Source organism: Sinohyriopsis cumingii, chromosome 6, assembly GCF_028554795.1.
Source record: "Sinohyriopsis cumingii isolate HCF-2022 chromosome 6, ASM2855479v2, whole genome shotgun sequence".
In the NCBI taxonomy this organism is placed as follows: Eukaryota; Metazoa; Mollusca; class Bivalvia; order Unionida; family Unionidae; genus Sinohyriopsis; species Sinohyriopsis cumingii.
The window spans coordinates 66,891,978-67,451,977 of record NC_142966.1 but is presented as its reverse complement, the minus strand read 5'-3'; the positions used below and the strand labels follow the sequence as shown (position 1 = coordinate 67,451,977).

The following is a 560,000-nucleotide window of genomic DNA, read 5'->3' as shown; positions in this document are numbered from 1 at the left end:
ACTTCTACCTTTTTACCCCATGCAAAATTAATTTAAAAAAACACAAAAGACTTGCAAGTAAATCACAATTATTTAAACAATATTTGTTTAAAGAATGTCAGCTTTGAAGTCTGTCGGATGCGACCGCTCTGTTGTGTTTCACCTGTATCACCGACTACATCACTGACTACTTCATGAATCCGCGCAATCAATTTGTTAACTAAAATGAAAAATCTCTTCACTTCCAAATGAACAGTCATTAAGTTGACAAAAAAAAAAAAAAAAAAAAAATGAAGCAGGATATGCACGAGTTGAATTTGTAAAAAGTCATTATCCTAAAACTACTCTAAATATTCGATCTTTTTTTAAGCCGATGTACTACTGAACCTGTTAATCTAATGGAACACAATAGCGTGCTTGTAGAAACAAAAGACAATAAAGAGACGTGGAACTAGTTTGCATTGTCACTCCATGCCACGTAATTTGCAACGGATTTAAGAGAAATATTAGAGCGTGTGACTATCAAAACATTGCACGTAAGAAAAATGTAACACTACCTACCGCAAAATATAGCTATTTGCACATTTCAAAGTAGATGCAGACGCATAAATTGTACTCCAATGCTTGTATTCTTGCAGCATCAGACTTAGAGTTCGGCCAGGGAATACGGCGGGCCGAGTCATGTGACAGCGTGGCTTCGGATTCATCCGTTTTGGAAATGCAGCCTGACATGCCGAAGATTGGTCAGCTGGAGTTTGCGCTGGAGTATGACAGGTAGAAAACAAAGTAGGAAGAACCGAACGCTTTTTCTTCGTCTTATATTAGCTACAATTATAAACTCTCACAAACTTAATTATGCCACACAAAGACGAAAGTTTCAGACAAAAAGAAGAAATTAATAAACATTGATCGATTATTTTAGCTTACGGGTCATAACTAGAGAAATTATAACATAATTATAGTTTTCATGAATTTGAAGGACTAATATCTCTATTACAAATTAACATTTTCTCCGGTTCAGTTTATTAACATGCTGAAAGTTAGTATTGAAGTCGAAGTAAAGTGAGCTCATCTAAGAATGACAATTATTATGCTCATTCTTTTCTCCGTTAACCTTACATTGTCAGAATCGTGTAATATTACCCGATACTGAACTCGCGTGCAAATACACATATTGCATTCACGTGCATAGAGGAACTACTTACTAATGTAAACAAACAAAGGACGCAGACACCAGCACTTTGATTTGTAAACAAATCATGTACACTCGCGTAGTAGGCGCTTTACGTTGTGGTTGTTTAAATTTGTTTCTGAATGAACTCAAGCAGATGTTTCGTGGACTGCCACATACCAGCTGCTTTGGCACATTACGCGTTAACTCTGTTGAAACAATGTTTCAACTTTAAGCTAGCTATACAACAGACGCAAGAAAGGGTCCTTACAAATAACATAAAAGTGACAGGTCATGTACTGTCTTCTTTAGCTGGTGATAAGAATGGCAAAAAATATACTTACACTTTTACGTCTTGAATTTCCTCAAAATGTACCTTCTTAGTTCAGCAAATCCGAATTACATGAGCCATGTTCTTAATCTTGATTATACATTTCGATATTGTATTTTAATGTCGAATATAAGTGCAATTACATCCTCCTTACTGCACTCGAAATAAGCATTCAATTCCATAGCGTCTTTTTGATAATTTGCAATTGAAAGACTTTATATTTTTCCCACCTTATGATTTCAAACATTCAACGACAGAAACAGAAACACATTTGCAGATGTCAACACGCTTCTCCCTCGCTTCTTCAATCCCATGTATTTCATGTGGACTAAGTTCAAATTTTATCTGGGCAGAGTTATGTGCGCAGTAATAATGTTTTTGCTCTGTAATGATGAATCTGCACTTGTGTATTTAGTTTGGAATGCGGCATACATTCAGCTACTTTGTTTCCTGTAGTGTATTTTGTTAATATAGTTAAGCATTAGGTAGAATTAAAAAAATTGAACATACATTACAAAGGTTACTACATTTGTATGAGAAAATATGAACTCGTTTTGTCGGATGGATATAATGCACTCCCAAGGTCGTGCAGTATTTCCATTCGAAAAAGTCATTCATATTGTCCCATACAAATGCAATAACCTATAATTACGTTACCTCTTTCTCTAATATTGTGTGTGCTACGTCAATGCAGAAGAAGCTGACTATTCATTGCTTGTAGAAGTGTATTTATGGAATAGTTATCGCAATAGAAATAAAGGCATTTTAGACTAACTATGCAGAGAGTAGGAATCAACAGAAAAATCTTGATTTGAACGAAAAATATCGCCCAGAACTAATCGAATGGTACAAATTCAGTCTAAACAAAGAGTTGGAATTTGGATATGAATTCAAATAACAACAGAAGCCCGATTTACTCTGAGATGATATCAGGGAAGGCGTTGAAAATATAAATAAGAAGCAAATGAAATGATTAAAAGAATTATATATATATATATATATATATATATATATATATATATATATATATATATATATATATATATATATATATATATATATATATATATATATATATATGTGTGTGTGTGTGTGTGCGTGCGTGTGTGTGTGTGTGTGTGTGTGTGACTCCATCCGAAAGGATAACGATTTAAGATCAAAAGCATATATCATAATGTTTACTAATGTTTGGTTGGAACATATTGCCATATAACAAGAGTATCAATTAAGCAGCATGGCATCACACAAACATTTGATAAAACAATTAAAAATGACCAAATAAGCACATGATGCTTTAAAGCCTGTCTTACCTAACGGCATTTTAGATGTCTGCGGATAAATGGTTAGAGGAATTTATGAATTATTTGGTCTGGTCAGTGCAGGTAAATCATGATGCTATAATGTACTTCTCTTTTATGTTTGGCCGCTGTCTAAATACGTATCTTTACAGTAAAGTTTATATATATAATGCATAATATGCATTAGTGACGCAAACAAATATTTATTTTTTTTTAGTTTGATTTGGGTCTTACGACACAGCAACACAAGCAGGTTATTTAGTGCCGATTGCCATTGTTGTAAAGTGACCTGTCTAAGGACATACCACGGATACCAACGTGGATTGATCCGATTGTGGGATTCGAACCCGCACACGTTTTCCTGCGCTAGGCGTAATAACAACTACCTTATCGCAGATTATTTCTCTTTGTGTCGCATTTTATCGGAATCATTCTGCATCCCTGAGACCTCAGGGTAAGAGGCCAGCATTAACAGGTCGATGACGTAAATATCAATAATACTGAGACATGCTAATTCTGCTTCGTAAACACTACTTAGATATGTCTTTCTGTATTGGATGCGTTGGCTCAACGCAGTGCAACATATTGTTATAGAATCAACAGCATCCCATATTCGGAGGAAGATTAAAATATAAAACAAATAACTTAAAATGGTCCAATTTACTGTGCTACAAGTATAAAAAACATATATTGTTAAAAGGACGATTTAGGTTAATCAATATATATAATTTTCATACTTATAATAATTTCTCCATGTGTCAGATATCCCCATGTAATTGTTAACCGAATCTATTTCATATGAGGAAATTTTAACATTGAGCATCTCCGAGATCTTCATAGAATAAGAACATTGGGGTTGGACATGGCATTAATATATCGTTAGATTACGTTTATGATGGACTCGATATTCATGGTGATAAAAAAAATGTCTAGGATTTAACTGATTTCAACAAAGATCAAATCTTCCCTGTGGATGTGTATTTTTACCCAGATCAATACAAATGATGGATCTAATAAGAAAAAGGGGCACATTTGTAGAACCTATTTTCATCAATAGAAAACAAATGCATGATTTGCATTGAAAATTGTCTGTAAAAACATACACAAAATATCAACTAGCGCCCTTTAACAAACCTCTCTAGAATGTACTGCCATTTTCTATTTGTTGAGTGTTGATTAGATAAAAGCACGATGCAGACATCTCAGACAAATAACGTATTGTAACTGTGATTAAATTAATGTGTAATGAGCATGAATGGTGATAACTGAATGCACTATCATCATTTTATATCAATGTAACCGAACTATATAAAGTATCATACATATAAAAATGCTATTAGTTATCACGTGTTTCTGAAATAGACTGACATTTCTCTAGAACGTGGAGAAAGTTGAGCTTTTAACAAAATTAAATATTGTATTTTATCCAACGCATATCGAAAGGTCAACAGGCATATGTATATAGATATTTCATCTATGCTTTCTGTTGCTCGCCCCACATGTCATCTAATACAATTCGAATAGATCAATCGATTCGCCGATAAAGGTTTGCCCCACAGGTCGTCTAATGCAATTAGGATGTATCGATCGATTCCCTGATAATGGTTTGCTTACGTAAGGATCTGTATCATACGCCGTTATTGAATCTTTACTTTTAAGTGGTTTTGTTTTTGTTTAAACTGGTAACATTGTTGGTTTTATCTGGTTCGAACTACATGCTTTATTATTATTATTGTCTCTAGTGATAATTATGCTACCGCCATCATTGCACCTGCGCAAATCGTGCATTCTAGTATGTTAGGCAGACTACAATGCTATCATAACACTGATCGATAGAGCTACGCCTAAATGCAGTCTTTCAGTCTTGTGTAGTAAAAGGTGACTAACATTGCATACATATTACACTATTTTTACAAGCCTTAGTGCACGCTGTACCCCAATGTAGTGAAGAGAGCACTGCACTATAGTGAACACAATATCGCACAATGATGACAAGGTAGTACACGATGGTTGAGTAAGGTGGTGTTCCATGGTGAACAACATAGTTTTGTATAATAAAAAAGAGGACAAGGCGTGCTCGATTAAACGATTTTTAAAACTGAAGGATGTAAATCAATCATGTAGTTTATTAAACATATTGCACTGCTGAATATATATATATATATATATATATATATATATATATATATATATATATATATATATATATATATATATATATATATATATATATATATATATATATATATATAATATCCCTGGTGCATTGTTCATTGTCATCTCTATTTTCTCTATACTTTGTTTCTTGACAAATGAGATCACTTCAAGATCCTATGCATTTGGAACAATTTAAATTTGCTATTTAATTTGTTAATTACATACATACATACATACATACATACATACACACACACACACACACGCACACACACATACACACACGCACACAAACACAAACATGCATACATACATACATACATACATACATACATACATACATACATACATGCATGCATGCATGCATGCATACATACATACATACATACATACATACATACATACATACATACATACATACATACATACATACATACATGCATACATACTATCTCAATAATATTTTAGAAAGGTTGCATCATTATTCTTTTAATTATGAAGTATTATACGGGATAATATACTAATAGGTAATGCAAGGGCATTTGGCTATCCTGTTACGTTTCCTTTGTTTCAGAAAATAGATCATGTGAGCATCTTATATGCAAATTATTGCTCTTACCAAATTAAAATATGTAATTTGCCAGAGAAACATTATTCTTATATTTTAGGATATCTTTGGAATTTTGTATTTGATTTTGTTTCCAATAACACAACAGCTTGGCTAATTTCTCACCCTGCTTATTCATTTATATGATATTGATCGGTCTCTTCAATCATGTTGACTAACTGATAATTCAAGCTATTGTATAAACATCGATGGGTTCGCCATTGACATCTTCACCTGAAATCAATCCAACTGCTGTCATAACCTGCAATCAATTACAAGTACTGTATGACGTTATGTATAACAGTTAAGTCAAATAGTTTTCAGAAGTGAGTATAATCCTTATTGTGCGGATCGTAGGGAAAACAGTCACAAACAAAACCCTTTCACGGGTGTTTTACCTTTTTAATAGACATGGAAAGAAGTTTCCGGTACATTCACTCACCTGTTAAAGAGGATGCATTAATATAGGCAGACAGATAGAAAACTGGTAATACTGTGTTCGCAGCATAGGAAAATAGTATTGCTCTTTCAGGTTGTTGATTGGATTTGTTGTTCACTTTCGGTACTTTCAGTACTTTCCTATGCGTGGGAAATGCGATGTAAGTGCCTTTCCCAATAGGATTCTTACGCAGCCAACTATGGCTGACCTTGGCATGCATAAAATCCGTTACTACTGGATTCTTATTGCGACGCTCCTCAAACCAAGACACTGAGGCTAACAAGGCCTTAGCCCTTATCTATACCATACCAACACTTACCTGTAAAAGGTTGGAACTCAAGGTAAACCCCTCTATCGAACCAGTAAAATATACACGTATGTACCTTACAACCTTGGGCTAACTGATCACGTGTTCATTATCAGAGATTGTTGGAATTCATTATCATTTATTAAATTTAAGTAACCGAGATAAATATTAATGCAATTCCTAAGTACACGCATTCATTGAAAACAAGTAATTATTAAAGGAATGTCAACAGTTGTTGTTGTTGTTCTATGGTTTAACGCCATTTTTCAGCACAAGATAGGATATACATGGCGGCCAGTATAACTGGTGGAGGAAGAACCTTGGAAAACCCAGGGAAGAACCACCGACCCACGAGAAGCTACTGGTAGGCTTTCCCACGTACCCACGCTAGTCGAGCCTTGGACTCGAACCCATGCAGACAGAGGTGAGATGCCAGTGATCCAGTGATACAGGAACGGTAAGCGCTTTAGACCACTCGGCCACTTGGGGCCCCGAACGTCAACAGTAACATCACGAATACCATCATCACCACTACGACCAACATCAACACGACAATACTGGCAATAACAGAGACGATGTATAATGTATTTATCTGTCCTGCAAAACAACATCTGCAAGATGAACAAATGTCACCATCAATAATGCTATTACTAATCATACTAAAGAGCTAAAATTACAACTTATATTGCAGCAATGACAATTATCAGCATTATCGTTACTAACGCCATAGTCATTATGATTACCATCCGTGTCCATTTTTAATTCAAAGGTTAGGATCATAACATTGAAAAGGAATTCTCAAAGAAAATGTGCATATGAACATGTATTCTACACACATGTGATTGGACTTTAGCATGGTTGCACTTCCATCAAACCCATCTTTATTACTGTTGGACTCTCTTTATTTTGTAATGTCTTTGATTGTCGCGTCATTGGTGTCATTTGTCAATGTATTGTGTTTAAGATTTTAAACGACACATATTTTCTAGAATAACTGTTACATTCAATTAAAATTTTGCTTTCAATATTACTTTATTTCTATAATTGGTAATCAATAATTTGTAACCAGATATCCCAAGAGTCCTGTTTCTTGTAATGTTATGAAAAGTGATGTTCAGGGTACCTGCTTCAATTACCGTGAATCTGTCCTGATAATATATTTCGTTTCATGGTCGATGGTGGGACAAGTATGGGTAGAGGTATACTTATCTTTCAGGTGGTAGGGTAAATATGGCCAAACAAAGTCTCTGCGATGATTTCAAACAACAATCTCTCGAAAACTAATGAGACTATAATCATTATAATGTGTTACTAAAATTAAACATTTACTCATTTTGTACTAGCATTATTTCCAAAACCCAGCAATTGAAGGCATATGACTTGAATTCTCCCACTTGGGGGTTTCCATCTAGTGGAGACACAATCGAATTTCAATATCCTTGATGCGGCAACTTAAAAAGTGCTACAATCGATGTCAACCATGTATTGATCATACAGCTGAGATACGTGGAACACAACACTTTGAGATTAATCATTTGGAACAAGCCTATGGTTATATCTAATTTAATCACGCATGTTTCTTCTATTCAGCTAGAAAAGTTTCATGGGCATGTCTTCGGTGGTAATCAGTTCTTCAGTGAAAAGATAATACCTAGGGGGATAATTATAATAACGATACCGAATACATTTGTTCGAATGACCAGTTTCTTTCATTCTGTTTTCAGGTATTTTTGGATACCACTAGGAATCTTATTTTATGTCTGACATTTTCTAGACTCTAAGAAAAGTTGTTGTTAGTCATGTTGTTGCTCCATTGATCTTTGTTTTTACTATGAAATGAAATCTAATCAATAAAGATATAAAAAGATGTAAAACCAACATTCGTGCCATTCTACAACGATCCTTTATATTTCCTAATCATCATAGCTGTACAAATAGGCGATCATCAGGTTTACATGATGAATGATCAAGAACATTAAGTTTTGTCTTTTATTTGATGTTTTGAAGATATATTGCGCAAGACTTATAATGCTATTGTTATTTCAAGTGGATTGCTGTCGGAAGGATAGTGTGTCCTATGCTTTATAATAGGTATCCTGTAAATCGCACTGAGTTCGAATTGTACAATCAGAAAGGCCAGGTCGGTTAACGTGGTATATCTCTGGGCAAAGCACTGCACGCCAGTTGCCTCGGCACTAAATGGCCTACGTATATTGCTGTGCCGTAAGATACGAATCAATCTAAACAAAATCATTGCTTGCTTAGCTAATGTATACTAAGGATTCCTCTTTAAAAATTATCCACAGACACCTCATATGTAATAGGAACAGAGCAGATCTATTGGTCACTTTTTATTGGAGCTTTAAATTATTCAGTTTTCAGAATTCGATATGTAACATATTAGAACTGTATAAGTTCCACTACTGATTCTAGTAATTCCAGACTGGTAAATAATACTAGCACAATATAATCAGCTAGATCTAATAAAAGCCAGTTATGTAATTGTATGCGATTAACCTATCAAATATGCTACACGTTTGCATAAATAAAATTACCAGACTTACCCCCAACTATACAACCATTTGTTAAACAGTAACAGACACGAGAAATCATCCCAACGTTTGGTGTACAATGCATTTGGTTTACTCCATTTACATTTGGTTCTCGAAAAGCACTTTGCAAACTTCCATTCAAGAAGCTTCAAAAACTATAAACAGAGTACTGTTATAGGAACAAATGCAAATCAATGATAAAATAATTACTGTCATATATCAATTGATTCAATCCCTCTGAAAGTAACTGCCATAAAAGTGTTGTCAATCTCATTCCAAACTCCCGTTGTAGTCTCTCACAATGTTCCGCCACAAAGACTCCAGCGCTATCAGACGAGCCTCGGATATAAGCTTTCCTAGTTATTCAGCCGGTGGTACCATTCCTCATGCCAAATTTTACAACTGCACAATAGCTGTAAATAACATAATTGGGACTGCTCCCCCCCCCCCATCTGTCGAAGAATTCGTGTTATTAGCAATGATAGTTGTAAAAATGAGTCACACACTTCATTCACAAAACGTATATTCAGCAGCATATCAGCTGATCAAAAAATGGCGGTTTACGAATTAAGATGAAGGTTGAAATATTAAGCAATTTTGTGTTTTGGGATTTTATTAATTTATCTAAAATTAACAAAAAATATTATCAGAGTTATTCAATCATGATTATTATATCGAGTTTTGTTGCCAGCATCAGAATATCCTTGATAACGTATCCTAATGATCCGGAATTTCTGATGCTGACAACTAAATTCTGGCCCATGTAAATATTGGAATTGTGTATTCTTGATCTAATCCGTCACTTTATAAGCCTTATATGACCGCTTAGATTGGAAAAGCTTATACACGGACTGGCACTTCATGTAATGTTATTTCAGTTATGGTTTCCGGACTTCTGAAACCTTCATTGAATGATTGAAATTGGTCTGTACGCACTTAATGAATGCCTAAGTACTGAGTGCGTGCTCGGAATGAAACATCAGATATTATTATCTTTCAAACGAAACTCATCAATCATTACTGTAGCCCAAACAGTACATTTACTTCATTATACCAATTCATTATTGATCACCAAATCAAATTACGTTATAATGGCAACAGTTCTGTCATATTCAAGCAAGGGATTTGACAACTACTCGCTCATGACGATTTGACGCTAATAACTGATATTGACCGATAATGACAGTCCGTTTTAAAGACGGCTTCATCGCAGTTTACTATTCCTTTTACTGCCGAACAGACTATCTTAGCCACGCGTGTTAAATTTGGAATTGAGTCGTTCATCGATAGTATCTAAATAAGACCAAATGAAAGGACATAATATGCGGGACAGTATTAAAATACAAATGATTATATGCTCGAGAAAAGTTGCGGGCCAAAATCTTGAAAGATGATAAATTTCTGTGTGACGCAAGAAAATTAGTTTCCCATCTTTTATGGTGAAATTTATGGGGTCTTTGTGGAAAACATTTCGCAGCGGATCTAGTTCTAAGGCCAAACTGTAAAAAGTGATAATTTAACTCTGTGTTAGGGTACGATTTTCAGACATATCAGATGATACTTAGTGTGTTTTATAGCTTTATCTTTATCAACGAAACTAAAATATTGTCCAGTCGGGAAGTTTTCTTTTGTGGGTTTATCCCCATTTTTATTACATAACAGGCTATACATGGCGACCAGTATATGAGTTAAAGGAGGAACCCAGGATGAATCACCAATCTACGGAAAGCTATTGGCAAGCTTTCTCACATACCCACCCTGACAGAACTGAGACTCGGACCCACACGGATAGATGTGAGTTATGAGTGATCTGTAAAAGCGAGCGCTCATCCACCTCCCCCCACCCATGTCTGGAGGCAGTTGTTCACAAAATGAAAACAACTCATCCACCCAAGACTAATTCCTAATATTAATGCAAACAGCCTCAAAAATGGATTTTGAAGAAAGTTTATTTTACACTCACTTCAATTATATAATGCCTTTCTTCTCTCAATAAACCCGAACAACGTACATAGCAAACGAGTGACCAGAATAAGTATGACCGTGAAGAAATGTTTTCCCTTAAACAACCACATATTAATGTTGTCTGCGTTGTTATTACCAATCATCATTTAATATTAAAATTAAAATTATTATTAAAAGATTCTCCAAGAAAGGGAAAATGTGCATAAAATCAAATGAAACGGTTGAAACAAGGTGATTAAAGCCTTAATGATTTGTAATAGCTGCAATGTTGCAGCTTGCATTCCCTTGCTAGGAGAAACCCATGGGCAGAATTATGGCCTTGTTGACATTTTGAGGGTTTGAATATATACTATTGATGTTAACAGAGGAAGGAATTGTATTAAATTAGTGAAACTCTTGTACGAATAATTCCTCTATCAATTTTCCCGGCTGCTGGTCTTTAAATATATTTGGATGAAGAATCTGAAGCCATTCTAAAATCAACCATATTAATTTGCATTCCGAATGTACCATACACTTTTCTTAAACTTTTAAGAGGCACCGTTATCTCGAAACTGAGCATCTCAGTTTAGATGTATTCAGGATAAAATAGTGAATGTCGTTCAACTCATCTATTTCAACAACTGCAGCACAGGTGTAATTGGTGCATTTCAAGGAAACAATATCTACTATAAAATTTTAAAATTGTCAGATGTTTTATTTTTAACTCTTCTCGCTATTTTGATTTTATGTTCAAATTTTTTGTCCTTTTGTAAATGGGTATGTATTTTATGTCAAACAGATTTACCCATGTGCACGTGTCTTTACCATTCTTAAATACTAAATGTGCTTATTTATGTTTTAAAAAGGTGCATTTTAAATTGGTTATCTAGGCTTACATGATACATTCTATGAACAGGCATTTTATCCACTAGTCCAAGGTTCATTCTATAAGTCTTTATTGTCTTACGCTGACATTTAATTGTTTGACGTTTAATTGCTAAATGGGTTAATATCGTCATTATTCTTTGATTTTGCCCCAAATAAAATGTAATTCATGTGGAGACAAGACGTTTTCTGCATTGCAGTGATATCAAAACAAGTTGATTACAATCGTGAAATGAAACTGGCTAAAGTGCCCAGAAATGAAAACGTCTTACCATGTGCTTTACCGCATTGTGCGTTACTTGGTTGAATCTGATTCTTTTTTATCATTGCCAATCTAATTGCAATAAAGCATTATAATTCCAAGAGGATAAAGGGATAGACATGTCAATCGGTTACTGTGTCAAATTATTATGTATATCAATTGGTTACAGTGTCAAATTATTATATATATTGATTGGTTGACGTGTCAAATTATTATGTATCATTTTATAAGCAGTTAGCGGTGAAGACATGAGTTTGGATTATGATGAGTTTTGCCATAAAGAGGATAAATATTAGAAAACAATGGGCACACTATCCTTTCGTCAGTATTCCATGTTGGGATGTCCTTTTTTCAGCTGTATGATTGTGACTCACACTTTAGAGATATCCATGAATGTAGAGCACGCATTGTAACGTCCAAAACGATCTAATCCTTTATGAAACAAACCATATTCAGCAGGACTAGGATTTTTCCTTGTGTTAAAATCATTTTTTAATGTAAACATCAATATCTCGTACCCATCTAAATGTTTACCATCCCGTTGTGTTGTTTGCTTGACAAGTTTCAGTGCAAAGAGCTTCTTATGTCGGTGAGTTGTCATAAATGGCCAAATTAAAATTAACTTTATTAGCATCAAGTTGTAAATTCATCTAGACAAGACACCCTATTTTTAAGTCAAGTCATAGCGGAATCGAGAAATAATATGTTTCATAAAGCCATCAACCCTGTTGTGTAGCTCGAAGTTCTGTCGCCATGGGAAATTCACAAGTTTACGTGCAGAAGGTTAGCAGAATATTTTTTCAAACGTTGCAACTCACAAGCTGTGTTAGAGAATGAGTGAATGAAAATTATATAATTCAAGGTCATTTAGCAGGATGGTATTGCATGTCATAATTGAAATTAACTGAGGTATATGTATTATTTGTGTTATAAAAATAGATTTATAATCCTTGCACTTAAACTAAAACCATAGTTTTTGTTCTACGATATCGTCAAAACATACATTAAATGACAAAATGGGTTGAATTCAAATTGGAAACGTAATTATCACGTATTGGAATAACTAGTAAAGTCAGAAAATATGAAGGATCGCTGTGTAACGGCATGAATAGTAAAGAAAATATAAAAAATGTGAGCAACAACATGACTGAAAAAGTCAAAGTTTTCTTAGAGTCTCTCTGTCTTAGTGTCACATATCAAATATAATTCCAAACGGTACCAAAAACTACCTTTAAACATTTAGTTACAGCATAGTTATTAATGAGGATTTTAATAAAGTGGGGGTTTCGAACAAATACGTTGCGTTGAAAGAAGAAACTTGTGATTAAATTAGATATCACTATAGGAGTGCTCGAAATGATAGATCTCAAAGCGTTGTTTTCGTTTTGTTCGCCCTTTTCCAACTGTATGATCACCAAATTGTCGACATCAGTTGTTGTACCTTGTAAGCTGCTGCATAAGAGATAATAAAATTTGATTGGATCTCCACTAGATGGACAATTCAAAGTGGACGAATTCAAATCCTGAGCATTCAGATGCTTGGGTTTTTCGATAATGCTTATTGAAAGTTTGCTAAATTGAACTTTTAGTATCAAATTACTAATTAATAAATTTAATAATAATAAGTTTGTGCCAGTACTTTGTGCGATTTTCAAACGATAAGTGGTTGGAGGTATCGCAGAGACTTTGAAGGCCAGATATATCCTACCATCCGAAAAATAAGCATACCTAAACATCGTTGTTACGAAAATGACATGATATATACGATGCTTGCAGAAAAATTGTGTAATGATGGAAAACAGTTTTAACGAAACAAGAATCTGCTAGGAAAAGATTACATGGAATACTTAGCTGCATCCACCGATAAAATGGCATCTGAAGTGCAATGGTTTCGAAATCCATTATACAAATCTTAAGATTAGAATGTGGAAATACCTAACTAAAATGTAACCCATAAATCTGCTTGACGTCTGTCCAAACCAAATTGATACTTTCGATAACACTTATAACATATCGCAAGGCATAACGCTTGCAACAAGGAAGAAAAAAACCTCCAGATCAATGTTATCAATGGTATCGGCATAGACGAGCCCGAAATACTAAACAAGTTTATAATATCTCCTTCAGTGTTTTCTGAATCTGTAATAAATGGATTCTTGTCTTAATAAATAAAATCGATTTTCAAATTATGAAGATCTGGAAGACATGTGATAACAGAAAAATTTGTAATGTCTGGTCCATTGTGATCTGTATCTCTATTGCATGGATTCTTTACTTAATAATAAGATTGGTTTTCAAATTATCAAGATCTGGGCTACGTTTGATCGTAGAAAACATGATAGAGGTATCTCTTTGTACGCAATTTATGACATAACATGTACAATATTACTTATTATACAACAGTTCAATATGATGTATACCATAAATTATGTTTATCAGTTGTAAGCCTTCCTTTACAATAAATATAAAGCTCTTGTTCTATAAATCTCAAAGGGATGCCGAGCTTCGAAGAGTTTTCTTTCAGTTCATCTATTTTAATTATATAGAACAAGTCTGTGTTTCACTCCCTTACCTTTTCCATGGTTTGCATCCATTTTCCTGTTTGTCTCATTATATCTGGAAAAAAAGAAATACTGCCTGATGATGATGATGATGATGATGACATATTTATTTGCTGAATGGCTCTATAAATATCGTCACTACTAACAGTCGTCTGAATTTTCGTACTGAGTAAAATGGATAAAAAGTACTCAGGGTGGTTTACTGACCCCAAACAGAAGTTGCAAAATTCAGATTACTTGGAATCTAAACTAAATACGGAACTAAATTTCGAATAGTTAAATACTATATCCTTTTAGAAGTTATCACCCTTAATACCATCACTATCAATATATTAGGAACTGAATGTATTTTTGTTTAATTTATAAGATATTTAAACTGACAAAACATTGGTCGAACTGTCAGATTCGCTAATCTAATCTTCAAAGAAGACAAATCATTTGTCATCATTTGCATGTCAAGATTGTAGAACGACTATTTCATGAAACAACGACGCATTCATTTTTCACACACAAACACACGAAGAATATTCTCTCTCTGACTCTTTAAAATCAATTCACAATATTGAAGCTATTGGTTGCAGATTTGTCTCTTTTATTCTTCATCTTCAAACACAAAGGCCAGTGTCGGTTATAAAATCCTTACACTTATAGAAATGTATGTATTTCACGTCTGTGATACACGCTGTAAAATGAAAAGCCAATGTAAATATGGCCTCAACGGATTTCGGTTGTGAAAGGTTTCACTGCACATTTAGCTCCACGATAGGATCGCAGTGTTACAACATTTTAGCAGGATTACATAGTATTATATTGTGTAGGCAACATGCAAGTCATTTAACAAATATAATATGTCACCTGTTGAAATGTACGCACTTCATTATTCATTACATTCCTATCACCATTAGTCAGCTTGTAGAATCTGCAGTTAGTTGTGTGGTTTTTTTGCCCCTTAACGCTAATTTTACTTTCACGAGGTTTTCCCAGACACCCCCACCCACCCACCCACACCCACACACCCACACCCACACACACATACATACATACATACATACATACATACATATATATATATATATATATATATATATATATATATATATATATATATATATATATATATATATATATATATATATATATATATAGCCATGGTGACCTTTTCCTGATGCGAACACGTGTATCTGCCTGTCTTAGAATTCGGAAATTGTACATATTTATTGTAGTCGTGTCCTTCTCCTGATCATAACATGTGTCTTTCTGTGTCATAGAATTTGGAAATCATCCATTATGCTTGCACCTTTCTAATGTTTCATAAATTACAAAAATCTCTACTGGAGTTATTTGTGAGTTTGTGGGTTTATTGCCATTTTTCAGTACATAGTAGGTGTGAAGAACCACTAACCCACGGGAAGATACTGGCAAGCTTTCTCTCACACTGACGTCGGCCTAGCCGAGAGTCGAACGTGATGTCAGTGATCTGAAAAGGCTAAAGCCTTGGACTACTTGGCTACCTTTGGCCCCCAGTGCCAAATTGCGTTTACCAAATACTTTTGCGTCTTTCAAGATCTATTAGTGGAAGCTCATCATTATTGTAGCTATGAAAGAGTGTCTCAACTTCATTTCACTAAAATTTTATTGATTCTACTTAGCATTTTACAATAATATCAACGATATTTTAACTCACGTGAGTTAGAACTTATATATGGCTGTCAAAGGGAGAGGAATGTTATATTCAAAACCGAAGTAATGACCATTAAGTTAATGACGTGTGTTTTAGCTCCAACCGATATCATCATATTGTCTCTCCTTCTATTGACGCGATGAAAATCACGTGATCTGATAAGCAGCAACGAAGTCATTGACTGAAGATGACTTCAGACGCTAACAAATTTAAGTTAGTTAATTAGACAGAAATTTAGTCATTTCCGTAATGTGAATAGCAGAAGATTCCTTCTTCATTTCCGATTGCAACCAGCATAAACGGAACACTGTTGCTCGCATGACTGCGTGATCAATAAAATGGAAAATGGGGTAATGCAAGAAATCTGTCTAACAACGTTACTTTAACCCTAAACTCCGATCAAAATAGTATAATGTAGTATATGAAAGGGTCATTTACAGCTTTCTTTCATGTTGGAACTTTCAATGTCCCTCAAATCAGATTATATTTGTTTTGTTTCGTTTGTTTATAAAGTCCACGAGTGTCGTCATTGCAATACGAAAAACAATCTGTTCTAAATTTGGCTTATTTTGAAAGCACTTCTTCCTATAGCTCTTAACACTTCAGTCAGGATGAACAACATTTCCGTGGAACATCGATTTGTCAACGTGACAATCAGAAATTTCTAGGAAAATCATAATATTGTTGACATCATCAACGTTATTGCCGCTGCATCAGAACTATCATACATTCTCGCGATCTGCTGAGGTAGGTGGGAAAAAAATATTGGACTGATCTATTTTATCTGAAAGAAAATCAATATACATGTTTTCTTTTGTTTTTATCTATTTTATCTGAAAGAAGATCAACATACATGTTCTCTTTAGTTTTGACATTAAAATGACAGATGTTCATAAAACCGGCTTACATGTGTTTGTGAGGTTAGGAATCAGAAATAAAGCTAAAAAGAACAAAAGCAAAGGATATTAAAAAAAATTAAAAATATAAAAACAATTATGTCTTAATAAATAGTGTTATGATTAATTAGCGGAAATGTTGTCAGTCGGGATATCAAATGAAATCAACATGTTTAGTCAGAGTTAAATGAATTGGAAGAATCCTAGAAAAAGAATGTGGTGCATTGATCTATAAAATTAAATGAAAGGAGGTTTTAGAAAGTGTAACTGATTTGATAAATAAAAGAAAGATAATCTTATAATTCAGTTGGCTTGTTTTTATGCTATGCAAAACAAAATTATTAATCAGTTGTTTGTTAGTGAATGTACCACCCCACTTCCAAGAAAAATACAACCCATCCCACCCCATGCCACCCCACCCCGCAAAAAAATACTTCAGCAAACAACAAAAAATAAATGAAACAAAATATGTCATGAATAAATGTAGACTGTGCTAGAGTGATTAAAACAAAGAATTTCTTTTAATGTGATGGCAATAGATGTAAGAGAAATGAAGCATGAAGAGTAGATGAAAGTATAACTGTTTTGTCATTTACTGCTTATTATTCACAGTGGAAACAAATCACAAAACAGTGTTTTACAACAATTACCGTCAAATATTATGAACCTCATAAACAAACAAAAATTGCTTTATAGGAAACGAACTATTATTCGTTTAAAGACCACGTGTGGTACAGAATGCATATGGTTGCGTATGGTTGTAGGAAAATATAGTAAAATGCAAATTTATGGAAATTTGATTGCGAATTCGCTAGAAGGAAGAGCGTCTCGTGATTATATTGCCCTGGAGTTTGTGACGTGTTTATTCAGATGATAAACAAAGTGCAAATTACGAATAAACTAGATACAAACAAAATGTAGCAAGTTTGAAAAGAGAAACCAAAACGACAAATGTGAAAATAATAAAAGAAGCTAAGTTTGGATGACACATTTAAAAGTTATTAAAACAGCCATCAACTCTGTGCCTTGAGGTACATAGATTTAAAAACCGATTAATAGCAAACTACGTAAATGTCATTATAAACATTCCCTTATTTAGCTACTAGTTCCCTAAATGTACACTTAATTAATGTACCTTTTGGTGCCAATGTTACACACACACACACACACACACACACACACAGACAAACAGATGTGTGCGTGTGTTGGAGAGATAGTGTGTGCGTATGAGTGTTACAAAGTTACATTAACAATACGTTTATAATATTTGAACCAATGTCATGGATTATATTTAGTTCAATGTTATTGCTTAAAGAGGAAAGACAATTAAATGCATCAGAATTTGCTTCCAATCAATTCAATTTGCAAAAAGGCAAAACTACTTTAAATCAAAACTATTGTATGATTATACTGTGCACAAAGCAGCTGCACAACACTAATGTAGTTTATTCATTAAAAGTTAGATATTTTTTTTTCTGGCAAAGTTTACGAAAAGGTTACATATATATAGTTCGTTGGCTCGTATGCAAGATGTTTAAAGTAACTAATATAAATAAATTGGTCAAAACGGAAAGCAAAACAAAACGCTAACATTTGTACGTCGTTCTCTTCTGTATTCGATTCATTGTATAAGAGAAAATACATTATCAATTAAAAATTTTATGCTTGGTAATTTCAGAGAGGTGTCAGAACTGGTAATAGGCATAATACAAGCAAGAGACCTTTCTCCCAATCAATACACGGGAACTCTGGATACATATGTAAGAGGGATCTTGCTTCCGGATACAGATGCTAAATTCCAAACAAAGGTAAAGTATTGATGTTTTGGCTTTTATTTTTTCCAATTTTTCGTTCTTACAAACTGGTTCATATTGTTTACTAAAGTCTTGTAATGGAAAAATGTTTGCTAAATTGTCAACATGATGTTACTTGCAGCTCAGTGATACTAAAAGTGTAAAAAAAATTTGACCGTTCATAAACGTCGTGTTGATTTCAAAATTAATAGCTAGTGTATACAAATATAGGAATTGCAACAAAAAAATTGTACGTAAACCACATATTCATGGAATGACGGGTGACGTATTTACCTAGAATTTTATCTTAATTCGCCAAAGTTTCTTCTCATGTAAAGAATAAACATTGTTTCTACTTCACAGAACGTTAAGAATTCGACCGATCCCGTCTTTAAAGAGCGCTTCTTGTTTACGATGGATCAGGAAGAACTGGAAAACCGAACTCTTCAACTACAAATGTTTTCTCTGGATAAATACCAGCGCCACAAGGTTATTGGAGAGGGGGAAATCCGGCTAGGGGATGTAGATATGAAATTACCAATCAAAATGTGGCTCAACCTGCGTGATATTGACGAGGTACTGTATCCCACTTTGTAACGGAAGTCAGACTGTCTTATCTTACAGGGAATTTTTCAAGATAAAGACCGATTTAAATGGCTTGAATATAGTGTCCAATTAATATACCCATGTTAGAAGAATAACTACAGTAGTATGTGCAGCATATTTTGCAACAGGAACGGAAGAATATGGAGGAATTATAGTAACTGCTTCAAGAACCCAATACATAACAAAATCGCAGTATAGGATCGTTATGCATGGCAACAAAGTAATTTATATTAGTGGATGTCACAATGAATTTAAAAAAAAATTTAAAAATCGTGAAATGTTTTAAAGCACACTCAAAGCAGTGACTAATGTTTAGTCCATGAAACGTGACAGCACGTGAAAGCTAGGTAAGTTTACTTGTTGATGGGGGGTCCCGAGTGGCCGAGTGGTCTAAAGCGCTCTCCGTTACGGATCACTGCCATCTCACCTCTGTCTGCGTGGGCTCGAGTCTAGGATTCGGCCAATGTGGGCATGTGAGAAAGCTTGCCAGTAGCTTCTCGTGGGTCGGTGGTTCTTTCCGGGGTTTTCCCGGGTTCTTCCTCCACCATTAATGCTGGCCGCCATGTATAGCCTATCGTGTGCTGAAAAATGGCGTTAAACCTTACAACAACAACAACTTGTTGATTGATATACAATATTGATATAACTCAAGAAAATGTATACTCTCTGTTACAGTCATAAACATCACCTCTGTCTCATTTTATTATTTACTACATGCAAAAATATAACTTTTACCTTAAGACACCTGTCGAACTTGAGATACGGAATGTGAGACATGTAAATCACCTTTCTTTACGTCATATGCGACATTGACTTTAAAATATACACATTATGAACGTATTTCACATAAACACAAAATGGTGTATTTCGTTGAAAACACATAAAAAATAATAACCAAAGCTGATTCCAAATTATTCGATTAACGAACGTCTAGTTTATATCTACATATCTGACGTATAGCGTGATATATTTACTTACTTCGGTACCGAATCAAAGATACCTTAGTCTTGAAATAAGTTGAAATAACTGTAAAGATGGATGTTTCAGATACGTTACTGGCATCAACACAAGTCTGCAGCTCACAAAATTCTTAATTATTTCTGACCTATTAATATATATTTCAACAAGATGAAGTACAGGTACGCAATAATACTTTGCTTATTTACTTGTTTTGCTACGGGAAGATTGGTTAACCTTACGGAGCACCCATGATTTCAAATGTCATATTGTTCGTTCTCTCATTAAGTACTTTTGTTCTAACAAGGAGTCTTTCATTGCCCGTATTTGTCGGTGACACCGGAATGTGGTACATTTGGCGGATTCATTTAACGGTCTATAAACACTCATTCATTATTATGCTTAAAGATTTATTATAATTCTCAGAACTGTATTACATTCTTGAAGCATGTCATCACCTGCCTTTTAGCAAAAGCATGTTAATATTATCATTTGTTTTCATCTATGTCACTGATAACAACAGCTTAGATAGTTTGTTCCATTAGATGCCTTGGAAACTACTGCGTCAGTCTCTATGGAAACCTTTAATTGCAACAATAATAGAAACATATTCGCCATGAATAGAATCTGGATTTCTTTAAAAGGAGTGAATTGTCTTTTAAATCAAACTGATTAAACTTAAAAGGTATTGTTATTGCCGTTATATCCATCGCTGACATCATAAAAAGGAAACGCAGAATCTGTACCATGGAATTGAAACGGACCTCATGCTGTACGTTCAATAAATAAATAATACTGGCCGCCATGTATAGCCTATCGTGTGCTGAAAAATGGCGTTAAACCCTACAACAACAACGTTCAATAAACTTCACTGCATTCGGTCTTTAATAAGAAGTTCTAGTTGCCAGTTTGTAGAGCGTCGGGCTTGTAAACATGCATTCGCGAGTTCGATACCCGCCCTGGCCAGCCATGCTCGGCTGTTTTGGTGTGTCCTAGCGTTGAAAGAACCGCTGAAAACCAACCAAACAATTACACCATTTTCAAGTAATGAACTTATTAAAACCAAACATTTAAATTGACGAAGCAAACGAAACATAATCAATATAGTATGAACAATACGGAAATAATCATCGCATCAAATATAAAGCTGATCTTTGCATTAAATATTGCAAAGATATGCTATTAAAACCTTCACAAAAATTACGTTTACATATTACTATTAAATGGCATTCACTCTCTGAAATGATTTGCAGAAGCCGACTGAATATGGCGACATTTTGTTTTCTCTGAGTTATCTCCCCACCGCTGAAAGGCTTACGATCGTCATCGTCAAGGCCAGAAACCTAAAGTGGACAGAAAGTAAAGACGCAGGAGGTAAGAATAAAGTGATCAATAATTAAATCAGTTAAATGTAAGAAAAGAAAGTGCAACAGTTGGACGGATGAATCAGAGGATGAATCAGCTGCAAGGCGGCAAGCGAGAAGAGTTCCTGTAGAAAAAGAACAAACAGCCAAATAATCAACCAACCAAATTTTTGTATATGTATGTATGTATGTATGTATGTATGTATGTATGTATGTATGTATGTATGTATGTATGTATGTATGTATGTATGCATGGATGCATGTATGTATGTATGTATGTATGTATGTATGTATGTATGTATGTATGTATGCATGTATGTATGTATGCATGTATGTATGTAAGTAGTAAATGGGGATACCCTAGCGACAATGGGAATTAGCATTACAAACACCCCTGGGACAATCTGGCGACAAGGGAAAATTAACATGGAGAAAAATCGTAGGACAATCTGGCGACAAGGGAAATTAACATGGGAATAAATCGTGGGTCACTCTAGCGACAAGGGGAATTTAACATGGAACTATAGTGTGGGTCTGTCTAGCGACAAGGGGAAATTAACATGGGAATAGAGTTTGGGTTTGTCTAGGGACAAGGGGAAATGAATATGGGATTTTTTTTTAAAATTTAAATTTAAATTTAAATTTAAAAAGGGGTAGGCAATGGAAAGGCTATCTCTTTTTGAGAAATATGGCTGGCCCTGAAAAGGGCCTTTGGGTTTTCTTCTTCTTCTGCTTCTAATTTCTTCTTTTTCTCCACCAAGTTCTTATTTTATCTCCAACACTCTTTCTCTTCTTCTCTTTCTTTTTCTCCTGCTCTTCTTTCTTCTTCTTCTCTTCCTCCTCTTCTTTCTTCCTCTTCTCATTTTCTTCTTCTTTTTCAATCTCTTCGTTCCATTTGCTTATTCTTATTCTTTCCTCTTCATCCTCCTTCTCCTCCTTTATCTCTTTCATGACACCACTAATCTTGTCCTTTACCTTTTTTAAGTTATTAATTTCCATCTTTACACGATGGGGACTATAGGAATAATGGTCTTCAACCAGTCTTATTAACATCTGCTCCATCATTCCTAAGTTGTCTAAAACGTCTTGTAATGTTTGTATTTTGTCCATTTGGTTAGAAACCATCTTCTTTTTTTATTCATTGCAGAATGGTTTGAACGACGAATACTGTGAGTTCTTATACTTAAAGCGCGTACGTGAAGGAAAACATCCCCCTAAAACGTAAAATTGATCTTACCTAGATCATGACCAAACAACGCGCGAACATGAAGGAAAACATCCCCCTACTTTTTCATTTCATATAATAAAACCCAAACTATACTTTCTCATTTCATATAATAAAAACCCAAACTATACTCTCCACATACGCTAAGAAACAATAAACAAAATCCATAATCTACTATCCACACAATCTTACGTGAGCGCTTACAAAACCCAAACTATACTCTTCACATACGCTAAGAACAATAAACAAATCCATAATCTACTATTCACACAATCGTACGTGAGCGGGTACAAACACAAACACACAAACACAAACACACAAACACAAACACATACGCTAAGAAACAATAAACAAATCCATAATCTACTATCCACACAATCGTACGTGAGCGGTTACAAAACCCAAACTATACTCTCCACATACGCTAAGAACAATAAACAAATCCATAATCTACTATTCACACAATCGTACGTGAGCGGGTACAAACACAAACACACAAACACAAACACACAAACACAAACACATACGCTAAGAAACAATAAACAAATCCATAATCTACTATCCACACAATCGTACGTGAGCGGTTACAAAACCCAAACTATACTCTCCACATACGCTAAGAACAATAAACAAATCCATAATCTACTATTCACACAATCGTACGTGAGAAGGTACAAACACAAACACAAACACACAAACACAAACACACAAACACATACGCTAAGAAACAATAAACAAATCCATAATCTACTATCCACACAATCGTACGTGAGCGGTTACAAAACCCAAACTATACTCTCCACATACGCTAAGAACAATAAACTAATCCATAATCTACTATCCACACAATCGTACGTGAGCGCTTACAGAACCCTAACTATACTCTTCACCTACGCTAAGAAACAATAAAGAAACCCATAATCTACTATTCCCACAAACATACTTTAGCTCTTACAAGCACCAACACACAAACACATACCCTCACACTATCTTAAAAAAGAGTTAGTGTTTATAATCACACTACTCTACCTACACACATTGGCAAATCGATCGTTATTTCTTTTCTAGAGTATTGGGTAGCCCTGAAAAGGGCTGTTTATTTTTTGGAACTTCATGGACACCTGGTTAATGGTGGCGCCTTCCAGGCCTGGCGCCACATACACATCTTGTCCCCCAGTTACTTTTTACCTTTTTGGGGGAGAGAGCAGAGGCAGGATATGTCGCTTCAGAATCACAATTTTCGCTCTCTGGGATTCTGAAATTTCTTCTTCTTCTCTCCTTTTCCTCCTCCTCCTCTTCTTTGTATCTTCTCTCCTCCTCTTTGTATCTTCTTTCCTCTTCTTCTTTATATCTTCTCTCCTCCTCTTCTTTGTTTCTTCTTTCCTCCTCCTCTCTTATCCTTCCCTCCTCCACAATGGCTTCCGCGGCCAGTTCATTTAATATGCGCCTGGCATATTCCAGATGCACATGAAGTTCCAACAGTTTCTCCAGTCTCGTGTTCATTTTTGGTGTTGATCAATCAACAAGGGTAGCTGGACTGCCGAACGAGTTTCAATTTATAGCGAAAGCGCGGACGTGAAGGAAAACATCCCCTAAAAACATAAAATTGATCTTACCTACATCATGACCAAAAAACAACAACGCGCGGACCTAAAAGAAACACTCACTCACTTTTTATGCTACCCATCACTATTTTAAAATTTTTTATAAATCACTTCAATAGACTATCCACATACGCAAAGCAATCCAATCTAACCCCAAATTTACACCTCAAACACCAAAACAAAGACATCATTTTAATCTACTATCCATACCAACTTACTTAACCACTTACAAACACAAACACACAAACACATACACTCTCACTATCAATAAAGAGTTAGTGTTTATTTTCACACTACTCTACCTACACACATTGGCAAATCGATTGTTATTTCTTTTCTAGAGTATTGGGTAGCCCTGAAAAGGGCTGGGTTTTTTTTTTTGTTTGCTATGGCATTCTTTTTAGTTTCTAAGAAAGCGATGTCCTCTGAGGATAGACTTTCTGGCGATAGGTCTGCTTCTTCGGAAAGAGAAGAAGAACTCTTTGGTGTCGATACGACAATCGACAAAGCCTCTGTCAGCTTCAGGTTGCTGCTGCTGCTCTTGTTGTTGTTGTTGCTGCTGTCTCTGAAGTCTGTACTTCTCTGTCCATTCTTCTTTTTCCCTGTTCATTTCTTCTCTGAAGAGCTCTTCTATCAGGTCTTCAGTGATTTTTAACATTCTCACATTCTCTATTTCTTCTGGCTTCGGTATCAGACTGTGTCTGACCCTATGCAAATTCACGTAGGCTTCGTTGAGTTTAGCTAGTTTGGAGCACATCTTCTTAGGAGGATGAGTCGACAATGGATGGTTAGACTAGAAACAACCCGGTTCTTAAAGCCAAAGCGCGGACGTGAAGGAAAACATCCCCCACACGGTTTTTGAGTCGCAACGTTTAGTGAGTGTCATGAGAGGGATAGTAAGAAATGAAAGAGCATCAATCCAACATTCTTATAGCTAAACGAAAGACAAAGGCATTTTTTTCAAAACACAACATTTTTATTCAAAAATCGCTTAACACTAAACAACAACTCTAACATTTTTAACAATAATCCAACAATATAACATCAAACAATTTTTTCAAAACACAACATTTTTTATTCAAAAATCACTTAACACTAAACAACAACTCTAACATTTTTTTAACAACAATGCAACACTAAAAGTTTCTCCACTAGGTAAAGAGGGATAACAGTCTTCCATGGTTTCTAGTAATCTAGGATGACTTCTCTCAAACTGTTGATTTCTATGGTATTATCGAATTCTGCATACAGGATGACGTTCACCGTTTCATCAGGGTCTCGGTCTTTAAACTGAATTTCCACACGAATCTGGCCGGATTTTATAGGGTGGAAATGTCCCTCGTCGCTGCCTTGGTCTGGAGTGAAATCGAAAGCCCACAAAGCGTAGCCTCCTGCATAATCCTCGTACATAATACCGTGACTGGTATTGGTTCCTAACTGTCCGGTGGCTTCTTACAAGGACAAGTACGATCTCAAGTAATTCTTCTTTTTAAAGTCAGGTTCGAAAGGTCGGGTACACAAGGTCTTGCCATCGCGACTGACTTCGATTTTGGACACGCCAAAGTGTTGAAAGTAGAAAGGATTTTTTTCGGCAGCTCCGTTGAAGGCTGTATTCTCGACGATACCAACGATCAAACGTTTGGGTAACTGTCCTTGGAACAGATGATCTTCGATCATGGATCGCTGTCCCTTAGGAATGGTGAAGGTTTTCACTTCCACGCGTCGTATGGGATACTTGGCGGTCGTTCTGCTCAACGTCTGACTGATGTCGTTTCCCACTTTAGGTAACACTTCCACACGGCGTACGTAGAGTCTGGCTTCTAGGATTTTGGTTTTGTAACCGTCACTATCAGCCATCAAATGGAAAGCGGCACTGCTACGATTCAGTCTCAGGCGGACATCCACCCCGTTCAGCAAATACTTTTCTTGCAACCACATGTCCAAATGCAAACGATCCATCAGTTCTAAACTTGTGTCGGCTCCCGTGATTCTCTTTCTTCGTTCTACAAATCCATCATTGTTGTCTTTCTTTTCATCAGTTTCCAATATTTCAAACTTGGTAGGTTCGTCAGCTTCCCATACCACACAGGCATTGAGATGAGTGTTCTTGGCATCTATTCCGTACGTCAAGAGATTTTCCAGGTAGGCACGATAAGGGTAAGTATCCATGCTGCTACTGACCAGTTTGTTATTCAAGTACAAGTCCACTCCACTGAACAAGGAATGCATGAAATTGTTGACGGGAGCTACTGCTTCATCGTCTATAGCACCTCCAGTCTTATCTAGAATTTTGACTTTCAGGTACAAGTAACTGCTATTCAGATCGATGTAATCTTCGGGCTGTCCTTTGATTTCAAACTCGATGGGAGCGGAATCGGTCAGTGAGGAGACGGGGTGAAATTCCACCCACTGGGATTCTTGCATCGTCATCATCGTCGGGGGCATGGCAAACAGATCCAGTTCCGTCTTGGAACAAGCGCAAGATTCTCGGTGCATCATTTTTTTGTCTCTTTTCTCAATAATCGAAAACGTCTAAGTCTCGAACGGTTCTTCTTTTTTTGGCCTTTCTCGCTTGAAGTCTGGTGAAAGGGTGTTTTCTTCGTCGTCTCTTTCTGCCTTGTCCTTGCTGAATGCCTGACTCGGTAGCGTGCAGGGCATTTATAGGTGTTTCTCGGTGACCCAAAATGTCTTTGCTCGTTTTCAGCAAGACATTTTTGCCTGCCCTCATGAAGGCTTCTTTAGGGTTTTGTTTGTCGATGATGACATTTTGGAGAAATTCTTTGCCTTGCGTCAGTGCCGCATCTTTCAAGGCGTGCAATCCGCGTGTCACCATCGGTTTCAACACCGGGGCCACCGAACGAAAGGTCTATTTTAACATATCTCCTAAACCGTGTCCTCGCTGTCGAGCAACCCCTCGGTACACTGGATACATGACTTACGAATCGTGAGAAAACCGTTTTCGAAAATGGAGTTTCACCGTGACTTTTCCTTTGGTGAATGGAATATTTTGTCCCAAATCTCCTTTTATAGTAATGTTGACCGTGTCCAAATACGACTTACTGACAGGCAAATAGTGAGGATGTACAAATTCGCGGTGGACGTGGTAAGTGTTTCCACCTTCCTCGGAAGAATCCACTTTGAAAGGAATGACACGCAGTAACGGTACGGAGGTGTGTCCCACCACGTTATACTCCACCACATCGGAGTACACAAACATCAAATTCAGTCCATGGTTCAGTTCTACCGGGGCACGAAATAACTTGCTAAAAGACTCGTTGTCGTAAACGATGGGTAATTCGCTTTTCTTCATCATGCTCATTCTCAGGTTCATGTCTCCGCCCAACATGTCATACAATTCAGGACAAAATAAAATGGACAGGATTTTACTCCGTTCAAATTTCATCAAGAAGCGACGAGCTGTTTTGTGGTACTCCATGGTGACACTTTTGTTAACATGCTCCAAAGCTTTCAGAAACACGACATTAAACCTGGAGGCTATGGTGCTGACCAAATGTTGACCACTAAAATAAAAGCCTCGGGAAATGAACAAGTGATAGGTGGTGTACTTTTGTGTACGGGTTTTCTTGTCATATTTGACATTGCTATCCATCCACTGTTGCAATTGTTCGTCATGAACTTCCACATCAAAAAAATTTTGATTGGGAAGGACATTGAGGACTTGGGTCGGGTGAATCATTTCTACTAAAGCCACTTCCCAATGGGCTTCGTGATCTAAGGGGATGGCTTAGGTAATTTGGCCGTGTAACAGCACAACGTGTTCTTGAGAAACACCTCCATGGAACTGTCACTGGGTAAAGTTAAGTAAAATTGGTTTTGGTGACTCATAATTCCAGAGTTCTGTGGCTGTCCGAGGGGTTAGTGGACGTCAGAGGCGTGTCTCCGCCCAAAATGGGGTTCTGGATGTGGTTGGAGTGGTGACTGGCACTGGCACTGGACACAAGGTTCCCGTGGTTCCCGTTCGAGGTGAATTTCAGGGAGGGATTAGGAAGCAGGTAACCGATGCAACTGCTCAATAAAATGGTCCACAATTGTTTGTCTCCTTGTTGCAAATTGGCGATGGCTGCCCCGATGACACAATACACCACGAAGATTTGGCAGAAAAAGACGATTTGCGTTTTAGGCACACGTTCTCCACACCACACCCACAAGGGTTGTTTTTGTAAATCTTGCACAGAAGAACTAGGTGAAGGAGGAGTGGTCGACGTAGCTGCGTCTGCTGTGTGAAAGGGCATGATGGTCACTTCTTTTTATAGTCGATGACTTGCGAAGCGTCGATCCAAGAATCAAAACTGGGTGGATATCCTTTCCAACGTACTTTGACTTCTTTGACACGTCGTTTGCCCACTTTACGGGTTCTGCGTTCGAGAATCCTTTCGATGTCGTACACGTCGTCTTCTTTTTTGGTGACACGTTGTAACTCGGGCAAATAAAACGTTCCTTTGAGCACTTCTCCGTTCATGTCTTCCAATTTATAGACGGCAGGATGACGGCCATGCACTCGTCCAGTGACGCGAAACAATTCGGTCGTCCAGTTAGGTTAGTAACCTTTGTCGAAAGTGCGTTTGGTTTTGCCAATGCGCACCCAATCTCCTACGGCCAACTCTCCACTTTTCTCGGGGACAGCCCTCGTCGGGGACGTACCAAACAGGCGCTCAAACACCAACACTTCGTGCTCGGGAGTCACGTCTTGCGGGGCACGTCCGATGCTTCGATGGTAAGATTGGTTGTACGCTTGCACCAGGTGCGGTAAGATGTCGATGTACTTCAGAGTGTGGTGATGCGTAAAATATTTCCACATGCGTTCTTTCAAAGTGCGTTGAAAACGTTCCACGATGCTGGCTTTGGTTTTGGGATTCTCGGTGGTAAAAAAATGAATGTCACGTTTCTTTAATTCTTTTTGGAAAGCTTGGTTCAGAAATTCGGTGCCTTTGTCCATTTGCCATCGAAGAGGGTGACGACCGCTTTGTTTCAACACCCGTTGCAGGGCTCGCACTAACTCGCTGCTCGATTTGGAAGTCAAGGGTACGACCCAAGCAAATTTGGAAAAGACGTCGATGACACAAAACAAATATTTGTAGCCACGATTGTAGCTGGCCAAATGAGAGACATCGGCTAAATCGGCCTGCCATTGATGATCGATGCCTTCCACTCGGGTGCGACTTCTGGCAAACTTGCGTCGAATGGGTTTGTGTAAAGTGTAGGTAGCTTGTTCTTGTAACCATCGTTGCACTTGAGGTAAACGGAGACTTTTCAGTCGCGTTTTGGCAGCACGATACAATTTTTGAACTCCTGCGTAACCTGCAGGATGGGAGGGATCGTAGTAAATGCTGGCTAAGACTTTTTCCATTTTTTTTGTGTTGGTTGGTGTGTTAATAAGACACCCACTCTTGGAGGATGCTGCTCTTTTTCTCTTGGGTACTTTCTTGGATTGCAATGCTTTGCGTGTGAGTCCGGCAATATGTGTCGAAGAAGAGGAGGATGTCTGAGCGGGGGATATCGGTTCTTGTTTCACTTCTGTCTTCACTTCTGTCTTCACTTTCTTTTTCTCTTCTGATGAAGAAGGGGTGGCCATCATCTTTTTAATCCATCCAATTCTGGAGGTAAGTGGTGTTGTTAACTTGCGTACTTTTTCTGGTGGAGTTTGAAACCCTTCCTCTTCTTCTTCTCCTTTTTCTGTCTTGGTCACTGGTACTGGTGGTACTGGTACTGGTGATGGTGCTGGACTTTTCATCAAGGTCTTAAAATCTTTCAGAGTGGGTAGAGCTGTTTCGTCTAAAGCTTTCTGGTGAAAGAGTTGCAGTCGTTGCAAGAGTTGACCGTACTTTTGCGATTTTTCTGTTTCGGACAAATCTTGGCGATCCATCAAGGACTGCAATTCGTGTTGTAACTGGGACATCTCGCTCAAATGGGGATTGGGAGGTAAATGCGGGGTGCGTTGTTCTTGCCACCGATGGTATTCCATCCATCGTTTGTAAGGCACTAAAGCTAGTTTTCGTCCTTCCATGGGGTTGTCAGGGGTCGATTCTGAGATCTTGGAACTTCCGAGGGCCTTTTTATCTTGCTCCCACCAGTCCTCCCAACATGGTTCCCAAGACTCCTTTCAGTATGGGGCCTAACAAGAGAGGTAAAATACCTCCACGTTGCACTAACATCTTTTTTTGACGAATGGGAATTTTCTTTTGAACCATTTGGCGAAGAACGTGACGATGTTTGCCTAAGCATTGTTTCTGGTGTTTGGACAAAGAGATCGTGCCTTTCAAAACGTTCAAACAACATTCGCACACGGTATCGATGACCTCTTTGGAGGCTGTTTGAATGAGTTTTTTTCGTAGGGGTGGAGAAGCTTTGGACAGGACAGATAACATGTCCCCATGTTTGGCTAAACGTGGTGGCAGTCCTTTCCTTTTCTTTCCTTGGGGTTTTCTGGAGGGTGACATCTTTGAGTCTTCAGGAGCACCAAAAAACACTGATACCCGACTTGGTCACAGGCCTTTTTTATACTGGAACGCGTCGCCACTGATTGTCTTGACGTCGTATTAGTTTGAGGACAGGCATGACACGTCGTGCAGGGGTAGGTAACGGACTAAATCGAGCCAGTTCTTGCTTGGACAAATCCAGCAAACTTTGTAACATGCCCGATCTTTCTTGAACTTTGATTTTGGGAGAAGGTACTTTGTGAGCAGCAGCCACTGCCACTAAATTGGAAGGTCCTGCCACTGGGGAAGTTCTTTTGGGGGTCATCAACGGAGAAGTTCTTGGTGTGATCAACGTCTCCAAGTACTCTTCAGTTCTGGGTGTCATTAACGGAGAAGTGGACAAACGTGAAGCTGCCGGAGACGCAGTCACCGCCGTGGCAGATCGTGGTTTGCGAGTGTAAGGTTGCGTCCTGGCCGAAGTGCCTCTCTTGCGACTAGTTTTCTGTGGACTTTTCTTTTTCTGGGGGCTTCTTTTCTTTTTCCGGGGTGGTGGTGGTGTCTGGTCAGAGGAGGGTCCTGCCACTGGAGAAGTTCTCCTTGGGGACCTGGTCTTTTTCTTCTTGGGGCTTCGTTGGACTTTTGTCCTGGGGATAACTTTGGGGGCATTAGGATCCCATCTTAAGAGTGAGCGAATGATGACCCCTCCTAGAGTACCGCTCCCTCCAGGTTTCAAAATGATTTGTTTTTTGGTTTGAGTGTCGATGCGGGGATCGGCCAGTTGGACCAAAGCGACTTTGTTTCGATCGAAAAAGCGTTTGGTTTGATGAGGAATCTGAATGATTCCTTGGAGTAATTGACGTGCCGTCACCGTGAACCATCGTAAGACTTCTTTGAGACTAGCTTCTAAGACACGAGCTCGTGTTTGTGGATCTTTTTCTCGACTGATGCCATACAAGGCACGAAACAATTTGACGGGAAGATGCGACTGAAGGGACGTCATGTTCGCACTGAGAGTGAGACAGACGAAAAAGGGTCTGAGGTTTTTATAGATTTTTTATGGGGAGTGAAATGAAGTCGAGGACGGAGACGTGTACAGGACAGGCCCTCCGTCTTGGCACCAGTGGTGAAACAAGTGGGTACGAAATCGCAGATCCTCGGGAGTCGTAGGTTTCAAATCGACGAGTAAATAGGCGTGTGGAGTTTGAGTGGCATCGTCGTACGCCTGAGTCAAGCAAGGCGTTCCTAACTGTTTGGCTAAGACTTGCACTTGCGATTTATCTCGAGGGCTTTTAAACAAGACCACGTAATGCGCATTGAGACTGATGGTGCGATGGGCTTTACTTTGTTGAAACAAATTTTGGGTGATGTAAACGACACTGGCATTACGGTGATGCCCTTTGCGCGTGAACCACAGTTTAATTTCTTCTTCGTCTTCTCCTAACATGTCGTCGAAAATGACCAAATGGGTTAGACGGGAGTCAGAGACGATGCCATCGTCTTCTTTAGGAATGCCTTCCACAAACACGATGGAATCGCCTTGACTTTCTCGCAAGAGGCTGTACGCCGATTGCCACTCTTTGTAACACCACACGATTCGTTGAGGGGGTCGATCGATCAAATGATGTTTATGTTCGATCAAACGTTTGACGAATTCGGTTTTGCCTGAACCGCTAGGTCCAGCAATGAGCATGTTAAAGGGATGGCGAAGATACAAAGCCTCCCAACTGGCACGATCTAAGTGTTCGTCGATGACTTTGACAGAAGAGGAAGAGGGAGCAGAGACAGCAGAGGTAGCCATGGTGTGAGAAATGTCACTTGTGACACGAAAAACAAACAAGACAAGAGTTTATATACTTTTCAGAACACGTTTATTGAATGTTTTTTTCAAACATGAATACGAAAGACAAAAATACATAAAAGCCAAAGGCTTAAGTACAAGAATAAAAGGCACATGATAACCATGAACGTGGAATAAACACAAGTGTCTGTACAACATGTTTTGGGTAAAGTTCTAACCAGTTCTATAGTAGGGGTAAGGTCACACAAGTGTCCTCCCGAAAGGGTCTTTCAGGGATGTCCACGACAGTCCTGTCCTGGGTGACGGGTTCTTCTGGCACCGTCACTAACACAGGTTGAAAAGTAACTTTTTTCCTTGAATAACTCTCGTGCAAACTGGGCCACCTCTTGTGTCCAAGCCTCAAAACCCTGGTCTCGGTGATGTCCAACATTTGACTTCTAACCAATCTGGTTTCTTCTTCGTCAACGACATGGTAAGTTACTTCAATGAACAATGAACTATCGATCTTGCCTAGGGTTCCTTTTTATATACAGACCAATACCGACGTGACCGTACGGTAAGGTGAAGTGATTGGGAAGTCGCACTCGCTTCTGGTATACAATTTGATAGACTTTTTCCAAGGGTCGACTGACGATGTGGTGAGTGGGTAAACGTACAATCTTGTTCGGTTGATAGGTGGTCACTTTAAAGTTTCCATCCTCTCCCGATTGCAAGGCTTCTTTCAATACCCCAAAGTTGACCACTCGACTGGTACGATGATTCAGAGTCAGTCCTTTCACTTTGCACGTCCTGTGCACTTCTCCTTGTTTGTCCCGGTATTCGTAGCCGTAATTTTTGGGACCACCACTGACGAAACTTAGAATCTTGTCGTCGGGATGCTCGTCTGTCCAGGCTCCTAAACGGTCTCCTTCGATGTCAGGGTGCTGTTGAATCGGGTGATGGATGTAAATGCAACTGTCCGTGTCAAAGTACAGGACGCGTTCTTCTAACAGTTCTAAAGCTTCGTACAATTTTAAGCGAGCATGAGCTGTCACGTAAGCCGCAATGATGACATTTCCAAAAGGGTCGTCTTGTACAAAGTCCAGATCTTCTTCGTAATTGACCAAGATCAAATCCTCTCGAACGACGTCCACGTGTTTCATGTATTTGGTTTTGTCGTGAATCATCTGGAAGTAGCGGGAAGGTTCTGTCAAATATTCCGTCTTGGGTAAACACGGTCGTTGTGCCATTTTACCCCACAAGCAATTTAACATCACTTTGGCAAACGATCGCCTGCCTTCGTTTTTTTCGATGTGGTCTAAAGAGATGCCTTCTTGTTCGTAGTATTTCTCTTTGAATTGTGTTTGGTCTTCGGGAGTGTGACACCAGGAAGGATAGCCGCTGGCTTCTTGTTTCAGTTTCAAAAAGGCATCCACGTAGTCGGCGAAAATGCCTTTCTGAGTAGGGTCACCCTTGTGGTACTGTTGTGTCTTGGGAAAGTGGCAAATATCGTACACTTCTAACAGTTGGTATCCCATGTCCAGAGCTTTGAACAATTCTACGCTGACCCAGGTTCCGGTCAAGGCACGTTCTTCCTGGCTGTGATGGCAAGGTTGGTCCTGGTTGAACGTTTCGGCTCAAGTACGGCACAAGGGAAACATCAGTTTGCCTTGACAATGGTGAGGTAAGACGGGATGGTATAGGTTCGTGGGAGGCAAAACTTTACACTTGATCAAGCCTTCGTATTGTCGAATGTTTTTCAGGTCGATGTGTTCCGTGAACAATTGCGGGTGCCCTACAGGAAAGCGACAATATTTGCACACGTAGGGATACAGCGAACACACGTCCAAGTATCTGATTTCTTCTCCTTTCTCTTCGTCGGCTTGGTACAGCAAATAGGTGGCATTGGTCCTTCCTCCGTACAAACTATCCCTCGGGTTCAGCGGGTCCATGAACTGGTAACTTTCCACGAGGCGTTTAAACTCGGGATCGGTTTTCAAACGGTGATCGTACTCGTGTTCCCACATTTCCACCACTTGGTATCCTTGCTGTTCTAACTTTAGGCGTCGCTGACAAGTGTCCTGGTACAAGTCTTCCATGGTTCGTTGCAAAAACTGATTTTTAGTGTCACGGTCAGGGTAACAGACGGGACATCCGTGAAATAAGCAACCGTTAAACTCGTACACGATCTTGGGGTTTTCTAAGTCCCAGCCATCTACCGAATACGTTCCGATGGTCTTTTCGCCTCCTCCGTTGCGGGCATGCTGAATCCATTTGTCTTCCTTGTCGCACAAGTAATGTAACCAACATAGGGCTTTGACCGAGTATTGACGCTTGACATAGTGGGTCGTTTGAGGACTGATGACAGCCACGGTGTTTTCAGGTATGAATCGTTGGCGGTACACTAAGGAACACGCTTTGGCAATGGTGCAAGCTTCTTCCAAAGGATCGACCCCTCCGTGTTCCATGAACAGTTCTCGAAATTTTCCACAGCAACGTCGTAACATGTCCACGTCGGAACGACAATACTTTAACATTTCTTCCTGAAAGTCGAAGGGGTCAGAGGCATGAGCCTGGTACCAAGCGTAGAAAGCTTCTCGTTGTTCGGTACGCATGTTGTCGGGGTCGTAATAGTGAGCCTCAGGTAAATGGGGTAGAACGGCATGTTGATTGGCTTCCGTATTGAAAAAGTGTGGAAAGTACCCTTTAGCCATTTCTGTCATTCCAAACGTTTTAGGCATTCGGCTCAAAGGCATGGCCAAGTAACTCATCGAATCTTTAAACTGTACTTGTCCCACTTGCATGAAAATGATTTTGGCTCCGTTCAAAGTCACTTTAGGACGTTCGGTGCCTTGTTCCGTATAGTATCTGAGAAGAAACTGTCCATCGTATCCGGAGAAATTGTGAGCCATCACCGTGGCATGACGATGACAATCTCCGTAACGTTCGATGTCCTCTTGGCTCCACGTCTTGTCGATGGGGTCTAAGACCCATTGGGCAAAATCGGCTAACGTGTTTGGTCCTCAAAAGATTTTTTCACGTCCTCCAGGAATCTTGCTGCAGTGAGGGCAATGACTGAAGATAGGTTCTTGAATGCACTTCTCGCACGCTCGATGAGCCACGCAGAAATTAGGAATGTGAATGCCGGTCTCTTGCATGCATTCGAAATCGAAAAAGATGAAATTGCCTTTCTTCTTGTGACCGTCCTCTTCCTCTGGTGGGGGTTGGTATTTTTGCACGTAACATTCGTGTTCCAAGTCCACGATGTGGTGACAAATGTGACATTTTTTCTTTCGTCGACATACGTGTGCCTTGGTACTATTGGTACGTATGCCTTGTCCACACGTAGGGCACAATCTCAGGAGTTGACAAGCACAAACATCCTGGGCATTTCCATCCACAAGACTTGTGTTGCTCTCGATATTTTAACCATAATCACATTTCTCACAATAATAACCGTATCCCAGGAATCCAGTGATACTGGTAATGGTATCGAAATGTTCATCGTGATAATAGACATGAATGTATTTTCCGTCCTTAAAATCTTGGCCTCGAAACAACAGAGTTCCACGCATTTCTTGAGGGTGCACTTTCAAGGTGTAGCGTGGAGCTAGGGCATCTTGCAATTTTTGCATCTCAGGAATGCCACAGGGTGTGTCTTTGGACAGTCCGGCTTGTTGTAACAGGAGTTCTGCTTCATTTCGTTGTTTGGCTCGATCGGATCGTTGAATAGTTTTCCAGGTTCTTTTCCATTCTACCGTGTCGTTCTTGTTGGCATAGGTTCGTCCCACCACGATGGCACGGGCTAAACACAACTGGTCTTGAGGGTTGTGAATTCGGACGAGACTTGTTTTGGTGTTGCGAAGGTTGTCCACCAATAACATCTTTTTGCGTCCTGTCCCTTGAGGAAGAGAGACGTGGGCCATTTTCAGTGTGGCTTTACCATCGGTGATGTCAAACTGGTCATTAGATTGTTGTACGTGTTGAATCTTGTCCATGATTTTGGAAGTGGTTAGTTCTGCGGGTCTGCTAAACTCGATCCAAACAGGGGATTTCAAACCGTCGTGATCTATGGATAGTGTCAAGCGATCGTCTTCTTTGGGTTGACATTGTCGCTTGAGTGCGGTGAGCAAAGAATCCCACACCTCGGTGATAAACCCTTCTGCTTTCTCCAATGGTACGTCGGCCTTGAAATCTTTAAACTTCACCGTGTAGGTGTAAGCCGTGGTTCTAAATTTTCTAGAGGAGCGCTTTTCCGTCTCTCGAATGGAATAGTACTTTTCAGGGTTGACTAAGGGTGGTGAACTTGGTTTAGAGGGTTCGGATTCTGGTTCACTCATGTCCTCTTCAAAATCACTGGCATGAATTTGTGCCAAGATTTCAGCCCTGGTACGAGGCGATAGATCACGTTTCTGCCTCTTACTTTATTCTTCTTCTTTCTTCTCGAATGAATAGGATCGTTTCATCTTGAGTGCAAAACGTCAAATGACTCAAGTTCAAACACCATAGACTAATTTATAGTCATGGCAAACCAGCGTATATAAAAAGGGTGTGTCTTGTCCTTTCACTATTCATTTCACTCTCAAACCGAGGAGAACGATGGAAGAGACTAACGAAATCGAACGTTTCGTCAGAGCTTTGCGAGGGGTCATTAGAAAATTCTCTTCAGACCAGCCGACAGACTACTCTCCTTCCTTTCGAGATAAGAGTCAGGATACTTGCTATATCTGTCAGAAGAAAGGGCATTGGTCTTCAAAGTGTCCAGACCGTCAAAAAAGAAAAAAACAGGGGCTAAAAAAGACAAAAGTCAAGATACCTGTTATTATTGTAAAGAAAAAGGACATTGGTCTCCAGATTGCCCAAAAAAGAAACAAGAGGAGTCAGAAGAAAAGAAGGATTCTTCAGAAGAAGAGAGGGATTCTTCGGAAGAAGAGAGGGATGCTTCGAAAGAAGAGAGGGATTCTTCAGAGGAAGAAAGAAGACAATTCTATTTAAAAGAAGCAAAGAAACAGGAGAAGAAAAGAAGAACGGAAGAAAATGAGGAAAAAACGGTGAAGAAATTCAGAAAAACAGAGAGACTAAACAAGGAGAAAGAAGAAGTCAATGAACTTTTAATTAAAGTGTTGTGTTCTGAATTGGATTGTAAAAAATGGAGAAAAGAATACATGAATGATATAAGGTAAGTGTCTTTGAGTTTTGATTTTAAAATAAGAAGCTACACTCACGCACTCATACACAGACACGTACTATAAGGGTAAAATGGGTGGGGTTTATTTTTGAGTTATTGGCAAATTGAAATTGTATTTCTTTTCGAGAAATGTGGGTGGCCCTGAAAAGGGCCTTTTTATTTTGGTGTAGGAGTGAGTTTAACCAATCAACTTTAACTGCCTTAAGCCTTTGCCACGGCCAAGGCCTACTTCTGATGATTGGGTTGAAATCACTAAGGGTGGTACGACAGGCTTAGTCACAGGGTTGGCGTGTTTAGCTCGGGAAGGTCGTATTCTCTTCGGTCGTGATAAAGAAGTCTGATACATTTGTTTCAGACTTCTTAACTCCGCTAAAGTGTCCAACAGTACCGTAGCCGTTTGATTTTCACCCTCTTGTTTCTTTGCTGCTACTTCTTCTTGCTGTTGTTGCTGTTGTTTTTTTCTTACCTCTTCTTGTTGCTGTTGCTGTTGCTGTAGGAGAAAAGCTTGTTCCGCTTCCTTTTGTCGTTGCATAAATTTCTCCAATTCTTCTTTCTGTCTCTGTCTAAAATTCTCCACTTGCGGTAATGAAGAAGGTAACGAAGGTTCCGGAACAAATTCTTGCGAGGTAAGAAAATCCACAAAATCCCAATGTACCTCTTCTGAAAGTAAGTCCGGGTTCCCTTGGGCAGTCTCCCCTGCTGGTGCACCCCAATGGATCGTTTTCTGAGTTTCCGTCATGTTGAATCACTGTCGCATAGATTGACTGAACACAAGCGCTAACGAAACTATATAGACCACGTGACGTCACAGACTGCTCTCTTCGGATTGGATGCGAGCTGACTGAATTTTGTAACGCGTGTTCGGATTGGTGAATGAATTCAATCCGTTTCAATCCTTCCTGTAACTATAAATAAGCGCAGTTCACTGCATTGATTCACCTATTCTCGTCGCTTCAAGATGTGGACCACAGTTGAGTCATCCACCCTTGTGTCTTCCATGATGTTTAGGACGGACATGCTCATGTATGTCAGGTCCAAGTGGACTGTTGTTGATAGGACAGATACTAGTCAATGGATGAGGAGAGTTTACATAGAAAGACAAGGATGTCTCAAGAGGGTACTTGTGTATGGACCGGCAGTTAGAAGGAGTTTAAGAAGAAGAAGAAGAAGATGTGACAAATGCCATCTATGTTAATATTAATATTAACATAAACCCAAAGGCCCTTTTCAGGGCCAGCCATATTTCTCGAAAAGAGATAGCCTTTCCATTGCCTACCCCTTTTTTTAAATTTAAATTTAAATTTAAAAAAAAAAATCCCATATTCAATTCCCCTTGTCCCTAGACAAACCCAAACTCTATTCCTATGTTAATTTCCCCTTGTCGCTAGACAGACCCACACTATAGTTCCATGTTAAATTCCCCTTGTCGCTAGAGTGACCCACGATTTATTCCCATGTTAATTTCCCTTGTCGCCAGATTGTCCCACGATTTTTCTCCATGTTAATTTTCCCTTGTCGCCAGATTGTCCCAGGGGTGTTTGTAATGCTAATTCCCATTGTCGCTAGTGTATCCCCATTTACTACTTATGTATGTATGTATGCATGTATGTATGTATGTATGTGTGTCTGTGTGTGTGTGTGTGTGTGTGTGTGTGTATTTATTTATTATAATGTTTCCAATAACGACCGATCTGCCAACCAGCATTATCTTCAGCTACCTCAGTGAAACGGCCATAGACTGAGCCAGGTTTTACCTTAATATCAAAATACCGTGTGTTCTCGCCTAAAAGTCCGCAATGCACATACCCATCTCTAGGTAATCAGTAGAACAAACATCATAGATCGTGACTGGCCTGCGGTTTAAGAGACGGCAGACTAGGATCTATATTGAGTTGGTTGGACTCAACTTGTAAGCGAGTACATACGATATGAGTACGATATGAGCTAGTAGTTATTTACGGCATTTCAGTCAAGTCCGGCAAGAACTCTCTAAAACAATCCACCAAAAAACCCCGTAAAGAACCAAACAACAACAATAAAAATAAAATAATATCAATCACATTTTAGTTAAGATTTATTTTTTATCTGTTCGCTCTTATTGCCAGACTCCAGTTCAATATCTGACTTATATCCTGCAGTTACATTAAGTAGGAAAAAAAAAATATGTCAGTATAACACAAATTGTTTTTCTATCAGGCAGAGTGAACATTTCTTTTCTTTCAAAACACAAAATTAAATTTAATCGACTAACATTCAATGGTTATTGTTATTATTGTCATTATTATTGTCATTATTATTATTATTATTATTATTATTATTATTATTATTGTTATTATTATTATTATTATTATTATTATTATTATTATTATTATTTTACATTCATTTCTGTACGCGGATACTACTATGAGTACTATATATGCTCTAGAACGTACGAGCTGATAACTATTTCTGACCTTTACCCGTCAAGCTTTCTCGTATGACACGGAAACATTTGCATGGTCCATTGATGTGTGTGATCCTTGACCGGAAACGATTTACACTTGAAAATTAGATGATAATTTTTTACTGCTAGTTGGTAAAGCTTTATCGTTTTGACGAACAAAAACCCGTTTACCGACTGTAATTGCTGATGGGTTGAGTCCAACTGCAAACTGCACAGACCCAGATCTGCCGTTACATAATGCGCGGTCGGATGTGGGTGTGTGCTGTTTGTTTACAGTAATCAGTAGAATATACAGCATAAACTCTGATCTGCAGGTGCATTATGATAGGGCAGATCAGGATCTTTGGTGTTTGTAGTTAGATACGACTAATAAGCTAGTAAAGACGGTACAAGTATGTGATCTTGATATTGTGTAATACATGTCGTTTCATCTCATTCATATTGCAGTTATCTCTGCTTCATGCATATAAACATTTCAGATAATATCTCTTTACGCATTTTCCTGCCTCACAATACTTCATTCAAAATTAGCAATGTACCCGCAGTCCATAGAATTTAGCCCATCTAAAACTATTGCAAAATGTGTGCTTCGGTTCTTTATGTTATATGATCTCAATCGGCTGACGCAATCTTTAGAATAGCAAACGCGTGTCACACCCAATACATAATTACCTCACAGACTATATTTATGTCAGGAAACCGTCAGTATTGTCGAGTACACGTGTTTCATTTCAAGTTCATGTTGGAGGTTTCTGGCAATTTGTAGTTATAAAGTTTATATCCTGCCCTAAATGTATCATAGGTTTTCATTAAGGTATCGATTTTCTAATATTTTCCTAAATACTGTACGAAAATAGCAACTAATTCGTTCGTGGAATAATATTACTTCGTTTACTTCTTTCTTGGCAGATTTATTTCATAATTAACGAACAATCTGCATTATGTCTGTCTGCTATATGTAGATCAGTTTGCGTTATGTCGTGTGCAAAGGTCATATCGAAGCTCCAAGGGAGAGAGTTCAGACTGAGGATTTAACGCCTTTCCGGGTACTTTGGCAAAACTTGACCAAGCAAAGCGTTATGAAATGTATTCTTGCATCACACATAGAGCGAATAATTAACACCAAAGAAAAACAGCTTAATAAGAAAAACAAAATAATGTACTCAAACGGCACGAGAAATCGGATGTTTTAGTGTAGACAACGTTTCACAAATGCGAAGTCAAAGACCTGCAAACTAACTCATCATGTAATACATGTACATACAATTATTCTAGTTTAAAAATTGTAATTTTTTCGCATACCCTTTCCATCGCGGATAACATTTTGACAGCCGGTAATATCCCAAGCCTTATAGAAATATGGTTAGCTCCTAGAATCAGGAAAAAGCTGACCTGCACTGTTGGCATTCTGGTCACTTTGGTATTAAGGGTCATGAAATGGTAAGCGAGAGCTGCATACAGTCGTCCGTGTCCGATTGGAAAATTCCATATACTGACTTCAAATATTATACGAATTAGCATGTTCAGAATACTTTGATACAATACATGGAATGGACAAATCGCGAACATGCTTCGAAAAATGGAACCCATCGTTGGAGAGTTGCATCTCTCGCACATAACAACTCTCAGAGATTTGGTAGTACTAATCAATTCACGTATCGGACACGAATAGCTGACATGCCGCATTAAGGTGAGTGTCCTGTTGGTGTTCACTAGCAATGAGACATTCTTGCCGAAATTTAATGTTGATGGACCACGAGAATTCTTTTTGGATTTTTTAAAGGAATACGTATAATTTTCCAAATTTTGACCTTTTTAAAGGAATTAATTTTTTTACGTTTTGTCGTTTATTTAGTACACGTTATATATGTTAACATATCTGTAACTTTTAACCATTATTTTCTACTATTTCATATTTACGATTATTTAGAAGGTTTATTTTCATAGAGTTATTTATGCCAATTTTTTCATATTACATTTTTAAAACATCACTTTTATCGGCACCATATTAAACTAATTGTGCTACGGTACGTTAAACCCTTCCCTCTATGTCTGTTTAACATGCTACTTGAACGTGCTCACGCCACACGCATGAATACGACTTTATTCGAGTGCATCGCCCATCTAATGTATGTATGCATTTTGGTATGTGCAGGCTTTTCAAAATGAAATTGAGCAGAACATGAATTTTTGTATTGTTTAAAGTTGTTCCAAAATTAGATAAATTTGGACCAATAAAAATATTGAAATGTAAAGTTACAATATATTTGAACCTAAAATGTCCCAATTATCCTGTTCCTTTTTACTTTTATCAATCAATGGTTCCAACATCTGACTAGTTGATATGATTGACAAATGGGTGGAGGCAGAAACGTCAATTTAGGCGTGTAGTTAAACACATCATCACAGAGTGGACACGAGCACACGAGTTCCACATTCAGAAATATGCCTTCGAAACCAGGGATATTGTTGCGCTAAGCGACTTTACTAACAATCAGCTGGAGAAAACCAACCTAAAAATACGCAAAATAATCAGATCATTCGACCAAACAAAATTTTACTACTCGACACACTTTATTGAGCCACTACCATCATTGATAAATTTTATATTTACATAAGGTAACTAAACACATCTTTGCGTGGGTTGATAGAAATTCCGACCATGTCTGGATACATAATGAAATTTACCGCATATATACAAGGAACATAAAATACAAACCTGCCAAAATCATAAATTCTCCTGAACTCTGGGGAACAAAATGAAGAAAGAGAAATTAAGTTGTTGCCATTGGCATTTCATCCAAGCTCAATACCATGGTAAAATGGTGAGGGCTATCATTAAGAACGTGTGCAAACCCAAGGTCTCTGTTCAGCTAACTAATTAATTGTGCGTAAGATCAGGAATCAGAAAAAAAAAGCCAACACAATGGAGTTAATTTATGATTTTTTATAACAAATTTTAAAACATAGAAAGAACCAATAAAGGAAGAATAGTATAAATGAAGATTTTCATAAATGTTTCAAAAATGTTTAATATGTTCATTAACGTTCATACTAAGCACCGGCTCCAAGGCTGGGGACAATTGCCTGCAATTCCTAGCGCACATTTCCATCAGTTAGTTGGCGCAAAACTGGCTCAACTGGCACAGTTCACTCAGAGCGGAATCTCATAGAATGGAAGATAGCTCTAATGATTTATGAATATTCAAATGGAATGCAGGAGGGTATCACCGTCCTGAACAGACGTTCGACTGATAGAAATATATCTAATTAATGCACTAATTAATACATATTGTTTTACATTCAACTTAAAAGACTTTGTACTCTTTAAGCGTTTATGAAACACTTATACCACTCGGTTATTTGCACAAGAGATAACTATCCAAGCTTATAATGCAATAAATAAATTCAAAGTTGAAATAAAATAAACATTTATGTCAACCTGTAAATTTATCCGAACACATTTATAAGAATAACTAATTAAAGAGTTTGGAAACAAAAATTAAGCCCCGACAGAAAAAAAAACATAGCGATAAAATGTATGAAAAAGTAACTCGCTAAATAAACATTCTGAAAAGTAATACACCGGCACAATCATGCGCGTCTGCACAGGCATAGCCATCCTACCCGTCTGAACATGCGTAGTCATACTGCTCGTCTGGACATGAGTATGTCAGAGTATGATACGAAATTTAAAACAGTTTTGTATCTTGAGGCGAGGCATGTAGCTTATGTACATGAATGAATATTAAGTGTGGTAAGTGAGAAAATCTACTCTACTATGTATTGCTAATTAACACATTGCTTCCTCTTTTTCTTTTTGTGGAATTTAGATCCTTTTGTAAAAGTCTATCTGATGCAGAATGCAAAGAATGTCAGCAAAAAGAAGACCACTGTGAAACGAGGCGAGAGAAATCCCATTTTTAATGAAGCTATGATATTCTCGGTGCCTGCCACTGCGTTGCCTGTAAGTACAAGGGCTCATGCAAACACAAAATGTGCAGACCCGTGTCAACCCTGCATACATCAATACCTTGCCCTCCACCACACACACACACACACACACACACACACACACGCACACATAACAAGGGCGGTTTCTCTCCTTCACTCTCATAACGCTGAGCTTTACATTCGTACTCCAATAGTGTTTTGTTTGCTGCCGCCATATTCAATTGTGGTAATTTGTAGCATTACCCATATCCGCTATAATATACTTCAATATACAGTGGAGTTAATTTCAATTCTCTAACTTTTAAATGAAGTTTTGAAATGAAAATATATTAGCACGAGATTTTCCTTGACGATTACAATTGTGTCTTTGATCTTTCCCTTACCTCATTTAAATATGAATAAATGTTAATCCTTGTTTGAATTAGACGACTGCCCTTGGCTTTATACGCTTATCCTTGGCTTTAGATTTTGGTCTTGGTATTTCAGTTCTGCTTGATAACTTCTGAATATATGAATTCACTATACATTAAATAATCACTGATCTAAATTTAAAGAAGACCACGATAATTCATTTTGTTAACAAAATGGTTTTTGGAAAAGACTGAAATTGGCCTTTGTTTAACTTAGACGTTTGCCCTCGCATCTGGAACCAGGATTTCTTGAAATTAAACGTGATATCGATTTTGTTTAAGTTCAGTTTATAATGCAAGGGTATATATTTTCCTTTTTATTAATTTAGCTTTAAAATCTTGAAAAAAGTTGAAGTATGTACGGTTTATGTAATTAACCACTCGTCTATAGCCGACACATCCACAGCAGCTGTTTTATTGTTCCAGCACTGAAACATACATGCGCAGAAAGCTTTCACACGAATAAAATAATACATAATATGTTAACCTGTACGCCAGTTTCGCTTGACAATTCATTTGGTTCTGTGATAAAGAAACTAACTTATACTCAAGCATTCTCTTTGTCAGTTATCTGATCTTTGCACTTACGAAGTATTTAACACACCGTCGAATCGGACTGATTGTAGCATCGGCTGTGCTTATCAGACGCGAATTTATTACTCCAAAAGACTGTTCCTCCCAACTAGTATTTGAGTTACCTCGTCAAGACGAAGAGGAAATCTCAAAGCACCGTACAACAACCTGAAAAGAACATAGACGTGTTATATGTTAAACAAAAACTGTCTGTGTGTATATCGGACGTCTTTACTACAGGTGGATGCATGTACTGAGATTTCGTTTTCCATGAGGACCATATATGACATTCTTCTAGGCATCAATGAAAGTACCCTTTTATCGATTGATACATGACTGTACTTGAAAGAGAAATTTTGAGTGGCTGATTCAAACAGCTGGAAACGAGATGCTGGGTCACAAACGCAAGAAACGTTTAATCGCTTTTGTAGTGATTTTTCAGCAGTTACATTCATATTCTTGAGCAATAAGGTAATCTCAGTGCAGGCGGCTAAGGATGACAAAGGAGCATTGCAGATTGTCACTCGTGGCTTGCGACGATGATTGCTTGGTATGGCTCTTTGTGCAGAAATGTTTAGAAACAGTACTCACGCCAACGTTGCGAGCAGGTAGATGATTCCTAATTCAGTTTATTTATTCTAACTAATTTCTTTAAAAAAGGATTAGGGTATTAGGAATATTTCAGAAACTTTGAAAAGACCTTTCGCATTGACGATGCAGGTGGAAATGTCAACCCTAATGTTTGGTTGATATGTATTTTATTACTTACACAGAAACAGACTATGTAACATGTGTTTCAATTATTTCAGACAGTACAACTAAGAATTACAGTCGCTGAACTTCTACCAGACAATCGGACGCCATCGTTGGGTCATGTGATAGTTGGGGCAAATACATCCGGAACAGAACTCTCACACTGGAACCAGATGATGACGTCACTGCGGAAACCAGTAGCAATGTGGCATTATCTCCGGAAATAATATATGGCTGACGTTTTTTCTGACATCAGTCTTCATTTAAAATGGAAACAGCACTTCCCGTTTGACGTTAGCCGGATAGTTACAGGATGAATGAACAATTTACGTTGCATTGTTGGCCATAGAAACCATAGTTTATCTTAAATCAGAATTATTCAAGCGGTGACACTTTTATCGTGTGCTTTGTGAAATGGGTGATTGGCCATGATGCTAGTTCCGTCGAAGAAGTATTAGCATATTAATTGTTTTAAAGCAACGAGCTAGAATAATTTCCACGTATTAAGAGCTCATAATATGGTTTAATAATATTCAGGTCATATTCTTATTACAATGTGTAACTTTAATTATGAATTTAGCAACTGGGTGTCCTCCAAAAGCTGAAAAAGAATTTAAATTTATCGATAAACGTTTGAGCAGCACCTCATTTAAATTTTCACTAAAGCTAGAAGTTTTTCTTTTGTGTTTGCTAACAATATAAGGTGGTAGTTTTAGCGAAGTCAACAGGTTATAAACAAGTAAGTATATGTGACATTTTTTGTATCAGATGTCTCATCCTAAGTTATTATATTCTTTCGAGTTTGAATATTCCTGGTACGTTACAAACCTATTATTATTTGCATGCAATTTTAAGTAGAAAATTTATTTTAAAAAATAAAGTATAAAATAAAACTCATTCAAATAACCAAATATAACTTTCAGATAGCGGTTCAGTCGAATCCAGATAGCGGTTCAGTCGAATTCAGATAATTCAGATAGCGGTTTAGTCGAAGTCAGATAGCGATTCATTAGAATTCAGTTAGCGGTTCAGTCGAATTCAGATAGCAGTTTAGTGGAAGTCAGATAGCGATTCAGTAGAATTCAGATAGCGGTTCAGTAGAATTAAGATTGCAGTTCAGTCGAAATCAGATAGTGGTTCAATCGAATTTAGATTGCGGTACTGTATGATTCAGATAGCGGTGACGGTTCGACAGCCGTTCACTTGGATGCAAATTGCGGTTCAGTCGAATTCAGATAGGGGTTTAGTCGACTTCAGCTAAGGTCTGACCTCCAAAATCCTAACGAATTACTAATACCATTCATACTTAACATGCAAAGTGCACGTGAGCAGTTTAAGGAAATCATAATAAAATCATGAAATAAAGTAAAAGAAACAAATGTAAAAGATAAACATAACATTTACATACTCCAACATATATTTCATCTTATCTCCTTGAATGAAACGAAAGTACTAAAAGATCTTAATGAAACCAATTTAAGCTTTATCTGTAACTTGTAATCAAATGATGGAACAAGAATATTCCCATCAAAATGAATACTGATGTCCCCTTGCTAGAAACAAAAATTGACTTTAAACTGTAATATCGTATCAGTAGTTATGTATTTTAATGTATTTACAACTATTAAGAAAATACAATATGCACTCGCTTGTAAGTGGAGTCCAACTGCAAACAACACATACCTTGATCGGTCTTGGCACAATATATCGGCAGATCAGGGTATATGTTCCACAGATTAATCATAACAAACTGCAAAAACACACCCCTGCCAGCGCATTATGCTACGACAGGTTGGGGTCTGTGCAGTTTGCAGTTGGACTCGTCCTATAAGCAAGTACATAGAGTACGTAGATCTGTCACCGACGGGTTAATTAATGTGTTGCATGATCCCCATATATATGAAATAAATAAATGTTCCCACTGGTACAACACATATACTTTGAAGCAAACAGAGATTTATTTTTATATTATATCAATGGAAAGTAGTTATATGGCTGGTATAACCTTATATTGAGTTTATATGTGTATGTTTTACTATTGCTCAAATGGAATATCAAGAAATGTACGAATTACATATAACCAATATACTGTCCCTGTTATATAAAACAAACAGGGCCATTTAAGGTGAGGGGGCACAAGCTGCACGTGCCTGGGCTCCCCCCTAGTCATAGCCCACCTACCCCCTCCCGGTTGCCGTGAATGAAATTACACGTGATCGAATAATGCATATATAGGTCTAAACCGTTTAATACATTTGCCTAATATAGCTATAATAGTTATACAAATATAAAAGACAGATTCAGGACTCATTTCAGGATGTATTTGTAGATTTGTAAGCGCCCCCCACCCCCGCCCCGCACACACCACGGTTATCTTAAGTTCATCGGACTCTCCAAAACCGTAACCTTGCCCTGTAAATAAACCTCAAAAATAGATGCACGATATTCTGTTTGAACATAAGTACAGATTCAGCCATCTTTTCCATAGGATCTCATGTAAAAGCCCCAAAAATAAGTACATTTCACGTTGTTGTATGTGCACACTGTTGTAAAACGTGAAATGTTATGGTCTCTGTTGTTGATAATTTAATTATATTAGACATCACTAGACCAATCTACTCATTCTCCAAAGAGAGACACCAGTTGTCTCCTTTCTCAGTACATAGTAGGTCATTTTGGGTTAAAGACACTACACCCAGTTCAATGTTCGTTCACGTGAGTTACGAAAGTATAATTTTACAATATGTTCAAGAATTCGGTCTCATGTTACCATACACATAACGTTCTAACAAAACGGATCTAAATTTCCGTTTCTGTCAACATGTAGAACTAATAATTGTAAATGATTTTACCCCAAATGACCCTTGACCGTTCATCTCTTAAAAGGTAAAGAGCAAACGTGGTCGTAATGATGGCCACAGTGCACATTCATGAAATACCGGTAGTCTATGTTTGTATGGTAAACCAGGTAGTTTTCAAAAGTGAAGATTATTTTATGCTGTTGTGGTGCTTGTTCTACTCTAAGTAGTTTGTAAAGTATTTCTCATTCTTTATTGCGTCTTTCATATTATCTCTTATTAAGCCACCATTATTGTAAATCGTTCTACCAGGATTTGAAAATAAAATAGTATGCACCTATATTTAGGTTTGTTGGTGGTGTTGTTTTCTTTTTCACGTTTTCTGTTGCTTATAAGGAGCAATTTATGCTGGTAATATCTATATAAGATTTAAACATGAGTCTCTGCTCGTAGATACAAAACGAGACTGGGATCGAATTCTAATAGCTACTTATATGTATTAGATTAAACATGGCATATTGTGCATGTTAGGGATGCCTCATATATATATATATATATATATATATATATATATATATATATATATATATATATATATATATATATATCCCAATATATATCCCAATTCGACACTTGTATGATTAAAATATACTCATTTGGGGGAATACGAAACAATCGGTGACGAACGATCAGTTTTTTTGGGGGTCCTTTCTAAATCATTGATTTGATAATGTTCCGATTTATTGTGCTTTTTTTTCATACGAGATGTCTGCATTATGAGTAAGTCAAGAGCAACAGGTTCAAAGGTCACATCCTTTATATTCTGATCGAGACAGTTCTAGGACTTTCACAATGCAAAGACTTATCATGGAATGCATAGATTTCAATAAGAATCCAATACTGAACAATATACAACAACAGGTCACTCTTTCTCTTGTTCTGGTTTATATGTATTCTAAGCCTACAGTTAACAGAGTTTAAATGACAACTTTACATTGCGCTTTCTTATATTTTTACCTTTGGACCAATAACCATGTCATTAAACGTTGCTTGGTATGCGTAGCCGCAGAATGCTGCGTAAAACAGGTAAATATATGGGACTCAGGTATTGTCCCACAAAGTCGACTAAAAGTTCAGAAAATATAACAACTTCAAGTGTGGACACCTCTGCAAGTGTTGAATGTATTTAGCACAAATTTTCTAGCTGACCTAATGGTATTAAGGATGATATGTCTCTACAAAGCGATATGTTTTATACGATTAGTTGAGATACGGAAATAGGAATGGGGGGGGGGGGTAGGTCAGATTATTAGGCCATTTTAATGGCTTCGATGGCTAATCTTTCATCGAGCGATGCAACTCTGAATAATAATTTCTTGTGAAATGTTGTAGTATTTACCATTTTGAAAATATAATTTAGTTAAAAAGATAAGTTCCAAACAATCCTAAGACACTAAAAGAACATATTGGCTGTTTTTATTTCTTTGCGCAGAGTAGAAGATGGATTTGTCTTCAATTGTTCGTTAAAGGTCACCGGCCATACTCCAACATTTTCCTATTTATATCAGATTTGCGTTACATGATTAAAAATAGTTATACTCGCACAAAAAGAACAAAACAATTATCAAGTGTAAAGAAGAAATAATAATTTAATTACTCGAAATAGAAGTATACAACGCTGTTACTTCCCCTTAGTTACGATTTCCCACCTGTAGAGGACGCAACCGGAAATGACGTACATTTATCCCTACAAGACGAAGTACATGCTTCTTGTTGTCGAAAAATAAAACACTATAAACTATGGATAGGGAATATTTAGATGAAACTAATGAAAACTAATTTACTTTTCAGCCTTATATCGGTATGCGTGCACGAAGCACTAGATTTTGTCGCTTTCAAAACTGTTCCATTGTTTCAATTTATTTTCAAAATTCCCGTTAATACAGGTAAAAAGAATCAATGCTGGCTTCCCTGAGTCGGCAGACTTTATATAAAAATAGATGAAAGAAATCGGCACAATTAAAGAATCCAAAGGAACCAAACTCGACTTCCTTTTGTCGGCCGACTTCAAAAGAAAAAATTGGCACACTAAAAAGATACTCAAGTCATGATTCCGGGGTTGATTTGCATTGTAATAAAATAACCTCTGTATTTGATATCCTGTCGGTAAGTTTAAACAATGAGTTTATTGCTCCCTGCTAGTTACGGTTATCACCCGGGCTTCTATTTGTTTGCCACATGTAATCATAATTGATGTTTGCAGGGCAAATAGTATACACAATAATAACTTACTTTAATAATAATTTTGTAACACATGCTAGCAAAAAGATAATCATTTGCACTCACACTGAATGTATTTTAAAATAATGATTTTTTTATTTGCGAGATACCGACTTATAGTTAACCTGGATACAATACAATCTGGGTCAGTTTGCAATAAATAACTTATAATGCGTAAATGGCAGGTGCCTTCAAGCAATACTTTCGTCTCATTTGCGATTTTGTTAATTGACATAAGCGATACACACTACACTAAGGATGCATGCGCAAGCCGGCATCCGCTACATATACGAAGTTCCTGGATATATATATTTTTTAAAACAATTTTCACATGATGAAAAAAGAAGGAATATATGATAACAGTGCAAATTTAATTTCTTTCATTTTATTTTCAAACAAGTGCATGCTTATCAATTTATTTTGTACCGTGAGTGTGTGTTGGGGGGTGGGGGGAGAAGGGGCACACATTAAACACAAACTTATTTCCTTTCTAATTTGTACGGAATAATGGAGCAAATATGATTGACCAGTAATGACAAGCTTTCAATTTACGCGCGCAAATACTAAGACAACTTGAAAAATAAAACCAAACAATACAATTAACTGGTAAGAGCTTCATTTTGCAGCAACTAAATACTGACAAAATGCTCATCATTATTCTCTCTCTCTCATGTGTAATCTAGTATATATTGTATGCAGCTGTGTTACAACGTAAAGCCTAAAATTAAATATATTTGTTATAATATCTCATGTACACTACCCTTAGCAAAATTTATACGTATTATGTAGAATATTATCTGTTACGTATTTTTGTTTTATAAATGATTATTGATAATTTGACCGGAAGACTTAAACTGAGAATGTCGTTGTACAGATGCATATATTTTTTAGCATAAAATTGTATGCAAATATTTTAATTAGAACAAGCAAGATATGTCAGTTTGTGTTTTATCTCATAAATATGTACGTTACGAAGTATGTTTGGTTTCTTTCAAAGAAAATCAAAATAGCTTGTTTAAATTTATTTTGTTCCCCCTAAAACCTATCTTACATAGCATCTACTTTTTTGTTGGAGAAAAAGAATGTACAAACTATTGTTAAGTTTGGCCGAATTGTATTTCGAGTTGGGCTGAATTGTCTTTGGGCCAAATTCACTATAATCCGGCATAAATGATACAACTTTCCCATCTCTCCCCTATTCGTTCCTACAGATTAAATACACTTTTTTCTGGTAAACATGGTTTTTCGGAAAAAGAAAGAACGCTTTTTTCCATCATCACTCTTTTGGTTACATCCGAATGCAACACAGTGCACCGTATTTTCTGTACAAAAGCACGATCGTACGCTATATCACATAGACATTTACGTGGGGAAATTAAGCACTTGAATGGCTAGGTTGAATAGAAGGGATAAATGTACGTCATATCCGGTTTTGGCACGCGGAAACTACCGATTGTTTTCGGAGATTGCCGAATAATTTTTTCATTTTATAAAGCGGAGTTTTAAGTCTAATTAAACATTTTTATGGTGTGCATACATATCCAGTGCGTTTTGTTTATAACTATAATAATATTACACGTTTGTACAATATAGGTGGCAGGTGACCTTTAAAGATGTGCAGGGAAAACGATAAAAATTAAAAGTGCAGGTGTTTCACTCTTTATTGAAACGTCGTGTTATTTTCAACATCATTTTATAAGAATTTGTTATTCCGACATATAACCGAATATTTGTCCACACAACTTGCCAACTTGGAAAGTAGCACTTCGATAATATGTGAGTCTGTTTAAGGGAGTTGAAGTTTTTCGATTCGCTATTGAGAAAGATGACGATAAATATAAAAACATCATCAGCAAACTCTAAAATGACTGCATTTATTTGTTATTACTTCGTAATTAATGCGCTGATGTCACTCACCATCGCTCGACGACCTGTGATCGCTAATAGTTTTTATTACGAAATAGTTTTAGGTTATGGAAACTTAAGGATTTCTTCAAAACATTTTATTCAATACTTACAAAAACAAGATTAAAAGGATTAACATTTAAAAGTGAAAAAAATATAATTGATTGTTGTAATGACGTCATTGTTATTTATTATGAAGATCCGTCTTGGCATAACGCCAGATATTAATCCGCCCAAATTTACTTATTTGCGACCAATCGCTTTGACTACATACGTGTCTTAGCCGAGAGAATGAAACCAGAATCCGAGGAAAAAGAAAAATAATTACGATTTAAAAGTGAAACAAAAACGAGGCACCATTTTTGGTATGTAAGCGTTAACTAAGTTAAATTAAATCGAATGATGTAAGCATGAATGACAAGTCACACGTTAAAGGTAAACATAGTAACTCTTGCTTGAGGGACGCGATCAATTGGAACATCTTTCAACGCTATTCGAATAACGGAGACTCTGAAAGAAATTTGCAGGTATTCTTGTGATACTTGTGAAGTCAGTAAAGATGCTATAACGTAGCTACCGTGGGGTTAACGGCAATTTAAAGTAACCATTGTTTACATCCAAGGTCTTTCTCCTAGCATGCGATGGAGAAAACAATAACAAAAACAAAAATATTTAAAAAGTCCGAATTGGAGGTTGGGACCGAATTAAACCAATACGATGATGTAAACAATCTGCAAGTGGGCACATATTTTATTTCAATTATCTAAAATTTATATCTGCAAATTCTGTTACCAGTCTGGGCCACCCGAGACTACAAGGAGTTTTGTATAGGGTAGTTTTTCTACTTGTTCCTGAAAGATTTGAAAATGTTCCGTCAAACCTTCATAGCGATGTGACGCAAGGGAAACAACTTCAGCACGCTTATATTGGTATTAGTACATTACAATCCTTTTATTCTTTGTTACCAATGCATTATCATTACTTTAGTTTTGGTCAGGCACACCAGTGGCGCGGTAACGGTAAATGGCGCACAGGGTGACGATGATGGTCTAAAGGGGTTTTGGCGCCCCAATAATTATGGAGCCCGTGACAACCGCTCATCTGCCACCCTACCAACCCTTGCGTTAGTACGCCACTGAGACAAACTGCTATATCCAAGTGATACATATTTTATAAAAGAGAGAAAAAACAAAGGAAAACAAAACGGATAAGACCCCAACACAGTTATTTGTGTTATTGCCTGCCTTTCAGAAATGATACGTTATAAAATATCGCTAACAGTATAGCAGCTAAATCGGCAAAGTTCGCTCACACGCAAGGGGAAGACAACATTATAGACCATAATATCGTGTGTAAAAGGTTTTTGTTTCAAGACTATTTTAAAAATGTAGCTTTAAACATTGTATATTCCAGCCTTCATGAAGTAAATTAACTATATCATTATATATATATATATATATATATATATATATATATATATATATATATATATATATATATATATACACACATACACACACACACACACACACAGAGGGGCCCCGAGTGGCCGAGTGGTCTAAAGCGCTTTCCGTTACGGATCACTGCCATCTCACCTCCGTCTGCGTGGGTTCGAGTCTCGGGCTTGGCAAATGTGGATATGTGAGAAAGCTTGCCGGTAGCTTCTCGTGGGTCGGTGGTTCTTTCCGGGGTTTTCCCGGTTTCTTCCTCCACCATTAATACTGGCCGCCATGTATAGCCTATCTTGTGCTGCAAAATGGCGTTAAACCCTATAACAACAACAACAACACACACACACACACACACACAAATGCAGTACGCTGAATTAGGATTTGTTTAGATATTTTCCCATCCTTCCTGTGCTTGTGGATTTCCTGTAGAAAAACATCTATCCGATTTATTAATGAATGGAGACTGTTTGATAACGCAAGAAATGAGCTTTATCACAAATTATCAGTAATGAATATTGGTTTAGATTCTGATACACTTTATTTTGACAAAGAAGTTCACGCATCAGAAACAAAAATACAAAGCAAATATGTTGCTATGAATGGAATTGCAGAAAATATGTAATACATAGTTAATTATCTTCACCAAACATTTTTGATCTGTGCATCCAGTGTGCAAAGGTTTTATTGTTGTCATATTCAAAAATGCAGGCACAAGTCATTGTAGACAAGAACATCCACGTTCACCTTACACGTGCAACGTTAAGAGACGCCTTTCCACTAAGCCAAATACGAATTTATGAGGAACAATTTATCTGACAGGGTGACGATTTCATGTAGTTATTTAAATTAATTTGTTCTAATTGGCTGAGATGTGATGATTTCATCAAATCATTTAAATTCATTTGTTAAAATTGGCTGAGATGTAACGATTTCATCTAGTTATTTAAATTCATTTTATATAATTGGCTGAGATGTGACGATTTAATTGAATCATTTAAATTCATTTTGTATAATTGGTTGAGATGTGATGATTTCATCAAATCATTTAAATTCATTTTTTATAATTGGCTGCGATACTACGTTTCAATCTAGTCATTTAAGTCTATTTTTTGCAACTGGCTGAGATGTGACGATTTCATATAGCCATTAACATTCATTGTTTCATATTTGGCTGAGATGAGACGATTTCATCTAGTTATTTAAATTCATCTTTTATAATTGGCTTCGATGTGACGATTTCATCAAGTAATTTTAATTCATTTGTTAAAATTGGCTGAGATGTGACAATCTCATCTAGCTATTCAAATTCATTTGTTATAATTGGCTGAGATGTGACGATTTAATTGAATCATTTAAATTCATTTTGTATAATTGGTTGAGATGTGATGATTTCATCAAATCATTTAAATTCATTTTTTTATAATTGGTTGAGATGAGACGATTTCATCTAGTTATTTAAATTCATTTTTATAACTGGCTTAGATGCGAAGATTTTGTCTAGTTATTTTAATTCATTTGCTATAATTGGCTGAGAAGTGACGATTTTATCTGCTCATTTAAATTAATTTTTTAATTGCATGAGATGTGACTAATTAAACATATCATTTACATTATTTTTTACGAGCTTGAACGTACAAGATCATCAAATTAAATTACCATATGTATACTCATAGAAACCTCATCGGAATGCGAATCTGATTGACTAGGACTTTTTGAATATCTTTGGTTAACATTTATTTGCATCGAAATATAACATTTTCATTTGGCCTCTCTTGTTGACACTACTCTTACTATTTCAGGGGCCCCGAGTGTCCGAGTGGTCTAAAGCGCTCTCCGTTACGGATCACTGCCATCTCACCTCTGTCTGCGTGGGTTCGAGTCCCGGATTCGGCCAATGTGGGTATGTGAGAAAGCTTGCCAGTAGCTTCTCGTGGGTCGGTGGTTCTTCCCTGGGTTTTCCTAGGTTCTTCTCCACCATTAATACTGGCCGCCATACATAGCCCATCGTTTGATGAAAAATGTTGTTAAACCCAACAACAACAACAACAACAACTTACTATTTCACTTGAATGATGGCTAACAGAAATTGCAGTCTAACTGATGCCATGTTTGTTTACATCGACAACGAGGTCATTGTGTTGGAAACTGCATCTAAAAAATACAGTGTTAAATTGTTGTTATTGTTTTCGGGTTGAACGCGATTTCTCAGTGCAAGACATGCAATACTTGGCGACCAATAAAACTGGTGGAGGAAGAATCAGGGAAACCCCAGTATAATCCACCGAAGCCAAAGGCAAGCTTTCTCACTTACCGGCATTGGCCGAGCCCGAAACTAACACCCACGTGGACAGAGGTCAGACGGCAGTGATCGGTAAAGGCTAGACAATAAGACTTAATAAAATGATATGAATAACAATGCGTAATTCAACACGGAAGATTCTAAAATTATAAAACAAAACTTTCTTCCAATTCATATTATAATGATCTGGAGAGAGAGAGAGAGAGAGAGAGAGAAAGAGAGAGAAAGAGGCTGTCCTAGTACTTTACAGTCCATTCCAACAAATTACATTTTAACACATAGATCTACACTGCAACATTTGTAATGTTTCTAACACGATCACGGTGCACAAATTCTTTAGGCGGAATTCGCGTGACAAAGAGTTTCCATGTTTTGCACGAAAGTTTGGACACAGAAAATACTGAAATAATCATTCTGTTCCGTAAGAGTCCAACGTGACCCTGATTAAATAAGTTTAATTTTTTAAATAAAGTTTAAGCATTCAAAATGACTCCTTTCTTAAAAAGTGGAATTTGCCTTGAGGTCGTTGAAACTTTGAGCAAGATATTAGCTTCGTATTACGATTCATAGAAAGGCCTTGCTCTGGAATGGAAGTCAAAAAGGAGCTTGACTTTAGGTTACGACTCCTAGAGGGGGCGCTCTGTGGATATTACGAGCTTATGAGAGAGTGGCGGGTGTAAGGTAAAGTCGTTTATGTTTGTATCATGAACAATCGAGAGAAATTTGGTGTACGCAATGTTATTTATATGTACTGTGCCTGAATTTTTTAAATATTGTACTTTTGGAAACAGTACATAATGTAAGCACACAGCTAACTAACATGACTGCTCCTTGGTGCTCAAAAATCAGTCTAAAAGTCTAAAATAGCAGTTTTTGAAATAGGGAAAATGATTTGTGCCAGCCTAGATAATACTAGCTTCTGTAGGTGCAATGATGGAATTACCAAATACATAAAATGTCAAGAAATGTGTTATCGGCTGTAGTTTTTACAATTTAACTCTGAAGTCCAGGAAGTGAAAATGATCAAGTGGAGCTAGCAGATTTTATAGAGATGCACATCTGAAGTAAGGCTAAGCTGTATACTCTAAAACCCATATTACACCTATCAATCATATACCGAAACAATGGAAATTAAAGATTCTTTGAACAATACATGAGATATACAATGTCTTTTTTAAACAGCCAGTATTACCAGTGAGGAAACCAGGGGAAATTCCTTTCCTTTAACATTCCAACCCTATGCAAAATACGAAACTGTAGAGAGCACCAAAAGAAGCATTGATGTTGAATGGAAGTCCCAAAGGAGCATGACTTTAGGTTACGATTCATGGAGAAGCGTTACAGTGGAATTGAAGTCCCAAAAGAGCATGCCATTAGGTTACCATTCATCGGGAGGCGTTGCTGTGGAATGGAAGTCTGAAAGGAGCATGACTTGAGGTTGCGATTCCAAGAGAATATTTGCTGTGGAATGGGAGTGCCAAAGCAGCATCACTTTAGGTTACGTCTCAAAGAGAAGCGTTGCTCTGGAATGGAAGTCCTGAAGGAACAAGAATTTAGGTTATGATTCAAAGAGAAGCTTGCTATTCTCCATCTTGAAAAATGCGTTCACATTAAATTATTAAATCCCACGGTGAACACTATTCTATGCATGTTCCTGATATTTTCTCCGAAAAAATATTTTAAAAAATTCGATTTTTATCATAATTATTCGACATTTGCTACCATAACGAAATTTACACGGACCAAAGTAGGTTCTAACCAGTTAAAGAGCATTGAACCTTCACCTTTCCTTCTCTCTGTTACTATTACCTCATTAATCCCTGGCGCCACATTTGTGCATTAGGCAGCAATAACCTACTTCCGAGCTCTGTAGTGTCAAGGTCATTTAAGATATACAAAAGTGGCTAGTATTACAGAAAAGTAGACAGATGTAGCTTTATAATAATGCCAAATAATCTGGACTTTCTACTCGCAGAGGTAAAACGTATCCTTTTAGACCTAATGTTTTCATAAAAAAAAAATCGCCCTTTGTCGGAATCGGATTTTATGTCCGGATTTTAGACATTTTGGCCGGAGATCTAAGGCAGACCGGTCTGAACTGAACACAGACAGGTGAATCTTTGCCAAAAGTAGGATAAATAGGGGATTTGGAATAAAATGTTGCCACGACACGAAAATGATGGGTCCAATAAGCAACAAAAAATAATCTAACTTGTAACGTTATGCACATGCACAAGCCCAATAGCCAATGAAAAACGACATTTCTAACATAGTTAGGCGTCAGGCTAAAGAAAATCTCTTGTAAACAGATGTATTTGGATGTATTCAGAAGTAGCCCCCACAATGCATTGCATACTCCCATTTCAGGCAGAAATGACAAAAATCTCCAAGGGTTAATAAGTTAATATAATCTAACTGCATTCAGAATGAGGTCTATCGATAGTTTTGAAATACGCTAACATAGGTTATACAGGCATTAGTGATTGTTATTATTCACATGCCAAAGCAGAAGTGTGAATTAAAGAAGTCATGATAAAAGGAAGTAGGATTCAGACAACATTATTTTCTTGAACTCTTTGTAGAAGATACAATTCATTATAGTACATCTGTTTGTATGACTGATATGTAACTTTCTTCCCCAGTTTTTGTTTGTGTACTAATACGACAAAAGAATTTCCTCGTGAAAATAACCATGGAGTACCTGAATGACATACAATTAGTGACATTTTTTATATTTTGCAAACAACGTAATACATAGCTAATATTTCTCTATGATTATAGACAAAATATTCAGATCACTATTAATGGAGGTATAACTGTTTTCTTGCGTCTGAGTTTCGGACATTCGTTCATTACCTGGAAATTCCTGATCTTGTTGACAACTTGAATGTTCCTGAAAGGAAGATGACTCCCACCTTGGTTCTGTTATTATGTCGTAGCTTTATATATTAATGTTGTTGACCTTAAATTACACATTCCTACCTTAACATCCGAAATGGAATGAGTCTTATTGTTGTGTTTAGCTTTTATTTTGAGAGGATTGTTTTAAATAATTATCCACTGGAATTACTAAGTGATAATTAATACTTCTTGGATAAAACAATTATTTTGGAATTATTTTTAATTCATTCAAGGACATTTGTTATTATATTATTGTGATACATCAAGACCGTTTGCACATTAGCAAATTCGATGGTATTGGCACATCACCACATTCAATAATGCAAATTATTCAGATCACAACTTGAATTCATTTGGAACTCTATACATTTGGACTTATGATAGGACTTGTAAGGCTAATTCACAATTCTTTAAGTTCGTTTCAGATTTTCACTTGTATTCTAGGAAAATAAATTATCTGTTGAATTTGACATCAACTGTTGATTTTTGTTCTGTTCTGTTACCTAGTTTAAGACCATAGAGTTGTAGCACTTATCAGTTGACTTTGTTCTTATTGCTATGAACTCCGTCCTTTAATTTGATTATTTGTATTTATTTTAATGAACACCTTTGATACATCCATCTGTTAAACAGTGATTGTCTTTTCATTCGTGAACAGATCAATTGAAACACCAGAAGAAGACATTAGCATTGTAAACGTGTCAGTACGAGTGAATAGTACTGGAAACAGAGCATCCACTATCATCTGAACTACAAGCACCACTGGCAACACTCTCACTAAACATTAACTGGCTAACTTTATCTAACATAGCCCTAGATTCTGACTGGTCTATCTGAAACCACTTATTGTTTACTATCCTAAATAAACACGCCCCCATAAACATCATAAGAATGTAACGATCATAACAAACACAATGGTCTACTAATAAAATCGCAGAGGCACAACGTAAACGAAACTACAGTGATAAATATAAATATTTTACGAACTATCGTTTGTGGAGGAACAAAGTCAAATCACTCATTATAAAACGCAAGCCCTCCTATTTCAAGGCCACCACTTCAAACTACGATAACAGATCCATCTGGAATCACTTGCGAAATCTAACTTCAACGAAACCTGCACCTCTAGCTCCATGTGAAATAATAGTTGAGTATGTTAGTCATAATGATGAACACGATATTGCAAACCAGCTGAACCACGTTTTTACTAATATATTCCAAACCCTTGACAGGTCGAATATTACAGAGTCTAATATAAACAAACGTACTAAATTTGTGAATGAAATGATACCCGATCATGTTAGTTTCAACATTCCGTTAATAACAATAAATTACAGTTTTGATATTCTCAATCAAACTGACACAAACAAATCAGCGGGTCAAGATGGAATTCACCCCAAAACTCTAACAATGTTGGCTTCATCAATCTCAGAGTCGCTGAATGAAATTATTCACTGTAGTATCACTGCCTGTAAATTCCAGGAGTCATTGAAATTAGCAAAAGTCTTTGCAGTTTATAAGGGAAATGAAAAGAATTACCCATCCAGTTATCGGCCCACATCTGTGTTATCTATACTAAGGTCGTCAAATACTGAGCGTAATCTCCGATTGACGACTTACAACGATCTCCAGATTCCGTGGTCGAAATCCAACAATTATAAAAGCTCAGCCACTGTATCAACAACTACTGTAAGGACGTCCTTACCCCCGATGATACCTAATTCAATTCGATTACTTCGTTTAAAATAGCATTAAAGAAATTCTGTCTTGACCAGCTGGAATGACATATTAAAACCTCTTAATAGAAAACTTCATCATTATGTCAATAAAAAGTATGTCCAGATCTTATTTGATATATGTACAACTTAGGTCATGCTGAAATGTATGTAACTGTGTATAGAATATTTTTAATATATGTATATGTTTCCCAGTATAGTCACACATAGTCATTCATGTTAGATATGTATGAAAGAGTGTGCGACGATACCTGAATATATGTAAGTATTGTTGGTTTTTTGGGGGGCGATTTATTTCTATAATATAACCTATTTCAAACATTGATGACCACGTGACAGATGGGTCAGTCATGACCATATATGTTATCCTCGTTATAGAAAGTTGTTTATTAGTATTACCTCTTTCTTAAAACAACAACTAACAAATCCTCATTCTTACTCCAACACGATTATCAACCAATATGTCGGATACTGATACTACTACTACTGCTTCAGTGTACACTACCTTTTAATCTATATTAGTAACTACCCATAGCTAGAAACATGGAAGACATTTATAAACCTCGATCCATGTTTTTAAAATTCGCATTGAAGAAGAGTTCGCTATCAATGAAAATATTCGGTTTCTTTTGGATATTTCTTCTACGTCTCGTAATGAATCTGTTATCTCTACGATTTTCAAATTATTTGAAATACATTTTGATAAGATATGGAATAAAATGGTTTCTAGAATAGCGATTCTCCATGTACAACTGGTGGTACAGTTTTGGAACTGGAATGACAGCTGACGTAACAAACACAGCAAATGTCGATTATGAATAATTTTCCACGTACGGTGAATGCATGCCTTGAAAGATCTTATGCCTTATAAATGCACTTTACGCAAGGCAAAGAATTTCTCCAAAATGTCATCATCAACAATCGAACCCCCAAAGAAGCATTCGTGAGAGCAGACAAAAATGTCTTGCTGCAAACAGGCAAAGACATTTTGTGTCGACGAGAAACGCCTATAAATGCACTTGGCGCTTCCAAGTCAGGCATTCCTGCTTCCCTGACGCCACAGCAAGAACAAGGCAGACAAAGACGATGAAGAAAACACCCCTTCACAAGTCTTCATACTCATAAAGCTAGAAAGACTAAAAAAGAAGAACCTGTCGAGACTTAGACGTTTTTGATTAATAAATCATAGAGACAAAACGGTGTACCGAGAGACCTGTGCCTGTTCCAAGTCGGAACTAGATCTTTTTACCATGCCACCCGCCATGATGACGATGCAAGAATCCCAATGGGTCGAATTTCATTCTGTTTCCACTTTGACGTATTCAGCTCCCATCGAGTTTGAAATTAAAGGACAGCCCGAAGATTACATCGATTTGAATAGCAGTTACCTGTACTTGAAAGTCCAAGTAAAAAAAGTGGCAGACAACAACCCTCCAGGAACCGAAGGTTATTGTAGCTCCCGTCAACAATTTCATTCATTCCTTGTTCAGCTCAGTGGATTTGTACTTAAATAACAAACTGGTCAGTAGCAGCATGGATACTTACCCTTACCGAGCGTACCTGGAAAATCTTTTGATGTACGGAAAAGAAGCCACTAACACTCATCTGGATGCTTGCGTGGTATGGAAACCTGACACAGCAGGTACAAACACATTTAACGACACAGAACTGGCAAAATGCAACGAACTTCACGATGTTGGCTTTAACAATCTTCGACAGAAAATTGCATTTGGACATGTGGTTACAAGAAAAGTATTTGCTGAACGGAGTGGATGTCCGCCTGAGACTGAATCTCAGCAGCATGCTTTCCATTTGATGGCTGAAGTGCCGAGTTCAAAACCGTCATCCAAGAAGCCAGACGGTACGTGCGACGTGTGGAAGTGTTACCTAAAGTGGAAAACGTTATCACTCACACTTTGAGCAGAACGACCGCCAAGTATCCGATACGACGTGTGGAAGTAAAAACTTCCACCATTCCGGTTGGACATCATTCCATCATCGAAGATCATCTGTTCCAAGGACAGTTACCCAAACGTTTAACCGTTGGTATGGTGAGCAACGCAGCCTTCAATGGAGCCTTCACTGCTATTTCTTTCGAATTTAAGCATTACGACGTGACCAAGATCGAAGTTAGTCGCTATGGCAAGACCTTGTGTACCAGACCTTTCGAACCTAACTTTGAAAAGAAGAATTACTTGAGATCGTACTTGTCACTGTACGAAGTCACCGGACATTTAGGGACTAACACCAGTCACGAGATTACGTACGACGATTACGCAGGAGGCTATGCTTTGTGGGGTTTTGATTTCACTCCAGACCATGGCAGCGACCAGGGACATTTCCACCCTATAAAATCCGGTCAGATTCTTGTGCAAAATTCAGTTTAATCAAACCAAAGACCAAAACCACACGGTGGACGTCATCTTGAATGCAGAATTAAATAATACTGTGGAAATATACAGTTTGAGAGAAGTCATTCTAGACTATTAGATGCACTGGAAGACCGTTATCCTTCTTTGAATCGTGGAGAATCAATGGAAATGTGACAAAGACGAAAAGGACATATTCATGAGGTCCAGATGGCCAGAACAAGAACAAAATTTAGTCTCCTGTTTTGCCAAACACCTGGCAGAAATAATTGCAGACTTTATCAAGAATGGTTGCTATGGATGTCAAAACGTTCGTCCCAGTCAAATTCAACACGATAAATGTCTGATGCTGAGTAAAAGAGAAAAATTGGACGAGTAACTGGGCGAAGCATGGAGTCACATACCAGAAGAATCCGTGTTAAATCGGTGGTATAAAGACTTGCGTGAACATTCCTTTCCTCTAGTTATGACTCTAGAGATCCATCACATCGAAGGTCTTTTGGCTAAGTGTGCAGAGACGAAACGAAGAAACGGTTCCTTGTCAGACATTTTCAAAGAAAAAGTCAGGATTCCATTGATCACTTATCATTACCTGTGAAGAAAGAAAAAACAACCTGGGAACTTTATTACCTTTTGAGGCACAGTTCGTACACTGCTTCTTGGAATCCTATCGTGTATGGAAAAGATGAACTGCCTCATCGCAAACCTCAAGGCCATCAAGCTTATGTCATCAACACGGACGATATTCATCTCCCAAGGACGCACTGGGTAGCCGTCTACATTCCTAAAGAAGGTTGTGAGGAGTATTTTGATTCATATGGATTACCTTTTTGGAAGACAATATCATTTACTTCATGAGAAGAAATGATCAGACAGCACGATTTAATAATGTGAAATTACAAGGCACAAATTCATTGGTATGTGGATAAAAGTGTGTGTATTTACTTCATCAACGCAGTCTGGGATATTCTTTAGAACATTTCGTGACTTATTGTGATCGCCATTCTTCTAGAAACGATGACAAAGTAGATCGATGGTTTTGTGAACAGTATGGTTATCTTTTCTCATTATCTAGGAAACGTAGTGTACATCAATGGCCCAGTGACTTATAACAGTGGAAGTCTAAATTCACTTCACAAAGTTGTTAATCTTGCCTAAAATAGTTTGTTATTAGAAAGAAAAAATATTTGTTGTTTGTAAAACAATTGTTGAATGTTAGTTATTTGAATAAAAATGCTGTGTTCAGACTCTAAACAATGTAGGAATGTTTTCTATCGCGTCCGCGCTTTAACCATATAAATCGGGGCAGTCTTCAGTCTGACCATCCATTGTTGACTCATCCTCCCATGAAGATGTGCTCAAGACTAGCCAAGCTGAACAAACCTTACGTACATTTACATCGTGTCAGGCAAAGCCTGATACCCAAACTTGCAGAGATAGAGAATATCAGAATCTTGAAAGTGTCTGAAGACCTGATAGAAGAGAGGAAATCAAGAAAGAAAAGGAAGAATGGACGGAGAAGTACAGACTTCAGAAACAGCAGAGACAGCAGAGAAAGCAGCAGCAGCAACAGCAACAGCAGGAACCAGACAGAGGTTATGTCGACTGCCGTGTAGACACCAAAGAGTTCTCCTTCTCTTTCCAAAGAAGCAGACCCTGTCCAGACAATAAAAGATTGTCACACCTCCTCGACCACAAAAAAACAGCGCTTTTCTGGGCTACCCAATACACTAGAAAATAGATACTAATTCAATTGCCAGTGGTATGCTAGTAAGTTAGAAAACGTAGAAGTGTGCCTATAAGCATTTCGTTTCTTTAACTTTGTTAGAAGTGCGTCTATAAGCACTTCATTTTCAGTAGCTTATCAAATTTATAATTAATGTTTGTAAGTAAACAAGTGAGTGAGTGTTTCTTTTAAGTCCGCGCGTTTTGTGTTTCTTTGGGTAATGATATGGACAAGTAAGTTTTTTGGTGACAGGGGATGTTTTCCTTCACGGCCGTGCTTGACAAATATAAAGGAAACGATCGTCAGTCTGGCTATCCATCGTTGACCAGTCAGCTACGAAGACAATGAGTAGAATAGCGAAACTAATTGAACTCCAAAATGCACCTGGAATTTGCCAGGAGGCTCCTGGATGAACTAGCAATGGAAACGATCGAGGAGGAAGCGAGAATAGAAGAAGAGGAGGAGAGGAAAAAAGAAGAAAGAGAAGAAAGAAAGAATCCTACCTCATCTCATGCTGAGACCATTGTGTGAGGTCAAACCTGAGGTGAGGATAACTCTACAGGCTGCACCACGACCAGCACGACATCCACAGTCACAAAAGCCACAACAACCACTAGCAGCAGTAGTACAACCTGTACCAGTACCGCAGACACTAGCAGTAAAACAAATTCGTCATCCACGGGTGTGGCATAGTAGTCAAGAACACTTCAGAATCCCATAAACGGAAGATTGGGATTCTGAAGCCAATCAACCAGCCTGTGCACTTCAAAGAGCAAGACTGAACTTAGAGCAAGATTGGAGTAGGAGATGTGTTTGTGGTGCCAGGCCTGGGAGATGCCGGCATTAGTCAAGTGCATTTGGAGTTTAAAAAAAACATACATTCTCAGGGCTAACCAAATCTCTAGAAAGAGACTATTCAAGTTACCAATTTGTGTGAATGTGAAGTAGTGCAATTATAAACACTGAATCCTTTACTGATGTGAATATGTGTGTGTGTGTGTGTGTGTGTGTGTGTGTGTGTGTGTATTTGTATGAGATCACGTATGTTTGTGTAGATAGTAGAGTGTGTGTTTGGATAAGAGTGTGTTTCGTATCAGCTCACATAAGCTTGTATGGATAGTAGATTGTTTGGGTTTGTAAGCGTTCGCGTACGTTTGTGTGAATAGTAGAGTGTGTGGTTTTTCATTTTTTCTTCTGTGTGGATGATATATTAGGTTTTTTTCCTTCCCGTGTGTGGATGGCATATTTGGTTTTGAGGATATAATATTATGGTTCGATTTTTTTGGTGCTACTTATCGTGTGAGAATAGTATACTTTGTTTTTGTTTTTTGCTCCTATCCGTGTGTAAATAGTACTTTGAGGTTTTGATAGTATATTTTGGGTGTGTTTTTCTTCTTTCCGTGTGTGGATAGTATATTTGGTTTTGTGGATAGCATAATAAGGTTTGTTTTTTCTCCTTCCCGTGTATGGATAGTAGATAATATGTGAAGTGAGAGTAGGGGATGTTTTCATTCACGTCCGTGCTTGACAAATATAAAGTCAAAGCGTTCATCGTTCGCGCCATTCTACACCGAATAAATGAAAATATCCATAGAGTTGTTCAACGAGTTAAAGAACTGTTGGTACTGGATGATCGATGTAACAAATGTGGTGGAAAGGCTTGAGAAAGAATTGAAGTATCGAGGTAGCCTAGACTTCGTGACCAGATTGAAATTAGCGAAAGATCAAGTACAAGGTGTGATAGAGGAAGAAGTGAATAAATCAAGAAGATTCGTTCAACCTACGTATTTGGGAGTAGGTAGCTTGAAGGAAGCACTCGATAATGTAATCAAAGTCAGGTACTTTCTAGAAGACACGTTGTATTGGACTGAGTGGTCTTTTGTGAAGTGGCGCTTAGACCAGCTAAAAAAGCAGAAGAAATGATAAGAAATGTGTTGGAAACAGAGGTGAATAAGATTAAAGACACATGGGCAAAGGAGAGAAAAGAACAAGACAACAAAAAGAAAAAGAGGCATTTGAAGGATCGAATAACAACTGTATCAAGATACAGGAGAAATTTAGATGCATGGGACATACTGACTGGATGACAGAGACGGAGATGAAGAAGAAGAAGAAAGGAATCATTGAGAAAGTGAGACAATGGCTGAAGAACTTGAAAAAACAGAAGAACCCAAATGCCTGTTTCAAGGCCACTCATATGCCTCGAAAAAATTTGCTTTCTTGCCAAATTTGTCTTTTAGTGTGTTGTATAGTTGTTTGTATTGTATCGTGTCTGTGTTATCTCTGTCTCTGTCCCTTTATAAATGATAAGTCCCCTTGTCCTTAAACAATCCCTTTTCCCATTTTCAATTTCCCTTGTCGCTAGACAGTCCGATACCCTTGTCGCTAGACAGTCCCATTCTTTTTTGTCGCTCTATAGTCCCATCCATGTTAAATTTCCCCATGTTAAATTCCCTTTGTCGCCAGGATACAACCACCCCCACCACCAGTTTAACATTAAAGTTCTATTGTCGCTAGGGTATCCCACTATACTCATAATGTTGGCCTCTGTGATATATAATTAATACAGACCTTGAAATGAGCCGCTATTTTTTAAATGGCAAATGCTATAATAACGGCATATACCGGGTTCTCTGTGTCACTTAAGGATGCATTTGGCCAAGAGCTTGACAAGATGGTGGATGCAACAATGGTTTAAATCACGCTGTTAACTGGTTTTGTCATCGTTCCTCTGCGAGTTTTATACTCTTCGGGTCAGTATTAAATCACGTGTAATCACTAAGAGCAATTTTGTCCCAGACTGTGCTTATTAACCTTTGTTTCAAATTAACATAATTTTTTAGTATCGTCCAGCAAGTGCCTTTGTCCGCATCCATGTTGTACTAAAATTGGTTGACCGATAACTCGGAAATTATAATGACAATACTCAGACGGCATCATCTTGTCTACCAGATGGATGATACTGCGATTTGTTCATTTGCACTTTCACATTAACGTACTCATATAAATGGTGCAAAATTATATGTCCTTTAATTTGTAGTGATCATCATTTCGTCAAAGCTTTCCATGAGGGCATTCTGATTCTCTACAAGTACATAAAATTAATGACCAAAGGGTAAATTTATATCATAAATACAATAATCCGCTCATACACTACTTTACCTCCTTTGTAATTATCTTACAAGAGCGACAGTGTGAAATCGGAAAGAAATCGTTTTTTTTTCAAAAAATATCAAATGATATATTGTTTAAACGTTGAAAGTTCAGTATATGACATTATTCACGTGGTATTGTTCTCGTATAATAAATGTCACAATTTACGCAGATTTTATTTACGTTAAGTAAACCAAAATAAACCCCATTCACGTTAAATTTCACATAGTATTTAATTAAATCGAGATTTTAAATCATTGTTCTTATGATACGGCTAAAACTATTGGACAATTTGTCTTAGAGATAAACGAAAGGACTAAAAATAACTCTCCATTTAAACATTGTTAATATGGGAATATATACTTTTGGGAAAAGTTTGAGGAATTCATCAAATGTTAGGAAATCCTAAGATTTTTTTCTCTGTCATAAATAATAGTCTTTATGAGATAATTTAATATAGCTCAGTTGTAAACAGTAATGTATACTGAATGCTAGGTTACAAATTCATAGTTACCAAGCCAGCAATACGAAGAGTATTCCCAAAATCTCAACTTGATTAGATTTTAAGTGAGCTCTATCTCAAATCTTTCAGTGAAAATAAATAAAGTGGGTGACCCTAAAAGGATCTAAGGTTCTTTATTCTCACAACCAAAACATGCTACTAAAGAGTTGATAAGATGGGTTATTCAAAGTTAATTTTCTAATCGTGCTTGTAAGTTTATCATCACAACATTATTACACGGAAAATGAAACCATGAGGATTCTACTGTACACGTTATAAAGTTAAAGTCACAGAATTGAAACATACACACTTTTAACAACCACAGAATCAAAACATATACACTTCTAACAACCACAGAATCAAAACATATACACTTCTAACAACCACAGAATCAAAACATATACACTTCTAACAACCACAAAATCAAAACATACACACTTCTAACAACCATAGAAAAAAATATACACTTCTAACAACCACAGAATCAAAACATATACACTTCTAACAACCACAGAATCAAAACATATACACTTCTGACAACAATAGAATCAAAACATATACACTTCTAACACGTCTAACAACCACAGAATCAAAACATATACACTTCTAACAACCACAAAATCAAAACATATACACTTCAAACAACCACAGAATCAAAACGTATACACTTCTAACAACCATAGAATCAAAACATAACACACTTCTGACAACCAAAACATCAAAACATACACACTTCTAACAACCACAGAATCAAAACATATACACTTCTAACAACCACAGAATCAAAACATATACACTTCAAACAACCAAATAATCAAAACACATGTACTGGTCATGAAAATAAAATGGAAGTACTTAAAAGTTCAACATTAAACTGAAATTGTCAGTGCGAACCCTATCTCTCGCTCTCGACAGTAGTCTCTCAATACATCAACGTCATGAACATCGTGAACATATGCAAGGATGACTATCTGGAGCTGAGAAGCATCAGCTCCACTCGCAGTTTTCTTTCATTTGGTGCCTCTAAAACACGTGTATGTTCCCAAGTACATTCAAGACTGGACTATTGTAATTCACCTCTGTTTTGACTCAGCATCTACTACAGAAACTTGAGAAAGATCAAAACACCTTAGAATACGAAGAACTGAGCACCTCCCCTCTGCTATGTAACCTCCAATGGCTACCCGTTCGATCCAGAATTTAAAAAAAAATATGTTCACTTTGCTACATTCCATTGACTGGCTTCAGTCAAATATACCTATCTGACCTCGCCCAGGTGTACCCCCACCCCACCCCACACACACACCCAGACTATCCAGAAACTTACACTCCTCTTCCCACACTCCTATTCTCATTGTTCCCACTGTTAAAAGGAAGTCTTACGGACAACATTCTTTTGCGTACTAGGGTCCACCTACGTACTCATTGATAGTAGATACAAGGGCACTGTGATCTCATTCAAGAGCGCGCTTAAAACTCATCTTTTTTTACTACAAGAACAGACGTAATCACTTAATAATGTTTACTTCCTTAATTATTGTCAGCATGATTTAGTTTTTTTAATTTTGTGGTGTCTGTTCATGTAATCTTGTCGTTGCATATGTTGTTATGTGTTGTACTAAGAAGATTTATTATTATTATTATTATTGATGACCAAGCATCAGTTTATTTTGATTTCTTGAGCATTAAAAACGAGGCACTGATCAGCACTAATTATACTGGTTTTAAACTATTCAAGATTTAAAAATCTGATCTAACAGTTTCAATGTCTACTTAAATCTTGATTTAGAGTAATTATGGCATCAGAGCAAACAACGAATCGTGATGTGGTCATAGCATGAAGAATTTAAATCCCAATGCACGCCATTTTAAATAAATATACATCTTAGATCATGCCATTTAAATATACATCTGTGTTACCACATCCTATATCAAGCCATTTAAAAAAATACTTACATCTGTCTTCACAACATCCTATAGCGCGCCATTTTAAATAAATATCCATCTGTGTTCACGACATCTTAAAGCACGCCATTTTAAATCAATATGAATCTGTGTTCCCACATCCTGTATCGCGCCATTTTAAATATATATACATCTGTGTTCTCACTAGAGCACGCCATTTTAAATAAATATACATCTGTGTTCCCACTATCATATATCGCGTCATTTTAAATAAATATACATCTGTGTTCCCACATCCTACATCACGCCATTTTAAATAAATATACATCTGTGTTCCCCTATCCCAGAGGTGGGCAAACTTTCCAGAGCGAGTGTACAAATTTACACCTTGTCGCGGGCCGCATAGTTCATTAAGTAAAATAATTAATATTTGAAATAACAAAAACAAAAGGTTTTTATAAATAACATGTAACTAATTTTCAGTTGTTAAGATGTTGTTAATATTTGAAAACTTAAATTAAACTTCAAAAGAATCACATTTATTTGATAAACAGAGTAACATAAACAGAGTCAGTGCGAACGATGACTTGTTCCTAGGCCGCATGAAAACCCTTGGCGGGCCGTCTTCGGCCCGCGGGATGTAGTTTGCCCACCCCTGCCCTATCCTATAGCACGCCATTTAAAATAAATATATCTCTGTGTTCACGACATCCTATAGTACGCCATTTTAAATAAATATACATCTGTGTTCCCACTATCATATAGCACGCCATTTTAAATAAATATACATATGTGTTCCCACTATCCAATAGCAGGCCATGTTAAATAAATATATATCTGGGTTACCACATTATATAGCACGCCATTTCAAATGAACAAACATCAATATTCCCACTGTTCTATAGCACGCCATTTAAAATAAATATACATCTGTGTTCCCACATCCTACAGCATGCCATTCCAAATAAATATACATCCGTGTTCCCACTATCCTATAGCACGCCATTTTAAATAAATATACATCTGTGTTGCCACATCCTATAGCACGCCATTTTAGAAAAATATACAGCTATCTTCACAAGATACTCTAGCACGCCATTTTATTAAATATACACCTTTGTTCACAACATTCACATCCCGTTAATTTAGCTAAATACACAAATGTGTTCCCATTATCCTTTAGCACGCCATTTGAAATAAATATATAACTGTGTTCCAGACATCCTATATCACTCCATTTTAAATAAATATACATCTGTGTTCCCACATCCTACATCACGCCATTTTAAATAAATATACATCTATCTTCACAACATTCTATAGCACGACATTTTAAATTAATATACACTTGTCTTCATAACATCCTATAGCACTCCAGTTTGAATAAATATACATGTCTTCACAACATCCTACAGCAATCAATTTTAGATAAATATACATCAGTGTTCCCACATCCTATAACATGCCAATATAAATAACTATACATCTGTGTTCCCACATCCTGCATCACGCCATTTTAAATAAACATACCTCTGTCTTCACAACATCCTATAGCACGCCATTTTAAATAAATATACAGATGTGTTCCCAAAATCATATAGCACGCCATTTTAAGTAAATTTACATCTGTTTTCCCAACATCCCATATCACGCCATTTTAAATAATATACATCTGTCTTCCCAACATCCTATAGCACGTATTTTAAATATATATACATCTGTGTTCCAAAAATCATATAGCAAGCCATTTAAGTAAATATGCATTTGTCTTCCCAACATCCCATAGCACGCCACTTTAAATAATATACGTATATCTTCCCAACATCCTACAACACGTCATTTTAAATAAGTAACATCTGTGTTCCCACTATCCTATAGCACGTCATTTTAAATAAATATACATATGTGTTCCCACATCCTATAGCACGCCATTTTAGAAAAAATATGCATCTGTCTTCCCAACATCCTACAGCATGTCATTTTAAATAAATATACATCTGTGTACTCAAAAATCATATAGCACGCGATTTAAGTAAATATACATCTGTCTTCCCAACATCCCATAGCACGCCACTTTAAATAATATACATCCGTCTTCCCAACATCCTATATCACGTCATTTTAAATAAATATACATCTGTGTTCCCAAAATTCACATAGCACGCCATTTAAGTAAAGATACATGTCTTCACAACATTATATAGCACGCCATTTTAAACAAATATACATCTGTCTTCACAACATCCTATAGCACGCCATTTTAATTAAATATACATCTGTCTTCCCGACGTCCTATATCACGTCATTTTAAATAAATATAGTTAGACAAGTCTAACAAGTCCAGACAAGTCGAAATTCAAATGTAACTTTGATCCTTATTTACTGGCTTGAATAACGAACTTTTAAAATAAATTCAGAACGAAATTTCAGGACAATACAAAAATAAGACAATGTAGCGAAATTTATCGGGAGGGAGGGAAATAAATGAATATAAAAGTGTATTTATGTTTTAGGCTTTTCATTGATAACTGACATTGATAAATGTGTGTATCTTCATTTTGAAAATATAAAGCTCATTCATCTAAACTGTAAATATAGCATGGTTTAATTATCACCCTGCTAACAATGAAAATATAACATGCAATAATGGCCAACCAGCTAATAATGGCAATATAGCGTGCCAGTAATTGTATGAACTCATGTTCTAATAATTATCCTGTTAAAAGTGGCAATATAGCATGAATTAATAGCCATCCTGCTATAATGGAAGTATAACATATAATAATAGCCACCCCACTAATAATGACAATATAACATGAATGTTGTCGCATGAGCTCATGTTCTAATAATCACGCTGTTAAAAATGACCATATAACATTTTTTGATACTCACCCTGCTAAATTGCCAATATAACATGTTCTGAAGATCACCCCGCTAATAATGATAAATATAACATGCACAAATTAATAGTCACCCTGCTAATAATAGCAGTATAACATGCAATAATTTAGTCACCGTACTAATGATGGTAATACAACATGTACAAGTTAATAGTCACCCTGTTAATAATAGCAGTATAAAATGTTATAATTAGTCAACGTGCTAATAATTGGTAATATAACATGTACTAATAGCTACAATGCTAATAACGATAAGCTGCTGCAAATGTTTTACGAGAGAATTTCTTTTAAATTCAATCTGTGAGTCCCTTATATTTTCACTCATGCAAGAAAAATGCAGATTTATCGATGGGGACAATTTAAACCCAAGAAATATCGTGTGGGAACCACGCCCCTTATTTAGCGTAACCAATCAGGATTAAATATATCTACCGCTTTTTATATCAAGTAGCCAAAATTATGGTCAGCCTGACTTCTAGATTTCCAAATAACTGACTCTGGACAATTTCAACTTCTGACGCTTCGATACAAAGAACAAAGTTAACCTTTTCCTAACAGTTTGTATGTCTGCTAAATAAACGAAGGCTTAATTAAGAATCACTTTCTCTCCCGGGACAGACATTATAAATCATTACAGTATAGCGATTTAGCAAGCACATGTCCCCATAAATCTAATTAATTGTTCTCTGGCCCAAGTTAATGTGCTCCTTATAGACCGACATAAATTTGCACCCTTATATATATATATATATATATATATATATATATATATATATATATATATATATATATATATATATATATATATATATATATATATATATATATATTGAATAGCGACCATGTTCAGTTGCTGTAGGAGTGTAGGAGGAGATTTCTAAATCTAAAATAGCTGTTCTGAATTATGCAGTTTCAGTGCAGTAGAGATATCTCTCAGCCTTTATGCTTTTTGTAAGTAATTAAAATAAGAAGTAAGTTTGCATAAATCACTTAAATGTATCGAAACGTTCAAATGACCCTATATTGTTGCTGTGTTTGGTAAGAACCACCGACCCAAGTGAAGTTGCTGGCAGCTTTCTCACATACTCACATGGCAGAGCCTGAGACTCGAACCCGTACAGAGAGAGGTGAGATGGTAGTGATAGGTAAAGGTGAGAGCATTAGATCACTTGGCCAAATGACTGACGAGTTTGTAATAAGTAAACAATATATTAAATTAGCATATTCAAACGTCAGTAACATGTCTATGCGATCGCACGTCAGAGCTAAGTATCTCAGAGGTTTGAATTAAACTGCTTTTCCCATTAACCAAATTAGCTATTCAATAATTAAAGAGAGGTGAATTTTGAACGAAAAAAGTGTCTGATATTATACACGAAGAAGAAAAATAGTGATCACTACAAACCGATTCAGTTTCAATCCTTGTTCAGAGATTTATTTATAAAATGTTCAGAATGAAAATCCTCTCTTAAAGATAACGTGTGTTCAACGTCTAATACGTCACCAGAACGTATTTAATCTGAAATACACCATTGGCAGAGTGGTTAGAGCGTCCGCCCAGGATGCGTGAGTTCGATCCCCGGCCGAGTCATACCAAAGGCTTATAAACAATGGTAGTAACAGCTGCCTTGGCGCTTGGCGCTCAGCATTAAGAGGGTAGTGTTAAGATTGGTCGGCCTGGTGTCAGGATAATGTGACTGGGTGGGACATGATGCTACATGTCTGTGGCATGATGACCCACTGCTAGACGTCACTATAAACTGCCACACTGCAGACATCGAAGCACTATGACTGAAAACTTGTTAAAGCTACATTAAAAATCCAAATTACACAAACACACCATTAAATGTATAACCTGTCAGTAGTGAATAGGGATACCGTAGCCTTAAGGGGACTTTGATGTTAAAATAGGAGGGTTGTACCATAGCCTCTATGGAAAGTTAACATGGGGAAATTTTTGATGGTTTATAGCCTCAAGGGGAATTTAACATGGGAATAGGGATACCATAGCCTCAATGGAAATTTGACATGGGGAAATTTTACTTTGAACTATGGCCTCAAGGGGAATTTAACATGGGAATAGATTGTGGGACTGTATAGCGTCAAGGGAAATTTAACATGGTGGGACTGTATAGCGTCATTGAACATGGGAGATGGATAGAACACAGACAATAGACAAAACACTGATACAACATTTAAAATTTAGGCATGAAAGTTAATTTCTTTTCGAGGCATATGATTGGCCCTGAAAAGGGCTTTTGGGTTCTTCTTCTTTTATTTTCTCTAGTTCTTCATCCAGTTCCTGACTTTTCCTAATAATCCTTTCTTCTTCTTCTCATCATTTTCCGGTATCCAGTGAGGATGACCTATCGCTCTGAATTTCTCCTGTATCCTTATCCAGTTATAGTTGAGTTTCTCAAAGCTTCCTTTTCTCTTTAGGTTTTTCTCTTTCTTTCCTCTCCTTTGTCCACTTTTCTTTGATGTTCTTCACCTCTTGGGTCAGCACATTGCTCATCAGTTCTTCGGCTTTCTCAATTGGTTTAACCCCCATTTTGCAAAGGACCATGCTGTCATCTTCTTCCTTGATTATTCCGTAGACTGGCACGAATGACGAACGCTGTAAATTCTTATATGTAAAGCACGGACGTGAAGGAAAATATCCCCATCTTTTGTCATCTCATATTATATACTATTCACACAAAGGTGATTAGCCATAAAATCTAACCTCATTATATACTATCCACACACGGGAAGCATCAAAATCAAACACAAATATACTATTGACACACGGGAAGCAACAAAAAAACTAACCATAATCTACTATCCACACATGCAAAGCAGCAAAAAACATAACCATAATCTACTATCCCCAAACGCGAAGCAGTCAAATCAAATTCAAATATACTTTCCACACAAGCAAAGCAGAAAAAAATCAAACCCATAATCTACTATCCACACATGCGTATGAGAACGCTTACAATCACACACATAAACACATAAAATCACACCAGGAAGGTAGTGAGTGTTTAGATTCACACTACTCCACATTCACACATTGGCAAATTGATTACTTTTTCTTTTCTAGAATTTTGGCTAGCCCTGAAAAAGGCTGGGTTTTTTAAACTTCAGATGTACCTGGCTAATGATGATATCTCCCAGGCCGAGCACCACAGACACATCTACGGCTCCAGTCATGGGTCCATTTTATTCTTATAGTTGGAAGTTCAGATGGAGCTTGAATAGCTTCATTATCCCAGTTCTATGTTTGAGGGATAGTGAAAATTTCTTGTCTCCTTTGTCTCTTATTAAGTCGTGGATGTTGTAAGCGCTGAGACTCCCACTCTTGTCTTTGTCTCTCCAATTCCATGAGTCTTGGTGCTGGTAGTAGCTGTGGTCTTTGCTGCTGGGGCGGTGTCCTCGCCATAGGCTTGACTTCTTTGGTCTGCCTCATGATCCGGTGAAACAAGATTGGACTTTTCTGTTCCTCTTCCACTTTCTTTTTCTTTTCCTCTTCTTCTTTTTCTATTCTTTCTCTTTCTTCTAAGGCTTCTTGGGTCATTTCGTTCAGGAGCTGCCTGGCATATTCCAGGTGCATCTGGAGTTCGATCACATTTTGAGTCTGCTGCTCATATTTACTGTTGATCAATCAACAAAGGTAGTCAGACTGCAGAGCGTTTTTCAATTTAAATGAAAAGCACGGACGTGAAGGAAAACACCCCCTAAGACCCAAAACATATTACCTTGATCATGACCAAACAACGCGCGGACCTAAAAGAAACACTCACTTTTTACTACCCATCACTATTTTTAAATTTTTTGACTAACCACTTAAAAATTCTTATACACTCACTTTCTAACCAAGATAAAGAATTCACGTGCTTATACAAGCACTTCTATTTTTTTTAACTTATCATAAGCAATGGATTGTTATTTCTTTTCTAGAGTATGGGGTAGCCCTGAAAAGGGATGTTTTTTTGTGAACTTGAAGCTATGGCAGTCTTTTAGGGTCTAAGATTGCGGCCTCCTCTGACGACAGATTTTCTCACAGGATAAGGTCTGCTTCTTCGGAAAGAGAAAAAGAACTCTTTGGTGTCGATACGACAGTCGACAAAGCCTCTGTCAGGTTCATGTTGCTGATGCTGCTGTTGTTGTTGCTGCTGCTCTCTCTGCTGTTTCTGAAGTCTGTACTTCTCCGTCCATTCTTCTTTCTCCCTGTTAATTTCTTCTCTGAAGAGCTCTTCTATCAGGTCTTCAGTGACTTTCAACATTCTAACATTCTCTATCTCTTCAGGCTTCGGTATCAGACTTTGTTTGACATGTTGCAAATTCACGTAGGCTTCGTTCAGCTTAGCTAGTCTTGAGCACATCTTCGTAGGAGGATGAGTCGACAATGGATGGTTAGACTTTGTTGTTGTTGTGTTGAATTATAGTGGTGTGCGCTCGCATTGAGCATGTACCACTGGTTTATGATGCCATAGGGACCTTTTTGATTACTCCTGGGGGAAGGAATGGTGCCACTTCCTCCAGGCTTTTATGTGTTCACAGAACACTTATTGATTGGGCCGTCAGGTCGAGGTACTATTTGTGTACATATCGATCTGGTTGTAAGGCCTATGTTGAGTGGGATTGGACCCAGCACGCACTCGGTTTTCATTCGCATTTTGCTGCGACTAGTGGGATTGGACCCGATCTAAGTTCGCTTTTTGTTAAACTATGATTCATGCACTGCACGTATGGGTTTTGGTGTCTGTCCGTGGAAAAGGGTGAAAGTGGTTAGGCTCGGGTGGTGATGTCTTGCCACAGGTCAGTAGTGCTCTTCCAATCCAGGATATTTTTGGTTCTAAATTCCGTCTTTCAATTTGATATGATAAAACTCTGTGCTCTTTTGTTTTGAGAGTGAGCCTATCGAGGTTAAAGTTAGTTTCTAGGTGACAGCAGTTTAATCAATTGGTTTTGCAGCCTTGTGCTGCTGTCCCAGGATGGAGTTGGTGTTTTGTCCATCTTTATGTTTTATTTTGGGTCCTATTTTCCTAGGTGTGATTTTTGGTTACAGCCTTGTGCTGGACCTGATAGTCATTGGGTTTTTTGACTACCTTATATATGTAAATTTTAGGGTATTATTCTATATAGTTGTTACTTTGCAGCATTGTGCCGCCGGGCCTGATAGTCATTGGGTTTTTTGACTACCTTATATATGTAAATTTTAGGGTATTATTCTATATGGTTGTTACTTTGCAGCATTGTGCCGCCGGGCCTGATAGTCGTTGGGTTTTTTGACTACCTTATATATGTAAATTTTAGGGTATTATTCTATATAGTTGTTACTTTGCAGCATTGTGCCGCCGGGCCTGATAGTCGTTGGGTTTTCTCGACTACCTTATATGTATTAATTTGGGGTCTTATTGCGGGTGTCCCTGATGATCTATTCTTGCGACCACCTTAAACGTTCTATTTTGGGGTTGTATGGTTAGGTCTAGGTTTGTTGTAGCTGTCACCTATGTATCGAAGGTAGAGTTTTAGCTGTTAAATTAGGATGCTATAGAAGAGTGGTATGGTAGGAGAAGTAGAGTACAGGTTGTTAATTTCACCACCACCACCCCCTGCATATTTCTACCTGGTTATTGGACTAGTTAACTATTTATAGCATGGGTTTTTTAATTGACGTTTGGTATTTGGATAGTTTAATGGTTAGACTGGAGACTTCCCCGGTTTTATGGTCAAAGCGCGGACGTGAAGGAAAACATCCCTACACGGTTTCGAGTCGGAACGTTCAAATAGTGTCATGGGAGGGATAGAGAGAAGTCAAAGAGCATGTATCATGATACAAATAGCAAAACAAACGACAAAGACATTTTTCTTTTTCATAACGCAACATTTTTATTCAAATCACTTAACACTAACAAGTAACAATAAAATTTTAACATTGACCGCTCAATATAACATTAAACATTTTTTCAAATAACAAACATTTTTTCTCAAATGATTAGCACTATTTTGGACAGGGCTGACAACGTTGTGAATAAAATTGTGATTTCCACTGTTGGAAGTCATTGGGCCATTGATGGATACTACGTTTCCTAGCTAAAGACAAAAGATAAGCCTAATGGTCACAAAACCATCGATCTACTTTCTCATCGTTTCTAGAAGAATGACGATCAAAATAAGTCACTAAATGTTCTAAAGAATAACCCAGACTGCGATGATGCAGAAAATACACACAATATTGTCCACACACCAAGGAATCTGTGCCTTGTAATTTCACATTATTGAATCGTGTGGTCTGAGCATTTCTTCTCATAAAGTTAATGATAGCGTCTTCCAAAGGGGGGCAATCCATACGAATCAAAATATTCCACACATGCTTCATGAGGAAAGTAGACGGCCACCCAGTGGGTTCCTGGGAGATGACTGTCGTCCGTGTTGATCACATAAGTTTGATGGTCTTGAGGTTTGCGATGAGGGAGTTCATCTTTAGCACATACGACAGGATTCCAAGAAGCAGTGTACGAACTGTGGTTCAAAATATAATAAAGTTCCCAGGTATCCATGTTTTGTGTGGTTTTTTCCTCACAGGTGATAATAAGTGATCAATTCGATCCTGATTTTCTCTTGGAAAATGTCTGTCAAGTAAAGGGGTAGCAGCTCCGACTTCGGACCCTGGTTTCGATGCGACGGATCTCCAGAGGCGTTAATGGAGGAGAAGAATATTTACGCAAGCCTTTATACCACTGATCAAACACGAATTCTATCTCGATGAGACTCCAAGCTTTTTCCAGATACTCGTCCAATTTTTCTTCTTGATTCAGCATCAGGCATTTATCGTGTTGAATTTGACTGGGATGATCGTTTTGACAGCTATAGCAATCTTTCTTGATCAATTTCTTCATTTTATCTCCCAGACTGAAGCAAAACAGGAGACTAAATGGGCTTCTTGTTCTGGCCATCGGGACTTCATCATGATGACTTCTTCGTATATGTCTTCGTCATTTTCGTATCCTTCCACAGACTCCTCACATTCCATGTCCAAAGTTTCTCCACTAGGTAAAGAGGGATAACAGTCTTCCATGGTTTCTAATAATCTAGAATGACTTCTCTCAAACTGTTGATTTCTATCGTATTGTCAAATTCTGCATACAGGAGGACGTTCACTGTGTCAGGTAGAGGATTAATAAACTGAAGCTCCACTCGAATCTGGCCGGACTTTATCGGGTGGAAATGTCCCTCGTCGCCACCATGGTCGGGAGGGAAATCGAAAGCCCACAAACCGTAGCCTCCTGTATAATCCTCGTACGATATGCCGTGACTGGTGTTGGTTCCTAACTGTCCGGTGGCTTCGTACAGGGACAAGTACGACCTCAAGTAATTCCTGTCACCAAACTTAAGCTCAAAGGGTCGGGTACACAGTGTCTTGCCATCGCGACTGACTTCCATCTTGGCTACGTTGTAATGATGAAACAGGAAAGGATTTTCGTTGTGGACTCCGTTGAAAGCTGAATTCTTGATGATACCAATAATCAAACGCTTGGGTAACTGGCCTTGGAACAGATGATCTTCGATCATGGATCGCTGTTCAGCAGGAATAGTGAACGTTTTCACTTTCACGCGTCGTACCGGATAGATGGTGGTCGATCTGCTCAACGTGTGACTGATGTCGTTTCCCACTTTGGGTAACACTTCCACACGTCGCACGTAGAGTCTGACTTCTTGGATGATGGTTTTGTACTCGTTAGCATGGGCCATCAAATGGAAAGCGGTACAGCTACGATTCAGTCTCAGGCGAATATCCACCCCGTTCAGCAAATACTTCTCTTGTAACCACATGTCCAAATGTAAACGATCCATCAGTTCTAAACTACGTCCTTTCAGAATTTTATTTTTACGTGTGTTAAACCCCACATTGTGAGGATCGTCATCTGCTGTTAGGGCTGTGTCGTTAAACGTGTTATCACCCGCTGTGTCAGGTTTCCATACCACGCAAGCATCCCGATGAGTATTTTTGGCTTCTTTTCCGTACGTCAAGAGATTTTCCAGGTAGGCACGATAAGGGTAAGTATCCATGCTGCTGCTGACCAGTTTGTTATTCAAGTACAAGTCTACTTCGCTGAACAAGGAATGCATGAAATTGTTGACAGGAGCTACTCTAGCATAGCCAGCTAGATTGTTGTTGTCCGTTTTGATCACTTTGATTTTCAAATACAGGTAACTGCTATTCAAATCGATGTAATCTTCGGGCTGAGTTTTGATATCAAACTCGATGGGAGCTGAATCCGTCAAAGAGGAGACGGGATGAAATTCGACCCACTGGGATTCTTGCATCGTCATCATGGTGGGTGGCATGGCAAACAGATCCAGTTCCGACTTGGAACAAGCCCAAGACTCTCGGTGCATCATTTTTTTCTGTTTCTCAATACTTTAATAATCGAAAACGTCGAAGTCTCCAGAAGTTCTTCTTTTCTTTGTCTTTCTAGCTTTAGAAGTGTGAAGTCTGGTGAAAGAGTGTTTTCTTCTTCGTCTCTTTCTGCCTTGTCCTTGCTGTCTCGTCAGGGAAGAAGGAATGCCTGACTGCAGTGTGCAGGGCATTTATAGGAGTTTCTCGTTGACCCAAAAGGTCTTTGCCCGTTTGCAACAAGACATTTTTGCCTGCTCTCAAGAAAGCTTCTTTTCGGTTTTGTTTGTCGATGTTGACATTTTGGAGAAATTCTTTGCCTTGAGTCAGTATCGCATCTTTCAAGGCGTGCAATCCACGTGTTACCATCGGTTTCAACACCGGAGCCACCGAACGAAAGGCTGATTTCAACATATCTCCTAAACCGTGTCCTCGCTGTCGAGCAACCCCTCGGTACACTGGATACATGACATACAACTCGTTAGAGAACCGTTTTCGAAAATGGAGTTTCACCGTGACTTTTCCTTTGGTGAATGAAATATTTTGTCCCAGATCTCCTTTTAAAGCAATGTTGACCGTGTCCAAATACGACTTACTGACCGGTAAATAGTGAGGATGTACAAATTCGCGGTGAACGTGATAAGTGTTTCCACCTTCCTCGTCAGCGTTCGTGGCAGAATCCACTTTGAAAGAAATGACACGTAGTAACGGAACGGAGGCGAATCCCACCACGTTATACTCCACCACATCGGAGTACACAAAGATCAAATTCAGTCCTTGGTTCAGTTCTACTGGGGAACGAAATAACTTGGTAAAAGAATCGTTGTCGGAGATTACTGGTAATTTAACTTGGTAAAAGAATCGTTGTCCGAGATTACTGGTAATTCCTTTTTCTTTAGCATGGCCATTCTCATTTCCATGTCCCCTTCCAATATGTCAAACAATTCAGGACAAAATAAAATGGACATGATTTTGCCCCCCCCCCCCCTCAGGAAATTTCATCAGGAAGCGACGAGCTCCTTTGTGGTACTCCAGGGTGACACTTTTTTTGACACTCTCCAATGCTTTAAGAAACACGACATTAAACCTGGAAGCAATGGTGCTTACCAAATGTTGTCCACTAAAATAATAGTCTGGACGAACGAACAAGTGATAGGTGGTCGACTTTTGATTTTTTGTGCTAGGGGTTTTATTATCATATTTTAATGAGTATCCAAGTACTGTTGCAATTGTTCGTCATGAACTTCCACTCAAAAAAAAGTTTGATTGAGAAGCACATTGATGACTTGGGTCGGGTGAATGATTTCTGCCAAAGCCACTTCCTAATGGGCTTCGTGATCTAATTGGATGGCCTGAGGTAATTTGGCCGTATAACAGCACAAAGTGTTGTTGGGAAACACCTCCATGGAACTGTCAGTGAGTAAGGTTAAGTAAAACTGGTTTAGTGTGACTCATAATTCCAGAGTTCTGTGACTGTCCGAGGGGTTACTGGAAGTCAGAGGAGTGTCTCCGCCCAAAATGGGGTTGTTGGTGGAGTGGTGACTGGCACTGGCACTGGACACAAGGTTCCCGTTGTTCCCGTTCGAGGTGAATTTCAGGGATGGATTGGGAAGCAGGTAACCGATGCAACTGCTTAATAAAATGGTCCACAATTGTTTGTCTCCTTGTTGCAAACTCAAATAGGCAATGGCTGCACCGATGACACAATACACCACAATGATTTGACAGAAAAAGACGATTTGCGTTTTAGGCACACGTTCTCCACACCACTCCCACAAGGGCTGTTTCTGTAAATCTTGCAGAGAAGAACTGGTTGAAGGAGTGGTAGCAGTACCTGCGTCTGTGTGAAAGGGCATGACGGTCACTTCTTTTTATAGTCGATGACTTGCGAAGCGTCGATCCTAGAATCAAAACTGGGTGGATATCCTTTCCAACGTACTTTAACTTCTTTGACACTTCGTTTGCCTCCTTTACGGGTTCTGCATTCAAGAATGTTTTCAATGTCGTACACGTCGTCTTATTATTTGGTGACACGTTGTAACTCGGGCAAATAAAACGTTCCTTTTAACACTTCTCCGTTCATGTCTTCCAATATATAGACGGCAGGATGACGACCATGCACTCGTCCAGTGACACGAAACAATTCGTTAGTCCAGTTAGGTAAGTAACCTTTGTCGAAAGTGCGTTTGGTTTTGCCAATGCGCACCCAATCTCCTACGGCCAACACTCCACTTTTCTTGGGAACAGCCCTCGTCGGGGACGTACCAAACAGACGATCAGAAACCAGCACTTCGTTGTCGGCAGTCACCTCTTGTGGGGCACGTCCAATGCTTCGATGGTAAGATTGGTCGTACGCTAGCACCAGGTGTGGTAAGATGTCGATGTACTTCAGAGTGTGGTGATGCGTAAAATATTTCCACATGCGTTCTTTCAAAGTGCGTTGGAAACGTTCCACGATGCTGGCTTTGGTTTCAGGATTCTCGGTGGTAAAAATAATGAATGTCACGTTTCTTTAATTCTTTTTGGAAAGCTTGGTTCAGAAATTCGGTGCCTTTGTCCATTTGCCATCGAAGAGGGTGACGACCACTTTGTTTCAACACCTGTTGCAGGGCTCGCACTAACTCGTCGCTCGATTTGGAAGTCAATGGCACGACCCAGGCAAATTTGGAAAAGACGTCGATGGCACAAAACAAATATTTGTAGCCGAGATTGTAAGTGGCCAAATGAGAGACATCGGCTAAATTGGCTTGCCATTGATGATCGATGCCTTCTACTTGGGTGCGACTTCTTGAAAACTTGCGTCGAATGGGTTTGTGTAAAGTGTAGGCAACTTGTTCTTGTAACCATCGTTGCACTTGAGGTAAACGGAGACTTTTCAGTCGAAGTTTGGCAGCACGATACAATTTTTGAACTTCTCCGTAACCTGAAGGATGGGATGCATTGAGGTAAATGCTGGATAACACCTTCTCCAATTTTTTTTTTATTTTAATTTTTTTTTTGTTTCTTAATAAGGCACCTACTTTTCGATGATGCTACTATGGGCGGGACGAAAGGGTGGTTTGGAAACGGATTTACGTGTCCGATGGGCTACGGGAGTAGAAGTCAAAGGTAGTGGTGGAGGTGATAATGGAATGACTTTGATCTTCTTTTGTTTTTTCACTTCTTGTTTCCCTTCTTTCTTTTTCACTTCTGTCGAAGGAGGAATGGACGTCATCTTTTTAACCCAAGCTTTCATTTCTTCTCGTTGGGGTGTGGGGGAAGGGGTCACCAAGGATGCTGCAATCTTACTAGAAATGGGAGCTGCTGACGGTGTTTAAGAAACTTCTCGTATCTCTTCTTCCTCAGGCCTTCGTGCAGTAGCGTCTCTGGTGACCCCTGGGGATGGTAGTAGTGGTGGTGGTGGTGGTGGTGGTGGCATGGGGGATGGACCTTTCATCAAGGTCTTAAAATCTTTCAGAGTGGGTAAAGCTGTTTCATCTGAATCTTTCTGGTGAAAGAGTTGCAGTCGTTGCAAGAGTTGACCGTATGTTTCCGACTTTTCTGTTTCGGACAAGTCTTGTCGATCCATCAAGGTTTGCAATTCGTGTTGTAACTGACACATCTCGGTCAAATTGGGATTGGGAGGTAAATGCGGGGTCCGCTGTTCTTGCCAACGATGGTACTCCATCCATCGTTTGTAAGGCACTAAAGCTAGTTTTCGTCCTTCCATTCAATGTCAAGGGTTACGTCTGAGATCTTGGGACTTCAGAGGTCCTTTTCATCTTCCTCCCACCAGTCCTCCCAACATGGTTCCCAAGACTCCTCTCAGCAAAAGGTCTAACAAGAGGGGTCAAATTCCTCCACGTTGGACCAACATCTTCTTCTTTTGGCGAATGGGGATTTTCTTTTGAACCATTTGACGAAGAACGTGACGATGTCTGCCTAAGCATTGTTTCTGGTGTTTGGACAAAGAGATCGTGCCTTTCAAAACGTTAAAACAACATTCGCACACGGTATCGATGACCTCTTTGGAGGTCGATTGAATGAGTTTTTTCGTAGGGGTGGAGAAGCTTTGGACAAGACAGACAACATGTCTAGATGTTTGACTAAACGAGGAGGCAGTCTTTTCCTTTTCTTTCCTTGGGGTTTAGAAGAGGAATGTTTTTTGGAGGGTGACATCTTTGAGTCTTCAGGAGCACCAAAACACTGATACCCCTACTTTGTCACAGACCTTTTTTATACTGGAATGCGTCGCCACGGATTGTCTTTACGTCGTATCAACTTGAGGACAGGCAACACACGTCGTGCAGGGGTTCGCAACGGACTAAATCGAGCCAGTTCTTGCTTGGACAAATCCAGTAAACTCTGTAACATGCCCGATCTCTCTTGGACTTTGATTTTGGGAGCAGGTACTTTGTGAGTAGCTGCCACTGCCACTAAATTGGAGGGTCCTGCCACTGGAGAAGTTCTTGGGGTTATCAAGGGAGAAGATCTTGGTGTCATCAACGGAGAAGTTCTTGGTGTCATCAAAATCTCCACGAACTTCTTAGTTCTTGGTGTCATCAACGGAGAAGTGGATGAACCTGAGGCTACCGGAGACGCGGTCACCGTCCTTGCAGGTCGTGGTTTGCGAATGTAAGGTTGCGCCCTGGCCGAAGTGCCTCTCTTGTGAGTTTTCTGTGGGCTTTTTTTTTGTCGGAGGACTTCTCTGTTTCTTTTTCTGTGGGCTTTTCTTTTTCCGGGGTGGTGGGAACCTGGTCTGGACCCTGTTGCTCTTTTTCTTCTTGTGGCTTCGTTTTGGCTTCTTTCTTGGGAAAAAATTTGGGAGCATTAGGATCCCATCTTAAGAGAGAGCGAATGATGACACCTCATAGAGTACCGCTTCCTCCAGGTTTCAAAATGATTCGTTTTTTGGTTTGAGTGTCGATGCGGGGATCGGCCAGTTGGGTCAAAGCGACTTTGTTTTTGTCAAAAAAGCGTTTGGCTTGATGAGGAATCTGAATGATCCCTTGTAGTAATTGACGTGCTGTCACCGTGAACCATCGTAAGACTTCTTTGAGACTGGCTTCTAAGACACGAGCTCGTATTTGTGGATTTTTCTTGCGACTGATGCCATACAAGGCACGAATCAATTTGACGGGAAGATGCGACTGAAGGGACGTCATGTTGAGACTGTGTGAGACAGACGAAAAAGTGTCTAAGGTTTTTATAGATTTGTGGGGGTTAAGTCGAGGACGGAGACGTGTACAGGAAAGGCCCTCCGTCTTGACACCAGTGATGGAACAATTGGGTACGAAATCGCAAATAATCAGGGGTAGTAGGTTTCAAATCGACGAGTAAATAGGCGTGTGGAGTTTGAGTGGCATCGTCATACGCTTGAGTGAGCCAACGCGTTCCTAACTGTTTGGCTAAGACTTGCACTTGCGATTTATCTCAAGGGCTTTTAAACAAGGCCATGTAATGAGCATTGAGACTGATGGTGCGATGGGCTTTACATTGTTGAAACAAATTTTGAGTGATGTAAATGACACTGGCATTACGATGATGCCCTTTGCGCGTAAACCAAAGTTTAATTTTTTCTTCGTCTTCTCCTAACATGTCGTTGAAAATGACCAAATGGGTTTGACGGGAGTCAGACACGATTCCGTTGTCTTCGTTAGGAATGCCTTCCACAAACAGGATGGAATCGCCTTGACTTTCTCGCAAGAGGCTGTACGCCGATTGCCACTCTTTGTAACACCACACGATGCGTTGAGGTGGACGATCGATCAAGTGATGTTTATGTTCGATCAAACGTTTGACAAATTCTATTTTGTCTGAACCGCTAGGTCCAGCAATGGGCATGTTAAAGGGATGGCGAAGATGAAAGGCCTCCCAACTGGCACGATCTAAGTGTTTGTCGATGACTTTGAAAGTGGAGGAAGAGGGAGCAAAGACAGCAGAGGTAGCCATAGTGTCAGGAATGTCACTTGTGACACGAAAACAGACAAGACAAGAGTTTTTATACTTTTTTCGGGACATGTTTATTGATGTTTTAAAAATGAACACGAAAGACTAAAATACATAAAAGCCAAAGGCTTAAGGACAACGATAAAATGCACATGAAAACGATCAACGTGGAATAGAAACAAGTTTCTATACAACATGTTTTGGGCAATGTTCTGATCGGTTCTATAGGGGGTAAGGTCACACAAGTGTCCTCCCGAAAGGGTCTTTCAGGAATGTCCATGACAGTCCAGTCCTGAGTGACTAGTTCTTCTTGTTCTGGTACTGTCACTAACACAGGTTGAAAAGTGACTTTTTTCTTTGGACGTTGAAAGGAAGGATCACAACTCTGGAGCAAACTGGGCCACTTCTTGGGTCCAAGACTCAAAATCCCATTTTTTCCAGGCACGTACATCTGTCCAATGGGGGTGTATGTCACAAGCTACACACACTTCGTCATACACGTCTTCGGTAGCTAAAACTTGACGAATCTTTTTTCCTGTAAAGGACGAGAAGTATCCAGATGAAAACGCAAGGCTTTGAGCAAAATGAGTCTTTCGTGAACATTTAAGGCCATTCGGATGGTAAGTACTGTTCGTAAAGAGTCCACAAGGAATCGGCTGCTAAACGAAATCCCAGAAAACAAGTTACTAAGACACACACCACTTGCCGACCCAAATTGAACGGAAACAGTTCTTGCAATAATGGTAATGATCCACGGTTTGAATATTGTCATTGAGTTCCTTCCACGGAATCTGTTCAATCACATGTGATAAAAGCCTTGGCATGGCAGCCTGTTTTTATACTCTCTTTCTTCAGAAGCAATAAATGTACTTTCTACCCAGAGATCTTCGTTCTCCAGTTGGGAATCTAAATGCTCCAAACTGTAACCAACAGTCCAAAGTTCGTTCAAACGTTTCCTCTTTTGCCAAACAGATGTTGGATAAAAGATGATTGTAATCCTTCAACTCATCTTCCTCAATTCGTTGCAGTAGGTGAATCTCGAAGTAACCAAAATCACGAACATGTGGATCATTCGTGTTCTCAAAGTAGTGAACAAGGTCTGACCACTGAAACAATTTATTACGAATCAGTTCTCTTATACCATTCAGGTACCAGTGGTTGAAACACTGGTGACGTAACGGATGCAATTGTTCTTCACGTTTCAGCTGTATTTTGACCAGTTCTCGGTAAATGCGTTCTCTCAACTCCACAGGCAAGCCACGAATGTTCTCTTGTAAAGTATCCACGAATAGGTCATGCTGAATCCTCTTTTGTCTGACACGAGAAGTGTACTGTTTGCACAGACATGGTTTTACTTCAGTGTCGAATCTAAATGGTTTAGTCACTAATTTGCACATCACAATTCGTTCATAAGTTTCCTCTTTCACTAAGTTGACTTTGTGTAAAAGATGTTGGTAAGTATTTAACTCTTCCTCTGGAATTCGATGCAGTAAGTTTACAATGTAGTACATAGAATCATCAATGTCAAACCAATCCTTTTTTAAACCAAGGGGTCGTTGTTGAATGTCTGTCCAATGGAACACTTTCAACTGAATCAGTCCTTGTATTGTATTCAGGTACCAGTGGTTGAAACACCGGTGACATAACGGATGCAAATGCTCTTTACGTTTCACGTGTATTTTGACCAGTTCTCGGTAAATGCGTTCTCTCAATTCTACAGGCAAGCCAGGAATGTTCTCTGAGGCGTGAGCCTGGTACCAAGCGTAGAAAGCTTCTCGTTGTTCGGTACGCATGTTGTCGGGGTCGTAATAGTGAGCCTCAGACAAATGGGGTAGAACGGCGTGTTGATTTTCTTCGGTATTGAAAAAGTGTGGAAAGTACCCTTTAGCCATTTCTGTCATTCCAAACGTTTTAGGCATTGGACTCAAAGGCATGACCAAATAGCTCATCGAATCTTTAAACTGTACTTGTCCCATTTGCTTGAAAATGATTTTGGCTCCGTTCAAAGTGACTTTAGGACGGTCGGTACCATGTTCTGTATAGTATCTGAGAAGAAACTGTACATCGTATCCCGAGAAATTGTGAGCCATCACCGTGGCATGACGATGATTGTCCCAAAATTGAAACCGAGTGGGTTTTTGGACTAAATGAATAAGACAAACACATTGTGAGAAAGATGGAAATTTATGAAATGAATTAATAAAGAAAAATATATGATGTAAAAATACAATGATTCTCTCACGCTCTCAACATACGATTGACTCAAATCACTCTACACAACATTTACACATTGAAAATAAACCAAAATATTAAATCAATATGAAGTACAGATCCAAGACACCTCATGGACTGCAGATATGCTTCAAAACAGTATTTTACACTATAAGAGAGATTCCACATAATCTCGAATATGAACTCTATCAAGATTCAAAATAATCTTATGAACACAACTAAGCTTCAAAATAATCTTATGAACACAACTAAGATTCAAAATAATCTTATGAACACGTCGAAGATTCACAACAATCTTATGAATATAAAAATGCAATTGGAACAACAATTGATCCAAACGTATTCTTCTAGATTCCTTGTACAGTCGCACGATTCCTTGGGTTGGCCCACACTCTTCTCGGCCGCTCGCACCCTTAATGGATCCACCACATGTACAGTCATACGTATACACACGTACAGACAGCATACAGCACCCTTTTTATTTGCTACGTCTACGTCCGTGGCACAGACACACGTACATACATACATACATACATATCGACAGCACGCAGCCTTAAATGCTCTGGAAAGTCCAGACAGCTCTAAACAACTTTAGACAGCTTCAGACAGCTCTAGTCATATTCACAGTCACGTTGACAATTACACTTTACAGCGACAGACACAATCAGCACTATGGCTGGAGAACAATGGAGAGCGTACACTCCTTGACGTGATCCAAAACGACCAGTGTCGGTTTTGGAAATTGATCTTGCTTAAATCCATAGGAGAGTGAGCAGAAGTCAGGGTAAAATACCCGTGCATATCATGTTAGTAATGTTACGTCCTCACAAGTAATTTCTGGCGAGGTACATGTTAATACAGTCGCTTACCTGGAAAAACACGTATTCACCCTAGATAACGTTGTACGCATGTACAACGAGAAATAGTCGAATAGTTCTAAGACAAAACAAAGTTATTTCTTTGTCTAATTCTGTGACAATGACAATCTCCGTAACGTTCGGTGTCCTCTTGGCTCCACGTCTTGTCGATGGGGTCTAAGACCCATCGGGTAAATTCGGCTAGCTTGTTCGGTCCTCGAAAGATTTTTTTCACGTCCTCCAGGAATCTTGCTGCAGTGAGGGCAATGACTGAAGATAGGTTCTTGAATGCACTTCTCACACGCTCGATGAGCCACGCAGAAATTAGGAATGTGAATGCCAGTCTCTTGCATGCATTCGAAATCGAAAAAGATGAAATTGCCTTTCTTCTTCTTTTTGTGACCATCATCTTTCTCTTGTTGGGGTTGGTAGTTTTGGATGTAGCATTGGTGTTCCAAGTCCACGATTTGGTGACAAATGTAACATTTTTTCTTTCCTCGACATACGTGTGCCTTGGTAGTATTGGTACATATGCCTTGTCCACACGTAGGGCACAATCTCAGGAGCTGACAAGTACATTTCTGCTGTGAACCTTGCGTCTTCAGATGTTGTTGGTAACAGGCAGGGCTGACAATTGTGCGCAGACAAGCAGGACAATGTACTCGTTCTTGCCCTTCGTCCAGACAGGGTTGAGAGGCTAAACATCCTGAGCATTTCAATCCGCAATGTTTATGTTGCTCTCGATTGTTATAGCCATAGTCACATTTATCACAGTAATAACCATATTCCAGGAATGCGGTGACACTGGTAATGGTATCGAAATGTTCATCGTGATGATAGAGATGAATGTATTTTCCATTTTTAAAATCTTGACCTCTAAACAACAGAGGTCCGCGCACTTCTTGAGGGTGCACTTACAAGGTGTAGCGTGGAGCTAGGACATCTTGCAATTTTTGCATTTCAGGAGTGCCACAGGGTGTGTCTTTGGACAGACCGGCTTGTTGTAACAAGAGTTCTGCTTCATTTCGTTATTTTTCTCGGTCCAATTGTCGAATTGTTTTCCAGGCTCTTTTCCATTCTGCCGTGTCGTTCTTGTTGACATAGGTTCGTCCCACCACGATAGCCCTGGCTAAACACATCTGTTCTTGAGAATTGTGAATTTGAACGAGGCTACGCTTAATGCTGCGATGGACGTTCACCAATAACACCTTTTTGCGGCCAGTCCCTTAAGGAGGAGAGACGTGAGTCATGGACAGTGTCGCTTTCCTATCGGTGATGTCAAACTGGTCATTGGATTCTTGCACATGTCGAATCTTGTCGATAACTTTGGAAGGGGTCAATTCTGCGGGACTGCTAAACTCGATCCAAACAGGGGATTTCAAACCGTCGTGTTCTATGGAAAGTCTCAAGCGATCGTATTCTTTGGGTAGACATTGTCTCTTGAGTGTGGTGAGTAAAGAATACCACATCTCGGTGATGAACCCTTCTGCTTTCTCAAATGGTAGGTCGGCCTTGAAATCTTTAAACTTCACCCTGTAAGTATAAGCCGTGGTTCTAAATTTTCTAGAGGAGCGCTTTTCCGTCTCTAGAATGTGATAGTACTTTTCAGGGTTAACTGGGGAAGACTCTCTGGGTTTGGATTCTGGTTCACTCATGTCATCTTCAAAATCACTGGCATGAATTTGTGCCAAGACTTCAGCAATGGTACGAGGCGATAGATCACGTTTCTGCCTCTTACTTTCTTCTCCTTTCTTCACGAATGAATTGGATCGTTTCATCTTGACTGCAAAAAGTCAAATGACTAAAGTTTAAACACCATGGGTTAATTTATATCCATGATAGACCAGCGTATATAAAGGGTGTGTGTCTTGTCCTTCCACTATTCATTTCACTCTCAAACCGAGCAGAACAATGGAAGAGACTACACAGATCGAACTTTTCATCAGAGCTTTGCGAGGGGTCATTAGAAAATCTTCTTCAGACAAGCCGACGGACTACTCGCCCTCCTTTCGAGATAAAAGTCAAGATACTTGCTATATCTGTAAGAATAAAGGACATTGGTCTTCAGAGTGTCCAGACCGTCAAAAAAGCAAAACAAAGGTTAGAAGAGACAAAAGTCAAGATACCTGTTATCATTGTCAAGGAAAAGGACATTTGTCTCCAGATTGCCCTAAGAAACAACAGGAGCAAGAAGAAGAGGGGAGTTATGGAGAGGAAGAACAGAACAGGAAGAGAGACAGGTGACGAAACAGAAACAGGAGAATAACAGAAGAAGGGAAGAAAGTGAGGATGAAGAGGAGGAAAAAGCTGTGAATGTGAAGACATTAAAAAAAAAGAGAGAGAGTGAACAAAGACAAAGAAGAAGCCAATGAACTTTTTAAATAAGACAAAGAAGAAGCCTATGAACTTTTTAAAGTGCTATGTTGTGCTGTGAATTGAATTGTAAAATTTGTACCAGAATAGACAGTCTAAAAAAGTAAGTGTCTCTTGGTTTTGATTTTTAGAATAAGAATCTACACTCACGCACTCAACCATTCACACGTACTATATGGGTAAAAAGTTTTTTTTTAGTTTTAATTGATGTTGGCAATTGAAATACTATCTCTTTTCGAGAGACATGGGTGACCCTGAAAAGGGTCTTTGAGTATTTATTGGTTTTAAACAACAAACTTAGGAAAAAATCAACTTTAACTGCCTTAAGCCTTTGCCACGTCCAAGGCTTACTTCTGGACTGAGTACTGTCAATGATGATGATTTGGTAGAAATCATTGAGGGTGGTATGGTAGGTGATGTCACAGGGTTGGGTTGTTTAGCTCGGGAAGGTCTATTTCTCTTCGGTCGTAATAAAGAAGTCTGATACATTTGTTTCAGACTTCTTAACTCCGCTAAAATGTCTAACAGTACCGTGACGGTTTGACTTTCACCCTCTTGTTTCTTTGCTGCTTCTTCTTGTTGTTTCTTTCTTCCCTCTTCTTCTTGCTGTTGTAGGAGAAAAGCTTGTTTCGCTTCCTTTTGCTGTTGTGTAAATTTCTCCAATTCTTCTTTCTGTCTCTGTTTAAAATTCTCCACGTATGGTAAAGAAGGAGAAGGTGACGAAGGTACTGGTGCCGGAAAAAATTCTTGCGAAAGAAAATCCACAAAATCCCAATTCACTTCTTCTAGAAGTAAGTCCGGGTTCACTTGGGTAGTCTCCACGGCCGGTGCATCCCAATTCATTGTCTTCTGAGTTTCCGTCATGTTTATGCTAACTGTGTCGCATGGATTGACTGCGCACAAACGCTAGTGCCTCTATATATGGAATGTGACGTCACGCACTGCTCTCTTCCGATTGGACGAATGGTGACTGAATTTTGTAACGCGTGTTTGGATTGGTCAATGAACTCAGTTCGTTTCGATCCTCCCTTTCCCTATAAATAATCACAGTTCGCTGCATTCCTTCACTTGTTCTCGTCACCAAGATGTGGACCGACGTGGAATCCTCTACTCTCGTCTCTTCAGTGATGTTTAGAACGGACTTACCCATGTACGTCAGATCTTCGTGGACTATTGTCAAGATGACGGATACATGTGTGTGGAAAAAAAGAATCTACGTAGAAAGACAATGTTGTTGAAAGATGGTTTTGATTTACGGTCCAGAAGTGAGACAGAGTTTAAGGAAAAGAAGGAGACCTATGCGGTGCCCTCTATGTTAACAGTATGGTATGTTAACATAAAACCAAAGGCCCTTTTCAGGGCCAATCATATGCCTCGAAAAGAAATTAACTTTCATGCCTAAATTTTAAATGTTGTATCAGTGTTTTGTCTATTGTCTGTGTTCTATCCATCTCCCATGTTCAATGACGCTATACAGTCCCACCATGTTAAATTTCCCTTGACGCTATACAGTCCCACAATCTATTCCCATGTTAAATTCCCCTTGAGGCCATAGTACAAAGTAAAATTTCCCTATGTTAAATTTCCATTGAGGCTATGGTATCCCTATTCCCATGTTAAATTCCCCTTGAGGCTATAATCCATCAAAAATTTCCCCATGTTAACTTTCCATAGAGGCTATGGTGCAACCCTCCTATTTTAACATTAAAGTCCCCTTGAGGCTACGGTATCCCTATTCACTACTCCTGTCACGTGACAAATTTAAAATAGTGAACACAAGAACGAGATCAACATTATCAAGCATTCACGTGGTAGTTTCAGATTTACTTCATTTCTGGTATTTTTAAGCATACATTGACAATACAAAAGGGGTCTCAAACTCAAACCAATGTGAGGGCCGCATGGGGTCATTTTCTATGACCTAAGGGCCGTACCTCCTTTGTTATCTCTCATGGCACCTTGGAACGCCAATCAATTTGCAGGCCGCCTGTTTGAGACCCCTGACTTACAACATGGTTGTTCTACAGGATTCCGAATTCCCTGGGTCGTACTCTCGAAACTGCATGAGCGTACAATTAAAAAAACTCAACACAACCCCAACCCCCAAAAAATACAAAAACCCAAAGAATCATATTTAGAGTCTTTTAATTGCATTAAAATTTGGTTAATATGTACAATAAATACAAAGAGTAGAATAATGCCGCTATTTTCTCAACCAAGTTATGAAAAATGGAAATTTGAGCATGTTGCCGTCCTTGATACTGGGGTATTTATAGCACACTGGGGCCTGCTATGAGCAAAAACAACGTAAAAATATTTATCTTTTGCAAGCCTTGTCATTTCATAGATTGAAATTATTCAGCGAACTGAGCTAATTTTATTTGGCATGAACACAATAGAAAGAATATTGGTATAACGTGAAGAAACAATACTGATTGTATGCAATAAAACTGCTATCTAATGTAGTGATTTGACTCTCAAGTGTATCCGGATCCCTAGAAAATGACGTTTTTGTCTCCAAGACATGGCATCATTGCCCAAGTAACGATTTATTATTATGCAATTTAATCTGTAATAGAAATATGAAATGGGTATATTTTTACCTAAATATTAGCATAGTAGTCTTCTGATAAAACAAGTTAATTGACCAGCACAAGAAAAAGATGATATTACATGATTTAGACGCAAAGTGATATAACATAAAATATATATAAATGTGATAAACTGACTACGAACAATGCAAAACTAGTATCTAGCTAGCCTAAGCGCTTTCGACTTTTAATGAGTCTTTTTCAAAGGCAAATACAAAACTCAGACAAGACAAACAAATATAACAGACAAACCGTTGTCTAAGCAAAACTTTACATGACTATGACTTGTTGCGGATGCTGAAAGATACGTTATATTGAGCTAGAAATCGATGACCCATGGTATCATCTGTTATTTTATGTAAATTTATGCAAGCGCAAATTGTATCCCAGATATTTCATTGTTAGTCATAGGCTATTAACCAGATTTAGAGCATTATTTAAAAGAAAATGTGTCTGCTGCAAAAGATTATTTTCTTTATGCAAGGTTGTCTTTTTTCTAGTCTTCTTGATTTAAACCCCTTGGTTTCAATGTTCTATGTTCTAAGGCGACGTATCCAGTAAGATTCCTTTTCTTTCCTGATTTGGGAACTCCAGTGAGCAATTGCAATAAGTGTTTTATCACTGAAAGTGTGGCCCGGTGAGGAGAAGTGTTCTGCGACCAGGCTTCTGTATAGCTTCTTTGTCATCCAGTCAGATCTATGAAGGTTGATCCTTTTGTATAGCTTTTCAGTTTCTCCAACATACTGAAGGCTACAGATCTTACATGTGATGAGATAAATTATATTCTCTGTTTTGCAAGCTTTGTTTGGACCTTGTATATTTAGTTTTTCTCTAGTCATTGTGCTAGAAAAGTCCTGGTCTATATCATATGTTGACAGGTTTTTCACCTTTTATAGCTACAGGACCAGATTGACTAGGGTGGTCTTGATTAGTGATTGGCGTTAGCTTCGTCCTGACTAGGATGTCTTTGAGGTTTTTTAGTCTCCGGTTTGCTACTACAGGTTTGTTAGGGTGGATTAACTTTAGTGCGTCCGACGATTCCACGATGGGCCAGTGCTTCCCGATGATTTTACCTACTTTGGGGTTGTCTGGATGGTAGGTCAGGACAAATGGTATCCTATCAGCCTTTTCCTTCTTTCCATATTTTAGCAGGTCATCGCGGTTTGTTTGTTTAGCCTTTTGGGTTGCCTCCGTAATCAGGTCCTTGTCGTAGCCTCGGTAAATTAAATGTTTAGATAGCTCTTCAGACTTTTTTTTAAGGAATGTTTCATCGTCGGAGCAAATTCTGCTTATCCTCAGTGCCTGGCTATATGGGATGTTCCTAAAGTAGTGATTTGTGTGACAGCTGCTTGGGAGGAGATATTGGTGTTGTTGGTTGGTTTCGAGTAGAAGTCTGTATGAAATTAAAATTAAAATATATTATTAAAATTATTAAAATAAAATTCACGGCAGAAGTCTCCAACTCACACCACGTCTTCCTGGACACAACAACCAGACTGGTAGAAAACAAAGTTCATGCAGACATCTACTCGAAACCAGTATTGAGAGGGAAGTGTCAGGACTGGTCGGCCTAGTGTCAGGATAATGTGACTGGTGGGACATGATGCTACGTATCTGCGGCAAGAGGCCCCAGTGCCAGACCACTAAGCTGTGGCCACACAGCAGCTATCGTAGCGATAGGACACAACTTTTTTTTCAAGCTATGTTAAAAATTCAAATCTCCCTCTCTCTCTCTCTCTCTCTCTCTCTCACGTACACACACACACACACACACAGAGCAAAAACATTATCTGTACTGCTGAGGGAATAAAAAAAAAACAAGTTACCAAAGATGAAAACTGACTTTGTTCCATCAAATACATTTTCTTGAGATTCCCTCTTTCTCACTTTAATCCACTTTTCCCCATATTTACTTTTGTTTAATTCATAGGACCTCGCTCTCCTTTGGTTGTATTAGAACAAAATTTGTGAAAGAAAGAAAAGCATATGAACTAAAAATTATGTGTATCTATTTTAATACAAAGAATTGTCTTTTCAGCATCAAAAGTTTTATAACAATACAACGACAATGTAAGCGTGTAGTCTAGTCATTTTTTTAGCCTGAATATATCTTGAAACGACCCCGTACCACTTGTAAGTTCTTGAAACGACCCCGTACCACTTGTAAGCAAGACAGTTTTCACACTGAGTATCATCTATTTATTAGACAAGCTAATCCTACAAAGAGAAAGGCGCATAAAAAACAATGCACTTTTCGTGTCTATCTCATTAAACACGCTAAAGTGCTTACCGCTGAATCATTCCTTGAATTCAATTTACAATATCAGCGACATTTTTAAAACGTATGCTTACATGAGTGTGTGGTTTGGACTTTTAACGTAGTTTTAACAATTTTTCAGTCATATCGCTACGACGTCTGCAGTGTGACAGTTTATAGTGATGTCTAGCACTGGGGTATCTTGCTGCAGACATGTAGCATGATGTCCCAACCAGTCACATTGTCCTGACACCAGGCCGACCAGTCCTAACACTAACCTCTAAATGCTGAGCGCCAAGCGAGGCAGCTGTTAGTGCCATTTTGTAAGTCTTTGGTACGACTCGACCGGGGATCGAACCCACGAACTTCCGCATCCGAGGCGGACGCTCTAACCACTAGGCCACCGGAGCGGTCGTATGCTTACATGAGACACTAATTTTAGTTTACATCTACACGTGACTCAAATATTAAGTTTGTGTGTGTATCTTTTGAATTTAAAGAGGTTAAAGTGGAGATTACAAATAAACTTATTTTTAATGTTCTTGAAAAATATGACATATGGTCAAAATTAGCGGTAAAATGTCAGAAATGGTGGTATTATTTTCTCACGCGGATGAATAACGGGCACTACCTCAGCCGTTTTGAATGTGCGTGTGTGTGTGTGATTTGGATTCTTAACGCAGCTTTAACAATTTTTCAGTCATATCGCTAAGATTTTTGCAGTGTGGCAGTTCATAGTGATATCTAGCACTGGGGCATCATGCCGCAGACATGTAGCATGATGTCCCACCCAATCACATTATCCTGACACGTAGCCGTCCAGTCCTAACACTAACCCATTAATGCTGAGCGCCAAGCCGTTAGGTTCAATTGTCATTTGCTTGAACTGTATAACGCAGGGAAGATAATAGTCCTACATGTAAGACCTCGACGATGACATCAGCGTCGAGGTCTTACATGCAGGACACAGGCACTTGATTCCGGGAAAAACTAATGTGTACACTCACCAATTGGCGAGTGTACACATTAGTTTACCCCTAGAATCAAGTGCCTGTGATGTAAGACTAGGAAACAAGTTATACGTGCATCGTATGTGTTGTATTCGCAGAATCTGTGTCGAGCATTTGAAAAAATGAGGGGATCTAACATTTTAAGTACAACTTTGCTGTTCGTATTGGATGTTTTATTTGCACAAGGTAAGCAAAATAGGTGAAATATTTGTCCTGTTAGTCCTTAGTCAAGTTAGTGAGGTCTTTGTTGATTCCTAATGAGATTCGCCAGTCGTTCATAATAATTTGTAATGGCGGACTAGCTAGATTCATTATTCTCCTTTCGAATTTTAACGGTTCCATAACGGCCTGGCATGAACATGTGTTAAGTCGTTGCTGTATATGTGCTTACATGATCTGTGTATTTGAGGCTCCATTGCTGACTTGAATGTAGTTGCTGCACATATTTTTTTACGAAGTAGGGTACTCTTGCTTCGTAAAATAAATAATATTTATAACCAGTAATTTAATATCCTTTGACTAGTGTTTTGGCTAGTCTTTTGCGATATTGATTGAAAGAGTTCGTTTACAGATGTTAATTATTTCGTTGCATTTATTAGCCGGTTCTTGTCCGGTTATAAAAAGAAATACCGAATACACTGGCATACAATGTGGAGTCAACTGCGAGCAGCGCTGACCAAGATATGCCGTTGTATAATTCCTTAGTAGTCTATGGTAATTGTTTGTTCCAAAATTGTGTCAAGTTCTATAGACCGAACTCTGTCCACGCCTTTTGCCACGGAAGACGAGGGTGTATGTATACGCCTACAATTGTTTACCGAAGATCTCAAACGGGTGCGGTAGTTATTACCTAAGAGAGTTGTCATGAAAAACGGTGCCTTGACTGAATTCATTTAGATTTTTGTATTGTTCTTATCATTATTATCTGAGCTTACTGTATGTCTTAGTCCTACAATGTAAGATGTATCACGTGTGATTTATGTTTTGGTGCCACGTCTGGCTGCCTAAATAACTATCTTTTAAAGCGTGTTCCGATGTAGTCCTACATGTAAGACCTCGACGGTAATATTTATGTTTTAGGCGTCTAGGTCTTACTGTCCAAAAAACGGCGCTGTATAGCGTGTTCCGATGTCGTTTAACATCGGAACGACAGGTCAATTTTCAGGTATATCTCACACACTTGGCAACCTTTCTACAAATTAAAGTTATAATGCTTTAGTCAGACTTTACTTACTCTGATGTCTTTTTCAGATTCCCACACAAGCAAACGGACATTAATTTGATTTCCTATTTTCTACAACATGGTTTAATTGTATGTCCTTATGACTTTTCTTTCCCAAGTACAGGTGCATATGTAGAGATAATGACACCAGGTCAGGTGAGAAAATAGTTGCCTTTATCCATGACATTTGCTTCAAAATGCATTAGAGTGAAATTGACTGTGATCTTGCCAGAAATCGGCACCTACCCCTGTGCAATCCCCATTTTCCCATTGGTATTCTGTGAAAATAGTAGTGCATCATGCAGGGGGGATGTTGTGATAAACCCAAGTTTAAGGGAGTTAGACAGTGGAAACATGTTTAAAATCCACCTTTGTGTTAATACAGCAACTTATGGTACCTACACATGTCGAAGATTTTGATTTTACCAGGGTTGGAACCGCTCCGGTGGTCTAAGTGGTTAGAGTGTCCACCTCAGAAGCGGGAGGTCGCGGGTTCGAACCCCAATTGAGTTATACCAAAGACTTATAAAAATGGTAGTTGCAGCTGCCTCGCTTGGTGCACAGCATTAAGAGGTTAGTGTCGGGACTGGTCGGCCTGGTGTCAGGATAATGTGACTGGGTGGGACATGATGCTACATGTCCGCGGCATGACGCCACAGTGCTAGACATCACTATAAACTGCCACACTGCAGACATTGTGGCAATATGACTGAAAAATTGTTAAAGCTAGATGCAAATTCCAAATCTCTTTCTCTCTCTCCCTCTCTCTCACACACACACCAGAATTGCAACTTGTAGAATTTACATTTTGCAATATGTTTTGATACATTGTGATTCATGAAAGTGTATTCGGGTATATATTGTAATGCGAATTAAATCTTCTGGTTGTTTTATGATAAACATATCATCGTCTACGTCAAGTTCATTTTTCAGTTTGTTTTTTTTGTTGTATTTGCTGAGCAGTACATTTTTTTATCCTGCTGTGGATTGATCTTGTAGCTATAAACTCGATCGTAGTTGAAGAAGTCGTTATGTAATAAATTCATCAGAAGATTAGTCTTGCACGATCCAGTTCGTCCTACTGTCAGATGAAGGCAGTCATGTAGGTCGTGGTTATGATGATGTTTTATTAATCGCTCTGTGTCAAAGTTGATTATGCTCATTGTATACCAGGTATTCAAAAAATTTATATCACAGTAATAATAAGAATGAGTTATTACACAAAATTGGTACGTTAATTGACAGCTCAACGGAAGAAAAAAAATGACAGTAACTACAACCACTACGGCTGGTGTAGATTTAACCAATTATCTCAAAAAATCTAGAGATAAGATGACAGGTATCTTAAATATGTCAGGTCAGCGAGTGCTAGACATTGAAACAACATACCCACCAATCAATGCAGATATATCACAGGTTGTACGCTTTGCACAACTTATTATAGTCAGCAATAGTAAGTTGTCAATAACTGGTGGAAAGGTGACCGGTACAATCAATATGAGTATAAAAAAATTGCAAATTTTGAAACTCAATACCCCTTGGTAACACAAATAACTCACAACCGGTAAGCGATACACAACTTAATGTGTTTGATAACAACCAGTTGCCACTAGCTGGTGGGATGATCAGTGGCGTCACTAGGGTTGGTGTCACCTAGTTCGGTAACTTATGGTGTCACTCCCATGGACCGCCTTCCAGCACAAAAATTCAAAAATTGTATAGACGGTCATGTGCGGTAACTCATGGTGTCACCCCAATGGACCCCTTCCCGCACAAAAATTCAAAAATTTATAGATAGTCATTTTGGTGTCACCCCCTCTGATGGTGTCACACCGTCCGGTCCGCACCCCCTAGTGACGATGGCTGGAAATATAGATGTAGGCGGGAGTAGTGAATGGGGGCACCCTACGGACAATGGGAATTAGCATTAAAAACACCCCCGGGGCACTCTACGGACAATGGAAATTTAACATGGAGAAAAATCGTGGGGCACTGTACGGACAAGGGGAATTTAACATGGCAATAAATCGTGGGTCACTCTACGGACAAGGGGAATTTAACATGGCAATAAATCGTGGGTCACTCTACGGACAAGGGGAATTTAACATGGCAATAAATCGTGGGTCACTCTACGGACAAGGGGAATTTAACATGGGATTTTTTCTTTAAATTTTTTAAAAAAGGGGTAGGCAATGGAAAGGCTATCTCTTTTCGAGAAATATGGCTGGCCCTGAAAAGGGCCTTTGGGTTTTATGTTAATGTATTCATTAACATAAATGGCACCGCATTGGTCTTCTTCTTGTCCTTAGGCTGCGTCTTACTGTTGGTCCGTACATCAGCACTCTTTTCAGGCATCCTTGTCTTTCGACGTAGATCCTACGTATCCACAGGCTGGTGTTTGTCCTGTGGACAACGGTCCACTTCGATCGGACATACATGAGCAAGTCTGTCCGAAACATCATGGAAGACACAAGGGTGGATGACTCAACTGTAGTCCACATCTTGAAGCGACGAGAACAGGTGAATCAATGCATTGAACGGCGCTTATTTATAGGCGGAGGAAGGATTGAAACGGATTGAGTTCATTTACCAATCCGAACACGCGTTACAGAATTCAGTCAGCTCGCATCCAATCCGAGGAGAGCAGTCTGTGACGTCACGTAGTCAATATAGATTCGCTAGCGCTTGTGTGCAGTCAATCTATGCGACAGTGATTCAACATGACGGAAACTCAGAAAACGATCCAGTGGGGTGCACCAGCAGGGGAGACTGCCCAAGGGAACCCGGACTTACTTTCAGAAGAGGTGAATTGGGATTTTGTGGATTTTCTCTCCTCGCAAGAATTTGTTCCGGAACCTTCGTTACTTTCTTCATTACCGCAAGTGGAGAATTTTAGACAGAGACAGAAAGAAGAATTGGAGAAATTTATACAACGACAAAAGGAAGCGGAACAGGCTTTTCTCCTACAGCAACAGCAACAAGAAGAAGAAGAGGTAAGAAAAAAACAACAGCAACAACAGCAAGAAGAAGTAGCAGCAAAGAAACAAGAGGGTGAAAATCAAACGGTCACGGTACTGTTGGACATTTTAGCGGAGTTAAGAAGTCTGAAACAAATGTATCAGACTTCTTTATCACGACCGAAGAGAATACGACCTTCCCGAGCCAAACATGTCAACCCTGTGACTAAGCCTACCGTACCACCCTTAGTGATTTCAACCCAATCATTATCATCATCATCAACATTACGCAGTCCAGAAGTAGGCCTTGGCCGTGGCAAAGGCTTAAGGCAGTTAAAATTGATTGCTTAAACTCACCCCTACACCATGAAGAAAAAAGGCCCTTTTCAGGGCCACCCACATTTCTCGAAAAGAAATACAATTTCAATTTGCCAATAACTCAACAAAAAAAACTCACCCATGTTACCCTTTTAGTACGTGTCTGTGTATGAGTGCGTGAGTGTAGCTTCTTATTTTAAAATCACAACTCAAAGACACTTACCTTATATCATTCATTTATTCTTTTCTCCATTTTTTACAATCCAATTCACAATTTATAACACAACACTTTAATAAAGAAAAGTTCATTAATTTCTTCTTTTCTCCTTGTTTAGTCTCTCTGTTTTTTGAATTTCTTCACCGTCACACTCTTTTCCTCTTCTTCCTCCTCACTTTCTTCCCTTCTTCTTTTTTTCTCCTGTTTCTTTTTCTTCACCTGTCTTCTTTCTTCCTCAGAAGAATCCCTCTCTTCCTCTGAAGAATCCCTCTCTTCTTCTGAAGAATTCCTCTTTTCTTCTGACTCCTCTTGTTTCTTTTATGGGCAATCTGGAGACCAATGTCCTTTTTCTTTACAATAATAACAGGTATCTTGACTTTTGTCTTTTTTATCCCCTGTTTTTTTTCTTTTTTGACGGTCTGGACACTCTGAAGACCAATGCCCTTTCTTCTGACAGATATAGCAAGTATCTTGACTTTTATCTCTAAAGGAAGGAGAGTAGTCCGTCGGCTGGTCTGAAGAGAATTTTCTAATGACCCCTCGCAAAGCTCTGACGAAACGTTCCATCTGGTCAGTCTCTTCCATCGTTGTGCTCGGCTTGAGAGTGAAATGAATAGTGAAAGGACAAGACACACACCCTTTTATATACGCTGGTCTGCTATGACTATAAAGTAGTTTATGGTGTTTGAACTTGAGTCATTTGACTTTTTGCTTTCAAGATGAAACGATCCCATTCATTCGAGAAGAAAGAAGAAGAAAGTAAGAGGCAGAAACGTGATCTATCGCCTCGTACCAGGGCTGAAATCTTGGCACAAATTCATGCCAGTGATTTTGAAGAGGACATGAGTGAACCAGAATCCGAACCCTCTAAACCAAGTTCATCACCCTTAGTTAACCCTGAAAATTACTATTCCATTCGAGAGACCGAAAAGCGCTCCTCTAGAAAATTTAGAACCACGGCTTACAAATACACGGTGAAGTTTAAAGATTTCAAGGCTGAAGTGCCGTTAGAGAAAGCAGAAGTGTTCATCACTGAGGTGTGGGATTCTTTGCTCACTGCACTCAAGCGACAATGTCAACCCAAAGAAGACGATCGCTTGAGACTTTCCATACAACACGACGGTTTGAAATCCCCTGTTTGGATCGAGTTTAGCACCCCTGCAGAATTAACTGCTTCCAAAGTCATGGACAAGATTCAACACGTACAACAATCTAATGATCAGTTTGACATCACCGATGGTAAAGCCACACTGGACATGACCCACGTCTCTCCTCCTCAAGGGACTGGACGCAAAAAGATGTTATTGGTGGACGATCTTCGCAACACCAAAACAAGTCTCGTCCGAATTAAGAACCCTCATGACCAGATGTGTTTAGCCCGTGCCATCGTGGTGGGACGAACCTATGCCAACAAGAACGACACGGTAGAATGGAAAAGAACCTGGGACACTATTCAACGTTCCGACCGAGCCAAACAACGAAACGAAGCAGAACTCCTGTTACAACAAGCCGGACTGTCCAAAGACACACCCTGTGGCATTCCTGAGATGCAAAAATTGCAAGATGTCCTAGCTCCACGCTACACCTTGAAAGTGCACCCTCAAGAAGTGCGCGGACCTCTGTTGTTTCGAGGCCAAGACTTTAAGGACGGAAAATACATTCACCTTTATCATCACGATGAACATTTCGATACCATTACCAGTATCACCGGATTCCTGAAATACAGTTATTACTGTGAGAAATGTGACCATGGTTATAATAATCGAGAGCAACACAAGCATTGTGGATCGAAATGCTCAGGATGTTTGGCCTCTTCACCCTGTCTGAGCGAAGAACCAGTGCCTTGTTCCACTTGTCTGCGCACGTTTGTCAGCCCTACCTGTTACCAACAACATCTGAAAACGCAAGGTTCACAGAAGAAATGCGCTTGTCAACTCCTGAGATTGTGCCCTACGTGTGGACAAGGCATACGTACCAATAGTGCCAAGGCACACGTATGTTCAGGAAAGAAAAAATGTCACATTTGTCACCACATCGTGGACTTGAAACACCAATGTTACGTGCAGAAATACCAACCCCCACCAGAGAAAGAGGACGGTCACAAGAAGAAAGGCAATTTCATCTTTTTCGATTTCGAATGCATGCAAGAGACTGGCATTCACATTCCTAATTTCTGCGTGGCTCATCGAGCGTGCGAGAAGTGTATTCAAGAACCTATCTTCAGTCATTGCCCTCACTGCAGCAAGATTCCTGGAGGGCGTGAAAAAATCTTTCGAGGACCAAAGACGCTAGACGATTTTGCCCAATGGGTCTTAGACCCCATCGACAAGACGTGGAGCCAAGAGGACATCGAACGTTACGGAGATTGTCATCGTCATGCCACGGTGATGGCTCACAATTTCTCCGGATACGATGGACAGTTTCTTCTCAGATACTATACGGAACATGGCACCGAGCGTCCTAAAGTGACTTTGAACGGAGCCAAAATCATTTTCATGCAAGTGGGACAAGTGCAGTTTAAAGATTCGATGAGTTACTTGGCCATGCCTTTGAGTCGAATGCCTAAAACGTTTGGAATGACAGAAATGGCTAAAGGGTACTTTCCACACTTTTTCAATACGGAAGCCAATCAACACGCCGTTCTACCCCATTTGCCCGAGGCTCACTATTACGACCCCGACAACATGCGTACCGAACAACGAGAAGCTTTCTACGCTTGGTACCAGGCTCACGCCTCGGACCCTTTCGACTTTCAGGAAGAAATGTTAAAGTATTGTCGTTCCGACGTGGACATTTTACGACGTTGTTGTGGAAAATTTCGAGAACTGTTCATGGAACACGGAGGGGTCGATCCTTTGAAAGAAGCTTGCACCATTGCCAAAGCGTGTTCCTTAGTGTATCGACAACGATTCATGCCTGAAAACACCGTGGCTGTCATCAGTCCTCAAACGACCCACTTTGTCAAGCGTCAATACTCGGTCAAAGCCCTACGTTGGTTACATTACTTGTGCGACAAGGAAGACAAGTGGATTCAGCATGCTCGCAACGGAGGGGGCGAAAAGACCATCGGAACGTATTCGGTCGATGGCTGGGACTTAGAAAACCCCAAGATCGTGTACGAGTTTAACGGTTGCTTATTTCACGGATGTCCCGTCTGTTACCCTGACCGTGGCACTAAAAATCAGTTTTTACAACGAACCATGGAAGACTTGTACCAGGACACTTGTCAGCGACGCCTAAAGTTAGAACAGCAAGGATACCAAGTGGTGGAAATGTGGGAACACGAGTACGATCACCGTATGAAAACCGATCCCGAGTTTAAACGCCTCGTGGAAAGTTACCAGTTCATGGACCCGCTGAACCCGAGGGATAGTTTGTACGGAGGAAGGACCAATGCCACCTGTTTGCTGTACCAAGCCGACGAAGAGAAAGGAGAAGAAATCAAATACTTGGACGTGTGTTCGCTGTATCCTTACGTGTGCAAATATTGTCGCTTTCCTGTAGGGCACCCGCAATTGCTGACGGAACACATCGACCTGGTCAACATTCGACAATACGAAGGCTTGATCAAGTGCAAAGTTTTGCCTCCCACGAACCTATACCATCCCGTCTTACCTCACCATTGTCAAGGCAAACTGATGTTTCCCTTGTGCCGTACTTGTGCCGAAACGTGCAACCAAGACCAACCTTGTCAGCACAGCCAGGAAGAACGTGCCTTGACGGGAACCTGGGTCAGCGTAGAATTGTTCAAAGCTCTGGACATGGGATACCAACTGTTAGAAGTGTACGAAATTTGCCACTTTCCCAAGACACAACAATACCGCAAGGGTGACCCTACTCAGAAAGGCATTTTTGCCGACTACGTGGATGCCTTTTTGAAACTGAAGCAAGAAGCCAGCGGCTATCCTTCCTGGTGTCACACTCCCGAAGACCAAATACAATTCAAAGAGAAATACTACGAACAAGAAGGCATCTCTTTAGACCACATCGAGAAAAACGAAGGCAGGAGATCGTTTGCCAAAGTGATGTTAAATTGCTTGTGGGGTAAAATGGCACAACGACCGTGTTTACCCAAGACGGAATATTTGACAGAACCTTCCCGCTACTTCCAGATGATTCACGACAAAACCAAATACATGAAACACGTGGACGTCGTTCGAGAGAATTTGATCTTCGTCAATTACGAAGAAGATCTGGACTTTGTGCAAGACGACCCTTTTGGAAATGTCATCATTGCGGCTTACGTGACAGCCCATGCTCGCTTAAAATTGTACGAAGCTTTAGAACTGTTAGAAGAACGCGTCCTGTACTTTGACACAGACAGTTGCATTTACATCCATCACCCGATTCAACATCACCCTAACATCGAAGGAGACCGTTTAGGAGCCTGGACAGACGAGCATCCCGACGACAAGATTTTAAGTTTCGTCAGTGGCGGTCCCAAAAATTACGGCTACGAATACCGGGACAAACAAGGAGAAGTGCACACGACGTGCAAAGTGAAAGGACTGACTCTGAATTATCGTACCAGTCGAGTGGTCAACTTTGGGGTATTGAAAGAAGCCTTGCAATCGGGAGAGGATGGAAACTTTAAAGTGACCACCTATCAACCGAACAAGATTGTACGTTTACCCACTCACCACATCATCAGTCGACCCTTGGAAAAAATCTATCAAATTGTATACCAGAAGCGAGTTCGACTTCCCAATCATTTCACCTTACCGTACGGTCACGTCGGTATTGGTCTGTATATAAAAAAGGAACCCTAGGCAAAATCGATAGTTCATTGTGACTACCAAGACCGAGCGAACAAGATGAATACTTTCAGAGAAACACAGAACAAGTTGTTTAGAAGGGCACAATTCAAGTGTGAGGCTTCGGAAGTGGAATGCGATTGTGAGCCTTGCGATGGATACGATGCTGTACCTTGTGACCTGAGCGATGCCGTAAAGCATCATGGGAACTTTAGTGCCCCTACCCCTGTCATGGAAAGTGATGCTGTGCGTGTCAAACCTGTGGGATGCGAAAACGATGCTGCTCGTCCTCTTGGACATTTTACTGGGTTTCGTTTTAAAGGGGAATGTCCACCTTCACGTTTACCTCCCTACGGATGTCATCCAGCCCTGAGCAAACTCCTGCCCATTTCACTCAACCCTCATCGAAACGAACCTGTGAAAAACGAATATTCGTTTCCTGTGCGTTTGTCGGAATACTGCGACTTTGAAAATCGTCTTCAATCGTTCAAAGGAAAATGGCCAAAGTATCTGGGAGGACCGACCCCCGAAGAATTAGCCAGAGCCGGATTTTTCTACTTGGGCGAAGGAGATAAAGTCAAGTGCTTCAGTTGCGGTGTGTCACTTCACCACTGGGAACCGCAAGATTCGGCCTACGTTGAACATGCTCGATGGTCACCGAATTGTCATTACTTACCCTTAGTGGGACCGAGACATTGAAGTAACTTCTTACCATAATAATCTGTTCATGGATACTTTACAAGAGAACATTCGTGCTTTGCCTGTGGAGTTGAGAGAACGCATTTACCGAGAGCTGGTCAAAATACAAGTGAAACGTAAAGAACAATTGCATCCGTTACGTCACCGGTGTTTGAACCACTGGTACCTGAAGGCTATACAAGGACTGATTCAATTGAAAGTGTTCCATCGGACAGACATTGATCAACGATCCTCTAGTTTTAAAGAGGATTGGTTTGGTATGGACGATTGTAGTTACATCATTGTAAACGTACTGCATCGAATTCCAGAGGAAGAGTTAACGAATTACCAACATCTTGAACACAATGTCAACTTGGTGAAAGAGGAAACTTCTGAACGAATTGTAATGTGTAGATTAGTGACTCAACGATTTAAATTCGACACTGAAGTGAAACCATGTTTGTGCAAAGAGTACATTTCTTGTGTCAGACCAAAGAGGATTTAGTATGACCTATTCATGGATACTTTACAAGAGAACATTCGTGCTTTGCCTGTGGAGTTGAGAGAACGCATTTACCGAGAGCTGGTCAAAATACAAGTGAAACGTAAAGAACAATTGCATCCGTTACGTCACCAGATCTTTAACCACTGGTACCTGAAGGGTATAAGAGAACTGATTCGTCAGAAATTGTTTCAGTGGTCAGACCTTGTTCAATACTTCCAGGCCCCCGATGATTCACGTGTTGATCATTTTGGTTACTTCGAGATTCACCTAGAGCAACCCATTGAGGAAGACGAGGTAAAGGATTACCAACATATTTTACGTGGAATCTACTTAGCGGAAGAGGAAACTTCTAATCGAACTCTGACGTTTCGGTTACAGTATGCAAGATTTACATTACCCACTGGAAAACGAACATCACTGGCTAGAAAGTACGTGTATTCTTTTCGAAACAAAGAGACTATAAAAACAGGCAGCTATGCCACGACTTATGTCGTATGTCATCCAACAGATTCCGTGGAAGGAACTCAATGACCATATTCAAACCGTGGATCATTACCATCGATTATTGCAAGAACTGTATCCATTCAATTTGGGACGACAAGTGGTGTGTGTCTTAGTGACTTGTTTTCTGGGATTTCGTTTACCAGCCGATTCTTTGTGGACTCTTTACGATCAGTACTTACCACCTCCATGGCCTTAAATGGTCACGAAAAACTCCTTTTGCTCAAAGCCTTGCGGTTTCATCTGGATACTTCTCGACCTCAACAGGAAAAAAAGATTCGTCAACTTTTAGCGACCCAAGACGTGTATGACGATGTGTGTGTAGCTTGTGACTTACACCCTCATTGGACAGATGTTCGTGACTGGAAAAAGGGGGGTTTTAAGGCTTGGACCCAAGAAGTGGCCCAGTATGCACAAGAGTTGTTCAAGGAAAAAAGTTACTTTTCAACCTGTGTTAGTGACGGTGCCAGAAGAACCCGTCACCGAGAACAACCACTCGCTTCAGGACAGGACTGTCATGGACATGCCTGAAAGGTCATTCCGGGAGGACACTTGTGTGAAAATACCTCATGTAGAGACTGTAAGAACATTACACACTGTCCCTAGGACATCTTGGTTAACTAAAACATGTTGTACAGACACTTGTTTATATTCCACTTTGATCGCTTTGCTGTGTTTTATATTCCTGTACATCACTATTTGGGTTGTATGTATTTTTGTCTTTCGTGTTCATATTTGAAAAAAAACATTCAATAAACGTGTTCTGTAAAAAGTATATAAACTCTTGTCTTGTTTGTTTTTTCGTGTCACAAGTGACATTTCTCACACCATGGCTACCTCTGCTGTCTCTGCTCCCTCTTCCTCTACTGTCAAAGTCATCGACGAACACTTAGATCGTGCCAGTTGGGAGGCTTTGTATCTTCGCCATCCCTTTAACATGCTCAATGCTGGACCTAGCGGTTCAGGCAAAACCGAATTCGTCAAACGTTTGATCGAGCATAAACATCATTTGATCGATCGACCCCCTCAACGGATCGTGTGGTGTTACAAAGAGTGGCAATCGGCGTACAGCCTCTTGCGAGAAAGTCAAGGCGATTCCATCGTGTTTGTGGAAGGCATTCCTAAAGAAGACGACGGCATCGTCTCTGACTCCCGTCTAACCCATTTGGTCATTTTCGACGACATGTTAGGAGAAGACGAAGAAGAAATTAAATTGTGGTTCACGCGCAAAGGGCATCACCGTAATGCCAGTGTCGTTTACATCACCCAAAATTTGTTTCAACAAAGTAAAGCCCATCGCACCATCAGTCTCAATGCGCATTACGTGGTCTTGTTTAAAAGCCCTCGAGATAAATCGCAAGTGCAAGTCTTAGCCAAACAGTTAGGAACGCCTTGGCTGACTCAGGCGTACGACGATGCCACTCAAACGCCACACGCCTATTTACTCGTCGATTTGAAACCTACCACTCCCGAGGATTTGCGATTTCGTACCCACTTGTTTCACCACTGGTGCCAAGACGGAGGGCCTGTCCTGTACACGTCTCCGTCCTCGACTTCATTTCACTCCCCATGAAAAAAATCTATAAAAACCTCAGACCCTTTTTCATCTGTCTCACACTCAGTGCGAACATGACGTCCCTTCAGTCGCATCTTCCCGTCAAATTGATTCGTGCCTTGTATGGCATCAGTCGAGAAAAAGATCCACAAACACGAGCTCGTGTCTTAGAAGCTAGCCTCAAAGAAGTCTTACGATGGTTCACGGTGACGGCACGTCAATTACTCCAAGGAATCATGCAGATTCCTCATCAAACCCAACGCTTTTTCGATCGAAACAAAGTCGCTTTGGTCCAACTGGCAGATCCCCGCATCGACACTCAAACCAAAAAACAAATCATTTTGAAACCTGGAGGGAGCGGTACTCTAGGAGGGGTCATCATTCGCTCACTCTTAAGATGGGATCCTAATGCCCCCAAAGTTATCCCTAAGACAAAAGTCCAACGAAGCCCCAAGAAGAAAAAGAAAAAGACCAAGTCCCCAGGAAGAACTTCTCCAGTGGCGGGACCCTCCTCTTACCAGACACCACCACCATGACCCCGGAAAAAGAAAAGAAGCCCCAAGAAAAAGAAACAGAGAAAAAGTCCTCAAAAAAAGAAAAGTCCACAGAAGAAAACTAGTCGCAAGAGAGGCACTTCGGCCAGGACGCAACCTTACACTCGCAAGCCACGACCTGCCACAACGTCTCCGGCAGCCTCACGTTTGTCCACTTCTCCGTTGATGTCACCAGGAACTGAAGAGTACTTGGAGACGTTGATTACACCAAGAACTTCTCCGTTGATGACCCCCAAAAGAACTTCCCCAGTGGCAGGACCTTCCCATTTAGCGGCAGTGGCTGCTGCTCACAAAGTACCTTCTCCCAAAATCAAAGTTCAAGAAAGATCGGGCATGTTACAAAGTTTACTGGACTTGTCCAAGCAAGAACTGGCTCGATTTAGTCCGTTACGTACCCCTGCACGACGTGTCATGCCTGTCCTCAAACTGATAAAACGTAAAGACAATCAGTGGCGACGCGTTCCAGTATAAAAAAGGCCTGTGACCGAGTAGGGTATCAGTGTTTTTAGGTGCTCCTAAAGACTCAAAGATGTTACCCTCCAGAAAACCCCAAGGAAAGAAAAGGAAAGGACTACCACCACGTTTAGCCAAACATGGGGACCTGTTATCTGTCCTGTCCAAAGCTTCTCCACCCCTACGAAAAAAACTCATTCAAACGGCCTCCAAAGAGGTCATCGATACCGTGTGCGAATGTTGTTTGAACGTTTTGAAAGGCACGATCCCTTTGTCCAAACACCAGAAACAATGCTTAGGCAAACATCGTCACGTTCTTCGGAAAATGGTTCAAAAGAAAATTCCCATTCGTCAAAAAAAGAAGATGTTGGTCCAACGTGGAGGCATTTTACCTCTCTTGTTAGGCCCCATACTGAAAGGAGTCTTGGGAACCATGTTGGGAGGACTGGTGGGAGCAAGATAAAAAGGCCTTCGGAAGTCCCAAGATCTCAGAATTCACCCCTGACAACCCCATGGAAGGACGAAAACTAGCTTTAGTGCCTTACAAACGATGGATGGAATACCATCGGTGGCAAGAACAACGCACCCCGCATTTACCTCCCAATCCCAATTTGAGCGAGATGTCCCAGTTACAACACGAATTGCAATCCTTGCTGGATCGCCAAGATTTGTCCGAAAGAGAAAAATCGCAAAAGTACGGTCAACTCTTGCAAAGACTGCAACTCTTTCACCAGAAAGCTTTAGACGAAACAGCTATACCCACTCTGAAAGATTTTAAGACCTTGATGAAAAGTCCAGCACCATCATCATCATTACCCCCACCACCACCACCACTACCATCCCCAAGGGTCACCAGAGATGCTACCCCACAAAGACCTGAGGAAGAAGAGATGCGCGAAGTGTTTCAAACACCATCAGCAGCTCCCATTTCGAGTAAGATTGCAGCATCCTTGTTGACCCCGTCCCCCACACCCCAACGAGAAGAAATGAAAGCTTGGGTTAAAAAGATGATGTCCACGCCTCCTTCGACAGAAGTGAAAAAGAAAGAAGGGAAACCAGAAGCGAAAAAAGAAAAGAAAACCAAAGCCATTCCATTGCCACCTCCACCACCACCACTACCTTCTACTTCTACTCCCGTAGCCCATCGGACACGTAAATCCGTTTCCAAACCACCCTTTCGACCCACCCAAAGTAGCATCACCGAAGAGTGGGTGACTTATTAACACAGCAAAAAAAATGGAAAAAGTCTTAGCTAGCATTTACTACGATCCCTCCCATCCTGCAGGTTACGCAGGAGTTCAAAAATTGTATCGTGCTGCCAAAACGCGACTGAAAAGTCTCCGTTTACCTCAAGTGCAACGATGGTTACAAGAACAAGCTACCTACACTTTACACAAACCCATTCGACGCAAGTTTGCCAGAAGTCGCACCCGAGTGGAAGGCATCGATCATCAATGGCAAGCCGATTTAGCCGATGTCTCTCATTTGGCCAGCTACAATCGTGGTTACAAATATTTGTTTTGTGTCATCGACGTCTTTTCCAAATTTGCCTGGGTCGTACCCTTGACTTCCAAATCCAGCAGCGAGTTAGTGCGAGCCCTGCAACGGGTGTTGAAACAAAGCGGTCGTCACCCTCTTCGATGGCAAACGGACAAAGGCACCGAATTTCTGATCCAAGCTTTCCAAAAAGAATTAAAGAAACGTGACATTCATTTTTTTACCACCGAGAATCCCGAAACCAAAGCCAGCATCGTGGAACGTTTTCAACGCACTTTGAAAGAACGCATGTGGAAATATTTTACGCATCACCACACTCTGAAGTACATCGACATCTTACCGCACCTGGTGCAAGCATACAACCAATCTTACCATCGAAGCATCGGACGTGCCCCGCAAGACGTGACTCCCGACAACGAAGTGCTGGTGTTCGAGCGCCTGTTCGGTACGTCCCCGACGAGGGCTGTCCCCAAGAAAAGTAGAGAGTTGACCGTAGGAGATTGGGTGCGCATTGGCAAAACCAAACGCACTTTCGACAAAGGTTACTTACCTAACTGGACGACCGAATTGTTTCGCGTCACTGGACGAGTGCATGGCCGTCATCCTGCCGTCTATAAATTGGAAGACATGAACGGAGAAGTACTCAAAGGAACGTTTTATTTGCCCGAGTTACAACGTGTCACCAAAAAAGAAGACGACGTGTACGACATCGAAAGCATTCTCGAACGCAGAACCCGTAAAGTGGGTAAACGACGTGTCAAAGAAGTCAAAGTACGTTGGAAAGGATATCCACCCAGTTTCGATTCTTGGATCGACGCTTCGCAAGTCATCGACTATAAAAAGAAGAAGTGACCATCATGCCCTTTCACACATCAGACGCAGCTACGTCGACCAGTCCTTCTTCCCCTAGTTCTTCTGTGCAAGATTTACAAAAACAACCCTTGTGGGTGTGGTGTGGAGAACGTGTGCCTAAAACGCAAATCGTCTTTTTCTGCCAAATCTTCGTGGTGTATTGTGTCATCGGGGCAGCCATCGCCAATTTGAGTTTGCAACAAGGAGACAAACAATTGTGGACCATTTTATTGAGCAGTTGCATCGGTTACCTGCTTCCCAATCCCTCCCTGAAATTCTCCTCAAACGGGAACGTTGTGTCCAGTGGCAGTGCCAGTCACCACTCCAACAACAACAACCACAACCAGAACCCCATTTTGGGCGGAGACACACCTCTGACATCCACTAATATTCCCTCGGACAGCCACAGAACTCTGGAATTATGAGTCACCAAAACCAATTTTACTTAACCTTACCCAGTGACAGTTCCATGCAGGTGTTTCCCAACAACACGTTGTGCTGTTACACGGCCAAATTACCTCAAGCCATCCCCTTAGATCACGAAGCCCATTGGGAAGTGGCTTTAGTGGAAATGATTCACCCAACCCAAGTCCTCAATGTCCTTCCCAATCAAAATAAATTTGAGGTGGAAGTTTATGACGAACAACTGCAAAAGTGGATGGATGACAATAGTAAATATAAGCATAAAATCCCTAACAAAGACAATCCAAAGTGGACCGACTATCACTTGTTCATTACCCCAGGCTATTATTTTAGTGGTCAACATTTGGTCAACACCATAGCCACCAAGTTTAATGGCGTGTTTGGGGAAGCTTTTAAGAATGTCAAGAACAAAACTGTCACCCTGGAATACCACAAAACAGCTCGTCGCTTCCTGATAAAATTTCCTGAGGGGGAAAAAATCATGGGTTTCTATTTTAATGATGAATTGTTTGACATGTTGGGTGGTGACATAAAGATGAGGAAGAAAACAGAACAAACACTAGCCCAAAAAACCGTCATTTACAGCAACGAGTCTTTTGGCCAGTATTTTCGTACCCCGGTAGAACTGAACCAAGGACTGAATTTGATGTTCGTGTATTCCGATGTGGTGGAATACAACGTGGTGGGACACACCTCCGTGCCGTTACTGCGTGTCATTCCTTTCAAAGTGGATTCTGCCGCGAATGCTGACGAGGAAGGTGGAAACACTTACCACGTCCACCGCGAATTTGTCCATCCTCACTATTTGCCGGTCAGCAAGTCGTATTTGGACACGGTCAACATTACTATAAAAGGAGATCTGGGACAAAATATTCCATTCACCAAAGGAAAAGTCACGGTGAAACTCCATTTTCGAAAACGGTTCTCTCACGACTCGTAAGCAAGTCATGTATCCAGTGTACCGAGGGGTGGCACGACAGCGAGGACACGGTTTAGGAGATATGTTAAAATCGGCCTTTCGTTCGGTGGCTCCGGTGTTGAAACCGATGGTGACACGCGGATTGCACGCCTTGAAAGATGCGGCACTGACGCAAGGCAAAGAATTTCTCCAAAATGTCATCATCGACAAACAAAACCCTAAAGAAGCCTTCATGAGGGCAGGTAAAAATGTCTTGCTGCAAACGGGAAAAGACATTTTGGGCCGACGAGACACACCTATAAATGCCCTGCACGCTACCGAGTCTGGCATTCAGCAAGGACAAGGCAGAAAGAGACGACGAAGAAGAAAACACCCTTTCACCAGACTTCAAGCGAGAAAGGCCAAAAAAAGAAGAACCGTTCGAGACTTAGACGTTTTCGATTATTGAGAAAGAGAAAAAATGATGCACCGAGAGTCTTGTGCTTGTTCCAAGACGGAACTGGATCTGTTTGCCATGCCCCCCACGATGATGACCATGCAAGAATCCCAGTGGGTGGAATTTTATCCCATCTCCACATTGACCGATTCTGCTCCCATCGAATTTGAAATCAAAGGACAGCCCGAAGATTACATCGATCTGAATAGCAGTTACCTGTACTTGAAAGTCAAAGTAACCGAAGCGAACAACGGTGCCATAGACAATGATGATGTAGTAGCTCCCGTCAACAATTTCATGCATTCCTTGTTTAGCGAAGTGGACTTGTACTTGAATAACAAACTGGTCAGCAGCAGCATGGATACTTACCCTTATCGAGCGTACCTGGAAAATCTCTTGACGTACGGAAAAGAAGCCAAGAACACTCATCTGGATGCTTGCGTGGTATGGAAACCTGACCAAGCGGATAGGTTCAACAAAACTACAATTGTTGCTGGGGAGGAACCAAATACAACGGGATTTGTAGAACGAAGAAAGAAAATTCATCTAAGTCGTAGTTTAGAACTGATGGATCGCTTGCATTTGGACATGTGGTTACAAGAGAAGTATTTGCTGAACGGGGTGGATGTCCGCCTGAGACTGAATCGCAGTAGTGCTGCTTTCCATTTGATGACTGGTGCTGCTGATGCCACTTACAAAACCACCATCGAAGAAGCCAAACTTTATGTGCGTCGTGTGGAAGTGTTACCTAAAGTAGGTAACGACATCAGTCAGACATTGAGCAGAACAACCGCCAAGTATCCCATACGACGCGTAGAAGTGAAAACGTTCACCATTGCCTCTGGACTCCGATCCAAGATCGAAGATCATCTGTTCCAAGGACAGTTACCCAAACGTTTGATTGTTGGCATCGTCAAGAATTCAGCTTTCAATGGTGTCTATAACGAAAATCCTTTTCAGTTTCAAAATTACAGAGTGTCCAAGATCGAAGTCAGCCGCGATGGCAAGACCTTGTGTACCCGACCTTTCGAACCTGTCTTTCATGCCGCCGATAAGACTAAGTCGAATTACTTGAGATCGTACTTGTCCCTGTACGAAGCCACCGGACAGTTAGGAACCAACACCAGTCACGGCATTACGTACGACGATTATGAAGGAGGCTATGCTTTGTGGGCTTTCGATTTCACTCCTGACCAGGGCAGCGACGAGGGACATTTCCACCCTATAAAATCTGGCCAGATTCGTGTGGAACTTCAGTTTGCGGTTGGTCTACCAGAGACGGTGAACGTCATCCTGTATGCAGAATTCGATAATACCATAGAAATCAACAGTTTGAGAGAAGTCATTCTAGATTACTAGAAGCCATGGAAGACTGTTATCCCTCTTTACAAAGTGAAGAAACTTTGGACATGGAATGTGAGGAGACCGTGGAAGGAGAATCCCAAGACGAAGAAATTGTCATGATGAAGTCGAGATGGCCAGAACAAGAAGCCCATTTAGTCTCCTGTTTTGCCAAACACTTGGTCGACAAAATGACGGAATTGATCAAGAAAAATTGCTATGGATGTCAAAACGATCATCCCAGTCAAATTCAACACGATAAATGCCTGATGTTAAGTCAAGAAGAAAAATTGGACGAGTATCTGGACGAAGCTTGGAGTCTCATCTCGAACAAAGACGTGTTGCACCAGTGGTATAAAGACTTGCGTGAACATTCTTGTCCACCATTAACCACTCAAGAGATCCATCGTATCGAAGCTCTCCTGAATCAGAGTGAGGAAACAGAACGAATAACCGTTTATTCGTCAGACATTTTCAAGCAAAAAGTCAGGATCGAATTGACCACTTATTATTACCTGTGAAGAAGAAAAAAGCACACACAAATCAATGGATACCTGGGAACTTTATTACCTTTTGAACCACAGTTCGTATACGGCTTCTTGGAATCCTGTCGTCTGTGCTAAAGATGAACTCCCTCATCGCAAACCTAAAGACCATCAAGCTTACGTGATCAACACGGACGACAGTCATCTCCCAGGAACCCACTGGGTAGCCGTCTACTTTCCTCAAGAAGGCTGTGTGGAATATTTCGATTCGTACGGATTGCCCCCTTTGGAAGACGATATCATTGACTTTATGAGAAGAAATGCTCAAACCACCCGATTCAATAATGTGAAATTACAAGGCACAGATTCCTTGGTGTGTGGACAATATTGTGTGTATTTTCTGCATCATCGCAGCCTGGGCTATTCCTTAGAACATTTAGTGACTCATTTCGATCCTCGTTCTTCTGCTAGAAACGATGTGAAAGTAGACCGATGGTTTTGTGACAATTATGCTTATCTTTTGTCTCAAGCTAGGAAACGTAGTGTCCATCAATGGCCTAATGATTTCCAACAGTGGAAATCACAATTTCATTCACAACGTTGTCAGCCTTGTTCAAAAGTAGTTAGTATTTGAAGAAAAAATGTTTGTGATTTGAAAAAAATTGTTAGATGTTATAGTGTTGGATTATTGTTAAAAAATGTTAGAAATGTTGTTGTTTAGTGTTAAGTGATTTTTGAATAAAAAATGTTGTGTTTTGAAAAAAAAATGCCTTTGTCTTTTGTTTAGCTATAAGAATGTTGGATTGATGCTCTTTCATTTCTTACTATCCCTCTCATGAACGTTGCGGCTCGAAAACCGTGTGGGGGATGTTTTCCTTCACGTCCGCGCTTTAACTTTAAGAACCGGGGTTGTTCCCAGTCTAACCATCCATTGTCGACTCATCCTCCTAAGAAGATGTGCTCCAAACTAGCTAAGCTCAACGAAGTCTACGTGAATTTGCATAGGGTCAGACACAGTCTGATACCGAAGCCAGAAGAAATAGAGAATGTGAGAATGTTAAAAATCACTGAAGACCTGATAGAAGAGCTCTTCAGAGAAGAAATGAACAGGGAAAAAGAAGAATGGACAGAGAAGTACAGACTTCAGAGACAGCAGCAACAGCAGCAACAGCAGCAACAACAGCAACAGCAGCAGCAACCTGAAGCTGACAGAGGCTTTGTCGATTGTCGTATCGACACCAAAGAATTCTTCTTCTCTTTCCGAAGAAGCAGACCTATTGCCAGAAAGTCTATCCTCAGAGGACATCGCATTCTTAGAAACTAAAAAAGAATGCCATAGCAAAACAAAAAAACAGCCCTTTTCAGGGCTACCCAATACTCTAGAAAAGAAATAACGATAGATTTGCCAATGTGTGTAGGTAGAGTAGTGTGAATATAAACACTAACTCTTTATTAATAGTGGAAGTGTATGTGTTTGTGTGTTTGTGTTTGTAAGTGGTAAAATAGGTTGGTGTGGATAGTAGATTAAAATAATGTTAGTTTTTTGGCTGTTAGAGGTATATATTTTGGGTTAGATTGAATTGCTTTGCGTATGTGGATAGTCCATTGAAGTGATTTATAAAAATATTACAATAGTAATGGGTAGCATAAAAAGTGAGTGAGTGTTTCTTTTAGGTCCGCGCGTTGTTGTTGTTGTTGTTTTTTTGGTTAATGATCTAGGTAAGATGAATTTTATGTTATTAGGGGGATGTTTTCCTTCACGTCCGTGCTTTCAGTATAAATTGAAACTCGTTCGGCAGTCCAGCTACCCTTGTTGATTGATCAACACCAAAAATGAACACGAGACTGGAGAAACTGTTGGAACTTCATGTGCATCTGGAATATGCCAGGCGCATATTAAATGAACTGGCCGCTGAAGCCATTGTCGAGGAGGGAAGGATAAGAGAGGAGGAAAGAAGAAAAAAAGAAGAGGAGGAGAGAAGATATAAAGAAGAGGAGGAGGAAAAGGAGAGAAGAAAAAATTTCAGAATCCCAGAGAGTGAAAATTGGGATTCTGAAGCGACATATCCTGCCTCTGCTCTCTCCCCCCAAAAGGTAAAAAGTAACTGGGGGATAAGATGTGTATGTGGTGCCAGGCCTGGAAGGTGCCACCATTAACCAGGTGTCCATGAAGTTCCAAACAAAACAGCCCTTTTCAGGGCTACCCAATACTCTAGAAAAGAAATAACTATTAATTTGCCAATGTGTGTAGGTAGAGTAGTGTGAAAATAAACACTAACTCTTTCTTAAGATATTGTGAGGGTATGTGTTTGTGTTTGTAAGAGCTCAGGTATGTTTGTGTGAATAGTAGATTATGGGTTTCTTAGCGTATGTGGAGAGTATAGTTAGGGTTATATTATATGAAAAAAGTAGGGGGATGTTTTCCTTCACGTCCGCGCGTTGTTGGGTCATGATCTAGGTAAGATCCATTTTATGTTTTAGGGGGATGTTTTCCTTCACGTTCGCGCTTTTCGTATAAGAACCCACAGTATTAGTTGTTCAAACCATTCTGCAAAGAATACAAAGAAGATGGCGTCAAACCAAATGGACAAAATACAAACCTTGCAAGACGTTTTAGACAACTTAGGAATAATGGAACAGATGTTAATAAGACTCGTTGAAGACCATTATTCCTATAGTCCCCATCGTGTAAAGATGGAAATTAACAATTTAAGAAAAGCAAAGGACAAGATTAGTGGTGTCATGAAAGAGATCAAGGAGGAGAAGGAGGATGAAGAGGAAAAGATAAGAATAAGAACATGGAACGAAAAAATTGAAAAAGAAGAGGAAAATGAGAAGAGGAAGAAAGAAGAAGAGGAGGAAGAGAAGAAAGAAGAGGAGGAGAAAAAAAAGAAGAGAAAGAGTGTTGGAGATAAAATAAGAAGTTGGTGGAGGAAAAGAAGAAATTAGAAGCAGAAGAAAACCCAAAGGCCCTTTTCAGGGCCCCCATATATCTCGAAAAGAGATAGCCTTTCCATTGCCTACCCCTTTTTTAAAAAAATTTAAAGAAAAAATCCCATGTTAAATTCCCCTTGTCCGTAGAGTGACCCACGATTTATTGCCATGTTAAATTCCCCTTGTCCGTAGAGTGACCCACGATTTATTGCCATGTTAAATTCCCCTTGTCCGTAGAGTGACCCACGATTTATTGCCATGTTAAATTCCCCTTGTCCGTACAGTGCCCCACGATTTTTCTCCATGTTAAATTTCCATTGTCCGTAGAGTGCCCCAGGGGTGTTTTTAATGCTAATTCCCATTGTCCGTAGGGTGCCCCCATTCACTACTGGCGGGAAATTAACAATTAATACTCAACTTGATAACAAAACTTTGACTAATAACGATAGCAGGAAATATCACGAGTAGCAAACTCAGGTGATACGATGACAGGTATGTTAAACATGGGTTCGAATAAAATAACATCGACTTATAATCAAGTCGACCAGTTTGATTTTAAAATAAATTTTATGTTGACGCTGAGATAAGTGCAGCATCAGCGAGTATCATTTCTTCTGCAGATGCTAATTATCTTAACACCTCCGGTGGTACAGTTACAGGTGCGATCGATATGGCTGCCAATAAGATAACTTCTATGTCTGTGCCTGTTTCTGCATTTGATTTTGTCAATAAACAGTACGCTGATAGTATTGCCCAATCGCAAGCGATTGGTGGTAGTACAAAACGAGTTAAAAGTAATGTCGGTCATATTCCACATCTCGCTCATGTTAGAATTAATCGTTGGAGTTTTGTTGCAACAGCTTCAAGTTATTATTGGGAGAATAAGCCAAATTATGCTCTTGCGTTTGACAGCCCTATGTCTGACGAGTTAGTGTGGGTCACAAAATGAGAAACAAGTAACTTTGGATCAAAATAGAGTGTCCAGTGGCTCTAGCAATATGGAAATTTCAACTACGAGGTCGACTAAATGCTAATCTCGGAAGTATTTATGATTTTCGATTAGAAGGATCTAATGATGTGTCCACATGGACTACACTGCATAATATATTAAGTGGTCATTTTAGTGCTTATCCGCAATTTATGCTTGATCCTGCAGTAACAACAGACAAGTACTCGTATTTCCTGATTTATGTTGTCAGCGCTAGAGGTCCTTACCTAGGTTTGTCGATATTTCAGATATATACACTCTATTACCTCGTATTGGTCTGCAGGCCATGATTTAATTTGAGTGTAGTATGTAATGTCTATTGATCCTCCGTCGATCAGAGTCGCAAAAGAGTTTTATAATTTTGTACTAAACCCGAAAACAGAGATCGAAATATCTGATCTTGATTCGACAGACCCAAAAAGTGTTGAGGAAGTAAGGGTAAATGTAAAAGCTGGAATGAAAAAATTAACTTTATAGTCACCCGGTTTTAAGGAGAATAGTGGCAATTTTGCTAGAGTTGCTGGAGTGAGGGACCCTTAACTGAGATACGCGATCAAAGACTTTAATATAATTACCAAACACTGTCCTGTAAGTGAGTACGAGGAAGGACGGTTAAATGTTGAACAGTTTTTGATACATAAATTGCTTGAAATAAATAAAGAAACTGTCTTGATGATTGTCAGATCTAACCTTAGAAGAAAAAAATCATGATGACGAGAAACCTGAGCAAGAGCGACTAAAGAACGAAGATATAAGATTAGCTTGAAAAACTAGTTAAAACAAGGAAACACAAGTTTCTTAACAACTCGTAAGCTCAAAGACACATTTGCTAACGTCCATTATTTCATGTGATAGGCATGGACTACTATGATAAAAATACGCTGTTAGAAATTGTAGATAATAGCGTTGACACTAACCTGCTAACAAAAAGCATGTCTAGTTCTAACAGACTCTCACCGGCGATAAAGAAAAGTATGACGTATATCACATTAATGCTGCAGTAAACACAATATCAGAAATTGAGTCAAGAGTTGCGTTATATGATGATGTCGAACGAGATATATTTTATCAAGAGCTTGACGAAATTACTACTGTAAAACCTTGCATTGATAAAGGTTATGAAATACATAATAGTTCTACAAAAATTGCATTAAAAACTATAAAAAAGAAGCTGTAAGTTACTGACAGAAGAAAAATACAAAAGTATTAAAGAGCTGATTGCATGATACATAAATCTGCCCTCTATAAGTATAGAGCAAGCAGATATTAGCGTTTTTTTTAAGTTTTGCAACAACATAGACAATTCTCAGGCAGCATCTAGTATTAAAAAATTTTAAGCTGGGACAGTTATCTTATGTTGTTAGTTATTTCGACCAAACAGAAGATAGTGTTCATGATAGAGTCAATATTACTGAAATAACAATAAATTGTAACCCCCATTTTCATCCTCAGTTTTAACAGATATCAGATATGATGATATCCCATCTGAATTATATAATAAATATAGAGAGTTTCTTGCAGATCCTGTCAATAAAAAAAATTTAGTGCTCAGATCAAGAAGGCTGGCCGAAAATATTTTTACCACGGCAATTGAAATAATTACCGAAACAGTTTCATAATGACAAGAAAAAAAAAAATCGACTTCAACCACATATCCGGTCTTCAAGACAACGACAGAGAGGAGCTGATCAAATACTATAAATATTACCATAAAAAAAACTGCATTGTATCGTACACGCTAGACTATTTTATAGTAAAATAATAAGCGCACTGAACTACATCACAATGATGTTAACAACGAGTGGAATTATTTCAGTTGGAGGTGACATTAAATCCATTATTTTTTTTGTAGTGCCATGGGTAGGTATTGTGTTATCAGTGGTGAATAGAAAGATCGGACCAAAATACGAGAACAAAGATACGTCTTCTAAAATAGCAGCAGCGACTTATATCTGATACAGGAACCACGTGTCAAAGACGATTTGCTTGCAGATATGATACCAAATAGAGTTGTGAAATACGAAAAACTATTCTCAGTTAATTTTGTGTAAAATCGCTAATGATTTTTCATTAAAAAAATAATTATAGTAATATTTATTGTGAATTTCAAAAATAAGGATAGTAAAATTTTTGCATGAAATATGAAATATGGAGGATAATACAGTAGAGGATACTACGTTAAAGATGAAAAGAATTCTTTTCCGAGGTTAGCATATGACTATTATGCTGACAATGAAGAGTATAGCACGTATTTCAAAAACAGAAATAAGATAAAATTGTCTCTGGTTCGAACAGAAAATTCAGATTATTTTAGTAAGCTTACCTGGGTTGCAGACTCACTTTCTGATGCTACTGATAATCTTTACGATCCAATATCACAGAAAAAATACACTAAGATCACAGACGATGACGAACTGAAAAAAATGTTATGTCGATAAATCAATAGTCTCGCATGGATATTTTATCAAGCTGTTAGAACTTTGCTCTCTAATGAGTGGTAAGATTAATCTGTGATTGTTTCGTCAGGATGAGGAAAGTTATATAACAGCGAGAGCTGAAAGTTTAAAAAATATATCAGCAATTGGCTGTGTAAAAATTCGTCAGATTCTCCATTGTGAAATCAGACGATCGCAAATGATTAAAAATTTATATCAAACCATCCTTAGAGCGTGTGTTGTGAAATATACAATTATCGATTTTTTGGTGGTAAATCCAACGAGTTATTAATAGCGCATTAATAGCAGTCAGATAAATGACATCTGGAAAAACCCTGTGTGTTAGGAACAGTAATTTTGTGTAAAATATTAATATAAATCGCTAGCGATTTCAATTAAAATCCTCAGTAGTAGTGTCTGGGGGCGTTTCTCAGCCAACCTTATTTTGTATGACGACGATGATGATTCAATGATAGGTCCTCGAAAGGTAATCAGTAAAGAAATCAACGCTGTTGCCTCAACAAAGTTGTTTTCGTATTTTGTTTAGACTAAAATGGGGGTTTGGGGAAGGTAATCATGCTGTCGTCGTAATACAAAACAGGGTTTTGCCCGAGATATCCCCTTATATACTACTACTTAGAATATTGTTACACTGTGTTGATGATGTATTGTGTTTTTGTTTACTCATGTAAAATGAGGACATTGCCAACAGGCATCCTGTTTTATAAAGAAGCGTGGTGGTTGTCTTCTGTGGCATTCAGGAATGTTACAAATTTTTACCTCAAAACTTGTCTATATTTTCTCATCATTTTACCTATTAAGAAGTCACGTAACTGAGGTCAAGAAGTAACGGATGTTGAATTGTGTCTACGGTTGTCATGCACCTATTTATTGAAAGAGTTGTAAATTAAGCATATGTGACGTCATCAGTTCAATGTTCATCATCTAGCATTGGTTTTCCAATACAAGTTTCTCAGTTTAAGGTTCTCTGGAGCAAATTATCGCTGGAAGGTCCCTTTAGAAAACACCCATCAGTAGGGGAGCAAGTTACCATTGTAACGACAAAACACCCATCAATAGTGGAGCAAGTTATCGTTGTAATGACTATACACTCATCAGTAATAGCTCTAGTCTTTGTATTTTTCTGCCATTTATTCTTCCAGATTCCAATATTTTCAAAACAACAGCAACAATTTGACAAGAAAATTAGGAGTGGCCCCGGGTGGCCTAGTAGTCCAAGGCACTTGTCTTTGAAAATCACCGATATCTCACCCCAGTCCGTGTGGGTTCGAGACTCAGGCTCAGCTAACATGGGTGCCTTAGAAAGTTTGCCATTAGCTTCCCATGGGTTGATGGTACTAGCTTTTTCTTTCTTCGCCATATATATATATATATATATATATATATATATATATATATATATATATATATATATATATATATATGCTGCTATGCATAGCCTAACATGTGAACAAAATGGCGTTAAACCGAAACCAACATGAAGAAAATGAGACAGTAGTTGCAGGAATGTGAGAAGAAGAAAAAATGGTATATTAAACAATGTAAACACTTTTGCATAATTTGGTTATACTAGGCACAAAACTCCGAACAGTTAGACCAACAATATGGTTTCTGCCTTTTCAAAATCCCATTACTGGATACGGAGACCAACTTTGCGGGGCACAATTTGGAATTAACCTTTTATAAATTAGTGATATATGCGTGGAAAGTGGCATGACGCTAAAGTAAGAGTAACGTGTGGAGACCATCTAGCAAGGCCATTATCACATGGACCTAAAATTAATTTGATACAGGCATATCTGATGGCCTCTGATGTATTGACTTTCACTGATACGTGGTTTAAATAATGTATTATATTATGTAGGAAGAATAGGGCTTCATCCAGTCTGAAATAATAATAATAATAATAATAATAATAACAACAACAACAACAATAAGGACTTTATTTAATGAGGGTAAATCAGTTACAAAACAAATAATCTACCTCAAGGCTCTCAAACAGATGTACATATATACAGAGTGTAATCACTACATATGTTCACATACATCATGGACATATATATTACCGACTCAGACTAGTTAACGACTCAGACTAGTTAACTATACATGTACATTGTAAGCACACTAACAGATGAAGTTACTAACAGTGTTCACAATACCTGTCAACTTTTCTAAAACCAGGTAGGGAAATTTAATTAAAAAATATAGTGAGACTGGGACCTACAATCATGTGGTTTTCCACGGTATTTATTTAAGCATCATCTTCACTCTATATTGGCCAATCTTCCAGGTGCAATACACGTGAAATCGTCAAGAATGCGCTGTTTCTCACTGTGATACACCTTATTTTTCCTCCCAAAATACAACCTTTTTATTGTTCTGATCAGCTATGGCTAAACTGCACAATACATGTAGATAAAGACTGGATCTAAACATGCAAGAAAGCCACTGTGACATACTTCAAAGAAACCATGTTTAACAGTGTGTTTATGTAAGCACCAGCAACTGCTTGGCAAATAAACAATGCCTTAGTTTTATGTAACTAGTAGTGTGTGTGTGTGTGTGCGCGCGCGCGTGCGTGCGTTTGTGTGTGTGTGTGTGAATTCAGCCTAGTTCAAATATGCAGTTTCAAGCTACAGTACATATGGCACCTGTTTTTCCCATGCTTTACATCCCACGGCATTTCATAAGGCATTTAACATTATTCTGAATTTGTTTTTTGAGGGCACATAGACTGTGATGTTTTCTTATTATTTCTTTTAACTGATCGATGATAACTAACATATCGTAACGTGTCAAGGGTCAAGGCCAGATAAAATGGAATAGATGGACCGCTCACGTCTTTTTCAGTTACTTGATCTCTCCAGTGCATTGTAGTGTGAACAAATGGTGTGTTCATCACAAAAGTTCTTAATTGGATCATAATAGCACAAAACTAAACAAATATAAATATCAACATAGCTTATTATATGACTTCCAGGCTTATACGTGTTTTCTCATAAAATTTAGTGCTCAGAATGGTGAAGTATAATATTTACAAATATGCAGAACAGATATTTGATAAAGCATGTTGAAATGACAACAATAGTATCAGTAGTAAATTGCGTTTGAAAATCAGCATATATGTTCAAATTCTCCTAACTCACATCATCTCTAACTCAAGTAATCCCAATTCCGAAACTAATCTTGCACAGAAAAATAAGGTGCTAGTTCTCAAAATTTGTTCATTTGACGTACCGATGTGGTAATTATTTTGTGCATCCAATCAAGGTTCGGAACCAAATTCGGGTTTACAGTCTGGAACCGGATGCAATAGTGTGTCGCGTGTGGTGTCTGCGACAGTATGTGTCGTTTTGTAGCAAAACAGTGTATTATTGTGTCGGATATTTTATTTCGACATCTAAATGACGCAACCACTACAGATTGGATGGAAATTCGTTATTTCAAAGTTATACATGTAATTGAGTAGGAAATTCCGTAATGCCAATCGGAATAATAAATTTCCTGTGGCTAGCAGACGGCCGTGTTGATGACGACACAGTGACAGTGTCGTCAGGTAAATCCCTCTATGGGAGTTTTTATCTGATATAACGAGGGAAATAAACGTTGAAACAACTTCATAGAAAAACTATAGTAGTCATTATGAGTACTAAATTTAATGTGTCGGTAGTAACTAGTCTACGTTGCCATTAATTCTTGAAAGTATCAGTTGAGATGACAAGTGTGTGTGCGTGATTTGGATTTTTAACGTAGCTTTGACAAGAGACAAAATCTTTTGTGTTGTTTTCTTGATATTGAAACCTTTACTGCAGTCCAGCACAACCACAACTGCCAAAACGGCGCATCTCACCCCTATTTATAGGTTTTGGGAACACACTCGGGGAAATTCATTACAAAGTTTTTACGACTATTACTAAATATGGAAGAATTCGGAAAGATTAACCTGAGCGCCTCTTAGTGGAAAGCCGAGCGCCCAATACACACAGTAGTATACATGGCGACCGATTTCAAACGACAAAAATAGCAATTATTTCACAGTAAATTATACAAAGATTCAACATTGATGATGAACAGTTTCATCACGCTGGTGACGAAAAATGATGTACTTACATGAGCATTACCTTAATCCTGGAGAAAAATGGACACGATTGCCTATTTCTTTCTCAGAATAGAAGGTAAGTGAAAACAGTTTACAGTCCACAGGCACTTGATTCCGGGGTAAACTAATGTGTACAATCACAAATTAATTGGTGAGTATACGCATTAGTTCACACCGGGAATCAGGTGCCTTTGTTACAGTCCTATGATCATGTACACACTGGGCTTCAAAAATCTTTCCACAGATGATGAATATTTAAACAAATCATTTTTATATGACTTACATATTGTATAGAATTACATTTCTTTTACACAAGAGTCATTATATAAAAAACTTTGAATACATTGAATATTATTTGCATTGGAAACGGGTTCAACTTTCCAACATTAGGGGAATGTAAACAAAAGAGGAGATGAAAAATTATCTGCAACCATTATGATAAGTGCAAATGCACTTTTTAAGGATATAAGTTGATAGACAGGATTGTTTCACTATCTATCTATCTATCTATCTATCTCAGCTAATTCTGTACATCGGGTAATTCTGTGCAACAATACTACATTCCTGTAAACATTGGATCACATTTGTTTTTGGTTGAATATCCAATTTATGTAGAGAAAGATAGATCGTCCTTTTATTAAGCAAGTGATATTCATAAAGCTTACAAAAATATCTCACAGGATAGACTTAAATGAACATAAAAATGTGATTACTAAATGTCAACATGAAGACCCACTCCATGACCTTCTTGTATAGTAACCCAGAAAATCCTATTTACTATGTACCTTTTAGAATCATACAAATAAATACAATATATAAAAGATGTTAATGTATACCTTAAAACAATACTGCATTTTAATCCAAGTTTCCAATTTTGCAAAAAGCTGTTCCACTTACAAATTCATCTGCTATCCAAAATGTCAACTTGCCGCTAGAACAGGATTATCAGGAAATTACCATGTGTATAGTCTGTTTCTGAATTCTTTAGTAATTTTTTTGTCCCATACACAAGATGTTGTAAACACATTACATCCTATTCATTGTTGTTTCTCTTCCCCATAATAGCTTTTTCTTAAATAACATTTTGAACATTACTAATTTTGTTACAAGATCGGTTTAGTTTGCTTATTATCTCTTGCCATTTATTGGGATTGTTACATTGAAGTTTGTAAAACCAGCTATAAACCTGACCTAATTACTCAACCAAAAACTGACAGAAAAAGTCCAAAGTAATGTATTTCATTTCCATAGCCCGATTAATAAACATTACAGCTTTTCAAAGATATGCGCAAGATAGGCGGACATATCGTGAGTCAAGAAAACACTGGCGTGGTATTCGATGTGTCCAAAATTAATATTATTTTGAACAGAATTTTCTGGTGACAATTGCCTCTTTTCAAAAGGTAAGCATTACAGTATTTCTTTTTGTCAGATATATATATATATATATATATATATATATATATACACAGTATATGGTATATCAGTGTGAAATGATACACATTTCCCACATATCAATACAATTCATGATACACTGTCCATGATATAATACATCAGGGATTGCGCTGGGCTTCTCCAATGTCATAAATTGCGATTTTTTTTTCGTATTGGTGACAAAATATATCCTGTGGTGATCTTTTCGGCGATAACTTTTTGGCTGTTAAAAATTATATATACAGTTTTGGGTTAGGAGTTGAGAAATTCAAAGTCACCATGACAGGAAGCTGCAAACATGGATACATAAATCTTGAATCTTACATAAACAAATCCTTTGTTCATATTTATAAGCTACCCTAACATGGCATTGTTATATCATAACCCGCTTATGCTGATGTCTGGCCTTAGTATTCTTTGCTGTAATATAACCCAAATAGTCATGCTACCTGACTAGCAACAATCAACCACCTATTTGATCGGGAACAGGAATGACTTACAATCTACCAGACAATGGCAATTATTTTCCTTTTTAAAAAATGTACCAGAAAAAGTAGTTTTGCTGAAACTTCAAACAAAACTGATTACCTTTGAAGTACTGATTCTTCTTTATATACTAAGGAAATGAAAAACAAAATTCTGTCTCCATCAGTGTTTTACAATTATTTGATTTTGCCACAGGAAGAACAAATGGGCATTTGTTTGGTCCTTCAAAGAGCACCTTTAGCAGCACCTTGAATAATACATGAACCTTCATCAAAGCAAGCCGAAGACCTTTGATCAAAGAAAGTCGGCAGCAAACTTAAATAAAAGCATTGTTTCATTTTTCTTATTGATTGGAACATATTTATTGCGCTGTGAAAGTTTCCTCTTTGCAACAAAAAAGTTTATGCTTACGATCGCTACCAATGGTGGTTTAAAACCCCAATTAAAGTTCCAATATTTTAAAACAATAGATATCTGATAAATGAAGGTGGGACATCTCACAAGAATGTTAAAACATTTTAATTTGTTTTCATGTTTTCATTTCCCTATGAATAACTTCATCCCCTTGGTATCCTCGGCATCATGGTACATGTAGTTGTCTCTGGCTGACCAAAATCTAGTCCAGTTTAAGTACATGTACAGTAGTATATGAAAGAAAATATACAGCCACGTGCTAATAGGATAATAATTATCAGTGTGAATAATGTTTCGGGAAACGTGTTTGTTGACAATGGGATATCGATCAAACGAGGACTACAATTTTTTATATATACGTTTTAGTTGTGTTTTCTAATGGGATTTGACTGATAGATGAATTTTCTAACATTTGATCAAATACTCGAATTCATGGACTTTTCATATGCATATATATTAAACATGTAGAGTGTATTACACAGATGTAAGTTGTCAATATACAAGTGTATTTCAGGCTAGTTGTCTTCATTTAATAAAAATTTTCCCTTTTTTTATTCTCTGTGTAAATCCAAATCACTGACGAATGGTGATCTTTTAAAAATTTCACTTGTATGCGAAATTTCAATTTATTCTTCCCCCTTATCTAAATGTCTCCTTAGGTCAACAATAAAATCCCTCGGGCCCGAGGATGCTGAGATAAATGAATAGTACTGTATTATGAAAATGGCAAAATTTTTTTTGAAAATTAGCGACAAAATATTGAGGTTGCCGATTTTTGGGGCGACAACTTTTTTAAAGCCAGCACCATCCCTGATACAATATTGATTCATCTATGAAGATGGGGGTAAAAGTGCTTTGGTCAGCAGTGATATATAGGGATGGTTGGCTGACTGGTAGCAACTATTTTTGTTGTTTTTTTGACCCAAGTAAATTACTGTCGAGATGAATACTATGAATTTTGTTCTTGAAAACCACTTTCATGTTTTCATTATTAAAGAAAAGTCTCGAGTGATTTCTCTTAAAAAAAAATTTGTGGCTGTGATTTTTAATGAAACCTTTGTTTTATCTGTATTTATTTACGACCATGCCATTTTCCTGGCACCAATTTTAAGTTTGTTTAATGCCATTTGAAGTTCATTTTCTAATTCAGTTTTGCAGCTGTGTTCATCAGAGAAAGTATTATCATCAGCATGTAGATAAGTTGATTATACTGTATTTCCAAACTGTAGAGTCAAGATCATTTATAAAAATAACAAAGAAAAGTGGCCCAAGTATAGGTCCTGGTGGCCATGTTTTATTATTTTATTTTCAGTTACATAACCATGTAACGTCACTTTAAAAAATGCCATATGAAGTAAACCATTTATGAGCAATGTCAGTGACATTGGTAGATTTTACATTTTTTTAGAAGTTTGTGATCAACAAACATTTTACAGAAAAACAGCCATATCATTCCCAACTAACCTTTCCTTTATCTAATACCATTTTCAGGAATGATTTTTTGCCTAAAACCAGATTGGTTGTTATAGAGAAGTTTGTGGTAATTGAAATAAGTCATAAATGACTCATGAACATGCTTTTCAGTTAATTTTGAAAGAGTTGGACAGAACTTGGTCAAATTATTGTTAGGGTCATCATTTATGTCTGCTTTGTCAAGTGGAGTTTGGACATACCTTTGCTATTTCCCATAATTGTAGAAATTGACATCTTTAGGTTAGGATTACAGATGAATGCAATTGTCTCGGACTTGGTCCTATTGTATTAAGTCCTGTTGATTTAGCAATATCAATGTTTTGCAGACTTTTTAAAATAAATGTTAAATTTACTTCAGGAATTTCAGATCTATCATCTTTTGACAACCGTTCAGTACAAACTCTTCTGCGATGCGAGTGATCTGATACAACATTAGGTTCTGTTATGTTTGAGGCCACATTTATGAAAAAGACATCAAACAAATTAGCAGTTTGTAAATGGTATTTGTACATAGACTAATATCTATCTCGTTCTTAGATTTTCCGTCTCGTAATTCATTAGTCTCCAGATTGTTTTAGGGTATTTCTTATTTCTCCAATAACTTTTTGATAATTTGTTTTTTTGCAGCCCTAATAATTTTTCTTACTTTATATATTCAAATTATCCATTCTTTAGTACATGAAGCTTTCAAATAGTCTTTTGTTTTTATTGCATCAAATATTTCTATAGTAATCTAGCCTAGTGGATGATCATGTTTCATTGTTTGCATGATTTATAATGGTGTATGTTGATTGTCTACATTCAAAAACAACTCTTTCCATGTATCTAAGATACCATCTATATCTTCAAATATTGCCACAGTATCCCGTGGAATCTGTTCCAAGTCTGTCAGAAAGGTGATATAGTTAAAATGCTTAAAAGATCTGTAAGGAGTTAATTTATGGACTGTTTTCCTTACATTTTTGCTGTATTTTCATGTAAGAAGAATTGCATAGTGGTCACTCAATCAAGTCTTTTTTTCTGCAGTGTTAGTATAAATATGATCAACAAGGGCTTTTAAATTTGGTGCTATTCTAGTGGTTTTCTTAATTAGTTGGGTCATTTCAAAATTTTCCATAAAATCAGTCCAGTTCTGATGTATCTATTCATTCAGTAAATCCTTGTTTATATTGCCAAGAATGTAAAATTCATTGTCATCATTCATAACGTTTTCTATTTCTAATTCAAAATAATATGTATTCAAATTTACATGGGATGGGGGTGGACTATATATGAAGTCAAACTTGATTTCATTAAATTCTATACATCTTCATATCATTGTTCTGACATAAGTTAAGAGCCCACCACCTGCTGTTTTCCAGTCTTTACAAAAAAGGTATATCATAATTATTTACAATAAAAAAGTTATCTAAATGGTTCTTCTTTAACAGTGTTTCCTAAATTCCAAATACGTACATTATTTTTGGGTGATGTAATGCCCAAATTCCTTATATATTTATATGTCCTGTATTAATACCATTTGTATTTATTTGCAAGTTCGATATATTGGTTCTTGATTGGGCACTTGAGGATATATCTTTACTTACAAGTACATGAACATTGGCTGCATTTATATTATTTTTATAGTCATTTGTAGTGTACTCATAAATTTGCGCAGATTACAGTATTTCCAGATTGATATTGTTATAATTATAAACATTGGTATTATTGTCAGTGGTATGGGAGGTATCACCAAAATTAGTTGAAATGTTAATGTTCTTTGTTATCCATTAGTATGATAATTTGTACCTTATGACCTAAACCACGATGAAACCAGCCATCAAATTTTTTTAACTGTTATGTCACTGTCATTTTTGACAATGTTGGCCACTGTCAAAATGTTCTTTACAAGTATTTCAGTACCCTTGTATGATAAATGAACCATGGATTTTGCTAAATTTTCTTTATGAAATTACAATTGTATGTGAGATAGTTGTTCTAGTTGCACACACTTAACACTTCCATTGCCTTGCCAAGTGGCAGATAGAGTCATTTATCTCCTATACATGCCAGTCATCTCTTGGAACCGGTTCAAATAACATAATTTCACACTGGGAATTTTTTTGAATGAGTATAATGTATTGTCTGATCATAGACCCCTTAACTTGTGATCTTTTCTGATAGCAGCAGTGTCTACACCTCTTTAGATCACAACTGTAGAGATTTCTGATATTAAACAGTTTCTCTCTGAAAGGCAAGAGTATTACGGTAATTATTAAGACTAGGGCATCACCCAGTTTGTGTGTGATTTAGATTTTAACGTAGCTTTAACAATTTTCCATTCATATCACTACGATGTCTGCAGTGTGGCAGTTTATAATGATGTCTAGCATCATGCCGCAGACATGTAGGATCATGTCCCACCCACTCACATTATCCTGACATCAGGCCAACCAGTCCTAACACTAACCTCTTATTGCTGATCGCCATGCAAGGCAGCTGCTGTTACCATTTTTATAAGTCTTTGGAATGACTCAGCTGTTGTTCAAACCCACGACCTCCTGCAACCAAGGCAGATGCTCTGACCATTTAGACCAAAGGAGCGGTCCACCCAGTCAGAAAGGCAAGAGAACTCTTAAGTACACATACCTATGTTGCAAAACATTGTTTTCCTTTTGAAATAAAACTTATTATTGCATGTATTGTTGTTGTTGTTATTGTTTACCACAATACATAGTTCAAAAAGTATTTTAAATGATGCAATATGTTCAATATCTTTTGAATTACAATGAACTTTTTAAGAAGAATTTGGTTATACTTGCGTGTGTTGAGACAGTGAAAATGTTCAGTAATACAAATGTCTGATTTGTCTCAGTCTGACCTTGAATGTATATAGATAGATTAAACTTTACTGGTAAGAAATTATTTGTTGCAGGGACATAACAGGCCACTGAGTTATGAATAAGCTGTTGGGGAACATCTCAAATCAAGTAGCTCAATATACAAAGAAACTTTAAAGTTAAGTAGCCCAGTTATCTACTAAGCTAGACTTTAAATCAAGTAGTCCAGCCTACTAAGCCTGACTGTCATGTTGCCCAATTTACAAAGTTTGACTTTAATTTTAACTGAAAATTTTAATGCAATTATCCTAATGCAAGAAAAACGAAATTTCTGTCGTGTAATTTTCATCCTAGCTAATTTTACAGAGTATTCTGAGATTCCAGCATATCTTATTTACACATCCAACCCAGTTTTTGTGCACTTTGCTGACTTTTGGGATTGTTAACATGCTAAAGGTGTTCATCTTCACTGTCCTGTATACATGTATGATTGTGTTCATCACCACTGTCCAGTATACATATATGCTACTTTTAAATTTATCATGTTTTAATTGATAATTACAGTGCTAGAGAAATCATGACCAAGGAATTGTATTCTTTTGACCTTGTTTCTCAGGTCTATCCCTTGAAATAGTGTATATGCAGTTAATGAAATAATTTCAATGTCATTGTTGAGAATTTTATAGAAATAATGCCAGGTGCAGTAAAATGATATTTACCACAAAAAAATGTTACTATTCACAGTAGGGATCCACTTTAGACTCATAATGAAACCAGAAAACTATTAGGGCAGAGAAAACATTTATATATTGATGAAGCGAAACATACTCAATACACCACAGACACTCAGAAAAATTTTAGGTTGTTACTTAGATTAGGAAATCTAGATATAACTGTCATCATTATAATACACTAATGGAATGAATTTGTCTTCATAGATTAACCAGAAAGACTAAGGGAAACTAATTAGAGAGTTTCAAGGGAAGTCGTACACGAAATCCTGTGAATCATTGATTACGAGTGAGGTAGTTAATAACTGACAACATAGTGAAGGATAAAGCTTTTTATGATTCTAGTTTTTTGTGATCAATCTATATGAAGAACTAAAAGTTTACCACAGATTCCTGAACCAGTCATACAATATTTAAATTACGTTGCTCCTGATAGTATTTCTGTGACTGCATGAATTTTATTATATATTAGTAGGTCTAAAGCCTTGAAAAGTATGTGGCACTGACTTGCATCCCAAATTATTTTATGATGTAAAATCTTTTAAGTATCCACTGTGCTATGTATTTAATAATGCCTTGCAAATCTGAGTATTTCCAGAACATTGGAAATGAGCATTTTGGGGCCTGTGCATTATGAGGAAAGTCTCCAGAACCCTCTGTTAAACTATAGTCCTATATATTTACATATACGTTTTTTAAAAAGTTGTTGGTAAGAATGTGTCAATATCTACACAACTACAGTGGGCAACATCATTTCACATAACCAGTCATGTTTTTCACCCAATAACTGAACAACACATCAATTACCAGGCATTTACTAGACAACTTGCTTTTTGCTATACCAAGGCAAGACAGTGGTACACAGCTTGTTCTCAACTATCCAAGGCAAGATGGTTAGAAGTCTTTTGTTAATACAACTTAATGCACTGCACTATACCAAGGCATGAAGGATAAATGTCTTTTCTTTAAAATCCAGCTTGCTCTATGCCATACCAAATCAAGATGGTTAGGAGCTTTCCATTGTACTAAGGCAAGAAGGATAGAAGTATTTTCTTTGACATTGACTGAATTTGATATTAGATTAGGATGCTGACTCAAAACTACAGTTGTCCTTCGCTATAATGCAGTAGTCAGGGTCCATGACTGCTTTCCACATGATGTGTACCAAACTACATCATATAGAGAAGTGTGAGTGTATGGAACCACGCTATTTTTAAAAATCAGGGTCACTAATTTGAAACATAGTCCTGGGGAAATTAGAGTACAAAAAATATAAATATAGTTAATTATAATCTGAACTCATTGGATGAAAAGTGGAACCTGATTTGACAAATACATTATAACTGAAAATGTAATTTCTCAAACCTTCCACTTTGGTGTCTCACTATTACTGTACTGCATGTACACTGTGTTTTTACAGAATATTTTATTTATTTTGTCTATACATGTATATCAGTGTAGCTAATTGTCATTTTTTTTAATTGTGTGTCCAACTATGTATTACGTAAATTTTGCACATAAAAGGGCTACAAGAATGATTAGATCCATGAATTAATTGTTTCCCCAGATTTAAATAAAATCTTTGTTATTATTATTATTATGATTATAGTTATTTTAGTGTTGTCAGGAACATTTTCTTGATTTATCATGCTGTACACACACACACACACACACACACGCACACACATACACTGGAAAGGTTCCTTGAACAAAAAAAGAAATCTGCAGTAGTTAGAAAATAAATACTTTATTTACTGTTATTAAATCTTGAAAATAAATTCTTTGTCAGTTTGTTTGATTAAAGAGTAGCATTTTCAAAAAATGTCAGATAAACATCTGCCTGGTTGTAGGATGTTATTAACATGTGTCGGGGATGGTGGAACCTGCAAGATACTTCACTAGATGAAGGTAATGGCTGAAGTAAGATTAAGAACAGAGCTGTATCATTTCAATAAGTGACATTACTTGACAAATTTCATGTCTGGTAAACATTCGATTTGACCCAGACCAAATGTTTTCCATGACGTTAGTCATCTATATTTGCAGTCAGATAGAAAGTGGCAAAACTTTGTTATTCAGGTAACTACCATTGTTTTCCACAAGTTCTATCTTAATAGGATGTGGACTTGCATTGATGATCAGTTAACAGTTTTGAACATTTTGACATGGGCTGTATTAGAGAAGAAAGATTTATTTGAGAAATTATTATGTACAACGTACAATAAAATGTTCTCATCACTGTATCAATTTACAAATAATGAATTTTGTATTTATTTGCTATATGAATGTTTGCAGACCGAAACAAGTAAGAACAGAAAAAAACTCCTTTTAAGGGCGAATGAATATTACCATACCTGGCAGATGGGTGTGAATGCAAATTGTGGATAATTTCTATTTATTTTCACCATCCAGTAAAAATTCCATTACTGGGACTTTCCTATCACGTTACAAATAAAAGGTTATCTCCCCAAAAGCATGTGCAAGAACATATTTGGAGAGAGTTTGTATATACTTAAGTCTTTTTCTGCAGTGTTTTGGAATGCTAAGATGCTGGTCTTGTCATTGACTGAAGCTGATACTGCATATACAAGCATATACTTATGTACACCATCACTAAATATCAACAATTCCTAGGTCCTAGACAGCCGTTTGCAATGGGAATGGGCTTAATATAGTGCCGACCCCATTATCTTTAAATATCAACCATTCCTAGGTCCTAGACAGCTGTTTGCAATGGGCTTAATATAGCACCTACCCCATTGTCACTAAATATAAACTATTCTTAGGTCCTAGACAGCAGTTTGCAATGAATTTCATGGCATCTACCCTAATGTCACTAAATGTCAACCAATACATGTCCTAGACAGCAGTTTGCAATGGATTTCATGGCAGCTACCCCTATGTCACTAAATGTCAACCAATACATATGTCCTAGACAGCAGTTTGCAATGGATTTCATGGCATCTACCCTAATGTCACTAAATATCAACCATTCCTAGGTCCCAGACAGCATTTTGCAATGGATTTCATGGCATCTACCCCAGTGTCACTAAAAATCAACCAATACATATGTCCTAGACAGTTTGCAATGGATTTCAGTTAGCACCTACCGCAGTGGGAAAAGGCTAAGTAGGCTAAATTTGAACAGGTACATTGGTTATACATTCTTGGTTACAATTTTGTGTTTAATTCAGGTTTTATGTACAAGATAGGATAAACTCACACTGGAATTAAAAAGTATTAAAAAAAATAAACCTGGCCCTCCAAATTGAAATCAAAACAGGCTGGCCAGAAAGCAGCCAAATTGACCCCTGTACATTGCATAAAACTGACAGTTGAAAACTGATTCCCAGCACTTTAAAGATTTTATAGTCTTAACCGATTCCCTGCACAAATTAGATTTTTATGATGTATTTTTATTATTGCACATCCATTTAATCTCACATGGCTGATCTGGCATTTGATACAGTTGTACAGTCTGTGATTCTATATTGCACACCCAGCCAGGAACTACTTTTACAACTTGAACTATTCAGTAAAAATCCACTTGTAAAGTGTTAGAATGAGTTATTACTTTACATTTTAGTTAAAAGATGTAGGGAGTACCTTAAGTAATGCTGAGTTTTTTATGAGCTTTTCACAGTATCTACCACCCTGAAATTGAGTTTGACAGCGTTTCGTCCAGAATACTTGACATTGAGTTCTCAGATGAAGCTGATGTGGAAAGTGACATCAAATTTGAAAGAGCTAGAGAGAAAATACTTTGCTACTGAATTCTTGTATTGAAAGTATAACAAATCTAGATGAAGTAAGAAAGACTTAGGCAGTCATGTCAGAACAATAGATAATTGACACAAAGTGCTGAATTCTTAGTGCCATGATCTTTAAAGAAAAAGGTCTAAGAAAGCAAAGAACAAAAACTCCTGAACCTGTTGATCTCATTGCTAAGCAATGATGACACAGAGAAGAGACAGTCAGTGAGTTAAATCATCTAAAAGTCAAAACTTCCCCAAAATTCATATCAGCTTCAGCATTTAAAAAATGTGGGTGAAAAATATTGTAAAAATGTGTTCCTTATTGGGCATGTTTAAGTGGAGGAACTTTTCATTTGTCTATTAAAACTACAGAAGAACTAGCAAACATTTGTAACATAAAGGTAGATTTATATCACCAAAAGCAGCTGTTTTAACTGTGATGCCAATTTAGAAGAATTAACATCTTATTTAGATTTTTTTCATCACTTGGTCACACTTGGGGGAAGTGAATGTTTGCTTACATTTTAAATTCTTGTGACTGTTCAAGTAGAAAACAAAGGGAAGAAAACAGTACAATATTGTTTGAAATTTCTTTGTTAAAAAATATCTAAATAAATAAGAAAAATCAGGCCCACATGTTTGAAAGAGAAGAAATCTTCATCTTCATAAAAATGTGTGCTTAAGTTATTACCTTCAAGATCAATGCATCAGTAATTTCTAGTGTTAAATGGAAAATTAAATATAGAGATTTTGAAAGCGCTGTAAATTAATAAACTTTACTTATAAAGTTGAATATGTGTAATTAATGTTAGTCTTTGGAATTTGCCCAGAAATTTGCTTGGCAGTAGTTTGTATTCAGTAAGTAGGGTGTAAGAAAAAGGGTAACTTACAGGTCTAAAATCTATGAAAAATGAGGAAGAAATCCACTTGCATATGACTGGAGCTTAAATCTGTTCATATGTCCTATACAACATCTTATAAAATTCAAAGCTAAAGGGTAAATAACCATATCTGTATTCTGACAGACTGATGATGCAGCTACACACTATATATCTATGCCTAGCCCCGTTTATGATGATGGAAATTTTTCCAAGGCTTGTAAAATATCTTGAAACAAAAAGCCAAACACCTAATTCATTTTTCTAAACATATATGTGAAAAATTTTGAAAATAATATGTGAATGAAAAGGGAATTCATAATAAATACAAAAACACATAAGTGCTTTGTTCCAAGTTGAAGACGAACTCATTTGATATGTCATAGAAATGTAAGTCCCAGCCTGAAGGTCTCGACATGTTCTGATGCTGTATCAAACTTTTTATTTACACTCATTTAGAACAATTCATGTCTAGTTTTGTCTATGTATTTTCAGATAGAACAGTTATTGCAGCAAGCATCATACAAATTACAGGAAGAGATGAGCAAGAGGAGACAAAAAATGGTTATCTTAAATGTGAAGTAACAGAGCCAGGTGTGGGCACTGACTACAGTCTAAAGTGGTACAATCCAATAGGACGATTTGTTCCATTTCAGGGAGAAATCAATTCATCAGAAAGGTTAGTTACTTTTAAGTAGGTGCTTATAAAGACTTGTTTTCTGCATCAGTTTGCATACATGTCAACCCGTTGAGATGAAAACCTGTATGAAAGACAAATAAAAACCTTACAAAGACCAAAAGAACCTTACATAAAAAATGTATTTATACATTATGTAAGATCAACAGTTTGAAAACAACAAATGCCTTAAACGAACTAATTTTACACACATGTACATAAATTTTTACATCTCTGAAACTTTATTTCACTTTATTCTTTTCATTTTCATTGTGTTTTAACACACACACATTTTTTATATGCAACACTTGCACCCTTTGCACTTTTCAAAATTTAATCAGGGCTTTTAAGGTCTATTCTTATGTTGGATGTTTAGGCTGTAATAAACAGTAACAAAAGAAAGAGTGAAAACAACAAGCTTTGAAAAAATTAAAAAATAATTTATTTCCCTGGAAAAACTCAGTAAAAATGAAAAAAATAAGAACTTAGGGTTTTAAGAATCAGATCCAAATATAATCCAAGAATAATCCATGAATTAAATTTAGAAGTCCTAGTAATGAAATGTTCTAATGAATTCAAGTTTGAATCCTGACAAAAAATCCAAAATGGAAGGCGATGACATAATGTATCTTTTATGGTGCTGTAGCATCTACAGTTCTTTGTGAACCACAGAAAATTGGATCAGATTTAAATTTTTGTAAGAAAAACTACCTTTAAAATTCATTGAAACAAGACCTTTCATGGGCTGTATGAACCATGAAACCCTGTGAATGGCTTACATTAAGAATAAAGTAGAAGCCTATCAATATGGGGTGAAAAGGTGAACAGTCAAGGTCACTTTGGCAGAAGGAAGAACAATGGTTCATGCACAAAAATGTCAATTTCCAACCAAGTACCTACATGAAAGTTTGTAGATGATTTAAATGTTGGATAAGAAAGAAGCCTATATATTATAGGACCAGAAGCCTATTTATTATGGGACCAGAAACCAATTTATGATGGGACCATAAGCCTATTTATTATGGGACCATAAGCCTATTTATTATGGGACCAGAATCTTATATATTATGGGACCATAAGCCTATTTATTATGGAACCAGAAGCCTATTTATTGTGGGACCAGAAACCTATTTATTGTGGGACCAGAAGCCTATTTATGATGGGACCAGAAGCCTATTTCTTATGGGACCAGAAGCCTATTTATTATGGGACCCGAAGCCTATTTATGATTTCTAATGGGATCAGATGCCTATATATTATGAGACCAGAAGGTCACTTTGAAAGCTGAAAGGTTTCTTTCCATAATTCTCATATTTTAACAGGTGTTTATCAGGGACTTGCTTGCCTGTTGATTGGTCAAAAGCCAAAGGCCAAGCGATTGAATAATATAAAGGTTTTAACAATACATGAAAGAATATTTCTTAGAAAGGCCAAATTGATATATAAAGTATCCAGAAAAGACATTCCTGTCTATCTAAGCAATATCTTTCACCAAAGAGATGCTGATGGCACTCCAAATTTAAGGTCCATAAGAAGAAAAGATTATATTATACCAAGGCCAAAGAAGGAATTGTTTAAAAAAAGTTTTTAATATACTGGTCGACTGGTATGGACCAACATTTCCAGTGACATAAGGCAGGCTCCTAGCATTTCATCTTTTCACAATCAGTGTCTTAAATGGATGAAATCTTTAGAAAATTGAACAGTTCTAGTACAAAAAATACCGCCTGCTTTTCTGTAATTTTACATCATTTTCATAGCTGAATTTTTCAATGCATGATTAGATTTTGTTTTATATATGTTCATGTTTTCACTGATGACTTATAGTGCATGTGTTCCAGGCTTGATACTTTGAATTTTAAATTAATTATTTAGTGTCAAGCCAGACTCTTCACGTCATGTTGTATATACTGTATATATTGTATATAACAGATAGAAGGCCGCAAGGTAGATTAGTTCTGTAACTAATTGAGTTATCTTCTCTAAATAAAGTCTTTATTATTATTATTATTATTACTGAAGCTCAAACAAGCGTTTTTTTGGCAGAAAATCTTTTGATCAAAATTAAAGTCTTGGACCATTTTTGAGGAGGGCTTACTAGTTTCTAGTGTCAAAATGTTAGAATTCTGACTAGAAATTTATGGTTTCTGGACAGTTAATTCAATCCAAAATTGCTTAACTTATCTTATGGTGAAATCATGGATATTTGTGAATCTAGGACACATGATTGCCACAAAATTGAAAAACTTTGCTACACAGTTTGTATGGCTCATGCACTCAGAATTGTACAAGAAATAGCATTGTTCCTGTGCACATTTTCTTGATATGCACGAAAGTCTACACAGCTGTTATTTAGTGGTATAACTGTCATTATTTGTCAGATGGCAAGGTTCAGATTGGCTGTCATAATTTGATAGTTTAATGAATAAACAAATTAAAGAATTTTGTATTATGATATTTGAGATATTTTGGTGTCATCTATCTGCTGTTTGCACAAGTTTGTAATCACTACTCTTAAACTACTTGAAGGATTGCCATGAAACTTTGCACATGCATTCATCCCATAGCATAGTTGGTCCTAAGTAAAAATGGTGCTGGTCAGATACCCAATATGGCCATCAAAGTGGCCATTTGAAAATCTTATCACCACTTCTCTTGACTGGCTGGATATATCAGCATGAGCTTTTCACTTAACAATTTCTTGCGAGATTGAGTTGGTCCTAAATGAAAACTGCGCTGATCTAACATTCATTATGGCCTCTATTGCAGCCAGCTTGAAGATCTTGTTATTGCTACTCCTCTTGTATGGATGGTAATATCAACATGTTGTTTTCACTGAGAGACTTCCTATGAGATCAAGTTGGTGCTAAATGAAAATAGTGCCAGTCTAACTTCCAATATGGCTGCCATAGTGGCTGTCTTTAAACTCGTTATCACTAGTCCTCTTGCATGGATGGTCATATCATTTTTCTCTAAGAGACTTCTTATGACGTTTAGTTACTTCTAAATGAAAATGGTGTATATTTGAGATCCAATTATGGCCAACACAGTGGCAGTCTTGATACAGCATCTTTTATGGCTGCTTCAGCTGCTGTCTTTAAATCTTGTTACTTATCTGACATGGATAGGCATAGCAACATAATGTTTTCACTAAAAAACTTCCTATAAGGTTTAGTTGGTACTAAATGAGAATAGTGCTAAGCTGATTTAAAATATTGCTGCCACAGTGGCCATCTTGAAAATGTTGTTATTGCTACTCCTCCTACATGGATGGTCATATCAACCAGGACTTCTTATGCTGCTGATCTGAAATCCAATGTGGTCACCATGGTAGCCATGTTAAAAATCATACATGAACTAAAGTCATATTGACGTGGTTTGTTCACCAGAAGACTTCTGATGATGTCCACTTGGTCCTAAAGGAAGTTAGTGCCAATTAGGTGTTCAGTATGGCCACCATAGTAGCCATCTTTAAAATCTTGTTATTGCTGCTACTCCTGAATGGAAATTAATATCTTGGAAATGCTTTCTCCTTGATAAATGGATGGTAGATTAACATGTGGTTTTCACCAATAGACTTCTTGTATATAATAGCTGGTACTAAATGAAAATGGTTCCATTTGTGCATCAATATGGCTGCCATGACAACTGTGGTGTCCATATTAAAAATCTTATTACTGCTACTAGTTAGGATTGAATGGCATATTTACATGGGTTTTCACCATGAGGCTTATTTTATCCAGTATGCCTCCCACAGTGGTTGATATGAAAATCTTATTATTGCTACTAGTTATGAATGAATGGCATATTGACATGGGTGTTCACCATGAAGCTTATTGTATCCAGTATGCCTCCCACAGTGGATGATATGAAAATCTTATTATTGCTACTAGTTATGAATGAATGGCATATTGACATGGGTTTTCACCATGAGGCTTATTGTATCCAGTATGCCTCCCACTGTGGATGAAAATGAAAATCTTCTTATTGCTACTAGTTATGAATGAATGGCATATTGACATGGGTTTTCGCCAAAAGGCTTATCATATCCAGTATGGCTGCCACTGTGGTTGATATGTCAAAATCTTATTACAGTCCTACTCACTTATATTGACATCATTTATGTCAACAAGCTGCCTATTTTGACAAAAAAAGCAAAGTCCCGGTCCCTTGGTGTACTATTACTACCAAAATTGTCATGCTTATGTCAACATCGAGATAAAAAATAGATGTACATGTCAACAGAAGCCCTTGGTCCCATCTTGAACAAATCCTTTGTTGTCCAATCATTTATGTCGACAAGCTGCCAGTTCCGACCCATACTTTATTCAACAATTAGTTGATCTTGCTGCCAGGCTTTAATGTCACGGTCGGATAGAAAAAAAAACGGGCTTTTGTTTGGTCCTTGATAAATTAAATTAAATTTTATTGTAATTTTATGCATTGATTATGCTATAGATAATAATCTCAATTACATGTATATGTATTTGTCATTAAAATCTTTTACTGCTACATGTATTTGTATTTTGAGAGAATTCAAGACTTGTTATCTCCTGGATGTATTTTAAATGTATACCACTTGAGCTGAAATTGTTACAATATTGTATTGCAAGAATCATTTTCTTTTAATACCTCATTAGCATGTGTCAATTTATACAATATTATGCCTTCATTAATCATATCAGCCGCATATCTCTTGTTTGCTTTTATGTACTTTTCACAGTGACTTCTGTAACTAAATACATTTGTGCTGTTTAAACCAACTTGTTGATAGGTTTTCATTTCCCTGTGAATAGCCCCATCCCCTTGGTAGCCTCAATAAGATGGGAACAGACTGACCAAAATCTAGGCCATGTACTTGAAGCATGTAAATAACAACAATGCAACCATATATGCTAATGCCCACATTGAATATTGTAGTGAATGTTTTTCATATCAGGATGTGACCGATGCAATATTTTATTGTGAATTTTACTACACAAAGGTAACCAAAATGTAAAAATTGCCAATATACAAGTGTATTTCACACTGGTTTTATCTTCATATACTCAAATATTCCATTGTTTGTTTTCTCAAAGTGTAAATGCCACTTACTGACAACAGGTCACCCTTTACTGACGAATTTAACTTGTATCTTTTTTTCAGATCCCCCCCAACACTTATCTCGACATCTGCCTATGTTGACAATATTTCCTCGGGCCTGAGGATGTCGACATAAACGGGTAGGACTGTACTGCTATTAGTTAGGATTGAATGGCATATTGACATGGATTTTCACCAAAAGACTTATTGTATCCAGTATGGCTTCCACAGTGGTTGATTTGAAAATCATATTACAGTGCGACCCTGTCATAATGTGCCCTGCGATAACACGAATTCAGATATAACGCGGTCGTGGCATGGCTCCCCAGTATTCGTATATTCATTCGCACATGAAAAAATATTTTTTCTCCAAGTACGTGAAATAGTGTAAATTTTTTTATATCATTTTGGGGAAGAGATCGTGTATGAATTCGAATATAATATGATCATGACATGGTTCCTGAAATTTTAAATACATGTACGTGTATTTTTCTCGTACTGGGAAATTTATATTTTTTTGTAAGTATGAGAAATAGTGTATAAAATGTTTATTATAATTTTGGTGAAGAGTTTGCTTATGAATTTTAATATAATACGATCAGGGCGTCGCTTCTGAAATTTAAATTTTTTTCACTGGGTTCTTTAAGTGTCATGCCAAAATAAACATTATCGGAAATGTTACTTAGTACTGATCCATGGGTAAAGCCAGTAAGTGGTCTTTGTGATTGTCTTCAATCAATTCTGCACACAATAGCCAACATGTGTTTCTTCTTTAACTGCATACACAACCAAGCAGCAGACAATGCGGTGGTTGATAAAAGATTCTCGTAATTAATAAAAAACGAACGCTGCCAACATGTTTTATGGGCTTGGTGGTGTTATTAGATGCAGTCAGTTGACCATTAAATAATGTCCACTTTATTAGCTGGAAATTGAAAGGGTATGAAATTATACATGCGTTCAGCTTAAATTGTTTTATAAAAGTGACTCGTGACCATTGCAGGCCTACTGCACTTAGGTCTCTGGTTTACATGTGTATGTTGTTTGTTTATGAACTCGTTATTAATTTCCTATTTTTTATAAAATTATTTTACTGTTATGGAAAAGAAAGTTCGCAAACGCAAGTTGTTCTCTGCACTATGCACAATGATTAGTATAGTAGTTTTCACACGTTTCTTTCGATATTCACAAAATCTGAAGTAAAAGTTATATGCACGCAGAAAGCATGTGTTGATTGTTAGTTATTCTTGCTGTAGACATTCAAGGCGTACAAGCATTAATTATTGGAAATATGCAGTGGATAAATGTACACAGAAATGCATATGAGAAAATTTCAGCACTATGAAATTTGTACAGACACCGTTCAAAGACCTTGAAAAGTAATGAACCGTACACGTACTTCGTAATTCTTTACCTAATTTTGCTGTTAATTTTTCCCATTGAATTCAGACACGTAATGATCTGTGACAAAATTATTGAATAGTTTAAATATGTATGATATTTTTGCAATGGAATTACATGTATAATGGATTAATTGCAAGCCCTAATGGTACGATATCAGATGGCAAGTAAATGGTGTTAATACTCTGTTCATGCTGTATATTAGACGTTGAATTCAGACACAATGATCTGGGACAAAATTATTGAATATTGTAAGTCTCTGTGCAGTTTTCAATGGAATCACATGCATTGTGGATGAACTGCATGCCACAACGGCATGATAGTAAACGGTGTTGATACCCTATTCATCATATACATTAGACATGAATACACGTATATGTGGTAATGAGTTGTTATCTGAAAAAAGTAAAATACTGTAAAACCCTGCATTAAAGCGACCCACGATATTAACGTGATTCTATTTTTTGGACCCCAATTATCGCGTTATAGTGGGGTTCCACTGTGTTGCTACTAGTATGGATGAATGGCATATTGACCTGGATTTTCACCAAAAGTCTTCTTATGAGTTCTAGTTGGTTCCAAATAAAAATACACTAAATCTTGTATTCAGTATGGCTACCACATTCATTGTTTTGAAAATCTTATTATTGCTCATGAATATTGGAGATAATGTTTCAACACTGTACAGTTCAAAAGAAGAAATAGTTTGAATGAATTCTTTCGAGTTTCATTTTGGCCGTTACAGAGCATCTTTCCTTCAAGAGACTAAAGTTTTTGTTCATTTTGGTGTGAAACAGTGTGCAAATCCTCCTGCAGGCTCTGCTTTGCAGTTTTGGTTACGGTGGATTAAGTAATGGTCTTTGGTTAATGTTATTCACAGTTGTGGTTACATTGGATTAGGTAATGGTCTTTGGTTGTTATTCACAGTTGTGGTTACATTGGATTAGGTAATGGTCTTTGGTTAATATTATTCACAGTTGTGGTTACAGTGGATTAGGTAATGGTCTTTGGTTGTTATTCACAGTTGTGGTTATGGTGGATTAGGTAATGGTCTTTGGTTAATGTTATTCACAGTTGTGGTTACATTGGATTAGGTAATGGTCTTTGGTTGTTATTCACATTTGTGGTTACATTGGATTAGGTAATGGTCTTTGGTTGTTATTCACGTTTGTGGTTACAGTGGATTAAGTAATGGTCTTTGGTTGTTATTCACGTTTGTGGTTACATTGGATTAGGTAATGGTCTTTGGTTGTTATTCACAGTTGTTACAGCGGATTAGGTAATGGTCTTTGGTTGTTATTCACATTTGTGGTTATGTAGGATTAGGTAATGGTCTTTGGTTGTTATTCACATTTGTAGCTACATTGGATTAGGTTATGGTCTTTGGCTGTTATTCACAGTTGTTACAGCAGATTAGGTAATCGTCTTTGGTTGTTATTCACATTTGTGGTTACATTGGATTAGGTAATGGTCTTTGGTTGTTATTCACATTTGTGGTTACATTGGATTAGGTGATGGTCTTTGGTTGTTATTCACAGTTGTGGTTACAGTGGATTAAGTAATGGTCTTTGGTTGTTTTTCACAGTTGTGGTTACATTGGATTAGGTAATCATCTTTGGTTGTTATTCACATTTGTAGTTACATTGGATTAGGTAATGGTTTTTGGTTATTATTCACAGTTGTTGTTAACAGTGGATTAAGTAATGGTCTTTGGTTGTTATTCACAGTTGTGGTTACAGTGGATTAAGTAATTATCTTTGGTTGTTATTCACAGTTGTGGTTACAGTGGATTAAGTAATGGTCTTTGGTTGTTATTCACAGTTGTGGTTACAGTGGATTAAGTAATGGTCTTTGGTTGTAATTCGCAGTTCTGGATACAGTGGATTAAGTAATCATTTTTGGTTGTATAATACCTGATTTTACAATGCAATAATTCATCTAAGAACAGTTTAAACTGTAATTTTGCAGATAAATACATGATTGTTGCTAGTGATTAGCAGGTTGTCTTCAATGCAACTGCATATATAGAGGATCACTAATGGGTAACGATTTAATATTGAATTTTTTTAACGAGTTGAATAATGTCCAGCTTTTGCAAACCTTGGCGAGCAAAAGCCGGACATTATTCAACGAGTTTCATAAATTTAATATTAAATTATTTCCCATTTGAGATTCTTCATATCATAGGTTTTATTTCAGTGGAAATTGTTTAGATAGAAAGAAGAACAAATAATTTTGTTCATTCTGACAGACGGTGCACCTTTCATTTGTTGTGCATAAAATATAGTCCCAAACAATGTTGAACTACTAAAAGTAGATTGTACATTTTTACAAACTATAAATCAAAGAAAAAGCTTCCATCTGAATAAACAGAACATTTTATAATGACAAAATCATTTTTCAAAGCAGAATGATTAATGCTTTGTGATGCCACATTGATACAGTAAACAATAGGCCTAGAGTACACGTTTACCCTAAAATGTCACTTGCAGAACTAAACATTATATTGTTGCGATTGTTATGTGAAATAGAATTACTGGATGCAGAAGTTCCCACATTTACTGCAATGCATTTGTGACCAGATATTTACAGTATTTGACTGGAACAATAGACTGTACAGAAGACGTAAACAAATTTCTTTTTGAGTCGGATTTGCATCCCATATATACTGCGTATAGATGCTGTGGTTGGATAAAGTTCTGTCAGTTAGGAGACACATTTATGTCCTAATTCTTCTGTGAACAGAGGTGAGTTTATTTACTTCTGTAACTTAACATTTAAACCACGCTTGTATATACGGTGGATTCTATATCTGTGTTACAGATATACCACTCCCTCACCCCACCCCACCATCAAATAAGCAATACCCTTAGTTTTACTTCTTATTGTTGTTCTTGTCTTGTAGTTTTATGCCATTTTTCTCATTATGATATTGTTATACATGACACAACAAACCCCTGCAGGGGTAACATATCCATATGCAGACAGCCGAGATAAATTTTCCTCAATTTCCTTTCACGAGTCGAGTTCAAAAATGGCTGCCAAAAATGTTCATTCAAAACCAAACATTCCAGAAGGCTGGATTAAAAACGTTTTCCCATGATCCCAGATAATCAGTAAAGAGGATATTGCACAGTAATTTCATGGGCTTATTTGGACCAAACAGAATCACATAAAGTGATATTTTAACATGTGGTAATATCAGAAATATGAAACTGCACATACTGTAGGAAAACTATACCTACTATGTAATAAATATAATAAAATCATTTTGTGCATGACAGTTTTGGTCATAAATGACAGGTGGTTACTCAGGCATAGGTAGCTAAATACAGATTTCAGTGTACGTATGTACAGCCTCACTGATCAAAATCATGCTTTCTTCCAAGGTTCTAGGCAACAATTTTTGGTGAGTGGAATCATGTGTTTTATAATTGGATGCAGCTTATTTTCATAAAATCCTGGCAGCATCTCTGAAATGAAAGCACTAGAGTTGCAGCTGGTGAAGAAAGTATAGAAGCTAAAGGGCAATGGTTAACATCTAGATTACTATGACTTCCTTTTTAAATATCATATCCGTTTCATATTACATTTCTTTATTTCAGTGTATTGGTTTTGTATTTGTTTCTTGTGTTTAAATTAGTAACTGAAGCAGAACACTTGATACCATGAGTAGTCATTGAAAACTGGAAACAGGACATTGAATAGTCATTGAATTTCAGCTCTGGATCCAGATCTGTATGAACCTAGTGACAGTGACAAAATTCTTGAACTTTTAAATAAATAGCATAGGTTAGATTGGCTGTTTTCATCCCTTGCTTGTCACATAATAGCCCTTTTCTAGTGAGACTGCATCAGATTGTTTGAAAGATGTCATTGGGAATTTTGTTAAAGTCGGGTTAAGTAAATGGAGCATTTTGGCATGGGGAACAGGGTCACACCAGAATACAAACCCAGAGAATCCCTGACAAGTACCATGCTTAGATAAAGCATGAAAGCAGAATTCAGGTATTGATTGAAAACCATTCAGAATTGTCTTGTTCTAAACACTCTCCACATAATATATTTTCATCTATTTGACCCAATCTAAGGCATCATAACATCAGCCCACCAAGTTATCAGTATATTTGAACTCAAAATGAACTTGATCATTTCATTTTCTTTCAGGTTATATGCATCCAGAGAAGGCACGTCTTCTATTTCTTTAAATTTCGTGCCAGTACATGAACTTGATGCAGGCCTGTATACATGTACAGCCATGATCAATGGACAACCCCGTAATGAGACTTTTAAATTAACAATATACAGTAAGTATAACATGTTTTCTTGAAATACATGGTACAGTCTCAGTTTTTGAAAGTTTATGAATTAAAACAAGTTGAAAAATTCTCAGACTTTTGAATTCTTCAAGATAGATCTTTTTTGCTCTCTGAATACTTTTAAGTTGTCCAAAATGGTCAGATGCAGTGTAAGTGAGTGCATGCTTTTTGTACCCAATAGCTTTCAGATGTAATTAAATGATGCTGATCCACAATCGAATGTGGCTGTTATTTGTATTAATAGAAAAATATTTAAATGACTTCTCAAGAAGAGCAGCTCCGTTGCTTATAAAACCATTATATCAGTTGACTTTTATTATCAGGAAGATCTGTCCATATTAGTGAAATTAGTTCTCAATGGTGTAATCAGTTTGTATTATTTTCTCACCTGCTTCTTTCTCAAAAGATCTCATTCTTTGAAAGATCTTGGATGATCTTGATTATGAGAAAGGGACAGTACATACTGTCCTATATTGTTGGAAAGAATTTGTATCAGACTGGAGTAAAATAGGTAAACAAATGATTTAATTTGGGAGATTAGAACCATCATGTTTTTAAAATGATGTGTAAGCCAGCTTAGTGAAATAATGCTAATTGTATAGTTATATAAGCCAGCTTAGTGAAATGGCTAATTCTGTAGTTACATAGCCAACTTAGTGAAATGGCCAGTTGTGTAGTTACATAAGCCAGCATGATACTGAAATTGCTAATTGTCTAATTACATAAACCAGCTTAGTGAAATGGCTTAAAATTGGTGTAGTTACATAAGCCGGCATAGTGAAATTGCCAATTGTGTAGTTACATATGCCAGCCTAATGAAATGGCTAATGGTGTAGTTACATAAGCCAGCTAAGTGAAATGGCTAATTGTGTAGCTACATAAGCCACCAGCATAGTGAAATTGCCAATCGTGTAGTTACATATGCCAGCTTAGTGAAATGGCCAGTTATGTGGTTACATAAGGAAAAATGCTGCCAGGCCATGGAATTGCAGGTTTCTCACAACAATAATCACTAGTTGTGCAACTTATTAAAACCAATGGGGAAAAGGTAACACAAATTTTTTGTGGTTCTCACTATTTGTTGCACCCTATGTGTGCTGTTCATTTAAAAAAAAAAATTTCTAATAAGGTTTTTCAAATTAAGTCTTGGTCATCCATTTTGCTGGTGATCTCGATGAAACTATTCGAACGTAAATGTTGTGTTTTAATGCAAGCATATATTGTTATCTTATTATCGATGCTCCATAACTGATGGTCATACTGACCCAATGTTTTCATCCAAAGATTTCTTATGATATCTAGTTTGTCCTAAATGAAAATAGTGCTGATCTTATATTAATATGGCCCCCACAGTGGCTAATTTGAAATCTAATTTTACTTGGCTGGATCCAGTTTAAAAAAATGTTGAATTCCACTACTGCAGAATTCCTGTCTTTTCCTTTTGCAATATGAGATCCAAGTTATGCTTTCCCTACATATTGTCATATAAAATTAGTCCCCAGATTGTTTACATTTAAAACAGCATGATTTCTGATGGTCTTGAAAAGTTTGTTATCCTGGGGAACAGTATATAATTGATAGTCATGAATAGTGCTTCTTCTCTTTGGCAACATCAAGTGTTTTGATGGTGGTGATCAGTGTTTGATATCCTGCATGTCATATGCTCTGATGGTTATGAACAGTGTTATCTTGGGTACAAACATGTATTTTGATGGCCATGAAGTATTATCCTGGGCAAAACATGTCTTTTGTTCGTCATGAACAGTGTTTTCCTGGGCAGAAACACATGTTTTGATGGTCATGAACACTGTTATCTTGGGGCAAAAACATGTGTTTTAATGGTTACAATCAGTGTTATCCTGGCAAAACACGTTTTGATGGTCATGAACATTATTATCCTGGACAAAACACATGTTTTGATGGTCATATACAGTGTTATCCTGAGCAAATGCATGCACTTTGATGGTTATAATAAGTGTTATCCTGGGCAAAACACGTTTTTATGGTCATGTACAGTGTTATCCTGGGCAGACACATGCATTTTGATGGTTATAATCAGTGTTATCCTGGGCAAAAACATGTGTTTTCACAGTTTTAATAGGTGTTTGTTATCCTGCCAACATCAGATTTATTTTGGTCATGATCAGTGATTTTCTGAGCAACAACATGTGTTCTCATGGTCATGAACAGTGTTTGTTCACTATACTTGTCATAGGAGAGCTTGTGGGATTGTCTGTCATCTGTCGATCCATGAATTCAAATGTGTTATTGCTAGGCCTTCTAAACTACATGGGTGATTGCCATGAAGCTTTATAAACACATTCTTCCTATGGTCTAGGTCACGTCCAGATGTAAAAGGTGCTGCTCTGTTATTCAGTATAGTAGTCAGAGTGGCCATCATGTAAATATTGTTCCTACCACTCTTCCCGAATGAATGATCTTGTCAGCATCAGGTTTTCACTAAAAGCCTTGTTTAGATGTCTGGTTGGTCCTTTATTGAGAAAAAACACCTAACTCAGGTCCAGTATTGCAACCACGACAGCCATTTTGAAAATTTTATTATTGCCACCTCACATGAATAAAAAGTCATATTGACATGAGGTTTCACCAGACGGCATAACAAGTCTAGTTGGTCTTATCGCATTATTGCTACTCCTTAGTAAATGATTCTATCAATGTTTATATTTATTAAAAGTCTTAGCCATCAATGAAGTGGAAATGCTCAGATGTTTGATATAGCTGACACTGAGCATCTTGAAAACCTTGGTATCACTACTTCTGAATTTCACTGAAATATTTATTCTGATAGTTGTAAACGAAAATGGTGCCAATTTGACCTCCCAATATCATCATCACAATTGCCATTTTGATCTTGTTGGATGTGGCTGGTTGTATCGACCTTGTGCTCTCACCAGAAAACTTCTAATGATGTCCACTTTAGTCATAATGGAATTGGTGCATGTCTGAGAGAGACACACACACACACACACACACACACACACACACACACACACACACAGTATGGCCACCATGGCAGTCATCTTGAAAATCTTGTTATTGTTATTCCTCCAAAATTTATCAACTGGGACTTTATACAAGCTGATTTCTTATAATGCTGCATTGGTCCTAAATAAAAAAATGATGGCCAATATATATTGCTAGCAATTGGATGCCATCATGAAAATGTTTTTATTGCTACTCTGCAATGGAAGGTAATTTTGACATTATGGCTGTTTTGAACATCTTGTTATTGGGTTTTCATGTAAGAAATCTTACGGTATCTAGTTGGTCCAATATGAAAATAATGCAGACTGATCCTCAATTTTGATACCATAGTGGCCATCTTGAAAATATAATCCACACTTCTCCAAAATCGAATGGCTATAGAAACATGTTGTTTTACTAATAGACTTCTTATGGCGCCAAATAGGTTCTCAATGAAAATGTTGCTAATCCTACACCCAGTATGGCTTCTTCGACAACTGTCTTGGATCTTGTTATCACTACTCGTCTAGAATGGATGCATATACGGACACTTGGTTTTCATCAGAAGACTTGTAGTGATGTATGTTAATCAGTGCTCATTATACCTGAGTGAGACAGCACCTTGTGTTTTATTGATTATGAACATCGTTATTGTGTACAACAGCACATGTTGCAGATGGGCATAGTCGGTATATGTTATCTTGGGCAACAGCTCTGGTTCTGATGGTATTTTTCAATATTTATGTTTTATCCTTGGTAGCAGCTGTGTTCTGGGGAACAGGACATTACCCCCGTCAGTTACCCCCCCTGCAACTACCCCCCTGCCATTACCCCCCCAAATCAATTACCCCCCTGCCATAACCCCGCTATCAATTACCCCCCTGCATATTACCCCCTGCCATTAGCATCATTTAGACATACAGATACAAAATCGAACTAAAGCAAATACGACGAATTTAATTAAAGTGTACACAAACACAATCTGATAATCCGTGCTCAATCTATACTATTGTTTTGTCTTCAGCTCACTGAATAAAATTCGAGCAGAAATGGTTTCTAATTAATGTGTACACAAACACAATCTGATTCGAGTATTGGCTTCACAACAATAAAAATGATTTTAGCAGTTTAATCTGTGGTCCATCTATACAATTGTGTTGGCTTCACCTCACTGAAAATACTTCGAGCAGAAATGGTTTCTAATTAAGTGTACACAAATACAATCTGATAAGGGTATTGGCTTCACCTCATTGAATATACTTCAAGCAAAAATTATTTCTATGCGCATGCTCCAGTAAAACTATATATATATATATATATATATATATATATATATATACGTTCTTAAAAATATATATCACCAGAAATATTTTTACCATGGATAAAGTTCAGAGTATACGTGGAAAGCAAAAAATTATGCACAATGGATATGTCTATGTAAAGCAGAAAGATTTAGCGGCAGGTGTAATCAGTTACAAATGTGAAAAACGACGAGGAAATTTATTAGGAGTATCTGAATGTAAAGCAAAGATCAAAGTTATAAATGATGTTGTAGTAGGATCTCTGCATGAACATACACATGCACCAGATTCAGCACGATGTGAAGTTCTGCAAGTTAGACAAAACATTACAAAAAGAGCAGTGGAAACAGAAGAAACACCTCAACAGATTCTTGGCCGGGAAGGAGCATCAGTACAAATGGTTCCTATACAACATCTTCGTCGTCAGGTCCGACGAAAGCGACAAGTTATTCATGCTCCACAGCCTCTTCCAACTGATCGAGCAACCATTGAACTGCCTGAGGTATACAAGAAACTTCCAAATGGTGAGAATTTCTTGTTATTTGATAGCGGTGTAGGAGATATAAACAGAATTTTAATCTTTAGGACTGATAAAACGTCATCATTATTAGCACAGTCTCCTAATTGGTTCATGGATGGAACTTTTGCTATTGTGCCTGAGCTTTTATTTCAATTATATACGGTGCATGCACTCATCGGTGGTGATGTCATTTCTTGCCTCTACTGCTTGCTCCCAAATAAAACTATGGAAACTTATCAGCGTCTTTTCATGGAGATAAAGGCACTAATTCTAAATGCTCAGCCTGCAACAGTTATGATGGATTATGAAAAAGCAGCCATGAATTCTGTTGCAGAATGCTACGCAGGGATAGATGTACAAGGATGTTTTTATCATTTTTCTCAGAACATATACCGAAATGTACAAGCTCTTGGATTTCAGGAAAGATATCAAAATGATTCAGAATTTGCAATGTCTGTTAGAATGGTAGCTGCTTTGGCTTTTGTGCCACTTTCTTACACTGTGCAGGTTTTTGAAGAACTTCAAGAACTTACAGAAGATGACGACATGAATCAATTGTTAGATTATTTTGAAGATAACTACATTGGCAGAAGAAGATGTCAACGCCGAGCTAATCCTGTCTTTGTTCCTCAAGTTTGGAGTGTACACAGCCGTGTTCAAAATGAATTACCTCACACTAACAACAGCGTTGAAGGTTGGCATCGAAAAATGCAAGCTGCCATTGCTGCTGACCTTCCAAACATTTGGCGCTTTTTGACAATCCTTCAAAGAGAGCAATCATTCCTGAACGTAATAATTTCTCAGCAACTTGGAGGACATCCAGCGGAACCAACTCGAAAGAAATATCATGACTGCAATGCTCGGATTATGAACATTGTTAATGACTTTGCTAATAGAGAGCACTTAGAATACTTGCGAGGGATTGCACATAACATCCAGCTGTAATCTTATAAATATAACATATTTTATGGTAATATAACATTATGATATGATGATTTTACTATTGAATATTCCAGGACAAGTATATGTTTTCAAGGCTGAGATTCATTTGCTAAAATAAAAATTTAAAATAAATTCTTTTGAAATTTATTTTAATTTATTATTTACTGTTGGGATATAAGAATTATATGGGGGGGGTGGGGTGGTAATGGCAGGGGGGTAATATACTGGGGGGGTAGTTGATAGGGGGTAATGGCAGGGGGGTAGTTGCAGGGGGGTAATATACCGAGGGGTAATTTCCTAGACCGTGTTCTGATGGTATTTATTAGTATGTTCATTATGTACTGGGAAACAGCATGTATTCAGTTTGTCATGATCAGTGTTTGTTGCACTGCCAATAAATTTCATAACTTTGAACTGCATTGGCTAGGAGGTTGTTTTTGTATTTGGTGATAATAATGTGTACATTTTAGTTTATTACTTTGGTTATTTTTTTGTATGGCCTATCCTGAATTACAACATTTCTGGCCTTCACCATTGAAGATGTTGATAAACTACATTTAAATTTCAACAAGACAGCAAACCATATCTACTTTTTTTGTTTGACAGGGGGTATCACCTTTTCTAACTGTCCATTGGAGCAAAAGATTATCAGTGGTAATAATCAAGCAACACTTTCATGCTCAGCTTCAGCTGGAGGTATAAATCTGACTACATACTGGAAGACAAGCAGCCAGTCATTCCAAATTCAAGCAGGTAATTCTAGCTTCCACTTGCTTTTGCTTCCTTTTCACTGAAAATTATGTATATTTATATCCTGTCTCGTTATTTGCAAGATTGTCTCTGTATCTTTGTATACATCCATCCCTCTCTCCTTCACACATTGGTTAATAAAAGCAAATTTGTGTTCAGAATTGCTTGTAATTATGATGTATTCTATATAGTCCTACTGGGGTTGCAAAAGTTTCATCTAGTCACTTGCGCGATGTTTCTAGTGGCTTTTCATGCTCAACACTGTTTTTAATGCCTTTTCATGCACAACACACTGTTTTAATGCCTTTTTATGCTAAACTCTATGTTTTAATGCCTTTTCATGCTGTACACACTGTTTTGATGCCTTTTCATGCTTCACTGTTTTTAATGACTTTTCATGCTTTACAGTTTTAATGCCTTTTTATGCTTAACTCTTTTTAATGACTTTTCATGCTTTACAGTTTTAATACCTTTTCATGCTTAACTTTGTTTTTAATGACTTTTCATGCTCTACATACTGTTTTAATGCCTTTTCATGATCATGTCTGTTTTTAATGATTTTGTATGTTCTACACAGTTTAAATGCCTTTTCATGTTCTACACTATTTTTAATGCCTTTCCATGCTCAGCACTGTTTCTAGTGCCTGTTTGTGCTCTACACACTGTACAAGTTTCTAATTCCTTTTCATACTCTATACCCTGTATGTGTTTGTAATTCCTTTTCCTGCTGTACACAAATTGTCTAACTTTATCACAAATGTTCAATGTTTTTTTCTTAAATACAACTCTTCAACCAACAGCTATGGCTTATTTAGAGTTGGACATTGATGGATATTGGTCATCCAAATTCCTCTGTTAAACTGGCTAAACATGGAAGAACCTGATTTTTGATACTTTTCTTTATCTCACTGTGAATTTATTTTCTGTCATATCAATAAAAACGTGACATTAAAATGTTTTCTTCTTCTAAATGGTATAGTTTTTGTTTATCTTTGTTAATTATGAAGTTTGTGATTAATGTTTGTTAAATACGTGTTAAGGAAAAATATTTTCCTGTGGCTAGTATTTTATTGGTTAGAAAAAAATGGTGCCCTTTTTTGCATTGGACAGTGCTCCATACCTATCAAATCTACATCCATGTATTATATACCAACCAATTGAGAGTTGAAAGCCGGTTTTAACAGTATAAATAGCATAAATATGAGACTATATCATCACTGAAAGCCGGTTTCAACAGTATAAATAGCATAAATATGAGACTATATCATCACTGAAAGCCGGTTTCAACAGTATAAATAGCATAAATATGAGACTATATCATCACTGAAAGCCGGTTTCAACAGTATAAATAGCATAAATATGAGACTATATCATCACTGAAAGCCGGTTTCAACAGTATAAATAACATAAATATGAGACTATATCATCACTGAAAGCTGGTTTTAACAGTGTATAAGTAGCATAAATTTGAGACTATCCAATTTAAAGATAGATTGAAAAAGAATTTGTAGATGCAACCTTTTTTGAACTTGTCAATATTTTAAAGACAAAACCACACGGAAAAACAGATTGTTCATTTTTCTCTGTAATATGAAAGATATTTTCCCTTCACAACTTTAGTCCTAAATCTACTATTGAACTGGAATCTACTTGGGTCAGTTCCTCTGCACAACTGCCTGCAAAACCAGAGCCTTGCCCATTTAATCAGAAAAAGATTGATCATTATACACTGATGATGGCCAAAATGAGATTATCAATCAGCTTTTTAACACAAGAAAAATTTGCTGTCTTGAACAAAAACGTTTGATCTATTAGTGTCATATCACTGCTTTGTAGAAAGACATGGCAAAGATCAAGGAGAAAGAGCATGCACTGGGATCTGATCTTAAGCAAGCTAATATTTTTGTCAAACACTTAAAGACAAAAAAGACCTTCACTGAAGTCACCAATGGCTTTCTGCTAAAGTTGACCAGGTTCTCAAAGACAATGATAACAAAGACACTGAAATCAAACAGCTTCAGGATGGGATGCATTCTCTCAAAGAACAAATGAAATTGAAAATATCGGAAAAAAAAATAGAGAAGAGAAACACACAGTTAAGCAATACAAATACTGATATGAAAGAAAAAGCTGACAGTCTTAAAAAAAAGAGCTTGAAAAGTATTGTGATTATAATGATTGAAGCATTAACACTAAAACAGAAAATTGAAATGAGTTTACAGATGATATTGTTCCAGGGTTCCCATGCTACTGGGAAATCGGGAAAAAGTCTGGAGAAATGATAACTTTTTTCCCAACTGTGAAAAGCCCTTGAATTTTGCAAATATTGACGAAAGTCGGGAAAACCCTCGGGAATTTTTCTCCACAACTTGATGCCTGAAACAGTTACGTAATTGAGTCATAACTGATTGTGAGTCAAATTTATTGAGTTCTAGCCAGAATATTAGGAGGTTGCAGTATGGATCATTTGGGTGCTTGCCATAAATATATTTGTTGAGACAATCAATTAAAAGCTCATTGGATTGGATTCATTTAGTAGACTTTTTGTTTCACAGCTCGATATCCATATTTTTATATTTTTATGGAAGGTATGAAAACCAGTCTAGCATCACAAGAGGCCAACATGGTGGCGTTAAAGCATACCTGCTTAGCAGATGGTTAGCAAACTTAAACATTGTTAAATCGATTTATACTTGCATGAAATCGATATGAAATTATTTTTTTCTCAGAAATTGCGAGTATTAAAATCGTTATGTCTTTAATCTTCTGAACAACGATAAAACTAATGCATTGATGAAATTGCCAGTCACATGAGAACACACAATCTCACAACCATTGTTTTCAAATATTGTAGAATTTTTTTAAAATGAAAGTCGTTGAAATAAAAATACAAAAACGAAAAGGCACAAAATTCTCTATATTTATTCTGAGACCAACTTCCGGAGTTTTGTTGTATCACGTGACTACCACATTGACATGTGCTCTCTCACGCAGGAAGAATACGAAGCAGGGAACCAGACTACTCTGCTTGATGAATCAGACTGGCCAAGTTTCTTGTAGTTGTTCTCGAAATAAAAATGTTATTTCTGGTTTTTACAAAAGGTATCAGACTTTCATTTAATATAATTGAAATTTTGTACAACACATTGAAAGAAGTTTGTTGTTGATATCATGTGACTATTGGACTTCTGATGTCGTTTGAGATTTGTGAAGTCATGTGACTACTAACGCAATTGGCGAGTTACCGGGTCAGGTTTCATCTGTGCTGAGTTTCAACTAGTCTGTCAGCGGATTAAAGACATAACGATTATAATACTTGCCATTTTTGAAAAATAAATAATTTTCCTATTGATTTCATGCAGGTACAAGTCAATATAACATTGTTTAAATTTGCTAGGCCCGCTGATAAGCTATCTTATTGTGGCGGCAGATTTCAATTTTTTTATATGTAATTGCTCTGAACCCACACTCCATCCTAAATGTCCAACTGTGAAAATTGGGTAAGAATATTCGGAGGAGACCCAGATTAGAAAAATGTCAGATCTCTGAGCTGATCTTTGGCGCGAAGTTATTACGCAGTGACTTGTAGCTTGAAGCATTGGATTTAGATCTTAAATAGACCGCAGGAGAATTGGGAAATTGTTGTCCTTTTTATAATATATTAAGAAATGATAAGAGCCCATGTATCAATACAGGTTTGGGAACTGCAAGAAAACAAGCTGATTTTACAGAAAATTCAGCCCTTAATTGTTTAAACAACATTATATAATTTTGCAGGTCATTTGTCAAAATTTAAATAAACCCTTTTGTAAATGTCTTTAAATGATGGAATTTTTAACCGAATCATCTTAAAGAGTTTAGGTTGGTTGAAAAATCTTGTTTGATATTTTATTGGCACATACAAATTAAGGTTTAACCTTTTTTTCGTTACAAGATAAGATTCTAATACTTTGCATTTCTTGGGGTTTTTCATACTGTGATTGGAAATGTTTACTTTGTATAACATGCACATATATTGCTCTAGAATTCTTTAGAATGAAAGGTTTGAAAGGAAACAAAATTTATGCTCATTATGTTGTCTCCAATGAGCAACATAATGCAGGTCAGAAAAGTAAAGTTAGAATTTGTATTGTGTACATTGAAATGGCTTTAAATGCCAATTTATAGAAATATAGTCAAATTTGTTTGTTGTGACTCATTTTATGGTTTTGTACATGACATATATGTTTTGGAGAGTCTGGAAAGAGAAACATCTTCAGATATGGAATATGCATGTTTTATAATCCAAAATATTCTTTAATTCCATTCAGTAATGGTCATATGTTAACCTTAAAAAAATGAATTTCATCCTGGAAAAAACCTGGAAAAGAGCTGGAAATTTATATTTAGAAAAGTGTGGGAACCATGATGTTTGCAAGACTGTCATTTTGTTAGCTGAAACTGCTGACATTGCACAAACAAATGATACAAAGTAATCAGTGCTGTTTCTTCCCGTCTTTTTCATAGTCCTGTTAATTTAAAGGACCTATCCTGCACCCAGTCTGTTTTAAATATTTTAGATGAGGGACATTGCATCAGCAAATATCAGGCTGCTGAGAAAATGCGTGTAAATTCTTGGATTTTGCATTGTTGCTTCAGAGGAGGCCAAGAGAGTAGATGTTAGTGTAGATCTTTTGCAAGAATTTTTTGATATATATTCTCACGACAGTCATGTTAGGACTATAATCAGCTTTAAAGAACTTGATGGAAAAACTAAATTCAACAAGGAGTGATAGGGCAGCTGTAATTAAATCATTTAGACAGAAACTTTATGAAGTTTGAAGTCAGCATCTTTATTGGTGTCAATTGTCAGTGTGAAACCACTTTAAAGACTTTAGAAGCTGTTGTCTCTAAAAAAGAAATAAGAACCCCTTGAACATGATTCAGTGCCCAAGTTCTTGGGCTTTTCTACATCAGAGAGTGCTTCCACAAGAATAATTTGCCTAGCCTGTGGTCTCCTAGGACTAAGGGGAGATGACAAGATTGGTCTTTGCCAAAAATGGCTTGTGTTTTTGGAAGAGGAGGGAGTCCCCAATAGTTTAATTCCCAGTTACAGGAGCAACAGGTTTAATTTTTTTTTCAAGGAGCAGCAGCAGTTTGTTTTCACAAGGATAGTATTTTTAAGCTTTCTGAAGGAGTTTTTTAAACCACAAAAATTTGAAAATTGAGAGCCTTGAAGCTGATTTACAATACCCAGCCTTGTTAAATATTTTGCAGGCTGTTTGTTTTTTTATCAAGTGACTGGCTCATACTGGAAGCTTGTAAACAGCAAGGAAAAATACCAGTATTTTTTAAGTTTGTTCAGAAGATGGTTAATCATTTGGATGCATTTTCTGTTTATCCTACACAAATGTTTAGTTGTGATCTTTTATCTTTTTGGAAAAGAGTTTGATACCCAAGATGAGTTTTTCAAGAAGCTCTTGACTATTACTTTCCATTCAGATGATATTTTTATGGATGCATTTAAGTCACTCTGATTCAAGACAGTGAAAGTTGCCAAAAAAAACAGGTCTCTGACGTTTTGCGTAATGTTTGTTTTGGAAAAGATCTCCCAGAAGAAAAAAAATTACCATTGTCAGTGCTTTCAGTGATCTGGACTTGGACATCGGAAAAAGGTGCCATTCTTCTCTCCATCACCATTCTACTGTTCAGATGTTGAAATTGAATAGTAACCATTGGCTGGCTAAACACTAAAAGTGCAGTTGATGCTGTAAAAATCATGAAACTAGTGTAAAAAAAAACCTCAGGTCTAAAGACAACACCATATGAAACGAGAAAAGATTGTCATCAGCAGCTTTAAGTTATGTGAAAAAAACGTTTGAAAATGAAAGGATTAAAAAGGAGAAAGAAGCCAAGGAAGCAAAGACACCCACCCCAGTTATTTTTGCAGAGATATCCAAATATGGTCGTCCTTGTATGAATTTATTCAATGTTAATAGACTCTTAGCTACCTCCTCCAATATGGACCACTCCAGTGGCCTAGTGGTTAGAGCGTCTGCCTTGGATGCGGGAGGTCGTGGGTTCGATCCCCAGTCGAGTCATACCAAAGACTTACTAAAATGGTAATAACAGCTGCCTTGCTTTGCGCTCGGCATTAAGAGGTTAGTGTTAGGACTGGTCGGCCTGGTGTCAGGATAATGTGACTGGTTGGGACATCATGCTACATATCTGCAGCATGATACCCCAGTGCTAGACATGACTATAAACTGTCATACTGCAGACATTTTAGCGATATGACTGAAAATTTGTTAAAGCTACGTTACAAATCCAAATCACACACACACACACACACACACAAGTATGGTTTTAGCAGTTAAAGCAGATATTCACCATCTTAGTTATTCTTGGAATGAAACATTTAACTATAAATCAGTTTTAAGAAGAGATTGTCAACATATTAATTCATGAATCCCAGGTAATTGTTTCATTTTTGCCTGAAATATGAGTAGGAAAGACATTTTGGGGGCTGCTTCTGAATACATACCCAAAAGTTTGCAGTCTGATGCCTAGTAGTGTTAGAAATGTCATTTTTCATTGGCTATGTTGCTTGTGGGTAAAGTTGGAGTTCTTTTGCAAAGGTTCGTCTGTCTGTGTGCAGTTTAGACTGGTCTACTTTAGAACTGTGGCCAAAAAGTCTAAAATCTGGTCACAAAATCTGATTCTGATGACGGGCGAATATTCGGTGTAAATAAAATTGGGGGGTCACAAAATACGTTTTTCCCTCTGTATTTTGTAATGCAAGTAGAAAGCCCAGATTATTTATTATTCTTGTAGAGCTACATCTGTCTACTCTCCTGTAATACCACCCATTTTGGTGTATCTTAATGACCTTGACACATCAGAACTCGGAAGTAAGGTATTATCTCCTGATGCACAAGCGTGGCACCAAGGGCTAATGAGTTAAGAGCACATTTTGGAGGCAAAGACAAAAATGATGAACAGCCCTGTAAAAGGCAGATTGGATGAATATTGTTCAGCGCCACATGACAGTTTCGAAAACCTTAATGATGATGATGAAGATAGTATTTTTCACTTTGTTAATCAAGGTCGATCTGTTGCTGTGTTTTATGACAACAAATTTTACTTGGGTCAGGTCATCTCTGCAATAAGGAAAAGCTTTAATGAAGGTTATGGAGAAAACGAAAGTGGCCTTTGATTGATGATGTTGCAAGTAGGGGTTTCATGTCTCACCAGTGTCTAGTGTTGGAAGAGTGTATAGTGTGCCCCGAACATTAAGGATCTTTAAAAGAGTTATGATGTAATAAATACGAAATGTGTTTCAGTATTGTTAGGTTTTGTTTCTTCTTTTAATTATTTTCTTTCCATGTTTTTTAAAACTTTGATATTTTGTTTTTGCCTGTGTTGAAATAAAGGCTAAATTTTGTCTTTTCACTCATGTCTAAGGATTAATACGTGTAGTTACATCTATTTTACATGTATGTCAGTTTATTGTTTTTTAATTCTTTACATCTTTTTAAATTCTACCTCTGCTGGAAGGCAGGTAGTTGTTTTTGGATAATGCTTAAAAAAAAAATTTGCCCATGTAGCTTTAAAATTGTAAAAGTTGTGTACATTTTCGTTTTAGTCTTTTTCAAATTGATGTGATGACATGGCACCCTGTGAAAATATGACCTTTTGTTTTAAGTTTGTAACCTCTTAAATTTTGAACTATTCACATCGTGGCCTTGAAAAAAATTGAATATGATATATGTAGATATCTTCACCTTTAATTTTAAGTAGTTAAAATGACTCGTTAAAACTAATGCCACTGCATGCCTTGAAATGTGGCCTTCCGAAGCATTTTCTCAAAAAATGGTTGATGAAGGATGAGGTTTGTTTGGCAAAATTGAAGTTGTGCGGATTGCATGTTTAGTATTTTCCATACAAGAATATCTATTTATTTATGTTACTAGGGTAAGTGATTGGGATTTATTTTGCATTTTTTTTTTTAAGTACATGAAACACCAGCTTGATTACATTATCTTAGAGTTGGTTGTTGGCCATGATTTTGTACAAGTGCACAAAAAAAGTCCAATATGTCCATTTTGTTTTGTATTACCTCTTCTAATTGACGTACATAAATAGTTTGGCATGGTTTTCAGGAAAACAAGCTGTATCTCTTTATATGTCTTATTTTTGCCTCTTAACTAATATTAAAAATGCATTGGAATACATAAAGGATATTTGTGACATGGACTCATCATTCTTTAGATAATGAAATTAGCAAGCCATGCCAGTTAAACATCGCTTATGTTTTGAAGACTTATATTGTCTTTTTATTTTATAGAATTTTATTTTTTCTGCTTGTATTTTTTACTGATTTTCTTTCTTTTTCTCCTATCTCCAGTGTCCAACATGCCTGCCATTCAGTCTTTTATAAGTGGCATCCACCAGCTATATCTCTATGCAAATATATGGAAATTAAATCACTTATTGCATCTGATGGAAATAGCCTCTTGCAAAAACTAATCCATATTTTCTAATACTTTCATGTTAATTCTAAATGAACTGCACTAAATGCAAAGTTGTGTAACCAGGAGGCAGATTTGGAAACATTCCTGCTCAAGGTGTGGGAAATGATCCCATATTACTGTATATGTAATGCCTATGTACAAAAGATAATGTGCACTAAATGGCACAAAATGATTAAGTTTTAATGCTAGATAACACGTATCTGGATTATAGACTTGTTTCATATGGATACTCTTGTAAGCAGACAGACTTGTTTCAGATGGATACTCTTGTAAGCACACAAACTTGTTTTATATGGATACTCTTGTAAGCACACAGACTTGTTTGAAATGGATACTCTTGTGAGCACAGACTTGTTTCAGATGGATACTCTTGTAAACAGACTTGTTTTAGATTGATACTCTTGTAAGCACACAAACTTGTTTTATATGGATACTCTTGTAAGCACACAGACTTGTTTCAGATGGATACTCTTGTAAGCACACAAAGTTGTTTCATATGGATACTCTTGTAAGCACACAAACTTGTTTATATGGATACTCTTGTAAGTACACAGACTTGTTTCAGATGGATACTCTTGTAAACACAGACTTGTTTCATTTGGATACTCTTGTAAGCACACAGACTTATTTCAGATGGATACTCTTGTAAGCACACAAACGTGTTTTATATAGATACTCTTGTAGGCACACAGACTTGTTTCATAGTTATACTCTTGTAAGCACACAAACTTGTTTCATATGGATACTCTTGTAGGCACACAGACTTGTTTCAGATGGATACTCTTGTAAACACAGACTTGTTTCATTTATATGCTCACAAGCACACACGCCTGTTGCATATGGATATTCTTGTAAGCGTACAGACTTGTTTCAGATGGATACTCTTGTAAACACAGGCTTGTTTCAGATGGATACTCTCATAAGCATACAGACTTGTTTCAAATGGATACTCTTATAAACGCACAGATTTGTGTCATTTATACTCTTGTAAGCACACAGACGTGTTTGATATGGATACTCTTATAAGCACACAGACTTGTTTCAGATGGATACTCTTGTAAGCACACAGACATGCTTCATATGGATACTCTCATAAGCATACAGACTTGTTTCAAATGGATACTCTTATAAATGCACAGACTTGTGTCATATTTATACTCTTGTAAGCACACAGATGTGTTTCATATGGATACTCTTGTAAGCACAAACTTGTTCCATAGTTATACTCTTGCAAGCACACAGACTTGTTTCAGTTATACTCTTGTAAGCACACAGACTTGTTTCATAGTTATACTCTTGTAAGCACACAGACTTGTTTCATATGGATACTCTTGTAAGCACACAGACTTGTTTCATATGGATACTCTTGTAAACACAGACGTGTTTCATATGGATACTCTTGTAAACACACAGACTTGTTTCATATGGATACTCTTGTAAACACACAGACTTGTTTCAGATGGATAAGCACACAGACTTGTTTCATAGTTATACTCTTGTAAGCACACAGATGTGGTTCATAGCTATACTCTTGTAAGCACACAGATGTATTTCATAGTTATACTCTTGTAAGCACACAGACTTGTTTCATAGTTATACTGTTGTAAGCACACAGCAACAGATGTAATTTCTGATCATTGCCATATACATGTATGCTCATATATGAGCCATACAGTGTAATAAAAAATAAAATCTGCAGGACAAGGTCTAAACTGGAATATTTTAAAGTTTTCTTGTCAACTCCCATTATATATTGTTATTGTAGATCACTAAAGATGAGATCACATGTAAGGTATGATGTGTTGCTAGAGACAGCTTCATAAAAAAAATGCTGTTGATAAGAGAAAAGATTTTGTTTTGTTTTCTTTTTTATTTCATTATTGGTTTAAAGTGGCTGTCTTCTGGTCAGTCAGCATCTTGAAAAAGTTACTTTTGCTCATGTGTTACTTGTAAATATGAGTTGACAAGTAGAATTCTTAGCCCTGCCTTCCCATTTCAGCTGAATCAGTTCATACTTTTCTAGGCTGTAATACCTGTCTTGTCTACAAAAAATATGAAAAATGTCAGACAGTGATGTCTATCTTGTTTAGCATGTAGGTTCCTTGCAATATTTTGATTAGCTTACCTTGTGCAAAATCAAGTTCATTTTCTACCTGACCAGAATCATTGATTTTGGTTTGTAAATGACATGTTTATCTTCATCTTAGTCAAGAACATTGGAAATTACCCCACGAACTGTGGGGACTACTGGATGTTTACTGCATTCTATATTATAATTTTAGTAACAGGCCTTCTTAAATTATATAACTTGGATTGTTCTGGAAATAAACTTTTGTCCTACATACTGGTTATTCTTTTGTATCTTGGTTTTTTTTATAATCTTGTTAATCTAGAAATTATCCATTCATGTGATAATATTTTGTGGCAGAATAATTGTTGTGCTCAGTGATTGATTTGGGCTGAAATTATTTAAATCAAATTCTTCTTCTTTGGAAATACAAATATGCATGCTTTAGTAATATTCTTGGAAAGAGACATTAATTGGGAATTATAGTGAATTCAGACAAGGAAACATTGGATTATATCAATGTGATTCAAAACAAGACTTGGCACATCATTAAAATTCAAGCCATTGGCATTAGACACTGCATGCCAATACAGGCACTTCAACACCTTCAGCATTGGAAATCATTTGAAATAGCTAAAGTTTATTTAGAACTGTATGTTTTTAGGACTTGTGTTATTAATTTTAGGATTATTTGGGATATCATTCACAATATTATAATGTTTTTTTACTTTTTCAGTTTCTATTCTAGGGAAATCAATTGTTTTTTTTACCAAGCTTGTTGCTTCTCACTCTTTTCTGTTACCTATTTTAAGATCATAGAGTCGTAATAAGCATTAGAGTTGATGTCAAGGTCATGTGGATTATCAAGAATATAAACTTCAGTAAAGCTGAGATCAAGCCTCTGTTTTATCGACATATTAACTTTGGTTTGTTTGAACAGTATTTATTAAAGAAACATTTTCATGTATCATTTGAAACAATATAATCTTTATGGGGATTCAGTAGAAAGCTGGAAAATTGCTGAAAACTGTCATTGCTACATATTGATGCTGAGATTAGACTTGTTACATTTGTTTTATCAAACTTAAATTTGTTTTAAATATTGTCCAGCTACATTTATTGATTTATAAATTTTAAGTTGGTCGATACACTTGGTAAAATTGAGACCACACAATATAATTTTAGTATTCACTACCTTTTCTCTATGATTGTAGATGGGAACAAGTATGCCATCATGAGTGCGGGATTGATTATCTTTAACGTCAGCAAAACGGATGAGATGATCTATGAGTTCCATGCCAAGTATGACAAGACTTTTTCATGGGAATATCGAAGCATTAAAGTGAAAGTGCTCAGTAAGTCAGATTTGTAGCTTTACTTACATGGATTGTTTTTTTTAAAGCTGTAAGGATACTAGATAAGAAGAGCTTATGGGATGGCATTTTGTGTGTCATGTGACAACCACCTGTGTATTACAACATTTGTTATTGCTAACAGTCCCAGGAAACTTTATACACATTCATCAAAGGGCCTGTTTAGTGATAAATGAAAATGGTTCCACTCAGGCACACAATAGGACTGACACAGGGACCATCTTGAAAAAAATGTCATGAATGGTTGTTATCTTGGGTAACATCACATATTCTGATGGTCACGAACAGTGTTTGTTATCCTGGACAACATGAAATATAACTTTGAACTGGATATATAGGCAAGAAATGTCTTATTGTGTTTGGGGTGTCAGCATTGTGGACATTGATGCTTTGGTTAGTATTTTATTTTTTGTCAGCATTGAAAATGTTGATTAGCTTCCATTGTGGCCATGATATGCATCTCAGGATATGGTCTCCACTAAATATGGAAAATGCTTTAAATGAATTCTTAGAAATGGCTCCAAAGTAATTGCCTTAATTTGTGAGAAACCACCCTGGCAAGAAATGATTTAAAAGTTTTACAAGTGATACTGAAGCTATTTGGCCATGAATTATATCTGCTGTTGCTAAAACAAAAAAAAAATCATTTTAAAGAAAGCACTTTGCTAGATTTAGTAAAACTATTGCAGAGATCATCCTGCTTAAATGTCCATTCATATTTATGCAAATTATACTTCTTTAAATTGCCATTAAATATGGTCACCGTTACTAGAAAAGCCGAAACATTTTGTTAAATGTATGTAAATATGAGCCAGCTAAACAGATTTTGACTAACTTGACACAGGGTAGGGCATCCTGGCATAAAGACCTTTCAGTATTGGACAGAATGATGTTGATGTATGATCAAGTTATGGATGATGATCATATACAATGGAGAAGCATTGATATCATTGCTTTGATACATATACATTCAACAGCATTAAAAAAATGTGAAGAGAAAGCATTTGCTGACCTACATTTACTGGCCAATATTAAGCCAATATCTGCCAGGAGGGTAATTTCAGACACACTTGGGCTTCTTGTTTCCATAAAGATGAATTACTTTGGACAGCAGTTTTATTTTAATCAGCGTGTATCAGAAAGTTTTAAAAAGATGGTGACAGAGGTTGATTCTAAAATACATGAGCAAACAGGATCAAATTCCAAGCACTGTCAAGAAGACTAAAAGATGGTTCTTAAACAGTGGTCATTAAAACAAGATACAGTGCCACCTGATCTTATCAATGCAAACTGTGTTATCTTGCTATTATAGAAACAAGTAGTGAAAGGAGACAAATAAAAGTCAGATTGTTTAATCCCCTAATGCATGACATCCAAGCAAACCTGACAACTTGCTTACCTCCTACAGCACAACAACTCGATAACTGACTGCGTTCATTGCTCGACAAACATGCCCCATCTACCAAGTGCAGAGTATCAATTCAAAAGTGTTCTCCATGGTATAGCAGTGTTAGGGACCAGCTTCACAATGCTAAAAGAGACCGCCATAAAGCTGAGAGACTTTGGCTTTCCACCAGACTCACTATTCATAAGCAAATCTATGAAGCCGCTAAGAAGAATGTCACAAATATAGTCCATGCATCAAAATCAGCCCACTACACTACTAAGATCATGGAAAGTTCCATCTGCAAAGAGCTCTTTGAGATTACTAACAAGCTAATGTCAAGGAACAAATCTACACCACCTCCAACTACCTTCTCTCCAGTCGACCTTCCGTACATGTTTGCAAATTTCTTCCGTGACAAAGTACAAACCATAGAGATAAGCTTGACAACACAATTTCAATTGACTTGTCATCACCATACAGTTGAGATACAGAATTTGAGCGGCAACTATTAGTAGCATTTGAACCTGTCTCTATGGATTTCGTACGTACAATCCTGAAGAAGAGTGCACCAAAAGTCATGTGAACTTGATCCAATTCCAACATCACTGCTGCTTGAGTGCTTAGATCCAGTATTGCCTTCACTAACTGATGTTATTAATACCTCTCTCTCATCAGGGGAATTCCCATCATTTTTCAAAACTGCCATTGTAAAGCCTCTGCTGAAGAAACCAACACTAGACCATAATGATTTAAAGAACTACTGCCCAGTTTCTAATCTCCCATTCATATAAAAAATCTTAGACAAGGTTGTTCTATCCCAGCTTGTATCTCATCTGAATTCAAACAGTCTTTTTAGCAATGTACAATCTGCATATCGCCCTTGCCACAGTACTGAAACTACTCTTCTAAAAGTAGTTAATGACATTCTCTCTGCTTTGGATAGCTGAAAGATTACAGTCCTCACCCTCCTTGATTTGTCTGCAGCATTTGACACAATAGACCATGATATATTACTTCACCATCTCCAGCATGTATTTGGCATTTATGATACAGCCTTACTGTGGTTCAAGTCCTACTTGGTCAACAGGACACAAATTGTGTCTGCAAATGGAATACACTCCAGCCCAGTTGATTTATGTTGTGGTGTTCCACAGGGGTCTGTTCTTGCAGGAACTGTTCTCTTCATTCTGTACACTCAGCTGCTCTCAAGTGTCATAGATCATCATCCAGTGTCTCACCAATTGTACGCTGATGACACCCAAATATACAAATCTAGTCACCCAACTGAAGTTGATGCTACTATCCAAGGTGTAGAGAGGTGCATTTCTGATGTGAAATCATGGATGACATGTAACAAGCTTTCTCATTCACATCCTTTACCTCAAACAATAAATATCAGCAACACCAACATGAAGTTCACACAATCAGTATGAAACCTAGGTGTTACTCTGGACAGTACTCTCACATTGCACCAACATGTCATGAACATATGCAAGGCTGCATATCTTGAGCTGAGACTCATCAGCTCCATTCGCAAATATCTTTCAGTTGATGCCAATAAAACACTTGTGTGTTCATTAGTACTTTCAAGACTGGACTATTGTAACTCAGTTCTGTCTGGTTCATCTCAATATCTACTCCAGAAACTTCAAAACGCAGCTGCTCAGATCATACTTAGAGTACCATGATCAGAGCACACCTCCGCGCTCCTCTGAACCCTACACTGGCTATCCATTTGATCCAGAATCAAACACAAAATTTGTTCTCTGTGCTACGTTTCACTGACGGACTCTAGTCCAACATACCTATCCGACCTCAACCATGTGTACACACCAGCAAGATACTTGCGCTCCTCTTCTGACAATCGTATACTCGTTATTCCCACTATGAAAACAAAGTCATATGGACATTGTTCTTTTGCATACCAGGGCCCAGTAACATGGAATGAATTGCCCACTGAACTTAGACACAAAGACACAGTGATCCCATTCAAAAGTGCTCTCAAAACTCACATATTTCGACTGCAAGAACAAACTTAAAGACCTAATAATGTTTCCTACCTTAAATATTCTCAGCATATTTTTTATGTTTTCTAATTTCATGGTGTTTGTTTTTGTAATCATATCATTATATGTTTTTTATCTTATAGGTGTTGTCTAATGTTGTAAAGCGCTTAGAGCCTCTAAAGATTAGGCGCTATACAAAGTCCTCATTATTATTATTATTATTATTATTATTATTATCTATTTTGGTATGCCTACCATAAGGCAGAACTTATTGTTATGTTGTTGTCCATCTGTCTGTCTATGTCAGTCACCATTTTCATTTGTGCACAATAACTCAAGTTGTCTGCCATCAGCAGCTACCAAACTTTGTGGATGGTTTGCACTTATGATAAGAACGAACCATATAGATTTGGGGTCAAAGGTCAGCGTTACTGTGAAAGAAAAAAAATGGTGTCTGCACAGTAACTTTTCCACCATCTACAGTCGGCATTGGGATAAGGTAGAACCCCATGTTTTTCAGGCTTCAAAGGTCAAGGTTTGTAACCTGACTGAAAGAAGGTAAATTGTTTCTGCACAATAACTTGAATTGACCATCTCTGAATATTGTGGATAGTTTGTTTTTAGGGTAAGCAAGTACCATATTGATTTTGGGAGTCAAAAGATCAAAGATTATTGTTCAAGGACACTGAATGAATAAAAATGGTTTATGCACAAAAACTTTAGTTGTACATGACAAACCTCGGCCAAGCTTGAGGTAAGGAAGAAGTCTACTGAATTTAGGGTGAGAATGTCAAAGGTCAGGGTAAAATATATAAAATCTGCACCTTCTTCATACTTGGCAAAATTAAACTGTAGAACATCAAACACAACAGTGGTGATTGGCATTCCTTATAAAGAACGAAATGCCTGGATGAAGTAGTACTGTACAGTGGTGTATTGAATATATATACATGGATCTGACTTGTGCAGACCTTCAGAGGGGTGAACCTTGTCCAGAATATGTTCCCTGAAGCTGTCCACTGACAGTGGAACACAACGTTCTTGAGTGTGACAACTTTCGTTCTGTGAGACAGAAGATTTTAGCTTGTATGTCATCCATTGTATTGTGCATTATGTTGCATGCATCAGGTATATTCAATTCTACACTTTGGAGTCTCTATTTCTAAACCAATTTAAATCAATCAGACTTGATATATGGGTTTATATCATGTGCTTAATAAAGGGATTCGCACATTGATGAGTTAACCTTGCATTTGATTAACTTAGTTGTCTCTCTTGAGGCCTAATTTCTGATCCAATTTTGATAAAACATGGCACGTATGCTTAAATTATTCAGATGTTGGATGAGTTCATTAATGAGGTTGGTCAGGTGATCTTACATCTGTTTGTCTGGACATGTTACACCTTTGATAGCTATATTTTTGATCTGATTTTGATCAGACTTGGAATATATACTTATGTCATAAAAGTACATACATCCAGACATGCACACAAAACACACACACACACACACACACACACAGAGTGAAAGAAGAAAAACAGTTTCCATACATTAGCAATAGTTCTATATTAGACCTGGACCAACCTTCATGGATAGTTCATACCTGGGGTATGCAAGAGGTCATCAATTTTGGGGTCAAACAGTGATAGGTCAGAATTAAAGTAACCGAAATAAGAAAAACAGTTCTGCATACAAATTTTACTTAACCTGCATATTAAATATAAGTAAATATGATGTGCTGTCAACTTGCCTGTTTATTTGTTATGTATATCTTTATTGCAATCTGTAACTTTTGATGTATGATTTTATTTAATTATTGTAAGTTTTATTCATGGTCATAAACTGTTTAGAATATTTTTCGTTATAAATTGTGTGCATAATTTGGATCTGTTGAAAACACAAGTCTCGTAGGATCTGTAAATAGTTGTTTACATACTTTTTGACAATTAGTAATGATAATAAGGCTTAAAATGGTGTAGTTTCTCTGTGACTGATGGGACGTGGAAGTTTCAAGAAGAATTCTGTGGATTGCCAATGGTTGCGCAAGGTCATTTGAACATATTATGTTGTGACTTAGTACATTGTAAATCAATAGTGTATGTTGTCATATGGGGTCCATTGCAAAATATAGTAGCAGTTTACAGTGTATATAAGGAGAAACTTAAGCATTCACTTTGATTCTGATTTCTGGAGTCATTCACGCTTTTTGTGTTCCTGATGTAAGTCTGCAGTTGTATTTTATGTTGTACTTAGATATTTTGCGAGAGGAAAAACATTTGTTTTGACTGTTCAGTGGTGATAGAAAGTGTTCATTTTTTCAACAATAATATTATTCTGGAACTATTATAAATTATTCGAATGAATTCTGGACAACGTTATCTTGACTACATCATGGTTCTTGGATAACCAGAGTACATTACCGGTATTGAGATTATTTGGGACTTTTCATTTGTTGATGGAAATGGTTTAACTCAAATCAGTGGAATTTAAATTATAAACTTAATCAGTTGCCAAGTCATTTGATATGCTAAAGGGGTAAGTGCTTTTAGAATCAGAGGGACCATTTAAATTTTGTAAGCCTGATTTTATTTGTGGATTACTTGTTCTTTTTTTTTTTTTTTTTTTGAGAGGTGAAGGTTTGGGGGCTTCAGATCATAACTTAAAGAACCAATGAAGATTGGTCCATTGTTAATGACAGTAGAACCCCCTTTACCAGATCACAAATTGAAGTGTTAAAAAAAAATCAATTTTTGAACAATTGTGAATACTTATAAAAATACATGGTTCATGGTAATTTCGTTAAGATTATTGGTGGTGTTTTTTGTATTTTTGTATTCCAGTAAATTAGCTGGCCCTATCGTGAAGAATCTAAAAATACCCTGATTGCCAACAAAAGATATCTATATATTGTGTACTGCTCTCTAATAACAAAAGATGTCTATATTTTTTGTGTATTGCTGTCTAATAACAAAAGATGTTTATATTTATTGCTGTCTAATAACAAAAGATGTCTGTATTTTACGTATTGATGCCTAATAACAAAAGATGTCTTTACATTGTGCATTGCTTACTTATTACAGTTAAGCCTGAGATAGTTAATCCTCCCACCATCACCACTGCAAAGGCTGGTGATAAGTTCAGCATGCTCTGTCGTGCCAGTGGAGATCCAATCCCATACTACATTTGGTACAAGGTAATTTTAAAATTTTGATCTTTTCTTCCTCAATTCAGAGTGTCGAAAGTATCGGAGATCTGGCACTTCTACAACCAATTGTAAAAAGATTAAGTAAAACACATTCACTGTACAGATTACTAAATTAATAGTAATGTCTTGCTTCAGTTTTATGTGTCTACGTATATTTCCATATTTAACAGTAGAATAAATTGTTGCTCATGCTGGCCTCGTTGATTTGTTGTTCACTTATGTACATGACATTTCATGATTTTTTATTATTTTTAAACAGAGACAAATTTGGCTGTTTTTTTGTTTCAGAAGTAAGAATTTTAATATGGCTACATGCTGTTTTATACAGTGATATATTGATGAAAATGTCATAATTGCACTGAAAGATTCAATATTTTGTCACAAATTTAGCATTGTTTTTTACATTTTTTTTGTCAGAAGTGGAGAGAAAGAGAGTGTGTGGCAAGGATGCAAAATCACTTTTCAGTTTCAAAATTGAACACATGGAAGACGTTTTAATCTTGAAAAAGAGAACACTGTTGTGGAAATCTCCATATTTAAGGAAATCAGTTCCTTCAGAGACAAGGCAAAACTCCTTCATGGACAATTTATGATTTTAGGACTGTTTTAATCCTGTTGTATGATTAATACTCTGCAACAAAAAAGACCCCAGAAATCATTACTACTAACAAAGTGATAAGAACTATATTAAAAAAATTACAATTTGAAGAAAGCATTTTCAGACATTTAACCCTTTATTCACTATGGACTGGTTTACCAGTCGAAGGGAAGTAAGTCTGTCAACCCTATGCACCGCTTTACCAATCTGGGGCAGTGTGCTTCTTTAGAGTCATAGTACCCATTTACATAATTTACATACACCTAATAACTTCCTTCTTGTAATGTAGATATTTTATTTGGATTATTTTGTAAGTTAAGCTTGAAAACAGCTTAAAAAATCTCGAGGAAAGAAGGCACTCTCTGAACGTGTTTTCGGAATGGTGGATTTCTATTCAAAATGGCAAGTTCGAAGCAAGATGAGGATGAAGTGTCAGATTATGAATTATCAGAATATTTAGCAGTTGTGAGCTAATGCAGTTGATTGAAAATGAGAGAAAACATCTTGGAGAGGCAATGGAATGTACTTATGGATGATAGTGATGACAATGAAGAGGACTTAGAAGGTTTTGAACTGGAGGAAGTGTGCACTCCACATGTTTTTGTTCTGGAAGAAACTCGAAGAACCAAAGGGATTTATTTCTGTTTTCGGGGAGAGTTGGACCAACCCAAATGTTTGATGGGTCCAGAAAACTCTGGAATACTTTCAAATCTTTTATTTAGATGAAGGTTTTAAAAATATTGTCCATGTAACGAGGTTAATAAATAATTCCATGTGCACTTTACCTGTTGTGTTACCTCTTTGCATCTGTAATTTGAAAGTTATAATAGATATGCAAATTTTAATGAATTAGTCATTCAATTTGACTTTTAATAACCTTTATTTTGATACCTAATCCAGCCAGATATCATTACAATTGGCAAAGCTATGTTATTTCAAAATCCACAAGTTGTTTTGCTTTACAAATTACTCCCAAGTTACTTAGTATTTAGGGTTCCATGCCTGCAAAATTACTTAGTGATGAAAGGGTTAATGAAACTGGGGCTAGGACTTTTGCTTCTCTATTTTTGTTCATGTACAGTATATTTTATTGTGTTGATTTTTTTCACAGATTCTGGGACTCCTTATGAGTGGATAGTACATTAGTGGACACATTGGTTATCATTACAACTTTTAAACCCCATCCCCCTACCCCCCACCACACAGTTGTCCCTCTGCATTATGGCCATGCATGTCATTTCATAAGCCTGCAGTGTCAATGAACTCATCCTATACCATTAATGATAGATACCAGAAACTTGTGTCATTGATAAGTTTATCATGCCCCTGGGTGGGGTGGGGCTAGGGCAGACCTGCCAACCCTATGGTCTGTCCACAAGTCTTACTGAAATGACTCTTAAAACATGGACTTAAGGAATAGTTGCAAAAATTATGGAAATAAAATGAATAGTAACAGAAATTATGGAAATATAATGAATAGTAACAGAAATTTTGGAAATAAAATGAATAGTAACAGAAATTATGGAAATATAATGAATAGTAACAGAAATTTTGGAAATAAAATGAATAGTAACAGAAATTATGGAAATAAAATTGTTGTGTTTAAATCCGGATACTGGCTTAACCATGTTTGATTTAGATCCATTTTCAATCTTAGAATGAATGGAGTTGGTCATAGGAAGCCAGACAAACTTTAAGGGAGTACCTTAGATGCTTTAAACTGCACGTATTGTTTCATGCAAAACATTTGCATGATAAAGTTGTTTGTTATAGAATTTTTTTAAATGTCGAAAAAACATGTTGATTATAAGCCTCTTAAAAGAATAAAACAATAGAAAGGAATGTTAAAAAATCTTGGGAATAAAGCAAGAAGGACAGCAATTTATTGGACATCATGATCGTATTGACTTAAGTATGCCTCATCATCATGGCAGGAGAGATTGTTGCCTTCATCACATGAAGTTACCCCCCCACCAAACCATTGAGTATTATGTCATTTTGAGATAGCAAGAAGCCATTGAGCCCCCCATAAGGTTTGGAAGTACTAGTTTGTGCCAATGTGCTGGAGGTAATTAAGATTTAAGTGCACTTCACAGACTTTTTAGTTGAATGGCTTCTTTAACATTGTTGCATCAGTCTCTGATTACTCTTCTGAACTTTATAAATGCATGTTAGCTTGTAGATGATATTTTATTACATCTTACTGAAAGTTGGGCCAACTTGCAGGTAAATATTTACTGCTTTACTAAGAAGGTCTTGTTAGGGTTGGCAGGTCTGCGAAAGGTGATTTTACTCAATTTTAAATAAGACTTGAGTTTTATGTCTCACATATAGAGAATTTGCATTGCGATCAGTGACCCAAGTGTCAACACATATCAGACTAGGACTCCTGGTTCATCTCCTGGGTGTCTGTTCCTTATGTCTATGAACTTAGCCCCTGGATCATAACATAGAACTACTGTATTTAGATCCCCACCTTATGTGCGAAAATGCACATATTGTTGCATAAAAAGATAAATTTATACATGCAACTGTCATTGAATCTGAGGTAAATTCCTGCCCCCAGGGATACATCTCCTGGGTCATAATATGGAATTTATTGAGATCGTCTCCACCTTCTAATCATATATACACTGAAGGGGATGAAAAGAAAAATATACACTTGCAACTAACTTTGACAGGAGGGTCAGTCTCTACACTAAGGGAGTTGATTATTACTGGGTCATAGGATCAAAATTGTATAGATCCCACTCGATGACAATGTATATACTTGCTGGGCATAAAAAGATAACTCCATTTTCGACCCAAAGACTCAAAATTATGCCTGTTTCATAAACATAATTATAAGTACATGAATCGCATTTTATGGTTCACACACTCGATCCAGTGAATGTGGATGGAGAGGCAGGGGATTAAGTGCCCACTCCATCCATTCTAGTGGAAATACACTAAATCTAGTGAAAGTTCATCAAATTATATTGAAGCTGTTGCACCCCTCACTGATTCTATTGTATTCTCTCCAAGAGTCAACATGTTTAACAAAGAGATGGGAGAAACCCCTACATTGTATTCTGACCATTGCAGATGTCAGTTTCGTATAGAAACTCTACACTGGTAACATAATGTGTTATATTTATTTGTAGCCTAGAAATGCAATGTGGTTCAGTTGTGATAATTTTGTGTACTTATGTCCTTTTCCTATTTTCTTAATGTCTGTTGTTGAATCTGATCATAATTGACGTATGTGAACTTGAATTACCAGAAATGTAATACATTGAAAGGAGAATAAATTATCATTACTACACTAATCAAATTGAATAGATTGACAGTATTTGAAACTACATTAGCATACATATAAACATATTTATAGGTCTACTAGTGTACTCGCACAACTTTCATTTATGTGATAAATTTGATCTTCTAGATGTGATTTGTAAAGGAATTAAATATGTCAAATACCTCATCATTAATGAAAATAATGACTACAAAACATTGATTTTTGATCACTGGAGGCAGCACATTCCTATCTGATTTAGTGCTCAGCAATTTCTGTAAGACAAAGTGGAAGTGACATGGTGTAGGGAACAGTGCACTTTTACTTTTATTGTTAGTTGCATTCAGTAGTTGTACCTTGCATCATCCGACCAGTGACAGGCGAGATAGTCTGCAGTGACCATATGAGAGACATTGATTTCGATACGGTCTATAAAAATCAAAGTCACTTGGTATTACGACCATCAGATGACTCCTGCCATATGCAGTACCAAGTGTGTTTTCTTGCCAGATAACTGAGTCCATGAACAACAGATCGACAAAAGCCAAAGGTTACTGCAGGGCTAACAACATGTAGACCAAGAGAAGCTGTTACAGAAGCAAGAGTTAGCTAGGGTAAAATATTTATATCTTTTATCTTGCTATATTATTGGTTGTCAGCCCCTACCCCTTGCCACAATTATACCTAGCAAAAGAACGATCAGATGGAGAGGGTGATTTTAGTGGGAGGGTGTTTGCAAATCATAATAGCCCCACCCCCAAAATGAATCCTGCTTTACCATGACGAGTGTATGGGTGTGTGTCCCTTGAATTTTGATTTTGCCCACTCCCCCCAGAAAAAAAATTCATGTGCATTCCCATGCTTATTTCATGCCTGTTCAACAGTAATAATAATAATAATAATGACAAAACATGTTTTCTTCTAAAACCAAAATGTTATGAACACTTGATGCATTGTGTTTAATTGTATAGGCCAATTACCCTGTTGTGCTGAGGCACTGGAAGTAAATTACCTTGTTTGCCAGAATATATACCACTGTGTCAGTGATGACAGTCTAGGTCAGAGTCAAACCCACAACCCATTGATTGTGAGTGTGAATAGTAATGTCCTTTCAATGTGGAGAGTATAGTATTTTTATTCACAATATGTTCAGAACCATAGTTGAAAGGAGTTTTTTTTATGTCACAGTGAACTTTACATTCATTCCCCATGTTTACATGGTTTGTATAGCTTCATAGTTCTGGATTCCTAAGGCCTCACAAATTATATCAGCATATGATTCAATAATTAAGTTATGTAATTTTTTTTATTGCAGAAACACTACATTGTGTTGGTAATATGTCAAACTTTATGTCAACCCTTAGTTGTAAAAGTAAGCAAAAAGGTTTGGTGCATTTGCCAACTATTGTTCATACATGCAAAAGACATCATGTGTGACTACCATATCTACTACAAAGGCATGCACTAGAATTTTCCAAACACAGACCATGATGTGATATTGCTGTTCAGTGTCAGACTGATAGGATACTTAAGAAGAAACAAACAAGCAAATGAAACATATAACATTGTATTAACTTAAAGCTCAGTATGATTATGTAAGCATTTGACTCAGTAGACCAAGCACTGTTCAACTTGTTATTATTTAGCAATGATAAACTTGAATTGATACACATATTCATGAGAAATCCTCATCTGTGTGAAAACCACGTTGGTAAGTATACACGTCTAAAATTTCACCTACTACACAGGTTGTCAAGTAAATGTCCAGCAAGTAAAGAGAAGGATCAAAGGCCTTATAATCTTTCATGTACTTGTCAGCATTCATATATGTATATTTGATTTAATTGTATCTGATCTAATATATATTTATTTCAATTTAATTGTTTGTTTGTCAGTTTTAATTTTTTTTTTCATTACATGATATTGTAATGTAAATTTATTTGCTAGAGATGATACTTGTTTTTAGAAAATAGTTTGACCTTGACTGTTAGTTTATAAACACCAGGTGTTGATCTAAATCCTGACCTTGTTTCTGAATTTGTAGCAACTTTCATAAACAAGTTCTATTTTATTTTAAAATGATTGGTTGTTTCCAAGGTCATGATGGGACCTTGTCTCTAAGATATAAACAATTATTTTTTTAATTTATTTCTTAAAGTAAAAATGATTGGTTTTTGTCAGGGTCACACTGGGTAAATGTGATCTGTAACAAGTATTTGCTTCAATATACTTCCAGAAGATGATCACGTGACCCTTGTTTACGTTTTAGAAAGCCCATATAACCCATGTTTTGGAGAATTAATCTCAGTAGAAGTTGGTCTGTTAAACTGTTATATATGTTGTGCTGTTTGGAGTTATTTCAAATTACTTGGATTCAAAAGGATTAATTCCATTATTTTTCTGGAAAATATGTGTGCTCATGTAATATTGTGGAACAAGTACAGTTTTTTATAAAAATTTTATTCAGCTATCAGAAACTGGAGTGATAATTATTATTTCTACAAGGAACTGTTGACTTCAACACTATAGATTGTAGCATACATCATCGTCTTCCATCTTGGATTCTTCGTCGGGATTCAAACGTGAAATCAGAAGAACATTTTTTTATTAGGACTACTAAAATTTTATTCTCAGATTATTTTTGGATCATTTTTGGATTTGATTCTGTAAAACTGTAAGTTCATATTTTTTTCATTTTTATGGAATTTTTCCAGGGAACTAAATTATTGTGTTTTTAAAAGCTTGTTGTTTTCACTCTTTCTTGTGTTACTGTTTATTCAAGCCTAAGCAAGTGACATACGACATTTCACAGCTAAGTTTGCATAATAGTAGGTATTTCCGTTGAGTTGCAAAAGATGATGGTATGATATACATGTATGCCCTTGAGAAACTAACTGCTCCTGCATGATTTGTCATGTAGATTGAAAGAAAGTAATGTACCAAATTATCATCTACATCATCTGAAAATGATACATAATAATTTATCTCCTAATGAAAATATTTAAGTCATTTCACTTTTTAACCACTGATCAGATGACCCAACCAGCAAATCTAAGTATATTTATTATGTTGTTGGTTAAGGAATGTGGCATCATCTGGCTGGTAGAGCCTGCATGAAAACAGTTGGTTAATGGTAAAAGTAAACATGTCTGGTTCCTGAGAAAATGTGTCGCATTGACATGTATATTTGGGTCGCATGTACTAAACAGGCTGGTCTAGCAGTAGTTGCTTGTTGGATAACGATGTGTATATTTAATTGTGTCAGAACATATTAAGTAAACAATTTAAAGTGACCAACAGAATGAAACCTGTTAATATTTATGTGTGATTTTTTTTGTCCCTTTTTTTGTTTAAAAGCAAAATCTCTCTCATATTAAAATTACTATAACTTTGTAGATTTTTTGAAATACCTAAATTGTCCAAGCAGCCTTTGCTTGGAAATCTTTGATCTCTCGCAATACATGTAAGTGATTATATTTTATTCAGTAGGGCAGGTCATTGAATATTAAACAGCATTGTGTACAGTTTAAAAAGAGGCACCTAGACAAACTACTGCATCTGAGCAAATTCCACACAAGGTAGTGGATATTCAGGATTACATAATTATGTTGCTGTGACTTCTACTGGGACAATAAAACCTAATCCATCTACCACAAGCTGTGACATTGGCAATTGATGATCACCACCTTGTCATGGATGGACATGTTAAAGGATTAAGGTCTACTGTGGGAACATGGATTTCCGGAAATAGACAGTGCATGTACTTTATGTATTGAAGAACATTTGTCATTTGAAGCAAAATGGTGTCCATATAGTCAGAAACTTGGGGATGTACAAAAATATAGCAACAATTTTGTGTGTTGTGTTGCATCTTTAAACCTCTGCCCCATTTAGAAAAGAGATAGGTGATTGTGTGCCTTAAACTATGGCAGATTCTTTTACATCAAATGACCGTTTAGACCTAGTATTTAAAATAATAGTTCTTATTTCATCAGTGAAAAAATAAAGAATGGTCTGTAGATGTATAGCTGTGAAAAATTCTTTGATTTAAAAAACATGCCTTTCATCCAGGAGGGAACTACTAACCAGTGGTTACTGTTGACAGACTCAGACAGAATCGTCATTGATGAACTACATGGAGAGCTGAAAATTCAGCCCCTTAGAAAGAACGATGAAGGTCAATACAAATGTCAGGCTTCAAATGAAGTAGGTTTTGCAGAAGCTCATGCAAGACTAGATGTTCAAGGTACACAGTTATTTATTTTCAGAACACATTAAGATTAATAATACTGAGATGCAGCCAGCTTTTAAAAAACCCAGATCTTATGTAAATTGGTTTGTCATCTCTGATCCATCTATTTTTCACAAGTTTGTTAATGCTTCTAATAAACAATTGGGGTGATTACCCTGAAGCTGAAACTATGTAGTTTGTCTGAAATGAAAACGGTGTTAATCTGACAGCCGTGGTGGCCATCTAAAAAATCTTGTTAAATTTGTACTCCGTATGACTGGAATTTTGCATTGACAAGGAGATTTTCACCCAGTCTTCGTTTAACACCTGTTTGGTCCTAAATGAAAATGAAACCCCTCAACAAGCCAAAATGGCTACTAGGTGGCTATCTTGAAAATCTTATCTCTAGTTTAGAAAGGACAGTCAAATAGAGTTTCTTTAAGATATGCATTGTTGATCCAGAATGGAAATGATGCCAACCTAACATCCAGTATGAACTTAGTGTTAATGATCTTCATCATCCTGTCACTTCCCCATTGAATGGATGGTTGTCTCAACATGGGATTTTCACATAAAGATTTATTTTCATTTTACCTAAATCAAATATGACTAACAAGGTGATCATCTTGAAAACCTTATTGACACTTATTTATAACAGAGGATCATAGTGACATTGGGTTTGCACTAAAAACTTCATGTAGTTGGTCCTAAGTATGATTATTCCTGATCATGTTTTGAAAAAAATTTGGTATATGGGCTTACATCGTCAAGATCTCGCTTGAGTAGAAGTACAAACAAACTTTATGATTTGATTTGGCATCAGATGTAATTTGATCTCTCAGTACTTTAGCAACTCTGATCATATTTTTTATTAAACTTAGTAAATAAGCTGATGTCCTAAACATATATAATGTGTTTTATTATGCATAGCATATTTTTGAGATGATCTTGTATGTATTTTCTGAGTTTAACAGTCATGGAACTATTTCTGACCCAATTTTAATCATAGTAAATAGGCTGATATTGTCAAGATAAAGGATGATTTTTATTATGAGCTAGACCTGTTCATATCATGAGGTGATCTTGCATCTGATATCTTCTACCGCTGTCTTGACTGTTTTTTTTTAAAAATTGTATTTTAATCAAACTTTAAATTGATAAAGTGGCCTTTGATCAAACTTGGTATATTGGCCTTGGATCAAGCTTGGTAAATCAGCCTATGTCATCAAGAGCTTGGTTGAGTGTTATTATGAGTGAGCTCATGCATATCAATCAGGTCGCCTTGCATCCAATTGGTCGACCTTGTGAACACTGCAGCAGCTGTTTTTTTATATATATAATTATTATTAGATTGTGATCAAACTTGCTAATCAGTCTTATAAATATATTTCATGAGGTATATTAAGAGCAAGTTCCATTCATATTAATAAGGTAATTTTCTGATTGACTAATCTTGATGCCACCAGAGAGACAAAATTTCAGTGCCTGAATTTTAAATAAGAAATTAAAACAAATTTAATTTCATCTTTAAAAGAACTTTTATGAATTACAGACCTTAAGCTTTTATTTATTTAATTGATTTTTATCAGGAACAAAAAAAGCCACACCGAGCTGAACAAACTGGAATAAAAAATAGAGACACTAGAAACAGCCTGAAAAAATTTCCAGTCCTTTCCTTGAATCTAAAATTTAGCATTACATGCCCAGAACTTATGACATTTAATGAATTAATTAAACGTTTTGCCATTTTGTAAATTTTCATACAAGTCAAAATTGAGGCACTATAATATAGCAAACATGGAGGCGGGTTGATAATTTTAACATCATTCCTTTCAGATTTGTAGAAAATTCAAGTTTAAAGAGAATAGCTTTCATTACAGTTCTTCCTGACATTATTGAGGTTCGTAATGCTACTGGAGAGGAGAATGGTGGAGCAGTTATTAGTTGCAGAGCTTCTGGGGAGCCAGCACCAGAAATGAAGTGGAAACCAATTGATTCGGACACCTTCTATCCAGAAGGACAAAGTGGGGTAAGGCTTTGGTTCTAACACTAATTTCTAGGCTGGACAAAAGTAGTCTCGGTACAAACTGATTACAGATCAACATTTAACTGGAAAGATTGTAAATTGATTCAAAATCTCACTCCTGCTCATCCTTCATACAATAAAGGGGCAATTCAATATTTCTAAATATATTAAAGGGTCAGCATAGTCTGTATATAATACAGGCTCATTTCACTCTTTCTGAATATAGTACAAGATCACTACACTCTCTCTAAATATAGAGGATCACTACACTCTTTCAAAATGGGAGCAGGACATTACCCCCCTGTAAATTACCCCCCTGCAACTACCCCCCTGCCATTACCCCCCAATCAATTACACCCCCCCCCCCAGTATATTAGCCCCCTGCCATAACCCCCCTATCAATTATCCCCCTGCATATTACCCCCTGCCATTAGCATCATTTAGACATACAGATACAAAATCGAACTAAAGCAAATACGACGAATTTAATTAAAGTGTACACAAACACAATCTGATAATCCGTGCTCAATCTATACTATTGTTTTGTCTTCAGCTCACTGAATAAAATTCGAGCAGAAATGGTTTCTAATTAAGTGTACACAAACACAATCTGATTAGAGTATTGGCTTCACAACAATAAAAATGATTTTAGCAGTTTAATCTGTGGTCCATCTATACAATTGTGTTGGCTTCACCTCACTGAATATACTTCGAGCAGAAATGGTTTCTAATTAAGTGTACACAAATACAATCTGATAAGGGTATTGGCTTCACCTCATTGAATATACTTCAAGCAAAAATTATTTATATGCGCATGCTCCAGAAAAACTATATATATATATATATATATATATATATATATATATATATATATATATATATATATATATACACGTTCTTAAAAATATATATCACCAGAAATATTTTTACCATGGATAATGTTCAGAGTATATGTGGAAAGCAAAAAATTATGCATAATGGATATGTCTATGTAAAGCAGAAAGATTTAGCGGCAGGTGTAATCAGTTATGAATGTGAAAAGCGACGAGGAAATTTATTAGGAGTATCTGAATGTAAAGCAAAGATCAAAGTTATAAATGATGTTGTAGTAGGATCTCTGCATGAGCATACACATGCACCAGATTCAGCACAATGTGAAGTTCTGCAAGTTAGACAAAACATTACAAAAAGAGCAGTGGAAACAGAAGAAACACCTCAACAGATTCTTGGCCAGGAAATGCAGAATCATAGTGAAGGAGCATCAGTACAAATGGTTCCTATACAACATCTTCGTCATCAGGTCCGACGAAAGCGACAAGTTATTCATGCTCCACAGCCTCTTCCAACTGATCGAGCAACCATTGAACTGCCTGAGGTATACAAGAAACTTCCAAATGGTGAGAATTTCTTGTTATTTGATAGCGGTGTAGGAGATATAAACAGAATTTTAATCTTTAGGACTGATAAAACGTCATCATTATTAGCACAATCTCCTAATTGGTTCATGGATGGAACTTTTGCTATTGTGCCTGAGCTTTTCTTTCAATTATATACGGTGCATGCACTCATCGGTGGTGATGTCATTTCTTGCCTCTACTGCTTGCTTACAAATAAAACTATGGAAACTTATCAACGTCTTTTCATGGAGATAAAGGCACTAATTCTAAATGCTCAGCCTGCAACAGTTATGATGGATTATGAAAAAGCAGCCATGAATTCTGTTGCAGAATGCTATGCAGGGATAGATGTACAAGGATGTTTTTATCATTTTTTTCAGAGCATATGCCGAAAAGTACAAGCTCTTGGATTTCAGGAAAGATATCAAGATGATTCAGAATTTGCAATGTCCGTTAGAATGGTAGCTGCTTTGGCTTTTGTGCCGCTTTCTTACAATGTGCAGGTTTTCGAAGAACTTCAAGAACTTAAAGAAGATGACAACATGAATCAATTGTTAGATTATTTTGAAGATAACTACATTGGCAGAAGAAGACGTCAAAGCCGAGCTAATCCTGTCTTTGTTCCTCAAGTTTGGAGTGTACACAGCCATGTTCAAAATGAATTACCTCGCACTAACAACAGTGTTGAAGGTTGGCATCGAAAAATGCAAGCTGCCGTTGCTGCTGACCATCCAAACATTTGGCGCTTTTTGACAATCCTTCAAAGAGAGCAATCATTCCTGAACGTGATAATTTCTCAGCAACTTGGAGGACATCCAGCGGAACCATCTCGAAACAAATATCATGACTGCAATGCTCGAATTATGAACATTGTTAATGACTTTGCTAATAGAAAGCACTTAGAATACTTGCGAGGGATTGCACATAACATTCAGCTGTAATCTTATAAATATAACATATTTTATGGTAATATAACATTATGATATGATGATTTTACTATTGAATATTCCAGGACGAGTATATGTTTTCAAGGCTGAGATTCATTTACTAAAATAAAAATTTAAAATAAATTCTTTTGAAATTTATTTTAATTTATTATTTACTCTTGGGATATAAGAATTATATTGGGGTGGGGTGGTAATGGCAGGGGGGTAATATACCAGGGGGGTAATTGATAGGAGGGTAATGCAGGGGGGTAGTTGCAGGGGGGTAATATACAGTGGGGTAATTTCCTAGACCCTTCAAAATATAGTACAGGATCACTGCACTCTCTCTAAATATAGAGGATCACTACACTCTTTCTAAATATAGTACAGGATCACTGCACTCTTTCCTAATATAATACAGGATGAATGCAGTGTTTTTTTAATATAATGCAAGGTCAGATGCAGTCTTTCTAAATATACATGTGCTATACAAATTTTCTAAGTGTACGCACTAATTTTTGTTAATACAATACAGGGAAAATACAGTTTTTCTGGTAATAACATACAAGCCATACAATCTTTCTGAGTGTAATCCAGAGGGAGTACTTTCTTTCAGAATTTAATACAGCTGCCGATAATCTATTTAATTGTAATACAAGGATTATATATATATATAAGGGTAGTTTTCAAGACTGTTAGACTATGGGATGATTAGACTGGAGAGGAGGTTTCAAGACTGTTAGACTATTAGATGATTAGACTGGAGGGGAGGTCTCAAGACTTAGAATATGGTATGATTCTGAAGAGGAGTTTTCAAGACTGTTATATTATGGGATTATTAGACTGGAAGGGAGGTTTCAAGACTGTTAGATTATGGTATGATTAGGCTTGAGATGTTTCAAGATAAGCACTGGTTTTATATTAGGATTCCCAAACTATATGCATCACATCTTGTTAATGAAAATGCAGCACCTAAATCTAAATTTTGCACATTGTTTCCATTAAAAGAAATGTTAAAAGGTCAAGAAGGCCCTGTCATACTAAGTTTTTCGTCATCAGGCTCTGTACATATCTCTTGAGTTTCTTTTTTTAATTTTAGATGCATTGATGAGTAGAAGTTGCTTGTTCCATGCACTGATTGGATTCACCGTCAGAACATGTTTCTCTCACTCATCTTGATGAAACATTTAGTTTTTGATAGACTGATTTATTTTTCAGTTCTAAACTCCAAACCCATCATTGGAGGAAATTAGTTTCTCCTAAAGAAGGTGTTGAAATAAAAACGTTTATGTTTCAATTATTTATTGCCTGAAAGTAACAGCAACATTATTAGTCACTAGTATTTATATGTAGATCGTCTGTTACTATTAAGCTACAGGCAGCTGAATTTGCCTCTCTATACAAGAATACAGAAACATATTCTAGAATCTTCATTTTTCAGCTTAAACTGGTATTAGGTAAGACCCATTCATTGAAATGCTTTTTGTTTTTCTGCATTTTAAGGATATTACGGTAACCCTTACCAAGGATCAAGTCAACCATGAGTCCACTGTGCAGCTGAAGTTTGAGAACTTGAAGCCTTCTCACATGGGTGATTACATGTGCCAAGCCCATAATAATGATGGGGATGATACTGGCTATGGTCATCTAAGTGTCCGTTGTAAGTTAGATTTCCTTTCAGTACTTTTCTGTTTAGGACTTAAAGAGCCGTCACTCCACTTAAGTCCAATAATGAAAATGATCTTTTACATTTGATTGGTTTTATCAGTATTTTTACAAGATTTGTGTGTTACCAGGAATGGGAAGGTGGGGGGATAAAAATCAGGATTGATGCTGACCATGAAAAGCCTTTTCATTTTTGCAAATATTAATCCATTGTTTTGGGAAAAATTGGGACTTTTAAGCTGCCACATGATCACAGAGTATACATATTTTAGCCATAAATAATTTAAGTGGTCTCGAGTTAAATTGATCAAGTTCCTAATGAAAGTTCAGAGGTTGTGCTTTAGTCATTTGAGGTATAGTTGTTGTATGAATCATTTGGGTACTCTTCCTAAAAGTATTGTTATAGTTAATCCAAGCATTCATCCAGTTGGTTTGGTTAAGTAGGCTGGTTACTTCATAGTCAGCTCCATATTGGTATCATTTCTTGTGCAAAAGGGATGAAGATCAGTCTAGTGCCACACTGTGCTAACATGTTTTCTTCTTTGGGTGAACCACTGGAGATTTGTGTCCAAACACTAAGAAGATGTTCTTAGATCTTCTCAGATATTCCTGAGCTTGCTTGCCCCAACAACTCTGAACAAAAGAAATGGTGGATCAACATTCAACATGTCCTGCCATCTTTATTTGTGAAGAAGGCTCCTAATGGATCTCAAATAAAATTCTTGACATTGGAGCAAGGAGAGCCACAAGAATATTGTAATTGGGTCAAGAACCTTGTGGTATTTTTAAGAAAAAATAATATGCTTATATTCCCCAGTTCCCCTTCTCTGTAAGCATATTAGCACAAATCTATCATGATCAATCTCTGCTTATTCTTGGGTAGTTCACAATGAGAACATAGTGTTAAGCATGATATTCAGTAGTAACCTTTGCCACCACTTCTACACTCATCTCATCTTTACAGTGAATTGTACAATATCAGTAGTAACCTTTGCCACCACTTCTACACTCATCTCATCTTTACAGTGAATTGTACAATCAGACCTTGCTAAATTTGTAGAAATCTACTGAGTGCAGAATTCCACACACTGGCATTCTTGAAGAGGAATGGGTTTGTGTGTGTGTGATTTGGATTTTTGACGTAGTTTTAAAAAATTTTCAGTCATATCGCTACGGTGTCTGCAGTGTGACAGTTTTATAGTGATGTCCAGCACTGGGGCATCATGCCACAGACATGTAGCATGATCTCCCACCCAGTCACATTATCCTGACACCAGGCTGACCATTCCAAACACTAACCTCTTAATACTGAGCACCAAGCAAGGCAGCATTTAGTTACATTTTTTGCAAGTCTTTGGTATGACTCGGCCAGGGATCAAACCCACAACCTTCTGCATCCGAGGCGGACGCTCTAACCACTAGGCCACCAGAGTGGTTAAACATACAGTCGATAGTTTGATTCCACTGAAAGAAGATGTTTAGGTACCAACCAGAAACAAATCTATCTTTTTAAAAGAAACAATGAAAAAAAAATAGTGTTTCATTTTGTACAATGGTATATTATTAACTACTGCAGATTCCTAAATGAAAATGAAATAAGCATGATTTGTCTAGAATATGCCTTTTGCAAGCTTGTGGAAAACGTGTAATTTATATAAAATACAGTTCCTGGTATATCATCCATAACCTCGACAAGTCTCCAAGGGGGATAATTGCAGATGCTTGGACAGTCAAATTAAAGGCAGTGTTTATCAGGACTTCAGCAGAAAAAGTGCCATTGAAAGATCAAGTTTTCCTTTTGAATATGCTTCCTGATCACATTAATGTTTAGGCACAAAAGCCCCACTGTATCCCAAATCCAGCCCTCCCAAATAACCAGGATTTGTCTTTTTCTGTCCATATTATATAGACAAAGAGGAAAACATCTTGCCCATTACCTCCTTTTTCCACTGGCATATGGTGCTAGTTGTGAACTGACAATACATTGTTCACATTGCCTCCTGGAATCTGTTATAAATTTGTGCTTAATTTCATCATGTCCATTGAGGATTTTGTTATTTTTAGATATATTAAGTGTTATTTGACAAATGGTATACATTATTTCATTTTAATTTTGACCATAATTGTTTGCATTTTTGAACCTCTGCAGGCATAGTTTCTACATTCTTGGACTGCATGGTTCTACATTGGAACATTGCAATAGAACGTGGTATGGTTTGTGTTTGCATGCACTATCTATTTATCTACCCTGTTATTGTGGGTTTATTGTCATTGTTAATGCAGTTGAACTATTAATTTCTTGTTTCTTTTTTTCTTTGTCATTTAACATTGATGACAAAGTGTGTTAAATTCATGAAATTAAAAACCAATAAGGATTCTCATGGCTTGTCTCGCCTGTACAAAGGTACTTGCAGCATGTGTAGTTGGACAGAGAATACATGGTGGATAGTGATAAGGAAAACTGCAAAAATTGGAGAGATATGGAAAATCAAACACATGCAAGAGTACTGATGCTTTGGTCAGCCTAGTAGGGGATGCCATTGGGTCCCCTACCCCATCAAAGATATGATGTGCCTAACCTACTGATACTGTTACACCTAGGAAAATGGAGGAAATGCAACTACTCCACCATCTGCACCATCTTTTAATCCTTTACCTCATAGAGTGTATGTTTTTTTAAGCAGTCTATATAATGTATTAAAGTTAGTCATAGTGCAGTGCGCTATAAATAGAACATATGTTACCTAGTTGACTCCATACACATAGGCCTGCCTGTTGACTGTTATAGCAGTGTATGTTACATTCAGTATCAATTTTAAACACATTACATTTTTTTAACACTTTTATTATATAAATTTTGCTGGTATAAGACCAATTCCGACACTCTTCAGATCTCCTGGCATTAGACAAGATCTATGCTGCAGACAATCAGACACCAGCATACTATAAGATGGATGAATTCATTCTGCATACCACTTCAAGGCATGTTCGCAACATCGTTGCCACATCTTTGTTGATAGACTTTGTGTCTCAGGCAATTTTCAAGCTTGCAGTAAAGGTCAGCTATGAACACACCTGGGAGTCAGTGGCTATAATATCAAAGGTAATTAACCGGGTGAACGTTTTGGTGGCTTCCACTAATCTTGATCTTGCGTGATGGGATGCATGTTTATGCTTAACTACACTTGATCCACATCAAGCGCTGAACCTGTGCACCACCACCTTCAGATCACCTCTGCTGTTCAGTGCCAAGATAGGGGATGTGCAGAGGCATGCAGTCCAAGAACTGTCCCTTCATCTCTTTGCACAGCCACCATCACCTTTTAAATGTTTACCATACATTTCACCCACAAAGACATGATGAAAGGAGATGAAGTGATGCCTGATCATTTGCTGCTCATTGAAAATCCAGCCATCATCACAATCCTATACATGAAGACAACATGTTAATCAGTCTCATAGGCAGTCATATTGAGGGGGTAGAAAACAAAGTTTATTTACTCTAAATCCTCTGATTTTCACTGTTGACTTGTGTCCTTGAGCTCCTGAAGACATCAATTCTTTAGCCACAAGAATTGTGCTTTTCACACATCATTGGATTCATCTCTTTCCACCAGGCTAGTGGGCAATCCAAATTGTCTGCGAGGGGCTTCAGATCTTGTTTTGCCATCCCTCTCCCCATTTGTCCTCTAAATTCCTGACGGAATTATTGTCTGACTCAGTAAAATTACACACTTTTACAGCAAGCTATCAGGTACTCATTGAGAAGTGAGCAGTGAAGGTTGTTTATAATCCCCAATCTCTGGGGTTTCGTTTAAAGTTTTTTTTGGTCATGAAGGCCATTGACAAATTCAGATCCCTCCTCCACCTCAGTCATTTAAATCAGTTCATACTTCCACCAAAATTCGAGATGGGAGACAGCAAGATCAGCTTGCCTCTCCAACCATCCAAATGAATTTGCCATCAGTCTCAATCTGACAAGCATATTTTTATATTTTGCACTCTACCTTTCTGCTTGAACACGAGTGAGGCCTTGGGACTTCATGAAACTACTCACTGGTGTTGTGTCCCTGTTCCATTTAACTTCATTTTATTTCTGCAGTGGTATATTTTGATGTGATCCAGCAGAAACATTGGTAAATTCAAATCTAGTCCATGGAAAGAATGATCACCTATCTCTTTGAAATCATCAAGGTTTTTTAATTAATTGAGTGAAGTCTGATCTGTCCATCTCAACAGTTTGTCCATCTGGGTATGGCATTTCTCACCCATCTCAACTTGTTACGCCTTCCCCACCTTCATTTGGTTCATACCATTGAACTCTTAGTCCATTTCCAACAAAAAATGGACAATAGCCAGGGAGTTTATGCAAGTCTTTGGATTTTTTATTGCAGCAGCATGGATTTTCTATGTAGTAGCGATAGTCGTAGGTTGCTACAGTGTATAATTAAGAATCGAAACAAAATGTTCTGAAAATCAGTACTCAAAGTAGTTTTGTGTATATATCAATTGGGGAAAGCTACCGATTCCATTAAGTTATTCCTTATATTTATGGATGATCACAACAATTTTTAGGTTATTTTATGAGTGTGCACAAATTTGTTGCAATGCGCATGACACTGTGACAGGGAAACATTTCTTCAAAGTCAGTAAATAAATGAATATGTCATGAAAATTATGATTTCAGAGAATTGAAACTTACAAGCTATTATTATCTTTTTCCTAAAATGGTGAATGACATTTTTTGGCCGGCAGATATTGGCAAGGAATGTTTTCTGTACATACTCCATATGATGTTTACTAAAAGTGTGTAGTTTAAAGCTCTCTAAATAGACAATACTAATAATTTTGGTCAAATAAAATTTTCTTCAATAAGCACATGCAACCTGCATTTTACCTTCAATTTTTGCCATTTTGTGGGTGCCAATTTGGTGTCACAATTAATAAATTATGGTAAATTATTAATTACTGACAAAATCTTGAATGATATCCAAGCTCTAATTGCTGCTTTAATAGATTCTTGCCATGCATCTGCAACATTTGCCAAAAAAATATTGCAAATCTCTCTTTTAAAAATACATTTCACAACCACCACTAATTGTGACAGCACTGTAGAAGAGCTCATCAGCAAGGAGAGAAAGAAATGGAAGAGCACAAAGTATTTAAGTAGTAATATTGTTGATAATTAAATGATAATTTAATGATCTAGAAAAAATAGATATTATGTTTATTTATATAGATCTTTAATGGAGATGAAACTGCTGTTAAAAACATGGAAAGTTGCACTTTATTCTCTGCACTTCTAAGAGATTTCAGTTTTAACCCTAGTTTTATGTAATCCAACTGAATGGATAATTTACATAAAGCATAGTTAATGAAAGCATTTATTCTTCTAATTATGTGTTGGAAAAATTTGTGTTAAAATTGAAATCCACCTGATAGCATTTGAGCTTGTACTGGTTTCTATATTTTAACCATTCAAGCAACCATTGTTGGTATTTTTTCTTCTTCTGTATTTAGGTACTTATAGAGGCTAAACTTCCAAATAAAATTCCTGCAATTATACAAACCTTCACAGAGGCAGCTCCGTGAATGGAAGTACCCACATTAAATGTTTTGCTTTACAAAAGCTCCCATCTCCCTCATTGATTCTCACGATGATAGTTGAAACCATCAGACAATTTATTTCTGTATTACAGATGCTGCTAAATTCAATAACCAGCCTCAGGGTCCATTTTACAACTGGTATGGAAATGACAAGGGGAATGTCACCTGTGTTGTGAATGGGAATCCTCTGCCTGTGGTGCAGTGGTTCAAGGGAGGTAATCAAATTGCAGGACAGGCTTCATACACAATAAAAACCATTGAAGAGAACGACAAGTTCCAGGTCACCAGCATCTTACTTGTAAGTACCTTTGCTCCTGATCTGACTCTGAGTATGGGTGCCTGCAATTTGAGGAAGAAATCCATGCACAATATTTTGTTTATTTGCTTTTTTCAAAAATGTTGGAAGAAATAGTATCAACATTGTAATTTATATGAAAGTCACACTTTCATTTTAACTTAATGACAATGAAATAATTTTGGGATTAAAGGATCAAAACAAAATGGTATTCTTGTACAACATCATCAGAAGGTGTTTCACTTATAAAATAGGGCCAGTATCCTTGAGGTCAGGGTCATATTTATTTAGTATAGGTTTTCCATTACACTTAATGTTCAGTTCCTTTTGAGATTAAGGAATGAAACTTGGTATACTATTACATCATTATTAGAAGATGTGTCATGTATCAGATTGGGGTTCTTTCATTTAGGTGAATGACAACTGACTTTTAAATATATTCTTGCTTTTCTTCTGCTCAATAACTTTCAGACCATTTGAAATTATGAGATGAAAGTCTGTATATTTGTGTGTTATCATTAGACAGTGTATTATGAACCACATTGGGGTGCATTCTTTTCAAGTCAAGGTCATAGGTCAGTATTTAAGAATAGCAATGAAACTTGGTATCATAATGTACATACATCATTCTTGGCAGGTGTGTTGCATAGACCATTGAGGGTAAAATATTTCATCATACTTTCCTTGATGCTTTTTAGAATTGTTTTAGATTAATGGAAGAAACCTTGTATACTCTTACATCATTATTAGAAGCTGTGTTGCTTGCCACATTTGGTACCTTCAAGGCCAAGGTCATACCTCAGTAGAAGTAGTTGAGAACTGTATCACATTAACTAGTGACTGGTCAAATGGATGTATAAATGGTGAGCAGAAAAACATGTAAACAGTTTTGATTATAAAGGTAATTATTGTGATTTGATGACACAAATGAATAGATGTCGTGCCGTAACCATTTGTAATATCAATTTAAGCTTTCAGCACAAATATTCAACAATTCACATCTCGAAAGTTTCAATTAATTGCCACCAAATTTAATTAATGATTGTTTTTAAAACATCATACCTTTCTGCCCACCATAGCAATGGCACAGTGAGGATACACTGAAATTTTTTGTTTGCAACAGAAATTTACTCCTTTATTAGATCATTTGTCTGAAGTAGGGGAGAGCTATTGTACTACTCTTAGAACTAGTACAGCATCAATGCATCTAAGTAATTCTTGTCCTAGCACTTACCCCCAGGATCAGTACAGCCTCAATGCATCTCAGTCATTCTTGTGTCCTAGCTCTTACCACCAGGATTAGTACAGTCTCAATGCATCTCAGTCATTCTTGTGTCCTAGCTCTTACCCCCAGAATCAGTACAGCCTCAATGCATCTCGGTCATTCGTGTCCTAGCTCTTACACCCAGGATCAGTACAGCCTCAATGCATCTCGGTCATTCGTGTCCTAGCTCTTACACACAGGATTAATACAGCTTCAATGCAGCTCATTCATTCTTGTCCTAGCTCTTACCCCCAGGATCAGCACAGCCTCACTGCATCTCAGTCATTCTTGTGTCCTAGCTCTTACCCCCTAGAACCAGTACAGCCTCAGTGCATCTCAGTCATTTTTGTGTTCTAGCTCTTACCTCCAGAAATCATTACTGCATCATTGCATCTCAGTCATTTTTGTGTCATAACTCTTAGCCCCAGAAATCAGTACTGCCTCAATGCATCTCAATCATTCTTGTGTCCTAGCTCTTACCCTCAGAAATCAGTACTGCCACAATGCATCTCAATATTCTTGTGTCCTTAGCTCTTACCACCAGAAATCAGTACTGCCGCAATGCATCTCAGTCATTCTTGTGTCCTAAGTCTTAAGCAAGATTGGAGTGGGTTTAATAAGACCTACCACCTGTGGGGCTAAGTGTTGTTTGTGTACATTCTGGGTAAAAAATTTGTACTTCTTTCAGGTTTCTTGCACACTGTATACTTACTGTTATACCTGAAATCATGAGAGTTGGTGATGGGATGTATCCAGACAGACTCTACTCCCTCATGACAAAAGGAGGTCAATGTGACCCACTTATCATAGTTCACAGTCTTTGGTTCAGCTTTGTTATGTTTAATTCTCAAGTTCTGTTGCAGGAATCAGAACACTTTTAGTACCAAACCCACACAATAAAAAGTCACTGTGACCTACAGCTCACACTTTACTGGCTTATGTTAAGATTGTACATTTAGCTCAATGCTACATTATAAGTTATGTATGATATGTAAATAATATTCAATCTAGAATCATCAAACTATATTAGGGGATACATCTTTATGATCACTGCTCTCCAATTTTGATTATAGGTAATTATGGCTCATATTTTAGGTTTTACTGACTTGACATAAATTTTGTTCAGGTGTTCATTCCTTAGTCCCCTTTTGTGATAGAATTGTACAATTGATGATTATATGCATCTCTATTTGTACCTATTTCTTACAACAAAGAAGCCACTGTGACCCATATTTCATCTTATCTGGCTTTAGTTAACCATGCTAGGTTTTAGCATGCAACAGTATAGACATCAGGTTTTATGGATTGCCCAATTATAATCCAGCTTGAATGTGGACAGCGGGGCAGGGGATTAAGTGGAATAGTGGAAGTCCACTCAGTCTGGCATAGTTTCCATCCATTCTAGTGGAAATCAACTCAGACTAGTGGAAGTTGGTCTCGGATATTATTGCAGCTGTAGTGGGTTTTGTGGCACCCCTCAATGATTCTCTTGTATTCTCTCAGTGAGTTGACACACTAGACAGATAGGAGAAGCCCTGACCGCATAAACCCGACCATGGCAGATGTCAATTTCATACCTTTACCTGTACAAATTCTACAGTGTTAACCTTTCTTGGTTTATTTATTTATATTAGTGGCCTAGCTTGGGTTACATGAAGACAAACATGCATAACATAGAAAAATGATGTTTTAAATTTCATCATTATTTTCCCATCCTGCCCATAATGTAGCATACATCACAAGAAATTGCTTAGCTGCAGTTTGCAATTACAAACTGTTTTCCATCAAGCGGCAACATCAATGTTTTTTTTTCTCAATAATTGATATTTCATAAAAGTGTTTTGTGTGCTGGTTAATAATTTGTAATAGTTTTCCTTTTATTGCAATACTATTTCCAAAACCCACTTTGAAGAAATTAATGAAAGCAGTAATACGTATAAAACCCAAGAAGAGATTACAAACGAATGCTGTACTATTTATATAGAACATGTAAGATCAAGAATAATGGAACATTATGACATGCATGTCATATTTCTTTCCCAAGTTTATTCTGCAAGAATAACATGGCATCATATATTAAAATAAAAGATACACGAGCTATACTATGATAAAAGTATCCTTCACTTTTCCCATCAACTTTGAAAATAAAATTGTTTATGAGAGAGTACATAATTTTTTTAAAGGCACAGAACTGTGTACACTGTATTGGCTGTTTAACTCTATCAGTGGCCATTCATGTTGTCAACAAAGTAATTTCAATGAAGAAAACCAAGTTATTTTTGTCCTCACCTGTTTTGCATGAAATGTGCATGGATCACGAAGCATTGGCTTAAGGAGTGTCTTATTTTAAAGTCAGTTGCTGCAGTTGTTACAGTAGCTTCCTGCATCCAGTCAACATCAGTCCTTCAGGATAGTTTGCACATGTACAACTTGTAGTATTTTCAATGTCGCACTTCGACGTTTGAAGATACACGTTAACTTTTGAAAGACATTTACCAAACACACACCTTAAAACTAAAAATATTTTTGCAAAGAAAAAAATATTGGACTGACAAATGTATTTGATGTTAAGGTCTCAAAGACCTACTGAAATATCCATTTAAAGCCATGAAAATTAAGAAGCCACATAATAATACCAATTGGCGCAATCGGAGATAGATTTTATAGCCTTGGCAATCACATGGCTTTGCCATTTTGAGCGATCTACAGGGCATTATTGGTAGATATGTGTTTAATTTATGCCCGACACCATACAAGTTAAACAACAGGACAGAGGGATGGGGGTGGCAAAAAGTATGAATAAGAAGAAAATCCAGTTATATAAAACTCAAACAAAACCGATGTACAAAACTGGAGGTTATGTTTAATTGTACATCAAATAAAATCATATCTACCACAGACACAAACATCTCTGGTGGCCTAGTGGTTAGAGCGTCTGACTCAATTGCAGGAGGTCATGGGTTTGATCCCTGGCCAAGTAATACCAAAGACTTATAAAAATCATACTAACGTCTGCCTTGTTGATAGAAAGATATTGATTGTACAGAGAATACAATCATATCTACTGCAGATCCATATTTCACAATAAAGTTTGCATAGTAGGCATTTCATTGCAAGAGGTGATAGGATATACGTGTATTTACTGGAGAAGCTGTTAATGCAGTAACTTTCATGTACATTGAAAGAATGTCTCTTTGACCTGTATTTTATGCTTCTGTGACTTTGTAGAGTTATGTTTTAGTACATTTATTGGATGCTGTTTATGTTTGAATCGTGAAACTTGAATATTGATTGCATTGCAATTAGTACTACCAGAATGGCAGGTCATTATGAGTTACATTTAAAACTTTATTAACATCAAGTATTTATATTTAGTTCATATTCACATGTTCACCCCTTCTGCACCGGGAAAGTGGCCTTGAAAGATGGGTGGACTTCCAGAGTGGGACTAAATTTTTTGTGAGAAGTATATGTAATGTACGTGGTATGAAAGCTACTTACTTCAAAGTATTTAATATCTTCATTCAATGTCTTTGTTTAAAAGTAACATTAATTATTAAAAGTCTTCTTGTTATAATAATAGACTTATTTCAACTGAATATACATTAATAGTTCTTATTCTTGGCGTAAGCATGATATCCGAGCGGGTATTGTTGTCATGCACATTGCAAAACCATTCAGAAACGTCACTTAAATCTTGGTACATACATAATTCTCTTTCCTTTTTCCCACTGCTGATGAATATCCTCCTAATCGGTTGCAATGTTGTTTATTTGAGTCTTTTCAACATAAAATTGTTTTTTTCAGTTCTTTTCTACATAAAATTGTTCAGCAAGTCTACCCTCTCCACCTCACCCGATGTTGTCGAGTAGAATAACCAACTTTCTTCTAAACTAATACATCTCTGTTTACGTGATGACATGTTAATGTTTGGAAATGATTTATTCGGATCTTGCTAACTGTATGCGATTTAATTATGCAGACAAAACTTTTGTCGAGTGGACAAAATGCCTTCTTCGTAAAGGAAGCATTACATGTGCTGTCACATGATTTTTCAGTTGTTGTCTGGTGCCCTGTTTTGTTCAAGGTTAAGTTCTGTGTGTGTGTTAATGCAAAATAATCTATTTTTAGTCTATGCTGACCCTGTTATTATCTGTTATGATTCACAATTATGTCCGATTATAATCATCAAAAATAAGAACTCGACAGATGTATGAAGCCCAAAACTCTACCATAACATTGTCATGCCCATTTCCTGTTAATGTCGGCTTTTTATAGACAATGATGTAATATTAATCTTACTGTTACATGTACTTTAGTCAACACTTCTTTCAGTAACTGAAACTTGACATTGGGGGACATGCATCAATGATAGAGATAATCTGATTACTTACCTTACTTCAGGACATGAATTATTAGTTCTGGATACATTTGAAGAAAAAAACGTGGCCGCTTGTGAGGGGAACATTTGACATTTTATGTACTAATATGCTGGCCGCTGGTCACGTTAGAGGGGTGGCCATTCTTGAGGGGTACTTTTGAATACAAACTCGTCAGTGCCAAGGGATTCTGGCTGTAAGAAGCAGGTGGCTGCTGGTCAGGGTGGCTGCTCAAGAGGGGGACTACTATATATATATGTGTGTGTGTGTGTGTGTGTGTGTGTCACTGTATCCTGGCATGTACAGGTTACACTTTATAACCAATTTCAAGTAGGAATAAATGTTTATTTAGTAGTAAACTTCTGATATTAATGATGGTAGTTAGCATGCTGTGCTAGTGACCAAAAGGGTGGAAGTTCGAATCCACCCATCATATCAACTCAGAACTGCTATTTTGGTATATCCTTGGGCACACAATACTGGCTAGTGCCAAAGAAATGGTTAATTGTAAGGATTAAAAATTGCCTTCCAAATTGTGAACATTTTGTTGTCAAAAACACTTGGTCTGAATTTATGTTCTGTATGATAGTACAAGCTTCATAGAGATTAGTGCTGAAATTGTTGATTACACTCTGGTTGAATTTATCTGTTGCACTTTATATTCTGATTGATAAGATTTAATCCACTGGAGAGCAAAGGATGAAACTTGGTGTACTGGTATTTATATATCATTGTCAGAAGGAATGTTAAATATCTTGAAGGTTACAGGTTATTTTAAGTTTTGACATAACTCCTTGCGTTCAGCTCCATTACTTCAGAGCTCTTTTAGCTTTAGGATTAAAACTTGTTATTAATTATAAAATTATTCAGAGCTTCATGTGCCACTTGGGGGTGGTTATGATCAAGTTGAAGGTCATAGGTCACTATTTTAAGTTTTCCATTACACTTTTCTTTCCTCTGTGTAACTTAAGAGATGAAATATAGTATAAATCATCATTAGAATGTATATTTGGTCATATTTTGTAGGTCAAGGTCATGGGTCAGTGAAATTATCCTTCACACATTCCATTCTATAATATTAGAACTACTTAAAGGAGACCAGAAACCAATGGAAATATTGGATAATAATAAAGGTACTATAGCAGTAAACCTTATTCTGAAGTATCATCTGCGACCGAAATGCCAATATTAAAATATTGGCCTATCTTCTAGGAGCTGAATTTCCGTGACCTCGTATGCAAAATTTCCGCGCCTATTCGGTTACTTTCGGGATGTGACGTCATAGTAGCGACTCCAGCAGCCCAAGTGGGAGTTGCCAGAGTAAAAGACAATACCGTTTTGCGTTGCTTACGGGTGTAATAAAACATTAAGAAAAGCCAGTGGACAACACTTTTTTTTTCTTTTCCGAAAGATAAAGGCATAGTGAAAGAATGGATACATTATTACAGACGAGTCGATTTCAAAGCAACACCATACAGCCCTATGTGCTCGTTACATTTCTCAAAGAACTGTTACGACAGGGATTCTGAAAAAATGGCAGCTCAAGGATACGCAAATGCTAGGCTTAGACAAAAAGTTGACTCTGTTCCAGACATAACGTTGAATATTTTAAAACCTGGGAAAAGTGTTGAACGTGCGAGTTACGAAAATAGGCAGAAGGCCGAGTAAGTGACCACAAAATGCAACAATCAATTCACAGATCTTTTATCTACACCAGCAGTGCTAAAAATAAATCGGATAGCCCGACACCCTGGGTCCCTCTGGTTTTAGTTCCGGCCCATCCTGTATTCAAAATGAGGTGCCCGTCAGGCTTGTCGAAACAAAAATTGTTTGCCTGAGGAAACTTTGATCGCGCTGGTGAAATTAGTAAATGTATTTTCAAGATGTTGACATGCATGCACAATCTAAATCAAATCAATACTGTCGAAGGTGAAATTTAGATTTGATTTTAATCAAATGGAGGCTTTGCCAAAAATAATATTCTAAACCTGTCGTGTTTCGAGAAAACACAATTTTCAGTAATCTTATAAAAATTACAAATTTAAAAAAAAAATCATTGTATACATGTAGTATGTATAAACGGTAATCTGTAATGATTGGAACTGATATAAAATTATTCCTTGGGCAGTTTAAATAACAGCGATTAAAAGAAAAGAGGTCAAAGTTTCACATTAAATGGCTGACAATAGAAACTGGGGGGGGGGGACTATTGACCCAACCCCTTGCCCCAATGTGCGAGCGCCCATGGGACGTACCTTTTCTCCATGTGATACGCCTTATTATTCCCCCAGGACAAGCCCATTTTGCATATTCTGGTCAGCTCTGGCTAAATTGCAAAATAGCTAAAGTTTTGATTTAAGTACGCAAACAATAAAGCCGATGTGACCGTTCCGGTGGCCTAGTGGTTAGAGCGTCCACCTCGGATGCGGGAGGTCGTGGGTTCGATCCCCGGCCGAGTCATACGAAAGACTTTTAAAATGGTACTAACAGCTGCCTCGCTTGGCGTTCAGCATTAAGAGGTTAGTGTTAGGACTGGTCGGCCTGGTGTCAGGATAATGTGACTGGGTGGGACATCATGCTACATGTCTGCGGCATGATGCCCCAGTGCTAGACATCACTATAAACTGCCACATTGCAGACATCGTAGCGATATGACTGAAAAATTGTTAAAGCTACGTTAAAAATCAAAATCACATCACATCACAATAAAGCCGATGTGACTGATGAACATATTCCATCCTTGCATTGATCTTGTGAAAAGGACTGCCCTTCGGACATACTTCAAAGAAACCCTGTTCGACAGTGTGTGTGTGTGTGTGTGTAAACACCAGCAATTGATTGCCAAAATAAACGATGCCTATTTTGTTGTTACTTACGATGCCATGGACTTCAGGTTTAAGTCTTAATGCATGTAACACTGTTTGCTGAACAAAATATTTATTCAGAATTAGTTCTTTAGGGCCACATATACTGCATGGTATATTTTGTTTTATTCCTTTTAATTTAATTATGGTAATTAAACTTTACATATACGGTCGAGGAATGTCAGGTGTTAACAGGCCGAGTTTCTTTGGCGGAAATGGAGATGCGATTTTTGTTTGCAGAGAAAATTTCACAGTGATCATTCATTTAAGCTAATTGGTGACAATTGTATTCTTTTAATTTTGTTATACTATAGTACTGTTGTAGTTGTTTAAAAACATCTGAAATTTACTTGAATAATGTTTAATTTTCACGTCCTATTTACTGAAGAAGAAAAAAAAAAGAAAAAAGAATGTTGTGTGATATTAATTATTTCGTCCAGTGCCGGATTTAGACGTGTGTGCGTGTGATTTGAATTTTTAACGTAGCTTTAACAATTTTTCAGTCATATCACTACGATGTCTGCAGTGTGGCAGCTTAGACTGTGGATTGCATACGTTATATCTATTTATAAACGGTTTGGGGTTGGTTTTTTCTTCTTCTGACAAATGAAAATTGACAGACATAATGTAATTATCGGGACTTCGCTGCGAAAAATTTAGAGATATTACGAGATCGAGATGTAGATGAGGAAATACCCCCAAAATCAGGAGGTTTTTCTCCCGGCTTGAGAGTTGACAGGTATGAACTGTCCGTGCTTGTGGAATTTCAGTCAGGGCTTGAGTTTATTTAAGTCACCGGCCCGGGGCCTGTGCCTAAAAAAATTATTTTAACACTGACCAGTACAGTACATAAACTATTATATCAGACTGCAGATTCAAGTTTTGAATGTGCAACCCAAATGTGGTCTCCTTCCGTCTGCCTCGCTCGCCAATGTTTATGTTTGTATTCGAGGACTGGCTAGTATTGCGTCACGGTACCACGTGATCTGTCGTCTTATTAAAACTCGGAAAAACTCGGCAATTTACGGAATCGTGGTATCTTCCACGCAATAAAATCACTACCCGCTTACGATATTTAATTTATAAACATGTCAGTCGAATTACAATCTGTAGAGAATTACATACGTAGAAGGAAAATTTTGATTTCTAGTCTCCTTTAAGGTTAAAAGATAATATTCTGTATATTTTGTTGTAATTGCCAAACTGTGATGAGTCTTCATGTTCAAGATTACAGGCAGCAAATATTTTAGGTTTCAATAACATGTTCCCGTTGCTCTGAAACTTCCAAACTATTTGCTTGATGAAAGAAATTTATCATACATGTATTATGTTACAAGATGTCTTCCATTTCACATTTGACTTCCTATCATCAAGGTCAAGGTTACATATATATATATATATATATATATATATATATATATATATATATATATATATATATATATATATATTTCATGGTTGCTTTACCTCCGTTTTACATCTTAATGCTGTTTTGAGGTTCAGAGATTGACCAATGTATGCTTCGGTTTGCTCTGTTTGATGGTATCTCATGTATCAGTCATTGTTTGATCTATAAGGTCATTGACAATGATCAATTTCATCCTTTTTGCACATTGGTGAAGACATGAAACTTAATTGCCATGTCAAAAAGAGTTGGAGCCACAGTTGGGGTCAAAATCACACAAAATGAGTGTGGTTCTTTCTGTTATATTTGCCTATACTGCCATTTTGTCATCTCCTCCTGCACCACTCATTCCTTATCTGACTTCACATGTGAGATGCTGCAGTTTTTGTGATGGTTGTACATGTTTTTATTTTCCTCATTTAGCAAAATCAGGACTTCCCCATCAATCAAGAATATTAAAAGCCTTAATGTTGCCATGATATGCAAAAAGTCATATCTGCCAAATCGTCTGAATAATATGAATCTTGAAAGGTACTAAACATCATTAGGTGCCATTAAAAAAACTAGATAGTATGAACATTTCATCACATTGAGCCACATAATTTCTCCCTTGAACTGAGAAGCCCCATTCATTTTTCACATGCATACAAATTAATGTTGATTGGCAGCATCCATCCATGGATTAACTGATTTCAGTCGAAAGCTGGAACACAACATTTGATGATATTACCATTGTAAACATGAGAAGCAAATACCACTCAGTGTTGGATATGGTAGGTGATCCTTATATGACACATTTTTTTCAATTTTGATTTGATACTCTGCCTAGCATTTATGAGTATTCATTTCTTTAAAGGCATAACTGAGGTGCATTATTTTTAACAAGTCTCTGTTATATGCTTACCAATTAATATGGATATCTGTAATAGCTTTGTTGTCTTCAGCTCAAGTTCGCCATTTCGAGTATTCCAACATTCCAGCTGATCAGCAGTATTCACATGAGTCTCATTTTTATCAAATTAATGCTCTTCTCTGGTCTGCTAAAAAATGCAGTCCTGTCTCTCCTCATTCCCTCTTGAATCGAACTGTCTGCCATCTGCAAAAATTATTGTTATTAGTCGTTGTTGGAATTTGTTGATTGTACCACATCACTACATTTGGAGCACTCCCAAAAGAGAATGGAATTATGAGTTACTTTAGTGACTGAAATGATAGATGGCACCTCTTAATTGTAAAAGGAATATTTTAACATTTAAACCATTCATCTTGATTATTTCATAAATGGTTCATGTGAGATAGCTTTTTTTTAATAAAACAAATCATTTTCTTCTTTCCAGACAAACTAGTTTGGAAGAATGATGAAATTTATTAAAGAAATGTCAATATTGGGGCTTTAAAGTCTTTGATTTTGCTTTTATAGATTATATATCATTGCTATTATAGTAAGTTTGTGTAATTTGAGGTACAAAAAGAGCTTCAGTTTTCAAAATGGTATGGTACAATCATGTCCTGCCATATTTATTCTTTAATAAAATCTCAACTTTCTCCATTTTTCCACAGGTATAATAGAAAGTAATGCATGCATGATGTCCTTACCTGTAATTGTTGCTCATGATGTTATCATAAATCTTTAATCCTATTCAGTGTTTTCAATGTATTTTATCATATAGGCCAAACTTGACCTTTCAAGTGAGCAGCAAATTTTGGGAGATTATATTTGCAAGGGACTCAATGCTGCTGGAACAAACAATATCACTATTCAAATGGTTCAAGCAGGTATGCAACATTGTGGTTTAATTTTGATCTGGTATCATGACTTTGGTTTTTATGCCAACACTTAATTAGCAGTAGGTTGTATATTATTTTGTTTTCCTTCAGTCCATTCATGTAGAGGGAACTCAGGAAGCCATGTTGGTTGAGTGGGGGATTCTTAATCCAATTGTTGAGCATTCAGTAAACATCCAGGTCAGTCTGGGTCAATTGCCTCGGTGTGGCCTTGGCAAAGGCACTTTGCTTCAACTTGCTCAATATGATATGGCAATTAATTTGTTAAAAGTGCTATTAAAGCCAACCAGCAACCAAGCTAACATTTCCCATTATATATATGATATGGCTGAGCACCATACCTGTCAAGTTCTCAAAAGCCATGTAGGGAGATTCAATAAAAACTAGAAGACTATTACATAAACTCAGGAGGCTATTTTACAGAATTTTTTAAGTGTCATTTTCACTAAACATTGCACATTTTGACAAAATGTGACAAAACACATCTAACTTCAAATAGTTTTTTAACTAGTAAAGTTATAATTATGATACAAAAACAGTTTAGATAGACATTCAATATTAATAATCAAAAATGCGATTTCAGAGTCCCTAAACATTGTTTTGATAAATTTGGTAAGATGATCTGCCACCCGAAATGGGATATTGTGTTGCATTATGAAGTTGGTAAATTTCACCCTTACTTCAAGGGCTAGTTTTTTGGAGTGAGTTGCGGGTCCCACGATATGAAGTCAATAATACTTGAACTGCACTGAACTGATGCCACATGGTGTTGACCCTGCTAAGACTTGTGAATCCAACTGATACTACCAAACCATTCTGATTTTAGTTTACATAGCTATTTCATCTCTATTGATTGCTTTGGTTATTCTTATCCTGTGTCTAAGCTTTCATCTAGTTTGCATTTGGCATTTTGAAAATATTTAACATGTTGATCAGTGCCATAAATATACTTTGCCATATGCTAATTGTAACTCTTTCTTATTAACACACACTTCATAATACCCATGCCCACTAATGATTATTTCACATGTAACCCTAATTAACTCTTTACCACTTATTGGTGTAGCACCTCTACACCATAATGTTGAGTTTTTATGCCATTATGTAATATTGCATACTATTTGCCATAGTCACTGTTTCTTCTCTGTTTACAGAGTCTATATATCATATGTATTATAAATCAAAACAATTGGCAGGAAATTATTATTCAACTTGAAACAAAGTTTTCCAGAAAATGAACAATCACAACATCAGTAAACAAGTGAAAAATATGTTAAAAGAGACCTGCTGAACTTAATTATTTTGCTTTAGATACAAACATAAAATTAAATTTTATAGCCCATTTCAAACACAACTGGTTCATTTCTTACGATGTACTGCAAGGAAGCTCACATGACATGTATTGATATTGCACACACAGCAACCATAGTGTTTCATGATGAACTTTTTTCAGAAAACAGGGTTTACACCTCTTCTTTACTCTAATTAAGCATGTATATGTATGCTGTTTTGCTGATTAGACAGTGCAAGAATCTCCCTGGAACCACCATTTTCCCTCACAGTAAACTGTTTCCTTCCGCAAAGGTTGCCAGTCAGATCTCTTCCAATTTTCAGGATAAAGTTAGCATGTGTGTATCGGGTACTGCTTACCTGCTGGTATTATGACTCCAGGGTCTTAAAATATGTAACAAAAAAGAGCGAGAAGCAACTAGCTTTGTAAAATTCAACAGATAATTTATTTCCCAAGAATACAAAGTGAACAATGTAAAAGAACTTATGGTATTGCAAAATAAATTCCAAATAATCTAAAAATTTCTAACACAGGTACCAATGATTTAAAGTTCTGAATAATTTTTGTGGTATTCCAAAATAAATCCAACCATGGAAGTGTTGATGTGCCTGTTGTGGCCTGCTTTGTGGTGATGTACCCAGTCTTTTGTTGAATCAAAAATCTAAGTCTCTATTTCCAAGAATGATTTTTTTGTGCACTTAATATTTCAAGAGAAGAATAACTTGAATTAGATAATTTGAATACCATGTACAGACATTATAAATGATAGATTCTTCAATAAATTCAATTATTTTGCTGGTGTTTTGTCAGTTTTATTTTACTGGAAGATAAAAGAAAAGCAGCTTTTTGAAATATTTTGTTTTACTTACAATATACTTGAATGAAAATTTAACAGGCTTATATGCATGAAATACCTGAAAGAAAGACTTGTGTTTTTTGGGAACATTCCAAGTTTTCTCAGAGATGAATAGATTATTACATGTACTTTACTTTATATGTTACATGTTTGTACAAGTTTTTTAACAGTTGTAATAGGCATGCAATATTTAGTGAATTTGTTATAGCATATGTTTTTTTAACCTTTTGAATTTGTCATAGCATATGTTTTTTTTAACCTTTTGACACCTGATCAAGCCAGATATCTTTAACATTGTCAGAGTTAAGTTATTTCAGAACCCACAAGCCATTATGCTTTAAAACTTCAAAGTTACTTACCTGCAGAGTTACTTAGTGATGAAAGGGTTACATATATTGTACTTACCCGTTTGATGTAACATTTTTGTCATGCGAAAAGTGTTCTGTGCATGTATGCCACAACAGTATGCACAGGTGATCAAATAGATCATGGCTTCTGTGAACTTCATACAATATAGCTAGTGTATAATTTTTACTGGAAAAATCAAAATCAAAAGGCATAATGTAATAATCAGGAGCTTTCTGCAAAATATTGGGACATACTGTGAGATTGGGAGGTAGGCATGGAACAACCCCAGCAATTTGGAGTTTTTTTCTTCTCCTGGTGTGATAATTGACAAGTATGCTGAACATGTATCCTAAATCAGTCTTAGCGTAATAGTGCAAATATTATTAAAAATTATTGGCTATACCATGCCGTGGAAATTGGAGCAAAGTGCCTTTCCCAAGGACACCATGGGAACAGATATTGTTTTTGAAGTTTAGCTTTTATCTTTTTTAGATCTACTGGTTATAGAATTGGTTATGGGAACAAACTTCTTAGCTCAAAAAAAATTGTAATTTGGCTTATTTGTTCTTATATGCCATCATCTAAATAGATTTTCAGGCCAACACAGCTCCATCAGCCATCAACATACACTACTTTCAGCCTCAGAAAGCCCAGAATTTTAAAAAATGGAAGAACAAAAACTTTGAAACAACAGCTTCTCATTAGTGTGATAAAGTTAGATGGTATCCTGGCATAATGGCCTTTAAGTATGGGTTAAGTGTAAAATATGAAATACGGATGACAATACCATAGTATACAAAAATTATGAAATAGTCATTTTCATAAAATATTCAGTGTACATCATTTCAAGAAAACATAGAGAGCATTGTACTGTCCAAATGGCTATTAGGTGAATGTCTGTCAGAGGAGCAATCTCTGACACACTTGGACCTCTTACTTACACATTTTTAAAATACTTTATTTTTAATGACACAGGATTTGCTAGCACATTTAAGCAATAAACCACTTGAGATAGTCAAATGAATTTTGGTGGGAAACTTTTTTTTACGTTTATATAGATGATCTGAGCAGCTTTAAAGTTTTTTTCAGCAATTTTTAAAATGTTTTTTCTTAAATATTTTAATCTTTTAGGCTTTGTTAGAAGGACCATGCAAATGCCACATCAGGTAGATGAATGAAATCTGGTATAGTTATTTGTATGCTGATATAGATACACTGATTGAATTTTCATTTCAAATTGTATTAGAGTGTGATTGTTGACTAGTTTATGTATGTATGCAGATACAAATCTAATTTATCTTTTTTTGTGCCTAGAGACTTTTATTTTCATTATGTTCCTTTTTGTCAGATAAAGCCTTAATGACCATGGGATTAAGGTCATGGTCAGAATCATTACATGTCAGCCAAACTCAAATTTCTCATTTCCGTGTCCCAAAAGTTTCATTGTTTACTAATGCCTCCCTTTATTTATAGAGAAACCTCCTTCACCTGGTGTGTCAGTTGATTCCTATACTGCTGGTACCATTCAGCTTGCTATCAATGTTCCAAGTGTTCATGGTCCTCCTGTCACTAAATTTAACATCAGATACAAGGTCCATAGCTCAAATGAAAATCCAATGACTGCTGAGGCTCCAGTTGGTAAGTTTGTCACAGACAAAGTCACGATCACCATGCAGTCATAACTGTTGATAACTAACACTTAAGTGATGGTAAAAGAGGATCCTTCAGTGTAGGTAAATCACTGGTGTTTCATGTGGACTGTTAACTCAATTTGCATTTGTGCATTGATCTATAGCCACTGTTTCTACTTCCAAAAACTTGAATGTAAAACTTAAAAAATTTGTATGCCTAGTAGTATTATTGTACAAGTAATTTTTTTCTGCAACTAATTTGAGGAAAATAAGATTCCAATTTAAATTTGCATCACTGTAAAACTAAATAAAGAATTCTGTATTGTTAAAACTATGGCAAGAAGAACAAGTAAAGTTATATGCAGACATTTAATATGACTGAATTTGTAATGCATAAATTTTATATGATTGTCTTCAGTAGGCAGACTTTAATTTAACAATCAGTGAAATGGCTTAGCAACTGTCAAAAGGTACATGTTTCATAATAGGTACTGGACGGTTTGAAGATGAGGTATATTCTATGATACACTATTGCATGAGCCAGTCTAATTTCTCAAGAATTATCAGCAAAAACTATGTATGTGTAGTACTAGCAAGTTTACCTTTGCTTGCTACATTGTCTCTAATTTAGAAATTATTTCAGTTTATTTAATCATCAACTTCTATATATTCAGGTCTAGAAAATATTTTGCACAGCAAAAGAATATATTTTTACAGCTTTCAGTGGCAGTTTGTGTCCTATGACTTTTTAACATAGCTCATGTACTTTCTTGTATCATGATTTTATACCGTCTTGAGTGAAATAGTTATTTTCAGGTGAAAGGAGTATCCAAATGGTTGGGTTTTTATTTGTTTTCATTTGGCTTTAATTACTTTCTTTTGAGTGAAATTTATCTTGAACTGCCTCATATAGTTCAACCCTTGGTTGACTCAGATTCTTTATACTGTATTCATGATTTGCACTGCTTTCCTTGACTTTAAGTGACATTTTTTAAATGATCAATTTTTATCTACAGGGTGGAGAAACGATGTAGATGACCAGCCTATGCCCAGGATATACATCACATTGGATAACCTAGCTGTAAAGACCCTGTATATTATCACTGTCACAGCTGTAAATGATGTTGGTGAAAGTGCTCCATCGGAGTTCACCCAAGCAACTGGGCCTTATAGTTAGTAAAAACAAACTTTCCTTAAAAATCACATTTATTGAACAGCTAACCTGTCTTGAATATACTTATATCCATGCAACTGAATTTTTATAGGAATTAGCCTGAATTAAGTTTCCACTAATCTTAAAATACCATATGTAGCTGTAGTTTTAAAAATAAACATCCTATGAAAATTTACATGATGAACATGGACGATACATTTTCTTTAGGTTGCTACTAGGTTTTGGTTTGATGCTTTATGGCATATCAACACAAGTTTGATATCTCATGCTGAAGCAGTTGGGGTCAAGTGCATTGTCAATGGATGCAACATGGTAGCTGTCTGAGGCTGGTCCAGCAGTAGCCTTCGAATCCACACCATTTGTTCTGGCATACTAACCACTGAACCACCTTGGCTTCTGTAATTACTAGGGCTAGGTATGAGCAGCTCCCTTTGAATATGATACATACCATGATAGCAACTCGTGCATTTAATTATGCATTTAATTCTATGCAGGTAAGCTTACCCGTAAATTATTATTTTTGACTAACCTAAACCATATTGTACTGAATTGAAGGTAATGTCATGAAAGGGCAGATTTCAGTGACTTGCTTTCTTAATTGTGTGTATATGTTTTCTGCTGAATGTATCTATTTCATTTCTATACAATTTGCACTTGATCACCTTCCTACCAATCTGTATGAAGTGTAACAAAACATGTTAATAATTTTTTGTAAGACATTTTGAAGACTTAATTGGCAATATTAGAAATTGAGACAGCTTGTTCTTTACCACAAATATTTTGTATCAGATAGGATTCTAAACTAATAGGGAAAATGTTCAACCATTTTCATCGAAACAGCAAAAAATTCTAACCGTACTTAATGTTAAAGAAAGAATGGACAAGAATGTGCTTATTTTCATGGCTGCAACATTAGTAGTATAGACAGATATGATGGACCAAATTTTAGGTCACCTGGTCATAAGGCCATATGTGAGCCTTGTGTGGTCTTTCATCGTTATTGCATCATGTGTCATCAGCCTTTTGTTCAGTTACTGTTTACACCTTCTCAAAAATTTAAAAATAAAATTAGAAGTTTTTGAAAAGTTGCAGAAGTTCTTTTAAATTGTTCAGGTAATGACAATCCACAATCAGATATGTCCAACAGTACTAAAAATAGACAAACCTTTAAATGATGTCTTCTTGAAAACTGCTCAACAGTATTCACCAGTCAGATTTGACAGAAACTGTCCTTTTGTAAAACTTGAGTATTGACAACAAAATATTGAAAGGACTCCAGAATCTCTCCTTTTGCACAACTAGTATTAACATCAAAATATTGAAAGGACTCCAAAACCTCTTAAGAGAATGAGAGCCAATTAGACTAAAGGGATTTTGGCACGGAGATGTTTCAAATTTGACAGAAAGGATTTTGTCTTGAAGGTGTTTCAAATTTGACAGAAAGGACCTTGGCTTGAAGGGGTTTTTTTTTGACTGAAAGATTCTTGGCAAGAAGGTAATTCAAATTTGACAGACAGGATCTTGGTAATAAGGTGCTTCCTACTTGATAAAAATTATCTTTGCATGAATGCAGTGTTCATAAGGAACTTAAAAAACCTAAGATTTTTTTTTACCTAAAAAACCTTTAAAAAAGCCTAATTTTTTTTATAAGAAACCTTATAAATTAAAAAAAACCTTAAAAATTCTTCAACCTGAACCAGCAGTAAAAGTAAATTCAAGTTTTTAAAAGAAAAAGTCAGCACTGCACGATCAAGAAAAAAAATGTAAGCTGCACCGGAAATCAACTACAGCTGTTGTACATCTGGGTTCTTAGTAACTTGCACATCCGGTTTATCCTGGCTTGCAGTAATGGCGAGCAAGCACAGGCACTTGATTCTGGAGTAAACTAATGTGTACACTCACCAATTAACACAAGGTAACTAACTCTTGCCAGTCGCAATCTGACCCCAGGATGACTCCGATCTAATTTTCTGATACTATCTAATCATTCAGTCACTCATAACATACACGACTGTAAAATAGACGCTCCACACCTTTCATCCATTACCATTTAAGCAGCCTTACTAATTCTGAAAGGCCAATTTTATGAAAAGTTTATCCGTTGCTTCATGTCTTCCACACACAAGCAACCATTACAAAGATCTACTTACGGTCTACTTCAGAGTGAATATGATTTGATCGTGATTGCTTCAGTGATTGGTTCCTTCATTGAATGATTCTTTTCGTTCATTACTTTCATTCGCTATATCTTGGCTTAACCCGACAAATTTGCAATCAGAATATCCACGGTATTTTCTGTCAAGTCGTTTTGCTGTTCTGATCGTTACATGTGCTCAAGACTATGTGACATTTCTGGAAAAATGTTTAACAACATTTCTTGACATGTTAAATTACATTGAATTTTTTCTTAGCACTTTCTGAATAGCTATGTAGGTGATCTCTGGATGTGTGTGAAGAAAGATTTGTTTAAAAATTGTAGGCTTATTTAGTTACCTCATTAACCCCTGGAGGCTGGAGGTTTTGTCGTTCTCGCCTGAAAAGCGAGTAGGAAACACGTGTTATGGGCTATTTCTGAATACATCATGATACATCAATTTCCAGGTGATTTTCAAATAATATAATGTCTAGTTGTGTTAGAAACATTGTTTTTCATTGGCTATTTCACTCGCACATGAGCAAACAGGTAAAAGTTGGAATTCTTTTTTTTTTTTTTTTTTTTGGCTTTTGGCTTAACAGATCCAATTTGAAGTTCATAATGGTCTGCCTTAGATCTGAGACCAAAAAGTCTAAAATCCGGATACAAAATCGGATTCCGACCACGGGCAAAGTTTGGACGGAAAAAAAAATTGGGTCAAAAAAAAGTTTTTATCTCTGTATTTTGTAGTGCAACTAGAACTTCCAGATTATTTGGTATCATTGTAGAGCTACGTCTGTCTACCTTTCTATAATACCACCCACTTTAGTGTATCCAACATGACCTTGCCATTACTGATCTCGGGGGTAGGCTACTACCTCCTGCCACTTAAACTTGCTGCCAGGGGTTAATGTGTTAATAGTTAAGTAATTGCCCAAATTTCAAATGACGTTATCTACATAATGTTACAGATTGCTTTGTAAACATTTCTCTGTATGTTAAATACTATCAATCTTATATAGGATTTACCCTGTCAAGAAAACGCAAGGATTAACTTGGTTATTTCTTGTGAGTTATTTGTCACTAATTTGCATACCCAAAAATAAAATTGAATCTTTTATAAGATTTACCCTGTCAAGAAAACTCAAGGATTAACTTGGTTATTTCTTGTGTAATTATTTGTCACTACTTTGCTTACCCAAAAACAAAATTGAATCTTGTATTTGATTTACACAGTCAAGAAAACAAAAGGATTAACTTGGTTAATTCTTGTGTAGTTATCTGTCACTACTTTGCTTACCCAAAAACAAAATTGAATCTTGTATGGGATTTACAGAGTCAAGAAAACAAAAGGATTAGCTTGGTTAACTCTTGTGTAATTATCTGTCACCACTTTGCTTTCCCAAACACTACATTTAATCTTGTAATATAAACAAGATTGATTCATTGCCATTCAGATGTTTATTGGTGAGTGGACACGTTAGTTTACCCCAGAATCAAGTGCCTGTGCGAGCAAGACATGTTTTCAAATGAGTTGGTTGTCCAAACCGCAGTACACTCCTTGGTTGGAAAAAGAAGATGTGTTTTCTGCTAGATGTAAATTGTGTAAAGAATCGTTCAGTATTATGAGAATGGGTGGTAGTAGCTTACGAATACGTGCAAAAGGAATAAAACATCAAGTAAATGAGAACAGCATATCCTCCACATTCGACTTGAAGAAAGTATTGACTGTGAGTATAAATGTACATTATCTGTCTGTTTATCTAGCTTTCTATCTGTTTGAATTATAGCATAAAAATTAATTTTGCAGAAATCACATTGAATTTGAAGATGGTAAAACTATTGACCGGAACAATGGAAAATACTGGGAGCAAAAATAAAAAACTAGTGAAAGGGTTTAATTTCTGAAATACTCACTATTTTATATATATATATATATATATATATATATATATATATATATATTACTCTTTACTTTTGCATAATTTTGCTTTATCATTATTTTCTGTGTCTTTAGTATTTATAAAGGTATTAAAACTGAAGAAACTGTGTCATAACTGTAATAGTAAGTTTACCTCCCCAATTTCAAATTTACAATTTATATATTATTATTCAAGGTGTTTACCTTTTATTATTCTTATGGTGTGCTCCATTTAAATTAATAATGATAAAACTAAATCAAGTTAGAACAGTAAATGGAAGCTGAGTTCAAACTCTTCCGACAAGCTATACATTGCAGTACATTGAATGCATAGAAAGTACCAGCAGTAAAAAAATTATAGCATGAGAAAGGCAGAATTAAATTACAATACAATAATATTTAATATATTTCTTAATTATATATAAGTGTAAAACTTAGTTGTTTCTTTTCTTTTTCTAGCGTCAACAACCTGATTCAGGAAAAGTACCTGTATGAAAACTTCCAGCCTGACTTTAACCAGATTCCAGGTGTAATTTTAAAGCGGATTTAACTTAAAGCCTTGATTCCACTTATTATAAATTTTAGGTGGATTCAGGGTGGAATATGGCCCGAAATATGCAAATTACTCCATCTATTATTAGGAGGAATGATTACTTCTGCCTAATTAGATGGAAATACCTGTAGAAACCCCATCCAATAATGAAAATGTGAAGGCGGATTTCAGACAGGTTTTTTAAGCGCTTTCTTCCTAAACTATAAAAAATATACTTCAGATCTTTTAAACTGACTAATGATTTTTAGACATTATTGGGAATCAATGATAAATATTCACAGTAATTTTTAAAATGGATCATAAATTTTATTTTGACAGACATTATCAGATAAGATTTAGGTTTTTCTTGTCATTTTCTTTCTTCAAAACCTAATCTATGATGGCATCACTTACCGTATTTACCGTATATGTTGGGACACCGTATTTGTTGGGACACCATAAATTAATTTTAAAAGTAATTTTTTTATGCACTGTATGTTCTGGGACACATCGTTTTTTTCGAGTCGTAAGTTGTGGGACACCATTTAAATCATTCAAAAATTACATGTCGGAAATTGCACTCCAACTGAAATTTTATTTTAAAAAGTATAAAACTGTATACTTGACATAAAACTCTTAAATCCACTGCAGCAGCATCTCATCAACACAACCCTTCTCCTGCACACGTACAATCTATTCTTTTGGTACATGAATATATTTTTAGCTTTCTCATACCGTGAAAAAATGTTAGAGACAACACACCACCTGAAGCAGAAACTGCAAGGACAAAAGTCAGATGTTTTCAAATCTGCACAAGTCTTGCTAATTCTCACACTTTTGATGCCCATCTTATAGTCAGTCCATCCAGGAATGCGATCAAAGTACACTAGAGTTTTATCCATGTTAATGATCATATTGTTGGCGAAATGATCTATTCATCACGTGATTTTAGTTTGCTCCAAATCTTCTGGATGATGCTGGGTCATTGATGTTTGTGCATGAAGCATTATATTGTAAACTTTAAAAACTGTTCCATTGTTTCACTTTATTTTAAAAAATGTTGTGAATACCGGTGAAAAGAAACCCAAGTTAGCTTCCATATCTCGGCCGTCTTTGTTTATTCGAAGCTAAAATATAAAAAATCGGCACATGTAAAAGAATCCAAGTCGGCTTCAGAGGTCAGCTTGCTTTGGAATAAAATAATCTTTGTATTGATATCCTTTAAAAAAAATTCGGCTTCCGAGTCCAAAGTCAGCTTCCGATGTCGGCTTGCTTTGTGATAAATATAACCTTTGTCTTTGATGTCCTGTCGGTAAGTTCAAAGAAGAAGTTTACTGTTGGCTGCCAGCTGTGTTTATTTACCACCAGGGCTTCTATGTGCTTGGCATTTTTTGTAGTAATTATTACAAAGGTGCACTGATGTCTGTGGATAAATAGTAATGATACTTTTGTAACCCGCTCCGGCGAAAAGATTGTCACTTGTACTCAGGTGAATGTGTTTTTAAATAATGATTTTTTTTTTGTGAGATGCTGTCATACAGTAGACCTGGATAAAAATTATTCTTGGCTATTTTGAGGCTAACACCGTGCAATGCGTGAATGGCAGTTGTCTTCAATATATCGGTTGATTATTTCCCTCTCGTTTGCGAATTCATCGACATCTGTGCACAAAGCACTATATTGCGTCAAAATTTGTTCCATTGTTTCAATTTATTTTCAAAATTCCCGTGACTATAAGTGAAAAGGAACCCAAGTTTGCTTCCATATCTAGGCTGTCTTTGTATATTAAACAAAAAAAAAAAAAATATAAAAAAATCGGCTCACTTCACAAAATCCAGTCAGCTTCCGATGTCGGCTTGCTTTGCAATAAAATAACCTTTGTATTGATATCCTTTACCAAAAAAAATAAAAGTAACCAAAGTTGGCTTCTGAGATCGGCTTGCTTTGTAATAAAAATCACCTTTTGTCTTTGATGTCCTGTTGGTAGGTTCAAAGGAGTTAAATGATTGCTGCCAGTCGTGTTTATTTACCACCAGGGCTTCTATGTTCAGTGTGTTTGGCATCTGTGGTTACAGTTAATACAAAGTATCATTGACGTCTGCTGGCAAATAGTAAGGATAATTTTGTAACCCAAGCTGGTGAAAAGATTGTCAGTTACACTTAAGTGAATGTGTTTTCAAATGATCATTTTTATTTGCGACATACTGTCATACAGTAGACCTGGTTATAATTCAATCTTGATTATTTTGCACCCAACACCATGTCATGCGTGAATGGCGTCTTCAAGGTATCGGTTGACTATTTCCCTCTTGTTTGCGATTTTGTTGGCTCCAGTTTTCAGTCAGATAACATGTTCAAACTATGGAGCACAACCACGCACAATTGCTTCTCAATGTTCATGTGAACAACGTGGTGTGTGGTATCGGACATAATTGATACACGCTATAGTATGGAATCCTACGCTTACAGATTTCGTGGAAATATTTTATTCTTAAATGCTCATGTTGAAAAAAGGAATAAATGATAACAACACAAGGTTAGTTTCTTTCTTTTTATTATCAATTCAACGTTTTATTTATCTATTTTATTGCAACGTGCAGTAGGGTGGGGGGAAACACAAATGCAATACAATTTTATTTCATTTCTTAAATCTTGGGACATACGACCAATGTGAAAAAATGTTTCACCATAAGTTCTGGGACAGAAAAAAAATAATTATTTTATCGTGTCCCAACATATGCAGTAAATACGGTAAGTCTTTTTCATTTCACTTTAAAGTTTGGTGAGATTTCACAAATATTTTGACCAAAACTTTCATTGAAATGATGGTGAGATCTCACTAAAATTTCTTTGAAATATTGGTGAGATTTCACAAAAATTTTTGACTAAAACTCACTAATATTTTGATCATTATATAGTATTTTACTGTAGTGTCAGTAGTGTTTCAGACATTTCAAAGAAATAATGGATATGAATTAAACAGGACTTTATTAACCAAGGTGATATTTAAGTTTGCATGAATAGAAATATACTGATGTTGTAATTATATGACATCCAAGGCAAGAGATATGGGAGTTAACAATAATAATAATAATAAAGACTTTATTTAGAGAAGGTACTTCAGTTAGTTGCAGCACTAATCTACCTTGAGGCCTTCTATATGTTATGTACAATATATACAGTTTATACAACATGATATGAAGAATCTGGCTTTACACCAAAAAATTAAGTGATTTTAAAAATCAAAGTATCAAGCCTGGAACATATGCACAGGCATCTGTGAATGCATAAACATATAGAAAATATAAAATATTAATTTGTATTGAAAAATTCAGCTGTGAAAATAATGCAAAATTACAGAAAAGCATCCATTTGAGACATTGGTTATGAAAAGAAGAAAAGCTAGGAGCCTGCCTTATGTCACTTGTACTGTAGACTTGATTTTTGATTGTACAAACTATCATGTTGTTGTGGTCTCTTGAATTAGTCCTTGTTCCATAAGCAGCCTTGACAAACGTTTATCATGATATAATTACTCTTATTTTACACTGAATTATAACACAGCTAGAATATTTTGATAATATACAGAATAAACGTCACGATATTGAAAGTAGATTCTACTTTTCGGCCAAGAAAATTCTGCAAAGATATGACTATCTTTGATAGACATGGGTATCTGGCAACAATTCCCATCAGTCATCTATACGTTGTCCCTGCTTAAATTCTGAAGTTAATCAGTTTGGAGTTGTATAACTTTGCAATCATCCTGATTCCAGGTTCAATTCCTTGTCCTATTTAGCACGCTAGCTGCTACTGTAAAGCTCTTTATGGCACAAAAAGCAAAATGACAGTCCTGGCGTTCAGTTTTCATACAAATTGACCAATTGCATTCCCATCGACTTTGCATTCAAGCTATTCTCATTGCCGCACATTTTTCAAATGGTTATTCGATCCCGTATCCCGCTTGAAAATTCAAATCGCCATGTTTAGTAAACATGCTCATTCCCATCAGTTTCTGTTACGTGACGATTCATTGGGCAAGTAAAAAATTCAGACCAGTCCGAAAGCTTTTTACAGTGATCATCTGTTAAACAATAAACGGAACAAATACTTATTAGAAAGCTCGTTGCAGAATGGGATTGGACAGAGTATTATTATTTAAAAAAGTTTTGGGGATGATAAAAAAATGGGTCCATATTGAGGAAATTCAAGTACACAAAAGCCAAGTCCTAATTCTGCCTTACTTAACTGATGTAAATGACTAAGTTCTTCATTCCACCTAGATGTTGCTTAGAAAATAAACTAAGTCCAGATTCCTTCTTTCATATAACCCTTTACCAGTTGCAAGTGCCTTTGGACACCTCACATGGAAATGCCTTTTGACTTCTGCTGTCAACATCAGCCATTTTAAGACGGTTTTCGTAGTGCCACCTTCTGGGAAAACCCCCTATTAAATACTACATTCATTTCTGCGAATGACAATTACGTCAGATCATGTGGTCACAGTTTATGCTTTGGTCGATATCTGCTATTTAAAGTAACTGGTTCGTAATCTCCACTCTCCAAAATGGAGGTCATGGATTTCATTCAGTACTGATGAAGGTAACAGGTGTTCTGTTTATAGTGCGCTGCACTTTGTCACTATGCTTTATGAGCTAAAGGGATAATAGATGCCAGTGACTATGTTCCTAATTTTACCTAGATGGTGGGTGGAAAATCAACCAAGTCCAAAATTATGCCCAAAGATGTATTATATAGCAGGAATTTTGACAAATTTTTACGATTCATTGGGCAATTGCAAAATTTTGACCAATCAGAAAGCTTTATACAATGATCATCTGTTGAACAATAAACAGAACAAATACTTATTAGAAAGCTCATTTTGGAATGGGACCGGATAGAATATTATTTTAAAAAAGTTTTGGAGACGATATTAAAACACGGGTCCATATCGAAGAAATTCAGGTCAGGAGAAAAGCGAAATTCTGTTTTAAAATGGAAAACAAGATGAAAACTTGTTTGAGGGCAGTTAAATCCAGTTGAAATTAAACAAAAATACAACAACAACAACAGATTTGAAAAAGAAATTTAACTAGGAAAGATGTGGAAAGAAGTTATAATTTGTGCCCAAAATAAACAATAAAATTACAGCTATCAGAAACTGGAAATATAAAGGATACTGAAAATCATTAAAATTGTACAAAAACAATAAATTTTATTATATCTTATTTATATTTTTACTGAAATGTCAGTGATATTACAATCACAAAATATCACTATATTTTTAGTCATTTAACTTTATAGACACACAAAAGCCAAGTCCTAATTCTGCCTTATTTAAATGATGTAAATGACTTCATTCCGCCTAGATGTCAGTTAGAAAATAAACTAAGTCCAGATTCCTCCTTTCATATAATAGATGCCAGTGACTAAGTTCCTAATTCCACCTAGATAATGGGTGGAAAATCAACCAAGTCCAAAATTATGCCCAAAGATGAATTATATAGCAGGAATTTTAACAAAAGTCCATCTCAGAGTTAGACGGACTCTAGATGGATTCATCTTTGACTTCTCCAATTTTCCAAGTCAGCCTTTTTATTAACCAGATTTGTAACATTTTAGGCAGATTCCGCTTGGAGTCTGCTTAAGTTCCAGGTGGAATCTGCCTAATTATTTCGTACGGGTACTGTTACCACAAAATCTGAATTCTCAACCATCCTGTTCGGTAGTGTCTACTACCTCACAGCATCTATGCAAGATCATGAAGCAAAAGAAGACACATTAAAAGCAGAAATTATTTGGAGATTGCATACAAATGATAAACACTGCAACTTTTCATCAAATTCTGGAATAACAAAAGTATTCCAGTACTTGTTTCTGGATAGTGCAGTTGTCAAAACGTTAAGTCTTTCAGACAGAAAACGTCATATTTGGCTTCATTTGGATTGGGTCCATATTTTACATCTCTTTTGGAGGATAAAATGAGAAGAGTTTGTTTTGCTCTTTGATGAGAGCATGAAAGATGTCCATCAAACAAAACAAATGGATTTCCATGGTCGTTTTTGGGATCAGGACATAGTCAAGACCAGGTTTTTAACATCAAACTTCCTTGGTCATTGTACTGTCTCATATATGGTCTCAGCATTTGAATCTGTGACAGCAAACCTAAATTTGAACAATTTGATTCAGTTATCTATGGTTGGGCCAAATATTAATTGGGCTTTTTATAAGAAGATTGATTCTGCTCTGGCCACTGTACATAGTGTCACATTGTTAAATGCAGGAAGTTGTTCACTTCACAAGGTCCATAGTGCATTCAAGACAGCAATGGATGCTGTTAATTGGAAATTAGCTAAAATTGCAAGATCCCTTTTCCAGCTTTATCACGACACACTTGCAACAAGAGAAGATTTTGTAAATGTTACTGGTACTTCCACCTTTCTTCTTCAGTTCTGCAAACACAGGCAGTTAGAGAACACCACTGTTGCTCAGAGGGCTTTAAATATGGTGGAACCTTTAAGAAAATATGTTGGTGAGGTAATGAAATCAAGTGTTTCTGACGTGATGACTGAATCCTTTTAGATTGTGAAAGTTTCCCTTTTGAAGGATTGTGATAAAAAAACAACACAAACGCCGAAAATTCTGTGCAACTAGTTTCGCATTTAATGTATGCTTCTTCCAATGCTAATGCACTATATAAAATTGTATAATTTACTTTGATATATTGTATATCCTTTATAACAATATAATTATATGTATGACTGTTTGTCTCTAGTTTATTTTATTATTTTACCTTTTGAAGGATGAAATTTTGGCACCTAAATTGTCATTCTTTATTTCACTTTCCAAGCTTGCTGAGCCCTACCTTACAGAATACCAAACTGATGCACTAATGCTACAATTTGCTCATCATGATCTAAATGCTATTGACATAAGCCTTCGAAAGAGGTTTGTTATCCCAGAAAAGATTGAGGAAATCAAAACAACAAAATACATGGTTACATTTCAAGTGACTTACCCATTAAATCATGTAACCAGACACAAGGTTGCTGTTGGCTTTATAGCAGAGTCTATAATTAATGAACTAAAAAAAGGCCAAAAAAGTGAGTGAACTACAAATCTTAGAATTTAAAGATACATGCAAAAGGATTCTTGTTTGTTTTGCTGACAAATTCCTCACAAAATCACCACTTCACTATGGTTTAGTGAAAGAAATGGCATGCCTTGACCCTGCAGGCATTTTAGAAAATAAAGCACAAGCAGAGGCTGCCATTGTAGAAAGCAAAGCATAAGCAGAGGCTGTCATTTTAGAAAGTAAAGCACACACTGAGGCTGCCATTGTAGAAAGTAAAGCACAAGCTGAGGCTGCCATTGTAGAAAGTAAAGCACAAGCTGAGGCTGCCATTGTAGAAAGTAAAGCACAAGCAGAGGCTGCCATTGTAGAAAGTAAAGCACAAGCTGAGGCTGCCATTGTAGAAAGTAAAGCACAAGCAGAGGCTGCCATTTTAGAAAGTAAAGCACAAGCTGAGGCTGCCATTGTAGAAAGTAAAGCACAAGCTGAGGCTGCCATTGTAGGAAGTAAAGCACAAGCAGAGGCTGCCATTTTAGAAAGTAAAGCACAAGCTGAAGCTGCCATTGTAGAAAGTAAAGCACAAGTAGAGGCTGCCATTGTAGAAAGTAAAGCACAAGCTGAGGCTGCCATTTTAGAAAGTAAAGCACAAGCTGAGGTTGCCATTGTAGACAGTAAAGCACAAGCTGAGGCTGCCATTGTAGACAGTAAAGCACAAGCTGAGGCTGCCATTGTTGAAAGTAAAGCACAAGCTGAGGCTGCCATTGTAGACAGTAAAGCACAAGCTGAGGCTGCCATTGTAGACAGTAAAGCACAAGCTGAGGCTGCCATTGTTGAAAGTAAAGCACAAGCTGAGGCTGCCATTGTAGAAAGTAAAGCACAAGCAGAGGCTGCCATTTTAGAAAGTAAAGCACAAGCTGAGGCTGCCATTGTTGAAAGTAAAGCACAAGCTGAGGCTGCCATTGTAGACAGTAAAGCACAAGCTGAGGCTGCCATTTTAGAAAGTAAAGCACAAGCAGAGGCTGCCATTGTAGAAAGTAAAGCACAAGCTGAGGCTAATTGAAGAGGAGCATGCACTCATTAGTCAGCAAGAGAAAGTTCAATATCAGTAGTTGTGATACTGTTAATGAGTTTTCCGCATTTGTTGACTGTGCCATTAGCAATAGATCACTTGGATCTTTTTCAAGAAAGAAAGAATGTACTGACTTTTCTTTATGACAGGCTTACTCATCAGCAGCAATATTCCAACCTTTGGCAAATTATGAAGACCTTGCTTCTCTTGTCACATGGGCAAGCAACTGTTGAAAGGGGGTTTTCAGTAAACAAAGAAGTGGAAGAGATAAATATAGCAGAAAGAACTTTGATTGCCAAATGGATCATTATTGACGTCATTAGAGCTGCTGGTTGAATCTGTAAAGTTGAAATGATCCCAAGGTTGTTTATCAGTGCCAGCACTGCATACAGCAGGTTTGAAGCATTTCTTCAAGATGAGGAGAAACAAAAGGAGACTGAGACAACAACTAGGAAAAGAAAAGCCTGGGACGATAAAATTGTGGATTTGAGAAAGAAAAAATGAGCACTAACTTATGATATAGAAGCAATAAACAGTTTAGCTGATGACTATGCATTAAATGCTGAACATCAGAGGAACCTTATTTTCATCAGCACATCACATAGCTTAAGGACATCTATGGAAAAAACCTGGAAGAACAGCTGGATCTGGACAAGCAAATCAGTGATGAACTAGAAGCATTGAAATATGTCTGAATTTCGCATGACACTTTGTATATTGCTCTGCTTTTGTGTATATTGCTCTGCTTTTGTGTGTATATATATATATATATATATATATATATATATATATATATATATGTATGTATGTATGAACATAAATGAGTTAACTAACTTTTCAATGCTTTGTTCGTTAAGTTGATTTAGATCTTACCTTGCTCAGGATGTGGAAAAGAAGTTCAAATCATATTATTAAAATTAATGTAAAATTGATGAGTATGCTATTATTTGTATGCATGAAAGTCTGAAAACTGTGCAATTCTTTAAACCTAAAATTTTTCCACAAACTTTAAGACCTTAAAAGAAACTAAGAAAAACCTAAAAGTTTTATATCAGAAATTGCTACTATTTGTGTTTCAAATTTGACAGAAAGGATCGTGGCATGAACATGTTTTAGATATATTCAGATGATGATGATCTTCAATTGTATATGATTAGCATTACTAAAAATAAATAACAAACCAACTGAAAATTACTTTTCTGGTCAACAAAATTTGACTACAATATGATAGTCTCTTGGCATAAAGGACTGTCAATTTGTTTACTAATAATGTTAATCCACCATTAGACATGACTGCCATTGCTCAAAATAGAGAAAACTTAAACTAATTTTTCATAAAAACTGCATAGCTGAAATTGACCAAACAAGACATAAAGCTTCCTGATACTATTGTCAACCTCTGCATGGTCATTAAAGGTCATTGAAAGTCATTGAGAAATGAACACCTCAATTCAAGGCCTTGAAAGTCATTGATATTCCACCTGGGTCATTGAAAGCCATTGAATTTTAGTGATTGTGCTAAATAAATAAAATATCATGGACAATTTTACATTCATGTCATTTATATTATGTTGTGTGATAATCAGAAGTACAGTTTGATTTTCGGTTATGCTAATTCCACCATTATCATAATCCACAGGAAGTAATCATATATCATGCAAAGAGCCCCTTTCACATGATGTCATTAACTTGTGCACACTCTTTCACTTCACTTAGTATAATTGGCAGTTGGGTTCTGGACAAAGCATTCTGTCACAGTCTGAACCATGGATCAAGGGAGCTTTACATTAGCAAGTTTAACATACAAGCTGCCTAGAAAATCCAAAATGCTGAATTCCAGCGTGGTTCATTTTTAGATGACAATTTTATTAGGCTAATACTGGCTGATGACCATGGCAATTTATTTGTAAAGCTACGAAGTCAGAGTTTTGTTCTTAGGAAATTGATGAAAGTGAGAATTTTAGCTGATACACCTTGCCTGGAATTGGGTTTTATATAACTGGATTAGGTATATAATCAGAACTGAACTGACGTAATACAGAAAGCTCAGAAAGATATTATATTGCAAATGTATGTCAAATTTTTTACCAAATTTGGCACACTATGTAACATTCATAACTTTTTGAACACTAGATATGTAACAATACAGTGCAACCCCATTATAACGCGCCCCGCTATAATGTGAATTCAGATAAAATGCGGTCGTGGCATGGCTCTTAAAATTTAATATATTCATTTGCAAATGAAAAAATATTTTTTGTTCAAAGTACATGAAATAGTGTATAAAAAATGAATTATCATTATGGGGAAGAGATTGCATATGAATACAAATTTAATATGATCATGGCGTGGTTCCTGAAATTTTAAAAACATGTATGTGTATTTTTCTCATACTGGGAAAGAATATTTTCTTTAAGTACGAGGAATAGTGTGTAAAATGTTTATTATCATTTTGGGGAAGAGTTTGCATATGAATTTGTATATAATACGATCATGGCGTAGCTTCTGAAATTTAACAATATCACCAGGTTCTTGAACTGTTATGCCAAAATAAACATTATCAGAAATGTTGCTTATTACTGATCCATGAGTAAAGCCAGTATGTCATCTTTGGGATTGTCTTCAATTTATTCTGTATACAATTGTTGCTCAAACAATATCCAACATGTGTTTCTTCTTTAACTGCATACACAACCAAGCAGCGGACATTATGCAGTGATTGATAAAAGATTCTTACAGTTTAATAAACTTCAAAAAAACAAAAGCCGCCAAGATGTTTGCTTAGCTTGGCGGTGTTATTAGATGCAATTAGTTGACCAGTAAATAATGTCCGCTTCATTAGCTGGAAATTGAAAGTGTATGAAATTGTATGTGTGTTCAACTTTAAAATTTCTTTAAAAGTGACTCGTGACCATTGCAGGCCTAGTGCACTTAGTTCTCAGGTTTTACATGTGTATGGGGTTTGCTTATGAACTCATTATTAATTTCCTATTTTTTATTTTAAAAATTTACCGTTATGGAAAAGCAAGTTCACAAACGCAATTCATTCACTGGACTTTTCGCAAAAAGAAATTATTATCATTTTGGGGAAGAGATTGTGTATGAATTCGAATAAAAATACAATATATAATACGATCGTGGCATGGTTCCTGAAATTTTAAATGCATGTTCATGTATTTTTTTTGTACCCAGAAAAATGCTCTTTTTAAAGTATGAGAAATAGTGTGTAAAATGTTTATTATCATTTTGGGGAAGAGTTCATGGATGATAGTGAATATAATATGATTGTGGTTTGGCTTCTGAAATTTAACAATTTCACCAGATTTTTGAAGTGTCATGCCAAAAACAAAACATTATCAGAAATGTTAAAATTTAATAAACTTCAAAAAATGAAAGCTGCCATGTTTGCTGGGCTTGGCGATGTTATTTGACGCAATCATTTGATCAGTAAATGTCTGCTTTATTCGCTGGAAATTGAAAGGGTATGAAATTGTACATGCAATGCATAAGTTACATATTTCTGTAACAACAATGAATGTTATTCTATCTTCCAGATCATTATAAAGCAATTTTAGGAAATTAATTATAGTTTGAATTTCATCATTAAACAGTATTGTAGTATTTTGCATTCATTTTTTTTTTCTTCTCATTTAACCTATATACAAAATGTTAGCGAAAACAGGTCTTAGAAATTTATGTTTGTGGTCTTTGAAAGTTTGGGAAAAGTCTTTGAATTTATCATTCAGAGTTCAGTATGAACCCTGTTGGGCATGTGATGTTAATGTACCATGCCATATTGTGCATGTGATATTAATGTGCCATTTAGTTTTGGACAAATGATGTTAATATGCCATTTAATATTGGACAAATGATGGTAATGAGCTATTCTGTATTGGGCAAATGATGTTAATATGCCATTCATTATTGGGCAAATGATGTTAATATGCCATTCATTATTGGGCAAATGATGGTAATATGCCATTCAGAATTGGGCAAATGATGGTAATGTGCCATTCAATATTGAGCAAATGATGGTAAAGGGGCATTCGATATTGGGCAAGTGATGTTAATATGCCATTCAGTATTGGGCAAATGATGGTAATGTGCCATTCAATATTGAGCAAATGATGGTAAAGGGGCATCCAATATTGGGCATGTGATGTTAATGTGCCATTCAATATTGTGCAAGTGATATTAATGTGCCATTTAATAGTGGTCAAATGATGTTAATGTGGCATTCAATATTGGGCAAATGATGCTAATGTGGCATTCAATATTGGGCAAATGGTGGTAATGTGCCATTCAGTAGAATTTGATCCAATGTGTTAATGTGCCATCAGAATGAAAATAAAAAGCAAGTCAAAGCTTGAAACAATCATTGTCATTACCTATCTAAACGAAATCATCAAACTTATGGTCTTGTATACAGTCAAGTCTGTTACTAGCGGCCATCCACAAAAACTGGCCTTTTGTACAAAAGTTCACCTATTAAATCAAATTTTTGAACCAAATTCCATGCACTGAACATTATTATTATTATTATTATTATTATTATTATTATTTTATCAGCATTGTTTATGTGCACTGTTCAACAAAATCATAAAATACATGACTTGTTCTCATCCTGATTTATGTTTCACACAAGATTATGGTATCCTGCTCACTGTAATCAGTCTTATCAGTTAAATCATCACTGACTTAAAATAATCTGTGATCATATTTTATTAATGCTTTAAAAGCAATATTTGGATTAGCAAGTTCCTCAACTTGCCAAAATCACAAGACAGTCAGTTTGTGCGAGAAGCCTGTGATGAATTTAATAATCAATTGTGTGTTGTTGTTGTTGGGTTTAACGCCATTTTTCAGCACAATAGGCTATACATGGCGGCCAGTAGTAATGGTGGAGGAAGAACCCGGAAAACCCCGGAAAGAACCACCGACCCACGAGAAGCTACTGGCAAGCTTTCTCACATGCCCACATTGGCTGAATCTTTGACTCGAACCGCTGCAGACAGAGGTGAGATGGCAGTGATCCGTAACGAAGAGCGCTTTAGACCACTTGGCCACTTGGGGCCCCCAATTGTGTTATATATATATATATATATATATATATATATATATATATATATATATATATATATATATATATATATATATATTAGGACAGGTTGATTGTATGTAATCTAGGGAATATGAAAAATCATATGAACATTAAAAGGTATTGTAGCAACAATATGTCATCCAAGCATTTCTTTACCTTCTACAGTTCAGTTAAGGAGTGAATTTGAATTCACAACACAAGCTCATGTGTCAACTGATGGTAAAGTTATATCAGTTCCACTCATGTCTTTTGTTTATTAATGATTCTCTTCATTTCATCAATGGCATTTTGTAATTGAACAAAGTTTGAAATTTTGTTTCCAGTGATTTTATCATTTTTTGTGTGTATCAAGTTGTTAATGGTTCGGTGAGAAACATTTTTGAGAGCTCTTAGTTTTGTGGAATCTGATATGGGTTCTATTGTATTCATTAAAAATTCACTGTTTATTGGGTATTTTTAATTTTGTGTTTGTTGAACTTCACAAAATTCATGAAAAATGATGCCCACATAAAAAAATGGAAGATATTTTACGCTGTAAATTTTATATTCTTATGTTTCTTGCAGATGTTCCTAAGCCAGTGGTGATCACATCTCCTTTTCCTGACAGTACTAGTCCAACATCATTCCTGCTGATGTGGAATAAACCAGATGATGGAGGATCTGAGATACAGAAATACATTCTCAGTTATCGAGAGGTAAGAAGAATAATGCTGTTAAACAAGACTTACAAGTTCAAAAGTAGGAACTTGTGTTATGGGATGAGAAGTGGATCCCATTTTTTTTGCTAGAAAATACCAGCAGATTTGCCCCTTGTTTTTTTTTACTGCGAAGAAAATTATAATCAAAACTGGTCAATGAAACATTGAGATTTTGTTCTTTTTATTATATAGTGTAGTCAAGGGAAGAACACTTTAACTCATTAACCCCTGGAGGTTTTTGTCGTTTTTGCCTGAAATGTGAGTAGGAAACACATTTTGGGGGCTATTTTTGAATACATCCTAATACATCAACTTTCAAGAGATTTCCTATTAACCTAATGCATAGTTGTGTTAGAAACATTGTTTCTCATTGGCTATTTCACTTGCACATGATGAGCAGAAGGGTAAAAGTTGGAGTTCTTTTTTTCTTTTCCTTTTTTCCTAATGGACCCATCACTTTCGTATTGAGACCACTCTTTATTCCAAATGCCCATCTTATCCTACTTTTTATAAAGGTTCACCTGTCTGTGTGTAGTTGAGACTTTTCTGCCTTAAATCTAAGGCCAGAAAGTCTAAAATCCAGACAAAATTGAATTCCAGCCACATGCAAAGTTGGGGTGGAAAAATATTGGTTCCAAAAAATTAGGTTTTTCCCTCTGTATTTTGTAGTGCAACTAGAACATCCAGATTATTTGGTATCATTGTAAAGATACATCTGTCTACCTTTCTATAATACCACCCATTTTAGTGTATCAAACATGATCTTGACGCTGCAGAGCTTGGCAGTAGGCTACTACTTCTGCCATATAAACATGGCACCAGGGGTTAACAAGTTAACAAGGATTTTCAATTTTTTTTTACAAATTGTCAAGGAATGGCTAAATTTGTCATTTGTATGCAAAGTCGATGACAAGTGATAAAATACGCAAGGAATAAATTTGGTGACGTCATCAAAATGCACCCATTAACTCATTAACCCCTAGAGGTTTCTGTCATTTTTGCCTGAAATGCGAGTAGGAAACATTTTGGGGGCTATTTTTGAATGCATACTAAGAAATCAACTTCCAAGAGATTTCACATTAACCTAATGCCTAGCTGTGTTAGAAACATTGTTTCTAATTTTTTCTTTTTGCTTCATGCACCCATCATTTTTGTATCGAGACCACTCTTTATTCTAAATGCCCATCTTATCCTACTTTTTGCAAAGGTTCACCTGTCTGTGTGCAGTTGAGACCAGTCTGCCTTAGATCGGAGGCCAAAAAGTCTAAAATCCGGACACAAGATCAGATGGGCGAATTTAGGGTGGATAAAGATCAGGTCCCCAAAAATAGGTTTATCCGTTTTTTTAGTGCAACTAGAACGTCCAGATTATTTGGTATAATTGTAGAGCTACATCTGTCTACCTTTTTATAATACCACCCACTTTAGTGTATCATACATGACCTTGACGCTACAGAGCTCGACGGTAGGCTACTACCTCCTGCCACGTAAACTCGTCGGCAGGGGTTAATGTGTCAGAGCATTCTAAGCTTAAACTGGTTGGGATACTGATTGCCACTTTGTGATAACAAGGGGAGTAAATGTAAGAGTTACTTCCTTTTTTCTACATGACATAAAGATGCCAAGACATTTTTTTTCATCTTTCATTGAGGAATGGTTTTGAAGGTAGCAGAGACTACTCCTGATGTTAATGTAACTTTATTCTTTGAGAAACATAATTTTAAGTAAATGTGCCTTCTGTAGCATTACTTAATCCAGGATTTTTGGATTTCAACCTAATTGGATTTGATCCTATTTTGGGATGCAGCTTTATACAGATGAGGTCTTGAATAAGATTAATTTAAACGAGTTTGATTTTCAGCAGTCCTTAGTATCATTTACATGAGTTATCGCCATTTATTGTCCCATTATAACATGCATCATTGTAATGTCATTCAGGATATAACAAGGTACTATCCTGGACCCCATGACCAAAAGCATTCCCTTGTAAAACAGTAATGGTTGAAAGAAAACAAGGTGTAACTTTGTCTTATTGCTTCCTTTCCTTTTCAAAACGCTATTGTTTAAAAAATTTGGACATTTCCTTTATACCATAGTTCCATATATTTTGCTGCTCTTGCATTTCAGTATGTATTACGTTAATTTGTTGTTGTAGGGTTTAGCGCCATTTTTCAGCACACGATAGGCTATACATGGCGGCTGGTATTAATGGTGGATGAAGAACTCAGGAAAGACACGGAAAAAACCAACGACCCACGAGAAGCTACTGGCAAGCTTTCTCACATACCCACATTAGCTGAATACGAGACTCAAACTCACACAGACAGAGGTGAGATGGCAGTGATCCGTAACGGAGAGCGCTTTAAACCACTCGGCCACTTGGGGCCCCTTATGCTAATTTGTATAATTCTTTTGAGTACATAATGCAGTTGGGAGTTCTGGACCATGACTACCACGTTTTAAGAAGGGAGAGGTGTAGATGGCTTCTGGAGCATAACTTTATTCAAGATCAACCAGATCTGTATATTGATGAGATATTCAGCATTCCATGACCTCATTTAGATTGTTTGCCTATTCTTCGATCTTTTGTTTCTGAGTACAAGTTAACTCTGTTTAAAGGTCCTCCTAATAAAATTATAGTAAGAAGGGTACTTTGTGATGCATACATCACTTGTGGTTCTGATTTCATATATATATATATATATATATATATATATATATATATATATATATATATATATATATATATATATATTTTTGTTATTATTATAAAGGAAATACACCCTTCAGACAAATATTAGTGATTCCTTGAACATCCATTATGAGAGTTTTTTTGTGGTTTATTACAGTAACTATTTTTAGTCAAATTTATGCTGCAATGATCTGTTCATATCTTCAAATGGATATTTCTCATAGGTGGAAATCATTCCAAATAGAACACAGTATAAACTGTCCAAGCCATTAAGTGGATTTATCTACGTGGATGACATTCCACCTACAGCTGTAAGATATCTACTGTCATCACTTACACCTGGAACATACTACCAGGTAGAAGTACAGGCTGTAAACACCCAGGGAACATCTGCCATGCAAAGTTACATCTTCAAGACCAAAGAAGGTAAGTCATAATTTTTTGTCTCCTGTTTTTATTCAGTGCAGGCTGAATAGTAATTTTGATACAAAGTCTGTTCATGTGTATTTTTCTGCATAATTCAGTAGTTAGTAAGATATGTTGGTATCATATTTGAAGGTAAGGAGGGGTGGAGCTGTAACAATCTTGTCATTGTTCATTCTTACCAGTTGCATGAACCTCTCAGACTTTCATGTTAGCTTTTAATGTATTAAACATCTTGTTTTTTGTGCCAAATTTCACCGCAGAAATACTTATTTGAATGTTACAGATCCAAAAGGCTATTCTGCCAGAAAATGGGGTGAATGTATGCTGAATCATATAGAAAACAGATCCATCTCCACACAGTATTATCTGCACAATTTCAATCAAAGAAAGTCTAAATACTTGGAAATATAAATTGAGAAGGTTTCCGTGAAGACAAACGTAATCTCAACTGATAATTAACACATTAATCCCTGGAGATTTTTGTCATTTTTGCCTGAAAATCGAGTAGGAAACACATTTTGAAAGCTGTTTCTGAATAGATCCAAAAACACCAAATCCCCGGTGATCTTGTAATAACATACTGCCTAGTTGTGTTAGAAACATCATTTTTCATTGGCTATTTGACTTGCGCATGAGCAGAAGGGTAAAATTGGATATTTTTTAAAAAAATTTGCTGATCGGAGCCATTATTTTTGTATCGAGACCACTCTTTATTCCAAATGCCCATCTTATCCTACTATTTGCAAAAGGTCATCTGCCTGTTTGCAGTTCATACCAGTTTGTCTTAGATCTGAGACCAAAAAGTCTGCAATCCAAACACAAAATCGGATTCCGACAACTGGCGAATTTTGGGTAGAAAAAAGTCGGGTCCAAAAAATGAGTTTTTTTAATCTGTATTTTGTAGTGCAACTAGATATTCCAGATTATTTGGTATCATTGTAGAGCTACTTCTGTCTGCCTTTCTATAATACCACCCACTTTAGTGTATCATGCGTGACCATGATGCTACAGAGCTTGGCAGTAGGCTACTACCTCCTGCCCCATTAAGTCATCGCTAAGGGTTAATGTGTTAACAGTGTCTTGGAGTGTGAGGTGTACATGACATCATTAGGCAAATGGTACATTTGGATGCATTGGTGGTTACAATAGCATATTTCTATGGCATTTTCCAGATCATTGGCAGGAAATCATGATTGTGTTATGATTGGTTACTGTATATAATGTACACCCAAGTGTGAACAATGTGGATTAGGTTACTGTACATTATGTACACCCAAGTGTGAACAGTGTGGATTTGGTTACTGTATATCATGTAAACCTAAGCCTGAACAGTGTGGATAGCTGTTCTTTATGATTGCTGATAAGAGTTGGATGAATTCATCTGTTTCAGAGAGACTCAGGTAATTGAAGTGATACTTTCCAAATTGATAACTTTCGTCAGACCAATATCCAGCTAGATGTACAAAGTAAACAAAAGATCATAAGAAATAGGAATTAAAAATGGCATTGGATGACAATTCAACCGTCAGTAAAGTACTTGCACATTTAATTTTTATGTTGTTACTGCAAATTTTGAATAAAAATTACTAAGGAGCTTCAATTATTGCTTTTGTTGCTATTAGTGATGAGATATCAACAAGTCTGAATGATATCAGTAAAAACTATTGTGATGTAAAAACAACACAGTCATGAGGTTGAGATGTTCTAATACTTGCTTATAAGTTTGGTCCAGCTGCTGTTGCATAATGTGCTGGCAGATCCAAGTCTATACAGTTTATTAGAAGAAACCAGTGGGAGAAAACAATAGAGACCTTGATCTGCATTATGTGCTGTCAGATCCAAGTCTGTTGTTTGCAATTGCTCCCATCTTGTGAGTATATATGGTAGCCTAGACTTTCATCAGTTGTTTTGTTAAGCAAATACGTACAGTGGCCTACACCATCGTCAGTTGGTTTGTTAAGCAAATACATACAGTGTCCTACACCATCATCAGTTGGTTCATTAAGCAGGTACATGCTGTAGTGCAGACTTTCATGATTTGGTTTATTAAGTTGGTACATATGGTAGCCTTTAAAACAGACCACTTAAAGGCATGCCAGTGTCTTATATTCTATAGTCCTTCTTTGCACACTGCTTTTTGCTCTACTGGTCATAGATCAGAAGAGTTTGTGATGTTCTTTTGCACGTTGTCTGTCATCTTTCATCCATCATCCATTTGTCTGTCTGTAAGAACAAGTTTGCTATTGCTGTTCTTCTAAACTCTAAGTTGGAGGATTATCATGAAACTGTGCACACATGTTTATCCCCATGGTCTATCTGTTGGTCCTAAATGAAAATGGTGCTTTGTGGACATCCATTATGGCTTCCACTGTGGCCATCTTGAAAATCGTGTTATCATTACTCTTTCTGAATGGATGATCATATCATGATGGGGTTTCATTAAAAATTCTGATATGATGTCCGGTTGGTCCTAAATGAAAATGATAAAAATATGACCACAGTGGTCATCGTACAGATCTTTTTATTGCTGCTCCTTCAACAGAGATGGCCATTAACATGCAGCTGTCTAGTTTGTGATAAATGAAAATCTTACTCATCTGGTATCCAATATGGCCACCTTGACAGCCATCCTGATAATCATATTGTTACTCCTCCTGATTGGATGAACTTACCAAGTTGGGGTTTCACTGAAAGACTTCTGATGATGTAAATGGTGCCCATCTGAAGTCCAGCATGGCTGCCAATTTGGCCATCTTGAAAATTTTGTTTCTGCTACTCATCTTGAAAAGAAAGTCATATTGACATGGAGTTTACACCAAAAGATTTCTTAAGACATCTATTTGATCCTAAACAGAGATGGTGCCAGTATGATTTTCAATATGGCTGCAGTGGTGAACATCTGGAAAATCTTGCCACAGCTCCACCTGAACAAAAAGTTTTAGTTTTTCACTAAAAGACTTCTTACTGTTTTATTGATCCTAAATTAAAATTGTATTGATCAGATGTCCACTATGTGTCCATTTTAAAAATCTTGTTTCTGCTGTTCCTGTTAAATAGAAAGTCATTTTGACATGGGATTTTCATCAAGAGAGTTGTGATATCACATTGGTCATAATACAAATTCTATCTTGCAATATGTCCAGCATGATGGTGGCTATCTTGAAAATAGTGTCATCTCATTAAACTCCTACCAAATGGATGGCTATATAAATGTGGTGTTTTCACTGGCATACTTCTTACGATACCCAGTTGGTGCAAAATGAAAATTGTGCCAGTAATATGACTACCTTGATTGCTGTCTTGAAAATCTTGTCATTATTTCCACTCAAGGGATGATTATTATGACATGTGGTGTTCACCAAACAACTTGTGACCATGTCTACACTGTCCTTTTTTTAAATGGTGCCATTCCTACATCCAGTATGTGCATGACCACAGCAGTTAATTTGACAATCTTGTCATTGATGAAGAATATCAGAAATCGTTCAACCTTTAACCCGTTAGCTACGAATACCGCATCTAAGCGTCACTTATAAATATCTCCTGAACCACACTGACGCATATATGCAGTGTTGAAAAGCCTAGTTTACTACCACAGTTTCGCTTATGTGCGTATAGTTCAGCAGTACTCGAAACCCGAGTGTCGCATCTATGCGGACTTACTGCTATGTTAACTAAACGTTGATTGGTTGAAAGTACAGAAGTTTACATATTTTTGATTATCATAACGAATGAGAACTGTTTGCTCAATATTTTGATACAAGTGTGAAAGCTGAGAGGTTAAATTTAGACAGACTCGCGGATTTTCTGCACTTTATGAAACACGTGTAGTTGAGATAAACAAAGATGGATTCCAATGCAGGTAGGAGCAACTTTAAAGGGTTCAGTGCAAGCGATATCGAAGAGTTTAATGGATCATTCTTAGAAAATGGACCGGATATTGATATTAGTCCTATTTGAATACCAGATGCAAGTGATTTTTGATCGGATGACGAGGCGGACATAGCCCCACTTGCACAATGGAGTTATGACCTTGCCGTGTTCGGGATCAATGATTTTGATTCTCATGTTGGTTCAACAATCAAGCTTGGACTAAGCAATGAGAATGATTTTTTTCTCAAGTTTTTTTCCTGAATGTCTGGTGGAAAAGCTTGGAAAAGAAACAAACGATTATGTCAAGAAAATGGGGGACCAAAGGCAAGACCTGAGGCTGAAATGGTATGAAATCATCATCATGAAGATGTGGGCATATTTTGGTATATACATCGTCATTTATGTGTGGATAATAACTGTTTTGAGAGGTACCACTCTCAACTTTGTAATATAAAGTGGAAATATATGAATAATAAACACTATATAAGGTAAGGTGTTTTTTATTTCACTGAAATCCAACAAAAACTAATGAAATAATGAATATAAATGTAACTATGTTTTCATTGTCAGTTTCTGTAGTCAGCCTTGATGATGCTCTAGTATTCAGCCTAGGAACCAGCCTCAGTAGTCTCAGTAAATGATATGATAGCACTCAGCAGTAGTGAAACTGCACAACAGCTCTAGTAGCTAAAGGGTTAATTAATAGATAATAGGAAGAAATAGTCTTAACTGAAATTCCAGGAAATTCTTTTCACCCAGTGGAGCTTCAGTCACTACCAAGGACTTTTGTTAAACATTTGTCTTGATCTCACTTTGTGTTTTTTTTTCTCCCATTTTATTTATTTAATTTTTTCATTGTCAACTGAAGTATACTTTTTAAGAAATGCATTTTAAAGAACAGTTCATGCCAGTTTATAAATTATTCATGATCAGTTCATAGGGGATAGCATTATCCAATAAAATTCTGACCTATATAATAACATTTAAAGCTAAATCTTCAATAATGTAATATTTAGACCTTGATTTCTGTGAATTGTATATTTTCCAGAATATATTTACCCAATGGTTTATGAAAAGAGACATCCTAATAGATTGGCACTTCCCAGAGACAGCAATGTCTGCCATTATTTCTCCAAGACAGGTTCACTTACATTTCCAAACTGATTTTTATGAAGAAAATAATGTACACACTGACAAGGGATATTCTTTTTTTACTCTTAGCAACACTTTTTGTATGTTTTGTAATTTTTCTTTGAAAGTTTTTTCAAGAGATATTAGGGCAGTTGTGTGCAATCAACTGTTGAAGCATATTTCATCGTAAAGGATCTGTCTTTCAACTGGGGTTTCTCCTGACTTGACCAATCTTTTTCCCAGAGACTGACCTGTCAGATAACTCTTTTGTGAAGATATTCATGGCCTATAATTCAATCAAATCCTGCCCTTTGTCACTAAGGAATGTCTCCATCTGCAGCAGTCACAATTTTATGTCTCTTCCATCAAGACCATAGGATCCTCCAGTTTTCAAAATTTCCTCCTTAACCTACTAACTTCATCCTCTAATAATTTTACTTTTCTGCTGTCTGATCTGAAAGAAAGGTAAAGTTAGTTAATTACAGATAACCTCTGATCAATATTGTCTTCAGCTTTTAGCACATTATTATTGTACCCCACTTTATTTACTAGAATAATTATGATTCAACTCAAAATTATTTAACCCTTACACTTAATACACAACTTACTGAGCATTTAAATTATTGGAGAATTTTGTCACTAGTTTTATTTTAGCTGAAGTGGCTAGCCATAGGTATAGTCACAGGAGTCGGATGTTTCAATCAATAAAATATGTCAAATTTTTTTGACATCATCGTTGCACTAAATAACCTTATCTGTGCGTGTGTGTGTGTGTGTGTGTATATATATATATATATATATATATATATATATATATAATGAAGATAATGGTTATTTCATGCTTTAATTTTTTATTGCCATTTTGTAATGATGAAAAGGCAGACTTGTGTGGTATAGGTTGTATGTCACTAATGTGTCCACTGCGACTCCTAATGTTGCGTATAGCTACTTCTGATTTCATCACGTTATTTACACCTGTATTGTGTACAATTTGACACATGAACTATTTTAGTTTTTTGTTTGTTTTAAATTATCAAATTACATCAGATGATAGAAATAGTGATGTCATTAAAAAGAAAATGATATCAAACATCTCAGTTCCTTTAGTAGATGTAGTACCATGTCTGGTATTGAGATCGAAAGGGGGAAGGATTATAATGTTTAGTGATTTTGAGAAATTTGAAGAGCAAGTTTAAATTAGGTGTGAACAAAATTATGTTTCATTAGTTTGGTTAAAACTAATATGATGACACATAAAAACCAATAAAAAATCCATATAACTGAAATAACCACCATTGACCAAAAAAAAGATACCGTAATTTTGATGATCCTGGCTGGGTACGCTTTTCCACCAAAGTTTGCTCTTACCAAATCATGTCCTTCATATTCTTCATAATCGCTTCTCTGCACTTCTACTTACTTTAAAAAATTTATATTGAAAATATTCTCCTCTGTCCATTCCATGGGAGTCCACAGTTTTTGTTTGAGGTTTTTACTTAACCATTTGCATACTCTTTCATTTCTGGGGAAAATAATGCTCAGCTGTTGAAATTTCGTGCGTATATTAACCAATCATATCACGTCTTCTTTCACAGTCATCCAGTTAGGATAATCATTGTTTACATATTTTGTTTTTTACAGCAAATTGGCAACCAGTGACTAAGTCAATAGAACATGGAGTTTTTGACAGTAATGGAAATAAAACAAAGTTGTTGAAAGCTTTTTAAAGCAAATACAAAAAGTTCATTCTTGGCAGAAAATATTGATCCATATTAATCCAGAACTTCTAAGGTTAAATACACAAGTATTGAATTAAAGATCTCTATGAACAGTATCATATTTAAAAAAAAGAAAAAATATTCACCTTTCTATATATTTCACTAATATTGGGAGAAGATTGTATGATGAATTTTCATGAACATTTTATGAATATAATGATATAGAAATTTCACATATATTTTTAAGAAATGTCTTGGTGGTGCATCAGAGTAATTGAATTGTTCATGAACCAAGTTCATGACATTTCATGAACTTCAAATATAAGATAATAGTTTATAAAAGTTCATCAGTATGTTTATGAACATGATTCATCAAAATTCTTGAAGTGTTCCTGAATGTAGTTGATGAACTGATCATGAACATTTCAAGAACGTTCATCTCAGCATTCTCTTATGTCATGTGTTTAGGCTTGAACACAAGAAAGAGTGAAAACAACAAGCTCTGAAGAATACAATAATTTATTTCCCTGGAAAAATTTTGTAAAAATTGAAAAAATATGAACTTACGGTTTTAACGAATCAAATCCAAAATAATCCAAGAATAAAATTTTTGAAGTCCTAATAACAAAATGTTCTACTGATTTCAAGTTTGAATCCCGATGAAGAATCCAAGATGGAAGATGATAACGTATGCTGCAGTCCATAGTGTTGAAGTCTACAGCTCCTTGTAGAATACAGTTCCTTGTAGAAACAAGAATTATCACTCGGTTTCTGATAGCTGAATAAATTTTTATAAAAAAGTATTCTTGTTCCACAGTATTACATGAGCACACATATTTTCCAGAAAAATAACAGAATTAATCCTTTTGAATCCGAGTAATTTCAAATAACTCCAAATCAAGTAATTTGAAATAACTCCAAACAGCACAACATACAACTAAGTTTAACAGCCGAGCTTCTACTGAGAATAATTCTCCAAAAGAGAGGTTATATGGTCTTGTAAAACATAAAGAAGGGGTCACGTGATCATCTTCTCGAAGGTTATAGTAAAGAAGTATTCATTAAAGATCATGTCTACCCAATGTGACCCTGATGAAAACCAATCATTTTACTCTAAGAAATAAAAAATTAAAAAAATTGTTTACATCCGAAAGACGAAGTCCCATTATGACCTCAACAACAACCAATCATTTTAAAATAAAGATAGAACTTGTTTATGATGGTTGCTACAAATTTTGAAACAAGGTCAGGATTTAGATCAACACTTGGTGTTTATAAACTAACAGTCAAGGTCAAACTATTTTCTGAAAAAAGTATCATCTCTAGTGAATAAATTTACATTACAATATCATGTAAAGAAAAATAAAAAATTTAAATTTAAAACTGACAAACAATTAAATTGAAATAAATATATATAAAATCAGATATAATTAAATCAAATATACATAACACTTCATGAACAGTTCATGATTGTTCATGAAGTCTTGAATTTGTTTTCGTAGGGGCCAATGTTGTGGAATTTGAGAGACACTATAAGGTCAAGGCTGTATTTTGAGTTCACTCATTTTTGTGAAAATACGAAGAAGAAAAAAAACAGCAAAGCAAATACTATTTAACCAACATCTAACTTTACACCAAGTATGTAGACAAATAATAACAGCTTATATTAGCAATCCTATCTGTGGACTATTGTAACAAAGCTATGAAGTGAGTGGTTACATTAAGAAAACCCCACTTTCTAAAAATGGATGCACTTGTATGTTGGCTGTGTGGATTCGGTTGAAAACAAAGGGTTTAGTTCAATCAGATACTCATTTTAATTCTTCAGTGTGTTGTCTATGAACAGTTATGTTGGTAAAATTTTATCGGCAACAAAGAAATTACGATGAACAGTATGATCTGAAAGACATGTATTTGTTCTCACATACATGGTACTGGGGTTGTTTCAAACAAGTTTAGAAGTCTTTTCAACTGCCATTTTATAGTGAACTTTTAGAAAGTAAAGAAAAATTCTTGATTAAGAGTAATTGATTAAGCATTTTTATTAACTTGCATTTACAATACTGTAATCCAGTTATTCAATTAAGATTGATTACAATGTATAATTTCTTTTGTTCTCTTTGGTCATATTGCCAAAATACACTGCCTATAAATATGACAATTTTTAAACATGCACCAAATATGTTTATAATATAGATAGAACTCAGAAAATTTTCTACTTGAAAATAAATTATTGCTTGAAACCACTGTTAAATGCAAATATTCATATTAGAAAATAGAGGGCATAATTCAAATAAGAGAATTAAAACAAGACACACACACACAGATATATATATATATATATATATATATATATATATATATATATATATATATATATATATATATATATATTATGTGTCTTGCTTTGCTTCCACTTCCAGTTCAGCTCTCAAATTTTGCAGTTCTGCCCAAAAGGAGAAGTCACTTCTCCCTAAAATTCAAGTCTAGGTTCAATTTGATCCCTGGCCTAATGTGTCAGTTTACAGGTGGGAAAAATTGTTTTCTCAAATTCTATTTAGAAAACCCTAATCTGACTTGATTTGACAAAAATACAAGTTTTCAAAAGTGTGTTTCCAAAAGGAAGGCAGCTTTGAAGCTTAGTAACAAGAGAGACGTTTCTGTATCTCTGTGTACTTAGATTATGCCCTGTGTCGACTGTACAGAAAAACATGTTTCTCTGCCTATTGAGTTTATTTGTGTTGATTGTAAAGAAAAACATTAGAGAATATCCTCTGCCTACTGAATCTATGTGTGTTGAGTTTAGAGAAAAGGGTTTTGGATGGTGAAATTAACATTGCCAGACATTATGGTGTTCTATAATATTTAGTTATTGTTTTTACATTTTTTTATAATATAATTTTCCTGATATTTTTTTTCTAAAAGGAGATGTTAGGTGTTTGAACATCTCATTGATTTGAGAAAATTGATTCCAGGAATGTGACCCTGTGAAATGAATAGATTACATGGAGAGAAGATCTATTCACCTCAGTGATCAAGGGTAATGGTCCAATGCAGTGCAGAGACGTGCTTTACATCAGTTTCATTCACATGATACATGTATGGCACATACAATGACAATCAGGTGCTTATGTATAATACATTGGTACTGAGGACAGTTTTCAATTTTTTTAGACAGCATGGATAAATCCCTGTTTGAAGCATCTGATTGCTGACATTAATTCATTTCATCCTATTCACAGTTTTGACTTGATTTTTATTTTTTGAGTAACATTGTTGAATGTTATATATTTGGTAGTTGGAGGTACTGGACAATGCTACTATACAGACAGTCTTTGTAATGAGGATTCAGGCTTTTCCTCATTTAAGTGGTAATCAAAATTCAGTATTAATCCCAAAGAGCCCAAAAACTATGGTGCATGCAGTATACTCATTTATGCAAGCAAACTACAGTTATACATATATCAGATAATACTATATTCTTAACATGAAGATTTGAACACATTGAGATGATATAAGTGATAGATCCCTTTTTTGAAATTAAAGACAGGAAAATGATACCCTTTTTCTGTTTTTTGGTTACAGTTTGTGACTATATACCACAGATATGATATGCAAATACACTTCCACATAAGCAGGTAATCAGCCCATTCCAGAATGATGTCACCCCTTATTGCAAACTGAACTTGAATCAAGGGAGGTTAAGCAGTCAATAAACTTGGCCAGTCAAACTCTTTATTAAAGTTGGCAGTAAACTTTGGCAGTTAAGTTGAAGTAAATTTGACCAGAGAAACGTATTTATAATCTACACATTGCTGTCCATAAAGGATATACATATATTGCTATCATTAAAGGAAATACACATAATGCCCTCCATAAAGGATATATATATATATATATATATATATATATATATATATATATATATATATATATATATATATATATATATATATATATATATATAATGCTGTCCATAGAGGGTATACAGTATGTGCTTTTGAGAGAGTGACATATGTAATAAGGTGAAGCTGTGTGCATTTTGAAACATGCAGAGAATGTTGACATACCTCTATGCTACTTTGATGGAATGTGGCTGAAATTTCTTTGGATATTGTACTTATGGAAGTTGTACATGATCTAAGCACACTGCTAACTAAAATGACTGCTCCCTTATGTTAAAAAAAATCAGCCTGAATTAGTCTAAAGCACACTATCTTTAGCACCTATTAAAATATAGAAAATGAATTTTGCCCAACTAGACAATACCAGCTTCTGAAAGTGCAATGGATGAATTACTACATATATAAAATGTAAAAAAAGTTATTGGCTCTTTTTTAAATACAATTTACCTCTGAAGTCCAGGAAGTAAAAATGACCAAGTGGAGCCAGCAGTTTTTGAAAGGTGCACATGTGGAGTAAGGCCAAGCTGTATACTGTATAACCCATATTATACCCATCAATCATGCACCAAAATAAAGGGAATTAAAGGTTCTTTGAACAATACCTAAGATATGCAAGGTCTTTTTTTAAATAGCCAGTATAACCAGTGAGGAAACCTGGGGAAATTCTTTCTCTTTAAAAGTCTAACCATATGCAAAAACTGTAGAGTGCCACCTAAAGGATATGCACATAATACTCTCCATAAAGGATAAACACATAATGCTGTCCATAAAGAATGTACACATAATGGTCTCCATAAAGGATAATAATGCTGTCAATAAATTATATACACATACTACTGTAAATAAATGATATGCATATAATTATCTTCATTATTCATCTTAGGGACCAGATACAGTGATTATCATAAATGTTCACTGATGTTACAATACAGCAAATCTTTCCCTTTTGGATTCAGTTATCCAATTTTTTATTGTATAAACAAAACATTTTCATTTATTATATGAAGTTAATTTTTTATGTGGATTCAACACTTTATTTATTCTATAAGAAGATAGAGACAGATGTGTCTAGAAGACCATGCAATGGATTTACCGAAGTTGGGTAATCCCAAAAAGAGAATTCCATGAGAAATGTGTAAGATGCTATAATCAGAGCCTTTAATAATAGCTTTAAAAAAATGGGGGAAAAAAGTTTTCTCCATCAATATAAAGCTTTGGTGTGCCTGATTTAGTGCATGGCTACAAATGGTCCAGGTATGCTTACTTATTAGATGAGCATGAATCAGTTTTGTTTCTTACGTTTTTACCTTTTTGAATGTGTAATGTGAATCGTTTTGTTGTTACAGCTTTTTATTTTGCATATTAACTTGCTCCTATCTTGCATTGTAACTAACTTCCTTTATTCACTGACTATAGTATTGGAGTCCGCAAATCCTATTCCATTTGAAATTGAGTTTTGTTTTTGGTTTTCTTTACATATTTGAAGCATTGGACAGTAATAAATGTATCTACAAAACACTGACAACTGGAAAGTTCCTCCTTTTTTGTGAATTAATTTGACTTCACTGATTGCTTTGTAGAAAACTACTTGTTTCTATTTAGCATTGCTCAGTGTGATAAATTCTGGTGTTATAAAATATAAGTAGGGTGTGGCTCATTTAAACATAATTTTCACATGTCTCAGCATTAACATGACAGTACAGGAGTTTCTCCCTGCAATGAGGGATCAAGCGTTAGTGTGTCCAAACGGAAGTTTGCCATGTCCCAGATCCCAGAGTGGGTGACAATGATCAGATGAACTCGAAGGGCTTATCTACCTACTGGTGAAGTTTATGAACATAGCACTTCTTTTCTGCTGGACCCGACCTATATGATATGACTGGAAACTGGCACAAGCACCCTCCAGACAAACTGTGGAAACTGCAGTAGAGTGACATCATTCAGTTAGGCTATCATACAAAATATTTATTTAAATTTGTGGAAGAACTCGTTTTTTTAAAAGGGGTGGGGTGGATATTGTGATAAATTCTGATGCTGTTAAATATAAGTAGGGTGTGGCTCATTTAAACATTATTGTCACACATCTCGGAATTAAATATTAAATTTCAGTGATTCATGCCTATATCAATGGTCTACAAAATGGGATATATTTTAATACATACATGAAGACATAAAGGACTTGTAGGGTTTCTAGGCACAATAAATAACTGTAAAAATGTTTTAATAACATCTTGAGTGATTTTGGATTATTAATATATTGTTAATTTGAGTGATTGTGATTGGCACTTACTTTGTATGGGTTCTCAACTATCCTAGGCAAGACGGTTAGGAGTCTTTTGTTAATACAACTTAATGCACTGCACTATACCAAGGCATGAAGGATGAATGTCTTTTCTTTAAAACCAGCTTGCTCTATTCCGTACCAAATCAAGATGGTTAGGAGCTTTCCATTATACTAAGGCAAGAAGGATAGAAGTATTTTCTTTGACATTGACTGAATTTGATATTAGATTAGGATGCTGACTCAAAACTAAAGTTGTCCTTCGCTATAAAGCAGTAGTCAGGGTCCATAACTGCTTTCCACATGATGTGTACCAAACTACATCATATAGAGAAGTGTGAGTGTATGGAACCACGCTATTTTTAAAAATCAGGGTCACTAATTTGAAACATAGTCCTGGGGAAATTAGAGTACAAATATAAATATAGTTAATTATAATCTGAACTCATTGGATGAAAAATGGAACCTGTTTGATTTGACAAATACATTATAACTGAAAAAGTAATTTCTCAAACCTTCCACTTTGATGTCTCACTATTACTGTACTGCATGTACACTGTGTTTTTACAAAATATTTTATTTATTTTGTCTATACATGTATATCAGTGTAGCTAATTATCATTTTTTTTTAATTGTGTGTCCAACTATATATTATGTAAATTTTGCACATAAAAGGGCCACAAGAATGATTAGATCCATGAATTAATTGTTTCCCCAGATTTAAATAAAATCTTTGATATTATTATTATTAGTATTATAGTGTTGTCGGGAACATTTTCTTGATTTATCATGCTGTACACACATGCACACACACGCACACACACACACACATACACTGGAAAGGTTCCGTGAACAAAATAGGAAATCCTCAGTAGCTAGAAAATGAGTACTTTATTTACTGTTATTAAATCTTGAAAATAAATTGTCAATTCGTTTGATTAAAGAGTAGCATTTTCCAAAAAATATCAGATAAACATCTGCCTGGTTGTAGGATGTTATTAACATGTGTCAGGGATGGTGGAACCTGCAAGATACTTCACTAGATGAAGATAATGGCTGAGGCAAAATGAAGAACAGAGCTGTATCATTTCAATAAGTGACATTACTTGATAAATTTCATGTCTGGTAAACATTCGATTTGACCCAGACCAAATGTTTTCCACGTTAGTCATCTATATTTGCAGTCAGATAGAAAGTGGCAAAACTTTGTTATTCAGGTAACTACCATTGTTTTCCACAAGTCCTAGCTTAATAGGATGTGGACTTGCATTGATGATCAGATAACAGTTTTGACATGGGCTGTATTAGAGAAGAAAGATTTATTTGAGAAATTATTATGTACAACGTACAATAAAATATTCTCATCACTGTATCAATTTACAAATAATGAATTTTGTATTTATTTGCTATATGAATGTTTGCAGACTGAAACAAGTAAGAACAGAAAAAAACTCCTTTTAAGGGTGAATGAATATTACCATACCTGGCAGATGGGTATGAATGCAAATTGTGGATAATTTTTATTTATTTTCACCATCCAGTAAAAATTCCATTACTGGGACTTTCCTATCACGTTACAAATAAAAGGTTATCTCCTCAAAAACATGTGCAAGAACATATTTGGAGAGAGTTTGTATATACTTAAGTCTTTTTCTGCAGTGATTTGGAATGCTAAGATGCTGGTCTTGTCATTGACTGAAGCTGATACTGCATATACAAGCATATACTTATGTACACCATCACTAAATATCAACCATTCCTAGATCCTAGACAGTTGTTTGCAATGGGCTTAATATAGCACCGACCTCATTGTCTTTAAATATCAACCATTCCTAGGTCCTAGACAGCTGTTTGTAATGCGCTTAATATAGCACCTACCCCATTGTCACTAAATATAAACTATTCTAAGTTCATAGACAGCAGCTTGCAATGGATTTCATGGCATCTACCCTAATGTCACTAAATATGAACCATTCCTAGACAGCAGTTTGCAATGGATTTCATGGCATCTACCCCAATGTCACTAAATATCAACCAATGCATATGTCCTAGACAGTTTGCAATGGATTTCATAGCACCTACCACAGTGGGAAAAGGCTAAGTAGGCTAAATTTGTACAGGTACATTGGTTATACATTCTTGGTTACAATTTTGTGTTTAATTCAGGTTTTATGTACAAGATAGAATAAACTCCCATTGGAATTAAAAGGCATTTAAAAAAATAAACCTGGCCCTCCAAATCGAAATCAAAACAGGCTGGCAAGAAAGCAGCCAAATCGACCCCAGTACTTTGCATAAAACTGACAGTTGAAAACTGATTCCCAGCACTTTAAAGATTTTGTAGTCTTAACCAATTCCCTGCACAAATTAGATTTTTATGATGTATTTTTATTATTGCACACCCATATAATCTCACATGGCTGATCTGGCGTTTGATACAGTTGTACAGTCTGTGATTCTATATTGCACACCCAGCCAGGAACTACTTTTACAACTTGAACTATTCAGTAATAGTCCACTTGTAAAGTGTTAGAATGAGTTATTACTTTACATTTTAGTTAAAAGATGTAGGGAGTACCTTAAGTAATGCTGAGTTTTTCATGAGCTTTTCACAATATCTACCACCCTGAAATTGAGTTTGACAACAACATTTCGGTCAGAATAATTGACAATGAGTTGTCAGATGAAGCTGATGTGCAGAGTGACATCAAATTTGAAAGAGCTAGAGAGAAAATACTTTGCTACTGAATTCTTGTATCGGAAGTATAACAGATCTAGATGAAGTAAGAAAGACTTAGGCAGCCATGTCAGAACAATGGATAATTGACACAAAGTGCAGACTTCTTGGTGCCATGATCTTTAAATATAAAGGTCTAAGAAAGCAAAGAACAAAAACTCCTGAACCTGTTGATCTCATTGCTAGCAATGATGACACAGACAAGAGACAGTCAATGAGTTAAATCATCTGAAAGTCAAAACTTCCCCATAATCCATTTCAACTTCAGCATTTAAAAAATATAGTGGGTGAAAAATATTGTAAAAATGTGTTCTTTATTGAGCATGTTTAAGTGGAGGAACTTTTCATTTGTCTATTAAAATTACAGAGGAACTAACTTTGTTTTAAATTAGCAAATCTTAGAGCCTAAATCTAGCAAACATTTGTAATATAAAAGTAGATGTAATCACCAAGAGCAGCTGTTTTGACTGTGATGCCAATTTAGAAGAATTAACATCTTATTTAGATTTTTTTCATCACTTGGTAACACTTGGGGAAGTGAATGTTTGCTTACATTTTAAATTCTTGTGACTGTTCAAGTAGAAAACAAAGGGAAGAAAACAGTACAATATTGTTTAAAATTTTTTTTGTTAAAAAGTATCCAAATGAATAAGAAAAATCAGGCCCACATGTTTGAAAGAGAAGAAATCTTCATCTTCATAAAAAAGTGTGCTTAAGTTATTACCTTCAAGATCAATGCATCAGTAATTTCTAGTGTTAAATGGAAACTTAAATATAGAGATTTTGAAACCACTGTAAATTAATAAATTGTACTTATAAAATTGAATGTGTGTAATTAATGTTAGTCTTTGAAATTTGCCCAGAAATTTGCTTGGCAGTAGTTTGTATTCAGTAAGTAGGGTGTAAGAAAAAGGGTAACTTACAGGTCTAAAATCTATGTTCCATTTGAAAAATGAATAAGAAATCCACTTGCCTATGACTGGAGCTTAAATCTGTTCATATGTCCTATACAACATCTTATAAAATTCAAAGCTAAAGGGTAAATAACAATATCTGTATTCTGACAGACTGATGATGCAGCTACACACTATCTATGCCTAGCCCCGTTTATGATGATGGAAATTTTTCCAAGGCTTGTAAAATATCTTGAAAAGAAAAGCCAAACACCTAATTCATTTTTCTAAACTTATATATGAAAAACTTTGAAAAGAATATGTGAATGAAAAGGGAATTCATAATAAATACAAAACCACATAAGTGCTTTGTTCCAAGTTGAAGACGAACTCATTTGATATGTCATAGAAATGTAAGTCCCAGCCTGAAGGTCTCGACATGTTCTGATGCTGTATCAAACTTTTTATTTACACTCATTTAGAACAATTCATGTCTAGTTTTGTCTATGTATTTTCAGATAGAACAGTTATTGCAGCAAGCATCATACGAATTACAGGAAGAGATGAGCAAGAGGAGACAAGAAATGGTTATCTTAAATGTGAAGTAACAGAGCCAGGTGTGGGCACTGACTACAATCTAAAGTGGTACAATCCAATAGGACGATTTGTTCCATTTCAGGGAGAAATCAATTCATCAGAAAGGTTAGTTACTTTTAAGTAGATGCTTATAAAGACTTGTTTTCTGCATCAGTTTGCATACATGTCAACCCGTTGAGATGAAAACCTGTATGAAAGACAAATAAAAACCTTACAAAGACCAAAAGAACCTTACATAAAAAAATGTATTTATACATTATGTAAGATCAACAGTTTGAAAACAACAAATGCCTTAAACAAACTAATTTTACACACATTTACATAAATTTTACATCTCTGATGAATTCTTTTATTGGAATATATTTGACTCCAGAATTGATATTACAACTTTATTTCACTTTATTCTTTTCATTTTCATTGTGTTGTAACACACACACACACACACACACACACACACACACACTGACACACACACACACACATTTTTTATATGCAACACAGGCACCCTTTGCACTTTTCAAAATTTAATCAGGGCTTTTAAGGTCTATTCTTATGTTGGATGTTTAGGCTCTAATAAACAGTAACAAAAGGAAGAGTGAAAACATCAAGCTTTGAAAAAATTAAAAAATAATTTATGTCCAAGAATAATCCGTTAATTAAATTTAGAAGTCCTAGTAATGAAATGTTCTAATGAATTCAAGTTTGAATCCCGACGAAAAATCCAAAATGTAAGGCGATTACATATAATGTAGCCTTTATGGTGCTGTAGCATCTATATTTCTTTGTGAACCACAAAAAATAATTCTCTGGTGTTTGAATTTCCAAATAAAATTTAAATAATTGTCTTTGTTCAAGAATTCTGTATGAGCATTCAGATATTTCCAGGAAAAAGAATTATCTTTTAGAATCTGAATAATTTGAATACAAGTTAAATTATAACTCCAAACTGGTCACAAACAAACAAACACTTTGACATCAAATGTTTTAAGCCCAAGCTCAGAAATATCTCTATAAACAAATGGTATACAGTAACTTGAAACATAAAACAGATTCCCGAATTAGGGTCATGTGATCACATTCCAGAAAGACTTGGAAGGAATCTACAAGTCTAATGGCACATAAACCAGTACAACCTCGATTCCACGATTAACATTCTTACATAAAAAATGAATATTAAAAAAAGAAGTTGTTTACTTGACCCTCTAAACAAGGCCAGGAACTAGATCAGCATAAGATACAAAGTTCCGGTGTTTACAACTAACTCTTAGGTAAAAATAATTTCTGGAAAATATCAAATTCCAAGTAAACAAAATTACATTATTTTGTCATAAAATGAAATTATAAAATAAAAAGATTTTAAAACTTACACTCAATTAATCAAGTATAAATTAAATCAAATATACATAATACTATGCAGGAGGTGTCAGTGTTTATTTTACACTGTAAAAATGATGTTAGTGTGTCTGCATTGAGGGACTTCCTACGATATTTATGTATTTTTTTAAAAAGGTCTCAGCCTGCATTGTTATGAGGCAAGGTAAGCAGTCGCTGAATAACTAATTTCAGATTTGGGAAGCGGACGCCACCAGTACTAATTGTCTGGCTGATAATATCCAGCCAGTAGCTACAAAAGCTCCTTTTCTGGTGATCGTATAATACAGGCACACACTCATCAGGACTTATTTAAAATGATGAAAATGAATAAAAACATTACAAATTATGGGTAACCTGTACAAGTTAACAGGTAATGAGTTAAGGAGCTATATATACTGGGTAATAGTGTCTGAACCATCAGCAAACTGTCCTGGATTTTATACCTTTCAAAACCAACCAGGTTTGGCACATAGCTCCCATTTTCTCAGCATGATATAATCCTTACTGTTAAAAGTGCTATTAAAACAAAAACTACAAAATACTATATTAAGATGCTGTATTCACAGCTTTTATGTATATTTAGTTCGTTTTTTTCCATCATTATGTGTTATATTTAATTGTATTTTGGACTTGACCTCATCCAAAATCAGGTTAACTTTCTGCTTGACTAGAGAAACTGATGTTTTTATTTTAGCAAACAAATTATACATTGCTAAAAATTCTGTGTGAGTGTGGGTTAAATATTAGGATCATTATTAATAGAAGTAAACATATTTATTTGGGTCTGCGTCATGGTTATTGGAGTTTTCCCCTCAAAACACCTAGTCTACCTGATGTTTACCATATTCTGTATTTTACTTTTAGTAACAGATTGTTCTAGAATGGGAAATTCTGTTAAGTCACAGTATTTCAAGGTCAATTAGAAGGTTTTATAATCTTGTTTATCTAAAAATTATTCATGCGTACTTTAATATTTTTAGGTAGAATCAGTCTTATTGTTGTGTTCAGTATTTGATTAGAGTTATTTATTTGAATTAGTCTTCTCTAGAATTACAAAGTGCTTGATAATATTTGTGGATAGAGCCATTAACTTGGAATTATAGTGATTTTATAGTGAATTTCGACAAGGACATCTTGGATTACATTTATGTTATTGTGATTCATCAAAAAGCTGTTGTCATATCACCACATCACAGGCCACTATAGGCACATCAACACCTTCAGGATTGGATCTTATTTTGAACACCACTAGAATTGAAATAGAACTTTATTCATTAGGACTGGCATTAGACCTTTTTGGACTATTTTGGGACTTAATTCACATTACCGTAATTTTTTTCTTCAAAATTTCACTTTGTATTCAAGGGGAAAAAATTATTTATTGAATTTTACAAAACTTATTGGTTTTCATTCTTTTCTATTAAAGACTGTAGAGTCATAATACAGTACATACAGTTATAGATAAAATGCATTCTTTTATTGGAATATGTTTGACTCCAGAATTGATATTACAACAAACTTAAGATATAAGTGCATGTATTGCATGCAATAGTTGATTGGTTGTTGTATGCACATTGGTGTCAACTCATGTTTTTGTTCATGTATGCAATATTTGTCTGTTAATGGGTTGTTTTGGATACATACCGTATTCATAGTGAGCATACAGTAGTTAGTCAGCTATAGATACCAACTGTTGTTGAAGGCTTGCACTTGCAGTTAGGAAGAATACTGTTGATTTGGGATGATATGGTTAAAGATCAACGTTACTGTGACTAAAAGAAGAAATTCTTTTCTGTAAGTAGCTTCAGTTCTCCACCATGTGCAGTTGCCAAATTCTTAGATTGTATGACCTTGAATTGTTTTGAATTTGAAGTGTTTTATTTAAAGAAACTTTTGAAAGCTTGGTTTTATTCTTGAAAGATTTGAGGAAATACAACATGAAAATAATTAAAATATATAGCTTATCAATTCAATGTATATTTCCCCCATAAAAAAATAAATAAATACCGGTAATGAAAATTACATAAAATTGGATCAGATTTAAATTTTTTAAGAAAAACTAACTTTAAAACTATTTGTAAAAAGAACTTTCATGGGCTGTATGAACCATGAAATCCTGTGAATGGCTTACATTTAGAATAAGGTAGAAGCCTGTCAATATGGGGTGAAAAGGTGAACAGTCAAGGTCACTTTGGCAGAAGGAAGAAAAATGGTTCATGCACAAAAATTTAAATTCGCAACCAAGTACCTACATGAAAGTTTGTAGATGACTTAAATGTTGGATAAGAAAGAAGCCTATTTATTATGGGACCAGAAATATTATGGAACCAGAAGCCTATTTATTATGGGACCAGAAACCTATTTATTATGGGACCAGAAGATCTTGATATTGCTACTCCTTCTGTTACGATGATAATGACAACATGCTGTTTCAACTGAGAGACTTCCTATGAGGTCAAGTTGGTGCTAAATGAAAATAGTGCCAATCTGACTTCCAATATGGCTGCCATGGTGGCTGTCTTTAAACTCGTTATCACTAGTCCTCTTACATGGATGGTCATATCAGTTTTCTCTAAGAGACTTCTTATGATGTTTAGTTACTTCTAAATGAAAATGGTGCATGATTTGAGGTCCATAATGGCCACCACAGTGGCAGTTTTGATACAGCATCTTTTATGGTTTCTTCAGCTGCTGCTATCTTTAAATCTTGTTACTAATCTGACATGGATGATCATATCAACATAATGTTTTCACTTAAAAACTTCCTATAAGGTTTAGTTTGTTCTAAATGAGAATAGTGCCATTAAGCTGATTTACAATTATGCTGCCACAGTGGCCATCTTGAAAATGTTGTTATTGCTACTCCTTCTACATGGATGGTCATATCAACCAGGACTTCTTATGCTTTCTAGCTGACCCTAAATAAAAATGATGCTGATTGGAAATCCAGTATGGTCACCATGGTAGCCATGTTAAAAATCGTACATGAACTAAAGTCATATTCACATGGTTTGTTCACCAGAAGACTTCTGATGATGTCCACTTGGTCCTAAAGGAAGTTGGTGCCAGTGTGGTGTTCAATATGGCCACCATGGTAGCCATCTTTAAAATCTTGTTATTGCTGCTACTCCTGAATGGAAATTAATATTTTGGAAATGTTTTCTCCTTGATAAATGGATGGTATATTAACATGTGGTTTTCACCAATAGACTTCTTATACATAATAGTTGGTCCTAGATGAAAATGGTTCCATTTGTGCATCTAATATGGCTGCCATGACAACTGTCTTAAAAATCATTTCACTAATCATATTACGATGTTGCTAAATTGAATGTTGTATCTACATAAAGTTTTTGCCAGATGATATCAAGTTGGACCTAAATGAAAATTGTGATGTTGGGAAATCCAGTATAGCCACTGTGGCAGTCACCTTGCTATAGCTATGCCTCCTAAATAGATTAGTCATATTGACATGAGGGTTTTGCCAGAAATTTTTGTGTGGTGCTTCATTGTTCCTGAATGAAAAATATAACAATATAACGTGTGGTGTCCATATTAAAAATCATATTACTGCTATTAGTTAGGATTGAATGGCATATTTACATGGGTTTTCACCAAAAGGCTTATTGTATCCAGTATGGCTCCCACAGTGGTTGATATGAAAATCTTATTACAGTCCCACCCACTTATATTGACATCACTAATATGTTGACAAGCTGCCCATTTCGACAATTATAGCTAAGTCCTGGTCCCTTGGTCTACTATTGCAACCAGAATTGTCATGCTTATGTCGACATTGAGATAAAAAATAAACGTACATGTCGACAGAAACCCTTGGTCCCAGCTTGAACAAATCCTTTGTTTTCTAATCATTTATGTCGACAAGCTGCCAGTTCTGACCATACTGTGTTCAACAATTATTTGATCTTGCCGCCAGGCTTAAATTTTCCTGCTTAATCATTTATGTCGACCAGCTGCCAATTCCAACCCATACTTTGTTCAACAATTAGTCGATCTTGCCGCCAGGCTTTAATGTCGGAGTCAGATAATAAAAAAATGCTTTTATTTGGTCCTTGATAAATTAATTAATTTAAATTTTATTGTAATTTTATGCATTGATTATGCTATAGATAATAATCTCAATTACATGTATATGTATTTGTCATTAAAATCTTTTACTGCTACATGTATTTGTAGTTTGAGAGAATTCATAACTTGTTATGTCCGGGATGTATTTTAAATGTAAACCACTTGAGCTGACATTGTTGCAATATTGTATTTCATTTTCTTTTAATACCTCATTAGCATTTATCAATGTATACAATTCTCTGCTTTCATTAATCATATTAGCCACATATCTCTTGTTCGCTTTTATGTACTTTTCATGATGACTTCTGTAACTAAATACATGTACTGTTTAAACCAACTTGTTGACAGGCTTTCATTTCCCTGTGAATAGCCCCATCCGCTTGGTAGCCTCAATAAGATGAGAACAGGCTGACCAAAATCTAGGCCAATTTAAGTACATGACTTGAAGCATGTAAATAACAACTATACAACCATGTGCTAATGCCGACATTGAATATTGTAGTGAATGTTTTTCATATCAGGATGTGACTAATGCAATATTTTATTGTGGATTTTATTACACAAAGGTAACCAAAATGTAATTTGTCAATATGCAAGTGTATTTCACTCTGGTTTTGTCTTCATGTACTCAAAATTTCCATTGTTTGTTTTCTCAAAGTGTAAATGCCACTCACTGATGACAGGTCATCCATTACTGACAAATTTAACTTGTATCTTTTTTCAGACCCACCCCAACACTTATCTTGACATCCACTTATGTCGACAATATTTCCTCGGGCCCGAGGAAGTTGACATAAACGGGAAGGACTGTACTGCTATTAGTTATGAATGAATGGCATATTTACATGGGGTTTCACCAAAAGACTTATTGCATCCAGTATGGCTTCCACAGTGGTTGATTTGAAAATCTTATTACAGTGTGACCTTACCATAATGCACCCCACGATAACGCGAATTCAGATATAACACAGTAGTGGCATGGCTCCCGAATATTCGTATATTCATTCCCACATGAAAAAATTTTTTTTTTCCAAGTACATGAAATAGTGTAATTTTTTTTATCATTTTGGGGAAGAGATCGCATATGAATTCGAATATAATATGATTGTGGTGTGGTTCCTGAAATTTTAAATACATGTATGTGTATTTTTCTCATACCAGGATTTTTTTTTGTTTTTTAAGTATGAGAAATAATGTATAAAACATTTATTATAACTTTGGGGAAGAGTTTGCATATGAATTTTAATATAATACTATCTTGGCGTTGCTTCTGAAATTTAAAAATTTTTCACCGGGTTCTTGAAGTGTTATGCCAAAATAAACATCGCAAATGTTACTTATTACTGATCCATGAGTAAAGGCAGTAAGTTGTCTTTGTGATTGACTTAAATTAATTCTGCATACAATCATTGATCAAACACCGTGTGTTTCTTTAACTGCATACACAACCAAGCAGCAGACAATGCAGTGGTTGATAAAAGATGCTCACAATTTAATAACGTTATAAAAAAATGAATGCCGCTAACGTGCTTGCTGGGCTTGGTGGTGTTATTAGACGCAATCAGATGACCATTAAATAATGTCAGCTTTATTAGTTGGAAATTGAAAGGGTATGAAGTTATACATGCGTTTAGCTTAAATATTTTGTAGTGACTCGTGACCATTGCAGACCTACTGCACTTAGTTCTCAGGTTTTACATGTGTATGTTGTTTGTTTATGAACTCGTTATTAATTTCCTGTTTTTAAAAAAAATATTTTACCATTATGGAAAAGCAAGTTCACAAATGCAAGTCATTTTCTGCAATTTGCGCAATGATTAGTATAGTAGTTTTCACACGTTTCTTTCGATATTCACAAAATCTGAAGTAAAAGTTATATGCACAAGGAAAGCAAGTGTTGATTGTTACTTATTCTTGCTGTAGACGTTCAAAGGAATAGGCATAGAAGCATTAGTTATTGGAAATATGTAATGGAAAAATATACACAGAAACACATATGAGAAAATTTCAGCAGTATGAAATTTGTGCAGACATTGTCCATAGACCCTGGAACGTAATGAACCGTATACGTGCTTCATCATTCTTAACCTAATTTTGCTGTTAATTTTTCCCATTGAATTCAGACACGTAATGATCTGTGACAAAATTATTGAATAGTTTAAATATGTATGCAATTTTTGCAATGAAATTACATGTATAATGGATTAATTGCAAGCCCTGATGGTACGATATCAGATGGCAAGTAAACGGTGTTAATACTCTATTCATGCTGTATAATAGATGTTGAATTCAGACACAATGATCTGGGACAAAATTATTGAATATTGTAAATTGTGCAATTTTCAGTGGAATCACATGCATTATGGATGAACTGCATGCCACAATGGGATGATAGTAAACAGTGTTGATACCCTATTCATCATATACATTAGACATGAATATACATATATGTGCCAACCAGTTGTTCGCTGAAAAAATTAAAATACTATAAAACCCCGCATTAAAGCGACCCTGATATTAATGTGATTCAATTTTTTGGACCCCAATTATCGCGTTATAGTGGGGTTCAACTGTGTTACTACTAGTTATGAATGAATGGCATACTGACATGGGTTTTCACCAAAAGTCTACTTATGAGTTCTACTTGGTTCCAATTTACAAGATGCTAAATCTTGCATTTAGTATCGCTACCACATTGGTTGTTTTGAAAATCTTATTATTGCTCATAAATATTGGAGATTGTTTCACACTTTACAGTTCAAAATAAGAAATAGTCTGAACGAATTCTTTCGAGTTTCATTTTGGCCAACAGAATATCTTTCCTTCAAGAGACTAAAGTTTTTGTTAATTTCGGTGTGAAACATTGTGAAATCCTCCTGCAGGCTCTGCTTTGCAGTTTTGGTTATGGTGGATTAGGTAATGGTCTTTGGTTAATGTTATTCACAGTTGTGGTTACAGTGGATTAGGTAATGGTCTTTGGTTATAGTTATTCACAGTTGTGGTTACAGTGGATTATGTAATGGTCTTTGGTTAATGTTATTCACAGTTGTGGTTACGGTGGATTAGGTAATGGTCTTTGGTTAATGTCATTCACAGTTGTGGTTACAGTGGATTAGGTAATGGTCTTTGGTTAATGTTATTCACAGTTGTGGTTACAGTGGATTAGGTAATGGTCTTTGGTTAATGTTATTCACAGTTGTGGTTACAGTGGATTAGGTAATGGTCTTTGGTTGTTATTCACAGTTGTGGTTACAGTGGATTAGGTAATGGTCTTTGGTTAATGTTATTCACAGTTGTGGTTACAGTGGATTAGGTAGTGGTTTTTGGTTGTTATTCACAGTTGTGGTTACATTGGATTAGGTAATGGTCTTGGGTTGTTATTCACAGTTGTGTTACAGTGGATTAAGTAATGGTCTTTGGTTGTTATTCACAGTTCTGGATACAGTGGATTAAGTAATCATTTTTGGTTGTATAATACCTGATTTTACAATGCAATAATTCATCTAAGAACAGTTTAAACTGTAATTTTGCAGATAAATACATGATTGTTGCTAGTGATTAGCAGGTTGTCTTCAATGCAACTGCATATATAGAGGATCTCTAATGGGTAACAATTTAATATTGAATTTATTTAACAGGTTGAATAATGTCCAGCTTTTGCATGTGTGTGTGTGTGATTTGGATTTTTAACATAGCTTTAACAAAATTTCAGTCAAACTGCTACGATGTCTGCAGTGTGGCAGTTTATAGTGATGTCTAGCACTGGGGCATCATGCCGCAGACATGTAGCATGATGTCCCACCCAGTCACATTATCCTGACATAGGGCCGGCCAGTCCTAACACTAACCTCTTAATGCTGAGTGTCAAGTGAGGCAGCTGTTAGTACCATTTTGTAAGTCTTTGGTATTACTCGGCCGGGGATCAAACCCGCGACCTCCTGCATCCAAGGCAGATGTTCTAACCACTAGGCCACCAGAGCGGTATTCCAGCTTTTGTGAGCCTTGGCTTGCAAAAGCTGGACATTATTCAATGAGTTTCATAAATTTAATGTTAAATTATTTCCCATTTGAGATTCTTTTTATCACATTATAAGTTTTTATTTCAGTGGAAATTATTTAGATAGAAAGAAGAACAAATAATTTCGTTCATTCTGACAGACGGTGCACCTTTCATTTGTTGTGCATAAAATATAGTCCCAAACAATGTTAAACTACTAAAAGTAGACTGTACATTTTTACAAGCTATAAATCAAAGAAAAAGCTTCCATCCGAATAAACAGAACATTTTATAATGGCAGAATCATTTTTCAAAACAGAATGGTTAATGCTTTGGGATGCCACATTGATATGGTAAACAGTAGGCCTAGAGTACATGTTTACCCTAAAATGTCACTTGCAGAACTAAACATTATATTGTTGCGATTGTTATGTGAAATAGGATTACTGGATGCAGAAGTTCCCACATTTACTCCAATGCATTTGTGATCAGATATTTACAGTATTTGACTGGAACAATAGACTGTACAGAAGACATAAATAAATTTCTTTTTGAGTCGGATTTGCATCCCAGATATATACTGCGTAAAAGATGCTGTGGTTGGATAAAGTTCTGTGATTTAGGAGACCCATTTATGTCATAATTCTTCTGTGAACAGAGGTGAGTTTATTTACTACTGCAAGTTAACATTTAAACCATGCTTGTATGTATAGTGGATTCTATATCTATGTTATGGATATACCGCTCCCTCACCCCACCCGGCCATCAAATAAGCAATACCCTTAGTTTTACTTCTTATTGTTGTTATTGTCTTGTAGTTTTATGCCATTTTTCTCATTATGATATTGTTATACATGACATAACAAAGCCCTGATGGGGTAACATATCCATATGCAGACAGCCGAGATAATTTTTCCTCAGTTTCCTTTCACGAGTTGAGTTAAAAAATTTCTGCCAAAAATGTTCATTCAAAACCAAACATTCCAGAAGGTGGGGTTAAAAGCATTTTCCCATGATTCCAGATAATCAGTAAAGAGTATACAGCACAATAATGGGCTTATTTGGATAAAACAGAATGACATAAAGTAATATTTTAACATGTGGTAATATCAAAAATATGAAACTGCACATACTATAGGAAAACTATACCTATTATGTAATAAATGTAATAAAATCATTTTGTGCATGACAGTTTTGGTCATAAATGACAGGTGGTTACTCAGGCATAGGTAGCTAAATACAGATTTTAGTGTACGTATGTACAGCCTCACCGATCAAAATCATGCTTTCTTCCAAGATTCTAGGCAACAATTTTTGGTGAGTGGAATCATGTGTTTTATAATTGGATGCAGCTTATTTTCATAAAATCCTGGCAGCATCTCTGAAGTGAAAGCACTGGAGTTGCAGCTGGAGAAGAAAGTATAGAAGCTAAAGGGCAATGGTTAACATCTAGATTACTATGACTTCCTTTTTAAATATCATATCCATTTCATATTACATTTCTTTATTTCAGTGTATTGGTTTTGTGTTTGTTTCTTGTGTTTAAATTACCAACTGAAGCAGAACACTTGATACCTTGAGTAGTCATTGAAAACTGGAAACTGGTCATTGAATAGTCATTGAATTTCAGCTCTGGATCCAGATCTGTATGAACCCAGTGACAGTGACAAAAGTCTTGAACTTTTAATAGCATAGGTCAGATTGGCTGTTTTCATCCCTTGCTTGTCTCATAATAGCCATTTTCTAGTGAGACTGCATCAGATTGTTTGAAAGATGTCATTGGGAATTTTGTTAAAGTCGGGTTAACCCAAACCAAAATTGCAAGCTTGTTTTAAAGCTTGCAGCAAGCTTGCCACAAGCTAATTTATAAAGCTTGCAGCAAGCTTGTATTTGGAACATTGCAGCAGGCTTGCGCAAGCTTATTTAACAAGATAGTTTCATAAGTATGCACAAGCTTGCGCAAGCTTGTTATTTATTTACCTTGTACAATAAGTATACACAAGCTTGCGCAAGCTTGTTACTTGCTTACACAAGCTTGTTACTAGCTTGCACAAGCTTGTTACTAGCTTGTACAAGCTTGTGCAAGCTTGTTACTAGCTTGTTGCAAGCTTGCACAGATTTCTTGCTACAAGCATCTGGGCTTTCAAAAATCAGACATTATTGTGTTTTCCCCCCTTCCAAAAAAAGCCTGAAAATGTGAAGGGGGGTCTGGGAGTCCGAAGGCCCCTGTCCAAAAATGTATTTTTGACTCAACTGCTCCTGGTGGACCACATTATCATAATATATTGCAAAGTTTTACTTCATTCCAACAAAATAATCTGCATATTTGATGATTAAATAATGTAATCTTATAGTTGCAATGCAGTGGAAAACAAATCTGTTCCGCCAAAACATTAAGTTTAATTCCATTGTTCAAGTTTATTCATTCACTGCAAGCTTACCCAAGGCTGCAGAAGTTTCATGTGTTCACCTAGCTGCAAGTGTCACGTCCCTACAAAATGATCATGAATAATTCATGAACTGGCATGAACTGTTCATGAACTTGGTTCAAGAACCATTCATGAAAGTTCATCAAAAGGTTCATGAATTATTCATGAATGTGCATGAACTGAAAACAGTCAATTCGCGAAATAATGAATTCATGAACTGTTCATGAACTGAATTCATGAACAGTTCATTAAAGTCCACAAATTGGATCATCATTCATGAACAAGTGCATGAACATATTCATGAACTATGATGAACAAAGTTCCTCAGTGATTCATGACTTCATGAACAGTGCCTGTAAAAAAATATATGATTACCTGACAAGTCACAAATACCTATTTCATCCTGAATCATACAATAACCTTAGATGGGGGTGAGGGTGGGGTTAATACAGTATAAAATGCAACATATTATCTTAAAAACTGTATTTAATTTCAGATAAATTTAAACTGACAAGCGATATTCTTTCTTTTTTTTACCCTTAGCAACACTTTTTGTATGTTCTGTAATTTTTCTTTGACAAATTTTCAAGAGATATTGGGGCAGTTGCCTGCAATCAACTGTTGAAGCATATTTCATCGTCATGGGCTGTCTTTCAAATGGGGTTTCTCCTGACCAGTCTTCTTCCAGAGACTGACCTGTCTGATAACTCTTTTGTGAAGATGTTCAGGGCCTATAATTTAATCAAATCCTATCCATTGTCACTACTGAATGTCTCCATCTGCAACTTAAGCTGTTCCATCCGATTACTGTTTGGATCTTTAACATTGTTGCAGCAGTCACAATTTAATGTCTCTTCCATCTTGGCCATAGGATCCTCCAGTTTTCAAAATTTCCTCCTTAACCTACAAACTTCATCCTCTAATAATTTTACTTTTCTGCTGTCTGGTCTGAACAAAAAGGTAAAGTTAGTTAATTACAGATAATCTCTGATCAACATTGTTTTTAGCTTTTAGCACATTATCATTGTACCCCACTTTACTTAATGGAATAATATGATCCAACTCAAAAATGATTTAAGCCCTTACACATAATACTGAGCATTTATATTATTGCAGAATTTTGTCACTAGTTTTATATTAATTGAAGCTGTCTAGCCATAGGTATAGTCACAGGAGTCAGATGTTTTAATCAGTAAAATATGACAATTTTTTTGACGACATTGTTACACTAAATAAAGTAAATGGAGCATTTTGGCATGGGGAACAGGGTCACACCAGAATGCAAGCCCAGAGAATCCCTGACAAGTACCATGTTTAGATAAAGCATGAAAGCAGTGTTGGTATCGATTGAAAACCATTCAGAATTGTCTTGTTCTAAACACTCTCCACATAATATATTTTCATTTATTTGACCTAATCTAAGGTATCATGACGTCAGCCCACCAAGTTATCAGTATATTTGAACTCAAAATGAACTTGGATCATTTCATTTTCTTTCAGGTTATATGCATCCAGAGAAAGCACGTCTTCTATTTCTTTAAATTTCGTGCCAGTACGTGAACTTGATGCAGGCCTGTATACATGTACAGCCATGATCAATGGACAATCCCATAATGGGACATTTAAATTAACAATATTCAGTAAGTATAACATGTTTTCTTGAAATGCATGGTACAGTCTCAGTTTATGAAAGTTTGTGATTTAAAACAAGTTGACATCTCAAACTTTTGAATTCTTCAAGATAGATCTTTTTTGCTGTCTGAATACTTTTAACTTATCCAAAATGTTCAAATGCAGTGTGAGTGAGTACATTCTTTTTGTGCCCAATAGCTTTCAGATGTAATTAAATGATGCTGATCCACAATCGAATGTGGTTGTTATTTGTATTAATAGAAAAATATTTAAATGACTTCTCAAGAAGAGCTGCTCAGTTGCTTATAAAACCAATATATCAGTTGACTTTTATTATCAGGAAGATCTGTCCATATTAGTGAAATTAGTTCTCATTGGTGTAATCAGTTTGTATTATTTTCTCACATGCTTCTTTCTCAAAAGATCTCATTCTTTGAAAGTTATTGGATGATTTTGATTATGAGAAAGGGGCAGTACATACTGTCCTATATTGTTGGAAAGAATTTGTATCAGACTGGAGTAAAATAGGTAAACAAATGATTTGGTTTGGGAGATTAGAACCATTTTGTTTTTAAAACAATGTTTAAGCCAGCTTAGTGAAATAATGCTAATCGTGTAGTTACATGAGCCGGCTTAGTGAAATGGCTTAAAACTGGTGTAGTTACATAAGCCAGCTTAGTGAAATAATGCTAATAATGTAGTTACATAAGCCAGCTTAGTGAAATGGCTAATTCTGTAGTGACATAGCCAACTTAGTGAAATGGCCAATTGTGTAGTTACATAAGCCAGCATGATACTGAAATTGCTAATTGTGTAGTTACATATTAGCCAGCTTAGTTAAATGGCTTAAAATTAGTGTAGTTACATAAGCCAGCTAAATGAAATGGCTAATGGTGTAGTTACATAAGCCAGCTAATTGAAATGGCTAATTGTGTAGCTGCATAAGCCAGCATAGTGAAATTGCCAATCGTGTAGTTACATATGCCAGTTTAGTGAAATGGCCAGTTATGTGGTTACATAAGGAAAAATGCTGCCAGGCCATGGAATCACAGGTTTCTCACAACAATAATCACTAGTTGCACAACTTATTAAAACCAATGGGGAAATGGTAACACAAAATTTTTGTGGTTCCCACTATTTTTTGTACCCCATGTTTGCTGTTCATTTAAAAAAAAAAATTCTAATAAGGTTTTTCAAATTAAGTCTTGGTCATCCATTTTGCTGGTGATCTCGATGAAACTATACCAAAGTAAATGTTGTGTTTTAATACTTAGCATATATTGTTATCTTATTATCGATGCTCCATAATTGATTGTCATACTGATGCACAGTTTTCACCCAAAGATTTCTTGTGATGTCTAGTTTGCCCTAAATGAAAATAGTGCTGATCTTATATTAATATGGCCCCCACAGTGGCTAATTTGAAATCTAATTTTACTTGGCTTGATCCAGTTTGAAAAAATGTTGAATTCCACTTCTGCAGAATTTCTGTCTTTTCCTTTTGCAATATGAGATCCAAGTTATGCTTTCCCTATATATTGTCATATAAAATTAGTCCCCAGATTGTTTACATACAAAACAGCATGATTTCTGATGGCCTTGAAAAGTTTGTTATCCTGGGGAACAGTATATATTTTGATAGTCATGAATAGTGCTTGTTCTCTTTGGCAACATCAAGTGTTTGATATCCTGCATGTCATATGCTCTGATGGTTATGAACAGACTTTATCTTGGGTAAAAACATATATTTTAATGATCATGAAGTATTATCCTGGGCAAACCATGTTTTTTTTGTTCATCTCGAACAGTGTTTTCCAGGGCAGAAACATGTTTTGATGGTCATGCACACTGTTATCTTGGGGCAAAAACATGAGTTTTGTGATGAAGCGTGTGTGAGAGGATAACAACAGTAAGGAGGAAAGTAAGAATTTGAGCATAACGAATAACACTGGAAAACTATTTGTTGATGCAGGCCACATAAGTGACAATTGTATTGAAAATAATAATATGTTCATATGATCTGACATGCATAAGGTTATTTACAAAATTACTTTAACATAGTATGTGATAAACTACTTAGTTTAAATTCAGATCTGAATGTAAATTTGTAACCATCAAACCAGAAAACAATCCATTTGGGAGCTGAGACCGACATAATGTACATGTAACCAAAAGAACCATGATATTTCTTTTAAAAAATTGTTTTCAAATGTATACACATAACAAAGGATACAAAGGCATGAAAGATATGTGAATAATTTGTGTAGTACAGGTGTGAATACCTTCCTCATACAATGTTACTGCTGAGAAATTAATATGAAGCAAAAACAAGTTATGTTCAAATGATATAACATGACTACAGTTATTTACAAAAATAACTACAGCATAGAAGGCTATACTGCAAGGCGGTTGGTGGGGTGGTGGTGGAAAATGTAAAAATTCTGCTCACTAAATATACTACCCGTATCTCCAAGAATTCTTTTGCAAGTGACGCTAAGGATGCTGACCCATATATTCGTACACCTTAAAACTATCTTCCATTGGCTGAATGAGTCACGTGACCCCATTCCTGGGTTTGGATGGCAGCTGATGGTCGATATTGCACTTGTTTCCAGTGCATAACAAGACCCATTCACCCATCATCACAAATATCCTTGCGCTAGCACAAATAGTTTTGTGATGAAGCGTGTGTTAGAGGATAACAACACTAAGGAGGAAAGGAAGAATTTGAACATAACGAATTACACTGGAAAACGAATTGTTGATGCTGGCCACATAAGTGACAATTGTATTGAAAATAATAATATGTTCATATGATCTAACATGCATAAGGTTATTTACAAAATTACTTTAACATAGTATGTGATAAACTACTTAGTTTAAATTCAGACCTGAATGTAAATTTGTAACCATCAAACCAAAAAACAATCCATTTGGGAGCTGAGACCGCCATAACACAGGAACCATGCAAGTCACTCACTTTGCATGGGGCCTGTACAGCCCCCAAATGGCCCGTGGCCTGCATAAACCATGCCTTTCTCATTCTGCTCACAGACATTTGTGGCTTCCAATTGAGAAGGATAGAAGTGCCAACTGTGAAGATTGCACATAGTGAACAAATATCAGTGCTGTTATATCCACATTAGAGTTATATGCTTCTTGACTTCTACCAATTCAAGTTATTCAGAGATTTGTGGTTGTTGTAATTATTTAGCCGAGGTTTCTCGTGTGTACTTTTCCTGTCACATTCATCTGCAGTGAACCCACTTGCCATTCCGATGAGATTATACAGTGTGTTCAGGTCTGTGAACCCACTAGACCTGAAATGGAAAGTAACGTTTGCGTGACATGAACATAACATGATATGCAATATCTATATATAATGCAGGGATGAATGGTGAACCTGATATTTACCCAGATTATGATTATGATGGAAAATGCACTTAAAGGTTAATTTAAAAAAGTGTAACTAAGAACCCCAGATACCCCTTTGTGTGCTAACTCAGTTGAAAACCAAAAGAAATTATAGATTAGAATGACGCTCAGAACATCTAATATATCGTTTGAAAGCATCCGATTTCCATTGCCCTAACTGAAAAATCTATCAGACAAGCCCTGTGCCGCAGCAGTTGTTGCTGCTATGATTCTAAATCTGTGACTCTTGAAGCATTTTGGATCAAATCTGCAGAACTGCAGAGCAAGTTTGAGCTGTGCATTGAATTCTGCCTGAGTTATAGGTGTGTTTGAAAGATACATAAATATTGGGCTTGGACCTGTACCTCACCTTTGGATGTATCACTGGAGATTTGAGACAGGACAAACTGCAACATTATAGTTTTTATTAATTTTTAAAGTGAACTTCTGGCCCTGGCCGTGTTTGAAGGTGTTAAATGTTCGAGTGATGGAATGGTGGTCCAACTGATCAATGTGCAACAGATTAGGGTTATGGAGGCTAAGGGAGTGATCTCCCCAATTCTCAAGAAGGCATGGAATGCCAAGGAAAACATAGCTCAAAATAGGAGCTGTTTGTACCAAGAAGTTATAGTACAAGTTGCTGCTTTCAACATTTGTGTCAAGGTACTATCCAGTAGTGTATCAAGTGTGTTTGTTAGTGTGTAGTAGTGCTTTTCTGATGTCACTGCGCTATGGGGAATTAGTCACTAGCAAGATGGTTTAATTCTTCTTTTCTACATTTAATGAATTATGTAGCCGCTAGTTCTTCATGCTGACTCCCTGCACTATGTTTGACCTGGCTCTTTTAAACAATCCAAGCGGACTTCAGAGAAAACTTCCCTGAAGACCTATTCTAAACTAATCTTCTGGTCTGATAGTGTTAGGTGCAGACCCTTTATCTAACTCTAATCTACATATAATAATAATAATAATAATAATAATAATAATAATAAAGACTTTATTTAGAGAAGGTAACTCAATTAGTTACAGAACTAATCTACCTTGAGGCCTTCTATCTGTTATGTACAATATATACAGTATATACAACATGATGTGAAGAGTCTGGCTTGACACTAAATAATTAAGTAATTTTAAAATTTAAAGTATCAAGCCTGGAACACATTCACAGGCATCAGTGAAAACATAAACATACATATAAAACATAAAATATAATCCTGCATTGAAATATTCAGCTATGAAAATGATGTAAAATTACAGAAAAGCAGGCGGTATTTTTTGTACTAGAACTGTTCAATTTTTTAAAGATTTCATCCATTTAAGACATTGATTGTGAAAAGATGAAATGCTAGGAGCCTGCCTTATGTCACTGGGAATGTTGTTCCATACCAGTGGACCAGTATATTGAAAACTTTTTTTAAACAATTCCTTCTTTGGCCTTGGTATAATGTAATTTTTTCTTCTTATGGACCTTAAATTTGGAGTGCCATCAGCATCTCTTTGGTGAAAGATATTGCTTAGATAGACAGGAATGTCTTTTCTGGATACTTTATACATCAATTTGGCCTTTCTAAGAAATATTCTTTCATGTATTGTTAAAATCTTTATATTATTCATTGCATCCTGAAAATTGTCTATACTTTGATCTAGAATTAAATGGCAAGCCCTCTTTTGGAGTCTTAAAAGTGTTGTTATGTTTGAATTAGAGGTATTACCCCAAATTACATTACAGTAGTCCAGATATGTCTGAATATAACTTTTATAAAAGATGACCCTATACTGAAGAGGAATGTATGTTTTGATTTTGCTCAGTAGCCAAAGATAAGAGTTAACCTTTTTTGAAATATGTTTAATGTGAATAGACCAAGTAAGATTGTTATCCACGAATGCACCAAGAATTTTATCTTGAGAGGTCATATTGAGGCTCACATTGTCGAATAGAACCTGGAGTTTGTCGCTATCTAGCCTTGCTCGTTTTTGTTGTGTTGTAACTAGTAGGGCTTTCGTTTTTTCTGTATTTATGATCATACTGTTTTCCTTGCACCATACTTGAAGTCTGTTGAGAGCATCTTGTAAGTTATTTTCAAGTACTGTTTTGGTTTTACCAATCTCAGACAGTGTAGTATCATCTGCATAAAGGTCAGTGGAAGAAACTGAAGTTACAATCTTAAGAGGTAAATCATTGATAAATAGTATGAATAAGAGAGGCCCAAGGATAGAGCCTTGTGGTACTCCACAATTAATATTTTTACTTTCAGAAAGTTGACCATTTAAAGATACTTTTTGCACTCTATCGGTTAAGTAAGAAGTAAACCAGTTTTAGGGAGTTTTCACTGCATTGATAGATTTTTAGTTTTTCAAGCAAAATTTCATGGTCTACAAGATCAAAAGCTTTACGAAAATCAACTATAATAGTGCCTACCATTTCTCCTTGATCTAATGCTTTCAGCCATTTATCAATCAAAGATACAAGTGCAGTTTCACGGGAGTGATTCTGGCGAAAGCCAGACTGATTATCATGAATAAGATTATAAGTGTTTAAATAGTTGAGAAAAGAATCATGTACATGTTTTTCTAGTAATTTGGAGAGACAAGGAAGGATAGAGATGGGTCTGTAGTTATTTACATCATCTTTTTGTTCCTGCTTTATGCAATGGTAAAACCTTGGCAGTTTTCCATGTTTGTGGAAATTTATTAGACCTAATACTTTCATTGCAAATGAAAGCTATATTCTCTACAGTTGCAGGTGCAGCTACCTTTAGTAGCCTTGGTCCAGTCATATCAAGTCCTGTAGCTTTACAATCATCCATTTTTGTTATATATTTCAACACAAATTCAGGACTCATTTCAGGAATTTCAAACTTTATATTGTTTGGTAGTTTTTTTTAGCACAAAAATGTTTGAGTTCCAGACGATCAGATGAAGTTCTGGGTTCTTTAAAGTTTTTCAGCAATTTGAACAAAAAAGTTGTTAAAATTATTTGAGATGTCAGCTGGATTATCAGTGTAAATGCCCTCATGATTGAGGGATAAAATTTCAGCTTTACTCTTACATTTGCCTGCACCAAACCCTGTAAACACTTTCCAGATAGCTTTGGGATTATTTTGGTTTTCATCAAGCACTTTTTTATAGTGCGCTTGTTTGGCTTGATGTATCATTTTATTAACTTTATCAAAATGCACAGAGTCTAAATTATGTAATCCAAAATAAAGCCATGTATGTACTCTCCATACACTCTTTTCCCACTGATGTTGTGTGTTAGAATTTACAAAAATATTATTTTGAGTATGAAATTACTTGTAAACTTTTTCCTTTTTGAGCAAATTAATTCAAAATTAAACTGTAACTGCTAACTCTATTTTAAGTACTTTATACCTACTAAAAGAGATTCAAATTTCCCTTCAACTGGTCACTAATTTTAATGTTTAAGTATTAAGGCAAACTTGCTATAATTGATTTTAATTACACTGGTCAACAGTGAAATCATTACTGACTTGAAAAGGCCCTAATCTGTAGTATTTTGGTGTGCCGAACACGAATATAACCGTGAAAAATTTGTATTGGCTCTCGTTTTGAAGATATTCATATACCTCATTTTCTATGTTTCACTGTGTAAATTTCTCCAGTAGGACTGCAGCAACATCCGGAATAATGATGTAACATTGCATAATACCATCATGCTCACATCATCCACAGCTGATTGCATCATTTTCTGATGCAATGCAATACTAATGCCATGCGGCTGCTGAAGTAAGTTGACGTCAGCAGTGTACTATACATGTGTAGGCCTATTATACTAATGCCAGGCGGCTGCTGAAGCTGACGTAAGCAGTGTACTATATAAAGGCCAATCAGATAGGTTCAGCATTTAAAATATTTTAGACGTTGTGCGAGACAGTTCAAGCTACTGTTAGATAAAACTTATTATTTTATCCATTTACGTACAATAAAGAACAGTAATGCCTCGAAAGTGTGTTAATACCGCGGACAATTTTTGCTATATTTGTGGGGAAGTGACATTTGCCAACCAGAAGAAAAGTATCAATTCTCAAGTGAAGAAGGCATATCATCTTTACTTCGGATGCAAGGTTGGTGACCAAGACAAGCCTTGGGCTCCGCATATATGCTGTGCTACATGTACAACACAGCTTTCACAGTGGTTGAATTGCAAAAGGTCATCAATGCCGTTTGCAGTCCCAATGGTGTGGAGAGAGCCAAGCAACCACCTAAATGACTGTTACTTCTGCTTGGTTCCTCCTCTTTCCGGCGGAATAACGAAGCGAAAGAAGTCGAGAATAGTCTACCCAAACATTCCGTCTGCATTGAGACCAGTTCCACATGGTGAGGGACTTCCTATTCCAGAACCTCCAGCAGAATATTCTCTTGATTCATCTGACGAAGACAAAGGTGAGTCGACCTGTTCTTCTCCTGGTCCATCAGCATGCAGTGATCCAGATTTTCACTGTGGTGCATCATCAACCCCACACAGAATAACACAGGAAGAACTAAATGACCTGATTCGTGATTTGGACTTATCAAAGAACAAGGCAGAATTGCTAGGATCAAGACTCCAACAATGGAATCTTCTAGAAGAAGATGTCACAATTACTGCATATCGAAAGCGCCACCAGCAATTGGAGCCTTTCTTCAGAAAGGAAAGTAATCTGATATTCTGTTCTGATATTGAGGGCCTCATGAATGCTTTAAAAATCACTCATGACCCACAAGAATGGAGACTATTTGTGGACTCTTCGAAACTGAGTCTCAAGGCTGTGCTTTTGCACAATGGAAACATTCTTCCATCTATTCCAGTAGCGTATGCTGTCCACATGAAAGAGACATACGATAACTTAAGGCAGCTACTGAATTCCATTGAGTATAACAAGTACAGCTGGCACCTCTGTGGTGATTTGAAGGTAGTTGCCCTTTTAATGGGACTGCAGCAAGGATATACAAAATACATGTGTTTCTTATGCGAGTGGGATAGCCGAGCAAGGGAAATGCACTACATGAGGAAGGAATGGACTCACAGGCAGAATGTAGCCATTGGAGAGAAGAATATCCAACAGCCAGCTCTGGTTGAGGCTCAGAAAATCTTGCTACCACCCCTTCACATCAAACTAGGTTTGATGAAGAACTTCGTGAAAGCCATTGACCGGACTTTGCCAGCATTCCGATACCTGCATGAAAAATTCCCTCGACTCAGCGAAGCAAAGATTAAAGAGGGAGTTTTTGTGGGTCCTCAGATTCGAGAGCTTTTCAAAGATGACCGGTTCAACAACTTGCTGGAAGGTGACGCGAAACAAGCATGGAATGCTTTTCGCCTAGTTTCTACAAACTTCCTCGGAAATGTTAGGGCAGAAAACTATAAGGAACTAGTAGAAGACATGTTGATGAAGTATAAGAAACTTGGCTGCAATATGTCTCTAAAGATTCACTTCCTTCATTCCCATTTGGATTTCTTTCCTAGCAACTGTGGTATTGTTAGTGATGAACACGGCGAACGTTTTCATCAAGATATCGCAACAATGGAACAAAGATACCAGGGAAAATGGTCCACTACAATGCTGGCTGACTACTGCTGGACACTCCTCAGAGATGCTCCCGAACAGCTGTACAAGAGACAGGCGAAGAAATCTAAGATGTAGTCAATGACTTGATTTTTTATAGGTAGGCTATTACAGTTGACCTTTTACTATTGGAATGCATTTCGTTATGTAAACATTAATGTCTTGCAGATTACAAAAAAACTAGAGCCAATTTTGCAATTTGACTGTCATATTCGTGTTCAGCACATAAAAATTGATAAGAATTGACTAATTTTATTTCAGTAACATGACTTTTGTAAAAATTTGTTGTCCAGTGTTAGCTTTACAGACACATCTTCCAACTGTCCTACTGACTCCTTTGTTTTAATTTCTCCGGACTGTAACTTGACACCATAGCATTTGAATAGCTGCTGGTAACCTAGTATTGACCTTAGATCTCTGCCTCTAAATCTAACAGTGACTGTAGAGTTACTCCTCTATCACAGACATACTGTTATTAAATTTATGTAGAGAATTTAGAAAATTTATACATAAATAATCTTCTCTTCTAAAACTAATATAAATACTATAGCACCTGAAATAATTACATTTAGCCCTATAATATGTCCCTCCGGCCTAGCAAAATTTGGTCCCCAAATTTTTATAACATACTCTTGTTTTTGTCAAATTATTGAATAAATTGGATTAAACATGTATTTCATAATGTTTTATGTGGCATCAGTGTTCACACACACCTCCTTGTGCACTACAAACCTACAAAATCTACACCCTAAACAGAATTTACATTCCATAGTTCAAGGTATTAAGGTACTACAATATTGCGATTTATTACAATCATTTCAGTTAGACACAGAAATAACTTTATAATCCCAAGAGGTCTTATGGATGCTAAATTTAGGTAAATATCTTGATGCATGTATATGCTAAATAATTTCAAACACTTAATTATTAATCACACAAATAATTTCTATATCATCTTTGTCTACCAAGAGTCACATGAACAACAGTTCCATAAATGTCTGACTTCTCACCAATCTACAGCACATTGTATAATGTTCCATGAATGTCACTTCACTTTGAATGTAATTTCCAGGTATCACAAGGATTTCAAGATTTTCTTGAACTGAATAAGAACTTGCACCAACATTGTGCCATAGACTGCTTTAAAATTACAGAAGTTATTTGTTTGCAAAGAATAATCCATTTGGAATGTGCAGCATAGCTGTCAATAGTCCAAGTATGGGATTTTTACCTCTGTTCTGCTATGCCATAGGAAGGAAGATATGCAGGATAGATATGGAGGAAAGGTTGATAGGAAAGTATAGAACAGCAAAACAAATATAATGAGTCCACCTTTAAAAACTAATTGATCAAGTCCCTTTGGAATCTTCACTTTGCATACTTTCTTCTCTTTCCTTTTTGTGTCTTTGTTACATGAAATTCCTGGAGCAAAAACTGGTAAAGCTTCTTCAGGTTCCCATGTTGTCTTGGGGAAGTCGCGATCTTGCCATTTAACCCTATAAACACACTTGCCACGATGCCGACTACAGGCTAGAATTTCATCAACAATACCCCATTCTTCTTTTGACTGTGCTGTTGCAGGTTCATCTGATGCTAATGACTTGGAAGATGAATCTGTTGTAGGTGCTGGAATATCAGTTGTCTTGTTGTGCACTGGTTTACTTGAGGGTTTGCTACCAGATGTTTAGTCTATAAAGATGTTTGTGTCCCCTTTGGTGTTGTGGTCTCCTGTGGTGTAGCTATTTGTGTAGTATCATGTCTGAAAACTCGTTTCTGTTCTCAGGGCTGAAGTATTGTTTTAGTCTGTTTGCATGGACCAACGATCTTTGTAGTTTGTGATTATCACAATCATGTAACTTGTATGTATGATTGGGCCCAATTTCGCTGATATACCATGGTGTTGTCCATTTCTTGTGTAATTTAGATGATCTACCTTTTGGTACTTTTGGATTGTGCATCCATACTCGTTGTCCTAGGTGGAAAGAGGGTTCTTGAGCGTGTGTATCATAATATTCTTTATATTTTTGCTGAGAGTTCTGAATGTTGTCTTGGGCAATTTGTCTAGTTATTTCCATCAGTGTTTTGAGCTTTTGTAAATAGGTTGCTGTTGTGTCCTTTACTAACTGCTCGGTATTTGTAGGGTCAGCAAGACAAACATCTAAAGTGCAAAGAAAGATTCTAAAGATGAATATACAAAAATTTTGCTACTTAACTTTCATATGGAGTCAGCACTGCCTAAAATAAAATAGAATTCTTCAGAATCCAGTAAAAATTTAGAATACAATTTAACAACATTTCCATTTTAAATTCTCCACCAAACTGTAGTAGCGCCTTTCTGATGTCACTGCGCTATGGGGAATCAGTCACAAGCAAGAGGGTTTCTTCTTTTCTACATTTCATAAATTATGTTGCCTCTAGTTCTTCATGCTGACTCCCTGCACTATGTTTGACCTGGTTTTTTAAACAATCCTAGCGGACTTCAGAGAAAACTTCCCTGAAGACCTATTCTAAACTAATCTTCTGGTCTGATAGTGTTAGGTGTAGACCCTTTATCTAACTCTAATCTACATATCAAAATGCACAGTCTAAATTCTGTAATCCAAAATAAAGCCATATATGTACCCTTCATACACACTCTTTTCCCACTGATGCTGTGTGTTAGAATTTACAAAAATATTATTTTGAGTATGAAATTGAACAAATTAATTCAAAATTAAACTATAACTGCCCAACTCTATTTTAAGCACTTTACACCTACTAAAAGAGATTCAAATTTCCCTTCAACTGGTCACTAATTTTAATGTTTAAGTATTAAAGCAAACTTGCTATAATTGATTTTAATTAGCTTTACAGATGCATCTTCCAACTGTCCTCCTGACTCCTTTGCTTCAATTTCTCCGGACTGTAACTTGACACCATAGCATTTGAATAGCTGCTGGTAACCAGTGAAAAGCATTGACCTTAAGTCTCTCCCTCAAAATCTAACAGCAGACTGGAGTTACTCCTCTATCATAGACATACTGTTAGTAAATTTATGTAGAGAATTTAGAAAATTTATACACAAATATAACTTCCCATCTAAAACTAATATAAATACTATAGCACCTGAAATAACTACATTTAGCCCTATAATAAGTGAATCAAGTTTGGAAGTGCCGATTCTGGGTCCGCATGTGGAGCCAAGGTCTGGAATCTGTGCACCTGCAATCGAGAAAGAGCATCAACCAGAACATTTTTCTTTCCTGGGATGTGACAGGTTTGAAATAGTATGTTGTATCTGGGGCATGCAAGGTCCAGGTCTCTAACAAGGAACATAATGGAAGGGTTCTTTGAGGTTTGCGTATTTACAACATCAACCAATGCCTGAGTTGTCAGTGTGAAAGTAAATGCAATTTTGATGGCTAGAATAGTTGGGTATACATGTAGCTCAAGGACTGTGATATCAAGCTCTCGCCATTCTTTGTTCCATAGAACCATTTGCTGCCTAGTACACCGCCATAGCCAACTGTGCTAGATGCATCAGTGTGCATATGAATGGCATGAGAGTCCAGCCAGCGATCAGGGAAGAATAAAGATTTACCATTGAATTCTCTCAGGAATGTGGACCACAGATGCAGATCAGTCCGAACACCTTTCATAATGCATATGAAGTGATGTGGTTTTGACACACCCACTGTCAGATCAATCAACCTTCTCAAGAATGCGCTGCCTGGCAGGACAACTGCACATGCGAAATTGAGTGTTCCAGTTATGGATTGGAGATTATGGAGCGTCATTTTTGTTTTTTGTAGGTAAAATGTTATTAGACTGTATCAGTTCTGGAGTTTATCTATGGGAAATCTTACCTCCATCTTGATTGTATCCAGTTCATAGCCCAAAAAGGTCAGTGTTGTACTGGGAAGAAATGTTTTTTCCTCAGACATGGGGGTACCAATATCTGCACAAAGAATTAAGAATAAGGTGTTATAGTTTGATTCCAACAGCAGAAAGTCATCTAAAACATGTTCCATGTGGCCAGTGCCCAATTTGTGTCATACAACACACTGTAATGCAGTGCTTAAATATTCAAAGATTTGACAACTGGAGCTACAGCCCATAGGAAGGCACTTGTCATAATAATACAGGTCATTCCAAGAGAAGCCAAACATATGATACTGAGTCATGCAGAGTGGAACAATTCTGAAGGCACTAGCTATGTCAGTTTTTGCCATAACACAACCTCTGCCAAGTTTTTTAATGATCGCAATAGCGTGTTCCACAGTTTGATATTGAACAACACATTTTCCCGGGGATATACCATCATTTATAGAAAACCCCATAGGATGTGTTAAATGGTGAATCATACAAAAAGTACAAGGTTTTTTCTTTGGAACCAAGCCATGGGGTGATATTTGAAATAGTGAGAAAGGGTGGCTCTTGAAAGGCCCTGCACACCTGCCAGCATCATTTTGTCTGTGGATTTTGTTTGGCTGATTTTAGAGTATGCATTTGGATAGGTGACAGAGAACCCTCATGCCCCACATTAAATCCAAAAGTAAATCCATGTATCAAAATTTGTATCTTGGCTGTTTTGTATCCTTTGAACCAGTGTTGTAACCTTTCAGATTTAACAGGAGTAGAAAGCTTTCAGTATTTGCAGGACCCCTTTCCCTTGCTGGCTGTGTTGTAGAGAGTTTGATGTAGGTCCTTGGGACTGAGTAGGTTTGTAGCCACCACGAAAGGGCTGCATGCTCTCAGGTCTAGCCCGTTTTGGGGCATATTTTGGCAACAGTTTGAATGGGTGTTGATTGGGCAGTTTGCATTTAGTGAAGGGATGAGCTTCCAAGCAATTGAAACAATTATGCTGGTATGTACATGCTAGCCCTGCCGAACACTGCAGCCCCCTGTGGTGGTTAAAGCAGGCCCCTTTCGGGGGATTTGATTTTGAGACTGAGGATGGTAATGTGGCAGTGCTGGTAATCGTCGTGTCACCAATGCTGTCAACAACAGATTGCATATAAAGTTCAAGTTCATGCGACGAAACTGCTCATTGTAGTGTCTCCAATGAGCCCTGCGCTCAGAAAACTTCATGATGATTTCCGTGTGGTGAGATAGCACTGTGCTCAACCTGGGGGATTTCATGCATATTATTGTAGCAAATCTGTTCCATGCTGTCAACCACTGATTGATCGAGAGCGGGGACTTCTTGGCCATGGGGACTAGGTTCAATTCAAATGTGTTTGATGTGATATTGAACTGTAATCTATATGTATTGTCCGTGGATGTCGAAAGGAGAGTTTGAAAATCTATGTATGTCCCAGCCCACATCTGCTGCTTAATTTTGTCAGTTTTAGAGGCAGTTATATCGATTGACCTGCTTACAAAGTTGGATTGACTGTGTGTATCTAAAGTAGTAATAGGTGCTAAGAAATCACTCAGAGTACCTATACCTGTGTGAGAGAGTCCAGTTAAGGCTGAGATAGCCTGTGCAATGCTTCCCCAACTGACTGTTCAACATTGCTTTTTGTTTGGGTGCTGGAGGATGCAGATGGATCTTGCTCAGTTTCCTGTGACAACATGGTAGGTTGTTGCGGACGAGTGGTCCCATGCAGCATCTCCAAGATGTGGTCCAGCTTTCTGTCACTTGAGCGGTGACAACAGGTGTAATCTGCTGTACCACCTGCTGTGTTATCTGGTCAATGGTAGCTTGGTCAACTGTATCTGCATTATAGTGTGTTGCTCCAGCTCCATGCTGCTGTGTTTGGTGATCAACTGACCTAATCCATGAATCGGTGGACTGAACCCTCTTTACAGCCCGTTTAACCCCTGCTGATGCTTTGCGCTTGGGTGGCATGATCTGGTAAAGTTAGAAAAAATAATGTATTGGACATAATAGTAAATTGTAAGAAACAGGTAATATGGACTACCTTGTATGGTCCTATGCACAAGGCATGTTATTGTTTAATATACATATATATTTTTTATTTTTATTGTTTCATTTTGTTTTATTTTTAAAAAAATCTAAAATGGGTGTGACCAATTTGTTCTTAGCAAAATGGCACATGTATAGAAAGTGGCGGTCTGTTATGCAACCGGACCTGTTATCAGGCCAACAGGCTGATACAAAAGTGCAAAAGAAAAAGAGGACAGGTATGGGAACTGGCCTGTTATCTCCCAAAGTGAGCAGATAACAATAAACATTGGAACATGTTCCGGGAAGCCACTCATAAAAGACCCCTTTTGAAATAATTAATAATTAAGAACAAGGATACCTTGGTATATGAGTGGCTTGACCTGACCCAGTGCCTCCACAATGGCAGACACTAAGGTTGTTTACGAAAAACAAAGGAACAGGTACGGGATCTGGCCTGATATCTCCCTTTGTGGGCAGATACAACTGAAATTTAAAAGCTGAATTAGTACAAGAGCTTGCCTAGTCTAGTTATCAATTAATGTTTATGCGTTATGCTCTATTTTATAACATGCATTGAGAAGAGCTCCCCAAAGTGACATATAAAGGTGCCAGTGTCCTTTAGGGACAAATGAATGCCATCTGAGCAAAATTTCTCCCTGACCTGAGGCCTATCGAAGACAAATTTTCTATTATGGTCCCAAATTGTTAAATAAGGAAAAGCAGACACTTCACATTACACAATATCATTGACCTCCTTTGCTAAGTGACAATACATATCCTTATAGTTTTTATCGGCTGCTTCATTGTTATGATTTAGTATTCCCACAACCCCAACTCGGTGTAATGTTGCCAGGAATCTAGGCATAAGCTGACACAGAACAATCATATTTCTTAGGTAAAAGCATAGCCAATGCGACCATCTTATGTGCAGTTACCTCTGGCGATGTATCGGCATTTGCATCGTTGTCCCCAATCAAGAGAATTACAATATCGGGGCTTCTTAAGCGCACTTCATCCATGTCATGGTGCAAAAACTTGTCGATTGTGCGCCCTCCGATACCCTTCATGTTTACATTACAAACTTCCATTACGTTAAAAGACGGAACTAGTCTAAAATCCGTCCTGAACCTCAAATACTGATCTAACCATTTGCAAAGGGAATGACCCATAATCAGTGCTTTTGTCATTGTCTTTCCAAAAAGTAGACGATGGCCATGTACAAAAAGAAAAATCTACTAACCTTCTCCTTTCCAGAGTACGAGCAAGAAAATGATCCTTACAATTATGAGGAATAATAGTGCAAAGAAACAGGAACAATTAAAAGGATTGGAAGGAAAAAGAAGAAAAATGTAAAAATTATGCTCGCTAAATATACTAACTGTATCTCCAAGAATTCTTTTGCAAGTGACGCTAAGGATGCTGACCCATATAGTCATAAACCTTAAAAACTATCTTCCATTGGCTGAATGAGTCACGTGACCGCATTCCTGGATTTGAATGGCCCCTGATGGTCAATATTGCTTTGATTCTAGTGCCCAACAAGACCCATTCACCCCTCATCACAAATATCCTTGCGCTAGCATAAATAGTTTTAATGGTTATAATCAGTATTATCCTGGCAAAACATGTTCTGATGGTTATGAACATTGTTATCCTGGGCAAAAGACATGTTTTGATGGTCATGTACAGTGTTATCCTGGGCAAATGCATGCATTTTGATGGATATAATCAGTGTTATCCTGGGCAAACACGTGTTTTCAGTTATAATAGGTGTTTGTTATCCTGCAAACATCAGATTTATTTTGGTCATAATCAGTGATTTTCTGGGCAACAACATGTGTTCTCATGGTCATGAACAGTGTTAATGTTAGCTATACTTGTCATAGGAGAGCTTGTGGGATTGTCTGTCATCTGTCGATCCATGAACTCAAATGTGTTATTGCTAGGCCTTCTAAACTACATGGGTGATTGCCATGAAGCTTTATAAACACATTCATCCTATGGTCTAGGTCACGTACAGATGTAAAAGGTGCTGCTCTGTTATTCAGTATTGTGGTCATAGTGGCCATCATATTAATATTGTTCTTACCACTCTTCCCGAATGAATGATCTTGTCAGCATCAGGTTTTCACTAAAAGCCTTGTTTAGATGTCTGGTCGGTCCTTTATTGAGAAAAAACACCTAACTCAGGTCCAGTATTGCAACCACGACAGCCATTTTGAAAATTTTATTATTGCCACCTCACATGAATAAAAAGTCATATTGACATGAGGTTTCACCAGACGGCATAACAAGTCTAGTTGGTCTTATCGCATTATTGCTACTCCTTAGTAAATGATTCTATCAATGTTTATATTTATTAAAAGTCTTAGCCATCAATGAAGTGGAAATGCTCAGATGTTTGATATAGCTGACACTGATCATCTTGAAAGCCTTTGTATAACTACTTTTGAATTTCACTGAAATATTTATCCTGATAGTTGTAAACGAAAATGGTGCCATTCTGGCCTCCCAAAATCACCATCACAAAGTTGCCATCTTGAAGATCTTGTTAGATGTGGCTGGTTGTATCGACCTTGTGCTCTCACCAGAAAACTTCTAATGATGTCCACTTTGGTCATAAATGGAATTGGTGCATGTCTGAGAGAGAGAGAGAGAGAGACACACACACACACACACACACACACACACACACTGGCAGCCATCTTGAAAATTTTGTTATTGTTATTCCTCCAAAACAGATCAATTGGGACTTTATACAAGCTGATTTCTTATAATGCTGCATTGGTCCTGCATACAAAAATGATGGCCAGTATTGCTAGTGTGGATGCCATCTTGAAAATGTTTTTATTGCTACTCTGCAATAGAAGGTAATTTTGACATTATGGCCATTTTGAACATCTTGTTATTGGGTTTTCATGTAAGAAATCTTATGGTATCTAGTTGGTCCAATATGAAAATAATGCAGACTGATCCTCAGTTTTGATACCATAGTGGCCATCTTGAAAATATAATCCACACTTCTCCAAAATCGAATGGCTATAGAAACATGTTGTTTTACTAATAGACTTCTTATGGTGCCAAATTGGTTCTTAATGAAAATATTGCTAATCCTACACCCAGTATGGCTTCTTCGACGACTGTCTTGAATCTTGTTATCACTGCTCATCTAGAATGGATGCATATATTATAGTGATGTATGTTAATCAGTGCTCATTATACCAGACAGCACCATGTGTTTTGTTGATTATGAACATTGTTATTGTGTACTACAGCACATGTTGCTGATGGCCATAATCGGAATATGTTATCTTGGGCAACAGCACTGGTTCTGATATTTATCAATATTTGTTTTATCCTTGGTAGCAGCATGTATTCTGATGGTATTTATGAGTATGCTCATTATATACTGGGAAACGGCATGTATTCAGTTTTTCATGATCGGTGTTTGTTACACTGGCCAATAAATTTCATAACTTTGAACTGCATTGGCAAGGAGTTTTTTTTTTTGTATTTGGTGACAGTAATGTGTACATTTTAGTTTATTATGTTTGTTAGTTTTTTGTATGGCTTATCCTGAATTACAATATTTCTGGCCTTTACCATTGAAGATGTTCAAATAAGCTACATTTAAATTTCAACAAGACAGCAAAGTCTACTTTTTTTGTTTGACAGGGGGTATCACCTTTTCTAACTGTCCGTTGGAGCAAAAGATCATCAGTGGTAATAATCAAGCAACACTGTCATGCTCAGCTTCAGCTGGAGGTATAAATCTGACTACATACTGGAAGACGAGCAGTCAGGCATTCCAAATTCAAACAGGTAATTCTAGCTTCCACTTGCTTTTGCTTTCTTTGCAATGATAATTATGTCCTGTCTCATTTTTTGCAAGATTGTCTCTGTATCCTTGTATACATCCATCCCTATCTCCTTCACAAATTGTTTAATAAAAGCTTATTTGTGTTCAAATTGCTTGTAATTTTGATACATTCTATATAGTCCTACTGGGGTTGTAATTATGATGTATTCTATGTAGTCCTACTGGGGTTGTAATTATGATGTATTCTATATAGTCCTACTGGGGTTGTAATTATGATGTATTCTGTATAGTCCTACTGGGGTTGTGATTATGATGTTTTCTATTTAGTCCTACTGGGGTTGTAATTATGATGTATTCTATATAGTCCTACTGGGGTTGTAATTATGATGTATTCTGTTTAGTCCTACTGAGGTTGTAATTATGATGTATTTTATATAGTCCTGCTGGGGTTGTAATTATGTATTCTATTTAGTCCTACTGGGGTTGTAATTCTAATGTATTCTATTTAGTCATGCTGGGGTAATTATGATGTATTCTATTTAGTCCTCCTGGGGTTGTAATTCTGATGTATTCTATTTAGTCCTGCTGGGGTAATTATGATGTATTCTATATAGTCCTACTGGGGTTGCAAAAGTTTCATCTAGTCACTTGCGATATGTTTCTAGTGACTGTACACACTGTTTTTAATGCCTTTTCATGCTTCACTGTTTTTAATGACTTTTCATGCTTTACAGTTTTAATGCTTTTTTATGCTTAACTCTGTTTTTAATGACTTTACATGCTCTACATACTGTTTTAATGCCTTTCATGATCACCTCTGTTTTTAGTGATTTTGTGTGCTCTGCACACTGTTTAAATGCCTTTTCATGTTCTACACTATTTTTAATGCCTTTCCATGCTCAACACTTTTTCTAGTGCCTTTTTGTGCTCTACACACGGTACAAGTTTCTAATTTCTTTTCATACTCTATACCAGGAGTGGACAAACTATGGCCCATGGACCACATGCGGCCCGCCAAGGGTTTTCATGCGGCCTAGGAACAAGTCATCATTGACACTGACTCTGTTTATGTTACTCTGTTTATCAAATAAATGTGCTTCTTTTGAAGTTTAAGTTTAAGTTTTCAAATACTAACAACATATTAACAACTGAAAATGAATTAGATGTTATTTAGAAAAACCTTTGTTTTTGCTATTTCAAATATTAATTTTTTTACTTAATGAACTATGCGGCCCGCGACAAGGTGTAAATTTGTGTATGCGGCACTTGCACTGGAAAGTTTTCCCACCTCTGCTCTATACCCTGTATGTGTAATTCCTTTTCCTGCTCTACAATAATTTTCTAACTTTATCACAAATGTTCAATGTTTTTTAAATACAACTCTTCAACCAACAGCTATGGCTAAGAGTTGGACATTGATGGATATTTTTCATCCAAACTCCTCTGTTAAACTGGCTAAACATGGAAGAACCCGATTTTTGATACTTTTCTTTATCTCACTGTGAATTTAATTTCTGTCATATTAATAAAAACTTGACATTAAAATGTTTTCTTCTAAATGGTATAGTTTTTGTTTATCTTTGTTAATTATGAATTTTGTGGTTAATGTTTGTTAAATACATGTTAAGGAAAACTATTTTCCTGTGGCTAGTATTTTATTGGTTAGAAAAAAATAGTGCCCGTTTTTGCGTTGGACAGTGCTCCATACCTATCAAAGCTACATCCATGTATTATATACCAACCAATTGAGAGTTGAAAGCCGGTTTCAACAGTATAAATAACATAAATATGAGACTATATCATCACTGAAAGCCGGTTTTAACAGTGTAAATAGCATAAATATGAGACTATCCAATTTAAAGCTAAATTGAAAAAGAATTTGTAAATGCAACCTTTTTTGCACATGTCAATATTTTAAAGACAAAACCACACTGAAAAACAGATTGTTCATTTTTCTCTGTAATATGAAAGATTTTCCCTTCACAACTTCAGTCCTAAATCTACTATTGAACCGGAATCTACTTGGGTCAGTTCCTCTGCACAACTGCCTGCAAAACCAGAGCCTTGCCCATTCCATCAGAAAAAAATTGATCATTATACACTGATGATAGCCAAAATCAAACTATCAATCAACTTACACAAGAAAAATTTGCTGCCTTGAACAAAAACATTCGCTTTATGAGTGTCATATCACTGCTTTGTAGAAAGACATGGCAAAGATCAAGGAAAAAGAGCATGCAGTGGGATCTGATCTTAAGCACGCTAATATTTTTGTCAAACACTTAAAGACAAAAAAGACCTTCACTGAAGTCACCAATGGCTTTCTGCTAAAGTTGACCAGGTTCTCAAAGACAATTATAACAAAGACACTAAAATCAAACAACTTAAGGATGGAATGCATTCTCTCTCTCTCAAAAAATAAAAGGAAATTGAAAATATCTGGGAAAAAAGTAGAGAAGAGAAACACACATTTAAGCAATACAGATACTGATATAAAAGAAAAAGCTGACAGTCTTAAAAAAAGAGCTTGAAAGGTCATGTGATAATAATGATTGAAGCATTAACACGAACACAGAACATTAAAATGAGTTTACAGATGATGTTCCAGGGTTCCACGCTACTGGGAAATTGGGAAAAAGTCTGGAGAAATGGTAACTTTTTTCCTGACCAAGAAAAGTCCTTGAATTTTGCAATATTGATGAAAGTCAGGAAAACCCCGGTAAATTGTCTCCACAACTTGATGCCCGAAACAATTATGTAATTGAGTTGTAACTGAACCGATAGTAAGTCAGATTTATTGAGTTCTAACCAGAATATTAGGAGGTTGCAGTATCGATCATTTAGGTGCTTGCCATAAATATATTTGTTGAGACAATCCAAGGGCTTAGTGAATTGGATTCATCTAGTAGACTTTTTGTTTCACAGCTCAATTTCCATATTTTCTTATTTTTATGGAAGGTATGAAAACCAGTCTAGCATCACAAAAGGCCAACATGGTGGCATTAAAGCATAGCTGCTTAACAGATGACTAGCAAACTAGTCTGTCAGTGGATTAAAGACAACGATTATAATACTTGACATTTTTGAAAAAAGAAATAATTTTCCTATTGATTTCATGCAGGTATAAGTCAATATAACATAGTTTAAATTTGTTAGGCCCACTGGCAAGCTATCTTATGGTGGTGGCAGATACCAATTTTTTTAAATGTAATTGCTCCATCCTAAATGTCCAACTGTGAAAATTGGGTTGGAATATTCAGAGAAGACCCTGATTAGAAAAATGTAGAATCTCTGAGCTGATCTTTGTGGCAAAATTATTATTGCAATGACTTGTAGCTTGAAGCATTGGTTTCAGATCTTAAATGGATTGCAGGAGAAATGGGAAATTTTTGTACCTTTTATTATATATATAAAGAAATGATAAGAGCCCATGTATTAATATAGATTTGGGGACTGGTTTATTGAACTACAAGAAGACAAGTTGATTTCACAGAAAATTCAGCCCTTGTTTAAGCAACAATATATAATTTGTGAAGGTCTTTTGTCAAAATTTAAATCATCCCTTTTGTAAATGTCTTTAAATGATGGAGTATTTAAACAAATCGTCTTAAAGAGTTTAGGTTGGTTGAAAAATCTTGTTTGGCACACAAATTCAGGGTTAAACTTTTTTCGTTACAAGGTAAGGTTCTAATACTTCGCATTTATTGGCGGTTGAAATGTTTACTTTGTATAACATGCACATATATTGCTCTAGAATTCTTTAGAATTAAAGGTTTGAAAGGAAACAAAATAATTTATGCTGATTATGTTGTTTCCATTGAGCAACATAATGCAGGTCAGAAAAGTAAAGTTAGAATTTGTATTCTGTACATTGAAATGGCTTTAAATGCCAATTTATAGGAATATAGTCAAATTTGTTTTGTGTGACTCATTTTATGGTTTTGTACATGATTATCTTTTCTGACATATAAGTTTTGGAGAGTCTTGAAAGAGAAACCTCTTCAGATTTGGAAAATGCATGTTTTATAATCAAAAATGTTCTTTAATTCCATTCAGTAATGGTCATATGTTAACTTTGAAAAAATGAATTTTATCCTGGAAAAAACATGGAAAAGAGCTGGAAATTTATATTTAGAAAAGCGTGGGAACCATGATGTTTGCAAGACTGTCATTTTGTTAGAAGAAACTGCTGACATTGCACAAACAAATGCTATAAAGTAAATCAGTGTTGTTTCTTCCCATCTTTTCATAGTCCTGTTAGTTTAAAGGACCTACCCTACACCCAATCTGTTTTAAACATTTTAGATGAGGCACATTACATCAGTAAATATGAGGCTGCTGAGATAATGCATGTAAATTCTTGGATTTTGCATTGTTGCTTCAGAGGATGCCAAGAGAGTAGATGTTAGTGTAGATCTTCTGCATGAAATTTTTGATATAAATTCTCATGACAATCATCATAGGACTGTAATCAGCTTTTTAAGAACTTGATGGAAAAACTAACTTCAGCAAAGAGTGATAGGGCAGTTGTAATTAAATCATTATGACAGAAACTTTATTAAGATCGAAGGCAGATAAATGGGACTGAGTCTTGCTTGCAACATCTTTATTGCAATGCTCATTTTTACTTGGCGTCAATCGTCAGTGTGAAACCACTTTAAAGGCTTGAGAAGCTGTTGTCTCAAAAAAAGAAATAAGACCCCATCATCATGATTAAATTCTACATCAGAGAGCGCTTCCACAAGAATAATTTGCCTAGCCTGTGATCTCCTAGGACTTAGGGGAGATGACAAGATTGGTCTTTGCCAAAAATGGCTTGTGTTTCTGGAAGAGGTAGGGAGTCCCCAGTAGTTGGATTCACAGTTACAGGAGCAACAGATTTAAAAAAAAATTCTTCAAGGAGCAGCAGCTGTTTTCACAAGGATAGTATTTTGAAGCTTTTTGAAGGAGTTTTTTTAACCCACAAAAATTTGAAAATTGAGAGCCTTGAAGCTGATTTACAATACCCAGCCTTGTTAAATATTTTGCAGGCTGTTTGTTTTTTTATTAAAGTAACTGGCTCATACTGGAAGCTTGTAAACAGCAAGGAAAAATACCAGTATTTTTTAAGTTTGTTCAGAAGATGGTTAATCATTTGGATACATTTTCTGTTTATCCTACACAAATGTTTAGTTGTGATCTTTTATCCTTTTGGAAAAGAGTTTGATACCCAAGATGAGTTTTTCAAGAAGCTCTTGACTATTACTTTCCGTTCAGATGATATTTTTATGGAAGACAGTGAAAGTTGCCAAAAAAAACCAGGTCTCTGACGTTTTGCCTAATGTTTGTTTTGGAAAAGATCTCCCAGAAGAAAAAAATTACCATTGTCAGTGCTTTCAGTGATCTGGACTTGGACATCAGAAAAAGGTGCCATTCTTCTCTCCATCACCATTCTACTGTTCAAATGTTGAAATTGAATAGTAACCATTGGCTGGCTAAACACTAAAAGTGCAGTTGGTGCTGTAAAAATCATGAAACTGGTGTAAAAAATTCCTCAGGCCTAAAGACAACACCATATGAAACGAGAAAAGATTGTCATCAGCAGCTTAAAGTTATGGGAAAAAAACGTTTGAAAATGAAAGGATTAAAGAGGAGAAAGAAGCCAAGGAAGCAAAGACACCCAACCCAGTTATTTTTGCAGAGATATCCAAATATGGTCGTCCCTATATGAATTTATTCATTGTTAATAGACTCTTAGCTACCTCCTCCAATATGGACCACTCCAGTGGCCTAGTGGTTAGAGCATCTGCCTCGGATGCGGGAGGTCGTGGGTTCAATCCCCGGTCGAGTCATACCAAAGACTTAATAAAATGGAAATAACAGCTGCCTCGCTTTTCGTTCGACATTAAGAGGTTAGTGTTAGGACTGGTCGGCCTGGTGTCAGGATAATGTGACTGGTTGGGACATTATGCTACATGTCTGCAGCATGATACCCCAGTGCTAGACATCACTATAAACTGTCATACTGCAGACATTTTAGCGATATGACTGAAAATTTGTTAAAGCTACGTTACAAATCCAAATCACACACACACACACACCAGTATGGTTTTGGCAGTTAAAGCAGATATTCACCATCATAGTTATTCCTGGAATGAAACATTTAACTATAAATCAGTCTTAAGAAGAGATTGTCAACATATTAATTCGTGAACCCCAGGTCATTATTTTCATTTTCGCCTGAAATATATGAGTAGGAAAGACGTTTTGGGGGCTGCTTCTGAATACATACCCAAAAGTTTGCAGTCTGATGCCTAGTAGTGTTAGAAATGTCATTTTTCATTGGCTATGTTGCTTGCGCATGTGCAGAAGGGTAAAAGTTGGAGTTCTTTTGCAAAGGTTCGTCTGTCTGTGTACAGTTCAGACTGGTCTACTTTAGAACTGTGGCCAAAAAGTCTAAAATCTGGTCACAAAATCTGATTCTGACGATGGGCGAATATTCGGTGTAAATAAAATTGGGGTGTCACAAAATACGTTTTTCCCTCTGTATTTTGTAATGCAAGTAGAAAGCCCAGATTATTTATTATTCTTGTAGAACTACATCTGTCTACTTTCCTGTAATGCCACCCATTTTGGTGTATCTTAATGACCTTGACACATCAGAGCTCGGAAGTAAGGTATTATCTCCTGATGCACAAGCGTGGCACCAAGGGCTAATGAGTTAAGAGCACATTTTGGAGGCAAAGACAAAAATGATGAACAGCCTTGTAAAAGGCAGATTGGATGAATATTGTTCAGCGCCACATGACAGTTTCGAAAACCTTGATGATGATGATGAAGATAGTATTTTTCACTTTGTTAATCAAGGTCGATCTGTTGCTGTGTTTTATGACAACAAATTTTACTTGGGTCAGGTCATCTCTGCAATAAGAAAAAGCTTTAATGAAGGTTATGGAGAAAACAAAAGTGGCCTTTGATTGATGATATTGCAGAAATAGATGTCTCTTATATTGTTTCAAGTAGGGGTTTCATGTCTGATCAGTGTCTAGTGTTGGAAGAGTGTAGTGTGCCCCGAACATTATGGATCTTTAAAAGAGTTATGATGTAATAAATACGAAATGTGTTTCAGTATTGTTAGGTTTTGTTTCTTCGTTTAATTATTTTCTTTCCATGTTTTTTAAAACTTTTATACTTTGTTTTTGCCTGTGTTGAAATAAAGGCTAAATTTTGTCTTTTCACTCATGTCTAAGGATTAATACGTGTAGTTACATCTATTTTACATGTATGTCAGTTTATTGTTTTTTAATTCTTTACATCTTAAATTCTACCTCTGCTGGAAGGCAGGTAGTTGTTTTTGGATAATGCTAAAAAAAAAAATTGCCCATGTAGCTTTAAAATTGTAAAAGTTGTGTACATTTTCATTTTAGTCCCTTTCAAATTGAGGTGATGACATGGCACTCTGTGAAAATATGACCTTTTGTTTTAAGTTTGTAACCTCTTAAATTTTGAACCATTCACATTGTGGCCTTGAAAAATATTGAATATGATATATGTAGATATCTTCACCTTTAATTTTAAGTAGTTAAAATGACTCTTCAGAACTAATGCCACTGCATGCATTGAAATGTGGCCTTCCGAAGCATTTTCTCAAAAAATGGTTGATAAAGGATGAGGATTGTTTGGCAAAATTGAAGTTGTGCGGATTGCATGTTTAGTATTTTCCATACAAGAATTTCTATTTATTTATGTTACTAGGGTAAGTGATTGTGATTTTTTTTGCATTTTTTTTTAAGTACATGAAACACCAGCTTGATTACATTATCTTGGGGTTGGTTGTTGACCATGATTTTGTACAAGTGCACAAAAAAAGTCCAATATGTCCATTTTGTTTTGTATTACCTCTTCTAATTGACGTACATAAATAGTTTGGCATGGTTTTCAGGAAAACAAGCTGTATCTCTTTATATGTCTTATTTTTGCCTCTTAACTAATATTAAAAATGCATTGGAATACATAAAGGATGTTTGTGACATTATTGTCAAAATAGCACAGTGGACTCCTCATTTTTTAGATTATGAAATTAGCAAGTCATGCCAGTTAAACATCGCTTATGTTTTGAAAACTTATATTGTCTTTTTATTTTATAGAATTTTATTTTTTCTGCTTGTATTTTTTACTGTTTTTCTTTCTTTTTCTCCTATCTCCAGTGTCCAACATGCCTGCTATTCAGTCTTTTATAAGTGGCATCCACCAACTATATCTCTATGCAAATATATGGAAAATAAATCACTTATTGCATCTGATGGAAATAGCCACTTGCAAAAACTAATCCATATTTTCTAGTACTTTCATGTAAATTCTAAATGAAGTGCACTAAATGCAAAGTTGTGTAACCAGGAGGCAGATTTGGAAACATTCCTGCTCAAGGTGTGAGAAATGATCCCATATTACTGTATATGTAATGCCTATGTGCAAAAGATAATGTGCACTAAATGGCACAAAATGATTAAGTTTTAATGCTAGATAACACGTAACTGGATTATAGACTTGTTTCATATGGATACTCTTGTAAGCACACAGACTTGTTTCAGATGGATACTCTTGTAAGCAGACAGACTTGTTTCAGATGGATACTCTTGTAAGCACACAAACTTGTTTTATATGGATACTCTTGTAAGCACACAGACTTGTTTGAAATGGATACTCTTGTGAGCACAGACTTGTTTCAGATGGATACTCTTGTAAACACAGACGTGTTTCATATGGATACTCTTGTAAACACACAGACTTGTTTCATATGGATACTCTTGTAAACACACAGACTTGTTTCAGATGGATACTCTCATAAGCACACAGACTTGTTTCATAGTTATACTCTTGTAAGCACACAGATGTGTTTCATAGTTATACTCTTGTAAGCAAACAGATGTATTTCATAGTTATACTCTTGTAAGCACACAGACTTGTTTCATAGTTATACTCTTGTAAGCACACAGATGTGTTTCATAGTTATACTCTTGTAAGCACACAGACTTGTTTCATAGTTATACTCTTGTAAGCACACAACAACAGATGTAATTTCTGATCATTACCATATACATGTATGCTCATATATGAGCCATACAGTGTAATAAAAAATAAAATCTGCAGGACAAGGTCTAAACTGGAATATTTTAAAGTTTTCTTGTCAACTCCCATTATATATTGTTATTGTAGATCACTAAAGATGAGATCACATGTAAGGTATGATGTGTTGCTAGAGACAGCTTCATAAAAAAAATGCTGTTGATAAGAGAAAACATTTTGTTTTGTTTTCCTTTTATTTCATTATTGGTTTAAAGTGGCTGTCTTCTGGTCAGTCAGCATCTTGAAAAAGTTACTTTTGCTCATGTGTTACTTGTAAATATGAGTAGGCAAGTAGAATTCTTAGCCCTGCCTTCCCATTTCAGCTGAATCAGTTCATACTTTTCTAGGCTGTAATACCTGTCTTGTCTACAAAAAATATGAAAAATGTCATACAGTAATGTCTGTCTTGTTTAGCATGTAGGTTCCTTGCAATATTTTGATTAGCTGACATTGTGCAAAATCAAGTTCATTTTCTACCTGACCAGAATCATTGATTTTGGTTTGTAAATGACATGTTTATCTTCATCTTAGTCAAGAACATTTGAAATTACCCCACGAACTGTGGGGACTACTTGATGTTTACTGCATTCTATATTATAATTTTAGTAACAGGCCTTGTTAAATTATATAACTTGGATTGTTCTGGAAGTAAACTTTTGTCCTACATACTGGTTATTCTTTTGTATCTTGGTTTTTTTATAATCTTGTTAATCTAGAAATTATCCGTTCATGTGATAATATTTTGTGGCAGAATAATTGTTATGCTCAGTGATTGATTTGGGCTGAAATTATTTAAATCAAATTTTTCTTCTCTGGAAATACAAATATGCATGCTTTAGTAATATTCTTGGAAAGAGACATTAATTGGGAATTATAGTGAATTCAGACTAGGAAACATTGGATTATATTAATGTGATTCAAAACAAGACTTGGCACATCATTAAAATTCAAGCCATTGGCACATTAGTACATTAGACACTGCATGCCAATACAGGCACTTCAACACCTTCAGCATTGGAAATCATTTGAAATAGCTAAAGTTTATTTAGAACTGTATGTTTTTAGGCTTGTGTTATTAATTTTAGGATTATTTGGGATTTCATTCACAATATTATAATTTTTTTTTACTTTTTCAGTTTCTATTCTAGGGAAGTCAATTGTTTTTTTTTTACCAAGCTTGTTGCTTCTCACTCTTTTCTGTTACCTATTTTAAGATGATAGAGTCGTAATAAGCATTAGAGTTGATGTCAAGGTCATGTGGATTATGAAGAATATAAGCTTCAGTAAAGTCTCTGTTTTATCGACATATTAACTTTGGTTTGTTTGAACAGTATTTATTTAAGAAACATTTTCATTAATCATTTGAAACAATATAATCTTTATGGGGATTCAGTAGAAAGCTGGAAAATTGCTGAAAACTGTCATTGCTATATATTGATGCTGAGATTAGACTTGTTACATTTGTTTTATCAAACTTAAATTTGTTTTAAATATTGTCCAGCTACATTTATTGATTTATAAATTTTAAGTTGGTCGATACACTTGGTAAAATCGAGACCACACAATATAATTTTAGTATTCACTACCTTTTCTCTATGATTGTAGATGGGAACAAGTATGCCATCACGAGTGCGGGATTGATTATCTTTAATGTCAGCAAAACGGATGAGATGATCTATGAGTTCCATGCCAAGTATGACAAGACTTTTTCATGGGAATATCAAAGCATTAAAGTGAAAGTGCTCAGTAAGTCAGATTTGTGACTTTACTTACATGGATTGTTTTTTTTAAAGCTGTAAGGATACTAGATAAGAAGAGCTTATGGGATGGCATTTTGTGTGTCATGTGACAACCACCTGTCTATTACAACATTTGTTATTGCTAACAGTCCCAGGAAACTTTATACACATTCATCAAAGGGCCTGTTTAGTGATAAATGAAAATGGTTCCACTCAGGCACACAATAGGACTGACACAGGGACCATCTTGAAAAAAATGTCATGAATGGTTGTTATCTTGGGTAACATCACATATTCTGATGGTCACGAACAGTGTTTGTTATCCTGGACAACATGAAATATAACTTTGAACTGGATATATAGGCAACCTGTACGAAAACTTCCGCCCTGACTTTAACCAGATTCCAGGTGGAATTTTAAAGCGGATTTCACTTAAAGCCTAGATTCCACTTATTATAAATTTTAGGTGGGTTCAGGGTGGATTCAGGGCGGAATACAGCCCGAAATATGCAAATTAGTCCATCTATTACTAGGCGGAATTTGTTTATTCTGCCTACTAGACGGAATTAGTTTATTCCGCCTACTAGGTGGAATTTGTTTATTCCGTCTACTAGGCGGAATCTGTTTATTCCGCTCATTTAGCCTAGATTCCCCTTATTGTCACTTTTAGGCAGGTTCAGGGTGGAATATAGCTTGAAATACGCAAATTACTGTTACTGGGCGGAATCTTTACTTTTGCCTAATTAGATGGAAATACCTGCAGAAACCCAATCCAATAATGAAAATGTCAAGGCGGATTTCAGACAGATTTTTTAAGCACTTTCTGCCTAAACCATAAAAAATATACTTCAGATTTCTATTAAACTGCCTAATGATTTTTAGGCATTATTGGGAATCAATGATAAATATTCACAGTAATTTTTAAAATGGATCATTTTATTTTGACAGACATTATCAAATAAGATTTAGGTTTTTCTTGTCCTAAGCGGCAATGCCATTTTCTTTCTTGCATACAAAATCTAATCCAACATGGCATCACTTAAGTATTTTTCATTTCACTTTAAAGTATGGTGAGATTTCACAAATATTTTGACCAAACCTTTCTTTGAAATTATGTTGAGGTCTCACTCAAATTTCTTTGAAATATGTGTGAGGTTTCAAAAAAAAATTGACTAAAACTTTTGTAAGATTTCACTAAAAGTTTGATCATTATATAGTATTTTACTGAAGTTTTTTTAGTGTTTCAGACATTTCAGCAGGTTTCAAAGAAATAATGGATATGAATTAAACAGGACTTTATTAACCAAGGTGATATTTAAGTGTGCATGAAAACAATTATACTGATGTTGTAATTATATGACATCCAAGGCAAGAGAAATGGGAGTTAATAAAAATAAAAATAAAAATAATAATAATAATAATATATGACTTTATTTAGAGAAGGTAATTCAGTTAGTTACAGAACTAATCTACCTTGAGGCCTTCTGTGATGTACAACATATACTGTATATACAACATGATATGAAGTATCTGACACTAAATAATTAAGTGGTTTTTAAAATCCAAGTATCAAGTCTGGAACATATGCACAGGCTTCGGTGAACACATAAACATATATAAAATATTAATCTGCATTGAAAAATTCAGCCGTGAAAATAATGCAAAATTACAGAAAAGCATCCATTTGAGACAATTTGATTATGAGAAGAAGAAAAGCTAGGAGCCTGCCTTATGTCACTTGTACTGTACACTGGATTTTTGATTGCACAAACTATGATGCTGTTGTGGTCTCTCGAATTAGTCCTTGTTCCATAAGCAGCCATGACAAACGTTTATCATGATATAATTACTCTTATTTTACACTGAATTCCAACACACCAAGAATATTTTGATAATATACACAATAATGCCTCACGAGATTGAAAGTAGATTCTACTTTTCAGCCAAGAAAATTCCGCAAAGATATGACTATCTTTGATAGACATGGATATCTGGTAACAATTCCCACCAGTGATCTACACGTTGTCCCTCCTTAAAGTTAATCAGTTTGGAGTTGTATAACTTCGAAATCATCCTGATTCCTGATTCAATTCCTTGTCTTATTTAATACGTTAGCCGCAACTGTAAAGCTCTTTATGGCACAAAATGCTTGTCCTGGCGTTCATTTTTCATACAGATTCATCAATTATGTTCCCATCAAATTTGCGTTCAGGGTATTTTCATTGCCGCACATTTTTCAAATGGTTATTCAATCTCTCGTCCCGCTCGAAAATTAGAATCGCCATGTTTAGCAAACATGCTCTTTCCCATCAGTTTCTGTTACGCGACGATTCATTGGTCAATTAAATTTTTTTGACCAATCAGAAAGCTTTATATAACAATCATCTGTTCAACAATAAATGGAACAAATACTTATTTGAAAGCTCGTTGTGGAATGGGACCGGATGGAGCATTATTTAAAGAAAAGTTTTGGAGACGATATTAAAAAATGGGTCCATATCGAGGAAATTCAGGTCAGGAGAAAAGCGAAATTATGTTTTAAAACAGAAAACAAGATGAAAACTTGTTCTAGGGCAGTTAAATCCAATTGAAGTTAAACAAAAATACAACAACAACAAATTTGAACAAGAAATTTAACATGGAAAGCTGTGAAAAGAAGTTATAAATTGTGCCCAAAATAAACAATAAAATTACAGCTATCAGAAACAGGAAATATAAATGTTGCTGAAAATCATTCAAATTGTAAAAAGAAACAATAAATGTTATTATATCTTATTGATATTTTTATTGAATTGTCAGTCACAGATATTACAATCACAAAATATCACTATATTTTCAGTCATTTAACTTTACAGACACACAAAAGCCAAGTCCTAATTATGCCTTATTTAACTGATGTAAATGACTAAGTTCTTCATTCCGCTAGATGTTGGTTAGAAAATAAAGTAAGTCCAGATTCCTCCTTTCATATAATAGATGTCAGTGACTAAGTTCCTAATTCCACCTAGATGGTGGGTGGAAAATCAACTAAGTCCAATATTATGCCTAAAGATGTATTTATAGCAGGAATTTGACAAAAGTCCATCTTAGAAATAGACGGACTCTAGATGGATTCATCTTTGATTTCTCAAATTTTCCATGTCTGCCTTTGTATTAACCAGATTTTTAACATTTTAGGCAGATTCCGCCTGGAGTCTGCTTAAGTTCCAGGTGGAATCCGCCTAATTATTTCGTACGGGAAGAAATGTCTTATTGTGTTTTGGGTGTCAGCATTGTGTACGTTGATGCTTTGGTTAGTATTATATTTTTTGTCAGCATTGAAAATGTTGATTAGCTTCCATTGTGACCATGATATGCATCTCAGGATATGGTCTCCACTAAATATGGAAAATGCTTTAAATGAATTCTTAGAAATGGCTCCAAAGTAATTGCCTTAATTTGTGAGAAACCACCCTGGCAAGAAATGATTTAAAATTTTTACAAGTGATACTGAAGCTATTTGGCCATGAATTATATCTGCTTTTGCTAAAACAAAAAAAAATCATTTTAAAAAAAGCACTGCTGGATTTAGCCAAATATTGCAGAGATCATCCTGCTTAAATGTCCATTCATATTTATGCAAATTATACTTCTTTAAATTGCCATTAAATATGGCCACCGTTACTAGAAAGGCAGAAACATTTTGTTAAATGTATGTAAATACAAGCCAGCTAAACAGATTTTGACTAACTTGACACAGGGCATCCTGGCATAAAGACCTTTCAGTATTGGACAGAATGATATTGATGTATGATCAAGTTATGGATGATGATAAAATACAATGGAGAAGCCTTGATATCATTGCTTTGATACATATACATTCAACAGCATTAAAAAATATGAAGAGAAAGCATTTGCTGATCTACATTTATTGGCCAATATTAGCCAATATTAGCCAGGAGAGTAATTTCAGGCACACTTGGGCCTCTTGTTTCCATAAAGATGAATTACTTTGGATAGCAGTGTTATTGTAATCAGCGAGTATCAGACAATTTTAAAAAGATTGCGGCATAGGTTAAGTCTAAGATACATGAGCAAGCCAGATTGAATTCCAAGCACAGGGTCAAGAAGACTAAAAGAGGGTTCATAAACAGTGGTCATTAAAACAAGAAACAGTGCCACCTGATGTTATCAATGCAAATTGTGTTATCTCGCTTTTATATAATAAAAATAATAATGAAGACTTTGTATAGTGCCTAATCTTTAGAAGCTCTAAGCGCTTTACAACACCAGACAACACCTATGAGACAAGAAACACAATAATACCATTACAAAAACAAACAACATGAAATTAGAAAAACATTAAAAAACAAAAAAACATGCCAAGAACACCCCAGGCAGGAAACACCACTAGGTCCCTAAGTCTGCTCCTGCTGTCGAAACAAGCGAGCCCAATTGGGCAATCCACCCCACGCTGCCGGGCCCCAGTACGCAAAAGAACGCTGCCCATAGAACTCCACCCCCATAGTGGGAACAATGAATACACGACCGCCAGAAGAGGAGCACAAGCATCCCGCCGGTGTGCACACACGGGTGAGGCTGGATAGGCACGACGGACAAGAGTCTGACAGTGAAATGAAGCACAGAGAACAAACTCTGTGCCCGACCCTGGATCGATTGGACAGCCAGCGCAGGGTACAGAGCAGCGGGGAGGCGTGCTCCAACCGCTGCACCCCAAGCACGACCCGAGCAGCTGTGCCTTGAACTTCTCGAAGTCTCCGGGGCAGACACCGAGACGAACCAGACAGAACTGAGCCACAACAGTCTAGTCCTGAAAGCACCAATGAACACACAAGTGCCCTAGTGGCATCAACCGAAGACATTTGTGAACCGAGCCGATGAGTCTCAGCCCAAGACATGCAGCCTTGCACACGTTCACGACACGCCGATGCAATGCGAGAGCACCGTCCAGAGCAACACCCAGGTCCTGCACCGACCGTGCGAACCCAACGCCGGCGTTGCTGACACTCACTGTCTGAGGCAAAGGATGCGAATGAGAAAGTCCCCGTGCCATGACCAGAACTGCCCGAGTCCCACCACCACTCATATGTAGTGAAAGGAGGCAAATAAAGATCAGGTTGTTTAATCCCCTTGGATCTATTTTGGTATGCCTATAATAAGGCAGAACTTATTGTTATGCTGTTGCCCATCCATCTGTCCATGTCAGTCATCATTTTCATTTGTGCACAATAACTCAAGTTGTCTGCCATCTGCAGCTACCAAACTTTGTGGATAGTTTGCACTAATTGCAAGAAGGAACCATATAGATTTGGGGTCAAAGGTCAGGGTTACTGTGAAAGAAGAAAAATGGTGTCTGCACAGTAACTTTTCCACCATCTACAGTTATTAGCTTTGAGATAAGGTAGAACCCCATGTTTTTCAGGCTTCAAAGGTCAAGGTTTGTAACCTGACTGAAAGAAGGTAAATTGTTTCTGCACAATAACTTGAACTGACCATCTCTGAATATTGTGGATAGTTTGTTTTTAGGTTATTGTTTAAGGACACTGAATGAATAAAAATGGTTTATGCACAAAAACTTTAGTTGTACATGACAAACCTCAGCCAAGCTTGAGGTAAGGAAGAAGTCTACTGAATTTTGGGGTGAGAATGTCAAAGGTCAGGGTAAAATATATAAAATCTGCACCTTCTTCATAGCTGGCAAAATTAAAGCTGTAGAACATTAAGAACAACAGTGGTGATTGGCATTCCTTATAAAGAACGAAATGCCTGGATGAAGTGGCACTGTACAGTGGTGTATTGAATATATATACATGGATCTGACTTGTGCAGACCTTCAGAGGGGTGAACCTTGTCCAGAATATGTTCCCTGAAGCTGTCCACTGACAGTGGAACACAACGTTCTTGAGTGTGACGACTTTCATTCTGTGAGACAAGATTTTTGCTTGTATGTCATCCATTGTATTGTGCATTATGTTGCATGCATCACATATATTCAATCCTACACTCTGGAGTCTATTTCTAAATCAATTTAAATCAGTCAGACTTGATATATGGGTTTATATCATGTGCTTAATACATTGATGAGTTAAACTTGCATCTGATTAACTGAGTTATCCCTCTTGAGGCCTAATTTCTGATCCAATTTTGATTAAACATGGCACGTATGCTTATATTATTCAGATGTTGGATGAGTTTATTAATGAGGTTGGTCTATTGTTCTGATCAGTTGATCTTACATCTGTTTGTCTGCATATGATACACCTTTGATAGCTATATTTCTGATTTGATTTTGGTCAGACTTGGAATATATACTTGTCATAAAAGTACATACATCCAGACATGCACACAAACACACACACACACAGAATGAAAGAAGAAATACAGTTTCCATACATTATCAATAGTTCCATATCATAGACCTGGACCAGTCTTCATGGATAGTTCATACCTAGGGTATGCAAGAGGTCATCAGTTTTGGGGTCAAACAGTGATATGTCAGAATTAAAGTAACCGAAATTACAAAAAACAGTTCTGCATACAAATTTTACTTACCTGCATATTAAATATGAAGTAAATATCATGTGGTGTCAACTTACCTGTTTATTTTTTATGTGTATCTTTATTGCAATCTGTAACTTTTGGTATATGATTTTATTTAATTATTGTAATTTTTATTCATTGTCATAAACTGTTTAGAATATTGTTTGTTATAAATTGTGTGCATAATTTGACCCTGTTGAAAACACAAATCTTGTAGGATCTGTAAATAGTTCTTTACATACGTGTTGACAATTAGTAATAATAATCATAATAATATGGCTTAAAATGGTGTAGTTTCTAAGTGACTGATGGGATATGGAAGTTTCAAGAAGAATTCTGTGGATTGCCAATGGTTGCGTGAGGTCATTTGAACATATTATGTCGTGACTTAGTACATTGTAAATCAATAGTGTATGTTGTCATATGGGGTCCATTGCAAAATACAGTAGCAGTTTACAGTGTATATAAGGAGAAACTTAAGCATTCACTTTGATTCCCATTTCTGGAATCATTCCTGCTTTTTGTGTTCCTGATGTAAGTCTGCCGATATATTTTATGTTTTACTTAGATATTTTGCGAGAGGAAAAACATATGTTTTGACTGTTCAGTGGTGATAGAAAGTGTTCATTTTTTTAACAATATATTATTCTGGAACTATTATAAATTATTCGAAAGAATTCGGGACAATGCTATCTTGACTACATCATGGTTCTTGGAGAACTAGAGTACATTTCCGGTATTGAGATTATTTGGGACTTTTCATTTCAAAGACTTTTATAAGGACAAATTTGGATTCACTTTGCTATACTTTAAGTTCGTCTCACATTTTTTATTTATCACTTTAATAATTAAATTGTTTGTTGAGTTTTACAAAACTTGTTGGTTTTGTTTCTTTTCTGCTACTTAAGTTTGTGACCATAGAGTTGTTACAGTATTAAATATTATCTAGGTTATTATTTGCTGTTAACGTACCTCGGTATTAAACATGGAGTAGGTTATTATTTGCTGTTAACGTACCTCGGTATTAAACATGGAGTAGGTTATTATTTGCTGTTAACGTACCTCAGTATTAAACATGGAGTAGGTTATTATTTGCTGTTAACGTACCTCGGTATTAAACATGATGTAGATTATCACATACCATTCATTATATTTTTCTTTTAATGGAAATGGTTTAATTCAAATCAGTAGAACTTAAATAGCTTAATTAATTGCCAAGTCATTTTGATATGCTAAAGAGGTAAGTACTTTTAGAATCATAGGGACCATTTTAATTTTGTAAGCCTGATTTTATTTCTGGCTTACTTGTTCTTTTCTTGTTGTTTGTTTTTGAGGGGTGAAGGTTTGGGGGCTACAAATCATAATTTAAAGAACCAGTGAAGATTGGTCCATTTTTAATGACAGTAGAACCCCCTTTACCAGATCACAAATTGAAGTGTTAAAAAAAAGAAATTTTTGAACAATTGTGAATAATAAAAACAAATGGTTCATGGTAATTTTGTTAAGATTATTGGTGGTGTTTCTATTTTTGTATTCCAGTAAATTGGCAGGCCCTATCCTAAAGAATCTAAAAATACCATGATTGCCAACAAAAGATGTCTATATATTGTGTATTGCTGTCTAATAGCAAAAGATGTTTATATATTATTTATCACTGTCTAATAAAAAAAGATGTCTATATTTTACATATTGATGCCTAATAACAAAAGATGTCTTTACATTGTGCATGGCTTACTTATTACAGTTAAGCCTGAGATAGTTAATCCTCCCACCATCAGCACTGCAAAGGCTGGTGACAAGTTCAGCATGCTCTGTCGTGCCAGCGGAGATCCAGTCCCAATATACATTTGGTACAAGGTAATTTTAAAATTTTGATCTTTTCTTCCTCAATTCAGAGTTTCGAAAGTATCGGAGATCTGGCACTTCTACATACCAACTGTAAAAAGATTAAGTAAAACACATCCACTGTACAGATTACTTTAATACAGTAGTCCCCCTCTTATAAGGCCACCCCTATTGCAGCAGGCAAGTGGCCTTATAATGAAGGTGGCTTTTCTAGAGGGGGATGAGAAATGCAAATAGTAAATACATATGAAGAAAGTCACAAGTACATTTAATTCTAAAACATATATAATATTTTCATTAAAAATCACATGCATGTTGTGAAATAAATGTAAAACAAACTGTTTCATCATTTTCAAAAGAATGTTAAGAACAACCATTGATATAGTTTTAAAACTCTTTATAATTATGTTACAGATCACATCATCTGTCACTATGTTGGTAATAGTCTAAAAAACAAACCAGTCTCGTCACAATTAAAAATATCCTTGCTGTCATATCCCCTGCATATATCGTTTAGTATTTTGTTCAAATCTTTCATCAGCTGATTCTCCACTAATGACAATAATAAAATAAAATAGAGACAAACAGTCATACATACAATTATATTTTTATAAAGGATATACAACACATCAATTCTTTTACAAATAATATTTTATACAATTTTATATAGTGCATTGGCATTAAGTCCGTTAGGATACAAAGTATTTAACTTATGAATCCAATAAGTTTCTTTTATGAGTCTATTCATGTCATCATGCACAATATCTATTGGCATGAAAGAAAAATCGAGTAGAGAGTGATTATTGATATTAAAGTGTGTTGAAATATTAGAGGAAATCTGAGGATCTCTATAATTTTTTATATGAAGGCGATGATTATTCATTTTCTTAGAAACTTGTTGAAGTAATTGTCCAACATATTGCATGATACATTTTTTACAGGTTTCAAACAAATCACATCAGTTGATATGCAGTTAGTGTTATCATGTAGAGAAAATACCTCTTTTGTATTAGCACTACTGAAAGAAGTACTTTCTCTTATGTTTGGACATTGAGAGCACCGGTGTCTGTAACATTTAGATGACGAAAAGTGTATTTTTTTAATTTCTGTCAGTTCTAATTAAAAAATCTTGCAAATTCTTGGGTCTTCTATAGGCGAGAATTGGTTTAATTTTGTAAAGTTATTTTACACTGGTTTTATTTAATAAATTTAGGAGACTATAATATTTATTAATTGTACGACCTATATTAGGTAATAAAGGATTATATTGTATTGTGAAAGGAATTTCATCTCTCTCTATTTTACATTCTGTTGTGTTTAAAGCATCATGTTGAGTAAGATTACAGGCTTTGTTCAGCGCAGAATCAGTTATATATGTAGGATAATTTCTATTTTGGAAATGATGTCTGTAATTTATTCAAAGAATTTTGTAATTGACAATCATCTGAAATAATGCGTCAGTATCTTTTGGCCTGGCTATATGGTATACCGTTTTTACATGACATGGGATGACATGAAGAATATTCCACATATTGTTGGATATTTGTTTCCTAATGAAACACGAAACATGCGTACTAGATGCAGTATAAGTAAATTTAATTGTCAGGTGTTCACCTGACGATTAAATTTACTTATACTGCATCTAGTATGCATGTTTCATTTTTAGATGCAAATGTAATAAAAAATATTGATAACACTCACCCATGTGTACACACCAGCAAGATACTTATGCTCCTCGTCTGACAATTGTATACTCACTATTCCCACTATGAAAACAAAATCATATGGACAGCATTCTTTTGCATACCTAGGCCCAGCAACGTGGAATGAACTGCCCACTGAACTTAGACACAAAGACAGTGATCACATTCAAGAGGGCTCTCAAAACTCACTTATTTCAACTGCAAGAACAAACTTAAAGATCTAATAATGTTTCCTACCTGAAATATTCTCAGCATGTTTTTTATTTTTTAATGTTTTTTCTAATTTCATGGTGTTTGTTTTTGTAATAATATTATTATATGTTTTTTTATCTTATAGGTGTTGTCTAATGTTGTAAAGCGCTTAGAGCTTCTAAAGATTAGGCGCTATACAAAGTCCTCATTATTATTATTATTACCTCTACAAATATTCATATCAAGGAAGCTAATATCCACCAGTATGTGCACAAAGTACTGCATATGAGCAAATTCCACACAGTGTAGTGGATATCCAAGATTACATAATTATGTTGCTGTGACTTCTAACTGGGACAATAAAACCTAATCTATCTACCACAAGCCGTGACATTGGCAATTGATGATCACCACTATGTCATGGATGGACATGTGAAAGGATTAAGGTCCACTGTGGGAACATGGATTCCCAGAAATAGATGGTACATGTACTTTATGTATTTATGAACTTTTGTCATTTGAAGCAAAGTGGTGTCCATATAGTCAGAAACCTGGTGATGAACAAAAATATAGCAACTATTTTGTGTGTTATGTTGCATCTTTAAACCTCTGGCCCATTTAGAAAAGATATAGGTGATTGTGTACTTAAGTATGGCAGATTCTTTTACATCAAATGACCATTTAGACTTAGTATTTAAAATAATAGTTCTTATTTCATTGGTGAAAAAATAAAGATTGGTCTTTAGATATATAGCTGTGAAAAATTCTTTGATTTAAATAACATGCCTTTCATCCAGGAGGGAACTACTAACCAGTGGTCATTATTGACGGACTCTGACAGAATTGTCATTGATGAACGAAATGGAGAGCTGAAAATTCAGCCCCTTAAAAAGGACGACGAAGGTCAATACAAATGTCAGGCTTCAAATGAAGCAGGTTTTGCAGAAGCCCATGCAAGACTAGATGTTCAAGGTACACAGTTATTTTTCTGAACACAATAAAATTAATAATATTGTGATACAGCCAGCTTTTTAAAAAAAAATCAGATTTCAGCAATGTGCTGGCCATGAACCAGAAGATCTTATGTGATGGCTTGTCATCTCTGATCTATCTCTTTTCACAAGTTTGTTAATGCTTCTAATAAACAATTGGGTAGATTACCGTGAAGCTGAAACTATGTTGTTTGTCTGAAATGAAAAGTGTTAATCTGACAGCTGTGGTGGCCATCTAAAAAATCTTGTTAAATTTGTACTCCGTACGACTGGAATTTTGCATTGACAAGGAGATTTTCACTCAGTCTTCGTATGACACCTGTTTGGTCCTAAATGAAAATGAAACCCCTCAACAAGCCAAAATGGCTACTAGGTGGCTATCTTGAAAATCTTATCACTAGTTTAGAAAGGACAGTCAAATAGAGTTTCTTTAAGATATGCATTGTTGATCCAGAATGGAAGTGATGCCAACCTTACATTCAGTATGAACTTAGTGTTAAAGATCTTCATCATCCTGTCACTTCCCCATTGAATGGATGGTTGTCTCAACATGGGATTTTCACATAAAGATTTATTTTCATTTTACCTAAATCAAATATGACTAACAAGGTGATCATCTTGAAAACCTTATTGACACTTATTTATAACAGAACGTCATAGTGACATTGGGTTTGCACTAAAAACATCATGTAGTTGGTCCTAAGTATAATTATTCCTGATCATATTTTGAAAAAAATTTGGTTTATGGGCTTACATCATTAAGCTCTCACATGAGTAGAAGTACAAACAAACTTTATAATTTGATTTGGCATCTGATGTATTGATCTCTCAGTACTTTAGCAATTCTGTTTCTGATCATATTTTTTATTAAACTTAGTAAATAAGCTGATATCATAAACATATATAATGTGTTTTATTATGCGCAAGATCTGTGCATATTTTTTGAGATCTTGTATATATTTGTTGAGTTTACCAGTCATGGAACTGTATTTCTGACCCAATTTTAATCATAAGTAAATGGGCAGCTATTGTCAAGATAAAGGATGATTTTTAGTATGAGCTAGACCTGTTCATATCATGAGGTGATCTTGCATATGATATCTTCTACCTCTTTCTTGACTAGGTTTTTTTTAAAATTGTATTTTAATTAAAGTTAAGTTGGCAAAGTGGCCTTGGATCAAGCTTGGTAAATCAGCCTATGTCATCAAGAGCTTGGTTGAGTGTTGTAGTAGTTGTAGTAGTGTTTAACGCCATTTTTCTGCACACGATAGGCTATACATGGCGGCCAGTATTAATGGTGAAGGAAGAACCCGGGAAAACCCTGGAAAGAACCACCGACCCACGAGAAGCTACTGGCAAGCTTTCTCACATTGGCTGAATCTGAGACTCGAACCCACGCAGACAAAGGTGAGATGGCAGTGATCCGTAATGGAGAGCATGTTAGACCACTCGGCCAATTGGGTCCCCTCTTGGTTGAGTGTTATTATGAGTGAGCTCTTGCATATCAATCAGGTCACCTTGCATCCAGTTGGCCAACCTTGTGAACAATACAGCAGCTGTTTTTTTAAAAATATATAATTATTATTAGATTGTGATCAAACTTGCTAAACAGTCATACATTTATTAAATGAAGTATATTATGAGCAAGATCCATGCATATTAATGAGGTAATTTTCTATCTGATTGACTAATCTTGATGCCACCATAGAGACAAAGTTTCAGTGCCTTTAAATAAGAAATTTAAAAAAATTTAATTTCATCTTTAAACTTTTATGAATTACAGACCTTAAGCTTTTATTCATTTAATTGATTTTTGTCATGAACGAAGAAAACACCCAAGTTGAACAAATTGGAATAAAAATAGAGACAAGAAATAGCCTGAATCAAAAGTTCCAGTCTTTTCCTTGAATCGAAAATTTAGCATTACATGCCCACCCGTACAAAATTTTCAACATGGATTGGATATGGAATCCATACGTACTTTTACAGAAATATCCATATGAACATTTTTATTCAATAGTTGAAGCACTCTTATGGATTTCAGTGTATCCTTATGGAAAGGTTATGGATTTCTTACGTACTCCATACAGAAAATCTCATGGAATATGCAAATCAGTCCATGAGATCTGTAGGTTGTTCAGATGGAATAAAATTAAAATTCCTTATGGAATTTGGCAATAATCCATATGGAATTTGTGAATAATCCATATGGAATTTGGTAATAATCCATATGGAATTTGGCAGTAATCCATATGGAATTTGGCAGTAATCCATATGGAATTTGTGAATAATCCATATGGAATTTGGCAGTAATCCATATGGAATTTGTGAATAATCCATATGGAATTTGGCAATAATCCATATGGAATTTGTGAATAATCCATATGGAATTTGACAATACTCCATATGAAATTTGTGAATAGTCCATATGGAATTGGCAGATGTACCATATGGAATTTGTAAATGGTCCATATGGAATTTGTAAATAGTTCTTATGGAATTTCATAATAGTTCATCCCATATGAAATTTTCTAGGCATACTTAAGGCTGATTTCAGATGGGTTTTTAAGCGCTTTCTGTCTAAACCATAAAAAAAATCTGCTTCACATTTCTATATAACTGCCAAATGATTCTAAGACATTATTGGGAATCAATGATAAATATTCACCATAATTTTTAAAATGGATCATAAATTTAATTTTGATGGACATTATCAAATAAGATTTAGGTTTTTCTTGTCCTCATTTTCTTTCTCGCATACAAAGCCTAATCCTTGATGGCTTCACTTAAGTCTTTTTCATTTCAGTGAAAAGTCTGGTGAGATTTCACAAATATTTGACTAAAACTTTTGTGAGATTTCATTAAAATATTGATCATTATATAGTATTTTACTTAAGTTTCAGAAGTTTTTCATGCATTTCAGAAGGTTTCTTATTAATAATGAATATGAATTAAACAGGACTTTATTAACCAAGGTGATATTAAATTTGCATGAATTTATTTTACAGATGTAATTATATGACATCCAAGGCAATAGATATGGGAGTTAATAATAATAATAATAATAATAATGATGACTATTTAGAGAAGGTAACTTAATTAATTACAGAGCTAATCTACCTTGAGGCCTTTTATCTGTTATATACAATACTTACATTATGTACAACATGATGTGAAGAATCTGGATTGACACTAGATAACTGATTTTAAAAATCAAAGTATCAAGCCTGGAATGTATGCAGAGGCATCTGTGAACAAATAAACATATATAAAACATAAAGTATTAATCTGCATTGAAAAATTCAACTGTGAAAATAATGCAAAATTACAGAAAACATCCATTTGAGACATGAAAATAAGAAATGCTAGAAGCCTACCATATCACTTGTACTGCAACTTGATTTTTGATTAATGTACAAACTATGATGCTGTTGTGGTCTCTTGAATTAGTCCTTGTTCCATAAGCAGCCATGACAAACGTTTATCATGATATAAGTACTCTTATTTTGCACTGAATTCCAACACACCTAGAATATTTTGATATATACACAATAATGCCTCAGGATATTGAACGATGATTCTATGTTTGGGCCAAAACATTCCGCAAAGATATGACGATCTTTGATAGACATGGGTATTTTGCAGCGATTCCCACCAGTGATCTATACGTTGCCCTCCTTAAATTCATCCTGGAAGTTAATCAATTTTGAGTTATATAACTTCAAAATCATCCTGGTTCAATTCCTTGTCCTATTTAGCATGTTAGCTGCTACTGTAGAGCTGTTTATGGCACAAAAAGCAAAATACTAGTCCTGGCGTTCAGTTTTCATACAGACTGACCAATTACGTTCCCATCGACTTTGCATTCAAGCTGTTCTCATTGCCGCACATTTTTCAAATGGTTATTAAAACTCGTATCCCGCTCAAATTGCTATGTTTAGCATTTCCATCTGTTTCCGTTACGCAACAGTTCATTGGGCAAGTACAAAATTTTGACCAATCAGAAAGCTCTTCACAACGATCATCCTTTAAATAACAAATGGAACAAATACAAATGCAGAATGGGACCGAATAGAGCATTATTTAAAAAAGTTTTGGAGACAATATTAAAAAGAGGTTCCGTATTGAGGAAAATCAGATTCAGGTGAGGAGAAAAGCGATATTCTGATTTAAAACAGAAAACAAGAAAACTTGTTTGAGGGTAATTAAATCCATTTAAGTTAAAAAAAAATACAACAACAACAATAACAAAATTTGATAAAGAAATATAATACAAAAAGATATCGAAAGAAGTTATTGTGACAAAAATATAGAATACAATTACAGCTTTCAGAAACGGAATATAAATGCTGCTGAAAATCATTCAAATTGCACAAGAAAAAAAAATAAATTTTATTATTTCTTACTGATATTTTTTTACTAAAATGTAAGTGATATTACAATCACAAAATATCACTATATTTTTAGAATTTTTGACAAACTCTCAGTGAAATTTCAATCACAAATTTCCACTGATATTTTCAGAAATGTTAGCTGAGTCGGTGAAATTTCAATCAGAAAATTTCACTGATATTTTCAGACATTTTGGTAAAATCTCCTAAAATACCATAATTTTAGTGAAAAAGGACATTTGAGTGAATGTCGAGAAATGTTCATTGATTTTGCTGAAATTTAAGTCACATTTTCACTAGGATATGATTTGTATAGAGCATATTTTAATAGGAAGCCAACAAAATTACTTTTTAGAATAAACATCAGATCAAGCCCAAAATCCACCTTGCACCAAATTTTCCAAAGATTCATCTATGCTTGTACCACCAGCTATTAATTTTCTGATCATGTTTACATTTTCTCTACTTTTTTGGTCATATCTTTGTTTTTAAACATCTGTGGAAATAAATTAAAGAAAACTGACATACATACGTTTCTTCAAATTTATATGAGTATATATTCATCCTTCCACATCAGCTACACTGACATATACATGTACCCTAACTCCCACCAATATTTCTATTTGAATCAGATAGTTTAGGTTATTGATTCTTCAGAGAGTATTTTCCATGACGCTATTTAATACATGAGCCTGCTGTCCATATGGAAAAAAGTGCTTATGGATTAAAGTTGCAACTTTATTCCATATGGAATTTTCATTTGCTGTGAAGTACTTATGGAAGTGATATGGAATAAATTGTCTGATTCCATAAGTTTTTCAGTCCATATCTCTTCCATACAGATTCCATAAGTATTCCATACGGAATCCATGAGAAATTTCAGTACGGGAGAAATTATGACATTTAATGAATTAATTAAACATTTTGCCATTTTGTTAATTTTAATACAGATCAAAATTGAGGCACTGTAATATAGCAAACATGAGGCAGGTTGATAATTTTAACATCATTCCTTTCAGATTTGTAGAAAATTCAAGTTTAAAGAGAATTGCTTTTATTACAGTTCTTCCTGACATTATTGAGGTTCGTAATACTACTGGAGAAGAGAATGGTGGAGCAGTTATTAGTTGCAGAGCTTCTGGGGATCCAGCACCAGAAATGAAGTGGAAACCAATTGATTCAGACACTTTCTATCCAGAAGGACAAAGTGGGGTAAGGCTTTGGTTCTAACACTATTTTCTAGGCTGGACAAAAGTAGTCTCAGTACAAATTGATTACAGATCAACATTTAACTGGAAAGATTGTTAATTGATTCAAAATCTCACCCCTGCTTATCCTTCATACAATAAAGGGGCAATTCAGTATTTCTAAATATATTAAAGAGTCAGCATTATAAGTCTATATATAATACAGGTAGCAGCAGGGGGGGTGAATCCTACAAAATTTAGAAGGTTCCAAATGTCGAAATAAACCCTCCAAAAAGAAAGGGTTTCAACTGGAAATAAACCGTCGACTGCGTTTCAAGAGGAACCTTTGGAGGGAGAAACCTCCCAGGAGGTCCTCCTGAGTTAGTCTAAATACGGTTTCTGGTTGAAAAACCTATTAATGGCACTTCGATTAAAAAAAATGAACCAATTTGTTGTCGTCGCCCTCCCTGCTAATAAAATTGAAAATTGTTATAACAAATAATGGCTAATATTGGAGAAGCATATACTACTAGACTAGCTTGAGAGCAGCTAAAAGCAATTAAAAAATTTCTTCCTGTGAGGGATTCTGTCAAAGAAAAACTTCGAGCAAGACAAGAAGCGCAAGTTGAGTTTACAGAAGGTGCAGAACAATTATTTAAACCCATTACAAAAGATACCAGTAAAATTGTGACGGGTATCATGGGAGATATTGAGGCTGACAAAGAGGGTCTTCTTCAATTATCAAAGAAAACTGCAGAGGCTACGGTGGCATCGTGAGATGTTATCAAAACCTTGCCAACTCAAATTGCTGAAGCTGTAGAAGCTGCTAATCAAACACGCACCGAAATCGGTGATGTTAAAAATATTGTCGATAAACTACCTAAATCAGAAATAAAAACTAGATATTTTACTCAGGATGGTTACGTGGAAATACTAAAGGATCCTGTTAGTGTCGCGGCGGTGGGATATCAACTAAGAAGTCAGCTACTAAAGCCAGAATTTCATAATACTCCAGAACACGAGTGGAACGCAAGAGTATTTCGTGAGCTTAAAGATATTCCAAAAATCATCACTAAAAAACAAAAGCAAGAATATGAAGATTTTGTTCATCAGGTTAATAAAATAAAAGGGGTTGAAACACCGTCAGTGAAATTTCGGTCACAGAGATGACGACAAGAATTGCCCGACCCGGGTAAAAAATCCGGTGATGGGTTCTCAGGAAGTGGTTGTATTGACTGTCCTAACAATATCATCAATGTATTGCAATGGCTAGAAGTTCTCATAGGAGGGAAGCGAGCTGGGAATAACTCACCAGAAATAATTAATGAAGCAGCTGATATTTGCAGACGATTATTTCAAGGAAGTATCATGGATACTGGTATCTACCGAGAACTTATTAATGAGCTCATTGATGACTATCACAGTGACTAGTTGTTAGATAAATAAATAATTATATAAAATGATCATACACGAATCCCATCGTAGACCAGTTAGGGTCAGGGTGGTAAGTTCGCAATTGCCAGTATACAAAATAACTTACAGAGATGGATTTGGTAATGTTGTTCAAGGCTTATTTGCGGGAATGGCTCCTAAAGCAATACCGATCGCAAAACAATTATCAATGAAAGCTATTGACGTTATTCGTGATAAAGCTAGTGGTGCTGTTGGTGGCGCTGCCAGTAAAGAGATCATGGCAATCAAGGACAGACTAGCACGATTAATACGCAGGCCAAAACCACCGGTGAAATTACCAAGTACCGAAGTGATACCTGCAGATGTTAGTAAAGTAATAAAACAAGCTGCAAATCAAAAACTAGCTGAGTTGATAAATCAAGGGGCTGAACAAATAAATACAAGTCTGGTGTCAGGAAGCGGTCCTCGTTTTAGAAGATAACAAATTATAATAAAATGTTTAAATGTCAATCTGACCCAGCGTTCAACATGGATGCACCATTACTCAAGGACGAATCAGTACGTGATTTTCAGTATTATTCTTATGACGCACGAGAACCAGATAAACGAGGACAAATTGAATTGCAAGTTCAAGACACAAGTAGATATTTCTTACCCACTGAAGCGTTTATTGAAGTAGCAGGTGAAATTATAAAAACAGATGATACAGTATATGGAAATGAGGTTAAAATCAGTTTTGACAATAATAGAATTATGGCTTTGTTTGAAAGCGCTGCGTATCTCATTGACGGAAAAAAAATTGAGTCAATTGAGAACAATGTTGATGTGGCTACAACAATAATAGGTTTAGCAAGATATTCTGATGATTATACAACATCAGCTGGTCCATCAATGATGTTTGCCAAGGACACTTCTGATTTTCCTAACAGTGATCAGTACAATATTAGACAACCAAGAAACTTTGCCGACAGTGCCGACGCTGATGTGTGGCCGGTGGTTCACGGTGCTAATACAGAATTTAATTTAGGTTTTCATGCGCATAGACAAATGTTAGGCGCTGGTCGTAGAAATTTTTCGTGTGCCATTCCACTGTCCCACATCTTTGGATTTTGCAGAGATATCCGAAAGGTAATCTTCGGAGCAAAACATACGGTTGCGTTTTTTAGAAAAAATGATGATAATGATGCTTTATGGCGACCCATGGGTGATGCTGGTAAGGTAGTGTTGAAAAAACTTTCGTTGTGGATGCCGGTAATGACCTCGACAATTGCTGAAGAACAGCGACTGCTTTCTTTTATGGATCAAGGTGGTAAATCGTTATTATTATGGCTTACAGTAACCACAGATAGTGCTCAAAGTAATATTAATGGTTTATTTACATGGCATATAGCATCACAGCAGGGAGTTTCTGCACCGCAACATATTTTCATTGCTCTTCAGGTTATTACACGAATAAACTCACAGTTACGGAGTCACATGATATTTGATCCACTCGGTGTTACTGATGTTTCTTTAAGAATAAACGGGCATCAAGAACCATCTGAGAATATACAATTAAATTTTGCTTATTATCATGTTGCACGTGTATATCATCGCTTGATGAAATATCTAGCGCGTGATCTAAATATCGATACTGGTTTGCAAATATCACAATTGGATTTTATGTCATATTATCCAATCTATTACTTCTCACTGGAGCATCTTGATTTAACTAGACATTCTGTCGTTGATGTGCATTTCAGAGTTCAAGTGAATAGAAATGTGGCTGAAGTAGCTAATTACAGAGCAATTGCTGTTATACTCAGTGATAAAACAATGTTACTTGAAGGTGTTGGTGGCCGAATGAGAGTTATTGATGCACCAGTAGAAAACATGTAACATTGTTAAAACAATGTGTAGACAATTAGATCAATCGCGTTTATTATAAAATGTCATATAGTCACGTTAATGTCACTTTGACTTCTGGTCAGATAAAAAAATTACAATCGAAAAACGCAAAAGTATGTGCGGCGGTGATAACACTAAAAAACGATCAAATTGTTAATGGTGGTCCAAACAAGTTATCGCTGACTAAAACCCAACTAAAACGTTTCAATAAAGCGAAGCAAGCAAAAACCGGAGTTCAATTTGATTTCGCTCCCAAAGCTATCAAGGATATGGTTAAAACCGGTGGTATATTTCCACTTCTCGCAGCAATACCAGCACTGATAGCTGCTGCTCCCCCAGCTGTCGCAAAAGCAGCTGCATTAGGAGCTGTTGGAACAGCTGCTGGGATGGCATTAAAAAAAAGCAACTGGAAAAGGATATCAAAGAAAAGGACGGGGTCTAAGACTTCCAGGAACTCCGCCTTCATGGTACCCAAAATGGTTCTGAAAACCGCTGGTTTTCTCCCAATGTCAAATTTTTATTTGCTCGATGTTGCTAAACAATTAGATATAAAAATTTCAAAGGCGTCTTTATGCGAGATCAATTACTACAACAACTGAATAATCCAGAAACCGGAATTATTAATCTTGATAACAGTGATGGTCTAGGAAGGAGTTGCTTACACGATCGATCCACGTGGAATTATCTATTTCGATTCGTATGGGTTAGCACTGCCAGTTGAATTCCTTAAATATGTGCAAAGTGCTCCAAGAGTGCAAAGCACTCCAATCTGGTATTCAATGCTACCAACACAAACATTAACCGATCCACCGATATGTGGCCATGAGGTATTAAATGTTCTCGACGCGATATCAAAATCAACCAAACCACCTCATAAAGTCGTGCACGAGTATACGGTGGGCCGATTTCAACAATCCTTAAGAGAATAATGGTAGATATCTACGGAAGATCTCTCATCGAAGCAAAGATAAAAAAACGCGGTGATGTAGATTTATCAAAATATCCGACCAAAGATGAAATCTATAATCTTTTATCATTATCCGGGACAGACCCAGATGAAGTTGTTATTTTTCAGGACCGATATGGAAAACTAAAAACCAGTAATATCAATTTAAATGACATAATTATCAGGGTTCTCGGAGCTGTCCCGGATAACATTCCTGTGTTTATTGACAACGGAAAAATCAGGGATTCAAGTATATCGTTTACAACCATCAGAGACCAAATCGCAGCAAGTGTAACTAATCGCTTAAAAAATACCGGTGACACAATGACAGGTGAACTCAACATGAACGGGAACAAGATAACAGCGTTAGTGGATCCAACATTCGACGAAGATGCAGTGACAAAAAGATACGTAGACATTAACTACTGCACCATTGACCGTGAAGTATCCACGCTGCGGGCTGAGTATGACGTTCACGTGGGCACGTTTTCAAGATTTCGCAGAAACCATCAAAGAACCGCAGATGAATTCTTTGGCTCTCCGCTCACTGTTGATATAAAACTTTCTGATATCAAAACCAACATTGACACGATCAAACAAACACAGCAGGGTATCAAAACCGACATTGACACGATCAAACAAACACAGCAGGATATCATAAGTGGGATTGCTGATATCGTTAATAAAACCAATTTGATTAAATTCCCACCTGGAGTTGCCCCCGGGCATTTTACCAACATAGTATACACGGTATCATCTGGATTTGCAACATGGTCTAAAAAAATAATACTATCAAATACACCGCAACAGTCACTGGCGTGTATAGGTTTTCTGTGTTCAGTGCTGCAAAATTTGATATTTTCACAGAAAAATATCCCTTGTGACGACATTCCACCGATAAATTTTCTGGGGTTGCGACTATAATAATAAATAGCGGAACCGAAGAGTAATTTATGATGGAAGCAGACGATGAGACATAAAACGCAATATCTTACTGGTGGTGTTTGGAATTTGTAGCTGTAACACCTCAATTGTTTACTGCGTAAGATAATAAATGACCCCCTTGACAAAGTCACCAACGACAGCATCAACAACAACATTGGATGCGCAACAATATAAATACGATCAAGTACACGAATGGCAATCAGAGTTAAAAACCCTCATCGACAAATACAACCAAAAAGTAAAAAAATATAAACGGCGAGCAGTCATCATTGATGTGTTAGTATACTCGGTATCCGCGTTAGTTGCATCCACCGGAGTAGTATTATCAGCATTAACACCAGTAACAATCGTAGTAACAATCGTCTCTTCATCAACTGCCATCGCAGAGGTTTTTAATATAATCGCGAAAAAAATGTCCTCGTGCACGAGCACAGAATTGCACGATTATGTCATACAACTAAACACAGCCACAGCCGCATACTCAAAATTATCGTCATCGATATCATCAAGCATTGATGATACAACAATATCAGAATCCGAATTCGCGTTAATGGTGAAGATATACGAAGACTGCACCCGCCATTTGAAGACAACAAAGATAAATAATAATAGTCGAAAATACAACCCCCAAGAGAATTTCTATGATAACGGTAAGTTCGACTAACCCTGAATTTAGTATTAATTTCCCAACTGCAATTCCCGTGAAAGAAATCGCACTAGCACAATTACGAGTATACCACAGTTGGCCCAATATCAGATCAAAATCGTTTGGTGGATTACCAGCCAAAAATTTGTTTGTTTTTGCACATAAAAATAAACCCGATGGTACTCCCGACTGGAACGTCATTGGAATACCAACCCGGTCTTATCAAATCGAAGAAATCAACGAGGAATTGCAACGGAGAATAAAAATTATCACAGGAAAAGAATCCAAGATAGCAATAACTGTTCATGAACCAACCCTGTACCCCAGACTACGCTGTAGATATATATCAGAGTTCAATCAGAACAGTGTTAGGATGGCCTGAAATTCCATCCGAAGCACCACCGATACCACCAGAACCGAAAAAGTCTGACTATGTCACGGATAAGACTTCATACCACGAAATTAAACCATCATACCAACAATTTTTACTTGGAATAAAAAAAAAAACGTTGAGCAATGATTTTTCATCCGGTAAGGGTGATATAGAGTGGTCTGTTTATGAACAAAGTCCCTACAATGCGAAATTTGAATTATTAAACCAGATTATATCACTGAACATATTAAAATCATTAATCAAGAACATAAAACACAACTACAACGACTACAGCAGAATTTTCAAGAACATATTTTTGATTTATCGTTCAAAACCTCAGTTATCAAACGCATAGAAATATTAAATGAAATTGCACATGATATGGAATTGTTTAATCTGCGATTTATTCAGAGTGTATTACACTGGACAACAAATTTTTACAAAAGTCATGTTACTGAAATAAAATTAGTCAATTCTTATCAATTTTTATGTGCTGAACACGAATATGACAGTCAAATTGCAAAATTGGCTCTAGTTTTTTTGTAATCTGCAAGAAATTAATGTTTACATAACGAAATGCATTCCAATAGTAAAACTGTAATAGCCTACCTATAAAAAATCAAGTCATTGACTACATCTTAGATTTCTTCGCCTGTCTCTTGTACAGCTGTTCGGGAGCATCTCTGAGGAGTGTCCAGCAGTAGTCAGCCAGCATTGTAGTGGACCATTTTCCCTGGTATCTTTGTTCCATTGTTGCGATATCTTGATGAAAACATTCGCCGTGTTCATCACTAACAATACCACAGTTGCTAGGAAAGAAATCCAAATGGGAATGAAGGAAGTGAATCTTTAGAGACATATTGCAGCCAAGTTTCTTATACTTCATCAACATGTCTTCTACTAGTTCCTTATAGTTTTCTGCCCTAACATTTCCGAGGAAGTTTGTAGAAACTAGGCGAAAAGCATTCCATGCTTGTTTCGCGTCACCTTCCAGCAAGTTGTTGAACCGGTCATCTTTGAAAAGCTCTCGAATCTGAGGACCCACAAAAACTCCCTCTTTAATCTTTGCTTCGCTGAGTCGAGGGAATTTTTCATGCAGGTATCGGAATGCTGGCAAAGTCCGGTCAATGGCTTTCACGAAGTTCTTCATCAAACCTAGTTTGATGTGAAGGGGTGGTAGCAAGATTTTCTGAGCCTCAACCAGAGCTGGGTGTTGGATATTCTTCTCTCCAATGGCTACATTCTGCCTGTGAGTCCATTCCTTCCTCATGTAGTGCATTTCCCTTGCTCGGCTATCCCACTCGCATAAGAAACACATGTATTTTGTATATCCTTGCTGCAGTCCCATTAAAAGGGCAACTACCTTCAAATCACCACAGAGGTGCCAGCTGTACTTGTTATACTCAATGGAATTCAGTAGCTGCCTTAAGTTATCGTATGTCTCTTTCATGTGGACAGCATACGCTACTGGAATAGATGGAAGAATGTTTCCATTGTGCAAAAGCACAGCCTTGAGACTCAGTTTCGAAGAGTCCACAAATAGTCTCCATTCTTGTGGGTCATGAGTGATTTTTAAAGCATTCATGAGGCCCTCAATATCGGAACAGAATATCAGATTACTTTCCTTTCTGAAGAAAGGCTCCAATTGCTGGTGGCGCTTTCGATATGCAGTAATTGTGACATCTTCTTCTAGAAGATTCCATTGTTGGAGTCTTGATCCTAGCAATTCTGCCTTGTTCAAATCACGAATCAGGTCATTTAGTTCTTCCTGTGTTATTCTGTGTGGGGTTGATGATGCACCACAGTGAAAATCTGGATCACTGCATGCTGATGGACCAGGAGAAGAACAGGTCGACTCACCTTTGTCTTCGTCAGATGAATCAAGAGAATATTCTGCTGGAGGTTCTGGAATAGGAAGTCCCTCACCATGTGGAACTGGTCTCAATGCAGACGGAATGTTTGGGTAGACTATTCTCGACTTCTTTCGCTTCGTTATTCCGTCGGAAAGAGGAGGAACCAAGCAGAAGTAACAGTCATTTAGGTGGTTGCTTGGCTCTCTCCACACCATTGGGACTGCAAACGGCATTGATGACCTTTTGCAATTCAACCACTGTGAAAGCTGTGTTGTACATGTAGCACAGCATATATGCGGAGCCCAAGGCTTGTCTTGGTCACCAACCTTGCATCCGAAGTAAAGATGATATGCCTTCTTCACTTGAGAATTGATACTTTTCTTCTGGTTGGCAAATGTCACTTCCCCACAAATATAGCAAAAATTGTCCGCGGTATTAACACACTTTCGAGGCATTACTGTTCTTTATTGTACGTAAATGGATAAAATAATAAGTTTTATGTAACAGTAGCTTGAACTGTCTCGCACAACGTCTAAAATATTTTAAATGCTGAACCTATCTGATTGGGCTTTATATAGTACACTGCTTACGTCAGCTTCAGCAGCCGCCTGGCATTAGTATAATAGGCCTACACATGTATAGTACACTGCTGACGTCAACTTACTTCAGCAGCCGCATGGCATTAGTATTGCATTGCATCAGAAAATGATGCAATCAACTGTGGATGATGTGAGCATGATGGTATTATGCAATGTTACATCATTATTCCGGATGTTGCTGCAGTCCTACTTTAGGAATTTACACAGTGAAACATAGAAAATGAGGTATATGAATATCTTCAAAACGAGAGCCAATACAAATTTTTCACTGTTATATTCGTGTTCGGCACACCAAAATACTACAGATTAGGGCCTTTTCAAGTCAGTAATGATTTCACTGTTGACCAGTGTTAGCTGCTAAGGAGGGTTCTGCCAGAGTAGATTTTGCAAATAGGTATAAAACACGCATAGATGATATTCCAACATTTAAATTTCCAGGGTATATTTAACCAAACGAACTCAAAAAGTCAGTCAATGATGTCATTGATGAATATTTTCCTGATATACTCGCACAGTACAAAAAAACACTGCCACCAGTGACTATTCTCCGGCACAACAATGACCCCGAAGGACAGGCCGGCATGTGTCTCCTGGCATCGTAAATATAACCGAAGTGGTTGCGGTCAATCTTGTGTGTGATGTAATCGATGGCAGCTGCAGCACGGACACCACAGTATCAAATCAAGCACAGCAAGGATTTGTTCTTTATTCATTCACCCTGAAAGATATACCACCTGGATATCTGATTGTGCAAGAGCCGATCAATCAGGTTTATCTGCAGTGTTATAATCCGCTGTTATCAAGAATAAATTTCAAACTAACAGACCAGTCTGGCCACCTTCTGGATTTAAGAAATGAAACTCTACATATTAATCTACTTGTGAAATCCTAAGGATTTCCTTCCTGAAGATTTCTGTTGTAAAGATTTTCAATCTTCAAAAAAAAAATTCTGACAGTCAGGGTGTTTTACTATCGCTCAGAATTATAATCAATTTATTTTTTACTGAAAAACTGTCAAATTTCTTAATTCTGCAGGGTAATATGCCTGTCAAAATCATGAAAATCGTCCGATTTGCTAATTTGGAAGGGTAATATGCCTGTCAAAATCATGAAAATCGTCCGATTTGCTAATTCGGAAGGGTAATTTGCCTGTCAAAGTCATGAAAATCGACCGAAATTCACAAGCAAGTATAATAATTTTATTTTTTGTGCACAAGCAACAGTAAATATTTTATTTATATATATTTTGTACACATTGTCCGATTTGCTAATTCTGAAGGGTTAATATACTTTCAAAATCATGAAAATCGTCCGATTTGCTAATTCCGCAGGGTAATATGCCTGACAGAATCATGAAAATTGTCCAATTTGCTAATTCCGCAGGGTAATATGCCTGACAGAATCATGAAAATTGTCCGATTTGCTAATTCCACAGGGTAATATGCCTGACAAAATCATGAAAATCGTCCGATTTGGTAATTCCGCAGGGTAATATGCCTGTCAGAATCATGAAAAATCAGTATTTTCCGCGAAAAATAAAATTTCTTATAGTAAAAAAACTTTGATGATGTTGATTATCTGACAGGGAATTTTTACTGAAAAATTGTCCGATTTGCTAATTCTGAAGGGTAATATGCCTGACAGAATCATGAAAATTGTCCGATTTGCTAATTCTGAAGGGTAATATGCCTGACAGAATCATGAAAATCGTCCGATTTGCTAATTCGGAAGGGTTAATATGCTTTCAAAATCATGAAAGTCATCCGATTTGCTAATTCTGCACAAATTCAGTAAAAAAATATACCTGTGAAGAATTTTATTCCTGACAGACCCTGATTTCTAATTAAATCAAACAAGTATCATATATGTACCAGCACGTGAAAGTTTTTATACAAGACAAGCAAGCACTTGAAAAATACATCAAGGAGGTGTTTACGCAGTCCCCCGTCAGCACAGTTGATTTAGTTATTGATGTATTCGGTAATGAAGACTTTTTATTAATGCAGGAACAGTTAGATGAACTGCGGCAAAAACGTATCTGTGTGATCACATGTGATAGAGATCAGATTTTAAATTACGCGCACTCCTGCATTACACTTAGTCAACTTAAGGAAATACTATTTAACCCTGCAGATCCAGATGCAGATGATACAAGTGAAAATAACTTATCAGATTGATGCAGGTCAGATTGATGTGGGTAAAAAAAATGTGGGTAAAATATTTTTTTTTCTGTCAGTGCGAGACTGACTCTACGTTCGATTTCATTTCCATGTACCTGACTTCATTTCCCAGTAATTTCATCAAGGGGATCTAACTCACGATCTGATATAATTTTTCTCAGCTGTCTTGCACGCATACTAATTACCTTCCTGGCTTCGTATTCTTCGGATAACGCTAATCTGATTTTTTCGATTGCAAGGGAGAGAGGGACAAATTCATCTAGTTGCTGTTCTTGTGTTGTAGCCAGTGATACAACGCTGTCTGGATTCTCTTTATAAATTTATACTGAGCGGGCAAAATATACCGACCTTCCACTTTAGCCTCATATAGTGCTTCAAAATCAGACATGAATTTTTCAGGATTTAATTCATCAGATATATTAATTTTGTTTTCTTCTAATTTTTTAAAAGCAACAATTACTTGATTGATATTTTCGTAGTTCATATTTATATAATTATCTATTTAAAAGAAAAAATAAACAGTTGTCTTGATGAGCGGTTATCAGTCATGGGTCTTGCTCTGGCCTGTGTGTCTCCACGAAGGTCCTTTCAGACTTTAAGTCCTTGGAGACTTTTGTTTTACAGATTGTTTCTTGTCGATTCTCGGCATCCTTCGTGACCGTTTCTTTTTGGCCTCATTCCTTCTGAATGTTTTGTTTTTGTGGGACCCATGTGAGGTAGAGCTTTCTGCATCCAAGGCAACTGTTTATTTTTGGGGGGCATATTCACAAACATACCTCCAGCGAATTCTCTAAGCGAAAGCGAGGCGAAATGTTAGAGTATTCAGAAGGCTGTCTGTGTTTTCATGTACATACCCCCCCCCGAATTAAATCCCAGGGGGTGATAAAACGTCACCCCCACGATTTAACGTGGAGGATATGTACATGAAGGGCCCTTGCTGGGTCCCCCCACCATAAAAACCATAATAATTGGCACCGTCGACATATGTCCATGACGAGATTCGATCTGAAGGCAGCGATAAGTCAGGGACAAAAGTCGGCTGAGCTAACCACTACACCATGGTCGCATCTGAGAATATAAGATTTAAAAAACATCATATAGGTAACTATTGACAGAGCTGGCAGCTGAAGTTCTGTTCTGAACTAGATTTTAAGTTCTGAACTAGATTATAAGTTCTGAATTAGATTTTGTGAAAATAACATTTACCTGTACTGACAGTTGTTGATTTTATCAAACGCGGAAGTGTTAATGCGAAAATAGACTGCTGCTAGTGTTTATACAATAAGACGGTTACATTTGGCTGTGAAAAACTGTATACAGTTCTGCCCACCGCTGGATAATGTATATTACCTTTGTGTTGTGCAATCTCCTTGACAAAACATTTACCTGGACTGACAATTGTTTTATCAAAACTCAGGTGAAAATAGACTGCTGCTAGTTTGCATACAATTGGCTGTGTAAAAAAAAATGTATACAGTTCTACTCGCTGGATAATATATTTACAGGTAATGACCTTGACTCGTCAAGGGGATAACTGCATCATTGACTTTTACACAGCCACTGCAGAGTTATCTCCGTTATCTGCATCTACATAACGAAATGAGATCCAGCTATTAAATTTATATGAAAACGTTGATTTGATTCTATTTTCTGCAACAAATTTAACCGAATGCGACTGAATACCAAAATACTTGCTAGCTGCATACATTGACTTAAATATTCTTTCTTCACCGGTGCTTATGTTGAGAGATCTGACAACTCTGGGAGTTTTTACAAATTTACCAGTACCTCCTCGTGCAGAATTTTCGCTCTGTGAGATGGCTTGTAGGTTAGATAAATTATTGTTAAATTTATTATTATCTATATGATCGATCACAAAACCATCTTCGATCACTCCGTGATAAACCTCAAATACGAAACAATGACAGTGATAAGTTTTCTTGCCCCCAACACTAAATCTAAGATAACCAGCATTACTAACAAAACCAACTGTTTTTTTTCAACCTGCAATTTCTAATTTCACCATTACGATTCGCTTCATAATTCTTGATGATGGGGTGTCGGACAAATTCCTGGTTCATTTTATATAATAATGTTATTTGTCTAATTTATATTTGTCTGAGAACTTAGTTATATAATCGCGCTCACATTTCAACGCATCATTTTTATTTTTTGTTATAATATCTTTTAAGTTCACGGTATCGCTTAACCCCGCAATTTGCGCACAATTGTGTTTTACCCCTGACCCTAATACCACATTGCAGACATGGTATTGGTCCTGAACCCCCCCATTGGATGCTTTGGGAATGTTCTCCGCAGAATTCTTTTCTGCATGATTTGTTACGAACAGTCACAGATCCTACCTTGAGCCACTTGCAATGATTCATTATATATATATATATATATATATATATATATATATATATATATATATTTCTTATTTAAATGTTTGTGAGATTATCTGCAATCAAGCCCCGGAAAACTTCTAGATTTGATCTCGACAGACTAACCCATGATTCGCGAAGGCAAGCCCTGACTGATCTGTTTAATATAATCAGGGATGCCAAAAAAGAATTTCGTAATGATGGAGCATCTCATGTGTGGTCCACATTCAAAATTATACCCAACATAGACGAAGTCAATGCCGACAAAGTCATTGATGCTACAATGAGCGATACATGAGCGAAAACAATCATCGATTACCTCAATCAGAAATACCATTTCAGAATAAAGTTTATTGTGCACTCAGATGATGCTACTTGGATTATCCGTGACAAACGTGACCCTGTCCTTGCTGGTGGAAAAACCGCTCTGTTAAATAAAGATTCGAAACCAGGAATGCTGACTGGGATTGACAGAACATATTACGCTCGAGCGTATCCTGTAACAGCGGTCATTTATGGAATTTATCCGATAAAAAACCCAACATTAATAATCTTACCTCGATGAGATTTTCAAAGCTGAATTGTGTAGCCGAGCGAGTAATAGAATATTGTACAAATGCGAAGCGTGGAAACGGTTTAACTGATCTGTGACGTGAAAAAATAAACAGATGGGCTGAATCAGTTAAGGATACAGTAGCGTCAATAAACGATGTTGCCGAGTTAGAAAAAGCATTAAGATTCCCCATAACCGTAACAGCGATAACAGGGGAAGTATTATACAAATCAAAATATAATTGGAACGGAGCTCCAATAAATATCATTGATCACAACGCTCATGATTGGACCAATGCAGTCACAATATTTCCACAAAATCGTGTTGTGAGATATTACTCGTCAAGTGGAATATTTGATGTTATAAGCTGAATAAGCAAAAACAACCCTGTGTCAGTATGGTTGTTTAAAAGTTCCGAAGAAGGCGAGTATGATCAATTTGTAAAACCTAACGGCGAATTATATCGTAAAGAATCTCTCCACGAAGAAATGAGAAAACTCGCACAGAAGTATTCAGAAAATACTGAGCAGTTATTAACTAATTATTTTACAATCCTGTCAGTTGCTGCCCATGCCACGAGAGAGAAAAATTCATGGAGACTAACACATGCTGAGTTCCTTGAAGATGTCCAGGATAGTTGTATCGAATATGGACACGGCGGTTTGTGGAACACCAAGTATAATATGAACGAGATGATTTCCGTGGACATGACCGCGTGTTATCCCAGAAGTTTTTTTGGGACGGGCGAGTGTGCTGGATATTTTGCGAGGTTTGGTCATCCTTGTCATGAGATGGTAAGAGTATCGATTAATGGTCCATTACCCCATTTTTCCCTGACAGGATTTGCTCTTGTAACGTCATTTGAATTCACTATGAATATTCATCCGATTTGTTATGTTTGGTTTGGCAGACATTTTTCGGAGAAACGTTGGGGGCCAATAGTGTTATTACGATATATGCTTGACAGTAAAATATTGATATCTTTGGTTGTCAGTGAAGCAATTATATCATACTGAAAACAGACTTCGGTTTGGTTACCAACACCGGAGCATATCAGTCTCGAAGAATGCAAACAGGAATATCTGGACCTGTCCATGGATGTCATTGTTAATATTCTTAAGATTAAACTCAACAACAGTGAAAAAACCGCAAAGGAACTCGGTAGAAGAATAATCGGTAAATTTACTCAGGGTGGTGCGTATGATCATAAACGGCATCACTCACGATTAATTATGGATGATGCTGAATTTGATTTTATAATTAATGATACCACTGCGAGAAATATATTTTGTAATCGGGAAGACGCTTACTTGTCTGACAGAACAAAGTTGGGCACAGTTGTTAGTTACATCGAAGGAGAATTGCCTCAGTACACCCATTTAAGATCTTCGATGCTCGCTTATGTTTCTATAAATTTACTATCGATGATAAATAGATTTCCTGACACTGCAGTTAGAGTTGCAACGGATTCATTTTATATCGATAAAAAATATTCAGAATTACTGGCTTGTTTCACAAGCAACGATGAAGCATGGAGCTCGTGGAGAATAAAAAAAGAAATGTTACATTGTTATTGTGAATCCGCTGATGTTGCAGTTAAAGATAGTTTTTGTAAATCAGAATTATCAGAAATGTCGAATGCACCATCTGTGTACGATCCAGTATCCAGACACAAGACTGTTTATTTGAACGGGGCGGGAGGTTCTGGTAAGACAACTCGAGTAATCGAATATTTCGTGGAAAATCTTCAGATATGATTGTGCTAACACCAACACACAGACTTGCCAGGGAGATGAAACAACAAGGAGTCAATTCTAGTACTTATCACAGCTTTTTCAGATACAGCGGTGGTGTGTGGACTCCAGAACGAATGGGGAAGAAATATATTCCAAAGGTTATTATCTGGGATGAAATATGTACGGTACCGTTAGAAACATTAAAAACATTTCTCGATTGGTTATTAACAAAAAATACAGCTGTGATAATGTGCGGCGATCATGGTCAGCCACCTCCGTTTGTTGGACCATCCCCACACGATTGGTTGAAGAAATTTGTTGATTATTACAAAGTAGTGACTGATGATCATAGATCTGTCGATGCAGAATTAAAGGAATTTAAGAAATTAATCAGACTGCAACCGAATAAAATTCAGTGTGAAATTATGCGCGAGGTGATTTCAGAAACTTCCTTGAACGACTTTGGGAAAACGTGGAAACCAAACAATTTGATAGTGGCAAGTCGAAAGATAGAGACACACTTCAATGGCAGTTATTTCAATTACACAAAGAGAAATTCCCAACACTGCCAGTGCCATTATGTTATAGACCAGCTGATACGCGGTTACAGAATATCGACATTGATATACCAGGACAGACAGAGAAACAGAATTTAGTATTAAATGATGTTGTTGCAGTTGATGTCAGTGTTGTTGAAGATGAACTGTGTGCTGATAAATCCCCATGGATGCTAGGATACGCAATGACGATACATTCCTCTCAAGGACTAACTATCTCTGATACAGTTGTTTGGATCGTTGATGATCGAATCGAGTGGTCAAACTTAGTTTACTTGGCTGTGTCCAGAGTCAGAAGAATATCTCAACTATGAAGGATTGTCTTGGATGAGTCAATAGCTGTTGAAATTAATAATGAATGCAACAATGATGTAATAAGAAAAAAATTAGCTGGTTACAAACAGTGACAAAAAAAATAACAGAGAATTTGACCTTGATGTTGAATTTATTATGACACTGAAGCAACAGCAGAATAATCACTGTGCGAGCTGTAATTGTGTAATGTTATGGCAGTATTCAGGTAAGCATCCAAGACAATTCACCGTAGATAGAAAAGATAATCGTCTTGGTCATACACGCGAAAATGTGATGCTGACCTGTCTTGAGTGTAATCGAAGTCGTGTTGCTAGTTAAGTGATTTGGGTAGTTATTGTGTGTCCTCGGGAATTACTTGTAATTGTTCACGTGTAAACCCACGTTGAGGAGCAGTCGAATCCAACCTGTAGATTGCTGGTCTACCAGTAGATCTAGTTATGTTAGATATCTTGTGTGTAGTGATGCTCCAGATGGGATCAGTCGCTCTTTTTTTACCACCTTCAAGTTCACCTGGTTCATATAAATATCTTACAGTGACATCACCCAGTATTGGTTGTGCTGAAAAATCACGTTGTTGTGGTATATTTTTTTGGGTAATTGCGTTAATAGGTTTCATGTTGGTTGTTCGAGTAATTTCATTATTTAATGCAGTTATCACACCTGGCAACCTTGCGACCCATTCGCCTAATCTCTTGTCCTGAATGAATTCCTTCGCGTATTGATATCCAAATAACCGTTCAGCAAGTGTTCGATTAAATCGTTCAACAATTGCCTGATCACAATGAATTGCAGTATCCCCTTGTCTGATGGTAACGTTATGTTGTTTCATCAGCAATGATACTGCGCCCTGAAATTCTTTGCCAGGATCAACTTGTAACAACTTTGGCCATCGTAGACCACCTCGTTGATAAATTCATTCAAAAGCATTGGCTACTTCAGATGATGTTTTAGTCGTTAACAGTTCTGCATCTTTGTATCTACTTACAACATCAACTACAGTTAACGCATATTTGTATGTGTTTTGACGTCTTCGGATTTTAATGGTATCATGTGGCAGAAATGATATGTCAGCCTGATGAACTTCATTTGGCACACTAACATTGAAATGCGCAAAGTGAATTTGTTTAGGCGGTGGTTGGTAAATTTGCCATTTTTAGCAGTAACGAGTGTAACTTTTGCTGCTTCAGCGAGTTTACTAATTGCTGCACTACCCCTCCAATATCCTTTTGGGGAATAATAAATCGACTCCATTATAATTAATTACCAGCACCTAGCGCTAATTTACCTTTCATTGCGGATTTTATTAACCAACTAGCTAATTTTTCCTTGAGAGATTTATCAGTGATGGAATTTAACGCGTGAATTAATTTCACATCCGCTAGATGCCTATCTTGTAGATTTTTACTATTATAAGCTACATCATGAGCATGACATGCCTTATCAATAGCGTTTGTCGGATACTCACCTGGTTTTGGTTGATCTTGGTCATCAAGTCTGATATCAAGTCTGGTTCCAGGGCCGCAGTAATTATATCCTGGGAGGTGTTTTTGTTAATTTTGCTGCAATATCACCCCTGTGTTGCTTTTTTGTTTTACTTGACTTTGGCTTTGGTTTTGACTTTGGTTTTGATTTTGACTTTGACTTTGGCTTTGGTTTTTCACCTGACTTGCCAGTGGAAATAAATTTAAATTTCTTTGTACCGCATCGCTCACACTTGCCCGTAACCACAGATATATTATTTTTTGTTGTGATGGTTGTTAGATCACTTGTCGGTGTGCGCCCCCTACATTTCACACAATATAAATCCATATTCTTTGTATATCTTTTCTAATGGAAATCACTGACTTTTCTGCTACAAAATGACGAGAACCAGTTAAGCATCACGCAGCACTACCAAATTCTGTTCGTATGATTATTATAGGTCCATCTGGAAGTGGCAAGACACAGTTGTTACTTAATTTAATAATGAAGTGGATGAAATGGAATAAGTTGTATTTGGTAGCACCATCTGTGGACGATCAGCGTTGTTATGATGTAATAAAAGATTATAATGAAAGCGCAAAATTGTTAAATGAGGGCGGAGATGATGTTGTTGAATTTATAACTGACATTAATGAAGCACCAAGTATCAATGATATTGATGGGTCAATTAACAGTTTAGTTGTTTACGATGATGTTATACAGGATAAACAATCAAATTCTGCCAGAATATTTTCCAGAGATAGACACTTAAACACAGATATAATTTATGTAACCCAGCGGTATACACAGATTCCTAAAGTGATCAGAGATAACTGTAATATTCTTACTGTCTTTAACGGAGTTGATACACATACACTGAGAAATATTCGTCAGACCTGGTGTAGTGGTGATATGGACATAAATAAATTAAAAAATTTCTTTAGTCGTGCTAAAATAACCCCGCACGGATTTATAACCATAAACCTACTACAACAAATTGGTTCATTTTTTTTTAATCGAAGCGCCATTAATAGGTTTTTCAACCAGAAACTGTATAAGACTAACTCATGAGGACCTCCTGGGAGGTTTCTCCCTCCAAAGGTTCCTCTTGAAACGTAGTCGATGGTTTATTTCCGGTTGAAACCCTTTTTTTTTGGAGGATTTATTTCGACATTTGGAACCTTCTGAATTTTGTAGGATTCGCCCCCCCTGCTGCTCAGGTTCATTACACTCTTTCTGAATATAGTACAAGATCACTACACTCTCTCTTAATATAGAGGATCACTACACTCTTTCAAAATGTAGTACAGGATCACTGCACTCTCTAAATATAGAGGATCACTAAACTTTTTCTAAATATAGTACAGGATCACTGCACTCTCTCTAATTATAGAGGATCACTAAACGCTTTCTTAATATAGTACAGTATCACTGCACTCTTACTAAATATAGTACAGGATCACTATGCTCTTTCTAAATATAGTACAGGATCACTACTCTCTTTCTAAATATAGGACAGGGTCATTACACTTTCTTAATACCATATAATTTAGTGCCACTACAGTCTTTCTTAATATAATACAAGATCAATGTAGTGTTTTTTTAATATAATACAAGGTCAGATGCAGTCTATCTAAATATACATGTGCTATACAAATTTTCTAAGTGTATAATACAGGTGTAATACAATTTGTGTTAATACAATACAGGGAAAATATAGTCTTTCTAGTAATAACATACAAGCCATACAATCTTTCTGAGTGTAATCCAGGGGGAGTACTTTCTTTCAGATTTTAATACAGCTGCCAATAATCTATTTAATTGTAATACAAGGATTATATATATATATATATATATATATATATATATATATATATATATATATAAGGGTAGTTTTCAAGACTGTTAGACTATAGGATGATTAGACTGGAGAAGAGGTTTCAAGATTGTTAGAAATTCGATGAATCGACGGGAGTGGCGGTCTCAAGACTGTTAGACTATGGGATGATTCTGGAGGGGAGTTTTCAAGACTGTTAGACTTATAGGTGATTAGACTGGAGGGGAGGTCTCAAGACTGTTAGACTATGGGATGATTCTAAAGGGGAGTTTTCGAGACTGTTAGACTATTAGATGATTAGACTGGAGGGGAGGTCTCAAGACTGTTAGACTATGGGATGATTCTGGAGGGGAGTTTTCGAGACCGTTAGACTATTAGATGATTAGACTGGAGAGGAGGTCTCAAGACTGTTAGACTATGGGATGATTCTGGAGGGTAGTTTTCAAGACTGTTAGACTATGGGATGATTAGACTGGAAGGGAGGTTTCAAGACTGTTAGATTATGGTATGATTAGACTTGAGATGTTTCAAAATAAACACTGGTTTTATATTAGGATTCCCAAACTATATGCATCACACCTTGTTAATGAAAATGCATTGCACCTAAATCTAAATTTTGCACATTGTTTCCATTAAAAGAAATGTTAAAAGGTCATACTAAGTTTTTTGTCATCACTGGCTCTAGACATACCTCTCGAGTTTCTTTTTTTTACTTTAGATGCATTGATGAGTAGAAGTTGCTTGTTCCATGCACTGATTGGATTCACCATCAGAACATGTTTTTCTCACTCATCTTGATGAAACATTTACTTTTTCGTAGACTGACTTATTTTTCAGTTCTAAACTCCAAACCCATCATTGGACGAAATTAGTTTCTCCTAAAGAAGGTGTTGAAATAAAATTTTTAATGGTTAAGTTATTTATTGCCTGAAAGTAACAGCAACATTATTAGTCACTAGTATTTATATGTGGATCGTCTATGCTATTAAGCTAGTGGCAGCTGACTTTGCCTCTCTATACAAGAATGCAGAAAAATATTCTAGAATCTTCATTTTTCAGCTTAAACTGGTATTAGGTAAGACCCATTCATTGACATGCTTTTTGTTTTTCTGCTTTTTAAGGATATTACAGTAACCCTTACCAAGGATCAAGTCAACCATGAGTCCACTGTGCAGCTGAAGTTTGAGAACTTGAAGCCTTCTCACATGGGTGATTACATGTGCCAAGCCCATAATAATGATGGGGATGATACTGGCTATGGTCATCTGAGTGTCCGTTGTAAGTTAGATTTCCTTTCAGTACATCCATGTTTAGGACTTAAAGAGATGTTTCTCAAGTGTAATACTGAAAATGATCTTTTACATTTGATTGGTTGTATCAGTATTTTTACATTTGATTGGTTGTATCAGTATTTTTACATTTGATTGGTTGTATCAGTATTTTTACAAGATTTGTGTGCTACTGGGAATGGGAAGAGGTGGGGGGGGGCAGAGAGAGAAAAATCAGGGTTGATTCTGACCATGAAAAGCCTCTTCATTTTTACAAATATTAATCCATGTTTTGGGAAAAATTGAGACTTTTAAGCTGCCACATGATCACAGAGTATACATATTTTAGCTATAAATAATTTAAGTTAAATTTATAAAGATCCTAATGAAAGTTCAGAGGTTGTGCTTTAGTCATTTGAGGTATAGTTGCTGTATGAATCATTTGGGTACTCTCCCTAAAAGTATTGTTATAGTTAATCCAAGCATTCATCCAGTTGGTTTGGTTAAGTAGGCTGGTTACTTCATAGTCAGCTCCATATTGGTATCATTTCTTGTGCAGAAGGGATGAAGACCAGTCGAGTGCCACACTGTGTTTTCTTTGGGTGACTCATTGGAGATTTGTGCCGAAACACTAAGAAGATGTTCTCGTATCTTCTCAGATATTATTGAGCTTGTTCACCCCAACAACTCTGAACAAAAGAAATGGTGGATCAGCGTTCAACATGTTCTGCCATCTTTACGAAAATTCTTGACATTGGAGCAAGGAGAGCCACAAGAATATTGTAATTGGGTCAAGAACCTTGTGGTATTTTTAAGAAAAAATAATATGCTTATTCCCCAGTTCCCCTTCTCTGTAAGCATATTAGCACAAATCTATCATGATCAATCTCTGCTTATTCTTTGGTAGTTCACAATGAGAACATAGTGTTAAGCATGATATTCAGTAGTAACCTTTGCCACCACTCCTACACCCATCTCATCTTTACAGTGAATTGTACAATCAGACCTTGCTAAATTCATAGAAATCTACTGAGTGCAGAATCCCACACACTGGCATTCTTGACAAGGAATATGTGTGTGTGTGTGTGTGTGTGATTTGGATTTTTAACGTAACTTTAAAAAAAATTCAGTCATATCGCTACGGTGTCTGCAGTGTGACAGTTTTATAGTGAGGTCTAGCACTGGGGCATCATGCTGCAGACATGTAGCATGATGTCCCACCAAGTCACATTATCCTGACACCAGGCCGACCAGTTCTAACACTAACATCTTAATACAGAGCACCAAGCAAGGCAGCTGTTAGTACCGTTTTTTGCAAGTCTTTGGTATGACTTGGCCGGGTATCGAACCCATGACCTTCTGCATCCGAGGTGGACACTCTAACCACTAGGCCATCGTAGCGGTTAAACATGCAGTTGATAGTTTGATTCCATTGAAAGAAGATGTTTAGGTACCAACCAGAAACAAATATATCTTTTTTAAAAAACAATGAAAAAAGATAGTGTTTCATTTTGTACAATGGTATATTATTAACTACTGCAGATTCCTAAATGAAAATGAAATAAGCATAATTTGCCTAGAATATGCCCTTTGCAAGCTTGTGGAAAACTTGTAATTTATATAAAATACAGTTCCTGCAGGTATCATCCATAACCTCGACTCGTCTCCAAAGGGGGATAATTGTAGATGCTTGGACAGTCAAATAAGGCAGTGTTTATCAGGACTTCAGCAGAAAAAGTGCCATTGAAAGATCAAGGTTTCCTTTTGAATATGCTTCCTGATCTCATTAATGTTGGGAACAAAAGCCCCACTGGCTCCCGAATCCAGCCTTCCCAAATAACCAAGATTTGTCTTTTTCTGTCTATATGATATAGACAAAGAGGGAAAAAATCTTGCCCATTACCTCCCTTTTCCACAGTCATGTGGTGCTAGTTGTACATTTCTGCTGTGAGCTGACAATACATTGTTCACGTCGCCTCCTGAAATCTGTTATAAATTTGTGCTTAATTTCATCATGTCCTTTGAGGATATTGTTTTTTTCAGATATATTAAGTATTATTTGACAAATGGTATAGGGGGCCCCAAGTGGCTGAGTGGTCTAAAGCGCTCTCCGTTACAGATCACTGCCATTTCACCTCTGTCTGCGTAGGTTCGTGTCTCGGATTCAACCAATGTGGGTATGTGACAAAGCTTGCCAGTAGCTTCTTGTGGGTCGGTGGTTCTTTTCAGGGTTCTTCCTCCACCATTAATACTGGCCGCCATGTATAGCCTCTCTTGTGCTGAAAAATGGCGTTAAACCCTACAACAACAACAACAAATGGTATACATTATTACATTTTAATTTTGACCATAATTGTTTGCATTTTTTAACCTATGCAGGCATAGTTTCTACATTCTTGGACTGCATGGTTCTACATTGGAACGTTGTATTAGAATGTGTTATGGTTTGTGTTTGCACACACTATCAATTTATCTACCCTGTTATTGTGGGTTTATTGTCATTGTTAATGCAGTTGAACTATTAATTTCTTGTTTCTTTTCTTTCTTTGTCATTTAACAGTGATGACAAAGTGTGTTAAATGCATGAAATTAAAAAAACAATAAGGATTCTCATGACTTTTCTCACCAGTACAAAGGAACTTGCAGCATGTGTGCAGTTGGACAGAGAATACATGGTGGATAGTGATAAGGAAAACTGCAAAAATTGGAGAGATATGGAAAATCAAACACATGCAAGAGTACTGATGCTTTGGCCAGCCTTAAGTAGGGGATGCCATTGGGTCCCCTACCCCATCAAAGATATGATGTGCCTAACCTAGTGATACTGTTACACCTAGGAAAATGGAGGAAATGCAACTACTCCACCATCCACACCATTTTTTGATCCTTTACCTCATAGAGTGTATGTTTTTTTAGGCAGTCTATATGATATACTAAAGTTACATAGCGCAGTTTGCTATAAATAGAATATCTGCTACTAGTTGACTCCATACACATAGGCCTGCCTGTTGACTGTTATAGCAGTGTATGTTACACTCAATATCAATTTTAAACATATTAATTTTTTTCAACACTTTTATCATGTGCAAAATTTTGCTGGTATAGGACCAATTCCGACACCTTCTCTTCAGAGAGGTCTCCGGGCATTAGACAAGATCTATGCTGCAGACAATCAGACACCAGCATACTATAAGATGGATGAATTCATTCTGCATACCACTTCAAGGCATGTTCGCAACATCGTTGCCACATCTTTGTTGATAGACTTTGTGTCTCAGGCAATTTTCAAGCTTGCAGTAAAGGTCAGCTATGAACACACCTGGGAGTCAGTGGCTATAATATCAAAGGTAATTAACAGGGTGAATGTTTTGGTGGCTTCCACTAATCTTGATCTTGCCTGATCGATGCATGTTTATGCTTAACCACACTCAATCCACATCAAGTGCTGACCCTGTGCACCACCACCTTCAGATCACCTCTGCTGTTCAGTGCCAAGATAGGGGATGTGCAGAGGCAGGCAGTCCAAGAATTGCCCGCTCACCTCTCTGCACAGCCACCATCACCTTTTAAATGTTTACCATACATTTCACCCACAAAGACATGATGAAAGGAGATGAAGTGATGCCTGATCATTTGCTGCTCATTCAAAATCCAGCCATCATCACAATCCTATACATGAAGACAACATGTTAATCAGTCTCATAGGCAGTCATATTGAGGGGGTAGAAAACAAAGTTTATTTACTCTAAATCCTCTGATTTTCACTGTTGACTTTTGTCCTTGAGCTCCTGAAGACATCAATTCTTTAGCCACAAGAATTGTGCTTTTCACACATCATTGGATTCATCTCTTTCCAATCCAAATTGTCTACGAGGGGCTTCAGATCTTGTTTTGCCATCCCTCTCCCCATTTGTCCTCTAAATTCCTGACGGAATTATTGTCTGACTCGGTAAAATTACACACTTTACAGCAAAATATCAGGCACTCATTGAGAAGTGAGCAGTGAAGGTTGTTTGTAATCCCCAATCTCCAGGGTTTCGTTTGAAGTTTTTTTGGTCATGAAGGCCATTAACAAATTTAGATCCATCCTCCACCTCAGTCATCTAAATCAGTTCATACTTCCACCAAAATTCAAGATGGTGACAGCAAGATCAGCTGGCCTCTCCAACCATCCAAATGAATTTGCCATCAGTCTCAATCTGACAAGCATATTTTCATGTTCCCATCCATCCATCCTCACTGAAATTTCTGTGTTTGCATACTGAGGAAATTGTTATCAGTTTTGCACTCTCCCTTTCGGCTTGAACATGAGTTCTTTGGACTTCATGAAACTACTCATTGGTGTTGTGTCCCTGTTCCATTTAACTTCATTTTATTTCTGCAGTGGTGTATTTTGATGTGATCCACCAGAAACATTGGTAAATTCAAATCTAGTCCATGGAAAGAATGATCACTTATCCATTCGAAATCATCAAGGCTTTTTAATTAATTGAGTGAAGTCTGATCTGTCCAACAGTTTGTCCATATGGGTATGGAATTTCTCATACATCTCAACCTGTTACGCCTTACCCACCTTCATTTGGTTCATACCATTGAACTCTTAGTTCATTTCCAACAAAAAAAATGGACAACAGCCAGGGAGTTTATGCAAGTCCTTGGATTTTCTATGTAGTAGCAATAGTTGCAGGTTGCTACAGTGCATAATTAAGAATCGAAACAAAATGTTCTGAAAATCAGTATACATAGTAGTTCTGTGTATATATCGATTGGGGAAAGCTACCAATTCCATTAAGTTATTCCTTATATTTATGGATGATCACAACAATTTTTATGAAATTAGGATATTTTTTGAGTGTGCACAAATTTGTTGCAGTGTGCATGACACTGTGACAGGGAAACATTTCATCAATGTAAATAAATGAATGTGTCATAAAAATTATGATTTCAGAGAATTGAAACTTACAAGCTATTATTAGCTTTTTCCTAAACTGGTGAAAGACATTTGTTGGCCGGCAGATATTGGCAAGGAATGTTTTCTGTACATACTCCATATGATGTTTACTAAAAGTGTGTAGTTTAAAGCTCTCTAAATAGACAATACTAATAGTTTTGGTTAAATAAAATTTCCTTCAATAAGCACATGCAACCTTCATTTTACCTTCAATTTTTGACACATTTCAGGTGCCATTTTGGTGTGTCAATTAAAAAATTATGGTAAATTATTAATTACTGACAAAATCTTGAATGATATCCAAGCTCTAACTGCTGCTTTAATAGGTTCTTGCCATGCATCTGCAACATTTGCCAGAAAATATTAAACTTTCTCTTTTAAAAATACATTTTCACAACCACCACTAAATGTGACAGCACTGTAGAAGAGCTCATCAGCAAGGAAAGAAATAGAAGAGCACAAAGTATTTAATTAGTAATATTGTTGATTATTAAATGATAATTTAATGATCTAGAAAAAATAGATACTATGTTTATTTATATAGCTCTTTAATGGAGATGAAACTGCTGTTGAAAATATGGAAAGTTGTACTTTATTCTCTGCACTTCTGAGAGATTTCAGTTTTAATCCTAGTTTTATGTAATCCAACTGAATGGATAATTTACATAAAGCATAATTAATGAAAACATTTATTCTTCTAATTATGGGTTGGAAAATTTCATGTTAAAATTGAAATACACCTGATAGTGTTTGAGCTTGAACTGGTTTTTAACCATTCAGGCAACCATTGTTGGTATTTTTTCTTCTTCAGTATTTAGGTACTTATAGAGACTAAACTTCCAAATGAAATTCCTGTAATTATCCAAACCTTCACAGAGGCAACTCCGTGAATGTAAGTACAAAAGCTCCCATCCCCCTCATTGATTCTCATGATGATAGTTGAAACCACAGTAATTGTGGCCCATCAGACCATTTATTTCTGTATTGCAGATTCTGCTAAATTCAATAACCAGCCTCAGGGTCCATTTTACAACTGGTATGGAAATGACCAGGGGAATGTCACCTGTGTTGTGAATGGGAATCCTCTGCCTGTAGTGCAGTGGTTCAAGGGAGGTAATCAAATTGCAGGACATGCTTCATACACAATGAAAACCATTGAAGAGAAAGACAAGTTCCAGGTCACCAGCATCTTACTTGTAAGTACCTTTGCTTCTGATCTGGCTCTGAGTATGGGTGGCTGCAATTTGAGGAAGAAATCCATGCACATTTTCTTGTTTATTTACTTTTTTCAAAAATGTTCGAAGAAATAGTATCAACATTGTAATTTGTATGATAGTCACACTTTCGTTTTAACTTGATGACAATAAAATAATTTTGGGATTAAAAGATCAAAACAAAATGGTATTCTTGTACATCATCATCAGAAGGTATGTCACATAACACATGGGGCCAGTATCCTCAAGGTCAAGGTCATATTTATGTAGTATAGGTTTTCCATTACACTTAATGTTCAGCTCCTTTTGAGAGTAAGGAATGAAACTTGGTATACTAGTACATCATTATTAGAAGATGTGTCATGTATCACATTGGGGTACTTTCATTTAGGTGAATGACACAGCTGCCACTTTTAAATATATTCTTGCTTTTCTTCTGCTCAGTAACTTTCAGACCATTTGAAATTATGAGATGAAAGTCTATATACTTGTATGTTATCATTAGACAGTATATTTTGAACCACATTGGGGGTCCAGTCTTTTCAAGTCAAGGTCATAGGTCAGTATTTGAGAATAGCAATGAAACTTGGTATCATAATGTACATACATCATTCTTGGCAGGTGTGTTGCATAGACCGTTGAGGGTAAAATATTTGATCATACTTTCCATGGTGCTTTTTAGAATTGTTTTAGATTAATGGAAGAAACCTTATATATTCTTACATCATTATTAGACGCTGTATTGCTTGCCACATTGGGTATCTTCAAGGCAAAGGTCACACCTTAGTAGAAGTAGTTGAGAACTGTATCACATTAACTATATTGACTAGGTTTCAAAAACATGTTCCCATTGCTCTGAAACTTCCAAACTATTTGTTGCTGAAAGAAATTTAATATACATGTATTATGTTACAAGATGATGTCTTCCATTTCACATTTGACTTCCTATCATCAAGGTCAAGGTTACATGTATAGATATATATATATTTCATAGTTGCTTTACCTCCGTTTTACATCTTAATGCTGTTTTGAGGTTCAGGGATGGGCCAAAGTATGCTTAGGATGCTCTGTTTGATGGTGTCTCATGTATCAGTCATTGATCTTTAAGGTCATTGACAATGATCAATTTCTTCCCTTTTGCACTTTAGTGACATGAAGACATTAAACTCAATTACCATGTCAAAAAGAGCTGAAGCCACAGTTGGGGTCAAAATCACACAAAATGTGTGTGGTTCTTTCTGTTTTATTTGCCTACACTGCCATTTTGTTATCTCCTCCTGCACCACTCAATTCTTATCTGACTTCATATGTGAGATAGTGCAGTTTTTGTGATGTTTGTACATGTTTTTATTTTCCTCATTTAGCAAAATCAGGACTTCTCCTCAATCAAGAATGTTAAAAGCCTTAATGTTGCCATGATATGCAAAAAGTTAGATATCTGCCAAATCGTCTGAATAATATGAATCTTGAAAGGTACTAAACATTATTAGGTGCCATTAAAAAAACTAGATAGTATGAACATTTCATCACATTGAGCCACATAATTTCCCCCTTGAACTGAGAAGCCCCATTCATTTTTCCCATGCATACAAATTAATGTTGATTGGCGACATCCATCCATGGGTTAACTGATTTCAGTCGAAAGCTGGAACACAACATTTGATGATATTACCATTGTAAACATGAGAAGCAAACACCACTCAGTGTTGGATACGGTGGTTGATCCTTATATGACATATTTTTTTCAATTTGGATTTTATACTCTGCCTAGCATTTATGAGTATTCGTTTCTTTAAAGGCATAACTGACATGCATTATTTTTAACAAGTCTCTGTTATATGCTTACCAGTTAATATAGATATCTGCAATAGCTTGGTTGTCTTCAGCTCAAGTTCGCCATTTCAAGTATTCCAACATCCCAGCTGATCAACAGTATTCACATGAGTCTCATTTTTATCAAATTAATGCTCTTCTCTGGCCTGCTCAAAAATGCAGTCCCGTCTCCTCATTCCCTCTTGAATCAAACTGTCTGCCATCTGCGAAAGTTGTTCTTATTAGTCACTGTTGGAATTTGTTGATTGTACCACATCACTACTTTTGAAGCACTCCCAAAAGAGAATGGAATTATGAGTTACTTTAGTGACTGAAATGATAGATGGCACCTCTTAATTGTAAAAGGAATATTTTAACATTTAAACCACTCATCTTGATTATTTCATAAAACGATTCATGTCAGATGGCTTTAAAAAAAAGAATCATATTCTTCTTTCCAAACAAACTAGTTCGGAAGAATGGTGAAATTTATGAAAAAATGGCAGCATTGTGGCTTTAAAGTCTCTGATTTTACTTTTATAGAATCTATATCATTGTTATTATAGTAAGTTTGTGTAACTTGAGGTACAAAAAGAGCTTCAGTTTTCAAAATGGTATGGTACAATCATGTCCTGCCATATTTATTTTTTAATAAAATCTCAACTTTCTCCTTTTTTCCACAGGTATAATAGAAAGTAATGCATGCATAATGTCTTTACCTGTTTTTGTTGCTCATGATGTTATCATAAATCTTGAATCCTATTTAGTGTTTTCAATGTATTTTATTATATAGGCCAAACTTGACCATTCAAGTGAGCAGCAAATTTTGGGAGATTATATTTGCAAGGGGCTCAATGCTGTTGGAACAAACAATATCACTATTCGAATGGTTCAAGCAGGTATGCAATGTTGTGTTCTAACTTTATTCTGGCATCATGACTTTGGTTTTATGCCAACACTTAATTAGCTTAATTAGCAGTAGGTTGTATATTATTTTGTTTTCCTTCAGTCCATTCATGCAGAGGGAACTCAGGAAGCCACTTTGGTAGAATGGGGGATTCTTAATCCAATTGTTGAGCATTCAGTAAACATCCAGGTCAGTCTGGGTCAATTGCCTCGGTGTGGCCTTGGCAAAGGCACTTTGCTTCAACTTGCTCAATATGATATGGCAATTAATTTGTTAAAAGTGCTATTAAAGCCAACCAGCAACCAAGCTAACATTTCCCATCATATATATGATATGGCTGAGCACCATACCAGGTCAAGTTCTCAATAGCCATGTAGGGAGATTCAATAAAAACAAGAAGACTGTTACATAAAATCAGGCAGATATTTTACAGAATTTTTTAAGTGTCATTTTCACTAAATATTGCACATTTTGACAAAATGTGACAAAAAACATCTAACTTCAAATAGTTTTTTAATTAGTAAAATTATGATTATGATAAAAAAACAGTTTAGATACACATTCAATATTAATAATCAAAAATGCAATTTCAGAGTCCATAAACATCGTTTTGATAAATTCAGTAAGATGATCTGCTACCCCAAATGGGATATTGTGTTGTATTATGAAGTTGATACATTTCACCCTTGCTTCAAGGGCTAGTTTTTTGGAGCGAGTTGCGGGTCCCATCCCGTACAGAAATTTCTCATGGATTCCGTATGGAATACTTACGGAATCCATATGGAATAGATATGGACTGAAAAACTTATGGAATCAGACAATTTATTCCATATCAATTCCATAAGTACTTCACAGCGAGTGAAAATTCCATATGGAATAAAGTTGCAACTTTAATCCATAAGCACTTTTTTCCATATGGAAAGCCGGCTCATGTATTATAGCGTCATGGAAAATACTCTCTGAAGAATTAATAACCAAAACTATCTGATTCAAATAGAAATATTGGTGGGAGTTTGAGTACATGTATATGTCAGCATAGCTGATGTGGAAGGATGAATATATACTCATATAAATTTGAAGAAACACATGTATGTCAGTTTTCTTTAATTTATTTCCACAGATGTTTAAAAACAAAGACATGACCAAAAAAGTAGGGAAAATGTAAACATGATCAGAAAATTAATATTAAAATACAAGCATATAAGCTGAATCTTTGGTGCAAGGTGGATTATGGGTTTGATCTAATGTTTATTCTGACAAGTAATTTTGTTGGCTTCCTATTAAAATATACTCTAAAAAAAATCATACCCTAGTGAAAATGTGACTTAAATTTCAGCAAAATCAATGAACATTTCTTGACATTCACTCAAATGTCCTTTTTCACTAAAATTATGGTATTTTAGGAGATTTTACCAAAATTTAAGAAAATGTCATTGAAATTTTATGATTGAAATTTCACTGACTCTGCCAACATTTCTGAAAATATCAGTGGGAATTTTTTATTGAAATTTCACTGAGAGTTTGTCAAAAATGCTAAAAATATAGTGATATTTTGTGATTGTAATATCACTGACATTTTAGTTAAAAAAAATATAAATAAGATATAATAAAATTTATTTTTGTTTCTCGTACAATTTGATTGATTTTCAGCAGCATTTATATTCCCTGTTTCTGATAGCTGTAATTGTATTGTTTATTTTGGGAACAATAACTTCTTTCCACATCTTTCTGTATTATATTTCTTTATCAAATTTTTTTATTGTTGTTGTATTTTTTAAAACTTAAACTGGATTTAAGTGCCCTTAAACAAGTTTTCTTGTTTTCTGTTTTGAATCAGAATTTCGCTTTTCTCCTGACCTGAATCTGATTTTCCTCGATACGGTCCCTTTTTTTTAGTATTGTCTCCGAAACTTTTTTTTTTAAATAATGCTCTATCCGGTCCCATTCCGCAACGGGCTTTCTAATAAGTATTTGTTTTGTTTATTATTTAAAGGATGACCGTAGTAAAGAGCTTTCTGATTGGTTAAAATTTTGTACTTGTCCAATGAATCGTTGCGTAAAGGAAACTGATGGGAATGCTAAACATGGTGATTCGAGTGGGATACGAGTTTGAATAACCATTTGAAAAATGTGTGGCAAAGAGAATAGCTCAGAGTCGATGGAAGCGTAATTGGTCAGTGTATGAAAACTGAACGCCAGAACTAGCATTTTGCTTTTTGTGCCATAGACAGCTCTACAGTAGCGGTGAACATGCTAAATAGGACAAGGAATTGAACCAAGATGATTTCGAAGTTATATAACTCAAAACTCATTAACTTCCAGGATGAATTTAAGGAGGACAATGTATAGATCACTGGTGGGAATTCTTGCGAAATACCCATGTCTATCAAAGATGGTCATATCTTTGCAGAATTGTCTTGGCCCACATGTAGAATCATTGTTCAATATCGTGGGGCATTGTTGTGTATATTATCAAAATATTCTAGGTGTGTTGGAATTCAGTGTAAAATAAGAATACTTCTATCATGATAAACTGTTGTCACGGCTGCTTGTGGAAAAAGGACTCATTCAAGAGTCCACAACAACATCGAAGTTTGTGCATTAATCAAAAATCAGTTTGCAGTACAAGTGACATGGCAGGATTTTAGCATTTCTTTGCATGTCTCAAATGGATGCTTTTATGTAATTTTGCATTATTTTCACAGTTGAATTTTTCAATGCAGATTAATATTTTATATATGTTTATGTATTCACAGATGCCTGTGCATATATTCCAGGCTTGATACTTTGATTTTTAAAATCGCTTAATTATTTAGTGTCAAGCCAGATTCTTCACATGTTGTATATACTATAAATATTGTACATAAGAGATAGAAGGCCTCAAGGTAGATTAGTTCTGTAATTAAGTTACCTACTCTAAATAAAGTCATTATTATTATTAATTTTATTATTATTATTAACTCACATATCTCTTGCCTTGGATGTCATATAATTACAACATCTGCAAAAAAAAAATCATGCAAACTTAATATCACCTTGGTTAATAAAGTCCTGTTTAAGTCATATTCATTATTAATCTGAAACTTCAGTAAAATACTATATAATGATCAAAATTGTAGTGAAATCTCACAAAAGTTTTAATCAAATATTTGTGAAATCTCACCAAACTTTTCAGTGAAATGAAAAAGACTTGAGTGATGCCATCATGGATTAGGCTTTGTATGCGAGAAAGAAAATGATGTCTAAGAATCATTAGGCAGTTTAATAGAAATCTGAAGCAGATTTGTTTATGGTTTAGACAGAAGTGCTTTAAAAAAAACCCGTCTGAAATTCGCCTTAAGTATGCCTGGAAATTTTTGTACGGAATGAACTGTTACCAAATTCCATATGGACCATTTACAAATTCCATATGGTATATTTGCCAACTCCATATGGACTATTCACAAATTCCATATGGAGTATTGCCAAATTCCATATGGAATTTTAATTTTATTCCATACGGACAACCTACAGATCTCATGGACTAATTAGGATATTCCATGAGATTTTCCATACGGAGTATGTACGGAGTCCATAACATTTCCATATGGATACAATGAAATCCATAAGAATGCTTTAACTGTAGAATAGAAATGTCCATATGGATATTTCTGTAAACGTACGTATAGATTCCATAACCATTCCATGTGGAAAATTTTGTATGGGATGATATGAAGTCAGTAATACATGAACTGCAGTGAACTGATGCCACATGGTGTTGACCCTGCTAAGACGTGTGAATCCAACTGATACTACCAAACCATTAGTTTACATAGCTATTTCATCTCTTTTTTGATTGCTTTGGTCATTCTTGTCATGTGAGCTTTTATCTAGCTTGCATTTGGGATTTTGAAAATATTTAACATGTTGATCAGTGCCATAAATATACTTTTCCATATGCTAATTACTCTTTCTCATTAACACACACTTTATAATACCCATGCCCACTAATGATTAATTATTTCACATGTAACCCTGATTGACTCTTTGCCACTTGCTGGTGTTGCACCTCTACACCATAATGTTTAGTTTTTATGCCATTATGTAATATTGTATACTATTTGCCATAGTCACTGTTTCTTCTCAGTTTACAGAGTTCATATATCATATATATTATAAATCAAACCAATCAGCAGGAAATTATAATTCAACTTGAAACAAAGTTTTCCAGAAAATGAACAATCACAACATCAGTAAACAAGTGAAAAATATGTTAAAAGAGACCTGCTGAACTTAATTATTCTGTTTTAGATACAAACATAAAATTAAATTTTATAGCCCATTTCAAACACAACTGGTTCATTTCTTACGATGTACTGCAAGGAAGCTCACATGACATGTATTGATATTGCACACACAGCAACCACAGAGTGTTTCATGATGAACTTTTTTCAGAAAACAGGGTTTACACCTCTTCTTTACTCTAATTAAGCATGTATATGTATGCTGTTTTGCTGATTAGACAGCGCAAGAATCTCCCTGGAACCACCATCTTCCCTCACAGTAAACTGTTTCCTTCCACTAAAGTTGCCAATCAGATCTCTTCCAAGTTTCAGTATAAAATTAGCATATGTGTATTGGGTACTGCTTACCTGCTGGTATTATGACTCCATGGTCTTAAAATATGTAACAAAAAAGAGCGAGAAGCAACTAGCTTTGTAAAATTCAACAGATAATTTATTTCCCAAGAATACAAAGTGAACAGTGTAAAAGAACTTATGGTATTGCAAAATAAATTCCAAATAATCTTAAAATTTCCAACACGGGTCCCAATGATTTAAAGTTCTGAATAATTTTTGTGTTATTCCAAAATAAATCCAACCTTGGAAGTGTTGATGTGCCTGTTGTGGCCTGCTTTGTGGTGATGTACCCAGTCTTTTGTTGAATCAAAAATCTAAGTCTCTATTTCCAAGAATGATTTTTTTGTGCACTTTATATTTCAAGAGAAGAATAACTTGAATTAGATAATTTGAATACCATGTACAGACATTATAAATGATAGATTCTTCAGTAAATTCAATCATTATGCTGTTGTTTTGTCAGTTTTATTTTGCTGGAAGAAAAAAGAAAAACACCTTTTTGAAAATTTTTGTTTTACTTGCAATATACTTGAATGAAAATTTAACAGGCTTATATGCATGAAATACCTGAAAGAAAGACTTGTGTTTTTTGGGAACATTCCAAGTTTTCTCAGAGATAAATAAATAATTACATGTACTTTACCTTATATGTTACATGTTTGTACAAGTTTATTAACAGTTGTAATAGGCATGCAGATCTTAGTGAATTAGTCATAGCATATAATTTTTAACCTTTTTTCTGACACCTACTCAAGCCAGATATCTTTAAAATTTTCAGAGATATGTTATTTGAGAACCCACAAGCCATTATGCTTTAAAACTTCAAAGTTACTTACCTGCAGAATTACTTAGTGATGAAAGGGTTAAATATATTGTACTTACCCATTTGTTGTAACATTTTTGTCATGTGAAAAGTGTTCTGTGCATGTATGCCACAACAGTATGCACCGGTGATAAAATAGATCATGGCATCTGTGAACTTCATTCGGTATAGCTAGTGTATGATTTTTACTGGAAAAATCAAAATCAAAAGGCATAATGTAATAATCAGGATCTTTCTGCAAAATATTGGGACATACTGTGAGATTGGGAGGTAGGCATGGAACAACCCCAGCAATTGGGAGGTTTTTTTTTCTTTCTGCTGGTGTGATAGTTGACAAGTATGCTGAACATGTATCCTAAATCAGTCTTAGCATAATAGTGCAAACATTATTAAAAATTATTGGCTATACCATACCATGGAAATTGGAGCAAAGTGCCTTCCCCAAGGACACCATGGGAACAGATATTGTTTATGAAGTTTATCTTTTATCTTTTTTTTAGCTCTACTGGTTATAGAATTGGTTATGGGAACAAACTTCTTAGCTCAATAAAAATTGTATTGGCTTATTTGTTCTTATATGCCATCATCTAAATAGATTTTCAGGCCAACACAGCTCCATCAGCCATCAACATACACTACTTTCAGCCTCAGAAAGCCCAGAATTTTAAAAAATGGAAGAACAAAAACTTTGAAACAACAGCTTCTCATTAGTGTGATAAAGTTAGATGGTATCCTGGCATAATGGCCTTTCAGTATGGTATAAGTGTAAAATATGAAATACGGATGACAATACTATAGTATACAGAAACCATGAAATGGTCGTTTTCATAAAATATTCAGTGTACATCATTTCAAGAAAACTTAAAGAGCATTGTACTGTCCAAATGACTGTTAGGTGAATGTCAGAGGAGCAATCTCTGGCACAATTGGGCCTCTTGCTTACACATTTTTAAAATACTTTTTTTTTAATGACACAAGACTTGCTAGCACACTTAAGCAATAAACCACTTGAGATAGTCAAATGAAATTTGGTGGGAAACTTTTTTTATGTTTATATAGATGATCTGAGCAGCTTTAAAGATTTTTTTCAGCAATTTTTAAAATGTTTTTTCTTACATATTTTAATCTTTTTGGCTTTGTTAGAAGGACCATGCAAATGCCACATCAGGTAGATGAATGAAATCTGGTATAGTTATTTGTATGCTAATATAGATATACTGATTGAATTTTCATTTCAAATTGTATTAGAATTTGATTGTTGACTGGGTTATGTATGTATGCAGATACATGTCTAATTTATATTTTTTTGTGCCTAGAGACTTTTATTTTCATTATGTTTCTTTTTGTCAGATAAAGCCTTAATGACCTTGGGATTAAGGTCATGGCCAGAACCATTACATGTCAGCCAAACTCAAATTTCTCATTTCCATGTCCCAAAAGTTTCATTGTTTACTAATGCCTCCCTTTATTTATAGAGAAACCTCCTTCACCTGGTGTGTCAGTTGATTCCTATACTACTCGTACCATTCGGCTTGCTATCAATGTTCCAAGTGTTCAGGGACCTCCTGTCACTAAATTTAACATCAGATACAAGGTCCATAGGTCAAACGAAAATCCAATGACTGCTGAGGCTCCATTTGGTAAGTTTGTCACAAACAAGGTCACGATCACCATGCAGTCATAACTGTTGATAACTAACACTTAACTGATAATAAAAGAGGATCCTTCATTGTAGGTAAATCACTGGTGTTTCATGTGGAGTGGTAACTCAATTTGCATTTGTGCATTGATCTATGACCACTGTTTCTGACTTCCAAAAACTTGAATGTAAAACTTATCTTTTTTTAATGCCTAATAGCATAATTGTAGTACAAGTAAAACAAATATTCTGCAACTAATTTGAGGACAATAAGATTCCAATTTAAATTTGCATCACTGTAAAACTAAATAAAACATTCTGTACTGTTAAAACTGTCTGGTAAGAAGAGCAAGTAAAGTTATATGCAGAAATTTAATATGATTGAATTTGTAATGAATAAATTTTATGTGATTGTCTTAAGTAGGCAGGCTTTAATATAATAATCAGTGAAATGGCTTAGCAACTGTGAAAAGGTACATGTTTCATAATAGGTACTGGACGGCTTGCAGATGAGGTATATTCTATGATATGCTATTGCATGATCCAGTGTAATTTCTCAAGAATTATCAGGAAAAACCATGTATGTGTAGTACTACCTTTGTTTGCTACATTGTCTCTAATTTAGAAATTATTTCAGTTTATTTTATCATCAACTTCTATATATTCAGGTCTAGAAATTACTTGCACAGCAGAAGGATATATTCTTATAGCTTTCAGTGGCAGTTTGTGTCCCATGACTTTCTATCACAGCTCATGTACTTTCCTGGTATCATGGTTTTATACTGTCTTGAGTGAAATAGTTATTTTCAGGTGAAAGGAGTATCCAGATGGTTGGGGTTTTATTTGTTTTCATTTGGCTTTAATTATTTTCTTTTGTCTGAGTGAAATTTATCTTGAACTGCCTCATATAGTTCATCCCTTGGTTGACTCGTTGGATTCTTTATACTGTATTCATGATTTGCACTGCTTTCCTTGACTTTAAGTGACATTTTTTAAATGATCAATTTTTATCTACAGAGTGGAGAAACTATGTAGATGACCAGCCTATGCCCAGGATATACATCACATTGGATAACCTTGCTGTAAAGACCCTGTATATCATCACTGTCACAGCTGTAAATGATGTTGGTGAAAGTGCTCCATCTGAGTTCACCCAAGCAACTGGGCCTTATAGTTAGTAAAAACAAACTTTCCTTAAAAATCACATTTATTGAACAGCTAACCTGTCTTGAATATATTTATATCCATGCAACTGAATTTTTAAAGGAATTAGCCTGAATTAAGTTTCCACTAATCTTAAGATATGATATGTAGCTGTAGTTTTAAAAAATAAACAGCCTGTGAAAATTTACATCATGAATATGGACGATACATTATCTTTAGGTTGCTTTATGGCACATCAACACAAGTATGATATTTCATGCTGAGGCAATTGGAGTCAAGTGCATTGTCAGTGGACGCAACATGGTAGCTGTCCAAGGCTGGTCCAGCAGTAGCCTTCAAATCCACACCATTTGTTCTGGCATACTAACCACTGAACCACCTTGGCTTCTGTAATTACTAGGGCTAGGTATCAGCAGCTGTCTTCGAATACGATACATATCGTGATAGCAACTCATGCATTTAATTATGCATTTAATTCTATGCAGGCAAGCTTACCCATAAATTATTATTTTTGACTAACCTAAGCCATATTGTACTGAATTGAAGATAATGTCATGAAAGTGCGGATTTCTGTGACTTGCTTTCTTAAATGTGTGTACATGTTTTCTGCTGAATGTATCTATTTCATTTCTATACAATTTGCACTTGATCACCTTCCTACCAATCTGTATGAAGTGTAACAAAACATGTTAATAATTTTTGGTAAGACATTCTGAAGAGTTAATTGGCAATATTAGAAATTGAGACACCTTTTTCTTTTACCACATATGTTTAGTATAATAGATGGGATTCTAAACTAATAGGGAAAATGTTCAGCCATTTTCATCAAAACAACTAAATAACTTTAACCTTACTTAGTGTTAAAGAAAGAATGGACAAGAATGTGCTTATTTTCATGGCTGCAACATTTGTAGTAGAGACAGGTGTGATGGACCGAATTTTAGCTCACCTGGTTATAAGGACATGTGTGAGCCTTGTGGTGTGGTTTTTCGTCATTAATGCATCATGTGTCATCAGCCTTTTGTTCAGTTACTATTTACACCTTCTCAAAAGTCTAAAAATAAAATTTGAATTTTTTGAAAAGTTGCAGGAGTTCTTTTAAATTGTTCAGATAATGACAATCCACAATCAGATATGTCCAACAGTACTAAAAATAGACAAACCTTTAAATGATGTCTTCTTGAAAACTGCTCAACATTATTCACCAGTCAGATTTCAAATTGATAGAAAGTGTCCTTTTGTAAAACTTGAGTATTGACAACAAAATATTGAAAGGACTCCAGAAATTCTCCTTTTGCAAAACTAGTATTGACATCAAAATATTGAAAGGACTCCAGAACCTCTCAATAGAATGAGATGGAAAGGATCTTGGCTTAAAGGATTTCTTTTTGACAGAAAGAATCTTGTCTTGAAGGTGTTTCAAATTTGACAGAAAGGATCTTGGCTTGAAGGGTTTGTTTTTTTGACTGAAAGAATCTTGACAAGAAGGTGATTCAAGTTTACAGACAGGATCTTGGCAATAAGGTGCTTTCTACTTGATAGAAATTATCTTTGCATGAATGCAGGGTTCGTAGGGAGCCTAAAAAACCTAAGATTTTATTTTAACCTAAAAAACCTTTTAAAAAAGCCTAAATTTTTTATAAGAAACCTTATCAATTAAAAGAACACCTTGCAAATTCTTCAACCTGAATCAGCAGTTAAAAGGTAAATTCAAGTTTTTAAAAGAAAAAGTCGGCACTGCACGATCAAGAAAAAAATGTAAGCTGCACAGGAAATCAACTACAACTGCTGTACATCCGGGTAAACAGTAACTTGCACATCTGGTTTATCCTGGCTTGCAGTAATGGCAAGTAAGCACAAGCACTTGATTCTGGGGTAAACTAACGTGTACACTTGCCAATTAACACAAGGTAACTAACTCTTGCCAGTCGAAGTCTGACTCCACGATGACTCCGATCTAATTTTCCGATACTATCTAAGCATTCAGTCACTCATAACATACACTACTGTAAACAAGACACTCCACACCTTTCATCCATTACCATTTAAGCAGCCTTACTGATTCTGAAGGGCCAATTTTGCAAAAAGTTTATCTGTTGCTTCATGTCTTCCACACACAAGCAACCATTCCAAAGATCTACTTACAGTCTACTTCAAAGTGAATGCGATTTGATTGTGAATGCTTCAGTGATTGGTTCCTTTATTGAATGATTCTTTTCAAACATCGCTACATCTCGGCTTAACCCGACAAATTTGCAATCGGAATATCTACAGTATTTTCTGTCAAGTCGTTTAGCTGTTCTGATCATTACATGTGCTCAAGACTATGTGACATTTACCAGGAAATAATTTAACAACATTTCTTGATATGTTAATTACATTTAACTTTTTTCTTAGCGCTTTCTGAATAGCTATGTAGGTGATCTCTGGATGTGCATGAAGAAAGATTTGTTTAAAAATTGTAGACTTATTTAGTTAACTCGTTAACCCCTAGAGGTTTTTGTAATTTTTGCTGAAATGCATGAAGGAAACGTGTTGTGGGCTATTTCTGAATACAGCCTAATACATCAACTTCCAGGTGATTTTCCAATTACATAGTGCCTAGTTGTGTTAGAAACATCGATTTTTATTGTCTATTTCACTTGCACATGAGCAGACAGGTAAACGTTGGAGTTCTTTTTTTTTTTTTTGCTTAATGGACCCAGTTTGCAGTTCATACCAGTCTGCCTTAGATCTAAGACCAAAAAGTCTAAAATCCAGACACAAAATTGGATTCCGACCATGGGCAAAGTTTGGGTGAGAAAAAGAAAACGGGTCCAAAAAATGAGGTTTTTCTCTCTGTATTTTTTAGTGCAGCTAGAACTTCCAGATTATTTGGTATCATTGTAGAGCTATGTCTGTCTACCTTTCTATGATACCGCCCACTTTAGTGTATCATACATGACCTTGACGCTACTGAGCTCGGCAGTAGGCTAGTACCTCCTGCCACATAAACTCGTTGCCAGGCGTTAATGAGTTAATAGTTAAGTAATTACCCAAATTTCAAATGATGTTATCTACATAATGTTATAGATTGCTTTGTAAACATTTCTCTGTATGTTAAATACTATCAATCTTATATAGGATTTACCCTATCAAGAAAACTCAAGGAATAACTTGGTTAGTTCTTGTGAGTTATTTGTCACTAATTTGCATACCCAAACACAAAACTGAATCTTATATAGGATTTACACTGTCAAGAAAACAAAAGGATTAACTCGGTTAATTCTTGTGTAATTACCTGTCACTACTTTGCTTACCCAAACACAACATTGAATCATGTAATATAAACAAGATTGATTCATTGCCATTGAGGTTTTAATTGGTGAGTGTACACATTAGTGTATCTCAGAATCAAGTGCATGTGCAAGCAAGACATGTTTTCAGATGAGTTGGCTGTCCAAACCACAGTACACTCTTTGGTTGGAAAAAGATGAAGATGTCCTTGGTTGGAAAAAGATGAAGATGTATTTTCTGCTGGATGTAAATTGTGTAAAGAATCGTTCAGTATTATGAGATTGGGTGAAGTGGCTTACGAATACATGCAAAAGGAATAAAACATAAAGCAAACGAGAACAGCATATCCTCCACATTCAACTTGAAGAAAGTATTGACTGTGAGTATAAACATAAATATACATTATCTGTCTATCTAGCTTTGAATTATAGTGTCAAGAATAATTTTGCAGAAATCACATTGAATTTGAAGCTGGTCAAACTATTGACCGGAACAAAGGAAAACACTGGGAGCAAAAATAAAAACTAGTGAAAGGGTTTAATTTTCTGAAATACTCAATATTTTAGTATTTTTTAGGATATATATATATATATATATATACTAATTATTCTTTACTTTTGCATAATTTTGCTTTATCATCATTATTGTTTGTGACTTTGGTATTTATAAGGGTATTAAAATGGAAGCAACTGTGTCATAACTGTAACAGTAAGCTTACCTCCCCTGATTTCAAATTTACAATTTATATATAATTTTTCAAGGTGTTTACCTTTTATTACTTTTATGGTGGGCTTCATTTACATGAATAATGCTAAAACTAAATCAAGTTAGAATAGTAAATGGAAGCTGTGTTCAAACTTTTCCGACAAGCTATACATTGCGTTACATTGAATGCATAGAAAGTACCAGCAGTAATAAAATTATAGCATGAGAAAGGCAGAATTAAATTACAATAAAATAATATTTAATATATTCTTAATGATATATAAATGTAAAACTTCAGTTGTTTCTTTTCTTTTTGTAGTGTCAGCAGCCTGATTCAGGAAAAGTAATGTTACCACAAAATCTGAATTCTCAATCATCCTGTTCAATAGTGTCTACTACCTCAGCATCTATGCAAGATCATGAAGCAAAAGAAGGCATATTAAAAGCAGAAATTATTTGCATACAATAGATAAACACTGCAGCTTTTCATCAAATTCCGGAAAAACAAAAGTATTCCAGTACTTGTTTCCGGATAGTGCAGTTGCCAAAAAGTTCAGTCTTTCAGACAGGAAAATATCATATTTGGCTTCATTTGCATTGGCTCCATATTTTACGTCTCTTTTGGAGGATAAAATGTGAAGAGTTTGTTTTGCTCTTTGATGAGAGCGTGAATGATATCCATCAAACTTAACAAATGGATTTCCATGTTCAGTTTTGGGATCAGGGCACAGTCAAGACTAGGTATGTAACATCAAACTTCCTTGGTCATTGTACTGCCTCATATATGGTCTCAGCATTTGAATCTGCAACAGCAAACCTAAATGTGAACAATTTGATTCATTTATCTATGGATGGGCCAAATATTGATTGGGGTTTGTATAAGAAGATTGATTCTACTCTGGCCACTGAACATAGTGTCACATTGTTAAATGCAGGAAGTTGTTCACTTCACAAGGTCCATGGTGCATGCAAGACAGCAATGGATGCTGTTAATTGGAAATTAGATAAAATTCTGAGGTCCCTTTTCCAGCTTTATCATGACACACCTGCAACAAGAGAAGATTTTGTAAATGTTACTGGTACTTCCACCTTTCCTCTTCAGTTCTGCAAACACAGGTGGTTAGAGAATACCCCTGTTGCTCAGAGTGCTTTAAATCTGGTGGAACCTTTAAGAAAATATATTGGTGTCAGGTAATGAAATCAAGTGTTTCTGACCTGATGACTGAGTCCTTTTAGATTGTGAAAGAAGCCCTTTTGAAGGATGAATTTTTGGCACCTAAGTTGGCATTCTTTATTTTACTTTCCAAGCATGTTGAGCCCTACCTTACAGAATACCAAACTGATGTACCGATGCTGGTTTGCTCATCATGATCTGAAGGATATTGCCATAGGTCTTCTAAAGAGGTTTGTTATCCCAGAAAAGATTGAGGAAATCAAAACAACAAAATTCATAGTTACATTTCAAGTGACTTACCCATTAAATCATGTAACCAGACACAAGGTTGCTGTTGGCTTTGTAGCTGAGTCTATGATTAATGAACTAAAAAAGGGCCAAAAAAGTGAGTGAACTAAAAATCTTAGAATTTAAGGATGCATGCCAAAGGATTCTTGTTTGTTTTGCTGACAAATTCCTCACAAAATCACCACATCACTATGGTATAGTGAAAGACATGGTATGCCTTGACCCTGCAGCCATTTTAGAAAATAAGTCACAAGCAGAGGCTGCCAATTTCGAAAGAAAAGCACAAGCAGAGGCTGCCAATTTAGAAAGAAAAGCACAAGCAGAGGCTGCCATTTTAGAAAGAAAAGCACAAGCAGAGGCTGCCAATTTAGAAAGAAAAGCACAAGCAGAGGCTGCCAATTTAGAAAGTAAAGCACAAGCAGAGGCTGCCATTTTAGAAAGAAAAGCACAAGCAGAGGCTGCCAATTTAGAAAGAAAAGCACAAGCAGAGGCTGCCATTTTAGAAAGGAAAGCACAAGCAGAGGCTGCCATTTTAGAAAGAAAAGCACAAGCAGAGGCTGCCATTTTAGAAAGAAAAGCACAAGCAGAGGCTGCCATTTTAAAAAGGAAAGCACAAGCAGAGGCTGCCAATTTAGAAAGAAATGCACAAGCAGAGGCTGCCATTTTAGAAAGAAAAGCATAAGCAGAGGCTGCCATTTTAGAAAGGAAAGCACAAGCAGAGGCTGCCAATTTAGAAAGAAAAGCACAAGCAGAGGCTAAATTGAAGAGAATCATGCACTCATTAGTCAGCAAGAGAAAGTTCAATAGATTTTGTTGTGATGCTCTTATTAATGAGTTTTCCACATTTGTTGACTGCCGTTAGCAATGGATCACTTGGATCTTTTTTAAGAAAGAAATAACGTATTGACGCTTTTCTTTATGACAGGCTTACTCATCAGCAGCAATATTCCAACCTTTGGCAAATTATGAAGACCTCGCTTCTCTTGTCACATTTCAAGCCACTGTTGAGAGGGGGTTCTCTGAGTAAATAAAGAAGTTGAAGAGATAAATGTAGCATAAAGAACTTTAAAGGTTTATTATTGACACCATTAGAGCTGCTTGTTGAATCAATAAAGTTGAAATCATCCCAAGGCTGCTTATCAGTGCCAGCATTGCATACAGCAGGTTCGAAGCGTTTCTTCAAGATGAGAAGAATAAAAAGGAGACTGAGACAACAATTAGGAAAAGAAAAGCATTGGATGAGGAAATCATGGATTTGAAAAAGAAAAAATGAGCACTAACTTATGATATAGAAGCAGTGAACAGTTTAGCTGATGACTATGCATTAAATGCTGAACATCAGAGGAATCTTATTTTCATCAGCACATCACATAGCTTAAGGATATCTATGGAAAAAACCTGGAAGAACAGCTGGATCTGGACAAGCAAATCGGTGATAAACTAGAAGCATTGAAATATGTCTGAATTTTGCATGACACTGTGTATATTGCTCTCCTTTCGTGTATATTGCTCTCTGCTTTTATATATATATATATATATATATATATATATATATATATATATATATATATATATATATATATATATATATATATATGAATATAAATGACTTAACTAACTTTTCAATGCTTTGTTCATTAAGTTAATTTAGATCTTACCTTGCTAAGGATGTGGAAAAGAAGTTCAAATCATATTATTAAAATTAATGTATAATTGATGAGTATGCTATTAATTGTGTGCATGAAAGTCTGAAAACTGTGCAATTCTTTAAACCTTAAATTTTTCCACGAACTTTAAGACCTTAAAAAAAACTAAGAAAAACCTAAAAGTTTTATATCAGAAATTGCTACTATTTGTGTTTCAAATTTGACAGAAAGGATCTTGGCATGAAGGTTTTCCAAAATTTGACAGAAATGATCTTCTCATGAAGGTGTTTCATACTTGACAGAAATGATCTTCTCATGAAGGTGTTTCATACTTGACAGAAATGGTCATCTTATGAAGGTGTTTCATACTTGACAGAAATGATCTTCTTATGAAGGTGTTTCAGATATATTCAGATGATGATGATGTTCAATTGTATATGATTACCATTACTAAAAATAAATAACAAACCAACTGAAAATGACTTCTCTGTTCAATAGAATTTGACTACAATATGATTGACAGTCTCTTGGCACAAAGGACTGTCAATTTGATTACTAAATATTACTATCCACCATCTGACATGACTGCCATTGCTCAAAGTAGAGAAAACTTGAAATGAATTTTTCAAACAAACTGCATAGCTAAAATCAAACCAAACTAGACAGAAAGCTTCCTGATACTATCATCAAGCTCTTCACTGTCATTAAAGGTCATTGAAAGTCATTGAGAAATAAACACCTAAATTCAAGGCCTTGAAAGTCATTGATATTCCACCTGGGTCATTGAACGCCATTGAATTTTAGTGATTGTGCTTAATAAATAAAATATGATGGACAATTTTACTATTCAGGTCATTTATATTACGTTGTGTGATAATCAGAAGTACAGTTTGATTTTTGGTTATGCTAATTCCACCATTAGCATAATCCACAGGAAGTAATTAGATGTCATGCAAAGAGCCCCTTTTACATGATGTCATTAACTTGTGCACACTCTTTCACTTAACTTAGTATAATTGGCAGTTGGGTTCTGGACAAAGCATTCTGTCACAGTTTGAACCATGCATCAAGGGAGCTTTACTTTAGCAAGTTTAACATACAAGCTGCCTAGAAAATCCAAAATGCTGAATTCCAGCGTGGTTCATTTTTAGATGACAATTTTGTTAGGCTAATACTGGCTGATGATCATGGCAATTTATTTGTAAAGCTACAAAGTGTGTCAGATTTTTGTTTTGGGGAAAGTGATGAAAGTGAGAATTTTAGCAGATACACCTTGCCTGGAATTGGGTTTTAGCTAACTGGATTAGGCATATAATCAGAACTGAACTGTTGTAATACAGAAAGCTCAGAAATATATTATATTGCAAATGTATGTCAAATTTTTTACCAAATTTGGCACACTATGTAACATTCATAACTTTTTGAACACTAGATATGTAACAATACAGTGCAACCCCACCATAACCTGCTTCACTATAACGCAAATTCAGATATAATGTGGTTGTGGCATGGCTCTTAAAATTTCATATATTCATTTGCACATGAAAAAATTTATTTTGTTCAAAGTACATGCAATAGTGTATAAAAAATGTATTATCATTATGGGGAATAGATTGCATATGAATACGAATTTAATATGATCGTGGCATGGTTCCTGAAATTTTAAATACATGTATGTTTATTTTTCTCCTACTGGGAATGAATATTTTTTTTTAAGTACGAGGAATAGTGTATAAAATGTTTATTATAAGTTTGGGGAAGAGTTCGCGTATGAATTTTTATATAATACGATCATGGCTTAGCTTGTGAAATTTAACAATGTCACCAGGTTCTTGAAGTGTTATTCAGTATTAGGCATGCGATTTTAATGTGCCATTCAATATTAGGCAAATGATGGTAATGTGCCATTCAATATTAGGCATGTGATGTTAATGTATCATTCAATATTAGGCAAATGATGGTAATGTGCCATTCAATATTAGGCATGTGATGTTAATGTATCATTCAATATTAGGCAAATGATGGTAATGTGCCATTCAGTATTAGGCATGTGATTTTAATGTGCCATTCAATATTAGGCAAATGATGGTAATGTGCCATTCAATATTAGGCATGTGATGTTAATGTATCATTCAATATTAGGCAAATGATGGTAATGTGCCATTCAGTATTAGGCATGCAATTTTAATGTGCCATTCAATATTAGGCAAATTATGGTAATGTGCCATTCAATATTAGGCAGATGATGGTAATGTGCCATTCAGTATTAGGCATGCAATTTTAATGTGCCATTCAGTATTAGGCAAATGATGGTAATGTGCCATTCAATATTAGGCATGTGATGTTAATATATCATTCAATATGAGGCAAATGATGGTAATGTGCCATTCAGTATTAAGCATGTGATATTAATGTGGCATTCAATATTAGGCATGTGATGTTAATGTGCCATTCAATATTTGGCATGTGATGTTAGTGTATCATTCAGTATTAGGCAAATGATGGTAATGTGCCATTCAGTATTAGGCATGCGATTTTAATGTGCCATTCAATATTAGGCAAATGATGGTAATGTGCCATTCAATATTAGGCATGTGATGTTAATGTATCATTCAATATTAGGCAAATGATGGTAATGTGCCATTCAATATTAGGCATGTGATGTTAATGTATCATTCAATATTAGGCAAATGATGGTAATGTGCCATTCAGTATTAGCCATGCGATTTTAATGTGCCATTCAATATTAGGCAAATGATGGTAATGTGCCATTCAATATTAGGCATGTGATGTTAATGTATCATTCAATATTAGGCAAATGATTGTAATGTGCCATTCAGTATTAGGCATGCAATTTTAATGTGCCATTCAATATTAGGCAAATTATGGTAATGTGCCATTCAATATTAGGCAGATGATGGTAATGTGCCATTCAGTATTAGGCATGCAATTTTAATGTGCCATTCAATATTAGGCAAATGATGGTAATGTGCCATTCAATATTAGGCATGTGATGTTAATATATCATTCAATATGAGGCAAATGATGGTAATGTGCCATTCAGTATTAAGCATGTGATATTAATGTGGCATTCAATATTAGGCATGTGATGTTAATGTGCCATTCAATATTTGGCATGTGATGTTAATGTATCATTCAGTATTAGGCAAATGATGGTAATGTGCCATTCAGTATTAGACATGCGATTTTAATGTGCCATTCAATATTAGGCAAATGATGGTAATGTGCCATGCAATATTAGGCAGATGATGGTAATGTGCCATTCAATATTAGGCATGTGATGTTAATGTATCATTCAATATTAGGCAAATGATGGTAATGTGCCATTCAATATTAGGCATGTGATATTAATGTGCCATTCAATATTAGGCAAATGATGGTAATGTGCCATTCAATATTAGGCATGTGATATTAATGTGGCATTCAATATTAGGCCTGTGATGTTAATGTATCATTCAATGTTAGGCAAGTGATGTTAATGTTCCATTCAATATTGGGCATGTGATATTAATGTGGCATTCAATATTGGGCAAATGGTGGTAATGTGCCATTCAGTAGAATTTGGTCAAATGTGTTAATGTGCCATCAGAATGAAAATAAAAAGCAAGTCAAAGCTTGAACAATCATTGTCATTACCTATCTAAACAAAATCATCTAACTTATGGTCTTATATACAGTCAAGTCTGTTACTAGTGGCCATCCACAAAAACTGGCCTTTTGTACAAAAGTTCACCTTTTAAATCAAATTTTTGAACCAAATTCCATGCACTGAACATTATTATTATTATTATTATTATTATTATTATTGTCAGCATTGTTTATGTGCACTATTCAACAAAATCATAAAATACATGACTTGTTCTCATCCTGATTTATGTTTCACACAAGATTATGGTATCCTGCTCACTGTAATCAGTCCTATTAGTTAAATCATAACTGACTTAAAATAATCTGTGATAATATTTTAATAATGCTTTAAAAGCAATATTTGGATTAGCAAGTTGCTCAATTTGCCAAAATCACAAGACAGTCAGTTTGTGCGAGAAGCCTGTGATGAATTTAATAATCCAGTGTGTGTGTGTGTGTGTGTGTGTGTGTTTTATATATATATATATATATATATATATATATATATATATATTAGGACAGGTTGATTGTATGTAATCTAGGGAATATAAAAAATCATTTTAACATTAAAAGGCATTTTTAGCAACATTATGTCCTCCAAGCATTTCTTTACCTTCTACAGCTTAGTTGATGAGTGAATTTGAATTCACAACACAAGCTCATGTGTCACCTGATGGGGAAGTTATATCAGTTACACATGTGTCTCTTGTTTATCAGTTATTCTATACATTTAATCAATGGCATTTTGTAATTGAACAAGTTTGAAATTTTGTTTCCAGTGATTTTATCTTTTTTGGTGTGTATCAAGTTTTTAATGGTTCAGTGAAAAACATTTTTGAGGGCTCTTAGTTTTGTGGAATCTGATATGGGTTCTATTGTATTCATTAAAAATTCACTGGATATTGGGTATTTTTAATTTTGTGTTTGTTGAACTTCACAAAATTCATGAAAAATGATGCCCACTTAAAAAATAAAAGATATTTTACGCTGTTAATTTTATATTCTTATGTTCCTTGCAGATGTTCCTAAGCCAGTGGTGATCACATCTCCTTTTCCTGACAGTACTAGTCCAGCATCATTCCTGCTGATGTGGAATAAACCAGATGATGGAGGATCTGAGATACAGAAATACATTCTCAGTTATCGAGAGGTAAGAATAATAATGCTGTTGAACAAGACTTACAAGTTCAAAAGTAGGAACTTGTGTTATGGGATGAGAAGTGGATCCCATTTTTTTGCTAGAAAATACCAGCAGATTTGCCCCTTGTGTTTTTTTACTGTGAAGAAAATTATAATTTTGTCATTTTTGCCTGAAATGTAAGTAGGAAACACATTTTGGGGGCTATTTCTAAATACATCCTAATACATCAACTTTCAAGAGATTTCCTATTAACCTAATGCATAGTTGTGTTAGAAACATTGTTTTTCATTGGCTATTTCACTCGCGCATGAGCAGAAGGGTGAAAGTTGGGGTTCTTTTTTTTTTTTTGCCTAACGGACCCATCACTTTCGTATCGAGACCACACTTTATTCCAAATGCCCATCTTATCCTACTTTTTATAAAGGTTTACCTGTCTGTGTGCAGTTGAGACTTGTCTGCCTTAGATATGAGCCAAAAAGTCTAAAATCCAGACAAAATCGAATTCAAATTCCAACCATATGCACATTTTGGGTGGAAAAATATTGATTCCAAAAAATTAAGTTTTTCCCTCTGTATTTTGTAGTGCAACCAGAACATCCAGATTATTTGGTATCATTGTTAAGATACATCTGTCTACCTTTCTATAATACCACTCATTTTAGTGTATCAAACATGATATTGACGTTACAGAGCTTGGCAGTAGGCTACTACCTCCTGCCATGTAAACATGGCGCCAGGGGATAACGAGTTAACAAGGATTTTCAAAATAAATTTACAAATTGTCAAGGAATGGCTAAATTTGTAATTTATGTGCAATGTCAATGACAAGTGATAAAATATGCAAGGAATAAATTTGATTACATCATCAAAATTCATCCATTAACTTATTAACCCCTGGAGGTTTCTGTCATTTTTGCCTGAAATGCGAGTAGGAAACATTTGGGGGGATATTTTTGAATACATACTAATAAATCAACTTCCAAGAGATTTCCCATTAATGTAATGCCTGGTTGTGTTAGAAACATCGTTTTTAATTTTTTATTTTTTTTGCTTAACACACCCATCATTTTTATATTGAGACCACTCTTTATTCTAAATGCCCATCTTATCCTACTTTTTGCAAAGGTTCACCTGTCTGTGTGCAGTTGAGGCTAGTCTGCCTTAGATCTGAGGCCAAAAAGTCTAAAATCCGGACACAAGATCAGATTCCTACAATTGTCAAATTTAGGGTGGAAAAAGATCCAGTCCACAAAAATAGGTTTTTTCGTTTTTTGTAGTGCAACTAGAACGTCCAGATTATTTGGTATAATTGTAGAGCTACATCTATCTTTTTATAATGCCACCCACTTTAGTGTATCATACATGACCTTGACACTACAGAGCTCGATGTTAGGCTACTACCTTCTGCCATTTAAGCTCGTTGGCAGGGGTTAATGTGTCAAAGCATTCACCTAAGCTTAAACTGGTTGGGATACTGATTGCCACTTTGTGATAACAAGGGGAGTAACATGTAAGAGTTACTTCCCTTTGTCTACATGACAAAGATGCCAGGACAATTTTTTCATTTTTCATTGAGGGATGGTTTTGAAGGTAGCAGAGACTACTCCTGATGTTAATGTAACTGAATTCTTTGAGAAACATAATTTAAAGTAAATGTGCCTTCTATAGCTTTACTTAATCCAGGATTTTTGGATTTCAGCCTAATTGGATTTGATCCTAATTTGGGATGCAGCTTTATACAGATGAGGTCTTGAATTAGATTAATTTAAATGAGTTTTTGATTTTCAGCAGTCCTTAGTATCATTTACATGAGTTATTGCCATTTATTGTCCCATTATAACATCATCAGTGTAATGTGATTCAGGATATAACAAGGTACTATCATGGACCCCATGACCAAAAGCATTCCCTTGTAAAACAGTAATGGTTGAAAGAAAACAAGGTGTAACTTTCTCTTATTGCTTCCTTTCCTTTTCAAAATGCTATTATTTAAAAAATTTGGACATTTCCTTTATACCACAGTTCCAAATATTATGCTGCTTTTGCATTTCTGTATGTATTACGTTAATTTGTTGTTGTTGTAGGGTTTAATGCCATTTTTCAGCACACGATAGGCTATACATGGCGGCCAGTATTAATGGTGTAGGAAGACCCCAGGAATGCCCCGGAAAGAACCACTGACCCATGAGAAGCTACTGGCAAGCTTTCTCACATACCCACATTAGCCGAATCCAAGACTCGAACTCACACAGACAGAGGTGAGATGGCAGTGATCCGTAACGGAGAATCCTTTAGGCCACTCAGGGCCTCTTACGTTCATTTGTATAATTAATTTGAGTACATAATGCAGTTGGCAGTTACGGACCACGACTAACATGTTTTAAGAAGGGAAAGCTGTAGATAACTTCTGGAGCATAACTTTGTTCAAGATCAACCAGATCTTTATATTGATGAGATATTCAGTATTCCATGACCTCATTTAGATAGATTGATTGCCTATTCTTCGATCTTTTGTTTCTTAGTAAAAGCTAACTCTGTTTAAAAGTCCTCCTAATACAATTATAGTAAGCAGGGTACTTTTTGATGCGTACATCACTAGCAGCTCTGGTTTTATATGTATATATTGTTGTTGTTGTAGGGTTTAACGCCATTTTTCAGCACACGATAGGCTATACATGGCGGCCAGTATTATTGGTGGAGGAAGAACCCGGGAAAAGCCCAGAAAGAACCACCGACCCTCGAGAAGCATATATATATATATATATATATATATATATATATATATATATATTGTTTTTATTATTATTATAAATATTATTATTATAAAGGACATACACCCTGCAGACAAATATTAGTGATTCCTTGAACATCCATTATGAGAGTTTTTTTGTGGTTTATTACAGTAACTATTTTTAGTCAAAATTATGCTGCAATGATCTGTTCATATCTTCAAATGGATATTTCTCATAGGTGGAAATCATTCCAAATAGAACACAGTATGAGCTGTCCAAGCCATTAAGTGGCTTTATCTTTGTGGATGACATTCCACCTACAGCTGTAAGATATCAACTGTCATCACTTATACCTGGAACATACTACCAGGTAGAAGTACAGGCTGTAAACAACCAGGGAACATCTGCCACACAAAGTTACATCTTCAAGACCAAAGAAAGTAAGTCAGAATTTTTTGTCTCCTGTTTTTATTGAGTGCAGGCTGAATAGTAATTTTGATACAAAGTCTGTTCATGTGTATTTTTCTACATAATTTAGTAGTTAGTAAGATATGTTGGTATCATATTTGGAGGTAAGGAGGGGTGGAGCTGTAACAATCTTGTCATTGTTAATTTCTTACCAGTTGCATGAACCTCTCAGACTTTCATGTTAGCTTTTAATGTATTAAACATCTTGTTTTTTGTGCCAAATTTCACTGCATGATACAGATCCAAATGGCTATTTTGCCAGAAAATGGTGTGAATGGATGCTGATTCATATAGAAAACAGATCCATGTCCACACAGTATTATCTGAACAATTTCAATCAAAGAAAGTCTAAATACTTAGAAACATAAATTGAGAATGTTTCTGTGAAGACAAACATAATCTCATTTGATAATTAACTCATTAACCCCTGGAGGTTTTCGTCATTTTGCCTGAAAATCATGTAGGAAACATATTTTGAAAGCTATTTCTGAATAGATCCAAAAACACCAAATCCTTGGTGATCTTTCAGTAACATAATGCCTAGTCATTTTTCATTGGCTTTTTGACTCGTGCATGAGCAGGAGGGTAAAAGTTGGAGTTCTTTATTTTTTTATATTTTTTTTTGCTAAACAGAGCCATTATTTTTGTATCGAGACCACTCTTTATTCCAAATGCCCATCTTATCCTACTTTTTGCAAAGGCTCATCTGTCTGTTTGCAGTTCATACCAGTTTGCCTTAGATCTGAGACCAAAAAGTCTAAAATCTGGACACAAAATAAGATTCTGACCATGGGCGAATTTTGGGTAGAAAAAATCGGTTCCCAAAAATGAGTTTTTTTATCTGTATTTTGTAGTGCAGCTAGATATTCCAGATTATTTGGTATCATTGTAGAGCTACATCTGTCTACCTTTCTATAATACCACCAGTGTATCATGCATGACCATGATGCTACAGAGCTCGGCAGTAGGCTACTACCTCCTGCCCCATTAAGTCGTCGCTAGGGGTTAATGTGTTAACAGTGTCTTGGAGTGTGAGGTGTACATGACATCATTAGGCAAATGGTACATTTGGATGCATTGGTGGTTACCGTAGCATATTTCTATGGCATTTTCCAGATCATTGGCAGGAAGTCATGATTGTGTTATGAGTGGTTAATGTATATAATGTACACCCAAGTGTGAACAGTGTGAATTTGGTTACTGTATATCATGTAAACCTAAGTGTGAACAGTGTGGATTTGGTTACTGTATATTATGTACACCCAAGTGTGAACAGTGGATTTGGTTACTGTGTATCATGTAAATCTAAGTGTGAACAATGTGGATAGCTGTTCATTATGATTGCTGATAAGAGTTGGATGAATTCATCTGTTACAGAGAGACTCAGGTAATTGAAGTGATACTTTCCAAATTGATAAGTTTCGTCAGACCAATATCCAGCTAGATGTACAAAGTAAAGAAAAGATCATAAAAAATGGGAATTAAAAATGGCATTGGATGACAATTCAACTGTCAGTAAAATACTTGCACATTTGATTTTTATGTTGTTACTGCAAATTTTGAATAAAAATTACTAAGTAGCTTCAATTATTGCCTTTGTTGCTATTAGTGATGAGATATCAACAAGTCTGAATGATATCATTAAAAATTATTGTGATGTTAAAGCAACACAGGCTTAAGCTTGAGATGTTCTAATACTTGCTTATAAGTTTGGTCCAGCTGCTGTTGCATAATGTACTGGCAGATCCAAGTCTATACAGTTTATTAGAAAAAACCAGTGGGACAAAATAATAGAGACCTTGATCTGCATTATGTGCTGTCAGATCCAAGTCTGTTGTTTGCAATTGCTCCCATCTTGTGAGTATATATGGTAGCCTAGACTTTCATGAGTTGTTTTGTTAAGCAAATACATACAGTGGCCTACACCATCATCAGTTCATTGGTTCATTAAGCTGGTACATGCTGTAGTCCAGACTTTCATTATTTGGTTTATTAAGCTGGTACATATGGTAGCCTTTAAAACAGACCACTTAAAGGCATGCCAGTGTCTTATATTCTATAGTCGTTCATTGCACACTGTTTTTTGCTCTATTGGTCATAGATCAGAAGAGTATGTGATGATTATTTCCGTTGTTTGTCATCTGTCATCTATCATCCATCTGTCTGTCTGTAAGAACAGGTTTGTTATTGCTGTTCTTCTAAACTCTTTGGAGAATTATCATGAAACTTTGCTCACATGTTCATCCCTATGGTCTAGTTGGTCCTAAATGAAAATGGTGCTTTGTGGACATCCATTATGGCTTCCACTGTGGCCATCTTGAAAATCGTGTTATCATTACTCTTTCTGAATGGATGATCATATCATGATGGGGTTTCATTAAAAATTCTGATATGATGTCAGGTTGGTCCTAAATGAAAATGATATAAATATGACCACAGTGGTCATCATAGAGATATCTTTATGACTACTCCTTCAACAGAGCTGGCTATTAACAAGCATTTGTCTGGTTTGTGATAAATGAAAATCTTACCCATCTGAAAGACTCCTGATGATGTAAATGGTGCCCGTCTGAAGTCCAGCATGGCTGCCAATTTGGCCATCTTGAAAATTTTGTTTCTGCTACTCATCGTGAAAAGAAAGTCATATTGACATGGAGTTTACACCAAAAGATTTCTTAAGACATCTATTTGATCCTAAACAGAGATGGCGCCAGTATGATTTTCAATATGGTTGCAGTGGTGAACATCTGGAAAATCTTGCCACAGCTCCACCTGAACAAAAAGTTTTGAAATTAGTTTTTCACTAAAAGACTTCTTGCTGTTTTATTGATCCTAAATTAAAATGGTATTGATCAGATGTCCACTATGTTTCCATCTTAAAAATCTTGTTTCCGCTGATCATCTTAAATAGAAAGTCATTTTGACATGGGATTTTCATCTGGAGAGCTGTGATATCAATTTGGTCCTAATGAAAATTCTATCTCCCAATATGTCCACCATGATGGTGGCTATCTTGAAAATAGTGTCATCTCATTAAACTCTTATCAAACGGATGGCTATATAAATGTGGTGTTTTCACTAGTATGCTTCTTACTATACCCAGTTGGTCCAAAATGAAAATTGTGCCAGTAATATGACTACCTTGATTGCTGTCTTGAAAATCTTGTCATTATTTCCACTCAAGGGATGATTATTATGACATATGGTGTTCACCAAACAACTTGTGACCATGTCTACACTGTCCTTTTTTATATGGTGCCATTCCGACATCCAGTATGTGCATGACCACAGCAGTTAATTTGACAATCTTTTCATTGATGAAGAATATCAGAAACCGTTCAACCCTTAATAGATAAAAGGAAGAAATGGTCTTAACTGGAATTCCAGGAAATTTGTTTCTTGAAAGAGACAATCTAATAAAGTTGTACGTCTCAGACACAGCGATGTCTGCCATTATTTCCCCAAGACAGGATCACTTACAGTTTCAAACTGATTTTTATGAAGTAAATAATGTACACACTGATAAGCGATATTCTTTGTTTTTGTAACTCTTAGCAACACTTTTTGTATGTTTTGTAATTTTTCTTTGAAATGTTTTCAAGAGATATTGGGGCAGTTGTGTTCAATCAACTGTTGAAGCATATTTCATTATCAATGGTCTGTCTTTCAACTGGGGTTTCTCCTGACTTGATCAACTTTTTTTCCAGAGACTGACCTGTCAGATAACTCTTTTGTGAAGATGTTCATGGCCTATAATTTCATAAAATCATGCTCTTTGTCACTACTGAATGTCTCCATCTGCAGCAGTCACAATTTAATGTCTCTTCCATCTTGACCATAGGATCCTCCAGTTTTCAATATTTCCTTCTTAACCTACTAACTTCATCCTCTAATAATTTTACTTTTCTGCTGTCTGATCTGAAAGAAAGGTAAAGTTAGTTAATTACAGATAACCTCTGATCAACATTGTCTTCAGCTTTTTGCGCATTATTATTGTACCCCACTTTATTTACTAGAATAATTATGATCCAACTCAAAATTATTTAACCCTTACACTTAATACACAACTTAATGAGCATTTATATTACTGGAGAATTTTGTCACTAGTTTTATTTAGCTGAAGTGGCTGCCATAGGTATAGTCACAGGAGTCAGATGTTTTATCACTAAAATGTGACAATTTCTTGACAACATCATTACGCTAAATAACCTTATCTCTGTGTGTGTGTGTGTGTGTGTATATATATAATTTATATATATATACACACACACACACACATATATAGTGAAGATAACGGTTATTTCACTCTTTAATTTTTTTTGCTATTTTGTTATGATAAAACGTCAGATTTGTGTGGTACAGGTATGCATGTATCAGAAAATAATATATACTTAACATGAAGATTTGAACACATTGAGATTTGACATGGTATAAGTGATAGATCCCTTTTATAAAATTAAACACAGGAAAATGATACTCTTTATCTGTTTTTCGGTTACAGTTTGTGATTATATACCACAGATATGATATGCAAATACACTTCCACATAAGCAGGTAATCAGCCCATTCCAGAATGATGTCACCCCTTATTGCAAACTGAACTTGAATCAAGGGAGGTTAAGCAGTCAATAAACTTGGCCAGTCAAATTCTTTATTAAATTTGGCAGTAAACTTTGGCAGTTAAGTTGAAGTAAATTTGACCAGAGAAACAGATTTATAATCTACACATAATACTCTCCATAAAGGATATACATATATTGCTGTCAATAAAGGAAATACACATAATGATCTCCATAAAGGATATATATATACACATATATATATAATGCTGTCTATAAAGGGTATACAGTATGTGCTTTTGAGAGAGTGACATATGTAATAAGGTGAAGCTGTGTGCATTTTGAAACATGCAGAGAATGTTGACATACCTCTATGCTACTTTGATGGAATGTGGCTGACATTTCTTTGGATATTGTACTTAATGGAAGTTGTACATGATCTAAGCTTACTGCTAACTAAAATGACTGCTCCCTTGTGCTAAAATAAAAATCAGCCTGAATTAGTCTAAAGCACACTATCGTTAAAAGCACCTATTAAAATAGGGGAAATGAATTTTGTCCAACTAGACAATACCAGCTTCTGAAAGTGCAATGGATGAATTACTACATATATAAAATGTAAAAAAAGTTATTGGCTCTTTTTTTAAATATAATTTACATCTAAGTCCAGGAAGTAAAACTGACCAAGTGGAGCCAGCAGTTTTTGAAAGGTGCAAATCTGGAGTAAGGCCAAGCTGTATACTCTATAACCCATATTATACCCATCAATCATGCACCAAAATAAAGGGAATTAATGGTTCTTTAAACAATACCTAAAATATACAAGGTCTTTTTTAAATAGCCAGTATAACTAGTGAGGAAATATGGGGAAATTCTTTTTCTTTAAAAGTCTAACCATATGCAAAACTGTAGAGTGCCACCTAAAGGATATGCACATAATACTCTCCATAAAGGATAAACACATAATGCTCTCCATAAAGGATAATAATGCTGTCAATAAATTATATACACATAATGCTGTAAATAAATGATATGCATATAATTCTCTTCATTATTCATCTTAGGGACCAGATACAGTGATTATCATAAACGTTCACTGTTGTTACAGTACAGCAGATCTTTCCTTTTTGGATTCAGTTATCCAAATTTTTTATTGTAAAAACAAAACATTTTCATTTATTATATGAAATTAATTTTATTTTATGAGGATTCAACACTTTATTTATTCTATAAGAAGATAGAGACAGATGTGTCTAGAAGACTATGCAATGGATTTGGTGTAGTTGGGTAACCCCAAAAAGAGAATTCCATGAGAAATTTGTAAGATGCTCTAATCGGAGCATTTAATAATAGCTTTAAAAAAGTGGGGGGAAAAAAGTTTTCTCCATCAATATGAAGCTTTGGTGTGCCTCATTTAGTGCATGGCTACAAATGGTCCAGGTATGCTTACTTATTAGATGAGCATGAATCAGTTTTATTTCTTATGTTTTTACCTTTTTGAATGTGTATTGTGAATCATTTTGTGTTGAAGCTTTTTATTTTGCATATTAACTTGCTCCTATCTTGCATTGTAACTAACTTCCTGATTCACTGACTATAGTATTTGAGTCCACAAATCCTATTCCATTTAAAACTGATTTTTGTTTTGGTTTTCTTTACATATTTGATGCATTGGACAGTAATAAATGTATCTACAAAACACTGACAACTGGAATGTTCCTCTTCTTTTGTGAATTGATTTGACTTCACTGATTGCTTTGTAGAAAACTACTTGTTTCTTTTTAGGATTGCTCAGTGTGATAAATTCTGGTGTTATAAAATATAAGTAGGGTGTGGCTCATTTAAACATAATTTTCACACGTCTCAGCATTAACATGACAGTGCAGGAGATTCTCCCCGCAATAAGGGATCAAGTGGTAGTGTGCCCAAATGGAAGATCGTGATATCCCAGATCCCAGAGGGAGTGGCAATGATCAGATGAACTCAAAGGGCTTATCTTCCTACTGGTGAAGTTTATGAACATAGCACTTCTTTTCTACTGGACCCGACTTATATGATATGACTGGAAACTGGCACAAGCACCCTCCAGACAAACTGTGAACACTGCAGTACAGTGTGACATCATTCAGTTAAGCTATCATAACAAAATATATATTTAAATTCGTGAAAGAACTCGTTTTTTTAAAGCGGGGTATTGTGATAAATTCTGGTGTTATTAAATATTAGTAGGGTGTGGCTCATTTAAACATAATTTTCACACATCTCGGTATTAAATATTAAATTTCAGTGATTCATGGCTATATCAATGGTCTACAAAATGAGATATATTTTAATACATACATGAAGACATAAAAGACTTGTAGGGTTGCTAGGCACAGTAAATAACTGTAAAAATGTTTTAATAACATGTTGAGTGATTTTGGATTATTAATATATTGGTAATTTGGGTGATTGTGTCTGGCACTTACTTTGTATGGGTTTGTCTCCCATTATCAATGTTGACTGCTCCGGTGGCCTACTGGTTAGACCGTTTGCCTTGGATACAGGAGGTTGTGGGCTCGATCCCTGGCTGAGTCATACCAAAGACTTACAAAAATGGTACTAACAGCTGCCTTGCTAGGCAATCAACATTAGGAGGTAGTGTTAGGACTGGTCAGCCTGGTGTCAGGATAATGTGACTGGGTGGGACATCATCTGACTGGCATGATGCCCCAGAGCTAGACATCACTATAAACTGCCATGCTGCAGACATTGTAGTGATATAACTGAATTTCTTTTAAAGCTACATTAAAAATCCAAATGACACACACAGATACACACACACACCTGTTGTCAACAATGGTCCAAATTAGCCTTTTCGGTCATTGTGTTTTGGCCTCTTTTAAATTCTCTCACACTATTTAGCATAGTATATTTGTTTTCTGAGATTAAAAGTTAAGTTCTGATGTGAATGTCTTCACATCAAATGTCCAGATATAGAGTATTGCCAAATTACTTGCATAAGTGTGAAACACAATTCACCTGCCATCATTCTTTTGAGCATTTCTTAGGTGTTGTTACTACTCATGTGTTTCCCTCACACACTTATGACCAAGATTTTTACCATCGATCTCTGTGTAGGACCAATTGTTCTCATGGGTATTAACACCTATCATGTGCCATAATTTGGCAGATGCATTCTGACTGGCAGAGACTTTATATGTGCAAATTGGAGAACAGTGTATATGAGAAATAAGAGAGCTAATATGACCATGGTATGCTTACAATAGAGATCACCTTATAACAGTATAAACCATTACAGACGATATAATATTCTAAATGTTATGAAATAAACCTGCAATTATTCTTTATTGTTGAAGATTGATGCCCCCTTAGAAATATCTGTGCTATATACTACAGTAGCATTTATTTATCTGATTGCCTACATATAAATTGACTCGAGTGATAAAGCAATAATCTGTGCTGCTATTATATAAATACTGCATATGGAAATTCATATAGATACATATATTAAAATATTGATACTGTTGCTATAGTAAATAATTAAATGGGTATAGAAGGGAGCATTCATTGTAATATTTCTACAGGGAGTATTCATTATTTCCATATTACAGTAACATGACATTTAGTTGGCTAGAAAGAAGAAAAACAATTCTAAATTTATATTTCAAAATATTAGTGCATTCTGGACCATAACAATACTAAACTCAATGGGAAACACGATTGAGTGGTATCGTTTTTCATGTCTGATATAAATCAGTTTGTTTTGGGTTGTACTCTTTCCTGAGAAATACATTAATCATTCTCAGTGATTATTTTATTATGTAATCCTTAACTTTACATTGAGTCACACATTTTTGTAAAGAAAGAATTTTAGGTGTCATTGACGCATTTAGACCTATTTGAGAGTTTTGACTGAAACATTAGGATTTAATTATTGATCCATTAATGGATATTGCACAGTTAATATTTACCATTACTAGCATTTATTAAATTGTTGAAACTTAAATAGCTTTCCTGTCTTGTGAATAAAATCCCAAGTTGACATCTAGTAAAAGCTGAACTTGTGCTAAAGTAAAGCTCAAGACATTACACTCAGCATTTCAAATTAGGTTTAGCTCCTCTGGTCATAGACCTGAAGAGCTTATGGGATGATCTGTTGTACATCATCCATGCACCAGTTTGTTTTTGCTTATGGGATGATCTGTTATCCATGATCCATGCGCCAGTTATTGCTTATGGGATGATCTGTTGCCCATCATCCATGCACCAGTTTGTTATTGCTTAAGGGATGATCTGTTGTCCATCATCCATGCACCAGTTTGTTATTGCTTATGGGATGATCTGTTGTCCATCATCCATGCACCAGTTTGTTATTGCTACTTTTCCTAAACTACATGAAGTGTTGCCATGAAACTTCACACACACATTCATCCCATGGTCTTGCTGGTCCTACATGAAATGATGACTCTTGGTCATTCAGTATGGTCAACACAGTTGCCATCTTGAAAATCTTGTTATGGCTACTCTTCATGAATTATAGGTCATATAAACTAACTTGGGGTTTCCCAAAAAGACTTTTCATGATGTCTGGTGCATTGAAGAAATGAAAATGGTTTCAAAACTCTTGTTTTTGTAGCTATTCCTCCTGATTGGGGTCCTGGGTGGTCAACTAGTCTAAGCGCTTGCATTTACCAATCACAGCCATCTTACCTCTGTCCTTGTGGATTTGAGTCTTATGTTCTGCAATTATGGGGTTGTGATAAAGATTGCCAGTAGCTATCTTGTGATTTTGGTTTTTACCAAGGTTTCTCTCAGTTCTTCCTGCACCAATTGTACTAACCACGACATATAGTGGATTGTGTGCTTTAAAATCACATTAAACCTACAGGAACAGGAACAAAAATTTCTCCTGATGTAAGAGTCATATTGATGTGGGGTTTCCACTAGTAAGTATCAGTCCATTTGAGGGACTATTGTTTATTTACCTCTACACCCACACAAATTTTGTGCAGCTCATGGAAAATTAGATGCTGCAATTTAAATAAAAATAAATTCCAAAACATAAATTCCATGTATATGCCTGTTTTGCCAAAGGTAAAGTAATAGAGATTAGAGCTGGTTTAAAGCCTTTTCTTTGTTTTCACTCATTGTGCTTTCCCTCCCTTTTGTCTTTGCAGGTCCCTCTGTAATCAGTGGAAGTCCTTTGCTGTTCACCACATCAACCATTGTGATCGTTACTATGACAGCCATAATTACATGTATGCAAGTGTTCTTGTGATATGCTTGGTTTGTCTGTACATGCACACTACATGTAATCTATCCAAGCTCTTCCATTGATCTTTATTTTTGTCTATGCTTTTCATTATGGGCAGTGCCTTGTTTTTGCAATTCTTTTTAATAACAAGAAGATTGTCATTTGTCATTTAGAAGTGAGTATTAGATGTGTAACTTTTAAGGCAGTCCTATGAAATCCTTCTGTTGGAGATTATAACATTTTTTTTTTGGTACAGTGTTCATTGTCGTTTACCAAATACAATCTAGTTTGTACTACTAACAATAGTAACAAACTTTAAGGTCTTGCTAAAATGATTAACAAAGTATGGAGCCAGTCAACTTTCAGGTCCATTTGGTAGTTTGATGGAAGCAAATCTAATTTAGGTAAAGAATTAGAACTAATTAGTAATTATCTCCCTTGAAAATGTTCCATTAATGGTAGTACTTGAAATGGTTTTAAAAGGATTTGACAACAATAGATGTTTTATGAAATTTATAAAAAAAAAGTAAATACTGTATATACTCGCATATAAGCCTGTTCGCATATAAGCCAACCCCCCCCAAACTGAATTGGTAAAACTGTTTTAAAGGGCATGACCCACGTATAAGCCGACCCATAATTTCTAGACTACCGGTACATCACAAGATGCACAAAGTGAGTTCTGAATACGTTTATTTAGGCAAATCACATTATTAAATAAAATGAAAGTAAGAAAGCTAATTTATATGTTGAAATAAAAACAATTCTAAAGTGTTAAGTCTTAATGGAAATTTAATTAATCCTCATTCTAAGATCATGAATTATAAAAGTTCTTACACTTTTAGAATCCTTTAAAATCTGGCTCTGTATCAGACTCGCCAAACAGTTCACGAAACTCGGCTTCTGTTACGGGCGTGCTTTCATCATATACGTTGTCATTGTCATCATGGTCATCCAATAGTGTGTCGTAGACCTTCTCACTCTCCTCGTCATTGTCGGATTGAAATATAGCATCATCCTCTGTTCCATCCATGGCATTTTCTTTTACTTCCAACACTATTCATTTTATCTGATTGAATTGAATATAAACTTTTAGAGAGATTAAACTGAAATAATTTCTTATAGTGGTAGTTTACTATTTATATACCTTATTATTTATCATTGTTGTTTATTTGTGTTTTTTTTTTAAAACTACCGGTAGTATGATTCAATTGATCAAAATATGATTGGTTTCAGCGTGGGCATTATTCAAGTATTGTGACAGTTTATAACTTTGAGCAGAAACCATGTCCACTACCATATCTCATTAAACAATAAATCTGAAAGTCAACATGTATTAGTAAAGTCACTGGCATTGTGCAACAAAACAAACCTATTATCCCCGAGGCATTTATCACAGATTAAGCATATGGTAGCTATTGTACAACACTCTACCGCTAACAAACCACTTTGCTTTACAAACAACTAAATAACAGTAGTATATAAACTGTGGCTGCTGATTACTTCTAAAACACCTGTCAAAGAAATCCCACAAATTATATTGTTTTACAATTATTCATGCTGACTCGTATATTGCCCTGTTATTTACCCTTCCTAAGCGTGCGCGCAACAAACCCCTATGGAGCCTCTTGCTGTTGTTCCTTTAAGACTATTGTACATGTATTTCTACTCTCGATCAAAATGTTTGTCGTATATACCTTCATTATTGTAATTCTTTTATTTTTTTACATAGATTCTTTTCATATTTACACTGAAATAAGCTAGCGTGCATTTGTACAATACCGTAGAGTTTAATGATTACTGATTAGCTGAGGGTTAAATACTTGACTGGAGATTACTAATATGGCAGTTCTTTTGGAAAATACATGTACCACCATGGCTCAAATAACACGTATGGCTGCATTTTCATGTGGATGGACATCTGTCAAATAGACGTCAAGTACGTTAAAACATGTTTTTCATTCATTATCCTACCACTTAAGTTAGAAAAAAAATATTTGTTTCACTTCACAACAACACAAATCTTATGAGCCATGTGGCATCATTAGGCATGTGATCTCATCTTTGGTGATCGACACAAACAATATATACTGGAAATAGATGAAAAAAACCTTAAAAGTTTCAGACTTGGACCTTGGCCCGCAGATAAGCTGACGCCCCCCTCTTCCAGGCCTTTTTTTTTCCGAAACTTTTCGGCTTATATGCGAGTATATATGATATACATTTTACCCAATGAGTGACCAAGCACAATAAATGTGTGTTGCAAAGAGGCATGTGATGATATATATAAACTGTCCATGCATATTGATTTACCATGTGTTGAACTAAACTGTATTGCAGTGTCTTAGAGCTCTTTGTGTATATTGATTTACGATGTGTTTGAACTAAACCACATTGCAGTGTCCTAGAGCTCTCTGTGTATATTGATTTACCAAGTGTTTGAACTACACTGCATTACAGTGTCTTGCAGCTCTCTGTGTATATTGATTTACCATGTGTTTGAACTACACCACATTGCAGTGTCTTAGAGCTCTCTATGTATATTGATTTACCACATGTTCCAACCACTGAGTGCACTGTCTTAGAGTATCTCTATGCATATTGATTTATGATGTGTTTGGACTACACTGCATTGCAGTGTCTTAGAGCTGTCTATGTATATTGATTTACCATGTGTTTGAACTACACCGCATTGCAGTGTCTTAGAGCTCTCTATGCATATTGATTTACCACATGTTCCAACCACTGAGTGCACTGTCTTAGAGTATCTCTATGCATATTGATTTATGATGTGTTTGGACTACACTGCATTGCAGTGTCTTAGAGCTGTCTATGTATATTGATTTACCATGAGTTCCAGCCACACATTGCTGTGTCTTAGAGCTCTCTATGCATATTGATTTACCATGTATTTGAACCACACCACATTGCAGTGTCTTAGAGTTCCTAATATATATTGATTTACCATGTGTTCCAGTCACTCATTACTATGTCTTAGAGCTCTCTATGTATACTGATTTACCTCTTGTCCTAACCAATCAGTGCAGTGTCTTAGGGTTGTCCTTACATATTGATTTATCACTTGTCCAAACTACTCATTGCTGTGTCTTAGAGCTCTCTATAGATAATGATTTACCATGTGTTCCAACCACTCATTGGTCTGTCTTAGAGCTCTCTGTGTATATTGATTTACACCTTGTCCTAAGCAACCAATGCAGTGTCTTAGGGTTGTCCATACATGCTGATTTATCACTTGTCCTAACCACTCATTGCTGTGTCTTGGAGCTCTCCATATATATTGATTTACCATGTGTTCCCACCACTCATTATTGTATCTTAGTATCAAACATTTCCAGTTTATGCCAAATACCAGTGCTTTTGCCTAGGACCACTTCATTAAATCAGTGTTGCTTTTCTGTTAATTCCTTAAAAACAATTTTACAAGTGTTATTTAATGTCAGTGTGAATCTGCTTTTGTGAGTTTTGCCATTGAAAAAATGTAATATCCTGAATTGTTTGGAATTACAGTGTTTCCATTGGTCATAGATGGTTCTTTGTTACAAACATAGCTGTCACATTTTCTAAACAGTACACCAATTGCATCCTCCCTTTAAAATATTCCAGCTTGAACAAAGTAGAAATCCACCAGTAACTCATCGATGTGTGACTTGTATATAATGTATTCCTAGCAATGGTACTTGTAAAACATTTTTTCTTCATTTTGTTCTTTCCAGTTTTTTGTTTTTTTCATATATATGAGACTACTTGTGTGTACATGTAACAAAAGACTTGCTTAAGATGGTATATATATCTCCAATACCAATTTTGTGTACATGATACCCGCAAAATAATTGTAATTTATAGATTGATTATTACCACACTTACATATTCCATCTTTCATTTGTATCATATTGATTGGCTTACTGTCTGGCATAGTAGAGAATGTATGTATTTATTTTCATTACCGTATATTACAAACTATGGTCAATACAACTGTTATAAAACAAGATCAGTACAGGGGTTACAAGACAAGATCAGTACAGGGGTTACAAAGCTGGATCTGATTTTTCATGATTATCCCAATTAGTGCCCGTATCTTTAACCCCTTACTTTTGAATCATAATGCAGGAATAATGTTGTACAGGTATTGGCATCCATCCTGCAGGATTTTGGCATCTGCAGTGAAACCCCTCAGAACCAAAAACCCTTGGATCCCAAACAAGTTGATGTATAAAAACCTATAAAATTAATAAGCCATTTTTTTTTACTTTTTTGGACCCATTCTATAATTTCATAGGAGTAGTGGTGTTAATTTTATTTGTATTACCCTGGTTTATAATACAGATGGGATGTATCTTTTGGTTTGTCCATTTGTCTGTAATCTGTAAACATGTATGTTTCTGGAGCATAACTCTCACACCATTGAAGATATCTCAGTGTAATTTAGTACATATAATAATTTACGAGTCCATCAATCTATCCATTATCCACACTTTAATTTTGGGGCTAAACTCAGAAACAGTATCTTTGAAATTTGGTACATATATTACTAACTGGTCCTTTTGATAATTATAATGTTTCACTTTCAATATTTGGAACACTTCCATCCATCCATCCATCCATCACTAATTTCCATGGGTAGAACTCCCAAACCATTCTAAATATCTGTGGATCTTGTATTCATATTGGACTTTTTCACATTGCTATTCAGTTCCTTTGTTTCAGTACATTTTTAATCTTTTATTTTCAATTTGTCTTTCCATCCATTACCCCCATTTTTTGGCAAAACTCCAAACCTATGGTGCTTTTAATAGACCAGTTGTTTGGATGTTACATTTGCTATGCAAAACGTTTCAGTTTCAAGATTAGTAATTGTTTTGTCTGTTTGTCTTTTGACTTTAATTTTCAAACGTAAACTTCAAAATCATGTAAAATATTTCAAAGGAGCTTCATTCAAATATTGGTCTAATGGTCATTCATTGGAACTTGATGCATCTATTAGACAAATGGTTATTTAGTTGAACTTGATGCACATATTGGATGAATGGTCATTAAGTGGAATTTTATGCACATATTGGATGAATGGTCATTTAGTGGAATTTTTTATGCACATATTGGATGAATGGTCATTTAGTGGAATTTTATGCACATATTGGATGAATGGTCATTTAGTGAAATTTTTTATGCACATATTGGATGAATGTCATTTAGTGGAATTTTATGCACATATTGGATGAATGGTCATTTAGTGGAATTTTATGCATATATTGGATTAATTGTCAAGATGTATTTTACTTGTATGAATAGTGGGTTTCAGTATTTTTAAAAGTGTTTTCTCCTTTTGATCAGTCCCTCATGATGTACACTTTTGTTTCTGGAACAAAATTCCATTAAGTGTTTCTCAATATGTAATGTATGGGGGACCCAATGTAATTTAAGTTTTGACAAGTGTGTGTATGTGTGTTTGTTTGTGTGTGTGTATACACAATGTACATATACAATTACAGTATGTAATGTACGGGGACCCAAGGAACTTAAGTTTTGACAAGTGTGTGTGTGTGAATATATATATTGTAGTGAAACCCCTCAAAACCGAAGACCCTTGCTTGGGACCTTCCAAAAATTTCTGCTTGAGATTCACTTTACCTAATGGGTTATTATAGATGCAATATAATGTATATTCTTCCTAACTGCTTTTGTGAAGAGAGAGGGAGAGAGAGAGCCACATAATCTAGCTAGTAATTCTCATTTTCTTTGTTTTTATACCCTAGAATTAAACCTTTTTGTTCTTTCTTCATTCCAATACATACTTGAGAAAAATAAAAATTGTATGTGATCCGTCATGTTGAACATTGATTTCACTTTTTAATATAACATTTGCAAATCATTTGCTGCAATTGACTATCATTATTAATGCTTGACTACTGTGTAAGGAGTGATTCAGCTGTATAAAAACAGTCCTAAGTTTGCATGTATTAATTGTTGCTTGGTTAGGACTCAGCTTCAAATCAGAATCCACTGGCTTCAAGTTTAGCATAATCCTGAAGTATACTCCTTGAGGCAAATAATATATCTTTTTGATTATGTCTTCATTTTTGTACATCCCATATTTATTGCTATATATTCAAACAACTTCTGATTTTATATACTTGTATTTACACATGCAGACAAGTTGTTATTCCTGTTATGAACATTACAAAATGCTGACTAGTTGATGCAAAAACCAAGCTTGACTCCATGAGACATGTGCTTTCCTATTACTTATAATTAGTTTCATGTGATATGTAACCCAACAAGATATTTCATTTTGAATATGCAAAGATTCTAAGTTGATAGAGATATGTATATTTCATTTTGTGAACAAGTCATCATTTCTGTAGGAGAACATCTCTGTTGTGCTAACTAGTTTTAAAGAAAATTTCTAGAGAAACATGAGAATATGGATGTCATCTTTGTCATACAGTTAGTACTTTACTGCACAAGTTCTTAAACTATAGGTTGTGGCACACTCATGGGCTGTGGACTTGTTGCAGGTAATATAATAGTCATGTCATTAGACCTGATGATAACATTCTACAGTCCTCCCTGGTATCCCATGACCTTGCATCAGATCACCTTTGCATTATATGCCATCTTGACATATCAGTCCCTAACCCTCCACCTTTATCTGCTACTAAGAGAAACCTGCGTATGTTAAATAGAACCAAAATAATGCACGACATCCAAGCTAACTTAACAACTTGCTTACCTCCTACCGCAGAACAACTCGATAACTGCCTGCATTCATTGCTTGACAAACATGTACCAGCTACCAAGTGCAGAGTATCAATTCAGAAATGTTCTCCATGGTATAGCAGTGTTAGGGACCAGCTTCGCACTGCTAAAAGAGACCGCCATAAAGCTGAGAGGCTTTGGCTTTCCGTCAGACTCACTATTCATAAGCAAATCTATGAAGCCTCTAAGAAGAATGTCACAAATATAGTGCATGCAGCGAAATCAGCCCGCTACACTACTAAGATCATGGAAAGTTCCAGCTGCAAAGAGCTCTTTGAGATTACTAACAAGCTAATGTCAAGGAACAAATCTACACCACTTCCAACTACCTTCTCTCCAGTCGACCTTCCAGACATGTTTGCAAATTTCTTCTGTGACAAAGTACAAACCATTAGAGATAAGCTTGACACCACAGTTTCAATTGACTCGTCATCACCATACAGTTGGGATACAGAATTTGAGTGGCAACCATTAGCAGCATTTGAACCTGTCTCTATGAATTTCGTACATACAATCCTGATGAAGAGTGCACCAAAGTCATGTGAACTTGATCCAATTCAAACATCACTGCTGTTTGAGTGCTTAGATCCAGTATTGCCTTCACTAACTGATGTTATTAATACCTGTCTCTCATCGGGAATTCCTATCATTTTTCAAAACTGCCAATGTAAAGCCTCTGCTGAAGAAACCAACACTAGACCATAACGATTTAAAGAACTACCGCCCAGTTTCTAATCTCCCATTCATATAAAAAATCTTAAACAAAGTTGTTCTATCCCAGCTTGTATCTAATCTAAATTCAAACAGTCTTTTTAGCAATGTACAATCTGCATATCGTCCTTGCCACAGTACTGAAACTACTCTTCTAAAAGTAGTTAATGACTTTCTCTCTGCATTGGATAGCAGAAAGATTACAGTCCTCACCCCTCTTGATTTGTCTGCAGCATTTGACACAATAGACCATGATATATTACTTCACCGTCTCCAGCATGTATTTGGCATTCATGATACAGCCTTACTGTGGTTCAAGTCCTACTTGGTCAACAGGACACAAATTGTATCTGCAAATGGAATACACTCCAGCCCAGTTGATCTATGTTCTGGTGTTCCACAGGGGTCTGTTCTTGGGCCTGTTCTCTTCATTCTGTACACTCAGTCGCTCTCAAGTGTCATAGATCATCATCCAGTGTCTCACCAATTGTACGCTGATGACAACCAAATATACTAATCTAGCCACCTAACTGAAGTTGATGCTACCATCCAAGGTGTAGAGAGGTGCATTTCTGATGTGAAATCATGGATGACATGTAACAAGCTGCAGGTGAATGATGATACAACTGAGGCCATTCTGATCACAACACAAAGACTTTCTCATTCACATCATTTACCTCAAACAATAAATATTAGCAGCACCAACATTAAATTCACACAATCAGTATGAAACCTAGGTGTTACTCTGGACAGTACTGTCACATTGCACCAACATGTCATGAACATATGCAAGGCTGCATATCTTGAGTTGAGACGCATCAGCTCCATTCGCAAATATCTTTCAGTTGATGCCACTAAAACACTTGTGTGTTCATTAGTACTTGCAAGACTGGACTATTGTAATTCAATTCTGTCTGGTTCATCTCAATATCTGCTCCAGAAACTTCAAAAAGTTCAAAACACAGCTGCTCGGATCATAATTAGAGTACCACGATCAGAGCACACCTCCCCGCTGCTCTGTACCCTACACTGGCTATCCATTTGATCCAGAATGAAACACAAAATTTGTTCTCTGTGCTACGTTTCACTGTCAGACTCTAGTCCAACATACCTATCTGACCTCACCCATGTGTACACACCAGCAAGATACTTGTGCTCCTCTTCTGACAATCACATACTCATTATTCCCACTATGAAAACAAAGTCATATGGACAGCGTTCTTTTGCATACCAGGGCCCAGCAACGTGGAATGAATTGCCTACTGAACTTAGGCACAAAGACACAGTGATCACATTCAAGAGGGCTCTCAAAACTCACTTATTTCGACTGCAAGAACAAACCAAAAGACGTAATAATGTTTCCTACCTTAAATATTCTCAGCATGTTTTTTAATGTTTTCTAATTTCATAGTGTTTGTTTTTGTATTCATGTCATTATATGTTTTTTATCTTATACTTGTTGTTTAATGTTATAAAGCACTTAGAGCTTCTAAAGATTAGGCACTATACAAAGTCCTCATTATTATTATTATTATACATAGAATACCTAAAAGTGGACAGCAGGTGCAAAATGTTTGAACACCAATGTTCTATTACATTGGAAAAGCATTTTATTAGAAATAAAAAAGCTGTTAATGTAACATGATATAAATAATATCACTCAGTTTACCCCTTTTAAAACAAAGGATATTCAAGCATTTTTCTTCCCTTTGCCTCTCAGAATGGCTATTAACCTTACACAAAATTAACTTATGAACAACTATCAATGTACCTATTGGACCCCTGACACTGAGTTGATTCTGGGTTCATGAACACTGAGCCAACTTGGTTGTTTTGTCTGATCTACTTGTTTGACAAAAACCGTCACTGACAGTACGCTGAAACCTGGAAATCTCTGCTATGTAAAATGTCCAAATACATGTTTCTATAGCTTTGTCCAAAGTTGAGACATTTTTCATGAAAAGCTCAGAGTGCTGTTAAAGTATGTTTGCAAATTTTCACAGCCAAATCTTGAAGTAAAATGTGGGTAAGTTTAGGAGATGATGGAGCGTAGCCAGTAGGTCAGCTATGGTAACCTGGTAGAGTTACAATGATCGTGTTCTTTCTCTCGTAATATAGCTTTTGAATGGTTCTTCAATAATTAGCTCTGGTCTGTTCTTCACAAAATACACTGTCAAGTCAATGTCACATATAATACTTGATGGATAAATAAGAGCTGTGCTCACACCAGTGTTGGCATCCACATCCCATCTTGTTTGAAATTTTTTGACAAGTTGTTGTTTTTGTCTTTATCTCCTTCATTGATCATTCTGGGTTGATGATTTTTAGTATATCAGTGTGTTACCCATGAATGTATCACCTTTTACTTTTGGTGGGGTTTTAGGGTATTTGAAAGACACTGACTTCTGATTCAAGTTTCAGGGTCAAGTTCTTTATACGTATATGATCTTTAATTTCATTAGACCACTGTGAAACAGCATTTCAGTTATATTGGTGCATAACTGTAAATCAGAATATAAATTCATTATTTATATTTGTGTTTGATTGTATCTGTCAGATACAAAGTGAGCTAAGATTGTTATAGCAGGAATAATTCTTTTCTGTTTTGAGGACAGGTTTTGTTTATGTAGTCTTCATACTGCCAGTGATGAAGATCCACAATTATTTTCCTGAAATAATTTACTCGTTTATTTCATTGATGCATCACAAAAATTTACATCCAAACATTTTTAGAAGCCAGTACTTTGAAATTCCATTACGCATAAGAATAAAATATCTTTATGCTTGTATATTATAAGTACTTTCCTCTGCTACCTAATTTTTTCTTATTAGTTTTCAAAGATTTATATATTTAAAATCTTTATACTCATTTAATCTTATTTTTCTTTTTCATGACATTTTTTAAATAATTGTACTTGAAATATATACTTGTAAAAATATTTAATAAAATGTATTTTTTAAAATTTTTATTTATTTATTTAAGAATTAATATTATTTCTTTGTATTATATTTGTAATAAAGTTGATTTTTTTGTTGCTGGATAAGACTGAATATAAACATTTTTGTTTAAGAATGTTGCCCATAACTATTTGCAAAATGGATTATCAATGAGGAAGCTTTTTATCTGATGGTAGAGAAATATTTTACAGTAATGTTACACCTGTCAGTTCAGTGATGTCTTAAGGAAATTTTCAGACTTAAGTCCTAAAAGAATACCTTGAATATAGGAAAGATAATTGGTCCATTGAAAATTTTTACCAACATGAAACCTACTATAAACTGTTGCCTGATGTCTTAAAGAGAGTTATTTCATGAAAAGCATATGGGAAATGTATTAAAGATCTAAAGAGATCGTTACTGTCCCCAAAATTTTTCCAAGTTGTTACATAATGCCTGCATACCATGTTTGGAAATTTAATCATTTAAAGACCATTTAAAAAGTAAGAAAGGTATTCAAGGGATTTGATGCAAAGAAAGAATATATGGAAGACATCAAAAGTTCTAAAGGGATTTTCACTTAGGCCATATAGAGTTTTATTTCACTGTCATATGGACAATGTTCTTTTGCATACCAGGGCCTAGCAACGTGGAATGGTGGAATGAATTGCCTGTTGAACTTAGACACAAAGACATACTGATCCCATTCAAGAGTGCTCTTAAAACTCAATTATTTTGACTGCAAGAATAAACTTAAAGACCTCATAATGTTTCCTTCCTTAAATATTTTCAGCATGTTTTTTATGTTTTCAAATTTCATGGTATTTGTTTATTGTAATCGTATCATTATATATGTTTATTATGTTATAGGTGTTGTCTAATGCTGTAAAGCGCTTAGAGCTTCTAAAGATTAGGTGCTATACAAAGTCCTCATTATTATTATTATTCCAAGTTGTTGCATTATGCTTTCCAGTCAGAATGGAATTTAGTCTTAAAAAAGACTGTTTTAAAGGTAAGACAGGTCTTGAGGAGAGGTCTTGAATAAAATTAATATTTGGAAGATATTAAACTTCTAAAGGTATTTATACTATTGCCCCACAGACTTATATTTCACAGTTATGAGGGTTATTCTAAATTGCTGCAGAATGCCTGCATACCATGTTTGGAAATAGAATAATGGTAAAGCCATTGTAAAGGTAGGAAAGGTCTTCAAGGGAGTTATTGCAGAGCAACAATATTTGAAAGATATTAAAGGTCTAAGGGTCTTGTCACTATTGCCCACAGAACTTATTGCGGTTATTCCAAGTTGCATGATGCTTGCATGCAGCATTTTGGAATTTAGCCCTGGAAAGATTGATTTAAAGGTAGGAAAGGTCTTGAGGGGAGATATAGCACAAAATGAATATTTAGAACATATTAAAAATATCAAGAGGCTGTTACTGTTGTCCCACAACAGCCTAGGGTGTTTATTCCAAGTTCGTGCATTATGCTGAATTACCTTTTTTTTATAAAAAAAATTTGTTCTATAAAGACTCTTTGCAAGGTAGGAGAGACAGAGAAGGAAGATGTTGCCTAACACAAATAGTAGAAAGACATTAAATGTCTACAGTGAATTTTACCATTGCCCCATAGACTTGTATTTTACAGTTATGGGGGCTTATTCCAGTGGATGTTGTATGATAAAAACATGTAATTTTTACAAACTTAATCATAAATACTATTGTAAAGCTAGGAAAAGTCTTCATGGTAGTTGTTGCAAAAGAAGAATATCGTTAAGAAGTTAAGATCCATAGGTGTTGTTGCTATTACCCTATAGTTATATTTCTCTTTGGAGATTATTCCAAGTGTTTGTATGCCATATTTTGGAATTTAGTCCTAGACAGACTGACTTAAAGGTAGGAAAGGTCCTGAAGGGAGTTTTTGCATAAAATGAATATTTGGAAGATATTAAACATCTCAAGGGAGTTTTTGTATAAAATGAATATTTGGAAGATATTAAACATCTCAAGGGACTACTACTATAGTTATATTTCACAGTTATGGGGTTTACATTTATTTCAGATTGTTGCATGATGCTTTCATTCCATTTTTGGGAATTTAGCCTTCAAAAGACTGATTTAGATGGAGGAAAGGTCTTGAATGAAGTCTAGGATCAGTAGAGCCAATAAAGTATGCATGTAGATATACCAAGAAATTGACATAGATATTTATGTTATTTAGATATCTTCCTTGCATGATTTTACAAGAAATGAGTATAACATCTTCATAGTAGTAAAAGGTATGGCACCTATTCTTACAAAAGGGTTACAGCTGAGAAATGTCAAAAAGAAAGCATATGCTGGCTTAAAGATATTGTCATTTCATATGTGGTACAAATGATAAAGCAGCCTACCATGTGATGATTTTAAGAATTTCATTTGTGTTCTTATTTACAGATTTATAAATACCAGTCAAACAAGATATCCACATATTAAAAACTAATTCTGTGTTGACAACTGTCCTGGCTGATGACCTCAGCCTCAAGATGGGGATGCCATCAACATTTGCTATCATACATATCGGTACCTTGAAGATGATGAAGAAATACAAGCTGCTTTAAAATATTTTATCAATCATGAGAAGGTGGTCTAATGTGTCCAAGTACTTCATTCAGAGTATATCCATAAGTCAGCAACAGAAGAGAGCAAAAATTAAAAAAATAATATATTTTTCCTTGAATACAAATTTAAAATTTAAAAAGAACTTACAGTATTGTGATTTAAATCCCTAGTTGTCCAAAAAGTTATATCATAAGTCTAAATATATAGAGCATTCCAAACGAATTCCCTTGGTATTTCAAATGATTTCCAATTTTGAAAGTGCTGATTACCAACTGCCTGCAATAGCCTAGAATTGTGTTGATGTGCAGACAGTCTTGACAATGATATAATCCAAAATGTCTCTACATGAGTTCACAATAATCCCAAAATAGTAATTTATTTCTACAGTATTATTAAGCACTATGTAATTCCAATTAATAATTCAAACAAATAAATGCTCTCAAATTAAAATGAAGATAACTTATGTTATACAGATAAATGTATTTATCAATTAGTATTAGTAATGTAACACATACATACATTCAATCAGAAATGCGGAAAGGTTATTAACCATTGTTGAACACACCTGAAAACGGGAGAATGAGCCTTGGCTGATTATAACTCTGGGTGGGGCTTATATAACTTAAGCCTTATTTCTGCTGCATGTCATGCATATACTGATGTACTTTTGAACAGCACTTTTTGGCAGGCCTTCATACTGATCAGCAACTGGGGTAAAAAATATTACATAGTTTATCTATCAAACGTAGTTCAAAAATATGTAACAAAGGTATGTATAGCAGTATTATGAGCCAGTTTTCTATTTTCAATATGATATCAAATTTCAGAACTATAAACAAACTATTTTAGTAATAATAATAATAACAACAACAATTATGCCAGTCACCAATATGGTTGAAAATATTATGGGTGTTGTAATATACCTTGTATAGCATTACTCATTCCTTCCCATGGAGAGTGTTCTGATGGAGTGCCTTAGATGTTGTATTGGCCTTTAGTGTTGGATGAAAGTCCTCAGTGGGTACTACAATCAGTCGGAATAAATATTCCAGGACTTGTTATAGCTATTACTCACTTGATCAGTGCAGGCCTCAGTACAGTGATTACTGACTTTATTAGTCCATGCCTTGTTACAATACTTCAGGTGTTGTTGCAATGATTATTAACATGATCATTCAGGGCCTTGTCACAGTGATTTCTGACTTGATAACTGCAGGCCTTGTTACAATGATTACTGACATGATCATTCAAGTCCTTATCACAGAGATTACTGACTTGATTACCCCAGGCCTTGTTACAGTGATTACCGATTATTCCCAGCTTTGCCATAGTTAATACTGACTCAATTACTCCAGATCTCGTCATAGTGATTTTTGACTTTATTACTTTGAGTCTTGTTATAGCGAATGAAAGTTGTAAATTATTCTCCTTAACTTTTATGAGCTGAAGTTGCTCCCGAGATTTTCTGACTTCGGATTCTCCTGGGCACAGTCCAGATACGTGTATGGACCCCATCTTCTCTTGATAAAAACATCCGTCCACAACCTTTCCGCTCAACCTGTTAGTATCAGCAAAAACAAGTAATGATTGCCAAGTTTTTTCATCTTGTTTTGCTGGTATTGTATTGTTATCAACCTTATTTATCTTCTTTTTAACTTAATAGAACTCCCTTTGCTTTAACAGATAAGACTTCTTAAAGAGATAGTTTTGTTTGCTATATTTAAGTACTTGGAAAAAAGTATATTATTATCATTGTTATTTTTGCCACCTACATTGCAGTATAAATTATACTGTAATTCATATGCACATACCTTATATATTATCAAGTTTGTTAGAATTGTTTCTGATTTGTATTGGTAATTAAAGCAATTGGGTCTGTTTGTTTCCCATTGACTATTCTGCCTCTGAGATTGTGTAGGTGGTAATTTCTACTGATCCATAGTCTTTAATTATATGTACCAGTAACTTTAATTCTTTTTTCCCACTTTCATACAAGTTTAATTTACATTCCAGAATTAAACTTTCATTTGTAAAGCAAAATACTGTGACAATTAAAATATATTGATATAAATGAGTATGTTGATATAAATGAAATTCTATTTAATTAACTTTACCATTTCTCATTAGCAACCCCATGTGTGGATACATTAATCAAATTTATACACATACATACATACATATGATATGTTGTTGACCAATTATTTCCCATTTCCCTCCTCCCTAAATCATGATAAATTCTTTATACATCATATATTTTTTGGTTATAAATTATAGATTTGTTTTAAATTATGCATCATTCTTGTAAAAGTAATAAAGTTGTGAAGGGAGACTTGCAAATTGGTTGACTTAAATTTAAAAAAACAATGTCATTTGTTCACTCAAAATTACAAAAGAAAAGACTTGTGTAGAAAAAGAATTGGTAGGTAGTTCGCATGTTGTCTCCCAGACAAATGGCTACCAATGTAGATAAATTCAAAAAAAAAAGATTTGCAATAAGACAGTGATTTTGGCGGTTGCTACAGCTGCCATCAGTTGTCAATACAAGTATTACAGTTCAACTGTTGCCATAATTTCTCTAGGTCGTTTTTATTCTCTTCAACTGTTTTACAAAAATAGATTTGCCTCGAATTCCTCTGCACTTGTTTTCTAACTTAAAAATGTATCTTGAAGGAACAGCATGGTTCATACTGTATTTTCACTGCAAACCCAGTACAATGCATTTATTAGATAAATTGATTGGTGTTACCTAAACATATTTATTATTTAAGCAAATCAAAATGAATCTGATAGACCTATACATTTTGATTTGAAGTTTCAACAAGATAACAAGTTTCAAAGTTTTAATCATTGCTCAGCAAATGCTTTTGTGATAAGGAAATATGGAAAATTAATATTAATAGTCATTAATACAATTTATACTAGATGTACTTTGATGACATTGTTCAAAATTTAATGTCAAATGGAAACTGATGAAAGTGAGAGAAAAAAACTACTTACTTTTATGCTTCAATTTTGTTAACTTCGCCGACGAATTGTTGCAGAAACCTACAACATCTTGAAGTCTTCCAACCAGCAGATTAAATACATTATTGACAAAAGCTTTTGTCATGGATTTTTTGTTGTTTTTTATTCACATAATTTTTCTCGCAAAAAGTCAAACGTGTCCCTGTCAACATCCGCCATTGTTAGCACTCTAATGAAATTTATGCTAAACCAGCCGCTCTTTCTATTTATGTCGATTCACATGATAACGAAGGCATATACCTTACGAACAATGGGAAAATACATTACAGACCCCCTTGGGAATGTGTACGGACAAGATTTTTCAGACCCGTTCCCTCGGGGAACGTTTACAGACAATGGGAATTTAACATGGGGAATATTGAGTCTGTATACGGACCAGGTAAAGTGGGGTTGTTGCATAGGGTGAATAGGAATGGAACTGGTGGGGTAACATCACGGTACTGGACTTTGGCAACAATGTGGCTGGCAACAATGTAGCAAGGGTCTGACCTTAATACGTGCTATTCTAGGTAAAGACCTATGTAACACATGCATAGATTGATGTTCAAACCTAAATTATAAAATCGACGAAACAAAATGTTTGGGGCAAGAGTCTAAATATTTTTGAGGCTAACATGAAATATAAAATGGACTAAAAACATTTTGGGCAAGAAAATAAATATCTTTTCGAGACATATGACTGTCCCTGAAAAGGGCCGTTGGTTTTTGGGTTAACACCATTTCATTAGCATAGAGGGCATGAGAGAGATCTTCTCTGCCTCAAACTTTGTTTGTCTTCTGGACCGTAGATGAGGGCTCTCTTCAAACAGCCTTGTCTCTTCACATAGATCCTTCTTTTTCAAATGCTCATATCGGGGATCCGAATGATTGTCCATTATATTTGACATGCATGGGTAAGTCCGTACGGAACATCATTAACAGTATGAAAGTAGATGATTCAGCATTAGTCCATGTCTTGTGACGAGAACAGGTGAAGGGAATGAAGTGAACCACTGTTATTTATAAGTGGAAGAGTGGATCTAAACAGATTTGAGTTTTTTCACCAATTACAATACACGTTACAAATAAAGCCACAGTACGGAGTCTGTCTTCAGATCCGAAGAGAGCTGCATGTGACATCACTTTCCTTATAGAGACGCGCTAGGGTTTGTGCGCAGTGAATCAATGCGACAAGAGTTTTCAAACTTGACAGAAACTAAGAAGACAGTGAATTGGGGTGCAACGGCCATGGAGACAAGAAGCAATGGCATAGCAGAGGCTACCAAAGTCAACACAGTCTTGCTTCCAGAAGAGACCAATTTTAATTGGGATTTAGTGGATTTTCTCCCTTCGCAAGAATTTGTTCTGGTACCAGCACATTTTGCCACTCTCTCCTTCTTTACCACACATTGAGGATTTTAAACAGAGGCAGAAAGAAGAATTGGGGAAATTTTTACAGCAGCAGAAAGAAGCATAACAAGCTTTTCTCCTTCAACAGCAACAGCAAGAAGAAGTGGCATGAAGGAAACTAATGTAAGAAGAAGCATCAACTGAGAAGAAAAAAGGTCTAGGAGAGAAGGAGGACAGTGGAAATTAACCAGTGATGGTACTCTTAGACATCTTGATAGAAATAAGGAGTCTGAAACAAATGTAACAGACTTCTTTAATATGACTCAGAAAAAAAGATCTTTTCGAGCCAAACAACCCAACCCTGTTAGTACATCTGAGATAGCAGCCCTAGTGATTTTTACCAAATCATCGACAGGAGCATGTCCAGAAGTAGACATTGGTTGTGGCAAAGGCTTAAGACAGGTAAAGCCCATTGCCTCCCATTCCTGCGTTTTTTTGGCTTTTTTCAGGGCCACTCGCCTCACTCGAAAAGAGATAGCATTCAACAACGAAGACGTAAAGTCTGCCATCCACTGTGCGAAATCTTCAGGAGTGTCTGCATTGGGCTTGACCTGTAAAGCCTTATAGGCCCCAGCAATGTTTTGAACTTCTTCCGTGAACTCCATATCTACATCGAACAAACCTCGCGATCAAAAAGACGAAATGCACGAACGTCTGCGTAATATATATATATATATATATATATATATATATATATATATATATATATATATATATATATATATGTATATGTATATTTATTTATATATATATATATATATATATATATATATATATGTATATTTATTTATATATATATATATATCATCATCATTGGCGACTCGGTCTCGAAAGACCATGCGAATAGCGCCCTTGGGGTGTTGCCTGTCTCTGTTGGCAACGTCTGCTGTGGCTGTGCAGGCCTATACGTGAGTGACAGTCCCTACTGCAGTTGGTGAAGACATACTGGGAAGTCTGCATTACTGTGGTTGCTGTTGCGTTCTTCTTTCTCTTACGTTTCTCTGCCACCAACTGGCCTCTCCTCGCATCAGCGACTGATATGCCATTGTTTACCACCAGTCTCCAGGTGCCTCGGTCCTCAGCCAGCTCTTCCCAGCCATCGGGTGAAATGTTGCATGCCTTCATGTCCCTCTTGCACACATCTTTGAAACGGAGTGAGGGGCGTCCGACTCTTCTCATGCCAGTGGCCAGCTGTCCATATAAGATGTCCTTTGGCAGCCTTCCATCCTCCATGCGTCGGACGTGACCCAGCCATCGAAGGCGGCGTTTAATTAGCAGGGAGTACATGCTGGGGGTACTTGCACGCTGCAGGATCTCGCTGTGTGGAACACGGTCTTGCCAGCTGATTTTCAGGATACGTTTTAGGCACCGTATATGGAAGGAGTTGAGCCAGCGTTCTTGCCTCATGTAGGTACTCCACGTCTCACTTCCATATAGAAGGGTGCTGAGAACGCAGGCCTGGTAGACTCGGACCTTGGTGTGCTCTGTCAGCGCGTTGTTTTCCCAAACCCTCTTTGTTAATCGAGCCATGATGGTGTTTGCCTTTCCAAGCCTTCTGTCCAGCTCCATATCAATCGAGAGAGTGTTGCTGATGGTTGACCCTAGGTAGGTAAAGTTGTTGACTGCTTCCAGGGTGACACCGTTGATTTTGATTGAAGGGGCAATGGTGGTATCTTGCACGCTGACATTTGTTTTTTCCAAGCTGATTGTGAGACCAAAGTGCGTGCAGGCAACAGCAAAACGGTCTCCCAGTCTCTGGAGGGCTTCCTCGGTGTGGGCCACAAGAGCTGCGTCATCTGCCAAAAGCATCTCCCTGATGAGCACAGCTCTCACTTTGGTCTTTGAGCGCAGTCGTGCCAGGTTGAACAGGCTCCCATCAGACCTGGTGTGTAGATATATGCCATCCGTGGACGTGTCGAAGGCGTAGGACAGGAGCAGGGAGAAGAAGATCCCAAAAAGTGTTGGTGCCAGCACGCAGCCCTGCTTCACACCACTGTTAATTGGGAAGGAAGTTGAGGATGATCCATCATACAGGACTGTTCCCTTCATATCTGCATGGAAAGAGATTATCATGCTGAGGAGTTTTGGGGGGCAACCGATCTTACTCAGAAGTTCAAAAAGACCCTTCCTGCTGACCAAGTCAAAGGCCTTGGTGAGGTCGATGAACATCATGTAGAGTGGTTGACCTTGCTCTCTGCTCTTCTCTTGGAGTTGTCGTAGGGAGAAGATCATGTCTGTCGTCGACCTGCCTGCTCTGAAGCCGCACTGTGATTCCGGGTACACACGGTCTGCCAGCAACTGCAGCCTGTTGAGTATGATGCGGGCGTACACTTTACCAACAATACTCAAGAGCGAGATCCCTCTGTAATTATTACAGTCACTGCGGTCGCCCTTGTTTTTGTAAAGGGTCACAATTGTGGCATCACGCATGTCTTGGGGGACTACTCCTTCCTCCCAGCAGCGGCAAAGTAGCTCGTGCAGTGGTTTAATCAATGCTGGTTTTCCACGTTTGATAGCTTCGGGCGGGATGCTGTCACTACCTGGTGCTTTGTCGTTTGGAAGGCAGTCGATTGCTTTGCTGAGCTCCTCTAAGGTTGGCACTTTGTCGAGCTCTTCCATGGTGGGCAGATTCTTTATGTTGCTGAGGGCTGCATCAGTGACTGACGTTTCTCTGGAGTATAGTTCTGAGTAGTGCTCCACCCATCTGGCCATCTGTTGCCCACGGTCTGTGATCTTCTCTCCCGTCAGGGATTTCAGGGGAGCGACCCCTTTCACTGTAGGGCCTAGAGCCTTCTTGATGCCACTGTACATGCCTTGGATGTGTCCGGACTCGGCACTGCGCTGGATCCCTTCACACAGTTGTTGCCAGTACTCGTTCGTACACTGTCTAGCAATGCGTTGGGTGTTACTTCGGGCACTTCTGAGAGCAGCAAGCGTCCGTTCATTATGGCATTTTTTGTAAGCTATGAAGGCTTTTCGTTTCTCCTCGATTTGTGGTTCCATCCTTGATAGGTGTGCATTGAACCAGTCCTGGCTGGGTCGTTCCTTCTTGCCAAACGTTGACATAGCTGTACTGTAGATGGCACCCTTCATGGCGTTCCACTTGGCTGTAGCGTCATACTCAGGCAGGTCCTGGAGAGCCTTGTTCAGGGCAGACACATACTCCTCCACCTTGGCAGGGACTGACATCTGTGCAGTGTTTATGCGAGGACATCCTTTTGGTTTTGTGCGGTGTAGCACGTGTGGCTGTAGTCGCACTCTGCTGCTCACAAGGGCATGGTCGGAGTCACAGTCTGCACTGTGGTAGGTTCTGGTGGAGAGGACGCTGTTAAGGGCAGAGCGCCTGGTGATGACCAAGTTGAGTTGGTGCCAGTGATGAGATCTGGGGTGTTTCCATGACACTTTGTGTTGTGGCTTACACTTGAAGAAGGTGTTTGTGATGCACAGGCCATGGTAGGTGCATAGCTTCAGCAGTCTCTGGCCGTTTTCGTTGGTCTTTCCAGTGCCATGATATCCGAGGCAGGTAGGCCAGGACTCATGGTCCGCACCTACTCTGACATTAAAGTCGCCGAGGAGGAATAGTGGTTCATTTTTGGGGCATCCTTTGATCTGTTCGTCCAGCTGCCCATAGAACTGATCCTTCACGTCTTCTGATGACGTGAGGGTTGGGGCGTAGACACTGATGATGTTGACAGGACCTGAAGTAGTGGTGAGGCGGATGGACAAGAGACGCTCAGTGCCCCCTGTTGGAGGTTCAACCGAGGTCAGGAGATTGTTTTTGATGGCAAAGCCCACTCCGTGCTGACGGGGCTCCTTAGGTTCTCGACCCTTCCAGAAGAAGGTGTAGTTTTCCTCTCTGAGGGAGCCACTAGAGGCGAGCCTGGTTTCCTGGAGGGCAGCTATGCTGATATTTAGTCTGGTGAGTTCTCTATCGATGATGGCCGTCTTTCTGGTGTCGTCCACTTCTCTGAGGTCGTCGGAGATGCCTGTACACATGGTGCGCACATTCCAGCTTGCAAATCGAAGAGCTGGAGTCTTCTTTATTGGTTTCTTGTTTCTTTTGTCTGGTGTGGAATTACCGTCTGCTTGTCATGCTGAACAACACACTGAGCTCCAGACACCCACTGGAGCAGGCAGACGATGGCGGGTCAACACCTTATTGACCGGGGGCTGCCCGGCTTGAGGCGGGCGATAGTTGGCCAGTGGGACACGATGATCCCTCCCACCGTCAAAGCTGACCCGTGGCGCCCCTTCCCTACGCCAATCGGGTGGGACTTATAACCCGTAAACTGTCAGCTTCCGTGTTGTTTCCTCACTCAGTAGCGAGACTGGAGTGTCCTCTCCAGGGCGCAAGCCTGGGCGTGGAATATGGAGATCCTGGACTGCCCAGACGTCAGGATCCCCCTCTCGTCCTTGCTGGTGGGGTCCAAAGGAATGCTGAGCATGACATTTGGCACCAGTTTGGATGCAGGAGCTGCCGGAAGGAGGTCGTAGTCGACCCCCAGCCGCCTTAGGGGCTCCACTCCTGATTTTCTGTCTGGGTTTACTCCCGTAGCCTTTCCTTCTCCCGAAGATATCCACAAGGCAGTGGAGCCATAATCCAATGGATGGGACTTGGTTGGTTTTGAATCAGAGTTTCCTTCTCCTCGATGAACTGCCTGACAAGGCTAACGAGCTTCATCTGCCCGGGTTTGGGGTCAGAGTTTCCCTTCTCTTAGACTGGTTGCCTGCCAAGGCTAATGAGCCCAGTCTGCCCACCCAGTTATACCGCCGGGTACTCGGTCGCGCCACACAGCAGGCTCTGTTAAAACAGGGGGCACCGTGTGAAGGTGCTGCTGTGGACACAATAGTGTAGGAGAGGCCATATGCAAGTAACCTCCTGCCCCACAGAGCGAGACAGTGGTCCTGCGGCGATCACTACACCTGGGAAGGAGAGGCTATGAGAGACGCTTCACTTTCCTTTGGCAAGCGGGACGTCAGGCCCAGGCCACGCACCCCTATATATATATATATATATATATATATATATATATATATATATATATATATATATATATATATATATATATATATATATGGCCAGTTAAGCAAGAACATTACAAAAGTAAAGATCATTCTGTAAGAACAATTTTTGTGTTGTCAATAGTGAATAATGTACCATTGGAAATGATTGATTGATTGATTGTTTGTTTTTTAACGGCGCATCAGCACTTTTAGGCTATTTAGCGCCAAACAAAGTGTCACTTGTATAATCTTTTAAAACTTATAAAAGGTTCTATATCGACCAGCGATATAAAAGAACAAATGGTTGAAATTAAAAACGGTAAGATGGTAACGGTGCAAAATAAAGCTTCCCGATCAACGGGAGATGTAAAAAAGATGAATAGGTTTTAAAATGGGACGGTATGTATATTGCATAAAACTGCACAAGGTGATAGCATAAAAGTCAGAGTTTAGAGTAAATATTTACGGCTTTCAAGAACTCGATAATACGAGTGATGTTTATATTATCAAAAAGTTATTTCATGTCATGCACAACGTAATAACGATCGCGCGTAGGTTGTAGGTCAAAGCACTCTATCATAAAGTGCTTGACAGTGAATGGTTCATTGCAAGAAACGCACTCTGGTGGGTCTTCACCTTTTAGTATGTGGGTGTGGGTGATATAAGTATGACCAATTCGGATTCTTGCAATGACTACCTCCTCCCTACGAATGGTTCTGTAGGAAGGAGTCCATTCTCCTAGAGTTGGTTTGATTGCATAAAGTTTGTTATTTACAGCATCATTCCATGATGCCTGCCACTTCTGACGTAAGAACTTTCTGTTACAAGGTTTAAAATCAGTATATGGTATTTTAAAATCAGATGGTTCTTGAGTAAGGGCCATTTTAGCAGCGCGATCTGCTTTTTCGTTACCTTTAATACCAATGTGGCTAGGTAACCAACAGTATATTATATTGTGGGAGACACTCAGCTCGGTATTTTTTACGAGTATGTTTTTCAATAATGGGTTCTCCAGTTTTCTATTGTGTAGTGACTGGAGTACTGATAGCGAGTCGGAGAAGATGATACTGTTTAAAATACGGTTCTTTTCTATATGTTGCAGAGCAAGGTCTATTGCTCTGATTTCGGCTGTAAAAATTGATGCTCCATTTGGTAAGCGAACTTGCGTTGTGTGATTTCCACAAACAAAGGCTGCAGCAGCCTTTTCCTCATCCTTTGATCCATCAGTGTAAATTCTGGTGTAGTTTTTAAATTCGGTGAGGAGTTCATGGTAAGAGTTGTGGAAGATAGAAGGGTTTGTTTCGGATTTTTTTCCATCGTGTAGCGTAAAACGTACTTTTGGTTGTTTAATTAGCCAGGGTGGTGTTTCGGAGATGGATGTTTTCTGAATTTTTGAAAGATCTATATTTGTAGTGTCAAGGCTGGATGATATTCTAATGCCAAAGGAAGGTATGGCGTTTGGTTTATTTTCGTATAAAGTTTTGTATTTGGGTTGAAAAACAGCCGAAAAAGCAGGATTCAGAGGGTTTGATTTTAATTTGAGAGCATACTGTGCGGAAAGCATTTCTCTACGATGCGATAACGGTGGTTCATTCGCCTCAGCTAGAAGGCTTTCACACGGGGATGTTTTAAATGCTCCCAGAGCCAGTCTTATTCCCTGATGATGAATTGGATCAAGCATTTTAAGATACGATTTTCTGGCAGAACCATACACAACGCAACCATAGTCTAGTTTGGAGCGAATAAACGTTCTGTATAAATTTAGGATGACTTTTCTATCAGCACCCCAGTCAGTGTGCGCTACTACTTCAAGTAGGTCAAGTGCTTTTAAGCATTTGGCTTTCAAGTTTTTTAGGTGTGGAATAAAAGTCAGTTTTCTGTCAAAGATAATACCCAAAAATTTTGTTTCCTCAACAACTGGAATAGGTGTTCCGTCCAGCGTGAGTTTAGGTTCATCGTGGTGTCGTCGTAATTGACAGAAATGCATACATACCGTTTTTGATTTCGAGAATTTGATTGATTGATTGATTGATTGTTTATTTAACGGCGCATCAGCACTTTTAGGCTATTTAGCGCCAAACAAAGTGTTATTTGTATAATCTTTTAAAACTTATAAAAGGTCCTATATCGACCAGCGATATAAAAGAACAAATGGTTGAAATTAAAAACGGTAAGATGGTAACGGTGCAAAATAAAGCTTCCCGATCAACGGGAGATGTAAAAATGATGAATAGTTATTAAAATGGGACGGTATATGTATATTGCATACAACTGCACAAGGTGATAGCATAAAAGTCAGAGTTTAGGGTAAATATTTACGGCTTTCAGGAACTCTATAATACGAGTGATGTTTATAGTATCAAAAAGTTATTTCATGTCATGCACAATGTAATAACGATCGCGCGTAGGTTGTAGGTCAAAGCACTCTATCATAAAGTGCTTGACAGTGAATGGTTCATTGCAAGAAACGCACTCTGGAGGGTCTTCACCTTTTAGTATGTGGGTGTGGGTGATATAAGTATGACCAATTCGGATTCTTGCAATGACTATCTCCTCCCTACGAATGGTTCTGTAGGAAGGAGTCCATTCTCCTAGAGTTGGCTTGATTGCATGAAGTTTGTTATTTACAGCATCATTCCACGATGCCAGCCACTTCTGACGAAAGAACTTTCTGATACAAGGTTTAAAATCAGTATATGGTATTTTAAAATCAGATGGTTCTTGAGTAAGGGCCATTTTAGCAGCGCGATCTGCTTTTTCGTTACCTTTAATGCCAATGTGGCTAGGTAACCAACAGTATATTATATTGTGGGAGATACTCAGCTCGGTATTTTTGACGAGTATGTTTTTTAATAATGGGTTCTCCAGTTTTCTATTGTGTAGTGACTGGAGTACTGATAGCGCGTCGGAGAAGATGATACTGTTTAAAATGTGTTTCTTTTCTATATGTTGCAGAGCAAGGTCTATTGCTCTGATTTCGGCTGTAAAAATTGATGCTCCGTTTGGTAAACGAACTTGCGTTGTGTGATTTCCACAAACAAAGGCTGCAGCAGCCTTTTCCTCATCCTTTGATCCATCCGTATAAATTCTGGTGTAGTTTTTAAATTCGGTGAGGAGTTCATGGTAAGAGTTGTGGAAGACAGAAGGGTTTGTTTCGGATTTTTTGCCATCGTGTAGCGTGAAAAGAACTTTTGTTTGTTTAATTAGCCAGGGTGGTATTTCGAAGATGGACGTTTTCTGAATTTTAGAAAGATCTATATTTGTAGTGTCAAGGCTGGATGATATTCTAATGCCAAAGGAAGGTATGACGTTTGGTTTATTTCAGTATAAAGTTTTGTATTTGGGTTGAAAAACAGCCGAAAAAGCAGGATTTAGAGGGTTTGATTTTAATTTCAGAGCATACTGTGCGGAAAGCATTTGTCTGCGATACGATAACGGTGGTTCATTCGCCTCAGCTAGAAGGCTTTCACACGGGGATGTTTTAAATGCTCCCAGAGCCAGTCTTATTCCCTGATGATGAATTGGATCAAGCATTTTAAGATATGACTTTCGGGCTGAACCATACACAACGCAACCATAGTCTAGTTTGGAGCGAATAAACGTTCTATATAAATTCAGGATGACTTTTCTATCAGCACCCCAGTCAGTGTGCGCTACTACTTTAAGTAGGTCAAGTGCTTTTAAGCATTTGGCTTTCAAGTGTTTTAGGTGTGGAATAAAAGTCAGTCTTCTGTCAAAGATAATACCCAAAAATTTTGTTTCCTCAACAACTGGAATAGGTGTTCCATCCAGCGTGAGGTTCGGTTCATCGTGATGTTTTCTTAACTGACAGAAATGCATGCATACCGTTTTTGATTTCGAGAATTTGAAGCCGTTTGCATTGGCCCAATTTTGAATTTTGTTTATATTTTGCTGCAGTTGTCTTTCAATTGTATGCATGTGCTTTGACCGATAACATATTAGAAAATCATCAACGTATAACGAACAATCCACACCAGGAGTCAAACACTTGGTGATGCTATTAATTTTGATGTTAAAGAGCGTCACAGATAAAATACTGCCCTGGGGCACACCCATCTCTTGCTCGTGCAGATCTGAGAGGGTAGAGCCCACTCGTACTTTGAATTCTCTGTCGGAGAGAAAGTTGGATATGAAAGAGGGCAGACGGCCTTTTAGACCTAGATCGTGCAGGTCATTTAGTATCCCGTACTTCCATGTCGTGTCATAGGCTTTTTCTAAATCAAAGAAAACCACTACTAAGTGTTCTTTCTTGATAAATGCATCTCGAATAAATGTTTCTAGTCTAACCAGATGATGGTTGGTGCTCCGGCCATATCGAAAGCCACTTTGGAAAGGAGATATTAAATTATTAGTTTCCAAGTACCAGACAAGCCGAGAATTGATCATTCGTTCCATTGTTTTGCACACACAGCTTGTGAGTGCAATTGGTCGATAGCTGTTAGGATCTGCGCTATCTTTACCGGGTTTGGGAACTGGTATTACTGTTGCCTCTTTCCAGATTTTAGGTACATTACCAGTAATCCATAAATTGTTGAAAATTTCTAGAAGGGCTGTTAATGAAGGTTCTGGGAGGTGTTTCAAAAACTGGTAATGTATTTCGTCAGGCCCAGTGGATGTATCGTGGGCCTTATTCAGAGATTCCTTCAGCTCATACATTGTAAACGGTTGATTATAACTTTCTGAGTTATTCGATGTGAATTTCAACCGTGTCTTTTCTTTGTGAGTTTTTAATCTTCTGAATGCTTCTGAGTAATTAGAGGATGAGGAATTTTTTGAGAAGCTATCAGCAAGTATGTTAACAATGTCATGTTTAGAATTGATATTCTTGTTGTTTACTTTGAGATGTCGAAAGGAATTGTATTTCCTATTTCCATTGATTTTGCGGATCGTATCCCAAACTTTCTTTATAGAGGAACGAGAGTTTAGAGTTGAAACATATTTTTTCCATGATGTTCTTTTACTTTTGTTTAATCGTGCGGCGAGCATTGGCCCGAACAATACGGTACTTAGTTAAATTTTCGGGTGTTGGACGATTATTAAAATTTTTCAGTGCTTCTCGGCGTTGTCTAATGGCCTCTTTACATTCTTTTGTGAACCATGGTTTCTGAGTTTTTTACCGTTTGGTGAGGACTTGGGAATGGATTCTTCTGCATTGTCGATTAAAACAGAAGTAAAATATTGAAAAGGGTTATTGTCGTTTAAGACAGTATCCCTATTAAGTCTAGTTGTACAAAGTGTTTCAAATTTGGCCCAGTCGGCCTTCTTTAAATTCCAATGTGGAACTGCTTCGTCAATTGTAACGTTGGTATTGTTAAGAGAGATTGGAAAGTGATCACTGCTGTGAAGGTCATCAGCGACCTTCCATTCATAGTCCAAAAGCAGCGATGGGGTACAAATTGTCAAATCAATACACGTGTATGTACCAGTTCCTGGGTGTAAATATGTCGGTGATTTGGTATTATATAGACACAAATCGTGTCTGGAAATGAAGTCCTCTATTTTGTGACCTCTGTCACTTATGTGATTCGAACCCCATAAAATGTTATGGGCATTAAAATCACCGAGTAGAATAAAGGGTGCGGGGAGTTGTTGAACAAGGTCGTCTAATTCATTTGTTACTAAATTGGTGTTTGGTGGTATGTAGATAGAACAAAAGGTAATCACCCGATGCAGAGTGACGCTCACAGCAGTGGCTTGTAAATTTGTGTTTAGAGGGATGACGCTATGAGGGGCTCTGTTGTTCACAATAACAGAGACTCCTCCTGAGGCTCTGTCAACATTATGAGAGTAGTTGTTAAACAGGGAGTAGTTTTTAAGTGTGATGTTATCTATATCTTTCAAAAATGTTTCCTGAAGACATAGTACTGCAGGATCACGTTCGTTTAAGAGCAAAAGAATATCATTGTAGTTGGCTTTAAGTCCTCTACAGTTCCATTGTATGATGGTGTTCTTCATTACAAGTTTATATTGAAGATTCTGGAGCTAGGTTAGACCTTTCGCGGAGGCAATGTCTTTGGTTATTTATCTGGAGGAAGTACGGGGGTGAATTTTTTGTTGTTAGGTCTGGAGCCACCTTGAGGACATGGAGCAGATTCTTCTGCATCCATATCCTCAAAGTCCCCAAACCTATTGTGCAGTTTTATTGGGTCATCAGACCCTTTTTTCTGCCTATTTCCTGTCGACTTTTTCTTACTGTTTGGTGATTTTGATGGTGGAGGATTGTTGAACGTTGTTTGCATCGATGTTGAGTTTTTTGGGGGTTTGTAATGCGATATGTTCGAGACGGAAGGGGATTCAGGTGGGTCTGTTTGGGTTTGGGCGTCTTTCGTTGCTTTTTGATTGCTCTTTACTATGGTTGAGAAGGATGGGCCGGGGAGTGATGTTCTATTTTGTACAAGCTTCCTGGCCTCTGGATACGGGATGTTGGATGTGTATTTGATCCTTTGGATTTCCTTCTCCTGTTTCCATATATCGCAATCTTTTGAATTTGCATGGTGTTCCTTGCCGCAGTTGACGCAATGCGGAGTGGCTTTGCACTCGGATTCCCGATGAGAAGGGTCTCCACATCGTCCACATACTTGGTTTCTGGAACAGCGGTCTTCATGATGACCGTATTTTTGACATTTGTAGCATCGGAGGGGATTTGGTATGTATACCTCAACCCTAACTTGTAAGAACCCAACTTTGACAACTTTAGGTACCGTTGGTCTGTTGAAGGTGAGTATAATGGTGTTGGTGTCTTGCAGATCGTTGTTTCGTTTGATACGAATCCTACGAACTGCAGTGACACCTTCACTTTTCATCCCCTCTACGATGTCTTTGTCGCTGACTCCAGCCAAGTCACGGCAACGAATGACGCCTTTTGATGTATTTAGAGATGTGTGTGCGAAACAAGTCACTGGGATGTCATGAAATACTTGAATTTTTTGAATGTTCTCAGTGTGTGCTTTACGTTCGCACTCCACAAGCAGACCACCTGATTTAATCTTTTTAACGCTTTTTGGTTTGCCGACTAATCCAAGTATAGTCTTTTCGATTATAAATGGCGATAGTGCGGCTAGGGGTTTGGTTTCATCTTTTGATTTGATGACGATGAAGCGAGTAAACGATTCCACACTACATGGTTCATCATCTGAGTCAGTTCCCGTTTTGGTACGCTTATTTTGATTTTTTTGATTTTCCATTTTGGCTTGAATAAAAATTCAGCACCCGTGCTCCCCACCCACCAAGGAGCCCAACAAGGGGACACTTTTCAAGTGTCAGGGATACACAGATGCCATACTCAGTTGATAAAATTACCTTTGATTGACCCTGAAGTCGCCAATTTCTAAGGTCGGTAAAATTACCCCCCGATTGACCCGTTAAGCCACCGCCTTCTAGGAAGTCTTCTAAGACTTGGAAAAGGGAAAGATAAAGGAAGAGAATTTAGGGGCAACGGTGGTATCAAGAGAGATACAAGGAGACAGATAAAGAAGGTGAGAGAGTAAATAAAGACCTCCTAGGGCTCGGCGTGACCAGCCGATTTGTCGGAACCGGGCCCATCCCGACCACCCGTCTAAGAGAAGTAGAGGCCAAAGTAGTGTGTTGCAGGGAAAGCCTCTGCTCAACTACCAGGATCCTTTCCTCCTCCGACACGGGACGCAACCCACGGCAAACAGGTTGCCTCTACTTAGTCGCCTTTTACGACACGTAGCGAGGCACGTCGGGCCAATTCTACAACTCCGGACCCGCAGGGGGATCGAGAATTTGAAACCGTTCGTAATAGCCCAATTTTGAATCTTGTTGATATTTTGCTGTAGTTGTCTTTCAATTGTATGCATGTGCTTTGACCGATAACATATGAGAAAATCATCAACATATAGTGAGCAATCCACACCAGGAGTCAAACACTTGGTGATGTTATTAATTTTGATATTGAAAAGTGTCACAGATAAAATACTGCCCTGGGGCACACCAATCTCTTGCTCGTGCAAATCTGAGAGAGTACAGCCCACTCGTACCTTGAATTCTCTGTCGGAGAGGAAGTTGGATATGAAAGAGGGTAGACGGCCTTTTAGACCTAGATCGTGCAGGTCTTTTAGTATCCCGTACTTCCATGTTGTGTCATAGGCCTTTTCTAAATCAAAGAAAACCGCTACTAAATGTTCTTTCTTGATAAATGCATCGCGAATGAATGTTTCTAGTCTAACCAGATGATCGTTGGTGCTCCGTCCATAACGAAAGCCACATTGGAAAGGAGATATTAAATTGTTAGTTTCCAGGTACCATACAAGCCGAGAATTGATCATTCGTTCCATTGTTTTGCACATGCAGCTCGTGAGTGCAATAGGTCGATAGTTGGTAGGATCTTCACTATCTTTACCGGGTTTGGGAACTGGTATTACTGTTGCTTCTTTCCATATTTTAGGTAGGTTACCAGTAATCCATAAATCATTGAAGAGTTTTAAAAGAGATGTTAAAGATGATTCTGGAAGATGTTTTAAAAACTGGTAATGTATTGTGTCAGGCCCAGCGGAAGTATCATGGGCCTTGTCTAAAGCCTCCATAAGTTCTGATAGTGAAAACAGCTGGTTATAGCTTTCCGAGTTGTTGGATGTGAATTTTAAACGTGACTTTTCTTTTTGAGTTTTCAATTTTTGGAAGGCTTCGGAATAATTAGATGATGACGAATTTTTAGAGAATGTATCAGCAAGAGCATTTGCTATGTCACGTTTTGAGCTAAGATTGTTATTGTTCACTTTTAGATGTCGGAAAGAATTGTGTTTTCTCTTTCCGTTTATTTTTCGGATCGTGTCCCAAACTTTCTTAATTGAGGAACGAGAGTTTAAAGAGGAAACATATTTCATCCATGATGCTCGTTTACTTTCTTTGATTGTGCGGCGAGCTTTGGCCCGGAGAATACGATATTTGCTTAAATTCTCGGGCGTCGGATGACTGTTAAATTTTTTCAAGGCTTCTCGGCGTTGCCGTATGGCTTCCTTACATTCCTTAGTGAGCCAAGGTTTTAGGGTTCTTTTACAGTTTGCTGAGGACTTGGGGATAGATTCTTCTGCAATGTCGGTTAAAATAGATGTAAAATGCTGAATGGGGTCGTTAACATTAAAAACGGTATCCTCATTCAGCCTGGTTTTACAGAGTGTTTCGAATTTGGCCCAGTCGGCCTTCTTTAAATTCCATTGTGGAATTACTTCATCAATTGTAGAGTTATGATTTACAAGGGAGATTGGGAAGTGATCGCTGCTGTGAAGGTCATCAGCGACCTTTCATTCATAGTCCAAAAGCAGCGAAGGAGAACAAATTGTCAAATCGATGCATGTGTATGTACCCGTGCCTGGGTGTAAATATGTAGGTGTTTTGGTATTATATAGACACAGATCGTGTCTAGAAATAAAGTCTTCAACTTTGTGACCTCTGTCACTTACATGATTCGATCCCCATAAAATGTTATGGGCATTAAAATCCCCGAGTAAAACAAAGGGTGCGGGAAGCTGTTGAACAAGATTATCGAGTTCGTTCGGTACTAGGTTAGTGTTTGGTGGTAAATAAATAGAGCAAAATGTAATCACTCGATGTAGAGTGACGCTTACAGCAATGGCTTGTAAATTGGTGTTTAAAGGAATGAAACTATGAGGAGCTCTGTTGTTCACAATAACAGAAACTCCTCCTGATGCCCTATCAACATTTGGAGAGCAGGTGTTAAACAGGGAGTAGTTTTTAAGTGTGATGTTGTCCGTATCTTTCAAGAAGGTTTCTTGAAGGCATAGTACCGCAGGATCATGTTCGTTTAAAAGCAGGAGAAGATCATTGCAATTTGCTTTAAGTCCTCGACAATTCCATTGTATGATAAGTGTTTTTCATTATAAATTTAAATTAAAGATTGTGGAGCTAGGTTAGACCTTTCGCAGAGGGAATTTGTTTTGTTATTTCTCTGGAGGAAGTACGGGGGTGAATTTTTTGTTTGTAGGTCTGGAGTTCCCTTGAGCGCATGGAGCAGATTCTTCTGCATCCATGCTCTCGATGTCTTCAAACCTGTTATAAAGTTTGATGGGGTCATCTGACCCTTTTTGTTGCCTGTTTCCGTGAGATTTATTTTTGTTTTTTGGTGATTTAGTTTGTTGGGTATTGCTGAATGTAGTTTGTGTAGATGCCGTGTTTCTCTGTGATTGGTTGATTGATTGATTGATTGTTTGTTTTTTAACGGCGCATCAGCACTTTTAGGCTATTTAGCGCCAAACAAAGTGTTACTTGTATAATCTTTTAAAACTTATAAAAGGTTCTATATCGACCAGCGATATAAAAGAACAAATGGTTGAAATTAAAAACGGTAAGATGGTAACGGTGCAAAATAAAGCTTCCCGATCAACGGGAGATGTAAAAAAGATGAATAGGTATAAAAATGGGACGGTATGTATATTGCATAAAACTGCACAAGGTGATAGCATAAAAGTCAGAGCTTTGAGTAAATATTTACGGCTTTCAAGAACTCGATAATACGAGTGATGTTTATATTATCAAAAAGTTCTTTCATGTCATGCACAACGTAATAACGATCGCGCGTAGGTTGTAGGTCAAAGCACTCTATCATAAAGTGCTTGACAGTGAATGGTTCATTGCAAGAAACGCACTCTGGTGGGTCTTCACCTTTTAGTATGTGGGTGTGGGTGATATAAGTATGACCAGTTCGGATTCTTGCAATGACTACCTCCTCCCTACGAATGGTTCTGTAGGAAGGAGTCCATTCTCCTAGAGTTGGTTTGATTGCATGAAGTTTGTTATTTACAGCATCATTCCATGATGCCTGCCACTTCTGACGTAAGAACTTTCTGATACAAGGTTTAAAATCAGTATATGGTATTTTAAAATCAGATGGTTCTTGAGAAAGGGCCATTTTAGCAGCGCGATCTGCTTTTTCGTTACCTTTAATACCAATGTGGCTAGGTAACCAACAGTATATTATATTGTGGGAGACACTCAGCTCGGTATTTTTTACGAGTATGTTTTTCAATAATGGGTTCTCCAGTTTTCTATTGTGTAGTGACTGGAGTACTGATAGCGAGTCGGAGAAGATGATACTGTTTAAAATACGGTTCTTTTCTATATGTTGCAGAGCAAGGTCTATTGCTCTGATTTCGGCTGTAAAAATTGATGCTCCATTTGGTAAGCGAACTTGCGTTGTGTGATTTCCACAAACAAAGGCTGCAGCAGCCTTTTCCTCATCCTTTGATCCATCAGTGTAAATTCTGGTGTAGTTTTTAAATTCGGTGAGGAGTTCATGGTAAGAGTTGTGGAAGATAGAAGGGTTTGTTTCGGATTTTTTTCCATCGTGTAGCGTAAAACGTACTTTTGGTTGTTTAATTAGCCAGGGTGGTGTTTCGGAGATGGATGTTTTCTGAATTTTTGAAAGATCTATATTTGTAGTGTCAAGGCTGGATGATATTCTAATGCCAAAGGAAGGTATGGCGTTTGGTTTATTTTCGTATAAAGTTTTGTATTTGGGTTGAAAAACAGCCGAAAAAGCAGGATTCAGAGGGTTTGATTTTAATTTGAGAGCATACTGTGCGGAAAGCATTTCTCTACGATGCGATAACGGTGGTTCATTCGCCTCAGCTAGAAGGCTTTCACACGGGGATGTTTTAAATGCTCCCAGAGCCAGTCTTATTCCCTGATGATGAATTGGATCAAGCATTTTAAGATACGATTTTCTGGCAGAACCATACACAACGCAACCATAGTCTAGTTTGGAGCGAATAAACGTTCTATATAAATTCAGGATGACTTTTCTATCAGCACCCCAGTCAGTGTGTGCTACTACTTTAAGTAGGTCAAGTGCTTTTAAGCATTTGGCTTTCAAGTTTTTTAGGTGTGGAATAAAGGTCAGTTTTCTGTCAAAGATAATACCCAAAAATTTTGTTTCCTCAACAACTGGAATAGGTGTTCCGTCCAGCGTGAGTTTAGGTTCATCGTGGTGTCGTCGTAATTGACAGAAATGCATACATACCGTTTTTGATTTCGAGAATTTGAAACCGTTCGTAATAGCCCAATTTTGAATCTTGTTGATATTTTGCTGTAGTTGTCTTTCAATTGTATGCATGTGCTTTGACCGATAACATATGAGAAAATCATCAACATATAGTGAGCAATCCACACCAGGAGTCAAACACTTGGTGATGTTATTAATTTTGATATTGAAAAGTGTCACAGATAAAATACTGCCCTGGGGCACACCAATCTCTTGCTCGTGCAAATCTGAGAGAGTACAGCCCACTCGTACCTTGAATTCTCTGTCGGAGAGGAAGTTGGATATGAAAGAGGGCAGACGGCCTTTTAGACCTAGATCGTGCAGGTCTTTTAGTATCCCGTACTTCCATGTTGTGTCATAGGCCTTTTCTAAATCAAAGAAAACCGCTACTAAATGTTCTTTCTTGATAAATGCATCGCGAATGAATGTTTCTAGTCTAACCAGATGATCGTTGGTGCTCCGTCCATAACGAAAGCCACATTGGAAAGGAGATATTAAATTGTTAGTTTCCAGGTACCATACAAGCCGAGAATTGATCATTCGTTCCATTGTTTTGCACATGCAGCTTGTGAGTGCAATAGGTCGATAGTTGGTAGGATCTTCACTATCTTTACCGGGTTTGGGAACTGGTATTACTGTTGCTTCTTTCCATATTTTAGGTAGGTTTCCAGTAATCCATAAATCATTGAAGAGTTTTAAAAGAGATGTTAAAGATGATTCTGGAAGATGTTTTAAAAACTGGTAATGTATTTTGTCAGGCCCAGCGGAAGTATCATGGGCCTTGTCTAAAGCCTCCATAAGTTCTGATAGTGAAAACAGCTGGTTGTAGCTTTCCGAGTTGTTGGATGTGAATTTTAAACGTGACTTTTCTTTTTGAGTTTTCAATTTTTGGAAGGCTTCGGAATAATTAGATGATGACGAATTTTTAGAGAATGTATCAGCAAGAGCATTTGCTATGTCACGTTTTGAGCTAAGATTGTTATTGTTCACTTTTAGATGTCGGAAAGAATTGTGTTTTCTCTTTCCGTTTATTTTTCGGATCGTGTCCCAAACTTTCTTAATTGAGGAACGAGAGTTTAAAGAGGAAACATATTTCATCCATGATGCTCGTTTACTTTCTTTGATTGTGCGGCGAGCTTTGGCCCGGAGAATACGATATTTGCTTAAATTCTCGGGCGTGGGATGATTGTTAAATTTTTTCAAGGCTTCTCGGCGTTGCCGTATGGCTTCCTTACATTCCTTAGTGAGCCAAGGTTTTAGGGTTCTTTTACAGTTTGCTGAGGACTTGGGGATAGATTCTTCTGCAATGTCGGTTAAAATAGATGTAAAATGCTGAATGGGGTCGTTAACATTGAAAACTGTATCCTCATTCAGCCTGGTTTTACAGAGTGTTTCGAATTTGGCCCAGTCGGCCTTCTTTAAATTCCATTGTGGAATTACTTCATCAATTGTCGAGTTATGATTTACAAGAAATATTGGGAAGTGATCGCTGCTGTGAAGGTCATCAGCGACCTTCCATTCATAGTCCAAAAGCAGCGAAGGAGAACAAATTGTCAAATCGATGCATGTGTATGTACCCGTGCCTGGGTGTAAATATGTAGGTGTTTTGGTATTATATAGACACAGATCGTGTCTAGAAATAAAGTCTTCAACTTTGTGACCTCTGTCACTTACATGATTCGATCCCCATAAAATGTTATGGGCATTAAAATCCCCGAGTAAAACAAAGGGTGCGGGAAGCTGTTGAACAAGATTATCGAGTTCGTTCGGTACTAGGTTAGTGTTTGGTGGTAAATAAATAGAGCAAAATGTAATCACTCGATGTAGAGTGACGCTTACAGCAATGGCTTGTAAATTGGTGTTTAAATGAATGAAACTATGAGGAGCTCTGTTGTTCACAATAACAGAAACTCCTCCTGATGCCCTGTCAACATTTGGAGAGCAGGTGTTAAACAGGGAGTAGTTTTTAAATGTGATATTGTCTGTATCTTTCAAGAATGTTTCTTGAAGGCATAGTACCGCAGGATCATGTTCGTTTAAAAGCAGGAGAATATCATTGTAATTGGCTTTAAGTCCTCGACAATTCCATTGTATGATAGTGTTTTTCATTATAAATTTAAATTAAAGATTGTGGAGCTAGGTTAGACCTTTCGCAGAGGGAATTTGTTTGGTTATTTCTCTGGAGGAAGTACGGGGGTGAATTTTTTGTTTGTAGGTCTGGAGTTCCCTTGTGCGCATGGAGCAGATTCTTCTTCATCCATGCTCTCGATGTCTCCAAACCTGTTATAAAGTTTGATGGGGTCATCTGACCCCTTTTGTTGCCTGTTTCCGTGAGATTTTTTATTCTTTGGTGATTTAGGTTGTTGGGTATTATTAAATGTAGTCTGAGTAGATGCCGTGTTTTTCTGTGCTTGGTAATGGGGGGTGTTTGAATTTGGTGTTGAATCGGGTGCTTCTGTTTGTGTTTGAGCGTCCTTCGTTGTTTTAGGATTGCTCTTCACTACAGTGGAGAAGGATGGGCCAGGATGGGCTGTTTTTGCCTGTACAATTTTTCTGGCTTCTGGATAGGGAATATTATTTGTGTATTTTACCCTCTGAATTTCCTTCTCCTGTTTCCAGGTATCGCAATCCTTGGAATTTGCGTGGTGCTCTTTTCCGCAGTTGACACAATGCGGAGTTGCTCTACAATCAGATTCCTGATGAGCATTGTCTCCGCATCGGCCACATATTTGGCTCTTGGAGCAGCGGTCTTCGTGATGGCCGTATTTTTGACACTTATAACACCGAAGGGGGTTGGGAATGTAAATCTCTACCTTTACTTGCAAAAAGCCAACTTTCACCACTTTGGGTACAGTTGGCCTGTTGAAGGTGAGTACAATGGTGTTGGTGTCCTGCAGATTGTTATTACGTTTAATACGTATTCGTCGGACTGCAGTGACACCTTCATCTTTCATTCCTTCAATGATGTCAGCGTCGGTGACTCCAGCCAAGTCACGGCAGCGAATCACGCCTTTGGACGTATTCAGTGTGGTGTGAGCGAATGAGGTTACTGGGATATCAAAGAACGTTTTCATTTTCTCTGTGATTGGTAATGAGGGGTGTTTGAGCATGGTGTTGAATCGGGTGCTTCTGTTTGTGTTTGAGCGTCCTTCGTTGTTTTAGGATTGCTCTTCACTACAGTGGAGAAGGATGGGCCAGGATGGGCTGTTTTCGCTTGCACAAGTTTTCTGGCTTCTGGATAGGGAATATTATTTGTGTATTTTACCCTCTGAATTTCCTTCTCCTGTTTCCAGGTATCGCAATCCTTGGAATTTGCGTGGTGCTCTTTTCCACAGTTGACACAATGCGGAGTTGCTCTACAGTCAGCTTCCTGATGAGAATTTTCTCCGCATCGGCCACATATTTGGGTTTTAGAGCAGCGGTCTTCGTGATGGCCGTATTTTTGACATTTGTAACATCGAAGGGGGTTTGGAATATAGATGTCAACCTTCACTTGCAAGAAGCCAACCTTGACCACTTTGGGTACAGTTGGCTTGTTGAAGGTGAGTACAATGGTGTTGGTGTCCTGCAGATTGTTATTACGTTTGATACGTATTCGACGGACTGCAGTGACACCTTCACTTTTCATTCCTTCGATGATATCTGCGTCGGTGACTCCAGCCAAGTCACGACAGCGAATCACGCCTTTGGACGTATTCAGTGTGGTGTGAGCGAATGAGGTCACTGGAATATCGAAGAAAGTTTTTATTTTCCCGATATTGTCTGACTGACCTCGTCGCTCACATTCTACGAGAAGGCAACCCGATTTCATTTTTTTGACGCTCTTTGGCGTACCAATCAAACCTGTAATTGTTTTCTCAATCACAAACGGAGAGAGTGAAGCAAGGGATTTTGCGGCATCTTTAGATTGTATTACCATGAAGCGTGGAAATGTGTCCACACTACATGGTTCGTCGTCCGAGTCAGATAAAGTTTTGGTACGTTTATTTTGATTTTTTTTGGAAATATCCATTTTGGCTAGATTAAAAATTCAGCACCCGTGCTCCCCACCCACCAAGGAGCCCAACAAGGGGACACTTTTCAAGTGTCAGGGATACATAGATGCCATACTCAGTTGATAAAATTACCTTTGAATGACCCTGAAGTCGCCAATTTCTAAGGTCGGTAAAATTACCCCCCGATTGACCCGTTAAGCCACCGCCTTCTAGGAAGTCTTCTAAGACTTGGAAAATGGAAAGATAAAGGAAGAGAATTTAGGGGCAACGGTGGTATCAAGAGAGATACAAGGAGACAGATAAAGAAGGTGAGAGAGTAAATAAAGACCTCCTAGGGCTCGGCGTGACCAGCCGATTTGTCGGAACCGGGCCCATCCCGACCACCCGTCTAAGAGAAGTAGAGGCCAAAGTAGTGTGTTGCAGGGAAAGCCTCTGCTCAACTACCAGGATCCTTTCCTCCTCCGACACGGGACGCAACCCACGGCAAACAGGTTGCCTCTACTTAGTCTCCTTTTACGACACGTAGCGAGGCACGTCGGGCCAATTCTACAACCCCGGACCCGCAGGGGGAACCATTGGAAAAATACAGTCTATGGGCAAATAGGTTCTAGACGCATCAATTGAACAAGAACTACCTGTATTCTAACTCTGGTATAATGCAGATTTTACGATGGAAAACAAATTTACAAAGTAACGTATTTCCTACAATTGTACTAGGAAGAAATCAAAATGACTGGCAACAAAATTGAAGTTCAGGAGCATATGTTATGATGGGCTGATATATGATGGACTTAAGATATACATGCACCAAAAAAATAAATATATATAAGTTAATTATCCATCTAGAGAGATAGTTGATCAAATAAACCTTAACACAACAATCAGTATGCATAGCAAAGGTCGAGAGCAGACAGACAGACAATCGTATGGACAGAATGTTAGGCTCATAACCTATTAAAGGTACTAAAATACATCAACATACATTCTAAAGAAATATACAGAGCACATATAAAATAAACTGTTAAGTAATCATATTATAAATCTATTTACCTTATCAAATGGGACAAAGGTCAAGTCACTTTCTTTGAAGCAAAATAATTATTCACTTTTCTTACTACAATGCCATGACTAGCATCCTTTAGAAGCTCCAATGGAATGACTACTAATATGCTGTTCATACTATATTGTTTATACAGACAAGTAGCAAATTAACCAATCAGAAAGTTACTTACCACTTGTCATACAATAGAACAATCCAGCATGAACAGCAATCAGGGTAGCTTCATTGCTCAGTGAACAAAACTCGAACAGGTAATCTTGGTTCAAGGTTGCCTAGATGGCTAAATATGTGTAAAATGAGAATAACACAATAATTGCAACTGATGACTTTATTTATTCATCAATAAACATTAACTACATAAAATAATAAAACTTCTACGTCTGCCTAATTAAAAATGAATATATTAAACTTTAAAATATATGCTACTGCCACATAAAGACACACCATGTAACATTCATGAAATGCTAAATTGCAAAACATCTTGGCTCCACCCTACACATTGAATGTACACCGCTGTTGTTTCGAGACAAATGTTTCAAAGACGGAAAATACATTCACGTCTATCAAAACGATAAACATTTCGATGCCATTACCAGTATCGCCGCATTCCTGGGATACAGTTATTATTGTGATAAATGTGACTATGGTTATAACAGTCAAGAGCAACACAAGTATTGTGGATCGAAATATGAGGGATGTTTGACCTCTAAGCTCTGTCTGGACGAATTACAACAACGAGTGCATTGCTCAGTTCGTCAGCACACTTTTAACAGCCCTCCTGTTACCAACAACATCTCAAGACGCAAGGTTTACAGAAGAAAAATGCTTGTTAACTCCTGAGATTGTGCCCTATTTGTCGACAAGTCATACGTAGGATTAATGCCAAGGCTCATGTATGTTGAGGAGAAAAACGATGCAACATTTGTCATATAATTTGTGGACTTGGAACACGAATGCTTCATTCAAAAATACTATTCCAAACATGAAGAGGAAGATGATGACCAGAAGAAAGGCAATTACATCATTTTCAATTGCGAATGTATGCAAGAGACTGGCATTCACAGTCCTAATTCCTGCTAGGTTTACCGAGCGTGCGAGAAGTGCATCTAAGAGCCTTTATGACTTTCATTGCCCTCACTGCAGCAAGATTCCTGGAGGACGTGAAAACATCTTTCGGAGACTGAACACGCTGACCGATTTTGCCCAATGGATCATAGACCCTATCGACGAGACGTGGAGCCAAGAGGACACTGAGCGTTACGGAGATTGTCATCGCCATGTTGCGGCGATGACTTACAATTTCTCGGGATAAGATGGACAATTTCATCTTAGATATTATACGGAACAAAGTACCAAAGGTCCTAAAGGGACTTTGAACGGAGCCTAAATCATTTCTATGCAAGTGCAGTTTAAAGATTCGATGTGTTACTTGGCCATGCCTTTGAGCCGAATGCCTAAAACGTTTGAAATGACAGAAATGCTATTTCCGCACTTTTTCAATACCGAAGCCAATCAACACGTAGTTCTACCCCATTTGCCTGAGGCTCACTACTACGACCCCGACAACATGCGCACCGAACAACGACCAGTTTTCTACGCTTGGTACCACTCTCACGCCTCAGACCCCTTCGACTTTCAGGAAGAAATGTTACAGTATTGTCGTTCTGACGTATACATTTTACGGCGTTGTTATGGAAAAATTCGAGAATTGTTCATAGTGCATAGAGGAATGGATCATTTGAAGGAAGTCTGCAACATTGCCAAAACGTGTTCCTTAATGTACCGAAAACGATTCTTACCCCAAAACACCCTAGCTGTCGTAAGCCCTCAAACAACGAACTTTGGCAAACGTCGTTACTTGTTCAAAGCCCAACGCTGGCTCCATTGCTTGTGCGACAAGGAAGACAAATTGATTCAACATGCCCGCAATGGTGGAGGTATAAAGACCATCGGAACATATTCGGTGGATAGTTGGGACTTAGAAAACCCTCATATCATGTACGAGTTTAACGGGTGCTTATTTCACGGTTGTCCACCTCTGCTACCCTGAAAGTGACACCAACAATCAGCTTATACAACAGACCATGGAAGTCTTGTATCAGTCCAATTGTCAGCGACGCTTAAAGTTAGAACAGCAAGGGTACCAAGTGGTGGAAATGTGGGAACACGAGTACGATCACCGTTTGGAAATCGATCCAGAGTTTAAACGCATTTTGGAAAGTTAGGAGCTGGTGGACCTGTGAACCCGCGGTACACTTTGTACGGAGGACGGACGAATGCCACCTGTCTGATATACCACGCCGACGAGGAGAATTGAGTATAAATTAAATACTTGGACATGTGTTCGCTGTGTCCTTTCGTGTGCAAATACTGTCACTTTCTCGCAGGGCTTCCGCAATTGCTGACGGAACACATGGACGTGGACAACATTCGACAATACGAAGTATTGATTAAATGTAAAGTATTGCCTTCCACGGACTTGTAGCATCCCGTTTTATCTCACCATTGCCAAGGACAACTGATGTTTCCCTTGTGCCGTACTTGTGCCGTACTTGTGCCGAAATGTGCAACCGAGCCCAAGCTTGTAAGCACACCCAGGAAGACCGCGTCTTGACAGGAACATGGGTCGGCGTGGAATTGTTTAAAGCTCTGGACTTGGGATACCAATTGTTAGAAGTGTTCGAAATTTACCACTGTTCTAAAACAGAACAATACCACAAGAGCGACGGGACTCGGAAAGGAATTTTTGCGGACTATGTGTATGCCTTTTTGAAACTGAAACAAGCAGACAGCGGCTATCCTTTCTGGTTCCACACTTCCGAAGACCAAAATAAATTGAAAGAGAAATACTTGGAGCAGGAAGGCATCGCTTTAGACCACATCGGGACAAAAGGAAGGAAGGTGATCGTTTACCAAAGTGATATTAAATTGCTTGGGGGGTAAAATGGCACAACGATTGTGTTTACCCAAGACGGAGTATTTGACACAACCTTCCCACTACTTTCAGATGATGTACGACAAAACCAAATACATGAAACACGTGGAAGTCATTCGTGAGGACTTGATCTTAGTCAGTTACGAAGAAGAACTGGACTTTGTAGAAGCCGACGAATTCGGAAGTGTCATCATTGCGGCTTACGTGACAGTCCATGCTCACTCAAAATTGTACGAAGCTTTAGAACTGTTAGGAGATCGCGTCCTGTACTTTGACACGGACAGTTGCATCTACATCGATCGCCTGGGTCAACGTCACCCTGACATCGAAGGAGACCGTTTAGGAGCCTGGACAGACGAGCACCCGACGACAAGATTCTAAGTTTGCAAGTGGCGGTCCTAAACATTACGGTTACGAATACAGGGACCAACAACGAAAGGTACACACTGAGTGTAAAGTGAAAGGATTGACTCTCAGCTATCGCAACAGTCTGCTGGTGAGCTTTGGCGTATTGAAAGAAGCCTTGTAGTCTGGACAGGATGAAAACTTTAAAGTGACCACCCGTGAACATAACAAGATTGTACACTCACGCACACACAAAATCGTCTGTCGACCCTTGGAAAAAGTCTATCAAATCGTGTACCAGAAGAGAGTTCGGCTTCCCAACCACTTCACTTTGCTGTGCGGTCACATCGATATTGATCAGCATATAAATAGAGATAACGTCCAAGACCTATAGTTCATTGTAACTACCAACGTAAATCGAGACAGATGAATCCTTTCAAACAGCAAGTATCGAGCGTAAGACTCTAGTCCAACGAGAAACTCAGGTATGATGCTATGCCTCACGATTACATCACCAATGCAGTACCACATCTTAGTTGTTTAAGTACTAAAGCCATGACAAACTACGTGCAACCAGTGCAACTTCCAGACCACAAGACTTTATCTTATGGGCATGATGATATCACCTAGTATAAAAAAGGACGACTGCCAAGAACGACACTTCATTGCGAGGACAAGTGACGAGAAAGATGAATCACTGTACGCAGATGAAAAAGGAGAAGGAACATTGATCTCTTTCATCACTGTACTTTCACAACAAAGTGCGTCCAAGAAGGGAAAGGATTCAGTAGACCCAAAAGAAGTAGTTCTGCATCCTGCAGAATTAACTTCTTCCAAACGTTAGAGGACTATTGAAGACGTGCAGACGATGAGAGAATAATTCGACGGAAAAGTGACCATTCATATGGAATATGCTGTACTTTGGGAAGAAGACGATGACTGCACTTGATCTGCTTGCCTAAAAGTGTACCTATCACTATGGACATAACAGCAGATTTACGAATGAAAGGGAGTACGTGATGGGAAACATCTACGCTTGGACACAAGTGGTATCTGACCAAAATTTAAACAACGTGTTTGACGGATATAGAGAGAAACATGAACATTGTCCTATTTGATTGTTTGTTACTTGTTTTGTTTTAGCTTTTTCTTATACATGAACTTTTAATATAAATACGTTGTATATGAATTGCATTGTAGAAATGCGTGAACTTTAATTTAAAAAGTAGTTTACTAGAACCAAGGATTAAATAACTCGTAAATAGGTTTGTTTCATGTCCTAATGTTTATGTATTAAATGGATAGTGCTTAGATCAAAGCACAGGCCAGACAGCCCATGCATATACTTGAATAAAATGTTTTGTACCCATTCAACAGACTTTTTTCCGAGTCTCTTTTCTATCTGAGTCTTTCTTTAGCACATTTCCGTCCTCTTTTCTGTGTGTTTCCATCTTTTTTGTTTGAATGTGTATTTGTTTGTTTCTGTATGTCTATGTTTGTCCCTGTCAACCTTTGTCCCTATAAATGCATAGTTTTGACCCTTTAGACACCATGACGTCACCTATGTTCAATTCCCCAGGTGACATTTCCCATTGTCCCTATACATGCACAACTATGTTAAATTATTATAGACCCCATAGTGCCGGGACACCTTTTTCACTGGGACTTCCATTGACCCTATACAGCTCCAAGGTTTTGCCCCATGTTAAATTTCCCATAGACCCTAAACAGCTTCATGACCTTTTTGACTGGGATTTCCATAGACCTTAAACAGTCCCAATCCCTTGTCGCTATGTTAAATTCCTCTTGTCCCTATACAGCTCCAATATATTGTCGCTATACATTCCCTATGTTAAATTCCTATTGATCCTAGAGTATCCCACCCATGTTAAATTCCATAGACCCAAGGGTACAACCTCCCAAATTTAATATAGAAGTCCCATAGACCACAGTGTATCCCCATATGCTACTGTTAATATATGAAGCAAAATACTATGCCCGTATTTGGGCCCTGTATTCCTCATCAAACACATGAAAGGCCATATTTCATTTGCCAGTAATACTATAGTCTGTCATAGTACTCTAAATATATTATGATTCATTGGTTTGTGAAGGACATGTGCATCGCAGCTAGTCTCTTGAACTATTAGTGTCATTGTATTCCATACACCAATTCTTTCTTTGACTTGATACACTGGAAAACAGATGCTTTATAAAATGGAGACAATATACATTAATATTTGCCTGAGAATTTCGGTTTGAGTGAAATTCGATGCGAGTAGTGTACTGTCAATATTCTGCCTCTGTCTTTTAAGATCACCAGGAAATCCACACTTATTTACCGTTTAATTTATATACTTTTAATGAGTTCCAAATACAAGAAGATCATTGCTATAAGATATCTTTCGGATACGGTGTCATACGCAATAATGTTTCCATATACCCAGTTATAAATATAGTCTGGAAAGTAGGTGTTGTTTTATTTCAGATTGGATACAGTTTGAATGACACATGTCTATTGATTCGTGTGAAAACATAATACGACATATAATATCGGATCCTTTTCTGAATACAACATGCGCGTTAGCCATACCGAGCAGCAAGATAATAAGAATCAAACATATCATTTGTCTGCCATCTTGGCTACTGAGAATATAAAATTCGATACGATGGCAGTATTTTTCCATTATTATTTCTTGAGTAAGGATATACAGCTTTTATATCCTCTGTCCATTGTTTCCCGCACTTAAAGAGTATGAGTGCCTATATGTACCGTTTTTTTTTACATCAGATTTATATCCTATTTTAATCATTATAATTAATTGCAATAAAATGTTATGCATATATCGTTAATCAAACAAAGATGGCATTGATGTAAACGGCAAACCGTATACATTAGACACAATTAAAAGACCGTTTGAGACCATTCGCTATAACAAAACAACCCTCAACATCAGTCTTACGTAGACTATAGTCAAAATATCTGAAAATTACTGTAGCTTCAGGAATGGAGTTATAAAGCGTAATTACCATCATTACAGACCATAATTAGCATTATTATAGAGCATACCTTCATTATAGAGCATAATTGCCATCATTAAAGGGGTTAATTTCCATCATTATACAGGATAATTATAGTCATTACAAAGCACAATTCCCATAATTATATAGCATAATTACCGTCATTATAATTGCGCAATACTCTTTTGTGATGTATTTTCATGATCAAGACACATCTATGTCATTCAAATGAAACATTTAAGTGATAGCTAAATGGGTGAAAAGAACCTCCAATATGCCTTGTTCATTTCTGATTACTCTCCTTAAAGGAGGCGGATACATCACATGTCATGTTGTACCTGAGATTGACTCCATGTCGAAAGCCGCGTCTTTATCAGGAGAGTAGCGGACATTCGTCCGCACCTTGCGATGATAAGAGTGACTTGGCAACTACATATGTAATTATGAACATTTCTGCAGATAGTTGACGATAGCAGACAAAATTTATAATAATCATGGAAACATTATCACGAAAGAGATCTATAAGTGTAGTGTTAGATATTGTCAAAAATATTATACTTATCGATACCGGTTCTATTGGTAGATCGCTGTTTTATACGATTCTGTGATGTATTGTACATTCATATAAAGACTGAGATCAATGAATTAGAGGAACATTTGATATAAAATGTCCACCCTTATTAAATTTAATACGAAACCTTCCGTAATTATTTGAGCAAAACGTTTCTGAAACATGGTCAAACCCTACACAAGCTTAAACGTGTTTTTATTGTGGACACTTGCTCAAGTAGGCCTGCAGTTTAGCATATGTCGCCATATAATTATATTCTATTGTTGTCTTTTCATTTAAAAAATATTATTGAACAATTTTCATTGTTTCTGATATTAACTCGATAGTTTTAAACAAAGGCTAGTACACTTTGCAGAGTACATGTTTCGCGCATCAGCACAATACAACGATATGGTAATGTAGGCAGTGCTTTCAAGCGTAACAGCTAAAAGCCAATATTCTATTTGACCCTGTATGTCTTACACAACACCTCCATTAAACTACTGTTTTAAATAATGAAGCATATCTAATAAATGGGTGAAATATTTCATATGTGCATTTGTATTGTCATTCAGGTACAAAAATACGACTGTGGTGTTTTGTTTGTTGTTCTTGCGTAAGTTCAAAAGTGCAACAAGTCCACCTGACACCGGTTCCTGTTTGGGATATTGTATTGTTCCAATTTGTCATTATATTGAGACGTGACTACTGCCTACAAATATCATTTGATTTATCAGGGAATGATTTGACAGGAGAGTAATACATAGAAGAAGCATGTGAATACATTACATTTATTCCATATATTTTCAATGATAAAGGAGTAAATTCATTTGTAATGGGTACTCGTTACAAAGCAATGGACCATGCTGAAAATAATGAGGGAACAGTGGTCACTGTTACAGAACAAGACAATAAAGATACCAAGCTGAGGAAAGGTGAATCGTTTTACGCCTGCAATATGAGAAGATAATATTTGAACTTAAGTTCTCACCTGACTGATTTTGAGCTAATTCTGTTGAAAAATTTTGTTACGACACCATGCTGTTTATTATGCAAATGCTCACTATGGCGTCAACTTTGTGGCCAAATTAAATGTGTCTGAATATTTGTCTTCCTATAATGATCTCTCATCTGGATGCTCTGAAAATTCAAATTAGAAATAGGTAAATATATTCCATTTGTTTCCTATGTGACAAGATTTACATCCGAACTGACAAATTAAAAATATTTAATTCAGGGTTTGTCGCTGGACGGTGTCTAAATCATAGTGCATTTCAGTAGAACATAATATTGATGACTGGAACATCCGTCATAGTATTGGGCTACCGACCCATTCAAATATATTATTTAGATATATCTCATACATATACAATGTTCGCATTATACGGTATATACTCGCTTATTAGAATAATGCAACCTTTAATTACACAGATCAGATCTAATATCGCATTATGCGATGGCAGATCTGGTTGCATGCAGTTTGTAAGGAATAATCAGTAGAATAAACAATTTTCCGCCCAAAGATCAGGGGATATGTTTTTTCATGTTAGATTAAAAGTTTAGTAGAGTATATACGGTATATGGTGGTTTTATGCTGTGTTTCCTGGCAACATTAAGCTAGGTGTAGGCGTTTTAAAAATAAAAATAGTATATACCTCATGCTGCTATATTGTTTACAACTTAATCCTACTCACTGTTAATTGTAAAGGCAATTTTCTAGTCTTAAGAACCACATATTGATATGGTTCCATGAACTCTTAGCCAAACTGTTAAACACTATGTCTTTCTGACGCGTGAACCAAACTGGAAATTGGTTGATGAAATGCTGTGATGACAACAGGTGAAATGATGATTTGCTTCACTTACATATGAAATTGTATTAGCTGACTGAGTCACCCGTATGTTGATGCATCTATTTACTATTCGTTGTTCAGTGATTTTTGATTTAAGCGTGATGCATTGCTGCAAATATCCAATGTAAATATGAGGATAAGTGCAGACATCCAAGAAAATGTTTTGAATCATGGATGAAATGTAAGAAAACGTAAGTTTTAATAGAGAACGTTTTGTTGAAACGTTTGATTAAGTTGGTCAATGTGTATCTTCAAGTACATGTTTTCATCTTTTTAATATAGCTCTTTTGTTACGTGTTTAGGCTCGAAAAAACAGTAATACAAGAAAGAGTGAAAACAACAAGCCACGAATAAATTTTTAGAAGTCCTAATAACAAAATGTTCTAATAATTTCAAGTTCGAGTCCCGACGAGGAAACAACCAAGATGGAAGACGATAACTTATGATGTAACCTGTAGTGTTGAAGTCTACAGTTCGTTGTATAAACAAGAAATATCACTCCGGTTTTGGAAATCTTAATAAATTTGTATAAAAGTAGTCCTTATTCAACAATTTTATATGAGCACACAGAGACCGCTCCGGTGGCCTACTGGTTAGAGCGTCCGCCTCGGATTCGGGAGGTGTCGGTTTGATCCCTGGCTGAGTCATATTAAAGACTTACAAAAATGGTACTAACAGCAGCCTCGCTTGACGCTCAGCATTAAGAAGTTAGCGTTAGGACTGGTCGGCCTGGTATCAGGATAATGTGACTGGTTGGGACATCATGCTGCATGTCTGCGGCATGATGCCCCAGTGCTAGACACCACCTTAAACTGCCACACTGCAGACATCGTAGTGATAGGACTAGAAAAGTTTTAAAGCTACGTTAAAAATCAAAGTCACACACACACACACTCATATGAACACACGTATTTAACAGGAAACAAAGAATTAATCATTTTTGAATCCAAGTAATTTGGAATAACTCCAAACAGCACAACATTCATCTTTCAGTGTAAATAAAAAGCCCAACTACTGAGAATATCTCTCCAAAACAAAGGTTATATAGTATTTTAAAACGCAAAAGGGTGTCACGTGATCAAGTTCCATAACCTAGTCGAAATTATTTACTTGTTAAAGATCACGTACACCCAGTGTAGCACTGACAAAAATAATCATTTTACTCTAATAAAAAATGGTTTACATCTTAAATCAGTAGTCCCATCATGACCTTGACAACAACCAATTATTTTAAAATAAAAATAAAACTTATTTACGTGGTTGCTACTGATTTTGAATCCAGATCAGGATCTAGGTCAACACCTGGTGCTTACTAAAACAAACAGTTTAAGTCAAGCTATTTTCTGGAAAAAGCATCATCTCTAGTGAATGAATTTACATTACAAATAGCATGTAATGAAAAATAAAAATAAAAAAATAAAAAAAACTGACAAACAATTCAATTAAAACAAATATATATTAGATCAGATATAATTAAATCAAATATACATAACATAGTTATAAGTTAAATAGTTTCGATAGATAATTTTAGATCCGGTATACTGACCATTTGTTTTCGAACACCAATTTTACCCAAGTAATGTTTCGTGGAATTTTTTTACCTTTTGATTAGATTTATACGATTTATAAGCAGAAACTAAGCTAGCTTTACGTTTGATTTTGAACTAGGTTGCAGATATTACAACGACATGACTGTGTATTGAATATCATGGAAGTCGATTTGAATATTGTGTATGTTAATCGAAAAACATTATCATTTTGTAAACCGTCTAATAATGTTTCCAACCGTAACAATGTTCTAAAAGACGCAAAATAACGCCATCACAAATGCAATTTTGGAAAATCAACATGTTCACAACTCGGATGTAATAGTTTCTAAGCCGTATATACCTAATTGAATACCTACTGAAGTGACTTTCGCATGACTATTGAAATATGTAGTTGAAAATAGTTAAAGTGAACAAATTTATGACTGTTAAGGAATGTACTTCATATTTTACAAAATAAAACTAAGTACCACTTATGCAATATTATTGTTGCTATGATACTAATTTTGACAATTAAGGAAACCAATATTTTGCACAAATATTTAAACACATGCAAATATAATACACATAATATGATTATTTTAGATAAGAACCTTTGCATGTATACATTGTAATTTTCCACAATGATGACACTATTGACAGGCTCACACCACTGTGTCATATTGCGTCTTGGCAGGAAAAATTTAATGTGTGATTGTGAATGGCAACAGCTGCTCATGGAATATCTTATCATAATTTGACACATCACAGTTTACCGTACCTGATATGCAGGTTTCAAGGCTCCTTTGAAAGGCTAATACTGATGTCTGATAGCATAATACCTTTACTCGATAAGCAGCGTACTCATGCGCAAATAATACAAATCATAGACGTGCAACAATATGTCATAATTAGCATCTTCCGTAATCTGTTAACAATCCTCTCGATCAAAAGAAGAAGAGGTACCATGCTAAAATATTACGAAGTATTATATACTGTGCTAGTACATACCGGATCTTGATAAGGCAAGAATTAGCCGAAGACGACAAATATTAACTGAAACGTAACCGATCGAGTGGAGTTACATGATAACCGAATTATATAAATCATTTCATGTTTCATCTCCTTGATTACTTGAAAATAAAATTAGGCTATAATTTGAATCAATGCAAAATATGACTGGATTGATAAGTGATAATATTGAAAGATTAAATCATGATATCAGTTAATATGTGATTTGTATATTTGTTACTAATGTAAAATATACATGCGCTCTATTACACTGTCTATTTCAATCACACAGTCTCTATTACACAGTCTATTGCAATCACACAGTCTCTTTTACACAGTCTATTTCAATCACACAGTCTCCATTACACAGTCTATTTCAATCACACAGTCTCTATTACACAGTCTATTTCAATTGTTAAATATTCATAAGCAAGTTAAATGAATGAATACATTTAGGAGAGTAATGTTAAGACTCGGACAAAAACAACACAAGATTTTACCGATATATTTCAGATTCATGTTTGGTGATAGTATGTTCTCTCTCGTGTGATACGGTTTTGGTGATAGTATGTTCTTTTTCTAGTAATACGGTTCTAAAATGTAAAGCGCTGTTGTTTATCACAGTAACTTACTAATATCGTATGATAATTTTGAAGTAGGACTCAACGCTTACTTTATGAAAATACAATTTCAGCAGTTTATAGGCCAACTATAAAAGTTACTTAAACAATATGAATCGAGAAAAAGAAGAAACCTTGGGTAAGAACTGTAAAGATAGCAAGCAGGACAATTATGAGAATATAATTGTAACTGCAGCTGCACTTCATTTAAAAGACAATGCTCATGAAACAAGTAATCAATGATATTAATTGTTGTTTGAGATGACTTAATTTACCTTTCGATATTGGTTATTTATTCCTAGCTCTCGGATCAAAACTGCAACAAAAAAAAAAGCCAAACACTTGAAATAGCACAATGAGATAATGACCTAATAAAGAAAAGCCTGTTTTAAAATATATATTATTATATTAACAATACTTTCAGACAATGTTTCCGCTGATTATAGGATAGATGGAACAAACAGTGAGCAGTATTCTGTATGTCCTGCTTGATGTTGTCTGCGAGTGATTTTATGATAAATATTCATCCAATGCGTTTTGCCAAATAGCCCCTTTTTTACTTTTACTACAGCTAAATCGTTATCCAGACCTTTCTAAGAACAGATCACTAGTTCATTTTGTAAACGGTGGCATTGATTAAACATATATCTTTGAATAATGCTCAAGTTTTTCCTCAGGAGGTAATTTATTTTTCATCATTTATTTTTCTTTCATGTTTAGCTTGTACATATAGCGCATCAAAAGTTTCCAAAAAGTATACATTGATACATGGACATATTATGCAGGTTATTAAAACCTTATATATAATAAATTACATTCGCCATGACTAATTGACCTACCTTTCATTTACAACATAACCTTCATTGTTGGTATATTTGATTTAGCATATTTAATTGGCAGCATGCCAATTCCTTCTTGTATAAATTATTGAAATATATCATAATCTGTACATAACCTTATTTCTACTCCTGTTAACTTTGCTAAATGAACCAATTCTGTAGAAATATGAATCTGAGCTGGATCTAGTTTATATTATTGCATATAAACCTTTGTAAAATATGACCATTTTTAAGATTTTAATTTGGAATAATCCCTGATATCCTTGACATATTGAAAGTTGTGATCTTTTATTACCCAATCTCTGAATCTGGAATAAAAATTTTGTATTCGCGGCATGTGAATTTCCAGCTATTAATATCGCAAAGATACTCAATTGTTAAATGCGATTTCTTACAAACTTTATTTTTATTTCAATGTTGTTTTTCTCAAGAAATGTATTATGATGTAATTGCTTTGAAAATTTCTCTCTATGGTTTTGTTCATAAACCTATAAATATATATATATATATAATCATAATTGTCCTTTCCATTTCTTTTGCGAAAGAAAATTTCCACAAAAACCATGCCAATTAAATTATATTTTTCTTCATGATTTTGTATTATTTCTACTCCTTCATTAGGACCAAATTTGTTACTGGTTTAATATTTACACGGGAATATTAAACTTAGAAAATTATATGTTAGCTGATACATATTTTGGGTGTCTATATTTAAAATTACATTTATTATGTCCATGATCTTGGACTAACCAGTTAAATGGTGATGCTCGATTACTCACATTCTGTACCGGATAGCTTTTTTTTTTCACAGAGCTGATCCACTTTGGTAGAAATAATATTAGTTCCTTTCTGTTTGTAATAATTATTTAAAAAGCGTTATTTAGGAATGTTTTGTCTCTTAAATATTTTGTAATACTTTTTAAAGCAGTATTTTCATATGAAAGGCACATATTATAGTTGTTGTGCAATGTCTTAATATAAATGCAATTTCCCTATTAGATGCTTTGCTTCATGCACCGCGCACTGAATAATAACTACGTTTATTACTGCCATGACTTGTTATTACAATGCTCTAGAAATCACAATAATAAATTTACTTACAAATATCGGAATAAAACGCTAATGTGTCGCTTATCGATGATTATCACTATTCTAGCAATATTAAGAACTGTTATTACTATATCAATGCTCCTTTTTTATATTGTTTTAGTACAATATTGTCATCACCCAAAATAGCGTAAAGCTTTATCTGGTTCGACATTCTTTTGCGGTGTTTTATTGCCTTGTTATCTTCAGTGTACTTATTATTTTAATGGTACAATTTTTCAGTTGGTTCTCAAAGATTAATGGAATAGACGTATATGTAACAAGTACATAGGATTTTTTTTTTCGTTTATTATGAGTCTTTTTTATATTTTTTGACTTTGGAATACTTTACTAATAATAGTGTATAGTATCACTTATTCACTGTTTTAACCCATATATGTTTAGAGAAAACATTTATTACTTTCGAAATGTATTTTTGTATCTGACTGTGAATATTGCAAATTGACTTAATTGGGTTGCTTTGGATAATCAGTGTCACTTATAGAAACCCTTTGCTGAGAACTCTTCCTCTCTAGTTTGTTGGCTTATTTGAAGTTACAAGGTTCACACTGTGTCGAGTCAGTTTTGTTTCTTCTTGTCCTTACGCCTAATGTTTTTACCAATTGATAAACTTGTATGTAAACAACTTGACTTACCAGATTACCTAAAGAAACATAAGGGCTGGACCATATGACATTTATTTTATTATTACTGAATGAAGTTTTGGATAATTTTACCTTTTTGCTGATGTAATACCCTTTTAATCACTTTAATAGCACATCAAACGTAAATAAATCTAAAAGTAATAATCGTCTACCTTTTAAATGCAGATTGCATAATGGCTCAACGCTAAAATAGTTATCTTCAAGAATAACGTGCAAGTGCAAGAGAAAATATATATCATGTTGTCATTTTTGACCTCCAGTACAATATTTGTCAGTGTTTATTTTTAGTATCAGATTGGTACATATTACTTTCAAAACTACTGACATTTAAACAAGCAGCTCTTTGGTATTTCTCAGTGTGACTAATTGCAGTTATTAACTACGTAAAGTATACAGCATTTTATATAATGGACTAAATTTAATTTCTGGATTTTTTTTCAGCTTTATTAATATTAGACCTGAAAAACTGGAGTAAAATATAAAAATCTCTGAACAGTGACTCGGGAGCAAATTTGCAGATAGTAAGGTTCGATGTTAAACTGTTGCATGGACTTTGATACCAAATTGTCTCTGTTAATTCAAAGCTGGAAATGAAAAAAAAAATTGCATTAATCTAAAACGTACAAGTTTCAAGATGATTCTAGTAACAATGGGATGTCGTCTGCTACGTTTCCAATTTTCTTCATATTATGTATGCTAAAATTATGAGGTAGGTTGCTTTAATTTCTAACATAATGGTTATTTTGCAGTTTCTTTAAAAATCACCAAAGAATATTTGCAAATATGTTAGCTTTTCCTATTATTTCGTAAAGATACTCGTTACCTATAAACTTTTCACAAAGCCAAAAAGCGACAATATGTATTATTGCTCGGGAATAAAGCTGCATAAATAAAAACATCACTTTGTTTAAAAATCGCATGAAATGAGCTTTTGAGGCCCATGATGAAGAACTCTAATTTACAAGGAAACGTGAAACTGTTTTATGATTCATTGCATCAGTTAGTCATTCATGTAATCAACATTAGTGTCTAATTGAAATATTGTTTTATACTATTTGCTGACAGGAAATATAATGAATCTTTCCTTCAGGCATCTGAGTTCTCTTGTACGCCTTAAGTTTCGATAATTGTTACTTTGTTCATTGAAATGAATGATTGTTCTTTATATAAAAACACCATTAGTTTCATGGCAATATATACACATCACTTTCAGAAAAAATCTTCACTGTCTCCTAATCTCGAAAATAAATGCAAATATTCATTAGCCAGTTTAAAAAAGATACAGACATATGATGACCTTTATAGTACTAAATAAAATCTATTTTAACACACAAAATAGAATATATATATATATATATATATATATATATATATATATATATATATATATATATATATATATATATATATATATATATATATATATATATGTATATATATATATATATATATGTATATATATATATATATATATATATATATATATATATATATATATATATATATGTATATATATGTATATATATATATATATATATATATATATATATATATATATATATATATATATATATATATATATATATATATATATATATATATATATATATATATATATATATATATATATATATATATGAATGATGCGAAAATGTTGGGCAGGCATCTCCACCACACTCCCAAGTAGTGAAGGGGGTCACCCTAGCCTCAAGGGGGAATTAGCATTACAGAACCCCCCTGGGTCACTCGAGCCTCAATGGAAATTTAACATGGGGAAAAATCATGGGTCACTCTAGCCTCAAGGGGAATTTAACATGGGAAAAAAGTCTTGGGTCACTCTAGCCTCAAGGGGAATTGAACATGGGAAAAAAAGTCTTGGGTCACTCTAGCCTCAAGGGGAATAGAAAATGGAACAGGGTCGGGACCCTATTTTAATACGGTCCCGACCTGATGGGTCTATGAAAAGGGAACAGGCGAAAATTGAAACAGGGAGGATTCTCTGTTTTTTTTAAAAAAAATAAAAAAAATAAAAAAGGGGTAGGCAATTGAAAGTCTATCTCATTTCGAGAGATGTGAGTGACCCTGAAAAGGGCCTTTGGGTTTATGTTAATATGCCCTTAACATAAAGGGCATCAGCGGCATCTTCTTGTCCTTAAGCTGCGTCTTACTGCAGGGCCATAAATCAGAGTCCTCTTGAGGCAACCTTGTCTCTCCACATACACTCTTCGTATCCACAGACTGGTGTCTGACCGGTGGACAACTGTCCACTTGGATCGGACATACATTAGCATGTCCGTCCTAAACATCATTGAAGAAACAAGGGTGGATGATTCGACTGTGGTCCACATCTTGAGGCAACGAGAACAGGCGAATCAATGCAGTGAACTGCGCTTATTTATAGGTAGAGGAAGGATTGAAACGGATTGAGTTCATTGACCAATCCAAACACGCGTTACAAAATTCAGTCAGTCCGCATCCAATCCGAAGAGAACAGTCTGTGACGTCACGTGGTCTATATAGATTCGCTAGCGCCTGTGCGGTGTCAATCCATGCGACAGTGATTCAACATGACGGAAACTCAGAAAACGATCCATTGGGGTGCACCAGCAGTGGAGACTACACAAGGGAACCCGGACTTACTTTCAGAAGAGGTAAATTGGGATTTTGTGGATTTCCTTACCTCGCAAGAATTTGTTCCGGAACTTTCGTCACCTTCTTCATTACCGCACGTGGAGAATTTTAGACAGAGACAGAAAGAAGAATTGGAGAAATTTATACGGCGGCAAAAGGAAGCAGAACAAGCTTTTCTCCTACAGCAACAGCAACAAGAAGAAGAGGTAAGAAAAAAAGAACAAGAAGAATCAGCAAAGAAACAAGAGGGTGAAAATCAAACGGTCACGGTACTGTTGGACATTTTAGCGGAGTTAAGAAGTCTGAAACAAATGTATCAGACTTCTTTATCACGACCGAAGAGAATACGACCTTCCCGAGCTAAACACGCCAACCGTGTGACTAAGCCTACCGTACCACCCTTAGTGATTTCAACCAAATCATCATCAACAGTACGCAGTCCAGAAGTAGGCCTTGGCCGTGGCAAAGGCTTAAGGCAGTTAAAGTTGATTGCTTAAACTCACCCCTACACCAAAAAAATGCCCTTTTCAGGGCCACCCACACGTCTCTCGAAAACAGATACACTTTCAATTGCCAATAACTCATAAAAACAACAACCCATTTTACCCCTATAGTACGTGTCTATTATGAGTGCGTGAGTGTACGTTCTTATTTTAAAATCAAAACCCAAAGACACTTACGTTATATATTTAATTTATTCTTTTATCAATAGTTACAATCCAATTCACAATTCACATCAGAGCACTTTAAAAAGTACATTCACTTCTTCTGTCTCACTTTTTAGTCTCTCTGTTTTTTTAATTTCTTCACCGTCACAGTCTTTTCCTCCTCTTCCTCCTCACTTTCTTCCCTTCTTCTTTTCTTCTCCTGTTTCTTTTTCTTCACGTGGCTGCTTTCTTCCTCTGAAGAATCCCTCTTTTCTTCTGACTCCTCTTGTTTCTTTTTTGGGCAATCTGGAGACCAATGTCCTTTTTCTTGACAATAATAACAGGTATATTGGCTTTTGTCTCTTTTAACCCCTGTTTTTCTTTTTTGACGGTCTGGACACTCTGAAGACCAACGCCCATTCTTCTGACAGATATAGCAAGTATCTTCACTTTTATCTCGAAAGGAAGGAGAGTAGTCCGTCGGCTGGTCTGAAGAGAATTTTCTAATCACCCCTCGCAAAGCTCTGATGAAACGTTCGATATGGCTAGTCTCTTCCATCGTTGTGCTCGGTTTAAGAGTGAAATGAATAGTGAAAGGACAAGACACACACCCTTTTATATACGCTGGTCTGCCATGACTATAAATTAGTCCATGGTGTTTAAACTTGAGTCATTTGATATTTTGCACTCAAGATGAAACGATCCAATTCATTCAAGAAGAAAGAAGAAGAAGAAAATAAGAGGCAGAAACGTGATCTATCGCCTCGTACCAGGGCTGAAGTCATGGCACAAATTCATGCCAGTGATTTTGAAGAGGACATGAGTGAACCAGAATCCAAACCCTCTAAACAAAGTTCACCACCCTTAGTCAACCCTGAAAAGTACTATTCCATTCGAGAGACGGAAAAGCGCTCCTCTAGTAAATTTAGAACCACGGCTTACAAATACACGGTGAAGTTTAAAGATTTCAAGTCCGAAGTACCGTTAGAGAAAGCAGAAGGGTTCATCACTGGGGTGTGGGATTCTTTGCTCACCACACTCAAGCGACAATATCAACCCAAAGAAGACGATCGCTTGAGACTTTCCATACAACACGATGGTTTCAAATCCCCTGTTTGGATCGAGTTTAGCACCCCTGCAGAATTGACCGCTTCCAAAGTCATGGACAAGATTCAACACGTACAACAATCCAATGACCAGTTTGACATCACCGATGGAAAAGCCACACTGGACATAACCCACGTCTCTCCTCCTCAAGGGACTGGACGCAAAAAGATGTTATTGGTAGACGAGCTTCGCAGCACCAAAACAAGTCTCGTCCGAATTCACAACCCTCAAGACCAGATGTGTTTAGCCAGGGCCATCGTGGTGGGACGAACCTATGTCAACAAGAACGACACGGTAGAATGGAAAAGAGCCTGGAAAACTATTCGACAATCGAACCGAGCCAAACAACGAAACGAAGCAGAACTCCTGTTACAACAAGCCGGCCTGTCCAAAGACACACCCTGCGGCATTCCTGAAATGCAAAAATTGCAAGATGTCCTAGCTCCACGCTACACCTTGAAAGTGGATCCTCAAGAAATGCGTGCGCCTCTGTTGTTTCGAGGTCAAGATTTTAAGGATGGAAAATACATTCACCTTTATCATCACGATGACCATTTGGATACCATTACCACTATCACTGGATTCCTGGGATACGCTTATTACTGTGAGAAATGTGACCATGGTTATAACAATCGAGAGCAACACAAACATTGTGGATCGAAATGCTCAGGATGTTTGGCCTCTCCACCCTGTCTGAGCGAAGGGCAAAAACCAGTGCATTGTTTCACTTCTCTGCGAACGTTAGTCAGTCCTGCCTGTTACCAACAACATCTGAAGACGCAAGTTTCACAGAAGAAATGCGTTTGTCAACTGCTGAGATTGTGCCCCACGTGTGGACAAGGCCTACGTACCAATAATGCCAAGGCACACGTATGTTCAGGAAAGAAAAAATGTCACATTTGTCACCACATCGTGGACTTGGAACACGAATGCTACGTGCAAAAATACCAACCCCCACCAGAGAAAGAGGATGGACACAAGAAGAAAGGCAATTTCATCTTTTTCGATTTCGAATGCATGCAAGAGACTGGCATTCACATTCCTAATTTCTGCGTGGCTCATCGAGCGTGCGAGATGTGCATTCAAGAACCTATCTTCAGTCATTGCCCTCACTGCAGCAAGATTCCTGGAGGACGTGAAAAAATCTTTCGGGGACCCAACACGCTAGCCGATTTTGCCCAATGGGTCTTAGACCCCATCGACAAGACGTGGAGTCAAGAGGACATCGAACGTTACGGAGATTGTCATCGTCATGCCACGGTGATGGCTCACAATTTCTCCGGATACGATGGACAGTTTCTTTTGAGATACTATACGGAACAAGGCACCGAGCGTCCTAAAGTGACTTTGAACGGAGCCAAAATCATTTTCATGCAAGTGGGACAAGTACAGTTTAAAGATTCGATGAGCTATTTGGCCATGCCTTTGAGTCGAATGCCTAAAACGTTTGAAACGACAGAATCTATAAGAACATATATATCTCTCTCTTCAACAACCACCATAAAATTTTAGGAAAAAAGGGGGGAAAGGGGGGGGGGTCACTATTACGACCCCGACAACATGCGTACCGAACAACGAGAAGCTTTCTACGCTTGGTACCAGGCTCACGCCTCGGACCCTTTCGACTTTCAGGAAGAAATATTAAAGTATTGTCGTTCCGACGTGGACATTTTACGACGTTGCTGTGGAAAATTTCGAGAACTGTTCATGGAACACGGAGGGGTCGATCCTTTGAAAGAAGCTTGCACCGTGGCCAAAGCGTGTTCCTTAGTGTACCGGCAACGATTCATGCCTGAAAACACCGTGGCTGTCATCAGTTCTCAAACGACCAACTGTGTCAAACGTCAATACTCGGTCAAAGCCCTACGCTGGTTTCATTACTTGTGCGACAAGGAAGACAAATGGATTCAGCATGCCCGCAACGGAGGAGGCGAAAAGACCATCGGAACTCATTCGGTCGATGGCTGGGACTTAGAAAACCCCAAGATCGTGTACGAGTTTAACGGTTGCTTATTTCACGGATGTCCCGTCTGTTACCCTGACCGTGGCACTAAAAATCAGTTTTTACAACGAACCATGGAAGACCTGTACCAGGCCACTTGTCAGCGACGCCTAAGGTTAGAACAGGAAGGATACCAAGTGGTGGAAATGTGGGAACACGAGTACGATAACCGTTTGAAAACCGATCCCGAGTTTAAACGTGTCGTGGAAAGTTACCAGTTCATGGACCCGCTGAACCCGAGGGATAGTTTGTACGGAGGAAGGACCAATGCCACCTGTTTGCTGTACCAAGCCGACGAAGAGAAAGGAGAAGAAATACTTGGACGTGTGTTCGCTGTATCCCTACGTGTGCAAATATTGTCGCTTTCCTGCAGGGCCCCCACAATTGCTGACGGAACACATCGACCTGAAAAACATTCGACAATACGAAGGCTTGATCAAGTGCAAAGTTTTGCCTCCCACGGACTTGTACCATCCCGTGTTACCTCACCATTGCCAAGGCAAACTGATGTTTCCTTTGTGCCGTACTTGTGCCGAAACGTGCAACCAAGACCAACCTTGTCAGCACACCCAGGAAGAACGGGCCTTGACGGGAACCTGGGTCAGCGTAGAATTGTTCAAAGCTCTGGACATGGGATATCAACTGTTAGAAGTGTACGAAATTTGTCACTTTCCCAAGACACAACAATACCACAAGGGTGACCCCACGCAGAAAGGCATTTTCGCCGACTACGTGGATGCCTTTTTGAAACTGAAACAAGAAGCCAGTGGCTATCCTTCCTGGTGTCACACTCCCGAAGACCAAAAGACATTCAAAGAGAAATACCGGGAACAAGAAGGCATCTCTTTAGATCACATCGAGAAAAACGAAGGCAGGCGATCGTTTGCCAAAGTGATGTTAAATTGCTTGTGGGGTAAAATGCCACAACGTCCGTGTTTACCCAAGACGGAGTATTTGACAGAACCTTCCGGCTACTTTCAGATGATTCACGACAAAACCAAATTCATGAAACACGTGGACGTCGTTCGCGAGGATTTTATCTTGGTCAATTACGAAGTAGATCTGGACTTTGTAGAAGCCGACGAATTTGGAAATGTCATCATTGCGGCTTACGTGACAGCTCATGCTCGCTTAAAATTGTACGATGCTTTGAACTGTTAGGGGAACGCGTCCTGTACTTTGACACGGACAGTTGCATTTACATCGATCACCCGAGTCAACAGCACCCTGACATCGAAGGAGACCGTTTAGGAGCCTGGACAGACGAGTATCCCGACGACAAGATTCTAAGTTTCGTCAGTGGTGTTCCTAAAAATTACGGCTACGAATACCGGGACAAACAAGGAGAAGTGCACAGGAAGTGTAAAGTGAAAGGACTGACTCTGAATTATCGTACCAGTCGTGTGGTCAACTTTGGGGTATTGAAAGAAGCGTTGCAATCTGGAGAGGATGAACACTTTAAAGTGACCACCTATCAACCCAACAAGATTGTACGTTTACCCACTCACCACATCGACAGTCGATCACTGGAAAAAGTCTATCAAATCGTGTACCAGAAGCGAGTGAGACTTCCCAATCATTTCACCTTACCGTATGGACACGTCGGTATTGGTCTGTATATAAAAAGAAACCCTAGGCAAGATCGATAGTTCATTGTGACTACCAAGACCAAGCGAACAAGATAAATACTTTCAGAGAGACACAAAACAAGTTTAGAAAGGCACAATTCAAGTGTGGGGCTTCTGAAGTGGAATGCGATTGTGAGCCTTGCGATGGGAACGATGCTGTACGCTGTGACCTTAGCGATGCCGTAAAGCATCATAATGAACTTTGTTCTCACTACCCCATCATGGAAAGTGATGCTGTGCGTGTCAAACCTGAGGTATGCGAAAGCGATGCCGCTCGTCCTCTTGGACATTTTACTGGGTTTCGTTTTAAAGCTGGATGTTCACCTTTACGTCTACCTCCAAACTCCTGTCCATGTCACCCAACCCTCATCGAAACGAACCTGTGAAAGACGAATATTCGTTTCCTGTGCGTTTGTCGGAATACTGCGACTTTGAAAATCGTCTTCAATCGTTCAAAGGAAAATGGCCTAAGTATCTGGGAGGACCGACCCCCGAAGAATTAGCCAGAGCCGGATTGTTCTACTTGGGCGAAGGAGATAAAGTCAAGTGCTTCAGTTGCGGTGTGTCACTTCACCACTGGGAACCACAACATTCGGCCTACGTAGAACATGCTCGATGGTCACCGAATTGTCATTACTTACCCTTAGTGGGACCGAGACATTGAAGTAACTTACCATAATCTGTTTATGGATACTTTACAAGAGAACATTCGCACTTTGCCTGTGGAGTTGAGAGAAAGAATTTACCGAGAACTGGTCAAAATACAAGTGAAACGTAAAGAACAATTGCATCCGTTACGTCACCGGTGTTTGAACCACTGGTATCTGAATGCTATACAAGGACTGATTCAGTTGAAAGTGTTCCATTGGACAGACATTGATCAACGATCCCCTAGTTTTAAAAAGGATTGGTTTGCTATTGATGATTCTATCTACTACATTGTAAACTTACTGCATCGAATTCCAGAGGAAGAGTTAACGAATTACCAACATCTTGTATACAATGTCAACTTAGTGAAAGAGGAAACTTCTGAACGAATTGTAATGTGTAAATTAGTAACTAAACGATTTAAATTGGACACTGAAGTAAAACCATGTCTGTGCAAACGGTACATTTCTTGTGTCAGAAAGAGGATTTAGTATGACCTATTCATGGATACTTTTACAGGAGAATTCGTGCTTTGCCTGTGGAGTTGAGAGAACGCATTTACCGAGAGCTGGTCAAAATACAAGTCAAACGTAAAGAACAGTTGCATCTTTAATCACTGGTACCTGAATGGTATAAGAGAACTGATTCGTCAGAAATTGTTTCAGTAGTCAGATCTTGTTCAGTACTTCCAGGGCCCCGATGATCCACGTGTTGATCATTTTGGTTACTTCGAGATTCACCTAGTGCAACGCATTGAGGAACACAAGTTAAAGGATTACCAACATATTTTTCGTGGAATCTACTTAGCGGAAGAGGAAACCTCTAAACAAACTCTGACGTTTCGGTTACAGTATGCAAGATTTAGATTCCCTACTGGAGAACGAAGATGTCTGGCTAGAAAGTACGTGTATTGTTTCCGAAACAAAGAGACTATAAAAACAGGCTGCCATGCCACGACTTATGTCACATGTAATTGAACAGATTCTGTGGAAGGATCTCAATGACCATATTCAAACCGTGGATCATTACGATCAATTATGACGAGAACTGTATCCGTTCAATTTGGGACGACGCATAGTGTGTGTCTTAGTGACTTGTTTTCTGGGATTTCGTTTACCAGTCGATTCCTTGTGGACTCTTTACGAACAGTACTTACCATCTCATTTAACATGAAAGTGGTGCCTTTAAATGTTCACGAGAGACTCCTTTTCCTCAAAGCCTTACGTTTTCATCTGGATACTTCTCGACCTCTACGTGAAGAAAAGATTCGTCAACTTTTAGCTACCCAAGACGTGTATGACGATGTGTGTGTAGCTTGTGACTTACACCCCCATTGGACAGATGTCCGTGCCTGGAAAAAATGGGATTGTGAGGTTTGGATCCAAGAAGTGGCCCAGTATGCTCGAGAGTTGTGATCCTTCCTTTCAACGACCAAAGAAAAAAGTTACTTTTCAACCTGTGTTAGTGACAGTACCAGAAGAACCCGTCACCCTGGACAGGACTGTCGTGGACATGCCTGAAAGACCCTTTCGGGAGGACACTTGTGTGACCTTACCCCCTATAGTACTGGTCAGAACCTTACCCAAAACATGTTGTACAGACACTTGTGTTTATTCCACTTTGATGGTTATCATGTGCCTTTTATCATTGTACTTAAGCCTTTGGCTTTTATGTATTTTTGTCTTTCGTGTTCATGTTTGAAACATTCAATAAACGTGTCCTGGAAAAAAGTATATAAACTCTTGTCTTGTCTGTTTTTCGTGTCACAAGTGACATTCCTAACACTATGGCTACCTCTGCTGTCTCTGCTCCCTCTTCCTCTACTGTCAAAGTCATCGACGAACACTTAGATCGTGCCAGTTGGGAGGCTTTGTATCTTCGCCATCCCTTTAACATGCTCATTGCTGGACCTAGCGGTTCAGGCAAAACCGAATTCGTCAAACGCTTGATTGAACATAAACATCATTTGATCGATCGACCACCTCAACGCATCGTGTGGTGTTACAAAGAGTGGCAATCGGCGTACAGCCTCTTGCGAGAAAGTCAAGGCGATTCCATCGTGTTTGTGCAAGGCATTCCTAAAGAAGACGACGGCATCGTCTCTGACTCCCGTCAAACCCATTTGATCATTTTCGACGACATGTTAGGAGAAGACGAAGAAGAAATTAAACTGTGGTTCACGCGCAAAGGGCATCATCGTAATGCCAGTGTCGTTTACATTACTCAAAATTTGTTTCAACAAAGTAAAGCCCATCGCACCATCAGTCTCAATGCGCATTACATGGTCTTGTTTAAAAGCCCTCGAGATAAATCGCAAATGCAAGTCTTAGCCAAACAGTTCGGGACGCCTTGGCTGACTCAGGCGTACGACGATGCCACTCAAACTCCACACGCCTATTTACTTGTCGATTTGAAACCTACGACCCCCGATGATTTGCGATTTCGTACCCACTTGTTTCACCACTGCGGCCAAGACGGAGGGCCTGTCCTGTACATGTCTCCGTCCTCGACTTAACTTCACTCCACAAAAAAATCTATAAAAACCTCAGACCCTTTGCGTTTGTCTCACACAGTTTGAACATGACGTCCCTTCAGTCGCATCTTCCCGTCAAATTGATTCGTGCCTTGTATGGCTTCAGTCGAGAAAAAAATCCACAAACACGAGCTCGTGTCTCAGAAGCTAGTCTCAAAGAAGTCTTACGATGGTTCACGGTGACAGCACGTCAATTACTCCAAGGGATCATTCAGATTCCTCATCAAACTAAACGCTTTTTTGATCGAAACAAAGTCGCTTTGACCCAACTGGCCGATCTCCGCATCGACACTCAAACCAAAAAACAAATCATTTTGAAACCTGGAGGGAGCGGTACCTAGGAGGGGTCATCATTCGCTCTCTCTTAAGATGGGATCCTAATGCTCCCAAACTTCTCCCCAAGAAAAAAGTCAAACGAAGCTCCAAGAAGAAGAAAAAGACCAGGTCCACAAGGAGACCCGTGTCTCCAAGAACTTCTCCAGTGGCATGACCCTCCTCTTACCAGACACCACCCCGGAAAAAGAAAAGAAGCCCCCAGAAAAAGAAACAGAGAAAAAGTCCCCAGAAAAAGAAAAGCCCACAGAAGAAAACTAGTCGCAAGAGAGACACTTTGGCCAGGACGCAACCTTACACTCGCAAACCACGACCTGCCACGGCGGTGACCGCGTCTCCGGCAGCCTCACGTTCATCCACTTCCCCGTTGATGACACCAAGAACTAAAGAGTACTTGGAGACGTTGATCACACCAAGAACTTCTCCGTTGATGACCCCAAGAACTTCCCCAGTGGCAGGACCCTCCAATTTAGTGGCAGTGGCTGCTGCTCACAAAGTACCTGCTCCAAAAATCAAAGTTCAAGAAAGATCGGGCATGTTACAAAGTTTACTGGATTTGTCCAAGCAAGAACTGGCTCGATTTAGTCCGTTGCGTACCCCTACACGACGTGTCATGCCTGTCCTGAAGCTGATACGACGTAAAGACAATCAGTGGCGACGCGTTCCAGTATAAAAGAGGCCTGTGACCAAGTCGGGGTATCAGTGTTTTTGGTGCTGAAGACTCAAAGATGTCACCCTCCAGAAAACATCCCTCTTCTAAACAGCCCCAAGGAAAGAATAGGAAAGGACTGCCTCCTCGTTTAGTCAAACATGGGGACATGTTATCTGTCCTGTCCAAAGCTTCTCCACCCCTACGAAAAAAACGCTTTCAGTCAGCCTCCAAAGAGGTCATCTATACCGTGTGCGAATGTTGTTTGAACGTCTTGAAAGGCACGATCCCTTTGTCCAAACACCAGAAACAATGCTTAGGCAAACATCGTCACGTTCTTCGCCACATGGTTCAAAAGAAAATTCCCCTTCGTCAAAAGAAGAAGATGTTGGTCCAACGTGGAGGCATTTTACCCCTCTTGTTAGGCCCCTTACTGAAAGGAGTCTTGGGAACCATGTTGGGAGGACTGGTGGGAGCAAGATAAAAAGGCCCTCGGAAGTCCCAAGATCTCAGAATCGACCCCTGACAACCCCATGGAAGGACGAAAACTAGCTTTAGTGCCTTACAAACGATGGATGGAATACAGTCGTTGGCAAGAACAACGCACCCCGCATTTACCTCCCAATCCCCATTTGAGCGAGATGTCCTAGTTACAACACGAATTACAGTCCTTGATGGATCGCCAAGATTTGTCCGAAACAGAAAAATCGCAAAAGTACTGCCATTTCTTGCAACGACTGCACCTCTTTCACCAGAAAGCTTTAGACGAAACAGCTCTACCCACTCTGAAAGATTTTAAGACCTTGATGAAAAGTCCAGCATCATCGTTACCACCACCACCAATACTACCATCCCCAGGAGTCACCAGAGATGCTACCCCACGAAGACCTGAGAAGAAGAGATGCGAGAAGTGTTTCAAACCGTCAAGTAAGATTGCAGCATCCTTGTCGACCCCGTCCCCCACACCCCAACGAGAAGAAATGAAAGCTTGGGTTAAAAAGATGATGTCCACTCCTCCTTCGACAGAAGTGAAAAAGAAAGAAGGGAAACCAGAAGTGAAAAAAGAAAAGAAGACCAAAGCCATTCCATTGCCACCTCCACCACCACTACCTTCGACTTCTACTCCCATAGCCCATCGGACACGTAAATCCGTTTCTAAACCACCCTTTCGTCCCACCCAAAGTAGCATCACGGAAGAGTGGGTGACTTATTAACACACCAAAAAAAATGGAGAAGGTGTTAGCCAGCATTTACTACGATCCATCCCATCCTGCAGGTTACGCAGGAGTTCAAAAATTGTATCGTGCTGCCAAAACTCGACTGAAAAGTCTCCGTTTACCTCAAGTGCAACGATGGTTACAAGAACAAGCTACCTACACTTTACACAAACCCATTCGACGCAAGTTTGCCAGACGTCGCACCCGAGTGGAAGGCATCGATCATTAAAGGCAAGCCGATTTAGCCGATGTCTCTGATTTGGCCAGCTACAATCGCGGCTACAAATATTTGTTTTGTGTCATCGACGTCTTTTCCAAATTTGCCTGGGTCGTGCCCTTGACTTCCAAATCGAGCAGCGAGTTAGAGCGAGCCCTGCAACGAGTGTTGAAACAAAGCTGTCGTCACCCTCTTCGATGGCAAACGGACAAAGGCACCGAATTTCTGAACCAAGCTTTCCAAAAAGAATTAAAGAAACGTGACATTCATTTTTTTACCACCGAGAATCCTGAAACTAAAGCCAGCATCGTGGAACGTTTTCAACTCACTTTGAAAGAACGCATGTGGAAATATTTTACGCATCATCACACTCTGAAGTACATCGACATCTTACCGCACCTGGTGCAAGCGTACAACCAATCTTACCATCGAAGCATTGGACGTGCCCCGCAAGAAGTGACTCCCGAGAACGTCCCCGACGAGGGCTGTCCCCAAGAAAAGTGGAGTGTTGGCCGTAGGAGATTGGGTGCGCATTGGCAAAACCAAACGCACTTTCGACAAAGGTTACTTACCTAACTGGACGACCGAATTGTTTCGTGTCACTGGACGAGTGCATGGCCGTCATCCTACCGTCTATAAATTAGAAGACATGAACGGAGAAGTGCTCAAAGGAACATTTTACTTCCCCGAGTTACAACGTGTCACCAAAAACTAAGACGACGTGTACGACATCAAAAGCATTCTCGAACGCAGAACCCGTAAAGTGGGTAAACGACGTGTCAAAGAAGTCAAAGTACGTTGGAAAGGATATCCACCCAGTTTTGATTCTTGGATCGACGCTTCGCAAGTCATCGACTATATAAAGAAGTGACCATCATGCCCTTTCACACAGACGCAGCTACGTCGACCACTCCTTCACCCAGTTCTTCTCTGCAAGATTTACAGAAACAACCCTTGTGGGTGTGGTGTGGAGAACGTGTGCCTAAAACGCAAATCGTCTTTTTCTGCCAAATCTTCGTGGTGTATTGTGTCATCGGGGCAGCCATTGCCAATTTGAGTTTGCAACAAGGAGACAAACAATTGTGGACCATTTTATTGAGCAGTTGCATCGGTTACCTGCTTCCCAATCCCTCCCTGAAATTCTCCTCGAACGGGAACAACGGGAACCTTGTGTTCAGTGCCAGTATCAGTTTCCACTCCAACAACAACAACAACAACCCTATTTTGGGCGGAGACACGCCTCTGACGTCCAGTAACCCCTCGGACAGCCATAGAACTCTGGAATTATGAGTCACCAAAACCAATTTTACTTAACCCTACCCAGTGACAGTTCCATGGAGGTGTTTCCCAACAATACCTTGTGCTGTTACACGGCCAAATTACCTCAGGCCATCCCATTAGATCACGAAGCCCATTGGGAAGTGGCTTTAGTAGAAATCATTCACCCTACCGAAGTCCTCAATGTCCTTCCCAATCAAAATTTTTTTAAGGTGGAAGTATATGACGAGCAAATGCAAAAGTACTTGAATACTCATGTCAAATATAGACACAAAGGCTATGATGACAAAGCTCAAACGTGGTCCTACCAATTGTTCGTTCCCCCAGGCTATTATTTTAGTGGTCAACATTTGGTCAGCACCATAGCCTCCAGATTTAATGTCGTGTTTCTTAAAGCTTTGGAAAGTGTCAACAAAAGTGTCACCCTGGAATACCATAAAGTAGCTATTGGCTTGTTGATGAAATTTCCTGAGGGGAGTAAAATCATGTCTGTTATATTGTGTCCTGAATTGTTTGATATGTTGGGTGGGGACACGAACATGAGGATGACCATGCTCAAGAAAAACGAATTGCCAGTTATTTCCGACAACGATTCGTTTACCAAGTTATTTCGTGCCCCGGTAGAATTGAACCAAGGACTGAATTTGATGTTTGTGTACTCCGATGTGGTGGAGTACAAAGTGGTGGGACACACCTCTGTGCCGTTACTGCGTGTCATTCCTTTCAAAGTGGATTCTGCCACGAACGCTGACGAGGAAGGTGGAAACACTTACCACGTTCACCGCGAATTTGTACATCCTCACTATTTGCCGGTCAGCAAGTCTTATTTGGACAACATTGCTATAAAAGGAGATCTTGGACAAAACATTTCATTCACCAAAGGAAAAGTCACGGTGAAACTCCATTTCGAAAACGGTTCTCTCACGACTCGTAAGTCATGTGTCCAGTGTACCGAGGGGTTGCTCGACAGCGAGGACACGGTTTAGGAGATATGTTAAAATCGGCTTTTCGTTCGGTGGCTCCGGTATTGAAACCGATGGTGACACGCGGATTGCACGCCTTGAAAGATGCGGCACTGACACACGGTAAAGAATTTTTCCAAAATGTCATCATCGACAAACAAAACCCCAAAGAAGCTTTCTTGAGAGCAGGCAAAAATGTCTTGTTGCAAACGGGTAAAGACCTTTTGGGCCGACGAGACACACCTATAAATGCCCTGCATGCTACCGAGTCAGGCATTCAGCAAGGACAAGGCAGAAAGAGACGACGAAGAAAACACCCTTTCACCAGACTTCACACGACTAAAGCTAGAAAGACAAAGAAAAGAAGAACCGTTCGAGACTTAGACGTTTTCGATTATTGAGACATAGAAAAAATGATGCACCGAGAATCTTGCGCTTGTTCCAAGTCGGAACTGGAACTGTTTGCCATGCCCCCCACCATGATGACCATGGAAGAATCCCAGTGGGTGGAATTTCATCCCGTCTCCTCTTTGACGGATTCCGCTCCCATCGAGTTTGAAATCAAAGGATAGCCCGAAGATTACATCGATCTGAATAGCAGTTACTTGTACTTGAAAGTCCAAGTGATCAAAGCGGACAGCACTCCTTCAGGACTCAATGACAAAGTAGCTCCCGTCAACAATTTCATGCATTCTTTGTTCAGCTCAGTGGATCTGTACTTGAATAACAAACTAGTCAGCAGCAGCATGGATACTTACCCGTATCGCGCCTACCTGGAAAATCTCTTGACGTACGGAAAAGAGGCCAAGAATACTCATTTGGATGCTTGCGTGGTATGGAAACCTGACACAGCGGGTACAACCACGTTTACCGACCTAGCTATTGCACCAGAAGATGACAATCTTCACAATGCGGGATATATAGCTCGACGACTGAAAATCAAGCAAAGTCGTAGTTTAGAACTGATGGATCGTTTGCATTTGGACATGTGGTTGCAAGAAAAGTATTTGCTGAACGGAGTGGATGTCCGCCTGAGACTGAATCGTAGTAGTGCTGCATTCCATTTGATGGCTGATGCCTCTTACAAAACTATCATTCAAGAAGCCCGACTTTACGTGCGTCATGTGGAAGTGTTACCTAAAGTGGGAAACGACATCAGTCAGACGTTGAGCAGAACGACCGCAAAGTATCCAATACGACGCGTAGAAGTGAAAACGTTCACCATTTCTACTGGACTGCGATCTATCATCGAAGATCATCTGTTCCAAGGACAGCTACCCAAACGTTTAATCCTTGGCATCGTAAGCAATGCAGCCTTCAACGGAGCCTACAATCAAAATCTTTTTGAGTTTAAGCATAACAATGTGTCCAAGATTGAAGTCAGTCGTCATGGCAAGACCTTGTGTACCCGACCTTTCGAACCTGACTTTAGTGATGCGAAGAAGAATTACTTGAGGTCGTACTTGTCCCTGTACGAAGCCACCGGACAGTTAGGAACCAACACCAGTCACGGTATTACGTACGACGATTATGCAGGAGGCTATGCTTTGTGGGCTTTCGATTTCACTCCAGACCAAGGCAGCGACGAGGGACATTTCCACCCTATAAAATCTGGTCAGATTCGAGTGGAAATTCAGTTTGCAAAACGAGACCCTGATGAAACGTTGAACGTCATCCTATATGCAGAATTCGATAATACGATAGAAATCAACAGTTTGAGAGAAGTCATTCTAGACTATTAGAAGCCATGGAAGACTGTTGTCCCTCTTTACCTAGTGGAAAAACTTTGGACATGGAATGTGAGGAGACTGTGGAAGAAGAAGTTATCATGATGAAGTCCCGATGGCCAGAACAAGAAGCCCATTTAGTCTCCTGTTTTGCCAAACACTTGGTCGAAAAAATGACGGAATTGATCAAGAAAGATTGCTATGGATGTCAAAACGATCATCCCAGTCAAATTCAACACGATAAATGCCTGATGCTGAGTCAAGAAGAAAAATTGGACCAGTATCTGGACGAGGCTTGGAGTCTCATCTCGGACGAAGTCGTGTTGCATCAGTGGTATAAAGACTTGCGTGAACATTCTTGTCCACCATTAACCACTCAAGAGATCCATCGTATCGAAGCTCTCCTGAATCAGAGTGAGGAGACGAAATGAAGAAACGGTTATTTGTCAGACATTTTCAAGCAAAAAGTCAGGATCGAATTGATGACTTATTATTACCTGTGAAGAAGAAAAAAACCACACAAAAAATGGATACCTGGGAACTTTATTACCTTTTGAACCACAGTTCGTACACGGCTTCTTGGAATCCTGTCGTCTGTGCTAAAGATGAACTCCCTCATCGCAAACCTCAAGACCATCAAGCTTATGTCATCAACACGGACGACAGTCATCTCCCAGGAACCCACTGGGTAGCCGTTTACTTTCCTCAAGAAGGATGTGTGGAATATTTCGATTCGTTCGGATTGCCCCCTTTGGAAGACGATATCATTGACTTTATGAGAAGAAATGCTCAGACCACCCGATTCAATAATGTGAAATTACAAGGCACATATTCCTTGGTGTGTGGACAATATTGTGTGTATTTTCTGCATCATCGCAGCCTGGGTTATTCATTAGAACATTTAGTGACTCATTTTGATCCTCGTTCTTCTTCTAGAAACGATGTGAAAGTAGATCGATGGTTTTGTGACCATTATGCTTATCTTTTGTCTCAAGCTAGGAAACGTAGTGTCCATCAATGGCCTAATGACTTCCAACAGTGGAAATCACAATTTCATTCACAACGTTGTCAGCCCTGTTTAAAGTAGAGTGTTGTTTGAAAAAATGTTTGAGATTTGAAAAAAATCTTTGATGTTATGTTTTTGGATTATTGTTAAAAATGTTAGAGTTGTTTGTTAGTGTTAAGTGATTTTGAATAAAAAAATGTTGTGTTTTGAAAAAAATGCCTTTGTGGTTTGTTTGGCTATAGGAATCTTGATTCATGCTCTTTGACTTCTTACTATCCCTCTCATGACACTCATTGAACGTTGCGGCTCGAAAAACCGTGGAGGGATGTTTGCCTTCACGTCCGCGCTTTGACTTGAAAGCCGGGGGTAGCCTCCAGTCTAACCATCCATTGTCGACTCATCCTTCTACGAAGATGTGCTCCAAACTAGCTAAGCTAAATGAAGCCTACGTGAATTTGCATAGGGTCAGACAAAGTCTGATACCGAAGCCTGAAGAGGTAGAGAATGTGAGAATGCTTAAAGTCACTGAAGACCTGATAGAAGAGCTCTTCAGAGAAGAAGTGAACAGGGAGAAAGAAGAATGGACAAAGAAGTACAGACTTCAGAGACAGCAGCAACAGCAACAACAACAGCAGCAGCAGCAGCAGCAACCTGAACCTGACAGAGGCTTTGTCGATTGTCGTATCGACACCAAAGAGTTCTTCTTCTCTTTCCGAAGAAGCAGACCTATCGTCAGAAAGTCTATCATCAGAGGACGTCGCATTCTTAGAAACTAAAAGATCGCCCTAGCTTCAACTTCACACAAGCAAAAAAAAACAGCCCTTTTCAGGGCTACCCAATACTCTAGAAAAGAAATAACAATCGATTTGCCAATGTGTGTATGTAGAGTAGTGTGAATATAAACACTAACTCTTTTCTGGTGTAATTGTATGTGTTTGTGTGGATAGTAGATAATGATCATATTTTTTGCTGTTTGACGTGCGTGGAGAGTAGATTTGGTGTTTGATTTGATTGCTTTGCGTATGTGAATAGTATATTGAAGTGATTAATGAAACTTTTTAAATTAGTAATGGGTAGTAAAAAAGTTAGTTAGTATTTCTTTTAGGTCCGCGCGTTGTTTGGTCATGATCTAGGTAATATAACTTTTGTCTTAGGGGGATGATTTCCATCATGTCCGCGCTTTTAGTTTAAATTGAAACTCGCTTGGCAGTCTAGCTACCTTTGTTGATTGATCAAGAGAATGAACACGAAACTAGCAAAACTGCTTGAACTTCATGTACACCTAGAATATGCCAGGCGTATACTAAATGAACTGGCCGCGGAGGCCATAGTAGAAGAGGGAAGAATGAAAGAGGAGGAGAGAAGTAACAAAGAAGAGGAGGAGAGAAGAAACAAAGAAGAAGAAGAAAAGGAGAGAGGAAATTTCAGAATCCCAGAGACAGAAGATTGGGATTCTGAAGCCACTTATCCCGCCTCTGCTCTTCCCCCAAAAAGAGTGAAAGGAGACTGGGGAAGAAGATGTGTGTGTGGTGCCAGGCCTGGAAGGTGCCATCATTAACCAGGTGTCATGGAGGTCAAAAAAAACAAACAGCCCTTTTCAGGGCTACCCAATACTCTAGAAAAGAAATAGTAATCAATTTACCAATGTGTGTATGTAGAGTAGTGTGAATATAAACACTGACTCTTTTTTCTTGTGTGTGTGTGTGTGTGTGTGTGTGTGTGTGTGTGTGTGTGTGTGTGTGTGTGTGGGTTTGTAAGCGCTCAAGTACGTTTGTGTGGATAGTAGATTATTGGGTTTGACTTTAATTCTTTGCGTGTGTGGATAGTAGATTTGGGGTTTGTTTATTGCTGTTTCACGTATGTGGATAGTATATTATATGAAATGAGAAAAGTAGGGGATGTTTTCCTTCACGTCCGCGCCTTTTAAGTGATAATCTAGGTAATATAACTTTTGTGCTTTAGGGGATGTTTTCCATCACGTCCGCGCTTTTCGTATAAGAACCCACAGTATTCGTCGTTCAAACCATTCTACAGAGAATAAAAAAGAAGATGGCTTCAAACCAACTTGATAAAATGAAAACATTGCAAGACGTCCTGGACAATTTGGGTATGATGGAGCAAATGTTAGTGAGGCTAAACGAGGATCACTATTCTTATAGTCCCCATCGAGTGAAGATGGAGATCAACAATTTAAGAAAAGTAAAGGACATGATCAGTGCTCTGATGAAAGAAATAAAGGAGGAGAAGGAGGATGAAGAGGAAAGGATAAGGATGAGAGAATGGAACGAAAAAATTGAAAAAGAAGAAGAAAATGAGAAGAGGAAGAAAGAAGAGGAGGAGAAGCAGAAAGAAGAGAAAAAGAAGAAAAAGGAGGAAGAAAATAAAGATTGATTGATTGATTGATTGATTGTTTATTTAACGGCGCATCAGCACTTTTAGGCTATTTAGCGCCAAACAAAGTGTTATTTGTATAATCTTTTAAAACTTATAAAAGGTCCTATATCGACCAGCGATATAAAAGAACAAATGGTTGAAATTAAAAACGGTAAGATGGTAACGGTGCAAAATAAAGCTTCCCGATCAACGGGAGATGTAAAAATGATGAATAGTTATTAAAATGGGACGGTATATGTAATATTGCATAAAACTGCACAAGGTGATAGCATAAAAGTCAGAGTTTAGGGTAAATATTTACGGCTTTCAGGAACTCTATAATACGAGTGATGTTTATAGTATCAAAAAGTTCTTTCATGTCATGCACAATGTAATAACGATCGCGCGTAGGTTGTAGGTCAAAGCACTCTATCATAAAGTGCTTGACAGTGAATGGTTCATTGCAAGAAACGCACTCTGGAGGGTCTTCACCTTTTAGTATGTGGGTGTGGGTGATATAAGTATGACCAATTCGGATTCTTGCAATGACTATCTCCTCCCTACGAATGGTTCTGTAGGAAGGAGTCCATTCTCCTAGAGTTGGCTTGATGGCATGAAGTTTGTTATTTACAGCATCATTCCATGATGCCTGCCACTTCTGACGAAAGAACTTTCTGATACAAGGTTTAAAATCAGTATATGGTATTTTAAAATCAGATGGTTCTTGAGTAAGGGCCATTTTAGCAGCGCGATCTGCTTTTTCGTTACCTTTAATGCCAATGTGGCTAGGTAACCAACAGTATATTATATTGTGGGAGATACTCAGCTCGGTATTTTTGACGAGTATGTTTTTTAATAATGGGTTCTCCAGTTTTCTATTGTGTAGTGACTGGAGTACTGATAGCGAGTCGGAGAAGATGATACTGTTTAAAATGTGTTTCTTTTCTATATGTTGCAGAGCAAGGTCTATTGCTCTGATTTCGGCTGTAAAAATTGATGCTCCGTTTGGTAAACGAACTTGCGTTGTGTGATTTCCACAAACAAAGGCTGCAGCAGCCTTTTCCTCATCCTTTGATCCATCCGTATAAATTCTGGTGTAGTTTTTAAATTCGGTGAGGAGTTCATGGTAAGAGTTGTGGAAGACAGAAGGGTTTGTTTCGGATTTTTTGCCATCGTGTAGCGTGAAAAGAACTTTTGTTTGTTTAATTAGCCAGGGTGGTATTTCGGAGATGGACGTTTTCTGAATTTTAGAAAGATCTATATTTGTAGTGTCAAGGCTGGATGATATTCTAATGCCAAAGGAAGGTATGACGTTTGGTTTATTTCCGTATCAAGTTTTGTATTTGGGTTGAAAAACAGCCGAAAAAGCAGGATTCAGAGGGTTTGATTTTAATTTCAGAGCATACTGTGCGGAAAGCATTTGTCTGCGATGCGATAACGGTGGTTCATTCGCCTCAGCTAGAAGGCTTTCACACGGGGATGTTTTAAATGCTCCCAGAGCCAGTCTTATTCCCTGATGATGAATTGGATCAAGCATTTTAAGATATGACTTTCGGGCTGAACCATACACAACGCACCCATAGTCTAGTTTGGAGCGAATAAACGTTCTATATAAATTCAGGATGACTTTTCTATCAGCACCCCAGTCAGTGTGCGCTACTACTTTAAGTAGGTCAAGTGCTTTTAAGCATTTGGCTTTCAAGTGTTTTAGGTGTGGAATAAAAGTCAGTCTTCTGTCAAAGATAATACCCAAAAATTTTGTTTCCTCAACAACTGGAATAGGTGTTCCATCCAGCGTGAGGTTCGGTTCATCGTGATGTTTTCTTAACTGACAGAAATGCATGCATACCGTTTTTGATTTCGAGAATTTGAAGCCGTTTGCATTGGCCCAATTTTGAATTTTGTTTATATTTTGCTGCAGTTGTCTTTCAATTGTATGCATGTGCTTTGACCGATAACATATTAGAAAATCATCAACGTATAACGAACAATCCACACCAGGAGTCAAACACTTGGTGATGCTATTAATTTTGATGTTAAAGAGCGTCACAGATAAAATACTGCCCTGGGGCACACCCATCTCTTGCTCGTGCAGATCTGAGAGGGTAGAGCCCACTCGTACTTTGAATTCTCTGTCGGAGAGAAAGTTGGATATGAAAGAGGGCAGACGGCCTTTTAGACCTAGATCGTGCAGGTCATTTAGTATCCCGTACTTCCATGTCGTGTCATAGGCCTTTTCTAAATCAAAGAAAACCGCTACTAAGTGTTCTTTCTTGATAAATGCATCTCGAATAAATGTTTCTAGTCTAACCAGATGATGGTTGGTGCTCCGGCCATATCGAAAGCCACTTTGGAAAGGAGATATTAAATTATTAGTTTCCAAGTACCAGACAAGCCGAGAATTGATCATTCGTTCCATTGTTTTGCACACACAGCTTGTGAGTGCAATTGGTCGATAGCTGTTAGGATCTGCGCTATCTTTACCGGGTTTGGGAACTGGTATTACTGTTGCCTCTTTCCAGATTTTAGGTACATTACCAGTAATCCATAAATTGTTGAAAATTTCTAGAAGGGCTGTTAATGAAGGTTCTGGGAGGTGTTTCAAAAACTGGCAATGTATTTCGTCAGGCCCAGTGGATGTATCGTGGGCCTTATTCAGAGATTCCTTCAGCTCATACATTGTAAACGGTTGATTATAACTTTCTGAGTTATTCGATGTGAATTTCAACCGTGTCTTTTCTTTGTGAGTTTTTAATCTTCTGAATGCTTCTGAGTAAGTAGAGGATGCGGAATTTTTTGAGAAGCTATCAGCAAGTATGTTAACAATGTCATGTTTGGAATTGATATTCTTGTTGTTTACTTTGAGATGTCGAAAGGAATTGTATTTCCTATTTCCATTGATTTTGCGGATCGTGTCCCAAACTTTCTTTATAGAGGAACGAGAGTTTAGAGTTGAAACATATTTTTTCCATGATGTTCTTTTACTTTGTTTAATCGTGCGGCGAGCATTGGCCCGAACAATACGGTACTTAGTTAAATTTTCGGGTGTTGGACGATTATTAAAATTTTTCAGTGCTTCTCGGCGTTGTCTAATGGCCTCTTTACATTCTTTTGTGAACCATGGTTTTGAGAGTTTTTTACCGTTTGGTGAGGACTTGGGAATGGATTCTTCTGCATTGTCGATTAAAACAGAAGTAAAATATTGAAAAGGGTTATTGTCGTTTAAGACAGTATCCCTATTAAGTCTAGTTGTACAAAGTGTTTCAAATTTGGCCCAGTCGGCCTTCTTTAAATTCCAATGTGGAACTGCTTCGTCAATTGTAACGTTGGTATTGTTAAGAGAGATTGGAAAGTGATCACTGCTGTGAAGGTCATCAGCGACCTTCCATTCATAGTCCAAAAGCAGCGATGGGGTATAAATTGTCAAATCAATACACGTGTATGTACTAGTTCCTGGGTGTAAATATGTCGGTGATTTGGTATTATATAGACACAAATCGTGTCTGGAAATGAAGTCTTCTATTTTGTGACCTCTGTCACTTATGTGATTCGAACCCCATAAAATGTTATGGGCATTAAAATCACCGAGTAGAATAAAGGGTGCGGGGAGTTGTTGAACAAGGTCGTCTAATTCATTTGTTACTAAATTGGTGTTTGGTGGTATGTAGATAGAACAAAAGGTAATCACCCGATGCAGAGTGACGCTCACAGCAGTGGCTTGTAAATTTGTGTTTAGAGGGATGACGCTATGAGGGGCTCTGTTGTTCACAATAACAGAGACTCCTCCTGAGGCTCTGTCAACATTATGAGAGTAGTTGTTAAACAGGGAGTAGTTTTTAAGTGTGATGTTATCTATATCTTTCAAAAATGTTTCCTGAAGACATAGTACTGCAGGATCACGTTCGTTTAAGAGCAAAAGAATATCATTGTAGTTGGCTTTAAGTCCTCTACAGTTCCATTGTATGATGGTGTTCTTCATTACAAGTTTATATTGAAGATTCTGGAGCTAGGTTAGACCTTTCGCGGAGGCAATGTCTTTGGTTATTTATCTGGAGGAAGTACGGGGGTGAATTTTTTGTTGTTAGGTCTGGAGCCACCTTGAGGACATGGAGCAGATTCTTCTGCATCCATATCCTCAAAGTCTCCAAACCTATTGTGCAGTTTTATTGGGTCATCAGACCCTTTTTTCTGCCTATTTCCTGTCGACTTTTTCTTACTGTTTGGTGATTTTGATGGTGGAGGATTGTTGAACGTTGTTTGCGTCGATGTTGAGTTTTTTGGGGGTTTGTAATGCGATATGTTCGAGACGGAAGGGGATTCAGGTGGGTCTGTTTGGGTTTGGGCGTCTTTTGTTGCTTTTTGATTGCTCTTTACTATGGTTGAGAAGGATGGGCCGGGGAGTGATGTTCTATTTTGTACAAGCTTCCTGGCCTCTGGATACGGGATGTTGGATGTGTATTTGATCCTTTGGATTTCCTTCTCCTGTTTCCATATATCGCAATCTTTTGAATTTGCATGGTGTTCCTTGTCGCAGTTGACGCAATGCGGAGTGGCTTTGCACTCGGATTCCCGATGAGAAGGGTCTCCACATCGTCCACATACTTGGTTTCTGGAACAGCGGTCTTCATGATGACCGTATTTTTGACATTTGTAGCATCGGAGGGGATTTGGTATGTATACCTCAACCCTAACTTGTAAGAACCCAACTTTGACAACTTTAGGTACCGTTGGTCTGTTGAAGGTGAGTATAATGGTGTTGGTGTCTTGCAGATCATTGTTTCGTTTGATACGAATCCTACGAACTGCAGTGACACCTTCACTTTTCATCCCCTCTACGATGTCTTTGTCGCTGACTCCAGCCAAGTCACGGCAACGAATGACGCCTTTTGATGTATTTAGAGATGTGTGTGCGAAACAAGTCACTGGGATGTCATGAAATACTTGAATTTTTTGAATGTTCTCAGTGTGTGCTTTACGTTCGCACTCCACAAGCAGACCACCTGATTTAATCTTTTTAACGCTTTTTGGTTTGCCGACTAATCCAAGTATAGTCTTTTCGATTATAAATGGCGATAGTGCGGCTAGGGGTTTGGTTTCATCTTTTGATTTGATGACGATGAAGCGAGTAAACGATTCCACACTACATGGTTCATCATCTGAGTCAGTTCCCGTTTTGGTACGCTTATTTTGATTTTTTTGATTTTCCATTTTGGCTTGAATAAAAATTCAGCACCCGTGCTCCCCACCCACCAAGGAGCCCAACAAGGGGACACTTTTCAAGTGTCAGGGATACACAGATGCCATACTCAGTTGATAAAATTACCTTTGATTGACCCTGAAGTCGCCAATTTCTAAGGTCGGTAAAATTACCCCCCGATTGACCCGTTAAGCCACCGCCTTCTAGGAAGTCTTCTAAGACTTGGAAAAGGGAAAGATAAAGGAAGAGAATTTAGGGGCAACGGTGGTATCAAGAGAGATACAAGGAGACAGATAAAGAAGGTGAGAGAGTAAATAAAGACCTCCTAGGGCTCGGCGTGACCAGCCGATTTGTCGGAACCGGGCCCATCCCGACCACCCGTCTAAGAGAAGTAGAGGCCAAAGTAGTGTGTTGCAGGGAAAGCCTCTGCTCAACTACCAGGATCCTTTCCTCCTCCGACACGGGACGCAACCCACGGCAAACAGGTTGCCTCTACTTAGTCGCCTTTTACGACACGTAGCGAGGCACGTCGGGCCAATTCTACAACCCCGGACCCGCAGGGGGAAATAATAATAATAATAATAATAATAATAATAATAAGAATAACAATAATTAACAATAATACAATTTCTTTAGCGTGGATAACACATTTTGTCATGCCTGACCCATCTGCTAAATGGTTCTCAATGTTTGACATTTTCCATGCTAATTTTTTTTTTTAAAGTACAAGATCATGCACATACTCAGGAACCGTCGCACACTCGTTTATACATATTTAACATTAATTAATAAGTGTGATTATACTGGGAAACACATACATATATTGACAATATTCTATACACAGGTACATATATTTCAGCATAATCTTAGGCGTACGTATTTAAATTCATCGAATACGACTTGGACATATTATGTATGGACATGATAAAAAAGTTTTCTATTCAGAGGCTTCAGTACGTCATTCCAGATGGTCAAGAAAGATTTTCTTTAATCATATTTTAAACAAAGTAAGGCAATTGAATTATGTATCCTCAGTAGATGCTGATATAGTAAATGAGCTTTTGTAAAGGTTGTATGTATGTATGTATGTATGTATGTATGTATGTATGCATGCATGTATGTATATGTATTCATGCATATATGTATGTATGTATGTATGTATGTATGTATGTATGTATGTATCCATGCATGATTAGACGCGAGTTTGTCAGACATTGTATAAGCAGAGTAATACTTCTTCCTATACAATGAATTTAAAGCTTTAATAATCTATTTTTGAGGACTGAATTAAATTCTCGCTTTTATTATTATTATTATTATTATTATTATTATTATTATTATTATAGAGATTTAGATTTTATTTTAATTTCCTTTAAATTTCAGTTTTCATGATGTGGCCCGTTCCATTTGTCTTCTGACTGTTGTACAGTCCGTATTGTGAGCATTAATCCATGTTCACTTCGTTTTATCACAAACAAAAGACGTAGACAGTCGATTCTAATGAAAACCGAGCAACTGGCTGCTAGAACATGTAATATTCGGCACGGGGCGATTTGGCAATCTAATCTAAATAACAAATTTGAAAAGATTTCTTGTTATGTCATACACAATGACATCTTCATGATGTTTACAACAATTGAACTGCTCCACAAAGCCCAAGTCTGCTCTAATTCTGTTATAGTATTCACTTGATTTAGACAATGTCCTGTCTAGACGTGTTTCGAATTCCTCAAAGGTTATGAATAGATCACATGTTGCACTTATTTAGAACTGTAAGGATTGCACATTCTTTCCGTTGTCAATTAAATGTTTTACTAATTAATCGGAGGATATCAGTTATGTCCGGCTAACATTTTGCAATACCTTCAAGATTCTGAACCTTTTAGTTTCGTTTCACATGATTGCCAAACGTAGCCAAAGTCTACAGAAATCAAATTGCAGAAGCAAGTTCGACGCTCTAACGTTTGACTGAGCTTTGTGACCATACAATGCATCTCTAATATAGAACGGGGGTGGGTGGGTTTCCTTACGTGGAGCGTAAAAACATTTTTCGGCACATGTCACCTTGACATTTGCCTAAGATATGTGTGTGTGTGTGTGTGTGTGTGTGTGTGTGTGTGTGTGTGTGTGTGTGTGTAAATGATTCATACATTGTTCCTTTGTGACTGCAGTATTTATAGGTTACTGCATGTGTATTGGAAAATATGAACGAGTATTTCGGACCTTGGGAGTGAAGTATACCAGAAAAAAACGAGTTCATATTTTCCCATACAAATACAGTAATCGTTTTATTATATGCTCATTTTATTATTCTACCGAACGCTTAGTTATTTAAATAAAAATACGATACAAGAAACAAAGTAACTGAATTTATGCCGTATTCCAAATTAAATGCACAATCGCAGATTCATCAGTACACAAAAGCAACTTTATTAATGTGCACATAACTCCTCCCAGATAAATTTGAACTTAGTCGCGCGATAGACATCACTTTCGAAAGAAAACAACGTTCTTATATATTTTGATCTACTTAAAATTGAAATTTAGATTCATAATGTGAACGAATGCGCATTGCAATAACGTTTCCATTTAGTCTGGAATGAATAGACTTTGGTATTTTTGTCGATTCTGATAACTTTCGTGATAGACAAGCGTGTTTCTGTTCTGTCATTGAATGTTTGAAATAATAATATGGGAAAAATATGAAGTCTTTCAATTGCAATTATCAAATAGAAACTATGGAATATAATGTTTTTCTTCTTCATTTTGAGTGCAGTAAGGAGGATGTACTTGCACTTGGAATATAGTCGAAATTACAGTACAATTTCGAAATGTATAATCAAGCTTAAGAACCCGTGACATGGCTCATGTAACTGGGATTTGCAGAACTAAAAATGTACATTTTGAGGAAATTCAGGATGTAACGCCGTAAGTGTATTTTTGCCCTTCTTATTTCCAGCTAAAGAAGACACGTGTATGCCTTGTCACTTGCATGTTATTTGTAGGGACCCAACAATTGTATGACCTGTCCGGCGTCTATCGCTAGCCTAAATCGAAACATTGTATCAAAACGGTTTTTGCAGAGTGTGGCAAAGCAACTGGCATGTGGCAGTTCACGAAACAGCTGCTTTAGTTCATTCAGAAACACATTTAACCAACCAAAACATAAAGCGTCTACTACGTGAGTGTACATGATTTGTTTACAAAGTAGTTCCTAATACTCTATTGGGCACGCATGTTTTGCAGTTAGTGAAAAACGTGAGTGCAATAGCGTAAAATACTGCACGATTCTGACAATGTAAATTTAACGGAGAAAACAATGAGCATATAATAATGATATAATTTAGATGATTGTATTTATTTAGCATCTGCTTTCACAAACTTCAAAACAGCAATACCAAACCTAAATATGAGTCTAATGGTATGTGGTACCAATATTGCCTTACTAGACACGTATGGATCAGCAAATCTTCATTTGGTGTACATTAGCTATTGGAAAGATATGTATGCGTCTTTGGATTTTAAATGTAGCTTTAACAATTTTAGTCATATCGCTACGATGTCTGCAGTGTGGCAGTTCTTAGTGATGTCTACCACTGGGACATCTTGCTGCAGACGCGTATCATCATGTTCCACCAAGTCACATTATCACGACTCGAGGCCGAATAGTCATAACACTAATCTCTTAATGTTGAACGCTAAGCGAAGCAGCTGCTAGTATCACTTTTACAAGCCTTTTGTGTGACTCGGCCGGATTCGAATCCGCGACATCCTGCATCCGAGTCGGATGCTCTAACCATATTGGCCACCAGAGCAGCAGGAAAGATATGTAAGTTTGGTATTCCTTCTAAATAAATAACAATGCAGAACACTTCTAGGCTATCTGCCCGTGTAGGAGCTCAGTAAAAAATCTGAGTTATCCATCACATTCTGAATTTCGTCCTCCAATCACTCTAAGAGTTTGTCTTTGTTATGTCCCCGAATGAAGACACGGTTGCAACATGCAATATCTCAACGGTACAAACGAAGATAGCACAATAAGCATACATTTCAAAATGTATAGATTTCCTCACATCTACTTATTTGTCAGAATATTATAAGAGGCACTTTTTCGTTTCCATTTTCCGCTACTTCTGTCGAGCGATGATATTGCGTGACCTGAGGCTTTCCTTCTATAAGTGGGCCCGCACGTCATTAATTTCATTTCATATTCGATTTTCACCTTTTCCTGACTCGTAAATCTAACTGATTTATTATCTTTTTTATCTGAAATTTTATTCTTATATCTTCAATTGGGATTTCTTCCGCTATGCCTTTTCCTCGAGCGGAATTGAGGACCTCCATTGGCATATGCAATTCTGCACACGCTTGCTGTTGATTATAACGGCACTTTTAACACATTAGACACTCCCACATGTTCGTTATGCTAGTATGCGGTGTAAAAGCAAATTCCCACATGTGTACATTTGCCAGGTGTTTAAATTTCAGCACGTTAAAGCATTGCAAAATACACGCCAAATATTGTTTCTTCAGATATGCAGCCGTGAAAAAGTACATATTTATTATATTAGAACTATCGCTCTCTTTAAGCTGGACAACAACGATTTAGTGGTTTATAACAATCTAAAAAATATTATATATATATGCACGCATGTTTACACACATATCAGTCCATCATATGAAGGAATGCATAAGGCTTATGTCATATGGTTAGATAGATAAATGAACGGGAACAGTTGTGAGTGGATGATTAGATATATCCGACACAAATCCGACCTTTAGGCGACAGCGTCTAAATTGGAATTGTTCGGCGACATCGTTGTATAATTAATATGTGTGAATACGTGCAAGTCATGATTGTACCTGTATAGTGAATACTGTATGTAATATTGAAAGGAATATGAAAATACACGAAAAGTGGTAAAATAAAATAAATGACAAACATACATTTTTTGTCGCCGAAAGGTAAAACGATGCACGCTCATGCATATAATCAACCTTTGGGCGACCGATCGCCGAATAGTTCATTTGTCGCCCAAAGGTTTGGTATATATCTCGCTCAGGTATAATGTATATGTGTCACCTAACATTATTATATACAACGTAATTTCGATAATATGATTACCAGCGAGTCGGAAATAAAGTGATCACATGAGTAAGCGGTTTAAATATCGGGGTTTCTGCTGTCGGCATCATAAAGAAGTGGCTTATGTGATCACGTGACTGTATTAGTATACGTATTAAACAGGACTGGGATAACTGTCCGTAATCCGGAATAGCGTAGTGGCTTTAATTCGGACTGTATCAAGTTTTAGTCTTGAAGATAGGCGTGGTTATTTAGATATAGGTCGATATGGTATATATTTTGTCGGAAAGATGGTTGTTTTATTTATAATTTTTTAAACTGTACATAGCATTCATTATGGACATGAATTTCAGCTGATTATACATTTTTTATTATATGCTAGTCTGCGAATCAGTGGATGTTCCATTTAAAATATTTGTTCATAATTCACTGGAGTCAATTATGAATGGGGTTACGGGTGGCCGAGTGGTCTAAGGCGCTCACCTTTATTATATCACTGACACTAACCTCCGTCCGCATGGGTTCGAGTCTCGACTCTACTTACGTGGGCATGCGAGACTTGCAAGTAGCTTCCTGTGGGTCTGTGGTTCTTCCCGGGTTCTTCTTCCACCACAAATGCTGCCGCCATGTAGAGCCAAATAAAATGGTGGTACACATATACACATATACATACCAACCAACTAATCGAATTAAAATGTTTTTTGCTCCAATGTGATAATTAGAAGTTGATAACATTATGAACAAGAAATTCTAAGAGTATTTTCGTAATATTCTTAGTTTAACGGTAAACATATCCACATCACGCAGGTGAACCAGGTTCGAATCTAGCAACCTACTTTTCATTTTTCTTTTTGATTATGTGTATTCAACGTTGAGTTATGAAAGAGAACTACATGTTTGTTATTACTCAGCAGTGGCCTTAGCAAACGCGGGGCCCGATTTGGATCAATTTTAGCGGGACCCATGGATTTACTCGAGGAGCCTCCTGTGAACATGGCATTTGGAAATAAACTTTAAAACAAATTTTCTTCCATCGATTTAAAATTACTTTCTCTCCTAAGATATATCTTTACAAATTACTAACGCGCTGGGCACCTGCTAATGCAGGCCCGATTGAGCCACATCGGTACAATCGGCCTAAAGCCGGCTCTGTTAATACTACTATTTTCTATACAAATATCAAGAAAAACACAGCAGAAAATGAATGGTGATCAGCTGACATTATCCAGTAAGAAAGCTTCTACTTCAATTTGATAAAGATTTTCTAGCCAAAACGTTTGAGCATAGCTTACAAGTAAAATAGGTTTGTATCGAGTGAATAACGGATATATTCCGCCCCCCAAAAATTAAAGAAATGAAATATATCCGTTATTCACTCGATAGAAGCAAATACCCTCTAACGATAAACAGCATACCTTTATTTTATATCCATGATGGTAAACTGAGAAACTCTCTGAACTATTTCCAAGGTTGTGTGGCAAGGGAACGATCCAAAGGATATATACTATCTTTACAATTTTTAATGATAAATACATTTTTTTAAAGTTTGATACTTGGCTCACTTCGATAGTTTCCCATATGGTCGTCACCGTCTTATTCGTACAAAGTTTTGCTAGCTGTTACAAAAATACCCATAATAACAAGTTTCAATTTCATGTCCATCAGTACGTGTACTGATTGCAGCCGTTTCAGGCATCCCGAAATACAGATTTGTAGAATACAGTCAAAACTGCAACAACAAAAAAATACAAGAAAACCGAATTATTCAACCGTCACTTTAGCTACGATTTACCTGTTACCAAGTGAAGCTGAGCAAGATTGGGTCAGAACCTATGGAAATTGAACAACTCAGTTGTTGAAGACTAAGAATAGAAAGCTGCAATACAATAATAAATATTTAAATACAAAAAGAGGATAAAATAAAAGAGTGGAAAGAGTACGAAACTTTATAAGATTACAAAATTAACTGGCACAAAATAAGGGCAGGAGAATTCTCCAGTTTATATATTAAAGCAAGAGGGATGCAAATCATGGAAGAAATAAGAAAAGGAAATAGCAGGCATATGGAAATACTAAAAAAGATAGCATTACCATAACCAGACCAACACAAATAATAAAAGAAAGATACAGCTTTTAAAAATAACCAAACATTACACAAATATATCACGGGGGTGGGATGATAGAAGAAAACACGCTGGGAATATACAAAACTTATAATATCAAATGAAATAATCACAGCATTCAAACAAATCCATCATGGCAAATCAATTGGTTCTGCTGGCTTAACGACATATTTATCTATTACCTTCAAATATATCTTTATTACAATATTAAAGATATTGTATGCTAATATTCTATTAAATAATGAAATGATGTCCACGATGACAGAAGGGGTAGAAACACTTAAGTATAAGGGGAAAGAAGATGTAAAAGACCTAATGAGTTGGACGTTGATATAGCTTTTAAATACATACTATAAAATGCGTAGTAAGATCCTTTCTAACAGCATTAAAACATGTATCGGAAACATAATTAACGTTATATTCAAAACCAAATTCTAACCTTAATAACAGCGATTTAAATTTTGGAAACTAAAGAAGAGGAGAGGGCCTTGATCTTATAGATCAATAAAAGGCCTTTTATATAGTTACATATGTATAGTTTCTTATATCCGCACGATGAAACTTAATATAAAACATTCAGCAATAGAAGCCCTCCGAATAAAAATGCATGACAATACAAATATAAAGGGACTTTAACTCCCAAACCTCAGAAAGGAACAAAAAATGGTACAGCATGTTCATGACTATACCAATTTTATTTCCGATGCCTACCCCTTCAAACATTTAGAAAAGGAACTGATGGACTTTGGGAAAGCACTAGGATCTAAAATCAATCATCCAAAAAACTAAAATTCTATTAATAGGTAACAGGTGGGGGAACCACTCTGGATCAAAACCAGAACTTGTAACAACACGTGTAAAAAGTTTGGGAGTGACGCTTGTGTGTGTGTGTGAGTGTGTGTGCTAAGAGTATAAAAGTTCAACACATTTTAGAAAAACTACAAACTAACTTACAAATGTAGGCATATGCCAATTTGAATATATTGGATTGAATGCAGATCGCTCAGACATATGTATACCTAAATATGGTATATGTTTAGCTAGGCAGAGTCAAAGGACAGTATGGTAGGTACCTTTGACAAAGAAATAATCCTGTTTATATGGGGAGGGAAATTACATTACCTCCGCAGAGAATACTTAGACATTATACATTAAAAATATTTGAAATAGCATTAAAAAATCTGGATAAAAGGAAGTATGTGAGGAAAATATATATTTCTTTGTGTATACGTGGAAACAAATGCCTGGGATATACAGAAAAAATAATATAACCAAATTAATAGAACCAAAAAGAAAAATGAGATATATCAAAAATATAATTCTTAAATATAGAGAGATCAAGAAAATATGGACTTAAGAAAAGTATTTTAATATATATACAAACTTTAAATCCAGCATTTTAGCAGGAAAGTAGATTATAAAGCCGAATTTAGAAATCCTAATGAAAACCTGGGCAAATATTTAGTCAACATCCGTGCAAAGCATAATATATATTTATGTACCTACATGATGACTGGCTAACTGGAGATGTAGCATTTACAAGATAATTAAAAAGATTACCAGTATGCCACTTTATGTAAACCAAAGTGTATATGCAAAAAATATCATTCGATATTGAACTGCAAAGCAAATAAAGAGAGAAGGAAATTAACTGTAAAAATTACAACTCCGTATGGTACCTTTCAGAAAGAAAGCCTACTATACACAACGGATAAATATAGTAACGAGCTATACAAAGAAACAATAAATTGCATTATAAATATAATGATCGATGTGGTAGTGCATTTTATCCCATTTGAAAGACCGCCCCACCCCCAAAAAAAAAAAGAAGAAAAAAACCATCACGGCATGGTAGAAACCCTGGTAAGTCTTATACATAAACAACCATATTTGTCTATTATATATGTTCTAGCTGCCAAACAAGAAGTAACGAGTTTAAAATTCGTGGCGGCATTTGCAATTTTGTTTTGAAAATACTGTTTTTATATTTATCTTCAAACTTCGTTAAAACTCTCTCACCCAGTTTATTTCTTTATATTATTTTATTTTTTTAATTCCCATCCTAGTACAGGCAATCAACCGAGTCATATATAAACACCCACATTTGTCTTTCTGTGTCCAGGCAAGTTTTCTCACATACCCACATTGGCCGAATCCTAGACACGAACCCACGCAGACAGAGTCAGTCGGTATAAATGGAATTTAAGTTTTGATAGTGACTGTAAAGCATAGATTCATCTTGGATATAATTAGGTTTAACATGAACAAGAAAACGTCTTAGCAGTAGCTAGAAACAGCTTTATGACTTTCTTTTAATTTTATATAACCAATCATTTCATGTCTCTTGAAGAGAAATGTGATAGGTTTGTAGACTATGATGCGCGCGCGCGAGCGCACGTGTGTGTGTGCGTGTGTGTTTGATTTGGATTTTCAACGTAATTTTAACAATTTTTCAGTCATATCGCTACGATATCTTTAGTGTAACAGTTTTATAGTGATGTCTAGCACTGGGGCATCATGCCGCAGACATGTAGCGTAAGGTCCAACCCAGTCACATTATCCTGACACCAGGCCGACCAGTCCTAACACTAACCTCTTAACGCTGAGTGCCAAGCGAGGAAGCTGTTAGGTTTTTGGGGATGTATTCAGAAGCAGTCCTCAAACTGTCTTTCCTACTCAAACATCAGGCGAAAATGACAAAACTTACTTGGAATGAATATGTTGACAATCTCTTCTTAAGACCGATTTATAGTTAAATGTTTCATTCCAATAATAACTAAGACAGGGAATATATGTTCGAACTGCTAAAACCATATTGGAGGAGGCGAGTGTGTGTGTGTGTGTGATTTGGATTTTTAACGCCGCTTTAACAATTGTTCAGTCATATCGCTATGATGTATGCAGTGTGGCAGTTTACAGTCATGTTTTGCACTAAGGAATCATAAAGCAGGAATGTAGCATGATGTCCCACCCAGTTACATTAACCTGACACCCGGTCGACCAGTCCTAACACTAACATCGTAACGCTGAGCATTTGTACCATTTTTTTATCTTTGATATGATTCGGCCTGGGTTCGAACCCGTGACCTCTCGCATCCGAGGCGAACAATAGCCATTGAGTGAAGTTTATTACTCGTACTGAGACTGTTTTGTGCTGCCCTGAATAGTTCAGAATAGACACGTATTCCAGAATGCAACCATAGCTAAATAATGTTACCAACGCCATCTGCAAAACTTATTCCTATCGATATAGCCGACAATACCACTGGGTTTAGATATAATGGTCGACGTGGTTAAGATTCAAACCATACTCAGTCCAAAGGTTGTTTCCATGTCGATTCCACAAAAAGCGTGTTACACATTTTAAGTTTATCAGTTCGATCTTCAAAATTCACAAGCTTACCCGGGAACAATGTGGAGGTAAACTCAGCCAAATCTACTTTGGCGGAAAATCTACTCAGATTTTCATCAGTACCACATCTGAGTAAATACTGACACGCACTGTCTATAATGTTAAGCAAACTTTAACATAAATTTAATATGCATTTGCTGGGATGGCGAACGCTCAAGTGCGCGCAATTCTTTGATAACAACATGACCACATATTGGCCCATCCGATAGAGATGGCAGCAGCAGAGTTGAATAAGACGGTGGCTATTAGTCTGGGCTATCGCCATGGTTTCTAGCTCCATTGGTTATAAAATCAACAATTTTAAGTACTTGTGCAAACCAACACAAGTCAAAATATTAAATGTGTTTGGGTGTTAGTATGCATGTTACCCAATGCGTTCCAGGTCCCGTTGTCAAATCTAGGTTAACAATGAAATTTTGCATTATTTGTGGAATCCTAGAAGCATAAAGAGATACCTCGTAAAAGCTTGATTTTACCATTGGAAGTAAATCAAAATTGGTTAGCAAAGAGGCCTTCTGCAAGTTGTACTGGGTAGCAGAAGACATCTGAGGGTATTCTGCAAGTTGTTCCTGGTAATCGAAGACCTTTACCTTTCCTTATTCAATTATCGTTATGTTTCCACTAACAACCTTTCTTAAAGACATTCCAAATTCTGTTCTGACTGCCCCTAGTGTAATCGAATTTTGAACCACTGGAACTGCAGCTGCTAACAGCACTGACATATCTTAGAGGAAAGGAAATGTTCCGCTGAACTTTTGTATTTATTGATTTGGATATTTTAATGACACCAAGGTGTTCTTTTCATTGACCCCATTAACCTCATCAAGTTGTGTTTGAGTCAAACACAGGGAGCAATCGCAGTCAACTTAGTAAGAGAATTTTAGTCTGGGATCATGTTTTTAAATCGTTTTCTATCATCGAATGCTGGTTTTCTATTCCGACCAACCTTACCTTCATGATAGGCCTTAACTTCATGATGGGACATTATCATTAAAAATGCAACATGTCCAATTGCTGAATGTTCCAAAAGCGTGTCAATGACCCTCATCTGTAAACTCATGACCTCCAACAATAGAATCATGTGATCATAACTTATCATTTGTAACCACTGTCACATGATACATGTCCAACATGTACATGTACAACCTTCTGAATGGAGATGGTGATGAGAAAGAAAACATGACAAAGATTAAAAGAAAGAAAGGGTAAAGAGCATATCAATTTCTTTTAATAAATAAGAAACCTTGTCTTTTTAAACAAAAATCACCGTTATTAAAAATAAGAATAAGCTTCTCTAACTCAAAACCATAAAACAAACATGCAATGTTTTAAACCTGAACATATTTACAAGGTTGACAAATCTGGTTGAAATTAATGTGACAGATTAATATAGGTGCTGCTGACGGACATAAGATGATTCACGATGGAGAAAGGCAATACCAAAGCACAAACAAAATTCGTTAATAGAAAAAGCTGGCTTGGCTTCACAGCCAAGTTAATTAAAACATGTTCCTTCAAGCAATGATATTCCACAGGCCGAAATGAATTTCCAGGAACTAAAGACTGTTTTTTGTTGTTGTTGTTAACTGATGGGTGTGGAAACTATATCTGATTTTCTGGAGGAAAACGACAGTTTTCAAAATTGCCACCATGACAACCATAATGAAAGCAAGATTGAAGCCATAGTTTTATATAAAGTTTTCTCATGAAAACCCATATATTGATATGACCATTTACTTAGGAAGAGTAGAGATACAATGTTTTTCAATATAGTCATTGTAACAATGATAATGTCTGTGCATATTGGAATCATTTAAGTCCAACGTTAAATCATAGAGCATCAACTTAAGTCACAAATCTAGGCAAAAACCAAACAAGCATTCAAGTCTTCCAAAATATAAATTTACTTAAAAAATAAAATCAAACAGTGTGGGAGAATTAAAAAAGAACTTAAATTTTATGAATTCCTAGTATGTAATCCTAATTATCCTAGTTATATTACCAACTTCTCACTGATCCAGAAACTGTTCCAAAATATTTTGAATGAAGGTTCTACAATGCTTATTTGCTACCATGATAACATCACTGAATTTAACACAGTTATTAATCCAAATGTTTTACTTCATTTGTAATTCCGTGAATACACAATATCATATAATATCAATTAATTTCTCGAAGGTTGCGCATAATCTGAATGAAATAATTATATATTCAAATCCTTGACTAAATTCACATAATCGTCAAAGTACTAACTGTTTAAATTAAATATTGTCTACTCTGCTATATCCATCAAAAATATTATAAATAAATCACAAGTTCCTTTCTGACTTTTACAAAGCTGGAATAACTGAAGAATATAATAAGTTGTGTATATGGTCATTATATAGTAGCTGATATGCACAAAATCAACAATATCTGATTTAAATTAATTTCTCATTTAATTAAATTTGATTATTGCACAATATATATATATATATATATATATATATATATATATATATATATATATATATATATATATATATATATATATATATATATATATATGTAACCAGTCATAACGAATCAGACTTGTTATGAAATTCTCTAATTACTGAACCAATCAAATACTATGGTATGCATGATAGACTCTACAGGGCAAATGTACTACTAATTTTATGTGATTTTAAAGTAAGCTCCATTTATTTTGGAATGGCATTCCTCAATGACTTAATTGTTGATTTGGCCTTTGCAATTTGCCTTGTTAAAATTGACATTCCTATGATGTAATGTAAACGTACTTTACTATAGTGTTAACTAGTCATTGAATTAAAGAATTTACAATACAAACTGTCATAGTCTCAATTGGCTTACATAAAAACTATTATTATAATTTAAAAGATGATACAGAGAGCTGTAACACCCATGAGGCATCTTAGTTTTTGTGGAGACAACCCATGCTAATATGATCATCCATTCAGAATTAGTAGTGATTACAAGATTTGTCTGGAAAAAACTAGAAAACAAAAGGCAGTTCTTTGGTGAAAATGCCGCTATGACTTTCTGTTTAGATGAAAGAGCAATAACAAGATTTTATGAAGGCTGACATCGTCGCCATTGTGGATATCACCTCCGAAAGTTTTTCATTTATGACCATTAAAATCCTTTTGGTGGAAACCTAATGTCTATATAACTATCTATTCAGAAGAAGAAAAAAAAAGAAAGAAAAAAGGCTGCAATAGTACCCATGCTGATTTGATGATTGGAACCATTGCCATTTAGTTTAATATAGACTTGAAAATACGTCATCTGGTCCAAACCACACGTCAACATGGTTTTCCATTTATGAGATGACAGTAACAAGATTTCTATGATGGTTTCCATTACAGTCACATCTCATGTCAGATAAGCACCACAAACACAATAAATAGCTGTTTGGTAAAATAAATATGCTAATATGACTATCCACCCAGAAGTAGGAACAATAAGATTTTCAAGATGAGAGCCAAAATGATTGTCAGATCAGCACACCTTTCCTTTAGGACTGACTATATTTGGAACTGGTAGTGATTACAATATTTTTAATACGGCCGCCATGATGGCCATATTGTATATCAGATCTACATCATTTTCATTCAGGAAGAGTTGCAATAATAATGAATAGATCAGAGAAAAAATACATTGTATGGATGACAATTCCAAGTCCAGCTAGCCTGGGCAAGTGAAAATATTTGATAGGCAAGATAAATCTTGTATGAATTTTTCAATATACTGATACGTTTAGAGACCAAAAAAGATCTGATAACATTTACCCTTATAATTTATGCTAGGCTATGGGCTAAAATATCTTAGAAATGCACCGCCCCAACATACTGGTCACAAAAAACCTAGAAAAGTAACTCGCATTCAGATCCTCATAAAAATACAATGCCTAAAATAAAGTGCATAGGTATTAAAATGATTTTTACACTTACAAACACTGCAAAGAACTACAACGTTTACAATTCCTTGAATTGCAATCACTATGGTAAGGTATATTTGAACATAATGAGCACATATTAAACACCGTTCCGGGTTCTCAATCACTTTATACATAGGCTAATAAGGCAAAACCCGGAAATTTGGCTTCGTAATATACAATATTTGACTGATAAATATTTCATGAAATAATATTTTTGTAATTCCTAATGCAACAGCATTTCTACTTAAAGACTGCTTTAGCAGAGTGCTGTCTCTGATGAACTGTAGTAGTTTTTTCCAAAAAATACTAAGCAAAGGCACATAAGAAATAAAACTGGTCACGGTATATACATTTTAAAATATTCAATATACATGTGCATATAAATGAATAGATTAAGTGCATCTCATGCATGTAATGCAAAAGGGTAAGGGAAATGAAGTTAAACATTGTAGCTTTACATAATCAGTAGATGTTCAAAGTATTTCATCTTAACCAACATTGTCAATGTTGTGCCAGGCTCCTTGAAAATGAATGCTTCTGTCAAGTTTTATAACTGCATACAACAGTTTAAGTGAACAACAAAATGAGTTCAATGATATTTTTAATAAATGGAACATAATAGGTCAATGTGACCTATTTCTACTAGTGATGAATGGAATTATATATTATGATGATTGATGACTTTTTGTTAAAGATAAACATGCATTAATGTTAAAAAATATGTTGCTCCGACCAACTCTTGATAATAATTGCTAAGTTAATAAATACAAACATAAAAAATGTCATCTTTCAACGTGCAACAGTATCCAAGATCTCAGTGAGCTGAATGTAAACAAAGAACATAATTTACCCAACCTGAAATGTAGGTCACATTCCTACCTATTTTGTACATGGGTAAAACAAAATGCATAATCTCATCAAATGTCATGCCTGTAGAATCAAAACTGCTTGGAAATATTAACTAAACCTGTAAATGCCCATAGTGTTTCCGCAAACAATGCAGTTTAAAGACAGTACAACTACAACTTTCCAAACATTAAGAATAAGAGCAATAAAAACATATTTATACTAAATTCCATCTTCACCTTAAGCATAATATTCATTTCAGCTAATGCTTTAAAAATTCGGTGTACAGCTGCTTGGTTATAATTTCTGTAAAACTTTTTAGACGCACAAAAGACTATATTTAATGTAATAAAAGTTAAATTTTTAAAAACAAACATACAATAAACCCTTTCATTTAAGACTAATAAAATGGTTACCAAGCGCAATGTTTTCAGGTATTTTGTATCAAAAAAAGAAAATATAATGTTCCTGTTCACAATATAAAGCAGCAATGTTTTACCCTTCACACAAGAATTAAACATGGGTGAATATTCTGCAAAGAGGGATCGTAGCCAGTTATCTTTCCAAACTTAGCAGCCACACAAACCCGGTCCCGATATTTGGTTATCTTTGGACTGTATCATTCCCCATAACAACCTATTACTGATCAGTCTAGATATATTATTTTAATTCGCTTATTAGAAAACAACGAAAACTGCAAAACAACTTTGAGAACAGTTTTGTATTTGAACCTTAATAAATAAGATTGTATTTATTTTGGTAAACAAATGTGAAATACACGGTCACCGAAAGGTAAAAAAGACTTGGTATAAATGTACAATAAATACGCCTTTTAACAGAGGCAGGCTTTATATAAATAAAGCACGAATACGTCGGTGAACATATATATGTGTATGTGTGTGGTAATCAGGAACAATTTATTTTAAAATATTACATCATATGTTCTACTGCAACAAAATCCAATGCCATGTTCTTTATCTTTTTGCAAAATGTCCTTACAAAACTAAACATGCACCAGTAATTTTGTTAGACCCTGATAGTACATCCTATTTTGTCCCTTTCTAATAATATTCTGGGCATAGGTTACCTGAATAAAATAAAAACAAAAATATTTCACTTCTATCAGATCTGACAAATATCATTGTACATACACACACACACACGCCTGCTTACATAAACATCTCCCTCTCTCTCTCTCTCTTAGCCATATAAATGCTGAATATTAAATTAGACCCATTTTACATACGAAGTAAAGACTTCATAATAAAAATATTAATGTTCTGTCTCTTTTAAACGAAATTTGTTTTTGGAGGAAAACAGCCTTAACATACACTCTTAAAATAACACACACACTTAAAATACTTGAAAAACGTATCGTCAAAGGACTAAAACCTGAGAATAAAAATAACAAATATAGTGTAATGATTGATTGATTGATTGCTAGTTTTACGGCGCACCAGCATACCCAGGCTATTTAGCACCATACAAAAGGTTATATGTATGATTATTTAAAAATGATAAAAGCGATATCAAAACCAAATAGTTGAAAGTAGAACGATAAGATGGTTAAGGGAAATATATAAAGCTTCCCGATCAACGGTGAATGTATATGGTATATGTTAATAAAGACAAATGTGAAGTTGTTGAAGGTTATGGACGGTAAAAACATAAAATAAAAATGTTTAAGGTGATGGCATAAAAGTTAGAGCTTAGAATAAATGTTCACTGCTTTCAGGAATTCTATAATACAAGTATAGTTTATTGTATCATAAAGTTCCTTCATGTCATGCACATTATAATACTGATCGCGCGTAGGTTGCAGGTCGAAACACTGTATCATATAGTGCTTAAGAGTGAATGGTTCATTGCAAGAAACGCACTCTGGTGGGTCTTCGCATTTTAGTATGTGCGAGTGGGTTATATGCGAATGACCAATTCGAATTCTTGCAATGACTACCTCCTCCATACGGATGGTTCTGTAGGAATGAATCCATTCTCCTAGGGTTGGCTTGGTGACGTGAAGTTTATTAGTCACTGCTTCGTTCCATTATGTCTGCCACTTCTGACGTAAAGTCTTTTTGATATGATGTTTAAAATCAGTATACGGTATTTTAAAATGGTTCTTGCGTTATGGCCATTTTAGTAGCGCGATCTACGTTTTCAATACCTTAACACCAACATGTCCAGGTAACCAAAATTATTCAATATTGTGGGAGGTACTCAGCTTAGTAATTTTAACGAGAAGATTGGTCAACAATGGATTCCCCAGTTTCCTACCTTGTCGTGACTGAAGTACTCATAGGGAGTCGGAGAAGGTGATGCTGTTTAAAATACGTTTGTTTTCTATATACTGCAGAGCAAGGTCTATTCAGACCCGATATTTAGACCTTCCAACTCATGCTATCACTTTATTTCCGCATTGCTGGTAATTGTAATAGCGAAATTACGTTGTACCTAATAATGTTAGTTGATACATATAAATTATATCTGAGCGAGATATATACTAAACGTTTGAGCGACACATGAACCATTCGGCGACCGGTCGCCTAAAGGTTGGTTATATGCATGAGCGTACATCGTTTTAAATTTCAGCGACAGTAAATAGGCGACAAAAATATGTCATTTATTTTCCAACTTTTTCGTGTCTTTTCATATTCCTTTCAGTATTTTATACAGTATCCACTATAGAGGCAAACTCATGACTCGTACGAATCCACACATATTCAGTATACAACGATTTCGCCGAAAGGGTCTATATATATATATATATATATATATATATATATATATATATATATATATATATATATATATATATACATTTGTGTGTCTTTAAACATATGCATGTATCCTTTAGTACCTCGGGAAGCGGTGAGGTTTCAAGATATACTGTGTGAAACCATTGTCAAAGTACAAAGATATGTAGAAAATGACTTCAGTAGTTTTAAAAAAGATAGTTACTTTGTGGAAAATAACAAGTTTAAGTAATATTATAGATGTATTAATGTAAAACGATCTGCAACAAAAATATCGTCTAACACTAACTAGGTTAATTTTTCAATATAAAGAGTACAAAATAAGAATTTCTGGGACGTCGCCTATTTCCATTGTGCGTACTGTTCTTTTGTAACACGCTGCCCCTCAAGGACTGTTGAAGTATTGATTACAGTCATGCCACGTAATGGCTCTTAAACGCTTCTGTCCAGAAAGACATACTATCATCTTAGACTTCCGTTTATGAGTCATCGGTAAATCGTACACTAGAACCATTTTAGAACCAATCATCTATTTATTTCTAAATTTGGAATACATATATATCGAGTTATAGCTATGACGTAAGCAGGCTTACTAATGATAGAATTCTTTAGACATACTGTTAAGATTGATTTCACCATTTTCGCACATGCCTAATCCAGTTCTGACAGAACACTTTGTGACTGTTTCCCTCGGGTGCTATTTTGCAGATACAGTTGGCAATTAGATGTTAATGATGAAGATGATAATATTTGGATTTACGTCGTTTATTGCCATTTACTGGTATTCCCAACGAATTTGCAACGTTCGCTTTTGTGTACTATTTAATTTGGCCGAGTTGCCAACATTAGGTCGTACCTTTAATCCTAAATGCGAAAGTTGCATGAAAACCATGACTGAGAAAGTTTTCAAATTTTCCTAGTTTCCCATTTCCTATTAGGTTGAAAAAATCTGGTGCTTACCGTACATTTTCGCCTTGAAATTTAACAATCTTAGACATAATTTCCTAAAATATTTTATGATTTTAAATACTTCGCATTTTGCATAGTGCCCGTTAGCTTATTTAACAGGGCGACATCGATCGTTAGTCAGGCAATTGTAAAGATTTATGAGGTCAATTTGAGATGATATGCAGTTTGGTAAGGTCTTGCCCATAGCTGACTAAACACAATTATTTGACTTTCATTCTTTGGACTGGAGAAAAGGTTACTATTACATGAAAGCTGTCAATTAACTATGCACATTTGTTACAGATTAGAATCTTTCCTTAATTAATTCTGTATGTCAGCTATTGGCATTAAATACTAGAAAAAAAAAAAACATCGATATTTACTTCTCAGTGAATACGGATGTTGCTATCAATGTTCCACAACACGAACTAATGAAACCAGCAATAACTTTACATCAGTTATTTTCGAGATTAATTCATCTGTTGATATCAAAATACGAAATCTTTAAGCTGGCCTTTAATGCTTTATTAATTCGTACGCAGGCAGCTACCTAAACATATTTCTTTGTCGAAACGTAAAGAATTAAAATGACCAACCTGATTCAACAGTCTGAATTCGGGATCAGACAAACACATATTTCATTTCCATCTACAATCAGACGAACCAAAAATATTATGCTAGAAGCTAATATTATTTATGGATTTGATTTGAACCGTTGATCTCGAAAACTTTTGAATGTGGAACTAGTTCCAAGACTTTTCTTATTATATAAGATTATATTTAAAAACTGATTATACATCGAACATATTGGCTATAATCTTTGTATTCAAACATCAGAAAACATCTATACAGTAGAGAATTATGTTGTCTGTGGTATCTTTAGATCTGCATATTTCAATTCTGCGACATGGTTTTGCCTATAAAAATACAGCCTAAGACTGACAGACATGATATGTACCCTGGATGTGCAAATTGCTCCAGGGCACATAACAGATAAGCCGTTTTTAAAGCCTGATCCGGTCCTTGGGGTTAACTTGGTACATGCCTGTTCTATACGGTGCTTGCTACAGGAAATGGATCGTTGAGACAATACAGTACTTGTCAATTAAAGCGTCAGTGGAAAATCACATTCCTTCTCATTAAGAGACATACACTAGGGTAGTAAAATGTTCAGAGCCTTAGCTTCGCCCTTCTTAGATATAATTCTACTTATCTTTCTAAAAATATGTTTTTGTTAATTCAAAACAACTTCAGTAGTACAGCGGAAGAGTAAAATAAAATCTACAGAATGAAACATTTCAGAGCCGATATGAAGACACCAGTTTTGTAAATATTATGCGTCATTTACTTTATAAGCTTTAACCTTTAGGAAAACGCAGGCATCGCTAGTGTGGTTTTAACTAACTGGTTCATTTTAAACGGCTGTTTCTTTTAGTGGAACAATTTTGAATTGAAAAAATAAATTCAATTGACAGCAAAAAGTGCATTTTCAGGGTAAGGTTAAGTTTAAGTTTTAATTTGAATTAGAGCAAATTGCTTGCTTTAAAGGAAACATTCTACTGCTGACATAATTTATTTCATATCACGTTTATTTAGTGATTTTGTTCTCAAAATGTACAGGGAAAGATGCGTAGGTATGATATTCATTTACAGCACGTACACAGCGTTCATTTCAAGGGGATTGTTTCAATGCCAATTAAACTGCATCATGCTCTAACATTTCTGCATTCGTTGAGCCTAAATGTATGAATGTAGTGCTGTTATTTTGTTTATAACTGTAGATGCACAATTAGCAAGGGTTTATCAGCATTAGAGTCACTGTTTAATTTCACATGAAATCAATATTTTCCTTATGCTTTAAACAAAGCTAACTTGCGTGCCGTGCCTGCTAAATCGCTCTAAGTTGCCTTTTGCCAGCGAACATACACAACATATTATGAACACTGAAAAGATGATGCGCCGTAAGGGATATCAAATGTTTGACCGCACTAGTTTTCTTGTGGGAGAGTCTTCTTAGAGAATGTACGATATACAATGCTGCGTGATAATAAAAGTAGCAGAAGAACAGGAAACAATTTGCATTTCTTTGTACGATATTGTAAGAAAATGATTGATTAGTGAAATTTTTTTAACAATTTTATATTGTCGGCAGAAAACATATGCCAAAGGGATTAATGGAATTTACTTCCGGTCGTGAGTAATGTCATATCACATTTCTAAGCATGTCAAACAGGATGAAACTAGTCCTGGGCTGCCTAGATTGGATTTGGTAAAGGAATATGCAAATACGAATCCATGGAGAAAGAAGTAAAAGCTTGCCCTTTGTAGCTTGTTCGTTTAAATCGAGCTAAGTATATTTGACTCAATTATATCTGATTTAATATATATTAATTTCAATTTAATTGTTTGTTTGTCAGTTTTTCTTTTTTCGTTACATGCTATTGTAATGTAAATATATTCACTAGAGATGATGCTTTTTCCAGAAAATAGTTTGACCTTGACTGTTCGTTTTTAGTAAATACCAGGTCTGGACATAGAGCCAGGCCTTCATTCAAAATTAGTAACATCTACGTAAATAGGTTCTATTTTTATTTTAAAATGATCGGTGGTTGTCGAGGTCATGACTACTGATTTAAGATGTAAACAATATTTTTATTTTTTTATTTCTTAGAGTAAAATGATTGGTTTTCTTAGGGCCACACTAGGTGTACATGATCATTAACAAGTAAATAGATTTGACGAGGTTCTGGAACATGATCATGTAACCTCTTTTTGCGTTTTTGAGAGATATTGTGAATAGTTGAGTTCTTACACTGCAAGTTGCATGTTGTGCAATGTGGTGTTATTACAAATTACTTGGATTCAAAAGTATTAATTCTTGTTTTCCTGATACGTGTGTCCATATGAAACAAGGACAGCTATTATAAAAAAATTATTCAGATTTCCAAGACCGGAGGGATATTTCTTTTTTCTTCAAGGAACTGTAGACTTCAACATTACAGATTACAGCAAACGTCATCGTCTTCCATCTTGGATTCTTCGTCGGGACTCGAACTTGAAATCATTGGAACGTTTTATCATTAGGGCTTCTAAAATTGTATTCGTGGATTATTCTTGGATTATTTTTGGATTTGATTCTTAAAACCGTAAATTCATATTTGTTCATGTTTACAGAATTTTCAGGGAAATAAATTATTATATTTGTCAAAGCTTGTTGTTTTCACTCTTTCTTGTGTTACTGTTTATTCGAGCCTAAATACGTAACATAAGAACTGGGGAGCTCGTCCTCAGGATAATTTTGAATATCGCTTGAACATTTCAGATTTTATTTTGTATTTGAATTCCCCATGTGTTTGAATTGTTTATTGAAATCGGCAAGCTTTTTCTAAAATGTCATCAAAAGTGGAAATCTATTTTTCAAATCCTACCCAGGAACAATTAGATCTTTTCAAAAAGAATATAAATGATTCAACTTGCCAGAAAATACGATCTTTCTGAGGTAAAGGCTTCATCAACGAAAGAGGAAATATGAAATAGTTTGGTTCAGTATTTGGTAGAAAAAAATGTTTTCGATAAAAATGCTTCGGTTTTGATCAGTAATTCTGAATCAGACTCTGACATAAATGTGAAGGAATTAGAATTAAAATATAAAATAAAATTGGAGCTGGAGAAGCTGAAACTTCTGAAAGAAGAAAGAGAAAAGTAAATGCGGTTGTAATTGGAGAAAGGAAAAGAACAAATGAAATTGGAAAAATAATAAAAACAAATGTTATTACAAAATGTTATAATTCGAGAAAGAGGAGAGAGAGCTACAAGAAAGAGAGAAAGAAAAAAGATGCAAATGCAGTTAGATAAAGAAGTAAGAGAGAAAGAAAGACAAATGCAGAGAGAGATGCAAATGTAAATGCAAAGAGAGAAGAGAGGGAAGATCAAGGCAGAATGAAAGAAATGGAACTGGCAAGTGAAACTCACATTTATACTTCAAATCCAAATTTTAAGTGTTGATCTTGCAAAGAATATTAGATTAGTGCCCCATTTCGGAGAATAAGAAGACAAATGCTTTAATCGTTTGCTGAAAACTTGAAATGGTGAAGGGATTACTCACTGGTGAGGCTACTGATATTTACAATTCACTGTTAGGTCACCAAAGTGGTGACTATGATAGGGTTAAAGAATGTATCCTAAGGGGTTATGAGTTAATTCCTGAAGCTTATCGGCAAAAATTCAGAAATTATAGAAATGAAGTTTGACAAACTCATGTGGATTATGCTAGAGAAAAAGAGCAATTATTTGATAGATGGTGCTTAGCCAAGAAAGTTGAACCAGATTAATGAAGTCTAAAACAACTTGTATATTACTTGAAGATTTCAAAATATGTGTCCATAGTGACATTAAGTCACATCTTGACGAGCATCAGATTGAAACTTTGGAGAATGCTGCTCGAGTTGCTGATGAGTATTCTTTAATTCACAAAGTTTCATTCATAAATATAAATTATATTTAACAGTCTTCTTTCAGAAAAGTATTTAAGCCTAATACAAGTCCTTTTAAAACTCAGACTGGCACAACGTCTAAAAATCAAACTTCAGAGAATCTTGATTCAAGATCCTTTGTCTCTTCCGACGTGTACCTATTGCAATAAAATGGACACGTTATTTCTGACAGCTACAAATTGAAAAATAGGCATCCGAATCAAGAAAGACCTATTCCTAATGCTCTTATTTCTAAGAGGTCAAGGTCACAGTAATGTATTGAAAGCAATACATTTGTTTAGTTTAAAAAACAACAGTCTGATTTTATTATGAAGACTTAATGAACCATTCGTATCGAAGGGTTCTATATCACTCATTTGTGATTCGGCCAATCCTATCCCTATTAGAATTTTAAGGGAAACAGGAGCTTCTCAGAGTCTTTTATTCTCAGGTACTTTGCCTTTTTCTGGGACGTCTTCTTCTAATGACAGTGTTCTTATTCAGGGAGTAAAGTGCGGCTTTATTAATTTTCCTCTCTAATGTGTAAATTTGTCATCAGGGTTAGTCTATGGACCTGTGACAGTGTATGTTTTACTCGTTGAGGGCATTCATTTATTAATAGGCAATGACCTAGCTGGATACAAGATTGTGGTTAATCAACTTGTAACTGACAAGCATTGTTTGGATCAGAAAGTCGAACCAATTGGAAAAAAATTCACTGATTTATTCCCAGCTTGTGCAGTTACCAGAGCTATGGCAAAGAAAGCTCTTAAAAATGATGTTGATAAGGAAAGTGTTCCTTTAGCTGACATGTGTATTGTCAGACTTTTTATGAGATCACTTTCATGCCTTATTTGGATCACTCAAAAGGTATTAATGACAGTGATCCTCTTTTAACGACTCATTGTCACTATTCTAATCAGGGTGATCAACGATAATTATTTGTCGTCCAAAAAGATCCCAAGATCTTCTATTTGTTTAAAAGGGCCATTAGTGAAACTGAAGCTACTGAAGTTTCTATATGTTATTTCATTATAAATGGAATTCTTACGAGAAAATAGAGACCTCCCGAGGTACCTGCTCATGACGAGTGGTCAGTCAGCTATCAAATGGTAGTTTCAATACCTTACAGAAAGGAAATACTAAGTCTGGCCTATGAAACTCCATTGGCTGATCATTTAGGGATCAGTAAAACTTAACACAGGATATCAACTTATAACTATTGGCCAAAAATCAAAAGTGATGCTAGTAAAAACTGTAGATCTTGCCATACCTGTCAAATGGTAGAGAAACCCAATCAGAAAATTCCCAAGGCTCATCTTCAACCTATTCCTGCCTTTGACGAGCCAATTGGTAGAATTGTGGTAGATTGTGTTGGTCCTATACATAAGTCCAAGTCGGGTAACCAATACCAGTTGACCATTATGTGTGCGTCTACAAGGTTTACAGATGCAACTGACCTATCGCCAGTTGTCAATAATTCTGCTCGATTGACCGCTATTATACACACCTCGAGGCACTGTTTACGTCCGCCATTTTCCTCCGACAAGCTGCTTCTGTCGATATCGACTCGGCTATTGTATATATTTACAAATTTCGCATGTGTTCGGCAATTTTTCGATTCACAATGGTGAAGAGGTGTCAATGGGGCCTTTAATAATATTTGTAGAAATAGTGTTATCAATATGTTTTTATTACATTTACATCTAAAAATGAAACATGCGTACTAGATGCAGTATAAGTAAATTTAATCCTCGGGTGAAAATGATTTAGGCAATCAATAATTGTTTTCATTTCTTCAGTTGAATGCTTCCAGATCATAAATATGTCATCTAAAAATCTGAACCAAATAGATGCATTAATCCTTTCGTTTTGAATAAAGTCCTTTTCTAATTCACCCATGAAAGGGAAGAGTATATAGGAGTCATATTAATACCCATTATCTGTATGTAATTCGTATTATTAAATTGAAAATAATTATTTTCCAAGATAAGTTTTTATTATTTTACAAATATCTTCGCTAGATAGTGTGCTATTATTAGGATTGTTATCAAGAAAATATTTGCACGCTTCAATACCATCTGCATGCGGAATGTTGGTATATAGTGATGATACATTTAACGATACCAGGATTGAAATTATCAGATAGATGTGGAATAGACTTCGACTTTTTAATGAAAGTAGTTGTATCTTTAATGCATGAAGGAAGTGATTTCATTAAAGGTTGTAAAACACTATCAACACATTAGCATAGGTTTTCAGTATATGAATTACAGCCTGATATAATGGGTCGTCTTGGAAAATTTAAAGGTAAATTATGGCCAGGATTTGTACGAGTTTTGGGTAATATGTAGAATTGAGGTGTACGTATGTTAAGAGGGAAAGTATCAAATTCCTCATATACGGAACTATTATTTTTGAGGTGTACGTATGTTAAGAGGGAAAGAATCAAATTCTTCACATACGGAGTTATTATTTTTAGCGATCTCATTAATGCATGTTGAAATTTTTTATTTAATTTCTAATTGACGTTCAACTTCTGTAACATAATCATCTTGATTCACAATAATAATAGTGTTTGACTTATCATCCTTTTTAATCACTACTCTGTCGTCACTCATTAGGTTATATACAGACTTAATTTCGTCCTTATAAATATTACTATGGTATTGCTTTAATTTAGTTAATATCTCTTGTGATCGCGTATATATAAAAATATAAATATGAATCACCTAAAAGATTACTTAATTCTGTTATAAAAAGGTTATTTGGTGACAAGTTTTGGGATGACTTCTCCAACCAATTGGGGCGACTTCTCCAGATATGTGGGGACGAGTTCTCCATGGGGCGAGTTCTCCGCATACCGACGTAACTTAGAGAAGTGCAAGCGATAGATAAATGCTCTCGCTTTCTGTCTCCGTCTCTGTGTTGTTTCATATGGAAAATATTGCTCACCAATATCGTCTGGTATATCTTTTAATGTTATCACGCCCGCCATTTTCACAGAATGTTTGTCGGAGGTTAAAAGGTTGTCAAGTCACGTGTTCGGTAGGCGGAGCGATCTACGTTCTGGTGTAAGGTCAATTCCCTTGAGGAACATACAATCTAAAACAATAGTAAAAACTTTGATAACGTTTTTTTAAAACTCAGTATGACCTTCACAGATCTATCCAATCAGGTGAAAAGTCAAATTTTAGGTCTGGAACTTTCCAGCCTATTATGTTTGATTGATTGATTGTTTGTTTTTTAACGGCGCATCAGCACTTTTAGACTATTTAGCGCCAAACAAAGTGTTACTTGTATAATCTTTTAAAACTTATAAAAGGTTCTATATCGACCAGCGATATAAAAGAACAAATGGTTGAAATTAAAAACGGTAAGATAGTAACGGTGCAAAATAAAGCTTCCCGATCAACGGGAGATGTAAAAAAGATGAATAGGTATTAAAATGGGACGGTATGTATATTGCATAAAACTGCACAAGGTGATGGCATAAAAGTCAGAGTTTAGAGTAAATATTTACGGCTTTCAAGAACTCGATAATACGAGTGATGTTTATATTATCAAAAAGTTATTTCATGCCATGCACAACGTAATAACGATCGCGCGTAGGTTGTAGGTCAAAGCACTCTATCATAAAGTGCTTGACAGTGAATGGTTCATTGCAAGAAACGCACTCTGGTGGGTCTTCACCTTTTAGTATGTGGGTGTGGGTGATATAAGTATGACCAATTCGGATTCTTGCAATGACTACCTCCTCCCTACGAATGGTTCTGTAGGAAGGAGTCCATTCTCCTAGAGTTGGTTTGATTGCATGAAGTTTGTTATTTACAGCATCATTCCATGATGCCTGCCACTTCTGACGTAAGAACTTTCTGATACAAGGTTTAAAATCAGTATATGGTATTTTAAAATCAGATGGTTCTTGATAAAGGGCCATTTTAGGAGCGCGATCTGCTTTTTCGTTACCTTTAATACCAATGTGGCTAGGTAGCCAACAGTATATTATATTATGTACGAATTAGGCATTCAACAATTCAAATCTTCTGCCTATCACCCTGAGCGGCAAGTAGCATTAGAAAGATTCCATTATACTTTGGAAAATATGATTCGATCATATTGTTTTGATACGGGTAAAGATTGGGATAAAGGCATTCATTTACTATTGTTTGCTTTTAGGGAATCAGTTCAAAAATCTTTAGGTCTCAGTCCCGTTGAACTGGTTTTTGGACTCGCTGTGCGTGGACCATTGCGGTGATTGAAAGAGAAACTTCTTTCTAATGAAGATTCGGAAATTAATCTTCTTGATTATGTTTTTTTAATTTTAAGTATAAGTTGTCGAAGGCTTGTGAGGTCGTAAGAGCAAATCGGCACTCTACTCGGTCCAACATGAAGTCAAGATATGATAAAAACTCGAAGGAAAGGAGCCTTCAGCCTGGTGATAGAGTCCTGGCTCTCTTGTCCATACCACAAAATCCTCATCATGCCATGTATTATGGTCCCTACTCAGTTGACAGGAAAATAAATGATTTAAATTACATCATAAATACTCCTGGGTTGCATTCAGAAAAACAACTCTGTCACATAAATATGCTAAAAGTGTATATTCAAAGAGATAGCCAGGTTAAACATGCAATTAATTTAGATTTACCTGTCCCACTCAGTGATGGTTTAAGTATAGGAATATGATCGAATTCTACTGATATTAGGGTAACAAATGTTCGGAATTCAGACATAATGAAAGATATGGACCAGAAACTTTCACATTTACAAGAGCAAGGAAGAAATGAACTTAAACAGTTATTATTTGAATATGAGAACTTAATTCCAGATGTTCCTACACGAACCAACAAAATTTTCCATGACGCTGAAATTGCAAATTCTAAACCTGTTAAACAGCACCCGTACAGGATGAACCCTCTTAAACAGGAATACTTGAAAAAGGAAATTCAGTATTTGCTGGAGAATGAATTCATAGAGCCTAGTAAATGTGACTGTTGTTCACCATGCATACTGGCTCAGAAACAAGATAAAACTTTCCGTATGTGTACTGATTATATCATTGATTGATTGATTGATTGTATTTTAACGGCGCATAAGCACTGTTAGGCTATTTAGCGCCAAACAAAATATACATGTCTAATCTTTTAAAAATGATTAAAAGTCTCATATCGACCAGCGATATCAAAACCAAATAATTGAAATTAAAATTATAAGATGGTAACGGTGAAAAATAAAGCTTCCCGATCAGCCGGGATGTAAATGGGTATGTTAATGAAGAGTGATGAAAGGTATTAAAATAGGGACGGTATATATAGTGCATAAAACTGTACTAGGTGATAGCATAAAAGTTAGAGTTTAGAGTAAATGTTCACTGCTTTCAGGAACTCTATAATACAAGTGATGTTTATTGTATCAGAAAGTTCCTTCATGTCATACACACTGTAATACTCATCGCGCGCAGGTTGCAGGTCGAAAAGCTCTTATCGTAAAATGCTTAACAGTAAATGGTTCATTGCAAGAAACGTACTTCGGTTGGTTTCCACCTTTTAGTATGTGGGAGTGTATTATATAAGTATGACCAATTCGGATTCTTGCAATGGCTAACTCCTCCCTAAGCATGGTTCTGTAGGAAGGAGTCCATTCTCCTAGGGTTGGCTTGATGGCGTTAAGTTTATTTTTGACTGCATCATTCCATGATACCTGCCACTTCTGACATAAAGTCTCTTTGATACTAGGTTTAAAATCAGTATATGGTATTTTAAAATCAGATAGTTCTTGAGGTAGGGTAATTTTAGCAGCGCGATCTGCTTTTGTACTGATTATAGGAAGGTGAATAGTGTCACAAAAACAGATTCATTCCCATTACCAAGAATCGATTACAATATTGATAAGATCGGGAATGCCACACATATCACCAAATTTGACCTTCTGAAAGGTTTCTGGCAAATTCCACAAACAGAAAGAGCAACAAAAAAAAATTCGGCATTCGTGACTCCAGATGGACATTATCAATACAAAGTAATGCCATTTGGGATGAAAGGGTCGCCAAGTACATTTCAACGTCTCATAAATATGATTACCTCTGGTCTAGACAATTGTAATGCTTGCATCGATGATGTCATCATCTACAAGGTAACCTGGAAAGAACATTTACCAACAATTCGGAAATTCTTTGACAGACTCGCAGATGCATGTTTGACTAGTAAATTATCTAAATACGAGTTCTGCGGTGCTAGTGTAATTTTTCTAAGACACATCGTGGACATGGACAAGTTAAATCTGTATATGCTAAGGTCAAGGCTATCTCTGATTTTCCGGTGCCTGTTAATAAAAAGCAACTGATGCGATTTTTAGGTATGGCCAGATACTATCGAAGATTTTGTTCCAATTTGTCTATAATTGCTGAACCCCTGACAAATTTTTGAGTAAGAAAAACAAGTTCCTTTGGACTGACAAATATCAGGAGGCTTATGACAAGTTGAAAGCCATATTTAAAAGCGCGCCAGTTCTTACAGCTCCAGATTTCAGCGAATCTTGGAGCAGTTTTGATTCAAGAAGATGAAAATGATATTGATCGTCCAGTGTGCTATATTTCTAAGAAATTAAATAAGCAACAAAGAAATTATTTAACAATCGAGAACGGATGTTTTGCTTTGATCTTGTCATTACAACATTTTGAGGTTTACCTTAGTTCATCTTCTTCGATTATTGTGTTTAGTGACCACAACTCCCTTACTTTCATCGGCAAGATGAAAAAAAAAGACTATTAAGATAGAGTTTGTTGTTACAGGAATATAATCTTGACATCAGGGGAAAAGAAAATGTAATAGCCAACGCACATTTCCGTGTATAACTATGTATTATTTCATGTACACTGTATGTAATGTAAATAAGCTAGTTTTACCTCATGTATTATTAATCATATAAATATTTCTTTCCTTTATGGAGGAAGTGTTATGTATATTTGATTTAATTATATCTGATTTAATATATATTAAATTCAATTTAATTGTTTGTCAGTTCTATTTTTTTAAAATTCATTTATTTCAATGTAATTTTCTTGATAAGAGATGATAATTTTTCCAGAAATTAAGTTTGACCGTGACTGTTCGTTTTAGTAAACACCATGTTTGGACCTAGATCCTGGCCTTGATTCAAAGTATGTAAAGCCACGTAAATAAGTTCTATTTTTATTTTTAAAACTTGGTCGTTGTCGAGGTATTGATGGGGCTATATATTTGAGATGTAAACAATTTTTTTTATAAAATTTATTTCTTAGAGTAAAATGATTGGTGTTCGTCAGAGCCACACGTGTTCTTCAACAAGTAAATTATTTCTACGAGGTTATTAAACATGATCACGTGAATCCCCCTTTTGCTTTTATAATACGATGTAACCTTTGTTTTGGAAGAGATATTCTCAGTAGTTGGGCTCTTACACTGGATGTTGTATGTTGTGCTGTTTGGAGTTATTTCAAATTACTTGAATTCAAAAGGATTTTTAAAAATCCTGGAAAATACATGTGCTCATATGGAGCTGTTGAACAAGTACAGCTTTTACAAACATGTAATCAGATTTCCAAGACCGGAGTGATATTTCTTGTTACTAAAAGGAACTGTAGACTTCAACACTTCAGATTACATCATACGTCATCGTCTTCCATCTTGGATTATTGGTCGGGACTCGAAGTCATTAGAACATTTGTTATTAGGACGTCTATAAATGTATTCGTGGATTATTATTGGATTTGATTTTTAACACCTCATATTTGTTCAGTTTTACAGAATTTTCCAGGGAAATAAATTATTATATTTTTCAAAGCTTGTTGTTTTCACATTTTTGTGTTACTGTTTATTCGAGCCTAAACACGCTACAAATCGGATATGTTTTATTCTTTCTTATGAAAACTGTGACATCAAACTAAGGACGTGATAATATTATGACGAAAATGGGCCCAAATTAAAACAGACTTCATCTATAAATAATATGCTGTAATATCAAAGTTTTGCCATGATTATTCGTATATTTCACTTTCGTTAAGTTTTTAATGCAACTTAGTAAACCGCAGCAACGCAGCATAGCGACCAAATAAAACTCACATTGTTAAAAAAGCATGTGCCAATAAGAACAAAATGTTATATATAGTCGTTTCGTTAAAGTTTCATTTATAAAACTAAATCTGTGGAAATATTTATTTATGCCTGTTTGATGGGTGATTGTCAATTATACAATCTTTTATCTCGACGTCAAGTACATAATGCCCCAAACACAATTATCATATTAAACAAGATATGATGTAGTGTGTGACTTTGTAATGTTAGCGGCGACAATTATCTATATAGAGTTTCTTCTAGAGCATTAAAACAATTCAGCTGGCATTGGCAATAAGCAAATAAAAATGATTATATCATCGCGGAACTGACTTGTGGAAATACCCGCAGAACCGATGACAAATCTATGATCTGGGTCTGTTGGTTGTAATATGATATTTATAACATAGCCATGGAGTAGGCCGGTCGTTTGAAATATGCTAAAGATGACGTAGCCAAGAATTGGGCCCGTAGTTCGGTTGTATGTGGTTGATGACATAGCCAGCAGCTGGGATAGTCGGCCGTAATATGGTAATGATGACACAGCCAAGATCTTGGCCCGTCGCTCTAAGATGGTAAGGATGATATAATCAAGATTTTGGCTCGTCGTTCGATTGTAATATGCTTTTCATGACACGTATAAGAACAAGGTCAGTCGTTTTGTACATTACTAATTATGACATAATAACAACTGGGCTCTTCGTTTGCAATATTATGAAGGGGACATATGGGGGCTGTCGGTTATAATATGGTAACGATTACATAGTTAGGAACTGGAATGGTCGGTTGCGATATTTTCATGATGACATAGCCAAGAAGTGTGCCTGTCGGTTTTAACAGGTTAATGATATTATAGCCAAGAACTTGTCCCTTCTGTTTTAATATGGTATGGATGAAATAGCCAACAACAGGGTACGTCGGATGTAATATGGTAACGTTGACATAGATAGGAGCTGGGGCCACTGTTTGTAATATTTTCGTGACGGCATAGCCATGAAGTGTGCCCGTTGTGTTAACATGGCAATGATTGAAAGGCCACAAATTTGTCCCTCGGATTTTAATATAGCAAGGATGACATAGCCAAGTACTGACTCCCGTTTGTTGCATTATACTAATGATATGTTGTCATGCGTATATTTTGTGATTGATTTTGATAAATTGGATAGTTTTGTATTCGTGCATATTTTCATTAATCAAAAACTTACATTACCTTAAAACTTGAAATTATGCTGCTGAGTAAAACTACTATAATTTATTTCCCGCAAAAAGCCGTGATTTAAATTGATATATGGTATCTGTGTTCGCTGTATTGCTAACTAGGTTCCGTTTTAGATAGGCACATTTGCTAATTAAAATCTAAGTCAATATGTGCCATGAATGTCATCTCTGGCGTGTATATATATATATATATATATATATATATATATATATATATATATATATATATATATAATAACTGATTTAACTGATTGGTGGGGCTGGTTTAGTTTTCAGAGACAAGCACTTAGAATTATGATTGCATATTAGCACAATTTTGAAGCAATCCTAATTTCGAATCTCATCTTTAGGGTATGTCATGGCTACAAACTGCCATTCGCACACCATAGCATCGAAAACCAGAGAGAGAGAGAGAGAGAGGATACCAAATAATGTATTGCTGAACAATGGCACAAAAATAATTAACACAGGCAAGATTTACATATATTTCCTCTGCGACTCGCTTAGCATGTACAACAACACTCTTAGTTTTCAAGTATGCAGATGATCCCTACAGAACATAAACAGGTATTAATACGTTAATGCGTTCATGCTAATACTATGATGTATCTATCCCTCTACCGTTAGTGATGATTTACCGGAGGTAATCTAGAATGAGTTATCAGAGTGATGATTTACCGGAGGTAATCTAGAATGAGTTATCAGAGTGATGATTTACCGGAGGTAATCTAGAATGAGTTATCAGAGTGATGATTTACCGGAGGTAATCGAGAATGAGTTATCAGAGTAAGGTCAAGAATGTTTCGAGTAATTGTACAACTATATTTCTGTATCGTTCCACTCTATTATCCGATATTAGTTTATACAGCACTTAATATAATTTTAAAAACCAAATTTGTCAGAATCCATGAAAGAGGTTTTGTTTTCAGATCTACTGGATAAAAATTGGCCACACATTTTTAAACACCATCTGGAAATAATCTTATACCTCAATGTGTCAAGCAATGAATCTCTGACACAGCGGAACAGGGGGCATTTTAAAGTAAACACCATGGATTGTTCATTTCATGACGAAAAATATATAACGTAATAATGTCATATCGTTAGAAAAAACGATACTTCTGCATTATGCTTTCCAAATAATGCTAGATCAGCATTGCCACCAAATGAATAATAACTATTGTCGAGGCATACTAGCCCATGCAAGTTGAATATACCACATATAGTATATTATTCCTAACACACATAACATTATTATTTATTGCAAAAAGATGATCTTCACCATACTGAATTTGACATCCAGAAAACGTATTGCTTTACGCTACACAAAGAGTGTATCTTGCGAGAAAACATCAAATGGAAGCCCGATACAAAGGCGAATTTATTAAATCATTGATCAAACGGGCATCTATAAATCATCCACAGGCAGATAATGGGCAACTCTCCTTTCCCTTTCCAGTCTAGCATTGCATTTGAAGATATATTGCTTAAGATGTCTGCATTTGCTTTACGTGCGTTATGTATAAAATACTGTTTAACTAAACGTTACTGAACTCACTTGGAAGCTTAGATAGATTATCCCACATGAGATATGTAAATAGCGGTGTACTTTGTCCATGTTTAGTAAGCTTATCATTTCAACATGGTGGACTCTCTTTAAAAAAATGTAACTTTCACTTATACCGAAGTAATTCCATTAATCAATATTTTCGAATTTTAAAAGTAAATTTATTTCACGGGGTGTAAAGTAGCGAACATAAAAAGGAACATCATTCAATTCCGCTAAGTTACTATTTTGCACACGAGAATTGATTAAGCTTATATTTTGTAAGTGAACTTTCACTTGGATGTAACAATCTAATTTATCTTAAACGAGCTAAAAAGGCACTGGAAGAAGCAAATAACGTGGTTTTGTTAATAATGCATGAAAGCACTATGTCTTTACCATGGGTGCAGTATTAAGTTGAGAAATAAAGTGCGTTTTCTTGCTATGATCTCATTATGAAAACAGTTAAAGGGTGCCAAATGTCACTTTCTCTTCCTTTTTCATTCATTTACTACTAAAGACAAAACAAATATTTCTGGAAGATACGGTTTGTAAAGGTCTGATGCAATGTATGATTCGGAGTAATGCTGAGTTTCACAATTACAAGAAACTGGAATATTGTAGGAACGAGATCAAAGTTTACGGTACGAAAGTCGGCCATAAACTGCAGATTAGTAACAATGTCCAGCTCTCTCATAACGTCTGCTTAGAATTCCTGTCCATTACCCAATTGAAATAGATTCTCTTTCACTGAATCAATCGCACCCCCACCTAAATTGTAATTAGGATTAATTAGTCCAAAGGTTCTGCGGTATCTACATATAAAAAGCTTTAGCCCATATGCAAGATTTCATTTTCAATAGTTAGCTTTCCATATAACGTCTAAGATATATATATATATATATATATATATATATATATATATATATATATATATATATATATATTCATTCTCTATTTATCTTGACTGATGTTTTATTGTCAAATACTTTTCAGATTTTGTAAAACAAATAGCCTAAACACACTTACGTACTTTCAAAATGCTAGTGTGTACTTGAATACGTGCATCTCCAAAACTGTACCTATCTGCCACACTTGTTATTCAGTCACTGTTTATTTAAAATTCAAATCAGCTTCTATTCCATCTAATCTTTTCCAGCATGTCATACACTGTGTCAGTTGCTGTTGTTGTTGTTGTTGTTGTAGGGTTTAACGCCATTTTTCAGCACACGATAGGCTATACATGGCGGCCAGTATTAGACTTGTCTACCTAAGCGCATGGCGCTCTAATAGACACATGGACTGTGCACCATACAATATTTATGAGTTCTCCATAACAATTATATAAATTCAAGGTGTAATATTTTCAACATGTAAAACCTTGTGTCAAGCTTGTCGTTCTAAGGTGACTTATCTAGCTCTAATAGAAACGTGGACAGTGCACAATAAACCTGTACAAATTCAATGTTTAATCACTTCGACATGGCATCGCTGTGTCACTTTTGTCTTAGAGGACATGCTTACTTCTACTAGGCACAGCAACAGTGCACTATACAAGTATAGTTCCAATGTGTAATGGCTTTATTGCTACAATTCAAGCTACGTTAAATTTAAACTGTAAGCCAAAGTATAGATCGAACAAATAGTATTATTTTCGAAAGAAAAAGATTATTTTGCAGATCAATATATACAATTAAGTCTTCCGATCAACTGAAACTAGTAAACATGAGTAGTCAGTAATGCAGTTACAATTGTTAAAATAATTGGAACTTAAGGTCAGCAATTTAACAAGCTTTTAACTTTAACAATATGGTTCCTAGCACCATTTCCTAAGTAAGAAATGATGGATCGTTTGAGACACGATTTTAGCATTTTCATGGAAACAATGATAAATCTGGATGGAGTAGTGAAATATCAAAGAGCAAAACGGATATGCAGAGAGATATGCACTTAGAATTATAGCTTCCGTGCACGACCTGTTTGATCAATTTTAAGGAGAACTTTGAGTTGTATCCATATCACATGCAGAATGTCGATTATGACCGCTCCGGTGGCCTAGTGGTTAGAGAGTCCGCATCGAATGCGAGAGGTCGTGGGTTCGATCCCCGGTCGAGTCATACCAAAAACGTACAAAATTGGTAACAGTTGTCTCGCTTGGCTCTCAGCATTAAGAGATTAGTGTTTGGACTGGTCGGCCAGGTGTCAGGATAATGTGACTGGGTGGGATATGATGCTACATGTTTGCGGCATGATGCCCCATTGCAAGACTTTACTATAAACTGTCACACAGCAGACATCGTAGCGATATGACTGAATTGTTAAAAGCTACGTTAAAAATCCAAATCACACATGCACACACAATGTCGATTACAATCTATCTATCTATCTATAAATACGTTGACACAGTCACACTTGACTATTAAGCAACGGGTGGTACGTGGTCAAAAGATAAAGTAAAGATGGAAGTGATAGGACAGTCAGAAGAGTAATGATAGGAAATGCAGAAATAAGTAAAAGTTTGTCAGTGTACGTTTTCGTCCCTTCATACTCAGACCAATCCGGCAATGAGATATGGAACCTCAACCGACATAGCCCTGAGAATCACTAGGTCTTACTTGTAGCTGACTAGTTTATTAGAATGTGATTTTGGAAAGCTCCTGCTTGTGAGATACCAAGTCAGGAGCTTCTGCAATTATTGATGGTAATTTGTTCCAAGTCCCTACTGTACATGGGAAGAAGCTGAACTTGAAACAATTTGTCGATGCTGACTTTAATTGGAACTTTTTCCTGTGGTTTGCCCTAGTTTGGCTATATGCCAGGATCAGGTATTTGTCTGTTGGTATGTCCACTAGGTTGTTTGCAACCTTGTACATCATGGTTAGCTGGGCCTTGGTCCAGTCACAATCAAGAGCGTGTGCATGGATATCGCAGGAGTATATAAACAACACCTTTTACGATGAAACAATGAAAACGTCACTTGAATATTTCAAGAGGTTTTAAATCAACTTGTAGCGTTTGCTGGAAAATCTTGTTATTGTTCGAGAAATCGATAAGCCATTACGACATCTGTTGTTTTATGTAAATTTATGTAATGACACATTATATCCCGGATATTTCATTGTTCTAGCAGTAATTATTGGCTATTATGCAAATTTAGAGAATTGGTTAAAAGAAAATGTGCCGGCTGCAAAAGATAATTTTATTTGTGATTGGCTTGGTTTAAACCGCTTGTTTTCAATGTTCTAAGGCGGCGTATCAACTATGATTCCTTTTCTTTCCTGGTTTGGGAACTCCAATTGGGGTTGTGAGCAACTGCAATAAGTGAAGTGTGGCCAGGGGATGAGAAGTGTTCTACGACCGCGCTTCTGTACAGCTTCTTTGAAATCAAATCAGATCAATGAAGGTTGATCCTTTCGTGTAGCTTTTTTGTTCCTCCGACATACTGAAAGCTACAGATCTTACCAGTGATGTGATAAATTACATTCTCTGTTTTGCACCTTTTGTTTGGACCATGTACGTTTATGTTTTCTCAAGTCACTGTGCTAGAACATGTCCTGGTCTCTATCATATGTTTATCGGTTTTGCACCGTTTATCGCCACAGGGGCCATATTGACTAGGGTGGTCTTGGCTTATGACTGGCGTTAGCTTCGCCCTGTTAGCTTAGCGGCTTAATCTAAGAAGACTAGAAAAAACATCCATGCACAAATAAAATTATCTTTTTCAGCCGACACATTTTCTTTAATAATTCTCTAAATTTGCTTAATAGGCTATAATTACCACTATAACAATGAAATATCTGGGATATAATTTGTCCCTTCATACATTTACATAAAACAACATATGTCATTATGGCTCATCGATTTCTAGGTCAATAAAGTATTTTCCAACATCCGCCACAAGTTGAAATAAACTATTTGAAACATACTACATTCAAAGGTTTAATTCTCCTGTATAAACAGACATGTAATTTTTTGCAAACACAATGGGTTTTTTTCCCGTTGTTTTGTCTGTGTTTTGTATTTTCTTTTGAAAAAGACTCTTTGAGAGCCGGAAGCGCTTAGGTTAGTTAGAGTCTTAGTTTTACCGTATATCTGTATTTATTGCCAATGATCTAGGTATCGGTGATGTTCGAACATTTCAGTGATTACCCTTATTCTTTTGCATACTATCATGCATAATTAATTTGTAATGTTTGCTGGTTTTTCTTCCATGACTATATGTTATGTATATCTATTTTTATGCTTGACCATGCAGATCGACACACTCGATATTGGAATTTATTTGGAACACTACTGGAATTCAGTTGGAACTTTACACACTTGGACTTGTGATAAAAGTTATAGGACTATTGGTGATTAGATTCAGAATACTGAATGTTCGGCTTTGAATTTTCACTTGATACTCTAGGGAAATACATTATTTGATGATCTTACAAGGCTTGCTTTTGTTCTTTTCTGTTGCTTAGTTACAGACTTGAGAGTCGTAACTATATTACTTTTCACGAATATTCCAAACATTTGTTCAATCGATAGGAATGTTTATAAATTGACACTAATACATAATAATCTCTTCTTTCTTCCACAGAACACACCAAGTCATTCAGTCAAAGAAGGCTCTCCCAAGTACACATGAATGTATTGTTGTGCGTTTGTCCTATAGTTTGTAATTATATTTTATTGGTAAGCATATTATCTCTTTCACTGATAAGCACAAGATCGCTTTTATTGGTTCTCTTTATTTATTTGTTTGAATAAACATTAATGCCAACACAAATACCACCTTGATTCAACATGATACAGAGTAGAGCTCATTGTAGTAGCTTGAAAATTCATATGTAGATAAAACGAATTGCCAGGACTGGCGTCAGTCCGTAATAATCTCATTATTCATCAGATATGTGTAGTGCATATTTTACTTTACGCTTGCTACCTGAGCTAGTGTTTGAAAGATTTTGTATAGAACAGAAATAGCTGGGACATAGAGACTGCATTTGTTTTATTAGAATCGATCATGATAGTAAAATTCAGTTCAAAACGAATGGACGATATTAGTACATATAATATAGATTCACTTTGATAGGACAATACAATATTAGGACCTTGAGTATAAAGGTTCAGAAATCAAACGTTAAAACCATTTCTCAGTAATAATATTTATTGCAGTACTATAGATCCACAAGCTGAATATTATATTTGACGAATGTCAGAGTATAATTCTTTACTCTTAATCTCTTGAAGTTCTTCGATGGTCCTTTAATGTTCAATGTTAGTCTTAAGGTCATAATTACATTTTTAATAGATATGCAGACTCAGAATCACCTACTTTATATGTAGAAACCTATTCGAGGACATTTTCCTTTATATATCATATTAATCTAATGTCCCATGTACAAATACATCACGTTCCATCCACAATTGCATTTTTTTATACGTCCCGCCCAGTTTTCTCAGTTCTTATACGAACACACTACGTAAGAATTTGAACCATTGGTATCCTGTATTATTAATTGTTATGAGTTGTTTTGTGATCGACCCAATGTAGACACAATTTAATTTAGTTTCATCTAAACAGAAAGCAATTTTTCCTATCTACCCGAAAAGATCTCGCACACTAATGATATAACGTTCTTCTTTCGATTTTCGATGTTCAATCTTGGAAAATTATATAAGCATAATAACTAAAAATAAAACTACGGAAGTGTTTCCAATATAATCTCTTACAATCCTAATTTGTTTTATTCTATAAAACAAGCGCAGGTGACTAGCAATCATTTTTTGCTGCAAGAAAGATGGAACAGGCGTATGAATACAAATAAGTCACGGAATTCAAACACTTGCCACCGTGAATCTTAGTACTGAATCCTTTACTTCGATGCCTTTATTGATATCGCGAAATGTGTGTAAGAGCGGAAGTTTTGTGCGCATCCTAGAAGTACAATGATAACTTGATCTAGTGATCGTTATAGCATAACGATCAAGAGTCAAAATATTTTCCGTAAGCCTTTGTCAAAATACAATAATATAGTATCTCTGTAACTAGAAATGTCATCTTGATAATTCCGTGATCTAAAGAGTAAAATTATACCACAGTCAGGAAAATATTGGAATTCTCCTCACATTGAAATCTCTCTAGTTATGATATGTAAATGTATTTCTTTTACTGCAGTTCTGACTCCAATGAAAATATACTTAGTGTGTATTAGTACTGGGAATGAGGCCTATCACGTATGTTAATTGTATTACCTCGAGGCAATTTGTGAATTACTGAATTTGTGATTACGATTCACTTAAGAACCCGAAGGGATATATATCAATTAGTTGACTCGTCTGGTTTTGTATTTAACGAATAATCAATAGTTAATAGCAACATATATATGAATTTCAAAGTCTATGGGTATGTTTTATAGCATTTTTGTTCTTCTGAAAAATTGAACCTACTGAACCATCGGTTCGATCAATTTGTACATTAGGTAAAATGCTCTTAAGTAACATTGCTTTGTATCCAAGAACTCTTATATTTTTTAAGGATAGATTGAGTGGGTTTTGGACTAGTAACTAGACATAGTTAAAACAGGTTGACCAGCTAACTAAGCATACGATATTGTGTTCATAATAAATAAAAAATAAAAAAAAATATATATATATAAAATAGCAATGAATCACGTATTTTTGTCAAGATGGTTGCTGGATCTAGTGTAACAGACTTTTCCAAGTAATTCTGTTCTTTGTTGAAGCAGTGTCAACAATGTTGCAAATTACTCAAAATAAACGATCTACTAAAGCTAAAAGAAAAACGACATGTTTAGACAAAAGTAATAAACACAACGATACTCTCTGTTATTAATCGGTATTGCTGCAGATTTCTCTTTTAATAGCTCAGACAAATAGTCATCGTCATTTTTGAATGCTAGTTTGACTTTGTTCGCAAATAATCTTCTTGGAGCACTAAGACGAATAATAGCAAGAACATTTTACATGCCGTGCAATGGTAGAAGCAAGAGTTGATGCTGTCATGACCATTGTTTTAAAATTATTATATTTTCCATCTTAGTAATAATTTACATTAATCTTTTAATGGAAGTGTATTTCTTGATTGGTTTTATTTTTATTATTCTGGGCCTGTAAATATTGACCTGATATTCTGTATCTCGAATTAGATTTGATCTTAGAAATTGTATTTCGTCTAATTGCTATTGTAACACATTTAATTTTTTCCTTTCTTGATGTCTTTCTCAAATCTTTCTCTGCTTGTCATACTTTTCTAGATCTATCTTAAAAGCTTCGATATTTTAGGCAGCGATTCAAACATAAGTTTTATATCCTCCAGTATATTTCTCCTTACAGCTTAAAAAACCCACAAAAAACTTTGAAACATTTTTTCTTAATCCATAGTTTTATAACTAGTAAGAAACATACCAAAATATTTGTCAATTTTAAGAAGCGATTAACTAAAAATAGTATTTTTTGTTTTAATGCAGTACTTAAATCATTTATATCATGAATAATTACCTTCAACTCATTTTCCCAGGAATTTGTTTTGCCTGCAGTTGATCAAATCCATTAGTATGCTTTAGTAAAAGTACCACCAACAATACAATCTCTCTCTCTCTGTCTCTCAGGTCTGTTTGACTTTAAAACTCTCTATCTCTCTCTCTCTCTCTCTCTCTCTCTCTCTCTCTTATCCTTTGGGCGGCTGGACTTAAACTTTTGCCATCATTCATAAGTACAGAGATATCGTGGAATGGCACCTGGATTTTAGCCCGTATCTTGCTACGATGGTCCAGAGAGAGAGGGAGAGAGAAAGATTCCTTTAGAAATTGTCATATTTAATTAAAAATAATCGATTTTTAGAACATCATAGTATGTTTAAGAAACGACAACAAAAACAAAATATTAAATACATCACATTATGTGTACGACGTAACCGAAGAATTTACTGTTTAATGTCGACATGTTTTGCAACTTTGTATTATTGATAAACACTGTAGTAAAATCCCAAGGAAAGTGCACACATATCGTTATGACAAACCATAGGTGGCGCTCTATAGTTTCGTATTTTGCATAGGTTAGGATTTTAAAGAAAAAGAATTTACCCGGCTGTCCTCACTGGTTATACTGCCTTTTTAAAAAAGACATTGTAAATCTTAGGTATAATTCAAAGAACATTTAATTCCCTTTATTTTGGTATATGATTGATGGTTGTAATATGAGTTATAGAGTATACAGCTTGGCCTTACTCCAGATGTGCACCTTTCAAAAAAGTGCTAATTCCACTTGGTCATTTTCACTTCCTGAACTTCAGAGGTAAATTGTATAAAAAAATGAGCCGATAACGTTTTTTACATATTTAATAATTCATTCATTGCACTTTCAGAAGCTGGTATGGTCTAGTCTGGTAAAATTCATTGTCCCTGTTTTAATAGCTGCTGTGGATAGTGTACTTTAGACTAATTCAGGCTGATTTTTTTTAGCACATGGGAGCATTCATTTTAGTGAGCAGTGTGTTTAAATCATGTACAATTTCCGAAAGTACAATATCCAAAGAAATATCATCCACATTACATAATGTAGCATAGAGGTATGCCACCGTTCTCGCCACTGTGCCTGTTTTAAATGCAAACAACTTCACTTTACATACGTCACTCTCTCAAAAACTCAAAAATACATAATAACTGGTGAGCGCCCCCATATCATTCTAGGTTACTTGGTGTAATTTTCTTTTTCAAGGTTTTGATCCAGCCGAAATTCCTTTTTTCTCTTACTAAACGTTTCTGCGTAGTTTGTCCGTGATGCATGAGAGGGGAGGGGGAACAGAAATCAGAAAGAATTGTGATCAAAATGTGCACCATATTAAATTCATTTAGAAAACGAGGATCATTAATATGTTTTGTCGTTATTTTCATACGTCACTAATCATTAATGTGTGGAAATTCATCATTGATCTAGCATCAACTGCAAACGGTCGATACAATGTTTATAAATGCGTATTACTGCGCCATGGGCGGATCACTATTTGATATGCCATTAGTATTGTTATAACATTTTGCTTTCACCAAAACTCTAAATGCCTGTTTTATATATATATATATATATATATATATATATATATATATATATATATATATATATATATATATATATATTCGTATTTGTTATTCTACTTTTCATATTGTTGAATGTCAACAATGTCAGCCAGAGTTTGAATCTTCATGACTAAACAACAACCTTTTACTGTGGAAATATTTGTTTCTAAATTTTAGTTGTATAATGTGCTTGCAGATTAGCGATTGATTTAACTCAGCATATCGTTACGTAATTGTTTACTTTCTGATGTCAGATCTATGGTTAATATGAATCATTGCGTCAGACATCGATTGCACTTGAAATAATAAGCATAATTAAGATATAATGCATCGATTTATTATTACGAGTGAAATAATAAAATACTTTGTTCGATTTTAAAGTGAACATACATGGTGTTTCCGATTCATGTGAAGAGACAACTATCTCAGTGTTTGAAGTGGGTATTTATTTAAAAGATGCCAAAATATGTAATATGATTGGTTACTTGTACAAAAATATGAGGGAAGATATAGAACAAGTTTTACGCGTTTTTAACATGATCAAATATTCTTCGTTTTTGTAACATAGTGGGGGAATTTAAATATAATTCACAATCTCCAAACACTGGAATTTGATGATACTCATATAGCAAGGTCGGTTAGTCGCTGAGTCCTTTTGAACTGAGAATGGCAGTAAAGCAGATCGCGACACATGTAAATGTCGATTCATAGCCAATGCATACAGACCGCTCCGGTAGCCTAGTGGTTAGAGCGTCCGCCTCTGATGCGGGAGGTCATGGTTTCGATCCACGACCGAGTCATACCAAAGACTTACAAAGATGGTACTAACAGCTGCCTCGTTTGGCGCTCAGAACTAAGAGGTAAGTGTTAGTACTGGTCGGCCTGGTGTCAGGATAATGTGACTGGGTGGGACATCATACTACATGTCTGCGGCTTGATGCCCTAGTGCTAGACATCACTATAAACTGCCACACTGCAGACATCGTAGCGATATGACTGATACATTGTTAAAGCCACGCGAAAAATCCAAATCACACACACATCCAATGCATACAGACCGTTAGAGATCAGTGTTAGCAGATGAATCAGTTTATTGCCAATACAAATCTGTGTGCGATCATGAAACATTTATGTGACTCCTTCGTATTGCAACACTGTTTCATGTACCACTTCCTTGAATGCGAGCTCGAACGAGAGGACATGGCTTAGCTGACCAGCCTTCTTCGTTGCAGAATGGAAGACAAGCTTAACCTCACTCATCAAGGTAAAGGACATGCTGGTAACCACCAACTGCCTCGTTGTTTATACACATCGGGAGGTTTCAGCATTGTATGTGAAATTTTATGAGTACGCTGTCGGAACTATCTTTACGGCGAAGAAGAGCAACGGATGGTGCAAGTTTGCATTTAGGGCAGTGTGAAGTTTGACAGGAAAACCATCATTAAAGGTGATCCAATTTTATAATTTGCCCTTCGGGCTGATTGTAATTGTGTGGCCACAGGCGTCGCTCCAACTACTGAAAAAAAATGATACAAGTTTCTGGCAACGTTGCAGTATTTCGGGTTACGAAAACAGATAGCAAGTCGTAACAAAGAAGATGGTTTTACCCTCTGCCTGCTCAAAGGATTTGCGGTATGTAGATGCGCAATATATGTCACCCATATCCACCAGCCAATCGGACAGTTCTGGTGGTATTCGATCCAATAACGAGTCCCGTTAGAGTTCCGGCACGCGCTAGGCTAATGCCTGCATTAGCGCATGCACCTATTTTGGGGTTTGGAAACTACGGACTGGCATTTGAGCATCAAAAAAATCTCACGATCGGATTCTCGTTGTTGAAAGTGATCACGGAATACAATAGGTCAAGCGTAGATGTCTCATGTTTCTAGCGATGCTGCGTTACTGCTTTGCATTACCAGGGACAATGCACATGGGACGCACTGCTCCAAGAACAATGCTATATCCACTGGATAAAAACGTTTAAATATACCCAGCTTCAGATTATGAAGGTAAGCAAAGAAGCGAGGCTACAAACAGAACTATATGGAACCTTGTGATTTTTCTTTCGAAGGTGCAAGCGAGCCTCAATAAAACATATATGGGATAACGTTTTAGTCCTTACGATAGTCTCAAAATATATCTCTGCATCAAGACTAAATGGTTTGAATTTCGTCAGCAATTGCTTAGATCCCATCATCTCTCATGTCCAATACACCACCATCATGCGAGTTGTCTCAAGACAAAATCCTAAAGCAGGATTGGCATGCATTCATGAAGCAAATATAAAATATAAAGTATGGCATTAGTGCCACACGCCTTTAAATGATCTAGAAGATGCTAAACATGCATTTCGCCACACCAACAACCATCATTTTGACTGTTCGATAAGAGGATCAGAACGCGCAGTCCGTATTTCTGGCATTTGGAATTACAATTCATGAATGCGCCGCTTCGATAGCACTGTTACCCGTTGTCCTTTCAAACCTCGTCATTATGGAAAATCCTGCTGTCCCGAGAACAAATGGCCACATTTTGCAGTCTAGGGAACGTAAAATAACTGATGTAGGAGGAAACAAACACTGGACAAGTAGTAATAATACCATATTTTCAGATGACAGTGTAAAACTGATTTTGCAGTGACCAAAACCTGATGTTGTTGTTGTTGTTGTTGTAGGGTTTAACGCCATTTTTCAACACACGATACATGGCGGCCAGTATTAATGGTGGAGGAAGAACCCGGGAAAACCCCAGAAAGAACCACCGACACACGAGAAGCTACTGGCAAGCTTTCTCACATGCCCACATTAGCTGAATCCGAGACTCGAACCCACGCAGACAGAGGCAGTGATCCGTAACGGAGAGCGCTTTAGACCACTCGGCCACTCGGGGGCCCCCCAAAACCTGATATAGTAACAATACTCCATATCTATCCCCCAAACCCATGTAGTAATACTATGCTATTTCCAGGTAACAGTGAAAATATAATTTGTGATCACCAAAATCTGCTTTAATAACAATACTGTATTGCTATCTCCCAAACCCATGTAGCAATATTACCCTATTTCCAGATGAAAATTGCTTTTGTGATCACCAAAGCCTGATGTAGTAACAATACTACATTCCTAATTAACAAACCCGTGGAAAACAAAAATTACTCTATTCCCAGGGAACTGTGCTACCCTGATTTTGTGATTTCCAAACCCTGCTGTAGTAAAACTACTACACTGGTAAACACTAATATTATGTAGTAATATATCCATATTTCCAAGTGAAAGTGTACCACTCATTTTGTGACCTCCAAAATCCTGGTGTAGTAACAGCACTACACTGGTAGTTACATAACCCATGGGGTAATATTACCCTGTTTCCAAGGTAACACTCTATCACTGAGTGTGTGATCATCAAACATGATATATTAATAATACTACGTTCAATCCATAATCAAAAACAAAATCTGTTCACAATGTTACATTTCATTTACTAGCTATACCAATATACCTATCTGACCTCACCCATGTGTACGCCACATCTAGAAACTTACGCTTCTCTTCCGACACGTTGTTGTTGTTAATTTAGGGTTTAACACTTTTTGTTCAGCACAATAAAGGCTATACATGGTAGCCAGTATACCTGGCAAATGATCAGAACATAGGAAAACCCCGGAAAGAATCACCGACACACGAGAAGCTGCTATCTCACATTCCCGAATTGGCCGAGCCTTGATCACTTTAGACCTCTCGGCCACTCAGACCCCTCCCTACCAACACTTGTATTCTCATTGCTCCCCCTCCGCTAAAATGAAGTAATATAGACAACCTTCTTTTGTGTACCTGGCTCCAGCTACGCAAAATGAACTGCCCATTTATGTTAGACACAAGAACATTGCATTCTCATTCATAAGTGCTCTGACAACTCACCTACTTTGACTACAAGCGCAGACATGAAGGCTTAATAATATTTACTTCGTTAATTATTGTCAGCATGTTTTTGTTTTCTAAATGTATGGTGTTGTTTCTGTAAGCTGGTTGTTGTATATGTTTGCATATGTTATTTAATACTTCAGTCCTTAAAAAGTTTAGTCTCTGTACTAAGTTCACATTATTATTATTATTATTATTATTATTATTATTATTATTAATATTATTATTATTTCGTCTAGCCTTGTAAATATCGCTACTGCAGGAATAACATGAATAAATTATTGAGAGCTGTTAATATATCAACAATAGCTGACATGATACCATTTTAAATGATGATGAAAAGAACGGTTAAGTTGATAAATGTATCATGTGCAGTACGTTGTGTCCACATTCCTTATTTTTAGGCTTGAAATGCATGCGAGAACTGACAACAACAAGCTGATGAAACGTATATATTTTTATGTGGGTATGCTAATAGGTGAACAAAATATTGACACAAGAAGAACCTTAAAAATCTACACATATCTAAATCTACAAAACCCATTATTTCACTTGAACGTTGACTTCATCATCCTGGTCAAACAGCAAAAGATAACAAATTTGAATCAGAAGTAGGACATTAAAGAGTCATGTACAAAAATATAATTGTTACAGCTTAAATCAAGTATGAGAGATATTACAATTAATTACAATTAGAAAAGACGGAATCCTCACAATAGATTGCTTTTAAGGTTTGGACATTGTTTGGTACATGACGTTGACGATACTATCTACCATATATTTTCATTTATGAGTCCAACTCTTAACAACATTGATCTAGAGAAACTGTAACATAATGCATCAGCAGATCTTCACATGCGCAGTTTGCTGTGTGTGATCAGTGGAACAAACAGAATATACCCTGATTTGCAGGTGCATTATTCTATAGCACACCAAGATCTTTGTTGTTTGCAGATTGGCTTGACTTGTAAGTGAGTGGATCCATTACCTTGATCCTTTTAAATCAATGGCATGTTTTCCATCTGTATTGGATTGCTTTGATGGACCAGTAGTAAGAGCATCCGCCTCGGCTGCAGGAGGTCTCAGGTTCGAACCCTGGCCAAGTCATACCAAAGGCATATACAAATGGTACATACAACTGCCTTGCTTGGTGTTCAACATTAATAAGTTAGCGTTAGGACTGATTGATCTGGTATCAGAAGAATGTCACTGGGTGGGATATGGTGCTGAATGTCTGCGGCATCATACCTCAGCGCTAGACATCACTATAAACTGCCCGTTGCTGAAATCATAGTGATGTGACTAAAATATCATTAAAGCTACGTTAAAAAGCCAAAACACACACACACACACACACAAAATAGGTATTGATTCTATATTCAGAAAGCAAAAGCTTGAATCAGCTGTCATTGTAGGAGTCGCTGTTAATCGAAATGCATCAACATCATCTTTCTTGGTCATGTTATCATCTCGCAAAATGCCACATTCATCTGCCACTGATGTATCATAAACATAATGATATCTTCAGAGATCTTCTTGCAAAGAATTTCACAATTTGACAATACATTATGTTCCCAGAACATCAATACTTATGGAAATGTCATCCTGTCACACTGAATATTGTTCGTTAATGATATTTCTAAAACATTATTACTCACAATTTCATTACCGGTTTCCATGGAATTGCCCAATTCATCAATGTCAAAGTCGGTCTCTCTGGCCATTAAAATTTTACATGGTAATTCATTTTATAATTTACTTCAAACAACTTATAAATAATACTTATTGTTTTTAACAGCCATATATTTACTTTTACTGCTAGATATAAGTAGTTAAAAGGCAAAGAAATCTCACTGCATGAACCACTGCTTTTAGTACAGCTAATATTTGACTGGATTGTACACCAGATATGATTTATCTACATTAATTCTACAACTAGACAGTAATTGGAATACCATTCACACAACCGTTACTGTCATTTAGTTTGATACTGATACACATCAGATCTCCGTCAGGTTAATTTTATAATTTTAGTCCAACAAAATACATGCCTGTGTTTTGCCATCTCAGGCAAAAGCAATACACTGTTACTCTCTGTAATGCTATACACAACTGTTAACTTGGATACTTTCACATAAGAGACTCTTCCCTATATTAGAAGTAATTTAAGAAATGAAATATGGTTATCGAACCTGAATTGTTTCCTTCATGCAAACAGGCTTTTTGTTCTGCTTTCTTTCATTCTTAAAAGACTCAAATTTATTGCATGGACTATGAATAAAAGTATATTTTTTCTATTGGACTTGCATTTCTGTGCTACAGAAAAATGATTAAAGGATATGGACAAAAGCCCAGAGTATGTATGAATGTATGGCACATCTGCGGAACAACGCCCAACACAGAGAATCAAGGTAATTTGGTAGCAATAATGGTTAGGTTGCAACTTCCTATTAAGCAACTATTCAAACTTCCACATAAAATGAAGAAATGATGTTCTATTAGAAAAAAGATGAAAAATAAAGATGTATAGAAAGATTGAAAGGTAAAAATAAAGAAACAATAAATTATCGATAAATAAAAAGATAAACGGTACCAAATCACAGACGTCTCAAAATTTATAGCATTTAAGGTTGAAGAATTTATGCCATGACCTTAGCAGACAGCTGGCATCAGATTACATTAACAACGAAAAAAAACAGCAAATTCAGGAATCACTCTACTACCAACATACACCATGGTGAGAGTGAAAGTTCACATTAATGAATTCTGCCTATGACCAATGAGACACAAATGTAATGGTACTGGAGAGACTAGATTGCATTGCTCCATCTCAAAGGCATTAGAGGAAAGGTACATAAAAAGGAAAAGAAACCGATCAATGACATTGACCTTAAAATATAAAACCTTGACTGATACATGAAATGACATCAAAGAACGAAACGTAAGTGTAACATGGTGGATCCCTGTTGATCGAAAATATATCATGATATAAATCATGAACTAAAGAATCTTTAAAAGATTGCGCTCTGATATTTACCTTGATAAAATTCAAATATGTTATGCAACATACCTTTTTGTTACAATATATCATTGCAAACTTTCTCCATTGATCTAAGATAGCTATAAATTAAATACTCTCTCTCTCTCCACATATGTTCAGCAATTCCTTTTCAAGATACAAATATAATAATTGAAATTAAGGTTATTAAAATGTTTTAAGTATACCCAAAAAATGTATTATGAAAGAAACAAATCTCATGGAGAGTGGATTACGTGGTTACAGATGAAGCAAGTCAACTTGTGTTACATTTCGTGTCTATTCTCCATTGTCAAATATGTCATATCACATAATTACCCAATGATTCAATGTGTCATATGTTATTCATAAATGCTTACTAAATAAAAAAGATAACTTAGCTTGTCCAAGGTAATATATTATTCAATTTGTTCCAAATTATGAAATATAATTGTATGTCTTTCAAACATAGTACATGAGTAGGAAGACAATTATTTCATCATCTACTTTGTTGGGATAATAAGTGTTTGATAATTGTCAATTTAAATTTTACCATTGGGAAAAATCTCGAGAACAACAGTTTAAAAATTTTAAGTTTTATAGCTAAATTGTTTTTCTTTAATATATTTAAAAACAGTGCATTGAGCTTGGAATATTTAGGCCTCGATACTTATTATTTAATTAGCAGAAAGAATGATCAAAAACTTTTTTAGAGTTAATGAACAGTTGGAGTTGGAACACATAAACAACAAACGTTGTTATGTAATTCGCATTGATTTTTGGTTTTTCTCCATGACTATATGTTATGTATATCTATATTATGTGACTGACCGTAGCTAATGGATGATTTAAGGACCTACCTGACAAGTGAAATTTATTTTGTAAACAACATAATATATATCTATTTCTCTAAGATTATATATTAAATATTCAGATAATTAATATTGGAAGTAAGCATGTTTGATTGGATCTGAGTATTGAAAAATTAGTTTTCGTTTGAAATTCATAATCTTGTTGTCAACATAAAATGTAATAGAAAGGAAGTTTACCATCATACTGGTTCTGTTATTGTGTCGTAAATTTTCATAATTTCTGTCTCATTGTTGTACTCATATTTTAATTTCAGAGGTGTTTGTGTTATTTGGCCATGGACAAGACTCAAACCCACATCGACAGGGGTGAGATGGCAGTGAATATAGATATTTAATACCATGACAATTAGGTTAAGGGCAATATTAAAAGAAGAAATTTTATTATTTTTAGTACATGGTTTTGTTGCAAATATATTTTATACAAACAGCTTTTGTAAATTGTTCTTTGTGTGAGGGACAGAAACAGATAACTGTTTCAGATTCAGTAAGTGAAAGTAATGAGAAAAAATATTGAATGTTCATATTTGCTTCATTTTTTCGAACTCAAAATGATTATGTCATGCAAGGTAAATATAAGGTTGCGAACATGAGACAGATATTTGTTTTAGCCGTTACAGCTGCACATATTGCAAAGGTATATAAACAAGATAATCAAGGTTAATGAGCTCATTTTGCCAAGGTCTCTGGCTTTCAAGCATAAATTCATGCATGGTAGAAACTTGTTTTAGCGATTAAAGTGATTCTATCCTTTTTCCAATAAATCGGACTTAAGTTTTAAATCAGTGAATAACATTTTTCCCAGAATGGTATGTTTTATCCAACTATTGTACTCCATTAATTGTTGGCCTTTTAGCTGAACTACATTTGAGACTTCATTAATATTGCCAAACTATAAAATAACCATGCAGTATTACATACTCATAAATATGTTCTTTTAATCCTCACAAATACTATTGCCAAAATGTCCTTTGGAATATAATAATATTGCCCAATATCCTATGAAAATGCTCATATTGTAGACAAGAACACAAGATATGCAGTAAAAAATACACAACTTATAAAATAGACACTAAAGATCGTACATGTAACTTCAATGATAAGTTAATTGACTGCATAAACGTTTATAAATAGTATTATGTACTGGTCATGCAATATATTTTGCTTGTTTGAGTTTTTCGCCTTGACACATATCCATAACTTTCTTCACTTGTCCAGTTTGGTTTTCTATATGCAAAGTGACAGTCACATATTTGCATGTAACAATTGACGTTTTTCTGTATGAGATCATTACTGCCTGAGGTATGAATCAACTATGACTTAAAATTTGACTGTTTGGGAAATTTATAAAATCAACAGGTGTTATTAGTTGAATCCCGTCAATATTAACACAAATACACTGCACAATGATTGCATCAACCTGTTCTATTCAACCTGAAAATTATGATACCATAGGTGTGACTTGACCGGTTTCAGGATGTGTGTACTAAGAGCAACTCGACTGCCTCCACAATTGCATGTCTCACAAAAGCTGATAAAATAACATAGGATCTCGAGTGATGAGTCCATGTGCTAAACAATGTAAAACGACTCTATTGTTGTTGGAAAACTTGGTTGCAAACATATGAATGATATAATATATATACTACTTAAATTAATACAACTACAGCAAAATAATAATAATAATAATAATAATAATAATAATAATAATAATAATAATTAAAAACTAATCTCATTTTAATCATTCTGTGTCAAGCAGATGAAAGAAAGCAAGCTACACATTTATTTAAGAATACAATATGTTAAGAGGATTTTAAATAATTAAAAAATAATAATGACTATTCTCGCTTAAATATTTCTTCTAAAAAATAGTTATGTGCGCGTATGTGTTTGATATACATTTTTCACGTAGCTGTACAAATAAATTCAATTATATCTCTCCGATGTCTGCAGCGTGGCTGTATATAGTGATATTTAGCACTGGGGCATCATGCCGCAGACATGTAACATGATGTCCCACCCAGTCACATTATCCTGAAACCAGGCTGACCAGTCTTAATACTAACCTCTTAATGCTGATCGCTTAGCGAGGCAGCTGTTAGTACCATTTGTTATAAATCTTTGGTATGACTTGGCCGGGGATCGAACCTGTGACTTCCCGCATCCGAGGCGTATGCTCTAACCACTCTCTCAAAGGCAATAACACCGTTTATGCTGACAATTTTGGTCAAGAATTCAAGATCAGTTCATTTCTAATTTTTAACTGCTAAATGTTGAAACCATCTCTGATAATCTACAGCAAAAACAGGATTTTCAGTTTAGCTGATGTGTTGGACATTACGGAAGGCAGACTGGCATCCTTATTATCTAGGACCAACAAGACGTCATAAGAAGTCTTGTGAAGCAAATTACATGTTGATACGACTTTCTTTTTTCAAAATGGCTGCCATGCTGGATATCATATCGGCACCATTTCTAATTTGAACGAATATGAAATCATACGACGTCTTGTGGTGAAAATACAATAGAGATAATAAAATGTTTAAGATAGCCATTGTGCTGACCATATAGTAAGTCAGATACAACCAACTATACTGAATAGTGATTTCAATAACAATCCTATGCTGATGTGACCATACATTCAGGAGACTTGAAAGGATTTTCATGATTGCCACTGTTGTCAAATAGAATAAACCGTCCTCTGGTAAAACTCCCAAGGCAATCTGTTTGTAAGATACTGATGTGGTAGCCATACTGGACATCAGATCAGTGCCATTTTATTAAGGACCAACTGGAAATCATAAGAACATTTTTATTAGAAACTTCATGATTATAGGATCATCAATTCTGGTGAAGTAGCAATAAAAAGATCACTTATTGGATGTCCACCCAGAACCATTTTTCCACCAACTTGACCATGGGGTGATTGTGTGTGAAAAATGTCATAGTAGTATTATATGTATTTGAAGAGTTATAGTAATAACAAACTAGAGTTAACAGCTGGACTGACAATGTACAATACATCATGCATAAGCCCACCTGGGCTGTGTCAAGTAGCGCTTAATTTGATGTTATGTCCTAAAATCTTTACTCCCGTGTAACAAATTACTACCGATGGACAGGTAGGGAAATTTAACCAGGTACCCGGAAGGGTTTCCCCCACACATCTCCTCACACTCCCCTATTTTTGTTGATCATACAATTATTTTTTAAATTTTTGTAAAAATATTTTATTACTGCAAGGGTGGGGTGACCAACCCAGTAACCTCAAATGTCTATTTTAAAAACAAGCTGGGCAGGTATTTGTGCATAGCGTGAAACTTGGTCAGTACATGATTATTTCTATAAATTACCTAATCGTAGTTCTTGGGTACTGTAAAATGCTATTACATACAAATGTACTTCATTGAAACTATATTTAGGAGGGGTATCTGTGCACTCTTTATATCTTATCTTAGGTAACTAAAGCACAAGCCCCATTTCATGGATTTACATTTTCTAATATATTTCCTATACTTCAGGAATGAAACATACATTATAAACTATATCATTACTATGACAGTACTTGTAATAAAAGAGGGTAATATGATATCATCAAAACCATTAGAAAAAGAGAGCTTAGAAATCTTTATGAACTTTCTGCTGGATTACTGGTTTATTACACAGTGATGAAATCTATAATAGTAGTAATAATAATAATAATAATAATAGTAATTTCTATTTTAGCTATTTTTATTATAAATATTTAATGCCAACAAGGACATGATTGTCGCAGAATAGACACCGAGTGGGTTTTTGGACTAAATGAATAAGACAAACACAATGTGAGAAAGATGGAAATTTATGAATGAATTAATAAAGAAAAATATATGATGTAAAAATACAAAGATTCTCTCACGCTCTCAACATACGATTTACTCAGATTACTCTACACAACATTCATACATCGAAATTAAACCAAAAATATTAAATCAAAATGAAGTAAAGATCCAAGAAACCTCATGGACTGCACATACGCTTCAAACAGTATTTTACACAATAAGAGATTCACATGATCTCGAACATAAATTCTATTAAGATTCAAATAATCTTAAGAACACAACTAAAATTCACAACTAAATTCAAAATAATCTTATGAACATAGCGAAGATTCAAAATAATCTTATGGATATAAAAAATGCAATGGATCCAAACGTATGCTTCTAGACCCCTTGTACAGTCGCACGATTCCTTGGGTTGGTCCACACTCTTATCGACCGCTCGCACCCTTTATGAATCCACTACGAGTACAGTCATACGTTACACGTACAGACAGCATACAGCACTTTTTCTAATTTGCTACGTCTACGTCCGTGGCACAGGCATACGTACATACATACATACGTATCGACAGCACGTATATTAAATGTTCTGGAAACTCCAGATAGCTCTAAGCAATTTTAGACGGCTTCGGACAGCTTCAGACCGCTCTAGTCATATTTACAGTCACACTGACAATCACACTTCATAGACAGAATCACAGCGACAGTAACAATCAGCTACAATAACAGTCAGCTACAATAACAGTCAGAATCAGCTTCAAACACAGTCGGCTACAAACACGGTCAGCTACAAATACAGTCAGCTACAAACACAGTCAGAATCAGCTTCAAACACAGTCAGCTACAAACACAGTCAGCTACAATAAAACCAAATTGGTCATAATAATAGTTTCTGTATAATCTCTAGATATATGATAGTACTTTAAATTCTAACAGTTACTTGTAATTCAATACTTTAAATCTGCGTTGTAATAAATACATTATTACGCGATAAGACATTACAAACCGAATAAGCTTCGCATATCAAATGAAAATGTAAATTTAACAATTACCCCTATGGCTGGAGAACAATGGAGAGTGTATACTCCTTGACGTGATCCAAAAACGACCAGTGTGGTTTTAGAACTTGGTCTTACTTAAATCAATAGGAGAGTGAGTACAAGTCAGGGTAGAATACCCGTGCATATCATGTTAGTCATCTTACCTCGTCACAAGTATCCTCTGTGGCTAGGTACATGTTAATACAGTCGCTTACCTGGAAAAACACATTCACCCTAGATGACGTTGTACGCATGTACAACGAGAAATAGTCGAATAGCTTTAAGACAAAACCAAGTTATTTCTTTGCCTAATTCTGTGAAAATAACCTCCCCCCAAGAGAAAATAAATGTACACATTTTTTTAAAAAACCCTCACAGAATAAAAGAAACATAACTACTAACGATATGTTACACTATTTACACCGGTAATACTGCAATCTGGATTTTCTATGCTGGGTAAAAATTTATCCAAATTTCCAATCATGCCCTACTCAAGTAGTCTGCCCCTATATTTTCAACTCCTCTTATTGCCTCTACGCGGAAGCGATAGGGTTGTAGTGTCAGCGCCCAACGCATCAATCGAGCGTTAGCGACCTTGGCCTTGTTTAAATACAATAGGGGTTGGTGATCAGTCTCGAGAACGAAATCTCTCCCAAAGAGATATGCATGATACTTCCCAATTCCCCACACTACGGCCAAACACTCTTTCTCAATGACTAAATAGTTTTTCTCCCTGGGTACCAATTTTCTACTCGAGTAAGCTACGGGTAACTTTTTGTTATTTTGCTCTTGCAGTAAAACTGTTCCCAACCCAGTTTCAGAAGCATCTGTTCTTAAAATAAAGGGTTTGCTAACATCTGGCAATTTTAATATAGGTGCACTGATTAGTTTCTCTTTCAGCGCGCAGAAAGTTCTATCTTGTGGCGGTCTCCGCTCTACTACGTTGCTGTCGATGGTTGCCGTACAAACGACATTCAAGACCCCTTTTTCTACATTGACGCTCTGTCTCTTGTTGTACAATTTAAGCATGTTAGCATGGAATGTCTTTAAATTACCGTCTATGTCAATTTTATAGTCCATGTCATTCTTGACCTCTTTAAGTTCGTAGGGACCTTTCCACTGGACTTATTTGTGCTAGTAGGAAGAAGCAATAAAACCCGATCTCCTACAAGAAATTTCCTATTTCGCGCTCTGCGGTTATAATACTTGGCATATCTGCGTCCCGATTTCATTAATTCGTCGCGTGCCATCTGGCATGTACTTTCCAGTTTCTTTCACAGATCTAACACGTACTGGTATGTAGTTTTTATTTCCTCGCTCGCGACGTCACCTGTCCATAGTTCGCGTAGTATCCGCATCGGGCCTCGAACTGTTCTTCCGTACAGCAATTCGAAGGGTGAAAACCCTAAACTTTCTTGCGGTACTTCACGGTACGCGAACAGAACCGCGTTCAAATAGCGGTCCCAGTCTTGCGGACGTTCTGCGTACATCTTTCGTAGCATACTTTTTAGGGTACTATTAAATTTCTCTACCAGTCCATTGCACATCGGATGGTATGGGGTAGTGTTTAGCTGTTTGATTGATAACAGTCTACTTATTTCACCCATGAGGTCGGAGGTGAATTGGGCACCACAATCCGTAAGGATTTCTTCTGGCACCCCTACCCTACTGAAAATGTCAACCAATGCTTCAGCCACCCGTTCTGTTTCAATAGTTGGTAACGCTACAGCTTCGGGGATATTTGGTTGCGTACTCCACAAGAGTAAGAATATACCGGTTCTTCCTTTCGGTAACTGGTTGTATTGGGCCTACAATATCCACCTCCACTCTTTTAAACGGTGTAGCTATTAATGGCATCTGTCCCAAGGGCACCCTTGTAACCCTTCCCTTACATACGGTTTTCTGGCATACGTCACAAGACCTACAGAACCGTGTGACATCGCCATTAACACCAGGCCAGTAGAATTCAGCGACTACTCTACTGGTGGTCTTCGCCTTACCTAGGTGTCCTGCCATGCTAGACTCATGGGCCAATACCTCTTACCCTCCGGAGTGATAAACTCCCTATGAATTAGCCCGTTCCTACGAACGAATCTCGAACTGCCCCCACCCACGCAGTGTCCAATTGCGCCGGACGCGATTTTCTCAATAACAGTTTTGATGGATTCGTCACGTTCTTGTTCTCGTTTGAATTCATCACGCGAAAGTCCGGAGATCGACTCAGGGACTATTAATTTCTGAAACGCGTTGTTCTCTAGCCTGGTTTGCGCTCGCGTTTCGACTGCCTGGGCCAAAGGTATCCTGAAATCTGCCATGGTTGGAAGACGGGAACCTTCAATATTACCGATCGTCAGATCGTAAATAGGGTTTTCCATACAAAGGGCATCTACAGTTCCGGTTAGGAAAGGTGTTTCTACCGTGATCCTTGCTACGGGAATGCGACCGATCGTTCGAGCAAGTAGCATACATGGGGACTCCCACCCGATCATTTGGTTATCCTGCACGAGACTACGTTTGATCACTACAGCCGTGCAACCAGTGTCACGTAATGCTACGACTTCTCGACCGTTCACGAAACCTCTCGCTGTTGGTACTCGCGCTTCGGGGAAAAGACACGTGCCAAGTGTATGAATACTTGGTTCTACCTGCACCAGATTATCATATATACTTTTACTTTGTATAGCCACGGCTACCTTATGCATAAATCCCTTTCTTGTAGGACATTTTACTTGAACATGACCCCATTAAACATTGTATACCCTGACGACCTGTATCCCTAACTGACCTACTTGCCTCAGCTGATTTCACAAGCTCCCTAGGCATCGGTCTCGTAGACTGGTTTCCAGACTTAAAATCTTTTGAAACCACTTTCTGGGTTCCCCCATTAGCCTCAGCATAGAAATCGGCTTGATTAGCCATATCCTGTACGTTTGAATAGACTTTCTCTTTGAGAAACTGACTTAGTTCCCGCCCAAATGTGTTCAACAATTGATCTCTGAGCAAGAAATCAGTCAACCCTTCAAACGTTTTCACCGCTTTGCCGCATTCAATCCACCGCTGAAAATAGTTAGCTATTCTAACGATGAACTGATCAAAGGTTTCTCCCTTCTCGGGCTTGCTATACCTGAACTTTTTACGAAAACCCTGTTAAGTCAGCTCGTACCTTTTTAGAAGTGCTTCGTTCAGGGCGTCGTATTTGAACACATCGTCTCTAGGAAGTCGCGGGTACACATCCAGAGCTTTACCTTTTAATAAAGCACTGAGATGCAGTGCCCAATCATTTCGACTCCACTTCTGGTTCTCGGCATACCGCTCAAACCGATGAAGATAACTATCCATGTTATCTTTCTCATCGTCAAAGAGGGGTTGTTTGGGACCCTTTAATTTACTAGAGGCAGAATCGTGTTCTCCTTTTCTAGCTGTTGCTAACTCTACCTTACGTTCATGATCTCTTTCTTCTACCTCCAAAGCTTCTAACCTTGCTTGTTTTTCTACCTCTATCTTCTCCCTCTCAACGAATAAAATCCAAAAATAATCAAAGAATTAAAAATGGACGTACCATTAAAAAAAAACAACGTCCTAATGAAACTGAGTTAGATTGCCAATGAATTCCAAAATAAAATGGAAGGCGATGACGTGTGATGTGGCCAGTGTAGGACGAATGTGTCAACAGTTCTTCGTTGAATCATAGAAAATAATATTCCAGTTTATGAATTCTGTGTAAATTTATATAACTGTTTTTGTCCAAGAATTAATTTAGAGCACGAGTATTCGAGGGGGAAAATCTCTTGAAATCCAAATAAATTGAAGACAAATTTAAAATACAACTCACCATTGATGTAAACAAATGAATACTAGCAAACAAACAAATAAATTAAATCAAATATAAATTAAATCTAATATACATAACAATACATTCCATGACTTCTGTATTGTTCATAAGCAAATGTAAGCTGTGTACACTTTTAATAAAATGTATGGCCATGTATGTGTATACATTTGAGAAACAATTAAAGTGACGTTTGCATGCATACATGCATAATACACACTCGGGCTGCATCATTTATTAAATTTCTTAGCTAGTGAACCATCATACATTAACCTAAATTGTTAGATTAGAAGATTTCTGTTTTAAACTTGATATGCATCACATATCTATACCACATATTTAAAGATAATTATATAGCGGCATCAGATTGAATTTCTAGTTATTTATTTGCATACAATTTTAACAGTTAATACGTTTTGATATACGGATCATCAATGATTTCTGTACACCAGTGATCAGACACTGTCTTAAATCAGTTTATTTTCTCCAATACTTTCTGACATCAGCCCTAGTTGTGGAAAACGATTTTTGATTTATAAATCCAAATCAATCAAAATTAATAGCTAATATAATCATTTATTAATAAGAAACATTAGTGAATATACCGAGATAAAACAGCAGAAACGGTCATGCAATTTACTACTTTTACCTATTTTTTTTCCCACATACATACATACATACATGAATACATACATACATTTATATATACATACATACATGCATACATACATACATGCACATTCCCATGCACATTTAAAACAAACATAAGCAGTCAAAAATAATGTAGATGGAATATTGTGAATTTTTGGGCATGAAATTTTAAAATAGTGAGTTCAAGTAAAAAATGTTAACAAATGTTAAAAACAATTCAAGGAGGTTGTAATGGTCTGAACATATAACTGGATCACTTGCATATCAATGCATATACATTTTTTGGCATTGTCTTCCCCGAATGTTCTTGCTTAATTGTAATAAGACGACTTTTTTTCTCAAATACGTCTGAAAAGTGTACACACAAGTGACCTGCACAGATACACAGAACCAAACGCAGAATCACATAGCAACACATTTGTCTTTGTAGCAGTTATGATCTACACTAGTAGAGATTTCCCCAAATGATTGCTTTAAAATATTAGCTGGAGAATGACCACCATCAAGGTCGCCTAAGCATGTTTCCAGAATACACCAGACAAAAGATGTCCCTACTGATTAATGCAAGGATGCAATACAGCTTGGTAATAAACTGTATCAGTTATAACTACATTACCTTCATCACAAAATTGATAAGAAAGAATTTTCCTAATGGTTTCTTTATCTGAGATTTTACGTGACGTTTCTTGAACAAAGGATTTTGATTTAAGCTTGGGAGATAATGAAGACACCCAATAAATGATAAGTGAGTTTCATGTTTTAATAGTCTCTACAACTAAATCTACAGTATATATTCCCACCTTCGCAGCAATGCATGAAAACATGTATTGTTTCCAAGAAAATAAATGCCCATGATTAGAGAAATTACTTCCTGTTGCAAAGATAAGTATTGTGCTGACTTCACTTTATCTTGATAGTTTGAAACGTTTGACATATTTCAGGTATATCGTTTATTTCTCTAATTTCACTTAGTACTTAACTGATGTTGCTTTCATATAATGAGCCCATTTTTGTATCAGGCTTTAAGATTTCAAACAAATCGGATTTTTATTTATTGACATTTGTGCACCATTATCCATGAAAAATAACACACCTATACATTGTATAGTCTTTTAAACAATTCCAGAAACAAGGTGCAAAGTTTTATATATATATTATATGATTTTAATCAAAATTCCGCAACTGCATGAATTCACTGCTTTGTGATTAATTCAGAACCATGGGTGAATATTGATGATTTTTTTAATAATTTCTTTGCTTCTAATATTCAGCCGTATGATAAACCATTAAGGAGGTGACACATGAAGGCGGAACTATATAGAATAGTCAACAAAGCGAGAACATTTAATGGGAGATTGTGTTGTATCATTAAGGCACTTTTGACATTAGTATTCAACCATTCTAACGATTTTAATGTTTGCAACGAAATTGTGGAAAGTATTTTATCAATTTTATCTTTTTCAAACGAACCTACATTGAAGGAACCTTCATTGTCTGATGATATACGAAACGATACATTTTCTTTGTACAGAATAGATGGTGAGAACTTTCTGCTTTGTTTGTATCAAGACATAACTAAAACATATTTTCTGGCACCATCAAATTCATCAAATATCCATCAGGTTGAAGAAACAAAACTTTACCGTATTTACCATCAATACAAGGTCTTTTTCTCAGAGGAGCAGTAGCACAGAATAAGTGAATTTGAAAAACACTTTCAATCCAACATTGGTGAAGAGCAAAATAGGGCTGAACAGACTTATTCCAGTAACTCGATTAAGCAGAAACGTACATTTTGAATGCATGTTTTCTATCTCGAAATCTCGGAAAATACTGACAAAGCCTGAACAGAGCATGATGTTTTTCAATAAACAACCGGAAATATGTTGATACTGCAATAGATGGTGTTTTGTAGAAACAGACATCAGTTATCTTCCTTAATATCTTGAGAACTGTCTCTATGCAGCTCTTGAAGAAACAAATCACACAGAAAGTGAACCCCGCGCAAAAACTATCCTTTGAGTGGGATGCTATGAATTACAAACATTCAAAGGTGTTCATGTATATTGTGAACTAGAGGGTAAGCGAACCCTACGAACATTGCTTTCTGATATTTCCTTCATTTTTCAAACATTTTTGAAAGATCATGTCCATGTACCTGCCATTGTCTGGCTAGAAGATGGCACTATTTCTGGAGTTAACTCGTCATATTCCCATAGCTCTTTACATTACAAAGGAAATAGACAATTAAATAAGGTATGCATACAAATGTATTTCAGATGAAGATATTGTAAACGAAACATTAGATGGAAAAAAATTGAAAAACCTGTTTCAAGATATTTGGAAATAACATTGATAATTCTTTAAAAGTGAAAGGATACGGTCCCTTACAAGAATGGAAATTGAATGGACCCTTGTCATTGCGGCTTCTTCTTTAACATTGAGTTGTCAGCGCTGATAGTATCAGAAAATTGGACATTCAGACCACTTTCAGTGTCAGCAAGAGTGGACGCCTTCAAACAATTTATATCATATTGAACACCTACGATAAGAAGCATGTTGGTATTAATCAGGAGAAAAATAAATCAATCCTAACAGTAAATCATCAAAATGTAGCATGTGTACTTGGCATAATACAGGACTCTAGCATCAGTCGTGATATTTATATAGCTGAAAAGAAGCTAAAGCATCTGGCTGAACCAGAGAAACGTTTCTTTCAATGTTTTATACGAAAACATCCTTTGCTATACAAATCAGTGACCAGTGTTGTTTCTGGTCTGCATCTGGTCAGCTTACGTGAATGCAACGTGAATGTGTTCCTTGACAACCTTATCAGACTGAAAAGAAAAGTAGATCAGGATCGTGTATCAAGCCATACAAAACAGATATACACACTGCCGGTTACTGTGAAAGGGCTTCCAAAAGACAACGAGGTAACGTTAGATTGGCATCTGGATGAATGTGAAGGTGATAAAACAATTTGATTGTAAAGGTCGGATAGTGCTGAACAAGAATAATATGGTGAGATGCATATTCAATTTATTTTAGGAAGAAATAGTCATGCAGACGTTGCTCACCGAACATATATTTTGGGATTTATACATCACAACGTCATTTACATTGCAAGAGCTCCTGAATGGAGAACTCATTGAAAGATCAAAGCTTTACAGAAGATCGAATATACTCAGTCACATTAACTCTCGGATACTTTAGTTTATAGTGTATCTCAGCTATCTCTACAAACACCACCGAAGTTGATATTGATAAACAAGAAGCAGAAAAGCTTTAATGAATGCTCTTTGATAATTTAAAACATTCCTATAGCTAACACAAGCAGTTCCTCTCTAGCAAGTCGACCCTGTCAAATCATGCCACAGAAGGCAACCATGCAACCTGAGGAAGACTGGACAGTCGATGTAGTTGGTTCGCTATCAAGACAATCATCTATTTCATCAATTTCTTGCCTTAACCCTTCAGATGATTATAAAATATCTACTGAGAGAGCAAGACATGTGACCAAAGTCACAGCCTCTCTGAAGTAACATAAAATAGCACTTTAACAAAAGAAAGAAATGAATAATCAAAGTCAATAAACCCCTACCATTTAAGAAATATCAACCACCCTGCCTTCCTTGCAAACACCCACCTCCAGCAATTGGAAAAGATGGAAACAAAAACATCCTTGATAACCTTTTGGTAAATAGTGCCGATTGGTCAAGAACAAAGTGAAAAAGACCCTATTTCATTTGCTCCATATTAGAAAATAGCATAAAATCCGTTCATTCTCATGGAATAAAATGGGAAGTACAGAATTTCCTGTTCTCCATCTCATGATTACCAACATGTTTAGTGCTTATCAGACATGTGGCTTATTCCATCTCCTGAAATTTCTTCCGGATGATGATGACAAAACAGAATGGCCTAAATTAATTACTATGACACATATTGAAACAGCAATAATAAATATCCGAATGCTATCTTTAACTCTCCATTTGGCAATCTTCGTAAGATTCATTGAGTGTCTTGAGCCACCTACAGCAAAACCTCTGACAGAACACATGGCAGTGATGTCATCAGATGATCTTGAAGGCAAATTGGGTGGAACATATCTTGAGTTCAATGATGCAGCTTGTGGTAGCAATATAATCATCCTGCTCTATGTAAAATTAATTGCAATGAAATTGTTGGACTGTCGATAACTGATCGAATTGTTGGAACTCATCGATATAATCTGCTACTTTCCACAGTCAAAGTATCCTTGACATTTGTGTTTGGAAATGGTGTTGCGTCATATTGGCAACCTTTCTATCCATCTTCTATGTGAATATTTTAGTGCTAGAAATTGCACCAGCAACTCAAAGCCTCACTTTTTGCAACGCCAAATATTGGACGTGACATCAACTTCAGTCTGAATTCTCAACGTGAATTGGATCAACGCCATGCCCTTAAATCATTCAGATAATCAGCAGCTTTAGGAGCTATTGTTCCAAGACTGTCATTGATATGCATATATTTACTTTCAAACAGGAAGATGAATTGTATAAACATGAACAATTTCTTGGAATATATGTGACTCAGAGAGATCTAAAACATGTAATACCAACTATAAGAATGATTCTACGTCTATGATCTCTACTGGCACATAAAGACCAGGTACCACAGAATATATATATATATATATATATATATATATATATATATATATATATATATATATATATATATATATATATATATATATATATATATATATATATATATATATATATATATATATATATATATATATATATATATATATATATATATATATATATATATATATATATGTGTGTGTGTGTGTGTGTGTGTGTGTGTGTGTGTGTGAATTCAAGTCCACAACTTCGAGAATGTCTTGGACAGAAAAACTTTGCAAATTGGAAAATACCTCAACAAAAGCTACTTGTGTCAACAGAACGTATTTTCTCTTTCTGAGGATAACATGCCTAGCCTTGACAATATCGATGCGCTCATGATTCTACAATAAGTTGTGAAAGCTGTAAAGAGTGTTTCCATCGCACGTGCAAAATTTAAACCTCAGAAGACAGAAAGGAGATGCTTCTAAAACTTGACAAAATTTAACGAGCGAGTCACATCAGAGAAGAATAGTTGTCAAACTGTTGTAAAACCTGAGTAAACTAAAGGAAACCTTTCAAAGTCCAAAGGTGTATGGACTGCTTTAGTTTCACTTTGACTGAATTTAATAGGTTTAATACGGATGAATAAAACGAATTTCATCTAAAGGTGATCGTCAAAAGGAGGACGCAAGCTTAATTCTACTTGAACAGAAATGTTGTCATTTGGATTCCAGCAACTGATACTGATAACGCTGAAGTATGATACCGTTCATGTCCTAGAGTCCAGTAATTGAGCTTTTCATAAAGACAAACTGATATCAGTTGTCTTGTCATTCCTGAAGCTTCATTCGAAGAGAAGTGAGAATGTAGGGCAAAATGGAACCCAAACATAAGTGGCAGATAAAAGACAATGCTTTTGTTTACAAATATATCTTTGTTTTGACGAGAGAAAACAGACATTACAGATATCTGCAGCGGCCGTCGGACAGCATGTGAAGGTAAATTTTCCATGATATGATATTTAAATCAATTGATTTAATAGTTACCTTTAATCTGATGGCTAGGTATTCGGTTGTTTTTTATAACCTTTATATAAAATAGTTTCCAAAAATACAATTGAAATCTAACAGGTTAACATAAATTAGTGAATTAAGTTCTTCTAAAGTAGGCTGAATATTTTATATTAGATTTTCCACGTCAAATTCATTTATCATTTTTAAAAGTAATTCTAAACTATATATTTGTTTAACGATATCATTTATGTATGTAAAATGAACTGACTATAGCTGTGCTGCAAAATTTGCTTAAAATCAGTAATGGCCCTTTAGATAAAAATAAATAAGTTTTCATAGCATTTTAAATATGAATGTGTTGTATTGTGACAGCAGTAACACAATAAGAGGACAAATTAGACCTCTTGCCACTCATTGTCCTACTGTAGTATAAAAGACAAATAATAGCATGTTCTGGGTAATGTGACTTGAATGATATTCTCCATTTGATCATTATGACACCCATACCTTTGTAAGAGTGGTCTTTAGAAGCCCAATCGTGGTAGAGGTTTCATTGAACATGCAATGTGAAACACTCCTACCATATTTTTTATTCACATTGGAAGTATGTGAAGAAAGTTAACCAAAATAAAATCTCTTGCATATGATATGAGTACAGAATATTGGTTACATAGGCACAGCTTTTGTAGAAATTGTTCGTAAGTAAATTCCTGGAAAACTGGTGGATTAGTGTTAGAAATGTTACAAGTATATTTTCCGTCAGGTTGCCATATAAAACAGAAACCCAGTATATTTTCCACCAGATTGCCATATAAAACAGAAACCCATATGTTTCCAACTCTTATAATCCCGTTGACTATACATGCTATTATTCAATTTCGGCGATAAACATTCTGTTAAAAATATGTTATATGTACTATAAATATGTACGTTGTTCACTTGTACCTTTCTATATGACAGAATCCACATATGTATTATCAAAATGTGTTTCGTGTGACCATTTATCCTGTCTTATATGCTATAAAGTTTATGTTTCTCAGAACTTGAGTTGTAATAAACTTTATATTTTATTCACAGCTGGTATGCATCTGGTTTTCATATTAGTAGTAACCAATTAATTTTTATTTTCTGCTTCGTTGCAGGAAGGAGAGGGATCAAGAGTTAGCTCTAGCAGTTTATAACGACAAACAATTTTATCTGATCATTGTTTCAGAAGAAACTACATTTATATTCTGTGAAGCACCAACAGGAAAGGTGCAAAACAATGTCTTAATATACAACACCAGCAACACTAACACTTGATACAAATGACAAAAAGATATACATATAGGTTATATATTATGTATATTTTCTTGACATGATACAATAGGTACAATAAGAGGACAAATTAGACCTCGTACCACTCATTGTCTTACTGTAGTATAAAAGACAAAATAATAGCATGTTCGGAATAAGTAATTGTTGTTATACAGCTTCTACTCACTTCAACTGTAAAACCTTAGATTAAATTGTGTTATTCTCATATAAGACTTTATATTACTTGCCTCTGTTTTGTGAATATTACATAAAAACTTTGCGTCCATCAGATTGTTATTACTCTTGTGTTCCAAAGTTTGTCTCACCATACCGTATATAAGCTTGCTCTGGTATTTAATGGCAGCACGCTGTGTCAAACTCTACAGAAAAAGACACAACGTTTGCACACTATAGTCAAATGCTCTGATGTTTAATGGCAGCACGGTGTGTCAAACTCTACAGGAAAATACAAAACGTTTACACACTATAGTCAAATGCTCTGATGTTTAATGGCAGCACGCTGTGTCAAACTCTACAGGAAAACACAAAACGTTTACACACTACAGTTAAATGCTCTGATGTTTAATGTCAGCACGCTGTGTCAAACTCTACAGGAAAATACAAAACGTTTGCACACTATAGTCAAATGCTCTGATGTTTAATGGCAGCACGCTGTGTCAAACTACAGGAAAAGACACAACGTTTGCACACTATAGTCAAATGATCTGGTATTTAATGGCAGCACGGTGTGTTAAACTCTATAGGAAAATACAAAACGTTTACACACTATAGTCAAATGCTCTGATGTTTAATGGCAGCACGGTGTGTCAAACTCTACAGGAAAATACAAAACGTTTACACACTATAGTCAAATGCCCTGATGTTTAATGGCAGCACGGTGTGTCAAACTCTACAGGAAAATACAAAACGTTTACACACTATAGTCAAATGCTCTCATGTTTAATGGCAGCACAGTGTGTCAAACTCTACAGGAAAATACAAAACATTTGCACGCTATAGTCAAATGCCGGGCTAGGCTTAGGACCCGATTCAATGATACTACCAGTTAGGACCAACAAACTCAAACAGAATGATTAAGGCCCATTTTTCAATCTCAAAAGAGGCTGCGACATCGGCATTTTAAACAAATACGTATGTATTTTTAATCACCAGTTAAAACCCTGTTTTATTATGCCTTGCATATGTTAGTCCTAAACCGATACGTTGAGTTAGGGTTTTAAAACAAATCATTTCCACTTTAACTCACATTAAAAACTTTTCAGTGCTAAACATAAAGCTTCCTAACAAACATTCTTGCATACGGTAGGTGTGAATTATTTTGGTAAGGCTTGCTATCACCTTGCACAAATAAAACACCTCTGAACATGTGATTTTTACGCAAGCGTCAATACCATTCTATGAAGATGTTTTCTTCAGACGTGTTGAAATGATCTATTGCTTCCATCATGACATAAAGAATCCCGCAATGAATCTGTAGACAAAATTTACAAACGTATCTAACCAGATCTGAACACTTATAGTGGTTCGTGAATCTCACGAATTTTTTCAGGCTTCAATATTATTTAGAATTACATGAATTTGGTACAGTGCGGGAAAACAACGTCCACAATTTGTCAGGATAAAACTAAGAGTCAGTGACGACAAACACAACATATTTGAACCAGACTTTATTTCTTTTAAATAACAGTATTAAGGAAATACAAGGAAAATAATTATAAGACCGATTAAAAAAGCCACTATTAGTTTCATCGATAAAAAAATGAATCACAAAAGTTTGTCTTACAGTGCTTTAAATTTATTGCACAATAAAACACATTTAATTAATGCTTACACTTGTACATTGTTTGATTTAGTGTGCTTCGGAATGTTTTTAGAACAGAGCGATTTGGTACATTCCTCCATGTTAACGCTGGAATGTATAGATAGTACAATAAAACAAATATGCCAATGAGAACAAACAATTTAAAATGAGTGGCAATACACGTTTCATAAAATAATAAAATATTTACCTAGTAAGTCATATTTCAGTTCGAGAAAGTCGAGACTCCAAGTTTTAAAACGTAAACTCCATCCCGATATGATTTAGTCATATGGTACACCAATATTTCTATACTTTATATGGTTTTTCTCTCTTTATATATATATATATATATATATATATATATATATATATATATATATATATATATATATATATATACTAAACACAAAAGGCCTTTCTGAAACATGAGTTTAGCAACAAAATAAGTCAAATATACATTATTCCAATAATAGTGAGAAAAAAGAACAAGAACATCATCCAAAGCCAGATCAACAGTGCCTATAAAATGTATACAATTAATTTCAATGTGTAATCTGCAGTTGTTTTTGTTCCTTCGATATATATATATATATATATATATATATATATATATATATATATATATATATATAATTGCTTCTCCTTTCACCAAAAGACTTCTAATGATGCCTAAATGGCTCTAACTGAATATCCGATTCTTTCAACATGTTCCATTCTGAAATGGGTTCAATCTATGCATACATTTTTGAAAAAAATTCGCTTTAATTGTCTCTGATTTGAAATGTCATAATATTTTAAAGCCAATCCACTGGCCTCAATTCGTTACAAAGCATCTTATCATAAAAATCAATATCGAAATGATGCCAATATACTGGACTATATATAAAGTACATATATGTATGTATGTATGTATGTATGTATGTATGTGCGTGTGTGTGTGTGTGTGTGTGTGTGTGTGTGTGTGTGTGTGTGTGTAGTAACGAACTGAGTCCAGTGGATTGGCTTCATTTCGATACCTGCAAACAAAATACTCAACCGTCTCATACAACCCGGTCGGGAAATGTTCGGCTATAACTTAATAACAACATATATGCTTTTACCATAAGTGAACCAAATTAATCTTTGTTACAGTTGTCACAAATAGTTTGTGCAGGTGAATCCGTTTGGGGTCATTTTTAAATAAAATAAAAAGCAAAGCCAAACAAATTGTTGCCACGAAATAATTTAAATCACAGTAACACACACATAACAAGGCGTGTGACTAAGTCTGTATTAAACGAGAAAAGTACTGTTTTCCTTTAAAAGTGATATAACGCAATAGTTTAATTTATGTTTTTGTTTTTTCTTAGCTCTATTCAGATGCGGAGATGGACTGAAATGCATCTGCGTGCGGTAACCCAAGACAAACAGATTTTTGTGGACACATTTTAATCGACGTAAATACGTTTGATTCTCCTTAGAGATGTTATGCAACCGAAAGTGGTAAAATCTAAACATAGAACGACAGTGTTCTAAATATGAAATTAAAACGCATCTTTCACGAACTATTATCTCGCTTTCTCATACACACTTATAGTAAATTAGAAGCAAAATATAACATTTAATTTTGATAAGTCCCCGGACGGTACTGACGCTCTGCTGGGCCTACATAATTTCTGGGAATTCAAGATAAGATCACTTCTTCCTTTGGTCAAGTGTTGAACCCATCTCTGATATTCTTCACCAATAAGAATATTTTCAAGTTTGCTGTTGTGGTACTCATATTAGATGTCAGCTTGGCGCACTTTTCATTTAGGACCAATTGGCAATATTTAGAATCAGTTTGGTGAAAATCTCATGTCAAAATGAGTATCCATTCAAATAGAGTAGTGACAACAATATTTTAAGTCAGTCGTTATGGTGGCCATATTGTCTTTAGAACTGGCGCTTTTTTATTGCTGACAACTTAGATGCCATAAGAAGTCATTTGCTCAAAAAACGAGTTGATATGGCCATCTATTTGAAGGGGAGTAGAAATAACAATATTTGCAAGATATAATCATCCATTCAGGAGTAGCAATAACATGAATTTCAAATTGGCTGTTGTGGATGCCATTCTGCATGTCATATCAGAACCATATTAATTTTTATGTAGCTGGATGTCATAAGAATTTTTTTTCTGGCGAAAGCTCCATGTCAGTATAACTTATTGTTCAAGGGTAGTTGTGACGATACAATGGTTGCTATGGTGGATATATTTGAGGTCATATTGGGATCATGATTGATTAAGGCTAGCTAGATGTTATAAGAATTATGTTAGTGGAAACCCCATCTTTATACAAGTATCCATTAAGGAGGAATAGCAATTAAAAAAATTTCAAGATGGCTGCTGTGACGGCCATATTGGAAGTCCGAGCATCATAATTTTCATTTAGAACCAACTAGATAATAGGCTGAGTGTGTGTGTAAAACTTCTTCTAAGCAGCCTAGGAGTAGTGATAATAATTCGGTGATAACGGACTGACGGAACACATAATAATTTATCAATGTGTAAATGCATCACTGGTTTTAAGAATTAGGCGACAAATAATCGAATTCGCCTAAATAAATTCAGAAAAGTTATGTTATTTGCTACATCTTCTCTCCAATAGCGTATAAGCTGTTCTGCTGGCGAATTGTCTGACAATTACGGGTCTTTGCTATAAACAGCTCGCCGGGCAATACAATCCAGTACTAATGACGATTAGTTTTCAAGCCTGCTATCATTTATGTCTTGCTATAGATTTCCAATAAATAACCTCAGTTGGAAACGGTCATATTAGTTAATCAGTGACCAAATACGATGATTTTCTTTGTACACGTTGGCTATCGTTGCTCGGGAATTTAATTGTACGTTTTGGTATAGATTTCCTATCAATTTGTTTATTTGGAAACAGTAATGCAAATTAACGTGTGGTCTTAAAATGGTTGTTCATGAAAGATTTATATGTTATATATTTGTTAAATGTATTAGTCTACAACCTCATGCCCGTAATATCAATTAGTAATGTGTAATTGTTATACGATTCTAATGACATACACTTTTTCACTGGTTCCCACAAAATCATATGATCGACAATGAGTTATGTTAATATACACTCCACACTACGTTCTTCTTGTCTCGTTAACTTCAAAATATGTAACATCCTACGACAGTAGACACGTTCAATACCGTACACAGTCGATATTAAATATTTTCCCTAATCGGAATACAAAAACTCATCGACTACAGGAACTTATCGTAAACCATACTCTCCTGTCAACATATGACTCGAATCATTCCAAGGAAGAGCATGTAAGACTGAGTAGCACACTGAGTGGAGAAACAAAATGTTTAGAATACTACCCCTCAGATTCGAGCAGAGTATACAGTGCTAAAGCAAGACAATGGGCGTCCTCCATTTTGCCACTAGCCTGAAGCAGCATCGGATCATCTTCTGACTTAAAACAGCCTATACAAATAATGAGACACAGAACCTGATATGAATATTATTCACTTGTTCCGAATTGACTTTCTGTTCTATACGTGATAATATCATCGAGATTAACTATATCGTTCCTGTAAGCGTTCCTGAATTGTCGTAGCCAGTGCTATTTCTAGATGACAGGATGTCTAGTGGGCGTGGATTAGCTATTAGAACAAATAAATATCAAAGCGCTCTCAAATGCAATCGTTGTTAGCATTAAATTATTTGCTTACGATGTTGGTTGTTAAAATGTGGTTTATTACAGTAGGGATACATTATATCTACAATAAAATTTGCTTAATATCACGTTAGTACATTTCTGAAGTGGATAATAAAAGGGTCATCGGTTTGAAACTGAAACATTTTGCAAAATCGATACTGATCATATCGCTTCCAAAGTGCACGATATATCAAATAAATCGTTTGCATCATTTTCTAGTATCAAATAATGCACCGTGATGACATCATGCAGTTAAGATGTCATTTTTAGTATACAAAAACAAACTGACTTTAGAAATTCTACTTAAATCATCTAATGCAATAATTATGAACCCTTTTTTTTAGGTTAATATGAAGTTTAGTAAACCAGCAAACTAATCATATTGACCTCTTGACCCCACTTAGTCCCGATTAGTACGAGGTTTACAAATTCATTCAACTTTAAATTCGCCCGAAGGAAGGTTGCTACTTGTATAATATCGGTTTTTACTCAAACTTTGCATGCAATTGTAACCATAACGTTAGCCGCTAACGTCAAATGTGCTATTGAACTTATCTAATTATTTTTTAATTGAAGTTTAGCTGTGTTAATTATTTACTTAGTATTGAGGATAAAGTGACATAAATGACGTTGCAGAATTGGGCTCTTAACAGCACCTAACTTCGATTCAAATAGTAGTCCATACAAACATTAACACGAAAAATGAGGTAAACAATATTAGTGCAAAATCAGAGTAACTCTAATCTAAACTGTTTGTATTTTGATCTCGCGTCCAAAGATGTTGGCTTCTTATAGCTCAAAGCGGTCCTGAATTCATTTGGCTACTAGATGAATGCATGTCGATGGCCTAACTGACGCATAAAAGTTGAAATTGGTCAACAGCACTTTACTTGTGGTATACTACATAGATGAATAAAAACATGAATAAAGAAATTGACAATGCAATTAATCAGTTGAAACCGCTATTCGATATGTTCAATAGTTTCGACGACATCGATTGAAGTAAAATTGTACAATGATTTATAAATACTGAGATTTAACGGGAATCAGGAATTCACTGGGATATATATATATATATATATATATATATATATATATATATATATATATATATATATATATATATATATATTTCACTGGGATATATATATATATATATATATATATATATATATATATATATATATATATATATATATATATATATATATATATTTGTTTACGAGATTTCCAGTTAGTCTTTAGTAAGTAAATTGGGTAAATGTACCAAAATTATTGTTGGAAAATCTCATCTCTCTCTCTCTCTCTCTCTCTCTCTCTCTCTCTCTCTCTCTCTCTCCATCCGAAACACGTATACATTAATTAACATCATAGGTATGCATATTCAATACCTGGTTTGTATGGATCAATTTCCATGATTCGAATATATATAAAAATTACTTATTGCACACGTATAACGAAACAACATAGTTATTAAACCAATGCACATCCATTTAAGACAATATTAATTTTTGTTTTGCGTTTGGTTTGTACAATGTACAGCACATATGAATGCTGAAAACAGTCAAGACTATTGTACAAGAAACAGTTGTCCTAAAGACATTTTCGACACAGAAATACAGTAGGTGTACTAATTCGGAAAGTTTGGACCCTTTAAGAACACGGTGCATAAAATGAACCGTAATATTGTACAAAACATGTCGAAAAACATTCAATGAAAGCTATTTGTAGCTTTTGACAAATTTTACATACCTGCGGACTAACTATCAAGCCAACACCAAAACTGACATCTGCATCAAGTAAGGAAAAAAACAATTATTATTTTGTCTGCAATCCATCTGAGTGTCTTCTAATGAAAAATATTTTGTTTCGGTTGTTTCTTTTCATTTCGTTTTGTCATTTTTCAATTTTTTTTATTTTTTTATAATATATTTTTTTAATTTTTTAAATTAAGTTTCTATTTATTGGAAGTGTATGTGTGTGCGTGTGTGGAGTGGAAAAGAAGCATAATTTATTATCGTGCATGCAATGTACACTTTCCTCTAATGCATACTCATATGTACTAAATCAACACTAACGCATGCGCTATGCATTGCATTCTGATGTATGTAGGATTGTATGTAAGATATGTCTCTGAGGATTTAGACTTGTTTCTCATACGAATTGTCTTTCAAAACAGATTTTGAAAAGTTTTATTTCCCTTCCTTAGACGTTTGCACTTTACATTCTTGCAAACGTTGTACTAGTACCTCATACGTCACTACTTTCAACATAGGACATATCGAATTCAACGCCACGCTCACGTAAGAAGCTTTGAAATAATAACATACTCTCTTCTTCCTCATCCAAAGCAAGAACGCACTTATCGGATACATTGTCTAGACATCGGTATACGGTTGATGTCGATCTAGGAGAACTAGATATTGAGCAGAAACTACTGTGACTAGGAGATTTACTTTCCTTCCCAGTAACAGTATGAATAGCATTGGAATCTACTGATAAGCACTGTGAATTTGAACGTGCAAGTACATTATCTGCAGATGTTAGGGGCAAGGTATTGCTGTTCCTGAATGACCTCCCCTCACAAAGAATATTTGAAAAGCTGTGACGAACACATGAACGTGAATACATTTCCTTTGAATCAGATTCACATTGTCTTATACAGGAGTCAGACAAATTTTTGGTGATTTTCATCTTGCACTCGTGTGGGGATAGCAATGTCAGTTCCCTTTCCGGGACCTGTAAGTTGATATTCCCTGCACTAGTATTCTTGAAGGTTAAACAGGTTTCTGGATTATTGGAACTTCTCTTATTATCTGGAGTATATTTGAGATATTTATCAGAGCTTGTCATGTCGGGCCGGAAGGACTTTCCACTGGTGCGAACCTTTAGAAGATCTGATATACTGTCGTAGTAAACAAAATCGTCTTCATTCTCGAAGTCTTCCGATGAAGAACCTGAGCTTACTGACTGACCTCGGTAAAGATGCGATCTAATGGAGGAATTATGTTGTTTTTGACTCTTCCCAACCATGCATCCAGATTCAGATGAAGAAACAGACAAAGTTCTTAAGCATATATTTTCACCATTATCTTTTGCATTCATGCTGTGCATATCTGTTTGTCTCTTATAAACTGGTCTCTTTGGATTTCGTCTTTCACGTAAGTTGTTGATACTCCGTAATCCTTCTGTTTGACATGCTACTTCGATTCTTTCAACTTTAGATGACCTGAATCCTTTTCGAAACTCTGAAGAGTCCTCCTTGGAACTTATCGTGCTCAAGCGATCTTTGTGGCCCTCTTCATTTTTGGCGGCTAACTTCGCCCAAGAAAATGTTTGATGGTTTTGATTGTGTGACCTTGTGACTGGAACATGGAAAGAGTTGCCGCGTGTTAGAAGCATGGAAGAGGTCCTGCACACCTTCTGTGAGTTCTGCTTTTGAAGAATGAAACTGGGTGGTCCAGCACACCTAAGCCTTGCTAGAAGACTAGCTTTTCTCTGCAGGGGTATGCGCAGAAGATCTGTCGATTTCTTCTCCCTGCGAAACCAAGGAAATACATTAAATATGTTGGCTTGAAAACATTTAATGGTGGCTTTATATAGTACAGTATAACAATTTTACTTTTGACAATTTTGATACAGAAAGAGTATTTGCAAGATAATACATAAAGGGAATCATTACACAACTGAACACACATATGACTAGTTCAAGACCTATTAATCAATTTCATACAAGCTGATGTAAAAATGTAGCTTGACATCAGTCATGGATGTCACGCGGTGTCTTTTGGTTCGACTAAAAAATGCACGACACAGTTACAGTATCTCAGCACAAGCAGACAGCGAAAAACTTTTACAGAGTTAGCAAACTCTGTAGTTTGTGTGTGGATGTAACTCTAACGGATTTCCAATATTGTTGGGGTACAAAACGAAAAATTGCGTGTCAGAACAAAGTAATGACTGACACAATTTTCGTAAAACAATGCTAGTAGGCGGTGACTGACAATACAAAGGTTAGTGAAATATTGTAGTTTGTTGTGGATGTAATCCTAACGGACTCCCATTATTTCAAATAGGTATTCTTACAGACATCCTGCCGACTGCGTCGAATAGAAAAAATGCAGTGATAAAAATAAATTTTACCTTCGTCCGATATATTGTATAATGCTAAGCATCGGCATCATCAAAAACATATTTTCTTTTATTATGCACGCGATTTTAATTACCACTCTACTCCAGACGAGTGCGTTTCCTCAATATTTTACAGCTTCTACACCGTCTCAAATACATATTTCAAATAGTTGAATGTGATTTAGGATCGTACGTAGACGTGCTAAATATGTTAATGATTTAAATGTATCGCCTTGAGCTGGGTTTTAGTGGAGTGGACACGTTTGCATTAATTTAATGCTGTACAAACATGTTCAACAAATTTAGGTGTTTTGATTGTCTCCCAAGTCCTGCAATGTTCAAGATACAAACGTCAAAGCTTGTGATATGTGTGGGTTTGTAATGTAAATGTTCGCAGGGGTTTTAAACTTTGAAATAGTTTTGAATAAGTATTAGCGTGGATGTGAAGGGTGTTGATTTACATGAACATAACATAACCGCTTAATTATGGAACTGTTTTGTTGGACAAATGGCACATGTGATTTCCATCTGAAAATTACAAATGAGATGACTTATAAAAAGGGATCCCAAATTTATGCCGTGGGGCAGATGGTTTTGGTTCCTGGGGCATACATTATTAATTATTGAGATGCCCTCTCTCTCTCTCTCTCTCTCTCTCTCTCTCTCTCTCTCTCTATATATATATATATATATATATATATATATATATATATATATATATATATATATATATATGCATATATATATATATATATATATATATATATATATATATATATATATATATATATATATATATATATATATATGCAAATGAGTCTGAGCCGGGGGTCCCTTCATACCGCTATGCACTTTGCCCCTGGGTCAAATATAAACTATATAGATATCCACCTTGTTACCATATCAACATTTACTGAGCTTGTGCATGGAACTAACATTAAACATCTCATGTTCATTAGAATGACTCTGGCATGCAGTAGTTATTTTTGGATGTGTGACTTTGACTTTTACAAACATTACTTTTCCAAACTAAACTTTAATTTATTTTCTATGATAATAGATGGATATATACAGTCAAACACGGAATGTATGCTATGATGAAACAAACTTGCATTAAAGATCTAGATCTTAAACTCTTTATATTTTAAAAGTAGCACAGTATATATAGATATATGATGGCGCTGGATAATATTTCACATCATCCCACTCAGATACGTATATAAGAACAGTGTAAAAACAATCCTAAAGTTTACAACACACTAACACAACCTTCTCATGTAGGGTATTAAATTAAACTAAAACAAATAATACTTATTCATTAGCCCAATTCGACTAACTCGTATAATTTCGCAAACTTCATTATTGAGTACAGTTTGGTATCTCATAAACATACTAGGTAAGCCTACAGTAATTATACAAGTGTCATATACCGTATTTTTTAAAAACAAAGTTAAATGTAAAACAGAGCATGCTAATTCAGTATATGAAACATACGTAGTCATAGGATAAGCAAATATGGCATAAAACGGAAATCTTTGATACATAAATCATCGTAATATTTTTTCAAGAACTTAAAATCCCAATTTTAAGAAATGGGTATGCTAACTGGTAGCCGCGGATGGTTCGATTAAATTCTAGAAAGTAAATTAGCTGTATGTTGATTTCTCATACCTTTCACCATAACACGTGTATTGAACTGACTCGGTTCTGTTTTCATTCTCCTAATTTTAATGTTCAACCCGGTTAACTGTACTGATTTCAAAGTTATTTTATCTGCAACACTTGAACAGGGATGATGTTTTTTCTGATAGGTAGATAGATAGATAGATAGATAGATAGATAGATAGATAGATAGATAGATAGATAGATAGATAGATAGATCGATAGAGCAGGATTGTTTGGAGAAAGTGGTAAAGTTTGGATGCTGTTACTTTTTGGACGACTGTCAAGACGGAGCATTTATGTGCCGCTGAGGTGTTACGGCGCAGGTGCAAACATCTAGTGTTTCGGTAGAGTTCCACATTTTTTTCGCAACTTTCTGGTGGTATAAAAATGTCCAATGACTGTCGCAAATTCGGCACAAATACCAGAACAATCAGGAGTTTTGTATCGAAGTATAATGCGTCGTTTCATTCAGAATGCGTCTAGCGATTTATGGTCTTTTCTTGTCTCCGATCCGATCCAAATTATATTGTTTTACTTTGAGTCGGCTTCGAATAAAGTAAATCAACATTTCATCACATGTGACAATGCATCCGTGCGTCTCTGGTTACTCTGGTTACTCTTTCCATATTTGGCGAGCAGATGTTTGGTTAGTTTAACAAGAATCTATTTTTGATCACACGTCAACAATTGATGAGCCGTCTGGCTCAAAGATTCTGAACTATATTTTTACAACAGCTGGCGAATTAATTCCGTGATAACAAAACTATCGTTTACTGTCTTTAAACATCTTCATCATTTGGTTCCTTCACATCAGTCACTTCGCGCTCACTAATAAGGTACAGTATTAAAACGATGAAAACACCCAACCCCATACTATTGTAGAATATCACAGAGAATTACATTTGAAGACATTCTAGGTTATCCCTATTATTAGCAATATAGTACCCTAAAAACACGCCCTGATTTTGCAGGTTGCTTTTTGTTCAATATCAGAATTGTTTCTAATTCTCCCACATTTTTAAGGCACTGTCATTTAAGTATGTTACGTTGCACAACGACACACACACACACACGCACACACACATATATATATATATATATATATATATATATATATATATATATATATAATCTTTAAGGCCGATTGAAGTTAATAGCGTATTATACATTGATTTAAAAGTACACGTAACGCACGCTGAACACACACGCGCGCCTGTACACACACACACACACACACACACACACACACATATATATATATATATATATATATATATATATATATATATATATATATATATATATATATATATATATATATATATATATATGGTACGCTATTTTGTATATCAATCGGCATTAAATATGCTGACATGTTGTTCAGTGCAACCAGAAGTTGAACTATGTATTGAGAACGTTTTAAATAACCTTTGCAATTCCGAGATTCAAAAGTTTGTGCCTTCCAAATAAAAAACTGCCGATAGCAATGTATTTATGTACACAATGCGTGTATCGTGCCATTGCAATATACGAAAACACCTTTGTCAAACAACCACTGTCACTTATTTGCATTGTATTTATTTCATGTATTAGCTTAGATAAAATTACTGTGTAATCAAAGATATGGATATTTAGGTATATGCTATATATTTCACGAAAGTCAATAAAACGTGCTACTTATATTAAAAACAATTCAAAGATATGATTTATGACAGCAATCGTGACGCAATTACGTAAGGACATAGGATTATCCGTAGAAGCAGTGGTGGAGCATTTCAATGATGTTAGAAGCTTACTTGCTACTCTCCCAAAATATGGATCATATACATCTTAAACATCCCTCCCCTCTTTCTCTCCCAAAATATGTGTCATATACATCTTAAACATCCCTCCCCTCTTTCTCTCCCGTTAAAAAAAACACCCTTATTTTGCCAACTTATATCTCATTTTTAGTATAGCAACCTTTCTGGTGAATCAGTAAAAAAAAATCTTATTTTCTAATCTGTTTATATGTTCTCTCTAGTGTATGTGGAATTTCTAATATTTCGTGAAACGTTATATTTTGTTCGTCGCTCTATATTTTAGTGATTATCCGATTCTTTCCTTATATTTTCATCGATTGTAAATACTTTTAAGCCAACATTTTCTTCATCCCTTTTGAAAAGATTTTCCAAGTACCAATTTTGTTTTCGTCATAACTTTAGAAAGAAACGTTCGATTACGTAAGGATCGAACGTGTGGAATTCAGTACATAAATTTTACCCATGTATTCGCTTGTGTGTCTGTTTATAAATCATACCTTATTAGGTCCATACTTTCTCCTGAAGCACAAGAAATGGATCCAATATGACATCGCACCTCTTTTGAAGTGGTGAAGGCACTTCTCGTATTTTTCTCTGGTGTCCATATCATGACGTATACTTTAGGAAAGAATAGAAGGACCAGAGCTACGGTCGCACTTAGAGACACAGAAATCGACAATGTAATGACTCTTTGATCACTTCCGAAATATATGGCTAGAAAACCAAGCCAAATAACACAAGTAGTATACATGGAGAAACCGATAAATTTAGCTTCATTGAAGTTTTCTGGAAGATTTCGTGTTTTGATTGCATATAGCGTACACAAAAATATTAATATAAGATCAAAGCCAAGGGGAACAATTATTCCAGGAGTGGTTGTATCACATATCAGCCTTACTCGTTTGCTTTGGGAGTAATCTAATTTCGAGTCTGCTGGTTCAATAACAAGCATTATGGTAATTATTGCACATTCCACCCCCACCAGAATGCAGGTAATAATGACTTGGGCGGACGCACTCATAAATCTGGGCTTCTTGGTGATGATCTTTTTAGTTCCCTCCAGTATTCTTGCAATTCGATTGGTTTTTGTCACAAGGGCCCCATAAATCAATGAAAATGACAATCCTGGAATGATTCTTGTGAAATAGCAGGTGACCATCGTAGGTTTAGCAAGAATAACAAAATTGCTGGAATATGCCGCAATAATACCGACCAAGATGATATAACTTAGCTCCCTTGTGGACGCCTTTACCACCGGAGTGTTGTTATGACGTAAAAATACAACGGTAATCCAAAGCGTCACAAAAATGCCAATGGAAACTGTGATCAACGTCGCCATTGCCTCTGTTGTCCACCAGCTTGTGTATTCGATAGGAATAACTCTACATGCTGGAAAAGAGAAAGAGAAGTGTCATTTATAGACCAGTAGGTTGATAATATGTATTTTAGATTTTGTTATTGATATAGGTTAACGAATTCGATACCCTTGGATGTTATCTTTTTAACCACACATAAGCGTGTGCATTTTATGACCAAAACGGTTCTCTCTCCGACTTCATCTCGCTGTTGCTGCTCCGGTTACATTTTTGATCACGCCTGAAACATTGAGGGTCCATTGTAGCTCTTTTATCAATGTAATCGAAGTAGGCCGATTTTGATCAAGTGTTATGCTTACACGCACTTCTTACCAATTACACTTTTTTTCTGGTACAACTGTCATACATTCATAGAAAATTCTGTCTGAAAAATATTTAAATGACAGGCAGCTGTTCGTTCGTAATGCCGTTGTGAATATATTTTATTTTATGTGGAACAAGCCTAAATTTCCTTTGCGCTTTGACAATATAGCTATACACAGACAGTAGCAACAATCAAATTTGCAGATAGTAGTTAAAAAGAAAATTTGAAGTCTGCAACACATAAGCTTTTATTGTTAGGTTAGTTAAACCATTTGAAGCCTTCCTCGCCTTACCTACTCTTATAAATTTGTTTCAAACGATTCAAAACTTCTAACGCAGGCTTCTCAGTAGAATGTTTAGCTCTAATCAACAATTAGTGTTTGTAATATTTAATGAAGAATATATTTATCATATATCATTCTTTCCTTTGGACTGGACATTTTACTTTTACTTGGGTGTATCTCCTTGGCTATTTTTAAAGTATTTTAACATATTTGTATCCATATATATATATATATATATATATATATATATATATATATATATATATATATATATATATATATATATATATAATGTAAATAATATTATCATACAGGATACATCATTTTTAATTCCTACTCTACGGAAACTCTTACCAATGCCTGCCAAACTGAATTCGATTCTCAGTAGAGTACAAATTGAAAATTCTCTGACATGTAAGACATTATTCATCATCATCATCATCATCATCGTCATCATCATCATCCCTTAACCCAAGAGGTCGTTGGGGCACCGCAGTTGACATTACAGCCAATTCTCTCCATCTTTCATGTTCTCTGCTGCTCTTTGGAAATCTCCACATCCCATACCTGTCCACTCCTTAATGTTGTCTTCCCACCTCTTTTGTTTCTGCCTCGTCTTCTGCACCCTCGCACTGTGCCTTGGAGGATTGTTTTGGCTAGTCCCGATGATCTTGAGACACGTTCGTACCACTTCAATTTGCGCTTTTTTACAGTTGTCAAGAGGTCTTCATAGGATCCGATGGCTTGTTGGATCCCGTTGTGGACTTCTTCGTTGGTTACATGGTCAATGCAAGAGATGCCCAAGATCTTGCGGTAGCATCTCATTTCGAAGGTTTGAATCCTCTGTAGATCTGATGATAATATTATTTCTATTACATATTAAGTCTGCCTATTATTACCAGGTATTCTCCTGTAGAATCCAGGGACAGGACATTCCGTCCTCTGTGGTGAACATTTCTCTCTCTCTCTCTCTCTCTCTCTCTCTATATATATATATATATATATATATATATATATATATATATATATATATATATATATATATATATATATATATATATATATATATGTATGTACCGGTCAAGTTCTCATTTGGCCACCAGCCTCTGTTGCATGGCTTGCACGTGTAGCTGTCCATCATAATCTCGTTATCCTCACACGGTGTGCACACCCAGCAGCAGGCGATGTTTCGGTGGATTTTCTGAAAATCATTACCGTTGACTTAGAATTATAAAGTAACACATGCATGCATGTTATCAGTACAGTAACTTGATTTGTGTGCTTTTCTAGCGTATAGTTTGATAACGGAAGGAGTCTGAACGATCGAGCGTGAGCTGGTGTAATTCCGCTACCAAACAAGACCCACTCGTAACAATATACTGAATTGACGATATTGATGATGTGATTATTTCAAATACTATACAGTATGTGCCTAAGAGGTATATATATATATATATATATATATATATATATATATATATATATATATATATATCTGTGTGTGGGTGTGTGTTTGGATGGATGGGTGTCTATTAAATCTATGTCTGTTTATTAACTTGTTTTAGAGTATATATATAACCCTATATATATATATGTTGTTGTAGGGTTTAACGCCACTTTTTCAGCACACGATAGGCAATGCATGGCGGCCAGTGTTAATGGTGGAGGAAGAACCCGGGAAAACCCCGGAAAGAACCACCGACCCACGAGAAGCTACTGGCAAACTTTCTCACATTCCCACATTAGCCGAATCCGAGACTCGAACACACGCAGACAGAGGTGAGATGGCAGTGTTCCGTAACGGAGAGCGCTTTAGACCACTCGGCCACTCGGGGCCCATATATATATATATATATATATATATATATATATATATATATATATATATATATATATATATATATATATATATATATATATATATATATATATATATATATATTCTACCTCTTCCACCTCTTTAGACAGTACTATTTTTCATCACCCTCTACCGTTACAACCTAATAGTAAAATATATGCTACTACTGTTGTTGTTTCTGCTTCTGCTCCTAGTAGCACAACCCTTCTCAATGAACACCAGGAAAAACTCATATAATGATTTATGGCTACAGCGATCTGTTAAAAATACTGATCATAGATGTAATGATCATAAAGTGGTTACTGCTGCTTTGTTTGTACCTTCACAGAACCCTTTGGGCAAGCATCGCTGCAGGTGGACTTAACGGGAGGTGTAAATCCCCTCGTTGGCCAGTATATATCACTATCATTCATTTGTAGATGTCCAGCAATCCATGTTCCAACACGGTTGTACTGGTAAGTGTCGTTCCCCGAAGAGTCTTTAACCTTTTGATAGTTCATGATTTCATACCTGACAATAGAATCATATATGTCACGATAAATTAGATTTTCTAAAGCAGCTCTTTAAAATGTCACTTTTGGATAATATAGTAGCATAGGTCTATTTACTAAAGAAGTTCTAAACATAAAACAAATTATCCATGTACATACAATTCCTGATGTTATGAAGGCTTTTTTTTTTTTTTTTAAAAAAAAGGGATAGAGGTAAAACCCTTATGTTATTCAGGAAAATTCACATGAAAATAGCAATAGTAAAATGAAGTTTCCTGCTATTTGATTTATGGAAACTGCATAATATAATAACGAAATTCGATCACAATGGAAATTGTATAACTGCTCAAATTGAAGGATAACACTATATTGTGTAACATAGCTTGATACGGGTCATTTTGATCATACTAAATATAAGACCAGTCAACAATATATATATATATATATATATATATATATATATATATATATATATATATATATATATATATATATATATATATATATATATATATATATATATATACTGTTCGCTGTTCGCACCTACAAGTTATTCTTCAGTCAATATTTACGTGTAAATTAAATTTTGAATCCGTCATTGTTTGAAAATTTTACTCTTTCCATCACAATCACCGTGAAAGATAATTTAATGACAAATATATGGTTTCCTTGAATTTTATTTGACTTCTCCTAAGGAAGATTTGCAGCAATCATTTATATTCCAAGTTGTTTTAATTATTTCTGCTGATTATTAGCAGCTCATGTCATAATGACAGTAGTGACGATTCAAGCCTGAAATTTCACTTAAGGATTTAACGGTACGCCTTAAACAACAGTGCCTCATTAATAAGCGATCAACCGACGAAGCGGAAAATATCACGAATTATATTTCAATTAGTGAATATTATCGATAATAATTTGTTGTATTGCTGTTTATGGTTGATGCAGTCTCAAAATATTTGTGTATTATACGCTATGTCTCATTGATCAACTTCTTAACACGTTTACTCTATAGACTTTGTCCAAATAGTTATGTTTTGCTGTAAATACATAGCGAATATTTGGTTCACTAATATCACTTATGTTCAATACAAAGTCACGAAGGAGGTCAGCATCAAACAAAACATTTTTCTTTATTTTAATTATGTACCCATACACTTTGACTAAGTAATATTTGCACCGCTGACCTAGGGAATTCTGTCTTTTCAATCTCTATCTTTAATTCGACTCTATGATGTCGTAGAGAGTAGGCTTGTTTATGCAAATTTCATTGTAAAATTTCCTCAGATAGGTTAAGATACAGAACCCTGTGTTTTCATTCAATTTCTTTCTGACAATAACATGCACCCCCGCTTCTACATGCGTAAGACCACATCACGTAAATAGCTTTTATAACTTATGCCGCTAAAGGTTGATTTACCTTGGTGGTGGATCCCCATTCTTATCAAAGAAAACCGCCTCACCACTATAACTGGTGAAGGAGACGTTCATCAGATACTCTATCAGCAGGCTGCCGTGGATCGGAATCATATTGGGACAGACACCCGGAGCGCCATCGCACTCATCCAGATGCATGTTGTGTAGGGCGTAGGCAAGAGCGTAAATTGCCTTCACGACGTACCCAAGTTTGGCGTCTTGGATGTGCTTCGTGACGTATTCCTTTCCTGTAGAAATTTCAGGTCTGTGATAAAGTATGACCATTTCGTATTTGACTGAGTGTGTTATTGCATACATGGTTATAACCTATAACATTTTAGAAGAATGCTCGACCCATGATTAATAAAGTTTATGTTGATAGTTGAATTTTCATATTTTTTGAACATATTTAATGAAAACTGAGTTGAACGGGGCATGTAGAAATAGTACAGATTTATAGTTATCGTATGTTAAAGATTGCTGCCATAGAGCTGATCTGCCGGATCACTCAAAGACAACATGAGCGACCCCATATAATGGCAACAACAACAAAAAGAAACATTTTTCAGTGAGCTGGATGAATAGGACCCTCACCGGAACATTGGTATTTCCATTCTGTACTAGCTGTTAATTTGGTATTTCCGTTCTGTACTAGCTGTTAATTTGGTATTTCCGTTCTGTATTAGCTGTTAATTTGGTATTTCCGTTCTGTACTAGCTGTTAATTTGGTATTTCCGTTCTGTACTAGCTGTTAATTTGGTATTTCCGTTCTGTACTAGCTGTTAATTTGGTATTTCCGTTCTGTACTAGCTGTTAATTTGGTATTTCCATTCTGTACTAGCTGTTAATTTGGTATTTCCGTTCTGTACTAGCTGTTAATTTGGTATAGCTGTTAATTTGGTATTTCCGTTCTGTACTAGCTGTTAATTTGGCATTTCCGTTCTGTACTAGCTGTTAATTTGGCATTTCCGTTCTGTACTAGCTGTTAACAGTCATAGCTGATAGGTCAACTGTCAGTATTTTATTTTAAGTAGTACTACATTGCAACTATTAAGAATAATGTATTCTCACGGGAATAATTTGTTTAACAAAGTGTGTGCATATTCTGTTAGAAAACTGCTGACAGGAATTCTGTTTGTTTGTGAATGTATTCGTTGTGTGTTTTCTGATCTATCAAATATTACTAGCGTTATTAAAACTGCATGCAACAGATTTGTATGTGACTCCGTTGGATTTTCTATTGTTTGTCTTTTTAATTGTGATGTGTTATTGACTGACATAAATCTCGATACGCCGCAAAGAGGACGAAATAAATAACACTGGACAACAAATTTTTACAAAAGTCATGTTACTGAAATAAAATTAGTCAATTCTTATCAATTTTTATGTGCTGAACACGAATATGACAGTCAAATTGCAAAATTGGCTCTAGTTTTTTTGTAATCTGCAAGAAATTAATGTTTACATAACGAAATGCATTGCAATAGTAAAAGGTCAACTGTAATAGCCTACCTATAAAAAATCAAGTCATTGACTACATCTTAGATTTCTTCGCCTGTCTCTTGTACAGCTGTTCGGGAGCATCTCTGAGGAGTGTCCAGCAGTAGTCAGCCAGCATTGTAGTGGACCATTTTCCCTGGTATCTTTGTTCCATTGTTGCGATATCTTGATGAAAACGTTCGCCGTGTTCATCACTAACAATACCACAGTTGCTAGGAAAGAAATCCAAATGGGAATGAAGGAAGTGAATCTTTAGAGACATATTGCAGCCAAGTTTCTTATACTTCATCAACATGTCTTCTACTAGTTCCTTATAGTTTTCTGCCCTAACATTTCCGAGGAAGTTTGTAGAAACTAGGCGAAAAGCATTCCATGCTTGTTTCGCGTCACCTTCCAGCAAGTTGTTGAACCGGTCATCTTTGAAAAGCTCTCGAATCTGAGGACCCACAAAAACTCCCTCTTTAATCTTTGCTTCGCTGAGTCGAGGGAATTTTTCATGCAGGTATCGGAATGCTGGCAAAGTCCGGTCAATGGCTTTCACGAAGTTCTTCATCAAACCTAGTTTGATGTGAAGGGGTGGTAGCAAGATTTTCTGAGCCTCAACCAGAACTGGGTGTTGGATATTCTTCTCTCCAATGGCTACATTCTGCCTGTGAGTCCATTCCTTCCTAATGTAGTGCATTTCCCTTGCTCGGCTATCCCACTCGCATAAGAAACACATGTATTTTGTATATCCTTGCTGCAGTCCCATTAAAAGGGCAACTACCTTCAAATCACCACAGAGGTGCCAGCTGTACTTGTTATACTCAATGGAATTCAGTAGCTGCCTTAAGTTATCGTATGTCTCTTTCATGTGGACAGCATACGCTACTGGAATAGATGGAAGAATGTTTCCATTGTGCAAAAGCACAGCCTTGAGACTCAGTTTCGAAGAGTCTACAAATAGTCTCCATTCTTGTGGGTCATGAGTGATTTTTAAAGCATTCATGAGGCCCTCAATATCGGAACAGAATATCAGATTACTTTCCTTTCTGAAGAAAGGCTCCAATTGCTGGTGGCGCTTTCGATATGCAGTAATTGTGACATCTTCTTCTAGAAGATTCCATTGTTGGAGTCTTGATCCTAGCAATTCTGCCTTGTTCTTTGATAAGTCCAAATCACGAATCAGGTCATTTAGTTCTTCCTGTGTTATTCTGTGTGGGGTTGATGATGCACCACAGTGAAAATCTGGATCACTGCATGCTGATGGACCAGGGGAAGAACAGGTCGACTCACCTTTGTCTTCGTCAGATGAATCAAGAGAATATTCTGCTGGAGGTTCTGGAATAGGAAGTCCCTCACCATGTGGAACTGGTCTCAATGCAGACGGAATGTTTGGGTAGACTATTCTCGACTTCTTTCGCTTCGTTATTCCGCCGGAAAGAGGAGGAACCAAGCAGAAGTAACAGTCATTTAGGTGGTTGCTTGGCTCTTTCCACACCATTGGGACTGCAAACGGCATTGATGACCTTTTGCAATTCAACCACTGTGAAAGCTGTGTTGTACATGTAGCACAGCATATATGCGGAGCCCAAGGCTTGTCTTGGTCACCAACCTTGCATCCGAAGTAAAGATGATATGCCTTCTTCACTTGAGAATTGATACTTTTCTTCTGGTTGGCAAATGTCACTTCCCCACAAATATAGCAAAAATTGTCCGCGGTATTAACACACTTTCGAGGCATTACTGTTCTTTATTGTACGTAAATGGATAAAATAATAAGTTTTATGTAACAGTAGCTTGAACTGTCTCGCACAACGTCTAAAATATTTTAAATGCTGAACCTATCTGATTGGGCTTTATATAGTACACTGCTTACGTCAGCTTCAGCAGCCGCCTGGCATTAGTATAATAGGCCTACACATGTATAGTACACTGCTGACGTCAACTTACTTCAGCAGCCGCATGGCATTAGTATTGCATTGCATCAGAAAATGATGCAATCAACTGTGGATGATGTGAGCATGATGGTATTATGCAATGTTACATCATTATTCCGGATGTTGCTGCAGTCCTACTGGAGAAATTTACACAGTGAAACATAGAAAATGAGGTATATGAATATCTTCAAAACGAGAGCCAATACAAATTTTTCACGGTTATATTCGTGTTCGGCACACCAAAATACTACAGATTAGGGCCTTTTCAAGTCAGTAATGATTTCACTGTTGACCAGTGTAATATGTGTTAGATTATTTCTATTTGTATGCTTTTCTCTCTTATCAAAAGATCTATCAAATATCGCTGATTAATTTGCAAGGGTTATCAATACATGTTTTACTCATTGTGTCATTAACAGAAACAAGATTTTAGGAAAGAAACGGATAATTGGATGATTCAACTTTATTTAATATAGAATAAAACATTTATAATTGATGTTATCTTGCTAAAATTGTGCCTGATTTGTGCATGTTTTTTTAGGAACTGAGTGTTTTCTCAGCTTTAGTTTCCTGTAATTTCAGAGGTATTGCACGGTTTGTAAATGAATTAAACATCGCTAAATTCCGACACCAATAAAAGAAAAGATATGATGAGGGAATGTTCGAAGGGAGGAGGTAACAAGAATTAAGTGTAGAAACACAATGTATGTTGCTGACAAATAAATGTAGTTTTTACCAAAGTCTGAGTTCTCAAGTACAATATTATATGAATGCAATTCACCACGGCCGAGGCGCAGACTTTTATCTTGAAAGCAAGCTAAACATGAATCATTTCTTATAGACAGACAGTAGGCCTTTAACTGTTCAGTGAGTTCTGTAAATATTTCATATATATTTCATTGTTTCCCTGGAGAATGTCAATATATCCACTATGGGTATTTGGTGACATTTTATTATTTGTCAATGACTTTGTTTAAATAATGCTTCGATTATCATATAAATGAAACTATGGAACATAACTCTCAAATGACGTTCTTGTAAAATATTGATTGATCCAGTACTCTCAATTTATTGAACTTTTTATGCAACTTTCTGTGAAAGGAAGCCACTTACAAAAGTAATTTTATCACGGATTGTTGCAGTCTATCAACAATAAATATATTATTGAAAGAAAATTGCTGCCTATACTTAATTTGCTCCGACCCTGATGGCCCGAAGCACTAATAAATATTTATATCAGTTCTCTGAATAAATCCATGGTGATTTTTATTAATCCAACTCTGAATGTTAAAATGGTTCATATTGTATTTTATTCTTTGAAATTGTGTTACATGTATTATACCAAAGAAGATACGGTTCAATAACAGTAGTACCAAGAGACAGTTATGACCCTACACATGTACCCTGAAACACCCATATTAATGGATGTGTGTGTACACATTAATTTTGTGTTCAGTCTGATTAGTTAATGGTGGTCCATTTCTCTCAATTGTACAGTCGCCGCACTTTCATTTAAGAAAAGTTATCTCTAATTTAATGTTGCTCTTCTTCGTTATTTTTTTTTCATCATTTCTATTAAAACAAAACAGATTTCAAAGCGACTTATACAAATAGCTTTAAATATGTATGTCTTATTTATAATTAATGTAAATAGAGAAAGTGAAATATTTTTATTTATTTACCGGTACATGATTTATTCTGACTTCTATCCTGTTCTTCCAATGGTAACCAATCAAGGTAACAACCAAACTTCCACTGCCAGTATTCACGAAACCACGGGTTTCGAATGTTATCTTCTGGTCTCAGGGACAGGAAGTAATTATCAAATGACAGAATCGGCTTGGAGAGAAGCTTAATGGAAAGTCCACCAGCCGCGGTCTCCTCTATGCCGCTTACAACGTCTGGTCTGTCAGCCCAACCGTCACTACAAAAACATACATTTGTTTATTTCATGCATCGAGGTCACAAGGAAATAAGCGGTTCCCATAACTAGACTATGCAAACATTCGTTAGAGTCCTGTTTCTGTACCCACGAATATGATACTGTAATATGTAAGGAAAGAGGATTCACATAACAGTGTCCTTTTTTGCATCAACTAGGTCATCTGGATGCCTGATGGTTTAATATAGACATCTTTTTGATTTTGCTGATGGCAAGCGTGCAACAGCTTTCGTAGTTAAGCATTGTATATTGTTATATATCTCTAGCTTAGGCCAGTAGGTTATTTTAAAAAAACAAAATCAATGATGAAATAATTTTAAGGTGTCTTCCAAAATATTATATCACCGCCCCTACACGATCCCTTACAACAAAATCAACAGAAGCATGGATAAAAGTAGAAAAGTATCTTGAACTATGGATAAGATAATGCTTTCTTGCCTATTATTTAAAACAATGATAAAATACACCAGTCATTTTTATGTCTAGAAATGAATACTTCTAGTCGATTTCCAACATCCTTTAACACTTTCGATCCATGGTGAAGTGTACAACATTGTTAATGCATAGTTGACCTTGATCAGCTCCCTAACAAATGTTGTATTTGCTCACTTTTAGGTACGATAGATACTCTAGCTGTGCGTTGTATTAGCGCACAGTTTTGAATGTGGTAGATTGTCTTGCCCGTCTATTCCTCAATGCTCCCTTTCGGGTTTTACAGAGACGAAAGGCAGATTTCCAATAATGAAATAATCTCAGTTTTTGTGGAGTTTTATTATTATTGTACGTGTTGCATATTTTATCCAATTTAAGGACGCAACTGACATCTTTCCGCAAAACTGAGGCAGCCATAATTTCTTACGGTTTTATTCTTAAGCCATTTTGAAAATTATTTGAACAAGTTTTGCCATGAGATAATTCATGAAACGATATCAATGCTCATAGAAATGATAGTAACATCCTTGAATTAGATATTCATATAATACCGTACCAAGAATTCGAGTATTAAATACGGATTCCATTTTGAATGGGGGATCTTCCTAATGTCCACATTCCCACTTATTGGTTCATTGCTAATTGACATTTAATGTTATTTTTTTTTTGTTTTTAGCAGAAACGATTTTTTGTGTGTTAACTACTATTTTACCATTCAAAGTCTTAGAACAAACCAGTTTTCATTCTGCATTGTCAAAGAGGATATAGGAACTAACATGTATTGATGCATTATGAGAGGTATAGATATTAGCACTTTCCTTTAATTCCTAACACTTCATATTCAGGATTTGCTCTATTTGAATATATTTCATCACCCTTAGTTTCCATTACTATTGGAATAAACAGGTATGTGGAAAAGGGTACTACAGAGTTTATGTATAATCTACAGACTTTATGGTGAAAACAACGTGACATCATTGAAAGTAGCAACACAAATCACCGATTATCAGACTTCCTAAATGAACATAGAGACTTTGGTTGATATATTAATTTTTAGGTGAACCGAAACAACAACAAAACTGAATTAAGACCGTCACCTTCCAAGAATAACAAAATATCCCTTGGCTTTCGGAACTCTTTCCATCGCTTCATACAGGCGTCGGATAGTCATTCCCTCACAGAAGCAGACAATTACTCTTGCACGGTCAGTTTCGATAAGCGTCTTTATGATCTTGTCATGGATGGCGTCGTCTTGCTGATTGGGTGCTTCCAAACTGTTGGCAACACAAAGGCCCCTCTCTTTCGCAAGTTCGTGAAATAAATCGATACCTCTTGTGCCGTAGTTTCCTGAAATTATAAGGATTTAAAATACATCAAAATTGTCTGAACTCTCGAGCATGTCTTGGTGAATTAAAATTTAAATATGGTCTTAAAATGCTCTAAACAAAGCCATATATATGTTCAGATTTCAATCATAAAATTAAACACATGCAGAGGAACAACGATAATTCAGGTTCAGTATTTGAAACTGTAATAATAAGTTTTTTTAATTAAAATTTTTACATTGCCAGTAGAGGTTGGAGAATAGATCATTTATTTCTAAAAATTAAGACCAATGCTAGCTTCAGCTTTTGAAGGGAGACTACTTTGTTCATACTTTAAAGGGAAACTACACTGTACGTGCTAACAGTGTACTTGAGAAACCATATTCAAATGGCTTTTAATAAAATGTAGAACAAAGTTAGTGCATATGATTGGTTCCGGACTTAAGGAGCTCATGTAAAGTTAAATCAATTAGATAATCAGCCGTTTTATTTTTCATTTGACTAGATGAAGCTCACTAAGACATAATTTGATTGCTTCCGACATGCGAAATCGAAAGCAGACTCAGCTCCAATAATTTCTTTTCCATCAATGCCATAGGCATACAACCACATGCTTAAATCACATTACCGAAAAAAACACCATCCCAACCACTCAAAAACTATATGAAAACAAGGAACGATCAGTTGGACAAAGCTATCGACTTACGGAGTGCAGTTATAGCTAATGTTACACAAACATTATAAAAAAGATCGGGTATGTTGCGTTCAAGAATGTACAGACACGCGATGCAGTTATATATATAATACGAATGGCAGTTTCAGTTTCCTTATTAATACTTTACCAACATTCTGGACAATAAACGGACTTTAAAAATCATATGTATTTAATCGTGTAGAGAAACAAATAAAGGTAAACATTCATAAAAAACATCACTCACCCACCCTCCTATTCTCGGCGTGATCATCTATGTCACACACATTAAGAAGATAAAGCTTCAAGGCGCAAACATCTGTTTGTATAAGCAATTACAGACACCCCACACCTTCCACTTATATCTTTGAATTTCTTTCATTTATAGCCCTTTAGTCAACAATTGTTTTAAAAAAAATATATTGCCTGCACTAGACCATGCAATGTTTTTAGAGAAGAAGTCCCACACTTCCTGATGCGGGTAATAAAGGGCGAATAATGGAGGGGAAAAAACACATCAATAACCTCTGGTGTACATTATAAGAGGCAAATAACGGAGAATATTCGCGACATGCTCTGATATACATAATATGGTGGAAGAATTAGCGGTGACTCAGTGGTGATCAAGCCCGATTCTCGACCGAAAGCGTACGGTTTAAATTCCCAGTGCTGGATCAAAACGATAGGTAAGTGAAAATCTCTCGTCTTGTTTGAAATATAGGATACTAAACTAAAAACTGAAATCCTGTTAGTGATATGCCGTAATCTCCTTCAGATAAGCATTGCCATAAACATCAATATAATCGTTGTAGGCATTTAGAATGGGTAATGATAGGAGTTTCACTAACTGTTGTAAATAATATATGAAATAAACTATTCTCTTCTTATTTCAGTATTCAATAATGTCCATCAACTAAACGCATTTATATAATGATAATTATGATTACGTGGATGACTGTTGTTATCGAATAAGAGAGTGGATGGTTGAATGAGGGGGTGAATAAATGGAGAAAATACAAGCAATCATAAAGTCTTTCAGAGAAGCTTACGTGTGTGTGTGTGTGTGTGTGTGTGTGTGTGTGCGTGCGTGCGTGCGTGTGTGTGTGTGTGTGATTAGAATTTTTAACGTAGCTTTCAACACTTTTTCAGTCATACCTCTACGATGTCTGCAGTGTGACAGTTTTTAGTGATGTCTAGCACTGGGTCATCATGCTGCAGACATGTAGCATGATATCCTACCCGGTCACATTATCCTGACACCAGGCCGACCAGTCCTAACACTAACATCCTAATGCTGGGTGCCAAGCGAGGAAGCTGTTAGTACCATTTGTGTAAGTCCTTGTTATGACACGACCTCCCGCATCCAAGGCGGACGCTCTAACCACTATGCCACAGGAGCGGTTGAAGCTTAATTGTACTTCGACGCTGTATTATCGCGGGAGCTGTATTATTGCAGCAGAATTTCATGAACAATTTTGAACACGCGCCATCTATCGGTTTTTTTTTTACAGATGTAAATATATAGCCAGGAAGGACTGAAATCTGTCTGAGCACAATTTCCATAAAAATGCCAAAAGTTTTGTGAATTTACTTTAATAAAACAATCAACGTCACTTTCTTGTAAAGTACATGCAATTCCATTGATCATCATATACAAAACTCTTGTCAAATTTACTTTATCCGCATTGGCTTTGATTACGAAATATACTCAGTTTATCGTCTGATGTTTTATAGGTCATATACCGATTGCTACGTACATCTCGTTTCAAGATTACGCTTTGAATTTCATTCCATGGTAGCCAATATGGACCAAAATGACAAAACGTTGCATATGGTTCTACTTATCCTACGTAAATAGGAAAGCAATAATATTAATTTTTTTTTAAATTTGTAATATTTCAGTAACATTAATACTAGATTTTATATATATATATATATATATATATATATATATATATATATATATATATATATATATATATATATATATATAAAGGTTTCTTTGTCCACATTGCACCTAAAATTTGGACAAAGTTATATAATATGTTTTTACTTTAATTTCTACTATTGTTTTCTTGGATTTCAACTTACCTAACATGAGTGTCATTTGGCGCTTTATTTTTTGTGAAAATATGTAGCAAGGGCAAGCGTAGACATTCCATCTTATACGTAAATTGAAATTTATGTATGTTATAATACGTGCTTGCTACCATACTTAAGTTAGGCGAATAACACGATAATATAGAGTTGTTTCCCCATGATTCGGTAACCTGGGTTAGCTGTCATAAGCGGTTTTATTTACGTTTATACGATTGGATTCACGGAGATTTTTTTAATAAGAATAGATAAAGTGAATGTCTGATAATCTTCCCAATTGGTAACAATGCAGCAATACAGAACGGTTTTAGTATGTACCGATATGAACATTAAGTACCGCGATAATACAGCGTTCCAGGCAATGTTCTTGTCTTAATAGGAAATTATTGATATATAACTTTAGATATTGTTAACTTACCTTTGAGATATTGCAACATAATGATACGGTAAATATATAAATACAATTTCGCTAAAATGTACGAATGTATACAATTATCACTGGACTTTTTAATCTTTTCCGTTGCACGCTCTTTTCCCAAAATCATCAGATCATAAGACGCATGTACTTTGATCCACGAAGTTTTGCCTAAGATGAACAGTTTGGCCATAATGACAAAAATAGAACCCGGTGGTATAATTTGGTGTTTTAAATTCGCAATAATGAAAATATTAAGGTCCGCTGACACAATATGATTTATTAAATAGACCATAATGAAAAAAAGTTACGGTACAGTGGTATAATTTGGTGTATTTTTACCATAATGACAAAATTAAGACCCAGAGGTATAATCTGATATAACGAATTGACCATAAGGACCAAACGTAAGGCCCTGCGGTACAATCTGATGCTTTAAATTCGCCATAGTGACAAAATTAAGGTTTTGTAGAATAATGCGGCGTATTAATGTATAAGTTATAAGATCAACATTATGTCATCAACCGTACGGTGGAGGCTGTAAAATTAACTAACCAGAGGCATATAATAAAATTCGACCTGAGTATTGCTGATGAAAACATGATGAATATTTACTTTGGATAATTGTATATTACTAGTTACGTTAAATTATACGGTTACTTTGTAACCTAAATACGACATATCTGAAGAAGAAAAAAAGCCTATTTCAATTATGACATGGAATCTATTTTAAATAAGTGCAGTATGGCAAAGAAGAGAAATATTTTTATGAAATCATATGCTATAAAATCTTTTATATTAATCAAGCACTACGATTGCAATTTATTGATTGATGGACGGGTGAATAGACGGATTGGCGGATTAATGGTGGATGATCATATATCACGTGGTAGAAAGCTGTCACATTTTAATCTATCTCTGCTTAATGTGTCACGTGTTGGGCTTGTGTGGGATGGTTATGTACATTGAGGGATAGCGTTTACCATACTAACGTACATATAACTTTGGCCACACTGCAAAAATAGTATACACATATCTGTCGTACATAATCTGTTGTTCAACCAAGGTAAGCTGCTTGATATCTATTCCATACTAAGGTCGATAAAGTGCTTAATCTACCGCACAAAAAAAAAAGGTCGGAACAAATGCGGCCGTTTATCATAATTTTCACAGTTCTTCGAAACTAACAAAAGTTTGGAATGATGGAAATGATTCGTTAAGAAAAGGTACCTGGCGTAAACTGTTCTTTGAAATAATCGATATGTTAAGTTTAAGCGACGTTGAACTATTTAGCTTATAAATAAGATTAGTGACATGTTACATTCGACAAATTCCGTTAATGACTGATCTAATAACAACAACATTTTACACGTGGAGCGACAGCAAACGATGGGACGCAATCCCGCTTTTTTATAAAGCGAATCTGAGAAGAAAAAGCGTGCATGAGATATAAATAACACACGGGCTAATATTGGTGATCAGCTGGGGCGCTGAAATACTTTAAAGCACGTACTTGGGCTGAAGACAATCCAGCGTAGCGTGGTTTGAGTTATCTTTACAAAGGTGACGTCATCAAATCTTGTGTTCCGGCTTTCGACTGAAATCGGTTGACCCACGGATGACGCCGATCAACATCAGATTAATATCGTACACGTGAAAAATGGCAGGGTTTCTCAGTTTGAGGGAGAAATTACATGCCTCATATTACGTTAAAACATCGTTGTTATCTGGTTTAAATGGATCGCAACGATGTCTGGTACCAATATCTTTAAAGATACAGTTTTATTAAGATTATTTAGCGTATACGACTTCTGCACGTAACGGCGGAATTGCGGCTTTAAATAATTTCTGTTACGGATAAAGCGCGTGTGCCAAAGTTTGCTCAAGATTAGCGGCAAAGACCGTTCTCTTTCTTTCAGAACTCAGATAAAATTTGTTGCAATCATTCCGGACAAAATACTATGAAAGGATGACAGTAAAGATCCTTTTAAACAGGCGTTCACGCAGAATCAGCCGATTACATTTACATAAACTTAAAACACGGCCTATTGAATTACATTGATGTACTAAGTAACCGCATCTCATCAGTTTATCAGATCACTTTTCCACATTAAGGGAAAGACTCGCTCTGGCATTACACGGAAAACTCGGTATTTTTCCCTAGACTATCACTTAGTGGAGATATCACGGAACCAAGCGAAACGCCTCGATGAATGAGGCTAATAATGTGCTGTTCGATCGAGTCTATCGTGTTCTACTTATGATATCAAACGTACGTTTTGGACCATGAAGTGCCTGCCATCGCATTAATCGATAAACGACTTTGGATATTCAATATTCACATGCTGGTACATTATAACACACCGATAAAAAATTTAGTTTCGATTTTCAACGCAATTAAGATCCAAGACGTGTACGAATGTATTAAAGTGTTGAAATGTGGTTTTAATCTAATCTGGTCTGCGCATTGTCGTGTTAAATGCATGCTGTGAGCGTTTGCTATAATTAAAGATTGGCCATTAAATCAGATATTGTGTCAGATACGGACAACTTCAGGCGGTACAGCCATACACTAAATTGGGTGTTGAATTATTTATAGACCTATCAGAAAAGCTTGGTTCAGGATTTGTTTCTGTGGATACAAGGTCTATGCTTTAGCCCAGACACAGAGCAGGCACCAATTTAACATCCTTTCAGTGACTATGATTATTATGCATTTAAAGACATGATGTAAAGATGCAATAATGAAAACATGTATTTCATTAAATTTTATTTTTTTAAATTCCCACAGTGGAATTACTTTCTGCTTCAAATGACATCGCCTAATGAAGATCCATGGACAGATGAAGTAGCGATGTTAAAGGTCAGGGCTAAATTCACGTCTGACGCGAATGCAAGGCACACATACATCCATTTTGTTCATCCTAGCTTAAACATATTTTAATAAAATAGATATTCTCAGAATTGATCGTAGGTTATCTTGGAAGTAAAATCCAGCTCACTTTTATGTAAAATATTGGTTCCTTAATCAAGACTGTTAAGCGTAGACTTAATTTCATCAATAAAAGATGGAGGCCAAAATAAACAGCGATTACATCATCGCCTCTTTTAATGAGAAGCGGAATCAAAGTAGAAGTTTCATACGATATGATTATCGGTGGCGAGGCAACCAAAAAAGTATGTATTAGAAGATGCATAGAAGTATCAGGCCATGTCAGAACATAATGCAATAATTTAATTAAAATAATTGATTAAAATCAACCTTGTTGAACTGGACTAATTAATTGATATTATATTGACCTATAAAAGGCATTGCTGCAGTGTTTGAATTCCTTTATATTACCGTCATCGGGAAGTTAGATGGCTCTGAGGAATCTCTTCGTATAAATAATGCACCGAATGTCATCAAAAGAATTGTAAAATGAACGAATTATAAAACGAACACAGTTATTAGAGATATACATTGGAAAACTTGTTGTGAAAATCCATAACGAACCACTTTTATAATAAAGTATTATGGATGATATCGTAGCTAATTATTTGATCCGTGTTAATGACAAAAAATGGGTCATTTATTAGCATTCTTGTATTTTTCACGAATGCAATGTCTCAGCAAAACGTTTCTCTTCCTTGCCGTTTTGCAGCATTAGTTATTAACAATAGTTCCTTTCTATAATTAAACCTATATTGGACAATAATTTGTTTCGTGTCGGCATAGATCCGAGTCTTTTGAAACTTCAATATGATAAGAAGTTAACCTTATTTCCATAACATTTCCTTTACTCTTGAAGAACTAGTATGATCAGACACATGATGGTAAGTTCGTTTCTTCCAATTTAATTAGATAGTACCTTTTGTTCTTTCAAGCTCTGGAAAACAACTGAATTAATGCTCAGTTTGTCTTGGCAAGATTTATCAACTCAGACATTTCAGGCCCTTTTCTATATTAAGAGTATGAGCTTGTCCATTCAGTATGACACATAGAACCATAATAAAGCAGAGACTGGATTTGGTCAAACGTAATGAAAATAGTTTAGTGTTGGCTATGGAAGAATTATATATAAAAATGCACGAATATCAACTAATTCAATATCTTCTAAAGGAAACAAATGAACATTCAAATGTGTTTATGATAATGATTTTGATTCCAACATGTGCCTAACAATATTAGGCAACTAATGAATATGCAGACATGCTTTTATCCGACCTTGGCTTTGGATCTGAAAACTGTTCATGGTTCACCGTAGGTACAAACAAGGGATACACCTTCTCCGGATCTATTTATTGGAGAGATTACATGTACCGTATAAACGTTTCTGGACATGTTACTTCCAAAGGACAACCTAGGGGATCTTAGTCAACAAATGTTGCAAAGTTTTCATTTTTAACCAGTTAAATAATTTAAAATATTCAAACTCTGAATTAACTTTACATTTTCAAATGGCGTATATGATTTATTAGAATAGGTGAAAGATTCATTTCAGTACTATTAAGGAAGCTTATGTTCTTGATGATTACGGCATGTGAGTCCATGTTTTTGGACATTAGATTTGTCAACTATGCTATCATGTAACAATCCACGTTGAATGAATAAGACCGAGATGTTGTTCTGCTGATGCAAAAAAGAATATTAATTAAATAGATGCAACGTTTAGTCACCTATACAAATTAAACAAGCTTGAGCGGCATAATCGGAAATGTTGATCAGATATCAAAGCATAATAATTGCAATGCCAGTAGCTGGTAAAGGAAAGTAGCATTTCCGTTGGTCAGAATGTTACCACGTGATCAGAATGAATTGCGTTTTTTTTGTGTGTTTGAACTGTAAGGAGAACTACTTTTCTAAGAATTTCCACTTATATAGAGTCACGTGTACAGCATAAGATAAACACTGCCAGTGAAGGCAGACATGAAGTAAGCATTAAAGGAAAAGAACATTCTAAATATTATTTTTAAAAAATAATTGAATAAATTTGGCTTCTATTGGTTGAAGGACTTGTATTATGATGACCTTAATACGATCAAGCAGGACAATCCCAGGTGCTATAAAAAGCTACGTAACAGAAAACCCCACACATGTATTATTACGCTCAATTAAGATTTCTGTTTTTTAATGATACAAACAAAATATTATAATGAATGATTGAAATTTCAATTATAAGAGTTTAACGTTGTTTTGTTCTGAGTTAATCGTGGTATAAACTGTCAGTTGCCGACTCACACAGCTTACATAACGACCTTTGGGCGTTATTTGCTGTGTGAGTCGGCAACTGACAGTTTATACCACGATAAACTCAAACAAAACAACGTTAAATTCTTAACTAGAGGGCCTATCTACCTCATGCATTTGTCAATCGCTGTCAGAAATACCAAATGTTAAATTTAATTGCAAATATCAAATGACAGTTTATCTACGTTCTCAAACGGTTGGCGTTTGAGAAATGCGTATCAGTGAAAATTTATTCATTCTAAGAAATTCAAATATAGGACCAAACGCTCTATAAAATGTAATAAAATTTACCTGACTGGTGCTGGTGTTTTTTTTTTTTGTTTTGGCAATACTCGCTTTATCTTGTGGAGTATATTGATTTTGTAACGTTTCACGATTACACCAATTCTAATAGATATGGGTTAGCAATAAGAAACATTCACATATATAATTGCTGAAAATGACATTAAATAAGAATAGTACTTGAATAGTCAAGGTAAAATGTATAGATTTTCTGAACCAAATTGGCTAAATGACTCTCATTTTAGAGCAAACATTGCATACATCCTGAAGATTAGTTTGCAATAAGACAGACAAAATGCTTTAATACATTTGCTGAGTCAGATTTATGTAACTTTCTAATTGAGTGGTGAAGACATTTTCTTTGAAATAAATATTTGATGTTACTCTTGATGTATATATTTCCGTTAAATTTAACAAAGGCAATCTAACTTACTGTATAAATGAGTGGAAAAGTGTACATATGTTTCATTAATAGCTCTTTTTTATTAGCACATATAACAAAATATTCGTTGGTATATAA

General features: G+C 36.3%; 3 protein-coding genes across 4 annotated transcripts in view; 2 read left to right on the top strand and 1 right to left on the bottom strand.

The window, feature by feature from the left end:
• The window catches only part of LOC149797121 (synaptotagmin-12-like), a 90,534-nt gene extending 41,237 nt beyond the window's left edge, over positions 1-49,297 (top strand). For both annotated transcript variants that reach the window (XM_089961794.1, XM_089961793.1), the window contains 6 exons: positions 618-753; positions 18,752-18,881; positions 19,230-19,442; positions 21,683-21,803; positions 44,301-44,434; positions 46,214-49,297. In XM_089961794.1, the coding sequence (XP_089817920.1) occupies positions 618-753; positions 18,752-18,881; positions 19,230-19,442; positions 21,683-21,803; positions 44,301-44,434; positions 46,214-46,384 (905 nt within the window). In that variant the 3' untranslated portion in view covers positions 46,385-49,297. The remainder of the gene's footprint in view (positions 1-617; positions 754-18,751; positions 18,882-19,229; positions 19,443-21,682; positions 21,804-44,300; positions 44,435-46,213) is intronic.
• A 50,432-nt stretch (positions 49,298-99,729) lies between these two features.
• Positions 99,730-387,508, top strand: LOC149797120 (hemicentin-2-like). Its single transcript, XM_089961792.1, has 30 exons — positions 99,730-99,902; positions 142,346-142,529; positions 153,177-153,316; positions 159,683-159,829; positions 171,622-171,762; positions 178,255-178,367; positions 186,323-186,497; positions 188,363-188,511; positions 192,335-192,491; positions 198,196-198,401; positions 209,981-210,086; positions 214,064-214,228; positions 215,238-215,393; positions 233,789-233,919; positions 236,839-237,040; positions 254,097-254,280; positions 267,565-267,704; positions 286,246-286,392; positions 297,101-297,241; positions 305,519-305,631; positions 308,312-308,486; positions 313,961-314,109; positions 334,891-335,047; positions 340,979-341,184; positions 343,808-343,913; positions 350,839-351,003; positions 352,020-352,175; positions 363,923-364,053; positions 367,015-367,216; positions 376,984-387,508. Exons 1-30 carry the CDS (start codon positions 99,839-99,841, stop codon positions 377,082-377,084), a joined length of 4,509 nt encoding a protein of 1,502 aa, XP_089817918.1. The 5' UTR covers positions 99,730-99,838; the 3' UTR covers positions 377,085-387,508.
• A 144,099-nt stretch (positions 387,509-531,607) lies between these two features.
• LOC149797119 (metabotropic glutamate receptor 5-like) overlaps positions 531,608-560,000 on the bottom strand; it is a 124,861-nt gene continuing 96,468 nt past the window's right edge. The window contains exons 2-8 of the mRNA XM_089960713.1: positions 550,538-550,787; positions 548,749-548,990; positions 543,652-543,895; positions 542,061-542,250; positions 540,960-541,083; positions 538,417-539,308; positions 531,608-533,859 (exon numbers count right to left, since the gene is read on the bottom strand). Coding sequence (XP_089816839.1) covers positions 532,572-533,859; positions 538,417-539,308; positions 540,960-541,083; positions 542,061-542,250; positions 543,652-543,895; positions 548,749-548,990; positions 550,538-550,787 — 3,230 coding nt within the window. The 3' untranslated portion in view covers positions 531,608-532,571. The remainder of the gene's footprint in view (positions 533,860-538,416; positions 539,309-540,959; positions 541,084-542,060; positions 542,251-543,651; positions 543,896-548,748; positions 548,991-550,537; positions 550,788-560,000) is intronic.

What these genes read in the sequence shown, in the direction of transcription:
- LOC149797120 (XM_089961792.1), top strand. Translation starts at nt 99,839, where the DNA reads ATGAGGGGATCTAACATTTTAAGTACAACTTTGCTGTTCGTATTGGAT. An exon ending in GGCATTCCAAATTCAAACAG is followed by an intron (nt 286,393 to 297,100) that starts GTAATTCTAGCT and finishes CTATGATTGTAG; the next exon opens with ATGGGAACAAGTATGCCATC. An exon ending in TGGTCATCTGAGTGTCCGTT is followed by an intron (nt 335,048 to 340,978) that starts GTAAGTTAGATT and finishes TCTGTATTGCAG; the next exon opens with ATTCTGCTAAATTCAATAAC.